The sequence below is a fragment of the Tachyglossus aculeatus genome, chromosome 16, assembly GCF_015852505.1.
Source record: "Tachyglossus aculeatus isolate mTacAcu1 chromosome 16, mTacAcu1.pri, whole genome shotgun sequence".
Taxonomy (NCBI): Eukaryota; Metazoa; Chordata; class Mammalia; order Monotremata; family Tachyglossidae; genus Tachyglossus; species Tachyglossus aculeatus.
Window position 1 is genome coordinate 36,943,953 of NC_052081.1, and position 551,288 is coordinate 37,495,240.

Here is a 551,288-nt window from a genome sequence, read left to right on the forward strand (position 1 = left end):
GGGAAGTCCAAGCTGGCAACATCTAGAGACGGTCCCTACCCAACAGTGGGCTCACAGTCAATCAATTAATCAATCAATCGTATTTATTGAGCGCTTACGGTGTGCAGAGCACTGTGCTAAGCGCTCGTGAAGTACAAGTTGGCAACATACAGAGACGGTCCCTACCCAACAGTGGGCTCAATCAATCAATCAATCGTATTTATTGAGCGCTTACGGTGTGCAGAGCACTGTACTAAGCGCTTGGGAAGTCCAAGTTGGCAACGTATAGAGACGGTCCCTACCCAACAGTGAGCTCACAGTCTAGAAGGGGGAGACAGAGAACAAAACAAAACATATTAACAAAATAAAATCAATCAATCAATCAATCAATCGTATTTATTAAGTGCTTACTGTGTGCAGAGCACTGGACTAAGCGCTTGGGAAGTCCAAGTTGGCAACATACAGAGACGGTCCCTACCCAACAGTGGGCTCACAGTCTAGAAGGGGGAGACAGAGAACAAAACCAAACATTAACAAAATAAAATCAATCAATCAATCAATCGTATTTATTGAGCGCTTACTGTGTGCAGAGCACTGTACTAAGCGCTTGGGAAGTCCAAGTTGGCAACATATAGAGACGGTCCCTACCCAACAGCGGGCTCACAGTCTGGAAGGGGGAGACAGAGAACAAAACCAAACATATTAACAAAGTAAAATAAATAGAATAGATATGTACAAGTAAAATAAATGAATAGAGTAATAAATATGTACAAACATATATACATGTATATATATGTACAAGTAAAATAAATGAATAAATAGAATAATAAATATGTACAAACATATACATATATACAGGTGCTGTGGGGAAGGGAAGGAGTAAGACGGGGGGATGGAGACGGGGACGAGGGGGAGAGGAAGGAGGGGGAATAAATAGAATAGATATGTACAAGTAAAATAACTAAATAAATAGAGTAATAAAAACGTACAAACATATATACACAATGACATTTATTTAGCACTTACTATGTGCAAAGCACTGTTCTTAGCGCTGGGGAGGTTACAAGGTGATCAGGTTGTCCCCCCGGGGGGCTCACAGTCTCAATCCCCATTTTCCAGATGAGGGAACTGAGGCCCAGAAAAGTGAAGTGACTTGCCCAAAGTCACCCAGCTGACAATTGGCGGAGCCGGGATTTGAACCTCTGACTCCAAAGTCCGGACTCTTTCCACTGAGCCACGCTGCTTCCAGCGCTACCTCAGCCTGGCGCTTCGCCCTCAGAGCCCACTTTAGGTCAGCCATCACCGACATTCATTCATTCAATCGTATTTATTGAGCGCTTACTATGTGCAGAGCACTGGACTAAGCGCTTGGGAAGTACAATTTGGCAACATCTAGAGAAGGTCCTTACCCAACAGCGGGCTCACAGTCTAGAGGGGGGAGACGGACAACAAAACATATTAACAAAATAAAATAAATAGAATAAATATGTACAAATAAAATAAATAAATAAATAGAGTAATAAATACGTACAAACATATATACAGGTGGTGTGGGGAGGGGAAGGAAGTAAGGCGGGGGGGGGGAATGGGGAGGGGGAGGAAGGGGAGAGGAAGGATATGAGGAGGAAGGGTATTCCAGGACAGAGGCAGGACGTGGATGGAGGTTTAAAATAGATGAGATCGAGGTAGTTTGTAGTGTGGCTTAGTGGAAAGAGCACGGGCCTGGGAGTCTGAAGGACCTGGGTTCTAATCCTGGCTCCGCCTCTTGTCTGCTGTGTGACCTTGGGCAAGTCACTTCACGTCTCTGGGCCTCAGTGACTTCCTGTAAAATGGGGATTAAGATTGTGAGCCCCACGTGGGACAACCTGATTATCTTGTATCAACCCCAGTGCTTAGAACAGTGCTTGGCACATAGTAAGCGCTTAACAAATACCATCATTATTATTACTATTACTGTTCTAAGCGCTAGCAAGGCCCCTGCCTCGGTTACTTAGAACAGTGCTCCAGCGCTTCGAACAGTGCTTTGCACATAGTAAGCGCTTAACAGATGCCATTATTATTGTTATTGAGTGCCCGGGCAGAAGTTCTTGCCAAGTGCCAATCCCAATTGTCAGCTATGTGACTTTGGGCAAGTCACTTAACTTCTCTGGGCCTCAGTGCCCTCATCTGTAAAATGGGGATTGACTGTGAGCCCCCTGTGGGACAACCTGAGCACCTTATAACCTCCCCAGCGCTTAGAACAGTGTGCACATAGTAAGCGCTTAATAAATGCCATCATTATTATTATTACAAGGTTAGCCTTAGAGGAGCGAAGTATATGGGCTGGGTTGTAGTAGGAGAGTAGCTAGTACAGTGCTCTGCACACAGTAAGCGCTCAATAAACACGATTGAATGAAAAGGTGAGGTAGGAGGGGGCAGGGTGATTGAGTGCTTTAATGGTGAGGGGTTTTTGTTTGATGCAGAGGCGGATGGACAACCACTGGAGTTTCTTGAGGAGTGCGGAAGCATGTCCTGAACGTTTTTGTAGAAAAGTGAACCAGGCAGCAGAGTTTAAGTATATGGACTGGAGTGGGGAGACATAGGAGGCTGGGAGGTCAGCAAGGAGGCTAATAGAATAATCAAGGAAGGATAGGATAAGAGATTGTAACTGTGAAGTACACTGCACTAAACACTTGCAAGAGTACAATGCAACAGAGTTGGTAGATAGGTTTCTTGCCCACAGTGAGCATACAGTCTAGAGGACTTTTTTAAGTGCTTACTCTGTTTTCAAGCAATGTCCTAAGTGCTGGGATACATACAAGTTAATCAGGTTAGTCAAAGTCTTTGTCCCACATGGGGCTTATAGTTTAAGTAGAAGGGAGAGCAGGTTTTGAATCCCCAGGAAACTGAGGCACAGAGAAGTGAAGTGACCTGCCTAAGGTCACGCAGCAGGCAGTTGGCAGAGCCGGGATTATAACCCAGGTCCTCTGACTCCCAGGCCTGTTTTCTTTCCACTAGACCGTGCAACTTCCCAATCACTTAGACTATTGTATTTATCTATTAGAGGGATTAGGCCAGTAAGGAAAAATCCCTGAAACATAAATAATGGAAACATGGGTAGCCAACTCCAGATAAGCACACGATTCCTGAAGGGTTTGAAGGGACTACTAGTGTGACGGGAATCAGATAGGGTTAACCTGGGAAGGCTTCAAGGAGGAAGGGGGTCTTTAGAAGAGTTTTGAAGGGGAAAGAGAAGTGATGGTTGAGAAAAGGAGTGGGGAGAGCATTCCGGGTAGAAAGAATAGTTAGTTGACGGTTTGGAATTGGAACATTTGTGTCATCATCATCATCACCAATCGTATTTATTGAGCGCTTACTATGTGCAGAGCACTGTACTAAGCGCTTGGGAAGTACAAATTGGCAACATATAGAGACAGTCCCTACCCAACAGTGGGCTCACAGTCTAAAAGGGGGAGACAGAGAACAAAACCAAACATACTAACAAAACAAAATAAATAGACTAGCTATGTACAAGTAAAATAAATAAATAAATAAATAAATAGAGTAATAAATATGTGACCACGTGTCTGATTTTCCATGGGTTCATCTGTTTCCAGCTACAGGCTCCGTGGAGCAAGGACCGAGGTAGCCCAGCCCCATGCTCAGAGAGGCACTTACGCAAACTGGCATGCGAATTGGTCAGTGAGTATTTTGAGCACCTGTAAAATCAATCAATCGATTGTATTTACCAAACACTTCTTGTGCGCAGAGCACTGTACTAAGCGCCTGGGAGAGTACACTATAACAGACACATTCCCTGACTTCAACAAGCTTAAAGTGCAGCACTACAGTGCGTGGTAGAATTCCACGCACTCTGGGTATTCTGGGCTGGTGAAATGGAAAGCAAGAAGAAGCAGGAAAGAGGTTGAAACAACGCTAATGCTCCAACATTTTAGAAAGGAGAGGACTGAGGCCTTTCCATCCTGGGCTAGGGTTCTGGAGGTTTACACGATGACCTCAACGTTGGAACAAGATCAGACTGGACTAGGGGCCAGAGACCTAAAGCGTTCAGAATCTCTCCATAACTCCTTTGCCCTCCTGGCAAAGGACAGTGCTCAATAGGAGGAAAAGAGAAGGTGATTCTTGCGGCCACAAGCTACCCCCTCTAGACACTGCTCACACCTACCGTCCCCACCTTCCTGCCTCTCTCCAGGGTCCCGGCGTGGGCCATCCAGCCATGACCCTGTCTAGCCCAACAAACCTGAAGCACATTAACCTCTGGCCCCAATCCTAGCCTGGATTCCAAGGACTAATGGGAATTGCAGACCCCACTGTACTGCAGAAGGGACCCTGGAAGTCGACCCCCGAACAGGCCCCAGGTCTGTGCTCCGGTAAGCCCCAAGGTGGAAGGCTCGGGCGTGTGAGAATCATGTTTGCCATTTGACCCCCGTTCTGAAGAGCAACCTGAGCTCTCCCACTCCCTGCTCCACGTATTTGAACCAAGCAGCACAGGGTTTTCTCCTCTCAGAATCGCCCCTCCTGGAGGAAAGGGTTTTCCTGGGCTGTGTAGTTTTCTGATTGCATTTATGAACTTACTGCTCATTTGTCCCCAGACTTGTAACCATCACACTCACCCCTGCTGGAGAAAATGAATTTTCCTCAGACTTTAGGGCTCTGTGGGGAAGAAAGGGAACGGAGCTGTTAGCTTAACAGAGCCTTTTCCTTCTGGACAGACAGGTGGGTGCAGCAGAGCACTAAGGAAGCATTGGACCACCACCTACTTGAGAGAGAAAAGACCATCTATCTAGGGATGTGGGCTTTGGTTTTCTAGTATCCAGTGCTGAGCTAGACAAGGACCTCCTCCAGACTTGGAGAACCCTGGAACCCAGACTGAAAGCAATTCTCTTTTTTTCCATGTAGGCATACCCGGTTCCGTTATTTATACTACTGTCTGTCCCCCCAGCTCTAAACTGTAAGCCCGCTGTGGTCAGGGAACATATATACAACTCTGTTACATTGCTATACTGTATTCTCCCAAGCACTGAAAGGACTGAGTGAGATTCAGTACCAGAGAGTATCAATCTAATCCCTGGTTCTAATCCCGGCTCCATCACTTGTCAGCTGTGTGACTTTGGGCGAGTCACTTAATGTCTCTGTGCCTCAGTTACCTCATCTATAAAATGAGGATGAAGATTGTGAGCCCCACGTGGGGCAACCTGATAACCTTGTGTCTATCCCAGCGCTTAGAGCAGTGTTTGGCACATGGTAAGGGCTTAACAAATACCATTATTATTATTATTATTATTGATAATTAAGCAGTTACTAAATGCTAAAGGCTGGGGTATTGGACGCCATCACTGTCCCCTATGATGCTCCCATTTTAAGGGCACTAGCACCACAATCAATTCTCCCTTGCAGGTTTTCAGTCCTGAATCTCGGGAGACTCTTCGGGAAATTCCATCACCATGCCCTTTCATGACCTCTGCCTCCTGTCTTCGTGTCAGTCTCTCAGTGGTACTGAGTGCTTACTTTGTGCAGAGCACTGTAATAAGCATTTGAGAGAGTGCCCTGTATTTCTCCAAATAGCTCCAGAGAGACTGTTCTGTCAGGGGTGGGAAGTTTGGGGTCTCTCAGGGTCTCTCAGGGGGCTGCCTCTGTGCCTAAGGTCAGGAGACCTGACCACACTTAGTTTAGTTCAGCCTTCTTACCAAATCATGTTTGGCCCTGGGAAAACTGAGCCACACTCTCTGTGCCAATTTGTACTTCCCAAGCGCTTAGTACAGTGCTCTGCACATAGTAAGCGCTCAATAAATACGATTGATGATGATGATGATGATGATGTGCCTCTCTGCCAAACAGGAGCCGTGTGGCCTACTGGAAAGACCACAGCCCTGGGAGTCAGAGGACCTGGGATCTAATTCTGGCTCCTCCACTTGTCTGCTATATGGCCTTGGGCAAGTCACTTAACCTCCCTATTCCTCAATTACCTCATCTGTAAAATGGGGAGTAAGACTGTGAGCCCCACGTGGGAGATGGACTGTATCCTGATTAGCGTGTATCTACCCCAACACTTAGTACAGTGCCTGGCGGATAGTAAGTGCTTAACAAATACCATTTTTTCTTAAAAAAGAACAGTGTTTTGCACATAGTAAGTGCTTAATAAATGCCATCGTATTATTAAAAAAGAAGAATAAAGCATGCTCCTTTCCCTCCTGAAACACCAGCTTCCCGGGGAGGCGAGAGGACAGTGGCAAGTCTTCTTCACAACTCAATGCCAGGGAGTAAATCACACCAACATTCGCATTTTAAAACTGAGTCTTGGGACAGCACTGATTTCTTTATTCAGCCGGGTCTCACAGCCCCTTTCATTTTTTCCTGTAGGCTCTTTTTGTCCTTCTCATAATGTGTACCCAAAGTTTTCATCATCACAGTGCTTGACTAAATGCCCTTCTTCACTCTTCTCCTACTCCTCATCACATACAAAGCACAGGACTGGGCTTTACACAACACGAATAACACAGGCTTGGACCCCACCCACGAAAGAGCCGATCCAACAAGCACATAAAGAATCCCACGGAGGCAGATGACTGTAAAACGGTTTGGGATTGTAAATTCTTCAAGAGCCCGCTCTAGGGGTGTCTCATTTACTCTCTCCAGCTCCATCCCCCAGAACATGTAGTAATACAAAAAGATGCCGTCCCTGAGGAACAAGCAGCGTGGTTCAGTGGAAAGATCACAGGCTTGGGAGTCAGGGGACGTGGGTTCTAATCCCGGCTCTGCCACTTGATTTCTGCGTGACCTTGGGCAAGTCGTTTAACTTCTCTGTGCCTCCGTTACCTCATCTGTAAAATGGGGATTAATACTGTGAGCCCCTCGTGGGACAACCTGATTACCATGTATCTACCTCTGTGCTTAGAACAGTGCTTGGCACATAGTAAATGCTTAACAAATACCATTATTATTACTGTAACAAACTCCAAGTGGAGGAGGCTTTGCCAAAGCATATTTGGCCTGAAAACTGGGAGCATGATGCTGCTCCAAGCCCTCTTCCTTCTGCCAGCTCCATCCCTGCTCATTTGGCCCCTTCCCATCTCCCTCTGAATCTTAAGGGCTTCAGGCTATGAGACGGACTGCTGATTCTCCCCGAGATCTGCCCCATACTCCCCCACAGGACCTGGGGGAAATTGGGTCTCCTGCCTAATAATTCGTAGGAAGGAAATGGGACTGAAGTGCTTAGTACAGTGCTCTGCACACAGTAAGCGCTCAATAAATACGATTGAATGAATGACCAGGACTAGAGAGCAGGGGGCTGGAGGCTCAGGCTGGGGGCTGCTGCCAACCTCTCCTGATTCTTGGGCTTTGGGAACTGTACCTCTGGCCTGGAATGCCCTCCCACCTCACATCCACCAAACTAGCTCTCTTCCCCCTTTCAAAGCCCTACTGAGAGCTCACCTCCTCCAGGAGGCCTTCCCAGACTGAGCACTCCTTTTCCTCTGCTCCTCCTCCCCTCCTCATCACCCCTACTCCCTCTCTCTGCTCTACCGCCTTCCCCGCCCCACAGCACTTGGGTATAGTTGTACATATTTATTGTTCTACTTATTTTATTATGTGTACATATCTGTAATTCTGTTTATCTATTTTGATGCAATTGATGCCTGTCTACTTGTTTTGTTTTGTTGTCTGTCTCCCCCTTCTAGACTGTGAACCTGTTGTTGGGTAGGGATTGTCTCTATCTGTTGCCAAATTGTACTTTCCAAGCGCTTAGTACAGTGTTCTGCACACAGTAAGCGCTCAATAAACGCGATTGAGTGAATGAATGAATGAAGGGGCAGAATCATCAAGTGGAAAGAGCACAGTCCTGAGAGTCAGAGGAGCTGGATTCTATTCCCATCTCTGCCAATTGCTTGTTGTGTAACTTCTCTGTGCCTCAGTTCTCCTGTTCTCCTTGGACTGAGCCCCACATGGGACAGGGACTGTCCAACCTAATTAACTTGTATCTACCACAGCGCTTAGAACGGTGTTTAACACATAATAAGTGCTTGACAAATATCACTACTAACAATAATAATAATAAACAGTGGGAACTCAGAACAACCTAGTTCCCACTGCAGCCTCACTGAGTGACGGGGCAGCTGAGAAGAGGCAGAGGACAGCTGGAAAGGGGAAGAGACCGAAAGGAACAGGAGAAAGAAATGGGGAGAAACAACACGGAGAGAAATCAAGGGTGGAAGAAGAGAAACCGGGGGAAGGAGCGCTTAGTACAGTGCTCTGCACACAGTAAGCGCTCAATAAATACGATTGAATGAACGAATGAAAGGAGACAGGGAGAGTTAGCAGGAAGGGGGGGTAGAGAATAATAATAATAATGTTAATGATGTTAAGCGCTTACTATGTGCCAAGCACTGTTCTAAGCATTGGGGTAGATACAAGGCAATCAGGTGTACCACGGGGGGCTCATGGTCTTAATCCCCATTTTCCAGATGAGGTAACTGAGGCACAGAGAAGTTAAGTGATTTGTCCAAAGTCACATAGCTGATAAGTGGAGGAGTGGGATGAGGTAACTGAGGCACAGAGAAGCTTACCGACTTGCTCAAAGTCACACTGCCGATAAGTGGAGAGGCAGGATGAGGTAACGGAGGCACAGAGAAGTTAACTGACTTGCCCAAAGTCACAAAGCCGATAAGTAGAGGAGCGGGATTAGAACCCACGACCTCTGCCTCCCAAGCCTGTGCTCTTCCCACTAAGCCACGCGACAAGATGTGGCCAAAAGAGGGAATGAGGGGAGAATCAAAGAGGACACCGGAGACAAGGGGAAAGGGTTGAAAACCGTTCCGGAGCCTCCCTGCCGGTTCCCCGCCGTCCTGGTTCCCTTCCCTTCCCTTCCCCTCCCCGGCCCGGCGGCTCCGCGGCTCCGCGGCTCTGCTCTCCCCTCCCGGGGGCGTCCCCTCGGTCCTGACGCGCTCGGACCCGCGGGGCTCCGCTCCCCCGGTCAGCCCGTACCAGGGCATCTGCCGCCGCCTCCTCCTCCTCCTCCTCTTTCTTCTCCTACCACTCTTCCTCCTCCTTCTTTTCCTCCTCTTTCTCCTTCTCTTCCTCCTCCTCCTCCTCTTTCTTCTCCTACCACTCTTCCTCCTCCTTCTTTTCCTCCTCTTTCTCCTTCTCTTCCTCCTCCTCCTCCTCTTTCTTCTCCTACCACTCTTCCTCCTCCTTCTTTTCCTCCTCTTTCTCCTTCTCTTCCTCCTCCTCCTCCTCTTTCTTCTCCTACCACTCTTCCTCCTCCTTCTTTTCCTCCTCTTTCTCCTTCTCTTCCTCCTCCTCCTCCTCTTTCTTCTCCTACCACTCTTCCTCCTCCTTCTTTTCCTCCTCTTTCTCCTTCTCTTCCTCCTCCTGCTCTTCCTCCTCCTCCTCTTCCTCCTTCTCTTCCTCCTCCTCCTCTTCCTCCTTCTCTTCCTCCTCCTTCTTTTCCTCCTCTTTCTCCTTCTCTTCCTCCTCCTCCTCTTCTCCTTCGCTTCCTCCTCCTCCTCTTTCTCCTCTTCCTCCTCCTTCTGTTCCTCCTCCTCCTCTGTCTCCTCTTCCTCCTCCTCCTACCCTTCCTCCTCCTTATCCCCTCCTCTTTCTCTTCCTCCTCCTCCTCCTTCTCTTCCTCCTCCTTCTCTTCCTCCTCCTCCTCCTTCTCTTCCTCCTTCTCTTCCTCCTTCTCCTCCTCTTCCTCCTCCTTCTCTTCCTCCTCCTTCTCTTCCTCCTCCTCCTCCTTCTCTTCCTCCTCCTTCTCTTCCTCCTCCTCCTCCTTCTCTTCCTCCTCCTCCTCTTCCTCCTCCTTATCCCCCTCCTCCTCTTCCTCCTCCTTATCCCCCTCCTTCTCTTTCTCTTCCTCGTCCTCCTCTTTCTTTTCCTCCTCCTCCTCCTAGTCTTCCTCCTCCTTCTCTTCCTCCTCCTCCTACTCTTCCTCCTCTTTTCCTCCTCTTTCTCCTTCTCTTCCTCCTCTTTCTCCTTCTCTTCGTCCTCCTCTTTCTATTCCTCCTCCTCCTCCTCCTCCTTCTCGTCCTCCTCCTTCTCCTTCTTCTCTTCCTCCTCCTCGCCCTCTTCTTTCTCTCCCTCCTCCTCCTCCTCCTCCTCCTCCTCCTCTTTCTCCCCCTCGCCCTCCTCGCCGCCCTCCGAGCCCCGGTCGCCGGCAGCGGGCGGTCGGAGGAGGGGGGCCGGAGGGGGCCGGAGGGGGTCCGGGGGGCGGAGGGTCGGAGGGTCGGAGGGGGGGTCGGGCCGGGCCCGGCCCCCCGTCTGCCATTGGCCGGTGGGCGGGGCCTCCCGGGGCCGGACGGGGCCGGGCGGCGGGCAGCGGGCAGGGGGCAGCGGGCAGCGGGCAGCGGGCAGCGGGCAGGGGGCAGGGCGCAGGGCGCAGGGGGCAGGGGGTGCCCGCCGCCCGGGGCTGCCATAAAGTCAATGGGCTCCGGGGGCGGCGGGCACTCCTCAGTCGGCTCGGCGGCCGCCGCGCTCCGCCCGGAGGGAGGCGAGGGGACGCCCCCCCCGAACCCCCGGGACAGCGGGACCCGCCCGGAGGAGCCCGCCCGCCCGCCTCACTCTCACCGTCCGGACGGGCGGGCCACACGGACGGACGGCCGGACAGGAGAGGACCCGGGGCCGCCGAGCGGAGGTAATCCTCATCATAACCATGGCATTTGCTAAGCGCGCGCTTACTGGGTGCAAACCACCGTCCTAAGCGCTGGGGAGGACCCAAGGCCATCGGGTGGTCCCACGGGGGGCTCGCAGTCTTCATCCACATTTGACAGATGAGGGAACTGAGGCCCGGAGAAGTGAAGCGACTTGCCCAGGGTCCCACAGCAGACATGTGGTGGGGCCACGAGGACCGGCTCCGGCGGCGAGGAGACCTGCGACGGACGGGGAGGAGGGAGAAGGCGCTCAGAACAGTGGTCGGCGCTTAGAACAGTGCTTGGCACGTAGTGAGCGCTTAGCAAATATCATCATCATCATCATTATTATTATTGTAGAGGTAGTTAGGAGAAGAGGGGACCTGGAGGTCAGAGTGGGGTGGGGGCGGGACAAGAGCCCGAATAACGGGCTGGAGCAGCCCGGAGCCGGGGGTCCCGGGGGTCCCGGGGGTCCCGGGAGCCGGAGAAGACGGGGAGCAGGAGCAGGACCCCCCCCCCCCACCGCGGGGTTGGAGCGGGGGCCGTTGGGGAGGAGGAGAACTTTTTCTCCCCGTTTTCAGTCCCGGCCCCCGGAGGGTGATCATCATCATCATCATCAATCGTATTTATTGAGCGCTTACTATGTGCAGAGCACTGGACTAAGCGTTTGGGAAGTACAAATTGGCAACAGATAGAGACAGTCCCTACCCAACAGTGGGCTCACAGCCTAAAAGATGTCCTCTCCCTTCACCTTGCCACTGGAATATTCACTACATAGGTAGTGAATCAAGTGACAGTGTTTTGTTTTGTTGTCTGTCTCCCCCTTCTAGACTGTGAGCCCGTTGTTGGGTAGGGACCGTCTCTAGATGTTGCCGACCGGTACTTCCCAAGCGCTTAATACAGTGCTCTGCACACAGTAAGCGCTCAATAAATGCGAATGAATTTCGGGCGGTGTGTCCGGCCCGGATGGCTGGTCCAGTTGAGCGGAATACCCGCTCCCCGGTTGGGCAAGTTGGACGAGTCCCGCGAGGTGCCCTGGACGCCGGGGTCCGGAGAGGAGAGGAAAGGGACAAGGGAGCAAAGCTAGGCCCAGCCGGGTCAGGCCGGACCAAAGACAGGACGAGGAAGAGGAGGAGGAGGAGGAGGAGGAGGAGGGACAGAGCTGCGCTCTGGGGAGCCCGGAGGAACGAGTCACAGAGGACAGAAGGACGGCAGAGTGATGGCAGAAGCCGCGGGTCTCACCCCCTCCCCGGGCCTGGCTCAGGGGCCGCTTCCCCTCCCCTACCCCACCTCCCCCTGACGGAGAGGGAAACATTGAGATGGAGACTGAGGAGACCGGGAGAAGAGGAATTTGGAGAAACGGTTGGGAAGGAAAGGAAAGGCTGAGGGCAGCAGGAGGAGAGAGACAACAACAGGCAGAGGGGACCCACAGGGTCAGTCGAGGCTCCCGGCTGAATTATGAGGTCGGGGGAGCCTAATTCTTGGCCCCGACCTCCCAAAATGCCTCTGCTGGGCCTGGCCTCTACCCCCATCTCTCCGGGTGGAAGCAGACCCGGCCGTCCCACTCGGTCTCAGCTTCCCCTCTTTGGTGTGTTCGGCCCTCCTTTCAAGGGCCTTCTCTCCTGACACGGCTTCCCTGCCTCCTGTCCTTCCCCCTCACCTCCCCACACTCTCATGCTGACCCACAACCAGGCGGACAGATAGTTTATGGATACATTCATTCATTTGTATTTATTGAACGCTTACTGTGTGCAGAGCACTGTACTAAGCACTTGGAAAGTACAGGTCGGCAACATATAGAGACGGTCCCAACCCAACAACAGGCTCACAGTCTAGAAGGGGGAGGCAGACAACAAAACAAAACACCCTCACTTGATTCACTACATATGTAGTGAATATTCCTGTGGCAAGGTGAAGGGAGAGGACAGTGGGGTGTGTGCGTTGTGTGTGTGTGTGCTGGGGATGAATGCAGGTAGGATGGGTCCCCAGGTATCGGGGGACTTGTGTCCTGGGCCTCTCTACCTGCGGAAGCCTGTCTGAAGGCTGAAGGTCAACGACATATTCCTAACAGAGCCCACCTGCCTGCCTACATGCCTCTTTGTGCTTGTCTGGCTGGCTGAGCTTGTGCGGATGTGTGCTTGCAGCTGCATATGTCTCTGGATATAGGTCTGTGTGCATGCATCTGTATTTACGTTTGTGCGGGCGTGTGTCGGGTTGTGTGCTGGTCTCCATAGGTGGGTGTCTGGGTGCCATCCCCACGGCAGTTTAGAACCTGAGCAAAGTTAGAACCCCATTGCGCCTCCGGCCTCGTTTCTCTTAATGACTGGATCCTCACAGCCAACCCACAGACACCCTCAGTTCCGGGCCTCAGACACGTCAACGTCTACCCAGACACGCCAACACAGGCTGAGACAGAGACACCCACTGACAGGCAGAGAGCTGCCCCTGACCCGGTACTCAGTTTAGTCCCCAGGCCCAGGGTCTGCTGTGGGGAGGAGTAGATGGGGCGATTCTGTACAAGCCTTTAAATCCCTGCCCTTTCTTCCCACTCCTATTCTCTCAGGTCAGGGTGAAGCCTGGGACCTGGTCCCTCCTCCTTCCTCTTGAGCCCCTGCTCTGGTCTGCCCCCTCACCCACCCACCTTGGAGCCTAGTGCCAAAACTGGGGCTCTCTGAGCAGCTGGCCACCTGGCCTGGTTCAACTGGGCAGCGTGGCTGGAGGGCAGGGGGCTGGGGGAGCTAAATTAGGCACCGGAGGGGAAGCCCTCTCTGCCTCCTCGCTCCTCCCCCACCACCTTCGCCTCAGTTGGCACCAGCGGGGACCAGCCCTGGGGTTGGGGAAAGGCCAGAGGTCAAATCGGGGTTCCCCTTGCTCAGCCCCCAAGCCCCAACTTCGCTGTCCTAGATATAGCCAAGTTTCTCTTGCTCTCTTCCCTGCCCTTTAGCCCGAGAGAGACTATGGCAAAAGATGGGAGGAGAGGGAGAGCTGGGAAGAGAGGAAGTTGAGAAGATGAGGAAGGAAGGAGGGGAAGAAGGGGATGGAGTGATGGGAAGAGAAAGAGAGGGCATACGGAGTGAGGGGATGGAGGGGGGAGGGAGATAGGGAAGGGGCAAGCCCTCTCCCTCTTGCTTTGAGACTACTGTTTTTGCCACCTCCTCTCCACATGCCAGGGAGCCCACCCTCTGTTGTTCTTGTTTTCACTCTGCCAGCCCAGTTGTGTTGGCACTCCACCGGCCTGAACTCTGCTAGTGGGGACCCACCTGTCCCCATGCCTGAGCACAGTGATGGGGCCTGAGGGACTGAGGAGGGAGGGATGGGAGAAGGAGGAAGCTGCAGGCTTAGGGCCGGCACTGGCAGCTGCCACTTTCACAGGGCAGGGGAGGGAAATGTGCGTGCTCTCTGCCAGCCTCTCTGCTCTCCTACTCCCCCCGACCCCTGAGGTCACTGAGGGGGAAACCGAAGCTCAGTCAAGGCTGGGGATAGTTGCGCCTTCAAAGGCTTGTGCCGGAAAAGCCAACAGAACCCACCCCAGATTCCTGATCCCAGGCCTGGAGTCCTCAGATCCGGAGGAATAGAGCCGAGGACCGCGAACTGACCCCCTTGCTGGGGGTGGGGGACTCAGCCCGGTCACTCCCTCTCCACATGGAGATGCAGCCAGCTCTGGGACTGGGGATGATGCCAGGACTGGCAGCGGGTAAGGTGGGCAAAGAGAAGAAAAACGGCCTGAAAGGCCAAAGCTTCCCACCCCTGGGGCCTCTGGCCCCTCCGTTGACCGATTCCTCCTCTTCCCCACCTGCTCCCCAGCTCCCGTTGCCTCTGTGGCTAGAACTCTCCCCTTCCCAAGCCCCCCTACTGGGGATCCCATCTCAGAAGAAGAGTCTCTAGACCCTATCTTCTCTCCTAAACCCCTGCCTCTTTGGTCTCCTTTCCTGCCCCTCCGGACCCATTCTCTGATTTCCCCTACCCCAGCCTGGAATCAGATTTTCTCGGGACGCAAAAAGAAGGGCTGTGAACCGGCCTATAACAGCGGGTGCTGTCTCAACCTCTGGCCTTCAGCCCCCAGATCTGGCCCCGGCCCCAGCCTTGCCCCTGTTATCCTTTTGGATGGAGGGAGACAAGTAGGACTCTGGCAGATGCAATCACATGCAAATAGACAGAGAAGAGGGGAAATTATCCTGGACAAACATTGGGCTGAGATTCCATCTGCGCCTCCCGTAGAAGGAGCAACGCAGTGACACACATCTTAATCAAGACTTAATCCACAGCATTAATGCCCCGTGCGCCACCACATAATTCCCAGAGTGATAGGGGCACAGGGGTGGGGAGGGAGCAGGCAGCAGCTGGCCCCGCCGGCTCCTGTTGGTAGCAGAAGAAGCCAAACTGTCCCCTACCTTGGCAGCGTCTGCTGGTTGAGCCCCTGGGCAAGGGAGAGGAGATTGAAATCCCCGTGTCCCCATGCCATTCCCCCTTGCTGGGGTCCTCTGCCCGCTGGAAGGTGCAAGATCAGATATAGACAGCCCCCCAAACCCGTCCTTGACACCAGACCCCTCCCTGAGCTCCAGAAAGGTCTGCACTGGAAGCTTGGGGAAAGGGGTGGTGGTGGGGAGATGGTTGAGACCCAATCTTGTCTGAATGGGCATCTCCGGGATTACCACCACCTTGCTGCTTCTCTGGAGTGGCAGTGGGAACCAGGGGGCAGGGCCACCCAACCATCTCCAGCCTGGCAAGTGTCTCAGTCAACCAGCAATCTTTCCCTCCCTTCTGACGGCCCAAGTGACAGGGGAGAGAGCAGAAAGTGGGGATAGGGACTTCTCTTGAAACGCCTCACCAGTCATCTCCTCCTTTTGTGGACGGTTGCACCGGTCACTTGGGTGGGGTGTTTGTCTTTCATCTGGTTTTCATGTTGTTAATTGTTTCATCCTTCCTTTGGTGTCTTTCATCCATTCCTCCCTCGCTTGAGCCCTTTGAGGGCAAGGGACAATGTTGCATTTTCACCGGTGCATTTTCCCCGGGGCTTAGTAGCGCGGTACTCTGCACACAGTAGACACCTAATAATAAATACCATCGCTATGATGATGACGACGACTATTACTATTCTAAAAGGGGGAGGTCCTAGTTGGAGCCCCTGTGTCCCGTCCCTTCAGGCCTGGTCCCCCACTAGGATCGAGACCAGGCACCTCTCCGTGTGGGTACCCCTAGGTGAACCGGGACAGCCCCAAGGCCGAGTCAACCATGGCTCACGATGCTGGTAAGGGTCAGTTTCTGGCTTGGACCCAAAGAATGAAGCCGTGGCCTGTGAGGGAAGGTGGAGTTGGAGGAGGGATGGATATGTGTCAGAAGGGGGGCAGTATCAATCAAAACTATTTACTGAGCTCTTACTGTGTGCAGAGCATCCTACTTGGGAAACTACCGCACAACAGAGGTGAATGATACATTATCTGCCACGAGGAGCTCACAGTACACAGTACACAGTAAGTGCTTAACAAATACCATCATCCTTAACATCATTATACCACTGGTTTAAGTGTGGGTAGGTCAAAGGGAGTGTATAAAAATTCGGAGCATTCTGGGGCGTGCATGGGAGGTCCTGGATTCCAGTTTATGGATGTTTCTGCATGGATGCTGAGGCGTGTAATACGAGGTGGTGTGTCGGGGTGTGCTGTGAGCTTGTGCAGTTCGGATTGGGGCGTGTGTGTGTGTGTGTGGTTCAAAAGTGGGGTCCAGTGTCCAGTTTCTAGTATGAGATGGTAGTCAGTCTCCGCCTGGCCAGTGGAGGAGCCGGAGCAGGAGCCTTAGAAAGAGGGGGGAAAGGGCTTCTGTGGACCCCAGGGAAGAGCGGGAGTGGGACGGAAGTGTGTGTGCGGGGACCAGACGGAGAGTCGGGCGAGGATGTCGAGGATACCATGGGGCCTTCACCTTGAGAAGCAGCGTGGCTCTGTGGAAAGAGCCCGGGCTTTGGAGTCAGAGGTCATGGGTTCAAATCCCTGCTCCGCCAATTGTCAGCTGTGGGACTTTGGGCAAGTCACTTCACTTCCCTGGGCCTCAGTTCCCTCATCTGTAAAATGGGGATAAAGACTGTGAGCCTCCCGTGGGACAACCTGATCACCTTGTATCCCCCCAGCGCTTAGAACAGCATAGTAAGCGCTTAACAAGTACCATCATTATTATTCCCAAATAATCACGAGATACCGGCTCCGACCCTCAAAATTCCGGGGTGCCTGGGGTTGAGCATCTCTCCGCCCCGCTCCCCAACGCCCCTCACCCCATTTTCCCCCAGAGCCGCCGGCGCCCGATGGATTTCAACCTGCTGAGCGAGACAGAGGCCCGCAGCCCGGCCCTGTCGCTCTCCGACGCCGGCACCCCGCGCCCTGAACCCGGCTGCAAAGGCCCGGAGCACAGCGGTAGGCGGAGGTTTGGGGGGTGGCGGGCCCAGGGTGGGGGTGGGAGGTTGCCTGCCATCCGGAGTGACCCTTGCCCCCCGGCAGACACGGAGAAGTCGCAGGAGAAGCAGGAGGGAGAGGCGGCCCCCGAGGATGGGGCCCTGAAGAAGAAGCAGCGGCGGCAGCGGACTCACTTTACCAGCCAGCAGCTGCAGGAGCTGGAGGCCACCTTCCAGCGCAACCGCTACCCGGACATGAGCACCCGCGAGGAGATCGCCGTCTGGACCAACCTCACCGAGGCCCGCGTCCGAGTAAGGCCCCAACCCCGACCGCCCCCCGTCCCCACCTCCCCGGCCTCCCGGGAGAACCGCCACTCCAAACCTCCCTCCTTTTTAAGTGCCTTTTTCCTTACTGGAAACTGTTAGGCGTTTACTACGCGCCAGGCACTGCGCTAAATAATAATAATGATGGCATTTATTAGGCACTTACTATGTGCAAAGCACTGTTCTACAAGGGGGTAGGGACCATCTCTGTATGTGGCCAACTTGTACTTCCCAAGCGCTTAGTACAGTGCTCTGCACACAGTAAGCGCTCAATAAATACGATTGATTGATTGATCAGGTGGTCCCACAGGGGGCTCACAGTGGCTCAGTGGAAAAAGCACCGACTTTGGAGTCAGAGGTCATGAGTTCAAATCACAGCTCTGCCAATTGTCAGCTGTGTGACTTTGGGCAAGTCGCTCAACTTCTCTGTGCCTCAGTTCCCTCATCTGGAAAATGGGGATGAAGACTGTGAGCCCCCCGTGGGACAACCTGATCACCTTGTAACCTCCCCAGCGCTTAGAACAGTGCTTTGCACATAGTAAGTGCTTAATAAAATGCCATCATTATTATTATTATTAATCCCCATTTTACAGATGAGGTAACTGAGGCCCAGAGAAGTTAAGTGACTTGCCCAAAGTCGCACAGCTGACACTTGGCGGAGCCGGGGTTTGAACTCATGACCTCTGACTCCAAAGCCCGGGCTCTTTCCACTGAGTCACGCTGCTTCTCTAAATACAAGCTAATCGGGTTGGACGCAGCCCCCGTCCCCCATGGACCTGTAGAATGAATCCCCATTTTACAGATGAGGTAACTGAGGCCCAGAGAACTGAAGTGACTTGCTCAAGGTCACACAGCAGACGCGTGGTGGAGTCGGGATTAGAACCCAGGTCCTTCTGCTTCCCAGGCCTGGGCTCTATCCTTTAGGCGACGCTGCTTCTCCTTCCCAGCTCGACCGAGGCTGTTGTCGTCCCGCTACTGCCCTTGATTCCCATTCCGCCCTATTCCTGACACCCCCTCCCTCTCCCCTTGCTAAATCGAGGCCTGTGACCACCCCCGCCCCGTATCCAACTCCTCCCGCCCTTCACTCCCACTCAGTAATTCATTTAGTTGTATTTATTGAGCGCTTACTGGGTGCAGAGCACTGTACTAATCGCTTAATAATCATCATCATAATAACTGTGGCATTTGTTAAGCGGTGGGGCAGAGACAAGGTAATTGCGTTGTCCCACATGGGGCTCACGGTCTCAATCCCCTTTTTCCAGATGAGATAACTGAGGCACAGGGAAGCTAAGTGGCTCGCCCAAGGTCCCAAAGCAGATGAGGGGCGAGCTTAGAACTCACGCCCTCTGACTCCTAAACCCGGCTCTTCATTCATGCATTCAGTCGTATTTATAGAGCGCTTACTGTGTGCAGAACACTGGACTAAGCGTTTGGAAAGTACAAGTCGGCTGCAGAGAGAGACCATCCCCACCCAACAACGGGCTCATTCATTCAATCGTATTTATTGAGCGCTTACTGTGTGCAGAGCACTGTACTAATTGCTTAATAATCATAATAATAGCTACATTTGTTAAGCGCTTACTGTGTGCTACACACTGTCCTGAGTTGTGGGGCAAATACAAGGTAATGGCATTGTCCCACGTGGGGCTCACGGTCTCAATCACCTTTTTCCAGATGAGATAACTGAGGCACAGGGAAGCTAAGTGGCTCGCCCAAGGCCCCACATCAGACAAGGGGCGGGCTTAGCACTCACGCCCTCTGACTCCTAAACCTGTGCTCTTCATTCATGCATTCAGTCGCATTTATAGAGCGCTTACTGTGTGCAGAGCACTGGACTAAGCGCTTGGAAAGTGCAAGTCAATCAATCGTATTTATTGAGCGCTTACTGTGTGCAGAGCATCGGACTAAGCGCTTGGAAAGTACAAGTCAATCAATCAATCAATCGTATTTATTGAGCGCCTACTGTGTGCAGAGCATTGGACTAAGCGCTTGGGAAGTACAAGTTGGCAACATCTGCCCATCCACCAAGCTAGCTCTCTTCCTCCCTTCAAGGCCCTACTGAAAGCTCACCTCCTCCAGGAGGCCTTCCCAGACTGAGCCCCTTCCTTCTTCTCCCCCTCGTCCCCCTCTCCATCCCCCCCATCTTACCTCCTTCCCTTCCCCACAGCACCTGTATATATGTATATGTTTGTACATATTTATTACTCTATTAATTTTACTTGTACATATCTATTCTGTTTATTTTATTTTCTTAGTATGTTTGGTTCTCTGTCAGACCGTGAGCCCACTGTTGGGTAGGGACTGTCTCCATATGTTGCCAACTTGTCCTTCCCAAGCGCTTAGTCCAGTGCTCTGCACACAGTAAGCGCTCAATAAATACGATTGATTGATTGATTGATCCGGAGACCCAACAGTGGGCTCACACGGTGCCACGGCCCCTCCCTCCTTTTGGGGCCTCGACCCCCGGCCCCAGGCCCCCGGCTAAGCGGCCTCTGCCCTGTGCCCCCCTCTCCGTGCCCCTCTCCGCAGGTGTGGTTCAAGAACCGGCGGGCCAAGTGGCGGAAGCGGGAGCGGAGCCAGCAGGCCGAACTGTGCAAGGGTGGCTTCGGGGCGCAGTTCAGCGGGCTGGTGGCCCCCTACGAGGAGATGTACCCCGGCTACTCCTACGGCAACTGGGCGCCCAAGGGGTTGGCGGCCGGGCCCCTGGCGCCCAAGAGCTTCCCCTTCTTCAACTCGGTCAACGTCAGCCCGCTGGGCTCGCAGCCCATGTTCTCGCCCCCCAGCTCCATCGCCTCCATGCCCATGCCCGCCTCCATGGTGCCCGCGGCGCCGGGCCCGGCTTCTCTGCAGGCCCTGGGCGGCGGAGGCGGAGGCGGTGGCGGTCCCGGGCCGGGGCCTTGCCCCTACGTCTCGGCCGCCGCCGCCCCCTACGTCTACCGGGACCCCTGTAACTCCAGCCTGGCCAGCCTCAGGCTCAAAGCCAAGCAGCACGCCTCCTTCAGCTACCCGGCCGTGCCCAACGCCGCCAACGCCAACCTCAGCCCCTGCCAGTACGCCGTGGAGCGGCCCGTATGAGGGGCCTTGGCAGGACTGGCCCGCGCCCGGCCCGGGGGCGTCGAGGCAGGACCGGGGACCCGTTGGCAGGGCAGGGCAGGGCCGCACGGGAGCCCGCGGCTGGCACGGTTGGCTTCCTTGGCACCCCGCAGCGCGGGCTCCGGACCGGGCGAGTAGAGGACCGGGCTAGAGAGCCCTTCAGGAGCAGAAGCCGGGCCTTGGGGGAGCAGGGCCCAACAGGAGCCCCTTTGGGCCACGGTTCCGCCGCCGAGGCCCTCCCACTTTCTCCACACCAAGCCTTTTCCACCAGCCCCCCTTCCCCCATCCCCATTTTCCAAGAAAAACCCCAATAAATATCCACGGATCGTTAGGGCAGGCAACGGCCTGGTTATTAAGCCCCCGGGGCCGTCCTCTAACCATTCCCTCGCAGCCTCGGCCCCCGATAATGACGGCATTTATTAATCGCTATGTGCAAAGCACTGTTCTAATCGCTGGGGAGGATACAAGGTGACCAGGTTGTCCCACGGGGGGCTCACAGTCTTAATCCCCAAGCCCCCACCCCAGTAGCTGTAACCCTACAGTGATGAGGAAGGGAACAGTCAAGAGGCCAGAAAGGGGAGTGGGACTAGGGGCAGCTGTCGGATCAGGATTCGGAGTAAAAGGTTAACAATAATGGTATTTGTTAAGCACTTACTATGTGCTAAGCACTGTTCGGGATACAAGGTGATCAGGTTGTCCCACGTGGGGCTCAGTCTTAATCCCCATTTGACAGATGAGGTCACTGAGGCCCAGAGAAGCGACTTGCCCAAAGTCACACAGCTGACAAGTGGCAGGGCCGGGATTAGAACCCATGACCTCTGACTCCCAAGCCCGGGCTCTTTCCACTAAGCCACGCTAACCATCCTTTGCTCCCTCTCACACTCACCGCCTTTGTCAAGTTTCCACGCTGTTCGGAGGGTGGGATGGCCTACCTCTGGCAGGCTGCGGAAAGAGGAAGAGACCTGACCAGGGACAGCAGCCCCCCTTGGCCTGCTTGCTGCCCCCCTTGGAGGAGCTCCAGCCAGATCAATCAATCAATCGTATTTATCAGCAGCAGATCAGCAGCCAGCTGGGCTCGCCCACAAGGGGTCAAGAGCTGAGGGCCGGGAATCAGGATGCCTCCAGTCCCGGGGACCGTGGCCTGTAGCTTCCTTCTCGGAGCTGCGAGGCCCGGGACAACGGACTGGAAGGGACGAGGAGTAGAAGGAAGAGAGAGGAGGAACCGGGACCTTTGGTGGAGGAGCCCTGGGAAGGGATGAGTAGGGGTAGAAGGGGAACAGGCCTTCGGCCTTCCAGTGCCGCATCCTCTTCCCCGGAGCTCCTTGGGGGAGCCAACTTGTACTTGTTGCCAACTTGTTCTCCCCGAGCGCTTAGTACAGTGCACTGCACACAGTAAGCGCTCAATAAATACCATTGAATGAATGAATGAACCAGAGCCAAACGCGGTCGCACGGCGCCACCTAGCGGCAAGCAGGGAAAGAGTCACCGGCTTCCTCAGGTGGCTCCTCATCATCATCAATCGTATTTATTGAGCGCTTACTGTGTGCACAGCACTGTACTAAGCGCTTGGGAAGTACAAATTGGCAACATATAGAGACAGTCCCTACCCAACAGTGGGCTCACAGTCTAAAAGGGGGCTCATAATAATAATAATAATAATGATGTTGGTATTTGTTAAGCTCTTACTACGTGCCAAGCACTCTTCTAAACGCTGGCGGGGGGAATACAAGGTAATCAAGCTTGTCCCACGTGGGGCTCACAGTCTTAATCCCCACTTTACAGATGAGGGAACTGAGGCAGAGGAGTGACTTGCCCTGTCACACAGCTAAGTGGCAGAGTCAGGATTAGAACCCATAACCTCCCAAGCCTGGGCTCTTTCCACCGAGCCACGCTCATGAGTGGACAAACAGCAATAATGATGATGATGGTATTCGGTAAGCGCTTACTACGGGCCAGGCACTACAGTAAGCACAGGGGTGGATGCAGCGCTTAGAACAGTGCTTTGTACATAGTAAGCGCTTAACAAGTACCATCATTATATAAGGAAATGGGGTTGGACGCAGTCATTGTCCCGCACAGGACTCAGTCTTCATCCCCATTTTACAGATGAGACCCAAAACAGTGAAGTGGCTTGCCCAGGGCCACCGAGCAGACAGGTGGCGGAGCCGGGATTAGAACCCATGACCCTCCGACTTCCAGGCCGTGCTGTATCCCCTAAGCCAACCTGCTCCTCTGACAAAGCCATGTGGGGAGTGGGTGAGGGGACGCGGAAGGGGAAGCAGCGTCTCCTCCAGTAGGCTGACCCTTCCACTTCAAACAAACAGGAGAGTGCTGAAAGGTGCTGTGCCCCCAGAAGAGACCAGCTAGCCCCCTTCTGCCCCTCTAGACTGTAAAGTCATTGCAGACAGGGAACACGTTTACCAACTCTGTTATATTGTACTCTCCAAGGTGCTCAGTACAGTGCTCTGCACATAGCGCTCAATAAATACAATCGGTTGACTGATTGGCCCCTGCCAGGCCCTGGACGGAAGAGGACAGAGCAGTGGGAGGGTGGAGTTGAGGGGGGCGGTCGGGGTGTGTGTGTGTGTGTCTCGTTGAATCGTTTTAATTTTTTAAAAAGCGAGAAGAGAAAATGCCTCTGGACAAAAATATAACTCAGGAGGGGCCTGGGGCTGCCCCCTCCTTTCCCCAAGGATTGGGGTCACATGTTGAGAGTGGGGGATACACTTTAGGGGGTTTCTCTGGTCCCTGATTTCAATACCCCCCCATCCCCGAGAGCCAATGGGAGTGGGAAAATGAGTAGGGCCTTCTCTTTCTGCTCACTCCCCCAGGTCTTCACATTAAAAAGAGAAGCATTGAAGCACGTTCAGGGGGAACGGGGAAGCCGAGGCTGCCGCCCTACACCCGGGGGAATGATGTGGGAAAGAATAGTTTTGTGGCAAAGAGTGGTTTTGTGGCATTCTGCTGTGGCTGCAGCGATCTTCTTCTGCCCCCTCCTCCCCGAGCACGCTGGGACCCCCTCTCCCCACCCCACAGTGGGATTCACACAGGACAGGTGAGAGAGGGAGGTGGGATTTGGGCCTCAGATATGTGCCCACAGGCTGAGACCACAGCGAAGTCGGTGCCCGGGGCACACCAGCTGGCACGGGTGACCCCGGCCCCGCTCCCCACGCTGATGTCATCCGGGGCTCGGCCTCCCGTCCCTTGCAACTGCCCCCGCCCCCCCCCAAATCACCGCGTCGGGGCAGCTCCCTCCCAGGGGCCCTTTCCTTACAGCTGTCGACAGCATGTGGAGAGTTGGGAAGGATGAGAGCAGTAGGCAGGGGGTGAGGGGAAGAGGGCTGGCACCCTCCCTCACTCGCCCTTGGTCTTGCCAGCCCGGCCCCGGAAGTAGGTCTGGTGGAAGAAATGGAGAAAGAGCGCCAGGTAGGCCAGGTACATGGAGAAGGCCCAGAACACTTGGTCCTGGGAGATGTGGCAGTTCCGATCTTGCATCCAGAACCAGTTGAGGCCGATGACGGTCATGCCTCCGGCCATCTGCAGGATCTGCAGCACCGTGATGAGCATGGCGCAGGGCCGGGGCACCCGCAGGCCGGCCGCCCGGGCCGTGTAGTAGGAGTACATGAAGGCGTGCACGCCGTAGTTCATGGTCATGAACCAGCCGCTGCTGGCCACTTTGTCCTTGTAGGCGTACCAGGTGTAAATAAGCACCGTGCTATGGTGGAACCAGTGCAAGAACAGCAGCCGCTGCTTACGCAGCACGATGAAGGCCGTGTCGCCTGGGGAGACGGACGCAGGTGGGTCAGCGAGTCTGGCACGTGTGACGGAGTGGGGACCGTGAGAGACCCTCCCCCCACCCTTGGCTCTTCTTCGGCCCCGCCACCCCCATTCCCTCCTCTCATCGAAAAGCGATCAGCAGCAGTGGGGGAAGGGGAACACAAGCTAGGAAAGTCAGGGGAACCGCCGGGTCATGGGGTGGCACATCTTTTTCCCCACATCTTCAGGGAGACTTTGGGTTTATTCTTTACTTTAACTCCACCCCCTCCCCTCGCTTCTGTATAGCTCGAGATCCTAGAAAGGTCTCGGGAGGCCCCTACCTGGGCCGGGGTACCACACCCCATTTCCACTTGCCCCTGGAGAAGGTAGGGGACTGGGACCTCGCGGTGGGGAGAAGCTCGGGGCCGGGCCAGGGCGGGGGAAATGGGCGATGGGGGCCGCCGGACTCACCGAGCTCGATGACCTTGCTGGCTGAGAAGAGGAAGGACCAGAAGCGGACGACGGGGTCGTTGTAGAAGCGGGTGAAACAGACGCTGTGCTTCAGCCCTCCCCAGAGCAGCACGGCCTTCATGAAACCCCACATCCTCACCGTGCCCAAGATGCTGCAGGGGGGTGGGGAGAACGGGATGCGTCACAGGACGCGGGACGGGGGAGCGGTCAGACCCGGGGCAGCAGCGGGGCCGAGCGGAAAGGGCGCGGGCTCAGGAGTCAGAGGACCTGGGTTGTAATATCAGCTCTGCCGCCTGTCTGCTGTATGACTGGGCAAATCAATGAACTTCTGTGTCTCGGTATCCACATCTGCCAAATGGGGTTCAGTATTCGGTCTCCCTCCTAAACTGTCAGCCCCATGTGGGATCTGATTACGTTATGTCTACTCCAGTGCTTAGTACGATGCTTGACATATAGTGACGGCTTAAATACTACAATTATTACTATTAACAAAAGGCACTATTATTTTTATTATTATTATTGCTACCAGTAACCGTCCTCAAGCCTCCAAAGAAGCCTCCAGCTCTGGACATTTAAGCAGCTGAAACTGCCTCTCCACTTCACCCTTCCCTAACAGGGCCTTTCTCTCTCTCCCGCCAGATAGGTGAAGTTTGAATCCGATCTAATACCAAAGCTTCTCCTGCCTTTCTTCCCAGGTGCATTATTGACGGCACCCCCTCCCTCAAAGCTCAGCCAGGACCACTGTCACCCCGGGGCTGCGAAGAGCGCAGCATGGAGTTAAACTCCGGGGTACCGCGTCTCCTGTCTACCGTACTCTCCCAAATGCTTACAGAGTGCTCTGCAAACAGTAGACCCTCAACAGATACTCTGACTGATGTTCGAATTGAAGATAGCCAAGACTCAGAGGGATGAAGGGGGGTGGGAAGGGGGTGGGGTCCCTGGAGAGGAAGACACAGACACAGGGATTTGAAGAGCATCTTACCTGAAGATGGCCAAGCTGAGGGACCAGAACATCAGGGGCAGGCGCAGGTTGTAGCCACTCCTGCCCTTCATGACTCGCTGCCCCATAAAAATGAGCAGCAGGTACACAAGCACCATCGGAAAGGATGTCCTCCTGATGGGGAGAGAGGGGAAAGGAGGGAAAAAGAGGCATCACGCTGTGGGGGAGGGGGCGTCTCCCAAGGGTGCAGAGCTGGGTGTTATGGACCCACGGACATACTCACACCAGCCTGGACAAAAGTCAAGTGTCTTGAGAACACCCACCAGGCCATTACTGGGTCAGACCAATGGCCCTTCCTGCCCAGTAGCCCACCTCTCACAGTGGCCACGGGACACTTGGAGGAACTATGTAGTGGCCACCTCTGACATCAACCCTAATCGAATCCAGGTGTGAACGGGAAGACGCAGCAGGGCCTAGTGGAAAGAGCACGTGTGGGGAGTCAGAGGACCTGGGTTCTAGTCCTAGCTCCACCACTTGTCTGCTGTGTGACCTTGGGGAGGTTGCTTAACTTCTCTTTGCCTCAGTTACCTTATCTGCAAAACTAGGATTAAGACTGTGAGCCCTAAGTGGGACAGGGACTGTGACCAACCTGATTAGCTTGTGTCTGCCTCTGAGCTTAGTAGAGTGCCTGGCACACAGTAAGCACTTTACAAATGCCATTTTTCTTTTTTTTTTTTTTTTTAAAAAAAAAAAGACTCTTGAAGCCCTGGGATGGGAAGCCTCATTCTTTCCCTTCCTCTGGCTGGCAACCCCATGGGGGAGACTGGAATCAGGCCCAGGAGGCTTGAGATATAGCAGTGATGCCCCCCTCTCACCATTCCCAACCATCCCCTGCCCAGATGAAGCCTGGGCTGGGAAGGGGGAGAAGGGCACGGGCATAAAGCCCAGGCCACAGCCTGGCATCAAGTCAGTAAGGCTCCGGTCATTCACTTCTTTCCCACAACCATGGGAGAAGAAGGTTTGCTGCCAGCCCGCTCCTCACTTCTAGACTGTGAGCCCGTTGTTGGGTAGGGACTGTCTCTATCTGTACCGAACTGTACTTTCCAAGAGCTTAGTACGGTGCTCTGCACACAGTAAGCGCTCAATAAATACGATTGAATGAATAAATGGATGACTGAATGACCTTCCCCAGTAGAAAGAGCAGAGGCCTGGGAGTCTTCTAGTTTCCAGATGCCTCCTCCGGGTGGAAAGGAGAGATTCTAGGGCAAGTGGAGGTAGGGGTGTGGAGGAGGGTGGGAGAGAGGCTGGTGACTAGTAAGAGCTAGTGGTGGTCAGCTTGAGAGGAAGGGTCTTCATCTCCAGAGAGAGGTGTGCCCTGCTCTCTATGTCGCACACACACACCCACCCACCCCCAACCCCCTAGGCTTTGAGGCTCCATTTGCCCATACAAAAAGTCCAGTTCCAAACCCCTATGCTATCTTGCTGGGCAGATTTGAGGGCAAAAGGCCCAGGAGAGTAGTGCTGTCACTCATCATCATCATCATCAATCGTATTTATTGAGCGCTTACTATGTGCAGAGCACCGTACTAAGCGCTTGGGAAGTACAAATTGGCAACACATAGAGACAGTCCCTACCCAACAGTGGGCTCACAGTCTAAAAGGGGGAGACAGAGAACAAAACCAAACATACCAACAAAATAAAATAAATAGGATAGATATGTACAAGTAAAATAAATAAATAAATAGAGTAATAAATATGTACTCACCTCCCCCACCCCCCACTCACCTCCCCCCACCCCCACCCCAAAGGGCTCTGCTGACAATCCAATCCCCGAGATGGGAAGACTGACCTGGGGCAGGGAATGATGAGAGGTGAGATGCCAAAAGTCTAACTCCCAACCCCACCCTCTGCCTCACTCCCTTGCTCACTGGCTTCCCCTAGGACCCTTGAGTCAAAGGGGTTAAGGGCTCCCCACGATGGGGGACTACATGGGAAGCAGCATATCCTAGTAGAAAGAATATGGGCCTGGGAGCCAGGGGACCTGGGTTCTAACCCCCAGCTCCACCACTTGTCTGTGTGACCTTGGACAAATCACTTAACTTTTCTGTGCCTCAGCTTCCTCATCTATACAATGGGAACAAAATCCTACTCCCTTCAACTTAAACTGTGAGCCCCATGTTGGACCAGGACTGTGTCCAACCTAGTTATCTAGCACCTACCCAGCACTTAGTACAGTGCTCAGCCCTTAGTAAGTACTTAAGTATCCTAATTATTATTATTATTATCATCATTAGAGAAGAAGCAAGAGATTCCCCCACTCCACAGACCTAGAAAGGTGGCCCAGGGAGAGGAAACAGACGGCTCTGCCACCTGTCTTCTGCGTGACCTTGGGCAAGTCACTTACCTTCTCTGTGCCCCAGTTACCTCATCTGCAAAATGGGAATTAAGACTATGGGCCCCATGTGGGGCACGGACTGTGTCCAGTCTGATTAGCTTGTATCTACCCCAGTACTCAGAACAGTGCCTAGCACATAGTAAGCACCTAATACCATTAAAAAAAAAGTGGCTACAGGAGATACCTATGATGCCTCACACCCAGTAGGTCAATCCTTTCACCCTCCTCCTGCCTCCTCTTCTCTGCGCCCCCCACTACTGGGCTTTTTACTCCCCAGAGGTAGACACCTCTTCCCATATGTATATCTGTAATTTTATTTAAACAAGAACTGTAAGCTTACTGTGGATAGGGAATGTGTCTATTATTGTACTCTCCCAAGCACTTAGTACAGTGCTCTGCACAGAGTAAGCACTCTATAAATATTCCACTAAGTAAACTGGAAAGGGGAGGTTCTAGGGCAGGAGGAGGGAGGGAGAGAGGCTTGTGGTTAGTAAGAGTTAGTGATGGTCAGCTTCAGAGGAAAGGGTAGGCACTCCTAGACAGAGACACCATGTTCTCTGGGGAAGTGAGAGGGAGTGGGAGGAAGGGAGCTCGGAGAGGGGCCTGGAACATCACTGCCTGGGACACGGAGAAACAATTGGGCATTCAGTGGCGTAGGAACACATACCAATTGTGTAGGACAACCTCATTTGTCTAATCCAGCCGGCAGCTTGGGGGAAACCCACACTCTGGCCCCCCAGAGAAGCCTTAAAGGGCGGGGGAAACGCTCCTAAAGGGAGCCCTGTCACCGAAGGCCCTCCTGGAGTGGGTTTGTCCCCAAGATTCACAGGCTCATGGTAGGAAGGAGGGCCAAGCACTCCAACCTCCTTCATAGGACCAGAGGGAGGGAAGGGAAGGGGTGATGGGGGAGGGAATGGAAGGGGGACAGAGGGAGGGAAGGGAAGGGGGACAGAGGGAGGGAAGGGAAGGGGGACAGAGGGAGGGAAGGGAAGGGGGGATGGGGGAAGGGAAGGGGGGACAGAGGGGGGGAAGGGAAGGGGGGGCGGGGGGAAGGGAAGGGGGAACAGAGAGGACGGGAAGGGGGGACAGAGGGAGGGAAGGGAAGGGGGGACAGAGGGAGGGAAGGGAAGGGGGGACAGAGGGAGGGAAGGGAAGGGGGGACAGAGGGAGGGAAGGGAAGGGGAGACAGAGGGAGGGAAGGAAAGGGGGACAGAGGGAGGGAAGGGAAGGGGGGACAGAGGGAGGGAAGGGAAAGGGGGACAGAGGGAGGGAAGGGAAGGGGGGACAGAGGGAGGGAAGGGGGGACAGAGGGAGGGAAGGGGGGACAGAGGGAGGGAAGGGAAGGAGGGACAGAGGGAGGGGAGGGAAGGGGGGACAGAGGGAGGGGAGGGAAGGGGGGACAGAGGGAGGGGAGGGAAGGGGGGACAGAGGGAGGGGAGGGAAGGGGGACAGAGGGAGGGGAGGGAAGGGGGGACAGAGGGAGGGGAGGGAAGGGGGGACAGAGGGAGGGGAGGGAAGGGGGGACAGAGGGAGGGAAGGGAAGGGGGACAGAGGGAGGGAAGGGAAGGGGGGACAGAGGGAGGGAAGGGAAGGGGGGACAGAGGGAGGGAGTGGAATTTCGGGGCTGTGTCTGGATCAGCTAGGGCAGCTGTTCCCCTCCAGAAAACAGTTCCCCTCCCCTGCTTCTCCCCTCTCTCCCCACTTGTCTCCAAGTCAAGGATCTAATCGGGTCCGGTCTCGGGCGGCCGGAGAGCAGGGAATGGCAGCTGCTGAGAAGGAAAGGTTCGGGCGATGGGGTTCCTGGGGCCAACACGTGAGTGAGGGAGAGGCAGAGGGGAAGAGGGCGGGTGCGTGGACTCAGTTTGGGAAACAGGCTCGCAAATCCGCGCGTCTCCCGCCCTGCCCTTGAGGAGCCCGGCTGGGTGGCGCAGGGCAGGCCGAAGGGGTCAGCCTCTCTGAGGGCCTCTGTTCTCTCTCTCCCTCCCTCCCTCCTCCTCCTCCTCCTCCTCCGGTCACCCTCCGCCAACCCCCCCCCCCCCCCCCCCCGCCCCCGCTCCTTCCCAGCGCTGACCCGGAACCGGACTCTGCGGGCGGACGGAGGAAAAGGCTGGGCCCTACTGAGCGCTCACCTCCTCCAGGAGGCCTTCCCACACTGAGCCCCCTCCTCCCCATCCCCCCCGCCTTACCTCCTTCCCCTCCCCACAGCACCTGTTTATATGTTTGTGCGTATTTATTACTCTATTTGATTTGTACGTATTCATTCTATTTCTTTTATTTTGTTCATATGTTTTGTTCTCTGTCTCCCCCTTCTAGACTGTGAGCCCGCTGTTGGGTCGGGGCCGCCTCTAGATGTTGCCAACTTGGACTTCCCAAGCGCTTAGTCCAGTGCTCTGCACACAGTAAGCGCTCAATAAATCATCATCATCAATCGTATTTATTGAGCGCTTACTGTGTGCAGAGCACTGTACTAAGCAATTGGGAAGCACAAATTGGCAACATCTAGAGACAGTCCCTACCCAACAGTGGGCTCACAGTCTAAAAGGGGGAGACAAAACCAAACATACTAACAAAATACTTCCCAAGCGCTTGGTCCAGTGCTCTGCACACAGTAAGCGCTCAAAAAATACTTCCCAAGCGCTTGGTCCAGTGCTCTGCACGCAGTAAGCGCTCAATAAATACTTCCCAAGCGCTTGGTCCAGTGCTCTGCACACAGTAAGCACTCAATAAATACTTCCCAAAAGCTTAGTACAGTGCTCTGCACACAGTAAGCGCTCAATAAAGGCAATTTATTGCATTTATCGGCCCGGCCCCACCATCATCATCATCATCAATCGTACTTATTGAGCGCTTACTATGTGCAGAGCACTGTACTAAGCGCTTAGGAAGTACAAATTGGCAACATATAGAGACAGTCCCTACCCAACGGTGGGCTCACAGTCTAAAAGGGGGAGACAGAGAACAAAACCAAACATACTAACAAAATAAAATTAATAGAATAGATATGTACAAGTAAAATAAATAGAGTAATAAATATGTACAAACATATATACATATATACAGGTGCTGTAGGGAAGGAGGTAAGACAGGGGGAGGGAGAGGAAGGAGGGGGCTCAGTCTGGGAAGGCCCGCCATCCATCTTCTAATAATAATGGCAATCAATCAATCAATCGTATTTATTGAGCGCTTATTGTGTGCAGAGCGCTGTACTAAGCGCTTGGGAAGTCCAAGCTGGTAACAGATAGAGAATGTTTGAGTGAATAAATGTTTGAATTGAATGAATGAATGACTGAATAAATACGATTGAATGAATGACTGACTGAATTCGTCCGCCCCACCTTCCTCCTTTCCCGTCAAGTCTCGGGCGAGGTTGCTCCTGGTCCTGGAGGGTTTCCGCCCGCCCTTTTCCTTCCTTCCTCCGGGTCTGGGCGCGGTGCCCCCCCGACTCACCAGTTGTCCACGATCCAGGGCCGCAGGTCCAGGTGGTGCTCGAAGTCGTAGGCCTGCAGCAGCAGCAGCCCCTCGCCGGAGCCGTTCATGCCGGCGGGGCCTCCTCCGTCTCCCCCTTTTAGACTGTGAGCCCGCTGTTGGGTAGGGACTGTCTCTATATGTTGCTAACTTGGATTTCCCAAGCGCTTAGTACAGTGCTCTGCACACAGTAAGCGCTCAATAAATACTATTGATTGATTGACGGGGCGCCCGTCGTCAGCGCTCCGCTCCCGACACGTGCGCCTCCCGCTCTGGGCGGCCGCTTCCCGCAGCGCGCCTTATATAGCCCCTCCCGACCCAAGCCACGCCCACTTTCCCTAGGGCCACGCCCCCTCCCGGCTCTCAACCAATCGCGGCGGCCGGACCCACCCACCCCTCAGGCCCCGCCCCCTTCCGCCGCGATGATTGGCCGGCAGCTAGGCCCCGCCCCTGCTCCCGGCCCGGCCCCACCATCGTAATCATCAATCAATCAATCGTACTTATTGAGCGCTTACTATGTGCAGAGCACTGTACTAAGCGCTTCGGAAGTACAAATTGGCAACATATAGAGACGGTCCCTACCCAACAGTGGGCATCATCATCATTATCAATCGTATTTATTGAGCGCTTACTATGTGCAGAGCACTGGACTAAGCGCTTGGGAAGTACAAATTGGCAACATATAGAGACGGTCCCTACCCAACAGTGGGCATCATCATCATCATCAATCGTATTTATTGAGCGCTTACTATGTGCAGAGCACTGGACTAAGCGCTTCGGAAGTACAAATTGGCAACATATAGAGACGGTTCCTTACCCAACAGTGGGCATCATCATCATCATCATCAATCGTATTTATTGAGCGCTTACTATGTGCAGAGCACTGGACTAAGCGCTTGGGAAGTACAAATTGGCAACATATAGAGACAGTCCCTACCCAACAGTGGGCTCACAGTCTAAAAGGGGGAGACAGAGAACAAAACCAAACATAGTAACAAAATAAAATAAATAGAATAGATATGGACAAGCAAAATCAATCAATAAATCAATCAATAAATCAATCGCATTTATTGAGCGCTTACTATGTGCAGAGCACTGTACTAAGCGCTTGGGAAGTACAAATTGGCAAATATAGAGACAGTCCCTACCCAACAGCGGGCTCACAGTCTAAAAGGGGGAGACAGAGAACAAAACCAAACATACTAACAAAATAAAATAAATAGAATAGATAGGGACAAGTAAAATAAATAAATAAATAGAGTAATAAATATGTACAAACATATATACATATATACAGGTGCTGTGGGGAAGGGAAGGAAGTAAGATGGGGGGGATGGAGAGGGGGACGAGGGAGAGAGGAAGGAAGGGGCTCATAACGGCATTTATTAAGCGCTTACTCTGTGCAAAGCACTGTTCTAAGCGCTGGGGGTATTCAAGGTGATCAGGTTGTCCCACGTGGGACTGACAGTCTTAATCCCCATTTTAGAGATGAAGTAAATGAGGCTCAGAGAAGTTAAGCGACTTGCCCAAAGTCACACCTCTGACTCCAAAGCCCGTGCTCTGTCCGCTGAGCCACAATGCTTCTCGTCACCATCCCTCTTCTAATAATAATAGCAATCAATCAATCAATCAATCTGAGTGCTCTGCACACAGTAAGCGCTCAATAAATACGATTGATTCAATCAATCAATCAATCAATCAATCGTATTTATTGAGCGCTTACTGTGTGCAGAGCACTGGACTGAGCGCTTGGGAAGTCCAAGTTGGCAACATATAGAGACAGTCCCTACCCAACAGTGGGCTCACAGTCTAGAAGAATGGCAATTGTTAAAATATATATATATATAATGGCATTTGTTAATAATAATAATAATGATGGTATTTATTAAGCGCTTACTATGTGCAAAGCACTGTTCTAAGCGCTGGGGGGAAACAAGGTAATCAGGTTGTCCCACAGGAGGCTCACAGTCTTAATCCCCATTTGACAGATGAGGTAACAGAGGCACAGAGAAGTTAAGTGACTTGCCCAAAGTCACACAGCTGACAATTGGAGGAGCCGGGATTTGAACCCCTGACCTCTGACTCCAAAGCCCGGGCTCTTTCCACTGAGCCACACTGCTTCCCGTGTTAAGCACTTACTATGTGCAGAGCACTGTTCCAAGCGCTGGGGGGGGGGGTACAAGGTGATTAAGTTGTCCCACGGTGGGGCTCACAGTCTTAATCCCCATCACCTCTTCCAGGAGGCCTTCCCACACTGAGCCCCCTCCTTCCTTTCCCGCTTAGTACAGTGCTCTGCACACAGTAAGCGCTCAATAAATACGATTGATTGATTGATTTCCCCCTCCTCCCCCTCCCCCTCCCCCGCCTTACCTCCTTCCCCTCCCCACAGCACCTGTATATATGTATATGTTTGTACGTATTTATTACCCTATTTATTTTACTTGTACATATTTATTCTATTTATTTTATTTTGTTTATATGTTTTGTTGTCTGTCTCCCCCTTCTAGACTGTGAGCCCGCTGTTGGGTAGGGACCATCTCTATATGTTGCCAACTGGTACTTCCCAAGCGCTTAGTACAGTGCTCTGCACACAGTAAGCACTCAATAAATACGATTGAATGAATGAATGAATTTTACAGATGGGGGAACTGAGGCTCAGAGAAGTGAAGTGACTTGCCCAGAGTCACACAGCTGACAAGTGGCGGAGCCGGGATTTGAACCCATGACCTCTGACTCCAAAGCCCGGGCTCTTTCCACTGAGCCACGCTGCTCGGGCTCACAGTCTAGAAGTAGTAATGATGCCATTTATTAAGTGCTTACTATGTGCATATATGTTTGTACAGATTTATTACTCTATTTTACTTGTACATATTTACTATTTTATTTATTTTATTTTGCTAATATGTTTTGTTTTGTTGTCTGTCTCCCCCTTCTAGACTGGGAGCCCGCTGTTGGGTTCACAGTCTAGAAATAATAATGATGGCATTTATTAAGCGCTTACTATGTGCAAATCACTGTTCTGTACATATGTTTGTACAGACGTATTACTCTATTTATTTTACTTGTACAGATTTGCTATTCATTTTATTTTGTTAATATGTTTTGTTCTGTTGTCTGTCTCCCCCTTCTAGACTGTGAGCCTGCTGTTGGGTAGGGACCGTCTCTAGATGTTGCCAACTTGTACTTCCCAAGCGCTTAGTACAGTGTTCTGCACACAGTAAGCGCTCAATAAATACGATTGAATGAATGAATGAATGTTCTAAGCGCTGGTTCTAGACTGTGAGCCCGTTGGGTAGGGACCGTCTCTAGATGTTGCCAACTTGGACTTCCCAAGCGCTTAGTACAGTCCTCTGCACACAGTAAGTGCTCAATAAATATGATTGAATGAATGAATGAATGAATAAATGAATGTTCTAAACGCTGGTTCTAGACTGTGAGCCCGTTGGGTAGGGACCGTCTCTATATGTTGCCAACTTGGACTTCCCAAGCGCTTAATACAGTGCTCTGCACACAGTAAGCGCTCAATAAATACGATTGAATGAATGAATGAATGAGAGGCGAGGGGCAGGGCTGGAGGGGGGACAGTGCCCTTTGGGGAAATGATCGGAAATCCTCAACCTGGAACTTCATCCGATGAAATCAGGCTGGAATGTCATGCTTCCAAGACTGAGGCCCCTTTTTCCTCTCCTCCTCCCCCCCCCCTCACCCTACCTCCTTCCCCTCCCCACAGCACTTGTCTATAGATTTATTACTCTACTTACAGATTTATTACTCTATTTTACTCCTACAGATTTACTAGTCCATTTATTTCGTTAACGATGTGCCCCTAGCTTTAATTCTATTTGTTCCGACGATTTTGACACCTGTCTCCGTGTTTTGTTTTGTTGTCTGTCTCCCCCTTCTCGACTGTGAGCCCGTTGTTGGGGAGGGACCGGCTCTAGATGTCGCCGACTTGGGCTTCCCAAGTGCTTAGTCCAGTGCTCTGCACACGGTAGGCGCTCAATAAATACGATTGAATGAATGAATGAATGAATGAATGCCAGGGGGGAAGGGCGGGGGGCAGTGCCAGGGTGAGGGAAGGGTGAAGCAGGGACAGAGGGGGACAGTCCCCGGGTGGCGGGCACAGCCAAAGGGGCAGGGCAGGGCCACCCACCACTAAGGGCACCGAGGGCACTGCCCTGCCCTCATCCCGCCATCACTCCAGCCCCTGGGGTGCTGCCCACTCGCCCCTGTGGGGTTTGACCCTTTCCAGAGGAGGAGTGGAAGCGGGCCGGGGCCAGGGTCACCCCGAGTCCGCAGCAGCCTGCCCGGGCCCGAAAGGCCGAGCCGCTCGCCCCGCTTCCTCAGCTCCTCACCACCGCCCGGCCTATGGGCCCGGGCTGTGGTGGAGGTCATCTGACCCCCTGGGGAAACCCGGCGGTTATATTATTGTTGGCGTTTGGGTGCTGTTGACATTTGGGGTCGCTGGCTACCGCTGACGCCGTTGTTGGCTCTGGTTTAATATTTCCCGAGTGCCCCTTCATGCCAGACCTGGGACAGACAGCATGTGGTCTTTAACGCTTGGGGCCCAGAGGATGCCTCCTTCCCTTTGACCCCGGAGGGGAGAAGGGTGAGGCGGAGGCTGCTTCTGTCACACCTAACACTCATTCATTCATTCAATCGTATTTATTGAGCGCTTACTGTGTGTGCAGAGCACTGTATTAAGCGCTTGGGAAGTATGGGAAGTACAAGTCGGCAACCTATAGAGACGGTTCCTACCCAGCAACGGGCTCCCTGCCTCATTCATTTATTCATTCAATTGTATTTATTGAGCGCTTACTGTGTGCAGAGTACTGTACTAAGCATTGGGGAGTACAAGTCGGCAACCTATAGAGACGGTTCCTACCCAACAACGGGCTCCCTGGCTCATTCATTCATTCATTCATTCAATCGTATTTATTGAGCGCTTACTGTGTGCAGAGTACTGTACTTGGGAAGTACAAGTTGGCAACATCTAGAAACGGTCCCTACCCAACAGTGGGCTCACAGTCTAGAAGATCCGAGATCCTCCCTCCAGTCTCCATCCCTTCACCTCTCCCTTCTCCCCAAACCAAGGGCTCTGCACTGAGCCCCCTCTCCTCCAGCTCCAGACAAATTCTCCATCCTGAATGATGCTCACCCTTTCTCTCCCCAAGGAATTCTCCTCCGGGGCTTCCCTCCACCAATTAATTCCTGCTCAGAGTCTAAGGGCTCAGCAACAGATCCCGCTGCCTCTGGGCCCTTAACTGGCTGGCAGGAAACCACAGTATCTTTGTCAACTCATAACCATCTACTCATATTGACCCATCATTCCACCCCCACCATCCTTCCCCAGCCAGTCTGGGGCCTAATCTCACCACTTTAGCCCCGGGACCTCCCTCCTCACGGATCCCTGCCCTGGGCTGGAAGAAACATCACTGCCTAGCGGACTCAGCACAGGCCTGGGAGCCAGAAGGCTTGGGTTCTAATCCTAACTCCGTCACTAGCTTGCCAAGTGACCCTGGGCAAGTCTATTAACTTCTGCGGGCCTCAGATTAAATATCTATGCTCCCAATCTTATCATCCTCTGTCTACCTCAGTGCCTGGCACTTACTAAGTAGGCACATATCAAATACCACTATTATTATTCTTATAATAATATTCTTACCTCCCTTCTCTCCTTCTCCAGCCCAGCCCGCACCCTCCGCTCCTCCGCCGCTAATCTCCTCACCGTACCTCGTTCTCGCCTGTCCCGCCATCGACCCCCGGCCCACGTCATCCCCCGGGCCTGGAATGCCCTCCCTCTGCCCATCCGCCAAGCTAGCTCTCTTCCTCCCTTCAAGGCCCTGCTGAGAGCTCACCTCCTCCAGGAGGTCTTCCCACACTGAGCCCCTTCCTTCCTCTCCCCCTCGTCCCCCTCTCCATCCCCCCCATCTTACCTCCTTCCCTTCCCCACAGCACCTGTATATATATATATATATATATATATATATATATATGTTTGTACATATTTCTCTATTTATTTATTTATTTTACTTGTACATATCTATTCTATTTATTTTATTTTGTTAGTATGTTTGGTTTTGTTCTCTGTCTCCCCCTTTTAGACTGTGAGCCCAATGCTGGGTAGGGACTGTCTCTATATGTTGCCAATTTGTACTTCCCAAGCGCTTAGTACAGTGCTCTGCACATAGTAAGCGTTCAATAAATATGATTGATTGAATGATTGATTATTATTATTGCCCTGGAATCCTCTGTAGTACTGCCGCCTCCTCTTCCCTGCACTCCTCCAGCCCTGTCCCAGTTTTATTCCTGCTTCTACCTTGTCACCCCGATCTCCTTCCTCCTCTTCCCAGATCTCCACAAGGGATCTCATTGTTCTGCGGACCAGCACCTCTCCTCTTCCTTCTGCTCTCTGCTTCTGCCCGGATTTGCCCATTCCCCCTCCCACCCCCAAGCCCATCCCTGGTGCCGGAATTCTTCTCCCCAGCCTCCCTCTAGGGCTTTTCTAGACTAACTTGAGAAGCAGCGTGGCCTGGGTGTCAGAAGGGCCTGACTTCTAATCTTGCCTCTGCCAGTTGCTTACTGTGTGACCGTGGGCAAGTCACTTAACGTCCCTGTGCCTCAGTTTCCTCAGTTGTAAAATGGGAATACCTGTTCTCCCTCCTCCTCAGACTGTGAGCCCCACACGGGACAAGGTCTGTGTCCAAACTAATTAACTTGTAGCTCTCCCAGCGCTTAAGAACAGTGTCTTACGTACAGTAAGTGCTTAACGAATACCATTAAAAAAAAGTCTTGAAAATGAACCCAACAACACTCTGCATTCTCTAGATCTCAGAAAGCCCCTATCCTGAGGCCTGAACTACTGAAAAATTAATCAGCCCTTCCTTGGGTTATCTTTTTCCCTCTTTTCTGTACCTCTCATCCCTGCCTAATTTTCTCCTGCCTCGCTTCTGTTTCCCATTGCTATGTCCCAATCTCGCCCCTTCCCCTCTCCTTCTCCCAAGTCCTGCTTAGGGGGTCACTTTTATTAAGCATTTACTATGCGCCAGGCACTGTACTAAGCACTGGGGTAGATACAAGCCCACACGGGACTCACAGTCTTAATTCCCATTTTACAGATGAGGTAACTGAGGCACAGAGAAGTGAAGTGACCTGACCAAGGTCACACAGCAGACAGGTGGCGGAACCAGGTTTAGAACCCGGGTCCTTCGGATTCCCAGGCCTGTGCTTTTTCCAAAACTTCCTTTGCCCTCAGCCTCACCTCTCCAAGCACCCTGTAACCTAGCTCTGAGCAGCTGCAGATGGCAAGGTTTAAATTTGTTTCTCCAGGCCTTGCGGCCTCCCCCATCAGATTGGTGATTCTTCTCCAGCCCTAGGATCCCTTCCCTAGCCCAGCCAAGAACAATGCAAATTGCTTAATAAAGATCTCATCATGAGGAGGAAGAGAGTGTGGGAGAGGAAGCAGAATATAGCAAGGGAAGGCAAGGAAAGGGAAGATTGAGACAAAGGGCCCTTTCTCTCTGGTCCAGAATGGTAATAAGATGGATTCAGAGGTCAACTGTGGCCATTTATGACTCCTCATGGGTCCAGGGTACCACTCAGAGACCAGGATGGTCTGGGCCTACCCCAAGAAATGGCTTGAGGAAGAAGGGGAAATGCAGAAGAGGTGAGAAGAGACTCTTTAAGCAATCAACCAGTGGTATTTATTGAGCACATACTGTGTGCAGAGTGGCAGCTACTGGAGGCCAGGCACCCAACAGCAACTATTATGACGACGATCAACCCCAGAAGGTGAGATTCAATCTGCGGGATTGACCCCCCCCAGAAGTAGGACATTCCAGGCCTGGGGGAGAACCCACACATTCTCTCCAGGCTCACCGAGAATAACTCAAACCAATCAGTCAATCAATCCATGGTATTTATTGAGCGCTTACTTTGAAATTTCAGCCTTTTGCTATTTTTACTACTTCAGCCTTAAAGGCCCCAGCCTGGGAAGCAAGTGATGGCTTCTCTCCCCTCAATCTGTATGGGTCCAATTGGGCAAAGAGCAAGCTGCATCATATAATATTCAGCTCTTCTCACGAATGAGGGCTGAGAGAGGTCAGTAAGAGAGACAAGGACACCGACTCCCTTTGGGGTTATTGGGTCAAGAGGCAGAATGCGCAGGAGGACCATGGAGAGGTCAGAGTTAAGGAACACAGTGCTGTTAGCTGGCACCGAGTCCTTAGAAATCGGATCTTAACCTTTCCCCAAGCCTGAGTTGCCCTCATCCTGAACTGAGCAGATTCCCTCAGGAGAGGCCAGGCAGCGATTCACATTCTTTGCCACATTTCTGTTACCCAAAACCCCTCACCTGGCAGCCCTAATAGTCCCTGCCCACTTCCCAATTCCCACTCTGTTCAAGCACTTCTTGGTTCTGATTTTTTTTTTTATGGTATTTGTTAGGCACTATGTTCCAAGCCCTGGACTGAGCGTTGGAGTAGATACCAGCCAGTCAGATTGGGTACAGTCCCTGCCACGCACTGGGCTCAGTCTTAATTTCCATTTTCAGTGAGGTAACTGAGGCACAGAAGTTAAGTGACTTGCCCGAAAGTCACGCAGCTGACAAGTGGTGGAGCTAGGGTTAGAACCCAGGTCCTTCTGAGTCCCAGCCTTATGGTCTATACTTTTTCTCATAATCCCCTTCTGAGCATCTCCTCTCCCACTGCCTCCAGCCTCCTCCTCCTTCTGCTCCTTTCACCAGGCATCTCCCCAGTCTCCTTCCCAGCAGCCCCGACCTGGCCAAGCTGACCAGCTGACGGGGGAGCCACGGACCTTTACTTGTACATACCTATTCTATTTTATTTTGTTAGTATGTTTGGTTTTGTTCCGTCTCCCCCTTTTAGACTGTGAGCCCACTGTTGGGTAGGGACTGTCTCTATATGTTGCCAGTTTGTACTTCCCAAGCGCTTAGTACAGTGCCCTGCACATAGTAAGCGCTCAATAAATACGATTGATGATGATGATGATGATGACCTTGGCCCCACAGGAAAGTAGGTGCGATTGAGGAAACTTTCCCCAACCCAGGTCCCACCTTTCTCTGGCGCCGGGCTCTGTGGTCTCAGCCCACTGGCTCTGAGGAGAAGGAGAACAGGGAGGGACCTGGGGAGAATTTGAGCAGTCCTTAGGGCTAGCTCTCTTCCTCCCTTCAAGGCCCAACTGAGAGCTCACCTCCTCCAGGAGGCCTTCCCAGACTGAGCCCCTTCCTTCCTCTCCCCCTCGTCCCCCTCTCCATCCGACCCATCTTACCTCCTTCCCTTCCCCACAGCACCTGTATATATGTATACACGTTTGTACATATTTATTTTACTTGTACATATCTATTCTATTTATTTTATTTTGTTAGTATGTTTGGTTTTGTTCTCTGTCTCACCCTTTTAGACTGTGAGCCCACTGTTGGGTAGGGACTGTCTCTATATGTTGCCAACTTGGACTTCCCAAGAGCTTAGTACAGTGCTCTGCACACAGTAAGCGCTCCATAAATACGATTGATGATGCTGATGATCCGCCAAATACCTGCTGTATTTGGGCAAGTCACTTCATTTCTCTGTGTCTGGGATCGCTAGCTGCAAAATGGGGATTCAATTCCCGTTCTCCCTCCTGTTTAGAGCATGAACTCCACCTGGGACCTGATCATCTTCTATCGATCCCAGTGCATAGTAAGCACTTAACTACTATTATGAGCTTATGTGGCTGGGATCACCATGACCAAGGGGACCTTACAGCTGTGAGAATTATGAACCATCCACCGGCCCCCCAACTCACACACTGACAGGCGGTTGAGAGAGCTGAAGAAATGAACACAATTACCCAGTGGATTGCTCTGAGTAGTGGGTACACTGTGGTAGGGGGACACTCACTGGTGCTGTGAATGGAGGCACTGTAAGCCCATCGTGGGCAGGGATTGTGTCAACCGTTACATTGTACTCTCCCAAGTGCTTAGTACAGTGCTCTGCACCAAGTACTTAATAACAGTTGATGGAAAAACACACACATGCTCTCGCTGGCTCTCCACCTTCTCCCTCTTTCCAGGACCGGGCTGCCCCTCCCTGTCCTGGCTGGGGTTCTGGCATTTAGCAGAGCCAAGCAGCCTGGTAACACGCCATGGGAAAGTCAGGGAGTCTTGCAAGTAGGGATGGGCTGGGAGCTGCCATGCTGCGGAGGAGGAAGAGGAGCCCATCCAGGGGAAGACATTCGTATTGCTCCATCCAGGCCAAACCAAACAAGCCCCAGTTATGCCATTGGAGCTGGAGTGAAAGGGCTGAGTCTCCACTGCAGCTGATCCCTGTTGGTCACCGCACCTGCAACCTCCTGGCCAGGGCTGGCCTTGGACACCATTCCCAACTGGTGTCCCCAGTTCCATCAGCCCTTACACTCTTGAGGAAAAGAGGGTGGTGGGGATAAAGAGTACTGGAAGCTGAACAGGGCAGCTTTCTGTGTTGGCCACCTCCTCTCCTTCCCAGAAAGGAAGAGGAAAGAAGGAAGAGAGGTGAGAGGTTAACATCCCCAATTAGGTAAGGGGTTGAGGCATTTCTTGTTGTGCCTGGGGCCCTGGCTTCTCCTCTCCATGTGGAAGCTCCCAGGATCTGTGGGGGGACAGCCATGTCCCTTCTTCAGTTGCGCAGTGACCCATCCCATCCACTTCCACATCAAACACAAACCCCTCACCATCAGCTTTAAAGCACACAATCACCTTGCCCCCTCCTCACTACCACCCTACAACCCAGGCTGCACACTTCACTCAAGAGAAGCAGTGTGGCTCGATGGAAAGAGCCCGGGCTTTGGAGTCAGAGGTCACGGGTTCAAATCCCAGCTCTGCCAATTGTCAGCTGTGTGACTTTGGGCAAGTCACTTAACTTCTCTGTGCCTCAGTTACCTCATCTGTAAAATGGGGATTAAGACCGTGAGCCCCCCGTGGGCCAACCTGATCACCTTGTAACCTCCCCAGCGCTTAGAACAGTGCTTTGCACATAGTAAGCGCTTAAGTGCCATTATTATTATTGCCATCCTTCTTACTGTACACCGATTTCATCTCTCACCGCCGACCGCTCACCCACATCCGGCCTCTGACCTGAAACACCCTCCCTCCTCCTATCTGACTACTTTCCCCACATTTAAAAGCTCATTGAAGGCCCATCTCCTCGAAAAGGACTTCCCTAAACCCCTTTTCTCTTCTCCCACTTCCTTCTGTATTGCCCCCTCCCAGCCCCACTGCACTTATGTAATTTATTAATGTCTTTCCCCTCTAGACTGTAAGTTCATTGGGGGCAGGGAATGTCCATTTATTGTTATAGTGCACTTTCTCAAGCACTTAGTACAGTGCTTTGCAGCATGGCCTAATGGATAGAGCACAAGCCTGGAAGGTAGAAGGTACTGGGTTCCAATCCTGGCTCTGCCACTTTTCTGCTGTGTGACCTTGGATAAGCCACTTTTTCTTTGTGCTTAAGTTACCTAACCTGTAAAATGGGGATTAAGACTGTGAGCCCCATGTGGGACAGGGATTGTGTCCACTCTAATTTGTGGTACCTACCCCAGCATTTAGGGCAGTACCAGGCACACAGCAAGCCCTTAACAAATAGAGTGCTTAAAGTACCATAATTATTATAGTACTCAATAATTGCTCAATAAATATGATCTGTTGTGACAGCGCAGGTCCCACAACTCGTGTCCACTTGGGTTGCAATAAGGGGACGAGGCAATCAGATGAGGGCAGAGACTGTACCTAGAACTGAGCGAGTCCCAGCCCCTCAGGTCCTCTTCTCAGAAGTGGCAGTTGAGGCTCCAGGGAAAAGACCATTTGGCTCAGGATTCCCTTCCATTCAGGGAAAAGGAAGTCTACCACTCAGCACCTGAGGGCTCCTCCTCCACCCACCTCCCTGCAGCCAGACAAGGGCATGCCCACTGCCCTGTCAGGGTGGCACCCCGTTCCTGGTGGTGTGTCATTACCAGTGGATATGCTGGTGGGGGGTGAGTTCTCCTAAGGCGGACAAGGAAAACGGGGCCTGCGGGATGACTGTGGGGTCTCCTTGGGCGGACTCCGCTCTGCTCTTCAGCGCCCGGGGCCTCAGTTCTGAGCTGGGGACTGTCCAAGAGCTTGGCAATGGGCCCTAATATTCCATAAGCAAAAAGCAACTCTGGTCTCTCTTCTGTCCTTCACGTGCCCCCACTGCAGACCCTGCCTCCAACACAACTTGCCCATAAACCTCCACTCTACGGAGCTCTTCTCCACTCCCTTCTTCTAGGGGGCAGCCAGGTGGGAGGACAGGGCCTCCAAGGAAACGCCTGGGTTTAGAGCTACCACTGCGTTCACGCCATAAGGGTCGGCAGGAAAATCTGAACTTCCTCGAGAAGAGGAGATGAGGATGGTGAGCGTTGGACACCTCTCGGTCCTTCTAGTGCGGGATGGCCATTACCAGGGAAGATGACTGGGGAAACACAGGGAGTTGACTACAGGCCAAGGCCGGGTGAAGGGAGAGGACAGAAAGTGCGGTTTCTTGTAATGGGGTGGCCCAGTGGGCAGGCTCCCGAAGGGTGGTGGAGCTTTGTTCGCCCTGAACCCCGAGGGAGATGGGCCTCATCCAACCCCAGCCCTGCTTCAAACAGCATAGGGGAGCCAGCCCCGAGCCAAGTAAAAAGCCAACGACAGTTTATTGCAACCGCAAAGGGCAGGCAGCCTGGAGCGCGCACACAAACACACACGCAGGAGGACAAGAGGCGCTTTGAGCCCCTCGCCTGCCACTTGGGTGCCACAGACCCCCAACCTTCCCTGCCCCGTGCATCTCCCAGGTCTGGGGCCAAGGAGGAGAGCTTGACCCCCGACCATGGTGGCCAGCTCTCCAGCCCCTCATCCAGGTTCCCTGGGACCCTGCCTGCTCAGGACAAGAAGGCCGGGCAGCCGAACAAGAAGGACGGGTTCGCCCATCTCCCCGATTCCTTCCCCACCCCCAACCTCAATGTCCATGGGTGAGGGTGGCTACAGTACTAGGCTGTCACAGGTCAAAGGGGTGGGGGGAAGGGGCAGGGACTGGCCCCACCATTCCCCACTCTCCTACCCACCCCAAATAACGACAGTCCCAAGGGGGACTCACCGAGTCTGGGAAGGGGGAGACAAGGGGAGCAGCCCTGGCTCCTGGGCAAATCCCAACAGACCCCCACCCCCACCCCAGTCAGAAGAGCCTTGGGGAGGGTCCTGGCCAGCCCACCACCCATGAGTCTCTTGGCGCCAGGATGGCAGTTCAGGGTGGGTGGCTCAAGGTTCCCTCTCAGTCGCTCTCAAACTTGATGGAGTTGACCTGAACGGAGATGGAACCACCCCGGTAGCTGCCCCGCTTCTTCTTGGTCTTCTCGTGCCGGAATGATTTGCCTTTGGTGAACTTGAGGACGTCGTTGGCTCGCTCACCCCAATCGCCCGCGGCGCCCCGCTGGAAGACACGCCCCATGGACTGGTCCGGTTACTTCTGCTGCCCACACTGGGGGAGCTCCTCCCTCCCACTCCCCCTCCCTTGCCAGCAGGCCCCGCTCACCTTGGCATCGAAGGAGTTGTTGGCCACACGGGCATCGACCTCGATCTCCTCTTCCCGGACTCTTCGGAAGGGGGATGACGCCCTTCTCTCTGCCTGTCGGGACCAGGGGTGGTGGGACAGGTGAGCTGGTTCGCTTCCACCCTCCACCCCCCCGCCGCACCCTCAGGTCTCCCGGCCCAGCCGAGGGCTGTGACCCACCTCCCACCTCCCTCCACCCACCCCTTCCCTTCCAAGAACCATCCCCATGCCTCACCTTCTTAGTTTTGGGGAACGTGTTGGGGGCCTCGGGCTTCAGCTTCTTGCCCTGGGGAGTTTCTGTTTCCTGAGTTCCGTTCAGCTTCCGTTTCTTGCTGGGACCTGCCAGACACATTCAGCCTGAGTAGACTGTCCTGCCGTCCCAGCCCTTAGTTCTTCCCTCTGCTTCCCTTGCCTGTTCCCGCCCCTTCCCCGCCCTAAGCCAGGCCTGCAGTCACTCCAGTTAGTACAGTGATGGGCAAGAGTTGGGGACTGAATCCTACTCCACCATTTGGGGTGAACTCCCTGCAACCGCCCTCTCTCACCATTCCCCCACCCAGGAGGGAGGACGGCATGAGGGGTTCCTGGCTTCTTCCATGACCGCCTGCTGGCTCTTCTCCCAACCCGGGGTTTTAGAAGGAAGTGGAATTTGGGACAGAGAAATAGTGGGAGGCGGATGCAAACACGGCATCTTCTCCCCTGCTCCCTCCCTCTAGGTTTCGCCACGCCTGAGAGTTTGCTCTAGGGCCCACACCTTTGCTGCCCTGCTGGTCCTCCTCTTCGGAGCTGCTCTCCTCGCTGCTCTCGCCATCATCCCCAGCAGGCTGGGCCTTCCCATTCCGAGGAGCTGGCGTAGAGGTACCGTTGGGCTTCTGGCTGGGGCGTCCTCCTGGGGTCCCTTTGTTGTTTGGTCCCTTGTCCTCTTCTTCCTCACTGGAGTCATCAGAAGAGGAGCTGCTCTCACCCTTCTTCCCAGGAGTGGCTTTGGGGGTCGCAGCCCCCGCTGCCTTCCCAGCGGGCTTCCCGACTTTGCCCTTCGGCTGCTTCTTCTCCTCCTCTTCCTCCTCACTGCTGGAGCTGTCCGAGTCAGAGCTGCTGCCCTTGGGGGCCGGGGCCTTGGGCTTGGACCCTGGGACGGCTGCCTTGGCCCCCGGCTTGGGCTTTGGGGGAACTGCGGGGGGCTTCTTCTTTTTCTGCTCCTCCTCCTCACTGCTGGAGCTGCTGTCCTCGCTGGAGCTGCTCTGCTCTTTCTTAGCCGCGGCCGGAGACTTTTTCGCTGGAGCAGGAGGTTTCTTGGCCTTGGTGGCTGGGGCTGGCTTGGCTGGAGCCTCGTCCTCGGAGCTGTCTGAGTCTGGCCAGGGGAAGACCAAAGAGCATTGTCGCTGGCTGGCCAAAGGGACCGTCACCTTGGCTTCAGCCCCCAGAGACCAAGCACGGCCCTCTCCCCTCACCCCTTCCCTTTCCCATCCTGCCCAACTTCACACCAGAGCTGCTTGAGGAACTGCTGGCTGCCTTCTGGGTCGCCACTACTTTGGCTGCTGTCTTCCCCGGAGCTGGTTTGGCCGGGGGTTTGCCTGGAGTTTTCTTTTTCTTCTTCTTCTCCTCCTCCTCCTCTGAGCTTGAGTCTGCGAGTTGGCAGAGGAAGACTGATGGGTTAAGCCAGTCTCGTGGCACCTCAACGAGTATTTTTGGTGCTCAAAAATTGCTACTACTTCTACTACACGTAGTGGTAGTATAGCAACAAGTGGAGAGATCAGAGTTGGCCCCATCAGACATCTTCCTTCTCTGGGAACAGTGGAAGCACACGCAGGCGCCCACACACACCTCCCCCCCCCCGCTACACCCACCTGAGTCACTATCAGAACTGGAGTCTCTGGTCTTGGCAGGTGTAGTTTTAGCTGCAGAAGAGACCAACAGCTGAGCGTCACTCCAGCCCCCAGGACTTAGAACACCCTAGGCACTCCCCGATCCTCAGTACGATCCTTAGATGTGAGCTCCCCCCGGCCCCCGCAATCACTCTGCTGAGCTTCCAAATATTCAGGCAAGGTCAGCTCCCCAATCCTACCCTGCTTCCCCATGTCACTCACCGGGGGTCTTTTTGGGTGCTGTGGTCTTCTTTTTCTCCTCTTCCTCCTCCTCGCTGCTGTCTTCACTGCTCTCAGCCTTCTTTTTAGGAGGTGGGGCGGCTGTCTTCTTCAGCTGGGGGCAGGAGGGTGGAGGCACTGAGCTGTAGGGACCTGCGCATGGACCGAGAAAAGGGAGCAGAATGGCGCTCAAGCTGGGAGCCCAGGCTCAACCAATCTCCCGAGGCGACTCGTGGATTCTTTTCCGGGACTCGCCCTCCCCCAGTCCCACCCTGAGAGAAGGGGTGGGGGTGGCCAGTCCACCCACCTGACTTGAGAAGTCTCCAAGACCACTAAGCATTACAGCCAGCACCCCCACCCCCAATCCTTGTCTGCCTACAGCTAAAGCGGAGGGGGAACCACAGAGCAGAGCTCGCCTCTCCCAAACTGGGGTCATCTGGCAGGTTATTTCTGAGCTGGGCCCAAGCTGCGACCCACTGCTACCCTCTTTAGATCAGAGAGCATCCTAGAAGCTATGATGGCCCTGGGCCTCTCACCCAATTCCACCTGATCATGCCCTTCCCAGGGACGGATGGGGTCACCCTCTTGGGCAACTCACCCGGCTTGCCCTTGGCTGCCGGCTTTCTCTGCTGCTCCTCTTCCTCCTCACTGGAAGAGTCCTCACTGCTGGAGCTCTCCTGGGCCTTCCCCGGAGCCTTGGCTGGAGCGGCCTGCTTGGCGGCCGGCGTGGCTTTCTTGGCGGCTGGAGCGGCTTTCATGGCCGCAGCCTGAGTAGAGACCAGTCACCCATTGCCCCTCTGAGAGCACCAGGTTGCCCCCGACCCAGAACTGGACTCCTCCCACCGTTGAGTGAGTCAGGGCCTGGAGTTGCCAGAAGGGTCACCAGGCGGAGAGCCAACAGTTGTCTTACCTTCTTGGGGGCAGCTGCCTCCTCTTCCTCTGAGTCCTCGCTGCTGCTGCTGCTGCTGCTGCTATCGCTACTTTGGTCACCCCCGGCTTTGCCATTGGTTACCTTGGGAGCTGTCTTGGTGGCGGCTCCTGAAACCAGGGAGGAGAAACGGGGAGGTGAAGAGCCGGACGCTGAGCGAAGGGAACCCGGCTCCCCTTCAAACAGGGCTCAGCACACCCTGCCACTTCAAAGAACTTCCTGGCCTTCTCCGCCGCACCATCCTTTCCCCCACCTCCCAACACGCCACTCAGCTCTCCACGCCTGCCAAGTGAACCCACTCATCACTTCCACATGGAAGTCACCTTCTCCCCCACCAGAAACACTAGGTCCCTCCCCTACTCTGGTAAAAGTAGTGAGGCTAACGTTCCCATTTGTTCAGTGCTTACTCTGCACCAGGCATCCTGCTAAGGGCCAGGGCAGGCACAAGATAATCGTATCAGACATGCTCCCCATCCCACACAAAGTTCGCAATCTAAGAGGTAGGGAGGGCAGATATCTCATTTCACAGACAGGGATAACAGGCCCAGAGAAATTAAGGCCCTTCTTGCTTTGCGAAACTCTACTCCTACAGGAAGCCTTCTTAGACTAGCCCCACCTTGCTCCCCAATAGTGTCGAAACCCTGCGTGCAGGGAATGCGTCACGTTCCCGGTTGGCACTTCCCAAGTGCACAGAAGACTGTGTTCTGTTCAGTGGGAGCTCCACAAACACAACCCCACCAAGTTCAGTTCTCCCCTTTCTAAATCACCAGACCTTTTATATATCTGTATGGCTGTAACTGGCTGGGACTATCTCTGTATTTGCATTTCAGTGGATTTTTCTGGGCTCGCTCTGTCTTCCCTCACTTCCCGACACCCAGTAAGGGGGCCTGGATACCCACTGAGTCCCCGGGGTCCAGTTGCGTCACTCCCAAGCAAGGCCTGCTGACCCAGAGACCTGCATTAACCTGCCAAGGCCTGGATCTCAGAAAGCCCCCAACCCTTCTCCTCCCTTGACTCCCTCCCACTCACTACTGGTACCAGGGAACACGGTACCAGGTTTTGCTGGGGCTTTGGCCGCCGCTGCGCGCGGCTTCTGCTTCTTGGACGTTTCATCTTCTGAGCTGGAGTCAGAGCTGCTGGAGTCGGAACTGGAGGCTGCTGCCTTCTTGGGGGGTTTAGCTGCCTTGGCTACAGGTGCCCTGGCTGGGGCTTTGCCTCCTTTCTGCTCGTCGGGGGCAGAGGAGGAGGAATTCAGCTGGGGCTTCACGGGTTAGGGAGTCCGGCGGATTGGGATAAGGAAGGCAGGGGAGGGAGGAGCTGCCCGATCATCAGGAAGAAACCGTGGGAAAAGAACCTAAACAAATACCCCTTCCACCTTGGGGCGGCAGGGTCCTGCCATCAAGGGCCAACCAAGGGGCATCCGAGAACCCGGTCCCCTCTCCTCCCAGCCCCGTACTCAATCAAGTAAAGCAAAGGGCCCCACTTGCCAATAGCTGTGCCACCCCGGCCTGGGGGGTTAGGCCACCCTGCAATCCCTCCCCAGCCCCAAATGAAGACTGACCTGGGCGGGTTTCTCCTCTTCTTCCTCACTACTACTACTACTGCTGCTGCTGCTGCTGCTGCTCTCTCCCGCCTGGGTTGATACGGGTGTCTTCGCAGGCCGCTTGGGCACACCAGTCGGCTTAGCGGCTGGAGTTGGAAAAGGGCCAGAACCGCTGAGAACCCAGCCGGAGAGGGGTGGGGACAGCCAAGGAGGTGGGTAGACCTGGCAGTCATAATGGGGGAAGGATGCAGGGGAGAGGTGGCATTTGGGATCTAATTCAGGAAACCCAACCCTGTGTCTTCTGCACCTCCCTGTACCTACCTGTCTTTTTAGCTGGTGGGGCAGCCACCTTCTCCTCCTCCTCCTCCTCACTTGAGCTGTCCTCGCTGCTGCTACTGCTGCTGGAGGAAGCCTCCTTCTTCACTTTCTTTGCAGCAGGGCCATTGGTCACCACCTTCCTCTTCCGAGCCTCTGGGGACCTGCGGAGAGGGCCCAGTCACCCTGCTTATCCCGAGGGACAGGCACACTAGCATATAACTTCTCTCAAGCACCACATCTGGGCAATGACTGGCCCTGAGCAGGGAAAACGGGTGGGTTCCCAGGCAGGAAATCCAGATTGCCCACCCACACCCTCCCGCCGGTCAACGCGTGCCCTGTGGGGAGGGGAAGTGCTCAATGAAAGGGAAGTGAGGGGAAAGGCTGGTGCGTGGACCAGAAATGTGTGGCCTGGGCCACGGATGGGTGTCTGTGTTTTATTTCCAAGAGGTTTTAAGTCTAATTCCCCGGGGGCTTGGGGAAATGGTAGTCATGGCAGCCGTTGGAACAGAGAAGCAGCGTGGCCTAATGCCCAAATCAATCAATTGTATTTATTGAGCGCTTACTGTGCGCAGAGCACTGTACTAAGCGCTTGGGAAGTACAAGTTGGCAACATGCATGGGTCTACGAGTCAGAGGACCTGGGTTCTAATAAGCCCTGCTGGGTGACCCTGAGCAAGTCACCTAACTTCTGTATCGCAGTTTCCTCACCTATAAAATGCGGGTTCAATGCCTGTTCTCCCACCTACTTAGAATGTGAGCCCCGTGTGGGATAGGGACGGTGGCCAGCCTGATAATCTTGTATCTGCCCTGGTACTTAATACAGTGCCTGGCACAAAATAAGCACTTAAACACCACAATTATTATTACAACTCACTCCACACCCAAAACTGATTAGCAGTTGTGGGGGGGTCGCATGAATTATTTCCTCACTAAATCGTATTTATTAATCTCTTATAGTGCAGAGCACTATACTAAGCACTTAGGGGACTAGGAGTTGGTAGACACATTCCCTGTCCATGCTGGCTTACAGTCTAGAGGGGACGACAGATGTGAATACAGATAAATGAATTACGGATATGTACGTAAGTGCAGTGTGACTGAGGGAGGGGTGGGTAAAGGGAGCAAATCCAAGTGCAACTCTGCCCCAAAAGTGAGGAGATGCCAGCCCTAACTAGCCCCTTCTACCTAGCCCACCCAGGGCTCTGGACACGATCGGCCTCCTGCTAGGAGTCCCTAGGAGCGTCTAGCTCAGAGGCTAAATAACCTTGCTTAGCCTAGTTCGGATGGGAAACCAGCATCCCCTCCAGAGGCATCGGAGACGATGGTTGAGGCACAACTTACTTGAGCCAGTAGCCGTAGATGTCCAGGAGAGAAGAGGCATTGGGATCTTGGCAAGTCTGTAGGAAACACAGGTGAAGTGAGCAGAGGTGAGGATCCCACATTTAAAATACTACAGCTTGATTGATGGAACATTTTCCCCCCCACTGAGTCCCCTCATGCTGGCCCTGCACTCCCCAGAACACTAGTCAGGCCCCTCAGAGTAGAAGGGGGAAGAGAATCAGTGTTAATTACTGAGCTCTTACTTTATGCAGAGCAATGTATTAAGCGCTTGGGAGAGTACAATGAAGTGGGTAGACATGATCCCTGCCCACAATAATAATAATAATAATGTTGGTATTTGTTAAGTGCTTACTATGTGCAAAGCACTGTTCTAAGCACTGGGGGGAACACAAGGAGATGAGGTTGTCCCATGTGGGGCTCTCAGTCTTAATCCCCATTTTACAGTTGAGGGAACTGAGACACAGAGAAGTGAAGTGACTTGCCCAAGGTCACACAGCAGACGTGGGGGAGGTGGGATTCGAACTCATGACCTCTGACTCCCAAGCCCGCACTCTTTCCACTGAGCCACACTGCTTCTCTATGCTCCACAAGCTCATAGACTGGAGAGATTGACATGAAAATAAATTCCAAACGGACTGGTAATCGTAATAATAATGATGATGGCATTTGTTAAGCGCTTACTATGTGCAAAGCACTGTTCTAAGTGCTGGGTGGGGGGGGAGACAATGCGATCACGCCCCACGTCGGGCTCCCAGGCTTAATCCCCGTTTCACAAATGAGGCTCGGAGAAGTTAAGTGACTTGCCCAAGGTCACACAGCAGATGCGGGGGAGCCGGGACTCGAACCCATGACCACCGACTCCCAAGCCCGTGCTCTTTCCACCGAGCCACGCTGTTTCTCTAGGTGTTGTACTTTCCCAAGCAGTTAGGACAGTGTTCTGCACGTAGTAGGTGCTCAGTAAATACCACTCATTGATTTATTGATTGTTGTGGGACTGGGAGAGAAATGAAAACGACACGCGTAAGGGGTACAGACCCAAGTATTTGGGTGACACAGAAGGGAAGGAAGTGTTGGCTTTGTCAGGGAAGGCCTCTTGGAGGAGATATTTTAGTAGGATTTTAAAATTAGAAAGACAGGTGGTCTGTCCCCGACCACCCTGCTGAGGGAGCTTGATCAGTTGTACTTACTAATTCATTTATTTATTATTTATCATCATCATCATCAATCGTATTTATTGAGCGCTTACTGTGTGCAGAACACTGGACTAAGCGCTTGGGAAGTACAGGGTGGGAACATATAGAGACAGTGCCTACCCAACAGTGGGCTCACAGTCTAAAAGGGGGAGACAGAGAACAAAACCAAACATACTAACAAAATAAAATAGAATATTTATTTATTTACTATTTATTTATTTTGCCTGTACATATCTATTCTATTTATTTTATTTTGCTTATTTTATTTTATTTTTATTTTTAAAGGGGGAGACAGAGAACAAAACCAAACATACTAACAAAATAGAATAAATAGAATATTTATTTATTTACTATTTATTTATTTATTCTACCTGTACATATCTATTCTATTTATTTTAGTTTGTTAGTATGTTTGGTTTTGTTCTCTGTCTCCCCCTTTTAGACTGTAAGCCCACTGTTGGGCAGGGACTGTCTCTAGATGTTGCCAACTTGTACTTCCCAAGCGCTTAGCACAGTGCTCTGCACACAGTAAGCGCTCAATAAATACGATCGATTGATTGCTTGATTAATCCACCATATTTACTGAGCATTTACTGTGTGCAGAGCATGGTACTAAGCACTTTGAGAGTACAATCTAAGTCGGTAGACACGTTCCCTACCCACAAGGAGTTTACAGTCTAGAAAGGGAGCCGGGCAATAAACCAATCGTACTTACTGAGCGCTTTAATGTGTGCAGAGCATGTACTAAGAGCTTGGGAGAGTTCAATATAGCAAGGAATGTCACTGTTTATTGTTGCCTTGAACTTTCCAGTAGCGTTCTGTTCATAGCAAGCGCTTGATAAAAGCGACTGATTGAACTGGACTATAAGCTCCTTGTGGGCAGCGAACCCGTCCACTCTACCAATCAATCAATCAATCGTATTTATTGAGCGCTTACTGTGTGCAGAGCACTGTACTTTACTCATTCATTCAATCAATCCCATTTATTGACCGCTTACTGTGTGCAGAGCACTGTACCACAAAGAGCAATACAACAATAAACAGCTGTTCCCTGCCCACAGGGCGCTTACAGTCCAGTTTAATCAATCGCTTGCATCCACCGCTTGCTGGGTGCAGAGCACTGAACTGGACGGTACAATATAACAATAAACAGGGACATTACCTGCTATATTGAACTAATAATTATGGAATTTGTAAAGAACTCACTATGTACGAAGCACTGAGGGGGGGGTTACAAGGTAGTCAGGTATGTGAGGTCAATTTGTACTTCCCAAGCGCTTAGTACAGTGCTCTGCACATAGTAAGCGCTCAATAAATACGATTGATTGATTGATTGATAGTCAGGTTGCCCCATGTGGGGCTCCCAGTCTTCAGGGAACTGAGGCCCAAAGAAGAGAAGTGACTTGCCCACGGTCACGCAGCCGACGTGGCGGAGGCGCGATTAGAACCCAGATCCTACGACTCCCAAGCCCGGGCTCTTTCCGCTGCTCCTCCAAGGGGCGTGCGGAGCACTGTACTAAACGTTTGGGAGAGTCCACTACAACAGTCCAACCAACAGGCGGGTGCCTGAGCCTGTTGTTGGGCAGGGGCCGCCTCTGTTGCCGATTTGCACTTCCCATGCGCTTAGTACAGTGCTCTGCACACAGTAAGTGCTCAATAAATACGACTGAATGAATGAATTCACGGGAAGCAGCGTGGCTCAGTGGAAAGAGCCCAGGCTTGGGAGTCAGAAGTCGTGGGGAGCGTGGGAAAGATAGGGAGTATGTGCACACAAACCGGACCCAACGGCTCAAAGCCAAACAGACTCAACAACAGGAGATAAAGGGACCAGGGCAAGAAAAACAAGCTTGCACCTGCAAAGCTCGGAGGCAACCTCAAGGCCATATCCGCAGCCAGCGATGGTTGGCAACGGGTGGCTGGGGGCCAGCCAGAGCAAACGCTTCGTGATGGACAGAGCTGTTGCTAGGCTAGTGGCTGGAGGGTGGCGAGGGAGCGTGCTACACGGCCTGAGAAAATCCTGCCCCCGGGCAACGGGGGGTATAAGAGACGAACAATCGTATTTATTGAGCGCTTACTATGTGCAGAGCACTGTACTAAGCACTTGGGAAGTACAAATTGGCATCACATAGAGACAGTCCCTACAAGACAAGGGGGGTGCAAGCTCACACACACACACACAGGTGCCCTCTCTCCCTCCCTTTCTCTCTCTCTCTCCTTCTCTCTCTCTTCATTAACCATGTAATCGCTGATAGCAAATAAACGGCAACCAAGCTTTGGACCTCTGGCTGACTCTTCCTGGTGTGAACGGGCGGCCTGCGTCCGGAGACGTCCGAAGACCCGGAGAGGGTAAGAACCCGAGAGTTGCCCCCGAAACCCCGGGGAGCAACGAGAAGTCATGGGTTCTAATCCCGGCTCTGCCACTCGTCAGCTGTGTGACTTTGGGCAAGTCACAACTTCTTTGGGCCTCAGTTCCCTCATCTGGAAAATGGAGATGAAGACTGTGAGCCCCACGTGGGACAACCTGATTACCTTGTATCCCCCCCAGCGCTTAGAACAGCGCTTCGCAAGTAGTAAGCGCTTAACAAATGCCATCATTATTCATCATCATTATTATTATTATTATTCATGGGAAGCAGCGTGGCTCAGTGGAAAGAGCCTAGGCTTGGGGGTCAGAAGTCACGGGTTCTAATCCCAGCTCCGCCACTTGGCTGTGTGACTTTGGGCAAGTCACTTCACTTCTCTGTGCTTCTGTTACCTCATCTGTAAAATGGGGATGAAGACTGCGAGCCCACCATGGGACAACCTGATCACCTCGTAACCTCCCCAGCGCTTAGAACAGCGCTCTGCACATAGTAAGTGCTTAATAAATGCCATTAAAAAAAAGTCACTTCACTTCTCTGGGCCTCAGTTCCCTCCTCTGTAAAAGGGCCTTGGGCAAGTCACTTCACTTCTCTGGGCCTCAGTTCCCTCATCTGCAAAATGGGGATGAAGACTGAAAGCCCCCTGTGGGACAATCTGATCACCTCGTAACCTCCCCAGCGCTTAGAACAGCGCTTTGCACATAGTAAGCGCTTAATAAATGCCATTAAAAAAAAGTCACTTCACTTTTCTGGGCCTCAGTTCCCTCCTCTGTAACAGGGCCTTGGGCAAGTCACTTCACTTCTCTGGGCCTCAGTTCCCTCATCTGCAAAATGGGGAGGAAGACTGTGAGCCCCACGTGGGACAACCTGATCACCTCATAACCTCCTCGGTGTTTAGAACAGTGCTCTGCACATAGTAAGCGCTTAATAAATGCCATTTAAAAAAAGTCACTTCACTTCTCTGGGCCTCAGTTCCCTCCTCTGTAAAAGGGCCTTGGGCAAGGCACTTCACTTCTCTGGGCCTCAGTTCCCTCATCTGCAAAATGGGGAGGAAGACTGTGAGCCCCACGTGGGACAACCTGATCACCTCATAACCTCCTCGGTGTTTAGAACAGTGCTCTGCACATAGTAAGCGCTTAATAAATGCCATTTAAAAAAAGTCACTTCACTTCTCTGGGCCTCAGTTCCCTCCTCTGTAAAAGGGCCTTGGGCAAGGCACTTCACTTCTCTGGGCCTCAGTTCCCTCATCTGCAAAATGGGGATGAAGGCTGCGAGCCCCACGTGGGACAACCTGATCACCTTGTAACCTCCCCAGCGCTTAGAACAGCGCTTTGCACATAGTAAGCGCTTAATAAATGCCATTAAAAAAAAAGTCACTTCACTTCTCCTGGCCTCAGTTCCCTCATCTGCAAAATGGGGATGAAGACTGCGAGCCCCACGTGGGACAACCTGATCACCTTGTAACCTCCCCAGCGCTTAGAACAGCGCTCCGCACATAGTAAGCGCTTAATAAATGCCGTTAAAAAAAAGTCACTTCACTTCTCCGGGCCTCAGTTCCCTCATCTGCAAAATGGGGATGAAGACTGCGAGCCCCACGTGGGACAACCTGATCACCTCGAAAACACCCCAGCGCTTAGAACAATGCTCTGCACATAGTAAGTGCTTAATAAATTCCATTATTATTATTATTATAAGCGCTTAGTCCAGTGCTCTGCACACAGTAAGCGCTCAATAAACACGATTGATTGATTGATTTCCACTGGGCCGCGCTAGTGACTTGCCCAAGGTCACACGGCAGACACGTGGTGGGGCCGGGATTCGAGCAGGAATGAATGAATGAATGGATGGATTGTACATATCTATTCTATTTATTCTATTTTGTTAGTCTGTTTGGTTTTGTTCTCCGTCTCCCCCTTTTAAAATAAAAAAAAAATAAAATAAGCAAAATAAAATAAGTAGAATAGATATGTACAGGCAAAATAAATAAATAGTAAATAAATAAATATTCTATTTATTTTATTTTGTTAGTGCGTTTGGTTTTGTTCTCTGTCTCCCCCTTTTAAAATAAAAATAAAATAAGCAAAATAAAATAGACTAGATATGTACAGGCAAAATAAATAAATAGTAAATAAATAGATATTCTATTTATTTTATTTTGTTAGTCTGGTTTTGTTCTCTGTCTCCCCCTTTTAAAATAAAAATAAAATAAAATAAAATAAGCAAAATAAAATAAATAGAATAGATATGTACAGGCAAAATAAATAAATAGTAAATAAATAAATATTCTATTTATTTTATTTTGTTAGTACGTTTGGTTTTGTTCTCTGTCTCCCCCTTTTAAAATAAAAATAAAATAAAATAAGCAAAATAAAATAAATAGAATAGATATGTACAGGCAAAATAAATAAGTAGCAAATAAATAAATATTCTATTTATTTTATGTTGTTAGTCTGTTTGGTTTTGTTCTCTGGTCTCCCCCTTTTAGACTGTGAGCCCGCTGTTGGGTAGGGACTGTCTCTCGATGTTGCCAATTTGTGCTTCCCGAACGCTTAGCACAGTGCTCTGCACATAGTAAGCGCTCAATAAATACGATTGATGACGATGATGATGGATGAATGAATGAATGGAGCCGGCCCCCGCTTTCCCCCTTAACGGTCCCGGCGGCCTCGGCGCGCACGCGCACACGCCGCCCGCCTCGTGCCGCGCGCCGGCCTCGTGCCGCTCCCCGCCACGCGCATGCGCGCCCGACCGCCCCGAGAACCTACGGAGCCGGCGGCCTTGGCGAACTTGCTGGCGGCCTCCGCGAACTGGTTGTCCCGCAGGAAACTGAGCACGAGCGGGAACAGGTCGCTGGGCACCACGCGGCGGGAGCCGGGAGCCGCCATCCTCCGACGAGACGCGTTCCGAGCGCGACGCTGCCGACACGTGCCGGGGGGCGCGCCTACGTCACTTCCCGGAAGGGGCGGGGCTTTACGGGAAAGACGTCCCCCCTGCCCCTCCCCGGGCGCCATCTTGATAAAGGCGCATCACCCCCCCGTCGACGCCATCTTGGTAAAGGGCTGATGAAACGTGCCTGCCGCCATCTTGGTAAAGGGAAACGCTCGCGATAGGACATCGCAAGGGCGCCGGTTTCTTTCCTCTCCCCCTCCCCCCGCCTTACCTCCTTCCCCTCAGCACCTGCATATATGTTTGTACATATTTATTACTCTGTTTATTTTATTTGTACATATTTATTCTATTTATTTTATTTTGTTAATATATTTTGTCTCGTTCTCTGTCTCCCCCTTCTAGACTGTGAGCCCACTGTTAGGTAGGCCTTCCCAAACTGAGCCCCTTCCTTCCTCTCCCCCCTCATCTTACCTCCTTCCCTTCCCCTCAGCACCTGTATATATGTTTGTACGTATTTATTACTCTATTTATTTTATTTGTACATATTTATTTTATTTTGTTAATATATTTTGTCTCGTTCTCTGTCTCCCCCTTCTAGACTGTGAGCCCACTGTTAGGTAGGCCTTCCCAAACTGAGCCCCTTCCTTCCTCTCCCCCCTCATCTTACCTCCTTCCCTTCCCCACAGCACCTGTATATATGTTTGTACGTATTTATTACTCTATTTATTTATTTATGTATTTTACTTGTACATCTCTATTCTATTTATTTTATTTCGTTAGTGTGTTTGGTTTTGTTCTCTGTCTCCCCCTTCTAGACTGTGAGCCCACTGTTGGGTAGGGACTGTCTCTAGATGTTGCCAACTTGGACTTCCCGAGCGCTTAGTACGGTGCTCTGCACACAGTAAGCGCTCAATAAATACGATTGAATGAATGAATGAATGCTGCCGCGTGTGCAACAGTCCTGCCCACATGATCTCATCCGTAAAAGGGGGATTAAAACTGTGATACCCCCTTGGGACAACCGTGTAACCTCCCCAGCGCTTAGAACAGTGCTTTGCACATATTAAGCGCTTAATAAAAGCCATTAAAAAAAAAGTGAAGTGACTGGCCCAAGGTCACACAGCAGACAAGGGGCAGAGCAGGGATTAGAACTTGACTCCAGGCCCATGCTCTATCCATCAGGCCATGCTGCTTCTACGTAGATAAAGATGGCTAGCCATGAACAAATTAAGATAACATTAATTTTTCAAATGCTTTTTTTTGTTGGGTTTTTTTTCATCTTGAGTGTGTGTAGAGGAGAGTGAGGTTAGGCGTGGATTGACTGCTGAGGAAGGCGGTGATGGAGAAATTGGGAAAGGAACAAGGTGGTAACATTTGCCAGTCTTTCCGCTGTTGTAAAATCCTACTCCTCATAACGCGTTTGCTAAGTGGCAAACATTGTGCTAATCGCTGGGGTCGATAGCCTTCACTTCTCTGCACCTCAGTTAACTCATCTGAAAAGTGCAGGCTAAAACCGTGACCCCCCATGTGGGCCAGGGACCGTGTCCAACCTGACAACCCCGGCTCCGCCAACTGTCAGCTGTGTGACTTAGAGAAGCAGCGTGGCTCAGTGGAAAAAGCCCGGGCTTTGGAGTCAGTGGTCGTGGGTTCAAATCCCGGCTCTGCCGGTTGTCAGCTGTGTGACCTTGGGCAAGTCACTTCACTTCTCTGGGCCTCAGCTACCTCATCTGTAAAATGGGGGTTGACTGTGAGCCCCCCGTGGGACAACCTGATCACCTTGTATCCCCCCCAGCGCTCAGAACAGTGCTTTGCACGTAGTAAGCGCTTAATAAATGCCATCATTATTAAGTCACTTAACTTCTCTGGGCCTCAGTGACCTCATCTGTAAAATGGGGATGACGCCTGTGAGCCCCCAGTGGGACAACCTGATCAATCAATCGTATTTATTGAGCGCTTACTGTGTGCAGAGCACTGTACTAAGCGCTTGGAAAGTCCAAGTTGGCAACATATAGAGATGGTCCCTACCCAACAGCGGGCTCACAGTCTAGAAGGGGGAGACAGACGACAAAACCAAACATATTAACAAAATAAAATAAATAGAATAGATATGTACAAGTAAAATAGAGTAATAAATATGTACAAACATATATACGATCACCTTGTAACCTCTCCAGCGCTTAGAACAGTGCTTCGCACATAGTCAGCGCTTAATTGGAAAGAGCCCGGGCTTTGGAGTCAGAGGTCATGGGTTCAAACCCCGGCTCCGCCAATTGTCAGCTGGGTGACTTTGGGCAAGTCACTTCACTTCTCTGTGCCTCAGTTACCTCATCTGTAAAATGGGGATTAAGACTGTGAGCTCCCCGAGGGACAACCTGATCACCTTGTAACCTCCCCAGCGCTTAGAACAGTGCCTTGCACATAGTAAGTGCTTAATAAATGCCATTATTATTATTATTATTATTATTATTGTTAATAATACACGCCATTATTATTATAAGATTGCATCTGTCCCAACATTTAGTACAATGCCAGCTACAAGGAAAGCCCTTACCAAATACCATTTAAAAAACCAGGACACAGTCCCTGTCCCAAAGGGACAGCCCAATAGTTTTATGTTCCTGTTCCCATGTGCCCAGAGCAGTGTTCTACACAGTTGGCAATCAATAAATGCTGTTAATTAACAGTGACAATGATAACACTGATGAGATTCTTCTCAGTAATATAAAGTAGTAGCAGCAGTAGCATTTATTGAGTGCCCTCTTGTTTGCAGTGCACTGTAATAGGTCCTTGGGAAGTTCGGAATAACAAAGTGACGCATTCCCCGACCACAGGAACCAACCCTTTAAATAGTAAGTGAACAGACATGAATGAGTGTTAAGTAGGATGCTAATAAATCCATAAGTACTAGACTTGGTCAAAAGGATTTATGGGAAATTAATCGGGGAAAACTTGGCGAGGTGAGATAATTTTATTTGTTGAGCACTTCCTATTTGCCAAACACTGTACAAGGTTCTGGAGTGGAATAAACCAATTAGTCACAATCCCTGTCCTACATGGGTACCTTCTGCCCATTTTTACGGATGAGGAAACTGTGGCTCAGAAGTTGTTACTTGCCCAAAGTCATCATCATCATCATCATCATCATCATCAATCGTATTTATTGAGCGCTTACTATGTGCAGAGCACTGTACTAAGCGCTTGGGAAGTACAAATTGGCAACATATAGAGACAGTCCCTACCCAACAGTGGGCTCACAGTCTAAAAGGGGGAGACAGAACAAAACCAAACATACTAACAAAATAAAATAAATAGAATAGATATGTACAAATAAAATAAATAAATAAATAGAGTAATAAATACGTACAAACATATAAACATATATACAGGTGCTGTGGGGAAGGGAAGGAGGTAAGATGTGGGGGATGGAGAGGGGGACGAGGGGGAGGAAGTCACCCAGCAGGCAAGTTGCGGAGTTGGGTTTATCATCATCATCATCAATCGTATTTATTGAGCGCTTACTGTGTGCAGAGCACTGTACTAAGCGCTTGGGAAGTACAAGTTGGCAACATATAGAGACAGTCCCTAGCCAACAACAGGCTCACAGTCTAGAAGGGGGAAACAGACACCACCACAAAACATTAACAAAATATGAGGTCTTCTGAATCGCAGTTCTGCACGCTTTCCACCGCTTCTGATGTGGGGAGGGAAGTCCCAAACCAGGGTAATAGCATAAAAATACCACTGACTATTTTGTTTCGAGCCTATCAGGTCAATCAATTACTGCACTAAGCGCTGGGGAGAGGACAGTGCAGTTGGTAGACACCACCTCTGCCTCAGTGAGCAATTCTCCACTCACCTGTTCACCCGGTAAAAACATCCATATCCCGTAACTCTATGTCCTTCCTAAATTGTGATAGCCTAATATTCCAGAAGCAGGTAAGCCATGACGGGAACTTTTCTTTTGTTTTTTGTCTCTTTGCTGATGAGGCCCACCATTCAGTTGGCTTTTTTGGCTGTTGCTGCTCTTTGGATCAGTGACTTAAAAAAAGCAGTCAAGAGTGATTCCAAACTCTCTTCCTTGAGTTGTGACTCACGGCTTCGTAGATGTAGCTTCGATGATATTTTTCTTAGATGCATTACCTCAAACTTATTGAAGCTCATCTGTTATTTTCTAGCTCACTCAGCTTTGCAAGATATTCTGTAGTTTATCACTATCTCCGTAGCGTTTCCCACCCTAAAGAGCTTAGTGTCACCTACAAATTTGGTGATTTCACTGCACCGTCTCTCAGATCATTTATGAAGTTGTTAAACACATCCCTGGAGGATCCAGTAATTTACATCTGCCCTGAAAAGTGGTCATTCATCTCTACCCTTTATTCCTTCTTTTGCAAGCACTTGCTACCTGAACATGTCATCCCCTCCAATCCCATGGTTATTATTTTTTTTTGAAAGCCTTTGATGAAGGACTCTGTCAAAGCCCTTAGGAAAATCCAAATATATTATGTCTATTGGATCCCCTCTCTCTGCCTTGCTGACCGAAGAATTCACGGATCCCCTCTGCCATCCCCGAGGGCCCCTTAAACCCCTTAATCAATCCCTTAATTAACCTGTATATATGTTTGTACATATTTATTACTCTATTTATTTTACTTGTACATATCTATTCTATTTATTTTATTTTGTTAGTATGTTTGGTTTTGTTCTCTGTCTCCCCCTTTTAGACTCTGAGCCCACTGTTGGGTAGGGACTGTCTCTATATGTTGCCAACTTGTACTTCCCAAGCGCTTAGTACAGTGCTCTGCACACAGTAAGCGCTCAATAAATACAATTGATTGATTGATTGATTGATCAAGCAGCCCCTCTAAAGCCTCAGATGACTTCTGCTTTTCAACACAGGTATGGGACCTTTTTCCCATGTGGTGTTCTTTCAAGCTGCCCCAGGAACCTAGAACTCTTCAATGCTCACTTATCTGGAACCATCTTGTGCACCTTCTGTCCCTTGCGCTTCATGTAAACATTCTGAGAGTACGGCATCAATAATCATGATATTTGCTAAGCGCTATGTGCCAGGCACTGTACTAAACACTGGATGGACACAAGCAAATCCAGTTGGACACAGTCCCTTGTCCCACGTGGGGCTCACAGTCTCAATCCCCATTCTACAGATAACTGAGTCACAGACAAGTGTGCTCTGCACACAGTAAGCGCTCAATAAATAAGATTGATGAAGTGAAATGACTTGCCCAGGGTCACACGGCAGACAAGTGGCAGAGGCAGGTTTAGAACCCATGACCTCTTGACTTCCAGGACCGTGGTCTATCCACTACGCCATCCTGCTTCTCTGTTCGACGTCCTGCTTGGTTTGCTTTTTCACCTCTCACAGACAGAGGCTGGCTTGCTTTATCTGGCTCCCCTCTCAGTGTGGAGGGCACCCAGAGGCTCAATAATAATAATAATGATGGCATTTATTAAGCGCTTACTATGTGCAAAGCACTGTTCGAAGCACTGGGGAGGTTACAAGGTGATCAGGTTGTCCCACGTGGGGCTCGCAGTCTTAATCCCCATTGTACAGATGAGGTAACAGGCACAGAGAAGTTAAGTGACTTGCCCAAAGTCACACAGCTGACCATTGATGGAGCTGGGATTTGAACCCGTGACCTCTGACCCCAAAGCCCGGGCTCTTTCCACTGAGCCACACTATTCCCAAGGACCAAGTGATACCAGGGCCAGACGTAGCCTCCTGGCACTGCTACAGCCCTCATTTCCAGGAGGCCTTCCCAGACTGAGCCCCTTCCTTCCTCTCCCCCTCATCCCCCTCTCCATCCCCCCCATCTTACCTCCTTCCCTTCCCCACAGCACCTGTATATATGTATATGTTTGTACATATTTATTACTCTATTTATTTATTTTACTTGTACATATCTATTCTATTTATTTTGTTAGTATGGTTTTGTTCTCCATTTCCCCCTTTTAGACTGTGAGCCCACTGGTGGGTAGGGACTGTCTCTAGATGTTGCCAATTTGTACTTCCCAAGCACTTAGTACAGTGCTCTGCACATAGTAAGCGCTCAATAAATACGATTGGTGATGATTATTTCCACCAATATTGAAGAGGGCTCCAGTCGGCTAAGGACCGTGTCCTCTTAGCTGCCTGCGTGTGCGACGTAGGTCTGTAGCTGGGTATGACCTCTGGGCTTCCTGCCTGCACCCCTGTGCTTACTCGGTTGGGATATTTGTGGAGCTGTACCTGGGGGACCACAGCTTTTCCCAGTTTGGGCCAGATCGGGAAGACATCGGCTCCTCTCTCTGGAACCACTGGCCCAACTCACCCCCCAAAAACTCCATCACCCTCTTCCAGGCCCCTTTCCCAACCCGTACAGAATCCAGTGGACAACAGCCCCAATCCTAACTTCACCTGGGGCCAAGGATCACTAGTCCCAGCTGGGACGTCTCACTAGAGAATCCCACCCCCGGGCCATCGATGCTGGGAATTGTTTACTGGCCCCCACGGTGAAAAGCAGCGCAGTCAGAGTTACGTGTCGCCATCAGCTGCAATGGGAAAAAGTGAAAGATGCCTCCATTTTTGAAATATTTTTGAGGGGGTGAGCAGAGAGCACAGGCCTGGGAGACGGAGGACTTGGGTTCCAATCTTGGCTTTGCCACTTGGCAGCAGCTGTGGCCTTAGGCAAGTCACTTAACTTTTTTAGGCCTCAGTTCCCTCGTCTGCAAAACGGGGATTCGATACCCGTCCTTCCTCCTACTTAAACTGTGAGCTCTGATTATCCTGATTATCTTGTACTACCCCAGCACTTAGTACAGTGCTTGACACATAGTCATCACTTAATGAATACCACAGTTATCAATCAGTGGTAGAGTACTTAAAGCACCGTACTAAACACGTGGGAAAGTACAGTATAATAGTTTGTAGATCCAATTCCCGCCCAGAAGGAGCCTATAGTCGACAGACTGCCCCCCGCCCCGTGAAGGGCAATCATTTTTGTACATGATCACCAAAACCAGGTTTCAAGGGAAAATTTTGGTTCCTCTCAGACTATGGGAGAGGGGCTGATGATCTAGCTACCCCAGGTGAGATTCCATTCCTGGCCCCAACCCTCACTCAACTAAACACGTGGGAAAGTACAGTATAATAGTTTGTAGATCCAATTCCTGCCCAGAAGGAGCTTATAGTCGACAGACTGGCCCCCCCGCCCCGTGAAGGACAAATCATTTTTGTACATGATCACCAAACCAGGTTAAGGGAAAATTTTGGTTCCTCTCAGACTATGGGACAGGGGCTGATGATCTAGCTACCCCAGGTGAGATTCCATTCCGGGCCCCAACCCTCACTCAACTAAACACGTGGGAAAGTACAGTATAATAGTTTGTAGATCCAATTCCCGTCCAGAAGGAGCTTATAGTCGACAGACTGGCCCCCCACCCCGTGAAGGACAAATCATTTTTGTACATGATCACCAAACCAGGTTTCAAGGGAAAATTTTGGTTCCTCTCAGACTATGGGACAGGGGCTGATGATCTAGCTACCCCAGGTGAGATTCCATTCCTGGCCCCAACCCTCACTCATCTCCCCATCATGGCTAAAGCTGCTAACGCCCACCCAGGTCTTCCAGCCACTTCCATTGGGGCAGGGGGTGACGCTGCTGTTTGCCACGCAGGAGGACCGGGTTTAAGAGCCAAGGGGCGGGGGTCTCCCTCATGGAGCAACCAGTTTCAAAGAGGAACAAATAGCCTCATTCCCTTCTCTTCCCTTTCCCACCCCTCCCGGCCACCAAGGTGGTGGGATTAACAAGAGGGAAAGCTCCTACCCCTTTTCCAGAAGGCCCCCGGCTCTGGTGCTATGGCTGAGCCAACACGAACTCCTCATGCCAAGCTGAGAGAGCTCGGGCACCTGAGTGTTCACTCCCAGACTCTCTCCGCATCCTATCTGGCCAGAATTGCAGCAGCAACAAAATCCCTGGGCTGAATGACAGAAGGAGAGAGGGAGGGAGGGAGGGACGGAGGGAGACAGCACCCGAGCGGCCGGAAAGAGAAGCAGACGGTAACACTCGAGATGTTCCTGGCATTTTGCGTTTATTAATCTGCAGTGACTCATAGACTGTCCCCACTGGGGGCCGTGGCCGGAGCCATTTCCCCATCCACCTCACACGGGAATGCAAATTAAATACCTGCTATCAAAACAAATATTCTTTCTTAAAAAAATCTGATTTTACACGCTTTTTTATTGAATTTTTTCCATTTCCTTAAAAAAAAAAAAAACGGCACCTCCTCACTAGCAGCTCTCCCCCCCTCATCCAGAGGCCTCGGGAGCCCCGAGGGGGGGAGGGGGGCGGAGGAGGCTGGGCACCTTTGGGGGGAGGGGCAGGAGCCCGGGGTTACCTCCTCAGGCTCTTCTGGGCCTGTTTCAATAACGTGTCAAAGTCGAGGGAGTCAAATTTGCTCTTCACGGGGGCAGGGTCGAAGTCCTCCCGATTGGAGTCTGCAAATGGGGAAAGAAAGGGAGACGCTGAAGCAGGGGCGTGCGAAGACCCGGTGCCTCAGAACCGGCCCTGGCACTTCTACCCACCCTTCTCCTATGGCCTCTTCATGCCCACAGCCACTGCACACCCCTGGCACCCCGTGCCACGACACCTCTCCGAAACCCTAACCAACCTCACAGTACGGCTGGGGCTTGGAGATGCTGGAGAGGGATGAGCTCAGCCTGACATCTACCAGTGGGTGGGAACGACTAGGGGAGCGGAGACTCCTCCGCGGCTACATATATATATATCCCAGAGGCAGAAACAGTCAATCGTATTTACTGAGCACTTACTATGTGCAGAGCACCGTACTAAGCACTTGGGAGAGTACCATATAACAAACAGCTTGGACTAGTGCAGAGAGACCAGGGATGGATGGAAGTCTGCCACTTCTTTTTTTCTTAACGGTATTTGTCAAACACTTAATATGCGCAGGCACCATACTAAACGCTGGGGTAGATACAAGCCGATCAGGTTGGACACGGTCCCTGCCCCACATGGGGCTCACGGTATTAATTCCCCATTTACAGATGAGGTAACAGGCACAGAAAAGCTAAGTGACTTGCCCAAGATCACACAGCCGACAAGGGGCGGAGCGGGGATTAGAACCCAGGTCCTTCTGACTCTCAATCCTGTGTTCTATCCACCAGGCCACATCGATTCTCTGGGTGACCCTGGGCAAGTCGCTTCACTGCCCTCTGCTTCCATTTCCTCATCTGTAAAATGGGGATTCAATATATGGTCTCACTCCTACTCAGACTGCAGGCCAGGGACTGTGTCTGACCGGATTCTCTCATATCATCATCATCATCATCAATCGTATTTATTGAGTGCTTACTATGTGCAGAGCACTGTACTAAGCGCTTGGGAAGTACAAATTGGCAACATATAGAGACAGTCCCTTCCCAACAGTAGGGACTGTCTCATATCCCCTTTGGTACTTCACAAACACCACGACAACGACCACCATTGAGGATGGTGGGGGAGCGCGGAGTGGGGTCCCCACACTCACCCAAGTCTGCATAGTTCCTCTTGCAGAACTGGCGCCGGCCCCCGAAGCACAGGTCGAAGGGCTGCTCGTCTGCTCGCCGCAGCTTGTGGCCACTCTCGATGGCGGCGAATGCCTCTTCGGCGTAACGGTAGGTGACGAAGCCGTAGTTGTCGCTGTACGGGAGCATCGGGGGAGAGGGGGTGATGGGGGGCTGCTAATAGGCCCTGAAGCCCCAGCCCACCCGCACCTCACTCTCGCTCCCCCCAAATCCCGGGAGTCCAGATCCACCCCGAGCCAGGGTCCTCGCTTCCAGTCAGGGCGAGCTCGCCCTCCTTCCCACTCTGGGCCACCCCGAGGGGCTGACTCACCCCTCAAAGCGGAAATGGATGGTACACTCCTCGATCTCCCCAAACACGGAGAAGCGGTGCTTCAGCTCTGCCCGGGTCATGCGCCCCGGGATCTTGCCGACGAAGACGACCCGTCTCTCCTCCTACGTGTGGACGAGCACCCGCGTGAGCCCGGGGCTTTCCGGGGACCCCCTACGTGCCCCGCCTTCGTCCACACCTACGACCCGAGCTACTCTGGGGTCACGGCACCCACCGTGGGGTGAGCTACGGCCTCGTGTCCTGTGGCTCAGGAACGCACCAAGCCCCCAGTCAACGCCCTGCCCACCGAAAGGCAACGGCCGCTCAATCAATCAATCAATCGTATTTACGGGGGAGAAACAGTGCGGGAGAAAACTCCAGACCGGGACGGAAGGTCTGGCCGTGGGACCCCTCCTCCCTGAGGGAGACAGCTCCGCGACTTACTATTGCACGTTCCTTCTGCAGGATTCTCTGTCTTTGGTAGTGGTCCTGGGAGTCATAATAGTCATACCTGACGGAGAAAAGGGCAGAGGAGACTCCCATTAGAGCTGGCTGCGAGGGGGCCTCCCCCAACCCCCACCAACTGGGCCAGGCAGCCCCTGCCAGCCAACACCCCCGAAGCTTCTCCGTCCTCAGCTTGGCCAGAGGAGGAATGCCGCCCAGCACTGGGGCGGCGGCCTCCCCGCCACTGCCCACCGCCCACCACACAAATCCCCCCTTTCACTGACCTCCGCCTTCTGTTACTCCTCTGGCGGGGGGATGGGGAGCGGGAGCGGCTGCGAGAGCTGGATGAGGACGAGTAAGACAGGGAGGAAGCGGCGGAAGACGAAGAGGAGGAGGAAGAGGAGGAGCGTCTCCGGGCTCGATCCCAGGAGCCGCAGCTGGAGCGGGACGAGGAGCGGGAGGAACAGGAGCGGCGGGAGCGGTACCTGGAGGAGAGCGCAAGGCCACCCGTCCCGTCGGTTCGGTTCTGGGGTCAGGCAACTCTCGTTCCCCCGTCCGCTCCCCGGCTCAGTCCTCGGCCTGTCTTCCTGCACCCCCGGCTATCCTAACCTCCCTGGGCCCCCCAACGCCCAAAAGCAGACAAGGAGGCCCTCTTGGTCTTGGGGAGAGGAAGACCACGCAAGTCCCAGCCTAGAGGAGAGCTGGTGGGCAAAGTCAGGGAAGGCGCTCGCGCTCTGGGGGCTGCTCACACACACCCCGCTGGGTTCACTAGGGAGGAAAATTTCCGGGGTCTTCCTTCTTTGCCACCCCCAGGGCCCTTCCTTCACAGCAGGGATTGGCCCAGGGCAGTTCTACTCCCACATGTCTGCTGTGTGACCTTGGGCAAGTCACTTTGCTTCTCTGGGCCTCAGTTCCTTTAACTGTAAATGGGGGAATAAGACTGTGAGCCCCAAGTGGAACAGGGACTGTGTCCAACCTGATTAACCTGCATGTATCCCGGTGCTTAGAACGGTGCTTGGTACATAGAAAGCGTTTAAGTGACATAATAGTAATAACAATTAATCAATAAGGAGCCCTGGTCTGGCTCTGACCCAAATCCAAGGCCTGTTTGGTTTGCAAGGGCCAGGCTGGAGAGAACCCAAAGGCCAAGAAGCGAGGCCGTCGGCTCATCCCGCAAATCGTCCGGCCCGCCGTCAGAACTGAGCGCTGCCCGGCCCAGACTCACCTTCGCCATCGCTTGGGCGGCGGGGACAGCGACCGAGACCGGGATCTGGAAGAGGAGGACGACGAGGACGAAGAGGCGGAGGAAGACACCGACGACGCCTCGCTGGCCCCGTTGGAGCAGGAGCCGAAGGAGCGGCTGCCGCGGGCTCGGCGCCCCTGCCAGGCTGGGCCGGCGGGGCTGGTGGAGTCCCGGCGCCTCCGGTAGCAGCGCACGGGGCCCCTGGTCCCGGCCGGCAGAGCGGGGTGAGTCCGGGGGTGGTCCTCCTCTCGGCCGGGCGAGGCCTCGGGGGACAGCAACACGGACGGGGCGGGGGCCGGGGGCCCCACCTCCCTCTTCTCACTAGTCCTGTGGTCGAGCTGCTCCCGACGAGTTTCCCCCGGCTGGGGCCCCGGGCGGCTGAGGGACAGGATGGGCTTGATGGTGATGTCCTGGTGGTGTTTGACGTTCCAGCGGGAGCCGACCCCCTGGGCGGGGGCGGGGGCCGGCCCCACGATGCAGTAGTCGTGGTCTCCGCTACCCACGTGGACGGGGATGGAGGCCAGGAGTTTGCTGCGTGGTCTGCTGGGGGGCAGGCCCTTGGTCTCGGCGCCGGTGGGGTTTGAGGCTCCCTCTTGGGCGGCCGCGGGGCGTGGGGACTTGGGCTTGCCCAGCAGGGAGACGGCAGCCAGGGGCTTCCACAGTTGGTGGGGCGGAGTGGCTGGGGGCGTCAGCCCTGGGGAGAAAACAGAATCACTTGGGAGGGGGAGAGGTACCCATCTCTTCCTGTTGCTCTGGATTACAGACAACGGCCAACATCCTAAATTTCAGCCCCATGCCTCTTCTCTTGCCTCCCCTCCCACTACTGTGGGCAAGACGGAGAAGTGGAGGAGGTGCAGAGGGGTTATGGGGTCCGGGCCCCAACGCTGCCATCTGGTCAGGGGCAGGGAGGGGGAGAGGAGGTTACCAGCTATTTCCCACTACGTCCCCAGCCATCCACCCAACCTTCTCCACGTTTTACCTGCCACATTGGCCAGTTCGGGGGCCTGTAAGCGGTCCAGGAGTCGTTTCTCCTGAGGGGTCTCGGCGCCACTGGAGAGAGAGAGAGAGACTCGATTTACGCCCCCGAGCCAGGACCGTGACTGTCTCGAGCGACCCAGGCCTCGCTCCTCTCCCTCCCAGCTCGGTCCCATGGGAGGCATCCGTTCAGAGGGGTGGGTACGATATCTTAGGGATGTCCAGGGCTGTACCCACAGGCCCCTTCCAAGGAACTCTAGTATCAGATTGAGGGCAGGCGAACACCCCACCCAGCAACCCCAGGCTCTGCCCTCCCTTCCCTAGAGCCCCTGCTTCCTGGCCAAGCTCGGCACAAAACTAACCCTGCGGGGACCGGGCCTGGTTTTAGACACGATGCCTTCCCGATTTAGATATGGGTGTGTGGTGGACCACAGCATGGCAGTGGGGGATTCCGGGAAACAATATCCAGCAGCCATGGGGGCAACCGTAGTAGCACAAGCCTAGGACACTTCTGACCTGATCTGGTACTCAGATCCGGCACAGGCCCAACAGTCCCAGCCCGGGAGGGACTGACTAGTGGAAGAATGGATCGGGGACCCCAGACACAAAGGCGATTCAGAGGATCGCCCAAAGGGCCGGGAGTCACCCACAGGAGTCCCCGGGGACCCTGGCAATCAAAGCCGATGGGTCTTGCACCGCCCGGCCGCCTTCGAGAACGGAGGACGCCACCCCTGGCTCCACAGCCCAGAGGCCTGGGTCCGGGAGCACCAGCCAGCCTGCTGCTGCTGCTCGACAGCTGTAGGGTAACTCGCCTGCTCGCTCAGGCCTGCCTCTCCATACTCACCCAGAGTTTCCTACAGCCGGAGTGTCGGCAGCGCTGGCCAGGCAAGGCGCCTCCTTTTTGGCTGCAAAGAAACCGCACGCGTTAACGGCCACGACGGGAAGGGGGACGCGGAGGCGGCACGGTGAGGCCTGCCCGGCTAAGGTCCGGGACCGGCCGGGCCTCGGCGACCGCTGTGGGGGTGAGGGGGTTGCCGGGCGGCAGAGAGGGGTTGGGCCCAGTTTACCCTGCTCTGCTCAGGTGAGAAGGGGTGGAGCGAGGGTCATACTCTCACCTTCAGACTTTTCAAACTGTTCCAGCAGACTGGAGAGATCTGAAGCCTCGATTCCTGGCAGGGGCAGAGACACAGGGTCAGGAATCCCGGGTCCTCTCTCTCCCGAGAGACCTAGGCAGTTTATCCTCTTCTCCCTCTTTCCCCTTCATCAGCCCCACCTCCCACGGGGGAGAAGGGGACCCGGAGGCCCAGCCCCGATGCCTAGAGTCTGACAGAAACCAAGGCAGCGGCAGAAACGGTGGGAACCAAGCGGGGTGTCACTCTACGACGACCCTCTCCCCCTTTCCACGGGTCCCTGGATCGAGAGGCAGGAAAAGAGCCCGGGCCTCACTCACCGATCTCGCTGATGAAAGCCTGCACCACATCCTCGGTGCCCCGGGCCTGCAGGGCCGGGGGAAAGACCAGCTTCCGCAGGTGAGCCGGGCGGACGCCAAGCGGCTTGGGGACCGGGCACTTCCCGGGCCCGGGCCCTGCCTTGCTCTTGGGTGGCGGGGACGGTTCCCCGGGGCCGGCCTGCGCTGCTCGCTCGGCTAATTGGGGCCCGGGCACCTCAGCTGCTGGCGCTTTCCTCTTGGGGCCAGGCACCTGAGTGGCCAGGTCTAACAGGGGCCCACCTGAAGTTGGCTTGGACCCACCGGACCGCCCCCCCGGGGAAGGCTGCTTGGAGGCTGGGTGCTCCGGCGGGACCGGATCCGGATTTATCTCGGCCACGGGTGGCGTGGTATGGGTGGCTCCCCGGGCGGTGGCCTCCGGCTTACGGGCAGGGCTGGCGGGAGCCAGCGGAGGGACCCCGATGGGCGTGAGTGGCTCTAACTGCGGAGGCAGGGCACTCTGAGGGGAGCTGGCCGGGAAGCCGTCCGGCCCCGGCCGGGGTGGAGGCACCCCGTGAACCATGGAGGGAGGGGGCACCGGGGGCGGGGGCATGGCGGCCCAGTAGGGCTGCTGCGGGCCCGGCGTCCAACACGCCGGCCCGTAGGGTCCCCCGGAACCGTAAGCTGGCCCGGGAACAGGGGGTGGGGCCCAAGGCACAGACGGGACCGGGGGCATGTGAAAGCTATTGGAGGTGCCGGCAGCCGGGGGCAGCCCGGAAGGGGCGGGCAGGCAGGGGTAGCCCACAGCGGGGGGCGGCGGGTAGCAGGGCCAGGAAGGTGGTGGGGCATACAGGGGGTAGGGATCCGGAGCATAGGGCATCATCGCCGGTGCTAGGGGCATCGGCAGAAGCGGAGGAGGGAGGGGGGCTGGAGGCAGACCTGGGGCCCCCTGCTCAGCCGCAGGAGGGGACACCATGAGGGGCACCTGGGGGGGCCCCACCGGTCTGGCTGGGGGCAGGGGATTAGCCGAAGGCGGTGTCAGCCCAGAGAGGTCACCGGCCAGCCCGATGGGGGGCAGAAGCGCCGGCTCATCCAAAGGCGGCGGCTCCTCGAGGGAGGGGGGACTGACGGACCTCTGCGGCGGGGACTCGACTGGCGGAGAGGCCTGGGGGGCCTTGGGCGGGGTTGGCTTTTCCACGCCCCGGCAGGGCCGAGCCAGGAGGCAGGGGATCTCGGCCAGCTCCGTGGGCGGCTCAGGCAGGCTGGGCCACCTCCCAGCTACGGGCCGGGGCTCGGCCCCCCGCTCGCTGGCCTGGCGCTGCCTCCTGCGCTGCCGGTACTCCGACAGGCTGAGAGGCCGGGGCTTCGCCTCGGCCCTCGGCGCGTCCGGCCGGCCCCGGGGGCCGGGGACCTCGGCGGGCGGCTGCTCGGGACTCCTGGGAGCCACCCCTGGCGGTCCTTCCCCGGGCTCGGGAGGCTGTTGTTGTTCCCCTCCGTCGGGTGGGAGCGGGCGGGCGGGGCTCTGGGGAGCGGGGCCGGGTTCAGGGGCTCTCTCCATCCTCCCCGGGCTCGGTCTCCGGCCCGCCGCGGCCTCGGCGGGCCTGACTCGGGGTCTCCCCCTGGGTCGGGGGGCCCGGGCCTCGCGCTGGGACTCCTCCAGCTGCCGCTCCAGGAAGTCGGACACCTGCACCGAGGGGCGGGCAGGGGGCTGGAGCCTCGATGACGAGCGGAGCCTCCGGCCCGACGGCCCCTCCTCCGTCAGCACCTGGGCCTCGCTCTTCTTCCTCCGGCCCCTTCTGGGACGCGGGGGCTTGGGGGAGGCTGGCGGGGCGGAGAGGGCCGTCCCCCCAGGGCTGCCGGGAGGTTCTCCGACCGATTCCGGTTCCCGGCTCGCCCCCGGGTCCTCCCTCTCCGGGGCCAGGGCGGCTTGCGGGGGCCCCCGCTCGGCCTCGCCGGGCCCCGGCTCCGTCGCGCCCTCGCTCTCCAGGGCGGGCACCGGCAGGAGGGGGACCGGGAAGGGGTCCTGGTCTTCCGGCAGCAGGGGACGTACCACCACGGGGATCTCCAGGGTGCCGCCCGACGTGTCCCCGTGCCCCACGATCTCCAGGACCACGCCGCCGCCCAGCAGCTCCTCATCCGCGGGGCCCAGCTCGGTGGCCAGGGCGGGCAGGCTGTAGGGATGCATGGCCCGCACCAACTCGCTCAGGGAGCAGATACTCTCGTCGGCGGCTTCTGAGCGCGGGGTGCTGCAGGGGGGTTGCCACACCGCCTCTTCGGCCTCGGGGGAGGCCAGGTGCATGGGGAAGTCCTGGGCGCCGTCCAGCTCGGGGGCCCAGCTGGGGCTGCCGCAGGACTCCAGGCAGGACTCCAGGCAGGGCCCGGGGCTGGCGGCCTCCTCCTCCTCCCCGTCGCTACGCTGCGGTGGGCACGGCCCAGTGTGGCCCCAGCGGGGGCGAGGCCTCCCCGGCTTCCTGCCTGGTGCCTTCGGGGAGGAGCTCTCCGGGAAGAGGGGAGACGGCAGCTCCCAGGCGGTATCAGTTAGGCACAAGTCCACCTGCAAGGGAGATGGTGAGGGAGAGGCTCAGCTCACTAGGCCACGCTGCTTCTCTAGTCATCAATCGTATTTATTGAGCGCTTACTATGTGCAGAGCACTGTACTAAGCGCTTGGGAAGTACAAATTGGCAACATATAGAGACAGTCCCTACCCAACAATGGGCTCACAGTCTAAAAGGGGGAGACAGAGAACAAAACCAAACATACTAACAAAATAAAATAAATAGAATAGATATGTACAAGTAAAATAAATAAATAGAGTAATAAATATGTACAAACCTATATACATATATACAGGTGCTGTGGGGAAGGGAAGGAGGTAAGATGGGGGGATGGAGGGGGGACAAGGGGGAAAGAAAGGAAGGGGCTCAGTCTGGGAAGGCCTCCTGGAGGAGGTGAGCTCTCAGCAGGGCCTTGAAGGGAGGAAGAGAGCTAGCTCGGCGGATGGGCAGAGGGAGGGCATTCCAGGCCCGGGGGGTGACGTGGGCCGGGGGTCGATGGCGGGACAGGCGAGAACGAGGCCTAACGGTGAGGAGATTAGCGGCGGAGGAGCGGAGGGTGCGGGCTGGGCTGGAAAAGGAGAGAAGGGAGGTGAGGTAGGAGGGGGCCAGGGGATGGACAGCCTTGAAGCTGAAGGTGAGGAGTTTCTGCCTGATGCGCAGATTGATTGGTAGCCACTGGAGATTATGGAGGAGGGGAGTGATATGCCCAGAGCGTTTCTGGACAAAGACAATCCGGGCAGCAGCCTGAAGTATGGACTGAAGTGGAGAGAGACGCGAGGATGGGAGATCAGAGAGAAGGCTGATGCAGTAGAGAGAAGGCTGATGCAGTAGCCTTTCTCTACTAGCAATTCTCTAGTATTTGTTGGGCGCTTAATACAGGGTGTGCGCTTGACAGACAGCACTGTTATTATTCTTAATAACCTTAGCAGGCAACGGTAGTGTCGGGGCAGGCAGAAGGATCCCACGCACCCCATAAAAAGGTCGGCAAGGCCGGGGGAAATCAGCGCCCAGGTGGTTTGGCTCCCAACCCCCTGTCCGAGGGTCACGGCCTCCGGCTGCTCACTCACCTTGCCATGGGCGGAGGCCCCGCTGCCACTGGTCTTGGCTCCCCGCTGGTCTTCGGGGGCCAGGTCACCCTCTGTGGGGGTTCGGGTCAGACTGAGCAGTTTCTGTAACTGGTGGGGGAGGAGCATGACGTAGAATGGAGGTTGGCGGGATCCGGCGGAACCCCAGGAGTCCTTCCTCCCAGCTCCTCCACCAACCCACCAGGCTGGGGGTACAAAGGGACCTGGGGCCAGGAGCAGCAGGAAGCCCGGGACCTGCCCTGGGGTGCATTTTCTCTCCCCCACCCCAATTCCCAACCGGCTCTCACAAGGGCCTACAGAGGCAACCGCCCCCCATAGCTGGGGAATGTCTGGCAGCTTTCATTGACAATGGTAATTGTTAAGTGCTTGCTAGGTGCCAGGCGTCGTACTAAGTGCTGGGGTAGATACGGGCTAATTGGGTTGGACACAGTCCCTGGCCCATGTGGGGCTCACAGTCTTAATCCCCATTTTGCAGATTTTGCAGGGAACTGAGGCCAGAGAAGTTAAGCGACTTGCCCAAGGTCACACAGCCCTCCCTCCCTCTGCCCATCCGCCAAGCTAGCTCTCTTCCTCCCTTCAAGGCCCTGCTGAGAGCTCACCTCCTCCAGGAGGCCTTCCCAGACTGAGTCCCTTCCTTCCTCTCCCCCTCGTCCCCCTCTCCATCCCCCCATCTTACCTCCTTCCCTTCCCCACAGCACCTGTATATATGTATATATGCTTGTACATATTTATTACTCTATTTATTTATTTATTTTACTTGTACATATCTATCCTATTTATTTTATTTTGTTAGTATGTTTGGTTTTGTTCTCTGTCTCCCCCTTTTAGACTGTGAGCCCACTGTTGGGTAGGGACTGTCTCTATATGTTGCCAATTTGTACTTCCCAAGCGCTTGGTACAGTGCTCTGCACATAGTAAGCGCTCAATAAATATGATTGATGATGATGATGATGAAGTGGTGAAGCCAGGATTAGAACCCAGGTCTTCCCAACTCCCAGGCCCGTGCTCTATCCACTAGGCTATGCTGCCTGTCATAGCGGCTTCCAGCTCTGCCCTCCGCAGCAAGGGCAATGCTCACCTAGGACAGTCCAGAGGGCTTAGTCTTCTAGACTGTGAGCCCACTGTTGGGTAGGGACTGTCTCTGTATGTTGCCAGCTTGTACTTCCCAAGCGCTTAGTACAGTGCTCTGCGCACAGTAAGCGCTCAATAAATACGATTGATTGATTGATTGATTAAGGGGGGAGGGGCCATACCGATGAGCTCTCCCGGGGAGAGACCAGCAGCTCTGAGTCAGGAAGGGAATCAAAGGGCGATAGGCTCTCATCATCAGTGTTGCCCAGGATCTCCGTCAGGGCTGTCAGCAAAGACACTTCGTTCTGCTCGTCCAACATCAGCTTGTTCTGGTCGGGGAGACAAGGCCGGTGAGCCCAGGGGACCCAGCCACCCCCCGACCCCGGCATCACGGGGCAGGCTGAGGAGCCCACCAAACCCAGAGCCGCCGGCTGAAAGCTCAGGGCTCAGCTAAGTGGGCCTGGTCCATCTCAACACGTCAGCGGGCGCCTCGGGCTGGACCATCCGCTGGGCGCTGGGATGCCTGGGTCTGGCTACTTGCCTCTAAATCACCCCATTTTGGGATGGAAGAGGACGGGGGGGTGGTGGTGAGGGAGGTAGGTGGACAGATTAGGGTTGGATGCTGGGGGTTGGGTCTTTGCACCCCAACCCCATCCCTGAAAGGTTCCGTTCCAGGAGCTCTGGGGGTGCTGGGACTGGCCTGAATGCAACTCGGCAGGATGAGGGAAACGCTTATACTGGTCCCCAACTCCTTAGCCTTTAGAGGACTCTGCAGGCTCCCACAGACAAGTGGCTCCCACTCCCCCACCCCCGCTTCTTTACCTCATTAAGATTGCCAAAGTCTTCGATGATGGAGATGACCGTGGCATCCATGTAGCTCTGCATGGTCCCTAGGATCTCCTCCGAGTCCAGAGACGACAGGGCCAGGTCTGACACACTGATGTAGCTGGCATCCTCCTCCTTGGGCAGTGGGTCCTAGGGAGGGGCACAAAGTGAGCTGGGCACGGTCCCCCGATCACCACAATAACAACTACACTAAAAAGAAAAGTCGTATTTGTTAAGTGCTTACCAGGTACCAAGCATTACACTAAGCAACGAGGAAGATTCGAGACAGTCAGGTTGGCCCTAGCCCGTCTCACGTGAGGCTCAGTCTTAGTAAGCAGGAGAACAGGAAGTGAATTCCCCATTTTACAGATGAGGACACTGAGCCTGCTATATTGCACTCACCCAAGCGCTCAGTGCAGTGCTCCGCACAATAAGCCCTCAATAAATAAAATTGATTGGTACAACTGAGGCACAGAGAAGTCCAAGTGACTTACGCAAGGTCACAAGTAGGCAAGTGGCAGAGCCAGGACTGGAACCCAGGTCCTCTGACTCCCAGTTCTGTGCTCTTTCCATTAGGCCGGGCTTATTCTAATCTTTTACTCTGCTGCCTTCAGAGTTGTGTCTCTCCCCTCCCCAACTGGCCGGCCACCCCTCCACCCCACCCCAACCTGCTGAGCCTTGCCCCAAAGGAGAGGACATCCAGGGCAGAGCCAAGCACGGCTTAGTAGATAGATTGCGGGCCCGGGAGTCCGAAGGACCCGGTTCTAATCCTGGCTCTGCCACACGACTTCTGTGTGACCCTGGGTAAGTCACTGCCACAAGTCTCTGGGCCTCAGTTACCTCACCTGCGCAATGGAGATTAAGACTGTGAGCCCCATCTGGGACAGGGACTGTGTCCGACCTGATGGATCTGTATCTACCTCAGAGCACAGAACGGTGCTTGGTAGACAGTAAGCGCTTAAACAAGCATCACGGCTATCCTTTTTTTATCATCACTCCTTCTGGGGGAACCCAGGGCCCCTGTTCTGATGCGGGGGAGGAGGGGAAGGGAAGGGCCTGGGGTCGGGGGAGGCTGTAGGTCTGATGGCTCGGCTCCCGGTGCTACCACGCCCTGCCCTTCTGGGAATGGCTTTAACAGGCAGAGAACAAGCACCATCATCCGCTCATTAGCCAGGAGGAGCCGCCCGGACAGGTTGTCCGTGGGCGTCCGTCCTCCAGCTCCGCAGTGGCGCTGGCCGGGCTGGGGAGACCCAACTTGGCCCGGCAGACCAGTTCCTGGGCTCCCTGGGGCTGGCCCCTGCCCCTCTCTAGAATGTCAGCCAGCCCCTCCCCTCCCCAAGCCATTCCCTCCCTTTCCCCCCCTGCTCAGGCTTGGGCCTGGCTTCTGCATCGCAGAACTTAAGGCCACAGGGGCTGGAGGAGAAGCCACAGGGCTGGCGGCCACCCAGGCGGAGCAGCTTGGACAGCGAGGAGGTACGAGAGGGTCTTCTGGGGCACAGAGGAGAATGATAATGGCAATGGAACTTAGTGAGCGCTTACTGCACACCAACGCATGTGCGAGACTCAGAATGGACCCAGAAGTTATGCCCAGGGCACAAGTGAAACGTGAAAGCGTGTTTTAAACCTCCCCAGCTCATCGCAGGGCTGTAATTATGGCCGCAGTCCCAACAGCCAGAATATCGGGTAGCAATCTCACCTCACTCAGCAAAAACTCCATGAACGACACCATCCTTTCATTTTTGCAATGTCAGCTCTGCCCCCGCCTCCACCCCCGACTCCTCTGCCCGAGGGGTCAGTTGAGTCCCCTGTCAGGGCGTGAGCGTCTTCTACAAGACTCTGGCCACAGCAGTCCTCAAGCCTTCCGAGAGAGAGCCAGACCCCCGCTCATACTCTCCCCTGCGAACGGAGGACCCTTCTCCCTGAACTCGGCTGGCCCCCGGAATCTGGGAATGCCCCCGTGCAGCTCTCATCCTTGGAATTCCAAGCTTCCTCATCTTCCATCCATCCAACCGCCCCCAAGGCTCCCCTCCCATGAAGCATGCTGCAACTCCCAAATGCTCTCCTGCCCCATCCAGCTGTCCTTGACTTCGATAATGACCGACAGGCTGACAGAACTGGGGGGTGACACACAGACACCCTAGGTTATATCCAACCTCCCCCATTTAGTTTCTTCAGCTGCAACTGGGGGCCTCCGACAAGGCAGGAACTTAGGGAGAAATGGATGCCCGTAATCTGAGCAGACCTAGGATCCAGAAGTCAGAAGTGAGTTTCCTTTCTTGGCCCTGGGAAGTGGGGAAGAGGTAGGACAGACTTGCTTCATTAAACAGGCTGGGAAACTGAAGCACAGAGTTTATACCCTGAGCTAAAGGCACTGGATCAGGATCCAAAAGTCCTGCCACTGGAAGTCCTGCTTCCCAGCTCCCCCACATCAGATGGTGAGTTTCTTGAGTCCAGGGGTCACAACATTTTTTAATATGCTCCCTGGATGTGGGGGGTGGAGAAGAGTGCCCTCAACCAACACGATTGCCAGCAATACAGCCCAGGAGGCTTCATCACCAAACCAGGCATGGAATCCGCGCCCGTGGACCCCACAGGAGGGACCCCGGGCTGGGCCGAGCAAAGGGGATTTGCTAAGAAGAGCAAAAGACCCCTTCCTTCCTCTCCCCCTCGTCCCCCTCTCCATCCCCCCCATCTTACCTCCTTCCCTCCCCCACAGTACCTGTATATATGTATATATGTTTGTACATATTTGTTACTCTATTTTACTTGTCCATATCTATTCTATGTATTTTATTTTGTTAGTATGTTTGGTTTTGTTCTCTGTCTCCCCCTTTTAGAGTGTGAGCCCACTGTTGGGTAGGGACTGTCTCTATATGTTGCCAACTTGGACTTCCCAAGCACTTAGTACAGCGCTCTGCATACAGTAAGCGCTCAATAAATACGGTTGATGACGAAAAGACAATTCTGAGCTCCAAAAGCGGAACCGTTCTTCCCGTCAGATGTCAGGAGACTCCAAGCAGGTCTGTCCCCTCTCCTTCCCACATCCAACATTTCGGGGGCCGCCTCTGTGCCAGGCCCACCAGCCTGCCACCACGTGCCCTCCATCAGGCACTCGGGTCCCGGCTACAACGGGCAGCTCGCCCAAGTGGGACGCCCATCAAGGGCCCGGTGATTGTGTTGGCAGCAGGGGATCATCATCATCATCATCAATCGTATTTACTGAGCGCTTACTATGTGCAGAGCACTGTACTAAGTGCTTGGGAAGTACAAATTGGCAACATATAGAGACAGTCCCTACCCAACAGTGGGCTCACAGTCTAAAAGGGGGAGACAGAGAACAAAACCAAACATACTAACAAAATAAAATAAATAGGATAGATATGCACAAGTAAAATAAATAAATAAATAGAGTAATAAATATGTAGAACCATATATACATATATACAGGTGCTGTGGGGAAGGGAAGGAGGTAAGACGGGGGGGATGGAGAGGGGGACGAGGGGGAGAGGAAGGAAAGGGCTCAGTCTGGGAAGGCCTCCTGGAGGAGGTGAGCTCTCAGCAGGGCCTTGAAGGGAGGAAGAGAGTGAGCTTGGCAGATGGGCAGAGGGATTGGGGGCATTCCAGGCCCGGGGGAGGACGTGGGCCGGGGGTCGATGGCGGGACAGGCGAGAACCAGGCCCTGTGAGGAGATTAGCGGTGGCAGAGGAGCGGAGGGTGCGGGCTGGGCTGGAGAAGGAGAGAAGGGAGGTGAGGTAGGAGGGGGCTAGGGGATGGACAGCCTGGAAGCCCAGGGTGAGGAGTTTCTGCCTGATGCGCAGATTGATTGGTAGCCACTGGAGGTTTTTGAGGAGGGGAGTGATATGCCCAGCGCGTTTCTGGACAAAGATAATCCGGGCAGCAGCATGAAGTATGGACTGAAGTGGAGAGAGACACGAGCAGGAGCGAGCTGACGCTCCGTCCGGGCCTTCCCGGCTGGGCATACCCACTGGGGAGGAGTGCTCGGCTTTTTGTACCGCTCCCTGGACGCCGCCCCGCTCACCCCTAAGCTTCTGGGCCTCGCTGGCCCTTGTCTGAGTCACTTGGGTGCAGAACTCCACAGCCCATGAGTCACTCCCGGCAGGTCCCCACCAAACTTTTCTCACGACCCCCCCCCTCGCCACCACACGCACACTCCCTCGCTGGCTGGCTGGCTACCTCTCCCCAAAGCCGGTTTGGCAGAAGCGCCCCATCCCAGCCTGGCGTGGCTTTCATGACCTGCCAAGCTGCATCCTCGGATGGCAGTCACCGCTTGTGCCCGGGCATCCCTCCTCCCTTCCAGTGGAGTGGATAGAGCAGTCGGAAAGGGTCTAATCCTGGCTCCGCCACTTGTTGCCAACTTATATGTTGCCAACTTGCACTTCCCAAGCTCTTAGTACAGTGCTCTGCACCCAGTAAGCGCTCAATAAATACGACTGACTGACTGACTGAACTTGTCTGCTGTGTGGCCTTGGGCAAGCCACCTCACTTCTCCGTGCCTCAGTTCTCTCATGTATAAAAGGGGGATGAAGACTGGGAGCCCTGTGCGGGACAGGGACTGTGGATCCACGGTATCCACCCCAGCGCTTAGTACAGTGCCTGGCACTTTGTGAGTGCTTGACAAGCAGTGTGGCTCAATGGAAAGAGCCTGGGCTTTGGAGTCAGAGGTCGTGGGTTCAAATCCCGGCTCTGCCAATTGTCAGCTGGGTGACTTTGGGCAACTCTGGGCCTCAGTTCCCTCATCTGGAAAATGAGGATTAAGACTGTGAGCCCCCCGTGGGACAACCTGATCACCTTGTAACCTCCCCAGTGCTTAGAACAGTGCTTTGCACATAGTAAGCACTTAATGCCATTATTATTATTATTATATACCATAATTATCATCATTAATCCGCCTGCATAGGTGCCCACTGGCCTCCTTTCCCAACTCCACCTGTGCTTCACCGCTCCCAGCAGCCTTAAAAGCAGCAGCAGGAGCAGCATTCATTCATTCAGGCGTATTTATTGAGCGCCTACGGTGTGCAGAGCACTGTACTAAACGCTCGGGAAGTACAATTTGGCAATAGAGCGGGGCAATCCCCGCCCACGCCGGGCTTATAGAGGAAGCAGCCTGGGTCAGTGGAAAGAGCACAGGCTTGGGAGTCAGAGGTCACGGGTTCCAATCCTGACCACGCCGCTTCTCAGCGGTGTGACGCTGGGCAAGTCACTTCATTCATTCATTCAATCGTATTTACTGAGCGCTTACTGTGTGCCGAGCACTGTACTAAGCGCTTGGGAAGTACAAGCTGGCAACATATAGAGACGGTCCCTACCCAACAGCGGGCTCACTGCTCTGTGCCTCAGTGACCCCATCTGTAAAATGGGGGACAACCCGATCACCTTGTAACCTCCCCAGCGCTTAGAACAGTGCTTTGCACATAGTAAGCGCTTAATAAATGCCATTATTGTCCGTGCCTCAGTTCCCTCATCTATAAAACGGGGATGAAGGCTGGGAGCCCCGTGCGGGACGGGGACTGTGTCCAACCCGATTTGCTTGCAACATAGTAAGCGCTTAGCAAATACCATCGTCATCATTATGAGGAGGAGGAGGAGCAGGGCGGGCTGCAGTCGTTGCCACACTGGCGGAATTCCCTCCTCCTCCTCCTCCTTCCCTCCCTCCATCCCTCCCAGGAGCCAGGCCAAAGGCGGCCCGGGAGGAAGGATCCCAGTGATGATGATGATGATGGCATTTGTTAAGCGCTGGGGAGGATACAAGCAGCGTGGCTCAGTGGCAAGAGCCCAAGCTTGAGAGTCAGAGGTCACGGGTTCTAATCCCGGCTCCGCCACTCGTCAGCTGTGTGACTCTGGGCAAATCACTTCACTGGGCCTCAGTTCCCTCATCTGTAAAATGGGGATGAAGAGTGTGAGCCCCACGTGGGACAACCTGATCAATCAATTGTATTTATTGAGCGCTTACTGTGTGCAGAGCACTGTACTAAGCGCTCGGGAAGGACAAGTTGGCAACAGAGACAGTCCCTACCCAACAGTGGGCTCACAGTCTAAAAATAATAATGATGGCATTTGTTAAGCGCTTACTGTGTGCAAAGCACTGTTCTAAGCGCTGGGTGGGGATACAAGGTGATCAGGTTGTCCCCCGTGGGGCTCACAGTCGTAATCCCCATTTTACAGATGAGGGAACTGAGGCTCAGAGAAGTGAAGCAACTTGCCCAAGGTCACACAGCAGACATGTGGAGGAGCCGGGATTCGAACCCATGACCTCCGGCTCCAAAGCCCGGGCTCTTTCCGCTGAGCCACGAACCCGATCACCTTGTATCCTCCCCAGCGCTTAGAACAGTGCTCTGCACATAGTAAGCGCTTAACAAATGCCATCATTATTAGTATTACAAGAGCCCACTGTTGGGTAGGGACTGTCTCTATATGTTGCCAACTTGTACTTCCCAAGCGCTTAGTACAGTGCTCTGCACACAGTAAGTGCTCAATAAATACGATTGATGATGATGATGATAATGATCAGGCTGTCCCACGTGGGGCTCACAGTCTTCATCCCCACTTTACCGCTGAGGAGAAGCAGCATGGCTCAGTGGAAAGAGCCCGGGCTTGGGAGCCAGAGGTCATGGGTTCTAATCCCGGCTCCGCTGTCTGTCAGCTGTGTGACTTTGGGCAAGTCACTTAACTTCTTTGGGCCTCAATTCCCTCATCTGTAAAATGGGGGTGAAGACCGTGAGCCCCCCCGTGGGACAACCTGATCACCTTGTATCCTCCCCAGCGCTTAGAACAGTGCTTTGCACGTAGTAAGCGCTTAACAAATGCCATCATTATTATTACATATTTATTACTATGGTTGTACATATTTATTACTCTATTTATTTATTTATTTTACTTGTACATATCTATCCTATTTATTTTATTTTGTTAGTATGTTTGGTTTTGTTCTCTGTCTCCCCCTTTTAGACTGTGAGCCCACTGCTGGGTAGGGACTGTCTCTATATGTTGCCAATTTGTACTTCCCAAGCGCTTAGTACAGTGCTCTGCACATAGTAAGCGCTCAATAAATACGATTGATGATGATGATGATTACAGCGTGGCTCACTGGAAAGAGCCCGGGCTTTGGAGTCGGAGGTCATGGGTTCACATCCCGGCTCCTCCACTCGCCAGCTGTGTGACTTTGGGCGAGTCACTTCACTTCTCTGGGCTTCATCTGTAAAATGGGGATGAAGGCTGTGAGCCCCACGTGGGACAACCTGATCACCTTGTAACCTCCCCAGCGCTTAGAACAGTGCTTTGCACATAGTTGCTTGGCTCAGTGGAAAGAACCCGGGCTTTGGAGTCCGAGGTCATCGGTCCAAATCCCGGCTCTGCCACTTGTCAGCTGGGTGACTTTGGGCAAGTCACTTAACCCAGCGCTTAGAACAGTGCTGTGCGCATAGTAAGCGCTTGATACATGCCAACATTATTATTATCAACTTCTCTGGGCCTCGGTTACCTCCTCTGTAAAATGGGGGTTAAGACTGTGAGCCCCACGTGGGACAACCAGAACACCTTGTAAATTCCACAGCACGTAATAAGTGCTTAACAAATGTCATCATTAATATCATTATTATTGTAGTTAACAAATACCGTCATTATCATTACTACTATAAGGTGATCACCCCCACTTTACAGATGAGGGAACCGAGGCCCACAGAAGCGAGGCGGCTCGCCCAAAGTCACCCAGCCGCCACGGGGAGGGGGTGGGATTGGAACCCACAACCCGGGCCGCCGCACCCTGCTCCCGCCGGTTGCGACGGCGGCTGATTTCCCAGGCACTTAGCCCAGTGCTATGCACACAGTAAGCGCTCACTAAACACAACTGAATGAATGAACGACTGTACTGAGCGCTTGGGAAGTACAAATTAACAAATACCATTATTATTACTACTACAAGGTGATCACCCCCACTTTACAGATGAGGGAAGCGAGGCGGCTCGCCCAAAGTCACCCAGCCGCCACCGGGAAGGGGCGGGATTGGAACCCACAACCCGGGCCGCCGCACCCTGCTCCCGCCGGTTGCGACGGCGGCTGATTTCCCAGGCGCTTAGTCCAGTGCTCTGCACACAGTAAGCGCTCAATAAATACGACTGAATGAATGAATGTACTGAGCGCTTGGGAAGTCCAAGTTAACAAACATCATTATTATTGCTACTACAAGGTGATCACCCCCACTTTACAGCTGAGAGAAGCGAGGCGGCTCGCCCAAAGTCACCCAGCCGCCGCGGGGCGGGGGCGGGATTGGAATCAATCAATCAATCAATCGTATTTATTGAGCGCTTACTGTGTGCAGAGCACTGTACTAAGCGCTTGGGAAGTCCAAGCTGGCAACATCTAGAGACGGTCCCTACCCAACAGTGGGCTCACAGTCTAAAAGGGGGAGATTGGAAAAGGGGGATTGGAACCCACAACCTGGGCCGCCGCACCCTGCTCCCGCCGGTTGGGACGGCGGCTGATTTCCCAGGCGCTTAGTCCAGTGCTCTGCACACTGTAAGCACTCAATAAATACGACTGAATGAATGAGTGTACTGAGCGCTTGAGAAGTACAAGTTAACAAACACCACCATTGTTATTATTGCTACTACAAGGTGATCACCCCCACTTTACAGATGAGGGAAACGAGGCGGCTCGCCCAAAGTCACCCAGCCGCCGCGGGGCGGGGGCGGGATTGGACTCAATCAATCGTATTTATTGAGCGCTTACTGTGCGCAGAGCACTGTACTAAGCGATCAATCACTCAATCGTATTTATAGAGCACTTACTGTGCGCAGAGCACTGGACTAAGCGACCAATCACTCAATCGTATTTATAGAGCGCTTACTGTGCGCAGAGCACTGGACTAAGCGATCAATCACTCAATCGTATTTATAGAGCGCTTACTGTGTGCAGAGCACTGTACTAAGCGCTTGGGAAGTCCAAGTTGGCAACATCTAGAGACGGTCCCTACCCAACAGTGGGCTCACAGCCTCACCGTCCCTTTCTAATGCAGTCTGCGGCCTCACATTTTGACATAAGCTTCCCCACCCTACCTCCTTCCCTTCCCCACAGCACCTGCATATAAGTCTATATGTTTGTACGGATTTATTACTCTATTTATTTATTTTACTTGTACATATCTATTCTATTTATTTTTATCTTGTTAATATGTCTTGTTCTCTGTCTCCCCCTTCGAGCCCGTGAGCCCGCTGTTGGGTAGGGACCGTCTCTAGATGTTGCCAACTTGGACTTCCCAAGCGCTTAGCACAGTGCTCTGCACACAGTAAGCGCTCTATAAATACGATTGAGTGATTGATCGCTTAGTCCGGTGCTCTGCGCACAATAAGCGCTCAATAAATACGACTGATTGATTGATTGATTATGATGACCGTCTCTAGATGTTGCCAGCTTGGACTTCCCAAGCGCTTAGTCCGGTGCTCTGCGCACAGTAAGCGCACTATAAATACGATTGAGTGATTGATCGCTTAGTCCAGTGCTCTGCGCACAGTAAGCGCTCTATAAATACGATTGAGTGATTGATCGCTTAGTCCAGTGCTCTGCGCACCGTAAGCTCTCAATAAATACGACTGATTGACTGATTATGATGACCGTCTCTAGATGTTGCCAACTTGGACTTCCCAAGCGCTTAGTCCGGTGCTCTGCACACAGTAAGCGCTCTATAAGTACGATTGAGTGATTGATCGCTTAGTACAGTGCTCTGCGCACAGTAAGCGCTCAATAAATATGACTGATTGACTGATTGATTATGATGACTGTCTCTAGATGTTGCCAACTTGGACTTCCCAAGCGCTTAGTCCGGTGCTCTGCACACAGTAAGCGCTCTATAAATACGATTGAGTGATTGATCGCTTAGTCCAGTGCTCTGCACACAGTAAGCGCTCAATAAATACGATTGAGTGATTGATCGCTTAGTCCAGTGCTCTGCGCACAGTAAGCGCTCAATAAATACGACTGATTGATTGATTGATTATGATGACCGTCTCTAAATGTTGCCAACTTGGACTTCCCAAGCGCTTAGTCCGGTGCTCTGCGCACAGTAAGCACTCAATAAATACGATTGATTGATTGAATAAAAGGGGGAGATTGGAACCCACAACCTGGGCCGCCGCACCCTGCTCCCGCCGGTTGGGACGGCAGCTGATTTCCCAGGCGCTCAGCCCAGTGCTCTGCACATAGTAAGCGCTCATTGAATGAATGAATGAATGCACACAGTACGGGAGGAGCGTGGCTCAGTGGAAAGAGCCCAGGCTTTGGAGTCAGAGGTCACGGGTTCGAATCCCGCCTCCGCCGCGTCTGCTGTGGGACCTTGGGCAAGTCACTTAACTTCTCTGAGCCTCAGTTACCTCATCTGCAAAATGGGGATGAAGACTGTGAGCCCCACGGGGGACAACCTGATCACTTTGCACCCTCCCCCAGCGCTTAGAACGGCGCTTTGCACATAGTAAGCGCTTCACAAATGCCAACATTATTATTATTATTAATGAATAAATGAATGCACACAGTACGGGAGGAGCGTGGCTCAGTGGAAAGAGCCCGGGCTTTAGAGTCAGAGGTCATGGGTTCGAATCCCGCCTCCGCGCGTCTGCTGTGGGACCTTGGGCAAGTCACTTAACTTCTCTGAGCCTCAGTTACCTCATCTGTAAAATGGGGATTAAGACTGTGAGCCCCAGGTGGGACAACCTGATCACTTTGTACCCCCCCCCAGCGCTTAGAACGGCGCTTTGCACATAGTAAGCGCTTCACAAATGCCAACATTATTATTATTATTAATGAATAAATGAATGCACGCAGTACGCGCTCAATGAATGAATGAATGCACACAGTACGGGAGGAGCGTGGCTCGGTGGAAAGAGCCCGGGCTTTGGAGCCAGAAGTCATGGGTTCGAATCCCGACTCCGCCACACGTCTGCTGTGCGACCTTGGGCAAGTCCCTTAACTTCTCTGAGCCTCAGTTACCTCATCTGCAAAATGGGGATGAAGACTGTGAGCCCCACGGGGGACAACCTCATCACTTTGTAGCCCCCCCCGCGCTTAGACAAGTGCTTTGCACGTAGTAAGCGCTTCACAAATGCCAACATTATTATTATTAATGAATGAATAAATGAATGCACACAGTACGCGCTCAATGAATGAATGCACACAGTACGGGAGGAGCGTGGCTCGGTGGAAAGAGCCCGGGCTTTGGAGCCAGAAGTCATGGGTTCGAATCCCGGCTCCGCCACACGTCTGCTGTGGGACTTTGGGCAAGTCCCTTAACTTCTCGGAGCCTCAGTTACCTCATCTGTAAAATGGGGATGAAGACTGTGAGCCCCACGGGGGACAACCTGATCACTTTGTAGCCCCCCCCGCGCTTAGACAAGTGCTTTGCACGTAGTAAGCGCTTCACAAATGCCAACATTATTATTATTATTAATAATGAATGAATGAATGCACAGAGTACGCGCTCAATGAATGAATGAATGAATGAAGGGCGGCGGGGGAGAGCCACGTGGGCGCCCGGGCCTGTCCCACGTGGGCGCGCCCCGCTGCCCTCGCCCACGTGGGGGCGCGCGCGCGCGCGCTCCCGCGGCCACGTGGCTCCTGAGGGGGGGGCGCGCGCTGAGGCGCGCGCCCGCCTCGGGCCTTCCCGGCTTCGGCCTGAAGCCCGTCCCGGCCCGGCCCGGCAGGCTCCACGTGTCCCCGGCCGGCGTGCGCCCGCGCAGCCGCCGCCGCCGGCCCCCGGTCCTCACCTGGGCCGCCTCAGCCGCGGTGTCCCGGGTCCTCGGCGGCGCGGGCTCCCGCTTGGCGCCGGCCGGGCCCCCTCCCTGAGGCGGCGCGGCCCCATCGCCCCGCGCCCGCCGCGCCGCCATCTTGGCCCCTCAGCGCCCAGCGCGGCTCTGCCCGGCGGGCCGGGTGGGCGGGGCAAAAAAAGGGGGCGGGGCCAGGGGAGGCCGCGCTACGGCTCCCGGCAGCGCCCAAACTACTCCGCGCGCCACCGCTTCGCGAGCCGGGGAGGGGGGCGTGGCCTGGGTTGGCCACGCCCCCCTCCCCGGCGCGCCTGCGCGCGCGGCACCCTGGGAGTTGTAGTCCGCCGCCGGCTCCACGCGTCTTCAATAATAATGATACTACTATATCATTACTAATAATACTAAATACTAATAACTACTAAAATTACTAGTATTTTATCCTATTAATAAAATAAATAGAATAGATATGCACAAGTAAAATAAATAGAGTAACAAATATGTACAAACATATATACAGGTGCTGTGGGGAAGGGAAGGAGGTAAGATGGGGGGGGATGCTCAGTCTAAAAGGGGGAGACGGAGAACGAAAACCAAACAGACGAACAAAATAAAATAAGTAGAATAGATATGGACAAGTAAAATAAATAAATAGAGTAACAAATCTGTACAAACATATATACATATATACAGGTGCTGTGGGGAAGGGAAGGAGGTAAGATGGGGGGGATGTGTCTTATCATCATCACCAATCGTATTTATTGAGCGCTTACTGTGTGCAGAGCACTGTACTAAGCGCTTGGGAAGTACAAATTGGCAGCATATAGAGACAGTCCCTACCCAACAGTGGGCTCGCAGTCTAAAAGGGGGAGACGGAGAACAAAACCAAACAGACTAACAAAATAAAATAAGTAGAATAGATATGGACAAGTAAAATAAATAAATAAATAGAGCAACAAATCTGTACAAACATATATACATATATACAGGTGCTGTGGGGAAGGGCAGGAGGTAAGATGGGGGGGATGTATTTTATCATCATCATCAATCGTATTTATTGAGCGCTTACTGTGTGCGGAGCACTGTACTAAGCGCTTGGGAAGGACAAGTTGGCAACATAATAGAGACGGTCCCTACCTAACAGTGGGCTCGCAGTCTAAAAGGGGGAGACGGAGAACAGAACCAAACAGACTAACAAAATAAAATAAGTAGAATAGATATGGACAAGTAAAATAAATAAATAAATGGAGTAACAAATATGTACAAACATATGCATTATACAGGTCCTACCCAACAGTGGGCTCACAGTCTAAAAGGGGGAGACAGAGAACAAAACCAAACATACTAACAAAATAAAATAAGTAGAATAGATATGTACGAGTAAAATAAATAAATCATCATCATCATCAATCGTATTTATTGAGCGCTTACTGTGTGCAGAGCACCGGACTAAGCGCTTGGGAAGTATAAATTGGCCACATATAGAGACGTTCCCTACCCAACAGTGGGCTCTCAGTCTGAAAGGGGGAGACGGAGAACAAAACCAAACATACTAGCAAAATAAAACAAGTAGAATAGATATGTACACGTAAAATAAATAAATCATCATCATCATCAATCGTATTTATTGAGCGCTTACTGTGTGCAGAGCACCGGACTAAGCGCTTGGGAAGTCCACGTTGGCAACATCTAGAGACGGTCCCTACCCAACAGTGGGCTCGCAGTCTAAAAGGGGGAGACGGAGAACAAAAACCAAACATACTAACAAAATAAAATAAACAGAATAGATAGGTACAAGTAAAATAAATAAATCATCATCAATCGTATTTATTGAGCGCTTACTGTGTGCAGAGCACTGGACTAAGCGCTTGGGAAGTACAAATTGGCAGCATATAGAGACAGTCACTACCCAATAGTGGGCTCTCAGGCTAAAAGGGGGAGACGGAGAACGAAAACCAAACAGACAAACAAAATAAAATAAGTAGAATAGATATGGACAAGTAAAATAAATAAACAAATAGAGTAACAAATATGTACAAACATATATACATATATACAGGTGCTGTGGGGAAGGGAAGGAGGTAAGATGGGGGGGATGTATTTTATCATCATCATCAATCGTATTTATTGAGCGCTTACTGTGTGCGGAGCACTGTACTAAGCGCTTGGGAAGGACAAGTTGGCAGCATATAGAGACAGTTACTACCCAATAGTGGGCTCTCAGGCTAAAAGGGGGAGACGGAGAACGAAAACCAAACAGACTAACAAAATAAAATAAGTAGAATAGATATGGACAAGTAAAATAAATAAACAAATAGAGTAACAAATCTGTACAAACATATATACATATATACAGGTGCTGTGGGGAAGGGAAGGAGGTAAGATGGGGGGATGTGTTTTATCATCATCACCAATCGTATTTATTGAGCGCTTACTGTGTGCAGAGCACTGTACTAAGCGCTTGGGAAGGACAAGTTGGCAACATAATAGAGACGGTCCCTACCCAACAGTGGGCTCTCAGTCTAAAAGGGGGAGATGGAGAACAAAATCCAAACATACTAACAAAATAAAATAAATAGAAGAGGTAGGTACAAGTAAAATAAATAAATCATCATCATCATCAATCGTATTTATTGAGCGCTTACTGTGTGCAGAGCACCGGACTAAGCACTTGGGAAGTCCAAGTTGGCAACATCTAGAGACGGTCCCTACCCAACAGTGGGCTCTCAGTCTAAAAGGGGGAGACGGAGAACAAAAACCAAACATACTAACAAAATAAAATAAATAAATAAAAATAGAGTAACAAATATGTACAAACATATATACATATATACAGGTGCTGTGGGGAAGGGAAGGAGGTAAGATGGGGGGATGTATTTTATCATCATCATCAATCGTATTTATTGAGCGCTTACTGGGTGCAGAGCACCGGACTAAGCGCTTGGGAAGTCCAAGTTGGCAACATCTAGAGACAGTCCCTACCCAACAGCGGGCTCTCAGTCTAAAAGGGGGAGACGGAGAACAAAAACCAAACATACTAACAAAATAAAATAGAATAGATAGGTACAAGTAAAATAAATAAATCATCATCAATCGTATTTATTGAGCGCTTACTGTGTGCAGAGCACTGGACTAAGCGCTTGGGAAGTACAAATTGGCAGCATATAGAGACAGTCACTACCCAATAGTGGGCTCTCAGGCTAAAAGGGGGAGACGGAGAACGAAAACCGAACAGACAAACAAAATAAAATAAGTAGAATAGATATGGACAAGTAAAATAAATAAATAAATAGAGTAACAAATATGTACAAACATATATACATATATACAGGTGCTGTGGGGAAGGGAAGGAGGTAAGATGGGGGGGATGTGTTTTATCATCATCACCAATCGTATTTATTGAGCGCTTACTGTGTGCGGAGCACTGTATTAAGCGCTTGGGAAGGACAAGTTGGCAACATAATAGAGACGGTCCCTACCCAACAGTGGGCTCGCAGTCTAAAAGGGGGAGACGGAGAACAGAACCAAACAGACTAACAAAATAAAATAAGTAGAATGGATATGGACAAGTAAAATAAATAAATAGAGTAATAAATATGTACAAACATATACATACATACAGGTCCTACCCAACAGTGGGCTCACAGTCTAAAAGGGGGAGACGGAGAACAAAACCAACCAGACTAACAAAATAAAATAAGTAGAATAGATAGGTACGAGTAAAATAAATAAATCATCATCATCATCAATCGTATTTATTGAGCGCTTACTGTGTGCAGAGCACCGGACTAAGCGCTTGGGAAGTCCAAGCTGGCAACATCTAGAGACGGTCCCTACCCAACAGCGGGCTCACAGTCTGGAAGGGGGAGACAGAGAACAAAACCAAACATACTAACAAAATAAAATAAATAGAATAGATACGTACAAGTAAAATAAATAAATAGAGTAACAAATCTGTACAAACATATATACATATATACAGGTGCTGTGGGGAAGGGAAGGAGGTAAGATGGGGGGATGTATTTTACCTTGGTGATATGTTTTGCTTTTTGGAGCCGCCTCAACGCGCGTTCAATAATAATGATAATGCTGATGGCATTTATTATTTATTGATTTCTACGTACGTACTTTATCTTGTTAACAGGTTTTGCTTTCTGTTGTCTTGCCTCCCCCTTCTAGACTGTGAGCCCGCTGTTGGGTAGGGGCCGGCTCTAGATGTTGCCAACTTGGACTTCCCAGGCGCTTAGTCCAGTGCTCGGCACACAGGAAGCGCTCAATAAATACGATTGAATAAATGAATAATAATAATAATAATAATAATAATAATAATGGCATTTATTATTTATTTGATTTGTTTCGTTGTTTGTTGTTTTGTTGTCTGTCTCCCCCTTCTAGACTGTGACCCCGCTGTTGGGTAGGGACCGTCTCTAGATGTTGCCAACTTGTCCCTCCCAAGGGCTTAGTCCAGTGCTCTGCAAACAGTAAGCGCTCAATAAATACGATTGAATGAATGAATGAATAATAATAATAATAATGGCATTTATTATTTATTTATTTATTTTATTTGTGCATATTTATTCTATTTATTTTATTGTGTTAATATGTTCTGTTTTGTTCTCTGTCTCCCCCTTCGAGACTGTGAGCCCGCTGTTGAGTAGGGACCGTCTCTATATGTTGCCAACTTGGACTTCCCAAGCGCTTAGTCCAGTGCTCTGCACACAGTAAGCGCTCAATAAATACGACTGAATGAATTAATGAATGAATCATAATAATAATAATGATGGCATTTATTATTTATTTATTTACTTCATTTGTACGTATTTATTCTGTTTATTTTATTTTGATAATGTTTTGTTTCGTGGTTTGTTGTTTTGTTGTCTGCCTCCCCCTTCTAGACTGTGAGCCCGCTGTTGGGTAGGGACCGTCTCTAGATGTTGCCGGCTTGGATTTCCCAAGCGCTTAGTCCAGTGCTCTGCACACAGTCAGCGCTCAAGAAATACGATTGAATGAATGAATGAATAATAATAATGACATTTATTATTAATTTATTTTATTTGTATGTATTTATTCTATTTATTTTATTTTGGTAATATGTTTTGTTTCGTTGTTTGTTGTTTTGTTGTCTGTCTCATTCATTCAGTCATATTTATTGTCTCCCCCTTCTAGACTGTGAGCCCATTGTTGGGTAGGGGCCATCTCTAGATGTTGCCAACTTGTCCTTACCAAGCGCTTAGTACAGTGCTCTGCACACAGTAAGCGCTCAATAGATACAATTGAATGAGTGAATGAATAATAATAATAATGACATTTATTATTTATTTATTTTATTTGTACATATTCATTCTATTTATTTTACTTTGTTAATATGCTTTGTTTTGTTGTCTGTCTCCCCCTTCTAGACTGTGAGCCCGCTGTTGGGTAGGGGCCGTCTCCAACTTGGACTTCCCAAGCGCTTAGTCCAGTGCTCTGCACACAGTAAGCGCTCAATAAATACGATTGAATGAATGAATGAATGAAAGAGATTGTCTGTCTTTATTGCCTACTTGTACTTCCCAAGCACTTAGTCCAGTGCTCTGCACACAGTAAGCGCTCAATAAATACGATTGAATGAGTGAATGAATAATAATAATAATAATAATGCTGGCATTTATTATTTATTTATTTACTTTATTTGTACGTATTTATTTTATTTTGTTAATATGTTTTGTTTCATTGTTTGTTGTTTTGTTGTCTGTCTCCCCCTTCTAGACTGTGAGCCTGCTGTTGGGTAGGGGCCGTCTCTAGATGTTGCCGACTTGGACTTCCCAAGTGCTTAGTCCAGTGCTCTGCACACAGTAAGCATTCAATAAATACGATTGAATGAATTAATGAATAATAATAATAATGGCATTTACTATTTATTTATTTATTTATTTATTTTATTTGTTTCGCTGTTTGTTGTTTTGTTGTCTGCCTCTCCCTTCTAGACTGTGAGCCCACTGTTGGGTAGGGGCCCTCTCTAGATGTTGCCGACTTGTCCTTCCCAAGCGCTTAGTCCAGTGCTCTGCGCACAGTAAGCACTCAATAAATACGATTGAATGAATGAATGAATGAATAATAATAATAATGATGGCATTTATTATTTATTTATTTATTTTGCTTGTATGTATTTATTCTATTTGTTTTGTTAATATGCTTTGTTTTGTTGTCCGTCTCCCCCTTCTAGACTGTGAGCCCGCTGTTGGGTGGGGACCGTCTCTAGATGTTGCCAACTGGGACTTCCCATGCGCTTAGTCCAGTGCTCTGCACACAGTAAGCGCTCAATATGTATGATTGAATGAGTGAATTAATAATAATAATAATAATAATAATGACATTTATTACTTATTTACTTATTTTACTTGTACATATTTACTATTCTATTTATTTTATTTTGTTAATATGTTTTGTTTTGTTGTCTTGTTTCCCCCTTCTAGACTGTGAGCCCATTGTTGGGTAGGGACCGTCTCTATATGATGCCAACTTGGACTTCCCAAGCGCTTAGTGCAGTGCTCTGCACACAGTAAGCGCTCAATAAATACGATTGAATGAATTAATGAATGAATAATAATAATAATGATGGCATTTATTATATATTTACTTATTTTACTTGTACATATTTACTATTCTATTTATTTGATTTTGTTAATATGTTTTGTTTTGTTGTCTGTCTCCCCCTTCTAGACTGTGAGCCCGCTGTTGGGTAGGGACCGTCTCTATATGTTGCCAACTTGTACTTCCCAAGCGCTTAGTCCAGTGCTCTGCACACAGTAAGTGCTCAATAAATACGATTGAATGAATGAATGTATGTTAAAATGCAGCGTGGCCTAGTGGAAAGAGCATAGGCTTGGGAGTCAGACGACCTGGATTCTAAGCCTGGCTCCACCATTTGTCTGCTATGTGACCTTGGGCAAGCCATTTATCTTCTCTGTGCCTCAGTTTCTGCATCTGTAAAATGGGGATTCAGTACCTGTTCTCCCTCTTATACTGGGAATCACATGTAGGACGGGGACTATGGCAGATCTGATTACCTTGAATCTATCCCGGTGCTTAGTACTGTGCTTAGTCTAATACAGTATTTAGTATAATTCAGGGGACTTATTATTATTATTATTATTATTATTATTATTATTATTGACTTGAAAGTGGGGAGAGATATGGTTTGGTGGATTTGAGGATGGAACTGGGCGGGGAGAGTTCCATACTGGGGGAAAGGTGTAAGTAATGGGTTGGAGAAGGGAGCATCACAAGTGTGGTACAGACTCAAGCAAAGAGTGAAGAGGGTGAGGTGAGGTGTATCAGGAGAGGAAAGTAGGTAGGTAAGAGGGAGACCATTGGTGGAGAGCCGTGAAGTCCGTGGTTAAGAGTTTTTGTGCAAGAAGATATTGTAAAGAACCAATGAAGGACTTTAAGGAGGGAAGTGATATATTCCAAATGCCATTTTAAGAAGATAATATGTGCAATTGCACATGCAATAGACCAAAGAAGGGAAGAGGCTGGAGGCAAGGAGACCTGTAAAGAGGCTGATAGAGTAATCTAGCCGGGATGTGATGTTTTGAATTAAATGGTGGTCAGAAAGTTGGAAAGGAAGGACCTGATGGGTGAACTGTTATAGAGGAAGAACTGGCAGGATTTAGAGAGCAAAAAAATACAGGTGGTAACTGACAAAGAAGAATCAAAGATAATGTCAACATTGACGGAGGGTGGTGGTGATGTCAACAGTAATGAGAAAGTTAGCAAGAGGAGAAAGTTTAGGAGGAGGATGAAGTCTACGCTTAGAACGGTGCCTTGCACATAGTAAGCGCTTAACAGATACCATTATTATTATCTCCTGGTCATCCAGGTGGAGCTGTCCTGGAGGCAGGAGGAGATATGAGATCAAAAAGCAGGTGAGAGATAAGGGATGGGATGTGGATTTGGAAGCCAGGGACACAGAGCTGGAATTTGAAATCCTCAGATAGGCTCCCAAGGAGAATGCATGTAGAGGGAAAAGAGTAGAGCCCTTAGGGGACAACCACACAAAAAAGATGAGGAGGGGATGAGAAGCTAGCAAAGGAAACAGGGAAAGAGCAGCCAGAGAGGCAGGAGGAAGGAGAACCTGGTGGGAAGTGGCCAAAGCAGCTAAGAGGCCAGTGGAGAGACCTTGGCCCGATTTCAAGAACCTGGAAGATTAGAAGTTGAGCTGGGTACCTTGGACTTGAGTACTGAGAGTGAAGCCTGCTAGAGCTGTACTGGCCTCACCCCTGGACCACGCGCACCGAGGCTCTGCCTCTGCTTCCCCATTCCCTTAAGGAGTAGGTGGGTATAGGAGTGGCAGGGAAGCAGTCAGAGAGGAGGCTTCCCCTTCTACACTGCAAGCTCTTTATGGGCAGGGAATGTGCCTGCTAATTCTGTTGCATCGTACTCTCCCAAGTGCTGCACATCCGCCAAGCTACCTCTCTTCCTCCCTTCAAGGCCCTACTGAGAGCTCACCTACTCCAGGAGGCCTTCCCAGACTTAGCCCATTCCTTCCTCTCCCCCTCGTCCCCCTCTCCACCCCCCCACCTTACCTCCTTCCCTTCCCCACAGCACCTGTATATATGTATATATGTTTGTACCTATTTGTTACTCTATTTATTTATTTATTTATTTTACTTGTCCATATCTATTCTATTTATTTTATTTTGTTAGTATGTTTGGTTTTGTTCTCTGTCTCCCCCTTTTAGACTGGGAGCCCACTGTTGGGTAGGGACTGTCTCTATATGTTGCCAACTTGTACTTCCCAAGCGCTTAGTACAGTGCTCTGCACACAGTAAGCGCTCAATAAATACGATTGATGATGATGATGCTTAGTACAGTGCCTGGCACAGAGTAAGCACTTAACAAATACTATTATTATTAGTAGTATGTAGTAGTAGTCCCATCCTCGTGTCTCTCTCCACTTCAATCCATACTTCATGCTGCTGCCCGGATTATCTTTGTCCAGAAACGCTCTGGGCATATTACTCCCCTCCTCAAAAATCTCCAGTGGCTACCAATCAATCTGCGCATCAGGCAGAAACTCCTCACCCTGGGCTTCCAGGCTGTCCATCACCTCGCCCCCTCCTACCTCCCCTCCCTTCTCTCCTTCTCCAGCCCAGCCCGCACCCTCCGCTCCTCTGCCACCGCTAATCTCCTCACCGGGCCTCGTTCTCGCCTGTCCCGCCATCGGCGCCCGGCCCACGTCATCCCCCGGGCCTGGAATGCCCTCCCTCTGCCCATCCGCCAAGCTAGCTCTCTTCCTCCCTTCAAGGCCCTGCTGAGAGCTCACCTCCTCCAGGAGGCCTTCCCAGACTGAGCCCCAAGCGCTTAGTACAGTGCTCTGCACATAGTAAGCGCTCAATAAATACGATTGATGATGATGATGATGATGATGATGATGATGATGATATGGGACGTGGACTCTGTCCAACTGGATTAGTCTGTATCTACTCCAGTACTTAGTACAGTCCCTGGCACATAGTAAGCGATTAACAAATCATGGAATAAATAAGCATATAATAAATACCACTGGTTGATGGGCTGCTTCTCTCCTCGTGTGGGGTCCCTTCCCGGCCCCAGGTGACTGGCTGTCCTCGGAGTGGCCCCTAGGAGGTGCCTCTGCCCTGACTCTGGTCCCTGGTTCGTTTTATGCTGCAGCGTCCAGTACGGGGGAGGGGGAAATGCAAGGAAGGCCCTGACACAGAAACTGAGCTCCCTTTTGGTGGTCCCAGGGCAGACCCGCCCCCCCCTTTCAAGGGCCAGGGTTCTCCCTCGCCTCCCTACCAACCCCCGAGCAAAGGTGAACCATACCCAATCGATGCCCACAGCTCCGGGCTGCTCCTGGCTGCCAAGCCCACCTAGTTCATCCACTCAACCTGCCCCTCTCTGCAAACCTAATACCCCCGGCCCACGTCATCCCCCTGGCCTGGAATGCCCTCCCTCCCAACATCCGCCGAGCTAGCTCCCTTCCTCCCTTCAAGGCCCTACTGAGAGCTCACCTCCTCCAGGAGGCCTTCCCACACTGAGCCCCCTCCTCCCCCTCTCCACCTCCCCACCTTACCTCCTTCCCTTCCCCACAGCACCTGTATATATGTCTATATGTTTGTAGAAGCAGCGTGGCTCAGTGGGAAAGAGCACGGGCTTTGGAGTCAGAGGTCATGGGTTCAAATCCCGGCTCTGCCAATTAGCTGTGTGACTTTGGGCAAGTCACTTAACTTCTCTGTGCCTCAGTTACCTCATCTGTAAAATGGGGATGAAGACTGTGAGCCCCCCGTGGGACAACCTGATCATCTTGTAACCTCTCCAGCGCCTAGAATAGTGCTTTGCATATAGTAAGCGCTTAATAAATGCTATTATATTGTATGTATTTATTACTCTATTTTACTTCTACATATCTATTCTATTTATTTTATTTTGTTAATATGTTTTGTTTTGATCTCTGTCTCCCCCTTCTAGACTGTGAGCCCACTGTTGGGTAGGGACCGTCTCTATATGTTGCCAACTTGTACTTCCCAAGCACTTAGTACAGTGCTCTGCACACAGTAAGCACTCAATAAATACGATTGATTGATTGATTGATTGATAGCTGCTTCTATTTCCCAGACTGAGAAGACTGAAGGGAATATAGGGACAGGGGATGGAAGCCTCTGAAACCTCTCCCCACTGCAGAAGGGGCAAGAGAGAGAGAGTGCATTTCCTCTTCAGTAAGAGGGATTGGGGTAAAACATCTGGAAGAACTCCCAGAGGGAGTTCCTGAAATGAGGGATCCAGTGAGTGCAGTGAAGCGGTGTGGCCCAATGGAAAGAGCACAGGCCTGGGAATCAGGGTACCTGGGTTCCAATCTCAGCCTGTTACATGACCTTGGGCAAGTCACTTAATGTCTCTGTGCTTCAGTTTCCTTATCTGAAAATGGGGATAAAATACCTGTTCTCTAGCCCTCGACTGTGAGTCCCATGGAGGACAGGGACTGATTATCTTCTATCTGCCTTGGTGCTTAGCATAGAGGAAGCACTTAATAAATGGCATAATTATTATTTATTATTAGGGAAGCTGAGACGTTCCTTTTCCCGTAGTTCTCAGGGTAGAAAAGACTTCCCTCTATCTGGGCTGGAAGAGGGGTTTTCCTTCTCAGACCAAAGGGGCTGGCAAAATGACCTTAAGGAAGCTCAAGGTAGGTGAGGCGAGATTCGGAGCTAGTGGGTGGGATTCGGACAAAGCCCAAGATCTCTAGTGCCTCCCGGGATCCTTGAGGGCCGCTAACGTGTGCACCTCCTCTTCTCCCAGGGCTCCTTCCCTGGGACGGACTGGCGAGCTCCCTGGAATCTGGCCAGGCTAGTTACCTGGAACGTATAACCCGAGGGAGCAGGGGTGAGAGGTCGGGGGGAAGAGCAGGGGCCAGAAGGGTAAGGGGCTAGGGTTAGGAGAGTCAGGAGAAGGTACAGTCAGGCTGCTGCTGGGGGAAGATTTCCTTGACCCCGCCACCAGATGCTGGTCAAGTCTTAATGTAGGCTGCAGTGATCAGTCCCCTCCCCTTAACAATCTGCCCAATCAAATTGGTTTCTCCAAGTTCATTATACAAAATGGGCTGGGGGCGTGGGGGCTGAAGCAAGGACCCTGTCCTGGAATCATCCCCAAAGTCCATGCCAACCTTCTCCTTGAGGCTGTCAGCTCAATCTTTCCTCCTCCTCTTCTTTCTCTTCCTCCTCCATCTCCTCCTCCTTTTCTTCCTTCTCTTCCTCCTCTTTCTTTTTTTGTGGGCAGTGTTCTGTGCTATGCAGTGGGGAGGAGGGAAGACTGATCAGAGGGTGAGCCTGCCAAAAGAAACACAAGGATTGTTTGGTGGCAGGGTGGTGGTGACAGGCTGTGCTCTGTGTTGGAGGGGGGCGGGGGGGAAGCAGGGAGGCTGAAGAGCTCCTAGGCCACTTTCCTTCCCAGTCTGGGTGCTTGGCTAGAGAGAGAATAGGGAGGTAAGGGGAGTAGCTGCCTGGGACTGTTCTCCAGGTCTGGAAATGTGAAAAGGAGGGGATGGGGGCATGTCTGGGAGAGAGGGTTGGGTATGAATGAGTGTGTCAGTGAGTATTTATGCCAGTGAACATGTGGGTTACTTGGCATATGTGTAACTCTGTGTGTAGGTCCCTGTAACTAGCTGTGTGTGTTTGCCTATGTGTCTGAGTCTGGTGAGTATGTTGCCAACTTGTACTTCCCAAGCGCTTAGTACAGTGCTCTGCACACAGTAAGCACTCAATAAATACAATTGATTGATTGATTGATGACAAAATAAATGCTCCTCCTCCCTGCCCCACTGCGATCCTCTGGCCTTCTTTCTACGTTGGGGTTGTAGCTGTGGCATACAGGGAAGGGAGGACTGGGTTGCTGGGTCCCACTAAGGGATTCATTTTCTCAGACTCCAGGCAGGACTCGCCCAGACGCTCCCCCAGGTCTGCCTGGATCCCCTCAGAGAGACGGGGAAGTGGGTAAGGGGCTAAGGAATGCAGAGCTGCAGCAGGATTGATTGATCGATGGAAGATTGAGATGGGATCCAGGAGCTCTATGTGGTCCCTTCCTCCCTCTTACCCCTGCATCCTTTCTAGTGGGCAAGGTAGTGCCAGGGAAGGGTAGGTCCTGGAGCCCGGTCATTCTTTCTCCCTGGCTTCTAGCCCTGCGTACTTGGGGAGACTCAGAAGGCAGTGGAAGAAAAAGCCGTCCTTTAAAGCCCTCCCTCCTTTTCAATGAAAGGCTATTTAGGGGTAGGGGGAATCATCTAGAACCCCAAAGGAAGGGCTAAGGGGAAGGGGAGGGCTGAGCCCCCTGCCTGGGCCCCAGCCCCCAGCCCGGCCCCCTCTCTCCTCCCTAGTAAGAGGTATTTCCTGTTTATGAGACTCGAACAGCAGCTAAGCCCACAGGCTTTGGGGGTTGGGTCTTCCTCTCTCCCCCCCCCCCCCCCCCTCCACCAACTCTCCATAGCTTCTGAAAAGGAGGGAGGTGGGGCAGGATCTTAGGTTGGTTCCTGGGCAGCTTCCAGACTGGGCTCCTCCCCCTGGCACAAGTCTGGCCACAGGCTTTAGGCCTGGGGAAGGGGGGAGTCGGGGGAAACCTGGAAGGTAGGGGGGCCAGGGAGGAGCTAGGCTTCTTTTAGTAGCTGGGCCTGCAGTGGGGGATGGATGGGGAGGGGTCCTCAGGCCTGCCAGGGAGGAGCCGGGAGGCATGGCCAGCAGCAGGAGGTATCTGGCCCACCAGCCAGGGCTAAACTCCAGCCTGGGTTAAGGAGGCCTTGGTTCTGGGGACCTCCTGCCCATCGCAACCTTTGTGGCACAGGAAGATGGGGGGCGGGAGGGGCTCCGAACCCATCTTTATGGCACACACGGCGTCCACCGCCCCTCCCCAAATCCCCCAGGTTGGCATGGTGTGTTCCCTTTAACCCCCGGGCACTCTGCAGACAGGAGAGGGGAGAGCCGGCCTGGGCCGGGGGGGGCGAGGGGGTTCTCAGGAGGACGGGCTGGGGGGGTGGAGGGGCCTGTTTTTCGGTCTGGAATTGGGGAGGGGAGGTGGAGGGAGCGGTTCCAGTCCGGGATTTCCGCGCTGCTCCCAGCCTGCAGTGCTGGAGAGGGAAAGGGGGGGCGGTTTGGGTGCTCCCTCCGCTCCCCAGGAAATGCACGTGGATCCGAGGCCCTTGGGGAGGGGGGAGGGGGAAACAAAGGGGGGGGGGGGGGGCTTGCAGACTGCTCTCATTAACCCCTTCGGCCCCGAGCCCAACCAAGCCAGCTTCCCCCGCCTCGCTGAGGACAGAAGGGAAGGCCGGGGTTGGATTCAAGTTCTGCACCACGCATTTCGTTCTTCGCGCTGGGGGCTTCAGGGGCAGGGGGCTCCTTTCCCCTTAGCTCTACCCTCCCTCACCGGTTAACGGGGCCGGAAGAGATCTGGGGTTCGCCCATCAATCAATCAATCGTATTTATTGAGCGCTTACTGCGTGCAGAGCACCGGACTAAGCGCTTGGGAAGTCCAAGTTGGCAACATACAGAGACAGTCCCTACCCAACATCATCATCAATCGTATTTATTGAGCGCTTACTATGTGCAGAGCACTGGACTAAGCGCTTGGGAAGTACAAATTGGCAACATATAGAGACAGTCCCTACCCAACAGGGGGCTCACAGTCTAAAAAGCCCATCCCTTTTGTGAGGAAGAAGGACCCACCATCATCGATCGTATTTATTGAGCGCTTACTGTGTGCAGAGCACTGGACTAAGCGCTTGGGAAGGACAGATTGGCAAATTGACCCACCAGCGGTCCCCGTGCCAGTCAGGCCCCTCGGGGGAGGCCTCCCCGCCTCTCCCCCCGCGTTTCTGGGGTAGCTGCCGGAGGAGGGAGGCGTTGGGCCTGTACTGCAGCTGGCATCACAGCGCTTAGCTAGACTGTGATGCCCGCTGTTGGGTAGGGACTGTCTCTATATGTTGCCGACTTGTACTTCCCAAGTGCTAAGTGCAGTGCTCTGCACACAGTAAGCGCTCAATAAATACGATTGATTGATTGATTGATTAGCGCAGGGGCTCCAGCCTCTCCCCCGCCGGCCCTCGCCCACCTGGTTATCTTCTAGACTGTGAGCCCTAGACTGTGAGCCCGCTGTTAGGTAGGGACCGTCTCTATATGTTGCCAACCTGGACTTCCCAAGCACTTGGTACAGTGCCCTGCACACTGTAAGCGCTCAATCAATACGATTGAATGAATGAATGAATAAATACGATTGAGTGAATGAATGTTGCCAACTTGGACTCCCAAAGCGCTCAATCAATACGATGGAATGAATGAATGATTGACCCCCTTCTAGACTGTGAGCCTGCTGTTGGGTAGGGGCCGTCTCTATACGTTGCCAACTTGGACTTCCCAAGCACTTAGTACAGTGCCCTGCACACAGTAAGCGCTCAATCAATACGATTGAATGAATGAATGAATGTTGCCAACTTGGACTCCCCAAGCGCTCAATCAATACGATGGAATGAATGAATGAGTGAATGATTGACCCCCCCCCCCTTCTAGACTGTGAGCCCGCTGCTGGGTAGGGACCGTCTCTATACGTTGCCAACTTGGACTTCCCAAGCGCTTAGTACAGTGCCCTGCACACAGTAAGCACTCAATCAATATGATTGAATGAATGAATGAATGAATGAATGAATGAATGTTGCCAACTTGGACTCCCCAAGCGCTCAATCAATACGATGGAATGAATGAATGATTGACCCCTTCTAGACTATGAGCCTGCTGTTGGGTAGGAACCGTCTCTATACGTTGCCAACTTGGACTTCCCAAGCGCTTAGTACAGTGCCCTGCACACAGTAAGCGCTCAATCAATATGATTGAATGACTGAATAAATACAATTGAGTGCTTACTGTGTGCAGAGCACTGTGCTAAGCGCTCGGGAAGTCCAAGTTGGCAACATATACAGATGGTCCCTACCCAACAGTGGGCTCACAGTCTAGAAGGGGGAGACAGAGAACAAAACGGAACATGTTAACAAAATAAAATAAATAGAATAAATATGTACAAGTAAAATAAATAAATAGAGTAATAAATACATACAATCAATCAATCGCATTTATTGAGCGCTGTGTGCAAAGCACTGTTCTAAGCGCTTGGGAAGTACAAGTTGGCAACATATAAAGACGGTCCCTACCCAACAGCGGGCTCACAGTCTAGAAGGGGGAGACAGGGAACGAAACAGAATATATTAACAAAATAAAATAAATAGAATAAATATGTACAAGTAAAATAGAGTAATAAATACATACAGTCAATCAATTGTATTTATTGAGCGCTTACTGTGTGCAGAGCACTGTACTAAGTGCTTGGGAAGTCCAAGCTGGCAACATCTAGAGATAGTCCCTACCCAACAGCGGGCTCACAGTCTAGAAGGGGGAGACAGAGAACAAAACAGAACATATTAACAAAATAAAATAAATATGTACAAGTAAAATAAATAGAGTAATAAATACATACAATCAATCATATTTATTGAGCACTTACTGTGTGCAGAGCACTGTACTAAGCACTTAGGAAGTCCAAGTTGGCAACATATAGAGACGGTCCCTACCCAACAGCGGGCTCACAGTCTAGAAGGGGGAGACAGAGAACAAAACAGAACGTATTCACAAAATAGAATAAATATGTACAAGTAAAATAGAGTAATAAATACATACAACCAATCGTATTTATTGAGCACTTACTGTGTGCAGAGCACCGTAGTAAGCGCTTGGGAAGTCCAAGTTGGCAACATATAGAGATGGTCCCTACCCAACAGCGGGCTCACAGTCTAGAAGGGGGAGACAGACTGCAAAACAGAACATATTAACAAAATAGAATAAATATGTACAAGTAAAATAGAGTAATAAATACATCCAATCAATCAATCACATTTATTGAGCGCTTACTGTGTGCAGAGCGCTGGACTAAGCGCTTGGTAAGTCCAAGCTGGCAACATATAGAGATGGTCCCTACCCAACAGCGGGCTCACAGTCTAGAAGGGGGAGACAGAGAACAAAACAGAACATATTAACAAAATAGAATAAATATGTACAAGTAAAATAGAGTAATAAATACATACAACCAATCAATCATATTTATTGAGCGCTTACTGTGTGCAGAGCACTGTAGTAAGCTCTTGGGAAGTCCAAGCTGGCAACATATAGAGACGGTCCCTACCCAACAGTGGGCTCACAGTCTAGAAGGGGGAGACAGACAACAAAACAGAACATATTAACAAAGTAGAATAAATATGTACAAGTAAAATAGAGTAATAAATACATCCAATCAATCAATCGTATTTATTGAGCACTTACTGTGTGCAGAGCACTGTACTAAGCGCTTGGGAAGTCCAAGCTGGCAACATATAGAGACGGTCCCTACCCAACAGCAGGCTCACAGTCTAGAAGGGGGAGACAGACTGCAAAACAGAACATATTAACAAAATAGAATAAATATGTACAAGTAAAATAAATAGAGTAATAAATACAACCAATCAATCAATTACATTTATTGAGCGCTTACTGTGTGCAGAGCACTGGACTAAGCGCTTGGGAAGTCCAAGGTGGCAACATCTAGAGACGGTCAATCAATCAATCAATCAATCGTATTTATTGAGCGCTTACTGTGTGCAGACACTGTGCTAAGCGCTTGGGAAGTCCAAGTTGGCAACACATAGAGACAGTCCCTACTCAACAGTGGGCTCACAGTCTACCCAACAGTGCACAGAACAAGCCTAGGAGAAGCAGCGTGGCTCAGTGGAAAGAGCCCGGGCTTTGGAGTCAGAGGTCATCGGTTCAAATCCCGGCTCTGCCACTTGTCAGCTGTGTGGCCTTGGGCAAGTCACTTCACTTCTCTGGGCCTCAGTCCCCTCATCTGTCAAATGGGGATGAAGACTGTGAGCCCCACGTGGGACAACCTGATCACCTTGTAATCTCCCCAGCACTTAGAACAGTGCTTTGCACATAGTAAGTGCTTAATAAATGCCATTATTTCCCCAGGGGATGAAGATTGTGAGCCCCACGTGGGACAACCTGATCACCTTGTAAACTCCCCAGCGCTTAGAACAGTGCTCTGCACATAGTAAGTGCTTAATAAATGCCATTCATTATACATACACCATCATCATCATCATCATCAATCAGTCGTATTTATTGAGTGCTTACTGTGTGCAGAGCACTGTACTAAGCGCTTGGGAAGTCCAAGCTGGCAACATCTAGAGACAGTCCCTACCCAACAGTGGGCTCACAGTCTAAAAGGGGGAGACAGAGAACAAAAGCAAACATACTAACAAAATAAAATAAATAGAATAGATATGGACAAGTAAAATAAATAAATAAACAGAGGCACAAATATGTACAAACATATATACAGGTGCTGTGGGGAAGGGAAGGAGGTAAGATGGGGGGGGATGGAGAGGGGGACGAGGTGGAGAGGAAGGAAGGGGCTCAGGGTGGGAAGGCCTCCTGGAGGAGGTGAGCTCTCAGTAGGGCCTTGAAGGGAGGAAGAGAGCTAGCTTGGCGGATGGGCAGAGGGAGGGTTTCGTCTTTATTGAGCGCTTACTGTGTGCAGAGCACTGGACCAAGCGCTTGGGAAGTCCAAGTTGGCAACATCTAGAGACGGTCCCTACCCAACAGTGGGCTCACAGTCTAAAAGGGGGAGACAGAGAACAAAACCAAACATACTAACAAAATAAAATAAATAGAATAGATATGTACAAGTAAAATAAATAGAGTAACAAATATGTACAAACATATATACATATATACAGGTGCTGTGGGGAAGGGAAGGAGGTAAGATGGGGGGGGATGGAGAGGGGGATGGTATTTATTTTATTTTGTTAGTATGATTGTTTTTGTTCTCCGTCTCCCCCTTTTAGACTGTGAGCCCACTGCTGGGTAGGGACTGTCTCTAGATGTTGCCAACTTGGACTTCCCAAGCGCTTAGCACAGTGCTCTGCACACAGTAAGTGCTCAATAAATACAACTGATGATGGGGGGGGAGAGGAAGGAAGGGGCTCAGTCTGGGAAGGCCTCCTGGAGTAGGAGAGCTCTCAGTAGGGCTATATATATATATATATATATACACATATATATATATATACATATACACACACACACACATACATATATATAATATATATACACACATATATACATATATATATATATATTTAGACTGTGAGCCCACTGCTGGGTAGGGACTGTCTCTAGATGTTGCCAACTTGGACTTCCCAAGCGCTTAGCACAGTGCTCTGCACACAGTAAGCGCTCAAGAAATACGATTGATGATGAGGGGGGAGAGGAAGGAAGGGGCTCAGTCTGGGAAGGCCTCCTGGAGTAGGAGAGCTCTCAGTAGGGCTATATATATATATATACATATATATATATATACATATATACACACACACACACATATACATATATATAATATATATACACACATATATACATATATATATATATATATATATTTAGACTGTGAGCCCACTGCTGGGTAGGGACTGTCTCTAGATGTTGCCAACTTGGACTTCCCAAGCGCTTAGCACAGTGCTCTGCACACAGTAAGCGCTCAAGAAATACGATTGATGATGAGGGGGAGAGGAAGGAAGGGGCTCAGTCTGGGAAGGCCTCCTGGAGTAGGAGAGCTCTCAGTAGGGCTATATATATATATACATACACACACACACACACACACATACATATATATAATATATATTATACATATACACACACATACACACACATATGTATAATATATATCATATACATATATAATATATATTATATATGCATATATAATATATATCATATATACACATACACACATATATCATGTATACACATATATAATATATATCATATATACACATATAATATATATCACACATACACATACACACATATATATGTGCAATATATGTTATATGCATACATAATATACATTATATATGCATATAATAAATATCATACATACACATATACATTATATATGCGCATATATATATATATATACACACACACACACACATACATATATATAATATATATTATACATATACACACACATACACACACATATGTATAATATATATCATATACATATATAATATATATTATATATGCATATATAATATATATCATATATACACATACACACATATATCATGTATACACATATATAATATATATCATATATACACATATAATATATATCACACATACACATACACACATATATATGTGCAATATATGTTATATGCATACATAATATACATTATATATGCATATAATAAATATCATACATACACATATACATTATATATGCGCATATAGGATATATATTATATGTGCACATATAATATATTATAATATATATTATATAATGTATATTATAATATAATATATATGTATGTATGTGTGTGTGTGTGTGTGTGTGTGTGTATATATATAGACTGTGATCCCACTGCTGGGTAGGGGCTGTCTCTCCATGCTACACGTTACCAACTCGCCCTTCCCAAGCGCTTAGTCGGGCGCTCCGCACCCAGGAAGCGCTCAATCAATACGACGGAACCGGGTGGCAGATTGGGGGGGGGGGCCCTGGGGCCCCTCCCTCCTTTTTTTTTTTTTTTAAAACCTGCGTCACCGGCTTGTTGTTCCCTCGCTGGGGTCACTTTGACACGAAATTTCCTCCTCGCCCCCCCGGCGCCTCCATTAACATATTAATACCGCGGGGCGGCGGGGGGGAGGAGGGAGGAGGAGGAGGAGGAGGAGGCGGAGGCCCCGCACGGGCACGCGCGCGCTTGCGCGCTCCCGCCCCCCTCTCTCGTGCGCGCGCGCGCGCGCCCGGGCGTTCACGCAGAGGCGCGCTCCCTCTCGCCTCCCGCTGCCTCGACGGGTCCCCCCCCCCGCCGCCGATGCCCGGACCCTCGGCCGCGGGCCCGGTGACCGCGGTGCTCCCCCTCCTCCTCCTCCCCCTCCTCCTCCTCCTCCTCGTCGTGGTGGTGGCGGTGGTGGCGGCGGTGGTCGTCGTGGTGGTGGGCGGCGGCGGCGGCGGCGGCGTTGGCGGCGTTGGCCGGGGATGTGAAGATGTCAGTGGGCTGTGCCTGCCCCGGTGAGTCGGGCCGCCTCGGGCCTCCCCCCCCCCCCCGGCCGAGGGTGGCGGGAGCGGGGCCCGCGCCGTCCCGGGGGGCTGCGTACATTGGGGGGCGGCGGAAAGCAGACGGGGTCCGGGGGGGGGGGGATTCCCGGAATTCCAAACCGTAAGCCAATCAGAAGTGCCTCTGGACTTTTGACCCCCCCACCCCCCAAGACACACACCTTGCCCCCTTTTGGGTCAGGGGAGAGTTCTGATTGGCCGATTTAGGTTATTTTCCTTCCCCCCCCGACACACACCTTCCCCCCTTTTGGGTCACGGGAGAGTTCTGATTGGCTGATTTAGGCTATTCCCCCCCGCACCCGTGCACACCTCCTCGTACCCCCCCCCAACACACACCTTCCCCCCTTTTGGGTCAGGGGAGAGTTCTGATTGGCTGATTCAGGTTATTTTCCCTCCCTCCCCCTCCGTACACACCTCCCCGTACCCCCCACCAGACACACACCTTCCCCTCTTTTGGATCAGGGGAGAGTTCTGATTGGTTGATTTAGGTTATTTTCCCTCCCCCCCCGTACACACCTCCTCATACCCCCACAAACACACACCTCCCCCCCCCGTACACACCTCCTTGTACCCCCCCCCGACACACACCTTCCCCCCCTTTTGGGTCAGGGGAGAGTTCTGATTGGCTGATTTAGGTTATTTCCCCCCCCCCTGTACACACTTCCTTGTACCCCCCCCCCCCCACCTTCCCCCCCTTTTGGGTCAGGGGAGAGTTCTGATTGGCTGATTTAGGTTATTGTCCCCCCCACCGTACACACCTCCTCGTACCCCCCCCACACCTTCCCCCCTTTTGGGTCAGGGGAGAGTTCTGATTGGCTGATTTAGGTTATTGTTTCCCCCCCCCCCTCCCCAGACACACACCTTCCCCCCTTTTGGGTCAGGGGAGAGTTCTGATTGGCTGATTTAGGTTATTTTCCCTCCCCCCGTACACACCTCCTCGTACCTGGGCACCGAGAGCCCCCCTCCCAGAGCTGGAGGGTGACCCCCAGGGTCGGGACAGTAGGCCTGTTCTCACCCAGGTAGTTTAGATGGTTGGAGAGAGTCCTAAGGGCTCTGGGGTGAGGGTCGGTATTACCCTCCCTCATCTAGACTGTGAGCCCACTGTTGGGTAGGGACCGTCTCTATATGTGGCCAACTTGTACTTCCCAAGCGCCTAGTACAGTGCTCTGCACACAGTAAGCGCTCAATAAATATGATTGATTGATTGATCTGTCTGCCAGCTCACCAGACCCCATGGGCAACCATTTCCCCGGCTGTTGCTTGGTACGACCCTTCCCGGGAGGGAGCACCGCAAACTGGTGTCTTCTCCCCATACCTGCTGGGGATGGGGCTAATTGGACCCCTGGGTAGCTGCCTCCCCCTTCTTTTATGGGCCCCTGGGTAGCTGACTCCTTCTTCCCTTATGGGAAGTGAGGCTGTACCCAAGACAGGACATCCATTCAGTCGTATTTATTGAGCATTTACTGTGTGCAGAACACTGTACTAAGCGCTTGGGAAGTACAAGTTGACAACATATAGAGACGGTCCCTACCCAACAACGGTCTCGCAGTCTAGAAGGGGGAGACAGACAACAAAACAGGACAGGGGAGTGGAAGGCCAAGGAAGGGGAGCTGTAATGATGTGGGAGTTGGCACCCAAGACCCCAATTCATAGCCCCACTTTGAAATTCATAGCCCCACTTTGAGTTGAGTAGGGCCTAAATGGGAGTTTAGCAGCCAGGGGAAGGAGAAGAAAGAGGAGTGGATGGCAAAGCAAAACTGATTGGTGGGCATGGACATTTTTGAAGGGCAAGAAGAAGGGACCCCGGCCCCAGATGATCTCTCTTCTTCCTCCAGGCTGTTGACTCTATTTCTCTGGTCGCCCTGCCCGCCCCCCCCCCCCCCCCAAAAAAAACCCAACCCAAAACATGATTTTCTCCTGATGTTCAAGGGGTCTGTGTCCAGTCTCTGTTGTGTGGGAGGGATAGAGGAAAGCCTTGATGTCTTCAGGGTGGCTCAGAAGGCTTAGGACTTGAAGGTGTGAGGTTGCTAGTCTATTGAGAAGCGGGGAGTGAAAGGACAGCCCCTTCACAGGCACTGAAGGAGGGATGTACAGTAACCTCTGCCCACGCCAGCTGCCCACTGCTGTCGAGGAAGGTCCAGGGCAGAATCTGGTTTTGAGAGTGGGGCACTTGGGTAGCTTAAGTTTCAGGAGATGAATTTTAAGGGAGTCCTGGGGCTCCCCCCCCAACTGTTCAATACGTCCCAGATCCTGGAAGTGGGGAGTCTTCCACCCAGGGAGGAAGTCTTGATGGGCGGGAGTTTGAGGTGAATGGGGGTGGGAGGGGGCACACAGCATGGCCTAGTGGAAAGAGCATGGGCCCGAGAGTCAGAGGACCTGGGCTCTGTCACTTGTCTGCTGTGTGACCGTAGGTGTATCACTTAACTTCTCTGTGTGTCAGTTTCCTCATCTCTAAAATGGGGATTACATACCTGTTATCCCTGTCTCCTAGACTATGAGCCTCATGTGGGATAGGAACTGTGTCCAACTGATTATCTTGTATACCACATAGCAGGCGCTTATATTCTCTATTATTATTATCATTATTATTATTACGTTGCCTGAGATAAAGACTTCCAGCAACTGGGCACGGCTAGGGGTGTGTGGGTCAGTGAGGGGCTTTGGAGGGTCTCAAGACTCCTCCCCATGTCTAGTTGGGAGATGGACATCCATGGATGTCTATCGATAAATCCGTCAGATGAGTCCTGAGGTCTGTGCTGGGATGGGGCCAGGATGGCATTCTTGGGGAGGGTGTCTGGGGACATGCGAAGCTGAGTAATTGTCCTCTAGGGGTGGGGGCTGACAGACCTGTGTCTGGGGAAGAAGTAAGGGGAGGAACCTCCCCCTCCCTCGCCTTCCCTCCTCCTTCCTCCCCTTCCCTCTCCCTCTCCCTGGCCTCTTAGAGAAGTGGGGGTGAGCAGCTGTTCCCAGCTCTGGCCCTCTGAGTCTCCCCATCCCTTGTGCCCCTGTAAACTTTGAGGATGGGTGAAGGTCCTGAGAGCCTCTCACCACCGCACCTAAGCTGTCTCTACCTCCCAGCCCCCCCCACCAATCCTCTCCCAGCCCCTCTGCCATCTCCCAGTGCCTCTGCCACTGCCTCTTCCCTCAGTCCCCTCCTTCTCTGTCTCCTCCTCCATCTCCCTCTGGAAGCTGCCAGCTCGATGCTTCCTCAAGCAGAAAGTCATGTGACTCTACTCCAAGCCAGGCCAAACATTTAAAGCGCCCGTGCCTGCCTGCCCAAGCAGGGTTGGGAGATCTAGGGGAGGAAAGAACAGAGGGACTGGACCCTTAGAGGGCAGGAGGCCAACCGAAATGCTTGATTGTGATTTTGGGGTTTGAGGGACCGAAGGGGACAGTGATAGAGCCGTTAGGATGAGAGGAGGAGGGCTGGAGGCACGGGAGGGTGGAAGAACTGGGGTACACTAGGTGGAGGGGAGCGGACTTTAGGAGGACTGGAGTTTTGCGGGGCTCGGGGGAGAGGATCCTAGGAAGAATGGTGGGGGGAGTTAGGTGCTAAAAGGAGAGGGCCGGGGGTTCGATTCATTGGAGGGAGAGAAGCAGCAGTTGAGCGTCTTGGGGTGAAGTACGGGGGCTGGGTACGTGAGCGGTGAGGAGCAGGGGCCGGCCCCTCCTGGGAAGTGAGGGAGGACTGTGATAGTTCGGGGGGACACAGACCAGGAGAAAGGTCAGTTTGAACCTAGTGGGGCCGGAGGGGTGAGTGAGGGTGAAGAGAGATTGAGGTTGAGCTCGAAATGCAGAATCTGTTGCCTCTCAACTCACTTGCCACTACCCCCTGGCTCACTCCGCTCCCCTCAACCGGGCTGAAGCCCTTCCCTTGTGGTGGAGGAGAGGAGGGGTTGCCCTCTCTGCTGGGGTATCCAGAGATGGCCCCCTCCCCAACCCCCATCTTCCACCCTCTTGCCTGTTTATCAGAAAACATAGCACACAGGCCCCTTGGCTGCCCGCCAGGCCCTGCCTAGCCTGCTACGGTTGCTCTAACCTGGAGGCCTGCCCCCCCACCCCCGCCGTGCCCCCCTTCCCAGACACTATGGCAGTTGGCACCAACATGCCCTCATCCCAGCTGGGGAGTCCAGGCTCCCCATTTTCCTTCCAGGCCCAGGCCCGGAGGAGGAGGGATTGAAGGGGGGTCTCCCAGATTCCTTCCCAGTTCTCTGGGCTCACCGCCAGCCTACTCCTCAGCCTGGGTCAGCCTGGGCTCCCCTCCCCCACCCAAACGACCGGCCCCTGCAGTTCCCTTTCTACTCTCCATCTTCACCCCCCCACCCCACTGACACCACTTGGGGGAAAATGAAACTCAGAACAGAGTAGAGGGGTTGGGACAGGGAAAGGGATAAATCTAGGACTCTGAGCTCCCAATTGGAGCTTGGTCTGCTGGGCCTCAGAGTAGGATCTGGGGATTGGAGGGAGGGAGTGGGGGAGGGAGGGAAGAAGGGAGAGAAGGAGGAAGCTTTTATGGCATCTCAGGTTTAAAGGCTAGTGCTGGGGGGCCTGGGTGTGGAAGATGGACTGGAGTGGACTGGCTGGATTGGAGGGTGGGCTGTCCTCAATCTCTTTCCCGATGCCGACCCCCTCACTTCTCACATCCTGGACCTGAGTATGCATTTATTTAGAAATTATATCTTATACATTGTTTATTTATATTAATGTCTGTCACCCCATCTAGACTGTCAGCTTGTTGTAGGCAGGGAAGGTGTCTACCAACTTCGATGTATTGTCCTCTCCCAAGCGCTTGGTACAGTGCGCTGCACACAGTAAACTCTCCATAAATAGCATGGACGATGATGATGGTCCCCTCTTGATCGCCTCCTTTGCTCCCCATCTTCCACCGCCATCTCTCCCAGCCCCCAAGGTAGGAGAGCTTGGAGGAAAAGTTTGCAGGAGCCTGAGGCTGAGGGGATGATGGGGCCTGGGCAGGGGGAGGGAAGTGGAATAGTTCTTGGGGAAGTTCTCAGGCCAAGGGGTCCAGATTCCTGGTCTGGTCCGGCTCATCTCTGGAACGGAGCAGGGGACTCCCTGCCCCGTGGCTATTCTCCTGGGAGCCTCAGGGGTGGTTGGCAAGCTCTCACCCACTGCTTGGTTTGGTGCCCAGTCCTGCAGAATGGGAAGCCACATCTCACCCATGAGCATATTTGACAAGTCCACGTGACACTCTTGAGGGGATTCGGGGTGACGAACTGTGGGGACACCTCATCCTAGGGACTCTACATTCACCCTCCCCACCACTCAGGACAGGAAGGGTCAAGAGTGACCATCTTCGTGCCAGCACTGCCTTCAATCAATCAACCAATAGGATCTACTGAGGGCTGTAAGCCCTTGGGAGAGTATAACAGAGTAAATAGACAAAATCCCTGTCCTCAAATCTAGCCGGAGCTCCCAGTCTAGCAGGATTTTACAATCTAATGGGACTTCCTGGACTTCCAGATCAATAGCTCCTCTCCAAGGCTGGGCAGCCTCTGCCCTAGGATCACTTGGGTCCCCATCCGCAGAAGGCTTGCCCTTACACAGGGAGGAAGAGACATCAGATGCCTCATCAGCATCTGATGATGCTGGATCTGGAGGAAGGCAGGTATTAGGCTAAGACTGCAGCAGAAGTAATGGGGTTTAGATTTTTCATAGAGAAAAGGAGATGTTGGCGTCGAGAAGCCAGAGCGTCTCCATCCCTGGAGATCTCTTAAGGCAGGAGGCAACTCTGCCTGGGCTAGAGTGAGGCCTCTTTGGGTCAGTCAGTCCGTTGTGTTTATTGAGTACTTACTGTGTGCAGAGCACTGTACTAAGCGCGTGGGAGTGTACGATATAACAGCATAACAGACACATTCACCGTCCACAGTGAGTTTACAGTCTAGAGGGTCAGGCACAGGGGGATGGATGAGTTGATCTGAAAAGGGTCCACGTCTCGTCGAATGAGGGAGGCAGTAGTTCCAGGTGAGAGACTTAGTTTCCCCCTTTCCATTTGGGACTGGGGGAGACGGTGGGGTGGGGGACTCTGTGCCCAGTCCCATTTGGAAAGCTGCCTCCATCGCTCGGTGGCTTGGTGGAGAGCACACTGGCTGAAGTTCGGGACCTGCCAGAGGGCAAGTTCAGAGCAGGAGCAGCAACTACCAACAGTGGGCCCTGGGTCAGTGTCCACATGGGTAAAGGGGTGGGACGGGGAAGATTCTTTCCTCTGAGGCCAATAGGGAGGCTGTGGCAGAAAGCCACAGGGGATTGGGGTTGACCGTTAGGTGTTGGGGACCACCAGCCTTGGTCTGGGCGTGTTCTTCCCCCTTGGGTGCCTAAGAATTAGGAGGGGATCAGGGTGTTAAACACGGACAGGGTGGGAGTCCGGGGGCAGACTTGCCCCTGGGAAGGATGGGAAGGTGGTCTGGCACTTCGAGAAGGGGAGAAGGAGGATGGTTGAGGTGGAGGGTTTTCTACAAAAACGTTAAGACCATGTTTCCCCTCTTCGCAAGAACTTCCAGTGGTTGCCCATCCACCCATGTACCAAACAGAAACTCCTCACCATTGACTTTAAAGCATCCAATCACCTTGTCCCCTCCTAACTCACTTGGGCATTTATTCTCGTACCGCAACCCAGCCCCCACACTTTGCTCCTCTAATGCTAACCTTCTCAATGTGCCTCCATCTCGTCGTATTTCCTCACCAACCTCCTGCTTCTGCTTCGCCCACATCCTGCTTCTGGCCTGGAATGCCCTCCCTCCTCATATCCGACAGACAGCGACTTCCCCCCACCCCTTCAAAGCCTTTCTGAAGGGACATCCCCTCCAAGACGCCTTCCCCGACTAAGCTCTCCTTTCCTCTTCTCCTCCTCGCTTCTGCATCACCCTGACTTGCTCGCTTTAATCAATCCCCCTCCCAGCTCCACAGTACATATGTCCATATCTGCAATTTACTTCTGTTAATGTCTGTCTCACCCTCTAGACTGTAAGCTCGTTGTGGGCAGGGAATGTGTCTATTGTTATATTGTACTCTCCCGAGCACTTAGTACAGTGCTTTGCACTCAGTAAGTGCTCAGTAAATACGATTGACTGAGTGATTGACTGGAAGGTGGAAGCCTGGCCGCCCAGGCAACCGTGCGTTCTCCAAGAGAGAGGAGGAGCGGCCTGTGGGGATGAGGCTGAGCTGGGCAAGTGGGAAAGGGAACTGAGGTGGGCTGTGTGATGGATAGATGGAGTGCCTGATGGAAGCAGCGTGGCTCAGTGGAAAGAGCCTGGGCTTGGGAGTCAGAGGTCATGGGTTCAAATGCCGACTCTGCCGCTGGTCAGCTGGGTGACTTTGGGCAAGGCACTTAACTTCTCTGTGCCTCAGTTACCTCATCTGTAAAATGGGGATTAAGACTGAGCCCCACGTGGGGCCACCTGATCACCTTGTATCCTCCCCAGCGCTTAGAACAGTGCTTTGCACATAGTAAGCGCTTAACAAATGCCACCACTATTTATATTACTATTATTAGTCGTAGTAGATGGGGTGGAGGGCCCGGCCAGGAAGACGGTGGCTGGTAACGAGTGGTCGCGAGGAGGGAATGGGTTAAGCAGGGAGGTGATTAAGAAGGAGGTGGATTGGATCAGGCAGGGAGGAGGGAGAGGGCACAGCATCTACGCACGGTGGCCGTGGCGGTGGCAGGATGCCAGGGGCAGGGGGAGGCCGTGCGAAGACAAAGGAGAGGTGTGTGAGAGCACTGAAGAAGTGGCATCAGGTCTGCCCAGGGGGCTGGGTTGGAGCTCACTCCAGGGGGACCGTAGTCCCATAAGCCTTTGTGTCGGTGCCGGGGGGGTGTCAACACTGATGCGGAGTCAATCAATCAATCAATCGTATTTATTGAGCGCTTACTGCGTGCAGAGCACTGTACTAAGCGCTTGGGAAGTACAAGTTGGCAACATATAGAGACGGTCCCTACCCAACAGTGGGCTCCTCTTTCTTACATGCGTGGACAGCAGTGCCTCCTGCCGGGTCGGACTGGTGGCTTTCACTTTCCGAGCCCGCCCCTGCTCCCTTGGCCACCCTGGGCCTGTCCCGGCCAGTGGCTGGACCAGCATCATCCCAACAGTCCCTATTACCGCTCCCCGTCTTGGGTTCATCCCAGACTCCCTCCTCCTCCTCCGCCTCTCAATCGCATTCGGCCCCCCTGCCCCTCTGACTCTCCAGTGCTCGTGGCTTCCCTGCGGCTCTGCCTCTCTGTCGCTGTCAGGCTCCCCGAACCTCCGACTCGCGTCTCCCTTCCCCAAGCTTGGTGCCTGTGATTGTGCTCGCAGCCCGCCGTCACCCCTCCCCCGATCTGAGGCTAGCAGGGCACTGCTGCCGGCGGGGGCGGGAGGAGGGCAAGGCGGAGGATCCTGCTTCCCAGCTGCCCACGGTACCATGTGCTTCCCTTCCCAGGGGCTGCACCAGTGCGTCACAGCTTGATGGAGAGTGTTTTGCTGCCATCTTCTCCCTGGGCGATGGAGCAAGGACTCCTTTGCCCCGGAGACGTCTGCGTGTGCGGACAGTGAACCCGGTGGGGAAGAAGGAGGTCCCCGGGGCCCCAAAACAGAGAACTGAATTCCCAGAGGAGAATTGCCCCAATCTACCTTCTCTGGATTCTTCACCCTGTGGGGGCTAGGACCAAGGCCAACCCTTTTGGGCCACTACCCAAGGGACCATGCACCCCTGGGGAGCCCGCAGTTCAATCGCTCCCAAACCAAGTCTGAGGGGTGAAGGATGTCCCGACCTGCTCTGGGGCTGCCGGGAGGAAAGAGACGTCTAATAGCCATTCGACTCCTGACTTCGAGACCTGTGGCACTGGTAGGGGCCAGGTGCTCTCTCTCTCTCCTTTTCTTTCTTGCTCTTCTCAGCTATTGCTGAGTTGACGCCCAGCCCACTAGAGCCTCTTCAGACCCAGGCCCCCTCAATCTTCCTACTTAGCCAAAGCCCACCGCCTCCTGGCATTGTTCCAAGATTAACCCTAGGTGACTCTGGTCAGCCTGCTGTTGGGTAGGGACCGTCTCTATACGTTGCCAACTTGTACTTCCCACGCGCTTAGTACAGTGCTCTGCACACAGAAAGCGCTCAATAAATACGATCGAATTCCCCCAGCTCTTGAGTGTCCAATGCAATAGATGGGAGATTTCTGTTTTCCTACTTTTTTATTTTTTTATGTGTTTAAGTGATATTGGCCATTTGTGTTGTCCTGATCTTTGGCCTGTGTATTAGAAGCCTACACCCAGGGCGCTGGTGCCCTCGTTTTTTACAACTGACGGTTCGGCTTTCAGCTCATCTATCCCCTGCTTCACATGTGGTACTGGATGCTTTTACGACTGCTTTAAAATTTTTCAACACTGAGCCTTCCTCCGCTGCGGCTCCTGCCACCAAGTCCGTGGCTTTGGCGTGATGCCCCAATTCACCCAGATCTGGGGAGGGGTCGCACAGGATCTGGAACGTGTAGGGGTGCAAGGGCCCCCCCCGAACCAGATAAATGTTCTAGGATTGTGTGAAATCGTGTTTTGCTGCTTGCCCGGCATGATGCAAGTGATGTTACATAGATCTTCTTGTCTGGAATTCTTAAGTGCCGTTGGTGGCCACCCTGCCTACCCATGCCAGATGGTAGAAGAGCCAGGTGGGCTTGGCCCTAGGTGGGAGTCAGTGCCTGTGTTCTCCTTGTACTGGGCCACAAATCTAGAGCCTGGCCACTCCATCTCAACACCAGTTCTTGTCAGAGCCCCGAACCAGGCTGGAAGGTAGCAGGGGCCAAATCATAAGAGGGGCCGACCAGCTTCTGGGGGCACAACCACACCTGCGGGCTATCTCCCAGGGCTGCTGAGAGGGAGACAACCGAAACTTGGGTAGCTGGAGCTACCCAAGGTAGGTGCACCGTGGGCTCCCTCTGGACTGTAAGCTCATGTGGGCAGGGAATGTGTCTACCAACTACCAGAAGCAGCGTGGCTCACTGGAAAGAGCCCGGGCTTTGGAGTCAGAGTTCATGGGGTCAAATCCCGGCTCCGCCACTTGTCAGCTGTGTGACTTTGGGCAAGTCACTTCACTTCTCTGGGCCTCAGTTACCTCATCTGGAAAATGGGGATGAAGACTGTGAGCCCCCCGTGGGACAACCTATGATTGCCTTGTAACCTCCCCAGTGCTTAGAACAGTGCTTTGTGCATAGTACGCACTTAATAAATGCCATCAGTATTATTATTATTATTACCAACTCTGTACTCCCCCAAGCACTTAGTAAAAGGCTCTGCACACAGTAAGTGCTCAGTAAATACGATTGATGAATTGATTGATTTATTTCTTGGCCTGGACCCTCTGACGACTTGGGGGAGGCTCTTGGGGACCTCTCCAAACCAGGCTGGCTTTGGCTCGATGCCCAGGACAAGTAGTTCCAGCCCCCACGAAGCTCTACCTTCTGGGCACTTGCCCCATCCATGTGCCCAGAGTCCATCTCTGCGCATTGGCTAGCCCAAAGCACACGCTCACATTTACACCTGTGTAGTACCTGGAAATTCTTTCTTTTTTTTTCTGATGGTATTTGTTAAGCACTTACTATGTGTCAAGCACTTACTATGTGTCAAGCACTCTTCTTAGCACTGGGGGTAGATATAAGTTAATCAGACTGGATACAGTCCCTGTCCCACTTGGAGCTCACAGCCTAAGCTGGAGGGAGAAAAGGTATTGAACCCCCTGTTTTGCAGTTGAGGAAACTGAGGCGCAGAGAAATTAAGTAACATCGCAGGCAAGTGGCAGAGCTGGGATTAGAACCCAGGTCCCCTGGCTCCCAGGCCTCCGTTTTATCCACTGAGCCACGCTGCTTCCCACAGCGGGGGACATCATCGGCAATGGTATTTATCGAGCACTTACTGTCTGCAGAGCACTGAACTAAGTGCTTGGGAGAGTCCAGTACAACGGAGTTGGTAGTCATGTTCCCTGCTCTTGGTTGCACTTGCTTGGATTCAAACAACGGAGAGAAGGATGCTGGGCTGGACTGAGCCCTCACTTTGGGTTAGTTCTGGTGGGGGGACTGCAGGATGGCACTTAATAATGCCACCGTGATGATGATGATTATATTGTTTAGGTGATGTAAATGAGTGAAACTTCACTGTGAGCCATGCCATCTTTGTAAACTCCCCTCTAGTCTGTAAGCTCCTCTAGTGTGTAAGCTCCATAATAATAATTATAATGGCATTTGTTAAGCGCTTACTATGTGCTAAGCACTGGGGGGATACAAGGTGATCTTTTCTGGTGGAAAAGAAATGTCCTGGGCCTAAACTGGATGTGAGCCTGGGCCTTGTCTTTCAGGGCGCTGCTAGGGATGTAAACTCATTATTGGCAGGGAACGTGTCCTCTAGTTAATAACGATGGCATTTATTAAGCGCTTACTATGAGCAAGGCACTGTTCTAAGCGCTGTTGTACTCTCCCAAGTGCTTAGAACAGCGCTCCGCACATAGTAAGTGCTCAATAATTTATTGATTTTTTTTTTTTTTCCTCCAACACATGTTTCTGGGCTAATGGGACTACAAGTCCTAGCAGTCAGTGGAGTGGGCGTGAAGGAACGCCCAGGCTCACATCTAATTTAGGCATATCTGGTCCAGCTTGGAACTGGACAAGACTCAGATCCCATGGACTTGGGCTCTTCTCGGCTGAGCCTTGGCCAGTACCAGGGTGGGGCCAGGCTGTGAGTTTCTGGTGCCTGTAAAACTTTCTTCTGCATCCAGTGAGCGCTACTGATTGAGCGACAGCCTGGATAAATCCGCTATGGTCAGGGTGTATACTGCAGGGTGGGGATTGTAATGGACAGTTGAGGTGGGCTGCATGCAATTGGAATGTTTATTATATGGACACGGTATGCTGACTATAGTGTTGGGGGCACAATGTAACTGGGGGGCATACTCCGTTGTCAAAGTATGTATTATACAGTTGAGGAGCATATTTAGTGGTCAGGTTGGGTTTACTATGTGGTTGGGTGTGTATTTAACTGGTTGGGGTGTGAGTCATATGGGTGCCTGCAGTATGGCCTTAGGCAAGTCACTTAACTTCTCTATGCTTTAGCTCCCTTATTTGCAAAATGAGAATTCAGTACCTGTTCATTCATTCAATCATATTTATTGAGCGCTTACTGTGTGCAGAGCACTGTACTAAGCGCTTACCTACTTAGACTGTGAGCCCTGTGTGGGACCTGATAATCTCGTTTCTACCCCAGCACTTAGTACAGTGCTTGATACATAGTAAGCGCTTAATAATGCCACCGTGATGATGATGATTATATTGTTTAGGTGATGTAAATGAGTGAAACTTCACTGTGAGCCATGTCATCTTTGTAAACTCCCCTCTAGTCTGTAAGCTCCTCTAGTGTGTAAGCTCCATAATAATAATAATGATGGCATTTGTTAAGTGCTTACTATATGCAAAGCACTGTCCTAAGCGCTGGGGGGATACAAGGTGATCAGGTTGTCCCACGTGGGGCTCACGTTCTTAATCCCCATTTTACAGGTGAGGTAACTGAGGCTGAGAAGTTAAGTGGCTTGCCCAAGGTCACACAGCAGACGTGTGGCAGAGTTGAGATTCGAACCCATGACCTCTGACTCCCAAGCCCGGGCTCTTTCCACTGAGCCATGCTGCTTCTCTATTATTATTGTCGCTGCTGCTATATCCATGTAGGCAGAGATCATGTCTACCAACTCTGTGATTTTGTATTCTCCCAAGTGCTCAGTATAGTGTTCCACATACAGTAAGCACTCCATAATGCCAATTGGTTGACTATATTGGACATATTTATATTTGTGATCTAGTCTAATGTGTACTATATAAATGGAGAGGTATATTATCTGACTGGAATGTACACTGATTGACTGGGGGAGGAAACTATATGTGGGGACCACATATGGTAGGATGCATAGTACATAGGAGTACGTGGTTTGGTGTGGGGGTGAAGGGGTGGGCTGGATTGAAGGTGCTTTCTGTCCTGCTGCAGAGATATATGTGTATTCAGGGGCACTTTCACTGTCGTATTTATTGAGTGCTTACTGTGTGCAGAGCACTGTACTAAGCGCCTATGCATATGTGGTGTGTACGTATTCTCCCTCATCTGTGCATATGTACATGAGCATACAGTATTTGCGTCTGTGCATAGAAGCTCAAGGGTTCCACCCTCTTTCTGTCCCCAGGGGTTGGCCCAGCCCTTGCCAGCTGCTGGGGGAGTGTGTGTGTGTGTATTTTTTTTTGTGTGTGTGTGTGTGGGGGGGGGGGGGGGTGTAACAGTGTCTGCCTGAGGCTTCAACCACAAGACCTTGCTTCTCTGTTCCCCAGTTTAGTTTGGGAGGGGATGGGGGGACTTTCATTCATTCATTCCATCGTATTTATTGAGTGCTTACTGTGTACGGAGCACTGTACTAAGAGCTTGGGAGAGTCCAATACAACAATAAACAGACACATTCCCTGCCCACAACGAACTTACAGTCTAGGGGGGGGAGAGACAGACACTGCTATAAATTAATATAAATAAATAAATGGATATGTATCTAAGTGCTGCAGGGCTGGGAGGGGGGGAAGAACAAAGGGAGCAAGTCAGGGCCACGCAGAAGGGAGAGGGAGAAGAGGATGGGGGGTGCTTATCCAATCCAGAGCTCTTTCCACTCCAGCTGCACCCCCACCTTGTCTGTGGTCAGAAGGGAGAACTGGGAGAGTGTGGGGGGTTTAAATCCCACCCTCAAGTAGGAAAACTGGGGAAAGGCAAAAGCAGAACTTAGGATCCTGATTCGCAGCTCTCTTGGCTAACCCCCCCAGGTCAAGGTGGTATTTAAGCAGAGTTGTCTTTGCAAATGTCTCTCATTCATTCAACCGTATTTATTGAGCGCTTACTGTGTGCAGAGCACTGTACTAAGCGCTTAACTCTCTCTTGGAGAATCCTGGGAGAGCTTCTCCAAGCTCCCCTCGGAGCCCTTTCACCTCCCTCCCCGCAACCCAGAAAATAGTATAGGGTCAATTGTGTAACAGATTCATTCTCAGCACTTCTGGATTTCCCAGACATTGAGCAGAGCAAGAGTAAATGACATTGTCCAATTGCAGGAGGATCTGGGGGTCGGCTTCCAGAACCAGAAAATGTAAGCTCCGTGGGGTAGGGCCTAGGGTGGACATCTCCAGGCCAGGCCCCAGGAGCGGCTGGATCATTCCCGGGGTAGGCCCTCAGACCCCAGGAATTCATTCAATCGTATTTATTGAGCGCCTACTGTGTGCAGAGCACTGTACTAATAGCTTGAATGGCTGGATCACCTCCTCCAGGAGGCCTTCCCAGACTGAGCCCCTTCCTTCCTCTCCCCCTCGTCCCCCTCTCCATCCCCCCATCTTACCTCCTTCCCTTCCCCACAGCACCTGTATATATGTATATATGGTTGTACATATTTATTACTGTATTTAAATTTTACTTGTACGTATCTATCCTTTTTTATTTTGTTGGTATGTTTGGTTTTGTTCTCTATCTCCCCCTGTTAGACTGTGAGCCCACTGTTGGGTAGGGACTGTCTCTATGTGTTGCCAGTTTGTACTTCCCAAGCGGTTAGTACAGTGCTCTGCACATAGTAAGCGCTCAATAAATACGATTGATGATGATGGATCACTCCCGGGATGGGGTCTCAGATCCCGGGAGCGGCTGGATCATTCCCGGGATGGGGCCTCAGGCCCTGGGAGCTGCTGGATCCTTGCCAGGATGGGCCCTCAGATCCCAGGAATGGCCGGATCCTTCCCGGGATGGGCCTTGAGACCCCGGAAAACAGGCGGCTCCCTCCCCCTGGCCACCTGACTGAGTCCAGCGGAGTCCGGGGATGGGGGAGGAGTCAGGAGGCCGTCTGCCTTTTCCCCCCCTCACCCCCGGGGACCCAACCGATCCCAACCCACTGAACTACCCGGCTCCCCACCTGCCGACCTCGCCGGCCCTCCGCCCACTTGCATCCCCTCCGTGTCCCGTCTCCTCCCGGCTCTTGTTTCTCCCTGTCCGGCCCTCTCTTTGTCGCCGCGCTGTCCTCCCCTCCCCGCTGGCTCTCTCTTTTGTTTTTCTCAGCCCGGTAGGTAGGTCCCTCCCCCTTGCTCTTTCATGGGAGAGGAGGCCGAGCCCGGGGAGCCCGAGGGGAGGGGAAAGGACCGGAGGGCGTTGCATAGGCGGGCCCAGCTCTAAGGGAGAAAGAGAGAGAGAAGAGGAGAGAGAGAAGGGAGGGAGAGAGGAGGAGGGGGAGAAATTGAGAGGGAGAAGAGGAGGGAGAGGAATAGGAGAGAGAGGAGGAGGGTGAGAAATAGGAGAGAGAGGAGGAGGGTGAGAAATAGAAGAGAGAGAGAAGAGGAGGGAGAGAACTAGGAGAGAGGGGAGGGAGAGAGGAGGAGGGTGAGACATAGAAGAGAGAGAAGAGGTGGGAGAGAGGAGGAGGGTGAGAAATAGAAGAGAGAGAGGAGGGAGAGAAATAGGAGAGAGAAGGGAGGGAGAGAGGAGGAGGGTGAGAGCCCACTGTTGGGTAGGGACTGTCTATGTTGCCAATTTGTACTTCCCAAGCGCTTAGTACAGTGCTCTGCACATAGTAAGTGCTCAATAAATACGATTGATGATGATGATGATGATGATGAAATAGAAGAGAGAGGAGGAGGGTGAGAAATAGAAGAGAGAGAGGAGGGAGAGAAATAGGAGAGAAGGGAGGGAGAGAGGAGGAGGGTGAGAAATAGGAGAGAGAAGAGGAGGGAGAGAAATAGGAGAGAGAAGAGGAGGGAGAGAAATAGGAGAGAGAAGAGGAGGGAGAGAGGAGGAGGGTGAGAAATAGAAGAGAGAAGAGGAGGGAGAGAAACAGAAGAGAGGGGAGGAGGGCGAGACATTGAAGAGAGAGAGAAGGGAGGGAGAAAAATAGAAGAGAGACAGGAGGGAGAAAAACAGAAGAGGGAGAAGGGAAGGGGGAGAGAGCCTGGAGGAGGGGAAAGAGAGAGTGAGGCAGGCGTGTGTGTTGTGTGTGTGGATGTGTTGTGTGTACAGAAGCTGTAAGACTCCTACCCCTACCGAGGCCTGCAGACACTATCGGCGGCGGCAGCGGCGGGCAAGAGGAGGAGGGGAGGAGGAGGAGGAGGAGGAGGAGAGCAAGAGGAGGAGGAGGAGGAGAGGAGAGAAGCGGAGCGGGGAGGAGAGTAGAGCAGAGCAGAGCAGAAGAGGAGCGGAGGAGCGGAGCAGCCATTGTTCAGGGGAAACCCTGCAAACAAAGAGAGCGCTTCGCTCCCCTTCGGCCGCCCTGCCGGCCCCGGCCCCGGCCTCCCGGCCCCCATTTTAACTTTTGCCGCCCCCGGCCAACGCCGCCGCCGCCGCTTTTGTGATCTCTCTGCCTTCTCCTGGCCTCTCCTGGCCTGGCCTGGCCTGGCCTGGCCCGGCCCGTCCCGTCCTGTCCCCCCATGGGTGGGTGGGCGGGCGGCGGGCCCGGGAGGGAAATGAGAGTGTGAGTTAGGGCCCCGGGCCCCTGCCCTGCCCTGCCCTGCCCGCCCCCTGCCCGCCGAGCCCCCTCCTCCCCGGCGCCCGGCCCGCGCCCCGCTTCTCCCAGGTAAGGCCCTAGGCGCGGGGCTGTGCGGGGCCGTGCGGGGGAGGGGGCGGCCTGCGGGGGGGGGGACCCTCAATTGGGGACGAGGTGGGGGACACCGTCCGGGGGGTGCGGGGCCGGCCGGGAACCGCCTGCTCCCGCTGCCCCGTGGAGGGGAGCGGGCAGGAAGCTGGGGCTCCAGGGGAGGCCCCAACGGCAGCCCTCCTGCTGCCATTCCCGTGGGGCCGGGGCTAGACACCCCTTTCTCCTCCCCACCTTCCCTGCAGATTTCTGGAGCCACCAGTCAGGGCCCCTGCAGCGGCAAAGTTTTCCGGCCTTTGCGCTGCTCTCTCTCCCCTACTTCCTCCGCCTCACTTGGGGCCTAACCCGCCCCTCCCACCCCCGACTCACTCCCTCCCTGAGCCCCCGGGGTCTGGATCCCCCCCCCCCAATTACTTTCCCCCCATCTCCTACTGTAGGGTCGGTTGCATTGAGGAGGGTGGTGATTGGGGCAGGGGGATGCTTTGGATTGAGTGTGGCAAGTAAGACAGCCCCCCTGACAGGTGTCCTGAAGGCTTTCCCAACTTCCCCCCGGGCCCTCCTCCGCCCCCCCTGAAGCTCCCCACCTGTTCCATTCTCCCCATTACCCCTGTCTCCTACCCTAGACTGCCCTGTCCCCAACCAAAGGTTCCCTGTGTAGACACATAGATGTGGACTCCACGTCGGTTTGGGTTTAGGTCCCCATCACCTCAGTCTATCTGTATCACCTGCCCCTGCCTCTTCCTCTCCCAAAGCCCACTCTGAAGAGTTGTCCCTGTCCTCGTATACCCCAACTTGGCTGTGCTCAGCCTGGAGCTGCGAATGGGGCAGAAAGGCAAGAGGCAGGGATTACCTGTGGAACCCCTCACTGGGCAGCTCCAGAACCCGGGTGGACTCCGGGTATCTGGCAGAGGACAGACACCTGCTTTGCTGAGCCGGGGCAATGGGCTTTTTCCCCCAGACAGCCCAGAGGCTAGGTAGGGGCCCTGAGGGCCCCATTAGAGGTTGGGCAGGGTGGGCAGAGCCAGGAGACACCCAGTAGTCAGCTTAAGGAAATGGAGTTAGGGATGGGTTTGGTCGTTCATGTCCTATAGAGCAGGGAGCCCAGGGGAATAGACTTCAGACTTGCTCTCTCCCCCACCCTGAAGGGCCCAGCTTATTGCACTGAAAGGGAAATAAAGGCCCAGAAGAAACTGGGGACCCTGAAGCCCAGTTCTTCCTCTTCCTGCACCTTCCCCACAGCCCCTGTGCAACTGAATCCAATTGAAAGGGACCCTTACTGTCACACTCCATCTGCCCGGGGAGGGAGTAGCTGGGTGGTGGGGAGAGACCAATGAGGGTTTTTTGTTTGGCTTTTTTTTTTATGGTGTTTGTTAAGCGCTTACTCTGTGCCAGGCACTGTACTAAGCACTTGGGTAGATGCGAGTTTATCAGGTTGGACACGGTCCCCGTCCCACAGTCTCTGTAATCCCCATTTTACAGATGAGGTAACTGAGGTCAAGAAAAATGAAATGACTTGCCCGAGGTCACAACAGACAAGCGGGCTGAGCTGGGATTAGAACCCGGGTCCTTCTGACTCCAGGCCCATGCTCTATCCTCTAGGCCATGCTTCCTACTCCCCCTTTCCCTGTCAAACCTAAGCTCAGCCCTGGCTCCCGAAACCAGCTTTAGATTGGGAGGATGAGGAGAGACCTCTCCTGCCCTTGTCCCACCCCTTCAGCCTCTGCCCAGGTGGGCTCACTGCAAGACCCTTGCGGAGAGGAGTTAGAAGGCTTCCCAAGCGCTTAGTACAGTGCTCTGCACACAGTAAGCGCTCAATAAATATGGTTGAATGAATGAATAAAAGGCCTCCAAGGGACCCAGGACCCCCTCTGCTTCTGAATGAGGATCGATCGTGGGGGCAGCCCTGCAACGCCGTGTCTTTGCTCTGACAGAGGGCCCAGAAGTGCGGGCCTGGGATGTCTAGCTTCCAGGCTGCTGGGGGGAGGTTAGAGTGGCTCCCTGCCCTCTCTTCTCTCAGTGTCCCGAGGCCTCGGAAAGACGAGGCTGGGAAACAGTGAGAATCCCAGGAAGAGGTGCTGGGACCAATTCCCTAGCCTGTTGGATTACACTGAGGGCCCATATGGGGCAGAAAAAACTGGGAGTCCAGGCCCCCCACTGACCAATTCTGCCAGACAGGCGGGTGGTTGGGTCACTGACCTGGTTCCTCCTAGGCTGAGCTGGTTTCTAACACTTGTAACCCAACTTCTATGGAGAAGTCAGGAGTCCTGGGCGGGAACTGGCATGTGGGAGCGTGTAAGTAGGGTATGTGTGCGGGGGCGGCCCCTTCCCCCCCCCCATGTCATGCTTCCTCCCTGAGGGACCCGGTTCCGCCCCTCCTGTGGGTCAGGCACATGGGTGGGCATGTTGGGGCGAGCTGGAAGAAGGGAGGGGAGGAGGAGGAGGAGTGGCAGGGCGGGTTCTCTGGGCACTGTGGAGACGGAGGGACCTGGAATGGATGGGATCTGCTTTGGCCTGTTCCTGGGGGAGAAGTAGAGTTCACACTAAGAGAAGCAGCGTGGCTCAATCGAAAGAGTTTGGGCTTTGGAGTCACAGGTCATGGGTTCAAATCCCTGATCACCTTGTAACTTCCCCAGCGCTTATAACAGTGCTTTGCACATTGTAAGCGCTTAATAAATGCCATTATTATTAGTAGTATTAGTATTATTAGACTGACCTCTCCCTGGGCATCAGGCATTCAGCCTCTGGAGAGGGCCTGAGGGAGCGGGGAGGAGAAGGGAAAAGAACCTAGATGCGGAACACCCCTGCCACCCATCCCCATCTCCAGAAATGGGGGTATCTGGGAAGGAGGGGGCAGAGGCGGGGGCTGGGAGAGCTAGGGCCGAAGTGAGAAAGGCCCCGGACCTTCCCCTGTCTCCAGAAGGGCCGTCAGCGAAGTCGAGGAGATCAGGAGAGGGGGAACTCTTCTGGGGGAGGTTGCCTCTGGGCCTCAGTTTCTCCCTCTATCCTTCCCAAGAGATGGGATCAGTGCGCAGATAGTCATCGGAACCTCCAGCCCAACTCTGGGACCGCAGAAGCGGGCGGCGGACTCAGGCCAGGGCAGAGGGATTGACTTTTGGCCACTGCCGCTCCAAGCTCTGGTCTGTTCAGCCTGCAGGAGCCCTTGGTCAGGGCCAGTGGCTGTGAGAATGCAAGTCCAGCAGGCCAGAGAGCCGGAACCGCACATGTAAGAGGCTGGCCCGGGTAGGGCATTCAGGCCTAGACATAGGCCCACACTCGGAGGGTTTGGCAGGGCCAGGCTGAGCTCCAGATTTTCCACCCCTTTGGGGCTGGGAGGAGGGGAAGCTGGGGAGCTCTCCACTGCTGGTCCTCCCTCCGACATGGAGGGGTGGCTTGTCCCCCTGTGTAGGAAGCTCGAAGCTCCTCCTTTCCCCTGGTTCACTTCTTCACCAAGTCAGGGAGGGACTGGGCCCAGGATGTGGGGCTGGGTTGGGAAGAAAGGTGGCTCTCAACACCTGCTTCCAGTCCCTATTTCCTCGGGGAAATAAGGAGTGGAACTGACTCCCTTCCCTCCTTTACCTCCCAGCACCGCTCCCTGGGCTCCCAGGCAGGGCCCTGGGGCTGAGCCAGGTGAGTCAGTTTCCCCTCTTTGGCAGGGGCCCTCTTTTGTCTGCTTTGCCCCTAGGACTCCTCTCCTGGGGCCAGGGATTTGGCAGAGTTCACCAAAGGGTGCTGTCTCTTCCCTCCCACTTACTTCCCCCTTCCTTCCTCCCTCCTTCCTCCCTCCCTCCCTCCCTCACTTACTCCATCCCTCTCCCCAGGCTGGGAGAGTCAGTGGTCCCAAGGTCACTGTCCAGGAGAGGAGAGGGGTTTCCCTTCCCCAGAGGTATATGGGGGAGGAGAGTGGGAGGGCCAGGGAGCGAACTTGTGAGAGGAATTCAGGTTAATTTGCTCTTCTCCCTCAGCCGCACATGGAGATTTACAGACCTTGGTTCCCCTCCCCTTCTCTCTCCCAGCTGTGACCCTCACCCAAGAGGGAAAAATAGCTGGGAGAGGCTCCCGTGGCGGGGAGGAGGCACGGGGGAGTTTCCTCACTCCTTTTCTCCCTCCCTCTGCCCACTGCCTTGTAACTTGTCTCCAGCTCTTAGAACGGTGCTTTGCACATAGTAAGCACTTAATAAATGCCATCATTATTATTATTATTATTATTCACGGCCCCAGGCAGCCATTTCTTGGGACATGGCAGAGTGGGATGGGGGGACAGGAGATGGTGTGGCCCATCACACATGTCCAGGGCAGTTCTGGGGCCAGGATGGGAACCCAGTCTCTGTCTCCCCCCACCCCCCCCCCAATTCCCTGTACTATCTCAATATGCCCCCTTCTCCTGCCCGCTCTTGCCCAAGCTCCCAGTGGCTGTGTTGCTACTCAGTGCTTGACCCCTCTCTGCCCCTTCTCCCTCTTCCGGCAAGTCGGTGGCTATTTGATGGCTGCTAGGGGGGACCAGAGGTCCAGGCAGAGTTTGGTTTGGGCTCTGGGGAGCCCCCAGGCCCCCCCACCAGGGGCGAGGCCGCTGGGGATGGGCGGGTGCTGGGCCTGCGGTTTGGGGAGTTCTGGGCACAAGCTCATGCTGCTTGGGGGAGGGGGACCCTCCCCACTTGCCCCCCACCCCCTGCCTGGCCACCTCCTCACCCCTCATGGGATTTTTGAGAGAGATCTTTATTGCTCCCTGGGTGGGAGAAGAGGAATGGACTAACTTCTGTTGTGGTGATGGGGGGTTAGGGACAGGGAGAGGGTCCGGGCAGGACTGATAAGGAAAAGGTCCCTCGTGGGTGGTTGAGGGAGGGGGCTATGCTCTGAGCATCTCGAAGCTGGAGGGCAGGGACTGGGTTGGGCCGGGCTTCCCTCAGACCCCTCCCTGAGCCTGCCGTTCGCCCACTCCCCCCTGGTATCTGATGGGGAGGACCTTGGGAGAGGCTCCTGGGCTGCTGCTTATCATTGTCCCCTTCCTCACCAGAAGCCCGCCACCTCCGCCCCTGGGGGCACGGGGCCAGGGCCGGATTCCCTGCCCCTCCAAACTCCCGACCTGGTGGCAGTGGGGGAGGCGAGCTGCTTCCTCTCCCTTGGGCCCACCTCTCTGCTGTGGCCGCTCACCATATCAAAAGGAGCTGTGACTTTTTTCAGGCATGGCTGTGCCAGGAGAAAGAAGAGACAGTTCGGGGGGCAGTGTCGGAGCTGAAAATTTTCTCCTTTTTCATTTGTGAATATTCATATCTATATAAAATCATAGGGGGAGTGGGAAATACACAGACATGAATGTCGCCTGTCTTCCCTCCTCTCTCTCTCTCTCTCTCTCACCCCTGCCCACTCCCTTCCTCCCCCCACCTCCTCCGCCCTCCCCGGAAACACCTCAGCCACGTTCCCCTCCTCCCCACAGGGCTGCCCAACTTGCACTTTGGGCTATTGGGGGTGGGGAGGGGGTCTGACACACATCAGAAGTAAGGAGAGGTCGAGTCCGTGTGGGTATCCGTGTGGGTGCTCACGTGGGGGCCCGTGTCGGACGATGAGCGTGACGGGCCTCAGCTCTTCCTGGCTGATTCTCTCCCCACCACCGTGTGCGGTTGGGGGAAGTGACCCCGCTCCTTGGGGGCTTAGGGGGTGGCATCTGGCCAAACCTCACCCAGATTCCCCCCCTGCTCCCTTTTTTCTGCCCCCGCAGGAGCTCCCAGTGCAGGGGAGGGAGGAGTAGGTGGTCCTGGGTCCCCTCCCGGGGGAGAGGGGGATGTTGAACTGCTTGGGGAGGTGGAGGCTCTTGGGCTAGAAACAGAGGCAGCAGATGGGGCCTGTGGGGGAGGGGATCCAGGCAGACCCCGTCCATCAGGCACCTGTCATAGGAAGGGGGAGGGGAAGCACTAGGAGGGTCAGCTGGCCCCTCCCCCATGCTGTTGCTCTTGCTGCCCTGCAAGGTTGGGATTGTAGGGGGAGGGGCTGTCTCGGGGTGGGAGGGAAGGGGAGTGGAAAGGTCACGGGTTGGCCAGAGTCCCAGCCGGACCATTGGGCTGGAAGCGGAGGGATGCCTGGGTTCTCTGCCCCCAGCCCAGAGTGGGAGGGCTGCCCAGCTGAGACCCCATCTTTACGTGTGCTGGGGATTGAGGGACTGGGGTCCATCTCCAGTCCTGGAGGTGTGGGAGGATGGAGGAAGGATTCTGGACGGGACGGGCTTGACAGCAGCCCAGCCCGACCCCCTCCCCACGCCCCCCTTTTCTCCCAGGCTGTTCCTCCAAGTCGTTCAAGCTGTACTCTCCAAAGGAGCCCCCCAACGGCAACGCCTTCCCCCCCTTCCACCCCGGCACCATGCTGGATCGGGATGTGGGGTGAGTCTTCTGGGGGCCCCCTGGACTCCTCTCGTGGCCCAGTCTGTTCCCCGTTCTTCGCGAGGGCCTGCGTCGTCCCCCCCACTCCATCCCCTGTCCCAGTCCTGCCCCATCCCACCTGCAGCAATTCCACCTTAGCCCCGGTGGGTAAAGGAGGTGTTTGGGGGGGGGGGACATGGGTCAAGAGGGGAGAAAAAAGCCCCACCTCTCCCTCCTTTCATCCCTTCTCTCTTAACCTCCTTCTCACTGACTCCCTCTCTCCTCAGCCCAACCCCCATGTACCCGCCGACCTACCTGGAGCCTGGGATCGGGTAAGTGGCCTGTGAGGGGGGCGCGCAGGGAGTGGTAACAGATACGGGGGGCGGCGGGCATGGGAGCGGAGTGGGGACCGGTTTGGTCTGAGACGTCCGGGCTTCCCCCTCAGCTCTCCCACCACTCCCTTGCCTTAGAGCTAATCAAGGTGGAGTGGAGAGGAAGCTGCTCCCGGCCCACTGGGAGGGAGGGAGGAAGGAACTCCTTGTGAGCAGGGAACGTGTCTACCCACTCTGTTGTACTTTCGCAAGCGCTTAGTACAGTGCTCTGCCCACAGTAAGTGCTCAATAAATATGATTGTTCAGTTGATTAATTGAGACAACACTAACTCCATGCGGTCTGGCGATTCGGGTTGGAGGGAACCCAGGGTACTCTCCCCCTCCATTCCTTCACCGCCATCCTCCCTACCTATTGTCCCTCCTTCCCATCTCCGTGGCCCCCGATGGCCCCCTTCTACCTGCAGGAGGCACACGCCGTATGGTAACCAGACCGACTACAGGATATTTGAACTCAACAAGCGGCTGCAGAACTGGACAGAGGTGGGTGGCAAGATGCTCCAGGAGGTCGGAGGGAAAATGGAGTCATCCGGGGAGAACTCCTGGGATCAGAATCAGTTTGCGGGGACCTTGGGCCACACGGGGAGTCCCCTGGATTCCTCCCCCAGGGAACTGGATGGTGATCTTCCATTTCCTTGACCCTCCTACCCCTCTTCCCCCCAACCAGGAGTGTGACAATCTGTGGTGGGATGCCTTCACAACTGAGTTCTTTGAGGATGATGCCATGTTGACCATCACCTTCTGCCTGGAGGATGGACCAAAGAGATATAGTGAGTGCTGTCTCAGGGCCCCCCTTCCCCCGCAATACACATACTCATTCACTCTCTCTCCCCGCCCCTTGCATCTGGGCTACTTGGTTGGGTAGCTTGCAGGGGTCTGTGGCCAGTCCCTGCAGTGAGGAAGCCAAGAGGGAGAATGGCCCAGTTATAGATGGGGCTTCCCTCAGTGACCCAAACAGACTTGTGTCCTGTTGAGTTCAAGGACCCAGGGATGCAGGGAAGTTCTGGGTCCTGGTTGCAGGGGTCTCCTGGGGGCTCAAAGCATGACCAAACCCCAGGCCCATGGCATTACGACCTGGGCCTCTGGGCTGCTGAGGGAATCCAGAGCCCACCTGTCGGGAGCTCTGACAGGATTCTCTGCCTTTGCTGCCCTTGGGACTAGACCCTTCTAGTCCCGGCCTGCTTTTCCCCAATTGGATCCAGTGAGCTAACACTGGGGCGGGACCGGCCGGAGGCAGAGGTGACGAGACGTGGGGGTGATAGGGTTCCCCCGCTTCCTGCAGCTGGTTGTCCTCTGACCTACTGTTCGGTCTCCCCCCCAACAGCGATTGGCCGGACCCTGATCCCACGCTACTTCCGCAGCATCTTTGAAGGCGGCGCCACAGAACTCTACTATGTGCTGAAACACCCCAAGGAGGCTTTCCACAGCAATTTTGTGTCCCTGGACTGCGACCAGTGCAGCATGGTGACCCAGCATGGCAAGCCCATGTTCACCCAGGTAGCCGGATTGGGGGCTGGAGGGAGGCGCAGGGCTGATGGTGGTCTCTCTTTCGACTTAAGGTGTGCAGAGGAGGCTGAGTGGAGTCTGGGAGGGGAGAGCAGGTCTTCTATCCCCATTTTACACATGAGGAAACTGAAGCCCAGAGAAGTCAAGTGATGCTTTCCTGAGGCCACACACAGCCGTCCAGTGGCCTGGCTGGGGACTAGGACCCAGGTTTCCTGATCCCAAGGCCCGGGCTCTTTCCAGGAGGCCATGCTGCCTCTGAGGGAGTAGTAGGCCATGTTGCTGCCAAGGGGACTCGGAGGGTAAAAAGAGTGTCTCTCTGGGAGAGTGCCTGGCCATCCCCTCTCAGTAGTCACTTAGTGAGGGCAAAGCACCCTACCAGACCCCAGGTGTGCATCCTTGGCCTCCAGTAGCTTAGAGTATAACTTGGGAAGACAGGGTCAACAAAAATAGAAAACACGAGAGGATAAACAAATCAATAATACCAATCTAAACAGATAGACCCGGAGGTGGGCTGAGGAGGTGACTGACAGAATGGCATAAGAAAGTGGTGGGGGGTTAATCAGGGCAGGCTTCCTACAGGAGGTAGCTTTTAAGAAAGAGTTTGAAGGAGGGGAGGGCTGTGGTTTAACAAAGGTGAATGAGCATGAGATGGGAAAGAGAGACAGACGCAGACAAACGGACAGGAGGCGGAAGAGTTGGAGCTGGGGTGTAGCAGGAGAAGAGAGCAGATGGGTAAGAGGGAGCCCGCCGATCGCCGATGGGAAGCCTCGAAGCTGACGGTCGGGGCCTTTGTTCCCCACAAGCAGGTGTGCGTGGAGGGCCGGCTGTACCTGGAGTTCCTGTTTGACGACATGATGCGGATAAAGACCTGGCATTTCAGTATCCGGCAGCACCGCGAGCTCATCCCCCGTAGCATCCTGGCCATGCACGTGCGTGTCCAGTGGAGTGTTGGGGGAGGCTGGGGAAGCCCACGCTAGGCGCAGAGGGTGCCACGAGGGTTGCTGGGCCCCGGGTTCTGGGCCAGGGATGGTGGCCAGGAACTGGTTGTTTCTCCTTGAGGTCACATCCCCTTCTAGTCCTGATTTGGGCTCTTTGGGGCATGCTTAGGGAGTGGGAGAGGCTGTGTGTGGAGAGAGCGAGGGAGAGAGCGAGAGTGTATGTGTGTGTTTGGTGGTGGAGGGGTATTCTGTGTTGAATGGGGGTGCTGGAGGTCTGGGGTCTGAAGAGCAAGCTCTCTTCCCGTCAGCAGGCCCAGGATCCCCAGATGCTGGACCAGTTATCCAAGAATATCACACGGTGCGGACTCTCCAACTCCACACTCAACTACCTCCGAGTGAGTCTTCCCTATCCCCACCCCCTTGAATGAGTCCCCAGAGAGGAAACTGGGGCAGGGCTCTTCAGGCCTTGGTTCCCATCCCAGCTGAGTCAGGGGCTTTGGGGTGGAGCTAGGCCCTGTATCCAGGAGGTGTCTAGGAGGCCCTCTGCCCTGATCAGTCAGTCGATCAGTGGTATTTATTGAGTGCTTACTGTGTGCAGGGCACTGTACTAAGCACTTGGAAGAGTACAGTACAACAAAGCTGGTAGACACTTCCCCTGCCCACAAGGAATTTACAGTCTAGAGGATGACCTTTTCCCTCCTTTCCCCCCTCCCCAGCTCTGTGTAATCCTAGAGCCCATGCAAGAGCTCATGTCCCGGCACAAGACATACAGCCTCAGCCCCCGCGACTGCCTCAAGACCTGCCTGTTCCAGAAGTGGCAGCGCATGGTCGCTCCCCCTGGTGAGACGCCCCATCTGGGACCCAGATCCTCCCCTCGGGCTGTCCTTTGGGCTAACAGGGGTGGTGGGGGGGCGTCGTGGCCGAGGTCAGAGTCAGAGGCAAGGTTGCCGTTGAGGTCAATGCTGGGACTGAGGTGGGGGGCCAGGTGGGGTCGGGTTGAAGCTGGGGTTGGATCTGTGTTAGGGTTGGGGTCAGGGGTCAGGGTGGAGTCTGGTTTGGAACCGGGGTCCGGGTCTCCTCGCGGGTTGGGCTTCCAGCCAGGGGCAGAAGCTCGGTACCACCTGGCTCGGGGGGTGAGGGAAGCCGGGCGAGGGAAAGGTGGTCTGTCCTGAGGCACAACATCCCCGACCGGACAGAGCGCTGATGCTTCCCCTCCCCCCTTAACCCTGAGTCACGGCCTCTCCCTCCCCTCCTGCTTCCTCCCCGTCCCTCTCCCTTCCCCCCTCCCCCAGCCGAGCCCGCCCGGCAGCAGCCCAGCAAGCGCCGGAAACGGAAGATGTCGGGAGGCAGCACCATGAGCTCCGGGGGCGGCAACGCCAACAACAGCAACAGTAAGAAGAAAAGTCCGGCCAGCACCTTCGCGCTCTCCAGTCAGGTACCTGTAAGCATCCCGTCTTCCTTCTCTCTTCTTGCTGACGTGCCCCCGCCGCCACCATGGCCGCCACGCCTCCCCTCTGCCACCTGCCCTGGCTCCCAGCCATCCCTTCGCAGCCGCAGTCGGCCAGCTCAGTCAGGGCCTCCTCCGCCTCCTCCTCTCTCCCCTGGTCCACCCGTAGTCACCCAGCTGCTCCAGGGAGAGAGGTAGTCGACTCCCCTGTAGTCCCATGGCCCCACCAGCCCCCCAAACCCCCTCAAGGCCCATGAAGTTCTCCCTCATACCATTCGTTCATTCATTCGATCGTATTTATTGAGCGCTTACTGTGTGCAGAGCACTGTACTAAGCACTTGGGAGGTACAAGTTGGCAACATATGGAGACGGTCCCTACCCTACAGCGGGCTCACAGTCTTCAGACACTGGTGGGTGGACTTTGGGGAGGGGACTTCGGGGACTTGGAGGAGGTCGCTCTAGTTGCCATCTCTCCTGGATTGGGAAAACTTCCCACCAGGTGATGTCTCACGGGGTCCCCTGTGTTGGTTGGCGGGGAGCGGGGAGGCTGTGGAGGGGTTGGCGGGGTGGGGGGTCACCACTCCTTGGATTATGTTCCCGGCCCTCCTCCTCTTCCAGGATGTGATGGTGGTGGGGGAGCCGACCCTGATGGGGGGGGGAGTTCGGGGACGAGGACGAACGACTGATCACCCGCTTGGAGAACACGCAATTCGACGCGGCCAACGGGCTGGACGATGAGGACAGCTTCAACAACTCGCCCGCCCTGGGCGCCAACAGCCCCTGGAACAGCAAGCCGCCCTCCAGCCAGGAAAGCAAGTCCGAGAACCCCACGTCGCAGGCTTCGCAGTGAGGCCGCCCCCGGCCCCGGTGAGCCCGCGGGAGAGAGGAAGAGGAATCAAAAGAACTGAGCAGAAACCGATCTACCTGGAAACAGGAGGGGGAGTCGGGACTGGAAGGTGCCAGGGGGTGGCCGGGTGGGTCTCTGGGTGGCCCTGAGGGACCCCTGGTGCCCCCGACCGTGGGGCCGCCGTGGCTGCCAGGGCCTGGCTTCTCCCGGTCATCTGCCGCCACTGCTGCTGCCAGCCCTGGAGAGAGGTTGCCACAGCTGAGCTCCAGCAGCCCTGAGCCCCCAGCGGCTTCTCCACAGAGGGGCCCAGCGCCCCCCACCCCCTGCACCCTGCTCTCCTGCCCCCCACCCCCAGCCAGAGCCCGCGGGCACCACCCACAGACCACGTGGGGCTGCCCACTGAGACTTGGGTCGGGACGGGCGGGGCTGAGCCTCTGCTGCCCTCTCACCTCTTCCCCTCCCACAGGGACTCTGAGCTTCTCTCCCCCCTTTTGCAGTTCCTGTCAGGAGGGTAGAGGGTGATCCAGGTCAAACTGCGGTGGGGAGGGCAGAGGAGACCCCTTCTTGGTGTTGGCAGCTGAGGAGCTAAGTTCCCCCTCGCATCTCCCTCCCCCGGTTCCCAGCTCCTGAAACCCCTGACTTCTCTCTCTCTCTCTCCTCTCTCCCCCTCCCTCTCTCTTTTTTAAAATAATAATAATAAAAACATAAGTTTTAAAAAAAAAATCGACCCCCCCACTCCACTCGCCCTGCATTCCTCCTGCCTCTTCCCTCCCTCCTCCCACCCGTTTGGGTTTCCTTTGGCCCCCGGTGGGCGGGTTGGGGGGAGGAGGTGGGCCAGGTCCCTGTTTTCTACAATTCAGAGCTTCAGACCATTTTCCTTTTTGGTCCACCGGAAGGGGCCGGGGGCAGACGCTGGGACGGGGAAGGGCTGGTGGAGTCCCCCCTCTGTCCACCCACCCCCCCCGCCCCTGCCCCAGTGTAAAACTTGTGTGCTGTTACCCCCCTCCCTCCCCCAGCCCCCAACTCTACCCTCCTCCCAGCACCGCTTGGGTTTGTGTCCCTCGTGCTTGTAAATCTCCACACCGTAGAAGATCATGTGTATTATACTGACCTGTGACCTTTCAATGTGTTCCGCTAGAGCAGCTGTGTTCGGGGAGCCCTCTACCCACCCCCAGGGCCTCCGTGGGGAAGGGGCGTTGATTGCCGGTCACACAGTAGGAGCGGGCCTGGCTCCCCTTCCCCTCTGGCCCCAGCCCTGCTGGGGGGCGGTGGGCTGGGGCGGTGGGGGGGGTCCACTGGTGTTCGTCTCCGTATTTCTTTTTGAGTTGTTTCATCCCCTGTGTGTTAGGGCTAGAGGAGAAGGGGCCCCCCACAGGGTCAAGAGGGGGTGTTGGTGGGCCTCCCGCTTCCCTAGTCCCCCCTCCGGGATAGAAATAGGGCCAGTGGGCATTGGGCCGCCCCTCGCCGTGCCCACCCACCTGCTGGGCAGGTCACAGGGAGCATCATGCCAGGGGGCCTCTGGTGACCACAAGGGGGAGCCCCGGGATCGCCTCTGCCCCAGATTCCTGTGTCCAGGCAGAAGGACCTACTGGGAGACTGGGAAAGCTGGGAGGAGGGGAGTGGAGGTGTCCAGGCCTATCTCCAGGGTGACGGGGAATGGAAAGCGCTTGTCTCGGATTCCGGTTACAGCGGCTTGCAGGACCCCTTGTTGCTCCAGAACTCCTTCTGTAGTGCTCAGACCCAGGTGGGGGACAGAGAGAGAGAGAGGGGAAGGAGTGGGATCCAAGGCTCTACGTCCTTCCCCGAGCTGGGGCTGATCCCTGATGCCTGCACCTTCCTCTGCCCTGTTTCAGGACCCTTCTCCACACTGCCCCTCCCCCCCCCATCCCATTCCCACCCCCCATCCTCTCCTCTGCTCTCTCCTAGAGCCCAGGAGAGACCCTCAGCTAAACGGCCCACCACCCTCCCCTGGCTCCACGTCAACCCTCCCCAGCTCCCCAGGCAATGTAAGGTGGGCTAGGGGGCTCATTTCCTTGGTCTCCCCCAGTCCCATCAGGGCCAGAATGAGTTAGCAGGGGTTGGAAGGTACAGGCAGGCAGAGGTAGTTGGAGGGTGCTCCCCCCACCCCCCTGTGATGCCTCTTTTTTTTTTTTTTTTTTTTGCATAGTTTGTGCCATTTCGGAGTCATGTATGGTACCAATAAATGACTTTTTGGTTTGACGCTGTCCCTGCCTGCTTATTTGGGTTTATGACTTGCCCCCCACAACTCCCAAACGCAGCCCCAATCCTTTCACTCGTAGTCTGAGGCCCAGCCGGTAGCATAGTGGGTAAGTGTGACTCGTGGGATGGAGACAAGGTCCTTGCTTGGGTGAGAGGGACAATTCTCCCGCCTAGGAGGGCCGCCTTGCTGTCTCTCCAGTTTCCACCTTGCTCTATTGGTTGTTGAGACCTTGGACAAACCCTCATCCTGTTCCCTTCACCCCCACCCTCTATGGAAATTAAATTTGGGGGCCAGTACAGGCCCACTTTCCATAGCCACCATCAAGCAGCCACGGGCTAGCCCCAGCTCCGCTGCCTCAGGCTGTTGGGGGAGGTCAGGAGGTCCTAGTCAGGCGGTGGCCCCTAATTGGCACCGGTGCCAATTAGGGGCCACCGAGAGAAGACCTGAAAACAAAGGCCGGCCCAGGGACTAGTGAGTCTCTGGCCCAAATCCCTTCTTGCCCTCTCCAAGTCTGCACCTGAGCCTGCGGGACTGAGAGCAGGAGAGCCTGCCTAGCTGGGGTCTCAGCAATTGGGGTTGATGGGATGTGGGGGATGGCAGGGTGGTTGTATTGCCAGTCCCCTCCAGAACTGGAGGAAGCCGCTCTGCTGGTCTGCGATTCTCATGTCTCTTGGCAGGAGAACCAGGATATAGAAATCCGAATGTGGGAACCAGGATGTGGGGCCGCTTCAAGGGGCGGAGGAGTCCTGAGGGAGGGGGACCGGGAATCCCTCAGTGTTGTCATGGGGATATGGTGCGTGGCTTTGCTGTGTCTTAGAGACAGCAGCAGGCAGGGAGGGAGGAAGGGAGGGGTCAGCTTTTAGGGCTTAGTCTCCCACTCCCCCCTCCCCCCCCCCCACAACTTAATATTGGCCTGGACTGCCACTCCCTGCCCTGACCTAGCCCAGGCTCCTTCCCCGGGCCTTTCCCCTAAAGGGAAATGCCAAGGGGAACAGGAAGTCTAGGTCCTTGATGCCCCTTTCATGCAGCTGAGCCACAGGTTTGGGGGTCACTCCTCTCCCCGGCCTGGCTCTTTGTTCCCTTGAGTAGAACTGGGCCTGAGGCCTGACGGCAATGCCTCCTCCCCAAGGCCAGCCAACCCTGTCACTCTGACTGGGGGCTGGTCCATCCAAGACCAGCACCCCTCTGAGGACCAGTCAGTCCCCTGTACCCCCACCCTGGGCTATCAGCTCCCTGTCCCTCTCCAAGCCCTGTCATGGAGCAAGAAGCAGAGAACTAGAGCCAGGGAATCAGGGGGTCTGGGCCCACCAGCTGTGACCTTAGGACGGGGAGGCGGGGCATGGTGGAAAATGCTGCTTGTGAGATCTGGGCCTTGGCCAGCAGGAAGGAGCAGAGAGGGGAGGGGCAAAAGAGGGAGTGTCGGTTGGGAGGAGGGGGTGTCAGTTCAGTGGGGGCCTGACCCCTCCTCCCTGCCCTTTTCCAGCTCTCCCGCCCCACCACCTGCGGCACTCTGCCCTGGCCTGGTCCTGCCCAAACAGCCGGACTGCCCTTGGATCTCCTCCCAGGCTCACCTGCTGCCTCTGCTCACTGCTCTCAGGCCCACCTGCTGCCTCCTGTCCCACCCAGGGGCTCCCGCCCCTCTAGACAGGTACACATCTGGGGGGAAGGAGAAGGGAGCGGAAAGGAAGGAGAGAGAGGCCAGTCCAGGGGAGAGGTGAGTGTGGCGGGGGCGGGGAGGGGTGGTCAGGCATGATCAATCACTCCAGGTGTAAAACAGGCACTGGGTTCCACGAAACCTAATGTGTGGGGCATTACAGCTGTGGGATTGTGGGTCTTTCTTACCATTCTGGTTACCTATGCAGAGTTCCGGGCAGTGCTCTGATCTGGGCAAGAACCCCATAGTTGTGGAGCCTGACCATCCCTCTTTATTGCTGGGCCGGCTCCAAAGTGTCTGTCTCGCTGTCCCAGTTCCTTCCCTCGGGGCACCTTCCCCAAGACAGACCTTGTCCCCAAGCATGTGTGTGTGTACGCACACATGTACACAAGTCCACCAGCCTACTGGGGGTCTGCAAGAAGTGAGGGGCTGGTGAGGGGCCCCACCAGGTTGGAAGAGATCTCCAGCCCTGCCCAGGATTTCCCAGTGTCAGGGCGTGTGGAAGACTTCACAGCTACCATCGACTCCCACTAATAATCCCTCTTGCCTCATCCTCCAGGGATCAGGAGTTCCCCACTTGCCCAGCACGAGTGAAGCGCTGGGCTGGTGGGGAGAGAGCCTGGCTTCCGGGGCCTGACCCCTCCACACTGCACTCCCGACTGTGCTCCCAGCTGCCCTCCGGTCTCTGGTCCCCTCAGCCGGCCCCTGAGCTCTCCGCAGCTGGAGGGCAGATCTTCAGCATGGAGTTGGGGAACCTGACTGAGCCGGTCTATGAGCTCATCCCGGGCCTGGCACCCGGGGACCTAGGGGGGCTCAGGGGGCTTCATGCCATGGTGCAAGGCTTCCTGGGACTGGTGCAGCCCAACCCCTTCCCCCAAGGTAAGAACTTTCCCCTGGACTGTGTCCCTTCCCTCTCCCTGTCTACCTCCAGGCCCCTCCACTTCCAACCTGCACCCTTGTCACTTCCCTCTCCATCTGTCTCCATCTCCCTCCCCTGGCAATCCAACTTCCCCCCACCACTCCGCTCAACCTCCAAGCCGTGGGAGCCCAAAAGGAAACATACTGACATTTTATTTAAAATTTTTTTTTTCCTTAAATGGTATTTGTGAAACATTTACTATGTATCAGACACAGCCCTAAACGCTGGGGTAGATACAGGCTAATCAGGTTGGACATGGTTCATGTCCCACTTAGGATTCACAGTCAGTACCCATTTTACAGAGGAGGTAACTGAGGCACAGAGAATTTAAGTGACCTTTCCCAGGTCAGACAGCAGGCAAATGGTGGAACAGGGATTAAAGCCCACGTCCTTCAGACTCCCCTCTAGACTGGAAGCTCATTGTGGGCGGGGAATTTGTCTGTTATATTGTTATATTACACTCTCCCAAGTGCTTAGCACAGCTCTCTGCACACAGTAAGTGCTCAATAAATAGTACTGACTGACCGACTCCCACTAGACCATGCTGCTGGCCTATGCACGCCATGGCACACAAATAGTTACACCACACAGAGACCCAGCCCCCCTCCCCCCCACCCCCTCGCCTCATATATATTAATTCCCAGACTGACTCTCCCAAAGACTCATGCGCCCAGGGTTACTCAAACCACTACCTATGTTCATTTATTCAATCACATTTATTGAATGAATGAATACAATGTTCCCACCCGTGTGGATACCAGTTGGGGCTCCAGGGAGACCAGGGCAGAGGAAGCCCTGGGGTGAGTGGGAAGGTTTAGAGGTGGTCAGAGACCCCTAGCTGGGGGAACCTGGCAGGAAATGCACAAATAGTAGAGAATTTGGGGGCTGCCTGAGAAGGTTATGGAGTTGGAGAAGGAACCAGAAACTGATCTTCTCAGTCTAATGCTGCTTGTTACTGTTTAATCAGGCTATGGGGCTCCTGTTTACAGAAGCAACTAGCACCCCTGCCCCTCCTATTTCCCACTCACCTGTGGCCTCTGACTCAGTACTTTCCCCTGCCCCTCAGGCAGTTCTTACAAGTGTGCCCCTCACTCGAGCAATTTCACAGCCGCTCTATTACTTTGACCCCCATCTCACCTGGCCCCCATAGCCTGCCGGCCCCATCAGCCAATGGTTCCCCCTCAAGATTGGGTTCTGGGCTCCAGCTTCCCTAGCAACCTGGGCCAGAGCCAGGTTGGGGCCCTCCTTCCCTGCTCTCTCTCCCTCCTGCCTCTCTCCTGGAGCTGGGGCACAGTTTCCAGATGCTATTGGGTTGAAGAGTAGAAATTCCAGGTGTTGTGGAGAAATGAAAACTGGAGAGAAGAGGGAATGAAAGGTCTCCGGACTAACTGCCTGGGGGGTTCCAAGCCCAGAAAGCTACCCTCCTCTTTGCCCACTGGGGAATGGAACAGACCAACAACCCACTGTGACCTTTGCTAAGGGGTGTAGTGGGGAGGGGGCCTAAGGGGAAGGGGAATGGGACAGGGAGAGGTAGTGTGGGGAGCAGAGAGTGAAGAGGGGAAGAGAGGGGATGTGGGGGCTGGGGTGGTGATTCAGTTAAGGGAAAAGCAAAGTCCAGATCCCTGTCGGGGAAGCCTTCCTGGAGGAGGCCCTCACCCTGGTCTCCACTCAGTTTTTATCTCCTTTGGGGAGATCTCACCATGCTTGATGCGGAGGAATAGGAGAAGCCTATGAAGGATATAAAAGGATGGAGAAATGTGCTCTGAGTGATGCTTCAAAAAGATGACCGGTGCAGCAGCGTGTAGTATAGATTGAAGGAGGGAGAAGCTGGAGATAAGGAAACTAAGAAAAAGGGAGTGTGGCCCAGTGGAAAGAGCATGAAATTTGGAGTCAAGAAGACCCAGGTTTTAATCAAAGATTTGCCACTGGTATCTACTGAGTGACCTTGGGCAAGGCACTTAGCCTCTTTGGGCCTCATTTTCCTCATCTGTAAAATGGGAATAAGATAGATTGTGAGCCCTGCGGTGTCAGGGACTGTGTCCCGTCTCACACCCTTGGATCTAAGTCTCAAGTGAGAAGAGAGGGAGGGAGGAGAACCAGGAGAGAACTTCATTGGTAAACAAAGTTGGAGAGTGTTTCTGGGAGGAGGGAATAGTCACCATATCAACTTCACCAGGATCAAATACACCAGCATCAAAGTTGAAAGGTCAAGATTGTTCAGTGTAGGAGAGGTATCCTGTGTGTCTGGGCTGAAGGCGAGGCCGCCCTGCCCAGAGAGAGGGGGAGAGACATGGTGTCACCTGAGCGCTCCCAGAAACTATTAAAATTGTATGTATGACCCCAAACCCGAAAGAAGCATGTGTGTGGGGTGATTAAAACTGAGCCATGGAGTAACTGCCATGCCAAAGGCAGTGGACAGTGGGCCCCGCTGGAAGCAGCAATAGCGAGCTTGGAAGAAGGGAAAAGTGGGATACAGGGAGAGGCTGAGGGATGGACAGGCCATAGGGGTCCAGGGGCAGTAAGGAGTAGCCAGCCAGGCCCAAGGGAACTGGTCTGCCTCAACTTCTAAAGCTGCTCTGACATCTGTGCCTTTCCACGAACTGTGGCATGCGCCGGAAAGAAGAGGGTAAATATATGTTCATGAGTGGGGCATTAATGGGTCAGATCACTGATCCAACCAGCCCAGGGTTCCAACCCCAACAGTGTCACTAGAGCACTCAGAGGAGCAGCGTGATGGGGACAGACTTCAGAAAGCAGGACAAGAGGGTACATAGGGCATACTGAGGAGGGAGGATGCCAGTCACCACCCTCTCTCTGGGGTCAGGTGGGCACCCCACCCCACATCGCGAACAGTTTTGGAATGTTTTGTTGCTCCCCAATGGCCTGAGAAAATTCCTCCAGTTTCTGCTGGGAAGAGTGTGGCGACTGGGAGCTCCAGACCAGTCCTTGGCACCGGGCACGGTGTCGTAGCAAAAGGGTTCCTGTGTCCCACTCTCAGGATAAAAAAGGATATGTGGATATAAAAGGATGTAGGATACCCAGGACATGGGACACCAGGCTATTTCCTTTTTCTTTTTTTCACAGAAGCATAAAAATCCTAGACTAAGAACTAAGGGAGATTAGCGAAACCCAATAGCAAGCATCTCAGTTAAATGAAGCGGCATTCAAACAATTCTCCAAAACACTATGAGAATAAAAAAGGTATAAAATTAAATCCAAATACATAGCAGAATCTTCTCCTTCTCTAGACTAATTCCCATAATGGAGTTAAACGGTCTCAGAATTCCCGAAAGTTATCTAGAGGGCCTAGTTCCCTGGTAGATCTTTTTTCTGGGAAGTGCTTCATTCCCCTTTTGTCTCTGGTTCCACTCCCTCCCTTCCACCCACTGCTCTTGGGGTCCTGAGGGCCCAACCAAAGACAGAAATGTCCTGGGCAGATGCTGGGCAGATGCAGGGCCGTGTTTCAAGTCTGTGAGGGGCAGGGGAAAGAAGAACAGGGAGATTAAAGGCAGAATGGGAGACAGAGGGACTCAGAGACATAGAGAGCTGGAAGTAGAGAAAGAGGATAGACACACACACACACATACAGGCCAGGTGACATTCCCTTACACTTATACAGAGGAACACACATTCATACACGCAGACACACACGTTTGGTAGGTTGCTGAATGGGCAGAGCCAGCAGAGGTAAGAAGCAGCTGCATCAGGGAGATAGATGAGATAGAGGTACAGTGAGCAGGTGACTTTAATGAGTGAAGTGCTTAGGTTGGGTTGTAGTAGAAAATGAGTGCGGTAAGATAACTAAGGGGCAAGCTGGTTGAGTGTTTAAAAGAGAGTGGTAAGGAGTTTCTGTTTTATGGTTAGGTGGATACCCAACCACTGGAGTTGTTTGAGGAGTGGGAGCCGTGAATTGAAGGGTTTTTGTTGAAAAATGATCCAGGCAGAAGAGTGAAGTATGACACGGAGTGGGGAGAGACAGGAGAGGTGGAGGTCAGCGAGGAGGCTGACGCAGTAAAGGTGGGATAGGATAAGTGCTTCCATCAGAGTAGTAGCAGTTTGGATTTAGAAGAAAAGAAGAATTTTAGCGGTGTTGTGAAGGTTGAACCGACAGGATTTAGTGACAGATTGACTATGTGGGTTGAATGAAAGAAGGGATAATGGCAGGATTTCGGGCTTGAGAGACAGGGAGGACAGTGGTGCTGTCTACAGTTATAGGAAAGATATGGGGAGGGCAGGTTTAGGTGAGAAGATGAGGATTTCTGTTTTAGACATGTCAAGGTGGAGGTGTCTGCAGGACATCCAAGAAGAGAGGTCCGGAAGCCAGGAGGAAATGCGAGACTGCAGAGAAGAGAAGAGGTCAGGGCTGGAGAAAGAGATTTTGGAACCATTCACATAGATTGTAGTTGAAGCTGGGGGAGCGAATGAGTTCTTCAAGGAAGGTGTAGATGGAAAATAGAGAGGAATTAAGAACTGAACCTTGAGGGCCTCCCACAGTTACGAGGTGGGAGGCAGAGGCGGCGCCCACGGAAGAAATGGAGAATAAGCAGCCAGAGAAATAGAAGGAGAACCAGGAGAGTACAGTGTCAGTGAAGTCAAGGTCGGATAATGTTTCCAGGAGAAGGGGGTGGTCCAAAGTATTATTATTATGATTATTGTCATAATCATTACTGTTATATGGTCTCTCAAGTTCTGTAGTGTCATCTACCTGGACTGTTTAACGAATGGGCAAAATTGAAATTCCAGGTTCATTTTCTTGCCCCACCCCTGGGTCACTACCCTCTCTCCTGTGGCCACTTGCTTGTGACTAGCCCTTCCTGGCCCTCCAGTCTAGAACACCAGTATTTACTTTCAGCGGCCCTACCCAGCCCTGAACAGCAATTATCAGTTACATACTTTCCAGAAATCATTTGCTTGTTAATTACAAGAGGTCAGAGTCATTCAGAAGTCAGGGTGGGAACAGCATATCAACCAGTGGTATTTACTGAGTGCTTACTGTCTGCAAAGCACTGTATTAAGCACTTGGGAGAGTACAATATAACAGTACAACAGTATTGGTAGACATAGTCCCTGCCCACAACAAGCATAGAGTTTAGCGGAGGAAGACAGACATGAATATAAATTAATGGATTATGGATATGTACTAAAGTGTTGTGGTTTATGCTAGAAAGGACATGTCCTGGGGTCGTAAGCAGGTATACAGGGGACCGGACACTATCAACACTTCCTTCCTCTTCCCCTCCTCTCTGTGCTCTCTGGCGCTCTGGTGTGCTGGGCAGCAGTAGCAGTCAATCAATCAATCAATCGTACTTATTGAGCACTTACTGTGTGCAGAGCACTGTACTAAGCGCTTGGGAAGTACAAGCAGTACAAGCAGTTGATAAACACACTTGGTAGTGGGGAGTCAGGGAGTCTATGTTAAAGGGGTTAAATGTCTAGGCACAGTCCATCATCATCATCATCAATCGTATTTATTGAGCGCTTACTGTGTGCAGAGCACTGTACTAAGCGCTTTGGAAGTACAAGTTGGCAACATATAGAGACAGTCCCTACCCAACAGTGGGCTCACAGTCCAGGGGCTGGGGGGTGGTCAGCCTCCTCCCAAAAGTCTGTCAGTGAATCATTCGTATTTATTAAGTACTTACTGTGTGCAGAGCACTTGGAAGAGTACAATATAGTGGACATACTCCCTGCCCACATTGAGTGGGGGAAAGCCTCTCTGCTGCCTCCCTCTCCTGCCCCAACTCCCTTCATCCACCCCCGGCTCTTCCTCATCTCCCTGACCTCTCTCTCTTCCCTCCCCCAGACTTGATCCAGAGTCTGATCCAGGGCCAAGAGGACTCCAGCACTTTCATCAAGGAGGTGTGAAGGGCTGGAGAAATGGAGAGAAACTGCAGGGGCCTCAGGGCCTCTGCTGTCTTGCTTCTCAGGCTTTGGGCTCCCTCATCCCCTCCCTGCCACCAAACCAATCCCCACCCACCGCCATAGGATCCGGGCAGGCTATCCTTTCTCCAGACAGGATGGCAGGAGCCATCGCTCTCTACTCTGCCAGCCCCTGCCCCGCAACACAAGTCCAGAGGTGCTAGTGGTTATCCCACGGCAGTGCTTGGGGAAATAGAGGGGTGGGCAAGGGAGGAGCAGCCAGCTCAGGAGATCTGTAGCTGAGTGGATCTCCAAGGGGGAGCTCTGGAGGGTCTTGGGGCTGGGAGGTTGAGAAGACAGAAAGACCTGAGCTACCAAAGGTTGGGGAGGGGGGAATCACAAGAATTTGGATGGAGCCCAGACGGTTTGGTGCTGGGATGGCCCAACCCTGTCCCTCGGGCAGGAGGTAGTTGAGGATCTGCGGGGATAGGGGAGTCACAATGGGGAGGGGAAAGGGGAGACTGAGTCCCCTGCTCCAGCCTGACCTCTGACGTGCCAGGTGCTGGCGTATGAGGCTGGGTTCCTCGTCTGCCTTCTGCTGGGGCTGCTGTTTGTGGTGCTCGTGCCCCTGACAGGACTCTGCTTCTGCTGCTGTCGCCTGTGTGGAAATTGCGGGGGGAGAATGCATCTGAACCAGGACAAGGGCTCCACTGGCCGCCGCCGGACCCTTGCCGGCCTCCTGCTGCTGCTCTCCATCCTCCTCTTGTATGTACACTCCTGCTCCCTAACCCTCTAAGGCCCCTGGGTGCCTTGACTCATGAGACTCCTCCACTTCCAGCCTGAATGCGTGTGCCCTTCCCTGTCACGGCCTCTTGACTGGTTGCGGGGGCCAGGGTGGGTGGCACATGCTTCTTGGGGGGCCTGACCCACTTATCTAGACTGTGAGCCCATTGTTGGGTAGGGACCATCTCTATATGTTGTCAACTTGGACTTCCCAAGTGCTTAGTACAGTGCTGTGCACACAGTAAGCGCTCAATAAATATGATTGAATGAACCTCTGCCCTCTGACCCCTCCTCTGCTCTCCAGGGCCGGGAACAGCCTCATCTTTGTCAGTAACAAGCGGATGTCTGAGGCTGTGTCCAGTGGCCCCGACTCCCTCAACGGCTCTCTCGGGAACATGCAGATCTTCATCCAATCCATCCCTCAGGTCAGCCCAGCCCTGATCCCTGCTGCCGTCCCCATTCCGATATTTGCCACTTCCAGCCTCTATCTCTCTTCATCCCAGTCTGGTGCTTATTGAGTGCTTACTATGTGCAAAGCACTGTGGTTCAGTGGAAAGAGCACGAGCTTTGGAGTCAGAGGTCATGGGCTCAAATCCCTACTCTGCCAATTGTCAGCTGTGTGAACTTGGGCAAGCCACTTAACTTCTCTGTGCCTCAATTACCTCATCTGTAAAATGGGGATTAAAACTGTTAGCCCCCTGTGGGACAATCTGATCACCTTGTAACCTCCCCAGCGCTTAGAACAGTGCTTTGCACATAATAAGCACTTAACAAATGCCATTATTATTATTTTTATTATTATTATTATTACTAAGCATTCCCTGCCCACAGTGAGGTTAGAGTCTAGAGAGTCCCAAGTCACTTTCTGCTCATTTTCCCCTCTCCTACCAGGACTTTGACAAGATCATAAAAGCCAGCAGCGAACCGGTTGGCGCTGTCAATGCCAGCCTGCAGGGTGAGTAGTCCCACCTCTGCCCCGTCCACCCACTCTGGTCCCAGATCCGGCTCAGAAAATGGTACCGGACATGGGCGCGGGGCATGATGTGGGTTGGCCGGCGGCGTCCGGGGGAGAAGGAAAGGGACCTCGGCTGGAGGCGACCTCAGGTGGGGAGACCTCGGGCAAAGAACGGTGCCTATGTCTCCACAGACATCGGGCAGCAGCTGGGGGGCAGGGTCCTTGTTCAAGTGCAGGAGGCGGTGTACCCAGCACTGAGCATCATATCCAAGCTGCTGTCAGGTCAGTGACGGAGGTCTTTTCTCCCTTAGATTATTCCCGTTTACTTGCCCCTGCCCTGGCCTAACCAGACTGGAGGGGCGGAGGGATTAGGGTGGTGGGAAGGGGACAGCAAGCAGGGAGAGAAAGGTTAAAGGGATAAGCATGATAAGTTATGACTCAAGCCACCCCACCCCGCCCCTTCCACCACAGACCATCCCTCTCCCTTCACTCCCTTCATCACAGTCCAGCTCCCCGGGCCCAGGTCCCCTGGTCCTGCTCCCTTGGCTCAGATCCCCTAGCCCGGTTCCTGCTCTCCCACCTGGCAGAGGCCCAGGGGACGGAGCAGGAGCTGTGGGTGATGAAGAATTCTTCGGAGAAGCTGCAGGACCCGTGGGAGATGCTGAAGCAAAACCTCTCGGCCGTGCAGAAAGAGCTGAGGGAGGCAAAGCAGGAGTGCGGGGACCCCTGCAAAAGCCTGGAGCTCAGTGATCTTGATATCAACTTTAACATCAGTGAGGTGTGAACCCCGAGTCCACTACCCGGTCCCAATGCACCCCCCCAAAACCCTCCCTCCAAACCTTCTCTTCCTTCTCTACTTCCCCTACCCACCCAGTTCTGCTCCCTCTAACCCAGCCCAGGGACCAGGCACCCCCCTACAACCCTCTGCTCCCCGATCTCCTCACTTCTGCCACTTCCCTGCCCCACGTCCCCCAGTCCCTACTTTTCCCCTTGTTCAGTCGTGTGCCCTGGCTCCTCTGAACTGGCCTCCTCCCCTCCAGATCCCTAATGTTCGTCCTGAAATTGAGCTGCTCAGCAACCTGTTGAACACCAACCCCCAAGCCCAGATTCAGCAGGTGAGCTCTCCCCAGTCCTGCCTTCCTCTCCCCAGCCCGGCTGCTCCCCAGAGGCAGCTGAGCCTAAGCCATCTGTCCTGGACCAACTCCTGACATTGAGGTCCTATCTGGCCCCGAACCTCGGTCCCCTGCTCTCCGTGTCCCCAACTTTCACATCACTCAGTCACACAATGGTATTTATTGAGCACTGACCATGGACAGAGCACTGTACTAAACGCTTGGTAGAGTACAGTACAATGGAGTTGGTTGAAACAGTCCCTGCCCACAAGGAGCTTATAGTCTAGAGGGGGATCACATCTCTGTTCCTGGGCTTAATTCCCAGCCTGGGGCTTCCAGGGTCCCTATCCTGCTCTTTTTGGGGCCCATCTCTCCTCCCTCTCTCTTACTGCTGCCCACATCCTCCCTGGCTCCTGATACTTCTCCAACATGGAAGGGCTAGGCTGGCAGGGAGGAGGCAACAGAGTGGGGAGGGGCTACACCGGAGCAGGTGGAACAGGGACACAAATGTGGGGTTCATTCATTCATTTATTCAATCATTTATTGAGCGCTTACCGTGTGCAGAGCACTGTACTAAGCACTTAGGAAGTACAAATCGGGAACATATAGAGATGGTCCCTACCCAACAACGCGCTCACAGTCTAGAAGTGGTGGGCAGGGGGGGAGACTGACAACAAAACATGTAGACAGGTGTCCAAACCGTCCACCCTACCACCTTCACCCAAAACCCGGATCTCACCTCAAAAGGGGGAGGAAATTGGCCTCTCCTCTCCCTTGCCTAGTCTCTCTGAATAATAATAATAATAATAATAATGGTATTTGTTAAGCATTTCCTATGTGCAAAGCACTGTTCTAATCACTGGGGACGTTACAAGGTGATCAGGCTGTCCCACTGGGGGCTCACAGTTTTAATCCCCATTTTGCATTCATTCAATCGTATTTATTGAGCGCTTACTGTGTGCAGAGCACTGTACTAAGCGCTTGGGAAGTACAAGTTGGCAACATATAGAGACGGTCCCTACCCAACAGTGGGCTCAAAGCAGAGGAGCAGGGGGTTTCCAGAGGGACTGGGAACCAAAGCGTGGGGAGTCCTGCAGAGAGGAGGGGCAGGGGGAAGCCCAAAGGAAGTAGGGGGGGCACAAGGGGCTGCAGGAGACCCAAAGAATTGCTCCTATTGGAGTCTCCAGGGCTGATGCAGCAGCATGACAGAGTGGATAGAGCACGACCCTAGGAGTCAGAAGGTCATGGGTTCTAATCTGACTCTGCCACTTGTCTGCTGTGAGACCTTGGGCAAGTCACCACACTTCTCTGGGCCTCAGTTCCCTCATCTGTAAAATAAGATTAAAACTGTGACCCCTAGGTGGGAAAGAGATTGTGCCCAACCCGCTTAACTTGTATCTACCCCAGGGCTTAGAACAATGCCTGGCACATTGTAAGCTCTTAACAAATACCACAATGAATTCTCGATGTTGGGGCGGGGGAAGCAAAAGTCCCAAGCCCAGTTCATTCCAAACCTCCCCGCTGCAATCAATCAATCAATCAATCGTATTTATTGAGCACTTACTGTGTGCAGAGCATTGTACTAAGCGCTTGGGAAGTACAAGTTGGCAACATATAGAGACGGTCCCTACCCAACAGTGGGCTCACAGTCTAGAAGAGGGGAGAGGGGGCAAGATGGTGGCTTTGGCCTCCGGGAGGGAGGTTTGAAGGAGGGTTGGGGCTACTAGGCTGCGATGAGTAGCGTAGATGTCTGCTTTCTCCCTCAGGCCTACCAAATTCTAAACAGCACCCCAGAGGCAGTGCATAACCAGACACAGGACTTCGTGGCAGGTACCTGGGAAGGGGGTCCCCACCTAACTCTCCCAGTCTTCCCAGCACCAAATCTCTTGATCTCAGCTCTCCTTACCCCCCACCCTCCCACACTGACCCCTCTCCTTCCCTCTGCCTCTCCATCGCCCACCCTCTAGAGGCACAGGACCTGTTGGAGAGCATCCTGAAGCAACTGGCCAGTATCGGAACGGAGAACCAGCTGATGGACGTCTTGGAGAATGTTGATGGGATGCTGGGCTTGGTTGGAAACCAGATCAAGGCCGTTGAACCCTATGTCTCCCAGGCTGATTGGTACAGGTGTGGCTGGGATGGGGATGGAGAAGCAGTGTGGTCTAGTGGATAGAGCATGGGCCCGGAAGTCAGAAGGACCTGGGTTCTAATTCCCACTCTGCTACTTACCTGCTGTGTGACCCTGGGCAAGTCGCTTCACTTCTCTGTGCCTCGGTTGCCTCATTTGTAAAATGGGGCATAAGACTATGAGACCCATGTGGGCCATGGACTGAGTCCAACCTGATTAATTTGTATCTACCCCAGCGTTTAATGCAGTGCCTGACACACAGTAAGCACCATTTTTTTTAAAAAAAAAAAGGGTGGGAGGGATAACTAGAACAGTCCGGGGGGCTGGCCTGAACCTGGTTGGTGAGGTTACATGGTTGAGTGTGCAAGATGTCCCATGTTAGGGGGCTTGAGTGTTTGTTAGGCTTCTCCTGGAACCTGACTCCTGCCCGTGTCCCGCTGGCTTCTCAGTTCCCCATGCCTTCTACGGACAGTGCCTCCTGTCCCGTCCCGACAGGTGGGTGGCCGGAGTATGTCTGGGCTGCGTGGTGCTCCTGGTGGTGCTCTGTTTCATGCTGGGGCTGCTGTTTGGCTCCCTGGGGCTGCAGCCCCACACCCTGCCCACCCAGCGTGGCTGCCTGTCCAACAGCGGCGGAAACCTCCTCATGGCGTAAGGACGGGGGTGAACGGGGGATGGAGGGACGGGGGAGCTAGTCCCGGGGGTGGGGGAAGGGGAAGCCCCTTCCTGGACTGTGGTTGGGGTGATGTGGGGATGGGACTTCCCCCAGAAGTAAGGTCCACTTGACAGTCTGGGTGGAAGGTTGGGGGGAGCAAGGGAACTTGGTTTGGGAGAGAGGCAGGGTAAGAGTCCTTGGAGCCACCTGGAGTTGGGCGCTTCCTACCCCGGGCAGAAGCAGAGGCATTGGAGGGGACAGCTCTGCTGCCGTGCCCCCTCCCAAATCCCAATTGCCCCCGGTCGGCCGACTCTGCAGGGGCCAGGAGTTGGCTGCAAAGTTCCCAGTTTGGGAGAGGATCACCTGCACCCTCTGCCCACTGCCGGCTGTCATGGGCTTTGACCCCTCCCTTGGGCACCCGGTGGCAGTGGGGGGAGCATTGTGCCTGAAATCATGGTGGAGGGGAGGGCAGAGCCGGGGCTTTACCCCTGCCCTCCCCCTCCCTCGGCCCCGATGTGTGCAGGGGTGCCGGCTTCAGCTTCCTGTTCTCCTGGCTGCTCATGCTGCTGGTGATGGGGCTCTTCCTGCTGGGCGGCCAAGGCTACACGTTGGTCTGCCAGCCCTGGCGCCGAGGGGAGCTCTTCCAGGTGAGGGAGAAGGAAGGAAGGAAGGAAGGAAGGAAAGAAGCCCCGGGACTGGGGAGCAGGGGCTGGGGCCAGGGAGCAGGGGCCCAGCTGGAAAGCAGGGACAAGGGCCAGGCCTGGGTCTGGGGAACAGGCTGGGGGCCAGGGCTGAGGAAGTGGTAGGGGACAGATGGGGGATAGTGGGCCCGTAAGCACCCTCAATCAATCAATCAATCAATCAATCGTATTTATTGAGCGCTTACTGTGTGCAGAGCACTGTACTAAGCGCTTGGGAAGTACAAGTTGGCAACATACAGAGACAGTCCCTACCCAACAGTGGGCTCACAGTCTAGAAGGGGGAGACAGAGAACAAAACCAAACATACTAACAAAATAAAATAAATAGAATAGATAGGTACAAGTAAAATAAATAAATAGGGTAATAAATATGTACAAACATATATACATATATACAGGTGCTGTGGGGAAGGGAAGGAGGTAAGATGCGGGGGATGGAGAGGGGGATGAGGGGGAGAGGAAGGAAGGGGCTCAGTCTGGGAAGGCCTCCTGGAGGAGGTGAGCTCTCAGTAGGGCCTTGAAGGGAGGAAGAGAGCTAGCTTGGCAGATGGGCAGAGGGAGGCCATTCCAGGCCCGGGGGAGGACGTGGGCCGGGGGTCGATGGCGGGACAGGAAGGCTGAGTAGGTGCGAATGAGGTTGTCGTTAATGTAACTTGGTGATAACAAGGGCCTTTTTCCCGGGGTGGCAGGGGGGAGTCAGTCAGGACCGGACCGGGAAGGGGGGTTGGGGGGCCACTATCAGGAAGGTCGCTTAAGTGGGTGGGGGTGGAAGTAGGGGGTGTCTATGGCGGCGCTCGGAGGAGAGGAGCCACAGACCCTCAGCCACAGACGCTTGGCTTTGTGGATTGGGAGAAGTGGGATGAGGACCACTGGGGGTTCCAGCTTCTTCTCGCCCCCGCCCGCCCTCAACTATGCTCCCAAGTTTTCTCCTTGGTGGAGGTTGCCTGCCAGCCTTCAATGGGGGCCCCTCCCACCCTCTGACTTTCAGGTTATTGACTCGGGTCTGTTCCCTGGACTGAATCTGTCCCAGCTCCTGGGGCTGGAGAACAGCATATTGACCCTAGGAGGCTTCTACAAGTGAGTGCCTGGGTGGGGGCAGACACATCCCAGCCCATGCTGGGGCAGTGGGAACACACAGGGGAGGGGTGGCGGGGAGAGAAGCGCTGAAGCCTAGTGGTAAGAGCACAAGCCTGGGTGTCAGAGGACCTGGGTTCTAATGCCCGCTCCATCTGTGCCTGCCGTGTGACCTTGGGCAAGTCACTTAACTTCTCTGTGCCTCAGTTACCTCGGTAAAATAGGGATTAGGACTGTGAGCCTTACATGGAAATGGGACTGTCCCCCAACCAATGATCTTATATCTATCCCACTGCCTGGCACACATTAAGCTCTTCACAAATACTAGAGTGTAAGCTCACTGTGGGCAGGGAATGTGCCTGTTTATTGTATTGTACTCTCCCAAGCGCTTAGTACAGTGCTTTGCACACAGTAAGCACTCAATAAATACGATTGAATGAATGAGCAAACGAATAACAAAAAGCAAAAAAGAGGGAGGTGGGGGCAGACCAAGACACGTCTAAGTGCCCAGGCCCCTGCTCCGTCTGCAGCTTCCCACATGAGCTGCCCAGGGAGAGGGGCCCATCCCCCCCACAGCCTTGTTTCTGGGGCCCTCCTGCTTCATATCTCCCTCCTTTCCTGGGCCCCTGACCTTTGCTTTCCTTCCCCAGCCCCCGCCTCTGCACTTGCTGCTCTCTCGCTAGCTCTGCCTCACCCCACTTTCCCCCCCACAGTAACTGTCAGCACAACGAAGCCCTCTGGTCCACGCTGAACTTGGATTCGGTCATTCACCTGGACGGCTACCTCAACCTCAGCCAGGTCACACATCTCCCCGTCCTTGGCCCTTGGCTCTGGCATCTCCTGGCACCCCGATCCCCGGTCAATGCCCCCCACAAACCCCGGCCCCCTCAATGCCCCGCTGAGCCCTAGTCTGCTCCTGACCCACTACCTTTCCGGCACCCCAGCTTGGCCCTCCCAGAGCTCTTGCCTTCCTAGATTCGTACCCCCTTGGAGCTGCGACCCTGCCGCTCATTGCCTCACCCCCCTCCCAACTTGTCTCCCCAGTACAAGGACCAGATCCAAGACAGCTTTGACAAAGTGCAGATCCACACAAACTCTGTCACCCTGCTGGCCCCCAAACAGCTGGCTGCCTTGGAGAAACTAGGCCACTCAGGGCTGCAGGGGCTGAACTTCTCGGACTCCTTGAGCCAGGTGGGGATGGTCGGTGGGGGAGGGATGCCCCCTCACCCCTCCCAAGCTGGGACATTGCCATGATCTTTCAGCTAATAAACCCCGGGGCTACCTTGCCCAATTGCGGGAGGGGCACTCACCCCCGAGGAAGCCCCTCTGCAGAGGTTGGAGGTTTCTCCCACCTGCTCTGTTCTCCTTCCCTCCAGCTAGGGAACAACCCCACCAAGGAGAATCTCGGGAAACTGGCCACGCAGATGGATGCCCTGGCATCGTCTCTGGTGAGGGGCCTATGGGGTCGTGGGGTTTGGTGCCTGGAATGGGCCCCGCTCCTTTCTGGGTTTCCTCCTTCTCTCCAGGGTGAGCCCCGGGTGGTGGGTAGAGGAGGGCATGAAGGGTCACGGCAGGAGTTGGAAGCAGGAGAGGGAAATAGGACTCTGTCGTCCCTCCCTTGCCAGCCTATGAGTGCTCCAAGCCACAGCAGGCTCCCGGACCCTTGGCATCCTGGCCCATTGGCATCCCAGCCCTCTGGTGTCCTGGCCCTTTGGCCACCCAGGCCCTTTCTCAGCCTATTTCTCATCTCCCTTAGCCTTTGTTATCTGTCTCTGTGCCTGATTCTCTACAGTGTAAACTCCCTGTGGGCAGGGAATTTGACTACCAACTCTGTTGTACTCTCCCAAGCCCTTAGTACAGTGCTCTGCACATGGTAAGCGCTCAATAAATGCATCGATTGAGCCTCGAACCTACTCTGCCCGTTTGGTTATTTTTCTTGGGATCCTCCAGAAGCAGTCTAAGCCAGACTTGGCCAAAAAGCTCCAGAAAGGGGCCGAAGATCTGCGGCATCTTCAGGACCCCTTGGACAAGATCGTCCCTGAGATGGTGAGCGCCCGGGCCCCCAGAACTCGCCCACCACCTCTTCTGACGCCCCTTTCCACCCCATTCCCAATTCCGTACCCCAGGGTGGGGGCTCCCCTCTTCTGTTTTTACTCTTCCCTGCTCTAGTTTCTCCTTTTGCCACAAGACGACACTCCCACCTCTGCCAGCCCGGAGCAGCCCCCTCCCCTCGCCGGTAGACCGGTGGACGGACCCTGGATGGGGTAGAAATACCGACCCCGCATCAGTATCCCGTTAACTTGCCCACCCCCTCTCTTGCGGATGGTCCTCTGAGAAAGTCCCCTCTTGGCTAACCATTCCCACTCCCTCCTCCTCCTCTTCTTCTCCTCTTGTGTCCCCAGCAATCCCTGAACCGGAGCCTCCTGCGGCTGGAGGGCTCCATCCAGCAAATACCAGTGAGTGTGGGCCGGGGGCAGGGGAAGCGCGCTGGGGCAGAATGGGGGAAAAGTACAGTGCTGTGCATAGTAAGCACTCAATAAATAGAGAAGCAGCGTGGCACAGTGGAAGGAACCCGGGCTTTGGAGTCAGAGGTCATAGGTTCAAATCCCCGCTCCGCCACTTGTCAGCTGTGTGACTTTGGGCAAGTCACAATCAATCAATCAATCGTATTTATTGAGCGCTTACTGTGTGCAGAGCACTGTACTAAGCGCTTGGGCAGTACAAGTTGGCAACATATAGAGACAGTCCCTACCCAACGGGCTCACAGTCTAAAAGGGGGAGACAGAGAACAAAACCAAACATACTAACAAAATAAAATAAATAGAATAGATATGTACAAGTAAAATAGAGTAATTAATATGTACAGACATCTCTGTGCTTCAGTTCCCTCATCTGTAAAATGGGGATGAACACTGTGAGCCCCCCCCCCGTGGGACAACCTGATCACCTTGTAACCTCCCCAGCGCTTAGAACAGTGCTTTGCACATAGTAAGCGCTTAATAAATGCCATCATTATTAAATAGCACTGATTACTGACCGAGTGACTGGCAGGCATCAGAGCTGCCCCCGGGAGGATACGGGAGATGGGAGGGATGTGTGTGGGCCGGGGGGATGGCGATGGTACAGGGGGCAGGGATCGGGTCTGGGAATCCGGTCAGGCTAGAGTAGGGTGGGGTGGGGAAGACCAAAGCAAAGCCCAAGTCCCGCACTCAGGCTGCCTTAGGATTCAACCCTGGAGCAAAGGGAAAACCGGGGTGGGGGTGGAGTGGGAGGGGAACCACCCTCCCGGGGTGGGAGGGATTGCTACCTGCAACTGGGGTAGGAGGGGGCGCCCTCCACCCTGGGATTCATTCATTCAATCGTATTTATTGAGCGCTTACTGTGTGCAGAGCACTGTACTAAGCGCTTGGGAAGTACAAGTTGGCAACATCTAGAGACGGTCTCTACCCAACAGTGGGCTCACAGTCTAGAAGGGGGAGACAGAGAACAAACCAAAACATTATTAACAAAATAAAATAAATAGAATAAACTTGTACAAATAAAATAGAGTAATAAATACGTACAAACATATATACATATATACAGGTGCTGTGAGGAGGGGAAGGAGGTAAGGCGGGGGGGATGAGGAAGGGGAGGAGGGGGACAGGATGATTCAATTCATTCAATCGTATTGAGCGCTTACTGTGTGCAGAGCACTGGACTAAGTGCTTGGGAAGTACAAGTCGGCAACAGAGAGAGGCGGTACCTATTCATTCATTCATCCAATCGTACTTATTGAGTGCTTACTGTGTGCAGAGCACTGGCCTAAGCGCTTGGGAAGTACAAGTCGGCAACAGAGAGAGGCAGTACCTATTCATTCATTCAATTGTATTTATTGAGCGCTTACTGTGTGCAGAGCACTGGACTAAGCGCTTGGGAAGTACAAGTCGGCAACAGAGAGAGGTGGTACCTATTCAATCGTATTTATTGAGCGCTTACTGTGTGCAGAGCACTGGACTAAGCGCTTGGGAAGTACAAGTCGGCAACAGAGAGAGGTGGTACCTATTCATTCAATCGTATTTATTGAGCGCTTACTGTGTGCAGAGCACTGGACTAAGTGCTTGGGAAGTACAAGTCGGCAACAGAGGAGGGGGCACTCCCTTGCCTAGATGGGAGGGGGGAGCCCCCTTGCCTGGGATGGGAGGTGGGAGGCCCCCTGCTTGAGATGGGAAGGGGCGCTCCCCTGCCTGGGATGGGATGTTTGGGATGGGAGGAGGGAGCCCTCCTGCCTGGGATGGGAGGAGGCTCCAGAGGGGTCCCCTCTGCTCCCCTCTGCTTCCCCGGGGTCGGACTAGGGGAGCTGGATCCATCTGATGGACACCATGACCAGTCCATTGTAGCCGCGGGAGTTGCGGGGACGGACAGTCCCCACCCCACTTTTAAGACTGGAAAACAGGCACGGAATGCGGCTCCCTGCCGCCACAGCCCATCCATCCGTGGTCGGGCCAGTTGGTCTCCCTACCTTCACGGCTGTCTCCCTTCCTCTGCCGCAGGCCCAGGTGAACGGGAGCCTTGACGCCATCCAGAAGGCCCAGAGATTCCTTAATGACTCTGTCCCCGCACTCATCAAGAACGTACGGACCTGTCCCCTGTCCTTCCTTTACTCCAAGACACTCCTTCACCCCAACGCCTCGTCTTCGGCATAAGTCTTCTGCTTAGAGAAGCCGCATTGCCTAGTCGATAGAGCACGGGCCTGGGAATCAGAAGGACCTGGGTTTTAATCCTGACTCCACCACTTGTGTGCTATGAGACCTTGGGCAGGATACTTATTGTCAGCTGTGTGACTTTGGGCCAGTCACTTAACTTCTCTGGGCCTCAGTTACCTCATCTGTAAAATGGGGATTAAGACTGTGAGCCCCACATGGGACAACCTGATCACCCTGTATCCTCCCCAGCACTTAGAACAGTGCTTTGCACATAGTAAGTGCTTAACAAATGCCAATTATGATTATTACTATTACTTTCTCTGGGCCTCGGTTACCTCATCCGGAAAATGGGGATGCGACCTGATTACCTTGCATCTTCTAACCCCACCCTTAGTACGGCACCAGGCCGTACTATTGACTATATTATTGACAAATAATATACATATACACAAACGGTATATATAATGTATACACAATATATACCATTCCTTATATTACATAATATATACTATACCTACTGAGTCCCCTGTGCTTCCTGAGGTATGTGTCTAAACCCAGGGTAAGTTCTATGTCTTAGCTGGGTCAACATCCACCCCCTCTACCTCCAAATTTAAAAGTTTTTACATCAGGGCCCTCTCACCTCATCCCTGGACATTTACAGTCTGTGCCCTCAGGACAACCCGGCTACCCACACCCCTCCAAGCTCTTAGTACTAGTGGTGGTAGTAGCAGCGTCTATTGAGTACCCTCTTGGCATAGTGCTCTTTATTAGGTGCTTAGGAAGTACAGAATACAAAGTGACATGTTCCCTGCCCAAAGGGAGCTTCCACTCCAGCTTTTGCTCCCCTCACCCATCTCAGCGCAGATCTGGAGGCAGATCTGGAAATCTCCGGCTTCAGCGTGGCCCCCTTCAGTCTCCTGTCCATGGGGTGCCTGGCTAACTGTGCCAACTGCAGTCTTTAAGAGAGCCTCCTCCTTCCCCTTTCGGCCTTCTCCCTCACTTCCCCTTCCCTGTTTGGCCCCAGGAGTCCGGGAACTTCCTCTACACCCAGTTCAGCTACTTCCAGAAGTATGTCGAGTGGGCCAGCCACATGGTGAGTCTGTGCAACTGGGGAGGGAGGAGGTGGGTGGGGATTTTGGAAAAAGAGAGAACCCCATCTTTTAGCTCCCATAGGCTGCACCCCTTAAATCCCTGTAGACGATGGCCGCCAGTTATGAAAACACACATTCTCGTCAAGCCATCCAGGCAGATGCCAATGTGCATTGCCAGACGTGAACACTTCTGGGGCAGGGGATGGCCCAGTTGTAGGGCTATTGGCTCTGAGCTGTGGCTACCGGCTTCTTGCCTGACCCTGGGGTAAAAAATGGCCTGGTGGGAGCTTGGGGTGTGGGGGTATCCCCTGCTGGGGGCCAAGTCCTGTGGGTCAGGGGATGTCTCATACCAAAATTATTATTGTTATCTTTATCTGCAAAACGAGGATTCAATACCTGTTCCCATTCCAACTTAGGCTGTGAGCCCCATCTGGGACCTGATGATCTTGTATCTACCCCCTCGCTTAGTATAGTGCTTGGCACATAGTAAGCGCTTAACAAATGCCAATTATTATAATTATTTGTATCTACCATCCTCAGCTGCGGAAGGAGATGGCTCACTGTGGTCCTGTGGCCCAGGTCCTGGACACTGTGGAGACTGTGGCCTGTAGTTTTGTCGTGGGCAACCTGGTGAGTGTGCCTATGGGTCAGGGGACTGTGGGGTGAGGGGATGATTGGCATCTCTTTGCAGTAACGCTTGGGAGTTGCCCTGGGCTGGGAGTTTGGGAGGAGGGGGCTTCCAAGGACTGAAAGGGGTCTCTTTCTTGCTCCACTGCAGAATGCCTTTTGGTTCAGCTTGGGCTGGTGTACGGTCCTTCTCCTTCCCGGTCTCATTCTAGCCATCCGGCTGGCCAAGTATTATCGCCGTATGGACACAGCTGAAGTCTACAGTGATGATACCTACATGTATGTACGCTCCCCCCCCGCCGAAGCTTGTGCTGTCTTCTCACTCTTCCTCTTGTCCAGTGACCCCCTCCCATTGCCCCGGCCCCCACCCTGCAGGACCTGCCCTGATAAATCAGGGACCCCGACCCCTCACTCCCTAAGAATCCATGAGAGCTCGGGGGTTTTGTGGCTGGGGGGTGGGGGGAAGGTGGGGCTGACTGGTCCTGTCTCACTGTTCTCTCCCCCTTTCTCCTCCAGGAACAGACAATGGTTTGAGATGTGAGTCGTGGCCGGGGGAGGGAAGGGGGTCCCCTGAAATCTCATCTTCCTTACAGCTGGGCAGCTCTCTCCACTGGTCCTTCCTTCTGTGGGAGGAGTCTCCCTCCCTTGACACGGGCCCCTAAAAGCTGGGTCTGAGGGGGTGGGGATGGAGAGGTTGGGGGGGCAGTCAGTCCAGGGCCACGGGACGTGACACCCTCCCTTAGAGACACCCTGTCCCTGTCGCTTTTGCCCCAGGCCCTTCACATTTCTCCCAATCTTGTCTTCCCAGGAGCCAGAAGCCATCACCTTTCCATTTCCCCAAGGTGGAGACAAGACACTGACAACTCCCTCTCCTCCAAACCATCGCCATGACAACAGGGAGGCCCGCCGAGCCCACCTCCCTTGGAGCTGGGTTGAAGAGGCTTCATCTCAGGGAGCTGCAAGGCAAAGTCTTGGCATCCCTCAAGCCTCTCTCAGGTGTTTACATGCCACAGGCTTTGCCCTCCCCTCCTCCTTCCTTCCCCTCAACTAAGGACAATAACCAGTGATTTTGACGGGGCCCCCACTCACCACGGGGAAGGGCAGCTTTCACCCGTGGGGACCCTCTCCTTGCCTTGGGTCCAGTCCCACCCTCTCAGCCCTGCTGGAGACCAGGCTGGGGAGGACAGCCACTGAGTCTTGTGGCAGGCTCTCCTCTTGCTGTGCATAGAAAATTCTACAGCCTCCAGAGGGCCTCCCTGCTCTACACCTAGTAGGCAAGTAGCTTTTGAACTTTGAGAGAAAATCAGGTGTGCATTTTTTCTTTTATGGCAAAACCTGGTCTGGTGTTTGCGAAGGAGGCAGCTGTTGACTTTGCTAATTCTACATGATGAGGAGGGGGTAGTACTCTCTGGAGCCTCCCCCGTCCCACCCCTCCTTCCATCCCCATTTTCACCAATAAACCAAGTTGACTGCACACCTAGATCCTGAGAAGAGTATAAATGGAACCACAACACCACACAGTCATACAAACTGTATGTGTGTGTGTTGGGGGGGAGGGGGGAGGGCAGTGGAGCTGAACCAAAAAAAGGGTTTGGTACTAAAGCTCCCTTGCCTCAGCCTCATCCTTCAGTTTGCTGTTCTCACAACGTCAGGGGGCTGACCGGGAGAATTTATCAGTCCCCGATGACGGAGGCGATGCGGAGGGGAGTTGGCTTTGGAAAGATGGGCCAGGACTATAGCTGCAGGAGAAGAGAAATTATTAATTGTGGGCAGATTGGTCCTCATGTGATGAGCAAGATTTCAGGGTGTAAAACGTCCATTTGGTCAGGCTGGGGTCTCCCCACCTATCACTCCTCCAAACGCAGCAATGAGGATGGATTGGATAGAACCCCCCCCGTCACACACACACTCCAACTCTTGGGTGAAAAGAGGAGGGGGCTTTCTGTCTCTAGGGTTAACGTGGACCTTTCAGGGGTCCACTCTAGTTCCCAGCACTGAACCACCTAAGACGGCTCCTCTTTGGGTCGGGGAGAAGTGTCCTTAGTTCGAATGCTCCACTTCTCTTGGAGGGGAAAAGTGGAGGAAGTTTAATAAGTGTAGTAGCTCAGGATCAGGCAGCAGGCCTCTAGAGTCCTTGGGAAGAACGGTTGTGGGGGGTTGCAGTGAACAGCGGACCAGACCCGCCTCTTTCCATCCCCACCCACTCGAATGGGGCTGGGGGGAATCCACTGCATCAGAGGAAGGGGGCCTGATTACGTTCCGATGGGTAAGAAGTGGGTGAGGGGTTGGAAAGAGGGTAGGCAGCTGGTCACCATTACCAGGGTCGATGCCTTCTCATTGCAGCCAGTAGCTTCCCCACTACAAATGGGGAAATTCCACAGAAACTAAGAACGGGTCTGAAAAATAGGAAGTTGGGGTAAGGCGCTCCAGACAAAAACGTGGGGAGAGCAGTGGTGCTGAGGGGCCTAAGTGTGTTGGGGTGGGTGCCACACCTCGGGGACCCAGGATGGAAGCAGCTGGGGAGAGCTACAGTTTCAGGAGACGGCACTGCACTGGGCCCTGCGTCTGGAGTGGAAGGAGAGAAGGAGGGATGCAAATAAGTATGAGTCACACTGCTTCTCTCCCCAAAGATTCCCGGCAGGGGGGGGGAGCCCATCCAGTCCTGATGAACCCCTCCCCACAGTGGAAAATCCAGCATGCCCTTGCCATTCCCAGCAGGCTCCTGGCAAACACACAGACACGCCGAACTCCCTCGACTGTATTTAAAAATCCCCCTTCCAAGGAGAGAGAAGTATTGCACATTGGTGGTGCCCCCCGGCTCCCCTAGCTCCACCACCTCCTCGGACTTACACCTGCTGTCTGACCAGGATGCCCTGGCTGTGTCTGTCTCCTAGTGGGAGGAAGGAGGGAGCAGAGGGCACGGATACGGAGCGGGGCTGATTCTGTCTGCTCCATCTGTCGCGGCCGACTCCGCTCCGGGCCCCTCTCCATCTCAGCCTGTGTCAGCCGGGTGGAGGCTGGGGCCCGCGGGAGTCCCGGGCGGCAGGTCGGGCCGGCCTGGGGCTCCGGGCACCGGTCCCCGGGGCGGGGTGGGTGGGGGTTCCGTGGGGTCTCCCAGCACGTCGGAGTACAGCCCCTCCGGCTGTTCCGGCGGGCCCGGCCCGGCCGCCCGCTCCAGGAGCGGCTTCAGCAGCCCCAGGGTCAGCGGGGAGGTGCCGGGGCTGGGGAAGGGGGCCGGCGGGGCCTCTTGGGGCGGCAAGTGACCCTGCAGCAGGAGGAGGATGTCGGAGGCCGAGACGTCCGGGGGGCAGAGCTGGCACAGGCGGGGCAGCTGCGGGTCCAGCTGGCGGTGCCGGGCGAACTCGGCCAGCAGGATGGTGAAGATCTCCCTGCGGAGCAGCGGGCTGGGCGGGGAGAGTCTCTGGGCCGCATCCAGTACCCGCGTCCAGCGCCTCTCGCGGATCAGCTGCCCCACGGCCTGGAGCACGGCCTTGGGCCGCCCGCTGCCCAGCAGCAGCTCCACCTCCAGGGCCTCCGCCACCTCGCCCGGTAGCCTCTCCACGACGGCCAGGGCCCGGCGGTACAGGGGCGGCCCGGGCCCCTCCCCGCCCACCAAGGCCGGCCCCTGCTGCCGCTGGGCCAGCTGCACGAAGGGCGGCAGCCACTGGGGCTTGAGCCGGCCCAGGGAGCGGCACAGGAGTTCAAAGAGGGGCAGGGCCCCGTTCTGGGGGACCCCGCCGCCCGCGGGACGGCCCGCCAGCACCTTCTTCCACAGCTCCCGGGGGGCCGGGGAGCCCAGCCGGCCGGCTGCGTCCATCCGCAGCTGCAGGAGGTGCCGGGCGGCCGCCCAGGCGGCGGCGGGGAGGGCGGTGAAGACGGCGTTGAGCTGGGCCAGGTTGTCCGGGCCGGGCTCCGCCCGCAGCAGCCGGCCCAGCTCCTGCTCCGCCAGCTTGGCGTAGGCCCCGTCCCCGCCGCCGCCGCCGCCGCCGGCCGCCACCTGGCCCTTGAGCCGCTCCAGGCCGCGGTAGTCCCGCAGCTCGGCCCTCAGGGCCGCCAGCAGCTTGGCCGGGGCCGGCCAGCCCCGCAGGACGGTGGCCAGGGTCGCGGGGGCCCGGAAGACGCCTCCCCGCCTGAGGTCCTCCACCGTCGGCCGGGCGTCCCGCAGGCTGCGCCGCTGGTAGTAGCCGCAGGCCTCCTCGAAGACCAGGTCCTCGGGGGCCGGGTGGCCTGTGTCCTCTGCCCAGCAGACCTGGAAGAGGCCGGCGGGGGACAGCAGGCGGAGGCCCTCCTCCCCGGCGGGGGCCTCCAGCAGGTGGACGCGGTCGGTCCGCAGCACCTTCCTCTCCAGCAGGCGCCCGCTGCCCAGGTCCACCAGCTGCAGGCTGGAGCCCAGGGCGCAGGCCAGCGTGGTGCCGAAGGTGCGCAGCTCCACCGGGACGTCCGGGCCGGGGGCCCCGCCGGCCAGGGTGCAGACGGTCCGGCTCCCGCCGTCCCTCCGGACCAGACGTACGGTCCCGCAGGGGCTCAGCAGCAGCAGCTCGCCCCGGCCTCGGGTGATGGCGCAGGTGAGGGCGGGTTGGGCGGCCCCGCCGGACAGCATCCCGGGGGCCCCCAGCAGCAGCTCCCCGAAGTCGGCGGGGCCGGGGGTCAGGCTCTGCGCGTGGACCAGGGGGCGGCCCGGGGAGGCCACGGTGACCCGGCCTTGGGCGGGGCACCAGACGAGGAGCAGGTGGGCGAGGCCCGGCCAGGTGGCACGGGTGGGCACCAGGAAGACGTCCCGGGGGGAGGCGAGCACCTGGAATGGGGGGCAACCGTGCAGCAGGACTTGGGCGGGCCCCAGCTGGACGCCCGACGGCCCGGACTCCAGCCTGCACGTGCAGACGCGGAAGGCGAAGGGGTCGGGCCCGGGCCCGGGGCCGGGCCTCTCCTCGCACCACACCAGGCCGTCCCCGAGCCCGGTGGCGGACAGCAGGCGGGCCCGGCCCCCGTCGGGGCTCAGGTGGAGCGGGTGCGGCGGGCCCCAGCCCCCCGAGGGCTCGGCCCGCCACAGCTCGGCCCGCCCGCTCTCCCACAGCAGGACCAGACGGGCCGGACCCCCTCCCGTCCCCGTCCCCGTCCCCGTCCCCGCCAGGAACAGGGCGTCCAGCGGCGAGGGCCGGCCCGGCGTTGTCCAGGCCCGCTCCAGCGGCGGCCAGGCCCGCTCCCCGCCAACGGGCAGCAGCAGCAGCTGCGGGGCCGGGCCGGGCGGGGGCCGCAGCAGCAGCACGAAGCGGCCGTCGGGGCTGGCCCGGACCCGCGGCCGGGACCCCCGCCGCCCACCACCCTCCGCCGCCGCCGCCTCCTCCTCGTCCCCCAGCAGCAGCTGTCGGAGGCGGCCCGCCTCGCTCAGGTCCCACAGCAGGCGGAGGGTCCCGGCCCGGTTCATGGCGGGGGGCGCCGGCCGCCCCTCGGTCCGGCCCGTCGGTCCGTCCCCGCCTCGGGGCCCGGCGGGCCGGGAGCGGCGCTCGGAGGAGAGGCCGGTGCTTCCGTCCCCGGCCGATGAGCTGGGCCGCGGGGCCTGACGGAGCCCGCCCCGGATCCGCCCCCGGGCCCGCCCCTCCCGACACGCGGCCGCTCGGGGCAGCCGGCGGACCCCAAACGGTACCCGATGCCGCACATCCCTCTCTCCCCCTCACACTTCCTCACACCTCCTCATTCCACCTCACGTCCCCTCACTCCTTCTCCCTCCCCCTCACACTCCTTCATACCCCCTCTCTCCCCCTCACACTTCCTCACACCCCTTCACTCCTTCTCACTCCCCCTCACTCCCCTTCACAACCCCCTTCTCCCCTCACACTTCCATGCACCCCTTCACTCCCCCTCACATCCCCTCACTCCCCTTCACAACCCCCTCTCTCCCCCCCTCACACCCCTTCACTCCCCCTCACAACCCCCTCACGTCCCCTCACTCCTTCTCACTCTCCCTCACTCCCTTTCACAACCCCCTTCCCCCCACACTTCCATACACCCCCTCACTCCCCCTCACGTCCCCTCACTCCCCCTCGCTCCCCTTCATAACTCCCTCTCTCCCCCTCGCACTTCCATACACCCCCTCACACCCCCTCACTTCCCTTCATAACCCCCTCTCCCCCTCACACCCCCTCACTTCTTCTCACTCCCCCTCACTCCCCTTCACAACCCCCCTCTCTCCCCCTTACACTTCCATACACCCCCTCACATCCCCTCACTCCTTCTCACTCTCCCTCACTCCCCTTCACAACCCCCTCTCTCCCCCCACACTTCTATACACCCCCTCACTCCCCCTCACTCCCCTTCACAACCTCCTCTCTCCCCCTCACACTTCCATACACCCCCTAACTCCCCCTCACTCCCCCTCACTCCCCTTCACAACCCCCTCTCTCCCCCTCACACTTCCATACACCCCCTCACTCCCCCTCACTCCCCTTCATAACTTCCTCTCTCCCCCTTGCACTTCCATACACCCTCTCACTCCCTCTCACACCCCCTCACACCCCCTCACTCCCCTTCATAAGCCCCTCTCTCCCCCTCACACTTCCTTACTCCCCCTCACAATCCCCTCACTCCCTCTCACACCCTCTCACGCCCCCTCACACCCCCCTCTCCCCCTCTCTCCCTCACACTCACACCCCCTCAGATCCCCTCACACACCCCCTCCCCCTCACTCCCCCTCACTCTCCCTCACACCCCCTTAGATCCCCTCACACCCCCCTCTCCCCCTCACTCCCCCTCACTCTCCCTCCCTCACACCTCCTCAGATCCCCTCACTCCCCCTTACTCTCCCTCCCTCACACCTCCTCAGATCCCCTCACTCCCCCTTACACTCCCTTACTCTCCCTCACACCCCCTCACACCCCCTCACACCCCCTCACACCCCCTCACGGCCTAGTGGATCGAGCTGCCCTGGTCCTGTGGGTCAGAAGGTCTCCGCTTCTCATCCCACCCCACAGCCCCACTTCAGCTCCACGGCACTGATTTACATTCATTCAGCCCTATTCATTGAGTGCTTACTGTGTGCAGAGCGCTGGGCTAAGCGCTTGGGAAGTACAATTCAACAAGACAGAGACCAGCCCTGCCCACACCGGGCTTGCAGTCTAGAAGGGGGGAGACAGACATCCAAACAAGTGAACAGGAATCAACAGAAATAAATAGAATTATGGATATATACACATCAAAACAAGTAAACAGGCAATAATATAGGTAAATAGAGTTATAGATGTGTGCATATATACACATAAGTAATGTGGGCGGGGGGGATAGAGGAGAGGGAGAGTCGAGATGATGGGGAGGGGAGGAGGAGCTGAGGAAAAGGGGGACTTCTTCTAGGACTAAATGGGGAGCCCACTGTTGGGTAGGGACTGTCTCTATATGTTGTCAACTTGTACTTCCCAAACGCTTAGTACAGCGCTCTGCACAAAGTAAGCGCTCAATAAATACGATTGATTGATTAAGGCGTTTCGGCACCCCCTCACGGCCTAGTGGATCGAGCCTGGGCCTGTGGTTCAGAAGGTCACGGCTTCTCATCCCGCCCCACCGCCCCTCTTCAGCTCCACGGCACTGATTTATGTGTCCATAACTTATTCGTTTATATGATGATGGGCCTCAGTTGATGATGATGATGATGGTATCTCTTAAGCACGTACTATGTGCCAGGCACTGTTCTAAGCGCTGGGGTAGAGGTGAGATAGTTGGGTTGGACACAGTCCCTGTCCCACACGGGGCTCACAGACTTAAACCCCATTTTACAGATGAGGAGACTGAGGCACAGAGAAGCGAAGTGGCTTGCCCAAGGCCACACAGCAGACAAGTGGAGGAGCTGGGATTAGAACCCACGACCGTCTGATTCCCAAGCCCGTGCTCTTATCCACTAGGCCATGCTGCTTCCTCATCCATAAAACGGGGATTGAGACCGTGAGCCCCACGTCGTCCAACCCAATTTGCTTGTACCCATTCCAGTGCTTAGTACAGTACCTGGCACATAGTAAGTGCTTAACAAATATCCTTATTATTATTATTTTTATTCTCCCCAGGTGCGTCCTCGTACGCTTTGCTCGCTGGGAGCATCCAGGTACTTTCCAGCTTGGGCCGGGCTCATCGGCCCTCCGGGGTTTCAACCTCCTTGCCTGCCTCCCTTCCGGGTCTCAGCCTTCCCTCCTCTTGGGGATCAGACTTCGATTCCCCTTTAATTCAATCGTATTTATTGAGCGCTTACTGTGTGCAAAGCACTGTACTAAGCACTTGGGAGAGTACAACAACAAACAGACACATTCCCTGCCCACAATGACCTGTCTCTCACTGTCATCCCTTTAAGCCTAAGCCCTCTCCGGGCCTCAGTCTCCCCCTCCGGCCTGACAGCCTCCCTCTTTGTGTCCTCCAGTTTCCTCTTTTTCAGGACACAGTCCCTCCTCCCACTGATTTAGACTGCGTACTCTATGTAGGACAGGGACTCCGTCCAACCTGATTATCTTTCAACTACCCCAGAGCTTAATATGTTGACTGGTAAGTGTTTAACAAGTGCCATAAAGAAAAAAGATGCCTGGAATCCCAACTGGAGAAAGGTGATCTGAAACAAGTAGGAGAAATCTCGGTGGCAGGGTGGCCCTGGAGTCAGAGGAGACTCTCTGGAAAGAACACAAAGTCCAGAAACGCAGCCTGGGCCGTTCTTGCCTGAACTTGAGCTGAGGGCAAAGAGTTGAGCTGGATCTTCGGTCGCCCACTGCTTTGGCAAATTGCCAGCCTGTGAAAGGGCAGGCAAGATCTAGCAGATTTAAGAGGAAATGAGATGGGCTTGCCAGGGCCTGGTATTTGCAGGTTTCCTCCCCCCAAGACGGAAGGCCCCCCCTCCTGCCCTCCATCTTATCATAAGCTACGAAAGAGAAGAAATAGCGACTCAGAAATTTCCTTCTCAGTGTTTTTCAAACTTCCACCATTCAGGCTGGGCCTAAAGTCTCTCTGAATGGGCTGACAGAGGCTGGAATATGACCTCAGGATGCCTAGCCACCCGCACTCACCACTACCCTGCCCTGTTTTATAATTTATTGCGGTATTAAGTGCTTACTGTGTGCACCGGGCACTGTACTAAGCGCTGGGGTGGCATAATGGGTAAAGCGCGGGGCTGGGAGTCAGAAGGACCTGTGTTCTAATTCTGCCTCTGCCACTTGTCTGTTGTGTGACCGTGAGCAAATCACTTAACTTCTCTGTGCCTCAGTTACTGCATCTTTAAAATGGGAATTGAAACTGTGAGCCTCACGTGGGACATGGACTGGGCCCAAAATAATTAGCTTGCATCTACGCCGGTGCTTAGTACAGTGCCTGACACACAGTAAGAGTTTAACAAACACAATAAAAAAAGGATAGATTTTATGACTTAGTGGAACGGGCATGTGTCAGGGGACCTGGGTTCTAATCCTGGCTCTAGGGTGACCTTAGGCTGCCACTTAACTTTTTTGGGCCTCAGTTTTCTTATCTGTAAAATGGGGATGAAATATGTTCTCCTCAGACTGTGAGCCTGGTGTGGGTCAGGGACTCTGTCAGACCTAATTATCAAACATCTACCCCGGTGCAAAGTACAGTGCTTGGTACATAGTGAATGCTTTAAAAATACCACTGATTATTGTGACCAAGGGAGTCTTAATAGATGTAAATCACCCTTTCCAGGGTGATTAAACACTGGGTTAAAGGCAGCTGTGGGGCCTCTAACCCCAAAGATAGGATAGGCATCCATCAGCCCTGAATGATCAATCAAGAGTATTTATTGAGGTCTATTCTGGGCAGAACACTATGCTAAGCCTTTGGAGGCTACAATAAAATTAGCAGATGTGACCCCTATCCTCAAGGACCTTTCAATTTTAGGTGGGGCGAAGTTACAGTAGTAGTAGATTACAAGTTGGAGAAAGTAGGCATGCTAAGGAAGGCTATGAAAATTTCAATGCTGAATGGATATCGAGGGAGCTGAAGGTGCAGGGGAATCCAAAGAGTGCCAATTGAATCAAGCAAAAGATTTTATTAAGAACCTATTAAGTACTAAGCACCCGAAAAAGTTCAGTATGGGTTAAAAATACAGTCCCTCTTGACTGTAAGGTTGTTGTGGGCAAGGAATGGTCTGTTATATTGTACTCTCCCAAGCACTTAGTACAGTACTCTGCACACAGTAAGTGGTCAATGAATAGGATTGATTCAATAGAATTAGTAATAGTAATAATAATGGTGGGATTTGTTAAGCGCTTACTATGTGCCAAGCACTGTTCTAAGCGCCTGGTAGATACAAAGTAATCAGGTTGTCCCACATTCATTCATTCATTCAGTCGTATTTATTGAGCACTTACTGTGTGCAGAGCACGGTACTAAGCGCTTGGGAAGTACAAGTCGGCAACATATAGAGGCGGTCCCTACCCAGCAATGGGGGCTCACGGTCTTAATCTCCATTTTACAGATGAGGGAACTGAGGCACAGAGAATTTAAGTGACTTGCCCAAGGTCACACAGCAGACAAGTGGCAGAGCTGGGATTTGAACCCATGACCTCTGACTCCAAAGCCCCCGCTCTTTCCACTGAGCCACGCTGTGCCCGGCTGATGCCCGTTGTGCCCTTCCGTCTCGGCCGCCTGGTCTATGGAGTCCCGGGACGCCCCCTCCCAGTTTTTAGTAGACACGATCCCTGCCCTTCAGGAGTTCACAACCTTGCTGAAATATATTAGGGAATGTTTTTTCAAACTAGTCTGATAGTCTACAAAGATGAGTAGTAGGCAGGCTAGCCTCTGACTCTGCTGAGGGTACTGGTGCCCACTTCCAGATTAGTGTTGGCACTTTTATGTCTGCAGTACATCTCTGGTTTGGAGCGACTGCTCTGGAGGCCTGAGTCTTTGTTTCAGTTCTCCCAGCGTCTCTCATCATCATCATCATCATCATCAATCGTATTTATTGAGCGCTTACTATGTGCAGAGCACTGTACTAAGCGCTTGGGAAGTACAAATTGGCAACATATAGAGACAGTCCCTACCCAACAGTGGGCTCACAGTCTAAAAGGGGGAGACAGAGAACAAAACCAAACATACTAACAAAATAAAATAAATAGAATAGATACGTACAAATAAAATAAATAAATAAATAGAGTAATAAATATGTACAAACATATATATATATATATACAGTCTCTCCCCATTCATCTCCGTCTCCTTAGGCAGAGGAGACTTTCAGGGCACTCGACTAAGTGTGATTGGTTGATTTTCAGAGCTGCAGCCCAGAAGTGGCAGAGGCTCATTCTGAGCAGCTGGCCCCCTGTAGAACAACTGTCCCAGCAGCCCCTAAGAGTTTAATAATAATAATAATAATAATAATAATAATAATGGCATTTATTAAGTGCTTACTACGTGCAAGGCACTGTTCTAAGCACTGGGGAGGTTACAAGGTGATCAGGTTGTCCCACGTGGGGCTCACAAATAACTGCTCCCAGGCCTCGACCTTTAATCCCTATTTTTTTCCTAATGGTATTTGTTAAGCGCTTACCATGTGCCGGACACTGTTCTAAGTCCTGGGGTAGAGACAAGCTAATCAGGTGAGCCCACTGTTGGGTAGGGACTGACTCTGTTTGTTGCCAACTTGTACTTCCCAAGCTCTTAGTACAGTGCTCTGCACAGAGCGCTCAATAAATACGATTGATGATGATGATGATGATGACCCAGTCCGTATCCTACAGTGAGGCTCCCAGTGTAATCCCCATTTCACAAAGGAGGTAAACTGAAGCTCGGAGAAGTGAAGTGACATGCCCAAGGTCACATAGCAGACAAGTGGCAGAGCTGGTGTTAGAAACCAGGTCCTTCTGGCTCCCAGGCCTGTGCTCTGTCCCTAGATCACAACCTCCTCTCGCCCCCACATCTTCATTTAGTCCCCCAAATGTTTGGATGGAATGGCCCTAGTCTTGAGTGAAAGCTAATGTTTCCAGATCTATAATCAGTTCTTCCTTTTCCTGTTCCTCCCCATCAAGGTCTCCCAATATGATTTTAACATTTATGAAAAGATTCAGTGGAATTAGATGGACCCCAAGGAAAAAAAAACCGTTTAAGTCTGGGGTAGAAAAATAATTACGCAGTTAGTTTTCAAATCCTTTATTAGAATTCCTTCTTCTGTCGGAAAGCCAGATCATGGCTAGAAAGTGCAGCGTCAGGAAAGATATTAGGAAACCATCTCGGATGCCACCCGTACTGTGTTGCAGCTAGGGAATTGGGAGAGTCGGATGAATGTGGAATTTGTTGTGTGCTTACTGTGTGCCACGAGAAGTATACTAAGTGCTGGGGTGAATTCAAGCAAGTCGGGTATACTGTGAGGAGAGGTTATGTCACCAAGAGCCCCATGTGGGACAGGGACTGTGTTCAACCTGATTAACTTGTATCTACCCAGTGCTTGACACATAGTAAGCACTTAACAAATACCTCCCCTGCAAATCAATCAGTGACATTTATTGAGTGCATACTGTGTGCAGAGCGCTTGGCAGAGTACAGTATAATGGCTAGGCACAATCCCAGCCCTGTGGCAGCTTACAATCTAGCCAAGATATAGGAAACAAATTTAGTATCATCATCATCATCAATCGTATTTATTGAGCGCTTACTATGTGCAGAGCACTGTACTAAGCGCTTGGGAAGTACAAATTGGCAACACATAGAGACAGTCCCTACCCAACAGTGGGCTCACAGTCTAAAAGGGGGAGACAGAGAACAAAACCAAACATACCAACAAAATAAAATAAATAGGATAGATATGTACAAGTAAAATAAATAAATAAATAGAGTAATAAATATGTACAACCATATATACATATATACAGGTGCTGTGGGGAAGGGAAGGAGGTAAGACGGGGGGATGGAGAGGGGGACGAGGGGGAGAGGAAGGAAGGGGCTCAGTCTGGGAAGGCCTCCTGGAGGAGGTGAGCTCTCAGCAGGGCCTTGAAGTATGTCATAGGATGTATCTCATCCTATCCCGACTGGATTACTGCATCAGCCTCCTCTCTGATCTCCCATCCTCCTGTCTCTCCCCACTTCAGTCTATACTCCACTCTGCTGCCCGGATCATCTTTGTGCAGAAATGCTCTGGGCATGTTACTCCCCTCCTCAAAAATCTCCAGTGGCTGCCTGTCAACCTACTAATCAAGCAGAAACTCCTCACTCTGGGCTTCAAGGCTCTCCATCCCCTCGCCCCCTCCTACCTCACCTCCCTTCTCTCCTTCTCCAGCCCACCCCGCACCCTCCGCTCCTCTGCCGCTGCTCACCTCCTCACTGGGCCTCGTCCTCGCCTGTCCCGCCGTCGACCCCAGGCCCACGTCCTCCCCCTGGTCTAGAATGCCCTCCCTCCACATATCCACCAAGCTTGCTCTCTTCCTCCCTTCAAAGCCCTACTGAGAGCTCACCTCCTCCAGGAGGCCTTCCCACACTGAGCCCCCTTTTTCCTCTCCTCCTCCCCATCCTTCTGTCCTACCTCCTTCCCCTCCCCACAGCACTTGTATATATTTGTACAGATTTACTACTCTATTTTACTTGTACATATTTACTGCTCTATTTATTTTGGCAATGATGTGCATATAGCTTTAATTCTGTTTGTTCTGATCAATCAATCAATCGTATTTATTGAGTGCTTACTGTGTGCAGAGCACTGTACTAAGCGCTTGGGAAGTACAAGTTGGCAACATCTAGAGACAGTCCCTACCCAACAGTGGGCTCACAGTCTAGGAGGAGATTGATTCACCTTGTAACCTCCCCAGTGCTTAGAACAGTGCTTTGCACATAGTAAGCGCTTAATAAATTCCATTATTATTATTATTATTACTTCCCAAGCGTTTAGTGCAGTGCTCTGCCCACAGTAAGCGCTCAATAAATACGATTGATTGATTGATTGACCTTGTAACCTCCCCAGCGCTTAGAACAGTGCTTTGCACATAGTAAGCGCTTAATAAATGCTATTATTACTTCCCAAGCGCTTAGTGCAGTGCTCTGCCCACAGTAAGCGCTCAATAAGTACGATTGATTGATTGATTCAATCGATCGTATTTATTGAGCGCTTACTGTGGGAAGAGCACTGGACTAAGCGCTTGGGAAGTACAAGTTGGCAACATATAGAGACAGTCCCTACCCAACAGTGGGCTGATAGTCTAGGAGGAGATTGATTCACCTTCTAACCTCCCTAGCGCTTAGAACAGTGCTTTGCATATAGTAAGTGCTTAATAAATGCCATTATTATTATTATTATTACTTCCCAAGCGCTTAGTCCAGTGCTCTGCCCACAGTAAGCGCTCAATGAATATGATTGATTGATTGATTGACCTTGTAGCCTCCCCAGCGCTTAGAACAGTGCTTTGCACATAGTAAGCGCTTAATAAATGCCATCATTATTATTAGTAGTACTTCCCAAGCACTTAGAGCAGTGCTCTGCCCACAGTAAGTGCTCAATAAATACGACTGTCTTTTAGACTGTGAGCCCACTGTTGGGTAGGGACTGTCTCTAGATGTTGCCAATTTGTACTTCCCAAGCGCTTAGTCCAGTGCTCTGCACACAGTAAGCGCTCAATAAATACGATTGATTGATTGATTGACCTTGTAACCTCCCCAGCGCTTAGAACAGTGCTTTGCACATAGTAAGCGCTTAATAAATGCCATCATTATTATTAGTAGTACTTCCCAAGCGCTTAGAGCAGTGCTCTGCCCACAGTAAGCGCTCAATAAATACGACTGTCTTTTAGACTGTGAGCCCACTGTTGGGTAGGGACTGTCTCTATATGTTGCCAATTTGTACTTCCCAAGCGCTTAGTCCAGTGCTCTGCCCACAGTAAGCGCTCAATAAATACGATTGATTGATTGATTGACCTTGTAACCTCCCCAGCGCTTAGAACAGTGCTTTGCACATAGTAAGCGCTTAATAAATGCCATCATTATTATTAGTAGTACTTCCCAAGCACTTAGAGCAGTGCTCTGCCCACAGTAAGCGCTCAATAAATACGACTGTCTTTTAGACTGTGAGCCCACTGTTGGGTAGGGACTGTCTCTATATGTTGCCAATTTGTACTTCCCAAGCGCTTAGTCCAGTGCTCTGCCCACAGTAAGCGCTCAATAAATACGATTGATTGATTGATTGACCTTGTAACCTCCCCAGCGCTTAGAACAGTGCTTTGCACATAGTAAGCGCTTAATAAATGCCATCATTATTATTAGTAGTACTTCCCAAGCACTTAGAGCAGTGCTCTGCCCACAGTAAGCGCTCAATAAATACGACTGTCTTTTAGACTGTGAGCCCACTGTTGGGTAGGGACTGTCTCTATATGTTGCCAATTTGTACTTCCCAAGCGCTTAGTCCAGTGCTCTGCCCACAGTAAGCGCTCAATAAATACGATTGATTGATTGATTGACCTTGTAACCTCCCCAGCGCTTAGAACAGTGCTTTGCACATAGTAAGCGCTTAATAAATGCCATCATTATTATTAGTAGTACTTCCCAAGCGCTTAGAGCAGTGCTCTGCCCACAGTAAGCGCTCAATAAATACGACTGTCTTTTAGACTGTGAGCCCACTGTTGGGTAGGGACTGTCTCTATATGTTGCCAATTTGTACTTCCCAAGCGCTTAGTACAGTGCTCTGCACACAGTAAGCGCTCAATAAATACGATTGATTGATTGATTGACCTTGTAGCCTCCCCAGCGCTTAGAACAGTGCTTTGCACATAGTAAGCGCTTAATAAATGCCATCATTATTATTAGTAGTACTTCCCAAGCGCTTAGAGCAGTGCTCTGCCCACAGTAAACGCTCAATAAATACGACTGTCTTTTAGACTGTGAGCCCACTGTTGGGTAGGGACTGTCTCTATATGTTGCCAATTTGTACTTCCCAAGCGCTTAGTCCAGTGCTCTGCACACAGTAAGCGCTCAATAAATACAATTGATAATGATGACTGAAGGCCTCGTCCCCTCAGGCCAAGGCGGGGCTCGAGGCCCGCTCCACCAGCCGCCCCCTGATTGGCTGGAAGGGGCGGTGGCGCGCACAGCCTGCTGGGAGTTGTAGTCCGGGCGGGGGCCGGGCCTCGCGAGCGGAAGGAGAAGCGAGAGGAGGAAGAGGGGCGGGCTCTAGGACCAGGCGGAGGGGAAGGGCGCCGGCTGTGGATCGGCGGAGGAGCCCCTCGGCGGGCCTGGGTGAGCGGGGCCCGGCGCGAGTGGGGTGGGGGGGGGGAGAGGGGGCCGTCCGGGAAAAGCGCGCCCCTCCCCGGCCGCAGCGGGGAGCGCCCCGCCCGGGCACGGCGCGCGAGGCCGCAGTCCCCCGCTCCGGCGGGGAGGGGGCGCTCGGGGGGCGCTCCCCCTCCCTCCCTCCCTCCCTCCATCAATCAATCAATCAATCGTATTGATTGAGCGCTTACTGTGTGCAGAGCACTGGACTAAGCGCTTGGGAAGTCCAAGTCGGCAACATCATAGAGACGGTCCCTACCCAACAGCGGGCTCACACTCTAAAAGGGGGGAGATAGAGAACAAAACCAAAAACATACTAACAAAATAAAATAGAATAGATCAATCAATCAATCGTATTTATTGAGCGCTTACTGTGGGCAGAGCACTTTACGAAGCGCTTGGGAAGTACAAGTTGGCAACATCATAGAGACAGTCCCTACCCAACAGCGGGCTCACACTCTAAAAGGGGGGAGACAGAGAACAGAACCAAAAACATACTAACAAAATAAAATAAATAGAATAGATCAATCAATCCTATTGAGCGCTTACTGTGTGCAGAGCACTTTACGAAGCGCTTGGGAAGTCCAAGTTGGCAACATAATAGAGACAGTCTCTACCCAACAGTGGGCTCACACTTTAAAAGGGGGAGACAGAGGACAAAACCAAACATACTAATAAAATAAATAGAATAGATAGGTACAAATAAAATAAATAAATAGAGTAATAAATATGTACAAACATATATACAGGTGCTGTGGGGAAGGGAAGGAGGTAAGATGGGGGGGATGGAGAGGGGGACGAGGGGGAGAGGAAGGAAGGGGCTCAGTCTGGGCCGCGCGCGGTCATTCATTCTAATAATAATATCCATTCCATTTCGTTCCTTCAATCGTACTTATTGAGCGCTTACTGTGTGCAGAGCACCGTACGAAGCCCTTGGGAAGTCCAAGTTGGCACGAAGCGCTTGGGAGGTCCAAGTTGGCAACGTAACAGAGACAGTCTCCACCCAACAGCGGGCTCACACTCTAAAAGGGGGGAGACAGAGAACAAAACCAAAAACATGCTAACAAAATAAAATAAATAGAATAGATCAATCAATCCTATTGAGCGCTTACTGTGTGCAGAGCACTTTACGAAGCGCTTGGAAGTCCAAGTTGGCAACATCATAGAGACGGTCCCTACCCAACAGCGGGCTCACAGTCTAGAAGGGGGAGACAGAGAACAAAACCAAACATACTAACAAAATAAAATAAATAGAAGACATAGGTACTAGTAAAATAAATAAATAAATAGAGTAATAAATATGTACAAACATATATACATATATACAGGTGCTGTGGGGAGGGGAAGGAGGTAAGATGGGGGGATGGAGAGGGGGACGAGGGAAGGGGCTCAGTCTGGGCCGCGCGCCGTCATTCATTCTAATAATAATATCCATTCCATTTCATTCCTTCAGTCGTACTTATTGAGCGCTTACTGTGTGCAGAGCACCGGACTAAGCGCTTGGGAAGTCCAAGTTGGCAACATAATAGAGACGGTCCCTACCCAACAGTGGGCTCACAGTCTAGAAGGGGGAGACAGAGAACAAAACCAAACATACTAACAAAATAAAATAAATAGAATAGATAGGTACAAGTAAAATAAATAAATAAATAGAGTAATAAATATGTACAAACATATATACAGGTGCTGTGGGGAAGGGAAGGAGGTAAGATGGGGGGATGGAGAGGGGGACGAGGGGGAGAGGAAGGAAGGGGCTCAGTCTGGGCCGCGCGCGGTCATTCATTCTAATAATAATATCCTTTCCATTTCATTCCTTCAATCGTACTTATTGAGCGTTTACTGTGTGCAGAGCACCGTACGAAGCGCTTGGGAAGTCCAAGTTGGCACGAAGCGCTTGGGAAGTCCAAGTTGGCAACGTAATAGAGACAGTCCCTACCCAACAGTGGGCTCACACTCTTAAAGGGGGGAGACAGAGAACAAAACCAAAAACATACTAACAAAATAAAATAAATAGAATAGATCAATCAATCCTATTGAGCGCTTACTGTGTGCAGAGCACTTTACGAAGCGCTTGGGAAGTCCAAGTTGGCAACATAATAGAGACAGTCCCTACCCAACAGCAGGCTCACACTCTAAAAGGGGGGAGACGGAGAACAAAACCAAAAACATACTAACAAAATAAAATAAATAGAATAGATCAATCAATCCTATTGAGCGCTTACTGTGTGCAAAGCACTTTACGAAGCGCTTGGGAATCCCTTTTTAATAATAATAATAATAATAATAATAATAATAATAATAATAAAAATAGCGGTATTTGTTAAACGTTTACTATGTGCCAAGCACTGTTCTAAGTGCTGGGGGGGGGATACAAGGTGATCATGTTGTCCCACGTGGGGTTCACCATCTTAATCCCCATTTTAATAATAATAATAATAATAATGTTGGTTTTTGTTAAGTGCTTACTATGTGCCGAGCACTGTTCCAAGTGCTGGGGGGATACAAGGTGATCAGGTTGTCCTATGTGGGGCTCAAATTCTTATTCCCCATTTTAATAATAATAACAATGTTGGTATTTGTTAAACACTTACTATGTGCCGAGCACTGTTCTAAGTGCTAGGGGGGAATGCAAGGTAATCAAGGTTGTCCCACGTGGGGCTCACAGTCGTAATCCCCATTTTACAGATGAGGGAACTGAGGCCCAGAGAATAATAATAATAAATAACAATAATGGTATTTGTTAAGTGCTTACTAAGTGCCAAGCACTGTTCTAAGCACTGGGCGGGGGATACAAGGTAATCAAGGTTGTCCTATGTGAGGCTCACAATCTGAATCTCCATTATAATAATAATAATAATAATGGTATTTGTTAAGTGCTTACTATTTGCCAAGCACTGTTATATGCGCTGGGCGGGGGATACAAGATAATCAAGGTTGTCCCATGTGGGGCTCACAGTCTTCATCCCCATTTTTCAGATGAGGTAACTGAGGTACAGAGAATCAATCAATCAATCAATTGTATTTATTGAGCGCTTACTATGTGCAGAGCACTGTACTAAGCGCTTGGGAAGTACAAATTGGCAGCACATAGAGACAGTCCCTACCCAACAGTGGGCTCACAGTCTAAAAGGGGGAGACAGAGAACAGAACCAAACATACCAACAAAATAAAATAAATAGGATAGAAATGTACAAGTAAAATAAATAAATAAATAAATAAATAGAGTAATAAATATGTACAACCATATATACATATATATACAGAGAAGTGAAGAGACTTGCCCAAAGTCACACAGCTGACTAGTGGCGGAGCCGGAATTAGAACCCATGACCTCTGACTCCCAAGCCCGGGCTCTTTCCACTGAGCTATGCTGCTTCTCTATAATGGTATTTGTTAAGCGCTTACTATGTGCAAAGCGCCGTTCTGAGGGCTGGTGTAGATACAAGATTATTAGGTTGACCCAGGTGAGGTTTACAGTCTTAATCCCCATTTTCCAGATGAGATAACTGAGGCCCAGAGAAGTTAAGTGACTTGCCCAAAGTCACACAGCTGTTAAGTGGTGGAACCGGAATTAGAACCCGTGACCTCTGACTCCCAAGCCCGTGCTTTTTCCACTGAGCCACAGTGCTTCTCTTTGTCCCTCCCAATTAGACTAAACTCCAAAATAATAATAAGAATGACATTTGTTAAGCACTTACTATGTGCCAAGCACTGTTCTAAGCTCTGGGGAGGATACAAGGTGATCAGGTTGTCCCACGTGGGGCTCACAGTCTTAATCCCCATTTGACAGATGAGGTAACTGAGGCACAGAAAAGTTGTGACTTGTCCAATAGTAATGATGGTATTTGTTCATTCATTCATTCAATCGTATTTATTGAGCGCTTACTGTGTGCAGAGCACTGTACTAAGCACTAATCAAGGTTGTCCCACGTGAGGCTCACAATCTTAATCCTCATTTTAATTATAATAATAATAATGGTATTTGTTAAGCGCTTACTATGTGCCAAGCACTGTTCTAAGCTCTGGGGTGAACACAAGGTAATCAGGCGGTCCCAAGTGGGGCTCTCAGTCTTAATCCCCATTTGACAGATGAGGTGACTGAGGCACAGAGAAGTGAAGCGACTTGACCAAGGTCACGCAGCAGACAAAGGGCGGAGCTGGGATTAGAACCCATGCCTTCTGACTCCCAAGCACGGGCGTTTGCCACTAGGCCACGCTTCATGAGGGCAGGGGTCATGCCTACCGGATTATTTGTAGTATACTCTCCCAAGCGCTTAGTGCAGTGTTCATCACTAAGTAAGCTCTCCATAGAGACCATTGATTGAATTCTATTGTGTTATTCTTGCTCAAGCGGTTAATACAGTGCTCTGTGCCCAGTCAGTGCCCAATAAATACCATGACTGAGTGGAGCTTGGGCCCTATTTCCAGAGGCCCACAGGCACCCCAAACCCATCCCACTGGACCTTGATTCCACCCCACTGGCTTGGCCTTATTATTATTATTATTATTAATAATAATAATAATAATAATAGCGTTTGTTAAGCACTTACTATGTGCAAAGCACTGTTCTAAGCACTGGGGAGGTTACAAGGTGATCAGGTTGTCCCACGGTTGGCTCACAGTCCTAATTCCCATTTTACAGATGAGGTAACTGAGGCACAGAGAAGTGACTTGCCCAAAGTCACCCAGCTGACAGTTGGCGGAGCCAGGATTTGAACCCATGACCTCTGACTCCAAAGCCGTTGCTCTTTCCACTGAGCCATGCTGCTTCTCTACCTGCAGCCCTCATCCCACCCCCCCAGGTATTCCCTTCCCATGAGAAGCAGCATTGTGTAATGAATAAAGAATGGGTCTGGAGTCAGAAGGTCTTGGGTTCCAATCCTGTGTCTTGTCTGCTTTGTGACCTTGGTCAAGTCACTTCACTTCCTCGGTGCCTCAGTTCCCTCATCTGTAAAATGAGGATTAAGACCCTGAGCCCCTCATGGGACAGGGATTGTGTCCAACCCCTATTTCCTTTTATCCACCCCAGCACTTAGTAATAATAATAATAATAATGATGGCATTTATTACGCGCTTACTATGTGCCAAGCACTGTTCTAAGCGCTGGGGAGGTTACAAGGTGATCAGGTTGTCCCAGGGGGGGCTTGCAGTTTTAATCCCCATTTTACAGATGAGGTAACTGAGGCACAGAGAAGTTAAGTGACTTGCCCAAAGTCACCTAGCTGACAAGTGGCGGAACCGGGATTTGAACCCATGACCTTTGACTCCAAAGCCCGGGCTCTTTCCACTGAGCCACGCTGCTTCTCTAGTACACCTGTATATATGTATATATGTTTGTACATATTTATTACTCTATTTATTTATTTTACTTGTACATATCTATTCTATTTATTTTATTTTGTTAGTATGTTTGGTTTTGTTCTCTGTCTCCCCCTTCTAGACTGTGAGCCCACTGTTGGGTAGGGACTGTCTCTCTATGTTGCCAACTTGTACTTCCCAAGCGCTTAGTACAGTGCTCTGCACACAGTAAGCGCTCAATAAATACGATTGATTGATTGAATAATAATGGCATTTATTTGAACCCATGACCTTTGACTCCAAAGCCCGGGCTCTTTCCACTGAGCCACGCTGCTTCTCTAGTACAGTGCGTGGCACATAGTAAGTGCTTAACAAATACCGCAATTATTATTATAATTATTCTAGCTTCCTCAGGAGCATTTTAGGGTGAGGAAAGATAATATTTTCCACCTTTATTGCTGTCTTTCTGTCTCTTACTCTTTCTTTTGCTCTCTCTCTCCCTCTCTATTTTTCTCTTGCCCCCTCTCTTCTTCTTCCTTTCTTCTGCTTCCCTTCCTGCTTTTCCTCCAACCCAGAAATTCTACTTTAGAGGCAATTCATTTATACTACAACTACCACTAGTACGCCCATTGTTAATAGTAATATAATAGTGGAAAAAGTTCTATTAAGCAATTCCTATGTGCCAAGTACCATGTAAGCACTGGGGGTGGATACAAGACAAGAAGGGACTCACAGTGTAAGGGAGAGGGAGAACAGGTATCCCACCCCCGTTGTACAGATGAGGAGACTGAGGGACAGAGAAATTAAGTGACTTGATCAAGGTGACTTCCCAAGGCTTAGCACAGTGCTCTGCACACAGTTAAGCGCTCAGTAAATACGATTGATATCAAGGTCACACAGCAGGAAAGTGGCAGAGCTGGAAATTGAACCCAGGTCTCTGATTTCCAGTTCTGTGCTCTTTCCATCGGACCGTGCTGTTTCTTCAGGGCAATAACTCACCTTTGTCCATCCTTTCTCACCATTCATTCATTCAATTGTATTTATTGAGCGCTTACAGTGTGCAGAGCATTGTGCTAAGTGCTTGGGAAGTCCAAGTTGGCAACATCTAGAGACGGTCCCTACCCAACAGTGGGCTCACAGTCTAGAAGGGGGAGACGGAGAACAAAGAAAAACATATTAACAAAATAAAATAAATAGAATAAATATGTACAAATAAAATAAATAAATAGAGTAATAAATACGTACAAACATATATACAGGTGCTGAGGGGAGAGGAAGACGGTAAGGCCGGGGGGATTCCCCGTCCTTTCAATTCCCTCAATTTTCCTGGCATTACTGACACAATTTTCTGTTCTTGTTGGGTAATGATGCATGATTCAGGGTTAAAAAAGAGCTCGGAGGAACTTTTTCCATAGACAGCCAGGGTGAGAGATGGGGAAAGCAGAGAAGGAAGAAGAAGAGGAAAGTGGAAACGGCCAAAGAAGAGGGGAGGAGATCCCCTGTGGGGAGAGAGATTTTGGATCAAAGATGAACAGCATGGCCCAGTGGATAGAGCTCAGGAGCACCTGTGTTCTAATCCTGGCTCTGCCACTTGTCCGCTGTGTGGCCTTAGGCAAGTCACTTCACTTCTCTGTGCCTCAGTTACTTCATTTGTAAAATGGGCAATTACGACTGGGACAGTGACTGTGTCCAACCTGATTAACTTGTATCTACTGCAGCTCTAACAGTGCTTGGCACATAGGAAATGCTTAACAAATCAAAACCATCATCATCATCGATCGTATTTATTGAGCGCTTACTGTGTGCAGAGCACTGTACTAAGCACTTGGAAAGTACAAGTTGGCAACATATAGAGACAGTCCCTACCCAACAGTGGGCTCACAGTCTAAAAGACTAAAAACATAAGACTAAAACCATAAAAAACAAAACAAAAAAAAACCCAGGGATTGAAATCAGGAGGGAAGAGCCCATGAGGATGGTGGAGAGGGGGAGGCCCAGAGGAACATTTCCTAACCAAGCTCCCCAGCTCAGCTCCACAGCCTTTATCCCTTTACTCAAATCTGTGGATGCTAACAATCGTGTGAGCGTCTCTTTTAGAAAGCAGGACAGATATGGCGTTTGTGTCTTTTGTGCTAAACTTAGCAAGTGGTAATTGGAAATATTTTGGGCTGGCCATCTGCTGGGCACATGGGCTGAGTACTTCTCGTGGAAGGGTCTTGAGATTGTGGAGTGTGTTAGTGACTTAGTTGTTTGCCTGGTTTTTCCCGTGATTGCCAATTTGGATACATGCTTTTTGGGTAGGCCAATCCTTTTCATTTGGAGTAACAACCTCTGGGATCAGGGGATCCCAAGGTCTCAGTCGAGGAAGACAGTAACGGATAGAGAACTGGGTCTTGGGGCTAATAGCACCGCATTTCATATGCACACCAGAAAAAAACTAATGAAAAACCTTTCATTATCTGTACCTACCTGATTGTATAACTATAGTTGTACTTCCCAAGCGCTTAGTACAGTGCTCTGCACACAGTAAGCGCTCAATAAATACGATTGAATGAATAGCAAAACTCTTCTATCATAATCGGTCGTGAACAGTGAAACATACTTTTAATCCAATCACTTATCCTACTCTGACTTGATTTCTGTATCAGCCCCCTTGCTGACCTCCCTGCCTCCTGTCTCTCCCTACTCCAGTCCATACTTCACTCTGCTGCCCGGATCAGTTTTCTACAAAAATATTTAGTTCACTTTTCCCCGCTCCTCAAGAACCTCCAGTGGTTGCCCATCCAAGCAGAAACTTCTTACTGTCGGCTTTAAGAGGGACTCAATCAATTTTCCCCCTCATACTTTACCTTGCTGATTGCCTACTACAGCCCAGTCCACTTACTTTGTTCCTCTAAGACCTCTGCTCTTGTCTTTTCGGGTGCCTTCGCTTTGCCCACAGCCTTACCCTTCGTTTCGTATACCACCACTCTCCCTATCCTCAAAGCCCTACTAAAATCAGGTCTCCTCCCAGAGACCTTCCCTGACTAACCCCTAATTTCTCCTCCCTTTTAACCGTCCCTTCTGCATTACCCAACACACTTAGTCTCTACCCCTTAAGCACTTTGATACTCATTCAAACCCCAGCCTCACAATACTTAGGTGCATAACCTTCTACTCTGTCCTTTCCCCTATTTGTAATTTATTTTAGTATCTGCCTCCCACTCTAAACTGCAGACGTCTTGTGGACAGGAACCATAATTATCTAGTCTATTGCATTACACTCTCCCAAGTGCTTATTCTAGTATTCTGCACAAAGTAAATGCTCAGTAATTACAATCGATTGATTCCTTCTAAAATGTGCATTTGCCCTCTTTTTAAAAGGCAAATTGTAGTGTTTAATTTTTTAAATAATAATAATAATAATGATAGCATTTATTAAGCGTTTACTATGTGCAAAGCACTGTTCTAAGCGCTGGGGAGGTTACAAGGTGATCAGGATGTCCCACGGGGGGCTCACAGTCTTAATCCTCATTTTTATAGTATTCTTGAGACAATGGTTTTTTTTTTTCAGTTAGGAAGGAAACATCTGAAAGGAAGAAGAAAACCAACTTTGTGTTTCTTGTAATAAGCTGGGGGCCCAAAGAAGAGACAGGCAGCCTTAATTTACAAGATGTGCTTGCTTATTCAGAAGATGATCTTGCTGTGAATTCTCAAACAGGGGAGTTGTCAGAAAAAAATGCAAGCTGTCAATCAACTTTTTCAGCAAAACTTGGCATGCCTGGCTCTTTAATAATCACTCCCTTCTGAAGGTGCCAGGCCTTTCTTGTGCGTTTTTAATTAAAAAGCGAGAACCATCACGTTTACAGGAACATCCTTGCATGCTTTATTAGTTTGTGAAACTAAGTGGAACCTTCTGATGGTCGGGAATTCTTGATGGAAGCAGCGTGAGGCACCTGGTCTCTTTTTCAGGGAAAACAGTTGGCAAAGCTGGGGCTTGGGATTTCTGGGTTGGAGAATCCTATCCTTTTCTTCTTTAGCTGTTGTATTAAGAATAAAGTGATCTGCTTCAAGAATCAGCAGATTGTGGAAAGGGGGCTCATGTAGAAAAGCAGTTTGTTTTGATTCAAAATAAAATAACAGAGTAAATACTAAATTGAGCTGAGTACTGAGTAGAGAAGCAGCGTGGCTCAGTGGAAAGAGCACAGGCTTGAGAGTCAGAGGTCATGGGTTCTAATCCCGACTCCGCCACTTGTCAGCTGTGTGACTCTGGGCAAGTCACTTGACTTCTCTGCCTCAGTTCCCTCATCTGCAAAATGGGGATTAAGACTGTGAGCCCCACGTGGGACAACCTGATCACTTTGTATCCCCCCCAGCACTTAGAACAGTGCTTTGCACATAGTAAGTGCTTAACAAATGCCATCATTATTATTATTATTATTACTGTGTCAAAGACTGTGCTCAATGTGGAGTAGATACCAGATAAATAGGTGAGACACAGTCCTCAGCCCAACCGGAGCACACAGTCTAAGGTTGGGGAAGAATAGAATTTAATCCCTGTTTTACAAATGAGGAAACCGAGGCCCAGAAGTATTAAATGACTTAAGCAAGATCACTCAGCAGGAAAGTGGCCGAACTGGGATTAGAACTCAGGGTTCCCTACTCCCTGTCCCTTCCTCGTTCCACTAGGCCATTCTGGTTGTCTTGGTCACCTTTTCTTGGGTGTCTTTCAACCTCAAATAATACCATTTTTCTCCAGAACCAATCTCCACCCCTCCCCTTGACTCGTGCTGTAGAATGTAAAAAGTAAGTCACCTTCCCATTCTTCAAGGACCTCCGGGAAACCCACCTCCTGGAAGTATTTCCCAAATGCTCTTCTTCCTCCATTGTGTCAAACCATGCCAAATCCTGCCAATTCTTCTTGGATGACTTCTCCCAGATGTACACCTTTCCTCTTATCTTCCCAAACTGCTACCATCCCGTTGCAAACTCTGGTCTTGCCACGATAAGACTATTGAATTAGCTCCACGATGAGCTCACAGTCTAGAGTGGAAGACAGACATTACTAAAAATAAATAAGTTATGGCTGCGTACATAAGTGCTGTGGGGTTGAGGGTGGGGTGAATTCCAAATGTCCAAAAAGTACAGATCCAGGGTCACTTGTCCAAGGTCACCCAGCCGGTCTTTGGCACATCTAGGACTGTTCTGTGTCCAGTATGCAGTGCTGCTTCCTGATATTCATTCATTCATTTAATTGTATTTATTGAGCGCTTACTAATCAATCAATCAATCATATTGATTGAGCGCTTACTGTGTGCAGAGCACTGTACTAAGCTCTTGGGAAGTACAAGTTGGCAACATATAGAGACAGTCCCTACCTAACAGGGGGCTCAAGTGCAGAGCACTGTACTAAGCGCTTGGAAGAGTACAATACAACAATAAGCAGACACATTCCCTGCCCACAACAAGCTTATAGTCTAGAGGAGTGGAGACAGGCATTAATATAAATAAGTAAATTACAGATATATACACAAGTGCTGTGGGGCTGGGAGCAGGGAAGAACAAAGGAGTAAGGGAGACACAGAAGTGGGTGGAAGAAGAGGAAAGGGGGTGCTTAGAGAAGGCCTGGAGGAGATGTGCCTTCATTAAGGCTTTGAAAGGGAGGAGAGTAATTGTCTGTTGGATTTGAGGAGGGAGGGCATTCCAGGCTAGAGGCAGGACGTGGGCTAGGGGTTGGCAGCGAGATAGGGGAGATTGAGGCACAGTGAGAAGGTCAGCGTTAGAGGAGTGAAGTGTGTGGGCTGGGTTGTAATAGGAGAGTAGCGAGGTGAGGTGGAGATGGAGTGCTTTAAAACCACTGGTGAGGTATTTTTGTCTGATGCGGAGGTAGATGGGCAACCACTGGAGTTTTCTGAGGAGTGGGGTGATGTGTCCTGAACTCTTGTAGAAAAATGATCCGGGCAGCAGAGTGAAGTTTGGACTTTAGTGGGGAGAGGCAGGAGGCTGGAAGGTCAGCAAGGAGGCTGATGCAGTAATCATCATCATCATCAGTCGTATTTATTGAGCACTTACTGTGTGCAGAGCACTGTACTAAGTGCTTGGGAAGTACAAGTTGGCAACCTATAGAGACAGTCCCTACCCAACAGTGGGCTCACAGTCTAAAAGGGGGAGACAGAGAACAAAACCAAACATACTAACAAAATAAAATAAATAGAATAGATATGTACAAGTAAAATAGAGTAACAAATATGTACAAACATATATACATATATACAGGTGCTGTGGGGAAGGGAAGGAGGTAAGATGGGGGGTGGAGAGGGGGATGAGGGGGAGAGGAAGGAAGGGGCTCAGTCTGGGAAGGCCTCCTGGAGTAATCCAGGCAGGATAGGATGAGTGACTTTATTGACATGGTAGCAGTTTGGATGGAGAGGATACATACCAGGATTAGCGGGGAACTGTTGGAAGCTTGAAGGTGGAAGGTCCAAAACCAACAAAGTGCTTAGAACAGTGATTTGCACATAGTAAGCGCTTAACAAATACCATCATCGACAAGAGAGAAAATGGTTGCCCACGAAAGCAGGGCATTGAGCATGTCAAGGAGTTGTGCAGGAACTATGGGCCGAGTCAAATTAGGACTGAGAGGTGGTGCATTCTTGTTCAGGGGGACAACCATCGGAAGATTCGTCCAAGCCTTCTACTGCTGCGCTTAGAGACAGAATTCCAGGCTGCGGATCGTAAGTCTGATCCTGCGGTGGTGTTGCAGAGGTTCTTGTGATAACCAGTGCTAAGATCAGGCACAACACCGAGGGTCATGAGATCAGCCGAGAGAAAGGATGTTTGGGGCTGAAAGGCCAAGGTTTTAGTCTTCCCAGGTGCTCAGAATCCATCCAAACAGCCATCCAAAAAGTGAACATAGAGGGAGAAATTCCAGACTCATAATTGCCCCCAGCCATACCTTGGTTCTCTGCCTGGGGCTTTTTTCTGAGAAGCTGTGTTTTTGCACAGATGGCGGTTTCTGCCAGCTTTCAGGACTTTGGTCGTCGTTTCCTAAAGAGCAAAAGCTTGTTCACAGAAGAATTTGGGCTCCCCACCCCCAGCTGAGTGAGCTGAGTGAGAAGGAAGAAAAATGCTGAAAAGTGTGATGCTTCCTAGGAAATTGGGGGATTGGGATAGAAGTGGGTTTCCCCCTTTCCACCCCTTCTAGCTTATTAGAGAATATTGATCTTGAAATGGGGCAAGTGAGTCTCTTGGATTTGTCATGGATATTGATTAGCTCTAATCTTATGATAAGACCTCAGGGAAGATGTGTTTGCACACCGAACTGTGGTGCTTTTCAAATCCAGGAGCTTGTGCCTTGTGCTAATCAACTAGTTGAAGCTGAGCACACACGAGAGCCAAATCCACCAGCCTTGGGATTCCATCACTACGAATTTGTTGTCATGGGGTCCTCTGGGTTTTCAATTTATTTTTTCGCCATGAGAACATCGTCTGCATGACAACCTATTTAAAAGGCACACGAGATGTTTTGCGTTTCATGCTTTAAGAACAAAACCGAGATCAATATAATGTAAGTTGCCCGGCAGAGTTTTTGCTCTCCTTTGCCTTTTTCCAACCATCTCTTGATTACAGTTCGATTTGCGGGCCTTGTAAAGTGTCGGTGGGGACGACTCTAGTTAAGTTTTCACACAGACAACGTTTTGGTTTTCATTTTCTCCCGACTGGGCTGGAGGTTTTCCAAGGTTGATGAGAACCCAGGAGGGATTTTTTGTTGATTTAAGAAATCAGTCAATGGCATTTATTGGGCGCTTACCGGGTGCAGAGCACTATACTAAGTGCTTGGAAGAGTATATTCATTCATTCATTCAATCGTATTTATTGAGCGCTTACTGTGTACAAAGCACTGTACTAAGCACTTGGGAAGTACAAGTTGGCAACATATAGAGACGGTCCCTACCCAACAGTGGGCTCGCAGTCTAGAAGGGGGAGACAGAGAACAAAACAAAGCATATTAACAAAATAAAATAAATAGAATATGTACAAGTAAAATAGAGTAATAAATACGTACAAACATATATAGAGTATATATAGAATATAATACAAATGAGTAAGTACGGACGGTCCCTACCCACAAGGAGCTTACAAACTAGAGGGTGGCAGGCGTTCAAAGAAATTGTAGGTGGATATGAATATGTGCCGTGGGTCTGGGAGAGGGGTGAATATCAAAGTGCTTAAGGGGAACAGCCCCAAGTACCTAAGTGATGCAGATGGGCGAGCTATGTCAGGGAAGTGAAGGGTTCGATGGGGCAGGTCTCTTAAGAGGAGCTGTGACTTTAGTAAGATTTTGAAGATGGGGGGCAGAAGTGGTCTTTCAGTATGGATGGGGAGGGAGTTCTGAGCCAGATGGACGACGAGGGGAAGGAGACAGTGGTGAGAAAGATGGAATCGAGGAACAGAGAGAAGGTTGGCCTTGGAGGAGCTTAGTGTGTGTATTGGGCTGTGGTGGGAGATCAGCAAGGTAAAGTCGGAAGGGGAAAGCCGATTGAGTGCCTCATTGCTGATAAGGAGTTTCTATTTGATGTGGAGGTGGTTGGGCATTCTATTTAAAAGGTTTTTGAGGAGAGGGGAGACATGAACTGAACATTTTTTTTAGAGTAGTGATTCGTGCAGCAGACTGGAGTAGGGACTGGAGAGGGGAGAGACAGGAGGCAGGGAGGTCAGCAAAGAGGCCGATGCAGTAGTAGAGAGGGATATGGTAAGTGCTTGGATCAGTGTGGTAGCGGTTAGGGTGGAGAGGAAGGAGTGGATTCTGGAGCGGTGGAAAAGGGAGAACCAACAGGATTTGGTGACAGAAAGAGCTTTGAGGGCTCCGAGCCCAATTTGATGATGAGCACATTTCTGCCTCATGTTTTCTTTTGGGGGAGTTACTGGAAGACTTCTCTAAGACTACTGTTTTGGGAAGGTGTGAGTTATAGCTGTTAGGGGGGACGCAAACCCCCAAACCTTCAGCTGACTTTGGTTGGGTTAGCAGGCCAAGCAGACGTTTCCCTTTAGGAAGTCCTTTGTCTTGAGATGACTGGAGGTCTCTTGACCAGGGTTTGGAGATTCATGGGGGTTAGCTTCACCTGAGGCCCTTGGGGAAACTTTGACGATCGCCGTGAAGCCCCCATACCATAAAAAAATGGGGCTCAAAGTCTTAATAGGAGGGAGAACAGGTATTAAATCTCCTTATTACTGAGGGGGAAATTGAGGCCCAGGGACTTGCCCAAAGCCTCACAGCAGGCGCGTGGCAGAGCGGGATTGGAGCCCTGCTTCTCTGACTCTCAGGTTCCGTTCTCTTTTCCACTAGGCCACGCTGCCACTCATCCGTTCATTGTTGATCCCAACTATGGTGGCATTTTTTTGTCTTCTACGGTAACATTAAGTCTGCAGGTAGCCTGTTGTCATTCTCTTTTTGTTTAAAATTCATTTCTGGTGTTTCATCCGCCCTGTCCTTCCGAGGAGTCAGATCTTGGAAAAATTTCTGGGCTCCTCTGGTGCCGTTATATATGAAGCAGTGGGGTGAAGTCCTTTTGGCAGTGATGCGTGGCCCCATTTACCTTGGCAGAATTAATGGAGCCTGTCAGTCCGTACTGCACTTTCTTCCCTAATGGTCCCAAACCTCAATCAATACTTGAAATCTAAGTTCACAGTGCAGGATTGGTCTGTGGGCAGTGTATTATCTGCAGATCTTTACTTTTACCATCTCGATTCTTGCCAGGTCCATTAAAAAGGGAACTGGTTCCTTTTCCACACTTGGTTTTGCAGCTGCATTAAGCTCATCCCCTCTCTGCTGCCCGATAGGGACGTAAAGTGTGGCATGTTCAAACCAAGGCACATCGATTTAAATTCTTGCTGCCAGTTTACTTGCGGGTCAGTGCCCTCTTCCAGACCGCGGCTGGACTGGTGCCCAGAGCTGTACACAGTTGTTCATCATTCATTCTCTTGGAAAATATGTTCCTGGTAGCGACTAAGGCATCCTGGCCCGGTGGGTGAGAAGCAGCGTGTCCTGAGAAGTAGCCTGGCCTAGTGGACACAGCACGGGCCTGGGAATCAGAAGGACCTGGGTTCTAATCCCGGCTCTGTCACGTGTGTTGCTGTGTGACCTTGGGCAAGTCAGTTGACTTCTCTGGGCCTCGGTTACGTCATCTCTAGAATGGGGATTAAGACTATGCCCAGCCCGATTACCTTGTATCTACCTCATGATGATGATGATGATGGCGTTTATTAAGTGCTTACTATGTGCAAAGCACTGTTCTAAGCGCTGGGGAGGTTACAAGGTGATCAGGTTGTCCCATGGGGGGCTCACAGTCTAAATCCCCATTTTACAGATGAGGTCACTGAGGCACAGAGAAGTTATGTGACTTGCCCAAAGTCACACAGCTGACAGTTGGTGGAGGTGGGATTTGAACCCATGACTCTGACTCCAAAGCCCAGGCTCTTTCCACTGAGATCTGCTGCTTCTCCAAGTAAGCACTTAACAAATACTACCGCTATTATTATTATTACTCTCCGCTGCTTCTCCAAGCGCTTAACAAATACCACCGCTATTATTACTATTATTTATTCATTCAGTCGTATTTATTGAGTGCTTACTGTGTGCAGAGAACTGTACTAAGCACTTGGGAAGTCCAAGTTTGCAACATATAGAGACGGATACCACCGCTATTATTATTATTACTCTCTGCTGCTTCTCCAAGTAAGCACTTAAGAAATACCACTGCTATTATTATTATTACTCTCCGCTGCTTCTACAAGTAAGCACTTAACAAATACCACCGCTATTATTACTATTACTCTCCGCTGCTTCTCCAAGTAAGCGCTTAACAGATACCACCGCTATTATTATTCATTCATGCATTCCATCGTATTTAGTGAGCGCTTACTGTGTGCAGAGCACTGTACTAAGCGCTTGGGAAGTCCAAGTTTGCAACATATAGAGACGGATGCCACCGCTATTATTATTATTACTCTCTGCTGCTTCTCCAAGTAAGCGCTTAACAAATACCACCGCTATTATTATTATTACTCTCCACTGCTTCTCCAAGTAAGCGCTTAACAAATACCACTGCTATTATTATTATTACTCTCCGCTGCTTCTCCAAGTGCTTAACAAATACCACCGCTATTATTATTATTAATTCATTCAATCGTTTTCATTGAGCACTTACTGTGTACAGAGCACTGTACACCTCATGCTTAGTATAGTGCCTGGCACATAGTAAACACTTAACAAACACCACAATTATTATTATTATCAGTATTATTATTATAAACCCAAGAGAGGGTGTGAGTGAGCACTCATGCGTTGACTCTGCTTTTATTGCCAGGCTCATGAACCATGGCCCAAGTGGAGAAAAGGGGAGGGCTGCTGCGGAAATCCTCAGCGTCCAAGAAGCCGTTGAAGGAGAAGGTGGTGCTGATGTACGATGAAATCTTCACGGTAAGGGGCGGCGGCGGAGGGGCCCCTGAACGGGAGTGGGAATTGTCAGATCCGTGCTAGGGTGAGGGAATATCTGGTGCCTCCTTAACCTTTCGTGCCCCCAAATTCAGTCACACCAGGGGAAGAGAGGTGACCTAGTACCCTAGCAGGGAAGGGGTTCCAAGATATGTTGGCAGGAAAGGGATGGCTGGGGAAAAGCATCTATTGTGGAGGAGTTCCGAGGTCCCGGCTCGGCCAATTGTCAGCTGTGTGACTTTGGGCAAGTCACTTAACTTCTCCGTGCCTCAGTTCCCTTATCTGTAAAATGGGGGTCAAGACTGTGAGCCCCACGTGGGACAATCTGTTCACCTTGTATCCTCCCCAGTGCTTAGAACAGTGCTTTAGTAAGGGCTTAACAAGTGCCATCATCATCATCCCTGGGATAATTTCTGTCCTTTCTCTTTTTTTGAATGGAATTTGTTACACGTTTTGTGCCAGGAACTGTATTAAGTGTTGGGGTGGATACAAAAGCATCAGATTGCACACAGTCCATGTCCCACATGGGGATCACAATCTTCCTCCCCATTTTTTTTTTAATGGCATTTGTTAAGCGCTTACTGTGTGCAAAGCACTGTTCTAAGCGCTGGGGGGATACAAGGTGATCAGGTTGTCCCACGGGGGGCTCACAGTCTTCACCTCCATTTTACAGATGAGGGAACTGAGGCTCAGAGAAGTAAAGTGACTTGCCCGAGGTCACACAGCTGACAAGTGGCGGAGCCGGGATTAGAACCCATGACCTCTGACTCCCAAGCCCGGGCTCTTTCCACTGAGCCATGCTTCTTCCCATAGATGCTTCCCATTCCTATACCTCATTTTATAGATGAGGTAATAGACACAGAGAAGTCAAGTGACCTGCCCAAGGTCCTACAGCAGACAAGTGGCAGAGCTGGGGTTAGAACCTAGGTTCTCTGACGCCCAGCCCATGCTCTTTCCACTAGGCCACACTACTTCTCTCTTTTTTTAAAATGGTATTTGCTATGTGCTTACTATGTGCCAGGCACTGTACTAAGCGCTGGGGTAGATACTAATTAATCAGGTTGAACACAGTCCCTGTCCCACATGGGCCTCTCAGTCTTCACCGCCATTTTACAAATGAGGTAACAGGCACAGAGAAGTTAAGTGACTTGCCCAAGGTCACACAGCCAGCAAGGTTCTTTCTAAAACTTCTGATCGATAAGAGCTGCGCCTGTCTTGATTTCAGGGCACCATGCAGTTCTGTCTGCAACAAGTGATTTCCAGTTTTCAGTGGGGATGCAGCGCTGCCTGGGATTTTGTTTTACTGGGTCCTTAAAGCATTTCCTCAATCCTCTTTGCTTTCAATTTCCCCAGTGCCACTCACCATACAGCAGCGGTTTGGGTATACTGCTCCCGGCCAGTCTACTCACATATCCCAGTCAATAGAGTTGCAGTGCGGCGAGCGTCACTACAACGCCGGGAGACTGACTTCATTCCGAGATTTTGGCGTTTGTGATCCGGTCCTGCTAGAGAGTAGCAGGTGTTGAGAGTAGCTAGTACCTTATGCTGGTGGAGCCACTCAAAGGAATTGGCCGCGACCTTTGTGGAGAGGCTAAATCTAGTAGATGTAGAGAAGGTTGGAATGCACAGGCTTTGTGGAGCCAAGTCACCATGTGCTGCTGCTTGACTCTGACAATCTCCCCATGGATTTGCTAGGCTCTCTTGATTCAGTTTTCTACCTCCTTGTAGAGGAGAAAACCTCCTCCTTCTCTCTACATTGTTGGTCAGGCATCTGCCCAGGTTCTAGGATTCTGGGACAGAGTTCAGTTCTATATTGCCAAAACTAGATCGTTTCTGGCTTTGTGTATGCTTTCCCTGGGGCTGGCTGATACATTAAAATGGATGTCTTGATTTGACACACCGGTGCTGCGTACATTAGATACGATGAATATGAGATGTGTACGACTATTCCCCCAACTTTTGTTTGTGGATGTGTGATTTTTTTTTTCCTAAGGAGAGTACAGCTATTTATATTATTTAGCGCTGTTCTGCTTGGGAACTCAAAAGTGTTTTAACACTTGCGGAATGCTGTGACTGTCCTTAAGTGCCTCCTTTTTTGTCCCCCACCTTTTTTCCCCTGGAAATCAAGTACCAATAAATGCTAAAGTGATTTTTTTAAAGTTAGTGTGAAAATATTTTCTCTTTTCTAAATTCACATGGATTCTAATTCTCCAAAGATCCTAACAAATGCCATTCTTTGTCACCCAGCCCATTGGTCAGGGATTTTTGAAGGAATTGAACAATGGTGGTCCCCCTTGGCATCTATCCTCGTAGTTTTGGATGTGAGATCTAGCATCTCTAACCTTTTCCTCTAAATCCCCAACCTTCCTTTTAGTACCCATTTGGGACATCTCATGCCTTAATTTAGCCAAAACCCTTCTTGAACCTGAAGGTAGCTTCTGCCTGCACAGCTTTCTGTGGTAACAGATTCCAGGTGCGGTCCTCTATGGAAGCTGAATCAACATTACCATCATTGGTATTTATTGAGCGCTTACTATGTGCAGAGCACTGTACTAAGCGCTTGGGAGAGTACAACACAGGTTGGCAGACATGTTCCCTGCCCACAAAATATAAGCAAAAAAATTGATCATGGTTGCCAGATAAATTGAAAATATTTTCAGTCAAGGATGTAATTTGATACAATTATTTTTGCATTGTTGATGGCAAATCATAGTTCTTTTTCAAGTGGGGATTGGGAAGAGGGGGGATGGATGAGTTTTGCATTTTTTCTTGCTGAAAAAAATTTCCCTTAATAAAAATTAATAATTTTGGTATTTAAGTGCTTACTACGTGTCAGGTGCTGTTTTAAGATCTGGGCTAGGTAGAATATAATCAGGTCCCACATGGGACTCACAGTCCAAGTTGGAGGGAGAACAGGTATTAAATCCCCAATTTGCACATGAGGAAACTGAGGTGCAGAGAAGTGAACTAACTTGCCCAAGGTCACACAGCAGGTACCAGGCAGAGCCGGGATTAGAACTTCGGTCCTCTGACTCTGAGTCCCCTGCTCTTTCCACTAGGCCACACTGCTTCCCCATGTTTAACTGTTTACTTTTGACCCGATCCCAACCAGCAAATAAGTTTTCGGGGTGTTCCGAGTGACCTGCGTTGGCCTTGGGCCCTGGCTAATAGAGCTGTATTTCTGTTTCAGACGGAGGACCCCAGCAAGTGCAGCCCCCGATTCTGGGAGGAACTGTTCCTCATGAAGGTGAGGCGGAACTTGACTTCCTTGGCAGCCCCTTTTCCTCCCCACATTTGGGGTCTTGCGTGTTTCCCTCCTGCGATTGGAGCAGGGTTGGGGGCGGCGGGGAGTTGTACCATGGACTCTTCCTTTCTCCTGGCAGGTGAACCTGGAGTACCTGGAAGGCAAATTAGAGTCTCTAGATGGGGAGGAATTAATGAAAATCAAGGATAACATCAACTGTTTGTTCCAACACTGCATCCAGGCGCTGGGAGAGGAGCACCCAATTCGAGTTGTCAATGCACTCCAGGTACGGCTGTGAGCAACAGCGTGTTTCAAAGGAGAGGGGAGAGTTACACATCCCGAGATTTCCGTCAGGCCTAGAGTTGTCCATCGAGAGTGGTTTTTTTAAGTGCTAGGGAGTGGTGATGTTTAGCTCCTTTCTGCTTTAGACAGACTATTATTAATAGTGGGAATTTCTCTAGCTCCTTTCTGCTTTAGACAGATTATTATTAATAGTGGGAATTTCTCTGTCACTTATGCAGGTGGGAAAATGAAGCCTGCATCCATGGGAAGGGTGTCCTCAGGGGTTGCATGCGTCTTTGGGGGGAAAAGATCACTCCCTCCCTGGCACCAAGTGCGAGGTTAAGTGCGGTCATCATCCACAGTGTGCTCTTCCTCGTTCCCGATGGTGTCTGGGGATGTTTGCAGAGGAGGTCAGGAGTAGGTTGGGAGCTGAGCCATCAAGAAGAACCCCAACCTGTTGAATCTAATTTTTTTTTTTTGGTATTTGTTTAATGCCTACTATGTGCCAGACATTGTACTAAGCACTGGGCTGGATACAGGCTTATTAGGTTGGACACAGTCTCTCTCTCACATGGAGCTCCCAGTCTTAATCTTAAAGGAGAAACAGCATGGCCTAGTGGATAGAGCATGGGTCTCTGTGTCAGGAGGACTTGGATTCTAATCCTGGCTCTGCCATTTGTTTGCTGTGTGACCTTGGGCGAGTCACTTCACTTCTGGGCTTCAGTTATCTGTAAAATGAAGATTACAACCTGATTAACTTGTATCTACCCCAGCGCTTAGAGCAGTGCTTGTCTTATATAAGTGCCCAACAAGTACCATGATTATTATTATTGTTATTATTACTAATAATAATAAAAGTGGTGCCAATATAATTTGATCTGAGAGCTTGTGGCAATTTATTGGCGTGTAGTTTAGAAAAAAATGCAGTCATCCCAGTTACAGATGAGGGATCGGGATGGGGCAGTTTCTAGTAAGAAGCAGTATTAATGGTAGGGAGAGAGTCAAGGGATCCCTTTCTTTGAGCATTTAGTAGCCCTCACCCTCATCCTTGCTCTTTGCATTCTTCCCTCCATTAGAACATGAGTCAAGAGAGCATTACACCTCAGTGTGCCACAGACCCTAGGCAGCGGCGCAAGAAGTATGAATCAGGATAATGAAGTATCTAATCTGTGGTGTAGGATCATTTTTCTCTAGTTGGAACTGTACTTTGTGGTATTTCAGTTTCCAAAGTTGCAGCTCTCCTGGTGATCTGGGAGCTGAAAGCAAGAAAGGACACTCTTGTGGCTTCTGGGAGATGGGTTCTACTTGTCCTGTGGGAGAGGAGCATCTCAGCTTTGTGGCAGGCAGGGCTTCTCGTGGCTAGTTCGGTCACCCCCGAGGCCTAATCGTCTTGATGTGGATGAACTGCCTTTCCCAAGGGATTAAAAACTTCCCAAAGTGGGACACCTGGAGGACCAGAGCAGGCAACTTGAGGCCCAGAACAGTTGGTGAAAATGGGTTGGTTTCCAATACTAAGCCTTTTTTTAATGGAATTTAAGCACTTAGTCTGTGCCAGCACTATACTAGGTGCTGTGGAAGAAACATTAATCAGGTTGGTTACAGTCATTGTCCCACATGGGGCTCACATTCTTAATCCCCATTTTGTAGATGAGGTAGTTGAGGCACAGAGAAGTTAAGTGACTTGCCCAAGGTGGCAGATGGTGGCAGAGCTGGAATCAGAACTCGGATCCCTCAGACTTCCAAACCTGTGCTTTATCCACTAGTCCGCACTGCTTGTTGCCAATAAAGCTTTGCTGTTCTTTCCAAGTCCGTCCTTCTGTTTTGCTCAGCGGGTCACGGGCTTCACATGATAACTTGTGACCCAGGGAAATGTGATGCATTATATAGAAGCTCTCACGATGGGTATAAAAAGCCAGCCATTCATTTCATTCTTGGGTAATTGCTCCTTTATTAGAGAAAAGAGCAAAACTGCTCCATGTTCTCTTGAATGGGCATGTTTGAAAACTCAGACTCAGGGGTGACTGGGTGAGAGGAGTGGAAGGAGAAGATTGTGAAGCAAAGAATCAACACTTGGTAGCTTCAGAGGGTACAGTAGACTGAACCAAACACTTCTAAAAGGGCAGTCAGCTCTTCCTCATTTTGAAGCTCTCTAGACTGGAAGCTCCTTGTGGGCAGGGATTGTGCCTGGCAATTCTGTACTAAGCGCTGGGGTGGGTACAAGCAAATCAGGTTGGACACAGTCCCTGTCCCACCTGGGGCTCAAAGTCTTACCCCAGTGCTTTAGAACAGTGCTTGGCACATAGTACGTGCAGCCTGGCTCACTGGAAAGAGCCCGGGCTTTGGAGTCAGAGGTCATGGGTTCGAATCCTGGCTCCGCCACATGTCTGCTGTGTGATCTTGGGCAAGTCACTTAACTTCTCTGAGCCTCAGTTACCTCATCTGTAAAATGGGGATGAAGACTGTGAGCCCCACGTGGGGCAACCTGATCACCCTGTATCCTCCCCAGCACTCAGAACAGTGCTTTGCACATAGTAAGCGCTTAACAAATGCCAATTATTATTATTATTAACAGGTACCATAATCGTCAATCCCCATTTTACAAATGAGGGAACTGAGACCCAGAGAAGTGAGGTGACTTGCCCAAGGTCACACAGCAGACAAGTAGTAGAGCTGGGATTAGAACCCATGACCTTCTGACTTCCAAGCCTGTGCTGTAGCCACTACGCCAGGCTGCCTCACTCAGTAAATACTCAGTAAATATAATCGATTGATTAATCGAAACAAAGACACCACTGCCCCCATCAAACGTTCATCCTGTTTCCCTTGCAGACTTTGTGCGCACTCATTCGTGGAGTTCATCAGAAGAACAAGTCCACTTCTGGGTTCGACATCATCAACATGCTCATGGGCTTTGACAAGGCGGAGCTGTGCATGAAGGTGAGGGCAGATGCATCTGGAAGCCATTGCCGATCCTTGTCTGCGTTTGGTGGGGTTCTTCCGTGTGGCCCCTGGGCAATTTTGATGAGAGCATTGACAAAATAGTCTAAGCAGTATACATGAAAAATGGAGTTGATGTATTTTCTTCCATTCTTATCCTGAGTCCAGTTTCAAAAAATATCGTTGCGGCTACAATGGGGCTGCAGCAAAATACCGTTTGGGAATCTCTGAGTGAGTTTTTTTTTTTTTTTTTGAGACATGTACCATGGTAGAGGATGTAATTTCCCCTTCCCCTGCCTTTTTCCCGGTGTGCAGTTTTTGCTAGGGTTAGAAGGTGAAGTCATTTCACGGGGGTCGAGGTAAAACCAGTCCAGTCTCACCCAGAAGAAGACAGGCAAAATATCTGGCCAGTGTAACGGTTAACCCCAGTAACATTTGCTGTTCTCTCTTCCAGAATCTGATGGAGAGTTTGGATTCTCTGCTCTGCTCGGAAGGCTCTGAAAGCCTGAAAAGCTTGTGTCTGAAACTTCTCCTTTGCTTGGTAACTGTAAGTAGCTCAGCAGGCCTATTTTACACTTCATAGGAGCTAAATCCAAGCTCTTCTAGGGGCAGATTTATTTGAAAAGTGAGTCTCAATGCAGGCTCAGTGGAAGAGCACGGGCTTTGGAGTCAGAGGTCATGGGTTCAAATGCTGGCTCCACCAACTGTCAGCTGGGTGACTTCGGGCAAGTCACTTAACTTCTCTGTGCCTCACTTACCTCATCTGTAAAATGGGGATTAAAACTGTGAGCCCCCATGGGACAACCTGATCACCTTGTAACCTCCCCAGCACTTAGAACAGTGCTTTACACATAGTAAGCGCTTAACTAATGCCATCATTATTATTAATCAATCAATCAATCAATCATATTTATTGAGCGCTTACTGTGTGCAGAGCACTGTACTAAGCACTTGGGAAGTACAAGTTGGCAACATATAGAGACAGTCCCTACCCAACAGTGGGCTCACAGTCTAGAAGGGGGAGACAGAGAACAAAACCAAACATACTAACAAAATAAAATAAATAGAATAGGAGAGGAGGAATTATTATTATTGAATTCCCTACCTGGGCCTATGTATGTGTACAACAGGAATGTGGGGAGGATCCTGCTGGGGAAGTAGCTGGAAGAGTCTCATCTGAAGCAGGGGAAGTGTTTGGGGCCAATTTACCCTTTAGGCATTTTTTTTTAAATTTCACCTTTTTGAAAAAATATTACTTCTGAGGAGTTAAAGACCAGGTGACCCAGGAACCCTCCTGTTTCTATCAGGGAAGGGCTTTCCTCGCTACCAAGGTTCTCTGGACTTTCGGTTTGCCAGGATTTAGTTCTCCTGGACTGGTGCGTGGGGTTCAGCCCTACCCAGCTCATCGGCTGGAGTCAAGCCAGTGGAAAAGCTGGTTGAATTTGGCTTTTCCAAGGGCTCAATTGAATAATAGTAATAATAATAATAATAGTTTCACTTTTAAACGGTATTTGTTAAGCACTTACTCTGTGCTTAGCTGCTGTACTAAGCAGGGGTCAATACAGAATAATCAGGTCGGACACAGGTCCCTGTCCCTCACGGGGCGCAAGGCCAAGTAGGAGGGAGAATACATATTGAATCTCCATTTTATGGATGAGGAAACTGAGGCACAGATAAGTGACATGCCCAAAGTCACACAGCAGGTACCAGGCAGAGCCGGGATTAGAACCCAGGTCCTCTGATTCTCGGGTGTGTTTTGCCACGTTGCTTCACACATATTCTTCTCTATAATGGGTTTTTTGGCTTGAGCACGCTCCAGATGTAACAGGGGGATTTTTGTCTGAAAGAGGGAGCATGAGAACTTGGTTCTTGTCTCCTTTCTGCCATGGGGACAATGGCACCTCAGACAAGTCAACCTATCTGTGCATCAGTTTCTTCTTCTGGAAAATGGGGTTATGACATCTGCCTCTCCCTAGTTAATAATAATAATAATGATGGCATTTGTTAAGTGCTTACTATGTGCAAAGCACTGTTCTAAGCGCCGAGGGGGGATACAAGGTGATCAGGTTGTTCCACGTGGGGCTCACAGTCTTAATCCCCATTTTACAGATGAGGTAACTGAGGCTCAGAGAAGTTAAGTGACTTGCCCGAGGTCACGCAGCAGACATATGGCAGAGCAGGGATTAGAACCCATGACCTCCGATTCCCAAGCCCGTGCTGTTTTCACTGAGCTACACTGCTTCTCTGGCAGGGATTCTGTGAGGAGGAAATAAAATAACTGATGTGAAACATTTGAGGACCAGAGATAGGCTTTATGAGTTCAGGATTTCATTAGGTGGCTTTGCATCTGCCAGGTTTAGTCCTGATATTTGAGCACTTCTGGAGGAATTGTGGTGTAAATTCATTCATTCATTCAATCGTATTTATTGAGCACTTACTGTGTGCAGAGCACTGAACTAAGCGCTTGGGAAGTACAAGTTGGCAACATATAGAGACAGTTCCTACCCAACAGTGGGCTCACGGTCTAGAAGGGGGAGACAGAGAACAAAACAAAACATATTAACAGAATAAAATAAATAGAAGAAATATGTACAAGTAAAATAAATAGAGTAATAAATACGTACAAACATATATACATATAAACAGGTGCTGTGGGGAAGGGAAGGAGGTAAGATGGGGGGAAGGAGAGGGGGTTCAAGGGGAGAGGAAGGAGGGGGCTCAGTGTGGGAAGGCCTCCTGGAGGAGGTGAGCTCTCAGTAGGGCCTTGAAGGGAGGAAGAGAGCTAGCTTGGCGGATGTGGGGAAGGAGGGCATTCCAGGCCAGGGGGATGACGTAGGCTGGGGGTCGATGGTGGGACAGGTGAGAACGAGGCACAGTGAGGAGATTAGCGGCAGAGGAGCGGAGGGTGCAGGCTGGGCGAGAGAAGGAGAGAAGAGAGAAGGAGAGAAGTGAATGTCAGAAGAGTGGTGTTGCATGTGCTAGTTTTCAGTTATTCCTAATGGGCAAATGAGGTTCCTGGAAATCATTTCACCCCCTTTTTTTGAGCTCCCATTTAGTGTGTAATAGGCACTTGAGAAGTGCAGAATAACTAAGTCACACCCTCCCTGCCTACAAGGAGCTTCCACTCAATGGGGAGAGGTTGGGTCCCCAACAAAGCCAGGTTGGGTCCAGTAAGTCCAACAGGAAGGTCACATTCTCAGTGATCATGGTGAGGGTCAGGTCACAGACTTTCAGCTGTGTTGGGTTCTAGCTGGGCCCAGGCGGTGAAGTACCACCCAGACTTCCTTTCCAACACCTGCTCTATGAGACACCACACTTTTAAAGGAATGAAGTACAAGAAACTCTCAGCAAAGGCAAAGTGAGAGAAACAGGGAGAACTTCAAGGCTGCAGGAAGTTAGAAGGAGGGGAAATGAGAAAATGAAACAAGCTTAGTCTAAGCTCTGCTCTCTCTCTGAGGAACAGGGGAAGTGTGGAACTGTTAGATGAGATGTTTGGAATGCCAGGGGCAGGAGATGAGAGGAATTGCAGGTCTCAGTGCAGCTCTCCAAAAGCCTTTTCATTGCATTCAGGTGACGGATAACATCAGTCAGAACACCATTCTGGAGTACGTAATGATCAACAGCATCTTTGAAGCTATTTTACAGGTAAGTTTCTCTTGGCTGGTGATTTCTCAGTTGGGTTATTTTCACTTGGCTCCTTTAGCATCTTGGGAAGGGTTGCCCCCTCCTCTCTCTCCTATCTCCCACCCCCATCCTCACCCACACACTCAGGTCCAAGTAACTGTGAAGCAGCTACTCATCCTCGTGTCTCTCCCCACTTCAATCCATACTTCATGCGGCTGCCCGGATTGTCTTTGTCCAGAAATGCTCTGGGCATGTTACTCCCCTCCTCGAAAATCTCCAGTGGCTACCAATCAATCTGTGCATCACACAGAAACTCTTCACCGTCGGCTTCAAGGCTGTCCATCACCTCGCCCCCTCCTACCTCACCTCCCTTCTCTCCTTCTACAGCCCACCCCGTACCCTCCGCTCCTCCGCCGCCAATCTCCTCACTGTGCCTCGTTCTCGCCTGTCCCGCCATCGACCCCCGGCCCACGTCCTCCCCCTGGCCTGGAATGCCCTCCCTCTGCCCATCCGCCAAGCTAGCTCTCTTCCTCCCTTCAAGGCCCTACTGAGAGCTCACCTCCTCCAGGAGGCCTTCCCAGACTGAGCCCCTTCCTTCCCCTCTCCCTCGTCCCCCCCTCCATCCCCCTCATCTTACCTCCTTCCCTTCCACAACACCTGTATATATGTATATATGTTTGTACATATTTATTACTCTATTTTACTTGTACATATCTATTCTATTTATTTTATTTTGTTAGTATGTTTGGTTTTGTTCTCCGTCTCCCCATTTTAGACTGTGAGCCCACTTGGGTAGGGACTGTCTCTATATGTTGCCAACTTGTACTTCCCAAGCACTTAGGACAGTGCTGTGCACACAGTAAGCGCTCAATAAATATGACTGATTGATTGATTGATTGATTTCTGGTCCTGGTTGCAGATTCTCTCGAACCCCCCCAGTCGCAGGGAGCATGGTTATGATGCGGTTGTCCTGCTGGCTCTGCTGGTAAACTACCGGAAGTATGAGGTGAGCGTGCCCAGAGACATCGAGTCATCGGTTATCCCCTTAATGAACTGGTGTTTGCTCCTCTGGCCGGGGGTCATACCACTCCATGTGTTGCCACTCCTGGATTGGGATCATCCTAGGTGCCCCTCTTAATTATTCTTGGGTACGAATAGGGTGGCGAGAGGAAGACAGAGCATCTCCAGTACACAGTTGGAGCGGCCAGTCTGCGCGTAGGGGTCTGGGTTTCTGGGACACATCTGCTGTGTCCATCCGTCCTCTGTCCTTAGGGGGTTAGGACTCAGTTAAAACATGGTTTATTTTGCTGCTTGATTTGCTTCCATTTTCACGTAGGTGTCTTTGATGTCTGGAAGTTTGTTTTGGGTGCTCCTTTGTGCTTTTCAGTTTACTTCCTTCCTGTGAATCACTTTCTTCTCCCTAGAGAACTTGGGGCGTATTGGCTCTCTCAGGCAGGACACAAACCGGGTACTACTGAGGCCTAATTGGAGGCGAGTGAGTTGATGGAAAGTTTTTGGTTTGTTTCAAAGAAAGGGCCGGGAGATCTGAATGTGTGGGTCAGATGTACTCGAGCTGTTTTTCAGTTTCCAGTAGTGGGGATGAACTACGTTGAGCTATCGTTTTTCTCTGCAGCCAACAGCCGGTGTTGTGAGGTGGTTGGTTGGAATAACAGGGCAGTCTTTTTTTTCCTCAGAACGGTAAACAACAGTATTGTTGCTAGATTGTCAGAGGAAGCCTATAATTCAGCCTCAACACTTTGTTGCTGGCGGATGGGCTTGGTTTTATGGGCTAGTGTGTGCTTCTGCAATCCCTCCTTCTACTCTATAGATTGCAGCTGGGATATGAATGTGTTCCCAATCATAGCTGGATAGTTAACAGGTTTCTCGGACTCAACACGTGGTTCTGAAACGAGCCCAACCTTTGTCTCATGGGACTGTATGTCTGTAGCACTTGTGCACCCCTGGTCCTTGGAATTCCTATTTTCTTCACAGAGAGCCATGCAACCCAAATTCGATTCCTAGTGGACTGGCTGGGGATTTCATTTTTGGCAACAGGGACTCCCGACTTCCTCGCTCCCTTGCCTCTGGGCTGACTCAGAGTCTCAGCTAGGTCCCTATGCCCGGGCAGGGTTGGGTGGGGAATTTTAGTCTTTGTCTGTCAGATTGGCCAAAGACCCCACAGTGCTGGTTGACGGGATTCTGGATTCCTTCTCCCCATTCCCACCTTTTCCAATGAGAGTTGCTGTGCTGCTCTTCACCTCCCGTACAGACCAGCAAAGACACCTTGCTCTCTCCTGGCTTTCTGGAGAGCTGCCCTCTGGTCTCCTTCACTTATGTACATATTTACAGTCCTCTAGACTGTAAACTCATTGTGGGTAGGTAATGTGTTTGTTGATTGTTACTGTACTCTTCCAAGCGCTTAATATTGTGCTCTGCACGTAGTAAGTGCTCAATAAATACAATTGGCTGACTGACATATATCCATAATTTATTTTGAGAAGCAGTGTGGCCAAGTGGAGAGAGCGCTGGCCTGGGAATCAGAAAGACCTGGGTTCTAATCGCAGCTCTATCACTTGCCTGCTGTGTGACCTCTGGCAAATCACTTAATTTCTCTGTGTCTGTTACCTCATCTGTAAAATGGGGACTCTGTGAGCCCCACAGTGTTCAACCTGATTAGCTTGTATCTATCCCACTGCTTAGTACAGAGCCTGGTATCTAGTAAACAAAGTCTCTCTCCCCCTCTAGACTCTGAGCTCCTTATGGGCAGAGAACTTGTCTACCAAATCTGTTACCTCATCTGTAAAATGGGGATTAAGACTGTGAGCCCCACAGTGTTCAACCTGATTAGCTTGTATCTATCCCAGTGCTTAGTACAGAGCCTGGTATCTAGTAAACAAAGTCTCTCTCCCCCTCTAGACTCTGAGCTCCTTATGGGCAGAGAACTTGTCTACCAAATCTGTTACTCTACTCTCTCAAGCTCTTACTACAGTACCGTACACACAGTAAGTGCTCATTCAATACCATTGATTGATTCTCCCCACTTTGAGGATGCCTGGCCTGGCTCAGAGCCCCAGTCTGCAATGGTAGGAACCTTGGCCTCCCTTGCTTCCCACGGTGGGGATCCAGGGAGCATGCCTGGGCAACCACTTTCCTCTGTGCCTGCAGCGGTCACCACTGATGAGCCTAACAAGTGGTCACCCCAGCAGGCAGGTATCATTGTGTGTGGGAGTGCATGTGTGTTTGTGTCTGTGTGTGCTCGTGTCTGCTGTCCTCCATGCTGCCCTGTCATCTGATTGAGCCCCCCTGCCTGACAACCTCTTCATTCATCATGAGTTCGTAAATTCAGAAAGGGCCCTTATGAGTGCATTTCAGTCACTTTTTTTTTTTTTTGTGGGGGAGAGGATTTGTTAAGTATGTACTGTGTGCCAGGCACTGTACTAATGGAATAGATACAAGCTAACTTCAGGGTGCGAAGCTATGGAAATGCCATCCTGGGGAGCCTGAATCTCACTGATCTGAGTATCAGTGTCACTGAAACCTGCCAACCAAAGAGATGACTTTCTCTTCCCATATGCAGGCTCCTCACTTGGTAAACAATTTATATGACTGTGTGACAGTCTTACAGTCAGCCTAGGTCAAGATGAAGGGGCAATACACTCCCCAGGACTGGTTCTTCCCGAAGGGGAGTGACAGGGAAGACAGCAGAAGGGAATGCTGAGGAAAGTGCTTAGCCATGTAGAGAAATATTAGGTTGTAGTGAATTTCCTGAAGTGAATAGTTTTCATGTGAGAGTTCTGAAGGATCCAAAAACAGACCTACTAATACCTGTGTAACTATATTCCCTGTATATTACAAGTTCCTCTTACACTGGAGGGAGCTTGTGGGGGGGTAGCCATTTTGATCGCAGTACTTATCAAGTCTCTTTATAGCAACAGAGCAGCTAGAGACAGACCATGAAAAAATCAATCAATCATATTTATTGAGCACTTATTATGTGCAGAGTACTGTGCTATGTGCTTGGGAGAGCACAATATAACAGAATTTGCAGACACATTCCCCGCCCACAACGAGCTAGCACTGTGGATATTTTGACTTGAGCCCTGTGTGACAGAGTTGCCCCGTCGTCATCAGTTAGTATTGATTCAACAGTCCCTCTGATGTGTGGCCCAGTCCTAAGCACCGGCTCAGTTCACCCTCGAAGATGGAGCCAGCCAGATCCTCTGAAGCGTTAGCTGGAAAGACCAGACACAGCCAAGTAGCCGGAGAAAATCGTGGTGCTGGAGTGAATGATACCCCTGGAAACTGAGAGCTGTTTTTGGAAGAGTAAATTGAGTGGGCAGGGGAGGGCAGGGGAATCATTTATCCGGGCTTTCGGTTTTTGACAAAGCCCTCCCAAGGAGCTGTTAGAGAAACTTGGTAACCATGGAACAGGAGGGAGACTTGACAAGAGTGTGAAGAATTCCAGATGGAGCCGATTAAATGAGGCGGTTGGGTTCCACGATACTGAGGAGATTCTTAGCAAGTCAGTGTGAGGCAGCCTGTGTCTGGAAGACTGGACTTTCGGCTCGTCACCCCTGGGGCCGTGCAGTCGGTCGTAGCCTCGCTCTGGGGGTAGTGAAGGGGTTGGGTGTCCAGCTGTGATACCAGAAGGAAATAAGGTGTAAGGCTATCCTTAAGGAATTGGGGCTAATGGAAGGGATGTCATAGTACAAATGGATGGCATACCCTGCCTTTGAATAATGCATTCCATTTTGGTTGTCTCATCTAAAAAGATGGAAGGAGGGGGGGAAAATGGTCTGGAGAAAGGCAATGAAAATGATAAGTGCTGCTTAGATCCATAAAAGGCAGCGGCCTATAAATTAGAGTCATCCTATGAAGGCCAGCTCTCATATGAGAATCAGGAAACCTGAGAAGCAGTGAGAGCCAACAAGTTTGAAATAGATTAAAAAATATCTTGGTGGGCCCTAGAGGGCATTCTCAATCACTCAGTGGAATTTACTGAGCACTTATGGAGCACTGTATTAAGCACTTCGGAGAGTCCAAGGTCTGGAAGTGTTCCCTCAGTCCAACTGGGAAGCCCAGGCAGAAGCAGCAGTCAGGCTAGTCCCAGGTGCCCACAGGCAGAATATTTCCCAGCGGTTTGGAGGTTTATTTGGCTTTCCTTCCAGTCGCAAGTTGTCATCCTTTGTCATCATCATGAGACTTTCCCAAGGTCTCACAGCAGACGAGTGGCAGAGCCGGGTTGAGAACCCAGGTTTTGGGACTCCCAGGGCTGTGTTCTTTCCACTAGGACATGCCGATTCTTTTCTACCCATTTGGAGTGTGGCCAAGGGGAGGATGGTCTAGGCCCCCTCTCGCCTCAACTCCAACACTCCTCTGGAAGCATTCCCCTAAATCCTCCTCCATCACCTCTTTTACCTGGCTCTGGTCGTGCCCCTTAAGGTGTACGACTATTGCATTTGCAGCGCTGGCGGTTCTCTGGGGGAAGCTCTGTGGCAGAAGAAGATAGGGTCTGGGACTGCTAATTTTCATTGTACCTTGTTCAGTGGGTGACACCCTGTAGTGTGTTTGAATAATTGTGATGGCGATGGTAAAACTGGGCTTATGGCTTGGTTTTCTCACCCCTTCCTGATGAAGCCCAGCATTTCTTTGGCTGCTGTGGCATGTTGGGCCAGTGGAAGAGGGCCAGCGAAGGCCTGCCCTCTGGAAACCAGATTGGAAGATGGGCTGAGCTCCAACTCTCAGTTTGGGTAAAAAGCCCCTAACAATTGAAGTTTCTAATAATGCAACTCCACTCTTTTTCTCCACCCCTTGCCTCCATTGAGGCTGTTAAGATGCCTGGGGCATGTAATTCATAAGGACTTCCTGGGACTAAGAGATCCTGGCTGGTAGAGTGGTTTTTCAGGGGGTGCTTCCAAATCCCTTAGGGATGTGTTTTTCGACTGTTCTATTATCCATCTGAGAAACCGACTTTCTTCTCCTTTTGGGTCCAAATCGGAATTCTTGAGCACTTTTGCATGCCTGGCTTGGTTGTTGAGCTGCAGGAGGGAGGTTGGCCTGGGAGGTTAAGTCATGGTCGTCTATCTCGGCTTGCAGGTGGTGGTCCTGCCGCTCAGTAGTTTGCCTTTGGAGGCTTGAGGAATCTTTGGGTCCAGTGGGTCATAGTCTCCCAGACGTGCCCGGGACTGTGTGGCCACAGATGAGGGATTGAGATGTGGGTGTGCAGGAGAGGACCTCGTGGGATGGCATTTAGTTGGTGAGCTGGGATGAGAACCGTTGGGAAGCGTTTATCAGCGATGGATAAATCCCACTGTCCTGGCCAGATTGTAGCCTGGGTAATTACATGCTGTTTCCCTAGATTCCCCCTGCGGTGTTATTTGGGTACAGGGTTCTGAATCGTCCTCTGTGGCTGCTAAGCAGCTGCTGCTTTCCAACCCTAAGGTAGCATAGTTTCACGGGTGGGTGAACCAGTCCTCTCATGGGATGAGTCACATGGTTGGGGGATCCTTGGGGATAAGAAGACTCCAAAGTGCCAGTTAGCCCCGAAGGGATAATGACTTCTGGGGAAGAAGGCTGTGCCATTGATCTTCAGGGGCAGCCGCCCCTACTGTGAGAAAAAGTGAGAGCTGTGGAGTCCTCATCCCGGAAATGAGTAGTAGAAGAGAGCTAGGACATGCTGAACTAGCACTGAGCTCTGTAAACTGAGAGGAAATGACAGAGGACAGAAAAGGGTGCTCCTCTTGGTGTTAGTTTCAGCTGCTGAATGGAGCATGCCTACTTGGGGGAGGTGGGGGGCTTTTGTCCTTCCTGAGGAAGATTTTGACTCAGTGCATTTCTGACTACATAAATGGGCTCACTTTTAAAACTAGGCAAACTGAAAAGGAGTCTCTTCTCTCTTTTAACAGTCTGTGAACCCTTATATTGTGAAACTGTCGATAGTGGATGATGAAGCCACCCTCAATGTGAGTATATGGTTCTTTCTGCCCAGTTTTTCCTGCTCTAGTCTCTGAAGCCATCCCCTTGAAATTGTGCTGTGGAAATCTACAGTCTTGATTTCTCTTAGCCCCGCAGAGAGGGAAGTGGGTCTCTCTGTAAACCCTTAGATAGGAGGCTCCTTTCTATCAGTTGTCTCTTGAAATACACCACCCAAAGCTGAGGCTTTTGTAGAGAGGGCAGCAGGTGGGAAATGTGACCTTCATGATGAAAGGAGCTAAAACTTTGGGGTAGCCGACCTTTAGTGGGTGAAATTCGTGGCTATGGGAGTGTTTCCACTTTGAGGATTCCCCAGTGGACGAATCAGCAGCCAGTCCATTTGGGATCGCCCTTGGGGAAGTGAGACCCAGAAAGTGATGCAGTCTGATGCTTTCCTCTGAGGATGTGGGCCACAACACCCAGCATGTGTGAGGATTGTTGTCTAGGATGTAGAGCAGGGGACCAGGAATCCACAACTCATGGTTCAAATTAGAGACCTGAGTGAATATCCTCACTGGCACCATATCTGTCCCATATTTGTGTCAGATTCATTTCTTCCATGCAGCAGAGCTTATCCACACCTGACCCATGCCTGCATCCTAATAATAATTATCCAAGGCAGCCTGCAACTTTGCTCTGGGTACCTGCAGGTCAGGTAACATACCGATGTGCAGGTCTCTGACTCACCTTCCCCCTCTGTCCTTTTCCACAATTCTATGTACCGTTCTGAGTCCAAGCTGACAGGATGGAAGCTGGGTGGATAAACCCCCTTCCCCATATCAAAGAGCTGTTGATGTTCTTGGGAAAGTTGATTTCATGCAACAACAATAATAATAATAATAATAATGGTGGTATTTGAAAAATTCTTACTACGTGCCAATTACTGAACTAAGCGTACTGAACTAAGCATTGGGGTAGATAAATAATAATAATGGTGTTAATTGCTTACTATGTGCCAAGCACTGTTCTGAGCACTGGGGGAGATACAAGGTTATCAGGTTGTCCCAGGTGGGGTCAGTCAATCCCTGTTTTACAGATGAGGTAACTGAGGCACAGAGCAGTTAAGTGACTTTCCCAAAGTCACACAGCTGACGTGATGGAGCCGGGATTAGAACCCACGACCTCTGACTCTCAAGCCTGTGCTCTTTCCACTAGGCTGCTTCTCTAATATAACATACAGTATATGCAGATCAGACTCAGCCCCTGTCTCACACTGGCCTCCCAGTCTAAGGTGGAGGGAGAACTGGCATTTATTCCCCTTTATAAGATGAGGAAACTGAGGCACAGAGTGGTTAAGTGACTTGCTCAAGGTCACACAGCAGTCAAGTGGCAGAACTGGGATTAGAACCCACATCTCCTGATTCCCAGGGCTGCTGTCTTTCCACTAGGCTATGCCGTTTCTCAGCGACAAGGTGCTTTGGGGCAAGGCAAGTTAATGGACCCCTCAATCATTGCTTCTGCCCCTTCTCTTTCTCTTTCCTTGAGGCTTTATTACAAGATACCTATTCTCCATTTTCTGTCAAATGAAGCTTGTTTTCTCTGTTTTGGAAACATTTGAAGGGTTTAGTTTTTCAACGCGCCTAACTCAGTATGCACATCTAAAGTGGAAATATTTCCAGCGAAACTGCCAACCACCCGCTCTGTGTTGGCTGTCTTATCTCCTCCCTTGCTACTCTATTTTAATAATGCTGAGAGAATTGAGTGGAAATTGAGTTCTCCTGAAGAATCACCAACGAAAGTTACCTTAGGCTCATGGGGATTTCCCCACTATTTGGCATGTTCCCTGAGTATAGGCTTTTTAGGGGCAAGTTTGGGGGAGCATATTTTGGGCCCGGGATAGGTTAGCAGTACTGTGCTGGGTTTTCCCAAACTTCTAGACTTATGGCCCCAGTTGAAGGATGCTAACGATGATGCTGTCTTGTCTTCCTCCAGGGTAAGGGGCTTGTGATTGCTCAAGCTTTGTCCGAGTATAACAGGTAAGCCCACTTTCACAGTTGTGTTTTTGAATTTATTTTGAATTACTAGACTAGTAAACTTGGAGTGTGTTGGGATCTTGGAGAAGGGAGTTTTTTTTTGGCTTGTTCCCCACCAATTGTCAGTTGTGTGACTTTGGGCAAGTCACTTAACTTCTCTGTGCCTCACTTACCTCATCTGTAAAATGGGGATTAAGACTGTGAGCCCCCCGTGGGACAACCTGATCACCTTGTAACCTCTCCAGCGCTTAGAACAGTGCTTTGCACATAGTAAGTGCTTAATAATGCCATTATTATTATTATTATTGATAGGGCTCAGTATCAGGAATTTTTTTCACGGTTGTGTTTTAAGGTTATTGGCCAACCGTTTGTGTATTTACTACAAATCATTACAGCGTTGGAGATTTGTAGGAATCACAGTTACCGGTGTGGGGGCAAAAAGCAGCCTTTGGATTTGATGCCTGCCTGTTTTGAAGTGGCGTGACTTAGTGCTCTTGTAAACGTGAGAACTCTCATGTATGTGCCACAAAACAAGAAAAGAACATGGTAGCTCCTGCTTTTTAAATATCTTTTAAGATTGAAACAGGGAGGGGTGTTTTCTCTGTAGCCCAAACTGAACAGCAATTTTGAAAGTGTTTTTTTTCAGCTCTTGGGTTCTTGTTTGTGAAACTTTTAGTCTGCCCCTTCACTAGGACCAAAAGGGGACCTGCTCTTTGCTGAACAAAGTCTCAAGGAGCTTCCTGTCAATCCAGGAAATTTAACTTTCCCTTGGCCTCCTGCAGGATGTAGTTTTTTTGGGGTTTTTTACTAGCAGATATACCCCTTTCCTGAAAACATCTTACCCCTGATTTCCCTCCTCCCCTCTAAACACAAACTATCCAGAATTTTAGTATAGTATTCCTAAAATTGTTTCATGGAAGTAATTAAAATTATTGTCAAGGGCCAGCTCTTTCTGTACCATTTGTCTGTGGACTATATGAACATGAAGAGGGTAGATACCCTGGTAAGTACAGTGCTCAACAGGAATGTTAAATTCGAGTGAGCGACCTTCTTTCAAGTCATAAATGAAAGCTACTCCTTCCAAAATAAGCAGATATGAAATGTCATTCTAGGACAGACCAGTGGTCTGTCCAGATAAACATTCTGCTGCTGTTCCTCGGACATTCTTTGTTACCACGGTCAATAAGATGGTCGCCCTTCTTGATACCTATCCTCATGTTAATAATGATATATTATGTGACATGCCCTAACTTCCCCGCAGTGAAAATCTAAGTACATACTGAATCAATAAATACGATTGAATGAATGAATGAATCTACACAAGACCTTTTCCACTCTGAGCCTCCATCCTCAGTCAGTCAGTTATTGAGTGCTTACTGTGTGCAGAACACTGTACTAAGTGCATGGGAGAGTACACTATAGCAATATAACAAACACATTCCCTGCTCACAGTGAGCTTACAGTCTAGAGGACTCCACTCTCCATCCTGTCACTCTCCCGGATAGTCATGTCTGTGTGCTTTCACTCTCTCTCAAATGAACATAAGCAAAGCCATAATTAGAAAAGACCAAGGGCCATCCAGCCCAGGTTTCTACCTCTGACAAAGGCAGCTAGATGCCTGGAGGAACATCCTCTACTGGTTAGGCATGAGTCACAACCTTCGAGCCCTATATTTGCCTTGTATATCCATCTGGTAGCCCATTATAGATCTGTCATCCAAGAACCAATTCGAACCCGTGTTCATCCTGCTAATACTTTTGGCCACCACCACTTACAGTGTTAAAAAACCCATATGTTTACGTCGTAATCAAGCAAAGCAAGAGCACCCCGGAGAGTGTCAACTGATGCCCTTAAACATGGCTGTCCTTATAGCGTGTGAGGCTTGGGGCAACTCACTCAAGGTTGGGCCTTCAGTCAGGGAGAGACTTCTGGAAAGAGGGAGTGTGGAAATGGGAAAGTGGAGTGGGTTTAGCGTAGGGTGTGCAGGAGCCAAGGGAGCACTGTTGATTTGGTCCCGTGACTGCTCACATGTGCCACTCTTTGTGGCCACAGCTATCTGGAGTCCAGGTCGCCCCAAGGGATGGAGCTCCCGAGGCTCAGGGGCTCCGGAACAGTTCTCAATCACCTCTACCCACGGGACAACCCTGTCCTTCGACGCCTTTTCCCACAGTCGACTGCCTTGTCACCAAAACCCTCAGCTCCCCCAGGCAGGCGATGCATATTGTTAAGTTGAATCCTCTAGTTCTTTCCTCAGTTTCTCTTCCCGCCTACTTTTGCTGAGCAGGCATTTTGCCTTCCCTTCTCCGGTGGGGCCACACTTTCCTGGGACTCCGCCCCCTCTTCTCTTCCCGCAATAAAAACCTGTTATCTGGGCCGGTGGAGAAACTATTCCATTTCCTCATTTCTCAACTTAAAATGAAACCCAAGCCATTCCATGCCACTTCCTTTTCTCCCTAACTTTCATGAGAAGTGCTGATTATTATGCTCATTTTCTCAGGAGATTACTGCTCACTATGTTCCCTGCCCCCTGCACGTGTTCTTTATAGTGCCCAGGACAGTACACCTCATGGGCACTCAGATATTAATTAATCTAAATTGAATTCTCTTTTGTTCAGGCAATACAAAGACAAAGAAGAAGAACATCAGAGTGGCTTTTTTTCAGCCTTCACCAATATGGTAAACCCTACTTTTTAATGGTATTTGTTAAGCATTTATTATGTGCCAGTCTTTGTACCAAGTACTGGGGTAGATACAAGATCGTCAGGTTGAACACAGTCCATGTCCCACACGGGGTTCACAGTCTCAATCCTCGTTTTACAGGTGAGGTAACTGAGGCACAGGAAAGTTAAGTGGCTTGCTTAAGGTCCTATAGCAGACAGGTTGCAGAGCCAGAATTAGAACCCAGGTCCTCTGACTTCAATGCCCATGCTCTTTCCATAAGGCCATGCTACTTCTGTTTGTACTTTCTTGCCTCTCAGAAGCAGATCAAGACTGAACAGATGGCACGTAGGGCCTTCTCTCGCTAAGAATACAAGCAGTATTCTTAGTAATTGGAGAGGAGGTCTATCACTGCACGGGAGAGGCCAAAACCACCTTATGGGGTGGAGCTGGGTACCTCAGCCAATGATCCCCCAGGCAAAGCTTTTTTTTCGGGGATTCCTAGCCCCAGAGGTCAATCCAGATTGACCCAGGGTGGATAGTTATCCTGTTATGCCGCAGAATGCAGTCATTCCTATTGGTTCTGTTGGCGGAGGACCCCCCCCACAGAAAAACATTCCCCGAAGTTTGGCGAGCTAGACTTTCTAGGTATTGGAGAGAGCTGCTTCTGGAAGCCGACTGTGGGCAAATTATATTTTGGCATTTTGAAAGAATTCTTCTGGGGTCAGCTCCCAAATCATCTCTGGCCTGATGAGATGGGCAGCAGGCCTAGCTCTGCCCATCTTGGTGAAAGACCGGGCTGACCTCCCTGGGGAAACGCTTGGAGGGAGTGAGCTTCTCATGGGAGGGGCCAGCCTGTCCCAGAAGGGAAATCCTTTTCCTGCTGCTCTTTGTGAGGTTCCATCAGTAGTTCTCGGAAGTAGGTGGACATGGTGGTTATATGATGTTTTCTGAACAATTATAGCGCCTTGTGGTGGTACTTCCTAGTTGCCAAGCACTGGGGTAGGTAAAATAATAATCAGATCGGACAGAGCCTTGTGGTTTAGTGGCTCCTTGCCCTGCCACATCTCTGCTGTGTGACCTTGGGTGAGTCACTTTTCTTTGTGTCAGTAATCATTTTACCTCATCTGTAAAATGGGGAATTCAGTACCTATTCTCCTTCTTAGATTGTGAGCCCTGTGTGGCACAGGGAATGTGTGATCTGATCATCCTGTATCTTTCCCAGTGCTTAGAAAAGTGCTAGACACATAATAAGCACGTAATAATAATAATGATCATGATAATAATAATAACAGTGGTATTTATCATTGCTGCTATTATTCTTGTGCACCATCTCTGTCCCATATGTCACTCATGATCTAAGAAGTAGGGTGAGCAAATACCTTATTTCCAATTTACAGACGAGAAAACTGGGGCACAGTGACTTGCCTAAGGAAACAGCAGGCCGGCTTAGTACAGTGCTCTGCACACAGTAAGCGCTCAATAAATACGATTGAATGAATCTGGAACTGGAAGCTAGATCTTCTGTCTTCTACACCCATACTCTTTCCCCTGGCCTATGCTGCGGCCCGATCCCTGTACTTATAGTATTATTAGTAGTAATAGTATTTATTGAATGCTCACTGTGTACAATGCTCTGTACTTGAGCGCATGGGAAATACAAAACACCAGAAAACTTATTCCTTGCCCACAGGGCACTTGCCCTCTAATGGGGGAGACATAGAAAGCAATCAAAGGAAGGATCTGAATGAATAGTTGGGTTGCAACTGTGCATAAATGCTCAGGATGGGCATAAATAAGCACCTAAGTGCTGGAGAAGGCTGGTGGAGGCTTGGGGAAGGTTGGTAGGGGGTGGGTTTGAATGTGGGGAAACAGGACTGTCAGATTGATAGAGGGAGGGCTTTCCAGACAGGGAGGAAAGTGTGGATGAGGGGCCATGGCGGGTGAGGCCACAGCGAAGTGCTGTTAGCAAGTTTACTTGAGAAGGTTCACTGTGCTGAAGGTAGTACTGTCCAGAAAGGGGACGTTGGGCGTAAACCTGTGGTCAGGAGCAACCAGAAAGGCCAACAATATGGTGGAGTTAAGTGACTTGCCCAAGATCACAAAGCAGACAAGTGGTGGAGATGGGATTAGAACTCATGGCCTTCTGATCCCCAGGCATGTGCTCTGTCCACCAGGCCACGCTGCTGGTGGAGGTTCAGAGTGAGGTCACCAAGATGATCAGGGAGGTGGAGTATTCCAATAAGGATGCACCAAGAACGTTAGGATTGGGCAGCCTGGAAAGACAAAGGCTGAGTGATTGAAGTGAACCAAATTATGCAGGTTGAAGACTGGGTGGTCCTGAAATCACCATTCATCTAATCCTTAAAGACCACCACATGGCACATTCACTGAAGCCTGAAAGCAGGTAGCTTCAAAACAAACCAAAGAAAAACCTTTTCACCCGGAAGGTGGGACACCCATGCAGGATGTTAACTCAGGGGGTTGTGCAGGCAGAAAGCATCAAGAGATTCATGCCGAGTTGGACACCCTCAGTGAGGAGAGGTTCCTACTAAGTGTTTGGAGGGGAAAGTTTGGACTGGTAGAAGGTACCGTCCCAACAGGGAGATTGAGTCGCAAGGAGGGTAATGGCTACAGCTTTCGTCCGGGATTCTTGGTTGCCTCTATCAAGGACAGCACATTGAGTGGGTGGATCTGTAATCTTTAAACACTTTGATAGTCACCCCACCCTCAGCCTCACAGGACTGATGTTCATATCTGTAATTCATTTTAATAACTGCCTCCCCATCTGAACACTAAGCTCCTTGAGGGGCTGTGTCTCCACCTCTATTGCACTGTACTCCTCCAAGAGCACAGTACTCTGCACACAGTAGAGGAGCAGTGTGGCTTAGTGGATAGAGCAGGGGGCAGGGAGTCAGAAGGACCTGGGTTTCTAATCATGGCTCCACCACGCCTGCTCTGTGACCTTGGGCCAGCCACTTAACTTCTCTGTGCCTCAGTTACCTCATCTGTAAAATGGGGATTCAGAATATGAGCCCCATGTGGGACAGGGACTGTGTCCAACCTGATTAACTTGTATCTACTCCAGTGCTTGGCACATAATAAGTTCCTAACAAATGCCATGATTATTATTATCACTATTATTATTAAATGCTCAATAAATACCTCTGACTGATTGGACCACTGGATGGCATGGCTTATAGTAATAATAATAATAATGGGAGTTGTTAAGTGCTTTATACTCCCCTCCTCCAAGACCGTAGTACTCTGCACACAGTAGAGGAGCAGTGTGGCTTAGTGGATAGAGCAGGGGGCAGGGAGTCAGAAGGACCTGGGTTTCTAATCATGGCTCCACCACGCCTGCTCTGTGACCTTGGCCCAGCCACTTAACTTCTCTGGGCCTCAGTTACCTCATCTGTAAAATGGGGATTCAGAATATGAGCCCCATGTGGGACAGGGACTGTGTCCAACCTGATTAACTTGTATCTACTCCAGTGCTTGGCACATAATAAGTTCCTAACAAATGCCATGATTATTATTATCACTATTATTATTAAATGCTCAATAAATACCTCTGACTGATTGGACCACTGGATGGCATGGCTTATAGTAATAATAATAATAATAATGATGGGAGTTGTTAAGTGCTTTATACTCCCCTCCTCCAAGACCGTAGTACTCTGCACACAGTAGAGGAGCAGTGTGGCTTAGTGGATAGAGCAGGGGGCAGGGAGTCAGAAGGACCTGGGTTTCTAATCATGGCTCCACCACGTCTGCTCTGTGACCTTGGCCCAGCCACTTAACTTCTCTGGGCCTCAGTTACCTCATCTGTAAAATGGGGATTCAGAATATGAGCCCCATGTGGGACAGGGACTGTGTCCAACCTGATTAACTTGTATCTACTCCAGTGCTTGGCAAATAATAAGTTCCTAACAAATGCCATGATTATTATTATCATTATTATTATTATTAAATGCTCAATAAATACTGATTGGACCACTGGATGGCATGGCTTATAGTAATAATAATAATAATAATAATAATAATAATGTTAAGTGCTTACTATGGGCCCAGCACTGTTCTAAGCACTGGGGTCATACAAGTCAAGTTGGCTGGACACAGTTCATGTCCCAAATGAGGCTCACACTCAGAATCCCCATTTTACAGATGAGAGAACTGAGGCCCAGAGAAGTGTAAGGACTTGCCCAAGGTCACACAGCAGACATGTGGTGACTCCTAGGCCTGTGCTCTATCCACCAAGCCACACTATGTTCCTTGGTTCTGATAGTTCTGATAATATCAAGAAATATCTGATAGTTTCTTGGTTGCCTTTGTTTTGGTAAAGCGGGTGGCTCTTCGATCCCTCCAAAGCCCTTCAGCTGAGAGCTCACCTCCTCCAGGAGGCCTTCCCACACTGAGCCCCTTCTTTCATTCATTCAATCGTATTTATTGAGCGCTTCCTGTGTGCAGAACACTGTACTAAGCGCTTGGGAAGTACAAGTTGGCAACATATAGAGGCGGTCAATCAATCAATCGTATTTATTGAGCACTTACTGTGTGCAGAGCACTGTACTAAGTGCTTGGGAAGTACAAGTTGGCAACATATAGAGACAGTCAATCAATCAATCAATCGTATTTATTGAGCGCTTACTGTGTGCAGAGCACTGTACTAAGTGCTTGGGAAGTACAAGTTGGCAACATATAGAGACGGTCAATCAATCAATCAATCCTATTGAGCGCTTACTGTGTGCAGAACACTGTACTAAGTGCTTGGGAGGTACAAGTTGGCAACGTATAGAGACGGTCCCTACCCAACAGTGGGCTCACAGTCTTCTCCCCCTCCTCCCTCCTCCCGATCCCCTCCCGCCTTACCTCCTTCCCCTCCCCACAGCACCTGTATATATGTATATATGTTTGTATGCATTACTCTATTTATTTTATTTGTACATATTTATTCCATTGATTTTATTTAGTTAATATGTTTTGTTCTCTGTCTCCCCCTTCTAGACTGTGAGCCCACTGTTGGGTAGGGACCGTCTCTATATGTTGCCAGCTTGGACTTCCCAAGCACTTAGTACAGTGCTCTGCACATAGTAAGCACTCAATAAATACGATTGAATGAATGAATGAATATATGTACGTATTTATTACTCTATTTTATTTGTACATATTTATTCTATTTTGTTAATATGTTTTGTTTTGTTGCCTGTCTCCCCCTTCTAGACTGTGAGCCCGCTGTTGGGTAGGGACCATCTCTATGTGTTGCCGACTTGTACTTCCCAAGCGCTTAGTCCAGTGCTCTGCACACAGGAAGCACTCAATAGATACGATTGATTGAATGAATGAATATATGTACATATTTATTACTCTATTTTATTTGTACATATTTATTCTATTTTGTTAATATGTTTTGTTTTGTTGCCTGTCTCCCCCTTCTAGACTGTGAGCCCGCTGTTGGGTAGGGACCGTCTCTAAGATGTTGCCAACCTGGACTTCCCGAGCGCTTAGTCCAGTGCTCCGCACACAGGAAGCGCTCAGTAAATCCGCCTGAAAGGATGACCGAATGACCTTGCCGGAACCCGAGTGCCTTTTTTCTCAGTTTGGAAGATCAGGAAAGGCAAAACGCATCCGTGGGGGGAATCCGCGGCTCCTGGCCTGACTGATGCCGTGTAACTTTCTTCTCCTCCCACAGGTGGGCAGTATGTTCATAGCAGACGCCGATGAGAAAATCTCAGTACAGTAAGTGCGCTGACATTCTTCTCCCCGAGACAAATTGAACTTCAGTGTCAGCTTTGCCAGCTGGGTTGTGAAGTTCTGAAATGTCACTCCTTTGCTAATCCGTAGTGGATCCAGATTTATCAGGGTGCCGCTGTAAAGGGTTTCGGGTTTCAAATAAAAATCAATCGATCAATCGGTCGTATTGATTGAGCGCTTACTGTGTGCAGAGCACTGTACTAAGCGCTTGGGAAGTCCAAGTTGGCAACATATAGAGGCAGTCCCTACCCAACGGTGGGCTCACAGTCTAGAAGGGGGAGACAGAGAACAAAACCAAGCTTATTAACAAAATAAAATAAATAGAATAGATATGTACAAGTAAAATAGAGTAATAAATATGTACAAACATATATACATATATACAGGTGCTGTGGGGAAGGGAAGGAGGTAAGACGGTGGGGATGGAGAGGGGAGAGGAAGGAGGGGGCTCAGTCTCGGTTGGCTTCCTAGAGGAGGTGAGCTCTCAGTAGGGCCTTGAAGGGAGGAAGAGAACTAGCTTAGTGGATGTGGGGAGGGAGGGCATTCCAGGCCAGGGGGATGACGTGGGCCGGGGGTCGACGGCGGGACAGGCGAGAACGAGGCACGGTGAGGAGATTAGCGGTGGCAGAGGAGCGGAGGGTGCAGGCTGGGCTGGAGAAGGAGAGAAGGGAAGTGAGGGAGGAGGGGGCGAGGTGACAGAAACAGAAACAGACCCAGGCTTGAGCGCTTACTGTGTGCAGAGCACTGTACTAAGCGCTTAAAATCATGGAGCTGCCAGGGACCGAACCCGGGGCCTCATACATGCGAAGCATGCGCTCAATCAATCAATCAGTCAATCGTATTTATTGAGCGCTTACCGTGTGCAGAGCACTGTACTAAGCGCTTGGGAAGTACAAGTTGGCAACATACAGAGACGGTCCCTACCCAACAGTGGGCTCACAGTCTAGCGCTCTACCACTGAGCTACATCCTGGATCGGTGGCCGAAAGGACACCGAAAGCCGGAGCCTTTGTTTAGGTTTGTCCTGGAAATCAAAGAGTCCTCCTTCACTTTGTAGAAAAAAAGTGCGTAAAGGATCAGAGCAAAGGAGTTAATTGAAATTGAGCCCCCTCCTTCCTCTCCCCCTCCCCATAGCACTTGTATATATGTATATATGTTTGTACGTATTTATTACTCTATTTATTTTATTTGTACATATTTATTCTATTTATTTTATTTTGTTAATATGTTTTGTTTTGTTGTCTGTCTTCCCCTTCTAGACTGTGAGCCCACTGTTGGGTAGGGACCATCTCTATATGTTGCCAACTTGTATTTCCCAAGCACTTAGTCCGGTGCTCTGCACACAGTAAGCGCTCAATAAATACAATTGAATGAATGAATGAAAATGGGGTGGGTTAGCGTGAAGAAGGTGGTGAATGAAACGCTAAAAAGCTCCTGAAGAAATGGAGTTGCATGTTATCAATCAATTTGTGTTTATTGAACACTTACTATGTGCAGACCACTGTACTAAGTGCTTGGGAGAGTGTGTTACAACAGAATTATCAGTCACGTTCCCTGCCGATAGCGAACTTACAGTCAGAGGGGGACACCGACATTATTATGAATAAGTACATAATTTATAGCATATAATGTAAAGATATGTGCATAAATGCTGTGGGTTGGGGAGAATATCAAATGTCCAAAGGTCAAAGATAGAAGTTCATAGGCGACCCGCCGCTAATCTCCTCACCGTACCTCGTTCTCGCCTGTCCCGCCATCGACCCCCGGCCCACGTCATCCCCCGGGCCTGGAATGCCCTCCCTCTGCCCATCCGCCAAGCTAGCTCTCTTCCTCCCTCCAAGGCCCTGCTGAGAGCTCACCTCCTCCAGGAGGCCTTCCCAGACTGAGCCCCTTCCTTCCTCTCCCCCTCTTCCCCCTCTCCATTCCCCCCCATCTTACCTCCTTCCCTTCCCCACAGCACCTGTATATATGTATATATGTTTGTACATATTTATTACTCTATTTATTCTACTTGTACATATCTATTCTATTTATTTTATTTTGTTAGTATGTTTGGTTTTGTTCTCTGTCTCCCCCTTTTAGACTGTGAGCCCACTGTTGGGTAGGGACTGTCTCTATATGTTGCCAATTTGTACTTCCCAAGCGCTTAGTACAGTGCTCTGCACATAGTAAGCGCTCAATAAATACGATTGATGATTGATGATGATGATGATGACCCAGAGGGAGAGTGAGCTGGGGAAAAGAGGGCTTAATCCGGGAAGGCCTCTTGGAGGAGATGTGACCTTAGTACTGATTTGAAGGTGGAGAGAGTGGTGGTCTGGCATATAGGGAAGGAGAGGGAGTTTCTGGCTGGGGGAGGATGTAGGAAAGGGACCGGCGACGAGAAAGATGTGATCGGGGCATAATGAGTAAGCTGGCACTACGTTGTTGGAATGGAGGCCTTTAAACACTACGTGGCTCTAAATGGGGTGGCCGTCGGAACCTCCGAGAGCTGGGGGAATTGGCAAGGGGGTAAAAAAGGATGGTAGTAGGGTTTGGGGAAAATTCAGCCCCTCTTGGTCAACTTTAACCCTGGTCTGCTTCCCCTCTCCCTCTGCCTTACCAGGACTAATGAGGCCATCCTTCTGGCTCTTTATGAAGCTGTTCACTTAAACAGGAACTTCATCACAGTGTTAGCCCAGGTTGGTACAGAGGACATTCCACTTTTTTTTCTTTTTAAAATCCATGCAGGTTTTCTTCCCAACAGGGCTTGCTTTTGGTTTTCTAGGAACAGCCTGTTTAAATCCTGTTCCGCAGTCAGCCGGTAGGAATATAGTTATTTGGAGTTGCATCAATTGCTTTTGGTTCCGGCTCTCCCCAAATGTCTCCGAGTCCATCTGTTACTGAAAACGGGACTGGTAGAATGAGATATTAATGATTTTGACCAGTTTACTGATCTAGGTAACCCAGTTGAGTTGGGATTACTTCCTTCTGCTTTTGGAAATCCCGTGGAATTATCCTTCCTTCATCTGTATTTCAGTGTCATTTTTCAACTCTCTGATCTCCCGCTGTACTTCTCTAAATCGCTGTAGAATTGCAACAGGAGGTCAAACAGGTTAAGCCACTTTATCTAAGAGCTCACCAATTTCAAGAAGAGAAAATGAAGGAAATCCCATCTAGCATAAGGTTACAATAGAAGGGCACAGACCTTTTGGCACAGGAAATGTTAAACACAGGTGTTTGACGAAGTTGCAAGGAGAGAAGAGGGCTGGATTGGGTAAGAATGTTCTTTGGCAAGGCTTAGAGAGTGAACTGAAATAGACTGAAAACTCAAATGCTGACAGTGAAAGCCTCCTTAAAACATTGATAATGTGATTTTATGTGGATGCAGGTCCACTTGAAATATGCATGTAATAGGGTTTTTAAAAGGAAAGCATGCTTATGTGTTTCTTTTTTTTAAAATAAGCCCATCAAGTTTCCTCTGAGAACCCTTATTTCCAGAACTCACAACGAATTGCAATGGAAAATGTGTTTCCGAAGGTCATGAGTCGAGATAGCACAGTCAAAACCAGGGGTTCCTAAGTAGGACATCATTTTGGGTGGTAGATAGTTTTCTGTTGATTAAATGGGGGTTTCCATTCACCCGATCCCCAAGTTTTGTCTCTGATCCCAAAGGCTGGAGAAATGAACCTTGGTCTTGGGCCATTTAGGCAAGTTGGGAAGTGGTTGTGGATGACACCAGCCTCACTCTTGCCTTATTTGTTGATTCAAGGGTGGAATGGGGCAAAGGAACCACTTTATCCATTCCCCTCTAAAAGTCCCCTTGATCTTTTCTCTCCCACCACTCACCTTCAACAGAAGCAGGGCAGCAGAGCAGAATTAGGGACCCTCATGCTCTCTCAAAAGTCCCCCCGGGCTCCCCTGAGCATATTACAGCCAGCTTCCTGAGTTGGGTGAGTCCTGTAGCTATTTGAAAAAAGTGACGTGGGATGGGCAGGCAGGTTTTGGCCTCTTGTAGGATCTTTTTTTGCATTTTCATCATTTTGCTTATATTGGTGTGTTTTGTGCTGAGAGGCCGGGGTAAAGAACATCTCTTGGGAAATGTTAGTGCTGGGAAGGAAATGTGCACCCACGGCTCGTAATTAGTGTTTATCGAACTCAGCCCAGTGTGGAACTTGTAAAGAGAAGCAATCCTCCCTTGAAGGGTTTATTGGCTAAATAAGAGGAGCATGAACCCCAGAGGAGGGTGGGGAGGGGGGAATTCTCGGGGGGAGAAGGGTTTTGTGTGTAGTCAGCGTCCTGTGTCTTCCTCCAGAGCCATCCCGAAATGGGCTTGGTGACAACCCCGAGCAGCCCGGTTCCCACCACACCCGTCACGCCTCTTGGGACCACGCCTCCTTCTTCTGATGGTGAGTCTTGGGTCCTGTGGGATTGGTATGCCTCAGGATGCTGAGTTTGGCTAAAGTACCGAACGTTTGCCTTCTGGAGGGAGAGACTCCCAAGCTCAAATGAAAGGCAGCCTCTGAGCCTTCAGAGGGAGAATTTAGGTGAACGGTGTGGGAGAATAAAGCACAATTTGGAGTGATCCCACTTCCAAATTGGACCATTCTCCAGGAAAGACCCAAAAGGAAGCGATAGGAAAATCAGGCCATGAGAAGACTTTTTCCAGCCGAAGAGCTAAGTGGATAAGTAGCTTTGAAGCCTGCTCTAGGTTGGTGAGTCTGTCACTCTCACAGTGGAAAGGGAGTTAAATGAAACAAATTCATTTCTTCGAGGCTTACTTTGCCCTTTGACTGTTCTGGGGGGCTGTGACTCTAAGTTGTACTACTGTCTGGGTGGTTGACTAAATGATAGAAATAATAGTAATTGTGATATTTAGGCACTTACTATGTGCCAAGCAGTGTGCAGCTGGGGTACATACAATCAGATCAGGCATAGTCCCCATCCCAAGTGGGGCTCACAGTCTAAGTAGGAGGGAGAACGGGGATTTCATCCGCATGATATCGATGGAGCTGAGTCACAGAAAAGTTAAGTGACTTGCTCAAGGTCACACAGCAGGTACATGGTGGAGCTGGGATTGGAACCCAGGCCCCCTGACTCCCAGGACTATGCTCTTTCCATTAGGCCACACTGCTTCTCTATGTGGAGGGATGATGTGGAGGGATGATGTGGAGGGAAGATATGGTGGCAGGGAAACAAAGGATTTGCTTGTGGCTCTACAGCCTTTTCTTCCTTTTCCTTGGGCAAGTCACTTAACTTCTCTGCCTCAGTTCCCTCATCTGCAAAATGGGGATTTGATATCTGTTCTCCCTCCTTCTTAGACTGTGAGCCTCATATGGGACCTGAGGATCTTGTATATAACCAACACCTAGTACAGTGCTCAGCACATAGTAGGTGCTTAACAAGTACCACAATTCTTATTCTCCATAAAAAAAAAAATTCAAGTTTTGCCCAAAACAGTGAACAGTTCCTTTGCCCAAGGAACCCAAGTGTCATTTTAAACAGAATGCGTTTAACCGAGTACCTAGGGTATTTATATTTGTAAAAATCAGTCTCACTAATCTGAGATTCCTCCTTAAACATTGCCCTTGTTTTAGGGAGAAAAGTGGAAGAAGTCTAAAACCAACTTTAACTCTTTTCAAACCTCAGGCAGTCTGGTTTGTACTGGCTCCACCGACCTATGTTGGAAGAGAATTCCTCTCCCACTCCTCTCCGCTTGTTATTTATATAACGCGTGTCCCAGTTCACAGATCGAGTAAGCGGAAGTTTGGTTTTGGGAGAAGAGGAGATATGTGCTGTTTTTCAAAGTCTCCAGGAGCAAAACAGAATGGCTTGAAATGGAAAGAACCGAGTTCCCAATATCTTAGCGAGAAAAAGCAAGGAGGGAGGATTACCCACTTGTCTCTGCTATTCAGGTCACCAAATATCCCAGCAGAAGGCTGTTCTTTCTCCTTAAAGAAGAAGTCTGCCTGGTTACCATGGATATCAAAAGCCTTTGTAAAATATATAGACTACATATCCATGACTGTATCTGAATTCTGTGTGAGACCAAGGTTTTAGGGGCTTCAGAGAACTCCTTTTCAAACCGTTCACTGCGAACGTTCTCACCCGATCGTTCCCTCCCACACACTTGATTATGCAACTGGCAGGGAGCATGTTTACCTACAATGAGGATTTTTTTTTTAATGCGAAGAGCAAATCATCCCACTTAAAACTGGCATGGCGAGTGCTGTCTCCGCAGAGGCTGCTGGGGAGATTTTGGAGCCAAAGACCGGCCAGTAGTTTGGGGAGATTTGAGTTTTTAAGATTTTTTTTCATGTATCTACCCTCCGTTGCTTCCTTCCTTCCCTCTTCTGGCTGTCTTTCTTACCCTATAGGGGTCGTAAACACTGTAGAACTATTTAAATTTTTTTTTAAAAATGCATTAATTACCATGGTGCTGGGGCTGCAGTTCTATATTTAAAGATATGTCAGTGGATGCCATGTGTTCAAAGAATACATCATTTAGCTCTAACATTGATTCCCAGATCAGACCTGACATCTGACAACTCCACCTTGGAACAGGAAGGAATTTTTACATAAACTTAAAACACCTACAACTATATTTTTGCGTCTATTTACAAAGTAGTTTTCAAATCTGTGCACAAGAAAGAAAGAAAATTTCACTCTCCAGTTGGGTGCCTTTTTGTGTTGGATGTCTTGTGCGCTCTCTGCTTAAGAACGGGTTCACAGTCTAAAATAAGCTCTCAGGCCATTAACCCATAGCATGAATTAAGGCCTCTTAGTATTTCAACATAAAAATATATTTGGCTTTTATTAGTTCTTGGGGGCTGAACTGTGGGAAAACAGCCAAAGGTTGGGCGTGTTAATTTTTTCTCGTAAGGATTTTTGCTGGGCTTGCTGGGTATTATGGATCTATAATATGCAAATGTTTTCCATTGTTAATAAACGTTCTCTGCATACATCAGAACAGCTCTAGGGGGACCCATTAAGGCTATGAATACATATTATGAGTAATATCCCTAACTCCACCAAGTCTGCATGGGTGCAGGATTGTAGCAGACATGAGAGAGCCTTAGGCTCCCATGGTATGCTGGGACCTCTCAGGAGCCCTTCCAGAAATAAACTATGTGGGGAAAGATAATTAAGTCAGGTGTCCTGGGTTTCACTGAGAGCCACAGGAACATGGAAATTTGTCAGGCAGGTTGCCCTCTCTTACGGCTCAGTTCTGCAGAGGTGTCTTGTACAGGGACCTGCAGTTCTGGCTGGACCATGACTTGGGAGGGTAGGACCTGGCTCTGAGTTATTTTGGTGTACAGTGGCCACTGGGATAAACCCGATTACCCGTGTTTCCCCGGGCTGACCTGACAGCCCCTTCCACGTACTCTTTAAACTGAAGTGGATTTATTGTTTCACCACTGTCAACTTAGTGGTGCCCCTTTATTCCTTTTTTTTGTTTGTTTTTTTGGTGACATTTTTTAATCACTTTGTGCCAGGCACTGAACTGAGCACTGGGATAGATACAAGCAAATCAGGGGGACACAGTCCCTGTCCCATATGGGGCTCACAGGCTTATTCTCCATTTTACAGATGAGGTAACAGGTGCAGAGAAGTGAAATGACTTGTCCAAGGTCACACAGCAGACAAGGGGTAGAGCTGGGATTAGAACCCAGGTCCTTCCGATTCCCAGGCCTGTGCTCTATCCACTAGTCCATGCTGTTTCTCACAATTGCCATCATTGTTATTATTATTATTATCAGCGGTCTCCCAGGACTTTGCAGGCCTAACTGGGGTGTCCGAGGACTCTAGGCTCCTTGGGGAGCCATAGGCCAGATGGAGAGAGGTGGTCTGGTAAGGGCCCTGTATTTGCTCTGTTCCAGTTATAAGCTCCGTGGAACTCCCGCTGGATGCAGACGTGCAGACCAGTAACCTGCTGATAACCTTCCTAAAGTACAGTTCGATCGTCATGCAGGACACAAAAGGTAAGGTGGATGCTGAGGCTGGAGCCATGTGGGGCAAGCAGAGGCGGGCCGGGCAGTTGCGTCTAAAAGGCAGCGCTAATCAATCTGAGCCTCTGTCCATCAAAGCTTTCAGGGGAAAGCGATGGTCCCAAATCCTTGGGAAATGAAGCGATTTCTCATGGCCAGATGGCCGTTAGGTGGCTTTGAGGAGACCTGGAGCTGGAAAGAGACTGGGGGAAAATTAGTTTGGGATGACAATCTGTTTGTATGTAGCCGGGAGGTGTGCGTAACTAGTTGTGAACTCTGTGTGGGAGGGGTAGAGAGAGCAAGCTCCATTGCACCTCCTCCTTACTTGTCCCCCCTCATCCCACGCCTCCCCCCGGGAACTTAGTTATCACCAGTCAGAAATCTGTCACTTGCAGAGAGTCAGAGACCTCTGGGTTAGGAGGTGGGCAGTGTGAGATGAAAATCAAAGGAAGCCTCTTTTCCTAAAGCTTCTCTGGTGGGCATGGGGATTGGGAAGGATTTAGCTTTTCTGACTGAATTATGTGGATTTACTCTCTCATCTCCCTACATCCTTCAACATGGACTCTTGGGAGTAGGGGGTGGGAAGAAGAGAGAGAGAGAGAGAGAGAGAGACCCACCGTACCCCAGATTTTCAGATTCTTGGAAAATAGGTTTTTTTCTTTATAAGAGAATGCAGTGGGTTTAAGAGCACACTTCAAAAAAGGATATTGCAGGAATGAACTCTTTACTCCTCTGCCACGAATGATTGCCTTCATTTCATAACTGATAATTTTCCATAATCTCAAGTTTTGCACAGGATTTGACACACACTAAGTGCCTAACAAATACAGTAAGAACATTGACAATAATAGCAACACCTGAATGAAGCCATGGCTCCTCAAGATCTTTAGTCTTCCCTCGTTGGCTTCTGGTATCATCACCATACTTTTCCAATGGAGAAACAGCTGGCCAGTCAGGCTGCTTTAGCATCACTCAGAATCAGTAGCCAAGGTTGTTTTACCACTAGAGTACTCTGGCATCTTTGGAGGCCCCCAGTATTTCATCCAGGATCCCAAAGGCCAGGAGTGGCTTCAAGGAGGAGGGTCCTGGAGGAGGAGGTTAGAGTTGTGAGCGACAAGGACCGGAAGGGCTCATCTGTGATGTAGGGAGCAGACTCGACTCTGAGGGTGGGAATAGAAAAGGATGGGCTCCAGAGAGTTTGAGCTGTTAAAGAATCCCTGGCTGTGGGTTGAGAAGACAGGGCAAACTGAGGGATAATTATTGCTTCCAAATGAAGTCAGGGGCAGCAGACATAGGGAACCTTTTTGCTAGTAGTCTGTGCTGGCAAAAATTCATTCAGAGTCTCTCCCTCTTTCACTCCCTCATGACCAAACAATCTCCCATGCAACTCCTGAGAGCACTCCCCTGGAAGGGGCAGGGCGAGTAGGGCGTCACAGAAATATTGACAGTATTATGGAATCAGAGCCCAGAACGAGCTCCCGAGAGTCAACGAGGTGGCCGAACCTCAGGAGAAACCTCGGGAAGCAGCAAATGTGATCCAGCCCGGGAGAAGATAATGAGTCTCTTGTGTATCAGTTTCCCGAGGCCACTGCTTCCCCTTTTGGAAACTGGTTGCAACTTCTTCTTCCTAAAAATATTGCAGGAGCCCCGGAAAGGAGACAAAATTATCGATGTAACCCTGAAAATGAACTCTGAGTTTGTCTTAGTAGAGCTATTAGAAACTCAGGCTCTTGGATCATACTTTTAACTAGCTTTAGCAGTTCTATAAGCTTCTTGACCCCAATCACAACAAGATCCATGAAACGAGAGTCAGAGCCTGGTATCAATTTTAGCCTGGGCCGGTTGAATTGAGTGGATGGCCCTTAGCTGGTAGGACCATGTGCTTCTCTGAGGTCTAGAGTGTCCAGTACAGTGCTTTGCACACAGTAAGCTCTCAATTAACTCCATTCCATTAATTGATTGAGGTCAGCTGCAACATGGAAAAGGATTTGAAGATGGAGTGCCATGGGAGGAGTGAGTGGTCTGAGGAGAAACTGGCTTCCTGGATCTGCAAGCATATGCTCTTTTTCCTGCTTGAGAGCCTGGCCAGGTGCATGGCTTTGCTAGAAGGCAGCCATGGCTCATTGAGAAAGGTTAGAGTTAGTGGGGATTTTGTAACCACCTTTGAAGCATGATTTATGCCTTCATTCTGACCTATCATTTAAATTTAGAAGGAAACATTTACTTGGAAAATGGTTTTTGTCCAACTGGGGAAAAATGCATACCAACTGCCGGTGCCTACACCCAACTTTGTGGTCAAGGGAAGGGATGCTGAAATGCATCTTGAACCTTGCTTCCCACAGACTTGTGGCTCTAGGGTGTGCTGTCCTTCAACTGGCTTTGGGTTGGGTTGTGAAGAATTAGTGAGAGTATCTCTCTTAGAACTTTGTCCTGCCTGGGCCACCTCAATTTCTCAATTGAAGGAGAGGGGGAGAGAAAGTTGCGGGGAGGAGAAAGAGCGAGAGAGCGCAAGGGCTTCAGGTTGGAAAGCTCACCCAGAGAGCAGAGCAGTACAGTCCTGGTATTCTGTTGCTTTGGGGAGCCAGAAGAGGCTGTCTGTCTTGAGTAGAGTTTGGTTATTCCCCGTCCTGATCCCCGTACATTTTTCTCTGGACGAGGTGATCTTTGGCATTTCTTCTAACAAGCTATAATAGAGCAGCTCCATCTGGTCTGGCAACTTCATCTCCACCCCTCCCTCCCCAGACCAAGCAGGAAGAGAGAAGATTTGCCTGGAGGGAAAAGAGCAGGCTCAGAAACTCCAGGTGGGATTCCCAGGGAATACAGAGAAGTAGCATGGTCTAGAGGTAGCATAATTTAGTGGGCGGAGGAGTTTATTTGTCTGTCTGATTTGGTGTGGGTCAGTCCTTCAGTCTCTCTGCTGAAGTTTCTGTAGGTGGAAACAGTGCTTGCAGCTTAAACTGGAAATTTCTTATGGCGTCCACCAAGCACTGTAAATCTCTGAAAGCTAAGTGCTGTTAAGTACCAGTGTGCCCAGAGGTGATTGTGTTTACTCAGGAACTTTGGGGCTGCATAGGTTTTAAAAGTAACTCTCTAGATGGGGTCAGAGCTTTTGCTGCAAATCTCAGAAAGGGATTTTTAAAAAAATGATATTTATTAAGCACTTACTATGTGCCAGGCACTGTACTAAGCATATAGGTAGATACAAGCCAATCAGATAGGACGGTCTGGGTCCCACATGGGGCTCACAGTCTTAATCCCCTTTTTCCAAATGAGGTAACTGAGGCCCCAGAGAAATTAAGTGCCTTGCCCAAGGTCACACAGCAGACAAGTGGTGGAACTGGTATTAGAATCCAGGTCCTTTTGAGTCCCAAGCCCATGTTTTAGCCGTTAGACCAAGCTGCTTCTCCCTAGATTGCAGTGAATGAAATTCTGGAGATCTCTAGGCCTAAAATGGTGAGTAAGAAATACGCAGAAGTAGACTTAGTGGGCAGGGGTCTTCTCTCTCCGACTTTGGGGGAGAAACCTTGAATAGGGCTCCCGGTTTAAGATGAGTGAAGAAATGACTTTGACCCCTAAAATCCCCACAAGTGTTCTCCTCTGTGGATGGTTGGGGGCACTAACCAGCAGCTTCGGGCACCTCACTGAAGCGGGGGTTTGTTGTTTGCTTTGGCAGATGAGCACCGACTGCACAGTGGCAAGCTTTGCCTGATCATTCTCACATGCATCGCAGAGGTAGGTCTGGTCTGGGTGTGGCTCATCTCTCTCCAAGCTGTACTTTGGACTCAATCGCCAGTTTTGTCTCTTCGGCTCCATCTCTCTTTCTCCACTGCTCCACCTCCCTCTTCGCTCTTCCCTCTCTCACTTTGGTCATGCCTTTATGAATCCCGAGATTGGAAGAGGGAGTTCCACTGTTTCCCATCACCAGCCCCCTGCCCACATCCTCCCTTGGGCCTGGGACTCCCTTCCACTTCTTACCCGACAGTCCTCTACTCTCCCCACCTTTGAAACCCTCCTAAAATCACATCTCCTCTAAGAGGCCTCCCTGACTAAGCCTTCATTTCCCTCATCTTCCCTCCCCTCTCTGACGACTGTGCACTTGGCCATATGCCCCTTAAGCTCTTTGATACTCACCCCAGCCCCACAGCACTTATGTACATATCCTTATACTCTTCTATTTCCCCTCCCCCTAATCTATTTTAATGTCTGTCTCTCCCTTAGACTCTGCCCTCCTTGTGGGCAGGGATCGCATCTACCAACTCTGTGTCCTCCCAAGTGCATAGTACAGTGCTCTGCACACAGTAAGCACTCTATAAATACCCCAGAATTTTCTGGCCCAGGGCTGCTGCCTGGCAGTTCGCACCCCTAGGATTGGAACCCCAGTTGCCAAATGGGGAATCACTAACACACTGGGTTAATTTCAAAGTCCCCTGTGGAATTGGAATTTCAGGCCAAAGGAGGGGAGATATGTGTCTGTCTAATGAGTAGGACCCACAGCTGCCTGTGAGATTAGCTAGAACTCCATTCGAAGTCTTGGGTCATCCCCATTAATGAAGACCTTTATCAAGAAGGGCAACTTCAGCTTGCCCCCAATAACCCAACCCCATCATTTTTCCTTCCCAGCACCGAGAAGGCTGGCGATGAGCCCTCAGGGCTGGGAATGCACCCAGGAGAAGTAGCATTGCCTAGTGGATAGAAGAACATGGGCCTGGGTGACAGAAGAACATGGATTCTAATCCCAGCTTTTCCACTTGTCTGCTGTGTGACCTTGGGCAAATCACTTCATTTCTCTGTGCCTCAGTTGCCTCATCTGTAAAATGGGGATTAAGACTGTGAGCCCCATGTGGGACAGGGACTGTGTCCGACCCAATTTGCTGGTATCGCCCCACCTTCCCCAGTGCTTAGTACAATGCCTGGTGTATAGTATGTGCTAAACAAATACCATTATTATTATTATAAAGTTGCTGCTTGATGACTGTGCCAAATCCTGCTCCCGTGACTTGGTTTTCTTTGGCAGTAGAATCTGGAAGGCGATAAAACACAGTTCTGCCCTGCCCCTTCCACCTGGCTTCCAGAAGCCTTTAAAGGTTTGCTGAAGATATCTAGGAAGTCACAGTATTGATATTGCTCAATGATTTTGTTCCCCTTCCCTTGAAGAAAGAAGATTAGATCAAGATTAGTGAGTTTTTCAGACCCATCAATAATTGATTGATTGGTCATGAGTTTGCAAATTCTTGATGTCTTTGAGTCTCCTCTCCTTTGGTGGAGAGAAGCTCTCCCTTGCCTGGGATTGGTAGAGACCGGGGTTTCTCATCTTTGAAAAACAACCAAAAATTAATTTTTTTGATTAAGTGTTCGTTAGGTCTAAACACTGAAGTAGATGCAGGATTATCTAACTGGACACAATTCCTGCCCGATATGGAGCTCACAGTCCATTGTAGCCCCATTTTATAGATGATGAAGCTGAGGCTCAGAGAGTTTTAGTGACTTGCTCAAGGTCACCCAGCGGGCCAGTGACAGAGCTGGGATTAGAACTGAGATATCCTGACTCCTAATTTGATGCTCTTTCCCCTAGGCCACTCTTAGCTGTAAATTGCCAGACTTACATGAGGCAGAATAAGGGTTTTTTTCTCCCTCCAGGTGTGCATTAGCAGCAATTCGCTCCCTTGCCCAGCTAGGTTGTGTCAACTTCAGCTGCACTCCAAGCAATGAAGGTGATTGATGGATTGATTGAAAGTGGGAGAAAAGAGCCAAAGATGTTTGCTTCTTTCCATCAATCGGTTGGTCAATCAATGGTATTTACTGAGCGCTTACTCTATGCAGAGCATGGTACTAAGTGCAAGGGAGAGTGCAATATAACAGAGTTGGTAGACATGTACCTTGCCTACAAGGAGCTTACAGTCTAGAGACATTAAAATAAAATCTGGATTTGCCCATCAGTGCTGTGGGGCTGAAAATGGGGTGAATAAAGGGTACAAATTGAAGTTTGACAGTGACACAGAAAGGATAGGGAGTAAGAGAAATGGGCACTTAGTCTGGGAAGGCCTCTTGGAGGAGATGTGATTTAAATAAGGCTTTGAAGGTGGGGAGGGGTGTGGTCTGGTGGTTTTTTTTTTTCTTTCTTTCTTCATCCTCTTCCTAGCTGGGAAAGAGAGGGAATGTCATGGAGAGTGTATGTGCTGTGAAACTGGCCAAACCAATGCAATCTTCTGGATCCCACAATTATAGTAGCAGACTACTGTAGGTTTTCCTTTTGAGGGTGAAACTCAACCTCTTAGCCACTTAAGACAAGGAGAATCACTACTGAACATATAGGAGTCTAGTGAAGCAGCAGCAATCAGCACTGAGGAGTTTCTTAACATTGCTGGACCTGAGAGGCTACAAAGAAAATTCAGCTTTATGTTACCATTGGCAGCTGGCCTCAGTTGCTGAAAACTTTAATGTTTTAATGGATTCTTTCATGAGCTCTTTGGGTGAATGTGGGGAATAGAAGCAGAGAAGCTGCAGAGAAATAGAAACTGCAGAGAAGCAGCGTGGCTTAGTGGAAAGAGCATGGGCTTGGGAGTCAAGAGGTCATGGGTCCTAATCCCAGCTCCGCCGCTTGTCAGCTGTGTGACTTTGGGCAAGTCACTTAACTTCTCTGGGCCTCAGTTACCTCATCTGTAAAATGAGGATTAAGACTTTGAGCCCCATGTGGGGCAACCTGATAGCCTAGTATCCATCCCAGCACTGAGAACAGTGCTCAGCACACAGTAAGCATAGTTACCTCATCTGTAAAATGGGGATTAAGACTTTGAGCCCCATGTGGGGCAACCTGATAGCCTTGTATCCATCCCAGGGCTTAGAACAGTGCTCAGCACACACACAGTAAGCACTTAACAAATACCATTATTATTATTGTTATTAATAGAACAACTTGATTTTCAAGCCTGGCCCGTGTCCAGGGGAAATAGGAGGGATTAAGAGTCTGGGATTGTAATTTTTTTATGGTTTATGTTAAGCGCTTACTGTGTGCCATGCATTCATTTATTGTCGTATTTATTGAGCGCTTACTGTGTGCAGAGCACTTGGGAAGTACAAGTTGGCAACATATAGAGACAGTTCCTACCCAACAACGAGCTCACAGTCTGGAAGGGGGAGATAGACAACAAAACATGAGGACAGGTGTGAAGTCATCAGAACAAATAGAATTAAAGCTAAATGCACATCATTAACAAAATTAATAGAATAGTAAATATGTACAAGTAAAATAGAGTAATAGATCTGTACAAACATATATACAGGTGCTGTGGGGAGTGGAAGGAGGTAGGGCGGGGGGGAGGAGGAGGAGGAGAGGAACAAGGGGGCTCAACATAGGGTACACAGTCTTTGTCCCCATTTTCCAGATGAGTTAATTGAGGTACAGAGAAGTTAAATGACTTTCCCAAGGTGACACAGCAGACAAGAGGCAGAGCCGATTTTAGAACCCATGTCCTTCTGACTCCCAGGCCTGTGGTATATCCACTAAGCCAAGCCGCTTCATCCCCAAAGAGGTCGCTCAGGGCTCTCCAGTGATGTTGTCAACTCTCACACCGCAACCAGAAACCTCAGAGAAACACAGTCCCTGCTGCTTTTGGCCATAGGAGTCGTATATTGAGACATCAGACAGATCTCAGAGTGGCCTGGCAGATAGTGTTGGCTACCAGAGCTATCTTGGTCAACAGCAAGTTTGGCATACTTGCTCTGATATTATTTCAAAACCTGTCTTTAAAATGCCCCTCAACATTTTGGGGTTATTTTTCATAATTGGTGAACACCCTGTGGGCAGACAATGTGTCTATTACAATGCACTCTCCCGAGTGCTTAGTGCTGTGCACATGGTAAATGCTCAATAAATTCCATAGACTGATTGGTGACTCAGCATGCCATCTCTTCAGGAAGAATTGTTACATATGGGAACTATCTGTTCGGAAAGGAGTATTATGTGTGGGACCTACAAGGAGCCAGGAGGAAGCCCGAGAGAAATGACTTCCTCTGCGAACTCTAGAACCCCTTTAGGATTTTTGTGGTGATTGGAGTGGAGGGTGAATCAATCAATCAATCAATCGTATTTATTGAGCGCTTACTATGTGCAGAGCACTGTACTAAGCGCTTGGGAAGCACAAATTGGCAACATATAGAGACAGTCCCTACCCAACAGTGGGCTCACAGTCTAAAAGGGGAGGGAAGGAGGTAGGCCTTGAAGGTATCTGAGCAGACAAATCTGCATCCCGGTAGTACAGTTGTGGCTGAACCAGCTCCCACAGTCCCTGGTTGATTCTCCTTTTCCTGTCACAGGCAGGGCCTTGGGTTCCAGAACAGTGTGGTGGAAGAGAGAAAACTAGGATATTTATTCCTCCTATATCGCACCAAGAAACAGAATTTCTCTGCCTGTTAAGGTCACAGGGGAGGAAACCCAAGCTAAGCCCCCAAGCAGAAGGGTGACCTGAATCTGAAGGAAATAAGCTGAGCTGTGCCATTTATTTCCTCTGTTGGTCTTAGAAAGCTCTTAAGACCTGAGGATCTTAGGTAAGGCTTGGGGTTGGTGAGACTGCTTATCTTGTATGTGCTTCTTACATCTCTTTCTCTTTTTTAAAAAACTAGGATCAATATGCTAATGCGTTTTTGCATGACGACAACATGAATTTTCGAGTCAACCTACACAGAATGGTGGGTATGGCCACTGGCGCATATTTCTCGCTTTACAGAAAATTTGAGATAGTGAAGAAAGAGTGGTGATAGTTGGGAGTGAGAGGGTATGGTTTGGTAGTTTTCTCTTCACCTGGAAGTGACGATTTAGGAGGGGCTTTGGTAGTGAGGTAGGTGACCCATGAGCTGGGCCTGCTGGTCTGATGAGCCAGTGAAATCCTACCTTCAGTGGGGAAAGAGAGAAAAGGACTCTAATAATGATTATGGTATTTGGTAAATCCCTTAAAAGATAATCAAGTCAGACACAATCCCAGACTCGTATGGGGCTCACAGTCTAAGTAGGAAGGAGTAGGCTTTAATTCCCATTTTATAGGTGAGGAAAATGAGGCTCAGAGAGGTTGAGACTTGCCCAAGGTCACACAGCAGGCAGGTGGCAGAGCTGGGATTAGAATGCAGGTCCGCTGACTCCCGAGCCCATACTCTTTCCACTAGATCATGCTGCCTCCCTGATGGTTGTGGTTGGTGAAAGGGGCCTCTTCATTTGTTCTTTTCAATTTCTAGCCCTGGGCTTCCCCATCAGCGCTCTCTTTGGAGGCTGGTTCTTCCTGAAGCAGTGCGTGTGATAAGAGGACATGAGGGCAATCAAGATTTTTCACACTTAAAGCCAAAAGCGGCATTTTCATCGCACCTGGGCTAACCATATTTATAGAGGCAAAGATTCACGATCCTTCCTCTTCAAATTACTGTCTGCCCAGTTATTGATTAAATTAAGTTTACTGATTGTTCTTATTGGAGAAATTGAGAGATGGGCATTTGGAGATCTAGTGAATTTCCCAGTAGCCAGGCAGGAGAGTGGAGAGAATCCGTGTGAGATTTGGGTTGAAAGTTTTGCCACAGTACCCCAAAATGCCCCACTCCTCCAGTGATGAGTGTCCATTAAAGGGATGGCATAAGTAGGACCCTCTGACTGCTTATTTCCCTTGATGGGTGCTTCAGATTAATAGTGGGTCTCATTCTTAATACCCCCCCCACACCAGTAACCAGCAGTGAGCCCTTTCCTATTGTCACTATGCTTTGAGCTACCTTTCAGTCTCCGATTCCCCGGGGGAAAGAAAACACCATGAACAAAAGGGGGAAGCCCTGCAGGAATAGTTTTATTTGTACATCACAAGGGTGCCCTGGGCATTACTGAAGGCCTCCGCTGATTTTTTTTTTTTCCTTTTTATCTCTGTGCATTCAAAGCCTATGAGACATAGAAAGAAAGCAGCTGACAAGAACCTCCCATGCCGTCCTCTGGTGTGTGCAGTGTTGGGTGAGTGAGTATCCCCACAATCGGTATTCCCAAGCACTTAGTACAGTACTCTGCTCATAGGAAGTGCTCAATAAATACCATTGATTGATTGGTAACAATTATGACTGCACACTGTTGAGATGTCTGCAGAAGAAGAAAAGTTCCTGCTGCAGTTTGTTGAGGTGATTTCCCCCTCCACCCCCTCAAAGGGGAATTACTACTTGTTCACTTTAACAGTGGACTTCTTTTCCCGCTTCCCTATTTTGTCCAATCCCTCATATATCACTGGTATTCTCACTAAATTCTGTTGCTGTTCGTAAGAGCCAGTCTTTTCCCATTGAGATGAATGGCCGTATTTTAGCTGGATGCATAGTTTGGGGATGGACAATGATTTTTCTGAGAGTACTTCCCTGAAGCTAATGGAAAAACCTTCCCTCCCATTTTTGTTGTGAAATAGAAATGCTAGTTTGTCAGTAGATGTGAATTCCTAGGCAAGCCCTAGGCATTATAAACTGCCAACAAGCAGAGAGAAAGCCGGAAAGCTGACGGGTGGAGATGGATACTGGGGAACTTTTCTGCCTGGAGTAGAATAACACTCCCAAATTTTCTATCTCTCTTTGGATGTGAAGCTGAGATGCCTAAATCAACCCATGTTCAGAAACAATAATTAAGATTAAGCTTCTATTGATCAGGTGTCCCCTGACCATTTCAATCCATTGTCAAACTTAATGTGATACTGAGACAGAGAGGGATTGACAGAGATTCAGAGCTGAGGCTCTGCCTGGATGGATAAGATCCATTACCTGCTCCTTGCCTGAGAGCTGTTCTCAGAGTTAATGATTTCTTGTTGGCATTTACATTAACACGGTGATATGAAATAAATATAAAACAAAGCACTGAATGCCTGAATTACTTTGTAATCTCATCAGAGGGGGTGGTAATCTCATTAGGAGAAAGGTCCCATATATTGCCTTATGCTGGGTTATAGAAAGCCAATGCGTCAGTCAACAAATATTTATTGAATATCCACAGGGTGCACAACCCACCCTAATGGCTTGAGGTACCTTCTGATACAATTTCTGATCTCAAGGACTCATCAGCGTGATAAGGAAGAGGTCTTTTCTGTAACTTAAATTGTCATCAGATTTTTTTAGGGTGTGTAGAAGGTGTCCTTTTTGTTAAGATCAAAGGCTAGTTTTCACGGATTCCATGGATTTGATATTTTTTTCTTTTCTCCCTCTCCTTTCAGATCTGATGGTGGAGTTTATCGTGTCGCACATGATGAAGGAGTTTCCCATGGACCTTTATGTGTAAGTGGCAATAGCCTGTTTGCTCTCTGGATCGATTTAGAATTAAGTGAAGTTCCAGCCACCAAATCTTCTAAATATTCTTTCCGCCAAGAAAAACAATCACATTTGTGGGGGAGGGGAGAATGCCAGAAGAGCTTTCTTCAGAATGTATTTGTGTGTCTTTCTAAAGTAGACGGCCTTTGTTTTCTGCAAATACCCCTTGTAAATTTTCTGGGCTCTCTGACATAAGGGGACGATAGAATCCTTTGAAACAGTAAATACAAGCACTTATCCTATCCCACCTTAATAATAATAATGGCATTTATTAAGTGCTTACTGTGTGCAAAGCAATGTTCTAAGCACTGGGGAGGTTACAAGGTGATCAGGTTGTCCTATGGGGGGGCTCACAGTCTTAATCCCCATTTTACAGATGAGGTAACTGAGGCACAGAGAAGTTAAGTGGGAAAGAGCACGGGCTTTGGAGTCAGAGGTCATGGGTTCAAATCCTGACTCAGCCACTTGTCAGCTTTGTGACTTTGGACAAGTCACTTAACTTCTATGTGCCTCAGTTCCCTCATCTGTAAAATGGGGATGAAGACTGTGAGCCCCACGTGGGACAACCTCATCACCTTGTATCCCCCGAGCGCTTAGAACAGTGCTTTGCACATAGTAAGCGCTTAATAAATGCCATTATTATTATTATTATTATTATTATTAAGTGACTTGCCCAAAGTCACACAACTGGCAATTGGCGGAGCCGGGATTTGAACCCATGACCTCTGGCTCCAAAACCCAGCCTCTTTCCACTGAGCCACGTACCTTGATTATTGTATCAGCCTCCTTGCTGACCTCCCTGCTTCCTGTCTCTCCCAGCTCCAGCACATACTCCACTCTGCTGCCCGGATCATTTTCCTTCAAAAATGTTCTGGCCATGTTTCCCCACTCACTCCTCAAGAAACTCCAGTGGTTGCCCATCCACCTCCATATCAAACAAAAACTCCTCACCATTGGCTTTAAAGCACTCAATCACCTCGCCCCTCCTATCTCACCTCACTATTCTCGTACTGCAACCCAGCCTGCACATTTCATTCCTCTAATGCTAACCTTCTCACTGTACCTTGATCTCATCTACCTCGATGCCAACCTCTCACCCACATTGTACCTCTGGCCTGGAGTGCCTTCCTTCCTAATATCAGGCATTCATTCATCCTCCCTTCCCATCCCTACAGCATATATGTATGTATCTGTAGTTTATTTATGTATATTAATGTCCATTCCTTTAGACTATGGGCTTGTTGTGGACGGGAATGTGTCTTTTTGTTGTTGTATTGTACTCTCCAAAGGGCTTAGTACAGTGCTTTGCACCTAGTAAGCGCTCAGTACGATTGAATTGAAAGTAAACCTGAGATTCATTCATTCAAGCAAGTATTTATTGAGCACTTACTGTGTGCAGAGCACTGTACTAAGCGCTAGGGAGATTACAATACAAAATGTGATGGATCTCCGACCTGAAGCCATAGAGCTCCCAAATCAAAGAGCCCTTTAGTTCTGGCAATCGAGCAATTAAATGCAGAAAGGAAAGACCCTTCAGGGGAGGAGGAGCATCATGAGGGTTAGTGGCAATGTAAGGTGATTTCCTTGGGATCAGCAGTCTCTAGAATGTCAGTCCGGGGTGAAGCCCCTTAGATTTCCAGAATTGGGCTTCACAGAGTGAACATTTCAGAAGGCATAACTCCCTAGTGTGGAGGCACCATCCCCGAAGTCTGTGTGTTGTATTTTCAGAGCTTGTCTCTGTATGGTTTATTTAGCTCAAGCCATACAGTGTTGCTTCCCCCACCAGCATTTCCAGGCTCTCCCTAATTGAATGTCCTGAGATTAGAGAAGATGGAGAAGATAATGAGGCATCAAGTGGTGGTAGTAGTAAGGGTTTTTAGCACTTTGTGCAGAGCACTGTACTAAGCATGGAAAAGAATAACACAAGTGAAGGCAACATGGCCTAGTGGAAAGAGCACAGGCCTGGGCATCAGAGGAGCTGGGTTGTAATCCTGTCTCTGCCATTTGCCAGCTGTGTGACCATAGGCAAATCACTTCTCTGGGCCTCAGTTTTCTCAACTGTAAAATGGGGATTCAATAACTGTTTCTCTTCTACTTAAGCTGCGAACCCCTTGCGGAATCGGGACTGTATCCGACCTGATTAACTTGTATGTACCCCAGTGCTTAGAACAATGCTTGACACATGGTAGGCGCTTAACAAATACCATAAAAAAAATGAGGCTGATATGGTCCCTGGCCCAGGAGTGGCTCACAATCCAAGAATTTAAACGGGGAAAGAGGGCTGCCAACTGACACATAGGGAGAGATGAGACAGTAAAACCCACGAAAGACAAGGACAAGCTCAAAAAGCAGCAGGGCACTGTGGCTAGAGGTACACGCGTTCAGCATCCATAGCCGGAAGCTGCATCCACAGTGACTGTTAGAGGAGCCGCCACAACCCTCTCCAGGCATCAGCCTATTCCGGCCCGTCAGGTTGCGGACAGAGGACTCACCGGCTGGAGTCTTTTTTCTCATTGTGACTGTTCATCTTGCTCCCAGGCCCTGGCCTTTTCCCATCTAATTCTTGCCAGTGGATTTTCAAGTCCTTCTAGAGCTAGGACCAAGTGCCTAGGATACCTTTGGGGGGAGCATGGCTACTCAGCTAAAATGACCTCAGCCTTACTGGTTACTACTGCTGCCACCTCTCCTGCCTTCATGTGTTTTCCAGTAGGCAGACAGGGGGATGAGAAATTGAAACAAAATGAAGCCCTACTGTCTTAGATAAGGTTATAATCTGCCTAGTGAGAAATGCAGAGGACAGATTGAATGGAACAGCAAGATCATGCCAAAGCTAGAATATGGATCAAAAAGGAAATGGTCCCAGCTTTGGGGAAATGGAGACTGGAGGTAAAATGATGGCAGGAAAGAGGGGTGAAGGAAAGGAGAGAATCCTCCAGGCCATGTATTGAAAAACCCAACCTAATGAGAATCCAAGGCTTGGTTCTTTCATTCACTCAATTCAATTCAAGTCATCCACATTTATTGAGTGCTTAGTGTGTGCAGAACACTGTACTAAGCACTTGGGAGAGTATAATATAACAATAAGCAAACACATTCCATGCCCACAATAGCTTACAGTCTAGAGGGGGAGACAGACATTAATATAAATAAATAAATTACAGATATATATACACAAGTGCTGCGGTGCTGGAAGAGAGGATGAATATAAGGAGCAAATCAGGGTGGCGCAGAAGGGAGTGGGAAAAGAGGAAAGGAGGGTGTAGTCAGGGAAAGCCTCTTGGAGGAGGCTCGTCATCTCTCCCCCACCCCTGCTTAAATTATAAACTCTTTGAGGGCAGATATCTTGTCTACTTCATCCATTGTATTCTCCCTAGTGCTCAGTACAGTGGCCTGCACACAGAAAGTGCTCGTAAATGCCATTGATTGATTGTTATATTGTTATATTTTACTCTCTCATGTGCTTAGTACAGTGCTGTGCAGGCAGTAAGCACTCAATAAATATGACTGGTTATGAGCAGTGAACACTGAACAAACAGTGAATAGCCATTGGGTTAGGAAGAAGCCAATTTTCGATGCTGAACCCCTCACAACTGGCATTGCACCTATACCAGAGCACATTCCCAAGCTTTTGGACCGCAGTCAGAAGAAAGGAGGGGGCAGGAGAAAAGCTTTGATCGCACTAGAAGATAAGGCTTTTCCCAGTCCTGGGTTGTGTAGCAAAGGTGTATAGGTGTGGGGGACCAGGGCTACCGTTGGTGGAAAATACAAAAGGGTGACCGTTTCTGGGCGGTGCTGGAGCAACCGAGGCTAGTTGCAAAATACACAGTTGTTTGAAAAGACAAACACCAAGTCCTAACAAGTGGGTGACAAGCTTGGAAGACACCCGTGTGGTTCAGGTGACATTTGTTTGTCTGGCCGCCTCATTAAAAGTCCCATCGGAAGAGGATCCTGCACCGTCAGCAGACACGACGACAGCAGACGGGGTGAGCGGAGGGAGGAAGAATAGCGCGGCAAGCACTCTTTGGAGAATATTTGGAAGGTGACAGCGCGGGGCTGTTGTTAGGAATGATTCTGACAGCTTTCAGCTGGGGGAACTGCAGGTCGAGGATGCGGCCAGGACAGTTTTAAAACGTATTTTGGTTTGGAAGTGGGCTGTCAGGCTCCTAAGGAAGAGAAGTCCAAGCGCCTGTGGCTGTGTCCATCCCTCTGGGCATTTCATCTGAGTATCGGCCAGCACGGCCCTTCCTGCCTGGAGGGGATTTTCTGCCTTGCCTCTCCTTTGATTTTGTCACTGTGCACCAGGGCTCCATGTGAGTACCTTTGTAACAGTAATGCTACTGCTAAAAACAGTGGCATTTGTTACTAGGTGCCAAGCACTGTGTTGAACATTAGGGTAAATAAAACGTAATCAGATTGGACAGTCGTGGTTCCCCCATGGGACTCACAGTGTAAGGGAGTGGGAGAACAGAACAAGAGAAGCAGCGTGTCCTAGGGGAAAGGACACAGACCTGGGAGTTAGAGCTCCTACGTTATGATCCCAGCTCTGTCACTTGTCTGCTGCATGACCTTGGGTAAGTCACTTCACTTCTCTGTGCTTGTTACCTCATCTGTAAAATTGGGGATTATGACTGTGAGCCCCATGTGGAACAGGGACAGTGTCTGACCTGATTAGTTTGTATCCACGCCAGTATTTAATACAGTGCCTGACATATAGTAAGCGTTTAACAAATACCATGAAAAAAATGTTATTTTACCCCCATTTTACAGATGAGGAAACTGAGGCATGATCACACAGCAAGCAAATAGGGGAGCTGGGGTTAAACCCCAGTGATTTTTCTTCTCCAGGAGAGTCTGGCGGTGAAGGCACCAAGTGTTGGCACTAAACTGCTCTGAATCCTTTCCGGAAACTTTTAGGGCTACAGAGGCCTGGAAAGGTTATTTCAGTTTTTTTCTCCCCTTTGTCCTAGGTTTTCCATCAGTCAGGCTAGCTCCACAAAGCCCTGCTCAGTCATCTAGAGATGCCCTGCAGGCAGTTCCTTTCAAACCCTTGGGAATCGGTGGACTCCCAGCAGTTTCATTTTAGTTCCGAACCCCAGCACAGAAGTAGAGAAGGGCCTTCTGAGGTTTTAAGGACCTAGAGCTAAAGCATAAGAGGTCTTTTTACCTCTTCTAAAGTTGCACCCAGAATCCTAAAGAAATCAGGGCTATATGTGAATCCCCCAAACTGAGAGCTTCTCCTCTCCCCTCCCGTTTTGTCAGCCCATTTTGTTTCTATTCTCTCCCATCACTCACCCTATCCTCCCTTCCCTTTTTTTTTTTTTACTTAGGTCATTAAAACTGCAACTATTTTTTGTCAGTCCAGTGGCTCATTCAGTGCAGTATAATATCTCAGATAGTGGCACCAAAAGTAATTTGAAAGTAACAGTATGGGCCAGTTTGGCCTAGTGGAAAGAGCATAGGAACCGAAAAACTGGGTTCTAGTCCTAGCTTTGTGATTGGCCTGCCGTTTGATCTCGGGCAACTAATTTAATATCAGTGGACCTTAGTTTCTTCATCTGTAAAATGGAGAGAAGAGTACTGCTCTCCTTACCTCTTGGATTGTGAACTCCATGTGAAATGGAAACTGTATGATTTGATTATCTTGTTATAGTAATAATAATTTTGAAGCATTTATTATGAGCCAAGCATTGTACCAAGTGGTGGGGTAGAGACAAAATAATCAGGTTGAACATAGTCCCTGCCCAACTGAGGAATCACAGTTTATGTAGCAGGGAGAACAGGTACCGAATTGCCACTTTTACAGAGGAGGAGACTGAGACACAGAGAAGATAAGTGACTTGTCCAAGGTCACACAGCAGGCAAGTGGCAGATTAGAATCCAGGTCTTCCTCTGGCTCCCAGGCCTGTGCTCTTTCCACTAGGCCTCATTACTTGAAACTGGTTTCTTCATTGGATTCGGGGCAATTCAACAGCACCCTAATATTAATGATTTGTCATGTTAAAATTCTAGTTCGTTGAACATTTAAATTTGCAAATTTTAAATGGGAACAGAGAGGAAATGTAAAAGCTAATGCTTTCCTAAGAACATTCATTTATCCCCATTATGCAGACTGAATATTAAAATGTACATTTCATGTCTAAACTACCAATCCAAAACCCACCTAGGTATGTAAAGTAGCAAGTGTAACGTTGCTATGAGAACTGTAACTTAGCATCTCTTCACAATTTGGAAAGCGGCATAAATGAAATAAAGCGGGAAGGGGAAAGCCAAGAGGCTGAGAAGCGGCTTCAGCTGTGTCCAGTCTGTTCTGTGTCCTCCTCATTTTTAAGTGTTGCATACACAGCTCTCCTCCTCCTCCCCACACACACCCAGGGGCCTTGAGATGATGGGATATTTGTGTAGCCTAAAAGGTTTTCATTTTTTTACTCTTGATCATTATTCAAAACCACAATCTCCCTGGGGTGAAGTAAAGAGGGGCATTTAATAATTGGCAAGGCTTTGGTACTACAGGTGGAAATGTCATTAAAATCGAGGTGGAGGATTCTGGGATTTGTGTGTGTGAAAAATTAACTTATTAAATAGAGTCCTAGAGGGTTTTTTCTATATGCTGAAGCTTTAAAAATAGTGCTGACAGCTGATCTCTCCCCCTATTTTACCAGTTGTTCACTAACCTGTTTCTGCTGATGCGAATATGGTCCCTGATGGTGTGAATAATGTTGGTGTATGAAATAACCTTTAAGGATTTGAAGAATTTGAACACTTAATCTATTTAATTGCATGTCTTAGTAACCCAGCTCTGCCACCGTGGGCTTTATCATGCAGCCCTCTGGTCACCTCACCCTGAGTAGAAGTAGCATTCCTCTCCAGGAAGGAGGCACAGGAGAAGCAGCGTGGCCTAGGGGGTAGAGCATGGGCCTGTGTCCAATCTAATCCCGGCTCCTCCACTTACCTGCTGTGTGACCTTGGGCAAGTCACTTAACTTTTCTGTGCCTCAGTTACCTCATCTGCAAAATGGGAATTAAGACTATGAACCCCAGGTGGGACAGGGATTGTGTCCAACCTGATTTGCTCGTATCCACTCCAGTGCTTAGTATAGTGCTTGGCACATAGTAAGTGCTTAACAAATGCTATTCTTATAATAGTAATTATTATAATTATAATAAAGAGCTTTCAGTCTAGAGGGGGAGACAGACAGTAATGTAAATTACAGATATGTACATAAGTGCTCTGGTGCTGATGAGACTGTGAGCCTGCTGTTGGGTAGGGACCGTCTCTATATGTTGCCAACTTGTACTTCCCAAGCGCTTAGTACAGTGCTCTGCGCACAGTAAGCGCTCAATAAATACGATTGAATGAATGAATGATGATGGGGTGAATGTCAGGCGCTTAAAGGGTAAAGAACCAACTGCAAAGGCAACACAGAAGGGAGAGACTAGACTGTAAGCTGTATATGGGCAGGAAGCATGTCCACTAATTCTGTTGTACTCTCCCAAGTGCTTAGTACAGTGCTCTGCACATTGTAAGCTTTCAGCAAATACCATTGATTGATTGATTGAGAGGGAATAGGGGAATAGAGAGCTTAATCAGGGAAGACTTCCTTGGGGTGCCGGGATTTTAATAAGGCTGTGAAGGTGGGGAGTTTAGTAGTCTGTCAGATTCATTCATTCATTCATTCAGTCGTATTTATTGAGCACTTACTGTGTGCAGAGCACTGTACTAAGCGCTTGGGAAGTACAGGTTGGCAGATGTGAGGAGGAGGAGGGAGTTCCTGGTCAGAGGGAAGGTGTGGGCAGAGGGTCAGCTGCACGGTAGACGAGCTCGAGGTCCAATGAGTAAGTTGGGCTTCTTGAGGAGCGACGTGTACTGGTGCACCAGTGCTTAGTACAGTGCTCTGCATCTAGTTGGTGCACAGTAAATACTACTGATTAATTGAAATACAACTACATGTACATCTATCTTGCCGCTGACCTTTGACCCACATCCTGCCTCAAGTCTGGAATGCCCTCCCTCCTCATGTCTGACAGACAATGACTCTCCTCCCATACTAAGCCATATCTCCTCCAAGAGGCCTTCTCTAAGCCCTCTTTTCACCATCTCCTATTTCCTTCTAAATCACCCTGACTTGCTCCCTTTATTCATCCCCCCCTCCCCTCCCCACAGCACTTAACGTCCGTATCTGTAATTTATTTATTTATATTAATGTCTGTTTGCTCGTAGTGACTGTAAACTTGTAGTGGGCAGGGGATGTGTCTGTTATATTGTACTCTCCCAAGTGCTTAGTACAGTGCTCTGCACACAGTAAGTGCTCAATAAATATGATTGATTGACTTCATGTGTGACTGAGTCTCCACCTGGAAGTTAGAGGCGGGGACTTCAGCTTTAACACTGGCTGGATGGGTGTATGCCCAAACTTTGGTCTAGTCAGGCTGTAGGATTCTGTCTGACCTGTGTATTGTTCTATTTTCTGCTTTTCTGTCTCTCACAGTCTCTCTTGGCGTCTTCCTCTTTGTCACCGTGTATTTTCAATCTCGCTCTCTCTCTCTGTGCCTCTGTCTGTCCCTCTGTCAGCATTTGTGTTCCTATTTCTGTATCTCTGTGCCTCCGGCTCTCTCCCTCTCTCTTATTTTTCTCCCTCTGCCGTTTCATTATGGTTGGTAAAAATGGCCCACTTCAGGTGATAATAGCAAGTTTTTCCATCATGTCTTGCCATTCACCTGTTCTGTTTTCTCTGTCATCTGTTTTCTGTGTTGCAGGCGATGTATCCAAGTAGTGCACAAGCTGCTGTGCTACCAGAAGAAGTGCCGAGTTCGGCTGCATTATACGTGGCGGGAGCTCTGGTCAGGTAACTTCCCCTTTCCTCAGTGGTCTTCCCTTGTTAGGTTTCAGGAGCCACTATTGCTGTCTTTAGACCAAATTTTTCTTGCCCACCCCCCTCCTTTTTTTTCCTTTAAGGATGCAGCCAGGCAACTGTTTTATTTAACTTTTAAGTCATTTTTTCAAATTCTCAAACCTTTACTGTCCCCAACCACGGACACATGCATACACTTACACATTCACGCACGTGGGTGTATACCCCCCCACACACATACACACATAGACAACCTCCCCCCGCCCCCCAAGATCTGTACACATGCCCATCCCTCACCTGGTTGGGTACTAGGAAACATTTCTCAAAACAGAGTGCTCCTCCTCCTACCCCCTAAGGGTTTTGTAGGGCAGAGGGTCTGGTATTACTGGAAACCTGGATCTTCCCTCTGTTCCATGTGGTTGCAGCATATGGACTACGGGGTAGCTTATGTGAATTTCCCCAAGATGAGTAATCTTACGAGGAATGTCACAGCGAGTGGGTGGGGCTGCAAGGAGGGGAGAATCCTCTTCGTTGTGTTACATCTGGCGTTATTACTGTTTACAGACAGTGCTGATTTTACCACTCCCCACCCTACTGAGAGAAAAACAGCAAATGACAGTGTTCACTTTGGTCTTCTTACCCATTTGGCAGCCCAGTCAAGCCATTTTAGCATGTGGGAAGTGGCTCTGCTCAGGGGACGCTCGATCCCCACATGGCCACCATTTTCCTTTGGGAACCTTAATCGAAGGGTTCAGAAAGACAAAGAGAACCTATTCCTTGGGGCACACCCCCAGTAGCAGACACCTTGATCATGATGATGATGATTGTAGTATTTGTTAAGGGCTTACTATGCGTCAAACCCCATTCTAAGTGCTGGGCTAGAAACAAGATAATCCGATCGAACATATTTCCTGTCCCCCATGGGGCTCATGGTCTGAATAGAAGAGAGAACAGAGCACAGAAAGAGCACAGGCTATGGAGTCAGAGGTCATGGGTTCAAATCCCAGCTCAGGCAATCGTCAGCTGTGTGACTTCGGGCAAGTCACCTAACTTCTCTGGGCCTCAGTTACCTCCTCTGTAAAACGGGGATTAAGACTGTGAGCCCCCCGTGGGACAACCTTATCGCCTTGTAACCTCCCCAGCACTTAGAACAGTGCTTTGCACATAGTAAGTGCTTAATAAATGCCATTATTATTTTTTTTTTTTCAGATGAGAAAACTGAGGCCCATGATTGATTGAAAATCTGTCATGTCTTTAATCAGGAGGCTCACCGTAGTTCTTCAGAATGTTTCTGCAGGAGTGTGCCCTAATTCACCTGCAGGAAAGAGTGGCCTTTCTCATAGCCCTGGAATTCATTCTGCCAGGGTTCAGGCAGTGACTCTGCAGGGAGATGCAGAGCAGCAAGCGTTAAGGAAAACTGCAAAATCAAACATCGCCCTGGTTGCAATCACAGCCAGTAATGACGAATAATATTGCAATCAGGGGATGGAAGTGTAAGGCTCTATCAGGTCCTCCCACTCCTTGGCTGGTGTTACCTAGTTCATGTTGGCATGCTGGTGTTTGCTATAATAATAATAATCATCATTGTGGTATTGGGGGGGGCGGGGGTTTGTAATGGTATTCAAGTGCTTAGTATGTGGCAGGCACTGTACTAAGCTCTGGGGTAGTTACAGGCCAGTAAGGTTGGACACAGTCCATGTCCCACATGGAACTCACAGCCTTAAGCCCCATTTTACAGATAAGGGAACTGAAGCACAGAGAAGCAAAGTCACTTGCCCTGGGTCACACAGAAGAAAAGTGGCAGAGCCGGGATTAGAACAAAGGTCCTTCTGATTCCCAGGCCCGTACTCTATCCACTAGGCCATGCCACTCTACTTCTGTTAAGTGCTTTCCACTAGGCCATGCTGCTCTATGTTCTTGACTTCTGGACGTGCAGGTTTAGGGGAATGAGGTTCCCGTCCAGACTCTGGAGCTCAGCAGTTAGCTAGGGTGCGTGTGAGTGTGTGACTCCGTGCCCACAGCTGCCAATTGGATGTTCCTGGGAAATGAGCCCAAATACTTGCCTGGGTGGGTTTGGAGCATCGGGGACACATAGAGAAGTGCTTGGGTCCTTGAGAAATACCTCCGGTCACGTGCCAGGTGGGTGTTGAATGTTGCTGCACTGATAGCGGTCCTTTTTGTTCCTCTCTGTGAAGTTTGACCAATATCCCCATCAACCCGCATTCCTCCCTGCCCAGTGTCCTGGTCCCTAGTTACACCCATGGGCATTTCTCTGCCTGGTCCCGCGGTAAAGGTACAGCGGGTTTGGATGAGACAAGTAGTTCTCGGAAGAAGCCTCCCCTCAGCAGTGTGTCCTTTACTCCTTCCCCCATCTCGGGTGGAGTGTGTGGGTAAAGATCCCGGTTTCATCTCTCTTCTGACTGTCTATTTATATGATGCCTGTCACCATGGTATCTGAAGACTTGGAAAGTGCAATTAAGCTAATTTCAGCGACAGTTTAGAAGGGAGAAAGACCTACTTTTCTGCACCGCCTTCTTTTCTGGAGGTGGCGAAAGGCCTGGCAGACCTTCCCAGTTCTCTGGGCTTCTGGGGAGCTTATCCTTGAGTAGCTCTTAGCTCCTCCTGTAAACTGTAAACTCCTAGTGGGCAGGGATCGTGTCTACCAACTTTATTGTACTGTACTCTCCCTAGCTCTTAGAGTTACAGTGCTCTTCATGCAGTAAATGCTCAGTAAATACCCTTGATTGATTCCAGGGGAAAGTGAGGCTGGGGCAGATTTCTAGTGAATGCAGATTCCTCGGTCCCCCAGAGAACTTCAGCCAGCAACCAAGCAACTGCTCTTAGCTGAGTTTTTGTACTCTGGTGTGGGAGCACACTTCAAAATGACTAGTTTTTCATTTGGCGTTCCCTTGTCTGAATGGGAGGAACCTTGTCTTGTGGCCTGTAATAATAATAATAATAATAGCATTTATTAAGCCCTTACTATGTGCAAAGCACTATTCTAAGCGCTGGGGAGGTTATAAGGTGCTCAGGTTGTCCCACGGGGGGCTCACAGTCCCCATTTTACAGATGAGGTCACTGAGGCCCAGAGAAGTTAAGTGACTTGCCCAAAGTCACACAGCTGACAAGAGGCGGAGCTGGGATTTGAACCCATGACCTCTGACTCCAAAGCCCATGCTCTTTCCACTGAGCCATGCTGCTTCTCTGCCTGTAGGGATAGTACAACATCTAGCATCCTCTAGGCACACAGAAGGTGGTGGTACTCAAGGTGGAGCTGTGGGACCTTGGGCAAGTCACTTAACTTCTCTGTGCCTCAGTTACCTCATCTGTAAAATGGGGTTTAAGACTGTGAGCCCCATGTGGGGCAGGGACTGTGGTGTCCAATCTGATAAATTTCTATCCACCCAACACTTAGTACAGTGCCTGGCACATACTAAGCGCTTAACAAATACCATTAAAAAAAATTGAGACCCTCCAGTGGTAGAACTAATTACTAAAGTGTGGACATTTGATTTATCTGATATTCAAATGAAATCCCATGGTTCAGATGTCTCTTTTCTCTTTTGCTGCTACTTGGAACACCTTCCCCTCACCTCAGGGACCCAGATGTCCCCTGTTTTCATGGAATTATGGGAATGCCTTGGGAATGCCTCAGTCCCCACTAGATGATCAGGTTTCCAGGCGCAGGGAGATAGACCAGTTTTGTTGCTTTCCCTCTTTTCTTCATCTCTCCTTTCATTACTCCACAGGGCCACAGATTGCATTTAACAGGGGAAATGAGGAGAATCCTGATAGTTTTTCGGCCTGGTTGAAACAGAAGGATGAGCAAAATCTCTCAGGGGGAAAGCGTGTAGCTGCAGAAAAGGGAAAGTGCTCCAACAGAACCCCTTGCTGGCTTCCGATTTTGCTTCCATTGCCGGCTGGTAGAGAGGCTGCTTACATTTGACTGGGGTGACGCTCCAGGAAACAAAGCCCAGGTGATGTAGAGACAGGTTTGCAGTGGCATTTTGCCTCAGTGAAGCCCAGAGCTTTTCCCCCTTTAACTCTGCCTCATCCCCGTGAGACCTGGTTTTTCCTTTTATCCCCATTTTGCGGGGAAAGAGTGTAGACCCAGAGGGGTTAAGTGGCTTGCTGGGGGCCCGGAGCAAGGCTCTAATAGAGTCGTGATGAGAACTTGGAGTTCCTGACTCCTCATTTCAGACTCAGATCACTAAGCAACACTTGCCTCTCTGCAGGGAAAAAAGAGCCAAAAAAGCCAAAAACCAATCTGTTCAGCTTCATTGTGTTAACGGCATCAGTAGTGCATCATTTTGAAATGGAGAGAAATTGCACAAGGCCTGACCTTTCAGACCCCTCCTGGGAAGAATGGAAAACCCAGGGAGAGGGGCTGTTTTCTGAATCCCTCCCTCCCTCCTGCAGCCTCCTTCCCCACCTCTACCTGTGGGATGGAATGAGCTCCGAGAAAAAGCCTTGAAGCAGCCGTCTCTGGGGCTGTACAGGGTATAGGGGTCCTGATGGGCTGAGATTTCTCAGGTTCTTGGGGGAGTAGAGTCTGAGTGGGATGTTTCTCTGCTAATGAAGATGGCTTGGGTTTGGGCTCGGGAGCCACCTCCGTCAGAGTTTCCAAGCCTTTCAGCCTTCTCCAGTTCTTGGTTTCCCTCGGGAATGGGGAGAACACCCCGAGAGGATAAGCACCCATAAGAAATGGCTTGAGAGAAGGTGAGGAGACCCTCACAGCTGCTCTGGCTGTTTTTTCCTCAGTACTTTAATTGCATCCTCTCTTCCTGACTCCCAAATCCTCCCAGAATTAGGAGATGCACTAAAGGCAATTCCAGGCCATGCTGTACCTAGTTAAGACCTATCCAGCCTCCTCCCACTAGGACAAAGGTACTTAAAGAAATGAATTGGAGGTAAATTTAGAGCTGATTTTTTTTTTTTAATAAAAAGGAGCCGTTCCTGTTCTGTACGTACAGTTCACCGGCAAAATTCACCTCATCTGGAAATTGAATGTTGTAGTTTAGGGGAATCTCTCTGGGTCCATGATTCAATTCTAAATACTTGAGCAGTGGACTCAAAGGCAAGTTAGTCTAAATGGTTGACTGGGGAAAAGAAGCCTCAGGCTGGAGGGTAGAATTAATCACTTGCTGGGGTTGAGAAGGCTGTTTTTTTCCTCTCTAAATCTCCCCATCCAAAGGTCTTCTCCATCTGGATTCCATCCCTTTCTCCAGGAGCCACCGGGAGAAGCAGCTGCTGGAGAGTGTAGCCACTGGATGCTGCAAGGGCTGGACTTTGGGTTGGGGGTGGGGAGAGAGAAATACCCCATTCCTCAAACACCTTTTGTGCTCACACTTTACTTTCCACATCAAGCAGAAACTCCTGACCATTGACTGTAAGGCAACTCCATCAGTGTCCTCCCCACTTAGTCACTGCCTTCTCCCACCACACTCCAGTTCTCATTCTCTGTTCCTCTCTAGCTCACCCTCTCACTAAACCTCATTTTTGTATCTCCTTCCTCCGACCTCTCGTGCACACCCTTCATTCTGTCTGGAACTCCCTCCCCCGTCACACCCAGCAGGCCACAGTTCTCCCCATCTTTAACCCCCAGTGAAAGGACAACTTCAGAAGAATTTACCCAATTAAACTTCTGTTCTCCCAAGTTACATCTCCCCTAGCTACCACCAGTCCTGGACCAACCACCTAATTATGTGTCTTGACTATTAACTTGTGTGGATAACTCTGTTGTACCCTCCCAAATGTTTAGCACACTGCTCCGCACACTGTAAATGCTCAATAAATGTGATCAATTGATTGATTGCTTACAACTACCCCTCTAGCTACCACCTCAGCAGACCTGCACTAACTACCAGTAACGCTTCTCTACCACGAACTGGTGCATATATCCACTTTCCTCCTTCTGCCCATCTTTAAATCAATGTAGTGTCTGTCTCCCCCACTTAATTGTAAGCTCATTGAGGGGAGGGATCATGTCTACTAACTCTTTTGTGTACTCTCAAGCACTCACAGGCACTCATAAATGCTGTTATCCATCAATCAGTGGTATTTATTGAGCACTTCTGGTGTGCAGAGGATTGTACTAAGTACTTGGGAGAACACCATCCAGCAGAATTGGTAGGCATGTTTTCTGACCACAGTCCAGAGGGAGAGACAGACATTAAAATAATTCATTGACTGACTTGTAGTGAGTCCTTCTTTTTACAAGACTCCCAGAGGAGAGTTAAGTCCTCCCACACAGGCGCCTCCTTCTTTTCATCCCCTTTTTGCTCCCTTCCTTCTCCTCCTCATTGTGAAATACCTTTCTTCTCTTAAGGGTCATTGTGAAGCTGGGTATTGGTAAGGAAGGGAGAAGAAGACAGTGAGAAACATTGTGTCTGCTACCTCTGTTGTACTCTCCCAAGTGCTCTGCCCAGAGTAAGCTCTTAATAAATACCAATGATTGATGTATAAAGAGCTTGGGCCTGGAAGTTGAGACCTGGATTCTAATACTGGCTCCTCTACTTGCAGTCTCTGTGACCTTGAATGAGTCACTGAACTTTTCTGTGCCTGTTTCTTCATCTGCCAAATGTGGATTCAATATCTGTTGTCCTCTTTACTAAGTCTGTGAACTCCATGTGTGACACGTGATTATCTTCAATCTTCCCCAGAGCTTAGTGCAATGCTTGGCAGCATGGAACAAAAATTACTATTATTATTACTAATATTACTTTTGTCATTGCATCTCCTACAGTGGCGTCAGTGACCTGTGGCTTAGTGTTGTATATAATTCATGTTCAGGTGGAATTGAATGGCCTTTGGACCATAAACCCTCGAGCCCCCCCTTCTTGGGTCCAGGGAGGGAAGCCTCATGGCTACTCAGGTTCTACACTGTAGCAGGACACAGTCTGAAGAATTAGAGATGCTGTGAAGTTTGAGGGGAAAGGAGGAGTTTGCCCTCAACTCCCTTTTGAGTCCCTCTAGACTGTAAGCTCATTGTGGGAAGGGCTCGTGTCTGCCAACTCTGTATTGCACTTTCCCAAGTGCTTAGAACAGAGCTCTGCACATAGTAAGCGCTCCATAAATACCCTTGATGATGATGATGAAGTCAGTAACATGTAGGGAGAATGTGTTTTTCCCCATACCTTTGAGAGAGGTGGGGGATTCTTGAAACTGGGATGGTTCTGTGGAGCCTGATGGTGGTGATTTTGTGTAAAGGCACATCTTCATAAAAGAAAGCAAATGTCTAGGGGGAATCACACAATGCCAAAGAAGGAGAAGACGAAAGAGGCTCTAAGGGTGGAATCTCACTTTTCCACAAATGCGGATCAACAGCAGGCAAAATTGCAAACACTGAGCCCCATCAGAGCTCGCGAAAGCAATCTGTTCCTTTCCGGAGATCAGGCAGAAGGGGAGAGAGTGCATTAAGTTGTGTGGTTTGGTTTGTTGGAGTCAGTGGGCTCAGTGCTCTGTTCGCAGAGCTGAAAGAAGTCGACCCATTCCAACCTTTGGGTAGGTTCCGTGGAAAGGGCAAGTTCCCCATGCCAGGATAGGGGTTTACAGCCAGCTATACACATCTGTGTGCCGGAGGACTGCTTGCATGTCTTCCAAATGATTTTTCTGGCAGGAGTTGGCATCCCCCCTTCAGAACAGTCTGACTGAATGACAGTGAGACTGTTGATCGTTGCCTGTATCCCTGGATAATTGGTGATTTTGTCTGGGGATGCAGGAATAGGCTGCAGTTTATGCTGCCTCTGGGATTTTTGTTGCATTAGCTGTTTATGGCAGTGCTGCTATTTCTAGGCCGGCCTCTGGGTCTCTCAGCTTTCCCTCCTGAGGGAGCAAGATGCTAATATTTTTTGTTCTGTCAGTCACTCTCTGAAAATATGCATTTCTCCTACTTAGCCTGCTTTGATCCCAGTTTCGGGGCACTCTAGCGTAAACCACATCAGTCCATAGAATCCTCCTGGTAGCCCACCGAAGCCATTCAGATATGGAGTGGTCCCGATACTGGTGCTGGGGATGCATTTACTTGTACCCTGCTGGAGGCTCCCTTCCCTTTCCTGTTTTTAATCTTATTTAAATGTCATTCACTTGGTTTTCTAATTAAGCCTCCCCTCTCCTTCTCAGAAGCTCACATCAGAGCTGTCGCTTCTCCGAGGCTTCCCGGGGCTGGCTCGCTCCTCACTGCACCTGGTTCCCCTCGAAGTAGGGGGCAGGTTGGCATCCCGGAATCATTCAGGAACACATTAGTCGGCATCCTCCTCCATGTCCACATAGTTTGCTCCCACCACTTGTATGAAGCAGCCTGATAAAGAGAGGCGAGGGTCCCTGCTGATACAGCATGGTGTAATAATAATAATAATAGTAATAATGGCATTTATTAAGTGCTATGTGCAAAGCACTGTTCTAAGCGCTGGGGAGGTTATAAGGTGATCAGGTTGTCTCACCGGGGGGCTCACAATCTTCACCCCCCCTTTTACAGATGCGGTAACTGAAGCACAGAGAAGATAAGTGACTTGCCCAAAGTCACACAGCTGATAATTGGCAGAGCCGGGATTTGAACCCATGACTTCTGACTCCAAAACCCGTGCTCTTTCCACGGACCCACGCTGCATGGCATGTGTTCTAATCCCGGCTCTACCACTTGTGTGCATGTGACCTTGGGCAATTCACTTCTCTTTTCTTTGCCTCAGTTACCTCGACTGTAAAATGGGGATTGAGGCCATGAGCCCCACATGGGGCAGGGACTGTGTCCAACCTGATTTGCTTGTATCAACCCCTGTGCTTAGTACAGTGCCTGGCACATAGTAAGTGCTTAACAAATACCACAATTATTGTTCTTCTTATTACTATCCGGGTCACCCCATTTCCAGGTGTGGCCCGAGGACATGCCACCTTTTCCTTGCCTGGGGGCAGGATGCATTTAATGTGACCTGGCGCCTCAGGTCCACTGCATTTCATTCACCTCATTAGATAAGATTTTGAGCCCTCTCTCCATCACCCCAAGCCTATTCTTGGAGTCTAATCAGGCTGGTATCTTCTTGGAAGCTCCCCCTCACCACCCCCCACAATTCCACTGTGGAAAGGGCCTGAGAGGAGAGAGAAATTGCATCGCTACATCAGGCAGCCTCAACAACCAGAAGGCAGAAAGATTCCCAGGCCGCTCCTTCCCTCAGATAAGTAAGCATGATTCGAGGCAGGAGGCGGAAGCCGTCGGCTGTCCTGTCCCAAAGGGAAGGGGAGATGATGGGAAAGTCAGGGAAGCAGCCGTGAGTCCCAGTTCTGAGCAGGGGAGGGTGTCTGGGCTTGGGATTGACTTAGCAGTTCCTAGAAGTGGACCCCCTCCATGGTGCTGGGTTGGGAGCATCAGGGGACCTGGGAAATGGGCTTGGAGCCAGTCCTGGGAGAAGTTTTACAGGAAAAGGAGCTATACATTTTATTTCAAAGGGAAGGTGCCGTTTTTCTTCTCTGATTCAGGAAACCTGCTGAGGCAGTGCCGCCATCTTGGGATGCCACCTCTGAAGCGTAGCAGCCCGGTTGTTTACATTAATGGCTTTGCTCTGGGGCCTCACTCGCTCTATTCCTAGCTCCATTGCCAGTGAGTGAGATTTGAAAACTTGAAAAGTAGTTGGTGGTGGTCCAGAAAGCACCTAAGGGTCCTTTCCAAGGCTGTGTAATCAGTGGCAGAGCTACCTTTGGGAGTCAAGCCCGGGATTCCTGAGCGTCTTTGATCTTGCCTAGCACAGTGTCAGCTCTTGGTGATTATGGTGGTGGTGCAGATGATTGTGGCGAGGAATAGGACTGAAAATTTTAGGTTATAAATCATTTATGTTAATGTTTGCTTCCCCTTCTAGACTGTAAGCTTGCTGTGGGCAGGGAATGTGTCTGCCAACTCTGTTACATTGTACTTTCTCTGCAAATACCAGTGACGACGATGATGATATTTAGCCCCAGAGAGTGATCCACAGAGCCGTTCCAGATTGAACGTCTTCAGCATGAATTCCTCCACACAGGGTCCCAAAGCGGGTCTGTATCGGGTGTATTTGGTTCCTCTCTTCTAGTGAAGACACTGGACTTTTCTTTGGATGGTGTCCTCTGCAGGTCCTCACGAACACCCAGTGAGGGATGAGCAGTTCCTTGAGTAGAGGGTGCTAAGGATGGGTGAGATCAGGTGGGGCAGGAGGCTCAAAAGATCAACACTCCTGAGCAAGTGAAGAGTGTAGGCTCTTTCCTCCTGAAAGCATGTGTCTGCATCTTGGAGAAGCCCAAGGATGCTAGGACCAGTGAGGTTCTGCTCTGGGAATCCCCTCTCAAGGATACGAGCTGGTGTTCATACAGATTAATCTGAATTATTTGGGGCTTTTCCATGAGTCATTTTAGTTGAGTTGAATGAGATTTATCCCAGGCCAATTTTTTTCGTGTGTGTATGTGTGTGTGTGCCCAAGCGCTTACTACAGTCATCTGCACACAGTAAGTGTTCAATAAATGTGATTGATTGTGTGCGTATTTGTGTGTGTGTGTATTTAAATAACAACCTAAATTATCAGAGAACTGTTCTTTCACATGGCTTCTTTTATGACTAACTTTTTCTCCCTTGAGTTGGGGTCCAGGATGGTAGGTGCTGTCTTCAGTTTCTCCTCCCTCCCCTTTAGAGGGGGAGGAGGAGAGAGAGCGCTGGCCTTTTGGGAGGTTTAAATGTGCCCTTGATGTGTCTGTGCAAGAGTGTGGATTCCATCTGACAAACTTGTCTAGCCATGGTCACTGGGGGTCTGGATTCTGCCTTGGGGCAAGGGATGAAGCAGCCTCGCAGAACTGTCAAGAGCCAGTTCGCTCACTCACCTACCCTGCTTTTTTTTGGCACTTCCCCTGCCATCTCCCTAGTGCTAATTAGTAGTCATTGCCCGATTCTGGGAGCACATCTTGAAGCAGTGCCGTTTTCACAGGGCAGAGGTCATGTCAACTGAAGGCCCTTGGTGAAATTTCCCTCCCTGACCCTGGATGCGAACTGTCAGTTACCAGGATGTGGCAGAGATTGTTGCTCTTCCCTGTTCCATCTCTGCGGGGGGCCTGGAGCTCTGTTCTAAGTTGTGATCAGAATGCCCAGTGACAGATCGTGGAGCCCGGTGTTGTGAGGCCAACTGGACCGTTATTCAGGAATGGATTATCCAGTTTGCAGATAATCCATACTCTTCGCTCGTTTCGTGGTTCATTAACTCCTCCCTGGTATGGCCCAGAACAGAAATGCATGATGATTCTTGTCTTGGAAAGGATGAGAGGTCAGAAAAGAATTTCTAAGAATTGAGAGAAGGAGCATAGCCTAGTGGAAAGAACACAGGCCTTGGGAGTCAGAGAACCTGGGTTCTAAACCCGGCTTGGACACTTGTCTGCTGTATCACCTTGGGCAAGATATGTAATTTCTCTGTGCTTCAGTTCCCTCATCTGGATAACTGGGATTCAATAATCAATCAGTCAATCAATCGTATTTATTGAGCGCTTACTGTGTGCAGAGCACTGTACTAAGTGCTTGGGAAGTACAAGTTGGCAACATATAGAGACAGTCCCTACCCAACAGTGGGCTCACAGTCTAAAAGGGGGAGACAGAGAACAAAACCAAACATACTAACAAAATAAAATAAATAGAATAGATATGTACAAGTAAAATAAATAACTATTCTCCCTCCTACTTAGACTGATTACTGTATATCTACCCCAGTGCTTAGTGCAGTACTCAACACATAGTAAGCACTGAACAATTAGTATTATCGGAACAATTTCTGGAAACTTAAGGAAAGATCTTTAAAAGTCACTCAGCCCTGCCCCTTGCTACCAGGAAAGCCTCACGTGAAAGCATTCCAAACTGCCTGGTTACTGACCTGCCTTAATGCTCTCTAGAGAAGGGAAGGAAATTCCATAATCTCCGCAACCTCTTGTTGGTGGTCAGCCACATAGATTGCTAGAATTCAGCGTAGGCTGTTTCTGACTTGGTAATCTAATATCTTCCCAAATGCTTAGTACAGTGTTTGGCACGTATTAAGCACTGAACAAATTCCACAGTTATTTTTGTTAGGCAATCAATCTTGATCTTTACTGAGCATTTACTGTGTGGAGATATCTGTATTAAGTACTTGCAAAAGTACAACACAATAGAGTTAGTAGATTCAGTCGTATTTATTGAGCGCTCACTGTGTGCAGAGCACACAGAATGATCCTTGTCCACAAAGAGCTTACCATCTAGAGGGAGAGACAGAAGCAGCGTGGCTCAGTGGAAAGAGCATGGGCTTGGGAATCAGAGGTCATGGGTTCTAATCCCGACTCCGCCACTTGTCAGCTGTGTGACTTTGGGCAAGCCACTTAACTTCTCTGGGCCTCAGTTCCCTGATCTATAAAATGGGGATTAAGACTGTGAGCCCCACGTGGGACAACCTGATCACCTTGTATCCTCCCCAGCGCTCAGAACAGTGCTCTGCACATAGTAAGCGCTTAACAAATGCCATCATTATTATTATTATAAGTTTTGAAGCAGGTGTTTCAGGGATGCAGATTCAAGTGCATAGGCAAACCTGGGAAAGCTTAGCGCTCCATGTTTGGCCGTGTTTTCTATTCCATTCTCTCTCCCGTTTTGTGATCCTTCTGTACTGATTCAATATCACTCAGTTGGGGAGGTCAGCTGTTTCCCCTGAAATTTAAAGTGATTTAGCCTACTATGCATCAGTCACTGAATGAATCAGTCTGTCGTGTTTATTGAATGTTTACTGTCGCAGAGCACTGTACTAAACACCTGGGAGAGTACAATACAATAGAGTTCCTAGACACAATACCTTCCTACAAGAAGCTTACAGACTAAAGGACCTTAGGCCAAGCACCCATATCTGTCTGAGTAGAAAGTAGTTCACAGTCTCACGAGGTCACCCGCGGGAACATCCTGGGGGTTATTGTTGGTGTTTATTCCTTTCTCAGCAAGCAGGGAGGGCAGGGACAGAATCTATCTGAATAAAAAATTGGGGGAAGCAGTGGGAGGTTGGGATAAGAGGGTTGAGTTGATTTTTCCTCAGAAAACTCAATCGGATGTGCCAATAAGTTTTCAGTACGGCTCTTTGTCATTTTCCCAGGGCAGATCAGGGAGATTGGGGATTAGATGGGATCAGGCACTCCAAGAGAGTAGTTGCTAATCCATTTTATTTATCCTGCTTGGTCTGCTGGACTCCTTCAGATTATGTTCTTGAACAATTTGGCACAGTACGTGTCCAGATGGAACCAAGTGGGCAGCAGTGATTGCTAACCGAGGGCAGTTTTATGCCAAGCACGGGGGGTGATGTGAGCCCCCCTTGGGTGTTCTGAAGTGCGAGTGTGGTGTTGGTAAACAGAATCCTAACCCCTCGTCCTCTACCCTGCCATAACTTGTATGTATGTTGCTATCACAGGCCTTTGCAGTCCTTTTTGGTGGAAAGACTTGTAGATGTCTTTCATGGTGTTTGGTGTCATAGCTTGTAGGCACAAGCCGTGTTAGAGCTATTCATTCATTCATTCATTCAATTGTATTCATTGAGCGCTTACTGTGTGCAGAGCACTGTACTAAGCGCTTAGGAAGTACAAATCGGCAATATGTGGAGATAGTCCCTACCCAGCAATGGGTTCACAGTCTAGAAGGGGGAGACAGACAACAGAGCAAATAGACAGCGTCAATACCATTAGAATAAATAGAATTATAGCTATATACACATCATTAATAAAATAAATAGAGTAATAAATGTGTATAAATATACACAAGTGCTGTGGGGAAGGGAAGGAGGTAAGGCAGAGGGAGGGATGATGAGGAGGGGAGGAGGAGCAGAGGAAAAGGGGGGCTCAGTCTGGGAAGGCCTCCTGGAAGAGGCGAGCTCTCAGTAGGGCTTTGAAGGGAGGAAGAGAGCTAGTTTGGCGGATGTGTGGAGGGAGGGCATTCCAGGCCAGGGGGAGGATGTGGGCCGGGGGTCGACGGTGGGACAGGTGAGAACGAGGCACTGTGAGGAGGTTAGCGGCAGAGGAGTGCAGTGTGTGGGCTGGGCTTCAGTTTAAAGTCCGTTTAGACCCAACCTAGAAAATTCTCCAGCCTATTCCCTTAGCTGCCTCCATGGTTCCAGAGCTTCCACGTTCTGTCCTCCAAGTCTCTGCTCACGCTGATACAGTATCCAAAAAGTGGGTGCCGTTACATCTTGTCCACTGAGACACCCCCCAGCCCACTTTTGGGGCATCTTGAGGCAATTGCCTCTCTTGTTTTCTGTCTGAAGTCAGTCTTGTTCCTAGGAGGACCTCAGCTACATCTTCTTTGATCCAGGGACCTGATTTCCAGAACTCCTTTGGCTTCTAGTCTTTCAAGGGCCAAGTTTGGGCAGTGATCCCGATAGCTTAATCAATCAATCAATCAATCAATCATATTTATTTAGCGCTTACTGTGTGCAGAGCACTGTACTAAGCGCTTGGGAAGTACAAGTTGGCAACATATAGAGACAGTCCCTACCCAACAGTGGGCTCACAGTCTAAAAGGGGGAGACAGAGAACAAAACCAAACGTACTAACAAAATAAAATAAATAGAATAGATATGTACAAGTAAAATAAATAGAGTAATAAATATGTACAAACATATATACATATATACAGGTGCTGTGGGGAAGGGAAGGAGGTAAGATGGGGGAGATGGAGAGGGGGTTGAGGGGGAGAGGAAGGAAGGGGCTCAGTCTGGGAAGGCCTCCTGGAGGAGGTGAGCTCTCAGTAGGGCCTTGAAGGGAGGAAGAGAGCTAGTTTGGCGGATGGGCAGAGGGAGGGCATTCCAGGCCCGGGGGATGGCGGGACATGGTTAAGGCGCTGACCCCCCTAATCCAGTGATTATGGATTTGAGTCTCATTTGGAGTGGGTTTAAATTGTTCAGTTTTCTCCTCTAGATTATAAGCTCCTTGTGGGCAGGGGTTGTGTCTACCAACTCGTATTGTACTCTTCCAAGCCCTGCCCACAGTAAGCCACTTGTCTGCAGTGTGACTTTGGGCAAGTCACGTAACATTTCTGTGCCTCGGTTACCTCATCTGTAAAATGGGGATTAAGACTGAGTCCCATGTGGGACAGGGACTGCTTCCAACCTAATAACCTACCCCAGAGTTTAGAACAGTGTTTGACACATTGTAAGCACTTAACAAATACCATCATTATAATTACATGATTATTATTATTATTATTACTATTGATTGAACCTAGCCCTGGTTCATTGGTGAACTAGGAGACATAGGCTTGGGGTAGGAAATGTTTGACAGTCGATCAAACAAGAAGGTTGAGCAAGAAGGGCACGTATTGCTGAACTGTTATCATGGCAAGAAGAAGAGTTGTTGAATAATTGTGAATTTCTTCCAAAAAAATGTGTGCTTCCTTGTAGAAGAAGGTAATGAGAGCAGAATTCTTGTCTCCATCTGCTTTGAGCTGCTTTGTGGAGCATTGGCAGCTGGATATTTTCCCTCTGGAACATTCCCATGTCAGAATGAGATAATGCGAGCACCACTTGAGCCCACAAAGTCTCATAGGCATAAAGTGGAAGTTCACCTTGGCACCTGTATCCTGCACCAGGCTCTTTCTTGACATCATTTGGCTCCTATTACGAAAACTGCAGCCCAAACCAATGCTAGCTCTTGGTCGGTGCCAGGATCACACCTTCTCCTGGTTTTCACCACTTTGTCATTTCTGTGTTTTAAAATTCCACGAAATACACCCAGTCTTTTTCCATCTTGAAAGCAATAAATCATTTTCTTGCCCACTCCACACTCTCTCCCTCTCTCCTTTTCTCTCGCTCTCCTCTCTCTCTTACTCTTTCTCTCACACTTTCCTGTCCTTTTAATGACCAGATCGCCACTGCTGAGACTGCATCCATCTGAGACAATAAGCCTTGGCTGAGTGGGTCGTGTGGGAAAAGTCCCGTTGATTTCCGTCTGTTATACTTGATGGTATTCCCACAAATTTTCTGTTCCTTCTCCTCCCTCCCCCTGAGGGTTTTCCTCTCCTCCCTTTCAAGCCATTTCTTGAACTGACATACAAAGTGACACTGGGTGGTTCTGTGAGGATCTCAGTTATTAAGAGGTTCCCTAAAGGAATTTGGATAGGGAATTTCTGTCACTTCTGCTCCCATCTCCTGGGTAGTGTGGTCCTGAGGAACTTTTCCAGGCCGAAAGTAAATCGACCCCTTCCCAGACAAACCAGGTCTACTTGCCCACAGCATTTTGGATGCCCTCCCATCTTGAAGATTCCCAAGGCTTCTGGTAGCTTAGTGCACAGGTGGTGGTGGTAGTAGGGAGGGGATTCAGGATTGGGGTTGATTCCACTTGACTTCTCTGTGCCTCAGTTACCTCATCTGTAAAGTGGGAATGGGGACTGTGAGCCCCATGTGGGACAACTTAATTGCCTTGTGACTACCCCAGTGCTTGGAACAGTGCTTGGCACATAGTAAGCACTTAACAAATGCTTTGAGAAGCAGCGTGGCTCAGTGGAAAGAGCACGAGCTTTGGAGTCAGAGGTCGTGGGTTCAAATCCCGGCTCCGCCAGTTGTCAGCTGTGTGACTTTGGGCAGGTCACTTGCCTTCTCTGTGCCTCAGTTGGCTCATCTGTAAAATGGGGATTAAGACTGTGAGCCCCCCGTGGGACAACCTGATTACCTTGTAACCTCCCGAGCGCTTAGAACAGTGCTTGGCACTTAGCGCTTAACAAATACCACCACCACCATCATCATCATCCTAATCCCAGCTACTCCACTTTTCTGCTGTGTGACCTTGGGTAAGTCACTTAACCTCTCTGTGCCTCAGATACCTCATCTGTAAACATAGCAATTAAGACTGTGAGCCCCATGTGGAACATGGACTGTATCCAACCTTATTAGCTTGTAACTACCCAGTGCTTAGTACAGTGCCTGGTACATAGTAAGTGGTTAACGGATGCCATTTAAAAAGCAAAACAGAAAGCAAGTGGCAATTCAGAGGTGATTTGAAGGAAGTATGGGAGTGGGGAGAGTCTTTTATTTATTCATCAGAATGCAGACCATTAGATTGTAAGATCTTGGTGGGTAGTGAAAATGGGTTTTGCTTCTGCTGTACTCTCCCCAGCATTGCCCATCCGCCAAGCTAGCTCTCTTCCTCCCTTCAAGGCCCTACTGAGAGCTCACCTCCTCCAGGAGGCCTTCCCACACTGAGCCCCTTCCTTCCTCTCCCCCTCGTCCCCCTCTCCATCCCCCATCTTACCTCCTTCCCTTCCCCACAGCACCTGTATATATGTATATATGTTTGTACATATTTATTACTCTATTTATTTATTTATTTTACTTGTATATATCTATTCTATTTATTTTATTTTGTTAGTATGTTTGGTTTTGTTCTCTGTCTCCCCCTTTTAGACTGTGAGCCCACTGTTGGGTAGGGACTGTCTCTATATGTTGCCAACTTGTACTTCCCAAGCGCTTAGTACAGTGCTTTGCACACAGTAAGTGCTCAATAAATACGATTGATTGATTGATTTGAGTGCCTCCATAAGTACTGTGGATGATGATGTAGAGGTGTCATGAGCTGAGAAGGCAGAGGGGGTGGGTGTTGGGTGTCTGTCTCTCTTCCTCCCTTCAAAGCCCTACTGAGAGCTCACCTCTTCCAAGAATCCTTCCCAGACTGAGCCCCCTTTTTCCTCTCCTCCTCCCCCTCACCCCCGCCCTACTTCCTTCCCCTCCCCACAGCACCTGTATATATGTTTATACAGATCTATTACTCTATTTATTTTACTTGTACATATCTACTATTCTATTTATTTTGTTAATGATGTGCATTTAGCTTTAATTCTATTTGTTCTGATGACTTGACACCTGTCCTTGTTTTGTTTTGTTCTCTGTCTCCCCCTTCTAGACTGTTAGCCCACTGCTGGGTAGGGACCGTCTCTATATGTTGCCAACTTGTACTTCCCAAGCGCTTAGTACAGTGCTCTGCACACAGTAAGTGCTCAGTAAATACGATTGAATGAATGAATGAGTGGTGCCTCTAATTGCTAAATTTCTCCTTTTCATCTGGTCTTGGAGTAGGAAAACCTAGTACTAATAATAATTACAGTATTTGATAATAATAATAACAATGGTATTTATTAAGCACTTACTATTTGCCAGGCATTGTACTTAGTGCTGGGGTGAATACTAGCAAATCGGTTTGGACACAGTTTCTGTCCCACGTGGGGCTCACAGTCTCAATCCCCATTTTACAGATGAGGTAACTGAGGCACAGATAAGTGAAATAACTTGCCCAAGGCCACACAGCTGACATGTGGCGGAGCTGGGATTAGAACCCATGATCTTCTGACCACTGGGACTGTGCTCTATCCACTCTGCCATGCTGCACCAAAACAGGACACATTATCGAGGGCTCTTTATCCTTAAAATGTATTTAAAACCACCCTCCAGTCTCGTGGCTTAGCATCAGTCGGTGGCTTTCCATTTGGAAGGCCTTGTTTTCCGTTCTCTTCCTTAATGAAAAATGGTCCGGGAGAGAGAGAGAGAGGCCCCACTATGGAGAAGTGGGAGGGTTCAGGAAAGTGATTTGAACAGGGCAGCCTGTCAACCAGAGTGCTGAAATGGCTTCATCAACCTTAACCAATGCCTTCATGCTCGCTCAAAACACCGGTGCCTTGTTGGCTGTGGTCTTGCTCCCTGAACAGCCTAGCACAGCTGGTGACTGGCCTGACTCTGGAGCTATCCTGGATGGCAACGATATTTGAAGCAGGAAAAAACACAGTTGAACCTTAGTGGAGCTTGAGGAACTGGCAGACTGAAGGAAAAAAAAAAACACCCTGCCTTTGACTTGTAAATTGAGCAAATTTGACGGGGAAATCACCGAGTGGGAGTAAATTTGGAACACTAAGATGTCAGTTTCATAGTCAATTTTCTGAGTCTAATTGCCATTTAAGAAGTAAATTTTTGAGAATCTTTTCTGGCAGATTGGTGAACAAATGTTCAATGCCATTAGTGCTTTTTCTGTGAAATGCCTCACCTGCTTTCTTAGAGTCGTGGACATTAGAGCTAACGAAGACATATTTACCCACTCTCTTCGGACAGATGTGGATTAGTCCTGTCTGGGGTTTAAAATCGCTTTATTAGTTGTGTTTAAGTGTTGACCATCTTTTTTCGTTCCTTTCTGTAGCTTTGATCAACTTGCTGAAGTTCCTCATGTCCAATGAGACGGTGCTTTTGGCCAAACACAACATTTTCACATTAGCTCTTATGGTAAGTAAAGAGAAAATCTAGCCTATCCCAGAAATACTCAGTGAGCCCAAGATTGGCCCAGGGTGGGGGTTGAGGGGAGAGCATCCCAGGACCCGGGAGTCTGTTGGAGGTGAGGCCATTGGAGGCTGGTCATTCAGCTAAAATTCTAATTCCAGGCTAACCCCTGCTTTCCCTCTAGTGATCTGTGGCAGAAAAGATGGAAGAGATGTTCCTGGGCTCCGAATAGTGAGCATTTATGTAATTTACTGAAACACTTGAGGGACTGCAACTTGTCAACAGCAAGGCATTTGAAAATCTCTTAAAAGCAGAACGGAGGACACCCACTGATCATTGTTCCAAAAATCTTTTTTCTGCTGTAGGGCAGTAGATTGCACTTTTCCTGTTATTAAAACCTGAGAAGCCCCAGCAGTCAGGGTATTGTACTTACCTCTGATACTGATCTTGACCCTTCTGGGTCAGGGTTCTCTGGATCAGATGTTTGTGACTGAGAGTGCTGCTTGTCTTCTAGGTAGTAAATTTGTTCAACATGTTCATCACGTTTGGGGACACCTTTCTTCCCACCCCCAGCAGTTACGATGAGCTCTACTATGAGATTATCCGAATGCATCAGAATTTCGACAACCTCTATTCAATGGGTGAGCCTCCTTCTCTTTCTGTGTTTGAAATTTATTCTTTCCAGAGCAAAGATAACCTCTTCATACGCCAGTCCCAGGAATTACTCAGGGACCAATAAGTATGTGACGTAGAAGCCAAGAGACTGATGATAATGAAGGCAGAAGGAGATTGATTTTTGGATTCAGAGGGGACTGGATTCTTGGAGTGTCATTTACTGGGTGTGTTTCTTGAAATCCTCAAGTGTGGCAAGAGCCTGAAGAATTTTCAAGAGACATCGTCATACCAAGGTTTCCGTTGGAAAATTAATAGACCTTCCTAGAGTGCAGAAGTTGGGTTCTTGAAGAACTTTGTGTTATGTACTCCAGCCTTGATCAATGCCCCGTGCTTGCATAAAAAACATTTCTTGTGACACAATGTCTACTCTGATTCGTGGATCACGTGGGGGCCAAGCTGATTCACACTTATGGGAAAAATGTTCAAGGAGGGGTGCCACGTGGTTCACAAGCTGATGGGAGGTCTCTAATGGGGACAGTGTCAGCTGAAGAGAGTCACACCGACTATTACAATCTACCCACTTATACCCACCCTCCCTCAGGTCCATTGTTTGCTGGTGTCTTCTGCCGTTGGCCCTCTTCTTTATCTGGGTCCTGCCTTGTTTGGTTGGTCTGGTGTGCTTTTGTCCACTCCTCTCTGTGGGTAGCCCCCATCTTCTGATCTCAATCAATCAATTGTATTGAGCACTTACTGTGTGCAGAGCACTGTACTAAGCGCTTGGGAAGTACAAGTTGGTTTCAGGTAGGGCTTGTGGTGGGCTCTCACTTCCATGTCCCCAGTGGCCACCTCTTCTTCTGGTGGTCCATATTTTGCCAGCATAGCTTTTCATCTCACACTTAGCCTTCTGTCTTACATCCATATCTGCATTCCTGGCATTCAGCCTTTTATCCTGAAGTAAACCTGGCTTTCAGCCTTACATCCTTCGGTGTTCCCTGCCTTTTACAAATTCTGTTAATGCAGAACTTGACTAGAAGTTCGTTGTAGGCAGAGAACGTATCTACCAACTCTGTTTGTTTGTACTCTCCCACGCACTTAATACAGTGCTCTACACACAGTAAATGCTCAGTAAACACAATTGATTAATTGCAGAAACCAGCATCCCTTCTCCTTCATCCGTATACGCCCCTGCAGTCCCCTAATTACTCAGTAAGGTTCTATCCAAATCTTATAATGAGAAGACCTATTATGGCAGGACCGGCTCTTCATTAGAGAGATGGAGTTGAAACCAGTTCTTCAAAGAAGTGATGAGTCAGTCACACAAAACACAGCCTTGCCACCACTGAGAGGAGAGAGGGGAGAGCAAAGCAGGTCTATGCATTAGAAACACAGGTTTGTGAGATCAAGTGAACTGGTGAGAAGTGTTATTAGGGTTCCTCTCTTATATGTGATGAGAAGCAGCCTGGCCTAGTGGAATAGAGCACAGGCCTGGGAGTCCAAAGGACCTGGGTTCTAATTCCAGCTGTCTGCTGGATGGCTGGGTGAGGGCAAGTCACTTAGCTCCTCTGTGCCTCAGTTAACCTCATCTGGAAAATGGGGATTCAGACTGTGAGCCCCGTGTGGGACAGGGACTGTGTCTGACCTGATTAACTTGTATCTGCCCCTATTACAATGTATGGTACATAGTAAATGTTTACCTAATACCATTTTTTTAAAGGCCGTTTATAATTGTGATATTTAAGCACTTATTATGTGTCAAGCACTGTTCAAATCCCTGGGGAAAGTACAGGATCACCAGGATGGGTAAAGTCCGTGCCCCACTTGGGGACTCACAGTCAAAGCAGGAGGAAGAACCGTGTATTTGTAGGAGGTCTGCCTTCTGTGCTCAGTTCCCTTTTCTAGTGGAGGTGGAGGGGTGTTGGGAAGGATCCAGGGAGGAGTAAGAGACATGACTAAAAGGAGGTAAGGTCAGCTTACCAGGAGCTATATCTGGTATGGCAGAGTACAGTGCTAAGCACTTAGTACAGTGCTCTGCACACAGTAAGCGCTCAATAAGTACGATTGAATAAATGAATGGCAGAGCCATGACTAAGGCAGTTGGGGTAGGTTTGGAGAAGAGAGCCTTCAGATTTCTTAGAGGCGTCAACACCAAGGAGGAGAGTAGTTCTGCCAGCTCTGTTGCTTAGTACAGAGCTCTGCAAACAGTAAGTGTTCAATAAATATAGTTGAATGACTCTCCCAAATGCCTAACACAGAGCTCTGAACACAGTAAGCGCTTAATAAACACCACTGATGAAGTTGTACAGCTCCAGATAGGTCCATAGTCAAGAATGATAGGAGTGAGTCTCTGACCAGCTCTATGTACTTGCCTTCTGGCTTTAGGAGACAAAGGTTAAGTCTCCTCCAGCAGGAGCAGTTAATACTAATGGGGGGTTGGAGAGGAAGGTTACTTAAAGGTGCCTTGTTGATGGGTGGGCTCCAAGGGATACCCAAGTAAATCCAAATCATTTGCCCACAAAAGGAATTAGAACCATGGAAGGAAAGTATTGGTGGAGGCACTGGGACTGGCCCCTGAATAGATCTCACATGTATGTACCCTGACATGGGAAACCTTTGAAATAGCAAAGCCTAGTAGAAAGAAGTTGGGCCTGGGAATCCGAGAATCTGGGTTCTAATATCTCTTCTACTTGCCTGCTTGCTGTGTGACACTTGTCTCTGTCTCAGTGGCCTTGCTTGTAAAATGGGGATTCAGTACCTATTTTCCCTCCTACTTTTCCCTTGCGGGCCAGGGACTATTTCCAACCTGAATATCTCGTACCTCCCCCAGTGCTTAGCTCATTGTTTGGCACCTAGTAAGTGCTTACTGAGTCCAGTTATTATTGCCATTATTATGAATTCTGCAAGAATAGCCATTGGCTCAAATTCAAGTGGTCTTTGTGGAGGGAGATTTGGCCTCTGCTATAGTTTGCATCTGCCAAGCCTGCAGAGTCTGCTGGGAAAATGGTCTTAGCTTCAGGCAGAGGTCTGCCCCACAAGGTGCGGGAACTTAGCAGTACAGGAAAGCTGTTGTTTTTCAACAAGGGACTGGAGGAGAGGAGGGGAAAGGAAGAGAGGCAGCTGCTGAGCTGATTTCTTCCCTCAGGTGGCACCTGCCAGTGCCTGAGCAGCCCCTGGTTTCAGTGGCACAAGCTTCGGTTGCGTTGACGGGAGAAAGCAGGGCTGAGGAACCCAATCTTGCCATAAGGGGGAAAGTGGCTCATGCAGGAGAACACAACAGGGAAAATGAGTCATTCTGCCAAGGGGAACTCATTAGGATATTGGATTTCAAAAATGGTCCAAGAAAACAGGGAAGCAGACGTTCCAGGAATTTCAGCTTCTTCCCAGGGGCCCAAACTCTGGAGTCAGGGGGTCTTGGGATGAAAGGACCTCTCTTCAGTCTTTTTCCAGCCGGCTCTTAAAATTGCCTGCCTCCCTCAGGAAACCATTGTCGGCAGTGAGGGTTGACAGGAATAATATGGGCAGCAGCGCACTTAGACCCACCCAGTCGGTGCTGGCTTAGTCCAGAAGTGCACACCTGCAGGAATGAAAGGTTTCACACCGAACAGCTTTTAGAGCTACTGAAGCTGAGAGGAATTGGGAGAACAAATGACCCCTCTGTGCAAATCATTCTGTGTCTCCTTTTGGCCCAGGAGGATTCAAAAGCCCGTAGTCCTTTCAAAGAAAATGCAGCATGAGGTCCTATTAGGTGACTTTGTGCCCGGGGAGAATTGTTGAAGAGTTGCTACCTAAAGCTGTAACTGGTTGACATCCCCTGGGTGGGAAGAATCAAATGTCTCTCCGAAAGAGCAGGAGGGAAGGGAAGATGAGGCAGTTAAATCAAATCCAGCATTTGCATTGGAACGGGGATGTCTCACCTGTTGAAATGATTTGTTTTGTTATGAGAATGCATCTGCACTTGCCTTACAAAATGGAGCTCCCAGAGTTCGGACTGAATCCGTTCCAAATTTCCCCCTACTTCATCTTGAAAAGGAGAAAAACAGCGCTCCGATAATAGGTTGAATTAAAGTGTCCATCTCCTTTTCCTTTGTGCAAAAATGGGCCAAATGTGTGGAAGGAAAGCATTGCCAGAAACAGACCAAAATAGACAGGTCTCCCCGCCTGAGCCAAGTCCCGATCCCTCATGCCCTCCTTCCAGCCCTGCAGGGCCTCCCGTGAGGTTGCGAGTGGCCAAAGACCACTCATAGATCATAGATATAATAATATTAATAGTAATAATAGTGGTATTTGTTAAGCGCTTACTGTGTTCCAGGCACTGTACTAAGCAAATTGAGTTGGACACAGTTCCTGCCCCATGTGGTGCTCACAATTTTAATTCCCACTTTACAGATGAGGTAACTGAGGCACAGAGAAGTGAAGGGACTTGTCCGAGGTCACACAGCAGACAAGTGGTGGAACAAGTGATGCTTTAAAATGATGATTAAAAACCTGTTCTCCTTTCTCCCTTTGAGTATAGCCCTATATGGGACAGAGACTGTTTGATCGGAGTTATTGTTTTTACATCAACTCTTAGAACAGTGCTTGATATATAAGTGGTTAATTAATTTCACAATTATTATTATTCATTCATTCAATCGTATTTATTGAGCGCTTACTGTGTGCAGAGCACTGTACTAAGCGCTTGGGAAGTACAAGTTGGCAACATATAGAAACGGTCCCTACCCAACAGTGGGCTCATTATGATTTAGAGTGGTCACTTAGTCATGACGTGGTAGTTCAACTCCATCAGAATTGTTTTCATTTGGACCTCAGCCCTATTTTCCCTCAGGTTTTGGGGGATCCAAGTTCTCTCTCTAGACCATGACCATGAGGCTCTTCTCTTTTTTAACCTCCTTTCAAGCCTATTCTGGGGCAAAAGAGGCATGTTAGTTGTGTGAAATGAAAGGATTTTTGCTGCTTGGTTAGTTGAAGCTTCATAATTCTGGTAATTTGCAATATTACCTGGTAATACAGTCAATTGAAAGGAAAAAGAAATTAACGTTATCCTAACTGAATTTTATTCAGACTGGGGCACTGGCTCCCAGATCCTATCTTCTCCACTAACCCAGTCAGTTCTTCTGTCCTCCTCCCTGTCTCTGTTCTCTCCCAATTCTGCAAGTTCCTTATTCCCGAAGGAAACAGCATTGCATAAGGGAAAGATCATGGGCCCAGGAGTCAGAGGACCTGGGTTCTAATCCCTGTTCTGCTACTTACCTACTGTGTGACCTTGGGCAAGTCACTTCTTTGTGCCTCAGTTTCCTCAACTGTAAAATGGGAATGAAATACCTGTTCTCTCACCTACTTAGACCCTGAGCCCTGTGTGGGACAGGGACTCTCACCTGCTTAGGACTGCTTGACCCAGAATAAGCACTTAAGAAATACTGGAAGCGTCATTTTCTTCCTCTGGAAAGAATCTTTACCCTGTTTTCTATTCCTAAAGGAGTGGAGCAAGTCTTCTAGTGCCCAGATGGTGCCCAGGTGGTGCACTGTTTACTAGGTGGGTGGGCTTTAGGTGCATTATTCTCTAGGTCCCATGTGGCTCTAGGTTCATTAAAATGCTTCTTTTGCCTCCACTATTTTAACTCACCGTAGAGCAGCGACTTGAGTAATCTGCTGTCTGTCAATCTTTCTATGCATTAGTCTCATCCAGAAAAACTGCCTTTAAAAAAAAAAAGATATTTGTTAAGCACTTACTATGTGCCAGGCACTGTACTAAGCACTGAGGCAGATATACGATAATCACATTGGAAATAGCTCATGTCCCACATAGGACTCACAGTCTTAATCCATATTTTACAGATGAGGTAACTGAGGCACAGAGAAACTAAGTGATTTGCCCAAGCTTACACAGTAGACAAGTGGCTGAGCTGGGATTAGAAATCAGGTCCTCCGATTTTCAGGCCTGTGCTCTATCCACTAGACAACACTGCTTCTCAGTGTGTTTAGGTGAGGGTCCAACTTCAAAGCTAAAGAAATCCTCTTTTCCAGGACCTCAGTGTCTGTGGTCTGGTACGCTATTTGCTCCTGATATTGATTATGATTATCACCTCACGTAGGTCAGGCTGCTGGAACAGCTTAAGAAGCCAGATGAGATCACTCTGGTCAATAAACAGAAGGCAGGGAGGCATTACAACTCTGGAAACCTTCCATTTGGCCTGAAGGTTGGATGTCATCTTATCACCACACTCTATCTGAAAGTCTCCCGAAGAGCATGCCGGCCTCGATCCGGTTTTCCTTTTCACCTTTTGGTGACTTCAAGACTGTGAGCCCATTGTTGGGTAAGGACCGTCTCTATATGTTGCCGACTTGTACTTCCCACGTGCTTAGTACCGTGCTCTGCACACAGTAAATACGATTGATTGAATGAATGAATGAATCATTGGACAACGTACTGTGAAAGTCATTGATGACACATTCAGTTCCTTGTTGCCATTGAAGCTCTTTGGAAGAATGTAGCCACAAATCGCTACCCGACATGGATGTTCTTTGTGCTTACTGTCCGTCCCTAGTGCTGGACCGACACTACGAAGTGTCTCATAATCCATAGTATGTTTCCTTGCATTCATTCATACATTCAATTGTATTTATTGAGCGCTTACTGTGTGCAGAGCACTGTACTAAGTGCTTGGGAAGTACAAGTCGGTAACATATAGAGACGGTCCCTACCCAACAACGGGCTCACAGTCTAGAAGGGGGAAATGGATGTGTCTCGTGTGTAGTCAGTGATGGCTCACCAAATGCGTGAGGGCACAGTGGCATCTGCTTCTATTCAGGCTTCACTCAGAGATACTCAGCTATGGGACTACAGATTACACCTGTTCTCCCAATCCATCATCTCATATTGTGGGCTACTGGGCACAGGGGCACTGAGCAAGAGAATGCAGAGGACTCTATACAAGCCATCACCATTACTGCAAAGAAAACTCAAGTGAGTAGCCTGGGCTGGTAGGACATGTCTTCCCATCCTAAAAACGGATGGCTACTAATGCTCGCCCAAATGGCAAGGGGCCCAAAATGGCCCACTATTGAATTTTCAGAGAGATAGTATGCCAATATGCTAGGGATTCTCTCTCCAGGGCACACCTGTGGATGTATTTTCAACCTAGACAACCTCAGCTCCTAAACAAAGGACAATTCTGAGAAGCAGCCTGACTTAATGGATGGAGCAAAGGCCTGGATGTCAGAGGACCTGGGTTCTAATCCTGGCTCCACCACTTGTCTGCTGTGTGGCCTTGGGCAAGTCACTTAACTTCTCTATGCCTGTTTCCTTATCTGTAAAATGGGTATTAAGGTTTTGAAGATGTATTACTTGTGCTTCCCACAGAACATAGGTCTTTATTCTCTAAGGCCTTTCCTCCAAACTAGTCTTAGTGGAACGGGCAAACTGCGATTAGTTTTTATGTGCAGTAAATGACATCACAAAGAAACACCTATTCTCCGTTGATTCCAGCTGGAGTCTTCCTTGTGGTAAAAAGTGTGTCTCCTAGGGAATGAGTCAGGGCTGCAGTATGGGCAGCATAACAGTCAGGGTTAAACTTTAGGTGAGTTGAGTTACAACTGAGTTATTCTATTGTTGGGGGTGAGTAATGCAGTCTTAACTCTGATGCAGGTTTGAAAAGCTAAAAGATGAGACACAAGCAGCAGGAAAATAAAAACAAAGGAGGAATTGGAGAAGAGCTGCATAAGAGGAAGAGAAAAGAAGTCAGGGAGCAAATTACAAGGGAAGATAAAAGAGGCAGGTGATAGCGAATCCCAGACTTCCCTTCCCTTTCCCTGTGTTCCTTTGGGTATTTTGAATGGGGATCTAGGAAAGATAGATGAAGCTATGGGAATGGGAATTAAGATTGTGAGACCCATTTGGGACATGGACTATGTCAAACCTGATTATTTTGTATCGGCCCCAGCGCTTAGTACAGTGCCTGGCACATAGTGAACTCTTAACAGATGCCATTAAAAAAAAAGGTAAAAATGGTGTCTTCGTTGGGCTTCTCAATTGGTAAACCCACCTCAATTTGGAAGCCTACTGGCAATGTTCTTTTATTTCTTTGTCCAAGGTCTGACCACTTTGCATTCTCTCCTTTTTGCAGTCCTGAGGCTTTCCACCAACACCGGCCAGTGGAAGGAGGCAGCTAGCAAGGTGACCCACGCCTTAGTCAATATTAGGTAAGGAGCAGAAGGGAATGGATTCTGCTGTCTGAGTGGTTGTGGAAGGTTGAGGAGTCAGACCTGGTGCCCGGTGTTCCGGACGTGTGGAGCACCACTTTCCATTTTAAGCTTTGAGTGGAAAGAGTTGTCACCCTCGACTGGAAACTACAGACCAAGAAATCTACGGCGTCTCGTACTGAAATAACTCAGTGCTGTGGCTCTGTGTTTTCTTGCAAAAATGAGCACGGCAGACAGTCGCAAGCCTTGCCCAGGTGTCTTTGCTGCGAGATGGTTTGATCTGTCTGCAGACCTCCAGCCTTAAAGCCTTTGCTGCAAAAAACCCTTTCCCTCTCCTGTGTGACTTCAGTGGGTGACTCATGGTTTTGGGAACATTTGTCTCTTTCTTTATGAGGTTTATTTTTGTTTTTTCGCAAACAAAGTCAAATGGAACGCTTGGGGGCCACTTCACTCCTGCAGTGAAATGGCAGAATGCAGGGCTTTGGACGGTCTCTTCAGCAGAGGAGCAGAGTGGAGGGTATGGAGGTTCTCTGGAAGCTTGGGAAAAACCACACATGGAGAGGGGTCACAGTATAAGTGCCACAGCAAGATTTTTACAAATGAGAAAGAGCGAGAGCTCTTTCAAGAAGAACACTTGGGCCTAAAGACCGGAGTTTTCATAAAAGCCCTTTTTCCTTCCCTTGGGTAGCTCCTCAGTTCCCCGACAGTTATTAAATTGTTCTTTCAAGCAATTGAAAAATTAAAGGTGAGAAAAATATGCAAATCCAACAGATGGGCAACTTGAATGAGTTCCAACAGTAAGCCTACCCAGACACTCCAGCAATAATAATGCACACTTGTGGTTTGGTGGAGGTTCAAAGCTGTGGCAAAGCTGTGGGGGTTTCCTGGGATATATATGGGTGCTTTAAAAAAAAATAATGAAAAATCATCCTTTCTCTGGTGTACTTCAGCTATCAAGAGGCCTGGGGTCGAAAGTAGGAGGGTGAGATGTGGTGTGGGTGGTTGGGAGCAGAGGAGAGTGGAAGGCTCTAGTGGAGTGGGATTCTGAAATGTTCTAACAAGATTGCACTGAAAGGTTCTTTTGCCTTATTAGTCCCCAGGGGTGTTTGGCAGAGTGCATGGCTTTATAAATCTCACTAAATAAGTGAGCATTTACACCCAACAGATAGAGCGTCTACTTCAGTCTGGCCAGATGATAAATATGATTTTCGGCAAGAACTAGGAGCTGCAAACTGTCTTCCCCAGAATGGTCCACAGTGAATGAAGGGCAGCTTGACAAAGGCAGGCATTTTAATGAAGCATCAGATACTGAAATGTAGCACTAAGGTGCACACATGTTGGTGTCTGTATAATTTATGTTGTGTTTATTTATTCATATGTTTATTTAGGTTTCCGAGGCAGCCTTTTTTCATCTGGGACCTGTTTGTTTGATTAAATCCCAGTCACATGACACTTATTCTCTCTCTCTCTCTTTCTCTCTCTCTCTCTCTCTCTCTCTCTCTGGCTGCTCCTTTTTTCTGATTGTCTTCTAAAGGCCTGGGCTGTCAATCTTCTGAAAACTTAGCCCTCTGCACATCCTTAACCTGTGTCCTCTGACCCCCTTTTGCATATAACAGTTCATCGGGCACTCAGTTCCATTTTGCTGCCATTAGTTAGGGGTTCTAGTGCAGACATCGTTCTTATAGTAAAATGCTCTGCCCTGAAATGTAGTTATGACACTGGCATGCAGGTCAAAACAGATTAAGCAGCATGGCCTGCAGGAAAGAGCCCAGACCTGGGTTCTAAACCCAGTTTCGCCACAGGTCTGTTCTGTGACCATAGGCAGGTCACTTAATTTCTCTGTGCCTCCATTACTTCATCTCTGTAAAATGGGGATTAAGATTGTGAGCCTCCTGCGGGACCTGGACTGTGCCCAACCTGATTAGTTTGTATCTACGCCGGTGCTTAGTACAGTATCTGGCACACAGTAACCAACCCGATTTGCTTGTATCCACCCCAGTGCTTAGTACAGTGCCTGGCACATAGTAAGCACTTAACAAATACCATTATTATTATTATTATTATATAATTAACAAATACCATTTAAAAAAAACTAGTCCAGGGCAACCCTCATGGTTCCAGTATACTTGAGGCTGGGTTGGACTCCAGTTAGGAACAATGTGAGGGTTCTAGGAATGAGCTTTGTCTTCCAAGACACCAGTAGAAAAGACTAACATCGGGAAGCAACATGGCCTAGTGGAAAGAGTAGGGGACTCGGTGTTAGATAAGCTGGTCTCCATTCCCCGATCTCCCACTGGTCTTCTGTGTGACCTTGCGAAAATCACTTAACTCTCTCTGGGCCTCAGTTTCCTCAACTGTAAAATGAGTGTAAAATAGATTGTCAACCCTGTGTGGAACAGGGATTAAGACCAATCCCATAACTTTGTGTCTGCCCCAATGCTCAACATGTAGTAAGTGCTTAACAAATTCCGCAGCGAATTAATTGAAGGTTAGGTAGCCAAATCCGAGTGCCCATCCTATGCCTCCCTGAAAGGCACACAATTCTAGTGTTTAGTGGTTTAGCATCTTGAGCCTTAAGAGGAACATTTCTCAATATCGCCTCAATTCTTGCCATGCTTAGAAACCAGCAGACAAGGAGAATGAAGATAGGGCCTCGGGAAACAACTAAATTATTCTTAAATCTGCCTTTCTTGGTCATAGGAGAGAATATTTCAAGTTGGATACCCAGCTGATTGCCTCTTCTCTTTCTTCACCTCCATATAGCCATTCTCCTCCAAGCTGAAGACTATCTTTTTGCCCCTGAAGATTATTCTATTACCAGCTCGAATGATTTCCAGAGCCCTCTTTCCCCTTTCCCAGGGAGAACGTGTGGTGCATATTCACCCAACTGATAGCTCAAGTTAGAAAATCACTCCCCAGGGTGTCCTGAGACCCTGTGACCAGTGGTCTTTTGCTCTTCAAGTTTAGCTAGCCAGTGCGTAGTTTCTAAAGACTTCCTCATTAACAGAAGCCCGGTGGTTTTCTCAAGTTAATTCAGTGTTTGTGTTGTCAATTAGTGCTTATGGTGCCCACCTTGAAAGGATTTCAGAGACAATAATTAACAAGCTCTTAACACTTCTAGCTTGTACATTCAGTACCTGCCCTTTGGGATTGCTGAGAGAAGACTGGGTTGCATTTTAAGTTTCCACTACCCCAGAAATCACAGACCACATAGGAATCACAGGCCTGTTGATGATTTAATCAATCACTCATATTTATTGAGTGCTCATTCATTCAGTGGTATATATTGAGCAGTTTGTGCAGAGCACAGGTACTAAGTGCTTGGAAAGTACAATTCAGCAATGGAGACAATCCCTGCCCACAACGGGCTCACAGTCTAGAGGTGGGGAGACAAATGTCAATACAAATAAATAGACATCAATATAAATAAAAAGAATTATAGATGTATTCATAAATGCGGAGAGGGGGGAAAGCAGAGGGAGTGAATCATGACATGGAAGGGAGTGAGAGCTGAGGAAAAGTGGGGCTTTGTCTGGGAAGGCCTCTTACTATGTGCAGGGCACTCTAAGTGCTTGGGAGAGTACAATATAACAGAGTTGGTAAACACATTCCCTGCCCACAGCAAGCGTACAGTCTAGAGGGGGAGGCCGCAAACATTTAAAATAAATTATGAATATGTACTTAAAGTGCTGTGGGAATGCATGGGAGGTAAATAAAGGGTACAGATTCAAGTGCAAGGATGATGCAGGTGATATTTTCAGTGGTTGGAGTGTGAGGCCTTGGCTCTTCCCAACAAGGCCTCTCTGTCGTAGCAGAGTGGACACGAGTCTTTCAGCTCTGGATTTGAGAAAGAATTGTGAGATGGAAAGATAGGAGGTGCCGCCACATACTGAGGGATTCTGAGGCACATACTGCTTGAAGTGTCAATCTTGTCTTTTCACTTGTCTTGCATGGCTTAGTCATAACTTGGTTTGCTAATTGTCAGAGTTATTTATGCTTAAACAAGTGTCTTTCTCTTCCTGTTTGAGCCTTCAGTGATAATCTTAAAGCTGCCAGTGGAGTTGCCAGCTATTTTGATGGAAACACTTGGATAACTCATTTCTCTGGGTTCATGACTTTTTTTCGCCCAAGAGTAGCTTATAGTTTTGCAGCAAATGAGAAGTTAAAAAAAATCAAATTTGACTATCCCACCTTTAACCCTCGAGCCACCTCACAAATGGATGAAACTAGCCATCTCTAAGGGTTTTATTTATCACGTGTCCGATTACCTTTTACCTTGCCCCGCAAGAAAGCAAGTTTGCATAACAGATGCTCAGAGCTAGGAGGATTAAGAAATTTAAAATTTCCTACTTTTGAACAGTTGGAGTGGGGAAAAAAAAATCTGAAATCTGACCTTCCTCTTACGGGTTTAAAATTTTCAAGGGAAGTTCTCCAAGCACCCTAATGAGTCCTTTTAGAGTTAACATCCTGGTGCTTTTCCTTTAATGAGCATTTTCTTAACAGAGTTCAAAGCACTGTCCTCTGATTGCTCACTAAGTGAGAGAGATGGTGGCTGAATCATTGCAAAATAGAATCTTAAAATAGAACATTCTCCTGATCTGTAATTTTCTCAAGGTGGATAAATAGTTTTAACTCTGTGATTAATAGATTAATCTGCCTGCGTTATTGTGAATGTTCAGCTTGGGCTCAGTTTTCTTTAAAAAGTGATGTTTCCAACATTGCAATGGTTAATGGAGAGCTAGATACTCAGGAGGTGAATGAGACTGGCACTTAATGATATTTTTCCTCAGTCTTGCTAAATGTACTGATGGACTCACGCAAACAGCCTCTGCCAGGCTTTTGCTGTGAAACTTCTCTCTTGTCACTCTTCACCATTGTCGTGTTTTTGGTTTGCTGTTTTTTTAATTCTGGGCAGTGCTCTCAGAGCAAGGGACAGTTAGTAAGAGGGGAAGACAGACATTAAGATACATACATAGGCAGGGAATATCACTGTTTATTGTGTTGTACTTTCCCAAATGCTTAGTACAGTGCTCTGCACACAGTAAGTGCTCAATAAATACAATTGAATGAATAAATATCTACACAAAGAGGAAGTTTTTTGGGTGTCTATAATATCCTGGATGACTTTGGGGTTCTATCAAGCAAACTGGGCCATCGATCAATTAATTGCATTTATTGGGTGTGTACTGTGTGCAAGACACTCTGTTAAGCGCTTAGGAGAGTACAGTATAACAGAGTTGGTAGACATGTTCCTTGCCCACAAGGAGCTTACAATCTAGATGGGTAGACAAATATTAAAATAAAGTACAGATATGTACATAAGTGCCGTGGGTGGGGCAAATAAAGAGTACAAAAGGGTGACACAGAAGGGTGAGGGAGGGGAGGAAATGAGGGCTTAGCTGAGGAAGGCCTCTTGGAGGAAGTATGATTTTAATTTGCTTTTGAAGGTGAGGAGATTGGTGGTCTGTCGGATATGAAAGGAGAGAGAAATTCCAGACCAGGGACAGGACGTGAGCTAGGGATCAGTAGTGAAACAGAGGAGATCGAGGTAGAGTGACTAGGCTGATGTTAGAGGAGTGAAGCGAGCATGCTGCGTTATAGTCGTAAGCGCTTTGGAGAGTACAGTATAACAGTTGGTAGATATATTCCCAGCTCACAAAGAGAAGCTCAGCTCACTCAGTTCCCAGCTCACTTAGAGAAGCAGCATGGCTCAGTGGAAAGAGCATGGGCTTTGGAGTCAGAGATCATGGGTTCAAATCCTGGCTCTGCCACATGTCTGCTGTGCGACCTTGGGCAAGTCAACTTCTCTGAGCCTCAGTTACCTCATCTGTAAAATGGGGATTAAGACCGTGAGCCCCACGTGGGACAACCTGATCACCATGTCTCCCTCCCCAGCGCTTAGAACAGTGCTTTGCACATAGTAAGCGTTTAACAAATGCCAAACAAAGAGCTTACAATCTGGAGTCCATGAGAGGTGGTTGATCATTGAGCCAGACAGACTGAACACAGGCATCTGCCAATCACTGGGCTATGGTCACCCAGTGGGGACTGACTACAGCTGCACAAATTGGTCGTGGGATTTACTGGGGCAGTTGAGCCTTTCTCTTTGACCAGTAAGATGCCAGCCTGCATGCCCACAAACTTACGTCTTCTGGTGAGCAGATTTGAGACTCCATCAGTTTTTTGGTAAATTGAACAGCCAAGGAAGAGAGCATGGGGAAATGGCCAAGAAACACGCCTAGAATCTCACCAGAAGCAGAACTTCTTTGCTCGGAGGCAAACTGGTAATACCAAATGAATTGAGTCTGGTGCTCAGCGACTGTCTCCTGGTAGTTGGTGTTTCTGTTGGTACTGTTGGGCAGAGCTTTCTGAGCAGTGTGAGAGCGAGGGGGTCTGTGGGCACACTTCGTACTGGAGTCCAGTTCCCTTCCCTTGCCATCTCCTCTGCCTCTGGTTGACTAGCAGATCCCAGTTGTTGGACCTCCAGAGGGAGTCAGATCCGAATTGTTAGCTGAGTTATGGGCCAACAGTAATGACCTTTGATGTGCAGTCACTGCTAATCAGGCCCTGCTGATCTTCCATTATAGGGAATGAAAAGCATTACGCAAATTAAAACAAAGCACTAAATGAGCCTGGGTTTAATATCCTCTCCCTACGACCAGGACATTACATATGACTGCAGTAGTTACTGTATCATAATCTTTTAAGACTCCATCCAGAAATGAAAAACCAAACATTGACTCCCACGTGGTTAATCATCTGTTTCACCCCAACTCTGTTTATGCTGCAAACTGTGGAGGCTTTGAAGTGGGTAACAGTTTGGTCCTCTAAGCTGCAATTTGGTGAAAAGAGTCATTGTTTTTTGGCCTGACCAATTTTCATAGGAATTGTTGGATTATAGTAAAGAGGAAAAATCTTCCCATCCAAAGCCACTGTGATTTTAAGGGCTTTGTAAGCAAGTGTATAAAACCTTTAATAACCTTGGCCTGGAGTCTTTTGACAGTCTTTCTCCCTCCGGCTCATCTGGAACAGCTGCAGTTGCGGTTTCTGGTCCTTTGTTTCTAGTTGAATTGGGCTGGGGCACATGCTGCTTTGCCTGGGGTCAGAAATTCTCTATGTATGCCGTTCTATCCAGTAGTTACCTCCAAATATTCAGTCCTTTCCATTAGGGTCACTCCCCCCACCCCCTGCTCTCAGTTTTTGCCTTAAGGAGTCAAAGTTTCTTTTGCCTGTTGTTTTGTTCTGTGCCAAGTCGCGGAAGCTGCAAGCCCATCACCCAGGTTGCCTTGCTGTGTTTTTCATGGGCTTACATGCCCAGTGCATTTGAAGTGATAAATAAGCTCAGTCCAGCAGGGTCCCTCTGAGGTAGAGGTCACTTGTCTCCAGGTTCTAGGTCATCTGGGTTATGACACAGCAAGTCGTGAAGCAGAGCCGGGATGCCTGCCTTCTTGCCCACTGGCAGATGAGATGGGTAAAAATGAGAGCTTGAGTTCTGTAACAGTCTCTTCACCTGTCATGGCCTTGTGAGTGAGGAGTAGAAGAAGTTTAACTGACTAGAGGACCTGCACCCCTGTCATTTTCCTTGTTAGCAGTTGCCAGGTGGAAGCGGGAGAGGGCCACTCCGTTGACTTGGTTTTGTTGCTGCAGCATTTGTGCTTCCCACCAACAGGATGAGTTCTATCTCAGTTTAGGAGAAATATTTAGTCTGTGGCAAGTGTCTCAAGTGTCCCTGTGCTTCACACCCATTTTGGCCCCTCCGAGGTATTTTTCTGTCGATGTTTCTGCGCCCATAGAAGGCCCTACCTTGCCCACTGCTCCCTGTGCAGCCAGTCTTCTTCCCAGAAGCTGGTTCAGCCACTTTTATCTCCTCCAGCTGTCCCGAACGCTCCAGGCTCTCAGGCCCATCCTGCTTCCTCTCCCCACTCTAGACTGTAAATTCACTGTGGGCAGGAATTGTGCCCATTTATTGTTATATTGTACTCTGCCAAATTCATAATAAAGTGCCCTGCACACAAAAAGAGTTCAATAAATACAATTGAATGAATACGTGAAGTTGCTGTGCGTGCAGTGTAACATGATGATTTCTTATGGGAAGTCCATTTGAACCTCCAGCATAGAGTTTTTCTCCCTGGGGACTCCTGATCCCTTCCCTTTTGCTCCTAAGCCATTGCTACCCTGCCAAGAAGTACCAGTAATGGTATTTACTGAGCGCCTACTGAATACAATGCACTGCAGTAATCTTTGGGAAATGCAACTGAAGGATCAGATGCTTTCACTGCTGTTGAATTTTTGACCATAGCTTTTTACACTCAGAAACCAACCTTGAACCCAGTGCTCAGTGGGATTCCCTGGTTTAAGTCAAAGTCACCTCCAGGCCATTGAGCCGCCCAGTATTCAAAAGAGGGAGAAGATCTCCTTTTAGAGAAAGCAGACTAGCAAGGGGGATATTGGAAAGTATGTTTGATTCATTCTTTGGTAGGGAGAGTGAAGGGATTTGTAGGCCAGGTTGCTGACCTGGCTTTGTGCTGTTGCTTTGGTGATCAATTAAGGCAGTCTATTTGTCTGTTAATTACACTGACGTTTTCTTCCTTGCTAATTGTTCTAAATCCTTGAAGCTTCTTGGAGGTGGCCAAGGGGACTGAATAAATGGCAACTTGGCTTCAGTTCCTGACTTTTGGGTTTTGGGGTTGCTGAGTGTAAATGCTGAAAAAAAATGCAAAGAAAACTCCATTATCTTGTTGGAAGAGAAGCCAGAGCCCTCTGCCTTGATGTGCTGCTGAACGGCTAGTTTGGGCAGATTTAGATGAAGTGGCAGACCGCACTGGAAGCAAAACAGGTGTATTTTTCATACGCTTACCAACTGTAGTGGCTGACTTGGAGGATGAACTCAGGCCTTCCCCTTGCAAATGATTACCAGATACCCTGCAGCGTCCTGCCCACTCTGTTCTCTAAATAAACTTTGGACAACAAATAGATCTTGTCCTTCTAGTAAATTATTTAATCCCTTGCCTATAATTTTATGGGACAGTTAATTCATGTTGGATTTTGAACTCCACATTAACTATTTATGGACATCTGAGACAAGCTGGTCAGACACAGGGCCCCCCCCCCCCTTCTCGCTCCCTCTAGCTCTAGACAGATCAGGAGGCTGTCATGTGATGTTTCCAGTTTCTTGGAATTGGCATCTGAAAGGCCCAACCAGCCTCTGGGTGTCTAGATAAGAACTAGATTCCTCTGGAGGGAGAGAAATTGAGACCCTTCAAATAATAAGTAATAATCATAATAATTATGGTATTTGATTGCTATGTGCCAAGCACTGTTCTATGCAGTGGTGTAGGTGATTCTCTTAATACCATCAACAAGTATTTAATTCTAATCCTCCACTAAGTGATTGGTCTCCAAGCTCTCAGGTAATGGGGTTGAGGGTCAAAAGAAACCAGCCCAGTTGGACAATTTGCTTCAGTTTACTTCAGCGTAGTCCTGGTTCAAAGACAGTATTTTCAGGCTTCTCCTTCCCCCACCAAATTCTTCCAAACTAAGTGCACCTGAACCACAAATGCATATGAGAGAGCTTGCATCTTCTTCAGGGATGGATTTTTCTCCCTATCATAAAGCTCCCAGAATGTAGTTTGTCAGAAGAAGGTGCTGGAAGCTTTTACTTCCCCCCGTATTCCCCTCCTGCCCCCATTCCATTGCACTACTGATCAAATGGCCGGGGCAGGGGTAGGAATCCTTTTAGGGATTAGGACTTTGCACTCTAATTAGACAGTAGAGTGGATTGTAAAGTATTTTGTCAGAAAAAGAAGCCAAAAACATGGTAGCTGGAGGGGTGCATCTAAAGTGCTGGAAGCCAATTACCAATCTTTCAGCAACAAGCGTGTCTCTTCCAGAATTTAACACCGTCAGTACATATGAGATTGGGTTCCTTTCTGCCTCCCCAAACTGCTGGCTAGGTGAGTCAGTTAATCAATCACTGGTATTTATTGAGTGCTTACTGTGTGCAAGAGCACTGTACTAAGTGCTTAAGAGAGTACACTACAACAAAATTGGTAGACATGTTCCCTACTCACAAGGAACCTACAGTCTAGCGGAGAGATATTCCACAGAGAAGCAGCATGGCATAGTAGATAGAACATGGGAGTGGGAATCAGGAAATTGTGGGTTTTGATCCTGGCTTTGCCACTTGTCCACTGTGTGACCTCGCGCGAGTCACTTCACTTCTCTGTGCCTCAGTTACCTCGTTTGTAAAATGGGGTTTGAGACTGGGGGCTCCATGCGGGACAGGGACTGTGTCCACCCCAATTTGCTTGTATTATAATAATAATATAATATATAATAATATAATAGTATTTAATATAATAGTATTATATATACTAATAGTAATATAATATATAATAATATAATAGAATAATAATAATAATAATGGCATTTGTTAAGCGCTTACTATGTGCAAGGCACTGTCCTAAGCGCTGGGGAGGATACAAGGTGATCAGGTTGTCCCACGTGGGGCTCACAGTCTTAAATCCCGTTTTACAGATGAGGTCACTGAGGCACAGAGAAGTTAAGTGACTTGCCCAAAGTCACACAGCTGACAAGCAGCAGCGTGGCTCAGTGGAAAGAGCAAGGGCTTTGGAGTCAGAGGTCACGGATTCAAATCCCGGCTCTGCCAATTGTCAGCTGAGTGACTTTGGGCAAGTCACTTGACTTCTCTGGGCCTCAGTTCCCTCATCTGTAAAATAGGGATGAAGACTGGGAGTTCCCCGGGGGACAACCTGATCACCTTGTAACCTCCCCAGTGCTTAGAACAGTGCTTTGCACATAATAGGCGCTTAATAAATGCCATCATTATTATTATAAGTGGCAGAGCCGGGATTAGAACCCATGACCTCTGACTCCCAAGCCCGGGCTCTTTCCACTGAGCCACGCTGCTTCCCCAGCGCTTGTATCCACCCCAGCGCCTAGTACAGTGCCTGGCACACAGTAAGCATTTAACAAATGCCACTATGATTATTATTATTACAGCCAAAATAGAAAGCCTCGATTCCTTTAAATGGAGTTCCCTCAGCCCAGGTTGGTGTGTCTTATCACACTGGCAAGTTGGATTTAAATAAGAAAATAGCAGTGGCAGGAAAAATGAAAATTCTGGGTGGAGTGGAGTCGGGAGGATTCAGCGAGCACAAAATACCCTCTGCTACCTCCAATCTTAATTAGTAGGCGCTGACTTATTGATAAGGACTGCCGTGCAATGGGGTCATTAGGAAGAGGAAACTGCCTATGCATGACTGATGCTGAAGCTGAGCCCCCCAAATGAGCATTGCTGGAAACGTGGCATTTCCCCTGGGTGCTTGAAGGAGGTGTGTGATAATCTGAAACTGCAACAGCATTTTAAGCAGCCAATTAATGGCATGGTAAGAATTTGTAGCTCTAGTAGATTAATTGTTAAATGAATTGTGTCTGCATTGTACTGTCGTTTTAATGGGATCTCAACCTAATTATAAATATAGTATTTTATAGGTGAAAGCGGTAACAAGCGGAATTATGCACCCGGTGATCAGACTTCAGGAATTTTAGAAGTTTGGCCCTGAGCATGGATTTTCATCTTTAGCAGCCTTTTGCTATCATCTTTTTTTTCTGAACGTAGCTTTTGATTAATTTTACCTCAATTATACATTTCTCCCTGGGGCCCAGATATTTTGCATGCTCTAGCAAAGTGGGATCCTGTTGTAATAGGTTTAATGAGATTTTTTTGGATTCTAATTGGTTTCTGTATAATTTCTTTTAAAACCAATAACATGCAAGCGGGATGTCAAACATAGGGTGTGCTAATGTGTTTTCACTTCCCTGCACACCAAAGAGCATTAATTTTTCTCTTTATTTGACACCATGGGGCTTTATATGAAAATCCATCGTCTAGGTTGGTGGGGAAACCCTGGAGGCACTAGGACCATCTTCTCTGGTAGTTCCTTAATAATAAGTGTGGAATTCGGTAAGCACTCATGTGCCAGATGCTCTGCTAAGTACTGTGGTGCAGCATAATCAGGTCAGGCCCAGTCCCCATCCTATATGGGACTCACAGTCTAAAAAGGAGGGAGAACAGGTATTTAGTCCTCAGTTACAAGCACGGAGGCACGGAGAAGTTAAGTGACTTGCCCAAGGCCCGACAGAAGGCAAGTGGCAGAGAACTTGGTTCTCCTCTGGCCTTTCCACTAGGCTATGTTGCCTCTTTGTGGAAGTTACCAACATCTGAAAGCAATAGGGTAGTGAGAGCAGATGGTAAAAATGGTAGGCTTGTACTTCCCAAGCACTTAGTACTGTGCTCTGCACACAGTTAGCGCTCAATAAATACGATTGATTGAATGAATGAATGAATAGGCAGTGTGTGTGCACATTTAACAATCCTGCCTTATATCTGGACCATGGTCTTTCAGAGAAGTCTGTCAGACTGTTATTATTATCATTATTATCGTTGTATTTGTTGTTACTTATCGTGTGTCTAGGACTGTTCGAAGCACTGGGGGAGATACAAGTTAATAAGGTTGGGCCCAGTCCCTGTCCCACAAGGGGTCACACCTAAGGAGGAGGAGGGAGAAAAGGCACTGAATCCCCAGTTGACAGACAATCATCATCAGTGGTATTTATTGAGCGCTTACTGTGTACAAAGCACCATACTAAGTGGTTCATTCATTCATTCGTATTTATTGAGTGCTTACTGTGTGCAGAGCACTGCACTAAGTGCTTGGGAAGTACAAGTTGGCAACATATAGAGACGGTCCCTACCCAACAGCGGGCTCACAGTCTAGAAGTGGTTGGGAAAGTACAATACAACAGAGCCTGCAAACAGGTGCCCTGTCCACAGCAGATGAGTTTCCTTGAGGATGGAGTCAATCAAGCCACATAACAAATTCGCCCTTTCCTCGCCATCCAGACTGCTACCACGTTAGTCCAGTTGCTTATCCTACCCCGTCTTGATTACTGTATCAACATCCTTGCTGACCCCCCAGCCTCCTGTCTCTCCCCACTCCAGTCCATACTTCACTCTGCTGCCTGGATCATTTTTCTACCAAAACATTCAGGCTATGTTTCCCCACTCCTCAAGAGTGGCACCTCCACATTTAACAGAAACTCCTCACCGTTGACTTCAAAGCAGTCAATCACCTTGCCCCCTCCTACCTCACCTCCCTACTCTCCTACTACAGCCCAACCCCCACATTTCGCTCCTCTAATGCTCATCTTCTAACTATACATCGATCTTGTCTATCTCGCTGCCAACCCCTCACCCACGGCCTGCCTCTGACCTGAAACGGCCTCCCTCCTCATATCCGGCAGAAAATTACTCTCCTCCTTTCAAAGCCTTATTGAAGGCACATCTCCAAGAGTTTTCCCTGACTAACCCCTCTTTTCCTTTTTTTCAACTCCCTTCTGTGTCGTCCTGTGTTGCTCCCTTTATTCATCACACACCCCCACCAGCCCCACAGCACTTATGTGCATATCTGTAATTAATTTATTTATATTAACGTCTGTCCATCTAGGCTGTAAGCTTGTTTTGGGCAGGGAATATGTCTGTTATATTGTACACTCCCAAGCACTTAGTACAGTGCTCCGCACAAAGTAAGCACTCAATAAATACGATTGACTGACTTGCAGCTTAGTGGCAAAAGTTTTTCTGTTCCTCCTCTAGTTGAAATCTCAGTGCCTCTGCCTCCTTCTCCCACCTCCATCTCCTTACCCTTTTTATTCCATGGGATCCAGCTTTTCAGGAGTTGAGTGGGTCAGCAAGGAGGAAGCAGATCCTTTTGCCCGTCAGAGCCAAGTATTCTCTTTGGAAAAGAAGAAAAGCTCTTTTAGGCCATCCCAGAGAAGGGGGGGAAAAATCTCAGCCAAAGGTTCTGAGCATTTAGGGGAAAGGGAAAACTCGAAAGCACAGTGACCTATGTGTAAAAAGTACAAAGAAAGCAGTTCATCCAGCATGAACGAGAACAAGGCAGGAGCTTTAGCAGAGGAGGCTTGAAGTGAGTTTCCTGCCGCTGGTGGCTTAACTGGCTCCTATGGAGCTGGAGGCATTTAAGATTTAACCCACTGGAATCCCTCAAAGGAGCTGGGGATGGGGGACCCATCCCGGTCAGGGGAGTTAGAGTTCCGGGGTTTCATTGCAGTATGACCGAGTTGGTTTGAAGGATTCCTTGGAGTGTGGCGATTTCTCCTCTTTGGGCATACAAAGGAAGAAAGGACACCTCAGTCCCACACCTTGTCCCAAATTCGCCAGTGGCTTCTGTTCCCATCAGGAATCCCGGTTCGTGTCTGCCACTTTTCTCTTCGTTATTTGATGTCCCTCCTTGGATCAGTAAAGGAAGAAAGTGCTGAAGGTTCACATTAGTGGAACCACTTGCTGACTGGAAACCCCTTGGGCATTGGAGGTTAAATCTGTTCCTGCCACTAGTTGTTCTGTGCCCCTCGACTGTGCCCTCCAGTCCTGTCAGACACCCCACAACGGCTCAGCGAGAGTGAGCTGAATCAAAAGCCTGGTTGTCCTCCCTCTCCCCCAACACCCCACAATCTCTCCCGCACTTCTACCAGAAATTAGCTTTGGCTAAGGAAGCCTAGTCATTGTCTCCTGGAAAAATCTGAGGTAGGATAACAAATTGGAGTTTGGGATACATTACAAATGATAAATGCGACTTCCTTAAAGGGAAATCCATTTGTTTTGCTTAGTGTTTCTGTGATTAATTACTTACCAGATTAAATTGCTCCATAAAAATGCATAGTATTTTTATTCGATCTCTCTTCATGATGATTAATTAGGCTCTACCATTGCTTTGTATGTTAATTATGCTGACATTTTTCTGTTCTCTGGTTTAATTAATACAAGGATTATTGGGAGGATTATTTTTAGAAAGGTGCGCTGTCTCTTCCTGGAGGTGGAGAATCATGTGTGGTGTTTGTGGCTAGAGTCTGAGGAAAATCTGAAATAATTAAGAGGAAACCGGATGTTTAGTCTGAGTCTCGTGAAAGGTACGTGAGCTTCAGGTGGCTTAAGGAGATTGTTTTGGACTTTTCCTTGGTTTTTAAAGCTGATAACTATTGAGTTGTTTTTGCTCAATTGAAAACTGATTAAGAGTGTGTGGAGAGAAAAAAGGGAGGAGGGAGCGGTTGATTCAACATTAACGGTAGAATAAGCGCGGTGTGAAATGGCAGCGTCTGCAATTGGTGGAGAGCAGAGAGCATCTCCGAGGATGCTGCAGGGGCTGGTGTTACATCCAGGCATCTTTAGCATTTTTATTAATGATCTTGGAGAGAGAGTAAACAGAGTGTTAATGAAATTTGCAAGTGGTCCTGATTTGGAGGTGTCACTCACCCCGGAGGGCAGAGAAATGACATAAATGGAGCAGAATGGGCAGAAAATAGAACCACATGAGACACAGCTTACAAACAGATGCTTTTGTCGTGGAGCGAGGTACCCTGAATTCCGTGGATAGCCAGCTGCAAGCGCTGAGACAGAGGACTGTGTCCGCAATGGCCACTGGCTTCTCCGAGAAACATCATGGAGACCGGTGACTACAGGTGGCGGGAGGTAGAGGAGAGAGGGATTTGGTTCCTTCTGTGTGGAGCTTATCCACGTTAATCATTCCCTGTTCACAGCTGGCTGTTACTGTTGTTTGAGATGTGCGAGTCTTTCCCAGGTGTCAGTGCTGCATGAGAACAAGTTCCGTTGAGGTATGTGGGCTATTTGGGGAAGGAGATGAACCCAAGAGTAACGAACTCTTGCCTAGAGAAATCGTCGCGCTTTCGGAGTAGGCGGCAGACGGGGGAGAGTGTCACCGTCTCCCCCTCCCTACTCCTTCCCCAGCCTCAGAGGCCAAGCCGAAAGGGCTTGTGGCCTGATAGATCTTGGTTTGTTTTGCATGTCCGTTTGTTTTGCCCAAGGTCACACAGCAGACAGGTGGCGGAGCCAGGATTAGAACCCATGACTTTGAAACCCGGGCCCATGCATTGTCCATTACATTATGCTGCTTTTCTAGACAGCTTCTGTACTCCTAACCTGCTAACACCTGCCTAGAGCTGTTGTCAGCCTGCGGAAAACCCTGGAATAATAATCATAATGATGGCATTTATTAAGCGCTTGCTATGTACAAAGCACTGTTCTAAGCGCTGGGGGGATACAAGGTGATCAGGTTGGCCCACATGGGGCTCACAATCTTAATCCCCATTTTACAGATGAGGTAACTGAGGCTCAAAGAAGTTAAGTGACGTCGTGCCCAAGGTTACACAGCAGGCATGTGGTGGAGCCGGGATTCGAACCCTTGACCTCTGACTCCCAAGCCTGGGCTCTCTGGAGGCTGGTCCTGTGGGCATGGAACCAAGGGTGGCCACAAGCACACCACCCCCCAACCCCCAGGGCCAAACCATCTCCTCCAGCCACCGCCCCTTCACCCTGACCCCGACCAAATGGTCCCAACGGTCTGAGCGAGTCGTGTGGTGCTACCCCGTTCCGGCACCTCCCAGAAAACTCCCTCCATTCAATCACTAAAAATAGCCCAGCGAGGGAAATTATACGGTGGCGGAGGCAATAACGCAATTATATTTAATATAGCTATATGCCCACAGCCCAGTCTGTTGCCTGCCGACTTCCACGAGCAGATGCACGGCTCTGATTCTGGCCACAGATCGGGTAGATTGCAGTCAGCAATCTCTCCCCCGTGCCTTGCTGAGCAAACGTCCCCTGGTCTATCAGTGTTCCAGCCAAATGACTTTGAGTGCCGCACCGAAGGAGGCTGCTGTGGCCCCCCACCAAGGCCCCATCTGTTATGAGCTCATATTGATTTGTATCTCCGTTTATAAAAATCTGTCCCTTCCCCTCCCGCCAGTGCCATAAATAATGCAGATGTACTAGATGAAGTCTGTTGTTGGAGCAGAACTCTAATCGTTTTGCTCCGGGTTGAGCTAAACTAATTTAATCAGGAATGGGATTTTCTCAAATAACTATAGATCAAGTGGCAGATTGTTTTCTTCTCCTGATTTAGCACTTTCACCAATACTCCGAGGGTCTGGTAAGCGGTAATTAAACTCGGTAATTAACCTTGTAAAAATGACAAGTTTAGTAGGGTGGGGAGGTGCCGAGGTGGCCGTGAGGAAGAATTTGACCAAAGAAATGGGCCGCGGTGAAACCCAGCAAGCTCCGGTCTTTGTGTCTGTAGTGCCTCATATCTTAATCCTCCACATTTCTTTGCCCCTGTGGTCCAGAAGGGATTTCGTTGCAATTTACAGGCTAAGCGTGATAGACAAACGCATAGCTTCATCTACCCATTAAACGCAAGCCCTTCGTGGCAGGGGTTCCCGGCAGCCAGTCCTCATCAGCAATGCTACCCAGCAGGGTTTCAAAGGGAAAGGGAAGAAGCGCTCCTTCAATTGAAACCCCAGAGAGAATTGAGGGGGCCGGGATGTATTCATTGCCAGCCCCCTGAGTTGGAATTTGACCAGGACATCTGGACTCTCACGCCTGAAAAACATTGGGAATGTTTCATGCGTGGTGCTCTTGCTGCAAACCGGAGTGGGGGTGGGAAGGTTGGGATGTGCATGGTCCCAAGCAATGATTCCTTGGGCTTTACTTTATCAGGGGAGGGAGGGAGAGAAGGAACACGAGAATAAGAGAGCGCTGTTGGGAAAGGTCTGCTGTTGCTTCACGCTCTCAAAGTTTGAAATTTGAAGTTGAGAAGCAGTGTGGCTTAATGGATAAAGCATAGACCTGGCAGTCAGAAGGACCTGAGTTCTAATCCCTATTCCACCACTTGTCTACTGTGGTGCCCTTGGGTAAGTCACTTAACTTCTCTGTGCCTCGGTTACCTCACCTGAAAATGGGGATTAAGACTGTGAACCCCAAGTAGGACAACCTGATTACCGGGTTAGAGAAGCAGCGTGGCTCAGAGGAAAGAGCATGGGCTTGGGAGTTAGAGGTCATGGGTTCAAATCCCAGCTCTGCCGCTTGTCAGCTGTGTGACTTTGGGCAAGCCACTTAACTTCTCTGTGCCTCAATTACTTCATCGGTAAATTGGGGATTAAGATTGTGAGCCCCACATGGGACAACCTGATCACCTTGTAGCCTCCCCAGCGCTTAGAACAGTGCTTTGCACATAGTAAGTGCTTAACAAATACCAAAATTATTATTATTATTCTCTATGCCTCAATTACCTCATCTGTAAAATGGGGATTAAGATTGTGAGCCTGGCATGGGACAACCTGATCACTTTGTATCCTCTCCAGTGCTTAGAACAGTGCCTTGCACATAGTAGGCATTTACCAAATACCAAAATTATTATTATTACCTTGTATCTACCCCAACGCTTAGAACAGTGCTTGGTGCATATTAAGGGCTTAAGTACCACCATCATCATTATTATTATTATTGACTTGCCCAAAGTCACACAGCTGATAAATGGCAGAGCTGGGATTAGAACCCACAACCTCTGACTCCCAAGCCTGTGTTCTTTCCATTAAGCCATGCTGGACATTGAAGGCTCACTCTCTAATATGAACAGTGCTTTGTTCAGGGTAAGCTGCTGGACCATTCCCCCTTAATGAGAGAACGAGCCCCAGAAACTTCTGGGGCTATCGGTCAGTCCCTGAAATGGGGACTGGGCCGTGGGCTCTTATCTAGCTTCCCAGACCAACCAGCCCTACTGACTGCTGTAATAATAGCCCACCCCAAATACTTCTGTTTCCTAAGGGGAGCTGTTGGATCTCTGTACCAACAGACGTGCAGTTCTGTTCCTGAGCTCCTCAGGACTCCCATGAAATTAGGAGACTGTGGAGAGGAAAAACAGAGAGTAGCTTCGCAGTCATTGATCTCCATCTCCAAAAGCTCCTTTTGAAGGTCAAGGTGTGAGGCGTGAAAAAGGCATCAAGGTATTATTATTATTACGTGCCTGACCCAGAGCTCTGGGAATTCCCAACAGGAATCCTCAGCCTATTCCTCTGGCTACAGATTGCGGTACTGTGAATTTCTTTTGGCCTCCGGAGACTCTGTCACTGGGCAGTGGAGCTTGTCGCATGATTATCACCTTGCCTTAGTGGCTGATTTGAGGGGATTTCACATCATATCAGCAGTTTGACAGCTTTTTAGCTCCTTCAGACCAGAAGGTAGTTTCTGTTGCTCTAGGTATTTCTCTAAAAGGGCAAATGTGAACCTGAAGAAAGCTGGGAGGGCTCTCAAATTGTGGCGCTTCCCAACTCTACATGTGCAGGATGATTGGTTGCCCATGGGTAACTGGAAAGAGGCTGAATTTTTAATGTCCGTCATCCCTCCCTGCCCCCCTGCCCCGACACACACAGAAAAAAAGCAGAGAACATGTAATCTTGCTACCTCCTAAATAAACCCAACACAATCCTGTTTTCCCGACTCTAGTAGCGCACTGGGGATTGTAATGAAACTTTCCCCTCTCTTTGGGATGAGCGGAATTGTTTATCCCAACACAGTGGAATTTACAGAATCCTAATTCCCTCCAGAGAAACAAAAGAACGAGATCCAAGCATGTTTAATTATCTGAAATGGGTCTTAGAGACAACTAGAGCCACTTTGAAGTGAATTATTGATAGCTTTATAAATTGTTTTTCATTTTTTTTTAAAAAAAGGAACAAGTCAGGCAATTAGTGCTTTTCTTCCTTGCAGATTTCACTGAATTATAAGTGGCTCGAGGGTGACTAAAAACAAAATCCTCTCATTTGGGTATATTTAAATTGATCCAGTCTGTGTAATGCAGAGGGCAGGGGAAGGGCCATGCGAGGGGAGTAATATCAGCCTTTTCATTTCTTTCTGTCCTTCCAAACTATCTGGGGAATGAAATGGACGAATGACAGGATGTCAGAGGTTGTGAGGAGTTGCTGGTAATCTGTAATCTGCTCAATTGCTTCATGGAATGAAGTGTTTTCCTCTGTCCTCTGTCTCCTGGGTAACTCATCCGAAAGACTGAATTCTTTCAAACTGTGCTCTATTTTTTGAAAAAAAATTTAATTTAATTTTTTAGGTTTTAAGAGAGACCTGGGCCTTGCAGGTTAGTTAGCTATCAAACCAAACAGTCTGCCGGGGTTCTCTGCAGGAGGCAAACAGTAGGCCTAGGATTAATTCGAGGATCCCACCCCCTTTGGAGTGAACACATCAGAACAGACCTCAGCCTCTCAGGCCTGGGGTGCAGGCTTGTAGTTGATCTAGAAGGGAAGGTGTTGATTCTCCACAGGGGCATTGCAGGGGCTAGGGAGAATGGAAATGCCACTGGATCTGAACCGAGCCATCTTCATTCTGCTCCAGGAAATCACCCTTCCTTGGTCCATGACCCAAAGATAGGTCTTCTTGACAACCCAGAGAGGACAAACCTGCTGTTCATTTCTTGGGAAGAACAGAGAAAATTTTCCTGAGTCTGGACAAATTCCAGGTGGGGTTTGTTATGATTGGGAGCAGTCAATCAATGGTATTTATTGACAGTGCTGCTGCTGATGGTATTTATTAAGCACTTATTATGTGCCAAGCACTGTATCAAATGCTGGGTTAAATACAAGGTGATCAGGTCAGGCACAGTTCCGGTCCCTCATCCGGCTCAGGCTATGAGGAGGAGGGGGAGAGAACAGATATTGAAATTCCAATTTACAGATGAGGAAACAGGCACAGTGAAGTTATGTGACTTGCTCAAGATCACCCAGCAGGTAAGTGGTGGAACCGGGATTAGAACCCAGACACCCAGGCCTGTGCTCTATCCTCTAGGCCATGCTGCTTCTCCCGGAAATAAATGACCACTGCTCATGACTGACAGCCACCGTAATCCTAATCTCACTTGATTGGATGTTCCAAGAGAGCACCATGTCTCTACAAGGTAGCAGTCCGTTTCCTGGGGTGATTGAAGCAGAGTTCTGTAATGATTTGAAAACTAATTGTACCTGTTTGATACAGTCACCTTTTCATGAGGGGGAAGGGACTTCCCACTGTCTTATTATAGGTGGCTTTGTGCAATTCTTCATTTCTGCTGTGTGTTGGAGAGAAAGAAGCTAATAACCTGTTCGTGAACAGAAAACAATTACATCCTCCCTCCCATGGAGACGGGCTGCCAAGGAGCCATCTTAGCCTCCACATAGATTTTAGTTTCTCACTCCAGAATTTCATATAGTGAGCCCAAAAGAGCTTTTTCTCATTGCGCTATTATGATGAATGATCAGTACAGGTTCTCCTCCATGCTTTACTTGCTATTATTAATAATAATGGCATTTATTAAGCGCTTACTATGTGCAGAAGTGTTGTCAAAAAATGGAGGCCCCAAATTTGGTCTACCTGTCAGTTCTCTCCTGGTCAGGTCTGCTTAGTTCCGCGTATATTGGTCCTGACATAAGGAATGACCACAGGTACTATTGGAATAATAATAATAATAATGGTATTTGTTAAGCACTTACTATGTGCAAAGCACTGTTCTAAGCGCTGGGGAGGTTCAAGGTGATCAGGTTGCCCCACGGGGGGCTCACAGTTTTCATCCCCATTTTACAGATGAGGGAACTGAGGCACAGAGAAGTGAAATGACTTGCCCAAAGTCACACAGCTGACAGTTGGTGGAGCCGGGATTTGAACCCATGACCTCCGACTCCGAAGCCCGTGCTCTTTCCACTGAGCCACGCTGCTTCTCAGTGATCTTCTCAGTGATCACTTGGCCAGGCCGCGATCTGTGATCTTAAAATCCTAGAAGTCATCTAAATTCTAAACTACCTGAGGCGAGGGAATCTTGTCAAATACTCACTTGTATTTTCCCCAGTGCTTGTACAGTGCTCTGCGTGCAGAAAGCGTTCAATAAATACCTTTGATTGATTAAGCCCGGACCTGGAGAGGTCACCTGACTCTGCCCCGTGCTGCAGGCTGAATCAACCTGGGCAAGTATCTGCCTCCTGGATTTTGTGATGTTTATTAAGTGCTTAATATGTGCCAAGTACTGTACTCTAGGGTAGATACAAGTGTCCCTCTTGGGATTCGCAGTCCAAGTAGGCGGGAATAGTGTTTAATCCCCTTTTTACAGATGGGGAAACTGAGGCCCAGAGAAGTTAAGTAACTTGCTCAAGGTCACACAGCAGACATAGCCAGGATTAGAACCCAAGTCCCCTGGCTCCCTGCCCCATGCTTTTTAACACTAGGCCTCACTGCCTCCTCTATTTTTAAAGGTCTCCAGAAATGATCTTGTCTGCTGTGTGACCTTGGGCAAGTCATTTCACTTCTCTGGGCTTCAGTTACCTCATCTTTAAAATGGGGATTGAGATTGCGAGCCTAACGTGGAACAGGGACAGTGTCCACCTCGATTTGCTTGTATCCACTCCAGCATTTAAGAACAGTGCTTGGTACATAGTAAGTGCTTAACAAATACCATCATCATTATTATTATCCTCGTACCTTTATTCAGTTAAAATCCATTTCTGAGGTAATTTAAGTGAATGTTCTTTACTTTGCTTAAATGCCCCTGCTATGAAAATTCACATGCATGAGTGTAGAAGGCAATTATAAGCAATCGGCTTTAAAGCGGAAAGGCTAACTAAAGGGAGAGATAGGGAGACTCAATTAATGCCACTGCCTGACTAGATGTTGATTAGTGAGATAATATGGATATTCTAGGCAAGATGAGTTCTTGTGCTATGGGGTTTAAGGAAAGAAATTCAGGCTATGCTGTGATGAGTGAGAACATTTCCTGGTTGTCCAGCTCTGTTCCATGGGGCAGGATGTTGCTTTGTGCCCCAAGACAGACTCTTGACTCTGAGTCTTGAGACAGAATACTGAATCACAGCATTCATTAGACTGTTGGCTGTTTCTATGTTCTTAAAGGAAGAGTGGTCTAAACTCTTCACCTCAAATCACCCTGTATGTCCACTCTAATAATTATAAATCCTGCTGTCCGCAACGATCCAAGCACATTGATTTTGGCCTGGTGAGGGACTCTCGACCTAGCCAATAAAGTCACTGAAGTCCGTGGTAATACGGTAACTAGAACTGCAACATGGAAGAACGGCAGAGAGAGAATAGCAGGTGGTTTGTACGGTTTCTATTTGAGAAGGGAGGTGGAGAGCAGAGGGTGGGAGAGGAGCGGCAAATGAGGCTTCTAAATTAAGAAAAAGAAAAGCCTGAAAGATTGAAAGACTTTTCTACAAGGAGAAGAGTGGAGGAGGTCAGAGGAGATACCTTCCTCCTTAAGGATTAGGCAAGATCCCGAAGCAGGAGAGGGAGTGCGCTCTTGGTTAAAGAGCCTGGGGCTGGGAGGCAGTTGGGTAGGGACCGTCTCTATATGTTGCCAACTTGTACTTCCCAAGCGCTTATTACAGTGCTCTGCACACAGTAAGCACTCAATAAATATGATTGATTGATCCAGGGCTGCCAATGGCCTGCCACGTGGCCTTGGGCAAGTCTATTATCCTCTCTGTGCCAGTTTCCTCATCTGTAAAATAGAGGTGATTATTAGTAGCCCTCTGGGGTAGGGAGAGGCAGGTATTTTGTGGGGGCAAAATGAGATGACTGATGCGAAATTACTTTGGGCAATTAAAAAAGTGTTTAGGCAAATTCAGGATATCAATTGCAGGAGATAATGCAGGAGCTGGTTTTGGGACAGTCTTGCTTAAAGGTAAAGGATCTCTTTGAGGCCTGTTTTGTTATTTTTTAATGGTAATTATAAAGTGCTTACTTTGTGCCAGATGCTGTACTAAGCACTGGGGTAGATACAAACTAATCAAGTTGGACACAGTCCATGTCCCACATGGGGCTCACCGTCTTAAACCCCATTTTACAGGTGAGGAAACTGAGGCAAAAAGAAGTTAACTTTTTCAAGGCTATTTAACTTGCTCAAGGCCATAAAGGAGACAAGTGGCCTGTTTGCAACTTGTGAATGTTCAAGCAGAGAAAAAAGTTGTGTAGGAGGAAAGTGAACTCGGGAGAAGTGAGGATTCAATGAGCAGGAAGTCCCTTGGTACTGAGGTACCTTTTTAGTTTTCCTTCTTTCTATTCCCGGGGTTTTTCAGGAACTTCCTGGCCACCATGAATTGTGGCTCTACCAACCCCTGATCGGATGTCCAGGTATTACTTCCTCCCTTCTTCTACCTCTCTCATACCCCTGTCAGAGGTGCCCTGGTCACCTGAGATTTGAGGATTCTCTGTGTGAACCTGAAATCTTCATTTTATAAAACCTCCCAGCAGTCCTGCCTCAACTTCCTCCAGCAGAGCGCTGATTCAAGTTGATCGACAACATTCTCGTGGTTGAGCATCTTGGCACTTATTCAGAATGGAAAGATGGGCTTTCACTTTGATTATGAAAGTGATTTACAGAAAGAAATACAACTAAGTAGGTGCTCCCCAGCCCGTTTGCCAATCCTTTGACCGTTGGTGGGTGCATTTTCATTTGCACTCATCTGCTAAGAAGGTGTTACCAGGCAAGCCCCGACTTCCCATTCCCAAGAATTAGGCTGTAAATAATAGCTTTCAGGCACTGTAGTAGCAAATAATGTCTGGGAGGTGAGGAGAGTGGAGTCTTTCTTTCAGATTCAAGCGCTTAGTACAGTGCTCTGCACACAGTAAGCGCTCAATAAATACGATTGAATGAATGAATGAATTGACACAGCTTCAGTGGCTCATCCGTAAAACTGACACTGATGGTATGTTTATTAATTTTATAAAAAAAACTATCCTGGGCCAAAAGAGAGGTGAAGTTGGATTTTCTTCTTCTTGAAAAGCAGCGAGGCCTAGTGGAAAGAGCGTGTACCTGGGGGTCAGAGGACCTGGATTCTAATCCCAGCTCCTCCACGAACCTACTCTGTGGACAATCCACTTATCTTCTCTGTGCCTCAGTTCCCTCATCTCCAAAATGCAATACCTGTTCTCCCTCCAACTTAGATTGTGAGTCCCATGTGGGAACTTGATTATCTTCTCTCTATCCCAGCGCTTACTTAAATGCTGACTTTGTGTCAAGCTACTAACAAATACCATAATTTCTTTTTCTTCAGTGAAAGGTTCTTGTCAGTACTCCCTGCCGAGGCAAAATCACCCAGACACTTTGTGGCCCCTTCTTCTGGCCTTGTTTTGTGATCTGGCCCCACCATTCCACAGCTATTGTCCCATCCTTCTTCTTGCTCTTTTATCTCCCCTTCCTGAAGCTTCTTACTGGGACTGGCACTGTTGGAATCTAGGCAGCTTCAAAGGCAACATCCCTAAGAGCTGGAGGTGGGTAAACAACCTGCCTGGAGTGAACAGAGGATAATGGGAGTTGGGGTGTGTGTGTGGGGGGTCTCCTCTGTCTTCTTCAGGAGGCAGCACAAGGCATTGTATTAAGCACCTGCAGGCCCAACCCTAATAGTGCTGGGTAATAAGATTCATCTCTGCTCACTTAAATGATGTGGGGTTTACAGTAAATGTTCAGTTGCTTAATTACTCTGGCAGCCTCCGCTGATTGCCTTTCCCTGGGAGTTTTAAAAGGTCCCCCTGGGAGAGAACAGAAGTCTTTTTTTCCTCACTTCTTTTTAATTCCATCCTTACTTGAAGGATTTGGAAACCAGTATGAGATCCATACCATTCACCTTTCCTCCTTCCCCCTCTCTCTCCCTCCCTCCCTCTCTCCAATGCCTCTATTATCCCTTACGCCACACCTTTCTATATAGGATCCAGGTGGCTTTCCCTACCCTTCCTCTCTCTGGTTTGTAATCGCAAGTTAGGCCCTAAAGAAGACCTGAGGAATTTCAGAAGCACCTTAAAATTCTTTCACTGTGCCCCAGCTGGTAGCTGCTTGTTTTCCAAGGGTGGCTTGGCTTCCTCCCAAGTCCGGTCTTTACCCTGTAACTGTGTTCCATTCTCACCCTCCTCCCTCCCTTCCACCCTGTACTGGACTCTAAAGGCACAAGAAAAGATGCTCCCATCAGCCAGTCATTTTTTTCTCCTCGGCCCCCCCAAAAATAAAAAAAAAATGTATAATAAGTAGCTAATTAGTCTACTAATGAATCTGAGGTGTAATTAGAATATTTCAGATTTTTGGCTCATCCTAGGCTTTTTCTTTCTCTTTAAATGGTTGAGTCATGTTCAGAGGATTGAAATCTTAAGTAGAAACTGAAATTAGATTTGAATCCCACTCGTTGAGTGGGCAGGCCGTCCGCCTCCCCGGGGCTTTTCCTGGGAATGGATCTCACTCATTTTCTCTCTTTTGTATTTTCATTGCTTTCAAGCAAATGATTTCTGGCATCTGCAGGGATCCTACCATTTGCATTCAAGGGCTCTTTCTTCTCTGGCCTTAGAATTTAGGCTCAAACCTCTCAGTGAGGGCAACTGTTCAGGACTGTGCCTGGGATCTCACAGAACAGAGCCCTACAGCAGCTGAAATTTTTTTGTTGCTGTTGGGGGGGGCGGGTCTGGCCCATTCACCGTTGGGCCCCAGGCCTTGTTCCAGGATATTTTGCTGGGGAGACTACTTTACTCATTGTATGCCCAGAAGCAGCATGGCCTAGTGGAAAGAGACTGGGCTTGAGAGTTAGGGGACTTGAGTTCCAATCTTAGCTCCCTGACTTGCCTTCTGTGACCTTAACTTCTCTGTGCCTCAGTTCCCTCATCTCTGAAATGGGGACTAAAGACTTTGTCTCCCTCCTACTTATACTGGGAGCCCTGTGTAGGTTAGGACTGTGTCTGACCTCATGATCTTTGTACCTACCCCAATGTGTAGAACAGTGCTTGACATATGGTGGTTAGCAAATGCCACTATTATTATTACTACTGTGAACTCATTGTGCATAAAGATCCGGCCCCAGTCACTGTGCCTACGGGTGGGGATGAAGCCTGCCCTGGGTTTCTTTCACTCTGCCCAGCCTGGCAGTTAGGGCTTTACTCTGTGGTCCATTAGGACCTATGCTAAAAGTAGAATAAAACTGTAAGTGGCTGGTTCCCCCGGCCTGTTGGCAAGTGGGCTTTCTGGCCAAGGAGATGGCCATGGTGTTGAGCGAGCGGGCTTTCTGGGAGGGATGTGTACCCACCGTTATGGCCATTGTGTCAAGCAAGTGAGCTTTCCAGGGAGATGGAGGCCAGGCAGCCACTGAAGGAAACCCAGACACCTAGTCCAGGCCCTTGGGGTGGAGCAAATGGGACAGGCAGTGGCCCTGCCACTGTGCTGTCAGCCAGAGAGGTAACTAACAGTTGCAGCTGGGGGGAAGGCCGTGGGACAGCACCCCCCATGACTCCCAGTCTAATGTCCCACATGGGGCTTATATAGGGGGAGGAGAACCGGTATTTTATCCCCATTTTACAGATGAGGAATTGAGGCCCAGAGAAATTCAGCGACTTACCCAAGGTCACACAGCAGGCAAGTGGCAGAGCTAGGATTAGAACCCAAGTTTCCCAATTCCCAGGCCCATCATCCTTCCTCTAGGCCATGTACCTCCCAAGATTCTTCTCTCTTCGGGAACTTTCAGTATTAAAACATTCCCTTATAGTTGACTCCAAGCCAAATGCCAGGCTGTCTGAATGAAGTCCTGCCCAGGCCAGGTTGTATATTAGAAGAATTCCCCTTCTCACCTATGGTGGTAAAAGCATAAAGCATGTGGCATCTCACTGATTTTGGACCACGGTAACTGAAAAGAAGCTCATTCTTTAGGCAAAGTACCTATAACCGATTGCTTAATTTCCAGCAAGTGATGAGGCAGAAACCTATGATGGAGAAAGTCTTGCGTTAAGGTAGAATCTAAAATTGCATTCCTGCCTGGGCACTCCTAGAGCTTAAGAAAATGAGTCAGGCTGCCAGTTTGCAGGAGTCTGTATTGGTATGCGTGTGCACACATGCATACACACACACACACACACACACACACACACACACACACACTTTCCTCATCAAAAAATTAATTTAATAATAATAATAATGGCATTTATTAAGCGCTTACTATGTGCAAAGCACTGTTCTAAGCACTGGGGATGTTACAAGGTGATCAGGTTGTCCCACGGGGGGCTCACAGTCTTAATCCCCATTTTACAGATGAGGTAACTTGAGGCATGGAGAAGTTAGGTGACTTGCCCAAAGTCACACGGCTGACAATTGGCCAAGCCGGGGTTTGAACCCATGACCTCTGACTCCGAAGCCCAGGCTCTTTCCACTGAGCCACGCTGCTTCTATCTTCCTGGGTCCATCGTGCCAGTGATTCTCTGTGACATTTGACACCGATAATTGAACATGAATCTCCATCAGACAGAGCTTGCCTGCACAATTGAGACCTCTTTTGTGACATAACGCCAACAGGTGAAACGCAGACTTATTTCTCTCCTAGAAGCCGAGAGGAGGGCTGACTTAGAGAATTCTCTGAGCTGAAAAATGAGTTCTGTCAACAGAGAGAGGCTTCATTTTCCCCTAACTTTTCCTGCAGTTACTTTTGCACACAAATTAAGGGCTCTGGCCTTGGGGCTGATCATCCTTCATTCATTCATTCATTCAATTGTATTTATTGAGCGCTTACTATGTGCAGAGCACTGTACTAAGCGCTTGGGAAGTACAAGTTGGCAACATGTAGAGACGGTCCCTACCCAACAGTGGGCTCACAGTCTAGAAGGGGGAGACAGAGAACAAAACAAACCACATTAACAGAATAAAATAAATGGTAGTTATTGAGTGCTTACAGTGTGTAGAGCACTGTATTAAGTGCTTGGAAGAGTGCAATACAACAGAATTGGTAGACATGTTCTCTGCTTACAGTGAGCTTACAGTTTAGAGTTCATTTGTGAAATGATGAGGTGAAGCATTGCCTAGATCCTCAGTTTCCTCTACAGGTCAGACTTCCTCCGTGAGTGGGTTACTTGACCTCTTAGGATTGAGATGTGGTCCTCCATGGAAGCAAGAGCCTGACAGGAAGGAGTTAAGGGCACATTCTCACTGTACCTTGATCTCATCTGTTTCAAAGCTGACCTCTCATTCATGTCCTGCCTCTGGCGTGGAGCGCTCTCACTCTTCATATCTGACAGCCAATTACTCTCCCCCTTCAAAGTTTCATTGACGATACATCTCCTCCAAGAGGCCTTCCCTAACTAAGCCCTCTTTTCTTTTTCTTCCACTCCCTTATACTTCACCCTTTATTTATCTCCCCTCCTTCCAGTCCCACAGCACTTATGTATCCATAATTTATTTATGTTAATGTCTGTCTCTCCCTCTAGACTGCAAGCTTGCTGTGGGCAGGAAATGTTTGATATATTGTTATACTGTTCTCTCCCAAGCACTTAGTACTGTGCTCTACACACAGTAAGTGCTCATTAACTACTGTTGATAGATATGATCCCACAAAGAGCTTACGGTCTAGGAGGGGACAGGGACTGTGTCCGACCTGATTAATCTGTATCTACTCCAGTGCTTGACCCTTAGTAATTACTTAGCAAATACCATCACTACACTGCCAGAAGTTCTCTTAGTTTTGGCTATAGGTGGCTTCAAAGTTAAAAGGTTATAAGGTACATTTTTATTTGGGGTTTGTTTTGTTTAATGTTAATCAGCGGAGGCTCTGAGGCTTGTAATGCACTGCTTTAACAGGCGCTGAGGGAAATTGTGTTTTTTGTTGTTGTTGATGTTGAATTGGATGAGCTGAAGATTCACTGACTCTGAGTAGAGGAAACTTATGACTGCATGAAATGGGGGGAGGTGAAGCAGTTCTGAAAGTGAACAAAATAGTTGGTTTAAAAATAAAAAAAAAACAGACTCAGATGAACTTTGTCAACTGTCAGGGCAGGCCAGTCGGTCACACAGCCTATCAGCAGGGAACATCACTTAACATTTTATTGTTTGCTAAGGTAACCTTTCTCATGGGCAGTGAAAACCAACCTTCCTCATTCCCTCAGCCTTCTCATTTCCTTTAAAGAGCCAATAGGCACCATGCAAGCTAATTCAGTGAACTCTCCCCATAGGGCTGAAAGTGGGGAAGGAAGTTGAGGCAAAACCCATTTGGGGGTGAAAATTGCTTGGCATCTGCAAATTGAGAGGAAAGTTTCCAAAAGGCCCACCTTATACCAGGGAAACCCACAATCGAGATGCCTCCTTTATGGGACCTGTCCACTGCATCAGCCTCTTCTTTTGGGGTGACTGAATGGCAGATAGGATGCCCAGCCTGTATCTCTGCACTATTGTAAAATGGGTGACTCCAAGGAAGGGAGCTATCTGGGTGACAAGTGGGCACCCAGGCAACTGCCCCATGGTTTTGCTGAATGTGTCTACAGCCTCCCAAAGGGAGCCTGAAGCTTCTGGCAGTGTAGTGATGGTATTTGCTAAGTAATTACTAAGGGTCAAGCACTGGAGTAGATACAGATTAATCAGGTCGGACACAGTCCCTGTCCCACAGGGGCTCCAGGCCTTAGGAGGGAGAACTTAATCCACGTTTTGCAGATGAAGAAACTGAGGTACAGAGACGTGAAGTGACTTGCCCAAAGTCACCCAGGCAAGTGGCAGTGCCAGAATTAGAACCCAGGTCCTCTGATTCCCAGGCCCGTGCTCTTTGGGGCTGGAGGTCTGAGAACCTCTTCTTTTAAGGTTTCTTAGCCCTCGTTCCCATCCCTAAGGTGCAGAGAAGTCCCAGCTAGGAAGTGGATGGAGACAAGTTTGCTTGACTGTCTGTTTTTAAAACTTTAGAAGTTTGTCCATTAAGATATTTAAAAAGAGTGGGGCTTTGTCTAGTGAGGTATCTCTGTAAGGGTCAGCACACCTTTTCTGAAGTTCACCTGAATATAACTTTTTGTTGCTATTGCTCCTGCCTTGCAGGAGAGATAGTGTTGACTTTGGCATATAAAGAGTTCCTTAGCCTCTTCCTATCCTCTTTTCCCAAGTGAAGGATAAGGCAACACAGGAAACCACCCTGTCTCCAGAAAATCTCCAGTCAATGTACATACCCTGACACCAATCCCCTTGCTCCGAGTATTATCATCTATTATGGTTGATTAATGTTTCTTGAGTCCCGTGCACCCTGAGGAGAACGGTTGGCACATTGCCAGGGTGGCTCTCCGTGGGGATTTGCCTGTTTGGGAAAACTGGAGTTGCCAATCAGATAAATGTGGCATTTCAGTTCGCAGAATGGCCGAGGAAGGCATCGACTATATGTCTTGGCCATCAGCCCTGACCTCATCAAAGGGAGAGTTGCTAGGTAAAGGAGACAGAGAGAGCAAGTTTTAAAAGGATAGAGAAATCCCCAGCCAGTTGGGGTGTCAGTCTTCCTGCTCCATTTGTCTGCTTCACTTTGCTTCATTTTGCATGTGACACCCCCAACTGATGCAGGCCTAGTTAAAGCTTGGGTTTAGAGCAGTGAGAAGAGCCCCGCTGGGTCTGTGGCTTGGGATTGGAACCTCCTGTTGCAGGGGCAGTGTTTAGCCATTTACTTCGGCCTTGGTGACATCCTTCTTTCCCATCATTCTCGGTAACTTCTCAACCGTATCCTTCCATCGGCAGTAACACTGGTAGCATTAAAGATATATCCTTGTTTCCTGGGGTCGGTTCCACTGAAAAAGGGGCTGTCGTTTCTCTTTCAATACCGTGAAAGAACATGCTGTTTTTGTAGGCATCTTTTTTGGACTTTGTTTAGGGGTGGTTTTGTCAGATAGCCTGAGGCTAATGCTCCAGATTTTTTTTTATAGCAGCAAGTACTATTCCTCTAGAGTGTAAATTAGTTATGAGCAGGGAGCATATCTGCTAATTCTGTTGTACTCGCCAAAGCACTAAGTACAGTGCTCTGTAAGTGCACAGTAATTGCTCAATAAATACAGTTGATCGAAGGGCTTATCAAAGTTCAGGCTCCCCTTCGGCCCCCCTGCTCAGAACCTTCTCCACCTCCCTCTCCATCCTAATCCCAGTTCTGTCACTTGTCTGCTGTGACCTTGGGCAAGTCACTTACCTTCTCTGTGCCTCAGTTACCTCATCTGTAAAACAGGGATTTAAAACAGTGAGCCCCATATGGGACAAGGACTGTGTCCAACCTGATTACCATGTACCTATCTCAGTGCTTAGTACAGTGCCAGGCACATAGTAAGCACTTAACAAAAACCATTTTAAAAAAAGGTGGCTTCTTTTTTGTTAGTACACTTTAATCACCACTCTTAGTCTTCCCATCTTCACAAAGAGCTCCCTCTGAAATCTGCCCCAGCAGCAAAGCCGAGCTCTTGGGCTGGGTGGGATGTGTTAACAGAGAACATCAGAGAGCAGAAAGGTTAAGAAAATGTTCCCTAGTCAGCAGGCTCAGGCTGAGCTTTGTGACTCCCACTACTCAAGTAGCGGAGAGGCGCTTATGAATACCCAAATCACCTTGCATTTCTGAATTGTTCTTCAGACATTTCACAAAATCTATCTGCAGTCATTTAAAAAATAATTAATGGCCAAACAAGCCGAATTGTCCTCCTGTAAACAGCCCTGCCAGAGCCCACAAGCCCCAGGCATGTTCCCTTGGTGACAGAAACCTCTAAAGCCTGGAGAATTCCACAAGGAGGAGCCCAACTCTGGGGAGAGCAGCCCGCACATTTGCTGCTTTGTACAGTGAAACGTCAATCCTTATGTAACTGGCACATCTTCCCACTTTCCCCCTTCCCTCCCTTCCCTCTCCTCTGCTGTCTCCTCCACCCCGATGCTGACTTTAGATCATACTTCAGTGGAAGATGAACAATGCTCGTGGGTGCCGGGTCGGCCCCGCCCCACTGATGGGTGCCGCTGGTTGTGCTGGAGGGGCGAGAGCAGATGGAGAGGGCACTGGGAAACTGGTGGTCCCACCTCACTGCAGCAGATCTGAAACGCAAATCTGTTCCTAGAAACCATCCCAGCCACGAGGGAGATGGGGTTAGGGTGACATATTCCTCCGACCTCATTTTAGCTCTTTCTCATCCGGATTATGGAAAGGAAACGCCCCTCCCCGCTGAAAATGGTTCTGGCCCCCAGGTAAAACTCAGGGGGACCAAATGGGTTCAGGTGGGTCACGGGAGCTGGGTATTTCTCTCCCTTAGATCCTTCCAGACTTCTAGGGGTGTCAGGGTGAACCCTTAGCTGGATTGGCTTCCCTTGGATCATGACTGACTTCTGTCACTGGGAAATATGAGTGAGAATGAAAATTTCTTGGATGAATTGGTCCCTTGAATCCCTCCTAGCCATGAGTTCTTACTCTTATCCCTTCTTCCCCTGACATTTATTTCTTTGATTATTAAAAATTTAGCAGTGCTAAAATGCACCCTCTCTTCCTTATGTGCGACCCGTCTGAAGGATCACCCTTCCATGTCTCTGGGCTAAATAGCACTCTATATGTTGGTGGTGGGAAGGGGGTGTCAAAGGGAGGACCACCTGTTCTCTGCTGTATATTTCTAGTTTGACCTGTTTGGAAGCCACCTTTCCCTTCTCCCCCCTGTGCTCAGGTCCCACATAAGTGGTTGGTCGAGAGTTTCCTTGTTAAACTGTAAGCCCCATGTGGGGCAGGAACTGTTTCTCACCTGATTAGCTTGTATGTATCTATCCCAGCAATTAGTTCAGTACAATAATAATAATTATTATTATTTAATTATTATTGCTATTATAATGCTTGCACCTTGCAGTACACCCCAACTTCTGTACCTCTCCCCCAGGCTAGCCTCAGACCTCCCCTGAAAGGATATTTTCCTTTTCAGTGACTTGTGTGAGTATCTTGGGTTGCCATCAAATGTCCACAGGTGCTTCGAGAAAACCCCAAACCCTCATCACTGTGGGACTCCAGGTACCATTCCTAACACTGGATATTGGCTGCCTGTCAGGTTCTGATCAGTGAAAAATGAAGAGCTGTTTCTCAAATCCCTCTGGGGCAGTAAGAGAGTCAGAAGAGTAAAGAGAAGGGGAGGTGAGGCCAAGATTTGGAGGAGAGAAACCGTGAAGCAACGGGAAAATCCTGTTGGAGGTGTGGGTGATGGGAGGTAAAAGTCCTGTACTGGGAGAAAGTGTCTCTGTCTTTACTCCTAAGGAAGAAAGGAATAAATACTAGGAAGGTCTTTGTATTCTCAGTGCAACCCTGGCTTCTGTTTTTGTCCACTGACTCTTCCAGCAGGGTGGGAGAGATTCCCACCTCGAGCCAGCTGGGCGTGGATCCTAATTTGCCAGTGCTTCCTGCCGCTGGCCCATCCCAAGGAAGAGGAAGGGCCTCACCATGATGCCAGCTGGAGATCCTAAAGCCTTCCAGAGCTGTACCAGTTATTTGAGCCCAGAGACCAACCAGTTTTGTGCTCTGTCTCCCTAACGCTCTTCCTAGCATAAGGTCGGGCATTCAAGGACCCTGAAAGCTGTCACGAGGAGCCGCCTGGCATTCTCTTGGCTCTTTGGACAGTCAGGTCGGAGCGGGGTGGTGAAAATCCCCTGGGTGCTCTTTCTCTTCCTAAATGACCCAATCTGTGCTCTTGACATTGCAGCCTGGGGAGAACTGGTTGGGTTGGTTTTCCGGGAGTGAAACAGTCCATCCCTCACGTGGGAGGTTGTCCATGGCTAAGTAAGAAGATGACTCTTAAGCATAGAGGTTTTATCCCGGGAGGATGTCAATCAGTTCGACCGGAAGCACTAATGCATTGTAGCAACTTCAGCTCTGAGATGATTCTGTCCTCGGTAGCCCAGGAGCCATAAACGCATCAAAATATTGAGGTCAGGCAGAGATGACTGGCTCTTCCCATTTTCCACTGACAGCATTAGACAAGATCAGTGCAGGTCACAGAGCTAGGCGGGGCCCTGAGGGACACAAGGAGGGAAGAGATATCCAGTCCAGGTTCAGATGAAAGGAGTTTATGGAAAAAAAGGGAATCTCCCATCCCTGAAGTCTGTGCCTCTGTGCCTTTTTCCCCCTGCCCGGCACTTTAAATATTGAAATGTTGATTATTTGTTTCAGAGCCATCATCAACCATTTTAACCCCAAGATTGAGTCTTATGCAGCTGTGAATCATATATCCCAACTCTCCGAAGAGCAGGTGAGATTCCGGGGGCGGTGGGGTGGAGAGGGAAATCCGGACATTTTCTTGCTGCTGCTCCAGGGTAATTCTGTTGCCCGCACAGCCTGTTTCCCAAGGCTGCCCACAGCACCCACTTCCTGGCTCCACCCAGGCCTCAGGGGGCCAAAGAGGGGACCGCAATCTTCCTTGGGGAGTTATGAGGTCAGGCCTCTGCTTTGGGGACTATTTGAGAAGTTGGTAAGATTATATGAAAGGTGAGCGGAAGAGACTTGGCGAGTCCTCATTTTAAAGTGGTCTGTGAAGGGTTTTTTTGTTTTGTTTTTCAAGGCAACCCCAGCAGGCATTTTGAACTTTGGAAATAAAGAATTAGAATGTGGAAATGACTGAAGCTGACAATCAGAGAATCACTGAGTTTAGCTTCATCTGTGGCCACCACACCTGTTAAAGCCCACACAGTAACTGGGACCGATTTTCCCTAGTCATTCAGTTTACGAATGCCCCGAACTGTTCTTTTTTATTGTTTTCAATGGGAAGGGCTGGCTGGTGGATGTGAATAAGATGGTATCCGTTTCGCCGAGTTTGGCCTGATTTTCCCGGGCTTCGGCCAGGCCTGAACTCACGAGTGGATTATGTAAGTGTGCAGATGGAACTTCCACATGGCAGGGGGATGAGCGGGATGGTCAGGGAGAGGAAGCTGAGCCCTACTTCCCAGGAAGAGGCGTTCCACCCTTCCCAAACCCCATGGAGATGGAAGCCTGGGGCTTCTTGTGCAAGGAGCAGGCATATAGGCATATGTCCTGCCAGCCTGCCTTCCTCATCTGGATAGAACATCATCAATCGTATTTATTGAGCATTTACTGTGTGCAGAGCACTGTACTAAGCGCTTGGGAAGTACAAGTTGGCAACATATAGAGACAGTCCCTACCCAACAGTGGGCTCACAGTCTAAAAGAACATAAGCCTAGGAGTCAGAAGGACCTGGCTGAGTTCTAATCCTGGCCCGCCACTTGTTTGCTGTGTGACCTTGGGCAAATCACTTAACTTTTCTGGGCCTCAATTGCCTCATCTGAAAATTGGGGATTAAGCATGTGAGCCCACTGTTGAACAGGGATTGTGTCCAACCTGCTTAGTTTGTATCGACCCCAGTGTTTAGAGCAGTACTTGGCACATAATAAATGCTTAACAAGTGCCATAATAATAATTATTATCCTGACCCCTTTCCCTCTCCAGAGAAGGGCTGGCCAGTGGCCACTTGTGACTGAAGTTGTGGTGGGGCAGACACCAAACGCCTCTCCGGGAGCTAAGCCTTGACGCCCCACCTCTGAATGCTGTCACGGGTCTCCCGTCATCAGGACTCACAGACTCTCCCTTTCTGCTTATCCGCCCTCGTTCCCTTGCCCCTCCTGAGAGAATACATCTCGGCAGTCTTTACATTTGCTCCCTTTCAACGAGAAGCACTATGGCCAGGTGGAAAAGGGCACTGGACGGAGAGTCACAAGATCCGGGTTTTAATACTGACTCTGCCTCTTCTCTGCTGTGCTCCCTTGGGCAAGTCACTTAACTTCTCCACATTTCAGCTTCCTCATCAGTAAAATGGGGATGAAATAACTGTTGCCTCTCCCGTCAATTGGGGTCCCAGTGTGGGACAGGGACTGTGTCTGATCTGGTTGAATTGTATCTAACCTCGTCACTTAGCCCATTGCTTGGAATGTAATAAGCACTTAACAAATACCGCAATTATCATTATTCCCTGTGTTACAGAAATAGTCATTGCTGCTTCACCTGGCACTTTCTGAATCTTCTGCCACTGCCTCAGCAGTGCCTCATAGACCTTTCTCTGCTCCTTTGAGCTGTTTTAGATGAAATTGTATTCTTTCGTTTTTGGGGAAAAAAAGCCAGTGATTTTGTGACTGGAGTCAGAAGAAGAAGTTGGGGATCTGGCTGCATGCCACATGGCCCCCCCTGGCTCTGTGGGTTTTAAAACAAGGGAAGAAGGTTTTTTACTGTCAGCCACTTTTTGTTTTCGTCCCCCAACAGTTCGTGAAGGTCAGGATGAAATCTCTTTTCCCTCGCTCCTTTGAGAAACCTTCAGCAGTAGCAGCAGGACCATAATAAAATCCTTCCAACACTTGGAGGGGTCTGAAGAGAGATGATTACAAAGCACATGGCTTGACAACCTCCCCACCCTCTGCTTCCCTCATAATGAAGCCAATCCTTAAAGCCGCAAAGGTGCTCCTTTCCTCCCCCTCCTCGATGCCACCTCCCTGCAAATTCCAAACTTCAGTCCAGAAAGTGAACCAGCCTCTGTGGAGGGAGACAGACAAAGTGCAGCTCAGGAATGACATGACAGAGGACAAGTGCCCATCTCCCTGCCCAAGTGTTTTTTCATTAAAAATTAGCTGGGTTCCTTTCTAATCTGCTGTGGTACTTCCTCATTCTACTGTACAGTCTCAAAGGGGAAAATTTCTCGCAGACACTGGCTCAATCAATCAATCAATTATATTTATTGAGTGATTACTTTGCACAGAGCACTGTACTAAGCACTTAGGAGAGTACAGTATAACAGAGTTGAGAGACACAATCACTGCCCACAATGAGTTTACAATCTGGACTAGTTAGTGTAGCCTGGCTGAGGTGGATTTTTGGGGAATTTTGCTACACTGTGTGCAGAGCACTTCATTAAATACTCATAAATACTGATATTTGTTCAGAGTTTATTATGGACCAGAGCATTGCTGTAATGCAGAATCAGATAATCAGGTGTTCAGATCAGGCAATGTCCCTGTCCCACGTGGGACTCACAGTCTAAGAGGAAGGGCGAACTGGCATTTTATCCTTAGTTTACATATGAGGAAATGGAGGCCCAGAGAAGTCGAGTGACTTGCCCAAGGTCACCCAGCAGGACAGTGACAGAACTGGGACTAGAACTTGCGTTTCCTGACTCCAGTGCCATGCTTTTTTCCACTAGACCATTCTGCCTCTACCTCTGGGATGTTTTGGAAATGCCCTTGGGGACTGTGATGGGTCTGAGGTGGAAGAATTGGGGTGGGTATTTTATACTCTGTCCAGACCAAAGACTTTTACTGCCTTTTGGTTTCTTAATCTGCATTAATTGAATCCTCACGATGTCACTTAAGCACTTTTACTTAAGAACACGAATGTCAGTATCATTTAGTGTTAAGATTATTCACAGCTTCACAAAAATGGTGGCTCTGAGTTTTCTTAAAACTATGGTGATTAGTGAGTAGAAAAAAATCCAGGCATTTTGTGCTCAGTTTGGTCATGCCACTATTATGAAATTTGGAAAGGCCACAGGCAAGAGAACCTGAGATTTGTAGTCTTCTCTCAGTCAAGTTTGGGACCACCTCCTTGTATTCTTCAGTTGCTTGTTTCCTTTGCTAAGGGGCTGAAGAGTTCTTGGTGATTCCTGAATACTTCCAGACACTTTCCAACTGAAAAGATTTCTTTTACATTCTCCACTTCAAACCTCATTCACTATGGCATTCCTTAGTTTTGACTTTCTTTCTGAACAAAGCCAAAGCTCCCATGTGGGGGGTTTCTTTTCAGATGTCCAAAAAATGAATGTGATTTGCCATTAATTCTTATTGGTTTCATGGAGGGCAGGGTATTTGAGTTGGTTAATGCCCTCAGCGTGACTACAGGCACTTGCACTTTTCATCATAACGAACTGTGTGCATTTCTATAATGCGAACACAAGGGTCCTGTTGGCTTGTGTTGTGTAGCTTGCCCATTTTGACCTTTTGTCCACAGGTGGCTTGTACCTCTGAATAAAGCTCATCAGAGTCCCAAAAGGGACTTTGGACAGCATAGTAGAACCTCATTTTAATAAGGTCCAGGGCTTTGTCTGGCCAGAACTAGGGCTGCTGAGGAATGGACAATCTTGGCAGTTTCAGAACCCTGCACCACTACAAAGTCCAATTCTGCTCCCTTTCTCCCTCCTTTCTTCCCTTCCTCCTTCCGTAGCTCTCTCCCTCATTCCCACCCAGTAATTATGGGTAGATTTTCTGGCTTTTTTGGGTTTTCCATTTTCTTCCTGGGATGTACAACCCAGTTCTGCACCTGAAAGCAGCGTCAGCATCAGAAGTAGAAACATCCAGGGAGCTGAGCCGACTGGCTGGGTATTGGGAGGGTGGTGAGACACTAAGCCCTCACAGCAGTATAGCAAGTTTATAATCCTGTGAGACTCACTCCTGTTTGGATTCCCTTAGTCTCCCCGAACCATTTTCTTTCCAGCCCCAATGTACTCCGGTGGCTCTTCTTCCCTTCCGCAATTTTATCGTCTCTGTGAGCCAGGCTGGGCCTGTGGGAAATCACAGGTGATGCTGTACTCGGGGACTACCTGAGTTTGCACAAGGATAAGTAAGTATAGGACCCCAGCCTTACCGTGAACCTCTGCCTTTCGCTAATCCCCAACATTTGAAAGCTGTGGAGTCAACCTGCATAAGCTGCTCTGAGACATTTTATCTCCCCTTTCAGCCAGTGATGCCAGACATTTTGGAAGGATGGATTTTAGTCTACTGGAAGCAGCCACCGCCTTGCCACATTGTTCAGTTAAGCTACTGAGTCCAGAGGCATGAGCTCAGTCAGGGTCTATGGCCCCTGGTGTTTCCCAGCCCTGGGATCCTCCAACCTTTGGAGGCTGTGAACTCCCAGGCTGACAGTTCGACGTTCGCATTACGGTGCAAACGGTGTTCCATATCGATTTCCATCAGCACTAATCAGCTCTTTAGGCAGGAGAGGCCTCTGGAGCAGATCTGTGCAGAAGAGCTGTGCAAAGAGCAAAGATCTGTGCAAAGAGCTCTCCCTGGTGAAAAAGGCTCAGATAAATGACATTTCCAAGTTCATGGGTGAAACAGGGCTGCTCTTGGTGTGTGCTGAAGAGCCATCCCTGTAAGACTCACATGGGCCAAGTCTGAGGTGACCAGGCGTCCCACACTAGGTGGATCGGCCATGTCTTTGGAGCTTCTGTCCCACAACCTGGTGACCTTATGGTACTGTTTTTGACTAGGGTGGTGGGACTCAGCTCCTTAGCCCCGCTGGTGATGGTGCTGTAGCCACAGCAACCATTACTGCCAACTTTAGCCATCACAGCCAACCTGTCTCTTCCCAATGGTGTTTCTGGTATGGCCAGGAATACGTCATTCATAGGTGGGCTGGAAATTCCCATCACCGGTCCAGAAATGGCTGCTTCTTTCCTGCTGCCACCACTTCCTGGGATAGAGAGGATCAGGAGGGATTGCTGGGGATGGAGGTAGGGAGTGTCCACGTTGGGCGGACAGTCGCCAAACCATTCCCACTATTGTCTCCTTCTGAAAACCAAGAGAACTAGAAAGGGGTGATCTTGGAGGTCCTTTCACAGGAAGGGGCCAGTCAGTGAATTTGGCTGGAGGGGATTGGTTGAGATTTAGTGTTGAGAAGCTACCCTGATCTGGCAATGCACTGATGGCAGCTTGCAGATGGCATCAAACCCATCTCCAGAAATCATTTCAGGCATTCAAAGGGTACCTCACTCAACTTTCCAGACAAGGAGAGCAAACGACATTTTTTAAAAATGGTATTTGTTAAGTGCTTACTATATGCCAGGCACTGTACTAAGTGCTGGGGTAGATATAAGATCATCGGGTTGGACACAGTCCCCATCCCACATATAGCGCACAGTCTTAATCCCTATTTTACAGATCAGGAAACTGAAGCACAGAGAAGTGATTTGCCCAAGATCACACAGCAGAAAAGTGACAGTCAGGATTAGAACCCAGGACTTTCTTACTCCCAGGCCCGTGCTTTATTGACTAGGCCACGCTGTTTCTCTGTATTCTCCCACCTCTCTCTGTTGATGTCTTTAAAGGGTTCCTTTCCTTGGACACCATTTCTTGTAGGATTATGTCTGCCGGTTGGTGCTGTCCAGAGTCATTAGTCCTTGGATTTCAGAGAGGAACGGTTCAGCAAGGTTCGGCATGGTCCCCTCCGTCCCATTTCTCTTGGTTCCTCCAGGAGCACTGCAGCAGAGACGGAAGGGATTAGTGGAAGAGGCAGGTAGAGCCAAGTTAGTGAAACAAAATTATCTCTGCTAGGTAAAAGCTAGGTTTGTGCTTCAATCTGACACTAGCAGGCTGGAATTAGACCAACAAAATGCTTATTCATCTAGGGATGGAAGAGGAGAAAGAGAAGTAGCAGTTAGTGCCCAGTATAGTGCTCTGCACAGAGGAAGCACTCAATGAATGCCGCTGATTTATTCAGCGCCTTCTGGGTCCAGTATACGGTAATAAACAGTTGAGAAATACAAAACCAACAAGTGACACATTCCCTGCCCATGGGGAGCTTGCACTCTAAGTGGGGAAATTGAAGTATCTACAATTGGGGAGCCTGAGAAAGTTATCTGATGGGAAATAACACAGTTTTTCAGTGTATTTCTTTCTGGAGGGGCATATATGCCCCGTGCAAGAAGCAGCATGGCTTATTGGAAAGAGCAGGGGCTTGGGAGTCAGAGGTCATCTAATCCCAGCTCTGCCACCTGCCAGCTTTGTGACTTTGGGCAAGTCATTTAACTTCTCTGTGCCTCAGTTATCTGTAAAATGGGGATTAAGACTGTGAGCCCCATGTGGGACAACCTGATTACCTTTTATATACCCCAGCGCTTAGAACAGTGCTTGGTACATAGTCAGTGCTTAACAAGTACCGTCATTATTATATGCCCAATGCATCTATCAGAAAGTGGGCAGGAGTAGGTCAGTGCTGACAGAGCTAAGTCTAGGCTCAGGATCACTTGGAATCAATCCCCACTGACCCCTTGGAGGTCTGAGTGGTTCCCCAGGAACATATGCTGCTCCAGAAGCTTCACTGGTCTTGTGGCTCCTGCAAATGTGGCTGGAAGGATGCATCCAGCGCTTAGAACAGTGCTTTGCACATAGTAAGCGCTTAATAAATGCCATCATTATTATATGTGAGGTGAAGTGTTTACTCCCCCTTTTAGACTGTGAGCCCACTATTGGGTAGGGACTGTCTCTATATGTTGCCAACTTGTACTTCCCAAGCGCTTAGTACAGTGCTCTGCACACAGTAAGCGCTCAATAAATATGATTGATGATGATGATGATGCTGCCTGTTATTCATTTTTATAAACGCTTTTGTTTGTTTTTTAAAACCTAATCTGTAGATTAAATCCACGTCAAAAAACTGCAGGATATCGGTAATCCATAATAAATCCTCATTTTAGTCTCAGTGTCAGTGGGCAGTGAAACTAACAAGATGAGAGCCCCAAAAGTCCTGTGGGAACTTGGTTAAGGGAGGGATCCCCCAGCATCCAAAACAGGACAATGGGGGTCAAGAGGAGGACCTTGAGCAGCCCCACCCAATTCTTCAAAGCTGTGACAGCATCATGAGAAATCATTTGACTCAAATCTGGGTACAAACCTTTCTGTTCTCTGCTACCTGGCAAATGCAGAGCAATACTAGCCCAAGAGCAGCACGGGGCTGTGGCCAAGATTTTGCAGCAAAAAGAAGTTGGGGAATATTGATTTAAGGTTCCCACCGCAATCATAACTCTCTGTTTCTATACGCAGAGGCTTTTATTTCTTGTTCCAGTGTGTGGTGTCAGGTTTTGTTCTTTCTGTATACATTAATGAAGTATGGTTGCTGTGGGAACAGATCTCCTCTCTCTTTGTGTGTGTATGTGTGTGTGTGTGTGTGTGTGTGGCACGGAGGGGCACAGGAAGAAGTATTGGAGCTGCAGAATGGAAGAAGCCGATGGTCAGAGAAAGGAATGGACTTTGTCCGTGCTGCTGTTTGTGTTTGGATTTGACTATGAGGCGCAAAGAAAAGTTTGATCAAGTATTTGTTTCCAGTTTTATACAGCTGGAGCCCAGCAGAGCTTGGGGGAGACAAATTCCGAGGCAGGGCACTTTGACGATTTCCTTTTGGTGTCACCTTTGAGTCGGGGTTCGGGGAGGCATTTGAGAAACCCACAGAAAGGAGAGGTGCCTGTCAGAGTAGAGAGAGGAGCGGATCCATCTAAGCCAGGATGCTGCTTTCTCTTGCGTTGAAGAAAATAAAATGTGGGACCCATAATGAGGTTTGAAAGCACAGCCAGTAAGCAGAGCCGCTTTAGTATTCCCCAGAACGGTGACCCTCAGGTGCGAGAGGCACAGGTGGTAGTATATTGATGTGGCGCGCCGGGTGCAGGGAGGCGATGTCGAAAGGCTCCTGGGGTCACGGTGTTGTTGGTTTTGAAAGGACTTGGGGAGCAAAGGAGCACAGCGCAGGGCCATTTAGCAGGAACTGCTTTCATTCCAGCAGAGAGCTATCCTGAGCTGCAGTTCCCGCTCTGTCTTATCATCACCAAGTCTCCAGGAGCTTCATTTATCCAGCCCAGTCTGCGAGGAAGGTGACCAGCGGGAGTGAAAAATGACTCCCTTTGGAGGCCTACATTTAATTTTAATTGTTCATGTTAAAGTGGCACTGCCATTTTTTTTCAAAGTCTATCAAAATTAATGTTCCACAACCGAGTTGGAGCCAAGGCGGTGGGGAAAACAGAGGTCACAGGCAGAAACAAAATTCAGATCACTCTTAGCCTCAGTCTGCAAAGCCATTCTACCGTCAGCATTTTCTTTTGTGAGGTATTAGCCCGAAATGTCCTTCACACAACCCCTTTGGTACAGGTCAGCCCTTCCTCAGTCAGGAGGTCGGGAAGTCTTCAGAACCAGCCTGCAGCTTCTAGGAAGGGCCTCGGCCTCTAGTTTCTATTAACTGAGCATTAGTCATTCTTGGCCTCTCTGCTTTGGAGGGCTGGCTGTTCACCTGTGTGGACACTTTGCACTTTGGACAGTGTGGCCTAATGGAAAGAGCACGAGCCTGGCTTCTAACCCCAATTCCTCCATGTGTCTGCTGGATGAATAAGCCATGTAACTTCTCTGTGCCTCGAGCCACGTAACTTCTCTGTGCCTCGTTCATAACATGGGAATGAAAGACCCGTTCTTCCTCCCCCATCGGCCCAGTTACAGATGGGGGAAGCCAGTGAAGTTAAAGATATATGCAGAAGTTCTGGAGAGGCGTGTGTGGTGTTGCTTAAGAAACCACTGCTTCTCCCAGTCTCAGGGAACCTCTCTGGTTCTTGGACCAGTTGATGCCCTGAAGGCCTGCCAGAAGGCTTTGTTTCTCTGAGAGTCAGCCAGAGATCTGGGAGGCCCTGGAAAATCCAGTTTTTGTGTCCAAGGAATGCCTGTTGTGAGCAGGGGCTGATCTGAGGCCCTGCTCTTGCTAAATTCTGGTGCCAGGAAATGTCACCCTGAGGCTGGAATGATTTGTTTCTATCTGAGAGATGTCTCACAGGTGATGGAGCCCCAAGTCACAATGTGGCCACAATGTGGACAGAGCCCAGGCCCAGGAGTCAGAGGGACCTGGGTACTAATCCTGGCTCCGCCGCTTGTCTGCTGTGTGACCTTGGGCAAGTCACTTCATTTCTCTGCACCTCAATTCCCTGATCTGTAAAATGGGAATTAAGACTGTGAGCCCCATGTGGGACAGGGACTGTGTCCAAGCTCGTTAGCTTGTATGTACCCCAGTGCTTAGTACAGTGCCTGGCACATAGTAAGTGCTTAACAAATACTGAAATTATTATGATTATTATGAGGTCACAAGGACCCAAGTTTCCGCTTTGTCAGCTTTGGCAAAAACAGGACAGTCATTCCCTTTAATAGTGAAATGCCTGTCCTTGAAATTCTTTGCCTTTTTTTTCCCTATCCCACAAACACACTTCATGCACCCATTAGCTGACATACTTGATGATCTTGCTATTGACAAGAAGGGCTAATGAGCATCACTGTATTGACTTCCCAGCTTCCCTGCCTGGTGAGGCTCATGCCGGACTCTTTCCATTGCTCAAGAATGGAAGGTTTGGTGTCAGTCTGCATTTCCCAATCCTCCTGGCAAAATGCTGGATCATTAAACCTCCGTAAACAGTTGGCTAATGAGTCCTAGATGGAAAGACTGTGCCACAGACTCGCACAGTTGGAACCACTGACATCCAATCTCCTTCCACTTCTCTTCATCACCATAAAATAAATTAGAGCAGAACCCTCACTAAGCCACACCAGCTACATGGAGGCCCATAGTGAATTCCTGAGGAATTTTCCAGCAAACCCAATTCAAGTCACAAACAGGAAAACCAAAGCCTCTGCCTTCTGGCCAATCAAGAGCTGGCTTGATTGGGTGTCTTGAGAGTCACCACATTTCATGCTAATAGTACGCATGTCATGTCCTTGGAGCCCTTTGGGGATCATGGAGAATTTTCAGTTTGGGGGTTCTCTGCAGGGCAGTCCTGAGAGCTCCTTCTCTCTTGGGGAAGCTGGGAAGGACAGGAGCTCATGATAGAGCTGAGAAACATAGGCTCAGGCACTTAGTAATACCTGGACCATGCTGTCCAGTCCTGTTTAGAGTGTGTAGTGGAGAGAGAGAGGGAGGGGAGGTGGAGAAGAGAGAGCATTTATTGATCAGATGCAGAATGGCGTTTTAAAGGTTCTTTGAAGGCTGAGTAAAGTTTTATTTCCTATCCCAAGAGATTGAAATGGACCTTTGAAATGAGACCATCTATCTTGTAGATATCCCTTTTAAACAGCTCTGTAAAAATATTTCACTTCTCTCCTCTTCCCTCCAACCCCTTTCCTTCCAATACTAGTTCCCATTTGGGAAATCTCCTCCCCAGGAATTGAAACGAAGGGTTGCCCATTTGTCCTGGGTGGTTTAATCATTCGCCTGCCTGGAGTTGCGGACTGGACTGAATGACCTCTCAAAGGTCTTTCCAGCCCTAACATTCTATAATTCACTATGGTTGCAGCAAGGATGTTGGTTGACTGGCACTAGGCCACAGGAAACAGCATGGCTGAGTAGAAAGAGCACAAGCCTGGGGCCAAGAGGACCTGAGTTCTCATCTCTGCTCTGCCAGTTGCCTGCTGTGTGAACTTGGGCAAGTCATTTAACTTCTTGGTGCCTCAGTGTTCTCATCTGTGAAATGGGGATTTAATCCCCGCTCTCCCTCTTACCTAGATGGTGAGCCCCACGTGAGGCAGGGACTGTGTCTGATCTAATCATCTTGTTTCTACCCCAGCGTTTAGTATGGTGCCTGGCTTTTAATACCATTATTATTGTTATTATTAGCAGAAACCATGGTTCTGTGTATCAAGAATCCCTTCCCAATCAAAATATAACCCACTGCTCCCTTCTTCTCCTTCCTCCCCAGAAGCGGCAGGAAGGCTGGGGAGAGACCAAAGAGAGTACAACTCCACAGAGCTGGATTCCTCTCTATCAGAGTTTTCACTAACCTTCCTGCTTTTCCTTACCAAGTTCCCCTGGGGCGACATCTCCCATCTCAACTGCTATCTTTGTCTCCACCCATGTAGCAACAGCGGGAGTAGAAATAGTGTGGCCAAGTAGAGCATGAGCCCGGGAGTCAGAGGGACCTGGGTTCTAATCCCAGCTCTGCCATTTGTCTACTGTGTGACTTTGGGTAAGTCACTTAACTTCTCTGTACCTTAGTTACCTCATCTGTAAAACAGAGATTAAGGCTGAGAACCCTTTGTGGGCCAGGGACTGTGTCCAACCAAATTACCTGGTATCTACTCCGGCACTTAGTACAGTGCCTAGAACATAGTACGTGCTTAACAAATACCACAATTATTATTAGTAGTAGTAGTAGTATTCATTAAACACTTACTATGTGAAGAGCACTATACTGAGTCCTGGGAAATAATGCATAGGTGGGAATTAGACACAGTCCTTGTCCCTCATAGTTCCTTACCTTTACCCTCTTCCCTTCCTCTTGTCAGGACCTTTAGACTGGTAGGAATAAAACCTCAAAGGAAAAGAGCAGTGGGGAAAACTTGCATAAAACCTCTCCTGCCCTGTCAGTATCCACTTATCCACTTATTATTATTATCATCATCATTATTATTATGGTATATATCATCATCAATCGTATTTATTGAGCGCTTACTATGTGCAGAGCACTGTACTAAGCGCTTGGGAAGTACAAATTGGCAACATATAGAGACAGTCCCTACCCAACAGTGGGCTCACAGTCTTATGTTAAGTGCTTACTATGTGTCAAGCACTGTTACCAGCATTGGAATTGATACAAGTTCATCAGGTCATACACAGTCCCTGACCCAAATGGGGTTCACAGTCTAGTTAGAAGGGCAAGCAAGCATTGAATCCCCATTTTACAGATGAGGAAACAGGTATAAGGAAGTTAAGTGACTTCCCCAAGGTCTCCCAGCAAGTAAGTGGCAGAGCAGGAATTAGGACCCAGGGACTCTGGCTCCAAGGCCAGTGCTTTCCACTGGGCCACGCTATTTCTCCACTTGACCTTAAGATCCAGTGACACCCAAAAAGTACAGATCCGTGATGCATTCAATAATGAGGAAATTTAACAGGGCTGAATCTAAGGGAAAGTCAACAATGGACTTCTTTGCCTATTGCTAGCAGTAGGGTAGACTGAATCTGTTTCTTGGCCTTGTGTTCAGAGTTCCAGGTCTGTTTGTTACATCTGCCCCCCAAAGAAGTGCTAAAAATAGCTCAGCAAGGCTTTGCCCCTGGATGTTCAAAGATCACGGTGTGCATTTCCTTTGATCGTTTTGGACGATTATCTAATGGGGGCGCGGCACAGTTGAGCCAAATTTTTGCAGTTGAGAGTCATTGTTAAATTGAACACGCCTTCAAATCACCAAGTGAATCAAACCTCATTTCTGGAAGTCTGGAGATAGAGTCCTTGAGGAGTCAGCCTGTTTTTCTCCCCCCCATTTCCTTCCTCTGGCAGCTTGTTTGAAATGGCACTGTTTGTACCGACCGTAAGGCCAGGCCCGCCTCGCTGTGACGGGCTCTAAGTGCCTGGTGCTTTCACTGACTCCTAGTCACAGACCCATCAGAGCTAATAGCCTTGCTAGCATTTGACGTCCTGGCCGAGCTGGAGAGCACTCTGGATACTGACAAAGCCCGGGTCTCCGTGGGGACGACAGTCGAGGAAGCGGTCTGCACATCGGCCCTATCTAACGCAGGCAGGTCCCATGCCTTTGTGTTTAGAAGATGGCAGTGCGGCCGGGCGGGAAGGGTCTCCCATTCCCCTCCTTTCTTCCCTCTACTCTTCCGTTACGCTGTAGGCTTTTCTGGGGCAGTGGCCATGTGGGTATGGGCTAATAATAATAATTCTAATAATTACGGTACTTGTTAAGCACTTACTATGTGCCAAGCACTGTTCTAAGTGCTGGGGTAAATGCAAGTTAGTCAGGTTGGACACAGTCCCTGTCCCTCTTGGGGCTCACACTCTTAATCCCCATTTTACAGATGAGGTACCTGAGGCTCAAGAGAAGTTGTGACTTACCCATAGTCCCCCAGCGGACGTGTGGTGGAGCTGAGATTAGAACTCAGGTCCTTTTAACTCCCAGGCCTCTGCTGTGTCCACAAAGCCATGCTGCTTCACCGGACTAGAGGGGAGAGGGTGGAACTAAGAGTCCCAGCTCCATCCCTGGCCTGCTGCGTGACCGTGGACAAGCACTGTACTAAGTGCCTGGAAGAATATAATACATTAGAATTGGTAGCCCAGTCCCTGCCCTCAGGAAGCTTATGGTCTAGTGGAGGTGCTTATGCTCTATTTTTGTTTACAAACTAAAACAAAGGGTAGTCCATTCCCCCAGACACTGATCTAGACACATGTAAATGTCTATACACTGATCTGCCTGCTCCTGGGATGGACGGCGCTTGATCTGTCAATCAGTCAGTCATACGATCAGTTGGGCATATTTATTGAGCACTTACTACAATGAGCACTATACTAAGCACTTGGGAGAGTACCATACAACAGAGTTGGTGGGCACATTTCTTGCCCACAGCAAGCTTACAGGCTAGAGAGGGAATTCTTCCCATTATTCATTCATTCATTCATTCAATCGTATTTAGTGAGCGCTTACTTTGTGCAAAGCACTGTACTAAGCGCTTGGGAAGTACAAGTTGGCAACATATAGAGACGGTCCCTACCCAACAGCGGGCTCACATTTATGGCAGCTGTTACCTGCCTCCATGTTGGAAGGGCAGCCAGTGAAGGGGACTTGAGAGATTAGAAATCCTTCAGAACCACAGGAGGACCTGGAACACCCTGGGACTGCAGAAACTCCGGAGGAAAGACTTTAGAGGAATAATGATCCTGGAAGGCTGAGACTGAAATAGGGAAGAGCCCAAGCAGGGGGTATCCTGGCACCTGCATGGAGGGGGGGAGTCCTCAAGGCCCTACTGAGAGCTCACCTCCTCCAGGAGGCCTTCCCAGACTGAGCCCCCTCCTTCCTCTCCCCCTCGTCCCCCCTCCATCCCCCCGTCTTACCTCCTTCCCTTCCCCACAGCACCTGTATATATGTGTATATGTTTGTACATAGTTATTACTCTATTTATTTTCCTTTTACATATCTATTCTATTTATTTCATTTTGTTAATATGTTTGGTTTTGTTCTCTGTCTCCCCCTTCTAGACTGTGAGCCCACTGTTGGGTAGGGACTGTCTCAATATGTTGCCAATTTGTACTTCCCAAGTGCTTAGTACAGTGCTGTGCACACAGTAAGCGCTCAATAAATACGATTGATTGATTGATTGATTAAATGCACAGAGATCTGGGAAGACCCCAGCTCATGGCAGAGGAAATGGGCAGGAAGCCCTGAATTCAGTATTCTGCCCAAAGTAAGTGCTCAATAAATGCTATTGATTGATTGATTGAATTTTGGCAGGGATTCAGGAATGTAGTGTACTCTAATCCTATTAGATGCTGAACGCTGTTCTCATACGTATGTGTTTTTAATTACAGAAAAGCAGTGTAGTCTATTGGGTATTGGGAGTCCAAGGACCTGGGTTCTAATGCCGGCTCTGCCACTTGCCTGCTATGTGATCTTGGGCCAATCATGTAACTTTTCTGTTTCTCAGTTTCCTCATCTGTAAAATGGGGATGAAATTCATGTTTTTCCTCCTACTTAGCTTGTGAGCCCCACATGGTACAGAGACTGTGTCCAATTTGATTATCTTTTGTCTACCACAGTGCTTAGAACAGTGTTTGCAGAGTAAGTGCTTAACAAATACCACCGTTATTATTGCCGTACTGACTAGATAGTCTTTTGCACTTTTTTGAAGCAATTTCTGTAAAAGCTTTTTGAGCCGTATTGTCCAAATCGACCACCACTGAGACAGTAGTCAAGAGAGTAAAGACATTAACAGGGGAGGAAAAAGAGGCTCTGATCATGGGGCCTCAGAAGAGATAAAGCCAGATTCACCAGGTTTTGAATAAAAAATTGAAGAAAATAGTTCCAGTCAAAAAGTACCTGTGCCTCAATAATAATTTTGGTAATTAAGTGTTTACTATTGGGTAGGGACCGTCTCCATATGTTGCCAACTTGTACTTCCCAAGCACTTAGTACAGTGCTCTGCACACAGTAAGCGCTCAATAAATACGATTGAATGAATGTGTCTAGCACTGTTGTTCTAGTACTGGGGTAGATACAAGTTAATCAGGTCAGATACAGTCCCTGTCCCCCATGGGGTGCACAGTCTAAGTGGAAGGGAGAAAAGGTATTGAATCCCCATTTGGCAGATGTGGAAACTGAAGCACAGAGAAGTTAAGTGGCTTGCCCAAGGGCACACAGCAGACAAGTGGAACCAGGATTAGAACCCACATCCTCTGATTCCCAGGCCCATGCTCTTTCCACTAGGCCACATTGCTTCTTAGAGTCTACACTCCTAAACTCCTAATAATAATAATAATGGCATTTATTAAGCGCTTACTATGTGCAGAGCACTGTTCTAAGCGCTGGGGAGGTTACAAGGTGATCAGGTTGTCCCACATGGGGCTCACAGTCTTAATCCCCATTTTACAGATGAGGTAACTGAGGCACAGAGAAGTGAAGTGACTTGCCCAAAGTCACACAGCTGACAATTAGCAGAGCCGGGATTCGAACCCATGACCTCTGACTCCAAAGCCCGTGCTCTTTCCACTGAGCCATGCTGCTTCTCTAAGCAGCATAGAAACAGATGAGTCCTAGAAAGATCCTAGAAAGCAAGGACTCTGCCAGATCCCTGAATGTTTGACTCCCCCAATAGATTGTAATCGCCTTGAGAGCAAGGATCATGTCTGCCAACTCTACTGTATTGTACTCTCCCATGTGCTTAGTACAGTGCTCTGCACACAGTAGGTGCTCAGAAAATACCATTGATTGACTCCTCCACCAGTATTAATCAGTGCACTGAAGAACTTGGGAGAGTATGGCAGAGGAAAAGACACAATCCCTGCCCTCAAGTAGTAGGGGAGACAGACCCTACAATAAATTACATGTAGGAGAAAACAGCCCCATTTTACCCCTGTTGGAAATGGTTCTTCAATTTTGGGTAGTTACTAGCAAACCTGATTCTCCCAGATCCTGAAACAACTTCCTGTTAGTAAATATGGTGCATAAGGAAGAGCATCAAGTCTTTCGGATCACTTGGGATCTGCTAGGTATGGATGGTGCAGATACATTACTGCCCATTTAATGGAGACACTACAAAGTGCATGAAAGTCCCTTAGTGGTATGGAAGAGTTAATGTGCCTACCAAGGAGTAAACTGAGGTACAGGGGCAACTGGGCCCAATTATAATGAATGATGATGATGATTATACTATCTTGAATTTATACCACACTTTTATTTTCCAAAGGCTTTTTCCATCATTTATCCTATTTGTTCCCATTAACTTCCTTAGGCTGAATGGGACAAGGAATATTATCCTTTGTGGTTGAGAAAGCTAAAAAGACGTAGTAATACTAGTATTTATTGAGTGACTACTCAGTGCAGCACACTTTACTACGTACTTGGAAAGGTCCACAGGAGCGAAACACACATTTCTTCCCTGCCTTAGTCTACTAGGGTAGACAGACAGACAAATAATCAGAGCAGGAGAGAGAACAAGGACCAGAGATGTGATAGAGCAAATGTGTCTGTGCTTAGAGCAGTGCTTGATGCATAGTAAGTGCTTAACAAATACAACAATAATAACCATATTAATAATCAGTCAGTCACATCTATTGAACGCTTACAGTGTGCAGAGCACTTTATTGAGTGCTTGGGAGAGTACAATATAATAAGACACATTCCCTGCCCACACGAGCTTGCAGTCTAGAGGAGACAGACATTAATATAAATAAATTATGGATATATACATAAATGCCATGGGGCTGAAGGGATGGCGAATAAAGGGAGCAAATCGGGGAAAGGGAGTAGGAGAAAAGGAAATGAAGGCTTAGTCAGAGAAGGCCTCTTGGAGGAGATGTGCCCTTGATAAGGCTTTGAAGGTGGGGAGAGTAATTGTCTGTCGCATATGAAGAGGAAGGCATTCCTGGCCAGAGGCAGGATGATAATGATAGCAAATGTGCCAGGATGAAATGTCAGAATAACTGACTGGACCATTGAATATACAAATTACCAAAATGTGGAAGAAGGATTTAAACAGTGTTTCTCTCTGTGTGTCGCTGTTTTTCCATAGGTCTATGTGGGTGTCACTTTGTGTGTCCCTGTGACACAGAATGGTTAAGTGAATTGTGTGGAGTCACACAGCAAGTGTTTGGCAGAGCTGGAACAAGAACCAAGCCTCCAAACTCCAAGGCCCTTGCTCTGCCCACCTGGCCACCTTAGTAGCAGGGCAGTCCGTCTGTGGAGTATATATTATATATATTTGTATATATCCCATGGAGTCCCAAGGGCTCCATGTTTGGTAAAGAAGCAGCATGGCCTAGTGGATAGAGCTCAGGACTGGGAATCAGAAGGACCTGGGTTCTAATCCCAGCTCTGCCACTTTGCTGTATGACCTTGGGAAAGTCACTTTCCTTCTCTGTGGCTCAGTTCCCTCTTCTGTAAAATGTGAGCCCCATGTGGGACAGAGACTGTGTCCAACCTAATTAGTTTTACCTACCCCAGTGTTTAGAACAGTGCTTGACATGTAGTAAGCGCTTAACAAATACCATCATCATTATTATTATTATTGTTAGCTTTTAATATTCGACATCCCTGAGTTCCAGCCGATCCTCCCATCTTTCCCGGGTGCAGGAGAAGCGACGCAGTCTGCTTTTGTCTTCCCACACCCCTTGCACCCCATCCTGACTCCCCTGAGCTGAGAGTGTCTCCTCCCACGCGGCCCAGCTCCTCTTGGTGGCCCGTGGCCTTAGCGCACCTGGCCGGCAGTCTGTCATTGTAAAGCGTCCGCGATGAAAGCAGGTCAGTGGGTTACTCCTTCCCCAGCCCCGGGGTCAGAGATACAGCTATTGTAAGTGCTCCCGTGGGTCAGGTTAGAACAGCAAAAGCGGCAAATTGCCAGCTTAGGGGAGAAGCTCTTTCCAAATGCCCGAGTCCCTCACCCAGCCCTCCGCCTTCGGAAGGAGGAACAAATGATGCACTTTTTGTCTGAGAGCATCTCTCCATGGCCTGTCCATTACTACCAGGATTTAGGACTGGAGCAGGGGCTCATCGCCCCCCGCCCCCAACCCCTGCCACCATCCCCTCCTCCTTACGGCGGGGCAGGAGCTCAGGGTGGATTGACGTGAGCGGCCCTGGCAGAGTTTCAGCACTCTCCAGAATGAGCAGTGAATAAGGAGCCCGCCCTGGCTCCCACCCTGCTGTTGGGAAGCCGCAGATTTCTTGATGTGCTGGAAGGTGGCAGTTCGATTAAAAGCTTTCCCTGGAACGGGACACCTGTGACGATCCATTACGGCCAGTACTTGTCTTCATTGTTCGTGCGACGGGGAAATTAAGAAATTAATGGTTCAGTCCAGTGCCGGCTGCAGTGTGATCTCAAATGCCCGTGGAGTCAGGCGTGCAGCGGCCCACCCACACTGAGAATCCAGGGCCCAGAGGCACGATGCCTGGGAGGAGCTTTGATGGGGCATGGTAGGTCAGAATCCTTAGACTCACCAGGCCACTTTTAATCATTGGTGCAGTGAACTCAAATCACTTACATGCTTATAACACATTCATCCCTTGAGCATTCAAAGAACCAGGGGCATGGTTACCTTTTAGGGAAGAACCCCCACCCAGCAGCCATGGGGGCCAGGCTGCCTAGGTCCAGCCTCACTGGGGGAGGTTTGGGAAGGCGGGAAAGGGGATGGAGAGAAGGTAGAGGCCTCCCTTGGTGCTTTCCAGAAAAACCCTTCCTCTCTTTCCCTACCCACTTTACAATAAAAAGTAGGTGATGGCAGAGTCCGCCGTGCCGCTTGAGATGTCGAAAACCAAGCCATGTTACTGACAGGGTGTCATAATAAGCTGACAGTCAAGAGGGGTCCCCCAGGCTTGACTCTTCCCTGTAGGCCACATTGATTTTCAGGGTTGGGGCATAGGGTGGATGGATTAGGGTCTTTCTTTTCTTTTCTATGTGTGGCACATTGACAAAGAAGTGGAGACCAGGCAAGGGATGGCTCTGCTCACTCCTGGAGCCGTCTTAGGACGTGAAGGCACAGTGCCACAGACAGGATGTGCAGAGGAGAGAAGCAGCGTGGCTCAGTGGAAAGAGCACGGGTTTGGGAGTCAGAGGTCATGGATTCAAATGCTGGATCCGCCAGTTGTCAGCTGTGTGACCTTGGGCAAGTCACTTAACTTCTCTGTGCCACGGTTGCCTCATCTGTAAAGTGGGGATTAAGACTGTGAGCCCCACGTGGGACAACCTGATCACCTTGTATCCTCCCCAGGGCTTAGAACAGTGCTTTGCACATAGTAAGCACTTAACAAATGCCATCATTATTATTATTATGTGGGGACCATTACCCTGGGGCTGAGGGAATGTGCTGAGTGCAGGTTTTGTTTTCATTCCACTTCTCATTAACAACTAGTGTGCTTTGCCTCCAGCTGTTCAGGGAATTCATATCAGGGGAGATTCAAGCATGCGCGCGCATGCGCGCATATTTCCTGCTACTGAACCAGGCCCAGGGTGGTCTTCCTGAAGGGAATTTCATCTTATAACAGGGTGGGTTCACTGTTAGGGGCCAAATTCAACCTGTCCCTTCTACCTACCTTTCAGGACGGACTCTGTTACCCATTTAGGAAGATGGAGTTCTTCTGAAAATCCAGTTTATAATAGAAGGAAGTGGATTTATTTACACAACTGCATGCCTCTCCAGTGACATCCATAGCCCAACTCTTTCTTATCTGCCCATCAATCGTTTGTATTTAATGAACACTTACTGTGTGCAGAGCACTGTATTATGCACTTGGGAGAGTACAATCCAACAGAGTGCACTTAATATTCACATTCAATGGGTGAGGGTCAGGGTATGCAACCAGGTTATATTTTTTTGTGGAGCGGGGAAGGAAGCTTATGCCTTTTAGGGGGTGCAGAGGAGATGGAAAGACACCAAACAGGCCGAGTGACAGAGAGCAGAGGGGAGAAGAGAGAATGCAGAAATGGGAAAAATCTTAGTGTTCCTCTAGATTGTAAGCTCCTTGTAGGAAGGGACTATATCCAACCCTATTAACTTGTATCTACAAAAGTGCTTGGCACATAGTAAGTGCGTAACAGATACCACAATTATTATTGTTATTGTAGAAGTATCTCATCCTCACGCAACCTCACAGCACTTGTGTACATTTATTTAAATCAGTGTCTGTCTCCCCCTCTGGACCGTAAACTCCTTGTGGGCAGGGAATGGGCCTAACAACTCTATTAGATTGTACTCAAATGCCTAATACAGGGCTCTGCACACAACAAGAGTGCAATAAGTTTGATTGATTGATGCCAGGCTGCCCCTAGTGCACCCTTCATTAGCCTTCGTTAGGAAATCTGCCCGGCACCACGGATTCCACTGATGGCACTTCATTCCAGATTTAAAGGAGCTCTCCAAACTCTCAGTTCTGGGCTCTTTTTCCAGAGGAAGAAGGATGTTTTTCTTTATCTCTAAAAGCAGCGATCCTTAACGGCTTGGGCAGGCTGAGCGCATGTTTATAGAGTCTTGTCTCCTGGCTTCTTTTTAACACTGCCCTGGAGGAAATGGGTATTTCCAGTGTGTCTCATTCACTGAGGAGAGGGTTTTATAATTGGGTTTCTCTCACCTCTCCCCCTTCCCGGATCAGTTGGGCTTCAGGGCTGTGCTTTTCCAGTCCTTTCCATTAAAGGGGGTTTGGGTGAAGCAGCTGCTCCTGGGACTTCTTTCCCTTCCCTCAGCCCTGCTTGGTTTCTCTTCCCCGATGGCTTTGAACAAATCTCCCAGTAGTTTTCTCATTGCTGAGTGATGGACTGGAGTGAGGCTTAGAAGCCCGTAACGAGCCCTGCGCTGCCTACACACCTTCTGTGCCCTTCCCTCTTCTTTTTTATTTCTTTTTTATAGTATTTAAGAGCCTACTATGTGTCAGTCATTGTTCTAAGCAGTGGGGTAGATACAAGCTCATCAGGTTGGACACAGTCCACATCCCAAATGGGATTCACAGTCTTAATCCCCACTTTGCAGATGGGGTAGCTGAGGCACAGAGACGTTAAGTGACTTGCACAAGGTGTCACAGCAAACAAGTGGCAGATCCAGGATTAAAATCCAGATCCTTTTAACTCCCAGGCCTGTGCTGTATCCCCTAGGCGATACTGCTTCTTCCTTCTCCCATCCTCCCACTCTGGTAAGACCAGAGAGGGAAGTGGACAGTCTCCCTGCACTAAAGGGGCCTGGCCATGGAGAGGGCCTGAGGAAACTGGAAGTGTGTCATTCCCCCGGGAATGGGAGCAGGATTCAGGTGGGGTGAGGGCAGGGACTGTGGTTAGGAGGAGCTGTATAACCAGGAGCGTGGCCTGGTGATTAGAGTACGGGTCTCGGAGTCTGATAGATCTGGGTTCTAATTCCATCTCCACCACTTGCCTGCTGTGTGCCTTTGGGCATTAACTTCTCTATACCTCAGTTACCTCATCTGTAAAATGGGGATTAATACTGGGACATGGACTGTGTCCAACCAGATTAGTTTGTATCTGCCCTAGCTCTTAATACAGTGTCTGTCTCATAGTAAGGGCTTAACAAATGCCATAATTTAAAAACAAAAAACAAAGGAACAGCCAACTGAGGAGTGGAAGGCCACAGGCTAAGGGAGCTGGAGAGGCCAAGCCAGCCCAGCACTGGCAGAGCAGGGGACGGGTTTCTCATTCATTCAATCGTATTTATTGAGTGCTTACTGTGTGCAGAGCACTGTACTAAGCACTTGGGAAGTACAAGTTTCTCCTATCCCGGGAGCACAGGGTGCCTGACAGGCCTCCCCCTGGACTGAGTTTGGTGAGCAGGTGGTCAAGAGAGCCGAGAAGGGTACCAGATACAACCTACCAAGTACCCTCTCTTTGGTGAAGATGTGGGTTGAGTACATGGTCATATTTCTGCCAGGAATCTCACCTCTTGTGGTGCTGTTTGTGTTCGCATTGTTAATCTTTGGTGACTTGGGCGCTTCAAATTGGCAAGCGGCTAGCTCGCTGATTCATGGAAGTCGCCGAGTTCTCCTATATTTTTTTCCTTGGCGAGATGTGTATTATTCCACCCCGCCTGGTCCCCAGTGGCTAGTTCCATCTTGGAGTAAATTATTCCTCTTCCTGGGCTTGAACCATTCATTTCCAAGCCAGGAACTCCCAGGATTATTATTCCAAACACGAGCTCAGCACATACGCATGAAAGGGCCTGATTGAATTTGTAGATGGCTGTTATTACTGGGGGATTCTTTCTCCTTGCCAGTAAACCTGACAAACAGCATTAGGGGCTCGGTCGGTCTGAGCGGCAGAAACTCCCGCCTGCCTCCGGGCCTGAAGACCCTGGCAGACTGTTCGGAAGTGACCTTGCAGAACAGCAACCATCGCTGTCTGTCAGCAGGCGGACTGGGCAGGGAGCCAGGCAAGTCACATAACTTCTCTGCCTCAGTTTCCTCATCTGTAAAATGGGGATTAAGACTGTGAGCCCCCCGTGGGACAACCTGATCACCTTGTAACCTACCCAGCGCTTTGAACAGTGCTTTGCACATGGTAAGCGCTTCACAAATGCCGTCATTATTATTATTATTGTTTGGGGCACATCTCAATGTTTCTCACCGCTGCCACCCGGTTCTCCCCACAGGTTCTGGAAGTGGTCCGGGCCAACTATGACACACTGACCCTGAAGCTTCAGGATGGGCTGGACCAGTACGAGCGCTACTCGGAGCAGCACAAGGAGGCCGCTTTCTTCAAAGAGCTGGTGAGTGGGGCCACCTCCCTCCAGCTGACTCCAGTCCACCCTCTCCCACCCTCCCAAGGAGAGACCTGACCCCAGGAGCACAGCCAGTGTATGCTGGTCCCCTTCTGATGGGACTGAGGAGGAAGGGTGCCTTAACGTGACCTAGTGGAAAGAGCATGAGCCTGGGAGCCAAGGGCCCTGGGTTCTCATTATAGTTCCAATTCTTACTAATACAGTGCCTGGTACACAGTAAATGCTTAACAAATACCATTATTATCATTATTATTATTATACTTGCTTTGTGACTTTGGGCAAGTAACTTAGCTTCTCTGGGCCTCAGTTTGCTCTCCTTCCCACTTAAATTGTGAGTTCCATGTGAGATAGGGACTATGTCTGATCTTATATAGTGTTTGGCATAAAGTAAGTTTTTAACAACTAGCATTATCACCATTATTATTGTTGTTATTATTGTTATTTCTCTTTTGATCGTATTCTGGCCAAGCAGCCTTTGTGCTGTTATGATTTAAGAGCTGGGCTCTGGGGGCCTCCTCTTCGCCCTGTTCTGCTTTCCCATCACATAGTGCTGGTGTTCTTCAGCAACCATCCTCCCAGGCTGCTCTGCAGCTCAGTCCCATCCATCTATCCCCCACTGCCAGGAGCCAGAGCAGCCTGGCATGTCAGATTGGCACCAAGGGAATGCCAGCTTTTCCTGTCATAAGAGGAATGGTAGCAGCTTCCAAAAGGGAGGGGATTAGGAAGAGAGAGGTAAAGGTTTCTGGATTTTCCCTTGTGTTGGTTTATGAGGTGAAAGGGTGTTAAGCAGTGTTCTCCGGGGGGAGCCCCTGATGCTGAGAGCAAAAGGAGGGACAGCCCCTCCCCTCTGCTCCCCTCCTACTTCAGGCCACGGTCATGGTCTGTGTCCAGCCCCAAAGAGGCCGGTGCTCATGGGCACAGTTGGCTGCAGAGCCCTGGGGAGAGCTGAGAGCCCTGGGACCGGAATGGAACTGAACGTATACGGCTCCAATTATCCCCACCTCTGACCTCTCCATCAGCTAGGAGCCAATCACCGGACTGTTTTTTCCGGTGTTCAGCCTGAGAGTCCCTACAGCGGCTCTGGCTCTTTACTTCCTGTCCTGTCCTTGGAGTGGCTAATGAGAGTAATTGATTCTTCTCCTGTTCCTTCGGGATAAACCTATAAAGTATGCAATGTGTCTCCTCTAGCCTGAACGGGAGTGGGACTTTTTCCCTGCCAGAGTTCTACCTCCCCACACTCCCTCCTTTCTGGCAGTCTTCCCCCACCCCCGGCCTCCAATCTCCCCCTGCCCTCCCCTGCCCTCTCTGCATGATCACTTGGCTTCCTGGATCCAGAAACCCTTGTCCAACTGGGGCCAGCTGAGCCCTGGCTCTACTGGGTGGAAATGCCACCCCCCTCTTGACATACCTCGGGCCTTCTGGAGGGCAAGGGGGATGGTTCTGCCTTCCACCTGTATTTTTGACTCCCTTTCCCTCCACCCTCCAATTGCCAAGGGACTTTGCCCTCTGGTCTCTTCCTCTGTTGCTCTAGAGGGTTCGGGTAGGGATCCCTTCCCATCTGCATTTTTCCCAGGGGTCAAAATGTTCTCCAGTCTTGTCCCCCAAGAGACAAGGAGAGTTTCCACTGAGGGGCAGATCCCACAAGGAGTTACACTTCTGACTTCACTCTCCTGCCCATTTTGTGGTGTTCCCAACACCCCCCCGGCCTCACCACCGGCAGAGGGTTCCCCAAAGTGGATCAGACAGCTCGCTGCAGAGCTACTGTGCCATGGTCTCGTCCACTTTTCCGTTCTCTGCGAGGCATAGCCCTCTCCGTCAGAGGAAGGAATAAAGATGATCCGGCCACAGTTCGTGTCTAATGAGCTCAGGCTGCCTGCTGCTTCTTACATTTCCTTCTTGTTCTTTTAATCAAGCCATCAGATTGTGAGCACGGTCAGTTGTCAGAGTTCCTGGGCTTCAGTTCCCCACTGCCCCTTGTGGAGTCGGAGCTGTGTTTGCTTAGTTCTCCCCTTTTGGGACCCCAGTCTGTCAGTCTCTCATCAGGCTTGGGTTATTCCTTGGCCGCTTCAGCAGGAAACCACTCCAGCCCCCTGAATTTCCTTGGACTGTTAAAGTCCAGACTACTGTTACCTGCATTTCTCTTGGGCCCCACGAAGGCCTTAAAACTGCTGTTCTGATGGGTCTTCTCCACGCGTGTAGGAGTAAGTCGGGTATGGCTTTCCCAACCATCAGAAACGCCTACCCCACGGTCAGAAATGGAGAAGCAGACAGGGGTAGTGGAGGGTTAGGATCAGCACGGAAGAGGGTCCCTGCCCTAGGCTGCCTCCCTTTCACCTGCTTTGGGATCACGTTTCTTCCTCCCCAGACTTCACTTTTTTTTCTTAAGACTTGGGAAAAAGGCAGTGTTGCCTAACAGAAGGAGCATGGGCCTGGAAGACAAAGGAACTGGATTATAATTCCAAATAGTCCCATCCCTAAGAAGGGAGGGAGAGTAGATGCCTCATTCCCTCTTTTTCAGGTAAGGAGACTGAGGCTGTCCAAGGTCACACAGGGGGCCAGTAGAAGGGCTGGTTTGAGATCCCTGGTCCCCTGACTCCCAGTGCAGTGCTCTTTTCATTAGACCACGCTCTCTAATGCTTCACTTTAGACAGGTTTTCTCAGGTTCTTGGAAAACAGGGCTTTTTTTGCCCCGGTTCATCTGAGTCCAAGCTCAGTTATAAGCAATTCAAACTGGGTCGGGGTGTGTAAGAGGGGAGAGATTTTTGGGGACCCTATGAAGCTTGGAGCCACTGTTGTTCTCTAACTGGGCTCTGCAGGATGAGACTCTGCCCCTTCTTGAGTATTCTACTTATATAACTCTGCCCCAAAGCTTTGCTCTTGGGCAGCCATAGTAAGGCATTTCCCGAGCACCTGTCAAAGGCTGGTCCTCGGACTAGAGTGTAATCTCCTTGTGGGCAGGGAATGTGCCTACCAACTCTGTGGTATTCTTCTCTTCTAAGCGCTTAGTATAGTTCTCTGCCCACAGTAAGCACTCAATAAATACCGCTGATTGAGTAGGCTCTCAGGAGGTACAACAGAAACATAGGGTATGTTCCCTGCCCACAAGGAACTTGCGATCTAAAGGCAGAGGTAGGTCTAGAAGTGTTCATGAGCAGTGGGAATAGAATAAATAAAATGAAACGCTCCTCAGTCTCTGAGGCCCCTGCTGCCACCAGTGACAGCTCTGGCCTCTAGGGTAACAAGCTGAAACGGACATTAGGGTCCTTCAGGGACAACAGGGTGGCTCCTTGACCTCTAATCACACCAGGCCCTGTCCTCCCCTCATCTTTGACCGAATGGGAAATTGAGGCTAGGCATCTCACTGGGGCAGGTCGGGGAGTGGGGGTACTTGTTTTCCCGACCAGGCCATCTGGTCCAGCCCCTGCTTCTGGGGCCTTTCTCTCCTTACTCCACCTCTCCACTTCTCCCACCCCAGGGCTCTCCACTCCTGTTCACCCCACCCGGGAATCGTCCTAGGCCCAGAGCTACATCATGGACATAGACAATGGGGTTTCTCCCTTTTTTCCCTTTTTCCCTTTGAGCGGTTGGCATTGGTTGTCTCCTAAGATATCAAGTTCTCCAGGTTAATTACATGAGAGTTGAACTTTCCATGAACCAGAATTTGCTGTGCCGCTACTCCTGATGCAGCTTCTTCTCTGCTGTCTCTCAAGCATAACTTTGTATCTCTCTCCCTCCCTCTCTCTTTATCCTTATCCCCGTTTCTCTCTCTTCTCTCTAAATCTCTCTCCCCTTGCTGTCTTTGTCTCTCACCCCATCTGACTCTCGCCTCGCTATCTCTGTCACTCTCCCCATCTGAATCTCTCCCCCATCTCCCCTTCCTCTTGGCCTTGCAGGTCCGATCCATCAGCATTAATGTGCGCAGGAACCTGGCCTTCAATACTTTAAGCCAAGAGGTCCTACTGAAGGAATTCTCCACCATCTCCTGAAGCCACATCTCCTGATCACGGACACAAACCCTCATGCTGTGCTCAATCCACATTCTTGGAACTGACCCCACCGTCCTTCCTGAAAGCACCTTAGGCTGGGGCAGGCAGGGCCTTCCTGGAGGACAGCCCAAGGATGGAAGCACACACGGACACACACATTTTCCTCCAGGCGAAGTGGACTCGAATGGTGGGTGGGGTGGGGGTGGGGGCATGTGTTTCACTAGTTTGAGGGGGGCGTAGAGTGGAGGGGCCCTGGGGAGGTGGGGTGGCTTGCTGTAGGAGGCTGGAATCGTAGTTCTCAGAGCAGGAACTGCTGGGATTTTTACTTTGTTTTTGTCCGTGTGAGCCTGGCCGGGCAGTGGCAGGTGAACTGAAATGGGGGAGACAATCTGCACAGGGCGACTTTCCCCTTGGCCTTCCACCAGCCAAATCCCCTCAAGGGGCAATGGTGGTCCCCTCCCAAAGCCAGGAGCAGCATCCAGAGAGACTCTTGGACCTGGCTCTCCTCACTTTCTCCTACTGGAAGGGTCATTGGGGAGAAGGAAGTGCGGGACCAGCCCCCGACCTAAGTGGTGCCAGTGGCCAAGATGGCAGGGAGGGAGTCGGTGTCATCTCTGCCCGCTGCCTGGGCACCGCCGGGTTCTCTCTGGGGCAGCCTCCCGAAGTTCCCAGGCCAGGGAGGGTCACCAGAGTGTGAAACTCGGCCGAAAGTTCCTCTCCCCGTCCCCCAGCCACTCCTGCCCCTAAGTGTGATACATCTACTATTTTCCTTCCTGCTTCTTTTAAAAATATCTCTTTTAAAGCCAATGTCTGGAAGCTGTGAATATGAAATAAACATTGACATATTTCCTGGAGCCATCTAGGTGCCACCCACGTCTCTCTCCACATCCCCTAGTCCTGCCCCTCACCCTCTGACCAGCTCAGGCTCCAGGCCCTGCCTCCCCTGACGGCAGAGCCCCTCCTGCCAGCCTAAACTCAGGACCCAAACTCCTGCTGGGGTTTTTTTTGTCCCTTCAACTCCCCAAGGCAGCGCCTTCTGCGCCAGCAAACAGGCCAGGTTTTCACTCCCACACCCGTCTGCTCTCCGCATCCAGCTCGGGTGAGAGTTGCCCCCGGGAGCAGCAAGGCTGATGGGGTGTGAGGGGTGTGCGGCAGTGGCAGGGAGTACTTGGGGCCAGGGGCCCCCGGAACTTGCACTCGGCTGGATCTGACGGTCCAGCACCACGGTGGCTGGACTCATCCGGAAGGGTCTGCCCCTCCGGCTCATCGGTTCTCAACTGCTCTTGGGAGCACGTCAGGAATGCAGCCCTGTCCTTGAGGGTGCTCAGTCTGCACTGAGAGACCCCTGCCCGGCCCTGGGGCCTGGGCCACCACTCTGAGCCTTCTGTTCTGCCTCTGCTCTTCAGGTGGGGAAAGCAGCACCACTCAAGCTGCCTGGCTCCCAGAATCTGGGTGGGCTGCAGGACTGGTCCGGGCAGCTGGGGGTGAGAAGTGAAATGGGAGGGCTGCAGCATTCGGGAGAACTGGGGAATCCAAGCTCTCTTTGCCTTAGTGCAAGTCTGCTCCCCCTGTGTCAGTGCAGCTGAGAGATCAGGGGTCCCCACCGGGCGACTTTCCCCTTGGCCTTCCACCAGCCGAATCCCCTCAAGGGGCAATGGTGGTCCCTTCCCAAAGCCAGGAGCAGCTTTGATCCTGGGACCATCCTTTCCCCAATGAGGCTGGTGGTCTTCTCTGCTGCTGAACTTGGACTTCTCCCTCTCTGCTGCCATCACCCATCACCTGTCCATCAGCTTGTGGCCCACTACTCCAGCCGGGCCTCCCATTATATCCCAGAGGAGATGGGGAGAGCTGACCTCAGAGGACCCAGGCCTCCCTTCCTCCACCTTGCTCTTCCTCCCCTCCTGAGACAGGGCAGCCACCTTGTCTGGGAGCTGGATCCTTGAGAGCACTGGAGACTGGAATGGAAGAGCAGAAGCGTGGCAGGGTGGGTCATTGGGTTTCCAGAGGTGGGGAGGGGGGACATCCTCAGTGCCTGGTAAAGGACCATCTCTCACACACACACACACACACACACACACCCCACACCCCTACCTTTCACTCACCACCATCATCACCCTCCTCTCAGTCCCAGCACTGCCTCTCCTGGTCCCACGAGGCAGGCAGGATTTGGGCCTGGTCATGGGGCAGATTTTGCCCATCTAATCAGAAATAGATCAATCAATCAATTAATAGTATTTATTGAGCACTTGTATGCAGAGCACTGAACTAAGCATAAAAGGAATTCCCCTGTGTCTCTGCCAATCTTCCAGGCAATGCTAAGGGCTGTCACTCAGACCAAGCCTCTGCAGGGAGCCGGCAGCGGAGGAGTCTGCAATCAGGATGGCCCCGGGTGTGGAGAGGGAGTGGATTGCCAGTTTTAACTACAATGTGGGGGAGGACAAGTCATTTCAAGAATAGCTATCAAATCCCATAGGGGAGAGATTGACCCTACGGTGAATGTCTGGTGTTATTAAAAATTGATTTTTATGGTCGAATGTCTCTTTGGTATCAGTTTTGTACCCTCATACATACACGGTTCATTTTTCAAAGGCAACAACTGAGGTTCTGTGACTTGGAAATTCCCCAGGTCTCTGCTCTCTGTCTAACCTGGTCATTCATTCAAGATCCCCAGGCAGGAGAGAGGCAAGATCCTGGTTGGAGGGAAACTGTCCAGAACATTGTGGTTCCTGGAGGGCTGGGTGGGACAGGGCACGGGAGTGGGGTGGTCAGGGTAAATTGGTTAGGTTGAAGAATCGGGAAGACCCTTGTCTCCCTCGGGAGATTGTGCCATTTAATAATAATAATAATAATAATAATAATAATAATAATGGCATTTATTAAGCGCTTACTAAGTGCAAAGCACTGTACTAAGCGCTGAAGACACCTGAAGATCCAAATCAGATTAAGTTCTGCTCCCATTGAGCTCCCTGACCTGTCCTGGGAGCCTATCACCACTAGGGGGCAGTAGGAGCCAGCAGCAGGTGCTCCCAGGGATGATGATAATAATAATAATAATAATAATAATAATAATAATAATAATAATAGCATTTGTTAAGCGCTTACTATGTTCCAAGCACTGTTCAAAGCGCTGATGGGGTATAAGGTAGTCAGGTTGTCCCATGTGGGGCTCACAGTCTTAATCCCCATTTAACAGTTGAGGTAACAGGCTCAGAGAAGTTGTCACGCCCAAAGTCACACAGCTGACAAGTGGCAGAGCCGGGATTAGAACCCATGACCTCTGACTCCCAAGCCCGGGCTCTTCTCATTGAGCCACACAGGTGAAGGGGAGGGTGGGAAGCTCCACTCTGGGTTGATTGGGGTTGAAACTAAACCCTGAGTTGGGTGGGCCCATCCCCATCCTTTCCTGCTTCCACTCCTTATTTTGTGGTATTAAGCGCTTACTGGGTGTCAAACACGGTTCTAAGCACTGAGGTAGGTACGAATAATTAGGTCAGTCCAAGTCCCACATGGGGCTCACAATTTAAGTAGCTGGGAGAACAGGTATCCCCATTTTACAGTTGAGGAAACTGAAGCACAGAGAAGTTAAATCAATCAATCAATTGTATTTATTGAGCACTTACTGTGCGCAGAGCACTGTACTAAGCGCTTGGGAAGTCCAAGTTGGCAACATCTAGAGACGGTCCCTACCCAACAGTGGGCTCACAGTCTAGAAATGACTTGCCCAAGGTTACACACCAAACAATTGGCAGGCTCGAGATTAGAGCGCAGGTCCTTCTGACTCTCAGGCCCATGCTCTAGTAGGCCATGTCGTTTCTCCCCTTATAATTTCCCTCATCATCATCATCATCAATCGTATTTATTGAGCGCTTACTAAGTGCAGAGCACTGTATTAAGTGCTTGGGAAGTACAAGTTGGCAACATATAGAGACAGTCCCTACCCAACAGTGGGCTCACAGTCTAAAAGGGGGAGACAGAGAACAAAACCAAACATACTAACAAAATAAAATAAATAGAATAGATATTTACAAGTAAAATAAATAAATAGAGTAATCATCATCATCATCATCAATTGTATATATTGAGCGCTTACTATGTGCAGAGCACTGTACTAAGCGCTTGGGAAGTACAGATTGGCAACATATAGAGACAGTCCCTACCCGACAGTGGGCTCACAGTCTAAAAGGGGGAGACAGAGAACAAAACCAAACATACTAACAAAATAAAATAAATAGGATAGATATGTACAAGTAAAATAAATAAATGGAGTAATAAATATGTACAAACATATACATATATACAGGTGCTGTGGGGAAGGGAAGGAGGTAAGATGGGGGGGGACGGAGAGGGGGACGAGGGGGAGAGGAAGGAAGGGGCTCAGTCTGGGAAGGCCTCCTGGAGGAGGTGAGCTCTCAGTAGGGCCTTGAAGGGAGGAAGAGAGCTAGCTTGGCGGATGGGCAGAGGGAGGGCATTCCAGGCCCGGGGGATGACGTGGGATGATCACCACACTTGCCCCCAGGCCCTCCAGCTCCTCCAGGGCTAATTGAATAAAGTGGGCAGAAATTGAAGCCAATTGAATAAATGAAATGATCCGGGGTCGGGGCTGTGCAGAAATTGCTGTCTCAGCAACCCAGGCGCAGCGTGGTATCTGGGTTGGCGGGGCCAGACGTTGGCCATGCAAGCGGACGAGCGGCTGCTTCCCACAGTTGGCTGACCCCCTTGTCCTCCTTCCCAGCCTCTGTGTTCTCTGGGCCAACAGGTGGCTGTACTCTGGCAGAACCCCTGGAGTCGCTAGAATTGAGCAGGAGGGGGTAGCCTCATTCCCAAGATCGGGAAAACTGACCGCTTTCCTCCCGGAGGAAGGAGGCAGGCCTCTGGTCTGGAGTTAATGTCCCCTTCCCAGCCTAGCTGGGGCTGCACCCGGGAGGTGGAGGGAGCCAATATCAGTGCAGCTGAGGAGCCCAAACTCCCAACTCTGCGTCGGCCCAGGGATCCTGAAAAGTGTCCCCTAACCCCCGCCTCTCCACCGTTGTTTTCATCTGCCTCCACTGGAACTGTGGTGCGGCCTTCCAACTGTTCTGCTCCTCCCCAGGCACAGCCGCTTCCATGGTTGGGTGGAAAGAGCCTATGAGGTAAGGGGACAGGAGTCGGGGAGCGGGAGCCTTGGAGTTGGTTGGGCAGGAACAGATGGCTGCCTGGTGATGACTTCAGCCAAATATAGCCAAGAAGGTGACTGGTGAACCAGTCTGCACTCTCCCTCTCCCACTTCACCCCCTCCCTAGTTCTCCCACAATCTTCCCCAGCCTCCTCCTTTGGTTTTACTTCCTGCTGCTTCTGCCTTGAGAGTCCAGGAAATCGGACCAGAACCAGGGAAGGGAACCCAACAGGCCTGGGTGAGATCCCTGCACCTCCGTAGTTCGAGATGAGCGCCGAGAGGCCTATGCTTGAAGGACTGGGGATGAGACTAACTCTTCAATCAATCAATCAGTTGTATTTATTGAGCGCTTACTGCGTGCAGAGCACTGTACTAAGCGCTTGGGAAGTACAAGTTGGCAACATATAGAGACGGTCCCTACCCAGCGGTGGGCTCACAGTCTAGAACTCTTCCATGGGCTCCACTCCCTCCACTATCCCCCACCTATTCTTCTCTCCAGATAATAATAATGATATTTATTAAGCGCTTACTATGTGCAAAGCACTGTTCTAAGCGCTGGGGGATACATTGTAATCACGTTGTCCCACGTGGGGCTCACAGTCTTAATCCCCATTTTACAGATGAGGTAACTGAGGCCCAGAGAAGTGAAGTGACTTCCCCAAAGTCACACAGCTGACAATTGGCGGTGCCAGGATTTGAACCCATGACCTCTGACTCCAAAGCCCGGGCTCTTTTCCACTGAGCCACGCTGCTTCTCGCTACAACTCTCCTTGGAGCCTTTGGCCCCTAAAGCCTGCGGCCCAGCGCCCTTCTTCCCCTGGCTCACCTTCCAATACAGTGGCCAAGATGGGGAAGAGGATGAGAACTCGGTCAGTCAGTCAATTGTATTTATTGAGCACTTACTGTGTGCAGAGCACTGTACTAAGTGCTTGGGAGTGTACAATATAACAATGGAACAGACACATTCCCTGCCCACACTGAGCTTACAGTCTAGAGAATTTCCCTGGCTCCCCCAGATCGAGGCCAAATGGGCTGGAACCTCTCTGCCCCTGTGGCTGACCCTCTGTCTCTAGCTGTGTCTCTCTTGCTGCTTCTCTTCCTCCCCAACCTGCTCTGTTCTCCTCCAAATCAGTTGAATTTCGCTGTGGGCAGGGAATGTGTCTGTTTATTGTTGTATTGTGCTCTCCCAAGTGCTTAGTACAGTGCTCTGCACACGGTATGCCCTGAATAAATACGATTGAATGAATGAATTTCCAACTGCGGAGAGCGGGAAAGAGCAGAGAAAAAAAAATCCTCCCCCACCACCCTCCCCAGAGACGATCCCAACCCTTCACAGCACTGGAGATGGTTCCCCACCCCCTAGGATTGTAAACTCCTCGAGGGGAGGGATCATCTCCGCTTCATCTGTAGTATTCTCCCAAGCGCTTAGTACAGTGCTCTGCATTGAGTGAAAGAGACCCCTCTCAGGCAGGGACTAATAGAGCCAAACTAATTCATTCATTCAATCGTATTCATTGAGTGCTTCCTGTGGGCAGAGCAATCAATCAATCAATCGTATTTATTGAGCGCTTACTGTGTGCAGAGCACTGTACTAAGCGCTTGAGAAGTACAAGTTGGCAACATATAGAGACAATCCCTACCCAACAGTGAGCTCACAGTCTAAAAGGGGGAGACAGAGAACAAAACCAAACATACTAACAAAATAAAATAAATAGAAATGTACAAGTAAAATAAATAAATAGAGTAATAAATACATACAAACATATATACATATATACAGGCAGGGGCTAATAGAGCCAAACTAATTCATTCATTCAATCGTATTCATTGAGTGCTTCCTGTGGGCAGAGCACTGTACTAAGCGCTTGGGAGAGTACAATATAACAATAAGCAGACACATTCCCTGCCCACAGTGAGTTTACACTCGACTTTTTTCTGGGGCTGAGTCCATCCTCACAGTTGGCAGGGGGAGGCAGGCTCGGGTCATGGCCTTTTCCCTGCACCCTCCTCATCCTCTTCCTCAGCTTTGGGTGGCGACCCCCCGACTCTAATCCAGCTCCCAACAGGGAACCAAGGGGGAGAGATAAAGGAAAGTGCCATGAGAGAGAGGACTTGGAGGGACAGGCGACAAAAAGCAGCGTGGCTCAGTGGAAAGAGCAGGAGCTTGGGAGTCAGAGGTCATGGGTTCTAATCTCAGCTCCCCCACATGTCTGCTGTGTGACCTTGGACAAGTCACTTAACTTTTCTGAGCCTCAGTTCCCTCATCTGTAAAATGGGGATTAAGACTGTGAGCCCCACGTGGGACAACCTGATCACCTTGTATGCCTCCAGCGCTTTGAACAGTGCTTTGCACGTAGTAAGTGTTTAATAAATGCCATCATCATCATCATTATTATTACAGGGCAAAAGGGGGTAATAGTAATAATGGCATTTATTAAGTGCTTACTCTGTGCAAAGCACAGAGGTGATCAGGTTGTCCCACGTGGGGCTCACAGTCTTCATCCCATTTTACAGATGAGGTCACTGAGGCACAGAGAAGTTAAGTGGCTGGCCCAAGGCCCCTCAGCTGACAAGTGGCGGAGCCGGGATTCGAACCCATGACCTCTGACTCCAAAGCCCGTGCTCTTTCCACGGAGCCACGCTGCTTCGGAGGGGCAAAGCCAGGGGAGGGGGCGGGATTGTGGCCCCCAGGACCGTCCCAGGGAGGACCTGCCCCGGCCCTCAGCTCCCCTCGGTCCCCTGCATCCCAGTTAAATAAACCCAGTTAATAAACCCAGTTAAATAATGCATCCCAGTTAAATAAACCCAGGTGTCCGGGCGAGGGGTGCCGCGGTTTGGGGGAGCCGGCAGAGGACTGGTCGCCTTCCCGGGGGTGCTGAGAGATAGAGGAGGTGGGCGACCCTCAGCAGCCGGGCCTGGCACACCCCCAGCCCCAGTTTAGCGCTGCTGCCTGTTATCGACAAGTAGGGTGAAAAAGAGGTTAATCAGTGTAAATCGGCCGCAGGGTTCTTGAACCCAGGGTGGTGATGCAGAGAGGAAAAATGACAGGAGTTCAGATAGAACAGCAAAGAAGGAAAGTGGCTCCCTGCCTGTTCACCTCCCCGGAGAGGTACGAGTGACAAGCAACCCCGATCCCAATATCACTGTGGCTTTTACTGAGTTACAGCAACATGGGAATGGGGCATTTGGGACTTTCAGGAATTGGGACCGGCAGGATGTTACCGATTGTCTTTGTTCTCCGTTCCCACGCCTTGCATAGGTAATAGGGATGTAAATTCCTGTGCCCTATGGCCTTGCATAGACAGGTAATAGGGATGTAAATTCTCTTCGGATGGGTGTTACTTGTTGATGGCCTTGAAGGCATCTTTTACAGACTTGTTCTCTCCGCCTGCAGAAATGGAGGGTTACTGTCAGCAAGCATATACAAAATGGAGTCAGTCGTGTCAAGTCCGCTGTGGACAACATGCCCGAGTGTGCCCTTCCCCGGCCCGGGCTCTAGATGAGGGGGTGAGGGCGGGTAGAGTGGGCATCCTCCCCCCATCCCCAGGCCTTGAGAGAAGCAGTGTGGCTCAGTGGAAGGAGCCCGGGCTTTGGAGTCAGAGGTCATGGGTTCAAATCCCACCTCCGCCAACTGTAAGCTGTGTGACTTTGGGCAAGTCACTTCACTTCTCTGGGCCTCAATGACCTCATCTGGAAAATGGGAAGTCATTCATTCAGTCGTATTTATTGAGCGCTGACTGGGCGCAGGGCACTGGACTAAGCGCTTGGGAAGTCCAAGTTGGCCACACCTAGAGACGGTCCCTACCCAACAGCGGGCCCGTGGGGCAACCTGATCACCTTGTAACCTCCCCAGTCAGCACATAGTAAGCGCTTAATAAATGCCATCATCAATCATCATCAGTCGTATTTATTGAGCGCTTACTGTGTGCAGAGCACTGTACTAAGCGCTTGGGAAGTCCAAGTTGGCAGCATATAGAGACGGTCCCTACCCAACAGTGGGCTCACAGTCTAACAGTCTCACAGTCTAGCCCCGCTCAGAGAAGCAGCGTGGCTCAGAGGAAAGAGCCTGGGCTTTGGAGTAAGAGGTCATGGGTTCGAATCCCGGCTCCACCACGCATCTGCTGTGTGACCATGGGCAAGTCACTTAACTTCTCAGTTCCCTCATCTGTAAAATGGGGATTAAGACTGTGAGCCCAATGTTGCGTAGGGACTGTCTCTATATGTTGCCAACTTGTACTTCCCAAGCACTTAGTACAGCGCTCTGCACATAGGAAGCGCTCAATAAATACGACTGATGATGATGATGATATGGAACAACCTGATCACCTTGTATCACCTCTGGCGCTTAGAACAGTGCTTCGCCCATAGTAAGCACTTAAAAAATGCCATTATTAAAAGATCATCATTACCTGTATATATGTATATATGTTTGTACATATTTATTACTCTTTTTATTTATTTATTTTTTTTACTTGTCCATATCCATTCTATTTATTTTATTTTGTTAGTATGTTTGGTTTTGTTCTCTGGTCTCCCCCTTTTAGACTGTGAGCCCACTGTTGGGTAGGGACCGTCTCTGTATGTTGCCAACTTGGACTTCCCAAGCGCTTAGTCCGGTGCTCTGCACATAGTAAGCGCTCAATAAATCCGATTGATGATGATGATGATGAGCCCACTGTTGGGTAGGGACTGTCTCTAGATGTTGCCAACTTGGACTTCCCAAGCGCTTAGTCCGGCGCTCTGCACATAGTAAGCGCTCAATAAATCCGACCGATGATGATGAGCCCACTGTTGGGTAGGGACTGTCTCTAGATGTTGCCAACTTGGACTTCCCAAGCGCTTAGTCCGGCGCTCTGCACATAGTAAGCGCTCAATAAATCCGACTGATGATGATGATGATGAGCCCACTGTTGGGTAGGGACTGTCTCTAGATGTTGCCAACTTGGACTTCCCAAGCGCTTAGTCCGGTGCTCTGCACATTGTAAGCGCTCAATAAATACGATTGATGATGATGATGATGAGCCCACTGTTGGGTAGGGACCGTCTCTAGATGTTGCCAACTTGGACTTCCCAAGCGCTTAGTTCGGCGCTCTGCACATAGTAAGCGCTCAATAAATCCGATTGATGATGATGATGAGCCCACTGTTGGGTAGGGACCGTCTCTAGATGTTGCCAACTTGGACTTCCCAAGCGCTTAGTCCGGTGCTCTGCACATAGTAAGCGCTCAATGAATCCGATTGATGCTGATGATTGGGGGACAAAGGGGTCCTGGGGGAGGGGGGGGGCTGCCCTCTCCCCTCCCCCTTTCCGGGGCGGGGGAGCCAATCGCGGCGTCGTTGGCCGGGCTGCGGGGGGCGGGGAGGGGGCGGGCGGAGGGAGGCGAAGCGGGAAGGGGCTGCGATCCTCTGGCGGCAGCCGGAGCCGGTTGGGCGCCGGTGGAGCCGAGCTGGAGCCCGGGAGGACCCCCGACCCCCCAACAGGGGAGTAGGTGGCGGTGGGGGGGGGGGGGGCAGGACCAGCAGGGCCGGGCCGGGGCAGCGCGCCGCGGCCAGAAGGGGGCGCCCCCCGCCCGCCGGCCCGCCCAGCCCCGAGCGCGGCGCCCCCCCCAGCCGGCCGCCAGGGGGCAGGCTTTCCGGGGGGGCGATGCGGGGCCAGGGCCGCAAGGACAGCCTGTCCGACTCCCGGGACTTGGACGGCTCCTACGACCAACTGACCGGTGAGTACGGGCACCGGGGGGGGGGGGGGCAACGGGGGGACACCGGGGCAGGTGCAGCATCCTCCTGGGGGGCCCCACACAGGGGCAGCCGAGCCGGCCTGCCCTCTCTCTCTTCCTCCCTTCAAGGCCCTACTGACAGCTCACCACCTCCAGGAGGCCTTCCCTCCTCCTCCCCTTCCCCACCTGTATAGATGCATATATGTTTGTACGGATTTGTGCGTATTTATTCCATTTATTTTATTTTGTGAATACGTCTGGTTTTGTCGTCCGTCTCCCCCTTCTAGACTGGGAGCCCGCTGTTGGGTAGGGGCCGTCTCTAGATGTTGCCAGCTTGGACTTTCCAAGCGCTTAGTGCGGTGCTGTGCACACAGTCAGCGCTCAATAAATACGATTGATTGATTGATTGCTTAGTACAGTGCTCTGCACACAGTCAGCGCTCAATAAATACGATTGATTGATTGCTTAGTACAGTGCTCTGCACACAGTAAGCGCTCAATAAATACGATTGAGTGAATTAAGGAATTAATGTCTCCCCCTTCTAGACTGGGAGCCCGCTGTTGGATAGGGGCCGTCGCTAGATGTTGCCAACTTGGACTTCCCAAGCGCTTAGTCCAGTGCCCTGCACTCAGGAAGAGCTCAGTAAATACGATTGATGATTGATTGATTGCTTAGTACGGTGCTCTGCACACAGTAAGCGCTCAATAAATACGATTGAGTGAATTAGGGAATTAATGTCTCCCCCTTCTAGACTGGGAGCCCGCTGTTGGGTAGGGGCCGTCGCTAGATGTTGCCGGCTTGGACTTCCCAAGCGCTTAGTACGGTGTTCTGCACACAGTCAGCGCTCAATAAATACGATTGATTGATTGCTTAGTACAGTGCTCTGCACACAGTAAGCGCTCAATAAATACGATTGAGTGAATTAAGGAATTAATGTCTCCCCCTTCTAGACTGGGAGCCCGCTGTTGGATAGGGGCCGTCGCTAGATGTTGCCGACTTGGACTTCCCAAGCGCTTAGTCCAGTGCCCTGCACCCAGGAAGAGCTCAATAAATACGATTGATGATTGATTGATTGCTTAGTACAGTGCTCTGCACACAGTAAGCGCTCAATAAATACGATTGAGTGAATTAGGGAATTAATGTCTCCCCCTTCTAGACTGGGAGCCCGCTGTTGGGTAGGGGCCGTCGCTAGATGTTGCCGGCTTGGACTTCCCAAGCGCTTAGTACGGTGCTCTGCACACAGTCAGCGCTCAATAAATACGATTGATTGATTGCTTAGTACAGTGCTCTGCACACAGTAAGCGCTCAATAAATACGATTGAGTGAATTAAGGAATTAATGTCTCCCCCTTCTAGACTGGGAGCCCGCTGTTGGATAGGGGCCGTCGCTAGATGTTGCCAACTTGGACTTCCCAAGCGCTTAGTCCAGTGCCCTGCACCCAGGAAGAGCTCAATAAATACGATTGATGATTGATTGATTGCTTAGTACAGTGCTCTGCACACAGTAAGCGCTCAATAAATACGATTGAGTGAATTAATGAATTAATGTCTCCCCCTTCTAGACTGGGAGCCCGCTGTTGGGTAGGGGCCGTCTCTAGATGTTGCCAACTTGGACTTCCCAAGCGCTTAGTACAGTGCTCTGCACACAGTAAGCGCTCAATATATACGATTGAATGAATGAATGAAGGAATGAATGTCTCCCCCTTCTAGACTGTGAGCCCACTGTTGGGTAGGGACCGTCTCTATGTGTTGCCAACTTGTACTTCCCAAGCGCTTAGTACAGTGCTCTGCACACAGTAAGCGCTCAATAAATACGATTGAATGAATGTGTATATATGTCTGTACGTATTTATTACTCTATTGATTTATTTATTTTTTTTGTACCTATTTATTCTATTTATTTTATTTTGTTTTGTTTTGTTCTCTGTCTCCCCCTTCTAGACTGTGAGCCCACTGTTGGGTAGGGACCGTCTCTAGATGTTGCCAACTTGGACTTCCCAAGCGCTTAGTCCAGTGCTCTGCACACAGTAAGCGCTCAATAAATACGACTGAATGAATGACAATCCCTGCCCACAACGAGCTCACAGTTGTCCCCTCCCCATCCTCTCTCTCCCCCAGCTTCAGGTGCTCCCTCCAGGCCTCCCTGGGAGCGATCGCCCCCCGAAATGCCTAGTATTTTTTAGGGGGGGAGCGGTGTCTGACAACTCCCGTCGGGGCTCCCAATTAGGGTGGAAGAGGGATGAGGAGGCAGCAGGTGAAAACACCGAATACGTGATCGTGTGTGTACGTGTATGTGTGGCGTTTGCTGTCATGGAGAACTCTGTGCCTCCCCCGGAGTGCTGGCGCCCATGTGCCAGCTGCTGGTAGCGGAGATGGATATGTGTGTGTGTGTGTGTGTGTGTTGTGTGTGTAACTATGTGTCTGTGTGTGGGACTCTGGGTGTGCAGTTGTAGGTGGGACTCTGCGAGTGTGCGTATCTGTGAGATTGTGTAACTGCGACTGCTTATGTGCCTGTGTGGGTATCCGTGAGTGTGTGAGTCTTTTGAGATTTTTGTGGGGGATAGTGACTGTGTGTGGGTCTGGGCAAACGTTTCTGGGTGTGAGTGTATCACTGTGCATGCGTACGTGTATCTTGTGGGAGTGTATTCCTGTGGGCCGGTATGTCTGTGTGTGTGTGTGTGTGAGTCTTTTGAGAATTTGTGGGGGATAGTGACTGACTGTGTGTGGGTCTGGGCAAACATTTGTGGGTATGAGTGTATCTCTGTGCATGCGTACGTGTATCTTGTGGGAGTGTATTCCTGTGGGCCGGTACGTGTGTGTGTATGTGAGTGTGTGAGCCTTTTGAGATTTTGTGGGGGATAGTGACTGACTGTGTGTGGGTCTGGGCAAACATTTCTGGGTGTGAGTGTATCTCTGTGCATGCATATGTGTATCTTGTGGGAGTGTATTCCTGTGGGCCGGTGTGTCTGTGTGTGTGTGTGTGTGTGTGTGTGTGTGTGTGTGTGTGTGAGTCTTTTGAAATTTTGTGGGGGATAGACTGACTATGTGTGGGTATGGGCAAACATTTCTGGGTGTGAGTGTATCTCTCTGCACGCGTACATGTATCTTGTGGTAGTGTATTCCTGTGGGCCCGTATGTCTGTGTGTGTGTGTGTGTGTGTGTGTGTCTGTGTGTGTCTGTGTATGTAGGTGTGTGTCTGTGTGCCTCGGGTGTCTGGGTACCAGTCCTAGCCCTTGCTGCCTCTCTGGGCTCAATGGGCTGGGGGAGAAAGGGGGAAGGTCTGGCTACATCCATGGCTCAACCACAGGGCGAATGGACACAATGGTCCTGAACAGGGCTGAGGCCCAGGGAGCACCTGTCCTCATTCCTTGGGCTGCGAGTTCGACTCCTGATCCCAGGCTTCCCTTCCTCCTTGGGCCACTCACCCCCAAAGATCCCCCAGGTCATTCAGCCTGGCCCACCCCTGACAAGGAGGGGACCCAGGCATCTTTCTGGGCCTGCTGCCCAGCCGGGGATCAGCCTCCAGCCTGCCTCCCTTGACCGGTTCTGGCTCCTTTACTTGTCAGCCCAGGGCCCTGTCATCATCAATCGTATTTATTGAGCGCTTACTACGTGCAGAGCACTGTACTAAAGCCTGGAGTCTAGGAATTCGGGTCCATGGACCAGAGGTGGCTCCCCACACCTTGGAGATCCTTCTGGCACTGAGGTTCATATTTAAGGCCTCTCTCCCCAAACTAGGAACCGAAAGCTTTCTCTTTCCTGCCTAGCAGTGGGAGGGGACATTTACAGGGGAAGGGGATGCACAGCCCAGTTCTGGAACCAGAGGGGAGGATGCTGCACCTTGGGGAGGTTTGGGGGTGTGTGTGCTTTAGGGGGTGACCCCTTCCTGTTTCCCCTCTCATGCTGCCCTCAGCTCCACCTTTGCTGGCTGGACTTCTTGACTTCCCAGAGTGAGGGTTGGGAGTGCGAGAGTGTATATGGGTAAATGTATCTGTATGTGTCTGTGTGAGCGTCTTTGGGTGTGTTCAAGTTTGCCTGTGTTCTCTGGGAAGGACGATATGTGTGTAAATATGTATCTATGCACTCTATATGCATGAATGTACGTATGGCTGGTGAATGTGCTAAAGTGTCTCTCTTTGGGTCTACTTCTCTGTCTATCTACGTGGGTGTCTCTGGGTCTATATATGTTTGGATGTATAGAGAGTGTGAGTGAAAGTGTGCCTCTGAGAATATGTCCAAATGGGATGTACTTATGCTGCATCTTTGTTATCCGAATATGGCTTTGCCACTGTTTATTTGAATGCTTCCGTGCGTATGGACTTCTGTAACCTGAGTGGGTACTTCTGTTTGGCTTTGTCAGTATGCCCATCTGGATATGCAGGTGCAGATGTGGAAGGTGTGCTCCTTTAGCATCAGTCAGTGGTGTCCAGAGGACAGACCGCAGATCCAGGAGAGCTGAGGGGCTTCCCCGGATCTTTGTTTCTTTAACTGTTCCTCTGTCCGTGCATGTGTCCTCGCACGTGTGTGCGCCTCATCTGCAACAGAAGGCCAGCTCCACAGGGGCAGCACCCAGTTCAGGGCTTGGCACCCAGAGGAAGCGCAAATGTGTGTTGGAAAGGACTGGACTTAGGGTGGAGGCGGCTCTTTGTTGGGGCGAACGGTAGAGAGGAGGCGATAGCATACAGAGGGCCTGGTGATGATTTTTGGAGCTGCTGCTCAGTAGATTGAGTTCCGGGGAGAAAGGCAAGGCTGCGATTCTCCCTCCAACCCCGTTTCACCTTTCACCACTGTGGGGGTCTTGGGCGCAGGGGTGAGGACCACAAGGCCATCAGAGATAGTCTCGGACTGGGAAGGACAGGATGGAATTTGGGAAAGGGAAGGGTTAGCATTCATTGATTGATTGACACTATCTTTCCCTCCTCCCCGATGCCCCCAGGCAACCCCAAGCGCTTAGTACAGTGCTCTGCACACAGTCAGCGCTCAGTAAATACGATTGAATGAATGAATGAATGAATCTTCCTTGTGAGCAGGGAACGTGCTTACAAACCCTGTAATATTGTTAGTACAGTTCTGTGCACCCAGTAAGTGAGCATTAAATATGGTTGATTATTACAATAATTATTTTTACCAACGATTTGTCGTGACTCCAGCCAATTGCTTCCACTATACCCCTCTCCCTCTCCCTCCCCACAAGCCCCTTGGAGTGGAGAAGAGCCCGGGCTTTGGAGTCAGAGGTCATGGGTTCAAACCCCAACTCCGCCAATTGTCAGCTGTGTGACTTTGGGCAAGTCACTTCACTTCTCTGTGCCTCAGTTACCTCATCTGTAAAATGGGGATTGAGACTGTGCACATGGGACAACCTGATCACCTTGTAACCTCCCCAGCGCTTAGAACAGTGCTTTGCACATAGTAAGCGCTTAATGAATGCCATCATTATTATTATGGAGGCACAGCCCTGGACTCGGGAATCTGAGCTCCCTAGCTCATCTTAGCCCCGACCTCCTTCCCGGGAAGCCGGAGAATCAATCAATCAATCGTATTTATTGAGCGCTTACTATGTGCAGAGCACTGTACTAAGCGCTTGAAGGGGGGCGGGAGAGCTTTGGTGACACCTGATCGGGGTGGGGGTGGGGGGGCTCGGTTCACGGGAGTCCATGGGAAGGGGAGGAAGAGTGGGGATGGAGAGGAGGATGAGGGGAGGAAGAGGGAAGCAGAAAGAGGTCCCTGTCCCTTCCCCTTCATTAGTGCCTCATTAGTCAGTGTTTGTTTCCCGCACTAATTACTTCTCTCTCCATTAGCGGAATCCGCGGCCTCCTCCTCTTTCCCAGTTAATTGAATAAATGGAGGGAGGGGCGGAAGGAGCTATTAACACCTCATTAGCAGATATATCCCCTTGCCCCCCTTCCTTCCCCCTCTACCCTAAAGGAACCCATCAGAAGCAGCGTGGCTCAGTGGAAAGAGCCCGGGCTTGGGATCCAGAGGTCATGGGTTCTAATCCCGGCTCCGCCGCTTGTCAGCTGTGTGACTTTGGGCTAGTCACTTCACTTCCCTGGGCCTCAGTTCCCTCATCTGTAAAATGGGGATTAAGACAGTGAGCCCCACGTGGGACAACCTGATCACCTTGTATCCCCCCCGCGCTTAGAACAGTGCTTCGCACATAGTAAGCGCTTAACAAATGCCATCATCATCATTATTATTATTTATTTTACTTGTACATATCCTATTTATTTTATTTTGTTAGTATGTTTGGTTTTGTTCTCCGTCTCCCCCTTTTAGACTGTGAGCCCACTGTTGGGTAGGGACTGTCTCTAGATGTTGCCAACTTGTACTTCCCAAGCGCTTAGAACAGTGCTCTGCACACAGTAATCGTTCAATAAATACGATTGATTGATAAAGGGGTCACCTAGAAAGTTGCTGGGGCTCCCACCCCTCCTTACCCCGGCCAGATTGGACCCGCGGTGTTACTCTGGGGGCTTTCAAGGCCAATTCTGGACTCAGCCCCGGCCCGTGTAGACAAGGGAACCGAAGCGAGGCCTGCCGTGTGTTTGTTCTATTTGTGAAACCCCCCGGGCCTGCGGACGAGGGACTAGGGACGAGGGGACCTAAGTAGGGCAAGAGAATTCACACAGCGATTGAACATGGCCTGGTGGCAAGAGCACGGATTTGGGAGTCAGAGGTCGTGGGTTCTAATCCTCCCTCCGCCAACTGTCTGCTGTGTGATCTTGGGCAAGTCACTTAACCTCTCTGTGCCTGTTACCTCATCTGTAAAATGACCTGTATATATGTTTGTACATATTTATTACTCTATTTATTTTACTTGTACATATCTATTCTATTTATTTTATATTGTTAATACGTTTGGTTTTGTTCTCTGTCTCCCCCTTCTAGACTGTGAGCCCACTGTTGGATAGGGACTGTCTCTATGTGTTGCCAACTTGTACTTAGTACAGTGCTCTGCACACAGTAAGCGCTCAATAAATACGATTGATTGATTGATTGATTGAGAGCCCCATGTGGGATAGGGACTGTGTCCAACCTGATTACTTTGTATCTACTCTAGTGCTTAGAACAGTGCTTGGCACATAGCGTTTAACAAATACCATAATTATTATATGGACCTAAAAGCTTTGTCCTGAAACATCATCCTTCCCCACTCTCTACCCCGCGTGGGGTGGGCTCTGCTGATCCCTGGAGGGCAGCAGCCGGGGAGAGGGAGAGGAGGGAAAGCAGGCCCCATGGGAGGGGACAATTGCCAGTAGCAGGGATGGAGGTTGGGGGTCTCTCCTCCCTCCTTCTCCCACTAGTCGGGAGCCTCCCGGACCCAGCAATCAATCAATCGTATTTATTGAGCATTTACTGTGTGCAGAGCACTGTACTAAGCGCTTGGGAAGTACAAGTTGGCAGCAGCGATGGTAGGGATGGAGGTTGGGGGTCTCTCCTCCCTCCTTCTCCCACTAGTCGGGAGCCTCCCGGACCCAGCAATCAATCAATCGTATTTATTGAGCGCTTACTGTGTGCAGAGCACTGTACTAAGCGCTCGGGAAGTACTAGTTGGCAGCAGCGATGGTGTCGTCTCTCCTCTGCCCCAGAAACTCGGGGTCTTCCTCTAGACTGTAAACTCGTTGCAGACAGGAAATGTGTTTGCCAACTTTGTTGTGGTGTACTCTCCCAAGAGCTTGGTACAGAGTTCTGCACGCAGTAACTGCTTAATACACACAATCGACTGATTGCTTGGGAAGCAGCGTGGCCTAGTGGAAAGAACACGGGCTTGAGAGTCAGAGGTTGTGGGTACTAATTCGGCTCCGCCACCTATGAGCTGTATGACTGTGGGCGTCACTTAATTTCTTTGAGCCTCAGTTACCTCACTTGTAAAATGGGGGATAAGACTGTGAGCCCCACGTGGAACAACCTTGTATCTACTCCAGGGCTTAGAACAGTGCTTGGCACATAGGAAGTACTTAACAAATACCATCATTATTATTATTATTATTATTATTCTCTCTCCCGGCACTAGAGTCCAAGGGACACATCTGTGGGGACGTTGGGAGGCTGTAGCTCTGCGGCTCTTAAATTGTGTGTATGTCTTGGGGGACGATGTGGGTTTTCCCGTGGCCGTTCTGCGGCAAGATCTAAATGCTCCTGTGAAAAGACCCAAACCGGGTTGTTGTCATTGTTGTTGGGTTTTTTCTTTTAACCTCTTCAGAGCTTGCCTGTCTGCCACTCTCATGCCCCATCTGCTCCTTCTCACAGAGGCTCCAAGACTCCTTGCTCCTTGCCCTCTTAACCTTTAGCTACAACATTGGCCTGGGCAGGTGGCTCCTTTAAGGGTGACACTCAATCAATCAATCGTATTTATTGAGCGCTTACTGTGTGCAGAGCACTGTACTAAGCACTTGGGAAGTACAAGTTGGCAACATATAGAGACAGTTCCTACCCAACAGTGGGCTCACAGTCTACCCTTCTGTGTCCTCTGACTCCATGCTCTCTGTCCTCTCCCCCACCTCGCTCTGGTTTCCCTCATTCATTCAGTCATTCAATCGTATTTATTGAGCGCTGACTGTGTGCAGAGCACTGTACTAAGCGCTTGGGAAGTACAAGTCGGCAACATCTAGAGACGGTCCCTTCCCAACAAGGGGCTCACAGTCTAGAAGGGGGAGGCAGACAACGAAACAAAACATGTAGACAGGTGTCAAAATCGTCGGAACAAATAGAATTAAAGCTATATGCACATCATTAACAAAATAAATAGAATAGTAAATATGTACAAGACAAAATAAATTGAATAGTAAATATGTACCCCCACCACATCTCCACCCCCGACCTGGCTACTCAGCCCGGATTACCTGATCAGCGGGACCAAGAGAAACTTTCCCGGATAAGAAAATATCATCAATCGTATTTATTGAGCGCTTACTATGTGCAGAGCACCGTACTAAGCGCTTGGGAAGTACAAATTGGCAACATATAGAGGCAGTCCCTACCCAACAGTGGGCTCACAGTCTAAAAGGGGGAGACAGAGAACAAAACCAAGCATACTAACAAAATATGTAGAGATGTTTAGGTGTTTCCAGCTTCCTCTCCCTATAAACCCAGGGGTTCAGCCCTTCCCACCAGAAACGTCTATTTCTAGTGATATCTAATGGGTTTGGGAAGCAGAGGGAAGCAGTGGGGAGGTCGTGGAGCTGGGGAGTCCTCTTGGGGGGAACCCTCTGGACCCCATCAGAAGCAGCGTGGCTCAGTGGAAAGAGCCCGGGCTTGGGAGCCAGAGGTCATGGGTTCTAATTCCGACTCCGCCGCTTGTCAGCTGTGTGACTTTGGGCTAGTCACTTCACTTCCCTGGGCCTCAGTTCCCTCATCTGTAAAATGGGGATTAAGACAGTGAGCCCCACGTGGGACAACCTGATCACCTTGTATCCCCCCCGCGCTTAGAACAGTGCTTTGCACATAGTAAGCGCTTAACAAATGCCATTATTATTATTATCATCCTCCCTGTAGTCCAACAAAGTGTTCAGTCTCCAGGTAAAAAAGACAGTGTCCACCAGGGCATGGGGGCATCCCATGGGGGACAACCCTGATTAACTTGTATCCCCCCCAGCGCTTAGTAAGGTAGAGTGCTTAGTACAGTGCTCTGCACACAGTAAGAGCTCAATAAATACGATTGATTGATAGAGTGCTTACTATGTGCCAAGCACTGTTCTAAGTGCTGGGGTAGAAACAAGATAGGCAGGTTGTCCCAAGTGGGGCTCACAACCTTAATCCTCATTTTAAGATGAGGCAACTGAGGCCCAGAGAGGTGGAGTGACTTGCCCAAGGGCACACAGCAGACAAGTGGTGATGTCCCCCTCCTCCCCCTCGCCATCCCCCCCGCCCTACCTCCTTCCCCTCCCCACAGCACCTGTACAGATTTATTACTCTATTTTACTTGTACATATTTACTATTCTATTTATTTTATTTTGTTAATATGTTTTGTTTTGTTGTCTATCTCCCCCTTCTAGACTGTGAGCCCGCTGTTGGGTAGGGACCGTCTCTATATGTTGCCGACTTGTAATCAATCAATCGTATTTATTGAGCGCTTATTGTGTGCAGAGCACTGTACTAAGTGCTTGGGAAGTACAAGTTGGCAACATATAGAGACGGTCCCTACCCAACATTGGGCTTACAGTCTAGAAGGGGGAGACAGAGAACAAAACAAAACAAATTAACAAAATAAATAGAATAGATATGTACAAGTAAAAAAAATAAATAGAGTAATAAATACGTACAAACATATGCATATATACAGGTGCTGTGGGGAAGGGAAGGAGGTAAGGCGGGGGGGGATGGAGAGGGAGAGGAGGGGGAGAGAGCGCTTAGTACAGTGCTCTGCATACAGTAAGCACTCAATGAATACGATTGAATGAATGAATGAATAGAACAGTGCTTGGCACATAGTAAGCAGTTAACAAATACCAACATTATTATTATTATTATCCACGGGGCTGGAGTATATATGTATATATGTCTGTACATATTTATTACTCTATTTATTTTACTTGTACATATCTATTCTATTTATTTTATTTTGTTAGTATGTTTGGTTTTGTTCTCTGTCACCCCTTTTAGACTGTGAGCCCCCTGTTGGGTAGGGACTGTCTCTATATGTTGCCAACTTGTACTTCCCAGCGCTTAGTCCAGTGCTCTGCACACAGTAAGTGCTCAATAAATACGATTGATTGATTGATTGACTGACTGACTGTCTCTCTATGTTGCCAACTTGTCCTTCCCAGTGCTTAGTCCAGTGCTCTGCACACAGTAAGCGCTCAATAAATAGGACTGATTGATTGATTGACTGACTGTCTCTCTATGTTGCCAACTTGTACTTCCCAAGCGCTTAGTCCAGTGCTCTGCACACAGTAAGCGCTCAATAAATACGATTGATTGATTGATTGACTGTCTCTCTATGTTGCCAACTTGTACTTCCCGGCGCTTCGTCCAGTGCTCTGCACACAGTAAGCGCTCAATAAATACGATTGATTGATTGACTGACTGTCTCTCTATGTTGCCAACTTGTACTTCCCAACGCTTCATCCAGTGCTCTGCACACAGTAAGCGCTCAATAAATACGACTGATTGATTGATTGACGGACTGTCTTTCTATGTTGTCAACTTGTACTTCCCAGCGCTTAGTCCAGTGCTCTGCACACAGTAAACGCTCAATAAATAGGACTGATTGATTGATTGACTCACTGTCTCTCTATGTTGCCAACTTGTACTTCCCAAGCGCTCAGTCCAGTGCTCTGCACACAGGAAGCGCTCAGTAAATCCGATTGATTGATTGATGGGAGTTCTGGAAGAGGTATCCTAGATCGTTTGGGGTCACCATAGGGCCCAGACGGGGCCTCGGAGCAGCCTGGACGTTGATCCAAGTGGCCTGAGGGATGGGAGGGTGGCAGGGAGGTTGATCTTTCCATGGAAATCTCTCCATGGAATTCCCTGCCACCCTCCCGTTTAAGGACCAGAAACTAAAGCCTGCGCCTCGCACCACCCCCCCAGCCTGGGGGCACAGTGCCACCTAGTGGGCGCAAGGAGGGCGTGCACCCCCCCACACCCCCCCAAAAAGAGAGGGAAAGAGCGGGCACAGGCTCGGGTTTGGGGGGAGATGATGATGGTGATGATGATGATGGTACTTGTTAAGCGCTTACTATATGCAAAGCACCGTTCTCCTGTGGGCCCACTGTTGGGTAGGGACCGCCTCTATATCAATCAACCAATCAATCAATCGTATTTATTGAGCACTTACTGTGTGCAGAGCACTGGACTAAGCGCTTGGGAAGTCCAAGTTGGCAACATATAGAGACAGTCCCTACCCAACAGTGGGCTCACAGTCTAGAAGGGGGAGACAGAGAACAAAACCAAACATACTAACAAAATAAAATAAATAGAATAGATATGTACAAGTAAAATGAATAGAGTAATAAATATGTACAAACATATATACATATATACAGGTGCTGTGGGGAAGGGAAGGAGGTAAGATGGGGGGGATGGAGGGGGGACGAGGGGGAGAGGAAGGAAGGGGCTCAGTCTGGGAAGGCCTCCTGGAGGAGGTGAGCTCTCAGTAGGGCCTTGAAGGGAGGAAGAGAGCTAGCTTGGCGGATGGGCAGAGGGGGGGCATTCCAGGCCCGGGGGATGACGTGGGCCGGGGGTCGATGGCGGGACAGGCGAGAACAAGGTACGGTGAGGAGGATGATGATGATGATGGTACTTGTTAAGCGCTTACTATGTGCAAAGCACCGTTCTCCTGTGAGCCCACTGTTGGGTAGGGACCGCCTCTATATGTTGCCAAGCCCTTAGTACAGTGCTCTGCACACAGTAAGCACTCAATAAATATGATTGTTCTAAGCACTTGGGGGATACAAAGGAATCAGGTTGTCCCACGTGGGGCTCACAGTCTTCATCCCCATTTTGCAGATGAGGGTACTGAGGCGTGGAGAAGTTGTCTCCACTGGTTCCTTCCCCTCTGCCTTCAAACATGCCCACGTCTCCCCCATCCTAAAAAAGCCTCTCTTGACCCCACCTTCCTTTCTAGTTATCGCCCTATCTGCCTCCTACCATTCCTTTCCAAACTCCTTGAACGAGTCGTCTACACCCGCTGCCTCGATTTCCTCAGCGCCAACTCTCTCCTCCATCCCCTCCAGTCTGGCTTCCTTCATCATCATCAATCGTATTTATTGAGCGCTTACTATGTGCAGAGCACTGTACTAAGCGCTTGGGAAGTACAAATTGGCAACATATAGAGACAGTCCCTACCCAACAGTGGGCTCACAGTCTAAAAGGGGGAGACAGAGAACAAAACCAAACATACTAACAAAATAACTAAAAAATCCGTCCCCTACATTCCACCGAAACTGCCCTCACAAAGGTCACCGGTGACCTCCTGCTTGCCAAATCCAACGGCTCCTACTCCATCCTAATCCTCCTCGACCTCTCGGCTACCTTCGACACTGTGGACCACCCCCTTCTCCTCAACATGCTATCCAACCTTGGCTTCACAGACTCTGTCCTCTCCTGGTTCTCTTCTTATCTCTCTGACCGTTGATTCTCAGTCTCTTTCGCAGGCTCCTCCTCCCCCTCCCATCCCCTTACTGTAGGGGCTCCTCAAGGGTCAGTTCTTGGTCCCTGTCTGTTCTCTACCTACACTCACTCCCTTGGTGAACTCATTCGCTCCCACAGCTTCAACTATCATCTCTACGCTGATGACACCCAAATCTACATCTCTGCCCCTGCTGTCTCTCCCTCCCTTCAAGCTCGTGTCTCCTCCTGCCTTCAAGACATCTCCATCTGGATATCTGCCCGCCATCTAAAACTCAATATGTCCAAGACTGAACTCCTTATCTTCCCTCCCAAACCCTGCCCTCTCCCTGACTTTCCCGTCACTGTTGACGGCACTACCATCCTTCCCGTCTCACAAGCCCGCAACCTTGGTGTCATCCTCGACTCTGTTCTCGCACTCACCCCTCACATCCAATCCGTCACCAAAAACTGCCAGTCTCACCTCTGCAACATAGCCAAGATCCACCCTTTCCTCTCCATCCAAACCGCTACCCTGCTGGTTCAATCTTTCATCCTATCCCGACTGGATTACTGCATCAGCCTCCTCTCTGATCTCCCATCCTCCTGTCTCTCCCCACTTCAATCTATACTTCACACTGCTGCCCGGATCATCTTTGTGCAGAAATGCTCTGGGCATGTTACTCCCCTCCTCAAAAATCTCCAGTGGCTACCAGTCAACCTACGCATCAGGCAAAAACTCCTCACTGTCGACTTCAAGGCTGTCCATCACCTCGCCCCCCTCCTACCTCACCTCCCTTCTCTCCTTCTACAGCCCAGCCCGCACCCTCCGCTCCTCTGCCGCCACTAGCTTCCTCACTGTGCCTCGTTCTCGCCTGTCCCGCCGTCGACCCCCGGTCCACGTCCTCCCCATGGCCTGGAATGCCTTCCCTCCGCACATCCACCAAGCTAGCTCTCTTCCTCCCTTCAAAGCTCTACTGAGAGCTCACCTCCTCCGGGAGGCCTTCCCAGACTGCGCCCCCTCCTTCCTCTCCCCCTCCCCATCCCCCCTGCCCCACCTCCTTCCCCTCCCCACAGCACCTGTATATATGTTTGTACAGATTTATTACTCTATTTATTTTACTTGTACATATTTACTATTCTATTTATTTTGTTATTATATTTTGTTTTGTTGTCTGTCTCCCCCTTCTAGACTGTGAGCCCGTTGTTGGGTAGGGACCATCTCTATATGTTGCCAACTTGTACTTCCCAAGCGCTTAGTACAGTGCTCTGCACACAGTAAGCGCTCAATAAATACGATTGAATGAATGAATGAATGGGTTCTATTTCCACCTCCGCCACATGTCTGCTGTGTGACCTTGGGCAAGTCACAACTTCTTTTTACCTCAGTTACCGCAGTTGTAAAATGGGGATTAGGACTGTGAGCCCCATGTGGGATAAGGACCGTGTCCAAGCCGATTTGCTCGTATCCACCCCAGCCTGGCGCAGAGTAAGGGTTTAACAAATGCCACAATTATCATTACTATTACTATTATTATTTGCATTCCATGATCTTCAAACTCTCTCAGATGGCATTGTCAGGAACCCACCGTGGGAGATGGGGTTTATATGCCTTCAGGTGCCAGTTAGGGGACCAAGTTCCGCAGAGCTTCGGGCTAATAGAAGAGAAGCTGAAGGGAAAGGAGAAGGGCAATTAGAGACAGGAGGTTGAAGGCGGCTCTGCATTTTTGAAACATGCAGTTGAGAAGCAGTGTGGTTTAATGGAAAGTGCGTGGGCCTTGGAGTCAAAAGGACCTGGGTTCTTATCCCATCCCCACCACTTGTCTGCTTTGTGACCTTGGGCAAGTCACTTAACTGTTCTGTGCCTAAATTACCTCATCTGTAAATTGGGAAGGAAGACTGTGAGTTGCATGTGGGACATGAACTGTGTCCAACCTGATTAATTTGTACAGTGCCTGGAACATAGTAAGTGCTTATCAAATATCATTTTAAAAAGCCCATTTCAGCACTTAGAACAGTGCTTTGCACATAGTAAGTGCTTAATAAATGCCATTATTATCATTATTATTATTATGTGGAGGGGTTGAGGTTAGACAACAGGAAGAACTTCCTGATGTGGACAAGGTTATGAGACACTGCAGCTGGTAAGCATGAGAGTTCAAAGCTCCTCCTTCCCAGGAGATCCCATTCCAGGAGAGATAATAATAATAATCATTCTGTATATATGTATATATGTTTGTACATATTTATTACTCTATTTATTTATTTTACTTGTACATATCTATTCTATTTTGTTAATATGTTTGGTTTTGTTCTCTGTCTCCCCCTTCTAGACTGTGAGCCCACTGTTGGGTAGGGACCATCTCTATATGTTGCCAACTTGTACTTCCCAAGCGCTTAGTACAGTGCTCTGCACACAGTAAGTGCTCAATAAATACGATTGATTGATTGATTGATTGATTCTGGTATTTTTTTAAGCGCTTACTGGGTGCCAGGCACTATACTAAGCGGTGGGGTGGATACAAACAAATCGGATTGGGCGCGGTCCATGTCCCATACGGGGCTCACAGTCTTAATCCCCATTTTACAAATGAGGCAACTGAGGCACAGAGAAATCAAGTGACCTGCCCAAGGTCACACAGCAGATCCTCATCTCAGTGGGCTGGAAAAGAAGCCACCTTATCTGTGGCGGGGGTGGATAGGATGACTTCTAGAGGAGGGCTGTGTTGGCTGCGGTGACTCCTTCAGTGGCAATGTCCCATTTTCCCCTCTTTCCCACTTCCCATTAATCAATCATATTTATTGAGCACTTACTGTGTGCAAAGCAATGTACTAAGCGCTTGGGAAGTACAAGTTGGCGACATATAGAGACAGTCCCTACCCAACAGTGGGCTCACAGTCTAAAAGAGTGGGCTCACAGTCTAAAAGCTTTAATAAGTAAGCTGCTTTAGAGAAGCAGCGTGGCTCAGTGGAAGGAGCCCAGGCTTTGGAGTCAGAGGTCATGGGTTCGAATCCCGCCTCTGCCAATTGTCAGCTCTGTGACTTTGGGCCAGTGCCTTCTCTTCCCTGGGACTCAGTTCCCTCATCTGTAAAACGGGGAGTAAGACTGTGAGCCCCCCCGCGTGGGACAACCTGATTACCTTGTATCTATCTCAGCGCTTAGAACAGTGCTTGGCAAATAGTAAGCGCTTAATAAATGCCATTAAAATAAATAAATCGATTGATTGATTGGTTATTGTAGAGACTTTCCGCTGCAGAGGCCCAAAAGGTACCTGCGTGGCTCTAACGCGGCCGTGAGCGGGGAGCAGTTCCCCCCGTGACCACCAGAGGGGGCCAGAGCGGCTCCCGTGGCGGGGCGGGAGGAGGGTTTGATTGATTGACACACCGAAAGGGATATAAAGACAGATATATATATGTATATATACATAAATAAAGATATATATATCTATATAAAGATATATATCTATATAAAGATATAGATATACATATAAAAATATATATCTATATAAAGATATAGATATATATATAAAGATATATATCTATAAAGATATAAACGGAAAGGGATATAAAGACAGAAGCGGAAAGAGACATAGAGAACGAGAGAGACAAAGTCAGAGAGACAGAAAAGTCGGGCGAGACCAAGGTCAGAGAGAGAGATCAGTATCCGAGATATTATTATTATTATTATTATTATTATTATTATTATTATTATTATTATTATTATTATTTAGGGTGGTCACACCTAATGGTTTCAGTTTTAGTGACACTCAGTCTGGGGGCCCCAGACTGAGCCCCCTCCTTCCTCCCCATCCCCCCCCCCCCGCCTTATCTCCTTCCCCTCCCCACAGCACCTGTGTATATGTTTGTACGGATTTTATTTTATTTGTACATATTTATTCTATTTATTTTATTTGGTTAATATGTTTTGTTTTGGTCTCCGTCTCCCCCTTCTAGACTGTGAGCCCACTGTTGGGTAGGGACGTCTCTATATGTTGCCAACTTAGAGAAGCAGCGTGGCTCAGTGGGAAGAGCCCGGGCTTTGGAGTCAGGGGTCAGGGGTTCGAATCCCGGCTCTGCCAGTTGTCAGCTGTGGGACTTTGGGCAAGTCACTTAACTTCTCTGGGCCTCAGTTCCCTCATCTGTAAAATGGGGATGAAGACTGTGAGCCCCCAGTGGGACAACCTGATCTCCTTGTAATCTCCCCAGCGCTTAGTACAGTGCTTTACACATAGTAAGTGCTAAATAAATGCCATCATCATTATTATTATTATTGTACTTCCCAAGTGCTTAGTACAGTGCTCTGCACACAGTAAGCGCTCAATAAATATGATTGAATGACTAAATGAATAAATAGAGAAAAGGATGAGAGGCCCAGAGAGAAAGACGCCCTTCCTCCCTCTGTTCAGTTCCCTCCCCTTTCCTTTCCCCACTTCCCTGTTTCAGACCTCAGTCCCCCGCCCCCAGTCCATTTTCCCCTCACCTTCATGGAGCTGGACTCTCCCATTCGGTTTTCCACCTTGCAGAGTCCCCTGTCCCTGGCCCTTTCTCCTAGACCACCCAACCAATCAATTGTATTTATGAATAATAATAATAATAAAAATAATAATGGCATTTGTTAAGCGCTTACTATGTGCAAAGCACTGTTCTAAGCGCTGGAGGGGATACAATATGATCAAGTTGTCCTACGTGGGGCTCACAGTCTTAATCCCCATTTTTACAGATGAGGTAACAGGCTCAGAGAAGTTAAGTGACTTGCCCAAGTTCACACAGCAGACGTGTGGCGGAGCGGGGATTCGAACCCATGACTTCTGACTCCTAAACCCGGGCTTTTTCCACTGAGCCACGCTGCTTCTCATGAGTACTCTATTGAGTGCTTACTGTATACTTAGGACTGTACTTGGGAGAGTACAGTATAAGAGAGTTGGAAGACACGTTCGCTGCCCACAGCAATCTAGAGGACTGGCCCCTTTCTCTTCTCCCCTGTCTTATTCCCCTTCCCCTGTGCCTCCTCTCTGGGCCCTTCATTCTTCTCACTGCCCCTACCTTACCTGAGCCCCGTTCTCCCTGGACCCAGCATCCTTCTTTTCCAGCTCAGAGGGAGCAACCCCTTGCCATTGGTTAGAGGTGTATGGAGTTGCCATGCCAACCAGGCCCTAGACACCCCCTTTCCCCAGACAGGCAGGACTCAGGGGGAGGAAGTGTGTGTGTGGGAGGATTGTTATTGGAAGGGGGGAAATCAGAGAGAAGAGGATGAAGAAATAGAAAATAGGGAAAAGGGGTCAGGGCAGAGACATTGCGTGTGTGTGGGTCGAAGATTGAACATCCGAGTCCAACAGTGATCGGCCCAAATGAATTGGGGGGGAGGGGGCTGCAGGAGAGTTGTGGAGGGGTTAACTTGGGGCTGGATGGAGGAAGGATCTTGATGTAGTAGAGCTGGAAGATCTGGGTCGGGGGGACGACTTATCTCTCTCCTGGAGGGCAGGGAAGACGATGTCTTCCGAGCCTCCACGGGGTCCCAGTCTAGAGGGAGAGAGCAGGAGGAGGAGACGGAGCCAGACAGGATGCAAGGAGGAGGAGGAGGGGACCGGGGGAAGGGCTCTGCCTGTCCCCAGAGAGCCTTGGCCCCCACTGATGCTCTCTGCAAGCTCCCCATCCTGCCAGCCAGCAGGCTGACTGCTGCTTCTGCCGCTGCCGCCCTCTGGGACCAACTTTCCTCCTGGATGCCCAGAGCTTGCTGCTCCCGGCACTGCTGGCCTAAGGCCCTGTGGGCCGGGGGGGTAGGCTGACGCCCCCCATTCCCACGGAGGTAGGGAAAACTGAGGCAGGGCCTGCCCCTCCCTCCCAGACCCCAGGGCTGTGAGCGCCATGAGTCTCTGCCAGAGGCGGTGCAAGCGGCAGCTGAGCCACATCGCACGGTTCTTCTACCAATTTGTGACGGGGACCCTCTCTCCAGGTAGGACAGACCGTGGGAGGGGGTGTGAGGGAGGGTGGGGGGAGGCGGAGGGGGTTGAGTTCTAGGGGACTCTGGAGAAGGTGCGGGGTTCCAGGTTGTGCCTGAGGCTGCTACCCACAGAGCTGGATTGGTGGGAAAATTGCCAGGGTTGGAGGGTGTGGGGGAGCCCGGGCTGAGGGTAGAGGAGCTTCTCCCAGAGGAGTCTCTATCCCATCCCCTCCAAGGGAAACTCCCTAGGAGTGTGTTGGAGGGGGGGTCTCTGAGAGACCCAAGCACTAGGTTAAAGCTGGGGTGAGGGGTGGGAGTGGGAGGAGGAGGGTTGGTTCTGTAGTGAAAAGGACCAGGGTCAGGGGAATGGTACCCAAAGGAGCAGGGAAGGGGTGAGGTGGGGAGAAAGAATACGTCATGAACCGAAACAAAGGGAGGGCAAGGCAGAGCTGCAGGAAAAGGGGGTGGTGACAGGATGGAAGGGTGGGTGAGGTGGAGCAGAGAGGGGGCCTGGGTCGAAGCAGGGCAAGGTGGTCAATGCCCTGAGGGGCAGGAATGGGGCCTGAAGACTGGGGATCAATGAGTGCTTTCACCACCACCACCCCCCGGTTCTCGGCCCCTTCCCTAGAACCCCTGCCCCTCCTTCTCCTCCTCCTCCTCCCAGAACCCTCTCCCTGCAGGGTCCTTCTAGAGAGGCATTCACAAGGGGCGGCTGTTGGCCCGTGAGCTCTTTTCCTAAGAGTGCCACATTCTGGGGAGTGGCGGGAGTTGGGGACCGGCTTGATCAGAGGGGCCCCCCCATCCCTCAGAGGTGGATCCCTGCCCTGCTGAGCTGCACCCCAGGCTAAGGTTCCTGGATGGAGATGAGGCTGGGGAGCCCCAGAAACCGCCAGATTCTCACCCACCCAGCCTGGCCCTGGAGGCTGCAAATTCAACTCCAGAGTGAAGGTTGGGTAGGAAAGGGAAGGGAGAAGGAAGGAAGGGAAAACAAGAGAGGGAAGTGGAGAGGAATTTAGGGCCTGGTTGGTTGGCCTTGGAGTAGAGTGGAGCTGGGTCAATGTTGGGTAGGGACTGTCTCTATATGTTGCCAATTTGTACTTCCCAAGCGCTTAGTACAGTGCTCTGCACACAGTAAGCGCTCAATAAATACGATTGATGATGATTAGGCTTGTATTGGGTTATGTAGTACTACAGTTTTAGTGCGTTGGGCTTGGGAGTGTAGAAGGTTGTGTCGGATTGGGTTGTGTGGCACTGAGAGGGGCAGTATTGGGGTTAGGGAGTCATATGGGATTGTGTTGGGTGGCGGTGAGGGTTAGGGTTTATTGGGCGGGGTGACCATGTGAGGCTTTGTGGATTGGGCTTGCTGAAAGTGGTGTGGCTTGAGGTCATACTGATTAGGATCACCTCAACTGGGCCCCATTTGAGAAGCAGCATGGCCTAGTGGATAGAGCACAGGCCTGGTAGTTAGAGGACCTGGATTCTAATCCTGGCACTTATCTGCTGTGGGATCTTGGGCAAGTCACCTAACTTCTCTGGGCCTCAGTTACCTCATCTGTAAAATGGGGATTAAGACTGAGCCCTACCTGGGACAACCTGATCACCTTGTATCTCCCCCAGCACTTAGAACAGAGCTTGGCGCATAGTAAGCGCTTAACAAATACCATCGTCATTATTATTATTATAGATCGGATGGCCAAAACTTCCCTTCCCCTTCTTCGCCCCAGCCGAGGGAATGCCCCCAAACCATTTCCACTCTCCCCTCTGGTTCCAGAGCCACCTCCTGACCTTCTGTTTTGGCTTTCTCTTCCCTGACCACTGCCACTCAACCGACAGGACTACAATACCCGGCATGCCACGCTCTGCTCGAGACTCAAGCAACCTCAGTTAAACCTGCCCCATGGAATGCTAAGATCTGTAGTTTCTTCTGTGTCCTTTTATGGTTCTTCCACAGAGGTTTTCTCAGGACACTTAAGACCTACTACGCTGAGCTCTGTCTCCCTTTGCCCCTCCCTAGGAAGGGCCTGTCCCCTCCTCCCCAGGACCCCGAGAGTCCAAGGGAAGAATAGGGTGAGAGCTCCTCGGAGACCTGGGATACTGGTGGAAGCCCCAGCCGTCAGCCCCCGCTTTCCCCTCCCAGTCTGGCACTTCAGTGGGTGATGGATGGCAGAGCTGGACCAGGCTCGGAGCTGGCTGACTCTAAATCACAGCAGCAGCCGGAGGAGCCGTGACTTCTCCACCCCAAAATAGCCCAGTTAGTCTAACGAGCTCATTAATAATCTGGGATACAGCTGGGGTCTACTGGCAGCTTTGGGCAAAGGGGCTGGACTGGGCTGGAGAGGAGCGAGGGGGGCAGAGGAAGGCTGGAATCTCTTCCCTCCCCACAGGTTTGGCCAGATAACCCCCTTCCCCTTCAAGACCTGGGAATGTCTGCTTGGAACAGGGGCAGCCAGGTGGGGAGCATTGGGCAGTCAGAAAGGGAGGAAGGGGAAAATGGGGCAGTGCTGGGGGAGGGATGCCTCCTGGGGAGAGCTTTATGTAGCCAAGCCCACAACCCCCACTCCACCCATGGGTCTTGAGGTTCAAGTCCCTCTTCCAGGACTCTTCCTGGGCTTCTCAGACCCCTCCCCTCCAAACCTTCCCAGAGTGGGGTTCCAAAGGGGTTCAGGTTGGAGCCTGGCTGTGTCCCTAAAAAGTCCCAAACATGGTGAAACAGGATGGTAGAAGCCAAGGGGTGGGAATGGACCCTCCCCATCCCCGCCACCCATCACAATTGCAGACTCCCAGCTTTGAACCACCCAAGAAGGATTCAGGATCGAGTGGCAGAAGTGGTTGGGAGTTCATTCATTCATTCATTCATTCAATCGTATTTATTGAGCGCTTACTGTGTGCAGAGCACTGTACTAAATGCTTGGGAAGTACAAGTTGGCAACATATAGAGACGGTCCCTACCCAACAGTGGGCTCACAGTCTAGAAGGGGGAGACAGAGAACAAAACAAAACATATTAACAAAATAAAATAAATGAATAAATATGTACAAACAAAATAAATAAATAAATAGAGTAATAAATACCTACAAGCATATATGTGACATAAGTGACTTGCCTAATGTCACACATCAGACATGTGGCAGAGCCGGCATTCAAACCCATGACCTCTGACTCCAAAGCCCGTGCTTTTTCCACTGAGCCACTCTGCTTCTCCTTTCCTTTTTCCTTTCCTTTCTTTCCTTCTTTTCTTTCTTTCTTCCTTTCCTCCTTTATTTCTTTCTCTTTTTCTCTTTCTCTCTCCCTCCCTCCCTCCTTCTTTCTTTCCTTCCTTCCTTTATTTTCCTTTCTCTTTCTTTTTCTTCCTTCCTTCTTTTCTCTTTCTTCCTTTCCTCCTTTCTTTCTTTCAACTGCTTTCTTCCTCACCTGCAGTCTGATGGTTCTTGGGCCTGAACCTACAGGCTGGTATTTATCTGCATGGCAGGGCTGAGGTTTCTCAGACTCTGGGGGTGGGGGCTGAAGGGCAAGGATACTGAGGTGAACGAAAGGGGAGCCTCAGGCAGGAAAAGAAATGGGCAGGTTTACCTACTATTCTACTGACTTGGAGAATGAGTGGCGATGGGAGTGGGCTGGGTGAGGGGGTCTCCTGGGCTGCAGATTCCCAGATAATGTCCCCTCAGATTCCCAGTGTAGTAAGGGCAGGGGTCTTTCCCATTGCAATCTTGGTGTGGGGTTGGGTGGGGGTGACCTTGAATGGGGCAAGTGAGGAGCACTGAGCAAAAGAAGGTTGTGATAAGAAGGCAGATTGGGGGTCATTGTAGGAGAAGGGGCAGAGAGTGGGCACGGTTGAATTTCCTTACTAAGAAATGGGCTGAAGCTGCAACAGGAGAGAAATGTTAGATGAGAAGAATTACTTCCTTTTGGGGAGGGGCAGAAGACATGAAAATGGTGGATGGGGAGAAGGTATACATTAGGGAAGCTATGGAATCTCTCCATTCAGAGATCTCAGGGCAGGAGAGACACCCTTGCTTGAGAGGAGAGCCTGGAGGCAAAGAGATGGTCAAGGTGGATTATGGTGGATTGAGGGTGTTGGTGTTACTTTGGGGAGAGTGGGAAGGAGATGAGTGAAGTATTTGAGCCTGAGGAGCTTTTCCCTTTCACTCTCTCTCTCCCTCCCTCCCTGCAGACTCCATGATTTTTAGCAACTCCAGCGGAGCAGCTTAGCTCCTCAGTGGACTGTCCCGTGGGCAGGGCCTGGCGCTGACCAAGGGGATGTCAGGAGGGAGGGGACTCTGACTTTCTTCCACCTTCTCTCTGTCATTGGGCAGCAGTAGCAGGAGCAGGGTGGCTTAGAGAGGAGAGCATGGGCCTGGATTCCGAAGGACCTGGGTTTTAATCCTTACTCCACAATTTATTTGCTTTGTGACCTTGAGCAAGTCACTTAACGTCTCTGTGCTTCAGTTTCCTCAACTGTAAATTGGGGATGCTTGTTCTCCCTCCTACTTAGACTGGGAGCCCAGTGTGGGACACGGATTGTGCCTGACCTAATTAACGTGTACCTACCCCGGCGCTTAGAACAGTGTTTGACATATGGTAAGCGCTTAACAACACCATAAAAAAATAAAAGCAGGAGCCTCCGGAGGAAGGGCTTAGTGAAGAGGAGGAGAGTTCAGAAGCGGGAAGGCAGGTTGGCAGTTGTGTGGGTTGATGGGCGGCCTCCAGTGATGAGATAGGAAAACTACTCGACAAAAGGGGTTTAGGAACAGGTCATCGAAGAGTCCCACTCCATTCCTGACCCCTTTTTTAATGGTATTTGTTAAGCGCTTACTATGTGCCGGGCACTGTACTTAGCCCTGGCGTAAATACAGGCTAATCAGGTTGGACACGGTCCTCGTCCCACATGAGGCTCGCAGTCTTAATCCCCGGTTTACGGATGCGGTAACTGCAGCCCAGAGAAGTGAAGTGACTTGTCCAAGGTCACACAGCAGACAAGGGGAGGAGCCTGGATTAGAACCCAGGTCTTTCTGACTCCCAGGCCGAGGCTCTTTCCATTAGGCCACACTGCTTCTCTCACCCGCAGTGGACCCAAGCCCCTCAGGAAGATACAGGCCTGAGGAAGTCTTCTAGACTGTGAGCCCACTGTTGGGTAGGGACCGTCTCTATGTGTTGCCAACTTGTACTTCCCAAGCGCTTAGTACAGTGCTCTGCACACAGTAAGCGCTCAATAAATACGATTGAATGAATGAGGAAGGACGGCCCATGAGTAACTCGAGCCTCCAGCCTGGCCTCAACCCGTTATCCATTCATTCATTCAGTCATATTTACTGACCACTTACTGTGTGCAAAGCACTGTACTAAGCGCTTGGGAAAGTACTCTCCCCTCCCCACCAAGCAATAGTTCCCCAGCTCTTGACAAGTCCCCATGCAGCCCCTAACCCATTACCCTTTGTCAAAGACGGCTCTTACTCTCCCTAACCAGTTGCTTTGCAGTGTAAACCCCTGGGCATAGGGGATTGATCAGGAGTGAGGATGACTCAGTGCACACCCTCAGCACTACTGTAATCAATCAATCAGTCAATCACTATACTGTAAATACAACGTCTCAATCTTGCTGGAGGTAATAAGCACTGTGACATCTGTTAAGCACTTACTATGTACCAAGCACTGTGCTGGGGTAGATACAGGTCTCACGTGAGGCTCACAGTCTAAGTAGGAGGGGAAATGGGTATTGAATCCCCATTTTGCCAATGAGGGAACTGAGCCACAGAGAAGTTAAGTGACTTGCTCAAGGTTACACTGCAGGATTGTAATCCAGCCAAGGCAGGATTAGAACCCATGTCCTCTGTCTCCCAGGCCCATGCTCTTTCCACTAGGCCACACTGCTTCCCATATGGTAGCCCTTTCCCCTTTCCCCTCTGAGCCACTGGTGTTCTAGCAGTGTTCACCAGGATGATCAGGGGCAAGAAAGGGGCATGGACAGACAGAAAATCTCTTCATGGACAGAGTGTGCACTCTGCAAGAGTATCTCTCTTAGAGACACTCTTATGGCGACAACCTCTTTTACCACCTCTTTTGTGATGAAAGACAACTCTGTGTGATCTAGGGTAAATCTCTTCACTTATCTGTGCCTCAATTCTCTCATCTGTAAAATGAAGATTATTACTATGTGAGACAGGGACTGTGTCCTGACACAGGCCCTGATTAGCTTGTATCCACCCCAGCGCTTAGTACAGTGCCTGGTACACAGTGTTGAACAGATATAAAAAAAAAAGGTGGGGGAGAGAGAAAGCAGTTGGGAGGAGAATGAGGGGGGCAGGAGGGAGGGGGTCCTGCAGGGTGTTGCAGGTGAGAAATGACTCCCCTGAAATTCTAGTTCTCAGCAGAGAGGTCCACAGTAGGCACTCAATAAATACGATTGAATGAATGAATGAATGCCTTTCTGTTTCCCTCTCTAGACTCATTGTGGATAGGGAATGTGTCTGCTAATTCCCTTCTAGTGTCCTCTCCCAAGCGCTGGTCCAGTGCTGTGCACCCAGTAAGTGCTCAATAAACACCACCAACTGATCGATCAATTGAAGGATTGACTGTATATATGTATGTATGTTTGTACATATTTATTACTCTATTTATTTATTTTACTTGTGCATATCTATTCTATTTATTTTATTTTGTTAGTATGTTTGGTTTTGTTGTCTGTCTCCCCCTTTTAGACTGTGAGCCCACTGTTGGGTAGGGACTGCCACTATATGTTCCCAACTTGTACTTCCCAAGCAGTTAGTACAGTGCTCTGCACACAGTAAGCGCTCAATAAATACGATTGATTGATTGATTGATCGATCAAGGGATTCATTCATTCATTTGATCAATCAATCGTATTTATTGAGCGCTTACTGTGTGCAGAGGACTGTACTAAGTGCTTGGGAAGTACAAGTCGGCAACATATAGAGACGGTCAATACCCAACAACGGGCTCACAGTCTAGAAGGGGGAGAGAGACAACAAAACAAAACATGTAGACACGTGTCAAAACCGTCAGAATAAATAGAATTATAGCTGTATGAATAAAATTATAGCTATACGATGGGGCCGGGAGTCCAGTTCTGGCTGAATCTGGAAGGAGTGGGGAGTGGAGAAAGGGGAGGTGAAAGAGCCCCTCGAGGCTTGGACAAGCCTCCAAGAGCATCTGCTCGTCCCCCTGCCCCCCACTGCCAGACTCGATCGGGGTCAGCAGGGTCAAAGTTGGGAGGAGAGACCAGGGTTGGGACATTCCCTCTCCTGGGCGCCGTGGCTCCTCCCCGACTCCCATCTGCGGCTTTCCTAGAAGCCAAGATCCCTCCACCCGGGGCCCAGAGAGAGGCCCTGGCGCCGGGGCCTCAGGCTCAGGTGGTGACCCTGGGCCTTGGCCTGACTCCAGACCCACTAATTGCCTCCTGGCTCTTTCTGGCTTGGGGGGGACCCAGGCGTCTTTACTTCAGCTGGGCCAGGCTGGGCAGCTCCCAGAAGGGCATTTGCTGGGCTCTGGGGCCAGTGGTCCATCCCAGTCCCCCTGAGGGGCCTGGAGAGTGGAATGTTTGCCCCAGAGTCCTCCTTGCCAACCTTGTGGCTTGTGGTCTAAGGCCCTCCTGAGGCCACCCAATTGTCCAGGTGGGGAAGGTCACAGTTGGGGGGAGTGACATAGGGGAATGGGACTGATGGTGGGGGCATTCCTTTGCCATACCAGTAGGTTTGCCAGAGGATGCCAACTCAAGCCTGGAATTGGTCCCCTCTCTGGAGTGGGAACGAGGAAGAATGTGGGGTGGGGGAAAAATAGGGGATGGGGAGAGGCTGAAGCTGGGATCCAGGGAAGATGGTGGAGGGGGCAAGGGCATCCCAGAGTTCTGAGAACCTCTCCTGGATGATGGGACAAGGAGCCGCCCAGCCTGGAGGACCCTTAGCTCCCATAATGGGGTGTCCGCTGCCCACCCAGGGCAGAGGGGATAGAGACCCCTTCAAACTCCCACCCCCACATCGTCCCTCACCTTTCCCCCTTCCCCTTTGCATTCTCTCCCCACACCTTCTCTCCCCATTTCTCCACACCTTCCCATCCTCCCCGTTGGGCACCTAGGGTCCCAGCTGCAGGCCCGGAAGAGGTTGGGCCCACCAGAACCTCTTCCTTGAAACACAGGCTCCGACTTCACCTTTCCTCTCTGGGCCAGGGGCTCGTTAACTCAGAACACAAACAAGCAGTGACAACCAAGAGGAGGAGAAGAGGGTAGGGGTTGGTGGCCCATCGGAGTTGGTGGCCTATGGGCCCACCCCTTTCCCCAGGGCTGGCATAGCCAAGTGGAAAGATCCTGGGCCTGGGAGTTGGAGGACCCAGGTTCTAATCTCTGCTCTGCCACTTGTCTGCTGTGTGACCTTGGGCAAGTCACTTAACTTCTCTGTGCCTCATTTCCCTCATGTGCAAAACGGGGATTCAGTCCCTGTTTGCCCTTCTACTTAGACTGGGGGCCCCATGTGGGACCTGATAATCTTATATCTACCCCAGTGCTTGGAGTGCTTGGCACACAAAGTGCTTGGCACATACAGTACTTGGGGGCCTGGACTAGTGCCCGGAGAATAGTGCAGGGGCAGTGATTGGTAGAAAGAGTGGGCTGGTGCCCCTGGGAGTGTCCTATGACTTTTTGAATCTCAGTTTACCCCTCTGTGCCAGGGATGGTGGTGGGGTTGGGGGGTGGGGAGGAGCAGTGGCTGTGAGCCCGCTGTTGGGTAGGGACCGTCTCTATATGTTGCCAACTTGTACTTCCCAAGCGCTTAGTACAGTGCTCTGCACACAGTAAGTGCTCAATAAATACTATTGAATGAATGAATGAATGAATGAATGGGGGTTGGACCTGGTGCCCGGGGTAGGTCACCCTGGAATGAGGTTCAGGGGACCTAGGGAGGGTCTCTCTGGATGGAGCCTAGAGATCTGGAGAAAGTCACTAAAGGACTAGAAGACTTGAGGGAAGTCAAACTGGGATTTGGGTCTGGGGTCCTGGGGTGGGCTTCCCCCTCCCTGATTTGCCAATCCCAGCTCTTGGGCTCTCTCCCTACCTTTCTGTCTCAACAACAGCAGATCAATGGAGCCTGTGTGAGCCTGATGTAAGAGCATCCCCTTACCATCTGACCCCTCTTCACCCCCCACCCCATCCCCAGTCCCTACCCTTTTCGGTCTTGACAGTGCCAGGACAACTTATCACCCTAGGAGGACAGAAAAAACACTCCAGGACACACACAGCACAGTGTCACGCCAACACCCACAGACACAGATTCACCAGATACATACACATGGATCCACTCAGGCTTACATACACCCACCCTCACAAATACACCACTACATGTGTGCAGTCACAGAGATTCTCGCAGATACTGACATATATACACGCATAGATTCAGCAGGGATTTGTTTGGTATGGGGAAGTCGGTCCAACAGAAGTCACCCTTCAGCCCTGGGGTCTGGATCACCCAGAGATCCCTTTCTATGGGAGCCGGGGTGCCCCCAGCCTGCCTCTGAGTCCGTCCCTGTCCCGGTGACGAGGCTGGGAGGGAGTGTGAGAGAGGGGGAGGGGGAGAAGGGAGGGAGGGAGGGAGGGGAGAGAGTCCAGGAGAGACACAGGGAGAGGGAGCCAGAGGCGGCGGAAGCAGCTGACTGTGGGGGCCCGGGCAGGAGCCTCTGCTCACCCCAAGGCTCCAGGGGCCATGCCCCCGCCCCACCATGAACCTGGAAGGGCTGGAGATGGTGGCAGTTCTGGTGGTCCTTGTGCTGTTTGTCAAGGTCCTGGAGCAGTTTGGACTCTTTGAGCCTGTCTCCTTGGAAGGTAACTCAGGTGTCCTGAGCACCCCTTGGTGAGGCGGGGAGCCTTGGTCGCTGCCCTGCCCCTCCCTGGGCAGAAGCCCAGCTCCTTAACCTGCATCCACCCCTCCGGGGGCTCTTTCAGGCTGGTGAGCGGCAGGGCTGTATTGGAGACAGGACAGCGGAGTGGTGGGCTTGTGGCGGGGGGAGGGTTGGGGCCCTGGGGAGGCCCTTTCTTGGGGATGAGGCTCTGTGGGTGGAAGGGACCCTGGACCAGAGGGGCTCCATGGGGCAGAGGCTGTGAGGATTCTCAGCGTGGCAATTGGGAAGGTTAGTGGGGTGGGGAAGATTTCCCCTTCCACTCCCTCTCCGAGTGTGGGGTGGTGGAGGGGAGCAGGGCTGTTGGGAAGAGAGGAGAAGAGGATCTGTCCAGTTGACCCAGACAAGAGTTTGGGGGGCTGGAAGTAAAGGGACAATTTGGGTGAATTGGGGGCATTCTGGAGGGAGAGCTTGGGGGGTGTATCTGGGGGAAGTGCAGGGTGAATCTGGAGGGGGATGAGGAGGGGTGTATCTAGATTAACATGGGGAATTAATTCTGAGGGGCTTAATCGGGGTCTTAGCTGGGAGGGAATTCTGAGGTATGAGGCCCTGTCACATTCCTCTCTGACACTCCAGGCTGTTATTGTGTGACTGGGTGTGAGGATGTGTGTTTAAAATTCTGAGTGTGCCTGTGAGTGTAACTGAGTGATTGTGATTGTGCCGTGTGTGTAACTCTTGTGTTGTGAGGGTGTGTGACTCTGCTGAGTGTGCGTGAGAGAGGTGGGTAGGGGCAAAACTGGCCTGGGGCTGGGAGGGTCTCAGCAAGGTGGAGCAGCGGACTGCCAGGCAGAGCTGGGGGTTGGGGTAATAGGGGGGTGGGGAGGGGGCATCAGAGTGATTCTGCACTGCCTTTTTTTTGGTCAGGGGGTGGCCGGGCGGTCCCCTTCAAACTTCTCCCAGCCTTTCACTCTCCCTTCATGCTCCCACCACTTCCCATCTTGCCCCCACTCTAAAATCCCTCTCTTGTGGCTCACTGGAGGACAGAGAGGCTTCCTGAGGGCCAGCTGGGAGGAGGGGAAATCGATTCTTCAAAGGCACCTGGAGAAAACAGCTCTCTCCTCTCTCCCTCCTTCCCTCCCTCCCAGGGAACCAATCTAAGGGGACACCAGGATCCCAGAGCCAGACCTCTGCTTAGCCCTTAGGACCTTAGGACATTTGCCTTTGTGTTACATTCTCGGGGGAAACCGCTCCCCTAAATCCTGGCCCTCCATTGCCTTGCTCGGGCTCCCAGAATTTGAAGAGGGGGTTCCTCCCCACATACAGGGCAGGAGGCTAGGAGGCTCTCTGGGGGCGGTCTGGCTGGGAGGAGAGGGGCAGATGAGGGAGCTGGGAGGGGCCGTGGAAAGGGGAGGGTACAGCATACATGAAGGGGCTGGAGAAGGGCTGTCCCAAGGTCAGGGGCTTAGTGGAGTGGGAGGTACGTTCCCTTGGGTTCCCTATATGCAGGTGATTCCCCCATCCCTAGGAACCAGCTCCTTGGGGCTGGAGGCTCAGCTTCCCCCTCCATCCTCCAACCCCTCCCTCTCCTGCTCCCACGATCCTGGTTCTCCAACCCTGCTGAGGATGGGAGAGGGCAGCAGGAGGGCTGGGGGTTAGACACCAGGAGGAATGTGGGTGATTGTAGGGGCTCAAGGGATGAGTGTTGGGGGGACTGTCCTGCCTAGAAGCAGAAGGCCGGACGAATGACCTTGGCAGGAACTGAGTGTGTAACCCATCAGCTACCCTGCCTCAGGCTCGCACTGCACTTGACCCAGGACGAGTCCTCAGGGCCCGGCCTGATCCCCAACAGTGGGTATGTTGGAGGAGAGGAAGGAGGAGGAGGAGGAGGAAGGGGGTCACGTGATCTTGCTGGGGGATCAAAAACTTGGGGACACCAATGGTCCAGGAGGTACTCTAGCTGGGCCGAACTGATTGGCTCCCAGAGCAAGAGGGTCTCCCTTCAGCATCTCTCCCGGAGAATTTGAGGACCACACTTAGGGGGATGGATGGGGAGGGATGGACTGGGAGAGGGTGAGAAGGGTTGGAATCTGATTAGAGGGGGACAGAGGCAGCCCGGAGAAGGGAAGCAAGGTGAGGTCTGGGGCTGGGCCTGAGCTGGTCCTAGCTCCTGGAACAAGGAGGGGGTGGGAGCTTCCCAGGCCCTGGGGGAACGCTGCCCCTTCCCCCTTCCTGCCCCTCCTCAACCCCTCCCCAGCGGGTGCTTTGCCGGGGCCCCGGGGAAGGCAGTGCAGGACCACAGCGGCTCTGCGCCCGCCGGCGGGAAACCAAAGCCGAGACTAATGGAGCCGTGGGCGCCAGGCCAGGCCAGCGGATCAATGCTCAATGGACACCCCTCCTTTCCCTTCCCATCCTTTCCTTTCCCTTCCCTTCCCCTCTCTCCTCCCTCTCCCGATCTGGCCCAGCCAGGCCTCGGGAGCCGCCTTGGCCCTGACAGGTCTTCTCCAAACTCCCACCCCCTCCAGCCCAGAGGGTTCTAGACCCCGAGGCCTGGCTTGGAGGGGAAAGAGCAGGAGACCCTGGCATCTGGGGGTAGGGAGGGGGCACCATGGGCAGAATCTCCCTGTCTTGGCACGACTGGTGGCCAGGCCAAGGTGTTGTGGATGGGAGCTCTGGGAGAGAAGGGCCCAGCTTTGTTTATCATTATTATTATTATTACTGTTGTTGTTGTCAAGTGCTCCCTGTGGTGCTTGGGTAGATACAAGGTAATCAGATAGGGCACCGCCCCTGTCCTACATAGGGCTCTTAGGGTAGGGCGAGTGGAAACTTAATCCTCATTTTACAGATGAGTAAACTGAGGCACAGAGAAGTTAAGTACTTGCCTGATGGGTGACCTTGCCTGCTCCACCAGTTGCCTGCTGGGTGATCTTGGTCAAGTCTCTTAGCAGCATGGCTTAGTGGAAAGAGCCCGGGCTTGGGAGTCAGAGGTCATGGGTTCTAATCCCGGCTCTGCCACTTGTCAGCTGTGTGACTTTAGGCAAGTCACTTGACTTCTCTGGGTCTCAGTTACCTCATCTGTAAAATGGGGATAAAGACTGTGAACCCCATGTGGGACAACCTGATTACCTTGTATCCCCCCAGCGCTTAGAACAGTGCTTGGCACATAGTAAGCCCTTAACAAATGCTATCATTATTATTATTATTGTTATCTTTGTGCCTCAGTTTCCCCCCTGTAAAATGAGAATTCAGTAGCTGTTCTCCCTCCTACTTAGCCTGTGAGCCCCATGTGGGACAGGGCCTGTCTCCAACTTGATTATCTTGTCTCTGTCTCAGTACTTAGTATAGGGCTTGACCCTCAGTAAATACTTAAAAAATACTATATAATAATAATAGTAAAAATTACTTGCCCAGGGTCACACAATAAGCAAGTGGCAGAGCCCGGCTCCTGGTCTCCTGCTTCCCAGTCCTGGGCTCTTTCCATGTCGCTGCTCCTCCAATCCAGGGAGGTAGGGATGTCGAGGGGTGGGGGCAACGCTGGTGAAGATAAAAACCACATCTGGTGTAGGTTCAGGTGATCCGGTCTACCAGTGTGTGTAAATAGGTATGTGGGTACGTATGTATGTATGTATGTGTGTGTAGGTGTCTGTTCATGCTTCACTGTGGATACTGGCCATGTCTGTCACCCAGGTGTGCCCACCCGGGGCCCTGATGCGGGAGGTGTCAGTGACTCCGAGAGCTGGGGGAAGTCCGGCCAGCAAAGGCAGCCGTTCCGCGGCTCTTTCTGCCCCGTTCCCTATCCCAACCCATCCCACTCCCTCCCATTCCTCCCTGCTTTTCCCTGCCCTGCTGCCCCTCTCCCCGCGCCACCTCCAGGCCTCCCCGTTGTGTTTTTGTGTTTTCTTTCCTCGGTATGCCACTTCCAATTAGTGCCTGCCTGTGCTGCTTAATTATTTGCATGATAATTTGTATCCAAGTGCATGTTGTCCATTTTAATGTGAAAATGTTCTGAAATCTACCCCTCAACCTCTGCTTCTCTGTCCCCTGAGTGCCCGCAGCTCCTCTCTCCCCAGGGCCCCCGCTGCCTTCCGCGGGCCCCTCGCCTGTCCGTGTGTCTGTCAGTTTTTGAGGCACGGGTGGGGTGGGGGGGTGGGGGGGCTGGGTGGTAGGGCGTTTTCCATGGGGATTAACTCTTCCCCTGCTGGCGGGTCTGTTCTCTCCCCAGGCCACCCTCCCGTGCCCAATAAAAAAGCGCTGAAGCAGCGATTCCTCAAGCTGCTGCCCTGCTGTGGGCCCCAGGCCGTGCCCTCAGTCAGTGAAAGCAAGTGACCAAGTGACCTTCTTTGCTCTGTACTGGGGGTGGGCAGGGTGTGGGCCCCGGGTTGGGGGGACCGGGGAGGGGAAAGGGGGGGATCAGCCCCCACTACGGAGCCTTCCCTGTCTAGTCTCTGCCTAGTCCGGCTGGGCTCTTCTTTTTCCCCCTCTCCCCACAGTCCCCTCGATGGTGGAGGGCATCAAGGGCATGGCTATCTATGATGCTGAAGGGAGGGGAAGCAGCGTGGCCTAGTGGATAGAGCACGGGCCTCGGAGTCAGAAGGATCCGGATTTTAATCCTGGCTCTGCCACTTGTTTGTTGTGTGACACTGGGCAAGTCATTTAACTTCTCTGTGCCTCAGTTATCTAATCTGTAAAATGGGGGTTACGACTGTGATCCCTACGTGGGACACGGACAGTGTCTGACCTCATTAGCTTGTATCTATTCCAGCACTCAGTACAGTAATAAATACCTTTTTTATTTGAAAGAGGGAAGGGGACTGTCCCTCTGGCCCAGGACCCACTAAGGTCAGGGAGGGCCTGAGGTTGGGGTGAGGTGGGGCAAAATTATGAATCGGGGTGGAGTACCAGGAAAAGGGTGAAGAAGTATGTGGGATGTGTGAGAGCTAGCAGGATGTTGTGTCTGGATGTGTGACTCTGTTCAGTTTGTGTGTGTGAATATGTTGCTGTGCCTGAATGCCCCTGACTTTGTATTAGTCTGAGTGTGAGCCTTGGGGACCATGGGTGATTTTGCATGGAAAAGTGGATGTGTTTAGGTGTCTGTATGCATCCCATTGTGTGTGGTTGTATCCGCCAGGGAAGGGTGAAGTGAGTGTACTGTTGTGTATGTTTCTGCATGTGAGTATCTTTGTGGAAATCCAATCCACCAGTAAACTCTATATTGTAGTAAATGCCAACTGGGAGCAGAGGAAGGAGGATAACACAGTCTCTTCCCTTACGGAACTAACAATCTAGTGAGGAAGACAGGAGACATGGGGACATATTAAACAAGCAGTCATAGGCACAATGACAGGATAGCCAACATAACAGTTACCTAAGAACGCACACAAGAGGGAAAATTACCGAACCCATAATTCTGGAAATAGGCAGACAAATGCTGTGGCAGGAGTGATTGGAGCAGTCAAGAACCAGGTGGGATTAATCTGGGAAGACGTCATGGAGGAGGTGAGTTTCCGTACAATTTTGAAAAGTAATTCCAGGATGGGAGATAGGTACTCAGACGCATGAGATATGTATGTGTGTGTGTTTGAGTGAGAGAGAGAGAGAGAGAGAGAGAGAGAGAAAGGAAAAGCAAGAACACAAGCCTAGCCAGCAGTAGTCCAGGGTGTAGTAGGAGACTAGAACAGGTAGAAAGGAGCATGGTGAAACCTTGAAGCTTCATTGAGAAATCTGATGCCTGTGTATTGTTCTGAATGTATGTACAGTTGTTTGTGAGCCTGTGATATGTTCAATCAATAATAGACAGTCAATTGTACTTATTGAGTGCTTTCTGTGTGCAGAGCACCATAAAAAGCGCTTGGGAGAGTACAATATACCATCAATCAATAGTATGTATTCAGAACAAAATACTAATCGCTTGGGAGAGTACTGTAGAATTAAGAGGCATGATTTGTGCCTTCAAGGATCTTCCCATATACCAGGAGAGGTGGACACTGAAATAAATGAAACATAGGAGGAAGCAATGGAGTTTTTAAGATAGGTACTTGCCTGCTGTAGGGAATGATGAGTACTTAAGTGTTTAGGTGGTGTGGAGTACTGAAGGGGTTGTCTGGGGGAGATTAGAAATTATTTGGGAAGACTTCCTGGAGGAAAAAAATGATTTCGGGAAAACTTTAAAGATGGGGAGAATTGGTTTCTGTGGATAACAAGCTGGAGGGAAATTCTAGGCATGGTGGAAGGCGTGAGCCAGAGGTCTGTTGCAGGAGAGATGAAAATGGGACACAGTGAGTAGGTTAGCTTGAGAGGACTGAAGTGTGTGAGCTGGGGTGTAGTGGGAGAGGAGAGTGTTTAAGTAGGAGAGAGGTGATTGAGTGTCTTAAAGTCAGTGGTTTGGAGTTTCTGTTTGATATGAAGAGGAATGGTCAGTCATTTGCACCCTTTATTCTTCCCTCAGTCCCATAGCAATTATGTACATAGCTGTAATTTAATCTATTTGTTTATGTTAATGCCTGTCTCCCCAGCTAAACTGTAAGCTCACTGTGAGCAGGGAATGTGTCTGCCAACTCTGTTATATTGTACTCTCCCAAGCGCTTGGCACAGTGCCTTGCACACAGTAGGAAATATGATTGATTAATTGAAGAGCTTGAGGAGTGGGGAGATGTGCTTAGTCCAGCATGTGGCAGCGTGGCTCAGTGGAAAGAGCATGGGCTTGGGTCATGGGTTCTAATCCTGGCTCCACCCCTTGTCAGCTGTGTGACTTTGGGCAGTCACTTAACTTCTCTGGGCCTCAGTTACCTCATCTGTAAAATGGGGATTAAGACTGTGAGCCCCACATGGGACAACGTGATCACCTTGTATCCCCCCAGTGCTTAGAACAGTGCTTTGCACATAGTAAGCGCTTAACAAATGCCATCATCATTATTATGTGGCCATTTGTAAGAAGAAAGGGGTGGATTCTAGAACAATATTGTGGAACAAGACCCCACAGACTGTATATGGGGAGTTGAAAGAGAGGGAGGAGTCAAGGATAATGCCCAAAGGTTGTAGGTTCGAGTGGTGAGGGTGTCAACAGTAATGGGTAACACAGGTGGAAGAAGGGATTTGGGAGGGACAGTAAAATGAATGAAAGTGCCATATGGACATGTTACTGTGTCTCCTGCATGGTCTGCCTGACTACATGGGGTATTGATAGGGTGCTCTTTGTGTCCTTGTGTGTCCTGTAGAGAGGGGTGGGTATGTCCAGTGGAGTCCAGGAAGGAGAAATGATCCTTTTTATGGTGCTTTTCCTGCTACATGAGTAGTTTTGCTCCTTGCTCTCTCCCCTTCTGCCCCCTCAGACACATTTGCTGGACCCAAGAGGCTCCCTTTCTGGGTAGCTGGGATACAGGGTCCCCAGTAGTGAGGCCAGGATAGACAGTCTCCAGAAGTACAGCTGGGATGGTGGATCCCCAAAAGTGAGAGTGGGATGGAGGATCTTCAGAAGTGTGGGTGGGATGCAGGGTCCCCAGAAGTGAGGCCGGGATGGAGGGTCCCCAGAAGTGAAGCCCTCAAGAAACTGTCCTGGAGAGGATGTCTGGGATCAGTGCAAGGGGGATGAAGAACATGATGGGGAGACTCGGTGCACCCTGGGCTGGGCAGCAGTCCAGAGGGAGTTGTTGTTGGTGGAGGCCCTGAGGGAACCGAAGTGTTGAGGGGGTGAGTCTAAACCTTGGATGGGGCTTGAGGCAAGGGGCAAGGCCCAAATCTGCAGGAATGGGAAGACAGGCCCTTGGGTCTATAGAGAGTTCCAATGGGGAGGGGGAGATGGGGAAGGGGGCAAGATGGGGAGTTAGGGGGAGCTGAGGGACGGAAGACGAGCAGAGAGGTGAGGGCCAAAGGAATGAGAAAAGATGGGTGGAGAGAAGGGCAAATGGGAACTGGCAAGGGGAAGGGGAGGAGTGTGTGTGTTGTGGGGTGGGGGTGGAAGGGAGATGGGGGAGCAGGGTGGGAATGACGTTTCAGCTTCTAGGCCTCCCTGGGCCATGTTTCCGGAATTCTGTATTCTGATCTTGCTGGGGAGATTAGGGAGGGTTGACGACCCACCTGCCAATGGGAAGAGAGGTGGAGGGGAAGGAACGTCAGTGGAGGAAACATTGAGGTGCAGGGGTCTGAGGGGACATTGAGGGGGAGGGGAGTCGATGGGAGGGACATTGGTGGGGGGGATACTGAGAGTAAAGGGCATCAGGGGAAGGATATTGAGGGGGAGAGGTGTGAGGGAAAGGGGTTCAGAATCCATAGCTGGGGGAGGTTGGGCAGGAGAAGAAATGGAGGGGCTGAGGGGAGATGGTGGAGGGGCCGGCGAAGAGTCGAACCCAGCAGGGCCCTCAGGGCTGGAAGGGGACCCTGTGAGCCGGAGGCACGGAGGGCCCCGAGGTGGGTTTCGGGGGTTGGGGCAAGGGCCTGAGGTGCGTGTCCGGTCCGCAGACAGCGTGGAGGATGAGTTCGAGCTGTCCACAGTGTGCCACCGGCCCGAGGGGCTGGAGCAGCTGCAGGAGCAGACCAAATTCACACGCAAGGAGCTGCAGGTCCTCTACCGTGGCTTCAAGAACGTGAGTTCGGAGGCGCCTGGTAGGGTCTGGGTTGGGCTCTGCAGGCGTGGGCAAGATCACTTTCGGGGCATCTAGGAAAAGCGCGGATGGGGTTGGGGAGGGGATGGGAAAAGCGGTGAGGGAGGGAGGGGAGCTAACCTCACTGTTTGCTGGGCTCGACTGCTCAGCCTGGGCTCCCCCCACCCCCCAGGAGTGCCCGAGCGGTATCGTCAACGAGGAGAATTTCAAACAGATTTATTCCCAGTTTTTCCCGCAGGGAGGTGAGCTGGGCTGGAGAGGTGGGATTGGGGATGAGAGGGGATGGGCAAAGGGAAGGAAGTGAGGGAAGGGGATGGAGACATAAGCCTGGCCCCCTTTCCTGTTCCTTTCCCAATGACCCTCCCCGACTCCGACCTCTGTACTCTGGGGTGGGGGGGGGAGATTCCCAAGGTGGAGGGGTAATATGGGAAGACCCTCCAGGAGTGACCACTTTCCAATCCCACCTCCTCCATCTGGACTCCACTCTCCTACTTTGGGGAGGGCGGGGGTGGGGGTGGTTACTGGGATCGGGGAGGGTCTGCCCAAGTGGATAGCCTACCCAATCCCTTGCCCCAGGAATGACGTTCATCCAAGCTTCTTTTCCGGCTTCCCTTTCTTTACCCGCCCCGCCAGATTCCAGCACCTACGCCACTTTCCTCTTCAACGCCTTCGACACAAATCATGATGGCTCCGTTAGCTTTGAGGTGAGGGGCTGCAAGAAGAGAAGAGGTGGGCAGGGGCACTTGGTTTGAGAAGTGACCCAGGAGATAGAAGAGAGGGTGGGGGGATGGGGGAACCGCAAGGAAGGGGAGGTATCCTCAGGTGCAGCCTCAAGCTTTCCCCTCGGTCAGGATTTTGTGGCTGGTCTGTCCGTGATTCTCCGAGGCACCGTGGATGACCGACTCAACTGGGCCTTCAATCTGTATGACCTCAACAAGGATGGATGCATCACCAAGGAGGTAGGGAGCAACAGGGGGTGGAGGTGCATGCGTGGAGGGGACTTTTGGGGCTCATTGATTCCCTGAGACTACAGTTAGGATCTGAGGGGGAGGGTGGGGACTGGGGCAGTGGAAGCCCAGTGGTGCCCCTGACCAAAGTCTCCTTCACTTCCCAGTTGCCCTGAGGCACCAACATTCCAAGTCTCATTCCCTTCCTATCCTGGCAGGGCTAATAATTTTAGTCAAGAGGAGTTAACTCTAATAACTGTAGTCAAGAGGAGCTAACTCTATGATAGAGTTAAGAGCTGGTCATGTTCTGCTGGCAGGTGGTCATGGGGACCCAGAAGGTGGTGGGCTTGGGACAGCTTTCCCCCTTTGACCCATGAGAAAAACGGCTCTAGGAGCTCTGAGCAGGTTCCCTGGGGCTAAGGGTTGTTTCTGGCCAGGCAGGAATCCTGGTGGGGTCTTTGAGTCAGGGACAAGATGGAGAATCCACCCTTAGCCCTACAGCACCTATGTACTGATCCATAATTTATTTTAATGTCTGTCTCCCCTTTTATAATGTAAGCTCCTTGCAGGCAGGGAACATGTCAGTGAACTCTGTCACACTGAACTCCCCAAATGCTAGTATAGTACTCTGCACACAGTAAGCGCTTAATAAATATCATTGATTGATTGACTGATGGTGTGTCCTCTTCCTTCTATAGGAGATGTTGGACATCATGAAGTCCATCTACGACATGATGGGCAAATACACATACCCTGCCATGAGGGAGGAGGCCCCACGGGAACATGTGGAGAGCTTCTTCCAGGTGTGGGGAAGGGGACAATGGAGCAGGAGCCTGAAGGAGCTGGAGGAGACGGGGAGGAGAAAGATGCAGACTGGGAGGGAAAAGGAGAAGCTGGGAAGGAGCAGAGGGCTGGAGGATGGATGGGGGCCATGGGATTGGGAATGACCAGGAGGCTGAGAGATGTATCCAGGGGGCATGGATTGGGAGTGACCAGCAGACTGGGAGATGGAACTGGGGGTATGGGTTGGGAGTGACCAGGAGACTGGGAGAGGGAGCCAGGGGACATATGTTCAGAGTGACCAGGAGACTGGGGAGGGAGCCACTGGGAACCTCTGTCTTTTTCCCCCCCTCTTTGGGAGCTCACCTGCCCTCCCTACCGTGGCCCTTGGGTCTCTCTGCAGAAAATGGACAGGAACAAGGATGGCGTGGTGACCATTGAAGAGTTCATCGAGTCCTGCCAAAAGGTAGCTCTCCTCTGTGTTGTGGTAAAGAAGCGGGGAGAAAAAGATGACCCCTGGCATACCCGCTCCTTCCAGAATCTCTCTTCCAGGGACCCTCCCCTCTTGCTCCCTTCCCTGGCCCTAAAACCCAACTGTCCCCTCACTTGGCCCATCAAGGGGTTCCTTCATCCACAGTTCTCTGAGGGCAGGACAGGGTGGGTGGTTGGATGGATGTTAGCTTTGTTCCCCTCCCCTCCACCCTGTTGAGGGGCCAATCCACTGGATTCCCAATCCCAGGTAGGGCTGAGGGGTTGGGGGGTGTCAAGCAGGCTCCTCAGGCAAGATGATATCCATTTGAAGATGGTTATCCTCCCTTTCTTTCCTCATCCGTTCTTATTTTGCTCTCTCTGTCTCCCCTTTTTCTTTCTCTTCTCCCTTTCTCCACCCCGTCCTCATTTCTCCCTCCTGCTACTTTCTCTCCTTCTCCTCCTCCAATCTCCTCTCCATCTCTTCTCTTCCCCTATTGCCCTTCTCTCTGGCCCGGATTCTGTATCTCTCCCTTCTCTCTACCTGTCTTTCCCAGGATGAGAACATCATGAGGTCCATGCAGCTCTTTGACAATGTCATCTAAGCCGGGCATGGGTGTGTGTGAGTGGGGTGAGGCGGGGTTTGGGGGGTGGGGGCCTTCCTTCTCAGGCCTCCCCCTCACCAGGCCAAACTGGACTGAACCTCATTCCCCTCTCCTCGGTCCCTGGACCGTTTGGTTTCTGCCAGGACTCTGACCCTCCTCTGGCTGCACTGGCCCTGAGATGAGGGGGAGAGGCAGGATTCCTATGCAGGTGGGCCTGGGGAGACAGGGTCAGGATGTACCTGGGGTGGAGGGGTCAGTCACCACATAGACAGGTCCCTTTGGGGCCCGGGGCCTGCCAGACAGCTTCTCACTGGCTGCTACACAAAAAAATACTTGGGTGGACATTGCCCCTCTTCTGACATTGCCCCTCAGCCCTCCCCCATTACATTCACCTCCCTTCCCTCCTCCTCCTCTCCCTCCCCCCACCAGCCACTCAGTCCATCATATTTATGGAGCGCGTACTGTGTACAGAGCACTATACTAAGTGCTTGGGAAAGTACAATATAACGGAGTTGGTAGACGCGTTCCCTGCCTACAAGAAGTTTACAGTCTATAGCCACGGTACCAACCAATAAAGAATATTGCCCTTGCTCCTGCCATGATCAGGTGCTTCCCTGCTCCCATTACTCCCTCCCAGATTGTCCCCACCACCCCCTGGGAGAAGGCCCAAGGGAAGGACAAGGAAATGGCTGGGAGAAGCAGGGGGGGCTGGGAGGGGAAAGTGAGCAGGGTCTAGTTGCCTGGATAGAGGCCAAGGGCAGGGGAGACTTGGAGTGGGTCACTGGGGACCGGACCCAGCTGATAGATGCGCCTGCTGGACATTACATCAGCCTCTGAGCCCAGTCCTGCTCCTAGAGGCTCCCACTGCCCACTCCCCTTTTCCCCCAACATTCCTGTGTCCTGCTGAGTCCTGGATTCTGGGGCTGAATTCTCCATCCCCCTGTCCTAGAGAGAAACATCCTTGGAAGGATGGGAAGGAGGGAGGATGGGAAGGGGCAGGAGGAGGTGGATAGAGTGTAGGTCTTGAAGCTTGTCCAGCTCCCGCCCTCCCCCTGATGTCCAGTTTTCTCGGGCCCCAGACCAGGGTTGGCCTTCAGGGTCCCTTGCCTGCCTCTGTCCTTGGACACCCCTCCCCTCTCTATGACTCACTTTTCCTGCCTGACCCCCCTTGCTGGAGGCATTCCTTTCCCCAGCTTCTCTGCTGGGAGCATGTGGCTTTTATTCAAACCCAATTCCCGGTTTTCCCTGCCCTGGAACTGAGTCCAGATATCCTGGTGGGGGTGGGGAAGGGGCCCGGTGAGCTCTCCTCCAGCTGGGGCTCCAGTTTCCGGAGCCGGGTAGGGTCAGAGGGGCTTTTTCTCTCTCCCTCTCCCGATCCTTTTCCCCAACCCCATCTCCCCCATGTCTCCCCAACCTTTCCTGTTCAGTTTTCCCCAACTACCTCCCATCCTCCCCTCCTTAGTGTCCCTAGCTCTGTTTCTGCTCTTCTTTCAGGAGCCAGAGTCCTTGGGCTGATTCTCTGGGGGTTGGGGGGGAAGAGGGCAGCCACCTCCGCCTCCCCACTGTTTTCTGGTGTGCTCCTTTCCCAACCCACCGGCCCTGTGTCCCTTCCTCCCGGCCCCAGCAGGGCCTCTGCTTGTCCTAAACCACTCAGACCTCCCAGCCAGCGGCGAGCCTAGGGGAGGAGTCACGGGGAGACCTCCAGCACCCCCAGGTCAAGGATTTGGAAACCCACCTCCTTCTCCCCTTCTCCACCCCAGAGGACTCTGCCGGTGGCTTTGCTTGTCAATTCTTCTGTATATTTTGTAAGATACGAAACCACACACAATCCAATAAATACAATGGCTATGCACACAGTCTCGTGTTCCTCCTATGTCCTTCCATGCCACATGCTTCCTCTGGGTTCCATTCTTGGGGGAAGAGGGTGAGGGGCCAGATGCCTGAATCAAGTTGGGGGGAGCAGTGTTTTGTGCCCAGCCTTCCAGGGAGAGTGGGGAGGGCATTGAGGACTGGCAGGTCGGGGTGGGGAGGTGGAAAGGGGTGCTAGGAAGGAGCAGCCCCCCTGGGCAGCTGACATTTCCTGGCAAGAGATATTCTCTCTAGGGACTAATGGCTTGATTTGGCTAGAGAGGCAGATTTGAGCAGGAGACTAGTGCCTTGGAGTGAGAGATTTCCACACGGACCCAGGGGCTCTGGGAAGTCCCTACCCCCTCAACCTCTTTTCCCAGTCCCTGTCCTGCTCTGCTGGGATTCCCAAGTTCACCATTTCTGATGCAAAAACATTTGTGTGGGGGTATGTAGACATTTACTCATGACTGCAGGAGCTCAAGAAGTCCAGATAACAGAGTTTGCTGGATATGTGGAGTCAGGAATTCTTAGGAAAATCCTTGTGTAAGAAGTGTGGAAATTCTAGCTACTGTAAATGATGGAAGACTGCAGGATAAATAAGAACATGCTATATACTCTCCCCCTCTCTTTTTGTCTCCCAACCCCCCACCCCCTCCTTTTCTCTTTCACTAACCTTTCTCAGGCCTTTTGTTTTTATTCATTGCTTATTCTCACGTGATGCAATAGGTGTCACTACATTTCAATAGAAATAGAAAAGCATACCGGAAAAATGTAACTGCAACAGGTAAACCGGGGGCCTGGTTTATTCTGGGGGGCTGCACCTCTCCCACCTCCACTTTGGGTCCTGCTTCATTCATTCATTCAATCGTATTTATTGAGCGCATACTGTGTGCAGAGCACTGGACTAAACGCTTGGGAAGTACAGGTTGGCAACTTATAGAGAAGCAGCGTGGCTCAGTGGAAAAGAGCACGGGCTTTGGAGTCAGAGGTCATGGGTTCAAATCCCGGCTCGGTCAGTTGTCAGCTGTGTGACTTGGGGCAAGTCACTTAACTTCTCTGTACCTCAGTTCCCTAATCTGTAAAATGGGGATGAAGACTGTGAGCCCCATGTGGGACAATCTGATCACCTTGTAACCTCCCCAGCGCTTAGAACAGTGGTTTGCACACGGTAAGCGCTTAATAAATGCCATTATTATAGAGACGGTCCCTACCCAACAGCGGGCCTGGCAGACCCCACAGGGCCAGCCTGGCAGACCTCCGAGGGAGCAACTCAGGGCCAGCCTGGCAGATCCCATGAGGAGAAGCCCAGGACCAGCCTGGCAGAACCTGCAGGGAAGAGCCTGAGAGCAGGCTGGCAGATGGCACACCACCCCAACCGGCGCTGGCTCTGAGTCCTCCCTGGGGGTGAATCATCATCATCATCAATCGTATTTATTGAGCGCTTACTGTGTCTGCACTGTACTAAGCGCTTGGGAAGTACAAGTTGGCAACATATAGAGACAGAATGAAAGTTTTGGGTTGGTTGGTAACACGATCAATGACTTCACCAGAGCCTTTAAGCACGGCAGCCCCAGTAAGGAATAATGCAGCTATGATGGTTCCTCCTCCCCTTCCACCCCTTCCCCTTCCTCCTCCTCCAGCACCTCTGCTTCCTTCTCCCACCCCCCCTTCCTCTTCCAGCGCCTCTACTTCCACCTTCTCCTCCAGCTCTTCCTCCTCTCTCCCCACCTCCTTGTACTAAACTCTGAGACAGATACAAGGTAGTTAGGTCAGACGCGGTCCCTTTCCCACAGAGGACTCACAGCCTAAGTCAGAAAGAGGATAGGTATTGAATCTGCATTTTACAGATGAGGAAACCGAGGCAGAGAAGTGCAGTGACTTGCTTACCTGCAGACAAGTGTGCTTGCATTCATTTCCAACTCATTCCCCCCTGGTTTACCTGTTGTGGTTACATTTTTCCAGTAGGTTTTTCTATTTCTATTGAAATGTAGTGACACATTGTATCACCTGAGAATAAGCAATGAATAAAAACAAAAGGCCTGAAAAAGGCTAGTGAAAGAGAGAGAGACAGAGGGAGAAAGAGGGAGAGGGAGACATTTCTACTAAGCTGTGCTGCTTCTGCTTATTCATTCATTCAATCGTGTTTATTGAGCACTTACTGTGTGCAGAGCACTGTACTAAGCACTTGGGAAGTACAAGTCGGCAACATATAGAGACGGTTTCTACCCAACAACGGGTTCACAGTCTAGAATTACCACTGAGGCACACACACACACGACCACCATTCTCCCCCTCATCAAGACCCTAATGAAAGCCCACCTCCTCCAGGAGATCTTTCCTGATTAATCTCTCATCTCCTGCCCTATTTCTCCCCTAATTCCCACTGCAGAACTTCTGCATCACTTATGTGCTTGGGTTCTCACCATTCATTCATTCAATCGTATTTATTGAGCGCTTACTGTGTGCAGAGCACTGTACTAAGCGCTTGGGAAGTACAAATTGGCAACACATAGAGACCACCACCCCTAAAGTATTTATGTCTAGTTCTCACCTCTATGGGTTTTTTTTCATTGCTTGTTACAGTGCTCTGCACACAGTAAGAACTTAATAAATATGATTACTATTACTTTAAACTCTATTTCTTCTCCCCACCTGTAATTTATTTTAGTGTCTGTCTACCCCAGTGGATTATGAAATAGTTGAGGATTGCAACTGTGTCTGTTGCACTCTCGCAAGAGCTCACCACAGTGCTCTGCACAGCGTATGGAAATAGAGAAGCAGCGTGGCTTAGTGGAAAGAGCACAGGTTTGGGAGTCAGAGGGTTCTAATCCCGGTTTTGCCACTTTGCCAGAAGTCACTTAACTTCTCTGTGTCTCAGTTACCTCGTCTTTAAAATGGGGATTAAGACTGTGAACCCCACATGGGACAATCTGATTACCTTGTATCTACCCCAGCACTTAGAACAGTGCTTGGCTATGGTAAGCAGTCCATGGTAAGTGCTTAACAAATACCACCATTATTTATTATTATTTATTATTATATGTGCTCAATAAAGAGGATTGATTGATTTTAGGTGGGTCAATAAGGTACAGCGTGGCTCAGCGGAAAGAGCACGGGCTTTGGAGTCAGAGATCATGGGTTCGAATCCCAGCTCCACCAATTGTCAGCTGTGTGATTTTGGGTGAGTCACTTAACTTTTCTGTGCCTCAGTTACCTCATCTGTAAAATGGGGATTAAGACTGTGAGCCCTATTGGGGACAACCTGATCACCTTGTAACCTCCCCAGCGCTTAGAACAGTGCTTTGCACATAGTAAGTGCTTAGTAAATGCCATCATTATTATTACCCAATGCCTCTGTCCAAGCCTGCCACAGAAAGCACAGCCTAGTAACCCTCCAGGTCTCTTGTCAGTCAATCAATCAGTGGCATTTATTGAGGACTCACAGTGTGCAGAGCGCTGAATTTAGTTATCGCTTTGGAGAGTACAGTACAACAGAGTTGGTATGTTGTCTGTCTTCCCCCTTCTAGACTGTGAGCCCACTTGGGTAGGGACCGTCTCTATATGTTGCCAACTTGTACTTCCCAAGCGCTTAGTACAGTGCTCTGCACACAGTAAGCGCTCAATCAATCAATCATATTTATTGAGCGCTTACTGTGTGCAGAGCACTGTACTAAGCGCTTGGGAAGTACAAGTTGGCAACGTATAGAGACAGTCCCTACCCAACCGTGGGCTCACAGTCTATATGATTGAATGAATGAACAGAGTTGGTAGACACGTTCCCTGAACAAAGACATCAGGCCACCATGCTGCTGCTGCTGCCTTGGAGGCCTTCCCAAACTGAGCCCCCTCTTTCCTCTCCCCCTCCTTCCCCTCTCCATCCCCCCCGCCTTGCCTCCTTCCCTTCCCCACAGCACCTGTATATATGTATATATGCTTGTACGTATTTATTACTCTATTTATTTATTTATTTTACTTGTACATATCTATTCTACTTATTTTATTTTGTTAATATGTTTTGTTTTGTTCTTTGTCTCCTCCTTCTAGACTGTGAGCCCACTGTTGGGTAGGGACTGTCTCTATATGTTGCCAGCTTGTACTTCCCAAGCGCTCAGTACAGTGCTCTGCACGCAGTAAACACTCAGTAAATACGATTGATTGATTGATTGCTGCTGCTATTCTCGTGTGCAGGTCATGGGTCTAGTAGTAGCAGCAACTTTTGTGGGGGAGGAGTGGAAGAAGGGTCACTCTCAGTGCTGGTTCAAGAACCCAGTGCTTTGCACATAGTAAGCGCTTAGTAAATAGAGAAGCAGCGTGACTCAGTGGAAAGAGCACGGGCTTTGGAGTCAGTGGTCAGGGGTTCAAATCCCAGCTCCGCCAATTGTCAGCTGTGTGACTTTGGGCAAGTCACTTCACTTCTCTGTGCCTCAGTTACCTCATCTGTAAAATGGGGATGAAGACTGTGAGCCCCACGTGGGACAACCTGATCACCTTGTATCCTCCCCAGCGCTTAGAACAGTGCTTTGCACATAGTAAGCGCTTAACAAATGCCATCATCATATATGTATATATGTTTGTACATATTTATTACTCTATTTATTTATTGATTTTACTTGTACCTATCTATTCTATTTATTTTATTTTGTTAGTATATTTGGTTTTGTTCTCTGTCTCCCCCTTCTAGACTGTGAGCCCACTGTTGGGTAGGGACCGTCTCTATATGTTACCAAATTGGACTTCCCAAGCGCTTAGTACAGTGCTCTGCACACAGTAAGCGCTCAATATATACGATTGATTGATTGATGATCATCAAATGCCATTAAAAAAACCCTGTTGATTAGCTGCTGCAGTTACAGCAATGTACCACCAGGTGGCGTGGCCACTAATGAAGGTTCGCGTTACATTTCGCTAGAACGCGGTTAGAGAATCGGCTAGAACGCGGGGAGAACAGGTATAATAATGATGGCATTTGTTAAGCGCTTACTAGACTTTCTAACTAACTAACTAACTAAAGTTAAGTGCTTTCTAGACTGTGAGCCCTCTGTTGGGTAGGGACCGTCTCTATATGTTGCCAACTTGGACTTCCCAAGCGCTTAGTACAGTAAGCGCTCAATAAGTACGATTGATTGATTACTATATGCCAAGCACTGTTCTATTTAACTCCCACTTGACAGATGAGGAAACTGAGGCCCGGGATGAAAGATATGGAAATAAGGCAGCCTTGCTAACTGCTGAGAATGATTTTTTACAAGCAGGATGAGTATAAAAATCACTGACTTTAATTTTTTTTCCTACGAAGTTCAAAAACTTTGCAGAGCAGGTATTCTTTTTTTTTAAATGGCATTTATTAAGCGCTTACTTTGTGCAAAGCACTGTTCTAAGCACTGGGGAGGTTACAAGGTGATCAGGTTGTCCCACGGGGGGCTCACAGTCTTAATCCCCATTTTACAGGTGAGGTAACTGAGTCACAGAGAAGTTAAGTGACTTGCCCAAAGTCACACAGCTGACAATTGGCAGAGCCAGGATTTGAACCCATGGCCTCTGACTCCAAAACCCTTGCTCTTTCCACAGAGCCATGCTGCTTCTCCGAGGGGCTTGCGGGGAGGGAGAGGGGTATAGTGGAAGCAATTGGCTGGAGTCACGACAAATCGTTGGTAAAAATAATTCTCGTAATAATCAACCATATTTAATGCTCACTTACTGGGCGCAGAGCACTGTACTAACAATATTACAGGGTTTGTAAGCACGTTCCCTGCTCACAATGAGCTTACAGTCTAGAGAGGAAACATATTAATATAAACAATAAATTATGACCCTGTACGTAAGTGCTGTGGGGTTGAGGGAGGGGTGAATAAAGGGAGCGAATCCAAGTGCAAGGGTGATGCAGAAGAGAGTGAGAGAAGAGGAAATGAATCAGGGAAGGCCTCTAATAATAATTGTCTTTATTTTTCTGATGCTGCAGAAAAACTGAGGCAGGATACTAACCAAGGCAGCAGGAGCAGCAGGAGTAGTAGTACGGTTAGTATTGACTGAGTGTAGACTTGGTACAATGCACTGTACTAAGTGCTTGGGTATCCCCCCAGCACTTAGAACAGTGCCTTTCACAGAGAAAGCGCTTAACAAATGCCATCATTATTATAAAACAAAGTGACCCATGCCCTGTCTTCAACAGGGGAGACAGACATAACAATATTTATAAATAGTAGTAATAGTTTAATGTATAATTTTATATTTTATTTTTTCAAACTAGCTAGGTACATACGGGCTAGAAATGGCTGAGGAGTTTGTAAGACTTGGGGTGCTGAGATTTAATCAGGGAAACTTTTTGGGAGGAAGTGGGACTTCAGGAGGGCTTTGCTTGTGGGGAAAGATCATAAAATAAGAGAGACGAAACAGGGAAACTGAGTTTGGGGAGGAGGAAGGAAGCAAATAAATCCAAATAAATAAATATGTCAAACGGTCCCCAAGCCTTGTCCACAGCGAGGAAGAAGTGGAGACACTTACTTTGTTTCTGCTCAGGGGAAGCTGCCCTGGTGGTGCCCCAGGTTGGGGCGAGGGGGTGTGGATGGGGATGGGGGAGATGTCTCGGTGCCTAAGGTCAGCAGCTCACCCCCTGCAGGGTGGGAAAGACTGGTCGGCACAGAAAAGGTGCTGGATGCCCCCATCTCGAGCGGGTGTGGGAGCCTTTCTCTGGGGAACATACTGAAAAAAAGTGGGCGGTCAGCAAAGACGTCCACATCATCATTATCATCATCATCAATCGTATTTATTGAGCGCTTACTATGTGCAGAGCACTGTACTAAGCGCTTGGGAAGTACAAATTGGCAACATATAGAGACAGTCCCTACCCAACAGTGGGCTCACAGTCTAAAAGGGGGAGACAGAGAACAAAACCAAACATACTAACAAAATAAAATAAATAGGATAGATATGTACAAGTAAAATAAATAAATAGAGTAATAAATATGTACAACCTTATATACATATATACAGGATGTATGGATATGGAAGTCTCCAAGGATGGAGGACAGAAGGATCTCTGCACACAGTAAGCGCTCAACAAATACGATTTCTAGACTGTGAGCCCACTGCTGGGTAGGGACCGTCTCTAGATGTTGCCAACTTGGACTTCCCAAGCGCTTAGTACAGCGCTCTGCACACAGTAAGCGCTCAATAAATACGATTGATTGATTGATTGGACTTCCCAAGGCGCTTAGTACAGCGCTCTGCACACAGTAAGCGCTCAACAAATACGATTTCTAGACTGTGAGCCCACTGTTGGGTAGGAACCGTCTCTAGATGTTGCCAACTTGGACTTCCCAAGATGCTAAGTCCAGTGCTCTGCACACAGTAAGCGCTCAATAAATACGATTGATTGATTGGACTTCCCAAGGCGCTTAGTACAGCGCTCTGCACACAGTAAGTGCTCAATAAATACGATTTCTAGACTGTGAGCCCACTGTTGGGTAGGAACCGTCTCTAGATGTTGCCAACTTGGACTTCCCAAGATGCTTAGTACAGCGCTCTGCACACAGTAAGCGCTCAATAAATACGATTGAATGAATGAATGATTGTATGAGGTAAGGGGCGGGGGAGAGGAAGGAGGGGGCTCGGTCCGGGAAAGGACTGAATAGGCCCTGTCCCTTTAAGAAGGAGCGGTCCTTTCCGCGCTTGCGCATTGAGAAAATAAACTTTTTTTTCCCCCAGCGCCTTTATTTTTCCCTCTTCCGCTCCCTAATCCTTTGGTATCGAGAAAATAAACTTTTTGTTTTCCCCACCGCCTTTATTTTTCCCTCTTCCGCTCCCTAATCCTTTGGTATACTCTCCTCTCCCCCCCCCCCGTTCAGGACAATGGTCGGTCCCAGAGGCCCCGATTGGTTGCCCGGGGCGGTGGGAAGGATCCATTTCTCTCTTCTCCCCCCGCCTTCTGGCGCTCAATGGGCCGGCCCGGGGGGTGGGGGGGTGTAGAAGGGGCGGTCTGATCCGGTCTGCGGCGCTTAGTACAGCGCTCTGCACACAGTAGGCGCTCAATAAATACGATTTCTAGACTGTGAGCCCACTGTTGGGTAGGGACCGTCTCTAGATGTTGCCAACTTGGACTTCCCAAGCGCTTAGTATAGCAGTCTGCACACAGCAAGCGCTCAATAAATACGACTGAATGAATGAATGATTGAATGGATGAAGTTAGGCGGGGGAGAGGAAGGAGGAGGCTTAGTCTGGGAAGGGACTGAATAGGCCTGTCCCTTTAAGAAGGAGCGGTCCTTTCCGCGCTTGCGCATTGAGAAAATACCGTAAGCGCTCAATAAATACGACTGAATGAATGAATGGATGAAGTTAGGCGGGGGAGAGGAAGGAGGAGGCTTAGTCTGGGAAGGGACTGAATAGACCTGTCCCTTTAAGAAGGAGCGGACCTTTCCGCGCTTGCGCATTGAGAAAATTAACTTTTTTTCTGTTCCGCTCTTTACGCTCTCTAATCCTTTGGTATACCCTCCTCTCCCCCCCCCCCCCCCCGTTCAGGACAATGGTCGGCCCCAGAGGCCCCGACTGGTTGCCAAGGGCGGTGGGAAGGATCCATTTCTCTCGTCTCCCCCCGCCTTCTGGCGCTCAATGGGCCGGCCCGGGGGCTGGGGGGGTGTAGAAGGGGCCGGTCTGATCCGGTCTGCGGCGCTTAGTACAGCGCTCTGCACACAGTAAGCGCTCAATTAATACGATTTCTAGACTGTGAGCCCACTGTTGGGTAGGGACCGTCTTTAGATGTTGCCAACTTGTAGTTCCCAAGCGCTTAGTATAGCAGTCTGCACACAGTAAGCGCTCAAAAAATACGATTGAATGAATGAATGATTGTATGAGGTAAAGCGGCGGAGAGGAAGGAGGGGGCTCAGTCTGGGAAGAGACTGAATAGGCCTGTCCCTTTAAGAAGGAGTGGTCCTTTCCGCGCTTGCGCATTGAGCCCACTGTTGGGTAGGGACTGTATATGTTGCCAACTTGTACTTCCCAAGCGCTTAGTACAGTGCTCTGCACACAATAAGCGCTCAATAAGTACGATTGATGATGATGATGGTGATGAGAAAATAAACTTTTTTTCTCTTCCGCTCTTTACGCTCCCTAATCCTTTGGTACACTCTCCTCCCCCCCCCCCGTTCAGGACAATGGTCGGTCCCAGAGGCCCCGATTGGTTGCACGGGGCGGTGGGAAGGATCCATTTCCCTCGTCTCCCCCCGCCTTCTGGCGCTCAATGGGCCGGCCCGGGGGGGGGGGAGCGAAGGGACCGGTTTGATCCGGTCTGCGGCGCAGGCGCAGTGCGGATAAACAGGAAGCGGTGGTTGAGGCGAGCGGGAGAGGACGCTTTTCCGCGCTTTCTCCCGGCCTCGCAGGTGAAACGAGGGAGCGGGCGAGGCCTCCCCGTCCAACGGGTTCCGAGCCCCGGCTGAGGCGGTGACGGACAAAGGGCCGCACGCCGCCGCGGCCGCCGCCTCATCCGGGCATTTGGGCGCCCGTGAGGAGAAAGGGGGGGGGGGGCGGTGCGCGCGCAGACGCGCGGCTCCATCCGGGTCTCGGGGTCGGGCGGGAGGAAGGCGCGAAGCTGTGGCGGCGGCCGTGGCGGTGGCGGCGGCGGCTGAGGGGAGGATGGTGCAGAAGGAGAGCCAGGCCGTGCTGGAGGAGCGGGAGGGAGAGCTCGGCCCCGACCCCAACGCGGGAGTCAACGCCGCCAACGCCGCCGCCAACGCGGCCGCCGCCGTCGCCGTGGCGGGCGGAGCGCCTCAGGAGGCGGCCGCGGCCCCGGACCCCAACGACGACGACCAGGCCGCAGGAGCGGACGCAGCCAACGCCGCCGCCGCCGCCGCCGCCGCCGTCGTCCCGGCGACGGCCCCCGGCGACGCCCGGAGGTTCCTCTGCGGAGTGGTGGAAGGTGAGGACCGACGCCCCTTTATTTCCACATATTGATTCCATTTTATTTTAGTGTGTTTTGTCGTCCCCACCCCCCTTCCAGACTGTGAGCCCGCTGTTGGGTAGGGGCCGCCTCTAGATGTTGCCGACATTCATTCATTCATTCGTAGTTATTGAGCGCTTACTGTGTGCAGAGCGCTGGACTACGTGTACTGCATTCATTCATTCTGAGCGCTTACTGTGTGCAAAGCCCTGGACTACGTGTACTACATTCATTCATTCAATCGTATTTATTGAGCGCTTAGTGTGTGCAGAGCCCTGGACTACGTGTACTGCATTCATTCATTCATTCAATCAATCAATCGTATTTTTGAGCGCTTACTGTGTGCAGAGCGCTGGACTACGTGTACTACATTCATTCATTCAGTCGTATTGAGCGCTTACTGTGTGCAGAGCCCTGGACTACGTGTACTACATTCATTCATTCAATCATTCAATCGTATTTATTGAGCGCTTACTGTGTGCAGAGCGCTGGACTACGTGTACTGCATTCATTCATTCAATCGTATTTATTGAGCGCTTACTGTGTGCAGAGTTCTGGACTGTGTGTACTACATTCATTTATTCAATCGTATTTATTGAGCGCTTACTGTGTGCAGAGCCCTGGACTACGTGTACTGCATTCATTCATTCAATCGTATTTATTGAGCGCTTACTGTGTGCAGAGCCTGGACTACGTGTACTACATTCATTCAATCGTATTTATTGAGCGCTTAGTGTGTGCAGAGCCCTGGACTACGTGTACTACATTCATTCATTCAATCAATCAATCGTATTTATTGAGCGTTTACTGTGTGCAGAGCGCTGGACTACGTGTACTGCATTCATTCATTCAATCGTATTTATTGAGCGCTTACTGTGCAGAGTTCTGGACTATGTGTACTACATTCATTCATTCATTCAATCGTATTTATTGAGCGCTTACTGTGTGCAAAGCCCTGGACTACGTGTACTACATTCATTCATTCAATCGCATTTATTGAGCGCTTACTGTGTGCAGAGCCCTGGACTACGTGTACTACATTCATTCATTCAATCGTATTGAGCGCTTACTGTGTGCAGAGCCCTGTAGTACGTGTACTACATTCATTCATTCATTCAGTCGTATTTATTGAGCGCTTACTGTGTGTAGAGCGCTGGACTACGTGTACTGCATTCATTCATTCAATCGTATTTACTGAGCACTTACTGTGTGCAGAGCCCTGGACTATGTGTACTGCATTCATTCATTCATTCGTATTGAGCGCTTACTGTGTGCAGAGCCTGGACTACGTGTACTACATTCATTCATTCATTCAATCATATTTATTGAGCGCTTACTGTGTGCAGAGCGCTGGACTACGTGTACTGCATTCATTCATTCATTCAATCGTATTGAGCGCTTACTGTGTGGACTACGTGTACTACATTCATTCATTCATTCATTCAATCGTATTTACTGAGCGCTTACTGTGTGCAGAGCCCTGGACTACGTGTACTACATTCATTCATTCATTCATTCAATCGTATTTATTGAGTGCCTACTCTGTGCAGAGCACTGTTGTACTAGGCACTTGGGAAGTTCAAGTTGGCAATATAGAGAGAGGGTCCCTACCCAACAGAGGGCTCACAGTCTAGAAGGGTTCTCCCCCTCGCCCCCCTCTCCATCCCCCCAATCTTACCTCCTTCCCTTCCCCACAGCACCTGTATATATGTATATATGTTTGTACATATTTATTACTCTTTTTATTTTACTTGTATATATCTATTCTATTTATTTTATTTTGTTAGTATGTTTGGTTTTGTTCTCTGTCTCCCTATTTTAGACTGGGAGCCCGCTGTTGGGTAGGGACTGTCTCTATATGTTGCCAATTTGTACTTCCCAAGCGCCTAGTACAGTGCTCTGCACATAGCGTGCAATAAATACGATTGATTGATTGGTTGATTGATTCCAGACTGTGAGCCCAAAGTTGGGTAGGGGCCGCCTCTGAATGTTGCCGACATTCATTCATTCATTCAATCGTATTTATTGAGCGCTTACTGTGTGCAGAGTCCTGGACTGCGTGTATTATATTCATTCATTCATTCAATCGTATTTATTGAGCGCTAACTGTGCAGAGCCCTGGACTACGTGAACTGCATTCATTCATTCAACCGTATTTATTGAGCGCTTACTGTGTGCAGAGCCCTGGACTACGTGTACTGCATTCATTCATTCATTCAGTCGTATTTATTGAGCGCTTACTGTGTGCAGAGCCCTGGACTACGTGTACTGCATTCATTCATTCATTCAGTCGTATTTATTGAGCGCTTACTGTGTGCAGAGCGCTGGACTACGTCTACTGCATTCATTCATTCATTCAATCGTATTTACTGAGCGCTTACTGTGTGCGGAGCCCTGGACTACGTGTACTACATTCATTCATTCAATCGTATTGAGCGCTTACTGTGTGCAGAGCCCTGGACTACGTGTACTACATTCATTCATTCATTCAGTCATATTTATTGAGCGCTTACTGTGTGCAGAGCGCTGGACTACGTGTACTGCATTCATTCATTCATTCAATCGTATTGAGCGCTTACTGTGTGGACTACGTGTACTACATTCATTTATTCATTCATTCGATCGTACTTACTGAGCGCTTACTGTGTGCAGAGCCCTGGACTACGTGTACTACATTCATTCATTCATTCAATCGTATTTATTGAGTGCCTACTCTGTGCAGAGCACTGTACTAGGCACTTGGGAAGTTCAAGTTGGCAATATAGAGAGAGGGTCCCTACCCAACAGAGGGCTCACAGTCTAGAAGCGTTCTCCCCCTCGCCCCCCTCTCCATCCCCCCCATCTTACCTCCTTCCCTTCCCCACAGCACCTGTATATATGTATATATGTTTGTACATATTTATTACTCTATTTCTTTTACTTGTACATATCTATTCTATTTATTTTATTTTGTTAGTATGTTTAGTTTTGTTCTCTGTCTCCCCCTTTTAGACTGGGAGCCCGCTGTTGGGTAGGGACTGTCTCTATATGTTGCCAATTTGTACTTCCCAAGCGCCTAGTACAGTGCTCTGCACATAGTAAGCGCTCAATAAATACGATTGATTGATGGATTCCAGACTGTGAGCCCAAAGTTGGTTAGGGGCCGCCTCTAGATGTTGCCGACTTTCATTCATTCATTCAATCGTATTTACTGAGCGCTTACAGTGTGCAGAGCCCTGGACTACGTGTACTACATTCATTCATTCATTCAGTCGTATTTATTGAGCGCTTACTGTGTGCAGAGCACTGGACTACGTGTACTTCATTCATTCATTCAATCGTATTTACTGAGCGCTTACTGTGTGCAGAGCCCTGGACTACGTGTACTACATTCATTCAATCGTATTTATTGAGCGCTTACTGTGTGCAGAGCACTGGACTACGTGCACTACATTCATTCATTCATTCAGTTGTATTTACTGAGCGCTTACTGTGTGCAGAGCACTGGACTACGTGTACTACATTCATTCATTTATTCATTCAATCGTATTTATTGAGCGCTTACTGTGTGCAGAGCCCTGGACTACGTGCACTACATTCATTCATTCAATCGTATTTATTGAGCGCTTACTGTGTGCAGAGCCCTGGACTACGTGTACTACATTCATTCATTCATTCAGTCGTATTTATTGAGCGCTTACTGTGTGCAGAGCCTTGGACTACGTGTACTGCATTCATTCATTCATTCAGTCGTATTTATTGAGTGCTTACTGTGTGCAGAGCCCTGGACTACGTGTACTACATTCATTCATTCATTCATTCAGTTGTATTTATTGAGTGCTTACTGTGTGCAGAGCCCTGGACTACGTGTACTACATTCATTCATTCATTCATTCAATCGTATTTACTGAGCGCTTACTGTGTGCAGAGCGCTGGACTAGGTGTACTACATTCATTCACTTCCCTGGGCCTCAGTTCCCTCATCTGTAAAATGGGGATGAAGACTGTGAGCCCCACTGTGGGACAACCTGATCACCTTGGAACCTCCCCAGCACTTAGAACAGTGCTTTGCACATAGTAAGCGTGTAATAAATGCTATAATTATTATTATTATTATTCTCTGGGCCTCAGTTCCCTCATCTGTAAAATGGGGATGAAGACTGGGAGCCCCACGTGGGACAGCCTGATTACCTGAAGCAGCGTGGCTCAGGTGCAAGAGCACAGGCTTTGGAGTCAGAGGTCATGGGTTCAAATCCTGGCTCTGCCAATTGTCAGTTGTGTGACTTTGGGCAAGTCACTTCACTTTGGGCCCACTGTTGGGTAGGGGCTGTCTCTATATGTTGCCAACTTGTACTTCCCAAGCGCTTAGTACAGTGCTCTGCACACAGTAAGCGCTCAATAAATACGATTGATTGATTGATTCTCTGGGCCTCAGTGACCTCATCTGTCAAATGGGGGTTAAAACTGTGAACCCACCGTGGGACAACCTGATCACCTTGTAACCTCCCCAGTGCTTAGAACAGTGCTTTGCACATAGTAAGCACTTAATAAATGGTATTATTATTATTACCACCACAGCGCTTAGAACAGTGCTTTGCACATAGTAGGCGCTTAACAAATACGAACATTATTATTATTATTATTATTATTATAAGTCAGTGACATATAGAGACGGTCCCTCCCCAACAACGGGCTCACAGTCTAGAAGGGGGCGACAGACAACAAAACAAAACGTGGACAGCGGTCAAGTTGTCAGAACATATAATTAAAGCTAAATGCTCATCATTAACAAAATAAATAGAATAGGAAATATGTACAAGTAAAATAGAGTAATAAATCTGTGCAAACATGTATACAGGTGCTGTGGGGAGGGGGAAGGAGGCCAGAGGGTCCACGGCGGTCTACAGTCATCCATTCGGGCGTATTTATTGAGCGCTTACTGTGTGCAGAGCACTGAAAGTAGAGAAGCAGCATGGCCTAGTGGAAAGGCCAGAGGGTCCACGGCAGTCTACAGTCATCCATTCGGTCGTATTTATTGAGCGCTTACTGTGTGCAGAGCACTGTACTAAGCGCTTGGGAAGTACAAGTTGTCAACATAAAGAGACAGTCCCTACCCAACAGTGGACTCACAGTCTAAAAGGGGGTGACAGAGAACAAAACCAAACATACTAACAAAATAAAATACATAGAATAGATATGTACAAGTAAAATAGAGTAATAAATATGTACAAACATATATACATATATACAGGTATATATAACTTCTCTGTGCATCAGGTACCTCATCTGTAAAATGGGAATTAAGACTGTGAGCCCCACCTGGGGCAACCGGAATTCCTTGTATATGCCCCAGCGCTTAGAACAGTGTTTGGCACATAGTAAGCACTTAACAAGTACCATCATTGTTATTATTATTGTTACAGTACAGCAGTAAGTGTTCAGTAAGTAGGACTGATTGATTGGATATCTGTAGCTCACTCTTCCAGGCCTCCGGGCTGCTTCATCGTCCACCCCTCCCTCATCCCATTCATCCCTCATACGACTCGTTTTGGAGGGACTCGAGAAGGGGAAACACAAAAGGTAACGAGTAGGCTCGTGTGTGTTTGAGGCCTGTGCAGAATCCTATTTGGTCAGGGGCGTCAGGTAAAAGGGGCCAAAAATTACCTAGGGAACTAGAGCTGAGCTCTCCTGCTAATAAATCTTTTGGTAAGGTCAGAGGGTTGCAGATGCTGTTCCCTGAGTAGGAAAAATAAGATCGAGTTACAATAAACCTATAATCCCAACCAGGGCTAAGCTTTGCCTCTTGCACACTGTATGAATAACTCGTGAAGTTGTGATCCTGCCTATCTTCTTACTTTGTCTGCCTTGGAGACTTATTGGGTAGTCAGGAGCATTTCTACAAGTCTGAACTTGTGAACACAGTGCTTTTGCGTGTGTTTGTTTCTGGGCATCGGGCACCATCCAACTAATTGTGAGGAAAGCCAAATAAGTGCAAAGCCTTGCCTCTGTGGGAAACATGAACATAAATGGCCAACTCTTGGGAGCTTCTGCAGGGCTTTTCTGCCGAGCCTCTGTGAAAGTGAATGCCTGAATGTGAAATATGGGGGCGGCTTCCACTTAACAGCGGCTTTTAGAGTGGAAATCGTTTGACTGTGAAGGCTCCACTAGTTAAAGCTTCAGATTGATAAAGCACAATTGCGGAGGAGAGCTGAATGATTTGCAGATGCAGTGGGGAGTGAAACGGGCTATTTATCAAAGTCAGCAACTGCCTTGCTCGCAGAATGTTTTGTTTGGAGTCTGCAAAACTAAAGACTGAATTTGGCTACAGCCAAGTGTTTCTGAAAAGTTGTATGACCACATTGTGACTTATCAGCTGGTTTATTTGTTGGCACTTAACTAGACAGATGCAGCCAGCTAGGTTCCAGAAGGAGGATTTGCATGCCTTTCCGTGTTCTAGAGAAGGTTAAATGTGTGGTGCTGGAAATGGTATCTCTGAAAACTGAAGCTTTAAATTAGCCTTGTGAGTGACTATCCAGGTGGCATCGGTGGATTCTACTCCTCTATCATGGTTATCCTCCACAACATAAGGAAGAGATGTATCCAACTTGGGTGTCAGTATAGAGAAGCAGTGTGGCTTTCAGGAAAGTCCTTGGGCTTGGGTGTCAGAGGACCTGGGTTCTAATTCTGGCTCTGCCACTTGTCTGCTGTGTGACCTTGGGCAAGTCACTTAACTTGTGTGCCTTAGTTCCCTCCTCTGTGCCATGGGGATTCAATCAGTCAATCAATCAATCAATCGTATTTATTGAGCGCTTACTGTGTGCAGAGCACTGTACTAAGTGCTTGGGAAGTACAAGTTGGCAACATATAGAGACAGTCCCTACCCAACAGTGGGCTCACAGTCTAAGGGGGAGACAGAGAACAAAACCAAACATACTAACAAAATAAAATAAATAGAATAGATATGTACAAGTAAAATAAATTAATAAATAGAGTAATAAATATGTACAAACATATATACATATATGCAGGTGCTGTGGGGAAGGGAAGGAGGTAAGATGGGGGGATGGAGAGGGGGACGAGGGGGAGAGGGGGACGAGGGGGAGAGGAAGGAAGGATTCAGTACCTGTTCTCTCTCTCCTCCTTAGACTGTGAACCCCATGTGGGATCTGATTATCTTACATCTACCCCAGCACTTAGTAGAGTGCTTGGCACACAGTAAGTGCTTGACAGATACCATAATTATTGTTATTACTAGATTAAATAGGGCCACGGGGAGGTGGTGTGACCAGGTGGAAAGAGTTTGGTCCTGGGAGTCAGAAGACCATGGTTCTAACGCCAGCCCTCCCACCTACCTGCCGTGTGACCGTAGGCAAGTCCATTAACTTCCCTGTGCCTCAGTTTCATCATCTAGAACAGGAATGTAATATCTGTTCTCCCTCCTCCTTAGACTCTGTACCCCTTGTGGGACAGGAACTGTGTCTGACCTGATTATCATGTATCTTCCTCAGTGCTTATTATAGCACTTGGTACATAGTAAGTGCTTAACAAATGCCACAATTATTAGACAAGACCTAGCAATGGGGCACTGGTCATCTTTGTCCTATTGCAGTTCGAACCAGCAACCCAAAGTTGTGAATTCTAGCCTGGAGTTGCAGTTCTCTTTCCTGCCCCCGCAGAAGCGCTTGCTCGGGGACACGCACGGCTAGTACCACACCCAGGCATGCATTCTCCATGAAACCCACGTAACGGGGACCGTGCCTTACCCGCCACTGCCAAAGATTTGCTCCCAACCAGTTCTAATGACGTTTGCATCATCTTGGTCCAGATGGACGTACGTTGTCAGAAGAACATTTCCCCAATTCCCTAACGGTTCTATCCAAAAACGCCAAGTGGAAACGTTCTTGAAGAACTGAATCCTGCTTTTTTATTTTTTCCTCAGTTGTCGTCATGCTTGCAATTCAGATGGCTTTAGAAATGATGCCTTGTGTGATGATCTGAAAGGGGATATGAACAGCAGCACACTGCATGTACTTCTAATAGTCCCATTCTTTTCTCATTCCTGACGGGTTTAACTTAAGGACAGAGCTTCAGCCAGTTTCAAGCAAGATAGTCTAGTGGAAAGCAAATGGGCTTGGGAGTCAGAAAACCTGGGTTCTAATCCCAGCCCTACCTCTTGTCTGCTCTGTGATCTGGAGCAAGTTAGTCGGTGATGTTTACTAAGCTCTTATTGTGTACAGAGCCGTGTACTAAGTTTTTGGGAGAGTACAGTACAACAGAGTTGGTAGACACGTTCCCTGTCCACAGCAAGCTTACAGACCAGAGTGGGGGCTAGACTTTACTATATAAATAATGAGTAATTTATAACTTTTCTCTGAGCCTCAGTTGCCCTCATCTGTAAAATGGGGATTAAATCCTCTTCCTCCTTCCAATTTAGAGTGGGAGCCCCATGTAGGCCAGGGACTTTGTCCAACCTATGTATCTTGTATTTACCCCAGTGCTTAATACAGTGCCTGGCACGTACTAAAAACTTAACAACTTTCATAAAAAAGTGCAGTGCTGGGTTTTGCTACTTCCCAGTGCTAGTCAATAAAAACAATGGTGTGGGTTCTTTTAAAATTAGAGCTTTTTGAGATTAGAGCCTATCAATTCAAATGTCTTTAATTTTGCTTTCTTTTATATTTCTCAGAATAGTAGATATTCAAAAACACAGTTACCTTTTCTAAGGTCTTGCAGATCAGATAAGATTTTCCTTTTTGAACTCATGAAAAATTTTTTTGAAAGTGTGCAGTATGAAGGGGTTGTGCATTCCATTTGACTCTTATTATTGGTCATGAGGTTTCTTTTAGTCAGGGTCATTCATTCAATTCAGTCTTATTTATTGAGCACTTACTGGTGTGCAGAGCACTGTCCTAAGCGCTTCGGGAGTACAAATGGGCAACAAATAGAGATGGTCGCTACCCAATAACGGGCTCACAGTCTAGAAGGAGACTTTGCTGGTGCTGAGTGATCATTTTGTTCAGAAATGAGTCGAAATTTTGGTATTCCTTGGTAGCATCTCTCTTGTGGATCCCTTAAGCTTTCTCATTTGGAGAGGCTAATTTATGGAGCTGGTTAGCACATCATTGTGAATAGAGTGTTTTTTCATACCAATGTCCAAGGGCCTTTCCTAGTGAAACATATTTCACATATTTGAATTTTAAAAAAATTAGCTTTTCATCTTCAAAGTCGCTCTTTACTAAGTATCTTCATGGTGCCCCTGAGAGATAGCTATTATCTCTTTTTACAGATGAGGAAACAGACAAGTGGAAGAAAAGTTAGACAGGAGGAAAGGTCCCTGTGGCAGAGCTAGGATTAACGCCAAGGGGAGCTCCAGGTCTGATCTGAAACCTCTAGTTTTTGCTTTAATGACAAAGGCTTAGGTCACCTATCTGCTCGTTATTTTCCGGCAGTATGCCCTACTATTGCTTGCGTCCTTCCTTGTGGGAGCTGATCTTGGGCAGGGCATGTTCTTGAATTTTCTATCTTTAAATGACTGCCATGGAATGGAGACTGCCTAAGAATTTCCTGTCTGGGCCTGCTTCCCACTACTGAATGGGTGTGTGTGTGTGTCTTTTAGAGTCTGTTGGTGTAGCTGCTGCAAGCATTTTCTTGTCCCAGGAGTATTTCAAAAATGTTTAAATGAAAGCCAAGCAGAAACAATCATATAAAGCCCAGGATAAGCCTGTTTTTAAAATTTTCTCTCCTTTGTAGTTTTTCACCTCGTGTTCCCCCAAAGCAGCAGCTTAAATGACCGGCCAAGAACTGCAATTGAGTATAAAATATAGCTCTTGTAATAAAGTACTTTTTGGTGTGATTATTTTTATAAGTGAACAAGAAAAAGAGCCTTCTGGCTATTAACTTAAAGAAACAAATGCACCCTCCAAAAATCTTCCATAAGGATAATATTAATTTGTTAAAATGTGCTGTGGTGGCCCTTTAACTTTTTGACCCCTGTATTGAAGTTTTTTGGGCAGTGCTGCAACCAATTCTAAATATAGTATCTTCTTGGCAGAAGGGGAAAAGTTGGTTGTGTAATTATTTTGATGTCTGAAAAGTAACTTCAGTTTTCCTTTCTTTGTAGGGTTTTATGGAAGACCTTGGGTTATGGAACAGAGAAAAGAACTCTTTAGAAGGTAAATCCAAGAAAACTGAGATACACAATTCCATAATTAAGTGTCAATCCACCCTTTGAGATAATGTTTACTTAATCTCTCTTTAATTCTAAAAGCTCCCTAAATTGTTGTTCAGCACATGTCTGTCCACTCCTCAAAAACCACCAAATTACCTATTTTCCTCCCCATCAAAAAGAAACTCCTTTCTATTGGCTTTCAGTGCCCTCTGCCAGCTCTCTCTCTTGCCTGTGGTCTCTCTCATCTGCTTCTCCCCAGCGCAATAGCTTGTGCTTTTCTCTCCTCCCATGCTCACCTAACTTTCTAACTTCTTCCCTCTTGACTCTTCTACCTCTGACACCTCATTGGCACCATTTTTCCCCTGCCCCCGCGCTGGCTGCTGCACTTTTTAAATAGTCTAGGTTATTGCTCTCCCTGTTTTCAAAACCCACCCAAATCCCACCTTATCCAGGAAGGTTTCCCTGATTAATCTCCAACATCCCCTCCCATGTTTTGCCAACTCGACAGCCAACTGTAACATCTCTGTTTTTCTGTTTTCCGTGACACTTTTGAATGTATGTATATTCACATCCTTCATCCTCACATTCTTGCTACTGCTTTTTCCTGCTCCCACTCTTTATAAATATTGCTGCTTCTGTTAGGTCATTTATTTTTATTACACGGCTTAGGACTAACATGATGGAAGGCTTAGGGAATCTTGGTCTCACAACACAAATCAATTTTAGGTATGACATCAGCCAAAAGCTGGTGTATGTAGGCTGGGCTTAGGAAGAAACAGTTGTGCGTCAGTCAAGGTAAAGGGCTACTCTGCCTCGCAGTCTGTGCCCCAGACTTACCAAATGGTACTGTCCAGACTTGGTAGGGTTTTTAATCTTACAGTTTTTAAGTATGTTTTAAATAACAGTAAGTTTAAGGGGTGTAAAGTAGTCCACTATTGGGGGGGCATAATAATAGAGGAATTTGTACTGAACTACCAACCTGATCATTCCCATTGAATTCATGATTTTTATAACATGGCTTTCCTATAGCACAAGATTCTTCAAGTTTACAACCCCTGCTTTATAGGAGAATTCCCTGTAGTTTGTTTGCCCACCACCCCCATTAGCCTGTAAGCTCCTTTAGGACTCTGATGAACTCTCCCATTTGTGTAATACATCCCGTGACACACAGTAGGTAATCAAATACCACTGGTTGAAAAAATTGTTTTTTTTTCCCCTCTTCCCTTAAAGGCTTCAGAAATGGGAGTTAAATACATATTTGTATGCTCCAAAGGATGACTACAAGCACAGAATGTTCTGGCGAGAGATGTATTCAGTGGAGGAAGCTGGTAATTTCCTTTTTTTCTCTTTAGTCAGGTTCTGAGTATAGTATGTGTAAAGCCACCAGGTACGTGATTAAAGAAAACTTACTAATAGTTCTGTATTTAGTTTAACAAACGTTTTGGAGACAACCCTTTTTAATTGATGATCCCAAGTGGAGAGCAGGGTGCTATGTGGGCCCTTTTTTTTTTTTTTTTAAAGGGGTTGCAAAGATTGTGTGCATTCCCTTTTAACCTTTACAGTCATTAGTACACATTCAGCCAACTGGAACCTTTGTATAGTACAATCCAGTTTGTCAGAAAAATAGCTTATCATTTTCGTCTTTGGTGTGGTCTTTATTATGAAGTCACAATTTTTTTTTTTATCCTTTCCAAAAGCCGAGTTGTCATGGGCCTGCCACTAAATTTCTTTTTGTGCCAGTAGAAGTTTTGCTAAAACCATTGAGTGGGGGCAGGACTGACTCTGATGGAATCTCTGTCGTAAGTGGCGGGCAAGTCTTGATCCAGTCATACACACCCTTCCACGCCCTTTTACCCTTTTACCTTCTACCTCTTTTACTGGAAGAGGTGGCTCAGACCAGGCAGTTGGCTCAGGACACCTCTCTTCTTCATTCATCTTCTCGCTTTGGGGTGCAACTGCCTTCTGCATCCTCGTTTTGCCAAAATGTCTTGAGCTGGTTGTGGGTAGATTTCAGCAGTAAATGGTTGCCTCTGTTTGAAATTGATCAAAAGATGAAGGGAATTATTTGTGTGGTGGAAGAGCATCATCTAGTGACTATTTACAAACCGATTATAGAGTAAATCTGAAACTAATGTTATTTGAGTATTCTTCCTTGAACCTAAACATTGTTTCTCCTTTTGCATTATTTTCAGAAAGTTAAAAGGGAGAGAAAGTCAGCATTATCTTGGCTGCAGGTTGCTAAACGGAATCACTTTTTATTGCCATAGTGTTTCATGTTAAAGGAACTGGGTTTTCTTTAAAGTTCAGCCATTCTGGAAATTTGGGTTTTGTCTTTTTTAGAGCAACTTATGACTCTTATCTCAGCTGCACAAGAATATGAGATAGAGTTCATCTATGCCATCTCTCCTGGTCTGGATATCACCTTTTCAAACCCAAAAGAAGTGTCCACTTTGAAACGCAAGCTGGACCAGGTAGGTTTTTTTTTTGTCTTCAGGCTGAGTGGTGGTATTTATTTCCTCTTTCAAAAGTTACCGTGGAGCATTGGAGGGGGAAAAAAAATTCCCCACCCCTCCATATTATCTTTGATTGATATTCCTGCAATATAAGGATTTATGGCTTGGACAAGTGAGAATTGTGTTGAATTGGAGGTTGAGGAGAAATTCTACCAAACATACTATAGCAAGATAGAGGCCAGCATTTTAGGGCAGCAGGGGAGTTAATTCCTCACCAAGCATCAGCTATTGCCCTGGTAGTCTGTCAAGCATGAAAATAAGAGGGCTCCTACGGTGCGAAAGATAAGTAGACAATTCCCCTAAGAGGGTACAGTTTTTAAAAGGCAAGAAACAGGCGCCATTGTTACGGTTACGGTACCAGAGAGCTCAGACTCTGGGACTGATGCTAAGAGGCTGCTGCCCTTGGGCTAAGGGGGTAAAGAGGGTTGAGGGCTTGGGAGAGCAGAACAACAGTAATTGCGCTTCTTGAACTGTCCCTTTCCTGAGTCAAGCCAAGGAGTCGATCAATTCATCAGCAGTATTTGAGCACACACTGGGTGCAGAATAATGTACTAAGCGCTTGGGAGAGTACAGTACAATAATGTTGGTAGACATGTTCAGTGCCCACAAGGAGCTCCCAGTTTAGAGGGGGAGACAGACATTAATATAGATTATCAGTATGTAACATAAGTGCTGTGGGGTTCAGGGTGGGGTGAATATCAAATGCCTAAAGGGTACAGATCCACGTGCGTAAGCAATGCAGAAGGAGAGGGAGAAGGAGGGAAGGTCTTTTAGAAGAGATGTGATTTTAATAAGGCTTTGACAGTGAGGGGAGGGGTGGTCTGTCATATACAGAGCAGGAGGGAGTTCCAGATCAAAGGGAAGACACGGGCAGCGATGAGATAGCTGAGATCAGGGTACAGTAAGCAAGCCAGCATTAGAGGAGCGATGTGTGCAGAGTGATGAGGTGTAAGGTAAAAGTCATTGATTCTGGAGATGAGCACTAACCTGGGCTTGACTTGGGTCTTCTGGTTTAAGTTAGTATCCGCACAGGTAAACTGTGGGTAATTCAGGTTTCCAAAATTCATCGGTCGTGAGTGAAGTATTTGAAACCTTTTTTCCTAAAATATTCAGATAGTTCAGGCCAGAAGGCAGGTATTAAGCTGCAAGCACAACCTTGATGATTTCCTAGGTAATTTTATTAGGGCCTTGCACAAGCTTGGATCTTGTCTTTTTTGTATCTGTTGTCTGTTTCCAAGCATAGTAGATGCTCAACAAATTCTGGTAATGCAATTTTTGTTTTTGAGGAGTCTGTTGGGAGAGGCAGGCAGATTCCAAACAGATAATTAGTAAAAGAGAACACAGATTCAAATTATAAAAACACAAGTAGACAATTAAATGAACACCTAAGAGAAGCAGCATGGCCCATTGGAAAGAGCATGAGAGTCAGAGCACATGGGTTCTAATTCCGACTCTGCCAATTGCTGTGTGACCTTGGACGAGTCACTTAATGTGCTTTGGTTTCTTCAACTATAAAATGGGGATTAAATACCTGTTCTCCCTCCTTTTTAGACTGTGAGTCCCATGTAGGAGAGGGACTGTGTCTGGCCTAATTAACTCTAGCTTCCCCAGTGTTTGACATATAGAGGCGCTTCACAAATACCATAAAAACATAAACACTTTGGTGTTAAAAGTGACTGATGGAATGAATGAGCAGGAAAATGGGGATTAATCTAGTAATGCTTTTGGGAGGAGGTGGCTTTTTAGTTGGGCTTTGACAGTGTGACAGATTTAAGGTTGGGGAAGGTTGAGAGTTGGAATTCCATGCAGAAGGAAAGGCATGAGCTGTGGGAGAGTTGAGAGCCAAGTACAATTTAAAGGCTGACTTGGGAGAAACAGTGAGTACAGTGCTCTGCACCCAGGAAGTGCTCAAGAAATGCCATTGAATGGATAAGTGAATGAAACCTGGGGTGAAAAAGGAAACGAGAACAAGTAGGTATAAAGGAAACAGCTGTTGGAGAACCTCAAATCTGATGTAGGAGATTTTGTTTAATGTGGAGAAAAAAGCCTGACTGTAGAAGGGTTTTGAAGGAACAAATGATGCTGTGTATTTTTTTTGTGTGTAAATAAAATAAATGCTGCTAAGGAACTAAAGGGAGAGAGGCATCTTAAAGATGTAAATACTTGACATTCAGAGTTCAGAGTGGTTGAGAATTAACTGTACAGTCATCTTAATGAATTAGCAGTCCTAAACTTTAGATTTTTATAAAGTGAACTTCTGAGCCTGTCTGCTATCTTCTTTCCCATTCCAGGTTTCCCAGTTTGGTTGCCGGTCCTTTGCTCTGCTGTTTGATGATATTGATCACAATATGTGTGCAGCCGACAAAGAAGTTTTCAGTTCTTTTGCTCATGCCCAGGTTTCCATCACAAACGAAATCTATCAATATCTGGGAGAACCAGAAACCTTTCTCTTTTGCCCCACAGGTAATAACATATTGAACAGAGTGCATCTGGAGCTAGCTTGTGGCTTTCAAAAGTCCATTTTCTACCTTTAAAAACAGAATGGGGTGGGGCTGGGAATCATGCTTTTCTGAAACAGCGGCTAAATTTCTTGAAGCATCAGATAAAAGAAAAATTTGTATTCACTCCAAGTGGCAGTTGAACAAGCTAGGGCAATCAGAACATGCAGGGTACTTATGAGTACAAAGTTTGAATTCTTTGAGTGCTAGAGGTGGAAAGAAGTATGCAATTAAATAGAAAAAGGAAATGAAGCTGATCATAGTTTCCTCACTTCTTTCTTTTATTACTGCCTGAGTCAGTCTGTGTTTTCCTCTTCACACTCCCTTCTTGATATAAACTGTGCTCAAACACTCTCTATTCCCCTTTCCTCAACCTGCTTCCCAAAAAAGTAATCTTTTTCTTTTCTTTCAAATCTCCTCCTCCTCCTCCTCTTCACTCAATCTTGAAGCCCAAATTTTCTCCTTTTGCCAGAGGTTAAGAATAGAAGGGACTTGTTACAAAATGCCAACGCCTTTTTATAGTAGGCAAGTTACGTACACTACTTCCTCCTCTGTGCCTATTTTAATAGCACTTTCAGGCAGTAGTGGAATTAGGGCTCCTGAAACTACTCTCCCCTCCTGAGTTAAGTTTTATTGTTTTGTTTTTAATAAACTCCTTTCAAGGCCGGGAACTTGACTGCCGCAACAATCGTAAAGCAGCGTGACTACTTAGAGTGGAGAAAGCTATGCCCAGTATGCTTTAGAGAGTATTCCTGAGTTAGTTCCCTGCTGGTATTCATTCTTTCTGCTCCACGTCTTTAAAAGGCAAGAGGTGGCGTGTTCCAAGCAAAGACCAGCTGCTTGGAAGCCATGATTTTGACGTTTTGCCAGTGGTCTCACATCCAGTTCTCTGTGAGTCAGTTGGATGGCATGGCGTTGTGTAACTGTTCCTAGAGTAAAGAAGAGTGTTAATCCTTAAGTGAGTCATTCACTAGACTTTGCTCTAGATCAGACCTGCACTGCAGGCCTTGAGTCTTTGGACCCGGGTTGCTGGGAGATGGGGACACAAAGCTGAAACGGTCTTGATCACCCCATGGGATTCTGTGGTCCTTCTGGTGTAGAAATTTCAGGCTGGGGTAGGGGAGGGCAGGTATGATGCTGCATAAGGGGCCCTATTGTGCAGGTGTGAGTTTTGACAAACATCACTTATTTCAGTGGGTTTCTGGAACTACCATGTGCTGGAACTTGCTGTGCAAGTGCAGCAAACACCAACCAGAAGAGAGAACCCTGGAACACTTCTGGTCCACCTTGGATACTGTGGGCCAGGTCTTTAATTTCTAGGTTGTGCAGGCCTCATAAAAATGGTCCCTCCGTCTGGCAGAAACCATATTTGCCCTTTGAGGATTTGAATGTATTTTGGTAAATGTTTGGGCATTGCTTTTTATACTTGGTATTTTCCTCCCATTCAGAGTATTGTGGAACTTTCTGTTACCCAAATGTTGCTCAGTCACCTTATTTACGGACCGTGGGTGAAAAGCTGCTACCTGGCATTGAGGTGTTGTGGACAGGTAGGTCTTACGAGCTCTTTCGAGATTTATAACTGGATTTGAATGGAAAAAAATGACTTTCTGAGAGTTATTGTCGCCAATTATGGAAGACTTAATAATTTACCTAAAGTCATTTGCATGAAGTCTGTCTTGTTTCTGATTCCAGGTCCTAAAGTTGTATCTAAAGACATTCCGGTAGAGTCCATTGAAGAGGTTTCTAAGATTATCAAGAGGGCGCCAGTAATTTGGGACAACATTCATGCTAATGATTATGACCAGAAGAGACTATTTCTTGGGCCCTACAAAGGCCGATCAACAGAGCTTATCCCTCGGTTGAAAGGAGTCCTCACTAATCCGAATTGTGAATTTGAAGCCAACTATGTGGCTATTCACACCCTTGCCACTTGGTACAAATCAAATATGAATGGAGTTAGAAAAGATGTGGTCATGAGTAAGTAGACTGAAATGACGGTTTAATTATTGGGGGAAGGGAGCTGGACTCCTGAGTCCTTTTATAAGTGGAAATAATTCAGATAAGTAGAATTGTCCAATTGACATTCTGAAGTGATGTGACTTTTTCTGATCCTTTTCCTCACCAAACTCTTTTGTCTGCTGATGTCTGCAGTCTGCGTTTCAATCCTTTGTTTCCAGGCTAGTTGTTGCCTGTTCCCCAAAAGTAGGTTCCATGTCCAGTCATAACACCTTGGGATGCTCTTTGGATCAGCCTAGTGTTAAGAGTATCTTTTCCAGGTGAGGTAGTAGGCTGAATCTATCTCCAGCCCTGTTGTTCTTTCTAATGTGAAGAGAGTGTTTGCTCAAGGGGAGGTTGTGAGATCTGAGCCAACTGCAGCCTTTAAATTAGCTTTGCAAAACAATCTTCAAACTTTCTCACTTGACTCCCTTGAGAGGTAAGGGATGGAAGTATTGACTCTGTTGCTGTTAATGATCTGTTTCCTGCGATAAGCAGCCCCCCCATTCCCAAACAGACCTACCTACTTCTGCTGTTTGGTATAGCAGTTGTCTTCCTGATGGTATCTTCCACTCACAACCAGAATTAAGTGCTCCAGGCATGTGGGTTGCTTTAAATCTGTTCAGTTAGCCTGGCAGTGTCAAGAGGTTTGCAGTTGGCCTTCTACTTAATGTAGAGGTCTTAGGAAACTGTTCAAAGTGGAGTAGTGCGTAAGTCAGAGGGACTTCAAGTATTACTGACGCTGGCCTCACATCCTGCTCCCACATGCATTGAGCATATGGGAAGCCCTCAAATGGAGAAGATAGGTGAATGGCAATTGTCTGTTCTCCCTCAAACCCAGACAGTACTGAGGGGTAGAGTGAACCATTGCCAACTTGAAATTCCCAAGCGCTTAGTACAGTGCTCTGCACACAGTAAGCGCTCAATAAATACGATTGAATGAATGGATGAATTGCCGTAACATCCCAGACGTGAAGGCACAAAGAAACTCGAAACGCCAAGAAAGCAAAGCGAGTACAGTGAAGCAGAAAGGGGAACAGGCATCTTTTAAAGTCTTGCTAAGACACCAGAAAGGTGAAGGAAATGGCCACCTTGAGGGTACCAGGATACAGTGTGTTCTCTTTGCGAGCACATATGCTAAAATTGGAAAGATGCAGAGTAGATTAACATGACCTTTGTGCCAGGAAGAGAAGTATATTTGTGGAACACTCCATATTGTGAAGTCCTACTAAAATCACGTCTCCAAGAGCTAGCCCTCATTTCTCCTAGTCACCCTTCCTTCTGCCTCACATATGCACTTGGATGTGTTCCTCTTAAGCACTCACTAGTCACCTAAGCCCCAAGGCATTTGTGTACAAATCCTTTATACTCTCCCATTTCCCAAGCCTGCACTTTATTCGAATTCTCTGTTTCACTCTCCTAGACTGGTAAGCTTCTTGTAGGCGGGGATCGTATCTACCAGCTACTCTCCCAAGAGCTTACTCTAGTCTCTGCACACAGTAAGCACTCAATAAATACCAGTGATTGAGTCTTGGTGGGTCTCATCTAATGAGCGCATACTTCACACAGTACAGTAAGTGAGAACACAACTTGTGGAGTGATGTATGTTAAACAGTATATTTAAAATGTTTTAAAATAAGTGATGGAAGGGTGGGTGGATTCCTAGGTAAGCTTCAGTGGCAGATGTTGCCATTGGTTTAGGGGCTGAGGATTGATCTCAACTGAGCAGAGGTTCATTCTTCAGATTATTTTTTTCAGGAGTTCACTTCCTTCTCATGTTTTTGTTTTCTTGCAGCTGACAGTGAAGACAGTACGGTATCTATCCAGATAAAATTAGAGAATGAAGGCAGTGACGAAGACATTGAAACTGACGTTTTATATAGTCCTCAGATGGCTCTGAAGTTGGCTTTGACAGAGTGGCTGCAGGAGTTTGGTGTCCCTCACCAGTATAGCAGTGAGTTTTTGAGCATTTTTGGGGGGTGATAGGAGGTGGAAAGGAACCGTTTTCATTTCACTGACAAATTGCTCACTGATGAAAACTAAAGTAGCATTTTTAAGCAGTTGTTTAGGCCACAAAACAATACAGTGGTGAACTTTAGAGAAGTAAGCTAAGTTGGCCCAGATAAGAAATTGGAGAGGACTGCCAGTACATACTGGGAGAACCACAAAGTCAAATTGCCCCGCCTAGTAAATGAGTCTCCAAAATGCATAAATCTAATAGTTGGGATATGATGTTACTTATTACAGTATTGAGACCTTGGGTTATGATACTGAAAGATTGAGACCATTTTAAAGAACTACTTTCATCTTTAAAAACGTTCCTTAAAACTGGCGCTGAAATTTCTGACCACCCACAGTGCCCTGGATAAGGTTCCTGTTACTTGACGGTGCCACTGGATTTAAATCCAAATCTCTAGGTAGCTGGCTAGGAGAGAGTGGTGAATGTGGTTATGTTCTCTTATATCTCTATAATCAGTTGCTGTGCTCACCACAACTACCAGTGGAAGAGAATATGCTGCTGCAAGCTTGCCCTTCCTGAGTTAACAGGAAGTTGCTGACTTTCAGTCACTTCATTTGGGTCTTGATCACTTATCATCCATACGTGTCTCATGTATCTCTTTTTAGGTAGGCAAGTGGCTCACAGTGGAGCTAAAACCAGTATAGTTGATGGGGCCCCTCTGGTGGCAGCTCCTTCTTTAAACGCAACAACTGTGGTTACAACAGTTTACCAGGAGCCCATCATGAGCCAGGGAACAGTCCTCAACAGCGACTCCCCAGCCCTGGTCAAAGAGGACGAAAAGAAGCAGCCAGAAGAGGAACCCATGGACACCGTGGTGGAGAAACAAGAGGAGGCTGACAAAAACGAGAATCAGATACTCACAGAAGTCGTTGAAGCTAAGATGGCCGAAGAGTTGAAACCAATGGACACCGATAAAGAGAGCATCGTTGACTCCAAGTCCCCAGAAATGTCCATGCAGGAAGACTGCATTAGCGACGTGGCTCCCATGCAGACAGACGAGCAGATAAACAAGGAGCAGTTTGTGCCAGGGCCAAATGAGAAGCCTCTTTTCACGGCGGAGCCGGTGACTCTGGAGGATTTGCAGCTGCTGGCTGATCTGTTCTACCTTCCCTACGAGCACGGGCCCAAAGGGGCCCAGATGCTAAGGGAGTTCCAGTGGCTTCGAGCAAACAGCAGCGTCGTCAGTGTCAATTGCAAAGGAAAAGACTCGGAAAAGGTGAGCCTGCTTGCCTTGCCTTAAATTCAAATAGAGCTCTTCCCTAGATTACTTGTAATTACAGAAGAGTTGTCCGTTGTTTTTTATTAAAAAAAAGGGCTAAATAAGCAGCACTGAACCCTTAAATTCCTATACTTGATGTGAGAAGGGAGCATTTTGGGTTTCTTGTCTTCAGCCTGCAGGGTAGCGTGGTCTAATGGAAAGAGCATGATGTAGGCTTCAAGAGACCTGGATTGTAGACCCACCTCTGTCCCTGGCCAGCTGAGTGACCCATTCTTTGCCTCAGTTTCCTCTGCTATAAAATGGAGCTAGTACCTCCTTCCCTTACCTCAAAGGGACGTGACAAGAATAAACTGAAATAATTGATGTGAAAGGACTGGGTCGGGGGGTGGGGGGGCGGGAGGGAGAGGAATAAAAATGCTCCCAAATTTGAGAAATTCATGTTAAGGGCGGGGGTAAGTTGAAGGCTGGAAAAGAGCGATGTTTTGAAACTGACCTGGGCCTAGGGATGCCTTGCGGTTTAAGTCCGGAAATGTCTTTAAACCTTCACCTGTGGCTTAGGAGTCAACGAGATTTCCCCATTTGTTTGAATGTTCTTAAATGTTTCTTGATCCTCAACTAGATTGAAGAGTGGAGATCCAGAGCAGCCAAGTTTGAGGAGATGTGCAGCTTGGTGATGGGGATGTTCACTCGTCTCTCCAACTGTGCCAACAGGACAATCCTTTATGACATGTACTCCTATGTTTGGGATATCAAGAGCATAATGTCTATGGTGAAGTCTTTTGTACAATGGTTAGGTAGGTGCACCAGCAGTGATTTCTACCCTCATGCGTTGTGTTCTTTTTAAAAAAATAACTGGTTAGCTCACGGGGAGAAGGGAAAAAAAAATCAACACTGACAACGATCCGTCCAATTCCTTCAAAAATCTTTGCCTCTGATTTCCCTGAAAGACATGCTATTTCAGGCTGCTGTCACAAGCGGTAATGGTCAATCACTATAAGTGGAGCTTTTTTTTTTTCTTTCTCCCTTTGGGCTAATTCAGCATAGAATCCTTATGTATTGAAAGCACTGACTTTTAACTTGCTCCGGCTGAATGCACCTTGGACGGGATCCTATACCTTTTAACAACCCTTTATTTGGAAATGAGACACTATGAAACTTGACTTTTTAGATCAGCTCTCTGCTTCTTACTGTGTTTTGATAATGCTGTTCAGAATAATTCCCAAAGTGATTTGTTAAAGGGGCGGGCCCATAAGAATTCAATCTCCCAGCCCTGTGCACTTGTTTGCTTAGCAAAAGGCTGTTTTAGTGCAAGGTGGTTTAAGGAATCTTTTTCTCCATGCAGTGGCTGATAAATGGCCCTGAGACTCCTATGCCATCTTTTGGGGAAGATTTTATCTTTTTGACCTCTTCCAATCTGGCAGAAAGTACCATCATGGCCTAGGTTATTCCAGTAACCTTGTTGTATTTCCGAGTTTTATTTAAGCTCTGGCGAACCTTGTGACTTGCTTGTGGTCCACAGCAGGCAGCAAAGCTGACTAATTCATGTCATCGTTTCATAGTTGTTGCAAAAATCACAGTGGGTTGAGAAGGCTTGGTTTTGAGAGCAGTCTCTGCATAATTGCACCAACACACATATGACATTCTCACTTTCTTTTAGCCCTTAAATTAAAGTATCTTTTTACCCCTTAAATTAAGATGGATCAATTTTAGCTCTTTAGGAGCAGTGGAATAAATTATTTCATATGCCAAAGCACGTCCCAAATCTAATGGAGCATGGCAGTTTAAGAAGGGAACTGGGACAGTAAGGCAAATAAATCCCTGAGTAGTAGAACTCTCAACATTTTTGTGAGTGCCTATGCCCAATAGGTAGCACCTTAGATTTGTGTCTTCTATAAGGGACCTACACAGGTTGACGAGTGCCAGGCCAATTTGCCATTCAAGTGTACTGCCAAGAGGAGAAAATTAGATCTCCCTTGGGATTTTAGAGATTTTTAGGGATTAAAGTCCGACATCTGGACCTCTGGTCATGGCCTGTTGTAAACATTTTCTCCCTTAAAGCACTTCTGACCACTTTAACTCAAGAGCGATTTAAAAAGCTTGATCTCTTGCGACCTGAATGACAGCAGTATTGCTTTTATGTTTCCTTATTTGTTAGCCATTCAGGTAGTTGCAGTTCCTTCTGACATGAAGAGCTGTGTTGCATATTATGAAGAGATCTATTGTCCCGCTCCAGAGGACAAAATATCTCAGGAGATTTTAATAATGTATGGAGCCTGCTTGTCGGTGACTCATACACCACAGTGAGGGGTAATTCTCATAGACTCTTAAGAATTCTAGTATTTTGAAATTCTCAGTGGAAAGCAACTTGATGTGTTGACTTCCACTGTACATTGGAGCATGGTGATGTCAGTGGCCTTTTCACACTGAAGTCCCTCTTCTTTCCCCTTTTCTCCAGTCCAGTTGGCATTCAGTCCCTTTAAATAATGTGGCTCTACAGTACTATTGATTACTAATGACCTCTATTTATCTTCTTCCCCATTGTGTACAGATGGGAGAATCCTCAGCACAAGTTTCTACTGCCATTGGATGGACAGCAGCAGATGTCCACAGCGCGTCATGATTAATTAGTTTAAATTGAAAGGTTTTCGTCTGGTAGCTCAGATTAGATTAAAGTGCGCTAGGCATGAACTGAAGTCACATTGGCGCAGCGACTGAGGCATTAACAATGTTTTTATTTACACAGCTCTTCAACTATGCCGCCTTTTACTGTGATAGTTGGAAGTGCTAGTTACGTTGTGGTCTCAAAGTGAGGGTGGGTGTAAGCAAAATCTCCGAAGTTATTGGCGGGCCTGAAAACTGAGAGGGATAGCTGATGGGCTGGAGAAAATTCTGAGTTAAGGAATGGGGGCAGGTTTTGTTTTGAAGCCTGAACTCTGACCCTTTTCCCTATTAATGCAAAGTATTTAAGAAAACCATGACCAAAAAGAAACTCTACAGCCCCAAGCCCATACAATCCATTTTGGGGTTTCAGTATGCCAGAGACTCGGTTTGCTTTGGGACTGTCTGACTAGCACGTTACATTTAAACTGATGAGATTGTTAACTTGAACAGGAAGTAGAGTGCTGTCTTCAATTGGAAAAGAACCTTTGCGCTGCTTATCTTGTCAGAAAGCTAGGCAATCAACCAGTCATAGTCCAATCTCTGAAAAACTTGCCTGCCTTTTCCCTTAAAATTTTTCCGAGGGCTTAACTAGCTGCAGAGCCAATTCAGAGGCCTGTGGAGCAGATGTAATGCAGAGTCTGACTCCCAAAAGCTAGCTATCAGGCCTTTGCGAGTTCAGTATATGTGTGTGGCACAGTTTAATTTTCTGCCCTGAAGAATCGGCAGAATGTATCAGGATGCCACTGTCTCACCATCTGACTCTTTTCCCCTAAAAAAACTTAATTTGGACAATCTGGAAGCCCAGTTTGAATAAGATATCGGTGACTTCCAGATTCTGCCAATCTCTGGCACACTAACCGGCCACATCTGAAATTTATTTTAACCAAAGATGAAGGCCACCTTCCCCCCTCCACCCTCCTGGGCATTAGCCTCAGCTGTTTTAATAAATCAAAACCTTCCTCTTTCGGCTGCTGAATTTAGTTTTCTGACAAGATTTAACCCCCTTTTCTCCCTTTTTCCCCCTCCCCACAATGATCTGAAATGTGACTTCAGACAGGTCCAACTCCTTCATAGGGCTGTGATAATGGACTTTATGTACCCACCCATCTGCTGAAATCTGAGAAGGCAGTTGATGGTTGTGAGTACTTCTCACAACTTCTGGAGAGGTTAGGTGGTAGTTATACCTAGGGAATCTCTAAACCTGTCCCTGACAAATCTTAACACTTTGTGTTCTTCTCAGGGTACTTGGAAAGAGCAGAATCTGGCATCTGAAAGATGCTTTTTCTCATTTTTTCTGCTACCGTAATAATACCTTGTGGGGGAATGGGCACCAAAATCTGCAGTTCGCAATTCTTATTAAAAAATAAGAAGTGTTATCACAGCTCTGCTACTCTTTCTCCCCACCCCCAACCCCCCTGGATTATCACTGTTAGAAAGGTTTTTTTCCACAAAGTGTCTGTCAGTTTGTTGGACGTTTGAGTCCCTCCCCTCTCCCCTCCCCCTTCCCCCAGGAAATCCCCTTTCTCGTAACATTCTCCGCTTGGATCTGATCTCAACAGGGTGTCGTAGTCAATCTTCAGCACAGTTCTTAATTGGAGACCAAGAACCCTGGGCCTTTAGAGGTGGTCTAGCAGGAGAGTTCCAGGTATCAATATGAATTCACAACTGAATTGACATTTTCTTTGTTTTATGAGAAACCTTTTGTTGCGCATCAGGTGGCTGGAAGGATTGGTCTGCCGAAGGCTTTCTGGTCCAAAATCCAATTTAGTTCTAGAGCTGGGTTTTAAATCAAATTTTCCTCCCTCTTCGCAGTAATTTCCCAAGGAGATGCTGGCAATTCCCACGCGCCCGCGAAGCGCAGCGGCTTTAGTTGTACATTTCACATTGTTTCTTTGCAGGTCGCACCGCATTTTAATCTGCGCCCGCAATGCACAATGCGCGCATGCTTGTCTGCCGATGGAAATTCCATGAGCAAAAGAGATGTCTAGGCAAACCAATTTGGGGGGGCCGGGGAGGATTAGTCTTCTCCCCTTTCCATTCTTGAAAAGTTGCCACGTGTTGACCTGGAATGCTTTGACCTGGAAAACAATATCTGAAGGAAAACAAATAGTTTATTCGGCTTGTGGATTTGTTCATGGATTTTTCAGGTGCTGTACTTTTCTCCCTCCAACAGGTGCTCTGCTGCGCACAGCAATTTGAAGCGCATTGCTTTTGGGATAAAAGTGTCTCCTCTGGACAGTTAACCCTCTTCAGACCAAACCTCTCCTCCTGACATTATCTTTTTCTGCCATCTGTTAGTACAGAGATGGTCTAGATGTGATTGGTAAAAAGTAGATTAAAATTGGGATAGATTTATCATAAACTTAAATCCATTACTATGCCACTGCAGTTTCGTATTTAACTCAGATTATTCAGCTAATTTCTGTTCAGAAAAAAAGCCAGCAAAGTGGTCTTTGCTTTAGTAAAGCATATCGAAACTCCTCTTCTTTAGGTCTGCCTGCAGTAGCCAGTTAATATTAATTTGGTAATCTGCAGTGCACACCCCTGAAATAAATTTGACACCTTCCAAGCACTGAGCTCGTTGTTCTTTTTTTCTTTTCACAGCGTTTGCTGCCAATCGATGGGGCAAATGATCTCTTTTTTCAACCCCCCCCACTGACTCCTACCTCCAAAGTTTATACTATCAGGCCGTACTTTCCTAAAGATGAGGTAACTATCTCCTGAAAATCATGTCTGCTTGGTGCCCTGGTTTATGCACTGGTTTTTCCTTTTGACATTTCAACTGGGAAGCTTCTCAGCCCGTAGCAGATCTTTGAAATGATCCTCTCTCGTCTTCTAGAGGAAGGGTTTTGAAGGGTCATGGTGTACAGAGATAGGAACTGTAGTGACTTTGTTGGGATTGAGCGTCAGATGGAAGGCAAGGCCGCTAATTCCTGGAGCAGAGGATCCAATCCATGTGTAATCTCTGAAGGGCCAGTTTCCTCTTTCATACATATTAATGGCCTTTTAATTTTTGATTTGGTTGGAAAAAGCAGTTTAAAATGGAAAAGTATCGGCATTGTTCTGTTGGGAGGCACTGTAATAGATAATCGAAAAAATGCAAAATTAGGCGGGATAACTTCAGGTAGAATCACCTTCCTACTTAAGACAAAAGCAGATTTAAAATTTTGGGGGGTGCCTTATTTTGAAGTGATGAGCATTAAACTTCGCAGGGAAATGGAGAGGCACTAGTTATTTAAGAAATGTCTTCAGTTTTTGGTGCCCCTACTTATTTCTAAGCAGTTAACCCACAAGGTGAATGAATCGTTTACAGGTATCTTATCAAAGCCGAAATTGTCCATTGGCTTAACTAGTAGCACTTTCCGTTGTGGGATTCTCGTTTGATTGGATTTCTGAGATGCGAGCCCCAATCTGCCTTAAGCCCGATACAGTCCAAGTGGAGTAGCGTGACCCAAGTGGAAACAGCAGGGCCCTGGGAGTCAGAGGACCTGGATTCTGATCCCAGCCCTGCCAATTGCTTGCTGTGGGACCTTGGGCAAGTCACTTAACTTCTCTGTGCCTCAGTTCTGGACTCCCTCCGTACACTGTGAGCCCCATGTGGGAGAGGGACTGTGTCCAACCTAATTAACTTGTACACACCTCAGTGCTTAGAACAGTATAAGACACATAGTACGTGCTTAACAAATACCATAAAAAAGTGGATAGCCATATTTTTGGTAGGTTCTCGTTTCATCTGTCTTGACCACCTAACTGGTTTGTTTTCTCAGGCTTCTGTCTACAAGATTTGCAGAGAAATGTACGATGATGGAGTTGGTCTTCCTTTTCAGAGTCAGCCTGACCTTATCGGAGACAAGTATGTAATGATCGTGCTCTAATAGAATTGGGATTGAGCGTTTTTTAACCAAACTCTTCCTTGGGTTTCGGTGGGGAGGGGGACAAGTGGAGTGGAGGCATTGAGGGGAAAAATAGGTCATTAATTTATCATGAAGACATTAAACTTGAAGCAGTGCAGCTGTTGTATTTTTTATTGTTGAAATATCACTCCCCTTTGTGCGTTGGGCTTTTGAATGATATTCCAGTGTGTCTTGTAAGTGAAACGAGATAATATCAGCTGGCATTTTTGTTAGCCTTTCTGTCACTAGTACATTTTTAAGATCACTGCTCATTTTAAGAGCAGATATTTTAAGGCATTGCTCATACGTCTACTTCCAAAGAAATCCCTTAAAAACCTAGTGTGTTATAGGCTCAGTGATAGCAGTACATGAACTTGCAGGTCTCCCCAGGCCACTACATTCATCAGTGGGTTTTTTTTCTTTTAAGTAGTGGTTCTTTGGAGTTGCCTGTGAGCTGGCCTAGATGACATCTGAAGCTTTTAATAATACTTATCTTGCACACTCAGCTTTGTGTCTTTCTCCTCTAATACAGGTTAGTGGGAGGCCTGCTCTCTCTCAGCCTGGATTACTGCTTTGTACTTGAAGATGAGGATGGCATCTGTGGCTATGCTCTGGGGACTGTGGATGTTACTCCCTTTATTAAAAAATGTAAAATTTCCTGGATTCCCTTCATGCAGGAAAAATACACCAAACCCAATGGTGACAAAGAGCTCTCTGAAGCAGAGGTTAGTGCTCTATATGATTAGAATTCTATCATGTGAAATGAATATTAAAGATGTATTTGGAAAAGCAGTTGGACATTTCTTAGTTCTTATATTCTGGACATATTCTTATATTCAGGACATTTTGATTTTCTTATTTGTAGGCAGTCCATTCATTTAATCGTATTTATCGAGCACTTACTGTATGCAGATCACTGTATTAAGCACTTGGGAGAGTACAATGTAACAATCAACAGACACATTCCCTGCTCACAACGTCCTTCCTACCCCCAGCCAGGATTTGACCTGAGGTGGTATGATTTCTCCCTCTGTCTTCCCCCTTCAGACTGTTTTGTGGCTTGGTAAATATGGCAGTAGATGGGTCAAACCATGTCAGTCATTGAAGACCACTTTTTATTGGACAGGATTTGAAATCATTCAGGGACACTAGAGTCAGGTTATAGAGTCTGAAATCTCAGTCATTCAGTAATAATAATTGTGGTATTTAAGCGCTTACTATGTGCCAGGCACTGTACAAAGCACTGGGGTGGGTACGAGCAAATTGGGTTGGACACAGTCCCTGTCCTGCATAGGGCTCACGGTCTTAACCCCCATTTTACAGATGAGGTAACTGAGGCACAGAGAATAATAATGATGGTATTTATTACACGCTTACCATGTGCCAGATGCTATTCTAAGCACTCGGATAGATACAAGCTAACCGGGCTGGACACGGTACCTGTCCCAAGTAGGGCACACAGTCTTAATTCCCATTTTACAGATGAGGGAACTGAGGCACAGAAGTTATGACATGCCGAAGGTCACACAGCAGACGGGGTGGAGCTGGGATTAGAACCCCCTGATATTTTGACTTTTTGGCCCGTGCTGTATCCACTACGCCACGCTGCCCTTGCCCAAGGTCACACAGCAGATAAGTGGCGGATTAGACCTCTTCACTTTCGGACTCCCGGGCCAGAACTCCATCCAGTATGCCATGCTGCTTCAATGGTATTGGAGTTATTACTATGTGCAGAGCACTGTGCTAAGGGCTTGGGAGAGTACAGCCCAACAGAGTTAACAGGTAGATTTCCTGCCCACAATTCTCGTGACCAAAATATTTCATTTTTCTTTGCCCATTTGCTTCGGTGGTGATTTCCCTTTTTTTTTTTCTTTCAAATTTTGGAAGCTTAACTTGATATGACTAGGGAATGGAGCATAGCATGAGGGGCTCAGGCTTCTCAGAGGCCATCTGTTTGCAGGCAGGGATCTTTCCTTTTAAGACTTCCTTTATTCCTCATTCTGCCTCTCCATGCCGGTGTCTTTTCCCCTTATGGATAAATATTATTTTCCTGATTTACCTTTGAGATTGTTTTGACCTCTGAGCAAATGAGACAATTCTAACTATTCTTGTCCTTCATAGGAAATTCATTTTGTGATTTGGGTTTTTTTTTTGGTGGGATGGCTTTTTTTATTTCCCCTTCCACTTTTCTTCCACTTTGCCCTTCCTCTCCTCTCCCAGAATGAAAAATTCCTGGTCGTTTAGTTGTGTACCCACTTTCCCAGCTCCTGGTCAAATGGGTTGTTCTCTTTCAATGACAAGTGTTAGTTTTGAATGGCCTCCTTTCCCACTTGAGGCACTGTCATTTTGTGAGCGGAACACACGCCTCTCCTGCTTAAAATGACTGGTATTTCATTTGCAATTTGTTGAATGGATTTGTGGGACTTTGGGTGTTTTGAAAATTGAGTGGTCAGGTCACTGCTATGAGTGCTATAAAAGGAAAATTTGATCTTGTCATCATCCTCCTTCCCTTCATTTCTCAGTTGGCACGGGCTTTTATTAAGCAGTCGGCCTCAGGATAGTGCATGGAGAAATTCTGAACTGACTACGACTGTTTTCTTTCATTCCCAGAAAATAATGTTGAGTTTCCACGAAGAACAGGAGGTGCTACCAGAGACTTTCCTTGCCAACTTCCCTTCTCTAATAAAGATGGACATTCACAAAAAAGTAACAGATCCAAGCGTGGCCAAAAGTATGATGGCGTGTCTTCTTTCTTCTCTCAAAGCTAATGGTGAGTGGAGGAGGGAAGGAGGGTGGAGAAACAGAGTTGGGATTCTAGGGCTTTGCTGAATTTTACAAACCTCTTCTTGAGGGTAGAGAGGTCGTGGACTGAATTGTGGACTGAATAATTGCCTCCATAACTAGTAAACATGGTGCTCACCAAATACTGTTTCGTTCCCAGGGATGTTCTTATGTTATTACCCTCTGGGAATTTCTGCCAAATTCAAAAGGGAAGCTGGCACCATGTTTTTTGGGGGGGTTATTTTGTTTGTTTGGTTTTTTGTTGTTCTTGTTTTTTGCTCCTATTCATTCTTGCCAAGACATACAATCCTGGAACTTGCTTTCCTGTATTAAGGGCCAATAAGGGAGAGTTAAGTGTTGAGGGGGCGGGTTCAGCCTCAAGATAGTTTAAATTAGGTAGTTGAAAACTTGATGGGGAATGGCTGAACCTATTTTAAAGTGAAGACGAAAAAATGCAGGGGTCTTCAGTATCCACAGCATTTAGTTTAGTCTTGGTGGGGCGTTTTCATTTTTTCCACTTCCCTTTCTGGAGAAGGGTTAAAACTACAGGGTCACGTGATTGAGACTTCAAGTCCTTTAGACTGTAAACTCATTGTGGACAGGGACTGTTTCTTATATTTTTATATTGTACTCTACCAAGCGCTTAGTACAGTGCTCCACACACGTAAGCGCTCAGTAAATACGACTGGCTAAAACCCGGCTTTTCATTCATTCAGCAGTATTTACTGAGTGCTTACTGTGTGCAGAACAAAGTTTTTTCCTCTGCTGACATACTCCTTTACATGTTTTTGTCCGTTCTCCCCCCCCCCGTTTTTCAGGCTCACGGGGGGCTTTCTGTGAAGTGAGACCAGATGACAAAAGGATCCTGGAGTTTTACAGCAAGTTAGGTTGTTTCGAAATAGCTAAAATGGAAGGATTTCCAAAGGATGTGGTTATCCTCGGCAGGAGCCTGTGACGGGCCTGAACGACACGAACTGTCCTTAAAGTCTCCTGCCGGGTGGGTGGTGGTTGGGGTCTTCGTATGGTCCAAGCCTCGAAGGAGGCAGCGGTCAGCCCAAGCGGCTGGGGTCGGGGTTAAGGAGGACTCTGTGAAACCTCATCCATCATCCATTCAGACGTCTTCACTGGTTGGACGAAGATAGTAGTACCACTGGAAATCCCGTTTGAGTAAGAGAAATGTGGCACTCTTCTCCCGGTCTGGGGTACAAGTGCCAGGACATCTTGCCTGGGGCCGTGGGAGAGGGGTTCCCACCACTGCTGGGGTGAGCAATGCATCTGCATCCTGGTGTTGTGTGGGGTGTCCTTTTTCACACGCCGTCCTACTGAAGCCACTTCCTTCATCCTCCTCATCCCTGGAAAGGGGTGGGGGCGGCCTCCATCTCCCTTAGGTGACCGGGGCGGGAAACGGAAGGGGTTTAGTGGGACTCGGATCCTTCCGAATGGAGTTTCCAGGATACTTGTGATGTCAATCAGCAACTTAAGACGAGTAGTGACACTTCTGTTATTGGCAATCATTGCTTGTTTGTGGAGCCATGACCAGTTGTCACTTGTATTGACTCTTGGTTTAGGCATGTCGTGCTTTGTAGGGACAAATGTGCAGTTGTCTGTGGCAAAAGCCACAAAATGACAAGCTTGTAAATTCCTCTGTATATAATGTAGCTGTATGCTGATTTAACTTTGTGTTAACTGTTTTTTGGTAACTCCCCCTTCCCGGAAAGTGAAACGGTATTGGTCCAAGATGGCACTTTGAATAATGTAGAACCGTAATAGAGAATGGAGTTTCTTTCCTTTTGTTTTGGGCTCTCATGTGGGGTTTTTTTGGTTTGTTTTTTTAATTCTTCGGTTTGTTTCTTACCCGTGGTTCATACGGCCATTTTGGGTCAGAGTTAGTGACTTCTGTAAAGGGGACCGATCTGTTGCAAGGTGAGTGCAGTCACGGCTGCCCTGGAAATCAAATCAAGCCAAACCATTCAATGTAGAATCTGTCTTGACACCTGACCCTGGGCAGTTAGGTTTAAAGGACTGGGCCATGAACAGAATCTACCCTCAGAGCGGTTGTCCTGATTTTTGCAATCTCTTCATACTGGTTTGAGTTTTAAATCAGTCTTCAATTCCTGCATGTTTGTACCAGGTTATGTTTTTGAAAGCAATCCCATAATGAGCAGAATTTATCAGCTATCTCCAGGTCACCCGATTTCTATTATAATCAAAAGCCTGGAAAGCTTCACACATATGACTCTAATGTGAAGCCCTCACGACGAGATTTTAGATGATGAGAGAGAGAAGCAGGCAAGTGAACTCTGTGCAGGATGAGTTTTTCCACCAAAAGCCTTGTGTGCCCCAAGGTGTAAGTAGCCAGGGGCTATTTCTTGGTACCCTGCTCTTCTTACCTTTTTGCGTCCCCTGTTTGCCTTTTGGTGAGTGGGTAGAGGATGGAGGGAGCAAGGGGGAAAAGAACAAGCTGAAAGCGTTTTTCTTTTTTGCAACTGCGTTTGGATGAGCTTTGAGGGACTTCAAGCCTATGGCTTAAAGATCTTCTACCCCCACCCGTTTGATGCCAGCTCTGCTGGTGGAATGGTGAGATAAAAGCTTCGCCTTCAAGAGCTGCTCCCGAAACAGAAAGGGAGGTGATGTGATTTTTCAGAGTGGGACCCTTTAACAAAAGGGTAGTTGCCCTTTTCCTGGGCGACAGGAAGATTTACCAGATCCTCTGTAAATCTGAGCTGAAAGGTACTCAGGTTATTATGGCTTAGCATAGAGACTAGTAGAAACCTATCTTGTTTTATCTGGGGAAACAGATAAAGCATCTACCTAAATGCTAGTCATCCTTCTACTACATCTGGTTCATACCATTACAGAGTAGCTTGTTGGTGGCCTTTTCCATTGGCTTTTAAAAATGGCCACAGCACTTTTCCTTTAAACTCATTCTTGTACTAGATGCTAACTGCAAGAAACAATGAAATGTTCAGGCCAATACCATCCACTCTAGGATTGTAAAGTGATCTATTGACATCTTTCATGGTTATGAATTTTCATTATGGTTGGAATGCCACTCGCATTAATCTGTTTTTAGATTATCTGAGTTACCTGTAGCAGAAAAATAAACTGTAAAACTGTATTTGAAGACCCTGCAAGAAGTAAAATAAAATTTGAGAAATGACTCTTTGCGTGCTGACTGTTCAAATCTCATCTAAGTCTACCGGAGAAAGTTGTGGATTGTGTGTCTGGGTTACCATGAGTTTGGAGGGAATTCCAAAGACATCTTCCAGAAACCTCCATTTTTCTGGTAGGTGGACTTTCTGGACAACACCAAGTTCTACTTGAAGGGCAGTGGAGCTCTGTTTTTCTAATCTTTGGACACTTCTCTCTTGAAAAGGGGAAACTTTACATTTTTCAGCACTAAACTCAGGTGAACGTTTTTAGCTGTCGCTGAGCTCCACAGGGACTCTATCCAACCTGATTACCTTGTAACTACCCCAGTGCTTAGACCAGAGCTTGGCGCATAGTAAGCACTTAACAAAAACCACAATTATTATTATTAGAGTGAGTTAGAGCCGCTGAGGAAGTCCCCAGCCTTGGGTGGAGTTGTCAGCCCGAGATTCCCAAGCCGGAGTCTAGCAGAGTCTCATCTCCGCTGCCCTGATCTAGCCTGTTGGCATCAGACTGACTTCAGTAATCTCCCGGAGCAGCAGAGATGCTGCTTTGCTGCTTGACTCGGCAGCTGTGCTAGAGCTGAGGGGGAGCTAGTGAAATGGTACACGGGCTTTTGTTTCTCAGCCTTAAAAACTGGAGGGTTATTGGCCCCGACAGGAGGAGAGAGGCTGGTGGGGAGGGCGGGCTGCTGCTGAGTTTTCCTGTTTGCTGAGCTCCTCTGGCAGAAGTTGAAAAATGGCAGCGTCTTGGCGGACTGCTTCGGATGGCATTATGGGGGTGGGGGTCACCTGAGCTGGGGTGCAGAAATGGTGTTTATTCCCCTCCCCAATTGCAACTCGCAAAGCAAAAGCTCTTGGACAAAAGAGCTCCGGGTGGTGATGGCCTGTTATTTCTCTCTGGGTTGTTTTACTGTGGGAGAAGGAACATGGTGGAGGCGCAGGAATCTCCTCCAGGAGCCTTTAAAGCCATGATTCTAGGATGGACCAGGGATGGTCCTGTCTGGAGGCAGGAAGAATTGTAAGAACTTACCAAATCTTTTGACTGTGGCTTACCTGGTGACTGCTAAGGTTCCCTGACTGCCTGGGTGCAGAACACTGTACAAAGCGCTCGCTATATTGTACAGTGGTCGGCACACAGTCATTTCTCAATAAATGCCATTGAGTGATTGAATCGTGCCACTCTAAAAGGGGACTGAAAATGGGAGGACACAACAAGGATAAGGACCTCAGACATCCAGGCCGTGAGGGTCTCCCTGGTTCAAGCCTCTGAGCCGATGGCCATTGGGCCAACACAGGAAAGAGGCGACTAGCCAGACCCATTCCTGTGTGCCTTGGGGCCTCTTGAGCTGAGGGCGTCCCGGGTAATGGAGAAGGAGGAAATGTCACGTCTGGGTCAGTCAGGACGTAGTGTCAGGCAGGACCGTTTGGGTTGAAATACTGCCTGGGAGATGACCTGTGATTTGAAAAACATATAAAAAATATATTCTTTTTCTGACTAACCCAAGAAGTTCAAAAGACTCCCCTCCTCTGTCCCTACCATCTGGCGGAGATCCTGTCTCTCTCAGCTCCATTGACTCTCTGCTGTCATTTTACCAACATCAGCTAAAAACATTCCCTTTCTCCCGCTGCTCTGCTTTTAATCTCTCTTCCTCTGATGCTGTTGCTTTAAAGTTGGAGGTGATTTTTGCCTTTCTATTTACCTACAGGCTTGAGTCCCCTCCTCCTGAGACGGTCCTTATCCTTAAGCTCTTTTCCCTTTCCTCCCATCCCCCAGTACTAATGAGTTCTGCAGGCCCCCTCCCCTTCAAGACGATTGAACCCTGGCCACAAACTACCTGTGCCCTGAGATGGAGGGTTTTGAGTTTTGGATCATCTATCTAGTCCTGGAGAAAAGTGCGATGTTGCCAGGGCCCAGCGAGGGATGCCCAGATTACTATGGCTCCGTCTCCCGACTGGGGTGCGGAAGCAGTGAGATGTGGGATTTTTTTATTTTCCTTTAGCAGAAGGATCTAATAACTTAGAACTGGGAACAGCTGCCTAGGAAAATTATTCCTGGCTCTAAGTGTTTATTGGGCCTGGGATATGGAAAGCAGAGAACTTGAGGGTGACATAATTATGAAAGCAGGGCGAGGGCAGGACCAGGAGGGGTGAAATGGCCAGTAACAGGCACCCCTGTCTCAGTCTGCTTCCCTGTGCCTCAGTTCCTTCATCTGTAAAATGGAGATTTAATATCACTTATTAATCATAAGAAGAAGACTGGTATTTGTTAAGCACTTACTATGTGCCAAGGACTGTTCTAAGCATTGGGGTAGATGCAAGGTAGTGAGGTCCCACATGGCACAACTCTTCTAGAGTGTGAACCCATTGTTGGGTAGGGACCGTCTCTATATGTTGCCAACTTGTACTTCCCAAGCGCTTAGTACAGTGTTCTGCACACAGTAAGTGCTCAATAAATACGATTGAATGAGTGAATGAATGAATCAGCGTGCTCAGTGGAGAGAGCATGGGCTTTGGAGTCAGAGGTCATGATTTCTTACCGCCTCTCAGCTGTGTGAGTTTGGGCAAGTCACCCACTTCTCTGGGCCTCATTTACCTCACCTGTAAAATGGGGATTTTAAACTCAGTGGACTGTAAACACGTTGTGGGCAGGGAATGTGTCTGTTACATTGTACTCTCCCAAGCGCTTGGTTCATGGGTCATGGGTTCAAATTCCCACTCCGCCAATTGTCAGCTGTGTGACTTTGGGCAAGTCACTTAACTTCTCTGCGCCACAGTTACCTCATCTGTAAAATGGGGATTAAGACTGTGAGCCCCACGTGGGACAACCAGATCACCTTGTATCCTCCCCAGCGCTTAGAACAGTGCTTGGCACATAGTAAGCGCTTAACAAATGCTATCATCATTATTATTATTATTATTACAGGGCTCTGCACACAACTAATTGCTCAATAAACACGATTAACTGATGGAGTGACATACAATAAGCGCTTATTGAACACCACGATTGTTATTATTATTATTATTCGTGGCTCAGGGGAAAGAGCACGGGCTTGGGAGTCAGAGGTCGTGGGTTCATATCCCAGCTCTGCCAACTGTCAGCTGTGTGACTTTGGGCAAGTCACTTAACTTCTCTGTGCCTCGGTTACCTCATCTGTAAAATGGGGATTAAGACTACTGAGTCCCTTCAAGGCCCTACTGAGAGCTCCCCTCCTCCAGGAGGCCTTCCCAGACTGAGCCCCCTCCTCCCCCTCTCCATCCCCCCCGCCTTACCTCCTTCCCTTCCCCACGGCACCTGTATATATGTATATATGTTTGTACATGTTTATTACTCTATTTATTTTACTTGTACATATCTATTCTATTTATTTTATTTTGTTAATATATTTGGTTTTGTTCTCTGACTCCCCCTTCTAGACTGTGAGCCCACTGTTGGGTAGGGACCGTCTCTATATGTTGCCAACTTGTACTTGGCATCTTTCTCCATCCCCCCTGCCTTACCTCCTTCCCTTCCCCACAGCACCTGTATATATGTATATATGTTTGTACAGATTTATTACTCTAGTTTACTTGTACATATCTATTCTATTTATTTTATTTTGTTAATATGTTTTGTTTTGTTCTCTGTCTCCCCCTTCTAGACTGTGAGCCCACTGTTGGGTAGGGACCGTCTCTAGATGTTGCCAACTTGGACTTCCCAAGCGCTTAGTACAGTGCTCTGCACACAGTAAGCGCTCAATAAATACGATTGATTGAGCCCACTGTTGGGTAGGGACCGTCTCTATATGTTACCAACTTGTACGTCCCAAGCGCTTAGTACAGTGCGCTCAATAAATACAATTGATTGATTGACTGTGAGCCTCCCGTGGGACAACCTGATCACCTTGTAACCTCCCCAGCACTTAGAACAGTGCTTTACACATAGTGCTTAACAACTACTATTATTATTATTATTATTACTATTATTATTCCTTCCAGGGCTGGCTGAGGGTGGGGGCGAAGGGCCGTTTCCTGCGGGAAGAAGCGGCGGCGCGGGCCCTTTAAAAGGCCAGTCTAAAAGAGGGAGACAGAGAACAAAATGAAACATACTAACAAAATAAAAGAAATAGAATAGATATGTACAAGTAAGATAGAGTAATAAATATGTACAAAGATATGTACATATATATAGGTGCTGTGGGGAATCAATCAATCAATCAATCGTATTGAGTGCTTACTGTGTGCAGAGCACTGTACTAAGCGCTTGGGAAGTACAAGTTGGCAACATATAGAGACGGTCCCTACCCAACAGTGGGCTCACAGTCCAGAAGGGGGAGACAGAGAACAAAACCAAACATACTAACAAAATAAAATAAATAGAATAGATATGTACACGTAAAATAAGTAAATAGAGTAATAAATATTTACAAACATCTATACAGGTGCTGTGGGGAAGGGAAGGAGGTAAGATGGGGGATGAAGAGGGGGGTGATGTACAAACATATATACATATATACAGGTGCTGTGGGGAAGGGAAGGAGGTAAGATGGGGGGATGACGAGGGGGGCGATGTACAAACATATATACAGGTGCTGTGGGGAAGGGAAGGAGGTAAGATGGAGGGATGGAGAGGGGGGCGATGTCCAAACATATATGCATATATACAGGTGCTGTGGGGAAGGGAAGGAGGTAAGATGGGGGGATGGAGAGGGGGGCGATGTCCAAACATATATGCATATATACAGGTGCTGTGGGGAAGGGAAGGAGGTAAGATGGGGGGATGGAGAGGGGGGCGATGCACAAACATGTATACATATATACAGGTGCTGTGGGGAAGGGAAGGAGGTAAGATGGGGGGATGGAGAGGGGGGCGATGCACAAACATGTGTACCTATATAGAGGGGCTGTGGGGAAGGGAAGGAGGTAAGATGGGGGGATGGACGGGGGGAGAGGAAGGAAGGGGCTCAGGCTGGGAAGGCCTCCTGGAGGAGATGATAATAATAATGATAGCATTTATTAAGCGCTTACTATGTGCAGAGCACTGTTCTAAGCGCTAGGGAGGTTACAAGGTGATCAGGTTGTCCCACGGGGGCTCACAGTCTTCATCCCCATTTTCCAGATGAGGGAACTGAGGCCCAGAGAAGTGAAGTGACTTGCCCAGAGTCACATAGCTGACAAGTGGTGGAGCCGGGATTTGAACCCATGACCTCTGGCTCCAAAGCCCGGGCTCTTTCCACTGAGCCACGCTGTGAGTTCTCAGTAGCTCTCTTTAAAAGGCCAGACGCGGTAGCGCGGGCCCTTTAAAAGGCGCGGTCGGAAGCGGCGGAGCTGGCCTTTTAAAGGGCCAGAAGCGGTGGCGCGGGCCCTTTAAAAGGCGCGGGCGGAAGCGTCGGCGCGGGCCCTTTAAAAGGCGCGTCGGGCGCCGGCGGCCCGTCTTGCGCGGCGGGGGGCGAGGGGGAGAGGAGGGAAGGGGCTCAGTCTGGGAAGGCCTCCTGGAGGAGGTGAGCTCTCAGTAGCTCTCTTTAAAAGGCCAGATGCGGTAGCGCGGGCCCTTTAAAAGGCGCGGTCGGAAGCGGCGGAGCGGGCCTTTTAAAGGGCCAGAAGCGGTGGCGCGGGCCCTTTAAAAGGCGCGGCCGGAAGCGGCGGAGCGGGCCTTTTAAAGGGCCAGAAGCGGTGTCGCGGGCCCTTTAAAAGGCGCGACCGGACGCGGCGGCGCGGGCCCTTTAAAAGGCGCGTCGGGCGCCGGCGGCCGGTCTTGCGTGCTGCGCGGAGGGGGAGAGGAAAGAAGGGGCTCAGTCTGGGAAGGCCTCCTGGAGGAGAAGAGCTCTCAGTAGCTGTCTTTAAACGGCCAGACGCGGTAGCGCGGGCCCTTTAAAAGGCGCGGCCGGAAGCGTCGGCGCGGTCCCTTTAAGAGGCGTGGCCGGAAGCGGCGCGCGACCGGAAGCGTCGGCGCGGGCCCTTTAAAAGGCGCGTCGGGCGCCGGCGGTCGGTCTTGCGCGGAGGAGGAGGAGGAGGAGGAGGAGGAGGAGGAGCCGGAGGTTGGCTCGTGGTTCCCCGGCAGCATGGCCGCCTCAGCCGCCTCAGCCGCCGCCGCTCTGTTCCTGGATTCCGAGTCCCGGTGTCGGGCCGCGGGGAGCGGCGGCGGCACGCGCGGCCCGGCGCCGGTCACCATGGACAGCTTCGTCTTCGGTGAGGGACCGTGGGGGGGCCCGGCGGCTACTATCGTCATCATCATCAATCGTATTTATGGAGCGCTTACTGTGTGCAGAGCACTGTGCTAAGCGCTTGGGAAGTCCAAGCTGGCAACATCTAGAGACGGTCCCTACCCAACAGCGGGCTCACAGTCTAGAAGGGGGAGACAGAGAACAAAACCAAACATGCTAACAAAATAAAATAAATAGAATAGATAGGTACAAGTAAATAGAGTGGTAAATATGTACAAACATGTATACATATATATATGTATACATACATATGTATACATATGTATACATATGTATACATATATAGAGAAGCAGCGTGGCTCAGTGGAAAGAGCCCGGGCTTTGGAGTCAGAGGTCGTGGGTTCGAATCCCGACTCCACCACATGTCTGCTGTGTGACCTTGGGCAAGTCACTTAACTTCTCTGAGCCTCAGTTACCTCATCTGTAAAATGGGGATTAAGACTGTGAACCCCACATGGGACAACCTGATCACTTTGTAACCCCCCCAGCGCTTAGAACAGTGCTTTGCACATAGTAAGCGCTTAACAAATGCCAACATTATTATTATTATTATATATGCAGGTGCTGTGGGGAAGGGAAGGAGGTAAGATGGGGGGGATGGAGAGGGAGAGGAAGGAGGGGGCTCAGCCTGGGAAGGCCTCCTGGAGGAGGTGAGCTCTCAGCAGGACCTTGAAGGGAGGAAGAGAGCTAACTTGGCGGATGGGCAGAGGGATTGGGGGAATTCCGGGCCCGGGGGAGGACGTGGGCCGGGGGTCGATGTACAGCGCTTAGTACAGTGCCCTGCACATGGTAAGCGCTCAATAAATACGATTGATTGATTGATTGATGGCGGGACAGGCGAGAACGAGGCACGGTGAGGAGATTAGCGGTGGCAGAGGAGCGGAGGGTGCGGGCTGGGCTGGAGAAGGACAGAAGGGAGGGGAGGGAGGAGGGGGCCAGGGGATGGACAGCCTGGAAGCCCAGGGTGAGGAGTTTCTGCCTGATGCGCAGATTGATTGGGAGCCACTGGAGATTTTGGAGGAGGGGAGTGATATGCCCAGAGCGTTTCTGGACAAAGATAATCCGGGCAGCAGCACGAAGTACGGATTGAAGTGGAGAGAGACACGAGGATGGGAGATCAGAGAGAAGGCTGGTGCAGAGAGAAGGCTACTACAGCACCCTCCCTTCCTCATCCCTCCATTCCTCCCTCCCTCCTTCCCTCCCTTCAGGCTGCGAGCTCAACGGCGACACGAGGTCCTTCACCTTCAAGGTGGAAGAGGAGGACGACGCGGAGCACGTCCTGGCGCTCACCATGGTGAGGGGACTCCGCGTTCGGTCAGTCCTACTTACTGAGCGCCCACCGTGTGCAGAGCGCCGGACCGAGCGCTCGGGAAACACAGGTCGGCGGCCTCTAGAGAAGCAGCGGGGCTCGGTGGAGAGAGCCCGGGCTCTGGGGCCAGAGGGCGTGGGTTCGAATCCCGGCTCCGCCGCATGTCTGCGGTGTGATCTTGGGCAAGTCGCTTCGCTCCTCTGAGCCTCAGTGACCTCATCCGTAAAATGGGGGTTAAGACTGTGAGCCCCATGTGGGACAACTTGATCACCTTGTATCCCCCCCCCCCCAGCGTTTAGAACAGCGCTTTGCACATAGTAAGTGCTTAATCAATCAATCAATCGTATTTATTGAGCGCTTACTATGTGCAGAGCACTGTACTAAGCGCTTGGGAAGTACAAATTGGCAACACATAGAGACAGTCCCTACCCAACAGTGGGCTCACAGTCTAAAAGGGGGAGACAGAGAACAGAACCAAACATACCAACAAAATAAAATAAATAGGATAGAAATGTACAAGTAAAATAAATAAATAAATAAATAGAGTAATAACAAATGCCATCATTATTATTATTATCATCTAGAGACGGTCCCTACCCAACATTCATTCATTCAGTCGTATTTATGGAGCACTCACTGTGTGCACAGCACTGGACTAAGCGCTTGGGAAGTCCAAGTTGGCAACATCTTAGAGACGGTCCCTTCCCAACATTCATTCATTCATTCAGTCGTATTTATGGAGCGCTTACTGTGTGCACAGCACTGGACTAAGCGCTCAGGAAGTACAAGTCGGCAACATCTAGATATGGTCCCTACCCAACATTCATTCATTCACTCAATCGTATTTATGGAGCACTTACTGTGTGCAGAGCACTATGTTAAGTGCTTGGGAAGTCCAAGTTGGCAACATCTAGAAACGGTCCCTACCCAACGTTCATCCATTCATTCATTCATTCAGTCCTATTAATGGAGTGCTTACTGTGTGCAGAGCGCTGGACTAAGCACTTGGGAAGTACAAGTCGGCAACATCGAGAAGGGCCCTACCCAACATTCATTCCTTCATTCGTATTTATGGAGTGCTTACTGTGTGCAGAGCACTGGACTAAGCGCTTGGGAAGTACAAGTTGGCAACATCTAGAGACGGTCCCTACGCGACATTCATTCATTCATTCAATCAATCATATTTATGGAGGGCTTACTGTGTGTAGAGCACTGGACTAAGCGCTTCGGAAGTCCAAGTTGGCAACATCTAGAGACGGTCCCTACCCAACAGCGGGCTCTCAGTCTAGAAGTGGGAGGCAGGGAACAAACCAAACATTAACAAAATAAAATACATAGAATAAGTATGTACAAGTAAAGTAGAGTAATAAATGAATAAAAACATAATAATAATGGCATTTATTAAGTGCTTACTATGTGCAAAGCTCTGTTCTAAGCACTGGGGAAGTTACAAGGAGATCAGGTTGTCCCACAGGGGCTCACAGTCTTCAACCCCATTTTACAGATGAGGGAACTGAGGCCCTGAGAAGTGAAGTGACTTGCCCAAAGTCACACAGCTGACAATTGGCAGAGCAAATAGAGTAATAAATGCATATAAACATATAATGATAATGGCATTTATTAAGCGCTTACTATGTGCAAAGCACTGTTCTAAGCGCTGGGGAGGTTACAAAGTGATCCGGTTGTCCCACGGGGGGCTCACAGTCTTAATCCCCATTTTCCAGATGAGGTCACTGAGGCCCAGAGAAGTGAAGTGACTTGCCCAAAGTCACCCAGCTGACAATTGGCAAAGCCGGGATTTGAACCCACGACCTCTGACTCCAAAGCCCGTGCTCTTTCCATTGAGCCACGCTGCTTCTCTAATAATGGCATTTATTAAGCACTTACTACGTGCAAAGCACTGCCCTAAGCACTGGGGAGGTTACAAGGTAATCGGGTTGTCCCATGGGGGGCTCACAGTCTTTTACAGGTGAGGTGACTGAAGCACAGAGAAGTTGTGACTTGCCCAAATTCACACAGCTGACAACTGGTGGTGCCGGGATTTGAACCCATGACCTCTGACTCCAGAGCCCGTGCTCTTTCCACTGAGCCACACTTCTGTACAGGGGACAAGGGGTCTGTTGGCTGCTGCTCAGATGGTCCCACGCCAGCACTAACCTGATAGACCTCCTATTCTGCCCTAGACTGCCCTCGTTGTGGGCAGCAAGTGTGTCTAAGTTGTGCCACGTTTGGGGGCCCCCCTGATTCTCACCCTCATCCCACCCCTGGCCTGGAACGCCCTCCCTCCTCAAACCCGACAAGATAGTCCTCTTCTTCAAAGCCCTATTGAATAATAATAATTATGGCATTTGTTAAGCGTTTACTATGTGCCAAGCACTGTTCTAAGCGCTGGAGTAGCTACAAGGTAATTAGGTTGTCCCACATGGCGCCATCGCTCTGACTTGCTCCCTTTATTTGTCTTTCCCTACCCCGTTTCCTGCCCCACAGACATGGCTGTAATTTGTTTAAAGTCTGCCTCTCCCTCTAGACTGTAAACTAGTTGTGGACAGGGAAATGAGTCTGTATTATATTGTACTTTCCTAAGCACCTAGTACAGGGCTTAGTAAATACAATTGACCGATAACTGAATGACCTTTTATCTATCCCAGTGCTTGGCGCGTAATAAGCGCTTAACGAATGCCATAGTTACTGTTATTACTCCTACTACCAATACCAAATGGTATTAGGCACCGTGTACGAAGCCCTAGAAGAAATACTGGGTGATCAGATCAGATGCGTCCTAAAAGGGAAGGCGAACAAGTATTTAATCCCCGTTTTACAGATGAGTAAACTGAAGCACAAAGAAGTTGAGTAATAATAATAATAATGATGGCATTTATTAAGCGCTTACTATGTGCAGAGCACTGTTCTGAGCACTGGGGAGGTACAAGGTAATCAGGTTGTCCCACGGGGGGCTCACAATTGTAATCCCCATTTTACAGGTGAGGTAACTGAGGCCCAGAGAACTCAAGTGACTTGCCCAGAGTCACGCAGCTGACAATTGGCAGAGCCGGGATTTGAACCCATGACCTCTGACTCCAAAGCCCGGGCTCTCTCCACTGAGCCATGCTGCTTCTCTTACTATATCAAGTATATAGTACTTGAGTGAGGCCACACAGCAGACAAGTGGTAAAGTTGAATTAGAGCCCAGATGTCTTGGTACTCCATTTTTAATAGTCATATTTGTTTAGCGCTTACTACATGCCAGGTACTGTAGTAAACTCTTTGGTTAGAGACACGATCTTGTGCTTATCCCACTAGGCCATGCCACAGTTACTGTTATTACTCCTACTACCAATACCAAACGGTATTAGGCACCGTGTACCAAGCCCTAGAAGAAATACAGGGTGAGCAGATCAGATACGTCCTGAAAGGGAAGGCGAACAAGTATTTAATCCCCGTTTTACAGATGAGTAAACTGAAGCACAAAGAAGTTGAGTACTTGAGCGAGGCCACACAGCAGACAAGTTGTAAAGTTGAATTAGAGCCCAGGTGTCCTGGTACTCCATTATAATAGTGATTCGTTTAGTGCTTACTACATGCCAGGTACTGTAGTAAACTCTTTGGTTAGAGACATGATCCTGTGCTTATTCCATTAGGCCATGCTGCTTCTGGGATCTGCTTCCAGGGCAGATGGAAGAGCTGATGGGGAAACATGGGGCCGATCTGTGTCCGTTGTGATCGACAGCACTTACCTACTGCATGCAGAATCCAGAAACGGCCCCCAGCCCTCGGGATTAGCAGTTATTAGAGAAACTGTGTGGTCTAGTGGGTAGGGCACGGAGCTAGGATTCAAAAGGAGCAGGTTCTACTGCCAACTCCGCCACTTGTCTGTGTCCTTGGACAAGTCACTTAACTTCTGTGCCTCAGTTCATTTGCAAAACTGGGGTAATACTTGGGAACCCCATATGGGAGATGGACTGTGTCCGACCTGACTACCTTGTAGTCAGCGCTTAGTATAGTGCCTGGCACATAGTAAGCGCTTAGCAGATACCACTTAGACAAAGCAAAAAGCCAGCTTGACCCCCTGGGCCCAGAGGATTGGCTGCAGATGGGTTTCTGGTGGGGAGCGGTGGATGGATCAACCAGACTTGGTGAACATTTATTGCCCTTTCCCTTCTGATTACGCCAGCTGTGCCTTGTGGAAGGTGCCACGGACGAGTGTAACGTGGTGGAGGTGGTGGCTCGCAACCACAACAACAAGGAGATTGCAGTGCCCGTGGCCAACTTGAAGCTATCATGCCAGCCCATGGTAAGGGGACGATGGGGGTAGGGGACGGACTGGCAGCTCATGGTAATGGGGGGTGGGGGCTCAGGTGGTCCAAAGCCGTGCCAGCACTAGCCTGATAGACCTTCGATTCTACCCTTGTTGTGAGCGGGGAATATATCTGTTTATTGTTATTTTGTAGTCTCCCAAGCTCTGAGTACAGTGCTGTCCACACAGTAAGCGCTCACTAAGGACGATTGACTGCCCTCGGGGCCCCTGGCGACCAGACTCACCTGGTGGGAGAGCTGCTGTGGGCTTCTATATGGGCTGGTTTTCCTCAGTGAAAGCTTGGCTCGGGGTTTCCGTAGGAATCGCCAGCAAGGGTGACATCTCCCTCCTCTTCTTCCCCCAAATCGCAGCTCAGTTTGGACGACTTCCAGCTCCAGCCGCCTGTGACTTTCCGCCTGAAGTCTGGCTCCGGCCCTGTCCACGTCACCGGGCGGCACCAGATTGGTGAGGACCAGGCAGGGGGAGGAGGAATGGAGGTTGGGGGGTGTCGCCTGTCCCATCTGAGGAGTGTGGGGTGGGCAGGAAGGTTTACAGGTTCTACCTCCTTGTATCTCTGCCAGAGTGTAAGTTTACTGAGAGTGGGGATTGTGCATGGGGCTCACAGTAAGAGGCAGAGCAGGTAATTCATCCCCATTTTACAGACGAGAAGCAGTGATAATAATAAAGTGGCATATGTTAAGCACTTACTATATGCGAGACACTGTTCTTAGCACTGGAGTGGATATAAGCAAATTGAGTCGGACGCAGTCCCTATCCCAGATAAGTGTCACAATTTTAATTCCCATTTTACATCTTAGGTAACTGAGGCACAGAAAAGTGAAGTGACTTGCTCAAGGTCACACAGCAGACAAGTGGTAGAGCCAGCGTTAGAACCCAGGTCCTCGCTTCCCGCTAGGTCACATTGCTTCTCAAATGCTTAGAACAGTGCTGCACACACAGCAAGCCTTCAGTAGATGCCATTGTTTGGAGCAGGTGGGCAAACTTCCCGATCACCCGGCCATTTTCTCCCACCCTGTCTCTTTTCCTTTTCACCTCTCTCAGCCCCCGGTGTGTTTTGTGGAGGGCCTGGGAGCTGGGGAGCAGAGCTGAGTACTTGTGGCTGGGTCAGCAGGGAGCAGCCCTGACCGCAGTACTGGACGACAATACCGGCTCTTGAGGTCGCAGCAGAGAGCCGTGCCGTGGCTCCAGGAGAGAAGTCACACTGCTTGGGGGGGCCAGGAAGCAGGGGCCTTCCCACCCCTGTAATAATCACTGTGCTATCTGATGAGCACTTTTAATATATGCCAAGTACTGAACTAAACGATGGGGTAGATCCAAGATAATTGGGTTGGATTCAGACCCTGTACTAGGAGGGGCTCACAGTCCAGGCAGGGAAGGGAGAACAAGTATTCCCCGTTTTCCAGATGAGGAAACCGAGGCACAGAAAAGTGAAATGACTTGCCCGAGATGGAGCTGGGACAAGAATCCAGGTCTTCAGACTATCAGACGTGTGCTCTTTCCACTAGGCCACACTACTTTTTTTTTTGTTTGTTTCCTCCCATGGCACTGACAGTCGCAGAGCCAGCCTGGCCAGAGACCAGTGGTGAAAGCTAGTCTGAACCAGGGGCTTTTCTCTTACGTGGCTCCCCTATCAGCCATCAGTTCTGACCCTGTCCGTCTGCCCCATCAGTGTCTGTTCAGAGCAGTGACGCATCAGATGAGGAGGAGGAGGAGGAAGAAAGCGAGGAAGAGGAGGACCTGTTGCCCATCATGCCAGCCAAGAAGCAGCGTGGGCGGCAGTAATGAGTGGCCTGAGAAGGTGAGCAGAGGGGGTGAAGGGAGAGAGCTGTGAGTCCTTTCTGTGGTTCGGGTTGCTGCTACGGGGCAACCGAGGGTGAGAGTGTTGGGGGGCTGGGTAATTCTGCTTCTCCTTGTGACTCCTCAAACTCAGAGGGGCCAGAACCTCACTTCTGCGTCTGTCTCTTGTTTATCTAGGATTGGCGTCTCTGCACCTAAAGCGTTTCTCCTCTCCCACCCCATCCTGCTGTGAAGGTCTACGGGGTTGGGACATGGTTCCTTGAGGACCTTTTTCGACAGGTTTTTCAGTGTTTATTATAATTGGTTTCACTCAATTGGATTGGAGGGCGCAGTGACCCTCTGGGACTTGGGGATCTTGGTGGCCAGGAGGGGCTGGTGCTGGAATGAAGAGGAACTGGGGGGCTGGGACCGCCCTCCCCACCCAACTGCCAGAAGAGGCTGCAGAGGCCAAGGCGGTGGGAGAAAGGAATCACCACCCTGGCCGACCTCATTCAACTTCTGCCTTGCTCCTAAGCCCGGCTCTGCCCACCTCTGTTGGGGCTCCTTCCCAACTCTTAGGAGAATTTGGGGAATAGTAGCTCGGCTGTGGTGGAGAGGTGGCTGAGGAGGCCGACGGTTGCCCCCATGTCTGAGTGGGGATTGTTTCAAAGCCCCAAATACAGTATTTCTAACACTTTTTACACAAAGATTTGAAAATAAACTATTTCAATTGTAGGAGCTGTGTGGATGCTTTCTTGAAGGGCTAGGGGAAGGAGGGGATTCTGGGGCTCACCCTCTATGAGCTGAACCTCTGACGTGTCTCTCACCTGAAGATTTCTGCCTGGTGTTGAAGGGGAGAGTCGGTGACCATCCCAGGGCTATCCTTAGACCCCCAGAGTGAGCCAGGAATGCGAATTATGCCCCAACCTGCTAGGTTGGGTGACTGAACGGGGGTCTGAGAGAAGAGGCGTGACCACACTCAGTGGAAGGGGCACAGGACTGTGGGGCTTTTTGTATGACCTTTGGCAAATCACAAAAAAAGCCTCGTTTCCTCATCTGTGAACTGGGAATTTCCCTGTTCCCTCCCACTTGGTGAGCCCAGTGTGGGACAGAGACTTTCTGATCTGATTATTGTTATCTACCCCAATGCTTGGTCTCTACAAATGCCCAACAAATTATTAAGTGTGGCCTAGGGGCCTCACTGAGAGTGTGAAGGACCTAGGTTCTAATCCCATCTCTGCCACTTGTCTGCTGTGATGTTGAGCAAGTTGCAACTTCTGTCTTAGCTTATCTGTAAAATGGGGACTAAGACTGAGAACTCTGTATGACATAAACTGTCCAACGTGATTAACTTGTACCTACCTCAGTGTTTAGTACAGTACTTCAATCAATCAATCGTATTGAGCGCTTACTGTGTGCAGAGCACTGTACTAAGCACTTGGGAAGTAAGAGTTGGCAACACAGAGACAGTCCCTACCCAACAGTGGGCTCACAGTCTAGAAGGGGGAGACAGTACTTCATCATCATCATCATCAATCGTTTTGAGCGCTTACTATGTGCAGAGCACTGTACTAAGTGCTTGGGAAGTACAAATTGGCAACATATACAGTCCCTACCCAACAGTGGGCTCACAGTCTAAAAGGGGGAGACAGAACAGTCCTTCCCCTCCCCACAGCACCTGTATATATGTATATATGTATGTATTTATTACTCTATTTTATTTGTACATATTCTATTTTATTTTGTTAATATGTATTGTGTTGTTCTCTGTCTCCCCCTTCTAGACTGTGAGCCCACTGTTGGGTAGGGACTGCATATGTTGCCAACTTGTACTTCCCAAGCGTTTAGTACAGTGCTCTGCACACAGTAAGCGCTCAATAAATACGATTGAATGAAAGTGAAATGCTTAACAATTAAGACCATTAAAAAAAAAAGTGGTTGGGGGAGGAGCTGCGGGAAGGTAGGTGGGCACCCCTGAGACTGCCAGTGCTCTTCAACCTGTAGACAACAGGTGACTTGAGTGATTAGTGCTTCCCTACAGCTGGCTAAAGTAAAGTCAGGACCCAGGATGTCTAGTCAAGCCCCTATCTATCAATGAATTGCATTTATTGAATGCTTACTGTACAATGTGCTTGGGGAGAGTATGGTATAATGAGGCAGTAGATAGGTAACCTGTCCACAATTAGTTTGGAGGGGGAGACAGGCATTAATATAAATAGGCTGGGTTCCCATCAAGGAGGCCAGGGGTCAGCTTCTAAATTGGGCAGTGTCTACTCGAAACCCCACTGTTGGGTAGGGACTGTCTATATGTTTCCAACTTGTACTTCCCAAGCGCTTAGTACAGTGCTGTGCACACAGTAAACGCTCAATTAATACAATTGATTGATAATATAAATAGGCTGGGTTCTCATCAAGGAGGCCAGGGCTCAGCTTCTAAATTGGGTAGTGTCTACTCGAAACCCCACTGGTGGGTAGGGACTGTCTCTATATGTTGCCAACTTGTACTTCCCAAGCGCTTAGTACAGTGCTCTGCACACAGTAAGCGCTCAATAAATACAATTGATGATGATGATGATGAAACCGGGGGTCCCCAGTCCCTTATTTACAGCTTCAGGAGGGACACAGGGTCCTGGCAGCCTGCGAGGGTGGGCTTGGATGAGTGAGTGTTTGCATGTATGCATGTGTGTACGTGTGCCAGGGGTGGTGGTGTTCTATTCTACCTTTAATTTATTTTAATGTGCCTCCCCCTTTAGACTGTAAACTCCAAGAGGGAGCGCTTACCATTTTTAATGTACTCTTCCAAGCATTGAGTCCAGTGCTCTGCACAGAGCAAGCAGTCAATAAGAGAAGCAGCGTGGCTCAGTGGACTAGAGCACAGGCTTTGGAGCCAGAGGTCATGGGTTCAAATCCCTGCTCTGCCAATTGTCAGCTGTGTGGTTTTGGGCAAGTCACTTAATAGTAATAGTAATGATGACATTAAGTGCTTACTATGTGCAAAGCACTGTTTTAAGCACTGGGGAGGTTACAAGGTGATCATGAAATGTCGGATAAGACTGTGAACCCATTGTTGGGCAGGAACCGTCTCTAGATGTTGCCGATTTGTACTTCCCAAGCGCTTAGTACAGTGCTCTGCACACAGTAAGTGCTCAGTAAATACGATTGAATGAATGTTGTCCCACGGGGGGCTCACAGTCTCAATCCTCATTTTCCAGATGAGGTAACTGAGGCCCAGAGAAGTGAAGTGACTTACCCAAACTCACACAGCTGACAATTGGCAGAGGAGGGATTTGAACCCATGACCTCTGACTCCAAACCCCGGGCTCTATTCCACTGAGCCATGCTCCTTCTCTGCTTGAGTGCTTGCTCTGTGCAGAGCACTGGACTCAATGTTTGGGAGAGTACATTAAAAATGGTAAGCGCTCCCTCCTGGAGTTTACAGTCTTTCCACTGAGTCACACTGCTTCTCCAACTTCTCTGGGCCTCAGTTCCCTCTGGGGAAGACGGGGAGGATGTTCCCGCTGGGGACAGATGGACGGATGGACCTGAGGTGTTGCCGGGGGAGAGGCAGCATGGCTCAGTGGAAAGAGCCCGGGCTTTGGAGTCAGAGGTCATGGGTTCAAATCCCAGCTCCGCCAATTGTCAGCTGTGTGACTTGGGGCAAGTTACTTCACTTCTCTGTGCCTCAGTTCCCTCATCTGTAAAATGGGAATGAAGACTGTGAGCCCCTCGTGGGACAACCTGATCACCTTGTAACCTCCCCAGTGTTTAGAACAGTGCTTGGCACATAGTAAGTGCTTAATAAATGCCATCATTATTATTATTATTATTATTATTCTCTGTGCCTCAGTTCCCTCATCTGTAAAATGGGGATGAAGACTGTGAGCCCCCGTGGGACAACCTGATCACCTTGTAACCTCCCCAGCGCTTTAGAATGGTGCTTTGCACATAGTAAGAGCTTAATAAATGCCATTATTATTATTATTTTCTGTGCCTCAGTTCCCTCATCTGTAAAATGGGGATTAATCAATCAATCAATCAATCATATTTATTGAGTGCTTACTGTGTGAGCACTGTACTAAGCACTTGGGAAGTACAAGTTATTGTGAGCCCCCCGTGGGACAACCTGATCACCTTGTAACCTCCCCAGCGCTTAGAACGATGCTTTGCACATAGTAAGGGCTTAATAAATGCTATCATTATTGTTATTATTATTATTCTCTGTGCCTCAGTTCCCTCATCTGTAAAATGGGGATGAAGACTGTGAGCCCCCCCGTGGGACAACCTGCTCACCTTGTAACCTCCCCAGCACTTTAGAACGGTGCTTGGCACATAGTAAGCGCTTAATAAATGCCATCATTATTATTATTATTATTCTCTGTGCCTCAGTTCCCTCGTCTGTAAAATGGGGATGAAGACTGTGAGCCCCCCGTGGGACAACCTGATCACCTTGTAACCTCCCCAGCGCTTAGGACAGTGCTTTGCACATAGTAAGGGCTTAATAAATGCCATCATTATTATTATTATTCTCTGTGCCTCAGTTCCCTCATCTGTAAAATGGAGGTTCATCAATCAATCATATTTATTGAGCGCTTATTGTGTGCAGAGCACTGTACTAAGCGCTTGGGAAGTACAAGTTATTGTGAGCCCCCCGTGGGACAACCTGATCATCTGGTAACCTCCCCAGCGCTTAGAATGGTGCTTTGCACATAGTAAGGGCTTAATAAATGCCATCATTATTCTCTGTGCCTCAGTTCCCTCATCTGTAAAATGGGGATAAAGACTGTGAGCCCCCCGTGGGACAACCTGATCACCTTGTAACCTCCCCAGCGCTTAGGACAGTGCTTTGCACATAGTAAGCGCTTAATAAATGCCATCATTATTATTATTATTATTCTCTGTGCCTCAGTTCCCTCGTCTGTAAAATGGGGATGAAGACTGTGAGCCCCCCGTGGGACAGCCTGATCACCTTGTAACCTCCCCAGCGCTTAGGACAGTGCTTGGCACATAGTAAGGGCTTAATAAATGCCATTATTATCATCATTACTACTATTAATTATTATTATATATGTATACATATTATATAATGTGATATATAATAATATATAAAATATATATCATTATATATTATAATTATTGTCATTAATAACAATAACACTAGTAATACTAATACTACTAATACTACTACTCATAATAATAATTATGAATAACAACAACAATAATAATAATAATAATAATAATAATAATATCGTTGATTGCTGGGAGTCCTAGAACGGGAGCGGGCAGCTCAAGCCTCGGCCGCTAGATGGCAGCATATCTGCGCGGAAGGGAGTGTGAGGCCTGGGGCGCGGACAGAGAAATCAATCAATCAATCAATCGGATTTATTGAGCGCTTACTGTGTGCAGAGCACTGGACTAAGCGCTTGGGAAGGACAAGCTGGCAACATATAGGGACGGTCCCTACCCAACAGTGGGCTCACATTCTAGAAGGGGGAGACAGAGAACAAAACCAAACATACTAACAACATAAAATAAATAGAATAGAAAGCTCGGAGGGCGTCGGGAGGGGGAAAAGCAGCATAGCTCAGTGGAAAGAGCCCGGGCTTTGGAGTCAGAGGTCATGGGTTCAAATCCCAGCTCCTCCAATTGTCACCTGGGTGACTTTGGGCAAGTCACTTCACTTCTCTGGCCCTCAGTGACCTCATCTGGAAAATGGGGATTAAAACTGTGAGCCCCACGTGGGACAACCTGATCACCTTGTAACCTCCCCAGCGCTTAGAACAGTGCTTGGCACATAGTAAGCACTTAATAAATGCCATCATTATTATTATGAGTTCAAATTCCGGCTCCCCCAACCATCAGCTGGGTGACTTTGGGCAAGTCACTTCACTTCTCTGGCCCTCAGTGACCTCATCTGGAAAATGGGGATTAAAACTGTGAGCCCCACGTGGGACAACCTGATCACCTAGTACCCTCCCCTGCGCTTAGAACAGTGCTTTGCACATAGTACGTGCTTAATAAATGCCATCATCATTATTATTATTATGAGTTCAAATTCTGGCTCTGCCAACCATCAGCTGTGTGACTTTGGGCAAGTCACTTAGCTACTCTGTGCCTCAGTGCCTCATCCATAAAATGGGGATTAAAACTGTGAGCCCCCCGTGGGACAACCTGATCACCTTGTAACCTCCCCAGCACTTAGAACAGTGCTTTGCACATAGTAAGCGCATAATAAATGCCATCATCATTATTATTATTATGAGTTCAAATTCCGGCTCCGCCAACCATCAGCTGTGTGACTTTGGGCAAGTCACTTAACTACTCTGTGCCTCAGTGCCTCATCCATAAATATATATATATATATATATATATATGTATATATGCTTGTATGTATTTATTACTGTATTTTATTTGTACATACTTATTCTATTTTATTTTGTTAATATGTTTTGTTTTGTTCTCTGTCTCCCCCTACTAGACTGTGAGCCCACTGTTGGGTAGGGACTGTCTCTATATGTTGCCAACTTGTACTTCCCAAGCGCTTAGTACAGTGCTCTGCACACAGTAAGCGCTCAATAAATACGATTGAATGAATGAATGAATAAAATGGGGATTAAAACTGTGAGCCCCACGTGGGACAACCTGATCACCTTGTAACCTCCCCAGCGCTTGGAACAGTGCTTTGCACATAGTAAGCGCTTAATAAATGCCATCATTATTATTATTATTATTATTATGAGTTCAAATTCCGGCTCCGCCAACCATCAGCTGTGTGACTTTGGGCAAGTCATTTAACTTTGCTAGGCCTCAGTGACCTCGTCTGTAAAATGGGGATTAAGACTGTGAGCCCCACCACGTGGGACAACCTGATCACCTTGTAACTTTCCCAGCGCTTAGAACAGTGCTTGGCACATAGAAAGCGCTTAATAAATGCTATCGTCATTATTATTGTTATGAGTTCAAATTCCAGTTCTGCCAACCATCAGCTGTGTGACTTTGGGCAAGTCCTTTAACTTCTCTAGGCCTCAGTGACCTCATCTGTAAAATGGGGATTAAGACTGTGAGCCCCACGTGGGACAACCTGATCACCTTGTAACCTCCCCAGCGCTTAGAACAGTGCTTGGCACATAGTAAGCGCTTAAATACCATCATTATTATTACAGGCCTGATCAGGTGTTGGGGAGGGGAATGGGATGTTGCAGTGGCCCACCATGATTCGAGCTCTATTTCGGGGGGAAAGTGAGGCTGCCAGGATGGCAGAGGCAGGTGCGGGCAGGAGGAGGGGGTGAAAGGACTATGTACATGTGTTCAAGCAGCGTGGTTCAGTAGAAAGAGCACGGGCCCTGGAGTCAGAGGTCATGGGTTCGAATTCCGACTCCACCATATGTCTGCTGTGTGACCTTGGGCAAGTCACTTAACTTCTCTGAGCCTCAGTTACCTCATTTGTAAAATGGGGACGAAGACTGTGAGCCCCACATGAGACAACCTGATCACCTTGTATCCCCCACAGCGCTTTGAACAGTGCTTTGCACCCTTGTCCCCCTCTCCATCCCCCCATCTTACCTCCTTCCCTTCCCCACAGCACCTGTATATATGTATATATGTTTGTACATATTTATTACTCTATTTATTTATTTATCTTACTTGTACATACCTATTCTATTTATTTTATTTTGTTAGTATGTTTGGTTTTGTTCTCTGTCTCCCCCTTCTAGACTGTGAGCCCGCTGTTGGGTAGGGACTGTCTCTACGTGTTGCCGACATGTACTTCCCAAGCGCTTAGTACAGTGCTCTGCACACAGTAAGCGCTCAATAAATACGATTGATTGATTGATTGATTAGTAAGTACTTAACAAATGCCATTATTATTATTATGTGTAGGTATCTCTACTTTTATTTGTATTGATGTCTGTCTCCTCCCCCACAACACAAGACTGTGAGCTTGTTGTGGGCAGGGAATGTCCCTTTTTATTGTATTGTACTCTCCCAAGCACTTAGTACAGTGCTCTGCACACCGTAAGTGCTCAATAAATATGACTGAATGATTATGCCGTAGCCAAACCTCTCCCTCTCATCCCACTCTGCCACTGCAACAGCCTGTTCCCCTCCCCAACCCCTGATCAGGCCTGTAATAATAATGATGGTATTTAAGCGCTTACTATGTGCAAAGCACTGTTCTAAGCGCTGGGGAGGTTACAAGGTGATCAGGTTGTCCCACGTCGGGCTCACAGTTTTAATCCCCATTTTTCAAATGAGGTCACTGAGGACCAGAGAAGTTAAATGACTTGCCCAAAGTCACACAGCTGATAGTTGGTGGAGTCAGAATTTGAACCCATGACCTGTGACTCCAAAGCCCGTGCTCTTTCCACTGAGTCATACTGCTTCTTCCCCAGCAACACCCCAGGTCCAGCCATGGGTCAGAGAAACAGAGCCTGGGAACCCCGGAGTGGAAAGAGCCCGGGCTTTGGAGTCAGAGGTCATGGGTTCAAATCCCGGCTCTGCCACTTGTCAGCTGTGTGACTTTGGGCAAGTCACTTCACTTCTCTGTGCCTCAGTTACCTCATCTGTAAAATGGGGATTAAGACTGTGAGCCCCCCGTGGGACAACCTGATCACCTTGTAACCTCCCCGGCGCTTAGAACAGTGCTTTGCACATAGTAAGTGCTTAATAAATGCCATCATCATTATTATTATTATTATATGGAGGGTAGCAAGTTAGGCTGCCCGAGTGCCCTCTGGAAAGGATGTTCCCATCTCTGGGACTCAATATCTCCCTCCGGGGAATGGGGCGATTGACTCCAGCAACCAGGGCTGGCAGGACAGGCCGGGAGGCTCTCGAGACGTCAACCTGGAAACCTAGAGCTGGTGGGGCCGTGCCCCCGATCAATCAATCAATGCTATTGATAAATACCATTGATATTGATAGATACGATTGAATCGATGAATGAATGAATTTATCGAGCAGATGCTGTGTGCAGAGAACTGTACTAAGCGGTTGGGAAAATACAAGAGTTTAGTAGACACCAATACCCTCCTGCCCTTACCAAATTGACCTGCAGGTAGGAACCCTCTCCTGGGCCTGGCCAGCCACCCCCCACAACCCCAATTCCTAGGGTGGGGTAGGGGGGCAGGCCGGCCAAGGGAGAGGGTAAAGGGTCCTACGGAGGGCTGGGAGGAACTAATAGGTTAAATCTGCGGAGGGAGGCCAGGAGGAAGCCAGGTAATCCCTTCTCTGGCTAGTTGGGGTGAAGGCCCAGTCCGGTTGACAACCTCGCCCCCCAGAAGGGTCTCGGGGTGCGGAGGTGGTTTTGAAGCTCCTGACTGGGCGGGAAAGGAGGGGGAGAGCCGTGGGCAGGACTGGAGCCTTTGGTGTTCCGACTCTGACCGTCCCCCACATCAACCGGGTCCGACCAGGGCCCGCCAGGGGAGGGGGGGGCCCCCCGGGAGCTGGGGCGGCCGAGGTTATCGTAGTCCAAACAGCGGGGCCCAAGCTCTGTCACCACCGCCGAGATGGACAGAGCGGCAGCCCCAGAGATAAGGAGCTGATGGACGGACAGACGGACGGACGGACAGCGTGGGGAGGGGGACAGTGGGCGAAGGGGAAGGACAGGGACCTAGGCCGGGGGAGACCGAGTGGACAAAGGACCCGAGGGAAGGGGAGAGTCCTTACTCGATTTGGAGGTGCCCCCCTCGCGCTTCGCAATGAGAACCCTTCTTTTGCCTCCTCTGACACCCTCCCCCCTCTCTTCCTCCATCTCCTCCCTCCCTTCCCGGTGGTTTTCTTTGTGAAGTTTCTCTGGACTGGGACTGCGCTGGGAAACTCGAATCGGGGTGCCAGATGGAAGAGTGGGGGCTGGGCCTGAGTGGCGGGGAGCAGTCCCGGATTGAGTGACACAGGGAAACGGGAGTCTGGGGTCACCAGATACGCCAGAGCACTGGGGTTGAAATTGGGGAGGGGTGGGGGGGCAAGCGCAGCCACCCTCCAGGGGTTGGCTTACAGGTATTTGCCAGGGCTCGGCCCCGGGACCATGTCCTCTCCCCAGTGTAGCCCAAGCTGTTGAATCCAAATAATAACAATAAGAAGAATTATGGTATTTGTTAAGCTCTTCCTAAATGCTGAGCACTGTAGCACTGGGGTAGATACAAGGTAATTAATAATAAGAATAATTGTGGTATTTGTTACTATGTGCCGAGCACCGTTCTAAGCACTGGGGTAGATACAAGGTAATCAGGTTGTCCCGCGTGGGGCTCCCAGTTTTAATCCCCATTTTACAGATGAGGTAACTGAAGTACAGAGAAGTTAAGCGGCCTGCCCAGGGTCCCACAGCAGACAAGTGGCGGTGTCGGGATTAGAACCTATGTCCTCTGACTACCGAGCCTGTGCCCTTTCCACCAAGCCTCGCTGCTTCCCCAAATCTTTGGATCTTTGAATCCAAAGAAGAGGAGCCCGTTCCAAGCCGTTTGGGATAGATTTGGCACGGTGCATCTGAGGTTCCAACTGCACAGAACAGCCCTTATCCCTCAGTCTCAAGAATAAATCGTGGTGTTGGTAAGCCCTCACTATGCACCAAGCATTGTGCTAAGCGCTGTACGCTTGGCCAGTCTCCCTGTCCAAGGTTGCACCCTTGGACAACTCCACCCCATCTCTTAGCCCTGTCTGTTCCCCAGCACCGATGGATTCCCTAGGCTTCGCTTCCTTTCCCGGGCCCACAGCTCAGCCTCTCCCCATCTCTTCCTCATCTCTCTGGCCCTTCTCCTAGTTTCCTCCCAAAGTTCATCCTTAAAACCCTTAAATCCTTAAAACCCTCTGCCCATCCAACCTGTTCGCATCAGCCCCCGCTGGGCCGTGGAAATGGCTCTGATTGGCCTCTTCCTCTGGCCTGGAAAGTGACCTTTTTGCCCCCAGGGAGCCCCGCCCCGGGCAGAAAGTATCCTCCTCCCCTCCCTTCATCCCCTCTTCTCTCCTCCTCCTCTTCACTTTGTCCTTCTCCTCTCCTTCTCTTCTTCTCCTCCTCCTCCTCCCCCACCGTCTTCCGCTCATCCCAACCCCAATTCAGCTCCTGGGCAAGGGCTTTCTATTTGTACTTAACACAGTGCTCTATAATTCATCAATTGTATTTATTGAGCACTTACTGTGTGCAAGAGCCACTGTACTAAGCGCTTGGGAGAGAAAATATTCTATTGTAGTCGGTAGACACGTTTCCTGCCCACCACGGGCTTATAGTCTCTATATGTTGCCAATTTGTACTTCCCAAGCGCTTAGTACAGTGCTCTGCACATAGTAAGCGCTCAATAAATACGATTGATGATGATGATGATGATACTCCAGACTCTATATTAGCCTGGACTCTTCAGTCTAGAGTGTTGACTGCATACAGTAAGGGCTGACTCAATATTGATTGATTGATTGTCGGAATGGGGAGCAGTCTCTGGGGGATGTGACACCTCCAGGCTCTCAAGTTCCTCTTCCGCTCATCCCAACCCCAATTCAGCTCCTGGGCAAGGGCTTTCTATTTGTACTGAATACAGTGCTCTATAATTAATCAATTCTATTTATGGAGCACTTACTGTGTGCAAGAGCCACTGTACTAAGCGCTTGGGAGAGAAAATATTCTATTGTAGTCGGTAGACACGTTTCCTGCCCACCACGGGCTTATACTCCAGACTCTATATTAGTCTGGACTCTTCAGTCTAGAGTGTTGACTGCATACAGTAAGGGCTGACTCAATATTGATTGATCAATTGATTGATTGACGGAATGGGGAGCAGTCTCTGGGGGATATGACACCTCGAGGCTCTCAAGTCTTCTGCTCATCCCAACCCCAATTCAGCTCCTGGACAAGGGCTTTCTATTTGTACTTAATACAGTGCTCTATAATTAATCAATTCTATTTATGGAGCACTTACTGTGTGCAAGAGCCACTGTACTAAGCGCTTGGGAGAGAAAATATTCTATTGTAGTCGGTAGACACGTTTCCTGCCCACCACGGGCTTATACTCCAGACTCTATATTAGTCTGGACTCTTCAGTCTAGAGTGTTGACTGCATACAGTAAGGGCTGACTCAATATTGATTGATCGATTGATTGATTGATGGAATGGGGAGCAGTCTCTGGGGGATGTGACACCTCAAGGCTCTCAAGTTCATCTTCCGCTCATCCCAACCCCAATTCAGCTCCTGGGCAAGGGCTTTCTATTTATACTTAATACAGTGCTCTATAATTCATCAATTGTATTTATTGAGCACTTACTGTGTGCAAGAGCCACTGTACTAAGCGCTTGGGAGAGAAAATATTCTATTGTAGTCGGTAGACACGTTTCCTGCCCACCACGGGCTTATACTCCAGACTCTATATTAGTCTGGACTCTTCAGTCTAGAGTGTTGACTGCATACAGTAAGGGCTGACTCAATATTGATTGATCGATTGATTGATTGACGGAATGGGGAGCAGTCTCTGGGGGATGTGACACCTCGAGGCTCTCAAGTCTTCTGCTCATCCCAACCCCAATTCAGCTCCTGGGCAAGGGCTTTCTATTTATACTTAATACAGTGCTCTATAATTCATCAATTGTATTTATTGAGCACTTACTGTGTGCAAGAGCCACTGTACTAAGCGCTTGGGAGAGAAAATATTCTATTGTAGTCGGTAGACACGTTTCCTGCCCACCACGGGCTTATACTCCAGACTCTATATTAGTCTGGACTCTTCAGTCTAGAGTGTTGACTGCATACAGTAAGGGCTGACTCAATATTGATTGATCGATTGATTGATTGACGGAATGGGGAGCAGTCTCTGGGGGATGTGACACCTCCAGGCTCTCAAGGACCATAAGTCTCCTTAGCTTATGTAAGTCCTTGATGAGTTCTTCCCGCCTCCTATCCGATCATAACCTTTCCCCTCCTTTGTGGGGTTATTTGCCTACATTGTACCTTTTCTGGAGAGAGAGATACACAGAGAGAGACAGAGACAGAGAGAGATGGTGGTGGTTGGGGGGGGCACCTAGGGCCTCCCCCTAGAAATCTAGGAAGAGGGAATTTGGCCTCTGGCTTCAGACGGGGTCACTGGGGGGGACGGGCTGCCTGGGGGTCCCTTCCTTTTGAAGTGTAAGTGCTCCCCCCACACCACATACACATCTTTTCCCTCAGGGGAAAAGCGCTAATTCCTGGGAAAATAAACTTCCCGAGCCTGACACACCAATCCGTCCCCCAACCCTCCCTTCCACTCCCGCCCCCTCCCCCAAGAGGTCTCCCCCAAGCCAAAGGTTATCTGTCCGGAGAGGCTGCTCTTCTCTTCTCAGCTCCCTGTCTGGGCATGCCCGGGGTGGGGGTGGGAGAGGACTGAGGGGGCCCCCCCCAGGTCTCCCCTCAACCCGGACCCCCAGGAGACTCCCACAGTTCAAATTAGCTCCTCTCACTTACCTCTCCTCATCCTTTTTCTCCACCTCCTTGCTGATCCATCCCTCTTGCAGGCAATAAACAGGAGGCTTTGGAAAGGGAAACTGAGGCCAGGGGGGAGGGCTCTGCAGGGCTGAAACAGACTTTGTCCAGAACCAAAGACCAAGCTCACCTGCACCTCTGAGGGACCTTGGAGGGGACATCCTAGGAGGAGCAGCGTGGCTCAGTGGAAAGAGCCCGGGCTTTCGAGTCAGAGGTCTTGGGTTCGAATCCCGACTCCCCCACATGTCTGCTCTGTGACCTTGGGCAAGTCACTTAACTTCTCTGAGCCTCAGTTACCTCATCTATAAAAGGGGGATTAAGACTGTGAACCCCACGTGGGACAACTTGATCACCTTGTAACCCCCCTCCAGCGCTTAGAACAGTGCTCTGCACATAGTAAGCACCTAACAAATGCCATCATTATTATTATTATTATTATCCTAGTAGAGGGTAGTTGGGTGGGCTGGGAAAACTGATTTTTGTAGGATTCTGATGCTTGTGTTTTCCCTTGTCGTGGGCAGGAAATGTGTCTACCAACTCTGTTATGCTGTACCTGTATATATGTTTGTACATATTTACTACTCTATTTATTTTATTTGTACATATTTATTCTATTTATTTTATTTTGTTAATATGTTTTGTTTTGTTGTCTGTCTCCCCCTTCTAGACTGTGAGCCCGCTCTTGGGTAGGGACCGTCTCTATATGCTGCCTATTTGTTTTGTTTTCTTGTCTGTCTCCTCCTTCTAGACCTTGAGCCCGCTGTTGGGTAGGGGCCGTCTCTATATGCTGCCTATTTGTACTTCCCAAGTGCTTAGCACAGTGCTCTGCACACAGTAAGTGCTCAATAAATACGATTGAATGAATGAATGAATAAATACGATTGAATGAAAGCACTTGGGAGAGTATTCATTCAATCAATAAATACGATTGAATGAATACTCTCCCAAGTGCTTAGTACAGTGCTCTGCACACAGAAAGTGCTCAATAAATATGATTGATGGGTTGATTGATAGAGACCTTGGTCTATACTGTGGGTTGTGGGCCTAGGTCTACACTGTGGGATGGCAACCTTGGTCAGGTGGAGCCAAGACCTGAGTCAATCAATCAATCAATTGTACTAAAACCATATTTCTAAAACCGTAACTACTAACACCATATCTCCTCTAATAAGCCTTCCCCGACCAACCTCTCACTTCCCCACCCTATTCACTCTTCAATATGCATAGACTATGCACTTTTGTCCATAATCAATCAATCAATCAATCAATCATATTTATTGAGTGCTTACTGTGTGCAGAGCACTGTACTAAGCGCTTGGGAAGTAACACTTTGATATAATAATAACAATAATGATGGCATTTGTTAAGCACTTACTGTGTGCAAAGCACTGTTCTAAGCGCTGGGGGGATACAAGGTGATCAGTTTGTCCCACGTGGGGCTCACAGTCTTAATCCCCATTTTACAGATGAGGGAACTGAGACTCAGAGAAGTTAAGTGACTTGCCCGAGGTCACAAGGCAGACATGTGGCAGAGCGGGATTAGAACCCATGACCTCTGACTTCCAAGCATCCCCAGCCGCACAGCACTTCTGTCATTTCCCCTATCTATAATTTATTTTAATGCCTGTCTCTCCCACTAGACTGTAAACTCCTGGAGTCTACTAACTCTATACACTCAATAAATAACATTGATTGATTGATTGATTGATTGATTGATTGAGGGTAGGGGGGGTGGGGGAGGGAGACTGTCAGCAGAGCCAATTAGAATATAGAGGGGAGACTGAGGTCACCCTCTATCAGTGTGGCCTAATGGATAGAACCAGGGCTTGAGAGTCAGAGGACCTGGGTTCTAATCCCGGCTCCCCAACTTGTCTGCTTTGTGACCTTGGGCAAGTCACTTAACTGCTCTGTGCCTCAGTTTCCTTGTCTGTAAAATGGGGATTCAATATCTATTCTCTATTTCCCTTAGATGGTGAGCCCTATAATAATGATGGGATTTGTTAAGTGCTTACTATGTGCAAAGCACTGTTCTAAGCGCTGGGGAGGTTACAAGGTGATCAGGTTGTCCCACGGGGGGCTCACAGTCTTAATCCCCATTTTACAGATGAGGTCACTGAGGCACAGAGAAGTTAAGTGACTTGCCCGAAGTCACACAGCTGACAGTTGGCGGAGCCGGAATTTGAACCCGTGACCTCTGACTCCATAGCCCGGGCCCTTAGAGAAGCAGTGTGGCTCAGCGGAAAGAGCACGGGCTTTGGAGTCAGAGGCCATGGGTTCAAATCCTGGCTCTGCCAACTGTCAGCTGTGTGGCTTTGGGCAAGTCACCTAACTTGTGAGCCCCCCATGGGACAACCTGATCACCTTGTAACCTCCCCAGCGCTTAGAACAGTGCTTTGCACATAATAAACGCTTAATAAATGCCATTATTAGTATTATTATTGATGATGATGATGATGATGATGGCATTTATTAAGTGCTTACTATGTGCAAAGCATTGTTCTAAGCGCTGGGGAGGTTACAAGGTGATCAGGTTGTCCCATGGGGGACTCACAGTCTTCATCCCCATTTTACAGATGAGGGAACTGAGGCACAGAGAAATGAAGTGACTGGCCCAAAGTCACACAGCTGACAAGTGGTGGAGCCGGGATTTGAACCCATGACCTCTGACTCCAAATCCCGGGCTCTTTCCACTGAGCCACGCTGCTTCTCTGCAACTTCTCTGTGCCTCAGTTCCCTCATCTGTAAAATGGGGATTAAGATTGTGAGCCCCACGTGGGACAACCTGATCACCTTGTATCCCCCAGTGCTTAGAACAGTGCTTTGCACATAGTAAGTGCTTAACAAATACCATTATTATTATTATTATTATTATTATTATTTCCACTGAGCCATGCTGAGCCCTATGTGGGACAGGGACTGTGTCTGATCTGATTATCTTCTATCTACCCCAGTGCTTGGCACGTAGTAAGTGCTATATTATTTTTGTTATTATTATGATCATCATAATCAGAGATCATCATCAGAGAAGCAGCGTGGCTCAGTGGAAAGAGCCCGGGCTTTGGAGTCAGAGGTCATGGGTTCAAATCCCGGCCCAGCCACTTGTCAGCTGTGTGACTTTGGGCAAGTCACTTCACTTCTCCGGGCCTCCGTTCCCTCATCTGTAAAATGGGGATGAAGACTGTGAGCCCCACGTGGGACAACCTCATCACTTAGTATCCCCCCCAGCGCTTAGAACAGTGCTTTGCACATAGTAAGCGCTTAACAAATACCATTATTATTATTGTTATTTCCACTGAGCCATGCTGAGCCCTATGTGGGACAGGGACTGTGTCTGATCTGATTATCTCCTATCTACCCCAGTGCTTGGCACGTAGTAAGTGCTATATTATTTTTGTTATTATTATGATCATCCTTATCATTATTATCATTATCCACGTTCCCTAGAGCTCAGTAGTCCACTTGGCTCCCTGGCCTGAAGGCCAGCTGAGACTGTTGATCTGATGCGTTTAGTACAGTGCTGTGCACACAGTAAGCGCTCAATAAATACGATTGAATGAATGAATGATGCCCCCTGGTGGGCAGCCCCTGGAGTGGCAGGAAGGACAAAGCTCCTTTTGGTGGGAAATCAATCAATTCATTCAATCATTCAATCGTATTTATTGAGCGCTTACTATGTGCAGAGCACTGGACTAAGCGCTTGGGAAGTCCAAGTTGGCAACATATAGAGACAGACGGTCCCTACCCAACAGCGGGCTCACAGTCTAGAAGGGGGAGACAGACAACAAAACAAAACATAGTAACAAAATAAAATGAATAGAATAAATATGCACAAATAAAATAGAGTAGTAAATACGTACATATATACATATATTCATTCATTCATTCAATCGTATTTACTGAGCGCTTACTGTGTGCAGAGCACTGTACTAAGCGCTTGGGAAGTACAAGTCGGCAACATATAGAGACAGTCCCTACCCAACAGTGGGCTCACAGTCTAGAGCCCCTTCTAGTTCTGCAGAAAGGGGGCTGAGAGGCAGGGGCTCTGCTGATGTGAGGATCTAGGGTGGGGGTGAAAGTGACCCCTGACCTGAGCTGTATGCACTTGGACGTGGTCGGATGGGAGGGCTTTACCAGTGTGAGTTCTGATGATGCAGAATGAGCTACCTACCTCCCCTTCCGTCCTTCAGAGCAACGCAGCCCAAGGGGGTTTCTCCAACAGGTTTTAAGACAAGCATAAGGGACACTTTTGATGAAAAAAAAAGGATTTTATGAAAGTTGAGAATTGGAAAATGGGGAAACCTCTTTTAGGACCTCCAGATATTGTGGCCTTGTGCGGCCAACCCGTGACCATCCCACTGACCACCCATCTGGCCACACCCTCAGCCCAGGCCTGGGGAGGACCGGGGAAACTCACTAAAGCAGAACCGGGCTGGAAAAGGGGCTACAGGACCGACCCAAGGAGGGGCTCCCTGTCAGGAGTTGGTGTGTGAGGACGGAGCAGGTGCCTAGGTGCCCACCACAGGTCTTTAGGAACAGAAGAGGCCCCCTTTCCCCCAGCCACCTCCCTGCATAGAAACTGTTTTGAATATATCCCTGCCTGGAGGCAGGGGATGGACAAGATGACCTCTAAAGTCCCCTCCCACCTGAGGAAACTTTGGTCCCCAAACAGATGCCAGTGTTCCTGACCACCCAGGATGTTCAGGAGCAACCTTCAGGGTGCACATGTGCAGTGTGTGAGTATTGCGCATGTGGGCATTTGTGTGTATCTTGTGCATGTGTGTATGGGAACTGGAGCTAGAACACTTTGTAGGCCTGGAAAGTAGAGGGTGAGAGGAGTTTGGGGACCCCTCAACCCCTCAGTGTGGGGCTGTAAGCCAGAGCCCCCTGAAGGGGTGGATTGCTGACCTCTGAGTGTTTCTGACCTTAGTTTCCCCAGAGATTGCATGGCCCCATTTTTGTGGGGAAGATGTAGAGGGTCCCCTCCCTGCGTGCACTCAGGTTTTTGGTTTTTTTAAAAAATATACTTGTTAAGCCAGGCACTGTACTAAGTGTTAAAAGCTAATTAGATTGGACAGCCCATTGTTGGGTAGGGACCGCCTCTGTATGTTGCCAATTTGTACTTCCCAAGCGCTTAGTACAGTGCTCTGTACAAAGTAAGCGCTTAATAAATACGATTGAATGAATGAATGAACACAGTTCATGTAGACATGGGGCTCACATTCTTAATCCCCATTTTGCAGATGAGGTAACTGAGGCCCAGATCATTTAAGTGACTTGCCCAAGTTCATACAGCAGACAAGGGTAGGCGGCCCCCGCCTCCTCCCACCAAGAACTGTGGCTTCATACCCTCCGAAAACTTCTCTACAAGTGTCTTTGAGGGGAGCTCAGGGTCATTGGAGGGGGCGAGGGGGAACTGGGGACAGAGTTGTCACACTGGTCACATTGGGCCCTTGCCCTGTAGACTCATACCGGGACTTCATCGGGAGCTGAAGCCAGGCTGCCCTTCTTTCTCCCTCCCCACTCACCCTGTTCATCCCACCTCCTTTCACCCTTCAGGGTCGCAGAACCTGGTGTGGGAAGAGGGACTGGAGTAGAGGAGGGAGGATTGCCTCATCTGTAAAAAGGGGATAAGAGTGTGAGCCCCATGTGGGACAGGGATTGTATCCAACCTGATTAACTTGTATGTACCTCAGTGCTTTGAGCAGTGCTTGGCACATAGTGCTTAATAAGTACCATAATTTTTATTATTAAAAGGAGGTGGAGCAGGAAAGAGGCAGGGAAGTTAGAGAGGGAGTGAAGAGGTGAGGGCTTGACTCAGAGCCCTCTCCATTTCTGGGGGTGAGGGGAGACATTAATTTTGCAAAATGAGAAAATGAGAAGCGTTTGGGTGGCCTGATAAGTGTGTGAGCTTGAGCAGGTCTGCCTGAGAAGTGTGTACTAATTTAGCTTCCTCGGTGTGGGGTTTGTGTGTGTTGGAAGTCTGTGAATGTGGGACAAATGTTGTGTGTTGGAGGTGTCTGAGTGTGAAAGGTGTGCTATTCAAGTGAATTCACCGTTAATCGTGTGTTACAACTTTGCAAAATGCCTATATGTATATGTGCAACTGTGTGTGTGAGAGTGTGTGTGTGTGTGTGTGTGTGAGAGAGAGAGAGAGAGAGAGAGAGAGAGAGAGTGTGTGTGTTAGAGAGAGAGAGAGAGAGAGAGAGAGAGAAAGAGCGAGAGAAGCAGGGCTGCGAGCTGTCACTCAGACCTCAGGCTGACAGGAGCTGGCTTTCTATCAGGGGCAGTGAGGCCTGATTGCTGATTCGAGGAAACAAAATAGCAATAGTAATTATGGGCTGTGATAAGATAAAGGCGGAGCAGGAGCAGAGACAGAGCAGAGGGGGAGAGGGAGACTGGGAGTGAGAAGAGGCCAGGGCTGTGGCCTTAACTAACCATTTACAGGAAATTAGCATCTGTCAGTCAGGAAGGCAGGGAAGGAATTGGCAGGTGGGCAAACATGCAGCCTCCCCTGTCCTCGGTCTGGGTGCCAGGCCCTGTCCTCCCAGTCTCCTCCCTCTCCTGTCACTCCTAGCCCTACCAGCCACCCCCCTTCCCCTGTCATTCCTAGCTCTCCCAGCCTCCCCCCTCCCCTGTCACTCCTACCCCTCCCAGCCTTCCCCCTCCCCTGTCATTCCTAGCCCTCTCAGCCTCCCTCTCCCCTCCTCTGTCACTCCTAGCCCTCCCCAGCCTTTCTCTGCCCTATCCTCTTTATTTTCTTTCTATTTTCTGTCCCTCTCTCCTCCATTTTTCGCTCTTTTCTGTCTCTGTTCTCTCTTCTCTCCCTCTCTTCCTTTCTCTCTTTCTCTGTCTGTCCCTCTCCCTTCTTCCTGTCTCTCTGTTTCCCCCCCTCCCTGCCTTCTCCCCACTCCCTCCAGCTCCCTCCCTGTCTTCTTCTGACCGCCACCTGCCTGAACCAGACCAACCTTAGCAGCAGTAGTGAGGAGTACAGCAGTTTCTGGGGAGCCGGGTTTATAGTACCTGTCCTCCCTCCTGCCTCCCAAAGATGCACTACTGGTCCAGGCCCCAGCAGGACATCTGGGTTCACAGTCAAGAAGGGATATACAGCCCCAGAGCACTTACGTACATATCTCTGCACACAGTAATCACTCAATAAATACGATTGAAAGAATGAACGAATTTGTTAATATTGAGTCTGTATCTAGACTGTGAGCACCTTTGAGCAGGGATCTTTTCTACCAACTGTATTGCATTGCAATCCTCCAAGTGCTTAGTACAGGGTTCTGTACGAGCCCGTTGCTGGATAGGGATTGTCTCTATTTATTGCCGAATTTTACTTTCCAAGCGCTTAGTACAGTGCTCTGCACACAGTAAGCGCTAAATAAATATGACAATGAATGACTAGTAATCACTCAATAAATATGATTGATTGATTGATTGCTTGATTGATAGAAAGTTCCTCTCCCAGAAGAGGAAGTAGGAGAGAGTGTAAAGGGCACAATGGGGGATCAGGAGACTCTGATTCTAAACCTGAATCAATTACTTGCCTGCTGTGTGACCTTAGGCAAATCACTTAATTTCCCTGTGCTTCAGTTTCCTCACCTGTGAAATGGATATAAAGTACTTGATCTCCCTTCCTCTTAAAGTGTGAGCCCCTGGTGGAGCAGGGACTGTGTCTGATCTCCTAACTTGTTTCTACCCCAGAGCTGTGAACAGGGCCTGGCACATAGTAAGTGTTTAATAAATGCCACTATTATTACTAAATTCAACAGGCAGTTTTGCCAAATGATAATGAGATCTTGTGCTCTCCCAATCGCTTAGTATGGTGCTCTGCTCACAGTAATCACTCAATAAATATGATCGATTGATTGCTCTCTCTGCCACCATTAGAAGGTAAGCTCTTTGTGTTTCTGTGTGTGTGTGTGTGTGTGTGTGTGTGTGTGTGTGTGTGTGTGTGTGTGTTGGGTGGGGGAGGGATGGGTCCTGTGCCTCAGTTGCAATTTCCAAGAGCTTAGTGCATTGCATTCAACAGGTGCTCAATAAATACAATTGCTACTATCACTCCTCCTCCTATTTCTACTATTTCTTCTGAGAAGCAGCATGGCTGAGAAGCAGTGTGGCTCAGTGGAAAGAGCCCGGGCTTTGGAGTCAGAAGTCATGGGTTCAAATGCCGACTCCGCCAACTGTCAGCTGTGTGGCTTTGGGCAAGTCACTTAACTTCTCTGTGCTTCAGTTACCTCATCTGTAAAATGGGGATTAAGACTGTGAGCCCCCCGTGGGACAACCTGATCACCTTGTAACCTCCCCAGCGCTTAGAACAGTGCTTTGCACATAGTAAGCACCTAATAAATGCCATTATTATTATTATTATTATTACTACTTCTACTGCTACTACTATCACTACTACTACTACCACCACTATCACAACCACCACCAAAAGAGGCTGCAGAGCTGCCAGACCTAAAAGCTGGACTTCTTTCTCTCTTTCTCTTCCATACTTCTCCTCCTTGTCTGCTACCTCCTAGAGGGCAATTGTGCCTCCCTCAACAGCAGGAAGTGGAAAGAAAAGTCAGACTTTAGGATAGGAGAAGTTGAAATTCTTTGATCTCCTGAGCCCAGTTAGGCTGTTGAGAAGGATCTTGTGGGCTGAAGGTTTTTTTGAGAAGTGGCTTCCTAGTCTGAGTAGACATCACCTTAGCCAGGGTAGGACTGGAGTGGGTCCTCGAGATGTTGTCAGTTGTGGCCTGTCTAAGTGTTAAATATCCTTACTATGCTATGAGTGGTCCCTGTGGCAGAGAGAGAAAATCCTGAGGGAAATCTTCAGCCCCCATCTCCCCCTTCTAGGACAGAGCCCTGCCCCAAGTAGAAGCAGCGTGGCTTAGAGGAAAGAGCAAGGGACCTGGGTGTCAGAAGGGCCTGGGTTCTAATCCTGGTTCTGCCACTTGTCTGGTGTGTGACCTTAGGCAAGTCACTTCACTTCTCTGTGCCTTAGTTGTCTTATGCCATCGAGTCATCTCCGACCCATGTTATCGCATATGTAAAATAAAATGGGGATTAAGACTGTGACTATGTCCAATCTGATTAGTTTGTCTCTACTCCATGCTTAGTACAGTACAATATAACAATCAACAGACACATTCCCTGCCCACAACAAGCTTACAGTTTAGAGGGGGAGAGAGACATTAATAGAAATAAATAAAGTACGGATATATACTTAAGTGCTGTGGGGCAGAAATGGGGGGGATGAATGAAGGGAGCAAGTCAGGGTGACAGCAGAAGGGAGCAGGAGGAGAGTAAACGAGGGCTTAGTCAGGGAAGGCCTCTTGGTGGAGATATGCCTTCAATAAGGTTCTGAAGTGGGGGAGAGTAATTGCTGGATAATATGAAGAGGGATGGCATTCCAGGCCAGAGGCAGGACATGGTGAGAGGTCGGTGATGAGATAAATGAGATTCAGACCATGGCTCTCTGAAAAGGGTGAGGGTAGGAAGAGTGCAGGAGAGTTAGAAGACCTGAGCCCTGCCCTCACCGAGCTGACAATCTAGCAAGGGAGTCAGACACAAAATAAATTACAGAAAGGAGGAGGAAGAGAAAGGGAAGAGGGATATGTAGATGGAGGTGTGCTTAAATGGTAGAGTCTGTAAGATGATATGTCTAGAAATGCTGCTGGTGGTTGTGAGTGCATTAGTGCAGAGGTGCTGCATAAGTGCTGAGGTGGCAGTTGGAAGGAAAAAATAATCTGGGAAGGTCTCCTGGAGGATTTTAGAAGGGTTATGAAGATGGCGAGAGCTGGGATCTGACAAACTTGAAGAAAGAGAGAGTTCCAGGCAGGAAGAAAAAAGTGAGTAAAGGATTAGAGGTGGGAGAGATGAGAATGAGACCTAGTGAGCTTGAGAAGAAGGAATACTGCAAGCCGGGTGGAGTGGAGAAGAGAGTGGGTAAATAAGGGAGAAAGAGCTGAGAAAGGGCCTTAAAAAGTTGGTATGGGGTTTTGGGAAGAAATGGGAAACTTTCTAAGGCTTTTGAGGAGTGAGGAGATGTGTGCAGACAGAATGACATATTTGAAAAGTGATGTGGGCAGTGGAGTGAAGTATATGGACTGGAGAAGGGAGAGCCTGGAGGCAGGGAGACCAGTGAGGAGCATGATGAAATAGTACAGTCAGGATTGTCAAATTCCCAGACCAGGGCAGTGGTTGTTTGGATGCAGAAGACACGGCCTTAGCAACATACACAATGTGAGGGTTTAGAGAGAGCAAGACGTCAAGGATCAGATTAAGGTTTTGGGCTTCAGGGACACGGAGGACAGGATGGTGGTGTCAGCTGGGAAGGAAAAGTGAGGAGAACAGGATGGTGGTGTCAGCTGGGAAGGAAAAGTGAGGTGGGGGAGAGGATTTGAGAGGGGAGATGAGAAGTTTAATTTTAGACCTGTTGAGTTTGAGGTGTGGCAAGGCGACCCGTGTGGTGATGTCCTGGAGGCAAGAGGAAATGGTGAGATGTAACAGGAAGCCAGCGGTTGGGGCTAGGGTGATTTGGGAGTCATCGGTGCAGAGATGGTAGTAATAATTATGGCATTTAAGTGCCTACTATGTGCTAAGCACTGTACTAAGCACTGGGATAGATACAATAAAATAATGTAGGCATAAGTCCCAACCCCACGGGGGGCTCACATTCTAAGTAGGAGGGAAACCAGGCAGCTGGTAGCTGAAGCCAAGGGAGTGGATGAGCTTTCCAAGTGAATGAGTGCAAAGTGAAAAAAGAAAGGGACCCAGAACAGAGCCTTGAGGAACACCCATAGATAGACAATCGGAGGCGGAGGAAGCTGGCTAAAGTAACAGAGAAGGATCATCAAGAGAGGTAAGAGGAGAATTGAGAGAGCTGAACCAGTAAAACCAAGGTTAGCCAGGGTTTTCAGGGAAAAAAAGTGGTCTACAGTGTTGAAGACATCCAAGAGGTCAAGGAGGATTAGGACAGAGTAGAGTCCATTAAATTTGGCAAAAAAGTCATTGGTGGCCCTGGAGAGAGCTGTCTTAGTGGAGTGAAGGGGGTGGAAATCAGATTGAAGTAGGTCAAGAAGGAATTAGGGGAGAGGAAATGGAAACAGAAAAGTTTGGATAAGTATGGGAGCAGGAAGATGGGGCAATAGCAGGAGGGGTCCGTGGAATCCAGAGAAGACTTATTTAGCAAAAGGGAGGCATGAGGATGGCTAAAGGTGGAGGGAAAAGAGTTCTTGGAGAGAAAGTGAATGAGTTGTTGAAGATGGCTGTAAGGGAGAGTAGAAAAGTGTTAGCAAATGTTTTCAAAAGGCGAGAAGGGATGGCGTCAGAGGTGCATGTCAAGGGAGCAGGAAGGAGATCTTTTAAGAAATGGCTGAGAAGGATGAGAGTGAATGGAGGGGGTGTTGTATTATACTTAATTCGGTTGTATTGCATTTTCCCAAGCACTTAGTAATGATGATGATGATGGTATTTGTTAAGCGCTTACTATAGTACAGTACTCTGCACATAGTAAGTGCTCAATAAGTATGATTGAGTGGAAGGGAGCTGGGGAGGTGAGGAAAGGACTTTGGGCAGTTCATGCCTGATGGTTTCAATTTAGTCCACAAAACAGTTGACAAGATCATCAAGGGGAAGAGCAGGGAGAGGTAGGGACATTTCAGGAGGGAGTTAAAGGTCTGGAATAATTGGTGAGGTCAGTGGGCATGGGAATCCAGGGAGGAGAAGTAGTGTTGCTGAGGAGAAGAGAGGGCAGAATGGTAGCAAGTGAGGGTGAACTCAAAGTGGCCAAAGTCGGCTTTATGCCTGGATTTCCGCCAACAGTGCTCAGTGGCACTATGGTAGGAGTGGAGGAAATAAACCGTGGAGGGGATCCAGGGCTGGAGGTGGATGGTGGTGTGAGACTGATGAAGGGTCAGGGGGATGAGGAAATCGATATGGGCGAAGGGAGCAATGTTGAAGGCGTGGATTTGTGTGTTGAGAGAGGAGACTAGACCGGAAGCTCCTTGTGGGCAGAGATCAAATCTACCAACTCTATTATGCACTTAGTACAGTACTCTGCACACAGTAAGTGCTCAATAAATGCCATTGATTGACTGATTGGGAGCTTTGCTAGGGAGTCCAAATGTGGGGCATGATGGCTTGGGAAACGAGGAGTGGGAATAAAATTTGGAGGCCTCTGTTGGGGGAAAGAGGAGTTTTATAGGGAGGGGCATAGGTGAGATTTGGTTAGGTTCATCTGGGTTAAGAGGCTCGGTTAAGAGGTTGGGTTCAGAGAGTGGTATTTCAGAGGTGGTGAGATTCGAACTGGTACAGTGACTAGTGATGATGAGATCCAAGTTGGCTAGTGGGTGGGCTGGGATGGAGCAGGTCTGCTGAGTGGAGGAGTGAGAGGAAGCAGGTGGCTGCAGGGGCCGGGGTCATGAGGAGGCTATGACCTCAGGGCAGAGCCATTTCCTGGGCCTCAGTTCTGCCCTCTGTGAAATGGAAAGACAGTGCATTCCCGCTGCCTAGAGCAATGCTGAGGATGAAAGACGGGCTGGATGCCCTGAAGTGCTCTGCACACAGTAGGTGCTCAATAAATGCTACTGATTGATTTGGGTTGTGGGGGGGTGGGGTGAGGCCAGTCAGTTCTGGTTGGGATTCCCAAGTCTCCAGCCAGAGATCCCACAGTGCTGTTTGTTGGGCTTTGAATCAATCATTTTTTGAGTGCTTATTGTGAGCAGAGCTCTGTACTCAATGCTTTAGTACCCTAGTCCCCAGCCTGGGGGGAAGAGTAAAGCAGTCAAAGAAGACCAACCTTGGGCCCACCAGGAAGCCAGTAATTGAGGGACATGGACCGGGCAGTGGAAGCCGCCCAGGCTGCAGCTCTCCACACTCTCAATCAATACTGATTGATTGAATGGTATTTTATTTACTTAGGGAAGAAGCTTGGCCTAGAGGAGAGAGCATGGGCCTGGGAATCAGAAGGACCGGGTTCTAATTCTGGCTCTGTCACTTGTTTGCTGTGTGACCTCGGGCAAGCCTCTTAACTTCTCATCTGTAAAATGGGGATTAAGACTGTGAGTCCTATGCGGGGCATGGACTGTGTCCAACCTGATTGCTCTGTTTCTACCCCAGCGCTAAATACAGTGTCTGGCACATAGTAAGTGTTTAACGAATACTATTAAAAAGAACCCCACTTAACATCTCTATGCCTCAGTTACCTCATCTGTAAAATGGGGGTTCCCTCCTACTTAGAGTGTGAGCCCTCTAGACTGTAAGCTCGTTGTGGGCAGGGAATGGGTCTGTTTATTGTTGTACTGGACTCTCTCCCAGGTGCTTAGTACAGGACTCTGCACAAAGTAAGCGCTCAATAAATACGATTGAATGAATGAATGACGGATTGTGTCCAACCTGTTGACCTTGTATTTACCCCAGTGTTGAGTACAGTGAGACTGTAAGCTCTAGACTATAAGCTCCTTGTGGGCAGGGAATGTGTCTGTTTATTGTTGTATTGTACTCTCCCAAGTGCTTAGTACAGTGGCCTGCACACAGTAAGCTCTCAATAAATACAACTGAATGAACATAATAAGCACCTAACGAATATCATCATCACCATAATAATATTGAGTGCTTACTGTGCGCAGAGTACTGTACAAAGTGCTCAAACTCCACCCCCTCCGAGGGGCAATGACTGGTGCCCTTCTTCTCTGGGATCCCTGCCCCCTGCCCTGCCCCGCCCTGGGTTCTGCTTCTACATCTCTATGCCCCTCTGATGTCCCTGCCTGGCTCCTGAATGGAACAGGTCCCTGTGCTGCCTCAGGGCTCCCCACGGCAGAGCTGAAGGTAACAGGTGCTCTAGGTCATACCCACAGACACCCAACTTGCTGCCAGAATCTGTTGCTTCTCCCCAGCCTCGAGAGGCAGGCCCAAATCCACAGGATTCCTGAGAGATCGTCTGGAACTCCCCTCCTGCCTGTCCCCCACGCCCCCGTGCTCCCTCTGAGCAGCAGCAGCGGCAGCTTATACCTCTTTCTGACCCGTCAAGCAGCGTGGCTCAGTGGAAAGAGAAAGGGCTCGGGAGTCAGAAGTCATGGCTTCTAATCCCGGCTCCGCCACTTGCGACTTTGCGCAAGTCACTTAACTTCTGTGTGCCTCAGTTACCACATCTGTGAAATGGGGATTAAAAGAGTGAGCTCCACGTGGGACCACCTGATTACCTTGTACCCCCCCACCCCAGTGCTCAGAACAGTGCTTGGCACATAGTAAGTGCTTAACAAATGTCATTATTATTATTATTATTATGGTGGTACAGGTGAGGGACCAGTTTACTAAGGACAGATTGGGGACATGATGGGTGGGCGAGGGATGCTTGGGGTGGGAGAAAGCAGTGGGCACTGTGTTGTTTCTTGGGGAGGAACAGAGCTCTGCTTCCCCAGCTTTAACTCCTTGTCCTCTCAGAATGTTTGGGGAGTGATGGAGGGGACTACCACGGTAATCACAAACAAGCCTCCCTTCCCCAGCAACACCCTCCTCCGTGTCCTGGCATAAGAGGAATAATAATAGTAATAATAAAGCCCTTACTATGGGTCAAGCACTTTTCTAAGAACTGGAGTAGACACAAGATATCCAAGCTGGACACAGTCCCTGTCCCACTTGAGGTTCATAATCTAAGGGGGAGGGAGAACAGGTATTAGGAAACTGAGGCACAGAGAAGTGAAGAGATTTGTCCAAGGTCACACAGCAGACAGGTGGCAGAGCAGGGACTAGAATCCAGGTCTTCTGATTCCCTGGTCTGTGACTAGGCCATGCTGACCCAATCCTCCCTCCAACACCCCCCCCAGTCCCAGCCCAATGGCCTTTTTTATGGCATTTGTTAAGTGCTTACTATGTGCCAGATACTGTACTAAGAACTGAGGTTGATACAATTTAATCAGATTGGACACAGTTCCTGTCTCATGTGGGCTCATAGTCTTAATCCCCATTTTATAGATGAAGTAACTGATGCACAGAAAAGTAAAGTGACTTGCTCAAGATCACACAGCAGACAAGTGGCGGAACTGGGATTAGAGCCCAGTTCCTTCTGACTCTCAGGTCTGTGCTCTATCCACTAATAATAATAATGAAAATGATGATGGCATTTTTAAGTGCTTACTATGTGCGAAGCACTGTTCTAAGTGCTGGGGGGGGATACAAGGTGATCAGGTTGTCCCATGTGGGGCTCACAGTCTTAATCCCCCTTTTACAGATGAGGTAACTGAGGCTCAGAGAAGTTAAGTGACTTGCCCAAGGTCACACAGCAGACATGTGGTGGAGCCAGGATTAGAACCCACGACCTCTGACTCCCAAGCCTGTGCTCTTTCCACTGAGCCATGCTGCTCCTCTAAGGCCACATTGACCCTTTGGTCCATCCTCCAGTTCCACGTTGTCAATTGGGAAAGTGGGGATGAGGGAGCCTCTGTCCAGTGTTCAGAATTTGAGGCTGGGGAAGACGGGCAATGGTGGTTTGGTTCCCTGGGGCCTGCCTTCTCTGGGCTGGCTCTGATAGCGTCATGTGTGGGCACCCACAAGCTTGTGCAGAGATGTAGCATCGCATCCCACCCCATCCCACCCCTTACTTGACAGTGATCCGGGAACAGGCAGACTTCCCAGGCCTGCTTACCCCAGGATCAGGGGGCTGAGAGGAGCCCATACTAGTCCTCCCCTCAGCAGAAAGGCTCCCCTGGCCGGCCCAGCCTGTGCCCAGCCCAGAGTGAGGGAGTCCCGCAGACCCTCTTCCTCGGGGTGAGTTCTTGCCCCTTGGCCTACCTGGCACGCTGGGTGCCCCGACCATCCCTTCTCATCTCAAGGACCCCTCCCCGCCTGGACCAGACCAGACCAGACCAGACCAGGTGCCTACTGTTAGCTGGAGGAGCGGGTATCCCCTCTATCCCCTCCACCCCAACTTGTGCCTTCCCCAGGGGGATCAGAACCGGGGTGGTGGTGGGAAACTGAGGCCGAGAGCGGCCCTGGGGGCTGGGGCTGGTTCGTTCTTCAGCGGGCCAACAGCCCAGAAACCGTTCATTCATTCAGTCGTATCTAGTGAGCGCTTACTGAGTGGAAAGCGCTGTACTAAGCGCTTGGGAGAGTACAATTCAAGAACTAATCGACACATTCCCTGCTCACAGCCAGCTCACGGTCCTGCTGGGTCCCTGGGTAAGCTGCGGTTCGGACATCCCCCCCGCCCCCCCCGGTGACCCCCGCGACCCCCCAGCCCGGCAGTTGGCCCCGGGGTGGAGGATGCCCTTTGGACCCGCTCCCCCGGGGGCCTACCGACACCTACTTCCCGCAGCCCCAGGGGGTCCCCAGCCCCAGCGCCCCCCACCCCAACCCCCGGCCCGCCTTGTAGCGCTCAGACTCGTCCGGCAGACGGACGAAAGGGGGGCTGGGGAGCCGTCGGGCCTCGGCAGGGCTGATCCCCGCAGCCCCCCGGCCCACTCGGGGCTGGGACCCCCGGCCGGGGCCTTTCCCGGGGGCCACCGTGCTTTGGAGGGGAGGGGTCCCCCTCTCCAAAAAAAAAAAAATTCCCCCAGCCGCTGCTCAAGCGCGAGCGGTAAGGGCTGGGAGACCCCCGCCCCCGCCCCCCGCGGGGAAGGGGGAGCGGCTTGGCCTCCCCCCCCCTCCCTCCCTCCACGGCTTCCCCAAACCCCTCCCCCAGATTCCAAGACGCCCCCTCTCCCCACGGGCATCCCCTCCCTCCCCACCCTCCTTGGAGCCCGGGCTGAGCCCCGGGCCCCTCGCCCCGGACGGGTCGGGGCTGCGGCCGCTCTCCCGTCTCCTCCGGGTGCGAGGACCTTCCCCCCCCCCACGCCCCCCTTCCCGCCCCCTGCCCCCTTCCCCTCCCCCCCTGCCCCCGTCCCCACCCCCCCAGCCGCCCCCCACCCCCCTCCCGGTACCCTCCCGCTCGCTCCTGCCAGCGGACTCCGCAGTGGGACGTGGAGGGGCGGCGGGGCCGGCCGGGGTCTGGGCGCACTCGGATCCCCCCGTGTCCTCCGCGCAGCGCTCCGCCCCCCGACCCCCGGACGGACCCCCCACCCCCCGGGCGCGGGACCCCGGCGTCCCCGGCTCCCCCGCACCGGGCTCGGGCCGTCCACGCTCGTCCCCCCCGGGCCCCGGCCAGGATGAGGAGCGGCCGCCTCTCGGCGCTGAGCTGCTTGTGAGTAACGCGCCGCCCCGCTCTCCCCCCCGCCCCCTCCCCCGCAGGACCCAAAAAAAAGAAAAGTTCCTCGATTTATTTATTTTTCTCCCCCCCCCCCCGCCCCGATTTTTCCGACCTCGCCTCACACCTCCCCGCTTTGTGTCTCCCCCCAGGCTGGTGCACTTGTTTGTCCTCTGCCTCCAAGCCCAGGTAAGTATCCCCCTCCCCACCCCATCCCCACGACCCCCGAAGGGCGCCCACTCCGGGAACGGGACACCGGCCCCGGAGGACGGACGGGATGGGGAAACGGGAAAAAGAAAATCAGCCCGGGAGAGGCCGGGACGACGCCAGGACCGGTCCAACCGGGGGTGGGGGGAGTTGGGTGGGTGGGGGGCGGGAGGGGCGTCCAGTGGGCAGCCGGCGAGGAGGCGTCCAAGAGGCTGTCCACCCCGGGGCGGACACTCACCCCGCCGGCTTCGTGATTCCCCCAGGATAACGCGAGGGGCGAAGCCGGGCCGGGCCAGCCGCGTGGAGCGCAGAGACCCGTCCCTCGCCTGCCCGGAGAGATGCCCACTGCGGACGGGGGGCCCGTGCCCCCGTCCCCGGCCGCGGCGATGCGAGGGAGCTGGCCGCGAACGGGGAGAGGCAGAGAGAGGCAGAGAGAGAGCGCGCCCAGGGAGAGGAGGACTTGGGTAGGCAGAGTCGCAAGATCGGGGAAGATCAGCCGGAGAGCGGACCCTCCTTATGGCAGGGGGGGGCTCCCCGCATGCTGCCCTCGGCCGGGGCTGGCGAGGCGCTGGAGACGGTGTGCGAGGAGCCAGGGGAAGGCAGCGCACAAAGGGAGACGGGAGAGAAGGCGGGGAGACGGATTCAACTGTCAAAGGCAGGAGCTAAGGGTTTACCTTCTCCTCTTGGGAGTGGAAAGCTCTGTTTTCAGCCGCCTCTATCTCTCCCTGCCCCGCGCTTGTCTTCCCCTGGTTCCCCCTCTGTGTCTCTCTGTCTTTCTCTTTCTCTCTCTGTCCCTCTCTCTCTCTCTGCCCCTCTCTCAGTCTCTCTCTCTGTCCCTCTCTCTCTGTCTCCCTCTCTCTGTCCCTCTCTCTCAGTCCCTCTCTCTCTCTGTCCCTCTCTCTTTCTCTCTGTCTCTCTCTGTCCCTCTCTCTCTGTCTCCCTCTCTCTGTCCCTCTCTCTCAGTCCCTCTCTCTCTCTGTCCCTCTCTCTTTCTCTCTGTCTCTCTCTCTGTCTCTCTCTCTGTCTCCCTCTCTCTGTCCCTCTCTCTCAGTCCCTCTCTCTCTCTGTCCCTCTCTCTTTCTCTCTGTCCCTCACTCTCAGTCCTTCTCTCTCTCTGTCCCTCTCTCTCTGTGTCCCTCTCTCTCTGTCTCTCTGTCCCGCTCTCTCAGTCCTTCTCTCTCTGTCCCTCTCTCTGTCTCTCTGTCCCTCTCTCTCTGTCCCTCTCTCTCTGTCTCTCTGTCCCTCTCTCTCAGTCCCTCTCTCTCAGTCCCTCTTTCTCAGTCCCTCTCTTTCTGTCCCCCTCTCTCTGTCCCTCTCTCTCTGTCCCTCTCTCTCTGTCCCTCTCTTTCTCTGTCCCTCTCTTTCTGTCCCTCTCTCTCTGTCCCTCTCTCTCTCTGTCCCTCTCTCTCTGCCCCTCTCTCTCAGTCCTTCTCTCTGTCTCTGTCCCTCTCTCTGTCTCTCTCTCTGTCCCTCTCACTCTGTCCCTCTCTCTCTCTGTCCCTGTCTCTCTGTCCCTCTCTGTCTCTGTCCCTTTCGCTCTGTCCCTCTCTCTCTGTCTCTCTTTCTCGCTCTCTCCTGTTGGTGGAGGCGGCTTGTCCAGGGACTCTAAGCATCGGAGCCTAGAGGACCTCTCCCCGAACATTTGCTCAGAATTCGTCTTTATAAATGTCAGGGGGACGAGAGAAACTTCCACACTTAAAAGAGGGCAGAAGGAGGCTGGGGAGGGCGGGGGGTGACTGCTCCCCACGGAAATCCTTAAATCCCCTTAACAGTGTCCCTGATGGGAGCGGACTCGTCTCTGTCCCCACTTTTCTGTCAGGTTTGGGGGGGTTTTTTGGTGGCTTGTGGTGGGGGGAGTCCGTGGTTCCCACTCATCCCGCCTCTGTTAGGGGAGAGTAGGTTACCTGGGAGGGCCAACATCAGGAAGGATCCATGCCCTGGGTGCCCACTCCCATTCAGTGCTCAAGCACATCACTTTGGGGGGGGGGGGGGGTGCCCTGCTCCATGATCCCCACGGGATCCTCTCTCCTCCAAGGAGTATTTCCAGGACGGACGGAGGGATGATGGTCTTTTTTTCAATCAGAGGCCATTCGCTGCGGTACTAGAAGGGCAGAGAAAACCCTGTTCTTTGATTTCCCTGTGACATCAGGAGATCAGGGGGAAGGGGAGATGCGCACCTACCTCTCCTTGCAGGGGCTGGGTGTGTGGTGGACGAATGAGGGCTGAGGTACAGGTGTCCCCAGTGTGTGTGTGTGTGTGTGTGTGTGTGTGTGTGCATGCACACACACACACACCCCCATTGCTGTGGGAGTGTAGGCAGAGCCTGGGGTGGGGGTCCTTCTTGGACTCCACTGAGCAGCCCTGAGGCCGGGGCGCCCGCCGATTCGGCCCCTCTAAGGAGTAGGATGATAATGGTGTGTTGTATATTTTTCAATTTCCTAAAGGTAACTGTTCAGTCCCCACCTAATTTTACACAGCATGTGAGGGAGCAGAGCCTGGTGACAGATCAGCTCAGTCGGCGGCTCATCCGCATCTACCAGCTGTACAGCCGGACCAGTGGGAAGCATGTGCAAGTCCAGGCCAACAAGAAAATCAATGCCATGGCGGAGGACGGGGACCCGTATGGTAAGAGGTCTGCTGGGGGCAGAGCGGGGGGGACTGGAACGGCCAGGGGCCCAGGTTGCTGGAGGGGGAAGGAAGACGATGGGGAGGGAGAGGTGACCAGGGGAGGAGGGAGAGGGGTGATTTCTTTGCGTTCTTAGGGCAGGAACTGTTCTGCAAGGTCCAGGAGCAAGGACAGGCATTAAAAGAGATGGTTTCCCGGCCCTGGCGAATCCCAACCCTCCTGCCCCGTCTTTTGAGGGGCGCGGGAGTGGGGGGCTCAAATGGGGTCTGAGTCCTCAGGAATTGGTGGGGTTTTCCTTCTCGGTGAGCCTGGCACATGGCATCCCGACCCCCAGCGGTGTGGGTGATGGCAGAGTAGAGAGACAAGGCTGGGGGTGCATGGTTGCTGATTGCATTTTACCAAGGAGAAAGTGTGGCCCAGTCTTGGGAATGGTGTCCCCAGTGGGTCGGCAGAAGCCTCACCTCCGATCCATCTCCTTCCCCCGCCTCCCTTCCAATCCCCAGATTCTCAGTCGCAGGTGGAAGAGGGAGGCAGATGCCCCAGCCTGGTCCTGGCCCGCTGGGGGCCACAGCACCGGGACTGTATGAGATTTGGGGGTAGGGAGGGTGTGCAGGGACAACAAGTGACTTGGAAGATTTGGTTTAGGAGGGAGCCTAGTGTCTGAAAGGGGATATGGCGGCATAAGCACACAAAGGACCTGGAAGGAGAGAGGGGGAGAAAGGGAGAAAGCAAGAGGGAAAGGAAAAAGGAGAGGCATCGCCTCTCTAGGGAGGGGCAAGAGTGTGACCAAGTAGCTTGGAGAAGTGTGAAGGTTGAAATTCTTTAAATCCAAGTGTCAATTACAGATTCAAATGGCCAAACACATACCTGGATCTGTGGGAGCAGGTTAGAGGACCTGGGAATTGGGGAACATGACTCCCCTCCACCCCACCCCCACACCTTCCCTGGTTCTCCCTCTTCCACCCACCTGGGGCTAGATGAGGATTTGCTTTATCCAGGCAGCAGCTGGAGACGGTCTGGGGTGAGCCTTATGGGTGCTAAGTGTGTAATGTGAATATATTATATGTATGTGCATATATATTCATATTTATATATATATATTATATATTTATAGTCCCCCACACCTTGATCCAGAGTTGAGGTTAGGGGCTGGCCGGTTGTTTTTTTGGAATGGGGGTCTGGGCTGGAATGGCGCATTTGAAGAGCTGGAGCAAAGTGGCCACTGCAGAACCTGGGGCTCTAGTTTGATTTATTCTTTAAAAATTCAATATTCAGCCTCAGAGCTGGAGCAGCTCAGGAGAACCTGAGATGAACTAAGAGAAAGGAGAGTCGGGTGTTGTTTTTAAAGAGTCATTATAGCGAGTTTAAAAACCTTTAAATAATGACCAAGTTAAACAAGCATGAAAGGGGAGGGGAAGACTCGATTAAAATGTAATAAAAAGGTTAAGCATTTTAAGAGCTAAGAAGAAAAATGAAGAATGATATAAAACAGAAAAAGAACAAGCAGTTTTTCAGATGTAAAGTTTGAAAGGAGTTGTGAGTCTGTAAATGTTAAAAAAGAGGTTCAAGATTGTTCTCTAGGAATCTCCAGAGAGACCCCCACGTCTGGAAGAGCGATTAAAACTCTTCTTACTTTCACCTTTTTTAACATTTCCTGAATACTTTCTCCTCTTCTCAGTCCAGTTTGGGGATCAAGTGTGTCTCACTGCATTTTTTCTGCATCTACGTAGCTACTTTCTTTCAAGGTTTCAGCATGAAACATAATTTTACTGGGATAAATCTGTCACTTAAGGGGAAGAATAGAGTTGAAAATGTTAAGCTTTCCAAAAATAAAATCCTAGAAAGAAGGGTGGGGGTCGGGGGCGGGGGGGGGGGGGGAACTCCCCCAATCCCGAGGACCGGCACACACCCTGCAAAATGAGCCTGAATTTGGCTCTTTTTAAAACGGGAATAAAAAGCTGATTTATCTCCGATCACCCCACTTCCCCGTGAAGGTTTTACTGCTGACTTCACGTTGCCCTTTAAAGAAAATTCTGAATCTGAATTTCTGACGTTTGGGCCTTTTATCTGTTTCTCAGGAAAGGGGGTGGGAGTGGGACAGAGTGAAATCCTGACAACCGTTGAGCGTGTGGGGCTCTTTTTGCTGGCTCTTGTCTTCCCTGGGCAGTTTCTGCCCAGGCAGGTGACTGGGTGGGATAGGCTAGTTGCAGAAATACTCTGGGCTGGGTCACCTGGAGTTCTAGGAAAGAGTGAGAATTGGACCCATGACATTTTGATCCTGACTTTACTTCTGATGAACCCGCTTGGAGCAGTGGCTCCTGACCTCTTCTGGCCCCTCTCGGAGTCCTCCTGGTTTTTCTGCCCCCTGGAACACTGCATCTGAGCCCCTGGGGTGGGAAGTTGGGGGAAGGCAGGCCTAGAGCTAGTGTGGTGGAGGGGCTATAAATCACGAGAGTACTGGGGTGGGGGGGGGAAATCAAGGGCATCTTTAAAAACTGCTACTTTGGAGCTCCTTTATCGACACCGATCGTTCTCTCTTCACCCCGCAACTCCTGCCCCGTGAGCCAGGCAGATCTCAGCTTCCCTCTCCTCCACTTCCAGGCTTTCTGTCCATCAGCTCAAAGTGCAGAAAGATCCTAAAAGTGGGTGGGGAGGAGGGAAGGAAGAAAAAAAATCAATGCTTTTTAGTCCTTTTACAGGTTTCCCAATCCATTTCCTTGCTGGTCCCTCACCAAAAATCGATAAATAAGGGGACTGTGTAGGTCAAGGAGGAATCAATCGTATTAATCGAATTAGCTGAGCGCTTACTGTGTGCAGAGGACTGTATTAAGTGCTTAAGAGAGTACAATATAACAGTTGGTAAACATGTTCCTTACCCTCAGTGAGCTTAGAGATGGAAGGGATTGTCTCCCTTTATTGCTGAATTGTACTTTCCAAGTGCTTAGTACAGTGCTCTGCACTCAGTAAGCGCTCAGTAATCCGATTGAATGAATGAATGAAGCCCTGCTCTCTTTAGGAAAGGGTAGTAGTAGGGGGAGGTATTGTTCAGGAGGTGTTTAGGGGAGATGGGGGAAGGGGCTGGTCAGCTCAACCAAGTCCCCACAGAACCAAGTGCTAACTATGCATACCCATCCCCTCCCTCCCCTCTTTCCCCAGGGTCAGTGTTCTGAGGGCTATTCCAAGTTCCATTCAGCTGCATGAATAGGTTGGGAAAGAGGTGATAGGACTTGGATGTTGAGGTGTGATGGGTTTGGGTGTGCTGGAATAGGGGTCTGGGTCTAAAGGAAAACAATCGGGAATGACCCGGCCAGACTGCTGACCCTGGCCAGGTCATTTCAGATTGGCTCCAGATTGTTTCCTCTGGGGCACCTTCCAGGCTGGACCAGGTGGGATGAGTCCAAGGGGAAGGGTCTTGAAAAGGCAGGGTGATGTCCTGGTTGACTGGCAGGCTGGCTAGAGGAGCAGGAGCTACCTTCCAGCAGACTCTGCTGATTGATTGATTGATCCTTTCTTGATCTACAGAGTCCCTTTATCCATTTTTGGTGGGGGTCGGCAAGGAAATGGAGTTGAGGCAGCCTATACATGGCCCTGCGGGGTGGGAAGCCCTCTCCTCTTGGCCCCCGCAGAGCTGGTCATGCACCCCCTCCATTGGAGGACAGACTGTAGTGGGAAACTAACTTGTCTGGGAACTCTGCCCAGGTCAACTCGAGAGCTGGGGAGGTGGAGTAAAGTCCTGGAAGGCTCTGCCCTGAATATGCAGGTGGCAGCCGGGACAGGTGAGGAAGTGGGTCTAGGTCCCCAATGGGGACCAATACAGTCCTGTTCATGCTTCTCTGAGAGGCCAGTACCTTAGGGAGAATGGGGAGAAACAAGACTGGGGACCAAAGCTGACCTGTGGGGTAGCCTGGTGACTCAGGGGAGATGTGCTGGGGGAGTAAGCACAGGCTCTCTGGGCCCTAAGTTTCTCAATCGGTCATAGCAGGGCTCTAAATTCCCCCCTTGCTGCCTTCTCAGCACAGCTGGGTGCTCACTTCCCTTGGCCAGTCCCAGGGGAGGGAGCAGGGCCTCTGTCCTTGGTTATTGGGTCCCCTTTCCCATTGCCTAACAGTTGTGTTGGAGAGGCAGGGACACCCAAGTGTTGGGTAGATCCAGGAACCGGGGGACCTGGGTTCTCGTCTCAGCACCTTTTGACCTGCTGGGTGATTCCCTCCTGCTCTCTCCGCCATTAACCTGGACTCCAGGAAAGCAGGCAGCTCTCTGTGCTTGGGCAGGGGAGGGTGAGGAGTGGTGGAGGTGTTGGAGATTTAAACTCAATTCTTCTGGCCTTCCGTTGACGGGGCCAGGCGGCAGCTGGCTGGCTGGGATTGAAATTCTCAGGGGTGCAGACTGTAATTGAAAAACAAGGGAGGAACACCAGCCCCGGATACGACCCCCCACCTCTACCAATTGCCGGGAGACAGGGCCGAGCCCATGCCACAATTTGTCCAGAACTTCTATGCCAGCGGGGCTGGCAGTGAGATTGGGGGTGTTGGCAGGATCATAGGAACGGGCAGAGGAGAACCCTGAGGACTGCCAGGGCACAGCCCCATCCACTCCAAACTTGTGGGGTGAAAGCAGTCTCTCACTGACTGCGGAGAGGGGAACGAGTGCTGGAAAAGGGGGTAATGAGGATCCGTGCAGCTTCAAGGCGCTCACTGAGTAAGGCCGGTTCCCGGCTTTAAGTTGCCCGAGTCCTGTCCGGGCTAGGGGATTCCTGTTTCGTCCTGTCCAAAGCAGCCCAGGGAGGAAGGGAAGAACCCAGGGGCTGGCTTCAGCCCAAGGCCTTGGGCAGCAGGAGCTGGCTGGGTCATGAGGAACCAGGCCTGGCTGTGCCCCCTTCTCTGTGGTAGCAGGCTTTTAGACTGTGAGCCCACTGTTGGGTAGGGACTGTCTCTATGTGATGCCAATTTGTACTTCCCAAGCGCTTAGTACAGTGCTCTGCACATAGTAAGCGCTCAATAAATACGATTGATTGATTGATTGATAGCAGGCGTGCCAGCAGCTGGAGCCCAAGGGACTGGGCTGGGGGTGAGGCAGTGGGGGGAATTGGGACTGGGTTGAGGGGGACGGGCAGGGATTCAGGGTTGGAAGAGGCAGGTGTATTCTTAGCCCCTGAGCAGGGATTTTCCAAGCTGGATGGCTCTAACTGAGACTAAACTGAGACTTTATGCCACATGGGTAAAGTCAGTGGGCTCAGGTCCTTCATCTCTTCTGGCTACTAACCCCCAGTCTGGGCTGGCTGTTGGGCTCAGTGATCGCTGAGAGGGATCCAGAAAGGGCAGGGAAGAGAGGCTGGCTGGTTCCTGAGGACTCCCCTCCCCTTCCCCTCGGCTTCCTGCTTCTGGGCTCTTCAGACTGAGGGCACTGCTCATGGAGAGGCAAAGAGGATAGTATCATGGGGTCACGACCCCACATCTGCCTCCGGAGAGGTGACCGCTCCCTGAGCTGCCTGAAACTGGGGATTCAGGCCCCGGGCTGGAGTGTGCCCTTGGGCTTTTGTGCTGCCCCTCTGACCTGGCAGAGGATTTGAAGGGACCTGTGGGTGGGAGTAGGAATTGTCAGGGGCCCTGAGACTCCTGGGTGACTCCATCTCTCCTCCTTTTCCTCCTTCCTCAGCCAAGCTCATCGTGGAGACGGACACCTTTGGGAGCCGGGTCCGCGTCCGAGGGGCCGAAACGGGGCTATACATCTGCATGAACAAGAAAGGGAAGCTGATCGCTAAGGTAAGACCCCTGGAAGGGGCGTGGGGGAGTCGGGGGAGTGCAAGGGGGGGGCAGTGGAGAAGTGAAGGGGACCTGGGATCTGGGTGGGGGACAGATAGGCAGGGAGGGAGGAGGAAATAGTTGGGAAAGAGAAGTATGGACACAGCCTCCCTTGGGGTTAAACAATGATGATGGGATGAGCGGAAGAGGGGGTTGGGGGGAGGAGGACAGGGATCTAAGATAAAAGCCCAGGAGGAAGGAGGAAAGCTGGGGGGGGTGGGGGGTGGCGGATTCCATATATCTTTCTAACAAATAGCCAAATTGCTTTGCTATTATGTTCAATTACATGGTACAAGCATTTGGAATGTTAAGAAACATTGCAGAGACGGCCCCTTCGCTAAGCTCTGAAATGTTCCCATTAGTCACGGCTCCTCTCCAATCCCTGTGGTAGTGGAGGTGGCGGCGGCTGCAGGGCCAGGGCCAGGGCTGGGGTGGGAGGGGCAGGGAGTCCTTGGCAGTGGTGGCAGGGCTGGGTTCTCGGCCTGGTCTGCTAGGACTCTCTTGGGCTTTTTCCTATGCTTTCACACTCTCACAGCTTCACTGAGTGGTGCAAAAAATGTCATCGCTGGATGGAGCTCGTTGGACTAGGGGAGGGGCTGGGTTTCTTTCTAGGGGCCATCCAGGTCCTTTTCCTTCTGCCCTGTCAGCATAGGTCCAGCTTAACCAGCCAAAGGTGTGTGCCTGAGCCCTGGCTTGGGTACCACCAGCCTAGCTGTTGGGGCTTACAGGCACCTCGATTCCCTCTCCCCCAGAGCCCCCACTTTCCTCCCTCATGCCCAGCTGAATTTCCCTGTGTACTCCTACCCACCCCCTCCCTCTGATGTCACAATTCCTTGCCACCCCCTTGCTGACTCCCCTCTCCCCCTCTGTCACTCTGGGCACCATTTCTCTTCCATCCTGTTTAGCCCGTGGGGAGCCCTGCTCAGCTGGCCAGGCTGAAATGGCACTCAATAAGGCTTGCCTGACCTGGCCGCCCTCTGGGTCTGCCTTCTTGGTGGTCTCTGGCAGAGGAGGGGAGGGGGTGAGGGTGGGTAGCTCAGTCTTTTCCAAAGGCAGTCGGCAGGCCAGCTCAGCCGTGAGGGCCTAGAAAAGTGGACTAACCCCAGGGTCCACCTTCCCAACCCTCGATCTCTCTCTCTTAGCGGGGTGAGAGGACCCTCTGCTCTTTTCTCCCTGAACTGCCACATGTCATGTACCCCCTTTTCCTCCATTCCTTCCTTTCCTCCCTCACTCCCACAGGGGTGTTGAGGAGTTGCCCGCCGCCCACCCGTGTGAGCTGGGCTGTAAAGGATTAGAAAGCAATATGGAAAGCGCCTGGCCTGGCCCCTGCCCACCTCACCATCTGTCTGGGTGCCTGATCTCATTGCTTGTGACATGCTGTCGTGGACTGGGAGTGGGGAGCGGACTGGGGAGCGGGGAGATACCCCCACTCCCCCACCTCCCAGGGCTGGGGCAGACGGCAGGGGCAAGGTCTGGTCTCTGCCCGATCTCCCTGGCCCCCCAGCTTGCAGCAGGCCAGAGCCACAGGAGGCTCCCCTTTCCCTCTTCCCCTCATGGCCCCCCCACCCACCCCGGCCCACTCTGACTCTAGATTCTCCCCTCCCCTGTGTGTCCCCCTCTCCGCAGAGCAACGGCAAGGGCAAGGACTGCGTCTTCACTGAGATCGTGCTAGAGAACAACTACACGGCACTGCAGAATGCCAAGTACGAGGGCTGGTACATGGCATTCACCCGCAAGGGCCGCCCCCGCAAGGGTTCCAAGACGCGGCAGCACCAGCGCGAGGTCCACTTCATGAAGAGGCTGCCAAAGGGCTTCCAGACCTCGGAGCAGAGCCACCGCTTCGAGTTCCTCAGCTACCCCTTCACCCGCCGCAGTAAAAGGACTTGGGACTCAAAACCCCGATAGGCCACCCTGGGCTCGCCCTACCCCCTGACACTGCCGCCATACCTCGCTGAGTAGAGACTTTTCTATGAGAGATGGTTCCAGAGGAAAGACGAGGTGGAGGAGGAGGGGAGGGCCCTCCTGTCCATCTGTCCATCCATCCCCCCCTGCCCCCTTTCCCCTATCCCCAGCTCCCCACCCCCTGGTTTTAGTTGTTAATAATTCTGTTTGCTGTTGGGTTTTTTTTTTACAAAAAGAAAAAAAGAGGCTCTATTTTTGTATTCCAAAGGTCTGTGGTTGTTTCTTTCTTTACTTTCTCTGTAGGAGAAGTTTTGCCCCAGCCCAGGGAAGGTGTGGGGGGAATTTTTCTAGAGGAATCCAGTGAAAAAAATTATCCTGAAAACCAACGTTTTGAGGAGAAAAAAGATTCCAGGAACTAGTGCTTCTCCCCTCTACCTCTGCCCTCCCATTCCCTCACAACTTCTGGCCTAGCTCTGGAAAGAATGAGAGACATAGATGACCAAAGAGGGAAGACCGCCCAACGGAATTAATAATGATGGTATTTGTTAAACGTTTACTATGTGCAAAGCACTGTTCCAAGTGCTGAATTAGACAGCTAATTCATCTGCTTTCTGCCCCCTTAACTTTTTATTCATTCAATCATATTTATTGGGTGCTTACTTTGCAGAGCACTGTGCTAGCACTTGGGAGAGCACCGAACAACAATAGACACATTCCCTGCCCACAATGAGCTTACAGTCTAGAGGGGACGGCTTTGCTGTCCAACCCACCTTAACCCAGACACATTTACCCCCCGCTAAGGGTTCCAGGGCCCAGAGGTGCTCAGCCCAGCTCTGATGTCCCTGAGCAAGCCAGGCATGGTGGGGTTCAGGTTCAGAGCCTGGTGAGCCTTTTTGCAGCTCTACTGAGTTTGTTTTCACAGGGAGGTGGGGAGGAGAGGACTTATGTACAGATTGATATTAAATGATTGAAATACTTTATTTAATGCACATATTACATTTGCATCAGTGCTCTCCCAAGCACTTGATCTAGTACTCTGCACAAAGTGAGATCTCAGTAAATACCACTAATTGATTGATTGGACAGTCCTGCCCGGTTAAGGGCCTCCATTTGGGAAGAAGCTCTGTGCTTCTAAGGTCAGTTCTTGGCTTTGCCCAGCTTCTCATCAAGGGGATCAGGGAAAGCAGGGGAGTTGAGCTACAGGGTCAAAAGGTCTTGGTGTCCCTGCCCGTGGCATTCCCTCTGCTTTCAGCCTATCTCCTGGTTCTGGAAGGGGGCTGGCTGGGGAGGGATGAGTTTGGGGAACCCTTCTCCTAGGCTCCTAATAACTCCGGTCCTCCCCCAACCTGTTAGGAAACCAGGGGTTGCCCACCCTGAGTATTCCTGTGCCCTCCAGCTCCTTCCTCTGTTGCAGAGTTGGAGTAGTGGTTCCATTCCCTTGATTTCTGAAGGCTCCTCTCTGATTCTAGTACAAGAGGCCTGCTCTCCTCAGACCTGCAGTGGGTTTCTGGGGAGCTGTACAGGGGTCAGTACTCAGATTAAGAATAGAATGATCCATCTTCTGGTCCCTTGGCAGGGAAAAAGGGCATCTTGTCCCAGGCCAGCCAATCTAATGGCTTCCAAGGTCTCTGGGGCCCTGGCTGGTGGTGGGGAAGTGGGCGAGCAAGCTTGGCTTAGAGGAAGCAGGATGAGGATGAGGAGGCAGAAGCAGTGGGGTAATAGGGAAAGTGCTGCCTCCAGAGGGATAAGAGCATGGCAGAATGCAACTGCCAGGGGGCCTGTGAATATCTGAGAACAGTTCTGCTGGTAGACAAGAGACCTGGAAAGGGCAGAGCCTCAGAAGGGCACAGATCAGGTTCAGCAGAGCCTTGGACGTAGGTGGTCTGACTGAGGTCCAGGTCTGAGGTCAAGCCTCAGCTAACCCCTGGGGTCTGCCCCAGATTTCTGCAGTGCAGGGGTAGGGTAGTGCAGTGTGGTCCAGTGCAGACCCCAGAACATGGGTTCTGTCCAGAGTGTGGGATCTGCCCCAGACTGTGGGGTCTGCCCCAGAGTGTGAGGCTTACTCCAGTACACAGGATCTGCTCCAGAACTTGTGGTTGCCCCAGACTTTGGAATCTGCACAGATTGCTGTGAGGGCTGACCTAGAGCATGAAGTTCTGCCCCAGAATATGGAGTGTGCCCAGAGTGCCCAGTCTTCCTCAGATTGTGGGGTCTACCTCAGAGCATGAGGTCTGCCCCAGAGTGTGGGGTTTGCCCCAGAGGGAGATGCTGACAGGAGATGGAACCTGAACGAACAGGCTTTAGGAAGAGGATGCATCTGGTCTCTCAGAATCCTGGCCTCCCACAGTCCTCAGACCACCAGCTCCCCCTCGTTTAGCCTCTTGGCTATTGCCCCAGCTGGGCTAGCCCTAGAAAGGGGAGAAGAGGGCTGAAGTACAGAGTTTCTGGGAACTGATGTTTGCAGCTCACCAAGCCATGCCTGCTACCTTAAGAGTCCCCCACTCCTGAGTGAGGAAAGAGTAAGGTTAGTGTGGCCTGGGGCAAGGGCACTGAGTCTGAGGGAAAGACAGCATCTCTGCTGCCTGAAAGCCAAACGACTCCAAGGGATGAAGGTAGGGAGGCTGCCTCCCTCCCCCCTGCCCCACTGACTGACAAACGGACAGACAAATAGATATATACTGGCTGGGGCCTTGGAGAAATGAAGGAAATCCCAAGCAGGTGTGTGAGACTACTCTTAGGCAGAATGGCCCAAGGAGCCTCTGCAGGTGGCAGCTATTCTGCCCCATCATCCCTCAGTTCCCCCTTCCCAATCCATTTACACAGGAGGAAACAGGAGAGGGAGAGCCGAGGCAGGGTGCTGCTTCAAACAAGAGTTGGAGTAAAGCTCTAAAGGTCAGTGCAAAACCATGTGGTGTGTCCACCTGAGCTGAGTGTGTGTATAACCCGGTCCACACTCCCCAGCCTGTAGAGACCAAGGGGTGAGGGGTGTTTTCAGCTTGGCCAAAGGGACCTTCTTGAGAGTCTCGGCACACCTCCCCTACTCTTTGCTGGCCCAGGGTCCCTGGAGAGTGGAGAGACAGGGAAGAAGCTATCCTCCTGGCCCGGTGGATGGTTAGAGCAGCCTGGCCAGAAGGGTCGGGTACACCCAGGCTTGGCTAAGTGACTCCTGTCTGTCAGGAGAGCCAAATTTGCTTATTTGGAGATGGAGAAGAGATTGCTAAAGAGAGGAAGTGGGGTCTGTGAGAAGAGAAAAGGCAGGAGAGGCACTTAGTTCATTACATCTTTCAGACAAGGATCTCCTAGCACTTGGAGCTATTAATTACTGAGGCCTCAAACAATGCCTGCCAGCCGGAGATGATTAGCTCCATTTTACAGGTTCCTTACTCCTTCAGGACCCAGCCAGGACGGGCCCCAGGCCGGACCCAGGAGGCCTGACCCCAACCCCCCCACCTCCCCGTTGTCTCCATCTCTAGACTGTGAAAGAAAAAGAGGAGAAACCTGGAGAGGAGGGGCAGGGGTGAAGGGGTATGTAAATGTCAGTGTTGACAGTTCTGATGGGGAGCAAGTGTTAACTTTCGGAGATCTGGTTAGCAAGTTGTGAGCAGGAGGTGCTGAGCTAATACTGTATAATGCAAAATCCCATCCACCCCCTGGTTGCTGCTGCTGCTGCTCCATCTGCAAATTCTGCTCACCTCCAACCTGATCTGGAGTAGGGGCCCGAGGGGGGTGAAATCCAAGCCTTCTGGCTATCCAGGTGTGCCCACCGATAGCCCAGACTGGCTGCACCCTAAGGCAACACCAGGCCTTACCCTGCCAGGAAGGTGACAGGTACATGGGGAGGGTGTGAGGACAGGAAGGGTGTTATTGTCATGATGTGGAGATGGAGTGGCTTGGGTGGGGGAGGAGAAGGAGGAAGAGGAGGTATGGCTACTGGCTCTAAAGGACCATGTCCAAAACAAGGTAGTGGTCTCTCTGTCCTCCAGCCTTGGCAATCCCCATAGCCCGGGCCCTGCCCTGTCTCAGGAAATCCCTGAGACTTCAGGAAAACCTGTACGACCCCCACTACCCCCAACCCAGGTTTTCCATCTTCTTTTCCAGGGCATCTGCTGAGGGCTAAGTTGTTCAGGTAAGCTAGGGAGTTCCTGGCTCCTTTCCTATTGCTCTCTTTCCCTCTTCTTCATCATTTCATTTCTGAGTCAAGAATCAATCAGTCCATTAATTGTATTTATTGAGCACCTTCTGTGCACAGCGTGCTTTCCAAAGTGCTTAGGACTGGGATGGTTCAATGGAGTTTGAAGATAAAGATCCATGCCTTCAAAGGAGCTTACAGTATGCTCTGTGCAGAGCATTGTATGAAGTGCTTGGGAGAGTATAATAGAGTCTGCCCACAAGGAGCTTACAGTCTAGCAGAAGGATAGGCAAGCAATAATTTCCAGATAAGAGGAAACTGAGAATGAAAAGATGGGTGCATGGATGAGTCCAAAGCAACCAATCAGTGGTATTTATTGAGCACATGGTGCAGAACACTGTACTAAGTGCTTGAAAGAGTACAATGCAAGAAAGTTGGTAGGCATGTTCCCTGCCCACAGAGAGCTTACTGTCTAGTTTCTGCCCATGTGCTGCCAAGCAGGGAGAGGCCGGGGAACCAGGCAATGGTTTTCCTTCAGGATGGACTTCTGTCTCCAGGAATTGAGATGCTGGATGGGGGGCCCCACTGGACACTCTGCATGGAGAGGGACTGATGAGGGAAAGGGCCAGAATGATGCTGGGACCAGGAGGGGACCAAACAAGTAACAAGGTCATTTATTCTGATGACTTGCCCTTTGGGAGATGCCGCTGGTGCCCCCGAGCACGGATCAGGGCACCCAGAAGCTAGCTGGTTACCTGGGCCTTGGGGACACTCTTCCTTCAGGGAGAGCCAGGATCCAGAGGCATTTGTATATTATAACAACTCAAGTTTCTGAAGGGGGTGCTCGGGGCGGATCGGGGGTGTGTGTGGGGAGAGGGCCTAGACAGCTATAAACATCTTTCTTACAAGTCCCCACCTCAGCCCCCCCCCCCCCCCACAACACCTTACTCCCAAACTCCTCCCTCTTACCTCCCCCTCCCCCTCCTCCTTTAATTAATTCTGGGTAAGCAGGGCTGGCTTTATTGTGCATGGAGCTGGGGTCTCACTGTGGGAAAAGTCACACCTTCTGAGCAGCTTCTGATGCCATGCAAATGAAGGAAAAGTCCAGGAAACGCTTTCATCTGCGGCGGCGCTGTCCAGCCCCCAGCCCAGTAATTACCCACATTTCATTTGTTTGAGAGCAATTCTTCTCAGGAGGCAAGGGGGGGAGTGTAGGGGTGTGGGCAAGGAGGGGGAAAAGGAATGTGAGACTCACAGGCTGTTGCCTGACGCAGGGACCCTGCTGGCCTCTCCCAGACTTTGTAGGGGAGAGGGGGAGCACAGGGCAGAGCCCTTGGGGGATAGTGCAGGAGGAACACCACTGGAATACCACCACTGGGCATGACTGTGAAGCTTAGGCTGCTATGCTCATCTTGGAGTGGGGAGATGAGTCTCCAGCCCGGTCTACACCCGATGATAATCCAAGACACTTGGAAGTGAGTTAATGGCCCCCAACGCTCTACAGTGCTTCCCTCAGCCCCCTTTTTCACAACTGCTAATGAACTCATGCTGCCTGAATCGACAAACACACTTGCTAATGAATAACTCTCGAAATTCCTTCTGGCTGTGTAGACAGCAGGGCTAAACAAGTGACTTCAGGAGTCCAGAATAATGTATTGATGTGGCTTGGAGGACAGATGCCTCATTTAAACCCAAGGGTCCATCTCTCTGAGATCAGGCTTAGGGGAACCTCATTGCCCCCCCACCCGGAAAAAAAGCCAGCCCAGATCTTTCCTTACATCTGAGCGGTGCCCCACCTGAGCTTCACCTGCTGCTTCCTGCCTTGGGAATCCTCTTCCTCCTCTTCAAAATACAGTCTCTGGCTCCTCTACTAGGCCTGTTGTCTGAAGCCTTGGAAACCCAGTTTAAAGGTGAGATTTATAGTCCTGAAACAAATCATCCCTTTTTTGAGGCACAAGCGGATTGTGTGTTGCAGGAGGCAGTGCTCCAGGGGTCTAGTTCTGCTGGCAAGACAATCAGGTCATTGACCAAAGTCCCTTGGGCCCATCTCAGCCCTGGCTCTCTCCAGCCAGGCCCTAGGGAGCCCCCCAAGGCTTCTGGGTTCTCTGGACTTAGGTCAGGAAGAGGTGACACCCAGAGGAACTCAGAGATCACCTCAGGGTGGCTGCCCTTACTTCGCTCAAGGACCTCTGAACTGGGTTCTTCTTTCCAGCTCCGCATGCAGAGCTTGGGGTCGGGAAGGGGTGGTTCGATTCCTTTCGATGGGCTAAGGGGTGACCAGAGGCTCCGAAGGACTTGTCCGGCATAACTGACCTGCCCAGTACCTGCCCCCAAACCAGGAGCTAGCCAGAGTCCATGGTGTGAGGGAACAACTGATCCTCTCCCTCTGAAGGGAACCCTGGTACAGGCCCTGTGAACCCCCTTTATTTGGGTTATCATCCGCCTGCCTGCTAATTTCAACATAAATAAATCGCTGAGCATATTGGTCCCAGCAATAACCCCTTGAAATCAGTTGTTATCACAGTTAACAACCAGTTTGGCTTCAGTTCAGGCTGTTAACTATCAAACTGTTAAGTGCTGGTAATGATTGATTCCTCGGCAGTTGCAGCTTGAGTGCAAGAGCCAACCACGGCTGTAAAACCCCATTAGCCAGGGCTTTGTGGAGGCAACAAGCTCAAAGATAAACACTGCAGGCTGCATGCCCGGCTCAGCTCCCATGGAACCTCCGGGATGGGGACCGCTTTCCTTGGACAGCTCATCAAGAGTGGTTCTCTGCTTCTCCACCACTGGTGTCGGCTCGGTGCAGGGGTCTGGGAACTATGATTGCCCCACTGGCTTCCCTCTGGCCTGGCAAACTCTGTCCTTGTGGGAAATCGCTTGGTGTGAGCCCAACGCTGCACACGTGTATCATTCCAGGTATGCATGCAGCCAGTGGGTACCCTCTAAGGCAGGCAGAAACTCATTTTGAGTAGGGAATGTGTCTGTTTATTGTTATATTGTACTCTCCCAAGCATTTAGTAGAGTGCTTTGCACCCAGTAAGTGCTCAATAAACACGATTGAATGAACTCCTTTCTGGAGCTCCCCACCCACCTAGATGAGCAAGACCAAAGCCAGGGAGAAGGGAGGGAATTCCCTTGGAGCCCCAGGCCCTGGGAAAGTTCTGGAGCAGGGGGCTAGCTGGCCGAATGAGCAGCTGGTGATGTGGATGGAGCTCAGCAGAGGTCCGCTGGAAGCAGGGAGAGGTGAGGAGCGACCCAAAGGAGTCACTCAGTTCAGGGAAAATTTTATTTATTCATTCAATTGCATTTATTGAGTGCTTACTGTGTGCAAAGCACTGTACTAAGTGCTTAGGAGAGTACAACAACAGACACATTCCCTGCCCACAACAAGCTCACAGTCTAGAGGGGGAGGCAGTCCAGGCAGTGGACAGCCTTGGTTCCGGCTGGTTCTGGTTACCCCAGAAATTCACTTGGGGCACAGAGCATTTCACCTCCTCAGGCCATCGGAGAGATAAGTTTGGGGATACCACTGAAGACACTTCCATGCACCCTCCCAGGCCCCTGCTTCCATCTCTGGTTGGAAGTTGGGGTGGGAATGCTCCTGGGGGGAGGCTGCATGGGAGCCCCCAGGGAGGGTCCCTAGCCCAGCTCTTCCTGGCTCCTTTGTCTCTGGCATTGGTTGGGTTCCTCGGCCCTCGGCGGCCAGGCCACCCTCCCCTCACGGGGCTTGCCGCCTCCGGTGTTCCTGATGATCAAAGTCATCGCTTCAAGCCACGGCATGTAGGCCGGGTGGGCGAAGCTCTGCCACCTGTTTCAAAGCCCTTTGAACATCCAGAGGAGGCAGCAGACAGGCAGAATGTTTCTGACCTTGCAGATAAGCCCACCTCCACGCCCCCAAACACACACACACACACACACACACACACTCACACTCTCACACTCTCTCTCTCTCCCCCCTAACGCCCCCCTTACTCCTTACAGAAAGATAAAGAGAGAGACAGAGAAAATGTATCAAGTGACAGAAGGAAGCGAAGTCTAAGTCAGCAGCACTCAGGTGACCCCCAAGAAGCAGATGTGCCTTTTATTTGGAGAACTATGGACTCTTCTTGCATTCCCTCTCTCATGTCCATAGTGTGTTTTGCCCTCCCTCCCCTCTCTCTTTTCCCCCCACCTGTCCCCCTTCCTTTGTCCCCCTTCTCCTCTTGGTTTTAGGAGCTATTGCTGGTTACATTTGGCCACCTGGAGTGGGGGCTTCCCCTGAGTGGCTGGAGACCTGGGATCTGGGGACTGTGAGCCCACTGTTGGGTAGGGACTGTCTCTATATGTTGCCAACTTGTACTTCCCAAGCGCTTAGTACAGTGCCCTGCACACAGTAGGCGCTCAATAAATACGATTGATTGATTGATTGGGGAGCAATGGGCTGATGGCATTTTGCATGAGTGAGTGGATGGATTGGGGGAATTGGTCAACACAGACCTTGCCATGGGAACTTAATGTCCCCTTTCTAGAGTAAGGGCAATTTCCCACTATCCTTTGGGCTTAGAGAAGCAGCGTGGTTCAATGGAAAGAGCATGGGCTTTGGAGTCAGAGGTCATGGGTTCAAATCCCGGCTCCACCAACTGTCAGCTGTGTGACTTTGGGCAAGTCACTTAACTTCTCTGTGCCTCAGTTACCTCATCTGTAAAATGGGGATGAAGACTGTGAGTCCCCCGTGGGACAACCTGATCACCTTGTAACCTCCCCAGAGCTTAGAACAGTGCTTTGCACATAGTAAGCGCTTAATAAATGCCATTATTATTATTATTATTATCACACCAGAAGTACTTTCTGTAGTGAGTACTGATGGACCTGTGTTTCCCCAACTTGGGGCTGAGGGGGTGAATAACGAGCCATTTTATAATCTCTTTTTTTCTGGAAATTGTTAAGCACTTACTGTATGCCAGGCACTGTTCTAAGCGCTGGGATAGATGCAAAGTAATCATGTTGGACAAAGCTCATGTCCCACATGGGGCCCACAGTTTTAATCCTCATTTACAACTGAGACAGAAAGAAGTGCTGTGACTTGCCCAAGGTCACACAGCAGACAAATGGCAGATCCAGGATTAGAACCCAGGTCCTTCTGACTCACAGGCCCACTAGGCCATACTGCTGCTCTGGCAGACATCCCCAAACTCTGCCCGAATCAATGCCAGCAGCATTTCCATAGCAACTAATGTACTTCAAAGGAGTGCTGCAGAGGGAGATTAAGGAGGAGGCCTGAGCAGAGAAGGAAAAAATGATTAGGCTCTAGGTTGCATAAACTTAACCTAAGGTGGCTGTACAGCTTCCCTAACCTCCAGCTTGGAATTCATACACAAACACGCACAGACACACACTCCCTCTAGACTGTCTAGACTGTGAGCCCGTTGTTGGGTAGGGACTGTCTCTATATATTGCCAAATTGTACTTTCCAAGTGCTTCGTACAGTGCTGTGCACACAGTAAGTGCTCAATAAATACAATTGAATAATAATAATAATAATGGTATTTGTTAAGCGCTTACTATATGCCAAGCACTGTTCGAAGCACTAGGGGGATACAAGGTAATCAGGTTGTCCCACGTGGGGCTCACAGTCTTAACTCCCATTTTACAGATGAGGTAACTGAGGCACAGAGAAGTGAAGTGACTTGCCCAAAGTCACACAGCTGACAAGTGGGGGAGCCAGGATTAGAACCCATGACATGTAAGCTCGTTGTGGGCAGGGAATGTGACAGTTTATTGTTATATTGTACTTTCCCAAGTGCTTAGTACAGTGCTCTGCAAACAGTAAGTGCTCAGTGAATATGATCAACTCACACACAGACACACACACACACACTGCTCATGACACTGTCCCCACTGGAGACAATTGATCAATTGCTTCCCACCCATGGCACTAAGGTCACCCCAACATCTTGGGCCTTTCACCTGTGCCTATCTAATGTGGGGTGGCTCCGATTTTGGAGCAATTTTCAATGGACCCCTGAACCATTTAGATGCCAGCAAGGAGGTAGCCTCCCGGTGGCTGTTGAGTGGAATTTATGGCCACTGGTGAGGGATGGGCTCTCTGGTGGACCTGAATACCAATCAATCAATCAATCAATCAATCAATCGTATTTATTGAGCACTTACTGTGTGCAGAACACTGTACTAAGCGCTTGGGAAGTACAAGTTGGCAACATATAGAGACAGTCCCTTCCCAACAGTGGGCTCACAGTCTAGAAGGGGGAGACAGAGAACAAAACCAAACATATTAACAAAATAAAATAGAATAGATATGTACAAGTAAGATAAATAAATAGAGTAATAAATATGTACAAACATATATACATATATACAGGTGCTGTGGGGAAGGGAAGGAGGTAAGATGGGGGGATGGAGAAGGGGATGAGGGGGAGAGGAAGGAAGGGGCTCAGTCTGGGAAGGCCTCTTGAAGGAGGTGAGCTGCTCGCAAGGGTGGGTGAGGAGAATGAGGGGTACTTGCTTGCCCTCAGGGATGAGCTGGCCTATGACCCCAACAGGTGACAGGGACAAGGCCAGGGTCTTTCATCTAGTAGGACCTGCCGGTTGTCCAGCCTAAGATCAATCAATCGGTCAATCAATCATATTTATTGAGTGCTTGCTGTGCACACAGCACTGTACTATGTGTTTGGGAAAGTACAACAGAACTGCTAGACACAGTCTAGGACCTGTGGAGTGAAGGGGAAAAGGGATGGGAATACCCCTCTGGAAAGGGAGAACCTGCAAATGTTGCCTCTTCTGGGTCTGATAGCGGCATAAGGGAGACTAGGGGGTCTTATTTCCTTTCCCCCTTTCATGGTCAGGTCTGAAGGGGGCGAGAGAGGGTTAATATAAAATCCTGAATATTGTTTTCCCCTCTTTTCTCTTTGGCATCCAATCCTTGTCTCCTTGGTTAGATTAGAGGCTCCTTGAGGGTAGAGATGGTGTTTATTAACTCTACTGTACTACACTCTTCTAAACGTTTAGTAGAGTGCTCTCACACTGTAAGCACTCATTAAATATTATAGATTGATTTCCAAGGAGCAATGGCCTGGGTTTGCAAGTGAGAAGTCCTGTCAGTCTGGAAGGGCCAGTCCTAGCAATCAATCAATCAATGATATATTTTTTTAATGGTATTTAAGTGCTAGCTATGTGCCAGACACTGTACTAAGCGCCGGGGTAGAAACAAGCTAATCAGGTTGGACACAGTCCCTGTCCCATAGAGGGCTCACAGTCTTAATCCCCATTATGCAGATGAGGTAACTGAGGCCCAGAGAAATTAAATGACTTGTCCAAAGTAACACAGCAGACAAGTGGCAGAGCTGGGATTAGAACCCAGGCCCTTTTGACTTCTGGGCCTGTGCCATTAGGCCTGGCTGAGTACTTTCCGTATGTAGAACAGTGTACTAAGTGTTTGGGAGAGTACAATTCAACAGAGTTGGAAGACATGTTCCTTTCCCACAAGGAGCTTACAGTCCAGCCCCACCCCAAGACCTCTTGTCGTCTTTCCAACGGGAAGTTCTTGCATTTCACTTCCACTCCAGGGGCAGCTGGGAGCCCCTCAATCATGTTCTCTTTCCCCTTCCTGTGGCACTGTGGGTTTCCCCACTCACTTGACACCAGAAGAGGAGGGATTATTGTTGCTTGGTTCGGATGCCTGGAACACCAACTGCCCACCAAGTCACAGGACCCAGGTCAAATGTCAAGTCTGGTACTCGGGGCATGGGTGGGGGGGCAAAAAGAAAGTCTGATGCAATCCTGATTTTGTTCCCTGCAATCAGCAGGATCAAGCACGGGGTTGGAGGGAAGCGTCTTAGGGAAGTACAATTCAACAGAATAGATGCAGCATGGCCTAGTGGAAAGAGCATGGGCCTGCGAGAGAGAAGTACCTGGGTTCTAATCCTGGCTCTGCCACATGTCTGCTGTGTGACCTTGGACAAATCACTTCACGTCTCCGGCCCTCAGTAACCTCACCTGTAAAATGCGGATTAAGACTGTGAGTACCACGTGGGACAGGGACTGTGTCCAACCTGATGAATTTGTATCTACCTCAGTGCTTAGAACAGTGCTTGGTACATAGTAAGTGCTTAACAAGTACTAATATTATTATTAGCAGCAGCAGCAGCTGGGGCAGGAAGGGCCAATCCCAGCCACTCTGGGCTGCTAATGGGGGCTTCAAGCTTCATGAGACTGGCTTGCCTCAAGGGAGGTTTGTCCATTCCACCTGCTTCAGGCTTGTCCAGAAGAGCACATGGAATAGGGGAGGCAGTGGAGGGTGGAGAAGGAAGACAGAGAGTTGTGGAAATGAGCGGCGTGAGCCTGAGGAGGGGGGAAGAGACAAAGAGGGTTTGGGTGGTCGGTGGAGCTGGGTGACCTGAGGGATGACTGGAAAGAGAGAGGAGGTGACTGTGGGGTGGGGAGAGGGAGAGATGGATTTTAAAGATGCTCGGAAGTAAAAAATGATTGAATCTGGCAGTCACTATGTGTGGGGGCAGAGGGAGGGGAGGAGGGGGTAAAGGCAGAGGATTGTGCTTGTGGAGCAGGGAAGGTAACGGGAGTCAGTGGCCATTTTGGCCATTCAGAAGCAGTGCCCTCCACACTCCCCCCAGAGTTGATTACGGCCATCCCAGCAGACAGGGGAAAGTGAGGCACAAGTGAGCCTTAGTTGAGCTGGCTGTGTCCATTTGTCCCCTCTAGAGTGGAGAGACCCTGAGGAACAAATTGGAAAGGGCCCCCACTCCTATCCTGGCCAATGGGCCATTCCCCACAGTCCTGGGTTAGGGGCTGGTGTCCTCCGGAGTTGCAGGCTGAGCTGGTGCTGTGTTGGGAGGTGCCACTCCCCCCAGCCCCCAACCCCGGGGAGGTCAGAACACTAATGTGCTGGGAGGGTGGGAGCCGAATCAGGAAATAACAAGCCGAGATCCAGGCTGGAAAAATGTGAACTCATTCGACTGGGGAATAATAATCAGAAACCCAGATATTCTGTAGGAGAGCGAGGAGCCACTCAGGCAGCAAGGGCTGATGTGACCATGACACAGGGAGGAGAACAGAGAGCAAATGAGTGCAAGTCTTTATTGTGATCTGGTTGGAGGGGTAACAAGGCAGGGTGATGGCAGGCAGTGGGAAGAGCGGCCTCGGGCACCCCGAAAGCCCCGAGAAGGCAGGCAGAAGGGCGGGGGAGAGGTTTGCGCTCATCAGGACTCCGGGGACAGGGCACCTGGAACCACCAGCCCTGCTCCCCAGTGGCCAGCAGCAACAGGGTATCCAGAGGGAGTTAAAGAGCTGGAGCAGCAATAAATCAGGAACAGCTTTTGAAGGCCCCCAATTGGGAGAGTTCTCTGCATTGCCCCTTTCCCTCTTACACTTCCAGGAGTCCCTTCCCCACTGGGAAGCTTCCTGAGGGAGGTCCAAGATCCTCAGAGCTCTGAGAAACACTAAAGGAACCAGACATCTCCAAGGAGGTCTTAGCTTGGGGATCTCTCTTGACCCGTTTTCCAAGTCTCCTCTGGATCAGCACAGCAGACCCCTCCCTCACAACAAGCTCCTCACATCTGAGCCTTGTTTCTCCAAAAGGCAGGAAGCCAGAGCCTACAGTTCTAGGGAATCTGATGCTGTTCCTTCCCCAAATTCAGGAGACACATCAGCTATCTGCCTGGAGGAAGCATGGCCTATTGGAAAAAGCTTGGAACTGAGAACCAGGAGACTTGGTTCTAGTCCAGTCTCTGCCACCAGTCTCTGCCACCAGCCAGCTGCATGACCCTGGGCAAGTCACTTCATTTTTTCAGACCTCAGTTTCCTTGTCTTTAAATGGGAAAAAGATACCTTCTTTCCCTCCTGCTTAGACTGTGAGCCCCATGTGGGATTGGGACTATGTCCAACCTGATTATCTTGTACCTACACCATTGCTTACTACAGTGCTTGGCACATAATAAGTGCTTAACAAATATCACAATGATCAGTATTAATCTTGGCTCTGCCACTGGCTTTGCTATGTGACCTTGGGCAAATCACATCACTCATCTGTACCTCAGTTTCCTCATCTATAAAAATGGGCTTAGTACAGGGCTCTGCAAGCAGTAATTACTCAAATAAATACCAATGATTGATTGATTGATACCTTTTCTCCCTCCCTCTTAGACCAGGAGCCTCCCTCTAGACTGTAAGCTTGTCCCCTAGACTGTAAACTCATTGTAGACAGGGAATGTGTCTGTTATATTTTTGAGTTGTACTCTCTTAAGTGCTTAGTACAGTGCCCTGCACACAGTAAGTGCTCAATAAATATGATTGATTGATGTGGGACAGGGTATCTTGTGCTTAGCACAGTTCTTGGCACATAGCAAGGGCTTAATAAATACTATCATTATTTATCTATCTGAAAGCCATCCCCTTTTCACCAAACCATTCTTGGGCAGACCCACCTGCACTATCGATCAAGCTGAACAAGGGCCAGGCAAGAGATCTTGAGGCAGCAGAAAGCCCAGGGAATGAAGCGAGACAGCTGACTTTATCCTCCAGAGCCTCTGACTCTCTGGGCTTTCTGTGGGTGCTCTCATTCATTCAATCACATTTATTGAGTGCTTACTGTGTGCAGAGCACTGTTCTAAGCTCTCAAAAGGAGGGCTAAGGTCATCAGCTGCCTCTCCCCATGTAATAATAATGATGGAGCTGTAAGCTCTTTCTATGGACCAACCACTATACTATATGCTGAGTAGATAAAAGATAATTAGATCAGACCCAGTCTCACCAGGGGTTCATAGTCTAAGTAGGAGCGAGAACAAGTATTGCATCTCCATTGAGGAAACAGAGGCACAGAGCAGTGAAGTGATTTGCCCAAGGTCACACAGTAGACAACTGGCAGAGCTGGGATTAGAATCTAGGTCTCCTGGCTTCCAGTCCTGGGCTTTTTCTACTAGGCTATGCTCCTTCCCAAGGAGAAATTCTGCTTCAGTGGCTGAAACACATGGGGGCCACAGCCTGTTATGACTCTTCTGTACTGTACTAAGCACTTGGGAGAGTCCATTAGATTAAAGGGCAGCTGCAGAAGTTTGGGCTCTCTGGGATTTGATGAAGACCTTCCCATCTTAAGTGTGTAGTAACACTCCATGCTGGGAAGCCCTAGGTGTGAGTGTGGAGAACTGATGACTGGGGAGCTTTGACCAATCAATTAATCAATCAATGGTATTTATTGAGCACCTGCTAAGATGTAAGCTCCTCCTTTAGACTGTAAACTCCTTATGGGAAGGGAGACATGATCTATTGATTTGTACTTTCCCAAGTGCTTAGTATAAGCACTCAATAAATGTGATTGATTGATTCATTGTTTGGGAGAGTAGAGCAGAGTAACTAAACATGATCCCTGCCCTCAAGGAGCTGTCAATCTAGCGGGTGTCCCCCTCCCCTGAACTCTCATCCCATTTTCCAGCAGCAGTCTGTTCCTCTTGAGCGGCTGGCTTTCTCCAGCACGTCTGATCCAGCAGCTTGAAACCCTCTGAGACCCCTTGCCCGGCTCTAGGATCATTCCTCTCATCTCCCAAGGATGGTCCCCCTCTCCCAGTACTGACCACTCACTCCCAATAGGGAACACGCAGTAGGATTCTCCCAACCATGAACTTCATTCAGAACAAAGCCCTCGGGAATGAAACCCGATGCCCCACGAAGAGGCTCTCCATGAAACTGTTAAGTGACCAGGAAAAAAAAAATCACAACTGCTCCGGGACTCTGGGAAGCCGTGAAATTTGAAGACAAACGACCGGCAAGAGGGATGGGGCCGAGGGGAACGGCACTACTTTCTGCAGCACAAAAGGTCAGGACTGAAGAGTGGGAAAGTCAGTAACAAGCAAACCCCCTTTGCTCCCCAAGCTTCCCTCAAGCACCTGCAGCTATGGACAATAGCCCGTTTTTCTTCTCTCTCGTCTGGACAAGGCCTGCCGTGGGGACTCCCTGGAGGAGCCTGGAACCACTCTTGTCTCAGAGCCAAGTCTTTCTTCTTGCGCTTTCATTTTTACTTTCGCTGCTGTTTTGGGTTGAAGCTTGCTCCTGAAGCATAACTGGAGCTGGAAACCACTCACTGTTCTCCGGTTGATTTTTGATCTTGCAGATCTCAGATCCAAGTGTCAGCAGCGAAGTTCTGCATTGCACCTGGAAGGATACCGAATGAATCAGAAAGCCGAGTTTGGCCACTGGATAGAGTTCTGGAATGAGGAAATCGACTTCAGACACTTCCCGTTGCCTTGTCTTAGGAGAAACCTAACAGAGTTAGAGAAGGTACAAAGAAGAGCAATTCTAGGATGAGGGGGTTGGAGCAGCTTCGGCAAGATTTTCAGAATGGAAAGACAGAGGCTGAAAGGGGACATAATAGTAATAATAACAATAATAAATGTGGTATTTGGGAAGTGCTTAGTATGTGCCAAGCACTGGGGGAGATATAAAGTTAGTCAGGTTGGACACAGTTTCTAAACCACAGGGAGCTGACAGTGGAAGGAGAACATGATTCAAGTCTTTCAAATCACAAAGTGTGGGGCAGGGCAATTGAGAAATTGTTCTTCCCCAAATTCCACAAACTCTGTTCTCCCCCTAAAGCTCAGCTGAGGTACCGATATATTGATGGAATTTGTTTCTCTAGTAAATTGTGCAGACAAAAAGCATCAGTGTTTTCCAGTTGAGGTTAGTTACATCTGTGGACAGTAAGCCCCATAACGAGTGACTAAGGAGAAAAGCTAGGGATGTTTGTGAAGGAAAAGTTACAAATGCTAGAAGGCTCAAGAAGGATTGGATAGATTCGTGGATGACATTAAGGGGTGGGAAACTGGGCATGTAAGAAGTTACTTTCTTAAGGATTAGACTCTTAGCTCCCTCCTAGTCCCCCTACTAGACTGTAAGCTTCTTGTGGGCAAAGATCATATCTTCTAATTCTATTGTATTTTCCCAAGGCTTAGTATAATGCTCTGTACACAATAAATAGTAGAAGTGGATAGACTGACAATGAGGGTAAATGACAAGGAGGGCAAACATCACACTTTCTCCAAGCTCCTTTGCTCCTTTGTTATTATTGGAGAGACAGTCTACTGAGTTGGTCTGACCCAACTTGTCACTTATTTTTAATGATAAACTAAAGCATCTTACAGGCCCAGAGAGGACTTTAATGGAGGGAGGCTACTGAAGCAGTATGGCTCTTGAAGCAGTGTGGAGTGAACTATTTCTGTAGGCTGTAAAATATTTCCTGTCCTAGCTATAGCCTTACCATTAGCAGCCATCTTGATCCAGGGACCCAAGATCTGACCTTCACTTGCAGCTCCCACCATTCGCAGTCTTGGATTTCTTCCAGCCTTCGGGACATTACTACTTGGGTGTCTCACGATCACCTCAAACTCAACTTGTCCAAAACTGAATTTCTTGTCTTCCCTCCCAAACTCTCTCCTTCCCCTGACTTTCCCAACCTTCCTGTCTTACAAGTGAAGTAACTTGCCCAAGGTCACACAGCAGACAAGTGGCAGAGCTGGGATTAGAACCCATTACCTTGGTACAGTGCTCTGCACAAAGTAAGCACTCAGTAAATGCAATTAATTGAATCTCTTTTTTTAATGATATTTGTTAAACCAGGCACTGTATTACGCTCTGGGTAGATACAAACTAATTAGTTTGGACACAGTCCATGTCCCATGTGTGAGTCACAGTTTTAACACCCATTTTATAGATGAGGTAACTGAGGCACAGAGAGATTAAATGGTTTACCCAAGGTCACACAGCAGACAAGTGGCAGAGACAGAATTAGACAGATTAGAACTCAGGTCCTTCTGACTTCCAAACCCATGCTCTATCGCTATGCCATGCTATTTCCCTGCGGGGGCAGGAGGGAGAAAAGAGATTTATTAGTGACCACAAGTGAGACTCTTTGCCCTTGGATCAATTAATCAATGGTATTTCCTGAGTACTTACAGTGTGCAGAGCACTGTTGTGGACAGGGAATGTGTCTGTTTATTGTTCTATTCTACTCTCCCAAGTGCTTAATGTAGTGCTCTGCACACAGTAAGCACTCAATAAATGCGATTGCCTGACTGTACTAAGCACTTGGGAGGGTGCAGTATAGTTGAAAGACAAAACTTCAGTTCACAAGAAGCTTACAATCTAGCAGGGGAGAAAGAAAATAAAGTAAATTACATATGGGGATGCAACAGAGAATAGGGCTAAGTACATAAGTTCTCTGGGGGTGGGAGAAGGGTGAATATCAAAATGCTTAAAAGGGTATGGACACAAATTTGTAGGTGATGCAGAAAGGTGGGAGACTAGGGTGGGGAGGTGAGAGGTTAGTCAGGGAAGTCAGTCAGTCCATTTTCTTTATTGAGTGCTTACTATGTATAGAGCACTGTACTAAGCACTTGGGATAGTACAGTATGACAATGAACAGACACATTCCCTGCATGTGGTGTGTAGCAGAGAGTGGGCCTAGTTCAGAGTGTGGGCTTGGGTTTAGCGGGACAGGGGAGAAAAGAGCATGAGGGCAGAGTACTCATTCCAAGCTAGTTCTCTCCACTCTTCCTGGGAAGTTAAGGAGTAAGAACACAAGCAATGCTATTGCTTAGACAGACCAATGGTCCATCCTTTTTCTCCCTCCTACTTAGACTGGGAGCCCCATGAGGGACAGGGACTGTGTCTGACCTAATTAACTTGTACAGTTGTACCTAACCCAGCACTTGGCACAGTGTTTGACATAGTAAGCGCTTAACAAATAGCATTAAAAAATAAATAAATACCGTTAATGATAATGATGGTGGTGGCAGCAGCAATAGCAACTGTTCAAAAATTGAAAAGTTTAAAGAATTGCAAAGCTATGGTTTAGGTCACAGGGGAGAGGTAAATTTGGGATGAGGGAAGGGAACTGGGGAGGGCAAAATGAGTCAGGGAGGGGGTGCAGAGGGGATGAAGCAAGGACTTCCATTTATCTACTTAGACTAGAAGTGGTCATGTGTCACTTGCTGTCAGGAAGCTAGATGTCTTATTATCCAGGCCATTTGACAAAGCCCTCCCAGAAACTTTCTTCAGCTGAATAACTTGGATGATTCAGGCCAAAGTCGGCTTTGGGTTTAAGTGATCTGGATAACTGTTTTTATTCACTCCCAGATCTCTTTCTTCTAGGCCTGCCAGCTGCTCAGACCCCTGCTCCCTGCTTCTTATTTCCACCGCTCCCGACCCCACACCTGTAGGTGAAATAGAGGCTTTCCCTGTGTTCACTAGACAGTTCATTGCAGTGATTGGCCCCTTATTTCTGGCAAAGTAGGTAAAGCTAATAGGCTCAGTCTTGTCTTGCACTCTTTAATTCATTGGACCCCACATAAACCTCATCCTAAATGGGTGGTTCAAAGTCTCAGGTGCACTCTTAAGGACTACTTTTTTTTTTCTGTTTTTATCACCTCCCCTAGGGATTCCTGATGCCCCAATGATAAGGGCTTAGGGTAGGGTTGCTCCTTTCTTCTAAATGTTAGAGTCATCAAGTTACCACCAACCCAGACGTAAGGAGCACCTACTTTCCTTTTCTTTTCTATTATCTGGCAGCCATCGCCTCCAGAGTCCTGGGACTGTGCTGGCCGTCCAGCTGGCAGGAGGCCCCTCACCCAGGAGGGCAAACCCCCTCTCCCTCATCCCCAGAAGCCAGTGTTTGGCTCAAATGAACCCAAGCCCTCAGTTTAGCTCTGTGGAAAAGGCCTCTTACAGCTCCTATAAATGGTGCTGACTTGAGATGAGGCTGCACTAGTCGCCCCACCCCACCATACATCACAGCAGACACGGACCCTCTTTCTGCAGGGAATCCAGAGGATAAGACCAGTTGTTATAAAAGCAGTGTGGCCTGGGAATCAGAAGGACCTGGGTTCTAATTCTGGTTTTGCCACTTGTCTGCTGTGTGGCCTTGTGCAGTCACAACTTCCCTGGGCCTCAGTTCCCTCATCTATAAAATGGGACTCAAGACTGGGAGCCCTATAATAATTATGGCATTTGTTAAGCGCTTACTATATGCCAAGCTCTGTTCTAAGTGCTGAGGTAGATACAAGGCAATCAGGTTGTCCCACGTAGGGCTCAGAGCTGGACAGGGACTGTGTCAAACTTGACTATCTTCTATCTACTCCAGCACTTAGAACAGTGCCTGGCACATAATAATTGCCTAGCAAATACCATTATTATTATTATTATTATTTCTGGGATGGGGGTGAGGCAGTGAGACAAGAAGTAAGCCAGAACTTGGGTCTGATTAAGGAAAAAGCCCCAGAACTGTTTTTCTGGGAAGGTTTGGGGGAAGGCTGGGGGAGATGGCAGTCCTCCCTCCAGTGCTTAGTACAGTGCCTGGCACATAGTAAGTGCTTAACAAATACCATAATTATTAATTATTATTTTCCCCACCCACCCAGAAAACCCACTGTCCACCACAGTCATCATGATCTCCCCCTCTCTGGAAAACCAGCTCTCCACTGCTACCAGAATGGCATTTAAGGTATACCTTTTTTAAACTTTTTAATGGTATTTGTTACTATGTGCCAGACACCATACTAAGTACTGGGATAGATACAAGCCAATCAGGTTGGACACAGTCTATGTCCTACATGGGGCTCACAGTATTAATCCCCATTTTACAGATGAGGAAATTGAGGCACAGAGAAGTTAAGTGACTTGTCTAAGGTCACACAGCAGACAAGTGGTGGAGTCAGGAAAAAAGCCCAGATCCTTCTGCCTCTCAGGCCCGCAGTCTATCCACTAGGCCAGGTTGCTTCTCTAATTTCAGCACTGAAGTGAGACACCCCACTTACTCTCCCCACCTTCAAAGGCTTATTGAAGTCACATCTCCTCCAAGAGACCTTCCATGACTAAGTCCTCCTTTCCTCTTCTCCCACTCCCTTTTGCACCACCCTGACTTGATTTCTTTATTCATTCTGCCGCCCAACTCCAAAGCACTTATGTACATATCTATAATTTATTTCTAATGTCCATTTCCCCTCTAGACTGTAAGCTCTTTGTGGTCAGAGAATGTGTCTGTTTATTATTATTTTGTAGTCTCCCAAGTGCTTAATACAGTACTCTGGACACAGTAAGTGCTCAATAAATACAACTGAATGAATGAATGAGACAGTAATGGGCCAGGGAATATTTTCTCAGGGTCTGACGGCAGGGCTCCATTTCCACAGCTGAGTTGAGGGGCATCAGTTGTGCTGCTGCTGAAACTGCAGTCTAATGACTTCACACTCTCTTCCTTGCAGGTGCCAGCGTTTGGCTGCAAATATTTGAACCCAGTCAGTAATTACCCAATTTGCTGGTGCCGTTTAGTAGAGGGGTTACTCGAGGGTACAGTTCTTTGCAGGTGCAGCCATCTGGATGGGCTTTTACTCACAGTTTCACTCTGGCAACCACAGGCAACTGAAGGGCCAGGGTGGCCCAGAGTGTGCATGCCCACCCTCTGTTACCAGTATGCAGAGTACTGAGATTATGGCATTAAAAACAAACAATAATAATAATCATTTGTTAAGCACTTACTACTACTAATAATAATGATGGCATTTATTAAGTGCTTACTATGTGCAAAGCACTGTTCTAAGTGCTGGGGAGGTTACAAGGTGATCAGGTAGTCCCACTGGGGGCTCACAGTCTTCATCCCCATTTTACAGATGAGGTAACTGAGGCACAGAGAATAATAATAATAATGATGATGGCATTTATTAAGCTCTTACTATGTGCAAAGCACTGTTCTAAGTGCTGGGGAGGTTACAAGGTGATCAGGTTGTCCCACATGGGGCTCACAGTCTTCATCCCTGTTTTACAGATGAGGTAACTGAGGCACAGAGAATAATAATAATAATGATGGCATTTATTAAGTGCTTACTATGTGCAAAGCACTGTTCTAAGCACTGTGGAGGTTACAAGGTGATCAGATTGTCCCACGGGGGGCTCACGGTCTTCATCCCCATTTTACAGATGAGGTAACTGAGGCACAGAGAAGTTAAGTGACTTGTCCAAAGTCACAGAGCTGACAATTGGAGGGGCTGGGATTTGAACCCATGACCTCTGACTCCAAAGCCCATACTCTTTCCATTGAGCCATGCTGCTTCTCCACTACTAATTGCCAAGCACTGTGCTGAGCACTGGGGGAGATAATCAGAGAGAAGCAGTGGGGTCTAGTGGATAGAGCACGAGCCTGAGAGTCAGAAGGACCTGTGTTCCAGAGTCTCTACTCCACCCCTTGTCTGCTGTGTGACCTTGGGCAAGACACATAACTTCTCTGTGCCTCAGTTACCTCACCTGTAAAATGGAGATTGAAACTGTGAGCCCCACATGGAACAGGGACTGTGTCCAACTTGATGATCTTGTATCTATGCCACGGCTTAGTAAAGCACATAGTAAGCGCTTAACAAATACAATAAAAAATCAGGTTGGTCACAGTCCCTGTCCCATTTAGGGCTCCCAGTGTAAGAGAGGCTCACAGACTAAAAGGGCAAACAAACCCCTCCAGTTCTTTCCTACTTTTAATGACACTTGTGTACTTACAACCATCTATAGCATTTCTATAAGTACCTCACATACTCCATAATTTAACACCCCATTCATACATATCCCTTTTTCCTTCTTCCTTTTTGCAAATTGTTTTAATGTCATCTCCCCATCTAGATTGAAAGCTCCTTGAGGGCAGGGACAATTATTAATAATAATGGTATTTATTAAGTGCTTACTATGAGCAAGCGTTATGATGCATGCTGGGGTGGAAATAAAATGATCCGATTTGACCCGATCCCCATCCGTCCCACACAGGGAGGAAGAACAGGTATTTTATCCCCAATTTATAGATGAGAAAACTGAGGCACAGAGAAGTTAAGTGGCTCACCCAAGGTCATGCAGCAGGCAGGAGGCAGAGGCAGGACCAGAATCTGGATCTGTTGATTCCCAGTTCTGTGCTTTTCCCACTAGGCTATGTCTACTAACTCTATTGTGTTTCACATCTGGCCGATCACTGCTTTCCCATCTTCAAAGCCTTTCCAAAATCACACCTCCTCCAGGAGGCCTTCCCTGATTAATCTCTCATCTCCCCTCTTCTTCCCCCCTACTGATAACTTCAGCACTTCCTTGTCACCCAAGCACTTGGGTACTCAGTTCCCTCACTCCCACAGCTTAGCACTTATGTACATATTCTTTAAACATTGTTGCTTCCCCCACCTGTAATTTATTTTAGTGTCTGTCTCTCCTCAGTCCCCATTCCCGTGGCCCCCAGACCCGCCACCCTAGATTGTGAGCTCCTTGAGGGTAGGGATCATGCCTATTAACTCTATTGTCCTCTCCCAAGAGCTTAGTATAGTGCTCAGCACAGAGTAAGTGCTCAGTAAATCCTATTGACTGGTTGTTTGACTGAAGAGGTGAGCGGCTGAAAAACTGACTTCCTGAAGCTGAGAGGAGCCTAGAATCTGGGGATTTTGGTGCTCTCTGGAGTATCTTTTCCTCAGGGGAGGCTCTGGGCTATTTGCAGCTAGCTCCCCTGAATGTTGGGGTGAAATTGGTTTTTGATGGGGATTTTAAAGTTTGAAAACCCATTTGCCCGGGAATAAACAAGGAACAGTCTTTTATGTCTCCTGGGAGCCAACTCTGGGCCACAGTGGACAGGGAAATTTAGATAGGATGGAGGTGAAGTTTTAGGAATGGCTGGGAGCCCTCAGTTTCTTGGGACTATATCTTTTCCCTGTTCTGACCTCATTTGCCTCAGATCCGTTTGTGTTTAGTGAAATTTGGGTGGCTTAAAGGTGCTGAGTAAGAGCCAGGCTTTTCCACTAGGAAGAGGTTTTTCCACTAGGGGACAGGAAGGGCCAAGGCCTTTCTGAATGGCCAAACTTGACCCCGCCAGGCCTGACACCCAGCTGGGTGTGAGGAGGCTGGTTGGGCTGTGCTCCTGCAGTGCATATGTGCTTATGCACAGGGTTCCTGTGGTTCTTCAGGGCCAACAATACCTACACAAATGGGAAACATTGTGGCTTGTGGAAAGAACCCGGACTCGGGAATTAGACGCCCTGGGTTCCAATTCCAGCACTGCCCCTTGCCCGCTGGCTGATCTTGGGCAAATTACTCCACAGCTCTGTCCTTCACTTTTCTCTGTAAATGGGGATTAAATGCTCATTCTCTCTCCTACTTAGACTGTGAGCCCCATTTGGGACAGGGATTGTTTCTGACCTGATTATCTTGTGTCTACCCCAGGGCACAGTCCTTGGCACAGAGTAAGGACTTAACAATTATTATTATTATTATTCAGGCAGAGTTGCAGCTACCAGGCCTGCCTCTTCACTGTCTTTTCCTCCTGCCACTGACTCGCTTAGAGGGGAAAATCTAGGGATGCTAGATGCTATAGCCCCAGCTAGGGAGACAAATCAATCAATCATATTTATTGAGTGTTTATTGTGTGCCTAGCATTATACTAGGAGCTTGGGAGAAAACAATGCAACAATGTTGGTAGACAGTTTCCCTGCCCAAAACAAGTTTACAGTCTAGAGGGAAAGAAGCTAATATGTTTCGGCTTATGCTTTCACATGGGGGTGGGATTATTGATACTGGTATTACCCAGTCCATAGGTTGACCTGAGCCTGGTTAGGGTTTCTGTTGTTGCAGCAGCAGCAGCAGCAGCAGCAGCAAAGCAGGTCAGCAGTCCAGAAGCAGAGCACAAGAGCAGCACATCAGTGCAGCAGCTGCTGCTGTTCATCCTATACCTTTGGGGCTGCAGATCCATCTCCTCCCAGTCCTGAACTCTTGCTCTAGGAAGTGGAGAGTTCAGAGTCTATGGACTGTCCAGGCCTTGGCCCCCACTGTGGGAATTGAGCAAGGGAAGGCACAAGAAGTCAAGCTGAACATTTCCTGCACTCTCCTTTGAGGTCTGAGTCAGACAACCCCCAGTGCTCAGTGCTTCTTGTCACTTAATGACTCTTAATGCCTGGAGGTCATTTTCAAAAAGATCTAAGGATTCTGCACTTCCCATTGGTTTTGGGGGTGAAGCAGGACTTCAAATTTAGACGAGGGGCCACAACTCAGTATTTGCCCTTAGGGCTCACCCCACCCACCAAGCCCTCAATTAGCTGTTGAATGAAATTGGAGGGCTAAAGGCCTTGTGGTTACCTCACTGTTCTGCCCTCTCCTTAACTTCTTCCCCCTCAGCCAGCAGAGGCAGGTCTGGTGAGCACCTGGACCTGATATCCAGATTTCTCAGTGGGGGTTACCGTTCAAACCCACTCCCTCCACCTTAAAGAGGGAAGTGGAACGGGATACTGTTCACATCTTTCCTACCAGGTGAAGAGTGGGAAACTGGGGTCAGGACAATTCCCAATAGGGCAGAAGCCAAGTTCAAAGATTAGACAGGGATTTTGCATTCTTTCTCCCAAGACAAAGGAGTTTCTTTAATATCAGGAACACAATTTCCAGAGTGGCCATATTTTTCCTTCCGTGCCCTAAGGGGTATATGCTCAGGGTCGTCTCTCCTCTGTAATTCCCTCTGTTTGGTAATCGATATACCACAGAAAACTGAAGGAACATTAATTAATCAATCAATCAATGGTATTTACCGAGTGCTTACTCTGTGCAGAGCACTGTACTAAGTGCTTGGGAAAGTACAATATAAGAGAGTAAGTAGACACATTCTCTGCCCACAATTGATAGTATAATCATTCAATCATATTTATTGAGCACTTACTGTATGCAGAGCACTTGATTGGGAGAGTACAACATAACAGAGTTGGTAGACACATTCCCTGGCCACAAGGAACTTACAGTTTAGTCTGTAATATATGTAATGTCATTTCTGATTGCTACTGGCCCAAAGTCCCATACTAACTCCAAGTTCGATGGAAAATTATTTTCAAACTATTATTTTTTTTCCTCAGGCGGGAAGCAAATTGGGAGGTCTCCGATCAGATCAGTGAACAGGGATCCACATTCCATTTTTCTGTGATGATGTTGTTTTCTCAATCTGTTCAACTGCCACTGTTTCCTAGGTCTTATTCTAGGAAACACAATCTTATTTCAAGTTCTAGCGTGGCCATTTGCCTGGTTTTACATTGGCAGTGCAGTTTTTAGCTACTCTGTCTCCTGTTCAGTTTGGATACTTTTATGCGCAGTATTTTTACTCTAATGGTGGCATTTGTTAAGTTCTTATTATGTGTCAAGCGCTGTACTAAACACTGGGGTAGATACAAGATAATCAGGTCAGATGCAGTCCCTGTCTCTCAATGGGCTCACAATCTAAGGAGGAGGGAGAACAAGTATTGACTTCCATTTACAGATGAGGAAACTAAGCTGCAGAGAAGTTGTGTCTCACCCAAAGTCACAAAGTCAGCAAGTGGCAGAGCTAGAATTAGAACCCAGGTCCTCTGGCTCCCAGATCCTTGCTCCTTCCAGTAGACCACATTGCTTCCCAGCAACCAATTGTCCTCCCCTTTTTCATGCGGTGATTCTACACCTGGCCTGAGTTTACAGAGACCTGGAAAGGGGATGCAAAAGCTTAGGAGCAAGTGTGTGGGGGCTCAGGGTGGACTGGTTTGGAGCTCTGCCAAATGGCATTTATGACTTCATTATGCTCTGCTGCATGCCCAGCCTAATGCATCTGACATCATGAGCATCTGTCTATCCAGTAGCCACCCTGAGAAGTTTCCATCCTCAGGAATGGAAACACCGATTTTTTTTGGATTGCCTCAGGTAGGAAAATGAAAGCTCCAAGAGGGCAAGTGGCTTGTCATAGTGTTCCCAGTGACATCCACTGTCATGCCTGACATGCTGTAGTTCCTGGGGAATGTCTGATTGGGGCAGCTGAGCTGCCCTCCAGTGGTAGTTAGAGTAGCAGTGTATATTGAGCAACCACTTTAGAGCAGCACATTCTAAGTGCTTCAAGAGCAGGGACAGTAGGGGTGAGAACGATCCACCTCCTAGCTTTGTCCTTTTCCCTTAAGACAACACCTGGGACTGATCTTGGGGGGAAAGAAGGGAAACAGAAAGGAAAAGAGGGAGGAGGGCACGTTCTTCTAAGGAGGGGCATGCCCCCATGCTGCAGTGAGGAGGCCAAGAGTGGGAAGACGGATCTGGAAAGTTCCATCTGAACATGGCCGAGATAGTGCAGTGCCCTGGCACAAAGTAGTGCTTAACAAATACCATTATTATTATACCCTCTGTTTACAGGACCGCCATCCTTCTTCATTGAGATTCTGGAAGAGTGAATGCATTCTGATTTATTGGGCTGTATTGGCATCCCTAAGGGACTGCATAGCTCAGGGGGTGCTTAAAATAGATTAGTAACTCCGGGGTTATGTGTTCCAGCCTCAACGTTTAGGCTGATTTGCTTGGTAACCTTAGAGGAATCATTCAACCTCTCTGTTCTTCAGTTTCCAGCCTCTGGAAAATGAGAATGTCACTATGGAATTATTTTATATTATATATATATATAAATATAATACACATATATTTATATAGTAATATATAATTGTATATTAAATATACAGTACTCTAAAAGGAGCCTCTGGCCATGAAATTTACTAGAGGTATGAAAAGGTTTTGCAAATACCATTGATTGCTCCAAAAACAAACAAATGGGTTTTGGAGCAAATTAAGCCAGGGTGGTCTTTCAAAGGCCAAATGACTCGACTTAGATTAGCATATTTTGGACACATCATCAGGAGGACTAATTCTCCAAAGAAGACACTAATGCTAGGAAAAGTCCAGGGAAAATGTGGAAGAGGTAGACCAGCAGCTGGATGTATGTATAGAAACCATAATAATGATAAAAGAAGAACCTTTAGCAAGATTATGGATTATGGCAGAAGATAGGACATCCTGGGGAAAATGTATCCATAGAGTCGCCATGAATCAGAACTGACTCAACAGCATTTGATAATAATAATAATGAGGTTTCCTATTAACAGGAAGTGCACTGCAGTTGTTTTTCAATAGTAGAGAATTTATTTATATTAATGTCTCCTCTGCTAGACTGTGGAATGTGTCTACCAACTCTGTTATATTGCACTCTCCCAAGCGCTTAGTACTATGCTCTGCATGCAGTAAACACTCAATAAATTTGATTGATTGATGGTGAAGGCTTGTCCTGAACAAAACTTATTCTCCTTCCCAGGCCTCCTGTAGCCAACAACACGTACTGTGAGATGGCCGTCTAGGGTCCAGCTGTGGTGTGCGGCTGAGGAACAGGTTTGTGGCAGACCCCGCTGGGCCTTTATCCAGTTTGTACACTCCCATCCACTGTGCCATTTACTGGGCTCTCCAGTGGGAAGCCAGGTGTGGCTCGTGACCATGGACACTGCCTCAACTGTGCTCCTAAGTCAACTGTATAGTGTTGGAGACCCAAAGGGGATTGGATCTGAAAGCTCCATTCGTATATTGTGAAAAAGTGAAATGGAAATGGGCAAACCTGTGGACAGTGCCTGTGCTATAGGGGGACTCTCTTTCACATTATATTGTACTCTCCCAAGTGCTTAGTACTATGCTCTGCACAAAGTAAGCACTCAGTAAATTTGATTGATTGATTGATGGTGGAGGCTTAGGTTGTGAACCTCTATGGGACAGGTACTTTGCCTGACCTGATCGTCATATCTACTTCAGAGCAGTGCTTTGTACAGTGCTCAGCACAAAGTAAGTGTTTAACAAATACCGTTACTATTAGGAGGCTAAGGGCAGGGAACCAGGTTTCCTCAGAAGCCCTCCTTTCCTAGACCGTGGCAATGAAGCGTCATGGAGATCAAAGAAAATAATGCAAACCACTATGGTTGGGCAGAAAACATCTCACTTTGTTGTTCTGCACTTTCCAAGTGGGTGCTCAATAAATCCTAATATTACTACTATGAGACCCTCCTTATTTAGCACGCATTATAGCAGCTAAGGACCATTATTGTTAGCCATATTAGAGATTAGAGAATGCTAGAGAATATGAAAGAATACATCCATCTCTCATGCAACTGAGGCAGAAATCTTGGAGCAAGTCAGGAGTCAAGACTAACTGAATCAATCAATCAGTGGTATTTATCTAGCACATACTGTGTGCAGAGCACTGAACTAAGGGCCTTGGAGAGTATCATAGAGTAGAATTTGTAGACACAATCCCTGTTTTGAAAAAGGTTATAATCTAGTGGGGAACACAGAACTCAAAAGAAATTGCAGTTAGGGGAAGTAGGGAAGTAACCTGGCCTTGTAGATGGAGCATGTATCTGGGAGTCAGAAGGACCTAGTTTCTAATCCCAGCTCCTTGTCTCCTGAGGCAAGTCACTACTCTGTGCCTCTGTTACCTCATCTGTAAAATCAATCAATCAATCAATCATATTTATTGAGCACTTACTGTGTGCAGAGCACTATACTAAGCGCTTGGGAAGTACAAGTTGGCAACATATAGGGACAGTCCCTACCCAACAGTGGGCTCACAGTGTAGAAGGGGGAGACAGACAAATGGAGATTAATTCTGTGAACCCCATGTGGGACTTGAACTGTGTCCAACCTGATTAGTTTGTATTTACCCAAGGACTTAGTACAGTGCCTAACACATAGTAAGCACTTACTTAACAAATGCCATAAAAAATAGCTGAGTATAGGCTATGTAGGTAAGTGCTGTGGGGCTGGGGGTTAGGTGAGCGTCACTGTGCTTAAAGTGTACAGATCTAAGTACAGAGGTGATGAAGAAGGGAAGGATGAAGACAAGAGGGAAAAAGGGTGAGGAGATTCATTCATTTAATTGTATTTATTGAGCGCTTACTGTGTGCAGAGCACCGTACTAAGCACTTGGGAAGTACAAGTCGGCAACATATAGAGACGGTTCCTACCCAACAGCGGGCTCACAGTCTAGAAGGGGGAGACAGACAACAAAACATATTAACAAAATAAAATAAATAGAATAAATATGTACAAGTAAAATAAATAAATAAATAGAGTAATAAATATGTACAAACATATATACATATATACAGGTGCTGTCCCCCTTCTAGAAGGGGGAGACAGACAACAACAAAACAAAACATATTAACAAAATAAAATAAATAGAATAAATATGTAGAAGTAAAATAAATAAATAAATAGAGTAATAAATATTCATTCATTCAATCATATTTATTGAGTGCTTACTGTGTGCAGAGCACTGTACTAAGTGCTTGGGAAGTACAAGTTGGCAACATATAGAGACGGTCCCTACCCAACAGCGGGTTCACAGTCTAGAAGGGGGCGACAGAAAACAAAACAAAACATATTAACAAAATAAAATAAATAGAATAAATATGTACAAGTAAAATAAATACATACAAAGATATATACATATATACAGGTGCTGTGGGGAGGGGAAGGGGGTAAGGTGGGGGATGGGGAGGAGAGGGAGAGGAAGGAGAGGGCTCAGTCTGGTCACCTTGCATCACCCCCCAGTGCTTAGAACAGTGCTTGGCACGTAGTAAGCGCTTAACAAATGCCACCGTTACGATTAGTAGTAGTAACAAATGCCATTATTGTTAGTATTATTAATGAAGCCAACTGTTGATTGATGGCTAGAGGTTAGTAAGGAAGGCTTCCCCAAGGTGATGTCAGTCAGTCATTAACATTTATTGAGCACTTACTGTGTGCAGAGCACTGTACTAAGCACAAGGGAGAGTACAATAAAACAATATAGCAGGCACATTCCCTGTCCACAATGAGTTTATAGTCTAGAGAAGGAGAAAGACATTTATATAAATAAAATACAGATATGGACATAAGCGTTGGGGGGCCGGGAGGGGGGATGAATAAAGGGAGCAAGTAAGGGCAAAGCAGATGCGTGCGGAAGAAAATGAAAGGAGGGCTTAGGGAAGGCCTCTTGGAGGAGACGTGATGTGATTATAGGAGGGTTGTGTAGGTGGGGAGAACTGTGATCTGTCAACTATGAAGTGGGAGAGAGTTCCAGGCCAGAGGGAGGACGTGACCAAGGTGGTCGTTGGAGAGAGATACGAATTCGAGGTACAGTAAACTAGAATAAAGCTTAGAAGGTGGCCAACTGGATAGCCCTCTTCCACAACCTGGGAAGGGGACTCTATTTCAGGGGATATGAGACCTGGGGCTCGTCAGGACAGGCCTGTCTGCAAAGCCCATTTGGTGCCCGGTGCCCAGGGGCACGGGCCGAACCCGGCTTAAAAGCCAAGCGGGTGACGGCGGCGGTCGGGCAGCTTGGGGCCCAGTTGGAAAACTGAGGAGGGCAGTCAGACCGGGCCCTGCTCCCCTGAAAGCAGCAGACGGGTAATTTCCAAACGAACATTTCAAAGGAAGGTTAAATTTCTCCAAGATAAGAGGGAGAGCGAGAGGGCAGGAATGTATCTCTAACCCCCCTGAGCTCATAGCCGTGATAACAGCTGTGCGGTTGGAAACCTAATGCTGATGAAAGAGTTAAAGGGTGCTGCCCGCCGCTATCGGTGACATACCTCTGAATTGAGCATGCTCCCAGAGCGAGACTGGGGACTGGTGCTTCTCAATGAATAGAGGCCACTCTAAGGGAGTTTTTCCTGGAATAGAATGGGGTCAGAGAGCCGCTTGGGGGAACAATGGTTGCCACCGACTAGCTGAATTTCTTACAATCACACACCATACCCCCTGATCAAATAGCTCCTTTGTCAGGCTGATATAAAAACATGTCATACAATGATGATTTGGAAGAATGACATGGGTTTGCCTTTCACAGAGATCAGAAGGGCTTGTTGTGCACCGGGGAGGGGGGCGGGGGGACGACCATCAGAGTCAAGGAAAAAATGGAGAATAAAAGGGGCAAATGGAAACAAACAGCAACAATAAGAAAAGGATGGGGAGCTGGAAACGCGGACGTCGGCTTGGTTTTCAGCGGAGGACGAAGCGGCGTTCCTGGTTTCACAGCGCCCCCTCGGATGCAGCGAGGAAGGAAAGAAATAAAAGAAATGCAACTTTGATACACTAACGACCGTGTATGGTCATACACTTGGGCCTGGCCTGGGACCTTGGGGGATCCTGGAGTTTTTGAAAAGATGGAATTGTGCCTATCCATCCATCCTGGGCCTCTGCTTTATACGCTTATGGGAACCTTCCCCTCACTGGCCCACCCCTCACCAACCCTCAAGGAAATATCTTGAAGAGGGCAAGGGGATTAAGGAGATGCTAGACCTAGTACAGCAGGTGAACTGGGACACTGAGAGTTGCGGTTCCTGACCTTGCCCCGGCTTCATGGCAAGACTTGGGGTTTTGTTTCCACATTTGAGAAATGGGGACCCAAGCCCACTCACAGAGCTTCTTGGGATGCCTGGAACCAGCTGGAACATCTTTTCTATAAAATTGGTTGGATTAATCAATATCAAGTCCCTCTCTAGACTATAAGCTCCTTAAGGGAAAGGAGCATGCCTACCACCTCTGTAATACTATACAAGGGCTTAGTATAGTGCTCTGTACACAGCAAGCACTCTGTAAATACTACTGATTAATTGATTGATGTCCCGTTTGGGCCCATTGCCTGCTTTTCCTTTCCCCCTTCTAAGATTTCCTCTCCAGGCTCTCAGATGGCTGGCCACTCCCTGAGGTTTAGCCGAAAGAACCGGTCCAGAGTTCATGGGGAGAAGATGACTTGTGAAGCTTTCCCGAATACATCTCCTCCCCGAGCCCCCCTCCTCAAGATTCAGGGACTCCTAGACACCAAATGGGCTTGCAAAGCAAAATGACAATTGTCATTATCGCTAATTAACACTTATCATCAATCAGGTAAGTGTAAATGAATCTGAAACCCACAGATTAGATTTCCCCCAGGGTTAAAAAACAAAAGCACTTTGTATTAATATGGTCTCTCTCATTCATGGTTCTTGAAATCCTTTATCTGCTGTAATTCCCTAGTTCTTTCTCTAAATTCATCTGTTGGGGATGTGGCATTTTACAGCTGGGAGGCCCAGAAAGGGGGCAAGACCAAGGTCACAGGGGAAGCCATTAGCAAAGCTCAGAACAGAAGCCAGGAGTCCTGCCTTCCAGCTCAGTGCTCCTCCCCTCTCTGAGATGAGGCAGTGGGATTCTACAGGGCTGAAAGGGTTATCTGTTTTGTCCAAGAGCAAGTTTTAAAAATGAAGATTCATTTTTGGGCCGGCCAAATTTGAATAGTGACTCTTCTCTCACTGGCCAAGGGCAAAAATCCCTAAAGACTTGCCCCTAAGGAAGCTATCTAGAAGTAACCAAACTACTTTTGAAGATGACTTTGGGATTTCCCAGATTACACAGTTTGAAAAATAAAAAAAAAAGAAAATCCCTCCTGGGAGGGAGGGTGCAGAATTGGCAAGCTGAGTTTCAACAGACAAAGCGACGATGTTTTCTTACTTGGGGCCAAAGGACAGGCCCTTTCCTGGAGTTTTCTGGCACAGGACTGCACCTGAGTGGTTATCTTGAAGGGTGGCTGATGAGTTTCAGCAAATGCTCAGTGACTTCCACACACCTAGGAGCAGTTGGCCAGAAACTACTGCCCCTCCCGCCCAAACTGAAGGAAGCCAGGTATAGGAGTCAGCTCGAAGTTGAAGCCACCATTCCACAACCTAGGTCACAGAGTGCATTCAGGAGTCGCTCTTTGGTGGAACAACATGGTTGTGGTTTTATTGTCATTGTGTATAAAAGCTAAAGCTTTAAGTGTTGACCCAAGACAAGTAGTTTCAGAGATTAGGCTCTCCTACCTGTGACTCCACTTTCTTTAACCTAAGGGTATAAATCTGAGGAAGATTGTAAATAGCAGTCAACATCGGTCAAAGCATGAACTCTGACATGGGTATTTGTGATTCTGATTCTCAAACCCCAACCTGCCCATGGTTTTCTGGGAGGAACAGCTGGAAGCCAGAGTGAGAACAGTATCAATCCAAAATCCAAAGTGTTTATCCAAAAGAGCCCCTGCATAGTGTGGTCTGGATTGGGTGGGTGGGAGGTCAGAAGATTTGGTTTCTGGTTGCCTTCCCACCACTGAGTAATCTTAGTCAAGTCATTTAAACTCTCTACACCTCAGTTTCTCTCTACACAAAGTGGGGCTAATCATATTGACTCAGCCAAGTTTACAGGTTAGGATAGGTGGAATAAGATGAGAAAGTGTTTCTAGCTCTTTGGTGATAAGGTTTGGGTAACACAAAGAAATAGGCTACTCAACATTTGTTGTGACCTCCAATCAAACTTGTGTCTAATCACTTTTGCAGTGCCTTATGTTTTTGTTGCCTTTTTAATTTTTCTCACCTATACCCTCCCAGTCATGCCAAATTAACCAGGGCACTTTTCCTTAGTGAGGGCTACTGATGTGGAAATATTCAGCTTTAAAAAGTTCTGAAGCTGCCCATGTGGAAAAATAAAATCCCCAGTTGCTTTTAAAATGGAAAAGGTGTACTCTTTCATCCTCGCTGAATTCAAGCCCGGCATATACGGCTTGAACTTTAAATAAAAGCCCTCTTAAACAACTTTGGACTGTTCTGGGCAAGTGGAAATGGGAGATAGTGATTTCCTCTTTGCTTTTGTCAACATGAAAATCCACTGTGCAATTGGTATGTTTATGTACAGATACCTTTGCCTCTGGGAGTATGTGCACGCTGTGTTTTGTCATAAGTGATAACACCGTGGAGTTTATAAGAGAATATGAAAGTGATTCCCTTAGTCACTTTTCAAAGCTGAAACGGCACACTGAGACCCATCACAAGGACATTGTGTTTGTTGCAAGAAACAGAAGCTTCTTGTCACTCCATTGCTAAAGGGATGTAATTGCATTTTCTTAATGCTGAAGACACAATCTGAGAAAAAACAAAAAGGACATGAGAGAAGAAGAAAGGGAGGGAGGGAGGGAGAGGGTTGAATTGATTGCCGTCTGTTCAGGTCTAGCTGGAAAACACAATGAAGTGAAACAGGCTTCTTGGTTGGTGATCTTTTCTTAGATTTTTCCCAGGGTTCGAAGTGGGGAGGGAGGGATGGTGAAAAATAAAAGAAGAGATGGGAAAGGTGGCCGAACAGAGGAGTCAGAGAGGCAAAAACTTGAGAGTTGAAGAACAGAGCAGAGAACCTGAAGAAGCCACTTGCCTGCGATCCCCTCGCCGGTAAGCGTCTTTCTCCAGGCAGAGAGGACACTGTTGCCTGGCCTGGGATTTAAATCCCAAAGAATTAAGCAACTTGCTTTGAGCAGATGTCAGGGGAGTGGTGGGGGGAATTCCCATCTTCTTCCCATAAGGCAGAGTTTGTCACACTTGGGATGGGGTTTCCCCAGCAGTTTGCCATTTGATTGTTGGTTCATCATAACCTTTCTCCTATTATTTCTCTGTATAACAGTCACATTAACCCCACATGACCCTTCTCTGACTAAAAGGTGACATCTCTATTTCCACAAAACATAAGCATACAATAAAGCTACATATTTTACTCAACACGCTTCTCTCCCCAACCCCAGACCTTTCTTCCTTTGAACAAAGAAATCTGATCTGTGGAAGGCAGGGATTCCTCAGTGTTGAATGAGATGAAAACCCGTTAGAAGCTGGGAGTCTAGGATGGGGTTTGTTGTAGTTGATGTTGCTGTTATCATTACTGCAGTTAGCTCTTTTTACATTTTTTTAAAGCCTCACTGTTTGGAGATAAACTTGGGAGAATGGTCATCTGATTTTTTTAAGAACTCTGATGGCAACCAAAAAAATTCTCGTAGCTGGCTGCCCCCCTTTCCCTTTGGCAAAGGAAGCAACTTACTCACTGTCAGAGGTTCCTTCCAGCCCTATTTTAAAATGGAACGTCCCTCATCAACTCTTCCCTATATGTGGCCCATCTTTTCCCTTTCGTTCTCGAATGCTATTACTCATAGCTACGGCATCTTGTTTTCCCTTGGAATCCAGAAATTCAGGCTGGCAATCTGCTCAGTTATTAGCATCCATTTGGATGGAGGCAAGACTCCACTATTCTAATTGGAATCACATCAACAGCCGCCACTAGCATTTACATATTTATTTATACCCTCCCCTGGCACCTGTAGAATTGATTGCACAGTCACGTCTTTATTCTGGTTATTTTATGTGCAAATATTTTTATGTCTTTCAACCCCATTATTAGAGCGTATGCTCGCTGTGGGCTGGGAATGCGACTTGCACTTCTGCCATCTAGACTGAACTTGTCTCTTTAGACTATAAGTTTGTTGTGGGCAGAGGACATATCTACCAACTCTGTTATACTGTACTCTCCCAAGCATTTAGTACAGTGCTCTGAACTAAACAGAAAGCACTAAAGAAACAGAAAGCATTTGATAAATACTACTGATTGATTGATTGATTTTTTCCCAAGGGCTCAGTACAGGGTATCGCAACTAGTAGGCATTCTTACTGACAGGCTGGCACTTGAAAACTTTTATTTATCCTCACCACCACTTGATCCTCTACTTTTGATCTATAAATCTGTTGTTCTCTATTGATTATTTGTGTCCCTAAGCAGCATTATCTTAAGAGGTCCAATCTTATAGATCAAATAACTGTATCAACTCCTCCCATTTTTTATCTACAAAACATAATTTGTAATGCTGCATTACATCACTCAAGTTTTTGTACAGTCCACCTGAATTTTAACTTAATTTGCCAGAGACAGAAAAGGAAGATGTGCTGTTCATTCATTCAATCATATTTATTGAGCGCTTACTGTGTGCAGAGCACTGTACTAAGCGCTTGGGAAGTACAAGTTGGCAACATATAGAGATGGTCCCTACCCAACAGCAGGCTCACAGTCTAGAATAGGGAGACAGACAACAAAATAAAACATATTAACAAAATAAAATAAATAGAATATGTAAATATGTACAAGTAAAATAAATAGAGTGATAAATCTGTACAAACATATATACAGGTGCTGTGGGGAGGGGAAGGGGGAATGGGGAGGGGGAGAGGGAGGAGGGGGCTCAGTCTGGGAAGGCCTTCTGGAGGAGGTGAGCTCTCAGTAGGGCTTTGAAGGGAGGAAGAGAGCTAGCTTGGCAGATGGGCAGAGGGAGGGGATTCCAGGCCAGGGGGAGGACGTGGGCCAGGGGTCGACGGTGGGACAGGTGAGAACGAGGAACAGTGAGGAGGTTAGCGGCAGAGGAGCAGAGGGTGCGGGTTGGGCTGTAGAAGGAAAGAAGGGAGGTGAGGTAGGAGGGGGCGAGGTGATGGACAGCCTTGAAGCCCAGAGTGAGGAGTTTTTGCCTGAAGCGTAGGTTGACTGGTAGCCACTGGAGATTTTTGAGGAGGGGAGTAACATGCCCAGAGCGTTTCTGCACAAAGATGATCTGGGCAGCGGCGTGAAGTATATAGATTGAAGTGGGGAGAGACAGGAGGATGGGAGATCAGAGAGGAGGCTGATGCAGTAATCCAGTTGGGATAGGATGAGAGATTGAACCAGCAGGGTAGTGGAGGGTTTAGCACACAACTGCCGGTTCAGGCACAGAGCGGGTCCGTGTACTGAGTGCTGGCCGCTTCCCCAGGTGGGGTTAGAACACCCCTTCAAAGCCCTACTGAAATCTCCACTCCTCCAGGAGGCCTTCCCAGACTGAGCCCCTCCTTTTCCTCTGCTCCTCCCGCCCTCCCCATTGCCATTACTCCCTCCCTCTGCTCTACCACCCTCCCCACTCCACAGCACTTGTATATATATGTTCATATTTATTAAGCAAGGCTTGGATCCCAAAGCTCAGATGCCAGGCAGATCACAGGAAGTACTAGTTTTAATGGCTGGCACCCCCAGACTTGCTGGAATTCTTCAAAAAACCTATCTCACAAAGCATTAACATATGGACAAAGGCACAGAGCATATTAAATGATTTACTCAGGGTCAAAGTTCAAGTCAATGACAGGTCTAAAAGTTAACTCGAGGATCCCCTAGCCACACGACTTTCGTGGCAGCTGGACTAAACTGCAAGGACATGGCTGTGGTACGGCATGCAGAACTGGAGGAGGGGAGAGAGACAGAGCTGATCAGCTAATTGATCTACAACTAATGGCAGGCAGAGTTTAGAGCTCATCTGCCAGATGGAGTTTTGACTTGAACTTTGGGGAATGTGAAAACGTCTACTTAGAATTTTGGTTCTCGTGCTTCTTTCTAACTCTGCACAGGGTCTTATTTGATGGCCAAAGCTGGATGGATGGAGGTAGAAGAGAGACAAGGAGAGGTGAAAAAATGTTATTGGTTTTTATTCTTGGATTTATAATCTGACACTGTGTGTATGCACATGTGTTTGTCACAAAAATGTGTGAGCTGCCTTCTCTTCTGTCCATACGTTGGCAGGCATATGTTAAAGCTATCAAGGATGTTTGCTTCCAGCTACAAAGGAAAACATTCTCTATTTTGGGATGTGGGCTTTTTCTTTTCTGATTTAAAAGGAAAAATGCTCCTTCCAATAGAGGTTTGGGACTTGCATGCTACTCTTGTTGGTCTTTAGAAATGGACATCCATTTGTTCACATCTAGCACATCTTTTCCCAATGATTTCATATTGTCTCTCTCTCTCTCTCTCGTACTTTCTCTACATACACATATTCTTAGATTCTTTGTCCAGTTTTGTTTGAAACGATCTGAGAGATGGAGCTTCTGAACCTTCCCTTGGGAGACCATTCCACAGCTTTATGTTTCTTTGGAGGCCTGGTGTGTTTGTTAGCTAAGGGAGGGTCAGATTGAGTCCCTGCCATCATCACGTGCACCTATGCCCATCAACCAAGAAGCTGCTGATGGGACCTTGGAAACATGAGTACCCCCAACCTCTGCGTGGAGGCTTTGATGGAATGCACAAGTCCCTGGCTTACTTTGGTGCTTCAGAGTTTGGACAGTCAATTCTCTTTGGGCAAGGGAAGAGGTCTGGGGAAGACTAAGGTAAATTGTGCCTAAAGAGGAAGAGGATCTATCACTGAGGGAGACCTTCCCTACATTTTCTGTTTGGCTAAGGAGCCTCAACCCAGTGGTGAAGTTGAGATTGTTCTGGTTGTAGCATGGCTCTAGAGAGCACACACATCAATAAACATAAAATATGGATACCCATAAAACATAGATCATATAAGCAAGGGGCTCATTCAGACAAAGTGAACCAAGAGTCTCCCATGAGACCACTGAGACCAGGCTCTTTTGGGTCAGCAGAACTTACAAATGGATACTGCTCAAGAAAATTGTATGTGATGCCCCTAGTAAATCCAAGTGGCCCAGCCATAGGGAAAGTCAGTCTTCTTGTGCTCTGCAGGCTTTCAGTTTGGTCTGGAGCAGGATGCTCTGGTTTTCAGCCTTTCAAGGCACTTGCTGACCTCTTGATTTGGCTTTCCATTTTTCACAGCTTAGTACAGTGCTCTGCACAAAGTAAATGCTTAGTAAATACCACTGACTGATCGGATTTCTGGCATTGGTTAAAAACCACTTCAGCAGCTTTTCCATTCCTCAGGTGGTTGTAAATTTGAGTAGTGGGCAAGGTGATATATATTAATATTATATATATTTATATTGGACCTGAGCCCAGTGGAGAGCCAAGAGTGAGCACTGAAGGTGCTCCCCTCTGAATTGTTTTAGGATTCTAGGGTACCATTGAACCTCATCTTCTGGAAGAAGTGATTTACTAAATTCTTCCCTTTGGCTGGAGCTTTCCATGCTTGGTCTCTGATTAAAGATGGTTAGTTAGGGAATTTCAAATAAAAAATACTCCTTTCACTGTGGCAAGGTGGAGGAGGGGGAAAGAAGAAAATCTTTCCGTTAATTAAACTCCAATTTAACTGTAAAACTTCAAACTTTGCTCATGTTCCATTCTCAGGCCTTTGCTAAGTGGAAAAAATAGATTGGACTTTCAACACCATTTTTAACATGTCCAGTGTTGTTCCAAACAGGCTAAGAGACCCTTTTCAGGTCGAATTGAGTGTGTGGTAAAAAAAAAAAAAAAGTAAATTATAGCAGGAATAATGAGCAGGCATTGCCTGGGAGGGGAACAAGCAGGCTAGGGGTCAGCCAATCGCCAGGGGAAGGTTCCGGATTGCTTCCTCAGGTTCCTGGGCTGGGCCAAAGGCCACGACCTGTTAGCAGAGGGCAAGGAGAGGAGCCACCACCTTGCCTCCACCTTCAAACCCCCACCTGTTTTGGCTCCAAGGTCATGCTGGTGGTCAGCCCAAGGCCTTAGGACAGAGGGAAAATGGGAAAAGCAGGGCTGCAGCTCCTGTGACCCAGGGGCAACAAGGACTGTGGGTAGGGGTGGGCCTGGCAGCCCCACCCAGACCCACATGGGTGAGGGAACTGGAGGCTGCCAGCCTAAAGGGCAGCCACTGCTGCTGTGGAGAAACAATTTTCATACCAGTGCAGCTGTCCTGGGACCTTTTCTTTTCCTGGGATCGAGTTCCATTCCTTCCCAGTTTACTTCAGCCTTGCTTTTAGGTCAGAATCTATGGATTCCCTTTCAGAGATTCCTTCTAGATTGTCAGTTTGCCCTTCTAGACTGTCAGCTTGTTGTGGGCAAGGAACTTGTCTACCATTTCTGTCATATTGTATTCTCCCAAGGACTTAACACAGTGATGGGCACACAGTAAGAAGTCAATAAATCCCACTGATGATAATGATGATGAGTAACTCCCTCCAGAGCAGTTCCTGGACAAAAGTAGTTCCAGAAATAATGTCTTAAAATCATAATATTCTTTGTAGCTATTCATTCATTCATTCAAATCACATTTATTGAGTGTTCAGAGTTCTTAACTCCCCATTTAGGTTGTTCCATTCCCCAGCCTGTGGTTCCCATATATTTCCTTATTGCAGCCCACTTAAAGAACCCCTCTCTTGTGGGGCATGACACATGACTGGCCAAATCTCTCCTTTCCCTCTGTGGAAGTTCTATGACCAAAGTCACTCTCTCAGCATTATCACATGGTCTGAATGTTTCTAACTAAAAAGAAGATCTGCAAAAAGGAAAGTTATTATTGCCATGCTCTGACCACCCCCAGCTTCGGTATGTACAGCAAACGAGGTGATGATCTGCTGGAGTAGGAGAGGGCCTCCCTTGGAATAGATGGATCAGGGGAGGAGAGGGGAGGCAAACCCAAGGGTGGTTAGGAGGTTGTATGTGAGCCATCAGTGGTGGAATCATTACCACCATGTGCCCTTTCAGCTTGTGGCATTCTGGCTGTGTTGTGAACGGCCTTGGCATTTCTGCCAATCACTTAAAAGAGCCCACCACAGCAGAGGCCATAGGTAAAGTCTTTATGGACCATAATATGAGAATCACTGCATTAAGCTAAATAGTCTCCCTGCTCCTTGGGACTTTCCAAAAAGCCACTGTGTGGCAACAATCAGTCTTAGAACATAACTTCTCAGCATGCCCTTTCTGGCCCTGTTCCCTGTCTGCCCTGATCCCTATTCTTTTCTTTCCCCAATCTATTCCTTTCTTTTTTTGTTGTTTTTTACAAAAGCATGCAGCAAAATAGCTGCAGTAAACAAACTGCAAATAAAAACATTCCGCTTAAGAATGAATGCATCATATTCTTACTACTATCAGAATATTTTCCTCAAAGAAAGCTATGCAGAAGGAAGAGAGATCATTGTGGAGAAAGAAAATACAGAACAACATGGTCAAAGATGTTTCCCAGTCCACAAGGCACATCTGAATGACTTGTTAACTTATTAAATGTGAATCCTTAAATATACACCACATGGGCTAATGTTAACATGTCTGTCACCTCCAGGACTTCAGCATTTCCTAACTGGGGTGTATTTCAATTCCTTAACTTAACCTGAGGTGCTGGTGGGTTTTGCATTTGTTAGACAACTTGCTGACGGAAAATGAGGAAATTAGTAGCAGCATAAGCCTCATAAACTTCTGGCTCCTGGCATTTAATAAAATATTCTTCCTAAGCCAAGAGTGCAGTTGACTGTACAAGCAGTGAAGTCTATGCACTTGCTGTAATGAGTAGCAACACAAAAGCTCACCAGTGGAAAACCTCTCCCCTTACTCCAGTCACACCCAAAGCCTCTAATCTTGTCTGCAAGAGAGAACTGTACTTTACTGTCCACAAACCAGAGTCTATTTTCAAAGTGAGAGAAGAATTGCCCATTAGGAAAGACATCATCAGTAACTGTGGTTGGTGAATTCCTGCTTGTTTATAGAAAGCACGGGCTGAGGACAGACACTTTGAAACCACCTGTGAAAGAATTAAAGACAGAGGGGGGCAAAAAACCCCATCACAAACAGAATCTCACTGATCAAGTGTGAAAGAAAGAAAGGAAGAAAAAGAAAAGTAGATCTTTGCAGGCAACCGCTAGATGGACATAGAATTCAAAAACATTCTTTAGTGAGATCAAGGATGGCCAGTCTTTGAAGCCTGGAGGGGTTGGAGAATTTCTGAAACTGCCTGGCCATGGCAGTCATCCCACTGAAGCACCAGCAATCTTGGACTTGCTTTCTTAAAGCCTTTCCATTGGAACAATGCCAAATCTTGCAACTATCTTATGCTCGCTGACCTTACGGGACCCGGGGGGGATGACTTTGGGAAAGCAGATAAAAATGATGACTTCTCAAAGAGCTGCTAGGACAATGTGAAATTTAATAGTTAATGGCTCCAAAATCTGAAAAAAAGTGATAACAAACAGGGCTGCAGCAGAGTTACCAATAAAACTGGTTGCTTCATATGCACTGAGTGTTGTCAATTGGCCAGGTGACAGGGATGTTAATTATGAAGGTTAGGTTACCAGTTACTGCAAGAATGTAGGGTGGCATTTTTATGCTAGTACTCTATTACTGCAGTATAAAGTCTTATGTGAAGACTGTTTGGTACACTTGTAGTGACTGGCAACAAATGATTAATGCCAAACAAATGATTCATTTACAATGATTATGCGGCATAGCCTAGTGGAAAGAGCCTGGGTTTGGGAGTCTGAGGACCTTGGTTCTAATCCTGATCCAACCATTCATCTGCTGTGTGACCTTTGATAAGTCACTTAACTTCTCTGTGCTTCAGTTACCTCAGCTGAATAATAGGGATTAAGACTGTGAGCCTGACATGGGACATGGACTGTGTCCAACCTGACCAGCTTGTATCTACCCCAGTGCTTAGAACACAGTACATAGTAAACTCTTAACAAATGCCATTAAAAAAATAACTACACTGTGTTGTATGGTGCCTTTCTGATAAGGATTTCAAAAATTAAATTAAATTTAGATTATGAGCTTCATGTGGGACAGAAACAGAGTTTTAATCTTTTTGTTTGTTTGTTTGTTCTCACCTTAATGCTTAGTAGAGTGCTCAGGACAAAGCCAGCACTCAACAAGTATCACTGCTACTAATTCCAAACCTCAGTAAACCATGGAGGGGACTGGCCATAATTACTGTCACCATTTTGCAGAAAGACACAAAGGCAGGGGTTGGTGATTTGAAAATGGAAAAGCTCATCAGCTCCTCCACTAGAAGTAAGTCCGGTGCCTTGTTTACTAGCCACCTTTCTTCCACTACCAACCAGGTGTCTCAAAATGCCAAGCTGATACAAGAGGCCCTGGAAAAGGCTTTGGCTTTAGAAGCAACAAAAATATCTTAAGATGTAAACATGCCTTCCTAGCTCTTGGACACAACAGATGGACAACTAGGAGACACCAACAAGATGCGAAAATGAATTAGAGCATCTCTGATTCCTGATCCATACTGGGTGAAATGCCAAAATACGCAGAGTATAAATGGAGAAAGCAGATCCTAGTGTAAAGTGAATTTACCTAGCACAATCTCAACTAACCAAGATTTAAAATCTAAATATGAAATACATGTTTTTAATGACCAAGGATGGTGTTAATAGCATAGATCAGGCTTCTGATTTGACTGTCTTTTTTTCCCCTTGTCAGCATCCCGCAGTACAAAAACTATAGAAAGTGAGTTTTAAATTTCAATTTGTTCAGGTTTCCTTAAGGAGGGGATAAAACAGAATCCCTGAAGCTTGATTTGAAGAAGATGGATAAGATATTCTACCCAAAATTCAACATCACCTTTAATCTTGCCCTCCGCCTCCTTTAATCCCTAGGTAATGTTTTGTGCTTCTTTTTCAGGAAAGCAATTTTGCTAATCACTTTAGCACCAATTCTTGGGTTCCTGGCAATACCCTGAACAGCTTCCATCAAAGTCTTTGATGTGGGAAACACACACACACACTAACACACACACACACACTCACACACTCTCATATGTAATCTGAAAACAATTCACCTCGTTGCCAATGAATGCACAGCACTCCACTTTAATAGAGAGCAGTTCTGTGGAGGTTTCTAATCCTTTCTGCCAAAGAAGAGAAGAGAGAGAATCACTCAGGTAGCCCAACCTCATTCAGGAGTTAAAATCACATGGAATGTTTTGTGGTGTGTTTGGGGCTTTTTAAAAATATCACTTGCTGAAGATTACTGCTCTCAGAGGAAATCAAAACAACTCAAGATCAAAAAAAAAAAAGATTCCCCATCACCAACTCAAACAGGATATTCTTCTCAACTCAGATAACTCTTGATCTAAGTGTATTACAAGAAACCTGCTTTAATCCCTCAAAGCAATGGTGTTACAGATAAGTAGCGGTAACTGAGGTGGCTTAAATACCAGAAATGTACAAAAGGTTTTGGATGGAAACAAAACCAAAAAAGCAAGGGAGCCCAATCTGAATTGATTGAAGAGAAAAGGTAAATTTAGGGCAGTAAAAATGCGAAGAATGGCCCCCTAAAAGGGAAATAACCATGAAAGTTCAGAGTTATCTGAAAGCCAACCAGCCTATAGCTTGTGCTAGCTGCTGCCACTGCCAGGACTTTCACTGAAGTCAGGTTATCTGGCTTAATTTTCTCGATTTTTAATTTTTGCACGGATTTCCATTTCATTTAGTTAGATTAGAAGGTATGTTTACTGATCTGAGATTTTTGACAGGATCAGAGTGGGATTCACATTAAATTCCCTTTAGTTTTGATTTTTTTGATTATGGTTTAAAAGGTGAAGTTCTGTCAGAATCTGAGCTTCTGAATTGGGACCGAAACATTTTGGGGCTGTGGTACTAAGTATATGGTTACTCCCAAAGAATTGCAGGAGGAACTTTGGAAAAGTCAAATTTGTTTTATTTTTGGGAGAGTAATTTGTGTTCTTATTGATGTTGTTTCTATTGTCTTGGAGCATTAAGTAAAGGGTACAATAAAAGCGAAGTTTATTTATATGTTCTTGTTAACATCTGTAGGCCTTTATGGTTATTCTGTAAGTTGATAGTATACATAGTTTTTAACTGCTAAAGGGAATTCTAAGCTTTCTGAGAAACTTAAGGATTGTGTTGACAGACAATTCGCTTTGCTTCAACTATCATTCCAAGGTGACTCCAGGCAACCCCCTGTTCAGTCTTGTACCGCGTCTTAATGTTTCACTATCAACTCAAAGGCAGTATGATGAGCACATAACTCCCCTTCTTTCCTGAATTCCTATCATCTCTTCCTTCTCAAACACTGTTAATAACTCTAGCCATCTTCTGAATTAAAAATCTAGGTGGTAATTTAGGACCCCTTTTATTCCAAGATGTGTCTAGCCAAGTCACACAAATGCATTTTTTAAAAATGGTATTTATCAAGTGCTTAATATGTGTCAAACCCTGTTTTTAGTGCTGGGGTAGATACATGTCAATCAAGTTGGACACAGTCGCTGTCCCACAAGGGGCTCCCAGTCTAAGCAGGAGGGAGTATGATTTAATCTCCATTTTACAGTTGAGGAAACTGAGGCCCAGAGAAGTCAAGTGACTTGCTCAAGGTCACCCAGCAATCAATTGGCAGAGCTGGAATTAGAACCCAAGTCCTCTGACTCCCAAGCCCATGCTCTTTCCACCAGACCACGCTGCTTCTTCACAATGCCTCTTGATTCTATCACCTCCTCTCCATCACTATAGCTAAAATCTCTGTCCCAATACTCATCTTCTCTCACGCCTTTGGTGGCTTCTTAATGATCCTTCCATTGACTGCAAATACACCTGTGAAATGGTCTTCCTCTCTTCAGACAGTTGGTCCCCTCAGAAGATAATTTTAAAGTGGAATGATCAAGAGCATACTGAAAATCTGACAGTGTTCAAAGTATCATCCTCCTGGAGGAACATATGAATGAATGAATCAATCAGTGGTATTTATTGAGCGCTTACTATGTGCAGTGAACTCTACTAAGCTTGGGAGAGTACAGCAGAATTAGCAGACACTTTCCCTGCCCATAATGAGTTTACAGTCTAGGAAAAACATTGCTGTATTTATCAACCAATCAATCATGTATATTGAGTGCTTACTGTTTGCAGAGTATTATACTAAACGCTTGGGAGAGTACAATAGAACAGAGTTGGTAGACACATTCCCTGCCAAGAACGAGCTTCTCTAATCCACTGGCACAGAATATATCTCCAAGCTTTCAAAGAATCAAACATGAGTTTTAAGTGATGGGTCAGAACATCTAAAGATTCAAAATAGGACATTCCAGCTAGTCACCACCCTCCGTGCCCCTCCCTGAGAGAAAATAAATTAAGTAGCTTTGAATGCCTTATATAACATTAGCTGGTAACGGAGCCAATCAGAAGGGAGGATTGGGAAGGAAGGAGGGAAACCAGGAAGATGGGGAAGAAACAATCTACTGCCATTTTGAGGTGAGAGGCTTGGAGTCCTCTCTCTGTGAGCTTCCTTTAGCTCGCCCTGGGAAGGGAATGGTAGACTAGTTCCAAATGATCTCCTTGCCTTCAAGTAGATGCCTAGACTTGAGACAAGGGATAGTGGAAGTAATGGAGTGTGCAAAGACTTGGGGTTTGCTAGGCAGGAACCCTCAAATCCTGCCCAACCTGAAATGGGAATACTGGAGGGCTTTAGGACCCAGCAGAAGCTAATAGGGGTTCAGATGCTCCTAAAATAAGATCCTTAAGGGCAGGGATCAAGTCTACCAACTCAATTGTATTGTATTCTCCCAAGTGCTTAGAACAGTGCTCTTACCACAGTAAATGCTTGATAAATTCCATTGATTGATTGATTGATTAGGCCAGCATTTAGTAGAGAACCTCCAGGAATGTCACAGCTCAGTTCTCAAATCGTCAATCAATATTTACTAAATTAAAATTCCAGCTGATCTTATTTCTGGTAGCACTGTCTACGAGCTATGAAATTCATGAGGAGATGCATAACCTCTTCAATGGATAATGACTGCTGAGAGGTAATGTGTCAGAACTCAGAAAACTCTAATTTCACTTAACTCTTCCGTATGTTCTTCCTGGATGAACTTCTTTTGATTTTGGGTATTTCTGTACACCTGCTTCTCCTAAACACTTACCTACCTCAGTAGATTATGTATGTGTGCTTCTGCCCTTGCTCCTTATCCTTTTTTTGAATTCTATTACTGCTTTACAATTTTTGCCTTCTTTTATGATCTATAGTTAGTTGTGTTAATTCTGTCTCCCCATTAGACTAGAAACTCTTTTAAGGTACGGACTATGCCTTGTCTTCCCCTTTTCAATTCCCTGATACAGTGTTTTGCACAGAGTGCTTTACTGCTGAAAGACTGAACGCTGCCCTATAGCCTGCCCTGGGAACAGAAGAACACCCTTCGTGAACAAGTTTTCTTAAGAACCCATGGGGCTCTGGGCTACTTCTTTTCTTTGTGACTCCTTCGTAGTTTACAAAAGCAGCATGCAGGGGATTTTTAAGTAGGTTATACAGGGGAAAAAAAGATAAATGGATTGGAACTCTAGCCCTGTGAAATAAGCAGAGGGATGAGCTGAGGTTAAGGAGAGATCAGCTGTTCAGAGTCTGGAGTATGACCAGCTGCAATCCCCGCACCATTCCTTTTTCTTGGTCTGACTCTGGCTTCTTTGTTACCCTTACCTCTTTCCCCACCCCTGTCCCCCAGATCAGACACAAAACCCAGGCTTTCCTCGCTCCCAGGCATCAACCCAGCCCCCAATCCCATCTGCCAGCCTCTGGACATAAATTCTGCATACTCACTAAACTATTTTAACACAGCCTGACTTGAACTATATTTCTAAGGTGTGGCTTCAACATCATAGAAGTAGTAGTGACAGTATTTATTAAGCACTTACTGTGGCAGAGGACTGTACTAAGCACCGGGAAAGAATATGCAGGTGGGAATTAGACATAGAACCTGTTCCTTGGGGGGGTTCACAAGACAACAAGATGGTGTTGGTAGTGTTAGAAAAGCACGTTGAACTTATGTAATGTGAAATCAGTCAATCAATCGATCATATTTATTGAGCACTTACTATGTACAGAGCACTGTACTAAGTGCTTAAGAGAGTACAATGCAACAGAACTGGTAGATATGTTCCCTGCCCACAACCAAGTTTACAGTCTAGAGGGGAAGACAGACATTAATATAAGTAAATACATTCCGGATATGTACATGTGTTCTGTGGGACTGAGAGAGGGGTGAATAAAGAGTGCAAATCCAAATGCAAGGGCAGCACAGACAGGAGTGGGAGAAGAGGAAATGAGGGCTTAGTCGGGGAAGCCCTCTTGGAGGAGATGCACTTTTGATGGTGGGGAGAATGATAACATAAGGCTGGGATTAGACGTGACATGAGGTTAGACATCATCACCAGCCTTGGGTTAGAACAAAGTAAGCATAATGAAGATGCATTACATTGAAACAGACATTTTACTGAATAATGTTATTGCCACGTGTGAAACATTTCTGGTTTGGTCATGCATTGTCCGATTTGTGTGACCTGACTCAGTACACCTCTGGTACATATGCATGTTAAGCCAGAACGGAAAGCTATCACACTCTTCTCTCCAGCTGAACAGTTCAGGTATGAAGTTTTATAATTCTCCATTTTGGGAGTCTTCATTTTAAAAGCTAATTCAGGCAATTACACCTAGGATCGCCCACTAGATTGTAAACTCCTTGAGACAGGGGTCATGTCTACTACTCTACTGTATTCCTGCAAGTGCTTAGTGTAGTTCTCCGTGCACAGTAAGTGCTCAATAAAAAACATTGTCAAATTTATTAGGAAATCCTGGACAATTTGGGCCATGACCATTGAGATTTTTCTATTAGGTGCCCATCATCAACAGCTCTGTCTGTACTGTTTAATACTAATAATGATGGCATCTATTAAGCACTTACTATGTGCCAAGCACTGTTCTAAGTGTTGGAGAGGTTACAAGGCAATCAGGTTGTCCCACGGGGGGCTCACAGTCTTCATCCCCATTTTACAGATGAGGGAACTGAGGCCCAGGGAAGTTAAGTGACTTGCCCAAAGTCACCCAGCTGACAATTGGCGGATCCGGGATGATGATGATGATGGCATTTACTAAGCGCTTACTATGTGCAAAGCACTGTTCTAAGCTCTGGGGGATACAAGGTCATGAGGTTGTCCCACGTGGGGCTCACAGTCTTCATCCCCATTTTACAGATGAGGGAACTGAGGCCCAGAGAAGTGAAGTGACTTGCCCAAAGTCATACAGCTGACAAGTGGCGGAGCCGGGATTTGAACCCATGGCCTCTGACTCCAAAGCCCGGGCTCTTTTCCACTGAGCCACGCTATTTCATTCCTTGCTGACAGCCTTTCAGGTTCATAGCCATGCCGTGAGAAGCAGCATGACCTAGTGGAAAGAGCATGGGCTTGGGAGTCAGAGGACCTGGGTTCTAATCCCAGCTCTGACCCATTTGCTGTGAGACCCTGGACAAGTCACTTAACTTCGCTGGCTCTCAGTTTCCTCGGCTGCAAAATGTGGACTCAATACCTGTTCACTCTCCTACTTATCCTGTTAGCCCCATATGGGACTTATTTTTTGGTATCAGTCCCAGTGTATAGTACTTGATGCATTGTAAGCACCTTACAAATACCACAGTTATTAATTATTATTATGCTTTCTCTGCTCAACTGAGCTACTTGCATTATTATTACCAATATGCTAGTTGCTTGACTGTTGAAGAAGATAGAAACAGCGTGGCTCAGTGGAAAGAACATGGGCTTTGGAGTCAGAGGTCATGGGTTCAAATTCTGGCTCTGCTAATTGTCAGCTGTGTGACTTTGGGCAAGTCACTTAACTTTTCTGTGCCTCAGTTCCCTCATCTCGAAAATGGGGTTAAGACTGTGAGCCCCACATGGGATAACCTGCTCACCTTGTATCCCCCCCAGCGCTTACAGCAGTGCTTTGCACATAGTAAGCACTTAATAAATGTTATCATTATTATTATTAACTTGTGTTTTAGCTCTTTAGTCTATCAGTGGTATCTACTGAGTGCTTACTGAGTACAGAACACCATATTAAGCACTTGGGAGACTACAAGACATCCTACCAATCAATCTGTCTGGTACCAATCAAACAATCATATGTATTGAAAACTTACTGTGTGGAGAACACTGTATTAAGTGCTGGGAGGAGTCCAATAAAATAGAATTAGTAGACTCATTCCAGCCCAAGAGAAGCTTACAGTTTAGAGGGGGAGACAGACATTAAAAATCAATTACAGCTGTGTACATAAGTGCTGTGGGGCTGAGGGTGGGGTGAGTAAAGGGTAGAAAATCCAAGTGCAAGGGTGACACAGAAGGGCAATTTAATATTATCTAATAATAGACTTCTAGACTGTGAGCCCACTGTTGGGTAGGGACTGTCTCTATATGTTGCCAACTTGTACTTCCCAAGTGCTTAGTACAGTGCTCTGCACACAGTAAGCACTCAATAAATATGATTGATTGATTGATTAATAATACCATCGGTACAGAACTGTCCTGGCCTTTATAAGGAGCTACAAATTCCCTTGCTCTTAGGAAACTTACAATCTGATGGTGAAGAAAGAACTGCTATATAACAGAAATATACAGCATTCTAGTAGACAGAAGCTTAGCTCAAACTACAGAGTTCCCAACAGAAATATCCATTCAATTTTGTTGGCTATATAGGTATTAAGGAGTTGGAAGTAAAAGATAAAATTTAGCTGGTTTCATCTGGGTAAGAACTCGTCGAGAAAGTTGGTTTCTAGTATGGTTTGCCAAAGAGGAAGAAAGCAAGCCAAGCTGGGAGAATAGCACGTGTCTTTGGTTGCTGAGTGGGGTCCGACTTCACCTTCTTGTGGGCCTGGGAAAGAATCCCCTCTTTGACCTAACTCCTGGCAGCTGCCCTGGGACAGAGATGGCCCCTGACCTTGAGGTAACTGGGTGGGTGGTGTTGTGGCCAATGACCTGGGTCAGGAGCAGGTGATCCATCTGAGCTCCATGTGTGTTCGCTTTCCGCTGGTCAGTTCCCACTGCCCCTTGGGGAAGAGCTCAGGCGACTCTCTTTGTTTCCAGTTCAAGCTACCGAGTGCTAAACAATTGCTCTGTACCCTGTAAGTACTCCATAATACTCGCTACTCTCGCAGCCTGTGATGGTAGACTGGTGACCTTCCCTTCCATGCTTTCCTCATGGGCTTCTCGGGCTCAGGCTAGAAGCTGATTTCTAGTCACGTGCGCTGGTGTCCGATTCTCCTGAGGATGAGGAGAAAAAAAAGCACTGATGTGGGTTTGAAAAAAACTGAATGGCATACTGATTTGAGAGCTTATGAGTTAAATTTTAGTCTAACAAACCTTGATGTTATTACCTGACTCAGCATATTTTACTTAACACATGCCTATTATTTAAAAATCTTCCTCTCGAAAACAAATGCAGAAACTAAATTGCTTTTCACCTGCACCTCCTCACATTCCGGCTTTGTTCAAGTCTAACAACTATACGTAACCCAAGTGCTGTTCTGAACAATGTAGTAGAATCTTACCCCAGGGAAGTTGTCACTCAAAAACACTGTTATTCGGGGTTAGGAGAGGAAAGCCCCAAGTGCCTTGGGTGAATTTGGGTAATTATGGAGGTTTTGACCATTTTATTTAATGATGATAATGCAACTGAAGTAGTTACACTAATTATTACTGTGCAGATAATAAAACAATGTTTTATTTTAATCCAGCAATTTAAAATGTGAGCAGTGCAAATTCTTAACACATATACCTAAAACTTTATCTGCAATTCCCTTTCAGAAAAAGAAGCGTATGTTCATTCATTCAATCATATTGAGTGCTTATTGTGTGCAGAGCACACTACTAAGCACTTGGGAGAGTACGATTTAAGAATAACCAGACACATTCCCTGCCCATAATGAGCTTACAGTTTTGTTTTCTTGACACGCTATCCCAATGGACAAATCTAATGTTTGTTACTATTGTAAAACTGGACAATATCGGGAAGTTGTAAAATAATATCTGGGAGTTTTTAGATCTTGATCAGCAGTTAGAGGTTCTACTGTGGATCTCCATGTTTCACACATTTGGCCACTGTGGGCATCTGTTCTTCAGGAACCATCAGGGAGTGATCCGCCTTAATTAGAGTGTGGGGTTGGGGCCCGGTGAATGAAAGGAACTCTGGCAGGGAGAGATCTGAGAAGAAGTGGATTCAGCTGCTATATGGAAATGTATGTTCATCACCCAAAGCTGATAGAGAAATCTGCACTTTATTCAAGATCACTTTGAACATCATCCTCGTTGTGGGCAGGGAACGTGTCTGTTTTATAACAATAAAAAGACTACGTTATACTCTTCCAAGTGCTTAGTACAATGCTCTGCACACAGTACGTGATCAATAAATAGGACTGACTGGCTGACATAGCGACACAAAGATAAACTACTGCCAAGGTTTCTGTTAGACTAGTGATCGTATTATTTAACTTGCAAATACTTCCTTCTAGAAATCTGTTTTGCTAGCCTGGAGCAGCTGCCTCTTACTCTTCTGCAAAGCCTTCCTCACCCGACTCTCATTTTGGTTAGGTAGTTTTTAAATTGTGATTCTTACTCGCATTAAGAAACTCGAGGATGCGGTTTTTCTCCAAATTGTGGGGCCAGTGCCGTATGTCCTCAGGTGATATTACACAGCACCCACGCCCCTTTGGAAAATGGATTTCTCTGGCACAGCTGTTCATTTGGATGGCCGGAGACTTTTAAATACAGGTTTATTCTTTTGCTGTGGATGCTTCAGAGGAAGGTTGCTGGCCTCTACTTTGAACCCACTTTTTCCTTTACATCTGCAGTGACAGAATAGGGATTCATTATACGCTGTGTTTACAACTACCTCAGAAAACCGTCGCTTTCATGTGCTTAGTCATTATGGACTACTGTTGCAAGGGTTTTACTTTAAAATCTTAAAAACATTTTTCTTAAAATTCCTGACAAGTAACTGCTTTTAAACAGGTTTTATTTGCTGTTTTACCTAGGATCAAAATATTTTCTTTTGAGTGTGACAGAAAGTGAATCCATATAATACATAAATGAGTACCAGGAAAATAGAACATGAAGGAACTTCAAACAAGATTGATGCCCAAAATGAACCAACTATTTCTGAAAAGGAACACCTTATGTTCTCTAGCCTTTTTATGAGCTCAAAGGACTTTATAAATACAGTTCAATATTCTTAAATTACAGAACTCATCTGCCAGGTAGCTTTTATCATCCTCCCTTCTCCCTTTCTCTCCTGCAGTAAAACCAGAGATTAAAACATCTCTTTTCCTACTACTTGGTGGTGTTTTTCCCCAGAGAAGTGAACAAGGATAGAGAGGCTCACGCTGACTTCTCAAATGCCATGTAATACATTTTGTAGTTAATTATTAATTTCATTTATTATTTTAATTGCTTGTGTTTTTTATTCCATGAATTATAATTATAAGCTCCTCAAGGGCAGGGACCACTTTTTTCTTATGGTATTTGTTATTAACATTTAAATGCATTATTATTAATAATAAAAAATAATACTAATATTTGTTAAGCCCTTAGGATACAACAAAATTGGTTTGAACACAGTCCCTGTCCCACATTGGGTTCACAGTCTCAATCCCCATTTTAAAGATGAGGTAACTGAGGTACGAAGAAGTTAAGTGACTTGACCAAAGTCACACAGTTGACAAGTGGTGGAGTCGGCATTTGAACCCAGGTCCTTCTGACCCCCAGGCCAGTGCTCTACTAGACCATGCTGCTTCTTTAGCTTCTACTGTATATTCCCAAACTTTTAGTACAGGGCTGTGGACCCAAATGATGCTCAATAAATGTTGTTGAGGATGAGGTTGATAAAAAGAAAAAAAATTCTCTAAATCTTTGTGGAAGACAACATGATCCACTGGAGGAATGGCTAACGCCTTAGCTTCAAAACTATGAGGCTGAATGCTTTAGCAGACAGTTGCTCAGAAATCGGTAGAGACTTTGATGAAGTGCAGGACATTAGACCTGCTTGCTAGATCTTCACTATTACACAACTACATCATCCTGGCTCCTCACTGACCTCCCTGCCTCCTGTCTCTGCCCACTCCAGTCCTCATTTCACTCTACTGTCTGGATCATTTTTCCACATAAAACCCATTCAGTTCATGTCTCCCCACTTCTCAGGAATCTCCAGTGGTTGCCCATGCACCCCCACATCAAACAGAAACTCCTTACCATTGGCTTTAAAGCACTCAGTCAGTCAGTCAATCGCATTTATTGAGTGCTTACTGTGTGCAGAACACTGTACTAAGCACTTGGGAGGGATCAATATAATAGAGTTGCAATTTATTGAGCCCTTACCATGTGCAGAACACTGTATTTAGTGTTTGGGAAAATACAATACAAGAGAATTGGTAGCCACGATCGCTGCCCACAAGGAGTTTGCAGTCTAGGAGGAGATTGGTTGAATGATTGATTGGGGAGCCTTAGGGCAATGGAAAATGAAAGGCTGAGGTTTCTTGCAGAGGCTCTTTGTTGGGGAATTCTCCAGTATTGGGATAGAAGCACTCTGTGGACCGGTCTTTGACCTTCCCTCTTCCAGTGAATAGCACGTAAATTAGTTGCGAGGAGAAATGAGTTCTGACTGAGGACTGGGGATCTGCCACTGCTCTGCGATCCTGAATGAGTCCAACTATTCTTTCTCCCCTAAAATAGGGATAATTGCAATTAACAAAATAAAAAGCACGTAAAGTTTTTAAAGAAACAGAATTCATTACATATAATACTAATGAAAAAGTCACTACACCGCGCTCCCTAAAACATTGCCTAAAAGAGCTAACAAAACTTTTTCATCTACATAGGAAAATATCTAGATGAAAGCATACATTAGAGGTGTTTTAATGGATTAACATATTTTAAGGTAGGTTATTTTGGGTACTACAATCCATCAATGGTATTTGAGTCTTGACTCTATGTAGAATATTGTACTAAGCACTGGGAAAAGTACAGTACAACAGAGTTGGTATACATGTTCTCTGACCACAAGGAGTTTACAGCCTAGAGAGGGTATAAAGTGGAATAAGCTTAATATGAAGCTTATATGAATTTCTTTTGTTTTTATTTCTTCCCACATTCATGGCATTCTTAAAAAAAAATCTGCCAAACATTTCCCATTTATTAATCAGACTGTAAAAAAGTTGCCTAAATATGTGATATCCTTTAAGCTGAGTGAAAAGAAAACTTGAATTTGAATATTTCATATTTATTATAGTTCTTTAGATTTGGCATTTAAGGTGTCAGAGAATCAATTTTAGCAATGTTTTGAAAACCAAGGCGTGCTCTTCCTTTAAAAAAATCACTACATTTATATTCATTATTAACATAACTCCTTTTTAAGAAAATTCCAGGCTGTCAAATTTACTTACATTACAAATTCTTCTTTTCAATTAGTCATTTTCCCCTCTTCCACCAAAAAAGAAAATCAGACTTATGGAACAGAACACTTCCATCTTTAGTTTCATTCAATTTACTGGTGATATTTGGGGGAAAACTTGAATGATGACTAGGCTGACTTCAGACAATTGGCTGCCCTGAGGCAGAGAAAAAATTTTCGCCCCCCCGCCCCCCCACAACTTCCCATTCCAGGCAATGTTATTACATTATTTTTTGACTGTGTTTGAACACTGCGTAACTGATAAAGTCATATGAAAATCCATTCGAATCATTTGAAATTTTTAACCCCCACTTCAGCCTTAGGCAACAAACTAACTGCTGACTTGCTTACTGTGTGAAGCAGGCCCTGGAAACAACTGCCTCCTTTACTTATGTCATCATTATTACCATCAACAACACCGTGGGCCATGTGTGCACTGCGCTTTACTAGGCACACGAGCACGGTTAAGGGAGACAAATAATACTTCTGATTTCAATAAATTTCCAGGAATTTTAGAGCATGAATTATAACAAAACAACAGTTTTGTTCAACAATGTTCCACTCTGACTTGTTTTCATCACTTCCTCATAAACACATACCTCTAAGGAAACCTACACACTGAAATTCCACTTTGAGTTTCATCTCGCAGAAACACAGAAATATTGAGTTTTTTGGGTAACGGGGAGGTACAACAATTTACATCCATATAAGACACTTTAAGTGCTAGGTTATCAACCATCAATCAGTAGTATTTATTGAGCACCTACTGTGTGCAGAGCACTATATTAGGCACTTGGGAGTATACAACTGAGTGAGCCATGGTCCTTGCCCTCAAGGAGTTTATAACCTACTAAAATGATGGAGTCTTCTCTCAGGATATAAATCTGCCTCTTCTCCTGATTTATCCAAGACAAATGAGCTTTAACATCCCTTAGAAAATAGTCATCTTGCCTCCCTTGCTCATTTGCGAATCACTCAACTCCTATGGAGCATCAGCTATTATTGAAGTAATGTTGGTGAAGCATTCAAATTGTAAAAATATTTAGTACTGGTAATTTGAATTTGGGGGTCCGAACTGTATCAAAAACATAATAATAATAGTGGTACTTGTTAAGTGCCAGGCACTGCACTAAGCGCTGGAGTGGATACTAGCAAATCGGGTTGGACACAGTCCCTGTCCCGCATGGGGCTCACAGTCTTAATCCCCATTTTCCAGATGAGGTAACTGAAGCACAGAGAAGTTAAGTGATTTGCCCAAGGCCACACAACAGACAAGTGGCAGAGCTGGGATTAGAACCCAGCTCCCAGTCCCATGCTTTATCCACGACTAGTTCTAATTTACAACATGCTTAATCCTAGGTTTTCAGGTTGCCACAAAATTCACCTAGCTGGCCATGTGCTATGATAGTAATTACCACAGTTTATTACCAGGGTTTTCCCCTACGCAGCTCTACAGGAATGATTTCATTTACCTAGTAAAAGGAGATGCCTTACAGATGGGGAGAACAAGGCCCGGGGAGGTTAAAAGAATTGTTCAAAGTCACGATACAATTTTTTTGATTTCCAGGCCAGTGCTCAAATCACCAGCCCTTGTTTTACTGATGTTTTCTTTTAAACGTTGATGAACATGAAGCCACTTCAGGAGCAGGATTATGACCCTTGTAGCAATGGCCTAAAAAGGGTTTTGGAGCCCCAAACTATACTCTTTTGCTTGTTACTTGTTAATATATGACCATTTTGGAAGGTCTCTTCTGGTTTTTTAAAATGGTATATGTTCTTACCAGGCACTATACTATGGGCCGGGGTAGATACAAACTAATCAGGTTGGACATTGTCCATGTCCCATATGGGGCTCACAGTCTTAAACCCCACTTTACAGATTTGGTAGCAGGCCCAGAGAAGGTAATAAAATAATAATAATAATAATGGCATTTATTAAGCGCTTACTATGTGCAAAGCACTGTTCTAAGCACTGGGAGGGTTACAAGGTGATCTGGTTGTCCCACGGGGGGGGGCTCACAGTCTTAACCCCCATTTTACAGATGAGGTAACTGAGGCACAGAGAAGTGACTTGCGCAAAGTCACACAGCTGACAATTGGCGGAGTTGGGATTTGAACCCATGACCTCTGACTCCCAAGCCTGTGCTCTTTCCACTGAGCCATGCTGACTTGCCCTGGGTCACACAGCAGACAAAGTGGCAGAGTCAGAATTAGAACCCAGGTCCTTCTGACTCTCAGACCCGTGTTCTACCCATTGGGTCGCCCTGCTTCTCTATGCTTGTACAATCTGTACGTCATTTGTGCAATGTTATATTGTCAGAGGAGGGTGGGAAAAGATTTTTTTTAATGGCATTTATTAAGTGCTTACTATGTGCAAAGCACTGTTCTAGGTGCTGGGGAGGATACAAGGTGATCAGGCTGTCCCACTGGGGGCTCACAGTCTTCATCCCCATTTGACAGAGGAAGGAACTGAGGCCCAGAGAAGTGAAGTGACTTGCCCAAAGTCACACAGCTGACAGGTGACAGGGCCGGGATTTGAACCCATGACCTCTGACTCCAAAGCCCGGGCTCTTTCCACTGAGTCACGCTACTTCCCTAATGACCTATGATTTCTGCTTATAGGTGCTTTATGTGAAAAACGCAAGGATTTTGGTGCACGTGGATGGGAACTCGAAATTAAGACGTGACAACTCTCGGGGCCCGGTGACTTCGCGCTATGATTTCTGCTTATAGGTGCTTTATGTGTAAAACGCAAGGGCTTACTTAGATCCACGTGGACGGGAACTCGAAAGTAGGACTTGACAACTCAGGGCCCAGTGACTTTGTGCTATTTCTGCTTATAGGTGCTTTCTGTGTAAAACGCAAGGACTTTGGTCCACGTGGACAGGAACTTGAAATTAAGACTTGACAACTCTAGGGGCCCTGTGACTTTGTGCTATTATTTCTGCTTATACGTGCTTTATGTGTAAAACACAAGGACTTTGGTCCACGTGGACGGGAACTTGAAAGTAGGACTTGACAACTCTGGGGGCCCGGTGACTTCGCGCTATGATTTCTGCTTATAGGTGCTTTATGTGTAAAACGCAAGGACTTTGGTCCACGTGGACGGGAACTCGAAAGTAGGACTTGACAACTCTCGGGGCCCGGTGACTTCGTGCTATGATTTCTGCTTATAGGTGCTTTATGTGTAAAACGCAAGGACTTAGGTCCATGTGGACAGGCACTCGAAATTACGGCTTGACAACTCTCGGGGCCTGGTGACTTTGCGCTATGATTTCTGCTTATAGGTGCTTTATGTGTAAAACGCAAGGTTTTTGGTCCACGTGGATGGGAACTCGAAAGTAGGACTTGACAACCCTCGGGGCCCGGTGACTTCGTGCCATGATTTCTGCTTATAGGTACTTTATGTGTAAAACGCAAGGACTTTGGTCCACATGGATGGGAACTCGAAAGTAGGACTGGACAACTCTCCAGGCCCGGTGACTTCGTGCTATGATTTCTGCTTATAGGTGCTTTATGTGTAAAACGCAAGGACTTAGGTCCACGTGAATGGGGACTCGAAATTAGGGCTTGACAACTCTCGGGGCCCGGTGACTTCACGCTATGATCTGCTTATAGGTGCTTTATGTGTAAAACGCAAGGACTTTGGTCCACGTGGACGGGAACTCGAAATTAAGACTTGACAACTCTCAGGGCCCGGTGACTTCGTGCTATGATTTCTGTTTATAGGTGCTTTATGTGTAAAACGCAAGGACTTAGGTCCATGTGGACAGGGGCTCGAAATTACGGCTTGACAACTCTTGGGGCCTGGTGACTTCGCACTATGATTTCTGCTTATAGGTGCTTTATGTGTAAAACGCAAGGACTTAGGTCTATGTGGATGGGAACTCGTAAGTAGGACTTGACAACTCTCGGGGTCCGGTGACTTCATGCTATGATTTCTTCTTATAGGTGCTTTATGTGTAAAACGCAAGGACTTAGGTCCACGTGAACGGGGACTCGAAAGTAGGGCTTGACAACTCCCGGGGTCCGGTGACTTCATGCTATGATTTCTTCTTATAGGTGCTTTATGTGTAAAACGCAAGGACTTAGGTCCACGTGAACGGGGACTCGAAAGTGGGGCTTGACAACTCTCGGGGCCCGGTGACTTCGCGCTGTGGCATCTCTTAGGGATG

At 49.4% G+C, this 551,288-nt stretch overlaps 12 protein-coding genes and 1 non-coding gene across 24 annotated transcripts; 9 read left to right on the forward strand and 4 right to left on the reverse strand.

Annotated features, from left to right (window-relative positions):
* Positions 1–15,987: 15,987 nt before the first annotated feature.
* On the forward strand, positions 15,988–20,733 carry PITX3 (paired like homeodomain 3). The gene is made up of 4 exons (XM_038758258.1): positions 15,988–16,072; positions 16,879–17,002; positions 17,087–17,292; positions 19,834–20,733. Exons 1-4 carry the CDS (start codon positions 16,028–16,030, stop codon positions 20,377–20,379), a joined length of 921 nt encoding a protein of 306 aa, XP_038614186.1. The 5' UTR covers positions 15,988–16,027; the 3' UTR covers positions 20,380–20,733.
* A 1,796-nt stretch (positions 20,734–22,529) lies between these two features.
* On the reverse strand, positions 22,530–31,582 carry ELOVL3 (ELOVL fatty acid elongase 3). The gene is made up of 4 exons (XM_038758121.1): positions 31,408–31,582; positions 25,607–25,738; positions 24,625–24,776; positions 22,530–24,176 (listed from the first exon to the last, which is right to left on the reverse strand). Exons 1-4 carry the CDS (start codon positions 31,494–31,496, stop codon positions 23,752–23,754), a joined length of 798 nt encoding a protein of 265 aa, XP_038614049.1. The 5' UTR covers positions 31,497–31,582; the 3' UTR covers positions 22,530–23,751.
* Positions 31,583–44,093: 12,511 nt separating this feature from the next.
* On the reverse strand, positions 44,094–57,653 carry NOLC1 (nucleolar and coiled-body phosphoprotein 1). Its single transcript, XM_038758534.1, has 14 exons — positions 57,534–57,653; positions 51,216–51,271; positions 49,879–50,036; positions 49,576–49,703; positions 49,068–49,236; positions 47,997–48,124; positions 47,685–47,853; positions 47,090–47,239; positions 46,850–46,900; positions 46,487–46,627; positions 45,757–46,353; positions 45,241–45,344; positions 44,988–45,080; positions 44,094–44,885 (listed from the first exon to the last, which is right to left on the reverse strand). The coding sequence occupies exons 1-14, from the start codon at positions 57,651–57,653 to the stop codon at positions 44,727–44,729; spliced, it is 2,223 nt and encodes a 740-aa protein (XP_038614462.1). The 3' UTR covers positions 44,094–44,726.
* Positions 57,654–65,996: 8,343 nt separating this feature from the next.
* On the reverse strand, positions 65,997–89,060 carry PPRC1 (PPARG related coactivator 1). Its single transcript, XM_038758506.1, has 14 exons — positions 88,941–89,060; positions 77,170–77,322; positions 76,530–76,676; positions 75,259–75,366; positions 71,660–74,189; positions 71,325–71,378; positions 71,054–71,114; positions 70,214–70,284; positions 69,217–69,928; positions 68,276–68,476; positions 67,992–68,058; positions 67,551–67,672; positions 67,204–67,355; positions 65,997–66,151 (listed from the first exon to the last, which is right to left on the reverse strand). Exons 1-14 carry the CDS (start codon positions 89,058–89,060, stop codon positions 66,048–66,050), a joined length of 4,602 nt encoding a protein of 1,533 aa, XP_038614434.1. The 3' UTR covers positions 65,997–66,047.
* Positions 89,061–109,520: 20,460 nt separating this feature from the next.
* Positions 109,521–139,926, forward strand: LDB1 (LIM domain binding 1). Its single transcript, XM_038757932.1, is given in 12 exon segments — positions 109,521–109,577; positions 132,493–132,595; positions 132,862–132,906; positions 133,371–133,446; positions 133,631–133,733; positions 134,288–134,460; positions 135,276–135,398; positions 135,719–135,802; positions 136,124–136,247; positions 136,700–136,842; positions 137,473–137,505; positions 137,507–139,926. Coding segments are annotated over 12 exon segments (1,230 nt in total). The 5' UTR covers positions 109,521–109,552; the 3' UTR covers positions 137,705–139,926.
* Positions 139,927–141,499: 1,573 nt separating this feature from the next.
* LOC119938452 (prominin-1-A-like) lies at positions 141,500–163,632 on the forward strand. The gene is made up of 25 exons (XM_038758288.1): positions 141,500–141,570; positions 142,136–142,455; positions 148,299–148,354; positions 148,914–149,119; positions 149,442–149,562; positions 150,029–150,092; positions 150,285–150,374; positions 150,680–150,870; positions 151,133–151,207; positions 152,971–153,034; positions 153,172–153,331; positions 153,828–153,980; positions 154,508–154,631; positions 155,673–155,761; positions 156,472–156,556; positions 156,803–156,949; positions 157,135–157,206; positions 157,709–157,804; positions 158,161–158,214; positions 160,291–160,371; positions 161,468–161,536; positions 162,075–162,164; positions 162,313–162,440; positions 162,678–162,698; positions 162,970–163,632. The coding sequence occupies exons 2-25, from the start codon at positions 142,317–142,319 to the stop codon at positions 163,019–163,021; spliced, it is 2,427 nt and encodes an 808-aa protein (XP_038614216.1). The 5' UTR covers positions 141,500–141,570; positions 142,136–142,316; the 3' UTR covers positions 163,022–163,632.
* A 1,271-nt stretch (positions 163,633–164,903) lies between these two features.
* HPS6 (HPS6 biogenesis of lysosomal organelles complex 2 subunit 3) lies at positions 164,904–167,614 on the reverse strand. Its single transcript, XM_038758287.1, has one exon. The coding sequence runs from the start codon at positions 167,584–167,586 to the stop codon at positions 165,154–165,156; it is 2,433 nt and encodes an 810-aa protein (XP_038614215.1). The 5' UTR covers positions 167,587–167,614; the 3' UTR covers positions 164,904–165,153.
* Positions 167,615–178,270: 10,656 nt separating this feature from the next.
* ARMH3 (armadillo like helical domain containing 3) lies at positions 178,271–343,437 on the forward strand. 2 transcript variants are annotated; one of them, XM_038758264.1, is made up of 27 exons: positions 178,271–178,343; positions 195,017–195,129; positions 198,335–198,391; positions 198,528–198,674; positions 201,500–201,607; positions 202,062–202,154; positions 205,178–205,252; positions 206,151–206,237; positions 212,137–212,193; positions 214,136–214,179; positions 216,792–216,852; positions 222,527–222,573; positions 225,193–225,268; positions 226,882–226,975; positions 230,447–230,548; positions 234,228–234,286; positions 239,174–239,239; positions 240,461–240,530; positions 241,759–241,819; positions 250,606–250,694; positions 269,871–269,953; positions 270,462–270,588; positions 278,683–278,758; positions 313,613–313,691; positions 336,792–336,908; positions 340,814–341,093; positions 343,216–343,285. In XM_038758264.1, the coding sequence occupies exons 2-26, from the start codon at positions 195,028–195,030 to the stop codon at positions 340,904–340,906; spliced, it is 2,070 nt and encodes a 689-aa protein (XP_038614192.1). In that variant the 5' UTR covers positions 178,271–178,343; positions 195,017–195,027; the 3' UTR covers positions 340,907–341,093; positions 343,216–343,285. The 2 variants fall into 2 exon arrangements, with proteins under 2 accessions (XP_038614192.1, XP_038614191.1); XM_038758263.1 differs by lacking the exon at positions 340,814–341,093 and having other exon boundaries at positions 343,216–343,437.
* Positions 343,438–351,649: 8,212 nt separating this feature from the next.
* KCNIP2 (potassium voltage-gated channel interacting protein 2) lies at positions 351,650–393,849 on the forward strand. 9 transcript variants are annotated; one of them, XM_038758211.1, is made up of 10 exons: positions 351,650–351,774; positions 370,667–370,774; positions 389,051–389,175; positions 389,366–389,435; positions 389,827–389,897; positions 390,045–390,152; positions 390,839–390,943; positions 391,324–391,386; positions 391,946–392,010; positions 393,488–393,849. In XM_038758211.1, exons 1-9 carry the CDS (start codon positions 351,702–351,704, stop codon positions 391,991–391,993), a joined length of 771 nt encoding a protein of 256 aa, XP_038614139.1. In that variant the 5' UTR covers positions 351,650–351,701; the 3' UTR covers positions 391,994–392,010; positions 393,488–393,849. The 9 variants fall into 9 exon arrangements, with proteins under 9 accessions (XP_038614139.1, XP_038614142.1, XP_038614138.1 ...); XM_038758214.1 differs by having other exon boundaries at positions 393,621–393,849; XM_038758210.1 differs by having other exon boundaries at positions 391,946–392,004.
* Positions 393,850–403,134: 9,285 nt separating this feature from the next.
* On the forward strand, positions 403,135–436,656 carry OGA (O-GlcNAcase). Of its 2 annotated transcripts, none has more exons than XM_038758528.1 (16): positions 403,135–403,748; positions 413,869–413,920; positions 415,147–415,244; positions 416,257–416,387; positions 418,721–418,892; positions 420,376–420,474; positions 420,620–420,904; positions 422,718–422,876; positions 423,548–424,158; positions 424,781–424,955; positions 428,382–428,467; positions 429,427–429,531; positions 430,590–430,675; positions 431,248–431,440; positions 433,326–433,485; positions 434,315–436,656. In XM_038758528.1, exons 1-16 carry the CDS (start codon positions 403,466–403,468, stop codon positions 434,449–434,451), a joined length of 2,832 nt encoding a protein of 943 aa, XP_038614456.1. In that variant the 5' UTR covers positions 403,135–403,465; the 3' UTR covers positions 434,452–436,656. The 2 variants fall into 2 exon arrangements, with proteins under 2 accessions (XP_038614456.1, XP_038614457.1); XM_038758529.1 differs by having other exon boundaries at positions 423,647–424,158.
* LOC119938873 lies at positions 422,036–422,142 on the forward strand. The gene has a single exon (XR_005454569.1). It is a non-coding gene; the product is annotated as a U6 spliceosomal RNA (small nuclear RNA).
* A 6,030-nt stretch (positions 436,657–442,686) lies between the features above and the next one.
* Positions 442,687–450,983, forward strand: NPM3 (nucleophosmin/nucleoplasmin 3). Its single transcript, XM_038758289.1, has 6 exons — positions 442,687–442,813; positions 444,057–444,142; positions 448,329–448,448; positions 448,823–448,916; positions 450,142–450,270; positions 450,447–450,983. Exons 1-5 carry the CDS (start codon positions 442,687–442,689, stop codon positions 450,252–450,254), a joined length of 540 nt encoding a protein of 179 aa, XP_038614217.1. The 3' UTR covers positions 450,255–450,270; positions 450,447–450,983.
* Positions 450,984–480,813: 29,830 nt separating this feature from the next.
* FGF8 (fibroblast growth factor 8) lies at positions 480,814–491,390 on the forward strand. 2 transcript variants are annotated; one of them, XM_038758388.1, is made up of 5 exons: positions 480,814–480,848; positions 481,004–481,040; positions 483,503–483,683; positions 489,340–489,446; positions 491,112–491,390. In XM_038758388.1, exons 1-5 carry the CDS (start codon positions 480,814–480,816, stop codon positions 491,388–491,390), a joined length of 639 nt encoding a protein of 212 aa, XP_038614316.1. The 2 variants fall into 2 exon arrangements, with proteins under 2 accessions (XP_038614316.1, XP_038614317.1); XM_038758389.1 differs by having other exon boundaries at positions 483,536–483,683.
* Positions 491,391–551,288: the final 59,898 nt, after the last annotated feature.

What these genes read in the sequence shown, in the direction of transcription:
- HPS6 (XM_038758287.1), bottom strand. Translation starts at nt 167,586, where the DNA reads ATGAACCGGGCCGGGACCCTCCGCCTGCTGTGGGACCTGAGCGAGGCG.
- ARMH3 (XM_038758263.1), top strand. Translation starts at nt 195,028, where the DNA reads ATGGCCCAAGTGGAGAAAAGGGGAGGGCTGCTGCGGAAATCCTCAGCG. An exon ending in AGGAACTGTTCCTCATGAAG is followed by an intron (nt 198,392 to 198,527) that starts GTGAGGCGGAAC and finishes TTCTCCTGGCAG; the next exon opens with GTGAACCTGGAGTACCTGGA. An exon ending in ATGATGAAGCCACCCTCAAT is followed by an intron (nt 212,194 to 214,135) that starts GTGAGTATATGG and finishes GTCTTCCTCCAG; the next exon opens with GGTAAGGGGCTTGTGATTGC.
- KCNIP2 (XM_038758211.1), top strand. Translation starts at nt 351,702, where the DNA reads ATGCGGGGCCAGGGCCGCAAGGACAGCCTGTCCGACTCCCGGGACTTG. An exon ending in TCTACCGTGGCTTCAAGAAC is followed by an intron (nt 389,176 to 389,365) that starts GTGAGTTCGGAG and finishes CCCACCCCCCAG; the next exon opens with GAGTGCCCGAGCGGTATCGT. An exon ending in ATGGCTCCGTTAGCTTTGAG is followed by an intron (nt 389,898 to 390,044) that starts GTGAGGGGCTGC and finishes CCCCTCGGTCAG; the next exon opens with GATTTTGTGGCTGGTCTGTC.
- PPRC1 (XM_038758506.1), bottom strand. Translation starts at nt 89,060, where the DNA reads ATGGCGGCGCGGCGGGCGCGGGGCGATGGGGCCGCGCCGCCTCAGGGA. An exon ending in ACAGTTTGAAAAGTCTGAAG is followed by an intron (nt 71,115 to 71,324) that starts GTGAGAGTATGA and finishes GTTTCTTTGCAG; the next exon opens with CCAAAAAGGAGGCGCCTTGC. An exon ending in CCGCCCAAGCGATGGCGAAG is followed by an intron (nt 68,477 to 69,216) that starts GTGAGTCTGGGC and finishes GCTCTCCTCCAG; the next exon opens with GTACCGCTCCCGCCGCTCCT.
- FGF8 (XM_038758388.1), top strand. Translation starts at nt 480,814, where the DNA reads ATGAGGAGCGGCCGCCTCTCGGCGCTGAGCTGCTT. An exon ending in CTCTCGGCGCTGAGCTGCTT is followed by an intron (nt 480,849 to 481,003) that starts GTGAGTAACGCG and finishes GTCTCCCCCCAG; the next exon opens with GCTGGTGCACTTGTTTGTCC. An exon ending in AAGGGAAGCTGATCGCTAAG is followed by an intron (nt 489,447 to 491,111) that starts GTAAGACCCCTG and finishes CCCTCTCCGCAG; the next exon opens with AGCAACGGCAAGGGCAAGGA.
- OGA (XM_038758528.1), top strand. Translation starts at nt 403,466, where the DNA reads ATGGTGCAGAAGGAGAGCCAGGCCGTGCTGGAGGAGCGGGAGGGAGAG. An exon ending in GTCTTTTGTACAATGGTTAG is followed by an intron (nt 424,956 to 428,381) that starts GTAGGTGCACCA and finishes TGATCTCAACAG; the next exon opens with GGTGTCGTAGTCAATCTTCA. An exon ending in AAGAGCTCTCTGAAGCAGAG is followed by an intron (nt 431,441 to 433,325) that starts GTTAGTGCTCTA and finishes TTTCATTCCCAG; the next exon opens with AAAATAATGTTGAGTTTCCA.
- ELOVL3 (XM_038758121.1), bottom strand. Translation starts at nt 31,496, where the DNA reads ATGAACGGCTCCGGCGAGGGGCTGCTGCTGCTGCAGGCCTACGACTTC. An exon ending in CCCTGGATCGTGGACAACTG is followed by an intron (nt 25,739 to 31,407) that starts GTGAGTCGGGGG and finishes TCTCCCCATCAG; the next exon opens with GAGGACATCCTTTCCGATGG. An exon ending in CAGCAAGGTCATCGAGCTCG is followed by an intron (nt 24,177 to 24,624) that starts GTGAGTCCGGCG and finishes CCGTCTCCCCAG; the next exon opens with GCGACACGGCCTTCATCGTG.
- NPM3 (XM_038758289.1), top strand. Translation starts at nt 442,687, where the DNA reads ATGGCCGCCTCAGCCGCCTCAGCCGCCGCCGCTCTGTTCCTGGATTCC. An exon ending in ACGTCCTGGCGCTCACCATG is followed by an intron (nt 444,143 to 448,328) that starts GTGAGGGGACTC and finishes TGATTACGCCAG; the next exon opens with CTGTGCCTTGTGGAAGGTGC. An exon ending in CACCGGGCGGCACCAGATTG is followed by an intron (nt 448,917 to 450,141) that starts GTGAGGACCAGG and finishes CTGCCCCATCAG; the next exon opens with TGTCTGTTCAGAGCAGTGAC.
- NOLC1 (XM_038758534.1), bottom strand. Translation starts at nt 57,653, where the DNA reads ATGGCGGCTCCCGGCTCCCGCCGCGTGGTGCCCAGCGACCTGTTCCCG. An exon ending in CAAAGCCCCAGCAAAACCTG is followed by an intron (nt 48,125 to 49,067) that starts GTACCGTGTTCC and finishes CCCTGGTTTCAG; the next exon opens with GAGCCGCCACCAAGACAGCT. An exon ending in ACAACTCCTTCGATGCCAAG is followed by an intron (nt 44,886 to 44,987) that starts GTGAGCGGGGCC and finishes CGTGTCTTCCAG; the next exon opens with CGGGGCGCCGCGGGCGATTG.
- PITX3 (XM_038758258.1), top strand. Translation starts at nt 16,028, where the DNA reads ATGATACATTATCTGCCACGAGGAGCTCACAGTACACAGTACACA. An exon ending in CAAAGGCCCGGAGCACAGCG is followed by an intron (nt 17,003 to 17,086) that starts GTAGGCGGAGGT and finishes GCCCCCCGGCAG; the next exon opens with ACACGGAGAAGTCGCAGGAG. An exon ending in TCACCGAGGCCCGCGTCCGA is followed by an intron (nt 17,293 to 19,833) that starts GTAAGGCCCCAA and finishes CCCTCTCCGCAG; the next exon opens with GTGTGGTTCAAGAACCGGCG.
- LOC119938452 (XM_038758288.1), top strand. Translation starts at nt 142,317, where the DNA reads ATGGAGTTGGGGAACCTGACTGAGCCGGTCTATGAGCTCATCCCGGGC. An exon ending in TGTCAATGCCAGCCTGCAGG is followed by an intron (nt 150,093 to 150,284) that starts GTGAGTAGTCCC and finishes ATGTCTCCACAG; the next exon opens with ACATCGGGCAGCAGCTGGGG. An exon ending in CATATCCAAGCTGCTGTCAG is followed by an intron (nt 150,375 to 150,679) that starts GTCAGTGACGGA and finishes CCCACCTGGCAG; the next exon opens with AGGCCCAGGGGACGGAGCAG.